The sequence below is a fragment of the Canis lupus genome, chromosome 20, assembly GCF_003254725.2.
Source record: "Canis lupus dingo isolate Sandy chromosome 20, ASM325472v2, whole genome shotgun sequence".
Classification (NCBI taxonomy): Eukaryota; Metazoa; Chordata; class Mammalia; order Carnivora; family Canidae; genus Canis; species Canis lupus.
Window position 1 is genome coordinate 2,236,073 of NC_064262.1, and position 561,030 is coordinate 2,797,102.

Below are 561,030 nucleotides of genomic sequence, written 5' to 3' on the forward strand. Positions count from 1 at the left end.
GGCTGACCTGCTTATTACTTAGGGCACTGCCCCGCCCTAGTCAGAGACCAGGGCACACCCTAACCGGAAATCCAGCTCAGTGGACCAGCATGACTGTGCAACTTTCTGCGTATCCCATGGGCCACTGGCCCCAATAAAGCTGCTACGCCTCTTAGTCTCGGGGTCCAAGTCCCTGCTCCGCTGCGTCGGGTATACTTGGACCCAGGCTCGAGCTTGTAATAAACCCTCGTGTGGGGATCCCTGGGTGGCGCAGCGGTTTGGCGCCTGCCTTTGGCCCAGGGCGCGATCCTGGAGTCCCGGGATCGAGTCCCGCGTCAGGCTCCCGGCATGGAACCTGCCTCTCCCTCTGCCTGTGTCTCTGCCTCTCTTTCTCTCTCTCTCTCTCTCTCTCTGTGACTATCATAAATAAAAATAAAAATAAATAAAAATAAAAATAAAAATTTAAACCCTCGTGTGTTTGCACCAGTGTCGGCTCCTTGGCGGTTTCTTGGATTCGCGATCTTGGGCACAACATCATTTTAAATTACCTAGTGGCTTCATTAAACAAAGTAAAAGGAAATGGGTAGAAATGAATTTTAATAATACATTTTTGTCTAACTCAATATATCCAAAAATATTGTCATTTCAACACATAACCAATATAAAAAATTATTAATTATTAATGGAATTTTTTACTTTTCTCTTTTTTTTTACTAAGTCTCCAGTGTGCATTTTAGTCCTGCTGCACATCTCAGGACAAGCCAAACCGCAAAGGCTCAATATCCTCTCTCCTTCCCCTCCTGACAGCCACTCACGCTGTCCCCAAGTCTCCAAAGGATGATGTAACATAGACATGCTCACCTGTGTCTATTTAAGGGCCACTATGAGCACTCAGGTACCCACACCCTACCCCCACCCCACTACCTGGGACATCCAGAGGCACTGCTGGCTCACGCTCACTTCTCCTGCCTCTGCCCACTCCCTCACAGTGCAGTGTGGCTGTGCAGCCCCACCTGCCCCAGACACAAGGCTTTCGGGGACCTCCCACCCTCCAGTACCATCCCCACCTCCACCCCGGATCATCCAAATTTCTAATGTTCACCCATATGGTGAGATGATACCTCCTGGTTATTTTTATTTTAATTTCTCTAATTACTAATGAGTTTGGCTGAACTACTTTTAAAAGAATTTCTCTCACCTAATGGGCATCAATAACAGATTAGCTAAATAAATTAGGTTGATCACTCAGTGGACAACCATACAATTGTTAAAAAGAATGAAGTGTGCATTTACCAACTGCGATGGATCATTAAGTATGGAATGAGGGTGCAGTGCAGAGCAGAGTGGTGTGCTGGCACTGGTATAAACAGCTATGCATGTGCAGAATGCCCCCAGCCATCAATAGTTGTCATCTTTGCAGGGGTCGGATAATAGCTTTTTGCACTTCCTCTGACCAAGTGGTTTCCAATCATCATGCACACAAGTTTCAGTCAGAAAAAAAAAAAAAAGAAAGAAAGAAAGAAAGAAAGAAAGAAAGAAAGAAAGAAAGAAAGAAAGAAAGAGAAAGAAATTAAGGGGCACCTGGCTGGCTCAGTTGGTGGAGCATGCAGCTCTTGAGCTCAGGGTCATAAGTTCAAGCCCCATATTGGGCATAGAGATTCCTAAAAAAAAAAAAAAAAAAAATAAGTATGAAAGAAGTTACTATACCAGCACATATACTCTCTAATAGCTACCCAGCCTCACCAAAAAGTTTTCTGTCTCAAAAGCAGATTCACCCAAGCACCACCCTCCTGGCCTCTCTCACCATCCAGTCCCCGGAGAGAAGTAGCTGGTACAGAAGCAGAGCCTTTGGGACTACCAGCCCCCATCCCAGGCCCCACACCCTATCCTCCCCTCTCTTATCCCTCATGCCCTTATCTAGACAGTAGAACTAATAACTCCTCCCTCACTTGCAGGGTGTTGGAGAATTGAATGAGATGACGTGCTATCTGCCCTGGGGAGGAAAGCATATCCTAACCTGGGGGAGTGGCCCCTGGGGCTTTCTCTAGCCTTAGCTCTCCAGGGCCACACCTGGCACCACTCACCATGTGTGACCTGAAACCGCTCTGTGCCTGTTTCCCCATATGCAAAAAGAAAGATGAGAATGGCATCCGCCTCAGGATAGTTGTGAAGGCCAGATACATTTAGAGCTGTGAAGATATGAGAACAGTCTTCCTCTGCTGTGATTTCTCCAGCTCCCCCACAGCACCATGAACTCTCCATCCTTGCGACACACATTTGCTGAGTATCTACCATGGTCTGGGCACTGCTCAGGGAACTCTCCACTCAGTCTCTCCAGAACATGGAAAGCTAGGAAAACTTAAGAAGAAAAGAAGAGGAAGAAGAAGAAGAAGAAGAAGGAGGAGGAGGAGGAGGAGGAGGAGGAGGAGGAGGAGGAGGAGGAGGAGGAGAAGAAAAGGTGAAGAAGATTTTATTTATTTTTAAAAAGATTTAAAAGATTTTATTTATTTATTCATGAGAGACACACAGAGAGAGGCAGAGGGAGAAGCAGGCTCCCCGCGGGAGCCTGATGCAGAACTCGATGCAAGGACCCCGGGATCATGACTTGAGCCGAAGGCAGATTCTCAACCACTGAGCCACCCAGGTGCCCCTAAGAATAAGGGCAGTATTAACCCCAGAGAAAATAAGCCATTCCGTAAAAGAGGAAAGGTAGCCAGAGCTCAGTATGGGCTCAGCTATGACTGGTGTTTACATCAGTTTACTATGATGCAGAGCCTGAGCCGAAATTAATAACTAGAAGGGGAGGAGGAGGGAGGGCGTGGACACGGGTGAGGACAGGGAAGAGAGATCCTCCCAGGCAGGCGCCCTCCGCTCCTATGCCAGGCATTCTCCGTTATTGCAGGATGCCCAAGTCACTGCAGAAACCTGGGGGCAGGACCCGGTTCTCAGCAGCTAACGGGCCCACGGATTCGGGGGCATCTGAACCAGCGAAACTCAGAGCTAGGCTGGATGTGCCACAAGCCCAACCTCTCATCCACGAGAAGGGAGACTCCAGGCCCAAGCTGGAAGGGTCTAGGGTAAGGCCATACCCCGAGCTAGTAGCAGAACCAGACACAAGCCACACAGCTGAGGCCGCTCCCCTTCTCACTCCTCAGGTACACACAGGTGGCAGAGAACATTGCTGCCTAAAGAGCACAAAGCAGGGATCCCTGGATGACTCAGTGGTTTAGTGCCTGCCTTTGGCCCAGGGTGTGGTCCTGGAGTCTCGGGATCGAGTCCCACATCAGGCTCCCTGTTCCCTGCATGGAGCCTGCTTCTCCCTCTGCCTGTGTCTGCCTCTCTCTGTGTGTGTCTCTCATTAATAAATAAAAAAATCTTTAAAAAAAAAATAAGGAGCACAAAGCGGCACTAGCTGTGGCGCTCTGGGCCTCTCTGGGCCTCTGCTTCCCTGTCTGTAAAATGGGGACGTAGTAGTGTGTACCTCTTAGGGTATGGGGGTTAAAAGCACGCATGCATGTAGATGGAGTGCCTCGGGGAATACTGGCAGGCCTGCAAGTTAGAAGTCTGCATTATCATTATCCTCCCTCTACCGAGAAGAGACGACTTCTGTGGCTCAATGTCAAGTGAAAAAGGCAAGATAGAGAACTAAGTATATAACCTGGTTCCATCGGTGGGGTGTGGACAAGGCCATGAGCGCTGCCATGCACAAGACACACACAACCACACACAGTCACACACATATGTGTGTTACGCATGCGTGTATGCGAGTGTTTATGAGTGCATATATGTGTCTACAGATGCATGAGAGTATGTGTGTAAGAACACGTGGATCTGTGTGTATATGGGTGTACATGTATGTGTGTATGGCTGTGTATATGTATATGCGTGGGTGTTTGCCAACCCAAGGCAAACAGATGCGGACCTGGTGGCTCCGGCCCAGACCTGGCCCTCAGGCAGGTAAGGGACCTCTGTCCCATGAGCATGGCTGCCCTGCCCAGGCGGCAGGTGCCAGGCGGCAGGGGCCAGCTCAGCCCGGCCACACCTCCCGAGACCCCTGGGGGCTGAGGAGGTTTTACTCCGATGGGGTTCCAGCATCCCCCACCCGGGGCACCAGCCCCGCCCCGCTCCCCTCCCACCCCATCCCAGAGGCCGGGTCGCAGCCAGAGGCACCTGCCGGTGAAGCGCCTCCTCCCCCTGGCGGCCACAGCGGATGGCTTCCTGCGACGACTCCGAGGAGGGCCCGCCGCTCCCCAGGCTCCCGCAGCCACCTTGCAGGTGCAGAGCTCCCAACACAACCGCCACAGCGGGGAGCCACAGAAGCAAGAACAGGAGCGACAAGTCCCTTAGACAGCGTCTAGAAACAGGGCACGCGGAGGTCTACAAAGTGATAAGCCAAAAAAAAAAAAAAAAAAAAGAAAGAAAGAAGAAAAAAACTGGGGGAAGAAACAAGTTCATTTCACAGAAAGGAGACCTGACAGCTAGTGAACAAATGACAAGGTGCTCAGCCTCACTTGAACACAGAGAGAAGCAGTTCCAGCCAGGAGGAGAGCCCTGCGCACCCACCTTTGGCAGAAAGTCGACGGCAGGCCCGGAGCGCTGTCCTGACCCTGTTTGGCCTGGACACGCTGCCGTGAGGACACTTCAGGGCAGCCTCGTGGAGAATGGTTTGGCATGACCTGGGAGACCTGAAGGTGCAAATGCCCTGCCAGCCCTCCTAGGTACGGCCGCTGGGTGTGCACGCACACACCACGCATTTACCACACCCTTTTTGTAGTGACCGACAGGGTGTCCAAAAATGACCCAACGTCCCTCAACAGGAGAATAGATGGCTACTCTAGGTGCATCCGTGCCGGGGAACCCTCTGCAGAAGTTAGAACAAACCAGAATACATCTATCGGTGTGGATAAATCTCAGAAACATATGGAATGAAAACAAGCAGGTAGCAGAATTATAGATCCCGCATGAAACCACTTATGTAAACTTTAAAATATGCAGAATGATGCTGTGTATGATTTGGAGATGCATACGAGTGTGATAAAGGTAAATAACGTGGATGACAAAGATTCACAGTGACCTCAGACGGGATTATGTGGAGAGAGAGAGAGAGAGAGAGAAACGCAATGGAGAACAGTCCAAAGAGGACTTCAGGTTCACCAGAATATTTCCTAGACTTCAGGGATTCCCGCCCAAGTCTACGTCACATCAGGATTTCTCCTAGCTGTGAACAGATGTTCACACGAGCATCTGTTACATTGTTCTCTATTCTTTCCTACATGTTTAAAATATATAAGCATACAATATTTTTTTAAAACATTGCTTTGGAGTGGGACCCACACAGCACTCCCTGGCTCCGACCCCATCTTCCCCCCAACTGGTTGTGTGACCTTGTCCCAGCCACTTAACTTGGCTGAATCTGAGCTTCCTTTTCTGTATTAGGAAAATAGTTAGACCTACTCTGTCAAGAGAAATGAAAGAGTTGACTGTTCAGCCAATTATATGGGGTGCCTGCCACTGGCCAGGAGCACTACAAGGTAGGCACTGACACTTCCAGGCTGGCTCAAAGGACACGACAGCAGGAGCCCACAGGAGGCTATGCAGGGGATGCGGGCCACGTGGCTGAACCCCAGCCCACTGCCTCGGGGGCCCACCAACAGCAGTAGGTGGCATCCCAAGATAAAAGCTCATCAAGTCTGCTGGCAAAATAGTCATTTCTTTTTCAGCTCCCTGACAATCCTTCCACATGGGTCAGGGAAACGTCTCCATGGGCCTAATGTGGCTTTACATTTCTCCAAAATGAGCTCATCTCCCTTTGTACCAGAAGGACCGCAGGCCCCAGCCTCGGAGCCTTGGTAGGCAGACATCTAGTGAAAACATAATGGTACAAAAAAAAAAAAAAAAAGAAAGAAAGAAAGAAAGAAAGAAAGAAAGAAAGAAAGAAAGAAAGAAAACATAATGGTACTACTGGTTTCCCCCAATATCCAGAAGTAAGGCGTTCCAGGGCATCTGGGTGGCTCAGTGGTTGAGCGTCTGCCTTCAGCTCAGGTCGTGATCCAGGGGTCCTGGGATCAAGTTCTGCATCAGGCTCCCCAAAGAGAGACTGCTTCTCCTTCTGCCTGTGTCTCTGCCTCTTTTTCTCTGTGTCCCTCATGAATAAATAATCTTAAAAAAATAAGCAACACTTGCACAAGCTGAAATGGCATAAAGTGGACTAGTAATCACCATTCATTTATATGGAAAAATTCTTAGGGTACCCTAAAATAGGATACCCGTATTCAAAAAAGTAACCTTTCTGGGGCTTTTCTGGTACATCCTGCTACCGGATGCACAAAGTGAACCAAGACGAGGCACGGATGCTCACAGACAGCTCAGCAATACAGGCCTGATGCAGGATGCTGAGTGGTGTTTCCTGGGAAGGCGCCTGGCGGGCCCATCCTCCAGCTCTGGATCCCTGTGGCCTCTATCATTGCTCAGTGCAAGACAAATGCTGAACACGATTTTCACATTTCACCCTTTCTCGTAAAAGCAAAAAGCCTCTTTGGGTTTTTTTTTTCAGTTAGCAAAAACAGATACTAATATCTAGTAGGTCTTTCATAAAAGTGAAGTGGCACGACGGGCACTTTCTAAAGTGGGAACACCTTTGTTTGGGGTCCACAGCTGGTATTTTTGGTTCCCTTTGATTGTGACAAGTGGCACTGGTTTTCCATTTACTGTGATAACAATTTCCTCTGAAATAAATGTATTTATATAAAAATTATTTAAAGGCAAATATAAACCAAATATCCTAACATTATTCAGATGGTGCAATGAATATGTAGAAATCACAGGAGGAAAACACAAATCAAGTTCTGGGGACTCGTGGGCTTCAGGAAGCTCTCTCCAAAGGGCCCAGGCAAAAGGACTTGAACAAATAGGAAGAGAGATGTGCATTTTGGATGAGGACGACAAGGCATTTTAATTGCATTAAAACTGCGATCTTTGCCCGGAGGCCTGGACAGTAGGCTGCTAGAAACCACCTGGGGACGCTGTAACAGTGCAGAGTCCACGGCAGAAAGTCTAGGAAGAGGCCCGAGAGTATGCATTTTCCTGTGCACCCTGCCTCCCTCCCCACCCCAACACTCTCCCCTCTGCCTGTCCCCACCCCTACCCAGACTCTCCTGTAGGTAGTACGGTCCCTGCTTTGAGAAACACTCAGAGATTGGTCCCTGCGGCCACTCCCACTCCGGCCACAGGGCTGGAATCATCTGCGTATGGGCCTACCTGTCCCCACCAGATCAGGAGTTCCTTGAGGATGGAGCAGGCCTGGCCACCTCACACCCCTGGGGCCTGTTTCCGCTGGGATCCCCCTACAGGCCTGTGCCCTCTGCTGCTTTGGCTTTGCAGGCTCTTCCCCTACTGAGTCACAGCTATGGTATGACTACAACTACATGCTGAGCTGTGGGAGCCCTCCCCGAAAATCATGGAATCTGGGGATGGTCTTAAGCACCTTTTCTGACACAGGAGTGATGAGAAATGCTGGCAGCCTCCCCCGCCCAGGGAGAAACCATAACCTTGAACTGGTAGCTGGGAGGAACTGGGGCTCTGGCTGCCCCACCTGGAGCAGAGCTTCTGTCGTCAAAGCCAAGAGGGTGGGGGAGGGGACAGGTCATGGTTCAAATGCCATGGACTCACTGTTCTTACCATGTCTCAGTAAGTTTTCTTTTTTTTTTTTTTTTAAGACTTTATTTATTTATTCATGAGAGACACACAGAGAGAGAGAGAGAGAGACAGAGGAAGAAGTAGGCTCCATGCAGGAGCCTGATGCGGGACTTGATCCCGGGACTCCAGGATCACACCCTGGACCGAAGGCAGGCGCTAAACCGCTGAGCCACCCAGTAAGTTTTCCCGAATAAAATTTCTCCCTTTGCCGTGTGCCCTTAGGACAATTTCCAGAGACTTTAAATGATCTCTTATATAATTTGCACCAGTTTTGCTTGTTTAGCGGGTCTCTGGCACTCCTGCAGCTTCCATTCCAGAAATGGAACTCTGAGCATTTTTAAAATAATTTAAAGTTTTTGAAATGGGGCTCATATATATAAAAATGCGGAGAATAGTGTAACAAATGCTTATCTTTGACAAGGTGAACAATTGGCCACATTAGCTTCATTCCTAGGCTTCCCCAAACCCATTTTTCTCTCTCCCTTCCCTTAGGTAGGCATTCCCCTAAAGTTGCTATGAATCCTTCTCTTCCATATTTTTATACATTTACTGCATCTATATTATAAATATCATATAATCCGTGTGTGTGTATATAACCATCAACAACACAGAGTATCATTTTGAGTTTTAAACTTCATATACATCTTATTAGACCTTACACACCTATCTGCAACCTGATTATTTTTACTCAGCATTGCATTTTTGAGATTTATCCACGTTAACCCCTGCAAACCCACGTAGGTCTAACTTAATCTATTTTAACCACTATAAAGTACTCCAGTCATACCAAATGTAGTCATCCATTTGGCTGCCAATGGTTTTTTCATTTATTTCCTATTTTCTGCCAGTACTGGCAAAACTACCTACTTGGTCATCCTCAAGCAGGCCTCCTGGTACACAGGTGCAGGTGTTTCTCCAGGACAAATACCCAGGTGGGGACCACTGACTTGTAGGGTCTCTGCATCTCAGGCTGCTCTATGTGTTTCCACAATGAGTCTAGAGTCACTATATCAAACTAGGACATGTAATGAGCTCCTTCCCGGTGGTTGGTGCCTTCTGAGGGTCCACACTAGTAGATACTTTCACCTGTGATTTCTTTAAATTCCTGGAAGCAAAACCAAGATCCCAAAACCGATCAATCATCCAAAACTATGAAGGGACCCAGACACTACAAGGGAGTGGCAGCAATTACTTCCACTATAGGTTTAGGACCAGACCTGAAGCCCTCTTACATAATCTTCCAACAATGGTCTGAATAGCATTTTCCACATTTTGTTGTAGACAAATCTGAGGACCAGGAGGAGCTATTGGCTCCAGCGAGACCACTGTGAACAGAGCCCAGCCAATAACTGGACACATACCTCATGAGTTATTTAAGTGGCACCCTGGGAAGAAGGAAAGAGAATGTGAATCCAAAGCGGGCCAAGTTCACCTGTCAATTAATAGCTGCCATTTGAATACAGCTGAACAAAAATAGTTACTTAGCCCTTCTACCAATAGTTCTACTCCTAGGAGTAGAAGTTTTTTAAGGAAAATAGTGTCTCTACCAAGAAACGTGTACAAAAACTGTTCATGTCACTCTTCATAATAGTCAAAAGCTGAAACTACCAAAATGCCCTCAAATGGTAAAAATGGATAAATATAATGTAATATCTTCACACAACAAAGTACTGTACAGTAAAAAGAATTAAGAAACTAGAGGTACGTGGCTGGCTCAGTTGGTAGAGCACATGACTCTTGATCTCAGAGCTGTGAGTTCAAGCCCCATGTTGAGCATAGAGGTTACTTAAAAAATAAAATATGTTTAAGAAAAGAAAAAATAATTTTTAAAAATTTGTAAGATTTTATTTCTTTACTTGTGAGAGACACAGAGAGGCAGAGACATAGGCAAAAGGAGATGCAGGCTCCCTATGCAGGGAGCCCAATGCGGGATTGGATCCCGGGACCCCGGGATCATGCCCTGAGCCAAAGGCAGACCCTCAACCACTGAGCCACCCAGGTGTCCCACTAATAAAATCTTTTTAAAAATAATTAATAAACTATAACTACATGCAAAAACATGTTTGAATCTCACAAACATGCTGAGTGAAAGAAGCCAGACATAAATGAGTATATACAGTATAATTCTGTTTCTGTAAAGTGTGACAATAGGTAAGGTCTCTATCTAGAACAGAGACTGCCAAACTACAGCCCACAGACCAAATCCTGCCCAAGACTCTGTTATAAATAAAGTTTTATTGCCACCCAGCAAGTCCATTCATTTACTATTGTCCGTGGCTGCTTTCATGCTACAAGGACAGTGTTCAGTAGCTACAACAGAGAACCTCTGGCTTGAAAAGCTTAAGATATTTACTATTTGTGCCTTGCAAATGTTTTCCAAGAGGCAGGGTAGTTATTCTTAAAGAGGCGGTAGGGACTAGAATGGGTTTCAGGGGACTTTTAGGGTACTAATTTACCCTTTCTCTTGAGCTGTGTGCTTCTCACATGGTCATGTTCACTTTGTAAAACTTCATTTCACTCTGAGCCCATGATTTACACACTTTTCTGTATATCTTTTACCAAAAGGTCACCCAAAAAATTCTTTCTGCTCTCTCAGAACACTCCTCTGAAATAAGAATCCAAGAATAAAAAGGTAAAAACCTGATAGGCTAAAGAGAAAATGAAAGAGATGGTCACAGGCAAAAGATGTGAATGGAACTTAAGAATTTGGAAAATAGACAAGCACGGAGTGATTTCGTTTTCCTGTGTCTGCCCACTGCTTGCAAGGGTGGAGCATGCAGAGGGGGAAGCGTGAGAGCTGGGGTGCCAAGTCCTTCAGAAGGCAGGGCTGCCCTGGGAGAGGCTGAAGACAAGAAGGATTGGGCCCATTCGAGCTCCTGTGACTGAAATGTCTTCTATCTGGGGTCGTCTTTGTGTGAGTTTGACTCCTCTATAGGAATTTGGGTTGAAATCAAAGTCTATATAGGTATGCCTCCCCTGGCTTTCTCAACTAGGTGACTGACCTTCTTTGGCAGGAGAAAAGAGGTTGCCTCGGGATAGGGTTGCCCTAATTAGCAAATAAAAAATAAGATACACAACTAAATTTGAATTTCTGATAAACGCCTAATAATTTTTTTAGTATAAGTGTGTCCCAAATGTTGTATAGGACATTTACCCTAAAACATTCATCATTGCTTATCAGAAATTCAAATTGAACTAGAAATCCAGTGCTTTATCTGTAGGCCACTCAACATGTAGAGAAATGAACCAGGGGACCCTGGATGGGGCACTGATGACCAGCTGAAGTCAGGGGATTTTAAGAGAGCCTGAAGCTTCCAGCCTCTTCCCCCACTCAGCTTCCAGACCCCCAGCTGCCAGGCCTGTACCCTACCCACCCCACTTCCACTAAAATATTTGGGAGGAAAAGAAGTAGACATGCATGAAGAATCAGCCATCAGAATGGCTTTAGACTTCTCAACAGCAGTGGTGACAGCTTTAAAATTTTGAAGAACAGGGGCATTTGGGTGGCTCAGTTGGTTAAATATCTGCCTTTGCTCAGGTCATGATCCTGGTCCTGGGATTGAGCCCTGCCTCCAGCTCCCTGCTCAGTGGGGAGCCTTTTTCTCCCTCTCTTCCCCCTGCTTGTGTTCCCTCTCTCTGTCTCTCAGATAAATAAATAAAATCTTTTTAAAAAATAAAATAAAACTTTGGAAAACAGTTATTTCTAACCTAGATTTCTATGTAGCAACCAAGCTCCCACACAAGAGTGAAAGTAAAATAAAGACATTTCAGTCACACAAGGGCCCACGTGGCATGCCTTAGGATGTGTAAGAGGAAGTGCTTCCCCTAAACCAGAAAGTTCATCCGGAAAGAGGAAGGTTTGGTGTCCGGGAAATAAGACTCAACACCGAGGGGGCATGAGGGATATCCTTATGAGGAGTAGTCCCAGGACAACAGGCCTGCAGGTCAGGAGAGTAGCAGTCTAAATAGAAACCTAAGGAGCAAGAGGGAATCTAAGCAAAGACACTTATAGATCACCTGATTTCTTCCACTATGTTGAGAGGTGTCATAGAGTTTTTCCAAGAACATGAGGATAAGTGAAAGACTGTCACTTACAAAGTCAAATAAATGAAAAACAAAATAGTTAACTATAAGAGGAAAAACAGGGGATCCCTGGGTGGCTCAGCAGTTTAGCGTCTGCCTTCGGCTCAGGGCGTGATCCTGGAGTCCTGGGATCAAGTCCCACTTCGGGCTCCCTACATGGAGCCTGCTTCTCCCTCTGCCTGTGTCTCTGCCTCTCTCTGTGTCTTTCATGAATAAATAAATAAAATCTTTTTAAAAAAATTTTTTAAATGTAAGAGGAAAAACATGTGAGGAAGGAAATGGAATTATAATATGCTATTTTGCTATGAGCGATACATACATAGTCGTAATGACATTAGCACTGAATTCACCAAAATGGTGACATGACTACATTGGGAACATGGGGGGCTTGGTGGGGGGTGTGGAAGAAAGCAAACCTAATTTCCAATGGGAGCAAGTCAGTAGAAAGTGTTGAAAGTTGGGGTGCCTGGGTGGCTCAATCAGTTAAGTGTCTAACTCTTGATTTCGGGTGAGGTCATGATCTCAGGGTTATAAGATCAAGCCCCAAGTTGAGCTCTGCACTGGGCATTGAGTATGCTTAAGATTCTCTCCTTCTCCCTCTTCCCCTCCCCCACTCGTGCACTCTCTTTCTCTCCCTCTCTCTCTTTCTCAAAAAATAAAAAAAATAAAAATAAAAAAAATTAAAAAATAAAAAAATAAAAAATAAAAAAAATAAAGTTAAAAATTTTTAAAAGAAAGTGTCTGAAGTTAAAACTCAAGAAGTAGTAGTATAAGCCTGTTCTGTGGAGATAAACACGGGAAGAAAAAAGTAAATGGGTTGAGAATAGTTGCCTTTGCAAAGTGGGGATTCAAGAGGAGTTAGGGCATGGAGGTCTTGCACCTCATCATAAGGTACGTAGTCTTTTCCAATGTGTATCTATAATACTTGCATAAAAATAAACTCAGTTAAAAATAAAGTCACTGACCTAACACATAATCACAAACTAACTCAAGACAGATCATAGACCTAAATGTATACATTAAAACTATACAAGTTCTAGAACAAAATGTAGGACCCCAAATCTTTGGGACCTTTCATTAGAAATTTCTTAGATGTTACGGCAAAAGCACAATCCATAAAAGAAAAAATTGACAATAACCAAAATGAAGAATTTATGTTCTTCAAATAACACTGTTTAAAGAATGAAAAGTCGAGGAGAAAATAATTGCATTATCATATATATGAAAAAGGAGCTTTATAGATGTGGGGCTGGTGCTTGCATAGTCGTACTGAACTGTGAGGCACCATATGTGGCAGAGTCCTAAGATATAAGGAGCCTGAGTCTGTGAAACCACAGACCATGTCAGGGGCCCTGGAAAGGCTACTTCCAGACTTCTCAAAAATGAAAGAAATTAACTTTATCGTGGCTAAGCTGCCATTATTTGGGGTTTCCTATAATAAGAAGCCAAACTTAACCATAACTGAACATAGATACCATCCAGGACCATTGAGCAGCAGACAGAAGAGCTTTAGAAGCCTGTGGAAGGTGGGCTGGACGTGCCATCTGGGAGGGAGAAAGGGCAATTAGAGAGGCATGACCACAATTAGAGAGGCAGACCACAATATGCCCATACAAGGGCAGGATGGGGGAGGGAGACACAGAAACATCGAGAGGCTGGTGTAGGAGTGGAGGGGATGACAACGGAGAGGGATGGGTTCAAGTTTCCAAACTCGGGAATTATGAAAGTGATGACTGGGTTAAGCACAGTAGGAAACTGGAAAAGGAAATTTATGACAAGCAAGATAATGACCGTGGTTTCCCTTTCTTGCTCACGTCCTAATTTTCTGAGTTCTTCTTAGACCCAACTAATTTCCATGGGGCTTGTGTTAATAAAGAGGTGCTTTTAAAAAAATTCCGGAGGCAGGGGGATAATCTGGGGGACCAAAGAGGGGAGATATTAATTATGCATTTCCTTAGAAAGTTCCCATTGTGCCAAATACTTTACACACTTCCACTCACTGAGTTCCTACAGCCCTGTGGTAAGGAAGGTCCTGTTCCATTTTTCCTACTTCGTAGTTGGGGAGATCATGATTCCCAGCTTGAGCTGCTTGCCTGCAGAGCCAGAGTTCATCAGAGACCTCTCCATTAGATTGTCTCTCTGGGCCTCATCTTTAAGGGGACAGCCATGGTGGCAACAAGAACTGTGACCTCTGATCCAGCAGGCCTGGGTCCCAGCTGCACTGCTAACTACCAAAGTGGCTAGCTCTTCCTCTGATCCAATCAGCTGGGTCCCCCGGGATTCCAGGAAGCAGACACAGAAGCAGAGTTGGGAGCGTGCTATCGAGGGGTAACTCTTGGGCTGGGTCGGGGAGTGCCCCCAGACCTGGCAGAGGAGCCCCAGGTGAGGCAGAAATGGAAGGCCCTCAAAACCCAGCATCCCCGGTGAGTGACTGGAGCCACCCCCCCCCCCCCCAAACCACAACTTGGCTCAGAAGCTGAGGCAGCCTCTGCAGGAGCTCAGGCTGGAGGCCATCACCCAGCCGCAGCTGGGCGGGCAGTGGCCTGAGCACACGTCTCTGCCATCCGTGCTCCTCGGCACAGTCGGGACCAGCTGGGAGTCCCCGCCTTCTGCTACTGTGAGGAGGCCCAGACCTACTGACTCCCCAGTGCCCGCTCGGAGGCTGGAGGCTTAAAAGCTATTCCAGTAGCCAGAAGGCGGACACACCCCAGGTGTCCATTGGCAGGTGAGGGGATAAACAAAATGGTTTATACACACAACGGAATAGGGTTCACCCTTGGGAGGGGAGGAAATTCTGACGCAGGTCACAGCAGGGATGAACCTCGAGGACATGATGCTCAGGGAAAGGAGTCAGTCACCAAAGGACCAACACCTCATGATCCCACTCACAGGAGGTGCCTGGAGAGGTCACAATTCCTGGAGATGGAAAGTAGAGGGAGGGTGGGCTGGGGTGAGGAGGGAGGGGAGTTAGGGTTCCATGGGGACAGGGTTTCAGTTTGGGAAGGTGAGAAAGCCCTGGAGATGGGTGGTGGTGACGGTCGCACGACAGCGTGGATGTGCTTAATGGCACTGAGCTGGGCCCTAAGAAATGGTTCAGGTAGTGAGCTTCAGGCCGCGTGTATCTACCATAATCTAAAATAAACTAAGACACCACGCCGGCCGCCCCCAGGGTGCTTTGCGGGCTACACTGAGAGGGAACAGTCGCGAGGATGAGGGTTTGGTGGGCCTCGCTCTGAGCCCCCCCGCCCCGTGGTGACCTCTCCCGCCACCCACCGCGCCCGGCTGCATCGCCGCGCGCGCGGGACACTGAGGTCCCTGGTAAGGCCGCGAGGGAGCCTCGGCACCGCCTGGACCAGTGGGTCCTGGGGGCAGCTCAGGAGAAACTGCCGGCAGCCCGCCCGCGGCCCGGCCCCCTCGGCCCCCGCGGCCCCCTCGTGCAAGGCGCAGGCCGCTGGGCTTCTCTCCTTGCCCTGGCGGGGTCGCCCAACCCGGGCGTCGGGGCGGGCGGGGGCAGGGGCAGCGGGAAGGAAGGCGCAGGAGACAAGGGCAGGGAGTCGGACAAGCTGCCTGGGATCCCACGTGTGCCCCCACCGCCCCCAAACCCACGGAGAAGCTGCTCTTGATCTTCCTCTCCAGACCTGATCCCCCACCTGCACAAGCCCGGCCCACGGGGCGGAGGGGCGCGGGCAGGCGAAGCCTTGGGAATAGTGGGTGGTTTTCCTCTGAACTGCAAGTGGAAACAATTCCTCTGGGCCCTGGGCTCCTTAGGTAGACTCCCTGGGCCACCGGGTCCGGTTCTGTTTTCCCTGCTCCCGCGGGGCCCCGAGAGGGAAGGCGGCCTGGGGCTGTCCAGGTGAGGGATGCCTCCGGCTGGCTGATCTCCTGCAAGACCCCTCCTTCCTCACCCCCTCTCTCTCCCCTTCTCCCGTGCTCTCCCCTGGCCCTCCCTGTGCCCCCCCCCCACCTCCTCCCATCCTCCTTGCTCAGCTGCCTCACCCCCCTCACCTTGGCTCTCACCACCATGCAGGGCCTAGATCCTGTCTCTCCCGTCTCCTCCCACCAAGCTCCCACCCACACCATCCATCCAGCTCTGCTCAGATGTGGGGTCACCTGGGTCCTGCCCAGGCTTGCTACCTTTCAACTCAGTGCCCGCTCCCCCGTGAGCCAGGAGAAAAGCTCAGGAGCACGAAGAGGCCCTTGCACTGCCTGAGGTGTGCTCCACCTTGGCACCAGACTGGGCACCCCACCCCCCACCCCCACCCCCACAACAGGACAGCCCTACACCCAGGTGCCTCGATGTAGCCCCTGGGGGGACATAGAACTGGCTCATCGCCCACCCCTCCCTCCATCCCCCTCCTCTCCACCACCTTGCAGGCCTTGCAAAGCAGGAGGGCCACTTTTAAATAAAATTAGATGGAGGGGCACCTGGGTGGCTCAGTTGGTTAAGCGTCTGCCTTCGGCTCAGGTCATGATCTCTGGGTCCTGGGATTGAGTCTCGCATCATCCATCATCCGGCTTCCTACTCAGCAGGGAGCTGGCTTCTCCCTCTGCATCTCCCCCTGCTCTCTCTCTCTCTCTCTCAAATAAATAAATAAAATATTTTTTAAAAATTAATTAAATTAAATTAAAAGACTAAGCATGAAGACTGGCCCAGCTTTGCAGGTGGAAGGTGTCCCCCAACACAGAGCAGGTTCTCAGCTGCCAGCCAGTCTGGATCAGTGACACAGGAGCAAATTGAAGCAGAAAATCCTTTCTCACTCCTGAGTGCTGGCTTTCAAGCCTATTGTCTCACGGCAAACGTCTATTTTGCAGATCAGAGCAGAAGTATAACAGCCTTTTTCCTTTGGATACTTTCTGTAGGAATCCTACTGTCATCCCAGACAGCCCTCCCCAGAGAGAAAGCTGTGGGCTCAGTAGGCAAAGGGGAGAGACAAACACATTAACAATGTTCCAAATATGACCTCTGTGCCACATTTCCCATTGTTCCCCAGACCTTTGTCACCTTTGGATGGGCAAGTGACAACGGACATTGAAAACCTAGAGCTGAGCCTGAGTGGGGTTGTGTCTCTGACCCTACAACTGATAGCAGCCTTGGTTTATTCAGCCTTTCACTGGAGCAGTTGTTCCTTTGGCAAACATGGCCTGAGCAGCTACCTCACACCCTGCCCTTTGCCAGAAGCTAGTCAATGAAGGAAGGAGTGATGACTCTGGTTTCTCAGAGCTCATAGGGCAGAGCAAAGAGGTCCCACTCAGAGAGGCAAACAACGGACAGACAGACAGGAGACCTCACCCCCCCAGTGCCGAGGGCTCGTGTCCCCTGAGCATGTAACTCCTACCCACAGAGCCCAGTAGAATGCCAGCAAGCAGGGAACATTCACCATCCTGCAGAAAACCACAGGCCCCAAGCACCAGGAGAATGCCATGTGGTTGGGTAAGGGAACACTCTAGAAGGCCCAGGAGCTGCCTCCACCAACAAAGCCAGCCAAATTTCAAGATGTATGTACCTGACTCTCTCTTGACCTAGCTGAGAATTCTGGGGCCTTTTTTGTTTAAAATATCACCTGGCTGGGGTGTTTGGCTCAGTTGGTGGAGCATACAACTCTTGATCTCAGGGTTATGAGTCGGAGCCCCATGCTGGGTGTAGAGATTACTTAAAAATAAAATCTTTAAAAAGTAAAATAAGATATCATCTGACTAATACTGTTTGTTAAGAGTCAAAATAAGTACAATTTGTCTTCAAGAAATGTGTTGCTATAGCTCAAGACCCTTAAAAGTGTTCATTGCTGAGGCATCTGAGTAGATCAGTCAGATGAGTGTCCCACTCTTGATTTTGGCTCTCAGGGTCATGAGATGGCGCTCTGGGTTGGGCTCCCTTTCCCTCTACCCCTTCCCCCACTTGCACATGCATGCTCATTCCCTTTCTCTCTCTCTCTAAAATACAAAAAAAAAGATGTTCATTGCTTTGAACTATCAGAAATTCTCATTTTGGGGATTCTATCCTAAGAAAACTAACAGGATATGTAAACATTTTAGTCATAAAGAAATCCATCCCAATGTGATTTGTAAGAGGGAAAAAATGTGAACAATCTAAATCTACAACTTTAGGGAAATCGTTATGTAAACCCTGAAGTCTCCCTGGATATACCTCCTATGGGCATAGTATTAATATGTTAATGGAAAAACTGTTAGTGATAGGAGGGAAATAACACATGAATTATTGAAAATATTCAGAATACTTATTCAAATATTAAAATACTTTACAATTTAAAATGATTTAAGAGGAACACCTGGGTGGCTCAGTGGTTGAGTGTCTGCCTTTGGCTCAGGTTGTGATCCCAGGGTCCTGGGATCGAATCCCACATCAGGCTTCCTGTAGGGAACCTGCTTCTCCCTCTGCTATGTCTCTGCCTCTCTCTGTGTCTCTCATGAATAAATAAATAAAATCTTAAAAAAAAAAGAAATGGAAATCAAAACCTCAACAAGATATCACCGTACACTCATAAAGATGGTGATTTAAAAAAACAACAACACTGTAACGTATGTTGGAGATGATGTGGAGAAACTGGACCCTTGCACCCAGCCGGCAAGAATGGAAAATTGGTGCAGCTGCTTTGGAACACAGCTCAGCAATTCCCCAAATAGTTCAACATAATGATACCATATGACCTAGCAATGTCAGGCTCTATATACATAACCAAGAGAATTGAAAACAAATATCAACACAAAAGCCTATCCATGAATAATCATAACAGCATTATTCATAGTAGTCACAAAGTAGAAGGAATTCAGTGTCCACCAACAATGAAAAGATAAATAGGAGGTGCTATTAAATACCTCATACAATGGACTATTATTTAGCCATAGAAAGGAATGAAGTCCTGCTGAGTGTAATACTACGGATGAATCCTGAAAACATTATGCTAAGTTAAATGAGCCAGTTACAGAAGGCCACATATTATACAATTCTATTTAAGTGAAGCATCCAGAAAGTGTAAATCCATAAAGACAGAATAAGTGGTTGCCAGTAGGTGTCAAGGTGGTAGAATGGAGAATGACAACTAATGGTATGGGGTTTCTTTTGGGGGTGATGAAAATGTTCTGAAGTTAGATAATTGTGATGGTTGTATGAACATGTAAATATATGAAAAGCCCTTGAATTGTACACCTTAAATGGGTGGATTTTATGGTCTTTGAATTATATCTCAGAAAACAAATACTACATACATACTACTGTACATCTCCAAGAGCAAATAGGTTCTGAGATGTTTCTTTCAAGAGTAAGGTGAGCCCTCGGACAGCTATCATGTCCATCTGGGGCTCACCTCTGACCTACTCTTGGCTGTGCTCTTGAGAGCTGAGGTTGCCATTAAGTTAGCCAGACAAGTAAGGAGTCACACTGAGCATTTTATAATAATTTTGAGTACCATGCCAGCCTGCTGCCCCGGATCTGACATCGAGATGGTGCTTCCCCAAATCCAAATATTGAAGACCAGAGAAAATCACTGCAAGTTCTCACGAAACCTGTCATGAAAGGCTAGCAAATACAAAACTGGGTTTCTTTGTGATTTATAAAATGTTTTCTTAAAAAGTATCTGGAATTCATTGTTTTGAAGTAAATGTCATGAGGACTCTTGGCGCTCAATGAGGTGTTAATCAAAACATCCTGCAATAAGAGACAGCAGACAACTAACTCCCTTTGAGGCCAACACGGTTGGAACAAAAGTGCTTGAAGTCCTTTCCAAAATTATGAGAATTTATTTTCACAGGAAAAATCCAAGAAACACCACCCTCTGACCTTGACAGGATCCTCAAAGATACTTCTGCTGGCACACTCGGATTGAATCTACTGAGTAAACAAATAAACCACATCGTTCCAAAGCTTGTCAACCTGACACACTTCATGATTGCTATATTTGCTTCAAATTATTTGGAAGAGGTGGAAGATGCTCCAGACTCCTTCTGCATCTGTCCCTTTCCTAGGGGCTAAGGATAGTAAATGAGACAGCTGGCGATATTCTCAGCTCCAGGGTTCTGGTGGGCATTTTTACTTGCGGGGTTTGGAGATGGTTTTTAAAAATAAAAGGGTCCCGTCCTCTCCCTCTGCCTTCCCTCCTCTCACTGGAGGACTGTAGTAAGGGTAGGTCCTGAGATTATTTTTATTTTTTTTATTTTTTTAATAATAAATTTATTTTTTATTGGTGTTCAATTTGCCAACATACAGAATAACACTCAGTGCTCATCCCGTCATGTGCCCCCCTCAGTGCCCGTCACCCATTCACCCCCACCCCCTGCTCACCTCCCCTTCCACCACCCCTAGTTCGTTTCACAGTTAGGAGTCTCTCATGTTCTGTCTCCCTTTCTGATATTTCCTACCCATTTATTCTCCCTTCCCTTCTATTCCCTTTCACTATTATTTATATTCCCCGAACGAATGAGACCATATAATGTTTGTCCTTCTCCGATTGACTCACTTCACTCAGCATAATACCCTCCAGTTCCCTCCACATAGAAGCAAATGGTGGGTATTTGTCGTTTCTAATGGCTGAGGAATATTCCATTGTATACATAAACCACATCTTCTTTATCCATTCATCTTTCGATGGACACCGAGGCTCCTTCCACAGTTTGGCTATTGTGGACATTGCTGCTAGAAACATCGGGGTGCAGGTGTCCCCGCATTTCATTGCATCTGTATCTTTGGGGGTAAATCCCCAGCAGTGCAATTGCTGGGTCATAGGGCAGGTCTATTTTTAACTCTTTGAGGAACCTCCACACAGTTTTCCAGAGTGGCTGCACCGGATCACACTCCCACCAACAGTGTAAGAGGGTTCCCTTTTCTCCGCATCCTCTCCAACATTTGTGGTTTCCTGCCTTGTTAATTTGCCCCATTCTCACTGGTGTGAGGTGGTATCTCACTGTGGTTTTGATTTGTATTTCCCTGATGGCAAGTGATGCAGAGCATTTTCTCGTGTGCGTGTTGGCCATGTCTATGTCTTCCTCTGTGAGATTTCTGTTCATGTCTTTTGCCCATTTCATGATTGGATTGTTTGTTTCTTTGGTGTTGAGTTTAAGAAGTTCTCTATAGATCTTTAAAACTAGCCCTTTATCTGATACGTCATTTGCAAATATCTTCTCCCATTCTGCAGGTTGTCTTTTAGATTTGTTGACTGTATCCTTTGCTGTGCAAAAGCTTCTTATCTTGATGAAGTCCCAATAGTTCATTTTTGCTTTGGTTTCTTTTGCCTTCGTGGATGTATCTTGCAAGAAGTTACTGTGGCCGAGTTCAAAAAGGGTGTTGCCTGTGTTCTCCTCTAGGATTTTGATGGAATCTTGTCTCACATTTAGATCTTTCGTCCATTTTGAGTTTATCTTTGTGTCTGGTGAAAGAGAGTGGTCTAGTTTCATTCTTCTGCATGTGGATGTCCAACTGGAAAAAAGTCTCTTCAATAATGGTGCTGGGAAAACAGATTATTTTTAATGCCCCAGCAAAGTATCTCCAAAGGGTACGGTTTCCATTGGTTTGTGTCATTAGTCATTAAATAACACTGGGCAAAATTCTTAACCTAAGTCACAAAGTTCTTTGAAAAATAGGTTAATAGTACCTTCTTTACAGTGTCCGTGAGGACTGATCAGTGCATGTGAAGCAGGACTGCTGCACTGCCACCCCCGGGTGACACCACTCTCTTTGGAGTCCTTGATTGGCCGCATGGGGACTGGCAAGGCCCACTCTGCATGGCCCTGTGAGGGAGTCTTACCTAACAATGTATATGGTGCACAACAAAGAGGAAGTGGTAGCCAGTGTACTAATTATTATTATAGTCACATTTTCTTGCAAGAAAGGTGAACTTGCCTCTAGATGCCTCAAAGAGGCTTGGATTAATAGCAAAAAGGAAATTAGCAAATGTTAGGCTGCCCAGACCAGTTATTTTTGGGTGTTCTCACATGTGTTATTGCACTTAACCTTCACAACCACTCCATAAGAATTATTATCACCTGGGACACCTGGGTGGCTCAGCAGTTGAACGCCTGCTTTCAGCCCAGAGTGTGATCCTGGAGACCCGGGATCAAGGCCTGCACTGGGCTCCCTTCAGGGAGCCTGCTTCTCCCTCTGCCTGTGTCTCTGCCTCTCTCTCTCTCTCTCTGTGTGTCTCCCATGAATAAATAAATAAAAAAAAAAATTTTAAAGAATATTATTACCCTCTTTGGCTGATTAAAAACTGAAACTCAGAGATTTCATATATGTGACTATCAGATAGATATCTGAACCAGAATGACACTGTGGGTCTGTTGGACTCTGTATCCCATGTTCTTTCCAGTGGCAAGCTATGAACAGGTGGGGATATGCATTCTTTTTTGCTCATCCAGGATCTATTCTTCCTTCTTCTGAAAGTGGCATCCATCCATATGATTTGGGTGAGATTAATCTCAGGCCTGGCCAATCAATTCATTTCATCCCATATGATTAAAGTGATAGCTCAGGAACAGACACTTGGCCCAAATCAATCCAATGAGACTCAGTCTCAGGTCTTTTATAAGAACTGTGGGAAAAAGAGAATCTCTCCTGCAACTGAAGTAGGAAGCCCAGGGCTTTTGAGGGTCACTCTAAGGGGGAAGCCTGTGTACAAAAGACAGCAGAGAAGAGATGGACATAAATGGAGTCTGGTGATGTGTTTCGAGCCCTCAGGCCCACTTTTGCTTAGATCTACACCAGCCAAAAACTCCAGGACTTTTTTCTCCAATGTTTTCAAATGGGTTTTTGTTTTGTTTTGTTTTTGTCATATACAATTGAAGGAACCCTAACTGAGCCAGGAGAGTGAGAAAATTAATGCAGGGAATTTTTAAATCGACTTAAGCACCAAGCCTTGTCTATGAACAATCTCTTGACAATGTTAATTGCGGGTGGTAGGAATACAGATGTTTGTTTTATTAAATTTTTATGTACCTTCTTTTAACTTGACAAAAAGATTAGAAGAGGTAACACAAATTGCATTTAAAAATAAAAATTTTAGGGGCATCTGGGTGGCTCAGTGGTTGAGCATCTGCCTTTGGCTTGGGTTGTGATCCTGGGTCCTGGGATTGAGCCTGTGTCTCTGCCTCTCTCTGTGTGACTCTCATGAATAATTAAATAAAAATATTTTAAAGTAAATAAATAAAAATAAAAATTTTAGGGGTGCCTGTATGGCTCAGTAGGTTAAGGGTCTGCCTTTGGCTCAGGTCATAATCCCAGGGTCCCAGGATCAAGTCCCACGTTGGGCTCCCTGCTCAGCGGGGAGCCTGTTTCTCCCTCTCCTTCTGTCTCTCTCCTCACTCCCTCTCGCTCTATCTCACTCACTCTGTCTCTCAAATAAATAAATGTTAAAAATATAAACAAAATTTTAAAACAAAAAATAATAAAAATATAAAGGAGAATTTCCCCCTTAGAAAAGAGAAAAAGAACATTTGGTAGCTCTGCAATCCAAAACCTGATTCCTAGACTTGTATCTGATGGCAATTCCTATGTTAACGTCCTACACCCAGTGTATCTCACAACATCCGTTCTCCCCCTGTTCCATGGTAGTCCTGAGTGTTAGCCAGCACATAACTTTCCAGGATAAAAGACTACATTTCCCCACCTCCTTTTCAGATAAGTGTGGTCACATGACCAGGTGATAGGCAATGGGATGTGAGCAGTAACAGGCTCAGCTTCCAGATTGTGTTAAAAGGAAGGGCATGCCAACTATCGCTGCAGTGATGTTCCATGATGGATTTTGTGGGCAAGGACACCACCCTAAAGAGAGGGGAGTGATAAGACAGAGCTTGAGTTCTGTACTGCTGCCCAGACTTTCTTTGGTTTATTGTACTGTTTTTTTGAATCTCTGCAGCAACAGCCAAATTTACATCCTAAGTAGTACACCAACAAATTTGCCAAAAGAGCAAGCCCCCTCCATTCAACCTTTCTACTTCTTGAACAACTGTTCCTCTTTCTCCTCACCCTTAAATATGGGTGACATTCCCACTTAAGTTCTTTCCTTACATCTGGTTTCTCTCTATACCTTCTTCCTTGGAAATCTCATCTACTCTCAGAGAAGAGGTCCTCAAACCCTCCGTGCTCTAACCCATCTCGCAGCGTCAGCTCTGCTCACCAATTTCTCCTCCCTGATGCATCGCCAGCGTATCAAACACTGTATGTTTAACATCAAGCCCACAATTCTACACACACACACACACACACTCACCACGGAGGTAAAGGTAGACAATCTTCTTTTCCTGGTTCCTCTGATTTAGTAAATGGAGCAAACCACCATCCTGCCAGAGCCCAGGCTTAAAACTACAGGAGCAGCCGCAATTCAAATGCTCCCTTGGAAGAGACCAGGGATATAATGGGCAAAAGGGGAGTTGATGGGGAGCTGGAGAGCTCACAACCAACCCAAAGAGAGTAACGACTATGTGGCTGACTTCTTACCTATAGGAATGTACATGCAATGTTGTAAGGTTTTCTGCTTTCAAAAGGAGTAAAAAACTTAGATTTTATGCTGTATGCTATCTCTCTAGATTTGTAAAAAGACAACAAGGGGATCCCTGGGTGGCTCAGCGGTTTAGCGCCTGCCTTCGGCCTAGGGCGTGATCCTGGAGACCCGGGACCGAGTCCCATGTCAGGTTCCCTGCGTGGAGCCTGCTTCTCCCTCTGCCTGTGCCTCTGCCTCTCTCTGTGTGTCTCTCATGAATAAATAAATAAAATCTTAAAAAAAAAAAGACAACAAAAGCTATCTTCCACAGAGATATTCAAAATATTGAACTAGTGGGCACTTAGTTCAGTGTCTAGGTGGCTCAATCGGTTAAGCATCTGCCTTTAGCTCAGGTCATGATATCAGGGTCCTGGGATGGAGCCCCCCTGTTGGGCTCCTTGCTTAGTGGGGAGTCTGCTTCTCCCTCTCCCTCTGCTCCTCCCCCTGCTCGTGCTCTCTCCCTCTGTTTCTCTCTCAAAATAAATATTTTTTTAAAGTATTGAATTACGGACGCCTGGGTGGCTCAGCGGTTGAGCATCTGCCTTCGGCTCAGGGCATGATCCCAAGATCTGGGATCGAGTCCCACATCAGGCTCCCTACAGGGAGCCTGCTTCTCCCTCTGCCTGTATGTCTGGCTTTCTCTCTGTGTGGCTCATGAATAAATAAATCTTTTTAAAAAAGAATTTAACTAGTAATATTAATATATAGTTCAGTATGTAAATCAAAATTTCAAAACATGTCTTATGTCATTTTCTAAATAAACTGTATTATAAAATGATTTGTTAAATAATATAATTTCTGGCCAAAATAATTCATCTGATCATTCCAGTAAGTGTAAATCATTTGTTTATATTTGGAAATTATTCACCTTTTGATGCAGCTGTCACCAAATTTTGTCCCTATATGAGTCATGATTTGACATATGGAGCAACATCAACTTCTTCCAACATCTTCCTCATTAAATTGATAATCACTAGAAGAGTTAAGTAGACAGTTTTTCTGAACATCAATGATAGTTTAGTGTTGAATCCTCAGCTTCTGAATAGCAATTACATTTAAACATTGTCCAGACTTATAGTCTGAGGCTTTTATATATTCAGTATTTCTCTAGTGACTAAATCACAAAAAATCATTTGTTGAAATACCTTTTAACCAGTTGGCTTCATTGTTCACTCTCTTTTTTTTTTTAAGATTTTTTATTTATTTACTCGTGAGAGAGAGAGAGAGAGAGGCAGAGACACAGGCAGAAGGAGAAACAGGCTCCATGCAGAGAGCCTGACGTGGGACTGGATCCAGGGTCTCCAGGATCACGCCCTGGGCTGCTGGCGGCGCTAAACCGCTGAGCCACCTGGGCTGCCCCATTGTTCACTCTCATTTGTGGGACTGCACAAACCAGTTGGCCAAATTTCAGGACTCAGTAAATTCAAAGAATTGAAAGTTCATTACATTTTTCACTTTTGTCCTCAAATTTCTTTTCGTATGATCTGTTGGGCAATCAGTTTTTCTATTGAAATACACTTCTAACTTTTGTCTAGGTTACGGACAGAATGTTTCCCCAAAATTCATATTTAAGCCTTACTCCTCTTTCTGTGATAATAGTATTAGATAAGGTCATAAGGTAGAGGTTGTAAGGATTAATGCTCTTGTAAGAGTCACTAGAGGGTGCCTCAGTGGTTGAGCATCTGCCTTTGGTTCAGGTCCTGATCCCGGGGTCCTGGGATTGAGTCCCACATTGGGCTCCCTGCAGGGGAGCTTCTCCCTCTGCCTCTACCTCTCTCTGTGTGTATCTCATGAATAAATAAATAAAATCTTAAAAAAAAGATGAGTCACTAGAGAGGGGCACCTGGATGGCTCAGTTAGTTAAGTATCCATCTCCTGATTGTGGCTCAGGTCATGATCTCACGGTCGTGATATCTCAGGGTTGTGACATTGAGCCCCCGGTTGGGCTCTGCACTGGGCATGAAGCCTGTCTCTCCCTCTGTCCCCTACCCCACTTGTACTGTCTTCTCTCTCAAAAAGACAAACAAAAAAGCAGTCACTAGAGAGCTTGCTTCCTCTGCTCTGCTCTCCACCATGTGAGGACACAACGAGAAGTCTTCAGTCTGCAACCTAGAGGAGGGCTCGCACCAGAACCCACCCCATGCCGACACCCTATCTGACTCCGAGCCTCCAGAACTGTGAGAAATAAGTTTCTGTTGTTTATAAATCACCCAGTCTGTGGTATTCTGTTATAGCAACCCAAACAGACTATGACAGTTTACATACATTCTGTTGTTTCCTCTATAGTTCATTAAAATATCAGCTAAAATAATTAAATCATTTTTCTCATTAAGCTGAAAGAAATGTTGACATTTTGTGAAAATATTCATTAAGGCCAAAATGCTTAAAACATGTTTTTGAAATGATTAACCACTCTGTTTGTTTCCAGGACAGTGAACATACAGAATTTACTGATTTTCAAACTGCTTTTGAAGCTCTAGCAGCACTTCAAGCTGTCCATCAAGGTTTGAATTTCTTCATGTAATTTGCAGTTCTTTCCGATCTTTGATGTGTGATAGTAAATACAGCATATTGAGAAAAATATGAGACTTGCTTGACTTATATCTCGTATTGCTTTATCCAAAATTAATTAAATTTGATAACTTAGTGCCAAGTAAATACATCCAAATCTTTTTCTAAACTTTTGGCTGAAACCCCAGACTCTAATATTACACTGGTACTTTTTGTACAAAATCCAATGGCTTTTTTTTAATTGTTGTAAAATACTCCAATGACATCTTTATGGAAGTACTTTTCAGTGAATATAATTTTTCTTGCCCACAAGAAGGTTCAATACATTGTATAAAATATGGCTCTCAATGCCTTAAGATCAACAAAAACCATTATCTTCAAAATCTTGACATATGTATTTTAAGCAAATTATTAAAACATCTTTAAGTAAAACAAATGAAGTTTCTCTGATGGTGATTTAAAATTATCTGCCTTGAGAGAGGGGCTAAGGGTTGAAACAGTTGCCAGTGGCCAATGATTCAATCAATTATGCCAATAGTAATGAAGTCTCTGTAAAAACCCAAAAGGAAAGGGTTTGGAGAGCCTCCCTGTTGGTGAAGCATAGATTTGGGGACAGTGGCCCACCTGGAGACTTCTGTGCCCTTTCCCACATATCTTGCCCTACGCATGTTCCAATCTGGCTGTTCCTAAGTATGCCTTTCTAATCTAGTAAGTAAAAAATTAAATGAACTGCCTTGATTTATGTTTTCCAAAAAGTTGTTTTCTCAACTATGTTTTATAACGAGTGGGAAAGAATAGAAATTCTATTAAATACTTTGATTAAAATGGCCAAAGTATATAGTGCCAAAGATTTCACTTGGACAAGTGGGTTTTGTTTTGTTTTTAGATTTTATTTATTCATGAGCGACACAGAGGCAGACATACAGGCAGAGGGAGAAGCAGGCTCCCTGCAGGAGATCCCAGGACCCCAGGATCACACCCTGAGCCAAAGGCAGATGCTCAACCGCTGAGCCACCCAGGCGTCCTGCACTTGGACAAGTTTTAACACCATCCTGATGAAATACACACTTAGTACTCTAATCTTTTAACACATACATTTTGAGCACTATTTGCATCCAACATTTCCGTCACTAGCAATAAATCAAATTATTGGTTGGAAAAAAATCAAGTTATTTTTCATTCCAGAACTATAGATTTTATATAATAAAGTTTATTTTTATTTTTTTAAAGATTTTACTTATTTATTCGGAGAGAGAAGCACAGAGAGAGAATCAGAAATATAGGCAAAAGGAGAAGCAGGCTCTGCACAGAGAGCCCGATGCAGGACTCGATCCCAGAACCCCCCCAGATCATGACCTGAGCCAAAGGCGAATGCTCAACCACTGAGCCACCCAGACGTCCCAACAGAGTTTATTTAATACAAGTTTCATTTTGTGCAGATTCTCGCACAGCATCAAAAACAGAAAACAGGTCTCAGGTTGAGACACACTACTATTATAATTCCTTCTTTGTTCTGCAGATTAACAGGATTCTTGTTTATTATATTTAAAAGTCTTAAAAATGTTATCAAGATTTTCTCTCTTCATTCTAGGTATTTGTTTTTTAAATTTTATAATAAAATCTTAAGCAAATACATATTCAACTACTTTCAAAAATATTACAAAGTGCCGAGAATAAAATTATTTTAAGCCAGTGATTCTCCTAAAGTAATTAGTATTTTGTTAACATGAGCAACTTAGCCAGTCCTATCAGTGACAGTGGTCAAACTATGTCATGAATGTTTCTTGGATACGGCTATATTATATATTGGATACAGCTACATCGTAATTTACAGCTATATTAGGAGGCCCATTTTCAATCTCACTAGTAATCCTAAAACTATCACCAGTAAGTTTACATTAAAATTTATATTAACTAATTGTAACATTTACCACAGTTACTATAATACTATTTACCATTAAGTATTTCAATATTTTGATCATCAGTATGGTGCAGGATGTGTACTGGTGAAATCAGCTCTGGTCTACCTGCTGGATTTAGTCCAGGGGCTGCGAGTTTTAGCCTCTGACCAAAACTCCAGAAGAAATTATCAGTGGGTCCTGGATCAGAAGATGGGGCTGCATTTCAGAAGCAGCTCTACAAGAGTAGTCCATGGTCACTTTTTTGTGTGCGGGATGGATATCAAGAGATGTCACACCTGGACCACTTCACTAACGGTGAAGCTACCTGCCTGCCTCTAGTAGTCATCGTAATTTCCCACCCCCGGGTTTGGTTCTCAGAAAAAGACTTCCTGTCCTATCAAACTCCCTAAGGCAAAGATCTGCAAACCCGGCTACATCCTAGAAATGGGAGGGGGGGGGGGTGCAAACAGAAATAGCAATCCCTAAATTAATATTACAAAAAAGCATCTTGCCACATCTGCACCTCCAACTTACATCAGTTCAGGTCATGATTTAGGTCCCTGAAACCTTCTCTAATCCCCAGCCGGCGTCGCCCACCTCCTCTTCCTCTAAATGACCACAATATAAAGTGTCTCGTTTCTCTTCTACTTCTCACATGCTACCCTGTAATTATACATGGCTCGAAAACAAACTCCAAGCTTCCCGTCTAGCATACCTTGCCCCAATCATTATCCCCCACGAACATTAAATCGTACTGTTTCCCCTTCACATGGGCTATGCCCCACCAAACAGGGCACCTTCCAGCACAGATCTCGGGCGGTCTCCACGCCAGGCCTTGCTCAAAAAGTCTTCCTTCCCTGGGAGCACCCTCCCCCCTCTTTTCTTGTCGCCGGAACCCGGCGAGGTCTGACACAAAAGCAACTCTTCCGGGAGGCCCTCCTGGGCTCCTCCTCCTGCTTCCCGAGCTGCCCCAGGTCTCCGACCCGCCGTCTCTCCAGGAGCTCATCCCACGGTCCGCAGACGGCAGGGACCCGGCAGGAGTCATCTCCGGCGCCCCGTGCCCGGACAGGCCTCCGGGTTTGCTGAATGACTCAACCAACGGGGCTGCTCCGCGGGCCTCACCAGCCGGCACCCGCTAGCAGCCGGGCGTTTCGGCTTTCCCCGGGCCGCTGGCTCCTGATCAAGGGAGCTCACGCTCCACCCACTGACTCAGGGTTCTAAGTTCTGGGAAGGGCACAGAAGTGACCGGGGACACCGCCTTGCTCGCGGGGCTGCCGGCTTCCGCCCTTTGCCTCAGTTTCTCCACCGGCCCGCACGCGCCCAGCCCGCAGAGCCGCGACACACGGGCCCCGGCGCTCCGCTCGGCAGCTCGGCTCAGCCGCTCACTTCCGATCCCGGCGCGCCCCGCCCGGCGCCCCGCACCCTCTTCCCGCGAGGCCCCGGGCGCCCAGGGGCATGCCGGGAGCTGTGGTCTCGGAGGCGGCGGCGGCGGCGGCGGCGGCGGCAGCGCCGCGCCACGGCCCGCAGCGCGTGGCAGGAAGCGGAAGCAGCTTGCGGCCCGCCCCCGGCTCCGCCCCGCGCCGCGCCGCGCCGCTCGCCGCGGTGCTAGCACTGACGTGTCTCTCGGCCGAGGGGAAGCTCTCCCGCGCGGGCTGGGCCGCGGGCAGCGTCGCCTCGCTTGGGACGGAGTGGAGCAGGAGCGGGACCCGGAGTCCTAGCAGCCGCCGCCATGGCGAGTGAGTTCCCCAGGCGGCCCCGGCAACGCCGGGAAGGCTCAGATCCCCCTTCCCCGCACCGGTCCGGGCGAGTGGCCACCCCTGGGCCCGCCCAGGTCCCAGCGGACTGAGGCGCCCCCCTCCTCGGGGGGGTCCCCGCGCGCCCCGGCCCTCCCTCCTCTGGGGGTCCCCGCGGCCCCGGCCCTTCCTCCTCGGGGGTCCCCGCGGCCCCGGCCCTCCCTCCTCGGGGGTCCCCACGCGCCCCGGCCCTCCCTCCTCGGGGGTCCCCGCGCGCCCCGGCCCTCCCTCCTCTGGGGGTCCCCGCGGCCCCGGCCCTTCCTCCTCGGGGGTCCCCGCGGCCCCGGCCCTCCCTCCTCGGGGGTCCCCACGCGCCCCGGCCCTCCCTCCTCTGGGGGTCCCCGCGCGCCCCGGCCCTCCCTCCTCGGGGGTCCCCACGCGCCCCGGCCCTCCCTCCTCGGGGGTCCCCACGCGCCCCGGCCCTCCCTCCTGGGGGCGGGGGTCCCACACGACCCCGTGCGCGGTCTGCTCCCCGAGTCGTCCTCACCCTGGGCCGAAGGCTTCCCCAGGGACAGGGCGGGGGAAGAGTTCCTACCTGCCCTAACTCTGCTTTTGTCTCTCCCATCAAAGTCAAATTTCTGGAAGTTATCAAGCCTTTCTGTGTCATCCTGCCAGAGATTCAGAAGCCGGAGAGGAAGGTAAGTTCCCCAAATCGCTGTCCAAGAAGGTTTGGTGAAGTGTCAGGGCGCTGGAAGTTTACAGTACAATTAAACATGGCTTCCACAGGCCAGATGGAAACTTGTCTCCCATCCCTCCCTCCTGGAGTGTAGTTGGGTATACTCCTGGGCTTGTTGGAAGGTGACCTGGTTGTGTGGGAATTTCCACGAAAACCATGGTGCTTTATTTGGAGCATCTTTTGTGGCTGTTACTCCAGCAAACAAAGCCTCCAGTTCGCCCTGTCCCAGAAGTGGATCTCTGCGGTGAATGAATGAGGCCTCACAGCTTCAGGGCACCCGGATTGAGTTACCTTTACTTCTTCACCTCCAACAGCAGTGCTTCGTGGTTGGTTTTGTTTTGTTTTGTTTTTTTCCAGGGGAAGCTCTTAGTATGCATGTGCTAAAGCTACGTCACTTCATCCTGCACAAATGAATTAGGACTGTGACAGTCTCCATAAATGGTACAGAGAAAAAAGGCATTTTGTGAATGCTGCTTTTTACAGCAGACACATTAAAACATGAGAAGATAAAAATGTAGAACCTTTATCATAATTTCTGCTCCTACACTGCTACAGCCCAGGATAGTGAGTGTCGCCAATGTTAGTGAAGCTGTTAAACAACGAGGAAGTTTTATTTAGATTCTTGCATTCAAGAGAATGAATAGTAAAATATTTTTGTCTTTAGGTTTTTTTTTTCAGGCTATTCATGCATTCACATATACATACCTTACTTGACATCAATATGAACATTTATGTTCTTGAAGTCTACTTTTTTTTAAATTTATAATCATGTTGTATAAGTGCTGCACATACATGCTACCCTTGATGGACAAAATACAAAGTTGTTCCCTCCAGCCCTACCCCCAGCATAGTAGAAAGGGTACAGCTCTGTAGGTAGACGAGCCTAGGACCCAGTCATCACAAACCTCTTAATAGCTGTCTGACCTTGCCCTTGTAAGTGAGTGTGATAGATGGAGCAATGGAAGTAAGTTTAGCAGTGGCTCAGGAAGGGATTAACTCTGGAAGATATGGTTGCTGATGGTTTTAGTGGAAGAGTAGAAGTTTTTTGAGGAGAGGGAAAGGAGCTTGAGGTATAAGGAATATACAGTGCACAAAGCAGACGAGCAGCTGGGAGGGTGTTAGCTGTAGTTCTGTATTGTTAGAACCTGAAGGGTCATGGGGAGCAGGGGAAGGGCCAGCTGATTAGAAAATGTTTTGGAAGTTGGTAAAATTTAGAGTGTTTTAGAGGTTTTTGCAACAGAGGGTGTCTGGGTGGGCTAGGAGATAAGGACGGATTCAGAAGCTATTTCAAAGGTAATGTAGACAGGCCTGACATAAAGAACTTTGAAGTTTTGCTGTGAATTTGGCTGCATCCGGGAGAGGAGACTTGGTTATTAAGAAATGAGAAGTCTTATGAAAATTGGCTGCTTTTTTCCCCTATAACGAATCCTTCCAGCACAGGCCTTTGTGTTCTGGTTAGCCTGAGGTGGTGTTGCCTTCCCTTGGCCTCCTAATTCTTGGTGCCATGAGATGACAGGTGGGAAGGGGAGCATTCTCCAGAGGAAGAGGGGTTCTGGGAGCTCACCCCAGCTTCATGTGGAGCGTCTGACCCTGGGTGCCCACCGCCTCTGTGTAGCAGTCTCGCTGGGGCCTGCCTAAAGTGGCAGTCACGGAAGACCTCAACTTCTGACCAGAAAGCCAGACTGACTCAGAGCCCACGTAGACTTCAGAGTTGTCTTCCCCTCCAGTTAAAAAGTACTTTTCCAGAGCACAATTCTGTTCACTTAACGCTGTTGCTCAGAAGTATTTCTGGTATCAAAAACCCTCAGTCCGCACAATAATTACGTTGTTTTTAAGCTCTTTCAAGCCCTTCTTGTAGGATAGGCAGCAAGTAGTAGGGAAGGCAGTCATTTGTAGAGGCAGAACACCCGGAAAAGCTGCCAGTGCTACGTGGTACCAGAAGGCTCTTGGGCGAGCATTCTAGATTTTTCTGATGGCACTTGCTATCCATCTATAAAATGATGCCCAGTAGTCACCTGGCTTACCTATATACCCAAGAGATGTGAAAAGCCTTAAGTATCAGTGCTATTAGTAGGCAGTGAGTACATTAAAGGTGCAGCTCTCCTTGCCTCCCCCCACCCCCCGCCCAGTATTTTTTATTATGTTGTTTTACTCTTAATTCATAGCAAGTACACTGTCAATCCTATCACACGTTGCAAATTAGTCAACTACAGAATTGCAAGGTTTTATCAACTTCAAAACCTTTTTGAATGAGAAGTGATCATTTCCTGATTGTAAGGACTGGTCTGGGTTAGGAATTCCTTGCTGTTGCAACATTGTTTGATCTGGGGTCTGATCCCAAACTGTTAGTGCTGGTGGTTAAGAGCACAGGGCTTGCTCTCAAAATTCATTTCAGCTGTGGGATTTGGGAAACATTAGCTTTCCTAAGACTCTCTCTTATTGTAAAGATAATACTGTGTGATACGAGGATCCAGTGAGATGGTACATGTGAAGGTCTCTGCTTAACTGCCTTGTGTGTAGAAAGCATGCAATACACGGATTTAGGTTTCAGTGCTTGTTTTTGGTGCATGGTTTGGCGTGTTCAAGGCTCACTTCTGTGGTGAACAGAGAAAGGGGTCCGATTCATCATTTCTGTTAATTTGCTAATGTAAATAACTGCCTTAATGTATTCTCTTCCACTGTAGATTCAGTTTAAGGAGAAAGTGCTATGGACTGCAATCACCCTCTTTATATTCTTAGTATGCTGCCAGGTAAGCACAGTTCCCCTTCCAGAATTGGGGGGGGGATGAGAGCAGGCTGGAGGTAAATATGCTGACTCTTTTTCTCTGCTTGTTTCTAGATCCCCCTGTTTGGTATCATGTCTTCAGATTCAGCTGACCCTTTCTACTGGATGAGAGTGATTCTGGCCTCTAACAGAGGTAGGACTCTGGCCATCCGCACCTCTCTGCAATGTGGATTTGACTGGCCTCCTTCAGTTAAATTACAGGCTTTGGCTTTATGTGGAATTCAGAGAGTCTTAGGGAAGAAAGTTCGTGTGCTGTGCTGAATAGCCTGAGCAGATGCCCAATTCATATCATCACATTCAGAATTGCATTTATTGTAACACAAAACCTGTAATAACAAGATAAGTCTAGGTTGTAGAGGATAAAAAGAACATGGAAAAACTAGAATGTTTTTTAAACAACTGAAATGATGACATTTGTATGGATCTTTCTCCTGTTTGGATAACATTCTTTAGAATGTGTGATTTATTTCCAAACCACATCTTTTTCATATCTATAGCTTATGTATACATGTCAAAAAAAATACATAACGATGTTTTGTATACTTTAACCCATTACCTATGAGGGGAGGATTTTGAATGTTTATGTTGATACTGCTTTTGATTAACTCGCTTTTTAAACATAGTTCAAATTAAGTTCTAAATCAGTTGGAAGTATAGCTCATTTTAGCATAAAGGAAATAGAGGTTTATTCACAACTAGATATAATGGTAGAGACCTTCTATCCAAACTTTGGAAATTATTTGAATGTTATCCTTTCTTATTAAGTGATGAAGAGACGAACCTTATCTCTGTAAAACCAGAATGAGTATGTTTGGACTGAATTTAAATGCAGTCATCTGTTTAAATGCCACATGATTTCCTAAACAGAGTAAGATGTTGCCTAGCAGACTGAACAGAATGAATTGAATTATACTCTAATTGTTGATATTTTGGGATTATTCTCGAAATTAAATGCTGCTGGCAAACTGAAACTAGAGTTGTATACATGGTACACTGTCAAATTTTGCCCGTTCATTTTCTTAATAATGTGTTGCTTTTCCAAGCTCATACTGGCTGTATTTTGCCTTCACCTTTCTTCAAGGCACATTGATGGAGCTGGGTATCTCTCCCATTGTCACCTCTGGCCTCATCATGCAGCTTTTGGCTGGTGCCAAAATAATTGAAGTTGGTGACACCCCAAAAGACCGAGCCCTCTTCAATGGAGCCCAAAAGTGTAAGTGAGATTTTGAATAATGTTCACATGTCTGTAGGTGAGAATTCAAATTTGCTGTCAGGTTGAGGGCATCAAAACAGGTTTTTTTGTACATGGTAACCTCCTTGGCCCACCAACCCTGTAGGTGTACTGTGGGCTGTGTTAGTGAGGGAGCACTTGGACAGGCTGGACAAGGCAGGGAGGAGGGTGTCATGGGCCTGAGATGCCGTGTGATCAAGGGGAAGGAGCAAGGCTTCGAGATCTCCCCCTCCACTAGCCACAATTTCCTTAACCACTTGAAGGACAACTTCAGAGTTGTTGTGAGAATTCTATTGAACAGTGTGTGTAAAATTTCTGTCAGTGCCTAGCATACAGTAGTTATGCAACAAGTGGTGTTTTCTCTCTTCTGGGAGTTTGAAAGGCTTCAGCTCAGGAGAAAGGGATCCTCTTGTACAGCTCTGCTATTCCCTGGCTCTGTCATTGGACAGAGTTTGATGACTGCTCTGAAGTTTCAGTCTCTTCATCTGTAAAAGTGAGGTTAATAATGGCATTTCCTTTATAGCAAATAACGTGTTACTGGTAATAGTAACCAGTCAGAATTAACCATGTGTGGCCTCTGGCTGTGAAGTGAAATGTATTAATTAGGAAATGACACTTAGAGTTGCCTAGGCAGCCATGTTTCCCTCCACACCAGCATGTTTTACAGATCTTCTGAAGGTCAGTAAGTGACCCAGTGAGAAAGACTAACTCAATTCAGACTTGTCCATTTCAGGCACAAATCAGGATTTAAAAACAGATACACGTTACTTTTCAAAAGCACAGATCAGCTACTTTCTTTTCTCTTTGGTCTTGGATGGTTTGTTGAAATTTTTGTTTTAAGACATCAGTTTTATTAGGTACTTTTTTAAAAACTCAAATGGAAACTATCTGATAGACACTTTGAAGTAAAATTGTATGTTATGTGCAAACTAAGCAGAAAAGGTGAAATTGAATCCTAAATCCATCTAGTATTGTGGAACCAGTAAAAACCTGTGGATTCCATTGTGCCAAACAAGAGAGTCTAATGAGCTACAAGAAACAAAGACACATGCAGAAAGGAAACTGTCTCTTCAGCCAGAAGAGCTTCATGGCTGAGGAAATGGGACTAGTAACTAAATTGACTGCATTGTGAGGCTTTTCCTTTAAAAGCACATTAACTTACAAGCTGGGAAGGGATCACTTCATCTCAGAGTTAATGTTCAGTGTTCTGGACCCAGACCTGGGTGATGGGTCTGAAGAAGGCCCAGCCAAGGAGCTCTCCAGAGCCCAAGCGATCTGACCAGAATTTGGGTACTACAGATCGGCACTCACCAGATCACATACGTCTGGATGTCGTCTTCCCTTGTGCCCAGACTCACCTCTCATAAGAACCAAATTAGTATGTTTCTGGGTTTTTTTTTAAAGATTTTATTTATTTACTTGACAGAGAGAACACAAGCAGGGAGGAAGGAAAAGCAGAGGGAGAGGCAGGCTCCTCGCTGAGCAGGGGGCCCAAAGCAGGGCTTGATCCTAGGACTCTGGGATCATGACCTGAGCCAAAGGCAGACACTTAACCGACTGAGCCACCCATGCATCCCAGTTAGTACATTTCAGCTCTTTGTCCTGCTGCCAGTGAAAGGAAGGTGAATTTAGGAGACGCTGAAAATGAAGAGCTTGCAGGCTAATGTTAGAAGGCATATGAGTTCTCTTGTACTTTGGCTACGGGGCTGCTGAGTGTTCCCTGACCCAGCTCCTTGTGGGCAGTGTCCATATTCATCCCCGTCATCCTCCTTTGTGCCTGGCCACAGTAGGTGTTCCATAACTGTTCTGTCCAGAACCGTGTGGCATCCCACTTGAGAACACCATTTTCTTGTGATTTCCAGTATTCGGCATGATCATTACCATCGGCCAGTCCATAGTATATGTGATGACGGGAATGTACGGAGACCCTTCTGAAATGGGTGCTGGAATCTGCCTGTTAATCACCATCCAGGTAATTGCTGCTCTGATGTATCCCCCTCACACTCAGACTTCCCCAATAACAAATCTGAGGCATGCATAAAAGAAGCATGAGAAGAAACCAGAGTACCTATGGTTGCCTTTCTGAGTTCACCAGAGGAAGGCTCTACTCTCTGAGGTCTGCTCTGCTTCTAGCATTTAGATCGGAGAAGCTCGTCAATGCAGAAGGAAGGACCCAGGCCCTTGAAGAATAGTAATACATAGTCTGTTTGGATTTCTTTTTTTTCTTTTTTTTTCCCCTTTTCATTTTAAATTTTTACAGCTCTTTGTTGCTGGCTTAATTGTCTTGCTTTTGGATGAACTTCTGCAAAAAGGGTACGGCCTGGGCTCTGGAATCTCCCTCTTCATTGCCACTAACATCTGCGAGACCATTGTTTGGAAGGCGTTCAGCCCCACCACCGTCAACACCGGCAGAGGTAAGGGCCCTGGCCTTCCCTGGGGACAGGGTTTAGTAAAAAGTACCAACATGCACAAAGCAGGAAACAAGTTCTTCTGTTCCTTAGTTTTAGGTACATCTCTTCTGATTTTTTTTTTTAATTGATGATAACATTTCTGTTTTTTTTTTTAATAAATTTTTTATTGGTGTTCAATTTGCCAACATATAGAATAACACCCAGTGTTCATCCCATCAAGAGCCCCCCTTAGTGCCCGTCACCCAGTTACCCCCACCGCCCACCCACCTCCCTTTCTATCACCCCTAGTTTGTTTCCCAGAGTTAGGAGTCTCTCATGTTCTGTCTCCCTTTCTGATATTTGTCTCCATTTCTGGTAAAAATGAGTGGGAACACTCATTTTTTCTCCTTTCACCTTTATTCCCTTTCACTATTATTTATATTCCCCAAATGAATGAGACCATATAATGTTTGTCCTTTTCCGCTTGACTTATTTCACTCAGCATAATATCCTCCAGTTCCATCCACGTCGAAGCAAATGGTGGGTATTTGTCGTTTCTAATGGCTGAGGAATATTCCATTGTATACATAAACCACATCTTCTTTATCCATCATCTTTCGATGGACACTGAGGCTCCTTCCACAGTTTGGCTATTGTGGACATTGCTGTCTTCTGATTTTCCTGGGTGAATCTGCAGTTTTTGTTTTTTAAAGTAACCTCTACAGAATTTTTTAAACATAGATAGGTTCGTGCTCATAAAGGTGTATAACTTGAATTTTTCATGTGAATATTTCGTGGACATTTGCCATGCTGGAATACATAATTATGCCTCCCTTTTCTTCAGCACAGCATGGACTTCCATTGCACAGATGAAGCAACATTTATTATAACCAGTCTTCTTGTGATGGACATTGAGGTTGATTTCACTGTTGTTGCAACAGTGAAATAGTGCACATCCTCACACGTTCATCTTTGTTGCAACAGTGAAATAGTGCACATCCTCACACGTTCATCTTTATATATCCTGGCAGTCGCTCATAGTGAATAGTTTTCTAAAAATGAATCTGGAACCAGTGCACTTGGTCATGCAAGGGACAGTTTTGGGAGAGAGGCCTGAGCTTGGAACTCACTGGGTTTAAGTCCTGAATGTTGCTGATGATAGTTTTGTGGCCTTGGGCCCATTCCTCTGACTGTGAGCCGTGGGTGCCATGATCAATGAGAAATAACATAAAATTCTATGATGCCTGGCTCAAAGTAGATGCATGTTGTATGTAAGTGTTCTATGTTATATGCCTACCAAGAAGGGGAATCTTGTTACAGGGAGTGTTTGGTATTTTTTTTTGTTTTTTTTACAGGGAGTGTTTTTAATAAAACTTTCTAAGCACTTAGGGAAGTATGATGTATTAGGAAAGGAAAATCAAGTTTTTTTCACCATGAAATATGTTATTTACTCTGAAGAGTCCCATGAGAAACCAAGGTTCATGCATATTTGAGTATTTTTATTTGAATTGAATGTTCCTGGAAATAGTCCCTAGCCCTCCAGAGACTACATGATCTCATTAGTGAGACTCAAAGTAGGTCCCTGGACAAATGAAAGCCACATGCACCCAATAGATCACAAGGAAAAGTGTAGCTTGACATAGGAAATGTCAGAAGAGCCTCAAAGAGGGGACAGGAGCAAACTTGGTTCCTCCCTGGGCACTTCCTGGAATTTTAGGAAATCCAGCACAAATTGGGAGAACCTAGAGGTTGGAAGGCAGGGTGTTTTTAGGGGTGAGTGTGAAAAGGCAGGAGGGGTCGTAGGGGTTCAGGTGTGTGAAGACAGTCATTATAACTGGCCTGGGGGCACCTTGAAGAATGAGGGATACTGGAGTGGGGGCTGGGAGACCAGGAGAGGAGGAGTCCGTAAAGGCCAAGGTGCCACCTTCTTTCAGGAGCAGGCCAGTGAGGCAGTGGGGCTTAGAGCATGGAAGGAATGATTCATCCTGGATTGAAGGGGAGTATGGGCAGACAACATAGCCCGGTAGCTGTTCCGTTGTTCAACTTTGACAAACCAGCCTTTCATGGGAAGCACAGGGCGAGGGCATGAGGAGAAAATATGAGACAAGACAAAGGAGGTGGTTTTTTTCAAGGGTGATGGAAAATCAAAGAGCAAAGTTGTTTGTGGCTTTGAAATAAAAGTGTGGCACTGTCAACTGGGAGTGTTTGGGACTGAGCCGGAGAGAAGGCATGGCCAAGAAGGCTCACGCCAAGCCATGTGTGTGGGCAGCAAGTGTTGTCATGAGAGCTGTGGGGTGAAGGAGTAGGGAAGACTGGGGTCACGATTGCTGAACCCTGGAGGAGGGCAGAGGTCCTGAAGATCACAGGGCTGAGAAGTCAGCATGGCAGCACACCTGGAACCCTGCTGCGGTGTGGCTTTGTGCACATGGAAACACGTTCGTGACCCTGACCCTCTCAGGCCTGGAGAACAGCCTGCCATTCGTTGGGCAAATGGAAGTAGCAGGGACCGTACAGGTACAGATGTGCCTCTGCCCCTGAAGTACCTCTAAGCACTCGGAAGCTCTGTCTTGTTCCCAGAGATGCAGCAGGGGTGAATTTTGAGAAACGATTATGTTAAAAATTAAGAGGAGAATTAGAGCTTAACCCTGGCATTGCCCTTCTTTTAGCAAACCCATACCCAGCACCTCTGAAGGGCCAGGGGCCATACTCAGCACTGGGAGTACGAAGTGAGCTGGATGCTCCCCATGTCAGGTGATACAGCAGGCACCACGGGGGACAGCAAGGCAGAGAGAGATGGGAATGCCGGGATGGTTGACATGGGCTTAGTCTGGGGGTTCAGGGAGACCGCCTCTCAGCCTCCACCCCCGCTCCCTGTTGGAACAAAGTCCTGCAGAGGGGAGAGAGCCTTGCAACTGGAGGTGGGGGGCGGGGGGGATGTCCCATGTGGAGGGAAGAGGCAGGTGCAGAGGCCCTGAGGTGGGAATATAGCTGGTGTTCAAGGCCAGTGTGGAATTAAAGGGGAGAGGAGTCAGAGCTGAGATTGGGGGCCTAGGGGTAGGTAGGGATGGTGCTGACAGAGGGCATGAGGGACAAATTTATCCTTCCCCAGCATCATCCTCTGTAAAGTCAGCGCTTGTCCTGGCTCCAGCTCTAAGATCCCTGAACCCTGTACACTGGGAAGACAGGACAGTACTGTCACGAGCCTGGGAGGAGGGATGAGAGGGGACTGAGGACAGCATCGGGATGAGGTGAGGAATCACAGGTGGGACAGCATGTCTCTTTCGGAGAACCCACATTCCAGAAGAGGTTGGTGGTGGTGCCCATTAGATAGTTGGCTTAAAGTGTCGTCTTGAGATAGTCCAGGAAAAGCAGCAGGTGTCATATGGTAGAAACTTGAGCCAATGCCATAGCGGGACAGCCTCAAGGCAGAACTCCCACTGCTGTTACCAGTACCCCTGTACCTGCCCTTGGAGACCTTGGCTCTAGACACGGCATTAGCCTCATGGGTGTGTGCCAGACTTCTGTCAAGAGATAGAATGTCCTGGGTTAGCAAAGATGATGCAGTAATGCAGCGCTCTTGTTTTTTGCTTTAGCTTTTTTTTGTTTAACTCAGGTGAATTTCTCCTAAATTGAGACACCTCAGGGCACCTGGGCAGCTCATTCGGTTATGCGTCTGCCTTTGTCTCAGGTCATGATCTCAGCGTCCTGGGATTGGGCCTGTGTCAGGCTCCCTGCTCAGCAGGGAGGCTACTTCTCCTTCTGCTTCTTTTGCTCTCTGTATCAAATAAATAAATCTTTAAAAAAAAAAAAAATAGGGAAGAAGGAAATAAGGGAAGAACGAAAAAGAAAAAAAATTCTAGGCCTTCCTCATGCCCTGTGCTCCCCAGGGTCCTTTCACTTGTCAGCTCTGCTGCTTGCGCCTCAGGTCAAATTCCTATTCTCACTCTCTTCCTTCAGCCTCTGGTAAGCTCAGTCGGCCTCACGGCCATGGTTTTCTGGCTCTGTTACTGGCCTGCCTCCTTCCACACCCTCTCGGGGAAGGGCGTAAACTCAATTTGGATCTGCCATATGGTGGGCACACATGTGGTCCATTCTACTTGGCCATCGGTGTAGGGAGCAGAGCCCAAGCCCTGCCTTGTAAGGGGTGGCCTGCACCTTGGAGCTGCTGATGCTCGGACTGCCGAAGCGTTTCCAGGAAGAGGATGTGGCAGCGTGGAGTCCCCTCCTGGGGGAGGTCCGCTTCAACTGGAGTTCAGCAGACCCTGCCTTTATGATTTTGTAATTGCGTGTCATGCCGCATAGCTGATAGCCATTGACTCAAAGAATTAAGATCAATTAATCCAAAAGGTAGAGGAGCCCATTTCTGCAAGTTCCAATCTTTACAAAAGAAATAGAAGGGAGGAGAGAACTCTCTCCCTGTGGTTATGGTTCGTTTCTGGGAATGGTAGGACTTACTATTTTTGGCCACTAAGATCTTTAGAGCTAAATTTAGTTGTGGTTTGTTTCTTTGCCTCATGTCTTCCTTCGCCAACAGGAATGGAATTCGAAGGCGCCATCATTGCACTGTTCCATCTCCTGGCCACACGCACAGACAAGGTCCGAGCCCTTCGAGAGGCCTTCTACCGCCAGAATCTGCCCAACCTCATGAATCTGATCGCCACCATCTTTGTCTTTGCAGTGGTGATCTATTTTCAGGTGCGCCCAGATCTCAGCATGGCAACTTTTGACTGTCTGCATTGAAGTGTCATAGTGCCTTGGTGTACAGGTCCCACACCCACACCACATCTCGTACTGAAATGAGATGGAGTTTGAAGGATGCAGGTCCTATGCGAGCGGCTCAGGTGCCTCCCACTGAGTCGGGACTTGCTAGAACTAAGCGCAGTTGAGGCAGAGCTAACATTTCTGGAATTGTGTTTCTTTGGGTTGAGCCCATCAGCAGATAGAGAAACTATATTTTTAAGTTCTTAGTTCAAGAGAAATGAAAAGTAAGCAAACTGTAACACCTCGTCTCTGTCTTCCCCAAAATTTGTATCCTCATTGCAGGCAGGAACCTCATCTTGGGAAAGGCCTTCCTTTTACCTTTCAAATCATTAGTCTGTGTGTCATTTGTTTCTGAACAAGAGACCTGAACCGCTGGTAGCTTTTCTGTTGTCGAATCAATCTTTGTATTTTTTGATCAGCCACTTTGTATTCTAATATTTATTGGCAAGAAGAGACAGCAGTTGAGAGACGCTTGTTAAATGCTTGTTGGAAAGGTATTTAAACCAGGCAAATGGTTTGTCCGAGGAGCAAACAGTTCCATTCCTTTGGCTAAGACTGAGATGCCTCATTACTAACAAGCGGACTCTTTAGGGGCTTGGCAAGTATTTGCATTTGAAGCATGAAGATTTTATTTTAAATCTTAGATATTCTGAGCCCTGTTCTACACACTGGGAGTTTGTGAAAAAGACACTCTTCCTCCAGAGGTTTCAGAGGAGGAGGTTGTATTCTTAAAAAGCTTGGCTTTTCTGCTTTTGATTAGAAACCTCCTGAACAGCTATTCTGGAGTGTGAGGCAGGTGCTGTAGTGGCATCGTCTTGGGGCCACTGAAAGCATAGGCGGGGAAGCACTGCTAGGTTGGGCATGTGTCCTTCAGGCTTTTCTGTATATTCTACACAGACGTGGCTATAACATGCTGGACTTTGGGTTTTGACAAAAATGGGATGATCTCTGCTGGGCTTTGGTGCATTTTTAAGCCAGTATTTCTGGGAGCCTTCTGTTCATAGGCTTCCAGATGCAGAGATGGGTGAGGCAGACAATCAAGAGCCCTGGAACCGATGCTTGGAGCCAGCTCCCTGGCACTGTCCCCTGCTGGGCTGGGCTTCTAGGCCTTGGGCCGGATGAGGCAGTGAAAGGCATTCTCTTTTTGGCTTCTCAGGGCTTCCGTGTGGACCTGCCCATCAAGTCAGCCCGTTACCGAGGCCAGTACAACACCTACCCTATCAAGCTCTTCTACACTTCCAACATCCCCATCATCCTGCAGTCCGCCCTGGTGTCCAACCTGTACGTCATCTCCCAGATGCTGTCCGCCCGCTTCAGTGGCAACCTGCTGGTCAGCCTGCTGGGTACCTGGTCTGTAAGTATGGCTGCTTGAGGCCATCAGTTTTAGCACCTGAGCAGCTTGCATGATGTGCCTCCATGCATTTTGCTCATGACCCAGTATTTCACCCATAGATATTTTCCAGTCATACCTAGTACAAATCCAGCACGTTCAGTTCCCTTCTCGGTGAGGAACTGTACTACGGGCACTTGAGCAAAATCGTCATCTTTGTTATCTGCTCAGAGCTACTTTTGTCCTGATGCTGAGATGTTAAGAAGTGGCCCTCACAATCTTTCCGCATGTCCTTTCCAGGATACTTCTTCCGGGGGCCCAGCACGGGCGTACCCAGTGGGTGGCCTTTGCTACTACCTATCCCCTCCAGAATCTTTTGGCTCCGTGTTAGAAGACCCTGTCCATGCTGTGGTGTACATAGTGTTCATGCTCGGCTCGTGTGCGTTCTTCTCCAAAACCTGGATTGAGGTCTCGGGCTCCTCTGCCAAAGATGTAAGTATAGGTAACAGGAAGTTTCTAGAGAGGTGGTTAAACCAGGAAGGAATAGTCCTGACCCATGATTGGTCTGAGGGGTGTCATTCTAACTAACCCTCTTGCTAAGAAAGCAGGCTGTGAACACTGCAGAGGTTTCATCCTCATCACTGAACCATCAGTGGCCAAAGATAAAGCCCCGTGGTAAATTGGCGCTGGGTTCGGGAAGCTGGGGCCGCCATGTGTGGTTAGGCTTTGTCACGTGACTGCGGCACAGAGTTCCTATGTGAGCATTGGGGGTGCGGAAGAGGAAAAGCTGGGAGTGTTGAGGAGCCTTCTGCCTCCTCTTGGAGTTCAGGTTTCAGACCTAACATCATCTCCTTGGTGGGCATCATGCAGGTTGCAAAGCAGCTGAAGGAACAGCAGATGGTGATGAGGGGCCATCGAGAGACTTCCATGGTGCATGAACTCAATCGGTGAGTGCTGGCCTCCCAGTTCCCAGACTCTGCTCTGTGGTTTCCTTCTACACCAGGCCTCTGGATCTGGCTTAGGGATTTCTGTCATTAACTCCTACCCCCAGGTAACAGGATAGAAAAGACTCCCATGTCTCTAATTCTTGATGAGCTTGCTAGATGCTGGAGACAGGCTAGAAGGATAAATGCATAGTCTCTCTCCTTGAAGAGGCAGCCGCCAGGGAGTGAGAAGCAGCACACGACCGGAGAGCACAAGAGGGTGTGGGAAAAGTGTGGGCTCTGAGCCAGCCCCTGGGGCACAGGCCTCACTGCCCCCAACGCCTGTGTCCAGGGGGCTGGTGCCTGAGTGCAGAGGAGCACCGAGGCAAGGTGAGCCTAGTGAGAAGCGGCAGCACCCAGGATCCCTTGAGGAGCTCATTGCTACAGGCAGACCCATCAGAAGGAGAGGAGGCTGACTGCCGAGAGGCTGCTGTGGGAGTCGGGGATGGGGGGTGTCCCCAGTGCCACAGGAACTTGGGACGCAGAGAAGAGGCTGGCCAAAGCACTTGGTGAACAGCTAGGTGTCAGGGTATGGGGGAGGAGAAAGCTCCAGGCTGGGCCCTGGGGTGTTCATGTAGCACTTGGCCGTCTGCACCTCCTTTTCGCTTATCGTGGAGCTGCCTCTTGGGCAGCGGGGGTGCCAGTACTAAGTATCTCAAGCTTTTCAAGCCATCAGCCCCTGTCGTGACTATTTGTTTCCTCCACTGCCACTGGGAAGCAGCCACAGACAGTACACACACGAATGAAGGAGGCTGTGTTCCCATAAAACTGTTGACCAGGTCAGATGGCAGACCAGGCTTGTCTGCCTCACCTAAAGGAAGCAGCCAAGGGAAAAGCCAGTGTTGCAAGTTTTAGGTGGTTTTCAGATCTCTAGCAGGGGCATTAGGCAATTTCATTCAGTTTCTTCATAAGATTCCTCTGAGGCCTCTAGATTTATACCACCTCCAGTTGTAATAGATTGCAAACCACTTAGAAAATTTTAAATTTTCTACTAGCCACAGAAAAAAGGTAGAGAGAGATCTGAAACTAACATTGTATGTAGGTTATATCTTAAAAAGAAAGTAATAAGAAACTGATTGAATTAAATTTAATGATCATATTTTATTTAAATCAACATGTTTAGAATGTCATTTTAACTTGCAGATGACATAAGATAAAACATAATGAGGTATTTTGCATTCTTGTCTTCAAAACCTCATGTGATGTGTTCAGCATCTTGGTCTGGACTAGTCCCATTCGATTAGCCACGTGTAGCTCACGTGGCATTTACTGGACAGCACAGCCCTAGTCTAGGCCATCGAAGTGTAGGTGCAGGTGTAGGGAGGTAGCAGAGTGACTTTGGAGTCAGGTTCCTAATAAGCGGCGGGCATATCGGATGGCCCAGCCCCTTCCCATCGCCAGGCCGGGGGACGGGTCTGCATGGTGGCCCGTGGCTGATGGGTCCCCTGCTCCCCAGGTACATCCCCACAGCTGCAGCCTTCGGTGGGCTGTGCATCGGGGCCCTCTCCGTCCTGGCCGACTTCCTGGGCGCCATTGGGTCTGGAACCGGGATCCTGCTGGCAGTCACAATCATCTACCAGTACTTTGAAATCTTCGTAAAGGAGCAGAGCGAGGTCGGCAGCATGGGCGCCCTTCTGTTCTGAGCCAAGTCTCCCTGGACCAAGGAGAGGGGCCCTGCATGGAATTGCAAGGGAGGGGAACAACGACACCTCACTGTGGGGTGCTCATCGCAGGGAGTGCTGCCGTGGCACCGGGACTTTTAATAATGTTTTTGAATTTCATATTCTTTCATTCCACTTTGTAAAGTGCTAGAATTTTTCAAGTTTGAAATTTTGCTTTTTATTCTGGCATTGGCAAAAAAGAACAGTAGAAGAGAGATTTTCTTGAGCTGACTGCCAGAGGTGGGGATGGTAAATGTCCCCAAGTGTCCCTGTAACTTTTGTTTTAACCTTTGCACCTGCTCAGTGCCGGAGGCGGCTGCAGTGGTCTGAGCTGTTCCCCCACCAAGGGGATGTCTTTTTGGTTAAAAGCACAAACCTCGTGGCAGTGTCTCCATCGTGGCCATAGGGCACGAGGCTAAGAGCAAATCATGTTTTCTGGTGGACGTGGGGGACTCGGTCATGAGTCCCTGTCACAATCAGGGCTAAGAATATCTGGCTTCAAACTGTTTCTCTGGAAGACACTATTGTTTTCCCTTTTATAAGTAGTTTTTTTAGGAGCAAGCCTCTTCCAAGAGAAAGGGATGAGTTTTCCAGAAGACCCTACTGGGCCATCTGTTGATTTTTCTGCATGTGCCTGTTGGCTGTTGTCGTTGATTATTCTGGTCGGGCTTTGAGGCTGAAAAGCATGGAGTTAGCTTGGCTCCCCCATGTCTGTCTGTAATCGGTTTGCGTCCTCTGAGCGAGTGAGCGAGGCCAGGCTTTGCCAGCCTAATAGAGGTGCGCTCGGCCAAGCCCAGTGGACATTGTATGGAGGAGCCTTGAAATGATGTGTGTCTGTCCAGTCCTTCTGGTTGTCGCTGGACGGGCCTCCCACTAGCCCCTGGAGGGAAAGACGGCAGCCTAGCTTTCACAGGTCACCGCTACCTCCCAGGCTGAGAACTTCCCATCGTGTTTTTAGCACTTTTTTTTATCGTGCCTACAACCCAAATGCAGGTAAAGTAAATGACCAGATGCCACCCGTCTCCTCTCAACTTCCACCAGAACCGCCCCGCAGAGAGGAGGGTGCAGGCCCCAGATCCGTGGTGAAATCTGGGTCAGAAAGCTTAGGTTTTTGTTTTGTTTTTAGTAAGTTGCTCCAGTGTTTGATATGAAAAGACTCATGATTGTATCTAAAGTGAATTGTGTGTTTGTAGTATCGAGACCTAGGTTGTAGGCATCAGAACCTTTCCTGAGGCCTGTCGGGAGGCTCCTTGGGGGACAGGCAGTGCTGGGCAGCAGGGACAGCAGTCGGGCGTTGTGAGCCTGAGGAGTTCTCCTTGGAGGATGCCCCAGTTCTAAGCAGGGAGCACCTGGGACCCCACCAGCAGCAGGCACACAGTGGCCTTTGAAGCACAGAGCCACAGTCACCACTCCATAGCGGCAGCAAAGCTGGCACCACCTAAGTCCGACTTCCTAGGACACCTCACTAGCAGCGCTAACCAGGAAACAGACCCACCCACCAAGGGCAAGAAGCGACCCGCCTACAGCCCCCCCAGCAAGTCAGCAGCAGAAGCAGGCTGGGCCCGACAGGTCTGTCGACCCCCCTCCAGTCCAGGGCACTCCACCAGCTAGCTCACACGTGGCCTTGTCAGACCCAGTCCTGAGCGAGACTCACTGCCTCCCTGCAGCACCGGCGGTGGGGCTCCGCATGGTCCGTGGTCCGTGACCGCGGTGGGGGGGCTGACCCCAGCTTCCAGGGGACTGTCACTGTGGATGCCAAAACGGCATAACTGAGTGAAGGTGAATAAGTGACAAATAAAGGAAACTGTTTACGAGCCATTTGGTTATGTTCTCTTGGGTCTCAGCTCCCAGGAAGGCTGGCCAGAGAAGAGCTGGGTGTCCTTCGGGCGTGTGTGGGGCGTGATCAAGCCCTGGCCTCACCTGGGTGCAAGGTCCTCCTCACAAAGGCATTTTGTCCTGGTGGTGGGGTCAGCTGCGTGCCCAGAGTCTTAGTGAAGGGAAACTTGGGGGCCAGGCTGGGCTGGGCTGGCGTGCAGGCCGCCCTGAGGCCTTGCCAAGAACGGGGGAGAGGACCGGGGTACCATTGCCCTTGGCTGTGACCTCCGGCATCCCCGTACATCCAGTCACCGGTCAGCCAGACCCATGGCTAAGCCAGGAGTGTTTCCAGCCTGCCCCAGACCCCAGCATCCTGTGGGTGGTGGCAGCAGACGGGATGGTGCTCCCCTGGAATGGGCCATGCAGAAGTCTCCCCGAGGGTCTCCACTCCAAGGGGAACAGCAGACTACGTTTCCAGGGTAACAGGAGACAAAACTCCCCTCTCACCTGAGTTTTGGAGCCAACAAGCTTGTCCCAGACAGCCTCGCCCAAATGCTCGGTCACAGCCCCAGCCAGGCGCTTCCCGGGACTCCCAGGAGACAGGTGGGCCTTCCTAGCTGGGTGGTCCAGGGGACAGCCTTAGGCTTCGTCTTAAAAAACTTCAGATTTCTGAGGTGGCCTTGGGCCGGGGCAGGACGTACCTCAGGGCCCACCAGAGGGACAGGTGTCCGAGCACTGCCGTCCCCACCAAGCCTGCACCCCCACGAGGTGTGCGGCAGGCGGCCCCGTGCCCCCTCTGGCCTGCTGGCCACCGGGACAGCTCAGACCCAGGGCAGGAGCCAGGCAAGTAGACTGCGGAATGCCCAGGCCGGCAGGAGACCCGGCGGTGATGCCCAGAAACTCAAGTCGGGAGCTCCACGCCCAGAGAAGCACCACCTCATGCTCTCGCGGCCATGACCGTGGCTTGGTCAGAAGTCCTCAGGAGCTCAGGTTCAGGGGGAGGAGGTGCTCGAGCCTCCCGTCTCTGCCCGGGAGGTGGACCGAGCCCTAGGGGGGTGGGCATGCGACCACTGTCCAAGCCAACACTCGCTGTGAACTTCACCCCCGTGCCAGGCTCTGGAGAGTCCCAGGAGCGCCCGTTATTGGCAGTGCCTACCTCACTCCCCTGCCCCAAACATTCTGGGGCTTTCCATCACCCTGCCCCAGAGCCTTTGGCCAGCACCCCTCCACATCACCACTCTCTGCATCCAGCATCCAGCATTGGGCCCCTGGGGGTGAAGGGGTCAGGAGTGGATCCTACCCTTAACAGGCTCGTGCCCTAGCACTGGTTCTGCTGCGTCTGCCAAGCCTCTGGGCTCTCCCCGGTTCCCCTCAGTGCTTGGGGTGCCTGACAAATTCCTGTTCATCCTCCAAAGACCAGCTCAGCAAAGCTAGAGACGTCTAAATGCCCATCAGAAGATAAATTGCAGCAGCTCCTCCCATGGAAGGGACTTGGGACGATGTTCCTTATATGCTGTTAGAAGAACCTCCAAGAAAACTGCCAAGCAGCAGGAAGAGCCTGTGCTACTTTCTGTGTTTAAGAAGTTGGGGTGGAGGGTGGGGCTAAAGAACGCTGTGCCCCGGAAACAGGTCTCATGAATCTGAACATAAGCCAAGCCCATCCTACACCCAGCCCTTCCACTCCTGGGTATTTACACAAGAGAGATCCAAATCTGTGCCTCTACAAAGACCTACACAAGAATGTGGGGCGCCTGGCTGGCTGTTGGGGGAGCATGAAACTCGATCTCTGGGTTGTAAGTTCAAGCCCCACATTGGGTGTAGAGATTACATTAAAAAAAAAAAAAAAAAAGACTGTACATCACACACATTCTGTAACAACATCCACTATTTTATAAGAATATATTTGCTCAGGGGTTAACCATCTGCCTTCGGCTCAGGTCACAGTCCTGGGATCCTGGGACCAAGCCCCACATCAGGCTCCTTGCTCAACGGGGAGCCTGCTTCTCCCCCTGCCTCTGCCTGCTTCTACCCCTGCTTGTGCTGTCTCACTCTCTCTCTCAAAATCTGGGACACCAGGGTGGTTCAGCGGTTGAGCGTCTGCCTTAGGCTAAGGGTGTAATCCCGGGATCGAGTCCCGCGTCGGGCTCCCTGCAAGGAGCCTGCTTCTCCCTCTGCCTGTGTCTCTGCCTCTTCCTCTCTGTGTGTCTCTCATGAATAAATAAAATCTTTTAAAATAATGATAAATAAATTTTAAATATATTTGCTAAATATCGGAAAAGAATTAAAAATCCGACTGGCATCTTTAACATTTTTGTCTTAAAAAAAAGAAACTAGCTTATTCACAAAAGCTGGAAGGGAGGATGGGCCACACAGCCAGTAGGAGGTGAAGGGAGGGTGCGCGAGGGACCGCACAGCGGCATCCCCGGGAACCAGGACAGGACTCGGGAGCACGGGTCTGTCTGAAAGAAGCTGGTCGCAAGAGAGTGCAGACCGGCCGCCCCCGGAGCAGGCCCGCTGGGGCCACGGTGAGCATCCAGGACAGTGTCGTCTTCTCCGGTATGTCGGGGGCTAACCGGGAAGGGGCACAAGGGAACTTTCCGGGGTGACCGTAACATCTTTGATAGCGTCTGGGTTTCATTCGTCAAAAACTCGTGAGTTTTTGGCCCATTTGGGGTTAGCGCATTTCCTTGCGGACGAGTGTAACCTGAAAAGAAAAGCACCGAGACCGGACCCCCCGTGGCTGGAGGTACGCGGCGGCGTTCGGGGATGACGGCGCTGTTGGCTGCAGCTTCGGGGTGAAGAGCGGGCGAAGCGGGCTGGAGGGACGGAGGCGAGGAAGGGGGCGGCAGCGGGCAGGGCGCTCCCCGCAGCTCCCGCAACCGCGGAGGCCTGGCGCCCTTCGCCCCGTTGGGAGCCGCTGCGTGGGGTGCGCACTGGCTGGGACGCGCGGGCCGTCCGCGGAGGTCCGTGGAGCGAGGACGCGCAGGGAGACGAGCGCGCCTCAGCGGGCAGCTGCTTTGCGTCCTACACCTCGAGCCCCGAGCTGAAGGATCCGTCTAAGCACGCACCGGCACTTATGCAGGCGCGGGTCTCGCAGGGCGGCGGCGGCGGCGGCGGCGGGCGCGTCTGGCCGCGCGGGGGCGCTGCGGCTCCGCAGTCCGGGCGAGGCCCCGCGGACCCCGGGGAGCCCCAGGGACGACGGCTGGCGCTGGCCCCGCTGCCGCCCACCGGATGGGCCGCGGCTGGCCCGTCGCCCCCGCCCGCTCCCCCGGCCTGCCGGGCGCTGGCCTCGCCCTGCGCGCCCGTCACCTCCTCTGGGCGGCCCTCGGCGCCTGCCAGCAGCGTGAACCGAGCGTCCGAGCGTCCGGCCCCTCCCCTCCGCAGGCACCTCCCGGGGCGCCGGGGTGGCGGGAGGGCAGGGCAGTCGCCGGATGCGGCCCCGGGGCCATGGGGACCCAGGGCAGGGCTCTGCGTGGGCGGCCGCGGCTGGGACCGTGCGGGAGCCGGGGCCGGGGTCGGGGTCACAGCCGCGGCCGCCGCCCCCCAACCCGCCGCGGGGTCCCCGCCGACGCGCGCTCGCGGCGAGCAGCCGGGGCGGGAGCGCGGCGCGCTGGGCCCGCGGCAGGTGGCCCCTCCCCTCCCCTCCGCCCCCTTCCCCCTTCCCTCCCCCCGCCCCGCCCCGCCCCGCCCCGCCCCGCCGCGCCGCGCCGCTGCCCGCGTCCCCATTAATCACGCGGCGCTGACGGCGCCGATGTGCGCGCGGGCGGGGGCGGGGACGGGGACGGGGACGCGGACGGCGGGTGACGGAGCGGGCAATCGGCGGGCGCCCATCGGCCCATCTTATCGCGCCGGCCCAGCCGCCGCCCGCCGCGCGCCGCCCATTGATCGCGCGGGCCGGGGCCGGGGGTCAGCGCGGGCCGGGCCGGCCTGACAGCCGCATCCATCGCCGCCCAGACGCGCGCTGATGGCCGCACGGGCGGCGCGGCCGGGCCATTAATCACCGCGCCTGCCGCCGGCGACGGGGAGGGGCACGGGGAGGGGCACGGGGAGGGGCACGGGGAGGGGCACGGGGCCGGCCGCCAGCCAGCACCCCCCGCCCCCCCGCCCCTTCCCCGCACCCGGGGCAGGCTCCCGGGGGGCCCGCCGGCAGGGGTGACTGGGCGGGGGAGGGGAGCGCCCAGCAGGCGGGCCCAGGTGGGGACGGGGACCGGAGACCGAAAGGGGGGCTTGGCCTGGCCGGGCCCTGCCTACCGCTGGGCTGGAACCGGGGCGCTGCCACTCGTCCCCTCGAGCCACTCCAGCCCTGGCTGGGCCTCGGGGATGGGAGGGGCAGCACATTGGTTCTGCAAGTTGTGGACACAGAGGGAAAAGCTCATGTCTTGGCCAGTTCTCTCCTCTGCTCTAGACCTTGCGTGGCCCTGAGCGGGAGCTTGTCCCTCTGGGCCTCAGAGAAGGGTCCAGAAACCTGGGATTTCTAGGCCTTTCCAAGGGCCCACTGCCTGAGCTAGGGAGGGGTGGGGCCCAGCCAGCTTCTGCCTCCTGTTGGATGAACTATCTTCTCTTCTCCCAAGTGGGGTAAGGCTTGGGAACTCTGCTGAATTCTAGTATTTGGCATGCATGATGCAGCCACACAGCACCTCACCATGTCCCCACATCCATCTAATGGGATACAACTGCCCCCCCCTTATAGATGAGGAAACCTAAGCTCAAAGGAGGCGGCCTCATCAGGACCAAGGAAGGGCTAAACCCAATCAAAACCACATCCCTGTGGGCCATGTGCCCAGAACCTGGCTGCTCCTGTCCCCCACCTGTCACCAGTCTGGGACCCCTTTAACAGCAGGAGGGACCAGCTGCGCATCTCCAGGACTGGCCCTGGGGCGGGGGGGGGGTGCAGAGAACTGCGGCGGGGTGGCCAGTTACTGCTTTCCTGGCCAAAAGCCCACGGACCCTGGGGTCAGATACGGAGACCAGCAGGGAGCACACCACCACTGGGCAGCTCGGTTTTATTAGAAAAACGTTGAGGAAGGTTTGCTCGCCAAGTCCTTTTCTGGTGTGACACTTCCATCTATCTGTTTAGTCCTAAAAAACACAACATCGTTTTAAGCAGTCCAGGGAGAACACCCTAAGAGGCGTGGTGGTGAGCAGGCATTTGGGCTGCAAAGGGCTGGGGGCAGGACTGGGGGCACGGGTCCTTCAGGAGCCCTTCCACATTCCTAGGCGTCTCTGCAGCTTCAGGGCCATTAGCCCAAGAAGCGAGCTGGGATTTACATGCAAACACTCCCCCTCGGAGCCCAGTGGGCTTGCCCGGGGAGGCCAGAAAGCCAGGGCCCAGAGCCTGGAATAGCAGCAGCCTCTTCTATGACCAGCCCCCACCCTGACTCACTTTAATATTACAACAATTTTTCACGCCAGAGCTGAAATAGTGCAAAAAATGGGGCTGCTGTAATTGTTGTCAGATTGTGTGTCAGCCTGATAAGATGTAACAAATATTTTCCTCCCCACCAGGGTCTGTTTCCCTCTTGGTAATGGATGGAGAAACTTCTCATAGTCGGCGAGGGATTGGTTGTAAAAACTTCGCCTGGAAGATTAATGTAATAATCACAGGCCTTGCTGGAAAAAATAGAAGGAAAATTAAAATAACCCAACCTTCCTACCTATCCAGAACCATCTCCCTCACTGGAGCACAGATGAGCGAGGTGGGCCAGCTCCCTAAGCACCGCCAAGGCCAGGATCCCTGAGGAGCAGGACCAAGGGGCTATGACCACACACCCCCTCCTCACCAAGACTGCTCTGGCCATCGGGGATCCCTGAGCAGCTGCAAGGACTGTCCTAACCTGTGCCTTTGACGTTTGCCAGCATCACTGCCGCTAGCCTGCTCCTCAAATGCTGTGGAAGGTTTGGGGGCTGCGGGAAGAGATCCCTCTGGGGCAGAGCCACTGTCCTCACACCTGACCCTGCTCACCTCACCTGTCTGCTACAGGGCTCGGACTGCGAAGGCCTTGCCGACCACTCACACACTGAGGCACGTGGTATGGCCAGGGGGTGATGAGCCCGGAGTCTAGCCAGTCTAACTAAATCCTGGTTCCACCTCTTACTAGCTAGGCAGGTAACTAAACCTGCACCACTCTCTTAGGGCCACAGGGCCACCGTGAGAACACAGAAGGAAACGGAAAGCAGTGACACAGGCTCTAGTACTTAATAGCTCTTGCCACACCTTAGATGTGTGATTTTTTTTTTTAAAGATTTTATTTATTCACGAGAGACACAGAGAGAGAGAGAGAGAAAGAGAGAGGCAGAGACGCAGGTAGAGGGAGAAGCAGGCTCCATTCAGGGAGCCCGACGTGGGACTCGATCCCTGGTCTCCAGGATCAGGCCCTGGGCTGAAGGCAGTGCTAAACCACTGAGCCACCGGGGTGCCCGTGATTCTTCTTTACTCATGTGCCTTGAGGTGGGAGGAACCAGACCCAGGCACCAGCAGAAAGGACATGGGCAGCCGGGCAGGCTGCAGTGCTCAGCCGGGACTTCAGGAAGCGTCCCACCATCCCCCAGCAAACTTGGGTCTCCTCACCGCCCCCCCAAGACCCCATGGGGGCAATTCCCTCAAGGGCCAGGCCACAGAAGATCCAACAGGGACTGGCAGGGGCTTCCTGAGGGCGGAAGTGTGGCCAGGGAACTCTTGGGAGGCCCTAGATGGACGCCCACAGCATGACCTCAGCCCTCTTGCCTGCCGCATCCCATACATGCTCAGGTGGGCTATCACTCCTGGGACACCAGTAGCGCCTGCCCCACAAGGCCCTCATGGCTAACTGGGATGCAAGCCCTGACTGGATCAAGATCCCTGTCTTGGTTGGTTCCCTCTCCTGCACATTAAGAGCACAGAAACCCTGCCCATGTGGGCAGAGAACCAAATGATGAGCCTTTACTGAGGCTTGGTGGCTATGCCAGATGACAAGGACCAGACGGGCAGAGGGAGGGAGCTGTGGCTCATCCTAGCAGATGGAATGTTCCACTGTGGTGTCTGTCAGGGCTGCCATTTCCCTTCCTCTCCAGGGGCTGAAAGCCCCACTCGGTGGACAAACGTGTCAGAGGGACACAGGAGCCAACCAAAAGAGCGCTCAATGGCCAAAGACAGAAAATAACAGTATTGGATTATAACCCCAAGTATATACGTATCCCTGATCCATACTGATATGCACGATGGAGTAAATACACAAATGGGAGAGAATGGGGAGAACAGATCCCTCCTGTACAGAATCCCGGAGAATTTATGTAGATACCCTGGCTTTGGGGAGAGGGAGCAGGGGGGCGCCTGGGCGGCTCAGTCCGTTACGCATCTGCCTTGGGCTCAGGTCATGATCCCAGGTCCTGAGATCGAGTCCTGTATCAGGCTCCCTGCTCAGCAGGCAACCTGCTCTCCCTCTGCACCTCTCCCCCATTCACCCCTGTGCACTCTCTTTCTTTCCCCCAAGTAAATAAATAAAATCTTAAAATAAAAAAGAGAGATGGAGCAGAACTCCCCAGCCTTACACGGGGGTTGTACTTAGGACTCCTTCCAAAGAGGACAATACATTGGGGGACAAGAAAAACCTGACGCCCAGTACCACAGCCAGGTAACTGCGGCCCGCTGTCAACAGCATGAGGCCATGCTGACACACACACACACCCTCGATGCGGTGTGACAGCAATGGCACCACACCTCTGTGGTCTGCCAAGAACCCACGACCCCAGGTAATTGTGAGAAAGACATCACCAAACCCCGCTGAGGAACTCGACAGCGCTCCTCCACCAGCAGGTCAGCAAAAACCACGATTGGGGAGGGCCCCACAGATTAACACCGGCTCATCAGACGGACAGTACAGTAGGACGTTAACCAGGCAAAGCGGGGCCTCCCTGTACGGTCTTCGCAACAATCCTAGAAATCTATATCTGTTCTAAAATACAAAGTTTATTTTTAAAAAATTAAGAGAAACAGGTAATCAAAATAACCTACAAGATTTTATTAGAAAACACGCCAGGTGAGGCAGGGTTCCTTCAAAGCCACTGCAGAAGTTACGATAATTTAAAAAGACCCTTTCCCCACTGAACTGGTGGTGCCGCCAGCCACGGCCGAAGGGGGACAGAGCTGAGCGCAGTGCGAGCCCCCCCCCCCCCCCCCCCCCCGGCCCACAGGCTACACCCAGCCAAGCCCTCCAGGTGTCTCTCGAAGGGAACCTTGGCCGTCTCACTTCATGTACTTATCCTGCTGGTCAGCCAGGATCTTGGCCGAGGACTTGGCATCGTAGAAGAGCTCACTGATCTCCTCGACGTGCTCTTTCTCGATGCTGTCCTTCCCATTGATCTTAGCCAGCAAGTTGGCGGGGGTGAGGAGCTGCACGGAGTACCTGGAGTGACAGCGGCCAGGGCAGGAGTGAGATGGGACGCAGGGGAAGCCCCCTTGCCACACCAGCAAGACCTGTTGTCGCGACCCCATCAGGAGGGCCACAGGTCACCAGCATGACACATCATAGCCCCAAATCTCAGTCAGTGTACAAGTTCTCTGACAGGCTGTAACTGCACTGCTACGTGAAAGAGGCCACAGGGGCGTCTGGCTGGCTTAGTCGGTAGAGCATGCAACTCTTGATCTTGGGGCTGTTTGAGCCCCGTATAGGGGGTAGAGGTTACTTAACAAAAAAATCTTTCTGGGGCACCCGAGTGACTCAATCAGTTAAACATCCAACTCGATCTCAGCTCAGGTTTTGATCTCAGAGGCATGAGTTCAAGCCCTATATTAGGTTCCATACCCAATGTGGAGCCCCCTTAGATATTAAGTAAAATATTTAAAAAGGGGGTGGGGGGACACAAACTGTGGTACACACAGGTGCAAGCCAAGTGAACATGGCAGGCAGATGAACACACAGTCAAAAAAGGCACCTTCTCCCTGCAAAGGCATGAAACTCAGAGGAGTTTTTAAAGCCCTGTTCCCCCAAATAAAACAGCTTGCAATTCTGCTTCAACCTGGAGCAAGGAATAGACTCAAAGGAAAACAGGGAACTAGGGACTGGTTAGGGGCTATGAGATCAGTCAGGACACTGAGAGGGGCATCGTCTGCATAAGCAGTTGGCTTTGGGCCACTGGTGAAGAGTCAGGAGAGCAATCTGTGTCCACATTCCTCCTTCCCCCTCCCCTAAACCCATTCCCACCCTCCGCACCATGAAGAGCCCCTGGCCAGTGAGCCATCTGCTTTCGACCCTGATCTCCGGATTGTCCATCTCCTCCACCACAGAGGCTGGTAAGCTCTCCACACAGGGGACCATCTGCTCCGGGACAGGGGACCTAACCTGTCACTCTAGCTCTATAAGCACCATCACCTAAATATTCTGCATTCTAAATCACAGTGCCTAGGACAACCTCCGTCAAAGCAGTGAGAGCAGACGTGGTCCTGTGCCTTATGAGAGGGACCTGCCTTTATGCCCCAGAATGGGCCTGACGGTGGCCCCAGAGGGCTGCTGGGCAGGCACCAGCAGGTGGGGAGCAGCTCTAGGCAGATGTGCTCACCTCAGAGTCGTCTTGGTACCAATCTCCCCCAGGTGGTTCAGTGCCTCCTCACTGATGTTGATTCCTTCTGTCTGGGCTCGGATTTTAATGATCTTTTGGAGGAAAAAGACCATGATCAACAGTGACCAACCAAGTGTCCCCTTTAACATGTGCTTTAAAAACAACTTTGTCCCATGTGTCTTGTCCTGCATCATCGGTGCCAAAGAGGCCCAAATCCAGGCTGGAAGGGCAGAGAGCTGGCCTCCGCCCAGGACTGCTGGCCTTGCACACATCCGGGCACTAGCCACACGACATTCTGTGTGAATAGCTTACAGCCAGAGTTCACAGTGACTAGAAGGTGGCTGGTACCCCTCAAAGCATGTGCCAGGGTGGCTCAGTGCCTGCCTCCTCAGCCTCCCTAATGCAGTCCCTAGATCTAGAGAACACAGGCCCCTCAGAAACCTGCCACGGGCTCCCTCAAGGGCTCTAACCTTCCTCCCCAGCATGGCACCACCACCTACAAGCACTCAGGGAAGAGACATCTTTTATTTGCTTGATAAATACGAAGGTTAAATAAATCAAAAAAGTTACTTTTAAAGATTTACCAGCCCTCATAACATCACTCGGAGATATCTAATCTATCATGAAGAAGCTGATGCTTGTTGCAGTTTGAAGATCCTGGTGAAGTTGGAGGGGAGGCAAGCTGGCGGCGGAGCTGCTATAACACAAGTGGCACCGGGATCCTGCAGGCGCACCAGCACTGAGTGATAAGGGGCAGCTGGGATAATGATGTTGTGTGTTGGGGAGCCGAGATAACTCGAGGACTTCGAGCCTCATATAATACAGGAATTTTTCACTTTGGCAGCTTCGTAAACAAGATATCATGAAGCCCTTGTTTAAATTAAAGCCGTAAAAACACCCGAGGTAGAGGCATAGGAAACGGGAAAGACTGAGCCCCTAGCAAAAGCCTTGTAAGGGGAAGACAGGGACCAGAGGCTTAGGAGCCGGACTCTTTGCACTAGCCCTGCGGCTCTCAGGCAGACACCTGTGGGGGCAGGCAGCTCAGTGTCTGGAACTCTGGCAAGGGCACTTGGCATATCAGCTGCTGTGAATGGGAACGTCCTGCTCCAGAGGAAAGCCAGGATTCGCAGAACTGGACCAGGGCAGGGACCAAGATAGATGAGGTCACATGAGCCAGGGCAGTTGGACCCTCTGCCGCAGGCCACTGGTGCCACCAGGGCAGAGGGCAGATGTCCGCAGGGAAATTTCATTTGGTCAAAAGAGACTCAGAACTTAAGACTTCTGTGTGAAATGTCCCCAATTTCTAAATGTTGGCAACTTGCTCAAGTAATTCATAGAACTTTTCTGTTCAGCCAGTGGGCTGCGGGTACGACCTCTGTCAAGACTCTTAGCTTGTGCATGAGGAGTTCCACCATCTACGGTTGAAAGCTAAATGTAGCCAAGAAGAGAGAAGTTACTGGATAGGCATAAGGATGGCACAAAAAGGAGCTGGGAGAGAGATCCCTGCTCCTGGCTCCAATCACAGGACTCCTCTCTGACCACAACAGCCAGAGCCAGGTAGGTTTGTGCTCCAACAGAAAAGGGCTTTTCACTGACAGCTGGAATTAAAGAAACCTCCAGCTCCTGCCAAGAAAAATGTCCTCCAGGGGCCATCCGAAACTCTGAGATGCAAATACTAAATCTGGGAGCCTGGTCAAGGGAGAGCTTTAGCCCAGAGCAACTGGCCTTCAGCGAGTTGCACAGCATTTGAAAGTTGGGCTTCAGGAATGTCAGGGCCACTCCACGCTCTCTCTCTCTCTCTCTCTCTCTCTCTCTCTCTCGAGGTCAGAGCAATCCCAAGAGCTCCAGTTTCAGACTGCTCAGAAACGGACAGTTCATAAATTAGATCTTTAATCATTTAATAACCTGCAAGGATAGTTTATGAGGGTGTCGGCACTGATGGCAGAGTACACAAGTTACATTTACTTTGTTTTTTAAAAAATCTACCTCAGGCTCCAGTAAAAATGCTGAGGTTATCCCTTGAACCCACCAGAACAAAGCAATGCTCATCCTGGCAGCTGGTCTGACCTCTGCTCACACAAGAGAAAGCCTGAAAAGAGGCCCTCCTGATTGAGCAAAGATGGGAACCAGCCCAGGAGCCAGAGGCATACTGCAGAACAGTCCAGGAGAGCTCAGACCGAGCGCTCAACAAAGGTGAGGCAACAAAGGTGAACTGGAGGCAACCAAAGTGAACTGGCTCTGAGTAGGGTCCCAGCTCAGCAGCTTATCTCTGTGACCACAGGACCCTCGTCGTTCGGGAGCCTCAAAGCCCGGTTACTGGGAGCTGCTGTAAGGCTCCCAGCAGGTGACAGTGAGCACCTATAAGTAATTAGTAGCAGTAATAATAGCTGCGCTGGGACAAAGGATGGCCAGCCTAGTCCCCTCTCTCCTGTTAGTCACTTAGTCCTCAAAACAACCTGGAAAAGAGAGAGCGGACCTTCCGGAGGACGAAGGCAGCCAAGGACCACACAGGTACGCCAATAGCTCAAGTCACTAGGCCATGAAGCACCATGAGGCTGCCCTCCACGGTAAGGATGGGGATGTGACCAACCTCTCCTTTGCTTCTGCCTATGCTTCTGTTCAGTGAATGCCTTGGCTTCAACCTAGCATTCATCTAGGAGCCGGAGACCATGATCTGGTGACAAGGCTCCGGCCATGGACACTGTGTCCTAAACAATGTGCCACGGCCACCCTGTACTGTCACCACTCTGGTGTTCTGTTGGTCTCCAGCTCCCTGCATCACCACAGTACTGGCGAGTGCTGGTCAAGAATAAACAGCAGCAGGGTCGGGCTAGGGGGCCACGGGGAGCAGTGGGACTGCCAGGGAGTGCCCTGGACAGGCCCTCTGAGCTCCCAAAAGAAAGCCCTGCTAACAAACTGCCACTGGGAATCCACCTCTAACTGAGCTACTTCTAGCAAGTGGGAGCTGGTGGCCCCAGTGATTAAGAACATGGGCTTCTAGACCAGGCAGCCTGGACTCCAGTTTGTCAGTCCTGTCACCTACTGGCTTTATGAACTTGGGCAGATAAGTGGGCCTGGGTCTCCTCATCCTCATCTTTAAGAATACAGTGATAATAGCTCTCCCACCTCACAGGTACTGGGGATCAAATGGAATTATGCTGGCTAAGCACGCCCATGGTTTTAGCATGACATCCAATAAAGAAGACCTGCAGTATGTGAGAGGAGAGGGTCAAGGCACAGCCTGTCGACACATCAGTGCGCCCCTGGTCCACCTGCCCCGTAGCCACCCAGACCCACAGTGAGAGATCTAAGTTGGCAGCAAGACCCTCTGGGGCAAGGGTGGGCAGGGCAGGAGCACAGCAGTGCTGCTCAGTGGGACACCTACCTACGGCATAACCTATCACTGTCTGGTTCTGCATCCTGGACTTGCCACTCAGGGACTGAGCCATCCACAGGAAGAGGGATGTTCAAGGACTAGCTGGCAGTACCAGTAAGAGGACTAGAAATTCTAAGTGTAAAGTGCCTGCGCATGTGGTGTTTCAACTCCAGATCAAGCAAAAGACAGTCCCATAGGGAGACCTGGGACAGGGCCCCTTGGGGTAAGGCCTGACCTCAGACACTCGTGTCATCTCCCACCTCAAGCTTAATGCAAATTCAGCTTGCATGGAATTTGAGCATATACTCTGTGTCAGATACACCTCCTTCAGCCTCTTACAGGCTGGTTTTAGGACCTCCACTTCCCGGTGCCCCTCTAAGCTGTATGACCCTGCTTCACCATCATTTCTATGGCCTCCACAGTCCCCAGAAAACCTACCACTAGTCACACTGGTCACAGCAGGTAGGCCCTCGCTCCCCTCCAGCTTTTGTGCCCTGTTGGAGCCAGCCTGCTATGGGTTCTGGTGGGACAGAGCACTTGGCTTCACCTACTCAGAAGAGGCCTCAGACAGGGCCTGGCCTGGACAGCAAGAGCTACCACTAAATCCTATTTTACTGGCTCTGTCCTACATCATGGGTGCCCTCCATGATGGCTGTCCTCAAGTTGATTTTTTCACTATGCCTTTCCTAAAATTTAAAGAATGGATATAGTAGTGGAGACAACAGCCAAGACCACAAGCAGCTAAGGTTTGGAAACACCTCAGGCAATGTCTCATCAGCCCACCCGTCTTTCAGATGGGGAGACTGAAGGTCTGGAGGACTGTGACTTGCCCAAGGCCAGCAGGTGAAGTGCTGGGATGTGGTGGGAGCCAGGCCTGTGCTGTAGATACTGGCACAGCACCAGGGAATGCTGGGAACAAATGAGGGGAGAAGAGGGAAGGGTGAGGGAAGAGAGACTCACCTGTTTCATTTCCTGTGGGGTGTACAGCATGGTCCGGATGATCATCACACGGTCCAGAAGGTCAAGAGGAATGCCATGAGGAGAAGTGATGTCCTCAGTACCTCTGCAAGGGTCCAAATGATCACATCACCCAGGCCTCTCTGAGATCAGAAACTAGACACTGGAAACATAGCTGAGGTACTCACAATGACAAAGCAGCCAATTCACATCCTGAGTTAAGCCATGACCACAAAGTAAACAAACTAACATTCAGGTGGTATAAAAAACAACTTCATTGTTTTAGCAAATATCAATATAAGAGGAAATTTTGGGAAAGAGGAAAAAAAAAAACACCTAAAATCCTATTAAAAATATTCACATAGGGCAGCCCCGGTGGCGCAGCAGTTTAGTGCCGCCTGCAGCCCAGGGTGTGATCCTGGGGACCCAGGATCGAGTCCCGCGTCAGGCTTCCGGCATGGAGCCTGCTTCTCCCCCTCTGCCTGTGTCTCTGCCTCTATCAGTCTCTGAATAAATAAATCTTTTAAAAAAAAATTCATATAGATATTTACCAAATTTTCATAAAGATGGCTTTCTAAGTCACACTAAGTGTGTAGATTTCTTGCTTTTGTCCATGTTTTTTCAGTCTTAATAATCCATCAAGGGGGCACCTGGGTGGCTCAGTTGGTACAGCATTTGCCTTTGACTTGGGTCATTATCTTGGGGTCCTGGGATAGAGCCCTGTGTCAGGCTCCCTGCGCAGCGGGAAGTCTGTTTCTCCCTTTGCCCTTCCCCACCCCCCAGCTCATGCATGTGCTCTCTCACTCACTATCATTCATTCATACATACATAATTAAATACCTTAAAAATAATAATAACTCATCAAGTATTTTCCTTAACAAAACTGTTGGACATTTAGGTAGTTTCCAATTGTTGCTATTATTAATGATGTTTCATAAGCAATTTCATGGCATGAACATTTCTTCAGCAAATTTCAGAGTGCCTGACACAATCTGGAATATCTATTTGAATAAATGAATGAGTGAACTAATTTACAAGCTACATGAGTGATCTGATCTCACTGCATTGTAACCAGCACAGGGTATTCTAATTCTTAAATATTTTGCTGCTTTAATGGTTTAGAAAAAGAAAGGGTGACACTCTGAATTCACATTTCCTTGATTACTAATGAATCATTTGAATGTTTCCCTTATATCCATTAATCATTTTCTTTCTTTTGGGAATTAATCGTGTCCTTTGTGTCTCCGTTTCTCTCAAATCCATAGCTAAACCATACGCGAAGAGTGGCCCCAGAGAGGAGCCCTGTCAATCCATGAGGCCAACAAGACACCAGCTGTCCCACAGGATGTGCGCCGAGCAAACCTCGTAGCACACGAGGTCGGCTTCCACACAGTGTCTGGAAGCCCAATGTGCTCTGGGCTCCTGCTCCAGAGTCCAGAAGTCATAGCAGCAGATCCACATCAGCACTGTCTCTGACATTCCCACACTTAGGCCAGACTGCAGAGCCTAGGGCCCTAACTTATCAATAGAACAGCAAATAAGGCAGGTCATTTGGATTTAGTTGTTAATATTATCAGAATATTCAGTTTCAATTATAAGTGAGCATTCAAGAAATACAGCTTCAGTAAAGAAATCTAGCTGTTAAAATCCTATCCAGTCAGTTGAAGTATAAATTTCTCTTGGAAATTCTTTTTTTTAGATTTTATTCATTTATTTGGGAGAGAGAGACAGATAGCAAGAGAGAACATGAGCTGGGAGGAGGAGAAGCAGCCTCCCCGCTGAGCAGGGAGCCCGATGTGGCGCTCCATCCCAGGACCCTGAGATCATGACCTGAGCCGAAGGCAGATGCTTAACCAACTGAGCCACTCAGGCGCCCCTCTCTTGGGAATTCTTTAAAAGATCTTAACATTGCCATGTTAAAATATCCCAAACTCTGTAACACTCATGGTAAATTATCTTCGATTCAGACGTAAAATGTTAGAAGAAAAACGAAGCACTCCCTAATCAAACTTCAACACTGCAGAAGAGCCACCAGGTCCCTGCAGGCTCAGCCTGGATGTGTGAACTTAATGTGAAGATGAGAAATGACAGAGCTTTGAGGCAGATTACATGCTTATGAGCAACACTGAAATATGCTATTAGGAGATGTGGGAGAGACTGTGACCATTATAGAAATTAACAAGGACACATGCAAAGAGACATGTAAATCAACAAAACGGAATATTACAAAGCCCTTTGTCCAGGGAGATGGTGTTGTACTAGTTGCCCCTCCATGGAGAGGTGGCTGAAACGAAGAATTTATTGTGTATGTAACTCAGGAGAGTTTCTGTATGATCGCCTCCTTACACATAGAAGACACTCAGATGAGAAACCTGTGTATGTTCTGATATTAAGAACCAAGGATTCTTGCACTCCTGAAAGGAGCTGATTTGCAGATAACCTACAAATTCTTAAGCTAAAGGGCATTTTTGTTTTTCTCCAACCTTTCCAATAAAGGTGCTCACCAAAAAACAAAGAACTCTTTTCAGGCCATCTGCTCTATTATTTTTTTTTTCTAGATAATTTCTGATTTTTTTCTTTTAATTGAATTTGATGTTTCCTTTTTTAATGCAAAAAAAAAAAGGAAAAAAGAAAAAAATTCTTATAGTTTTGAATCTACAAAACTAAAAATTTAAACAAAAAAGTCTGCTCAAAGGTTGTTAAGCATTTTTTTAGGAATTAAAGCCAAAACATATGTCTAAGCTATGAATCTCAGGTACAAAGTTTCTTTTAGAAAACATGCTAGTAAATGGTTTCTGGGATTCTACTCTGCAAGAGTCCCACAAAAGGGTCTGTCACATGGCTTGTGAAATGAGCCAGGGAAGGGAAGCCCTACTTAGCAGTGCTCCTTGTGGGTGATGAGTCCAGAAGGAGCTCTCTGTTCAGAGCAATCACTATTTGACAAGGCCGCCGTAACTATCATATTAGATTATAAAATTGCTAATAATAAACTAATAATTACATTTTGGCTAAAATTGCAGGTTTATTCTTGTACCCAGAGACTTCTTTCTGGCTCTGGTGTCAGCCCAATATTGATTTCACCATTAGGCCATTATGACAATTGTTCAAACTGTGTTAATGCTGTGCCTCTTCCAGATATACAGTTTTGGGCTATGATGCCATAGGCCTAATTCTATCCAATATGGGGATCCAATATGGTCTATCTGCAAGAACATAGTCATTGCACTTCTTGAAATTTATCATACAGCTACACTTACAAGTGCAAATGGTTGACTCATTTGCGAATGCTTCCATCTTACAACTCAGGGTTCCTCCACTGAGACACTTTGACATTATGGACCAAGTTTTTTGGAGGGGATTTTCCTGTGCATGTAGGATGTTCAGTAGCATCTCTGGCCTCTACCCATTAAATGCCAGTAGCACCCAAAGTCATAACAAGTATAAATGTCCCCGGCTGAGAATCATTGCCTGACTGCTTCTTTACATAACCCGTGACTGGAGGGACACAGATAAAGCTTTTCTGATGACAGGAAGCGTAGTGGATAACACCTCTCTGGGTAATATGAAGGGTAACTCCCCTAAATGTACTGCCCCCTGGCTCTGTGGACACAAGACCAAGAGTACTAAGAAATCCATTTGCTTTTTTGATGAGGTTGCCCAATGAAAACCCAACAGTCGATGAAAAACAAACGGTCCTGGGACAGCTGGACATCCACATGTAAAAGAGTGAAGCTAGACATACTTCTTCCTTATACTATATACAAACCAATTTTTTTTTTAAGATTTTATTTATTTGAGAGAGAGGAGGGAGGAGTAGAAGGAGGGAGAGAGTGAGTGATCACAGGTGAGCACAGAGGGAGAGGGAAAAGCAGACTCCCTGTTGAGCAGCATCCGATGTGGGACTTGATCCGAGGACCCAGAGATCATGACCTGAGCCAAAGGCAGACACTTAACCAACTGAGCCACCCAGCGCCCCTATACTATATACAAAATTAACCACAAATGATCATAAACCTTAGTATAAGAGCTAAAAGAGACTACAGAACGCTTAGAAGAGCTCACAGGTATAAATCTTTGTGCCTTAAATTAGTCATGGTATCTCAGCTATGAGACCAAAAACACACACAACCAAAGAAATAACAGGAAACTGGACTGTATCAAAACTTAAAGATACTCTCAAGAAACTGAAAAAACCACCAACAGGATGGAAGGAAATATTTGCAAATCATACAACTGGTAAGGATCTAGTATCGAGAATATATAAGGAATTCTTATAACTCACTAAAAGACAACCTGAATTTTTTTTAAAAATTGGCAAATGAGGGATGCCTGGGTGGCTCAGTGGTTGAGCGTCTGCCTTTGGCTCAGGGCATGATCATAGAGTCCTAGGATGAAGCCCCAGATCGGGCTCCCTTCATGGAGCCTGCTTCTCCCTCTGCCTGTGTCTCTGCCTCTCTCTGTCTCTCTCATGAATAAATAAATAAAATATTTAAAGAAAAATTGGCAAATGACAGTAACAGAAAATTCTCCCAAGTAGATGAACAAATGGCTGATAAACCATGAAAGGATGCTCAAATTCAGTAGCCAAATGCAAATCAAAACCACAGTGAGCTACCTATAAAAGACAGACAGGAACAAGTGTCATCGAGGATAAGGACTCCTCAGACACTGCTGGTGAAAATGGTGTAGTCACTGTGGAAAGCAGTTTGGCAGGTCCTTGAAAGGTTAAAAAGAGTTCCCATCTGACCCACCAAATCCACTGATAGGTATGTCCCCAAGAGAAATAAAAACCAAAGTCTACATAAAAAGTTGTACACAGGGCAGCCCCAGTGGCTCGGCGGTTTAGCGCTGCCTTCGGCCCTGGGTGTGATCCTGGAGACCTGGGATCGAGTCCCGTGTCGGGCTCCCTGCGTGGAGCCTGCTTCTCCCTCTGCCTGTGTCTCTGCCTCTCTCTCGCTCTCTCTCTGTGTGCCTCTCATGAATAAATGAATAAAATCTTAAAAAAAAAAAAAGTTGTACACAAATGTTCATTGCAGCCTTATTTATAACAGTCACAGAGTAATAACAATCTGACAACCCAAAGTCCATCAACTAATGAATGGGTAAATGTCCTGTTAAATATTCCACATTCTGGAATACTATTCAGCCTTAAAAACCAATAAACAGTGACGCAGGTTTACGACATGGATGGACCCTGAAAACATGATGCTCCGTGAAAGAAGCCAGGCACAGGAGACCACAGGTGTGTGGTGCCATATCTATGAACTGTCCAGAGAAGGCAAATGCATAGAGAAGGTAGACCAGTGGTTGCTAGGGGCTGTAGGGAGGAGGAAGGGGGGAAAACAGTTGGGGAGTGAGGCATGGCAGAGTAACAACTATTGACAGGTATAGGATTTATTTCTGGATTGATGAAAATGTTCTAGAATGGACAGTGGTGATGGTTGCACAACTTTGTGACCATACTAAAAACCACTAAATTGTACACTTTAGATGGGGAACTGTATGTGAATTCTAGCTCTATAAAGCTGTTTCCTTAAAATGTACCATCTTCTGCCATAGGAATACACTGAATGGAGGACACACTGTTTAAGTCTTGCTCTTTGGTACAACAAAGTGACTTGTGGAGAGGGACTCTCCTACAAAGACTCCTTAATCCCAGGGGGCTATTCCCCACAGGAAAAGAAGACCTCCCAAGTTTGGCGAGCTGGGATCAAGGCCAGGCTCTCCTCTATTGGCTGAGGGTCCTGGCACAGAAGGGGCTTCTCAGGGTGGTAAGGGAGGGCAGAGCCAGTGTAGCTGCACCTCCCATAGTGCCCAGCGGTGTTCTCTCCTCCCAGGAGGAGGAGCCCAAGGCCTCAAGGGGCTCCTGCAGGAATGGTTCCTGCTCCCCTGTGCACAAGGGGGCAGTGTGCACTTTCACAGCCACTCACTGACAGTGGTAGCAGCTCCCTACACCAGCTCAGACACCTTCCTCCCTGTACACTGACCAGAAACAGTTCAGGAGAACAGGGGTGGCAGGAGCTCTAGAGTCAGCCAACCCTCAGGCTGGTGGCCTACTCACATCACCTCTGTGTTAATCTGGAAATAATGTCACCTGCCCACAGAATTGTCAGGGTGCTTGAGATTACATGGGGTGAAGTATGTAGAGTACTCAGTTACTGCAAACTCCCTCTTCTTCTCTCTCCTTTCAAGCTCTGGAGGTCAGAGGAAGCTCAACAGCTCCCTCCAGGAGTAAAGTCGGCTGGGAAGCAAGACAGATATTGCCAAAACTGTGCCAATGTTCCAGAAATTTCATCATTTCACATCTAAACCAAAACTTGTTGGGAGCATGGCCTCTTAAATCCAACACCCCAGATTCAAATCCCAGCCTGACTTCTGAGCAGTATAACCTCACTACTACAACAAAATTCCTACTAGGGCTTAGTCCCAAAAACCTCTTCTAGAGCAAATGTCTCAATTTTGGCTGCTTCAGCAGAACTGCAGAAAGCGTCACATTCCAAGCATCTTCTTCCCACTTGGGTGATTGCAGGCTGGCAGCAGCGGGCAGCCACAGCCTCTAGCAGCCCGATGAAATCAGTCTGGGGAGGGAGATGGGGCCAATCTTGTACTTTTTTCCTAGGTGGGATGGGTCTGAGAGAAGTACTCTGAGTCCTAAGAGATTCAGCTCCTGTCAGAAGCTGCCAGGCTCCACTGGGAGCCAGGCTGGATTATCTGCTGTGAGGGAGAGGAGACTGTTAGCATGGCTTCCCAGCAGGGGGCGCCAGCAGTCTAGGCTGAGCCTTTCACCAACTTTCAGATGGAAACCAAGCCTGACCAAACCAAGCCTAAGTCCAGTAAACCCTACAGGGTCTGTGCATTAGGGATGCCAGGCTCACCAGGCACCAGGCCACATGCCTGGTTTCCAGATGCTGCCCAGGTAGCCAGATCCTCTCACCAACGGCTGACCTGGCCCTGAAACAAGCTGCTTTTTCCCCAAAAATGCAGAAAAGACCTGTGTTGATGACCTGTCAAGACACCATCACAGGGTTTCAAAGATCGACTACAAGCCGCTGCCACATGAACTTGAATCATGCAAGCAAATCCTAATTCTGAGCCAGCACGATCACCTGAGAGGGGAGCTGTCCCAGCACCAGCAGCACTGCTTCTAAACAATCTCAATGGAGACAAAGCTCCGTCAAGAACCAGCTAAACTCCTGGATATTACCTGCCATCATTCAGATGCAAGCCTAGGTGAATCATCAATTTGGGTTCCCAAATTGGTTTGGCTCCAGCTCTATGCTGATACTCATGGGCCTTAGGGTCATTTTCCAGATTCCTACCACCCCTTGCTGCCAGGAGCACACAGCCTCCAGCGCTGTTTACCTGCACTACTCTCCGGCAGGCTTGAAAAGGGCTCCTCACCACCCCACTTCATGCCCAGCCATGCTGGGACCAGGCCCCAACATTCAAACAGGAACACAGAAAACCAAAAGAACCAGAAAACTACCAAGTACAGGGCCCATAAGAGAGCTGGGAAGACGGTGTATTATCTGGGGCTCAGAAGTTTGCAGAGTACTCAGGAGAAAAAGAACCTCAAGAAAGTCCCCTAACCCAGCCCTGGGCCCATCCTTGCAGGATGAGAGCATCACACAGGCATGTGCCTCCCAGGCCTCAGCCTCTACCTTTCCCAAAGGCAGGCCTACGGAGGCAGGCACCAGTGTGGCTCCAAAAAGGTCTGGGATAGAAAGAAAGTACTGGTTTTGTCATTGATTTTATTATCAGAAAGATCTGGGTTCTCATCCTGTCTTTATAACGAAGGACAAGTTATTCTGCCATTCTGTTTCTTTTTTTTTTTTTTTTTAATTTTTATTTTTATTTATGATAGTCACAGAGAGAGAGAGAGAGAGAGAGGCAGAGACATAGGCAGAGGTAGAAGCAGGCTCCATGCACCGGGAGCCCGATTTGGGATTCGATCCCGGGTCTCCAGGATCGCGCCCTGGGCCAAAGGCAGGCGCTAAACCGCCGCGCCACCCAGGGATCCCCATTATGTTTCTTCATCTAAAACATGAAGCCAAGATTATTTACTGCCCAAAGCTAGCATGAGGATAGAAATTAACCTATGTAAGGTCGCCCAAGGCCAGCCTATCTGCCCTTACATTTGCCCTCTCCCAACTGAATGACCAAATCACACCGCACTGTAACCCTAGAGCCCACATGGGAGGCCCTCAGATTCCGTAATGTGGTTGCTGTTGCCTCTGGTGCCATGATGGAATGAGGCTGATGCATGAACTATCTACCTGTGAAGACAAGCTACTTTGGCAGGTTTCTCTCAAAATGAACATGATCTCCCTTCATCTCCATCTTGACTTATTACATTATGGGTTTAAAGTGATCCCAGAGGCGGGATCCCTGGGTGGTGCAGCGGTTTGGCGCCTGCCTTTGGCCCAGGGCGCGATCCTGGAGACCCGCGATCGAATCCCACGTCGGGCTCCCGGTGCATGGAACCTGCTTCTCCCTCTGCCTGTGTCTCTGCCTCTCTCTCTCTCTCTGTATGTGACTATCATAAATAAATAAAAATTTAAAAAAAAAAAAAGTGATCCCAGAGGAAAACATGAACCCAGATGGAAGGTGGAAAGGCCTTAAGGCTGGCAAAGAGCCACCCTACCTGATGACACAGTTGCCTCGGTTGGATGCAAAGATGACGATGGGGGCGATGGAAGATTCCAGGGCCCGGTGCAGGTAGGTGAAGCACTCTATGTCCAGCATGTGGACCTCATCAACAAAGAGTACACCTGGAACCAGCTCAGCAATGCCTTGATCAATGTACTTATTCACCACCTTGTTAATCTCCCCTCGAAGTTTGTCTAGGAGATAGTGAGAGGAGACAAGTATAGTCAGGTGGGGAAGTGGTCCCCTTTTCTTCTCTCCCCCAACCGAATATGATCCTAACTCAAGTGTGGAGCCCACTTGTACTGCTAACTATACGACCCAGGCAGGTTATGTCCCCACTTCAGTGTTATCATCCGGAAATAGGAATATAATCACCACATAGAAGTCACACAACCGGTAGCTTCCCCTGCTGATATGTTAAGTTTGTAAGTGGCTTTTATAGTTTTGCATGTCTTCACAAGGGCACACTCCCCAGCTGCCTTATTACTCACACCAACCCATTTAGTGCCCTGTGACATCGCAGAGACACAGAAGTTGAGGAGCCCTGTGTGAAATGAGTTTTCATATGCAAATTTTCCTGTTCTGCGCTAAGTGACCCTTTCTTTTGGCCCTATGTGACAAAGCTTAGGTTAATTAACTTTCAATCAAGTGCCTAGATGAAGAACAGGGTGTGTGCAGAATCTTCTCTGGAAGGAAAACTGTGAGGAATGCAGGTTCTGAGGAAAGGTCCAACCTCAGAGTTCTAGAGGGACGGGTCTCACAAGAGTTACATAAGACCATCTAAGGTCACAGTTCTCATTTTCCAAACCAGCTCCTGATTAGCATCAGGGGGGAGCTGCTCGCAAACACAGAACACGAAGATCTGATGCTGCATTGTCCACTAAACTCACGAGGCAGGGATGGTCAAAAGAGAACTCATGGTTAAAACTGTGAAAACACAGAAACTGCTCTTGGAGACTCTACTAGACAGGTCTCAGATCACTCCACTGGCTAACATGAAACAAAAAACAGAGGCTTTAATGTTTAACATTTTAAGGTGACAGAATTATAGGTAATACTTAGAAAAAAAGAGGGATGTACCAGTTGGGAAGAGAAGCAGGGTAAACTAAAGGTCCACAAGGGAACAGCGACATTCCTGCCAAGCTCTGGGACATGCCCAGGAAGCTGAGCCAGGCAGGCTGGGAGCTGCTTTGCGGCTGTAGGGCAAGAAGGCCAAGTACCAAGGTGGTGGAATTTGCTGTGCTCAGGAGCAGTCTGGCGGGAGTTCTCCTGCACAGCTAGGGCAATACCATCCATGTTTCTTGGACCTCGAAAGGACCAGAGGTTTTGGCAGCCTCCATCTTCAAAGATGAGTGCAAGGATACTGAATGCATTCAAGAGGATGCACTAGCACTCTGGGCTGGAAGCACACAGTATGCTTTATTTACAGCTGTCTAAAACAGCCACCGACTGCCAGGATAAAGCCAGGCTCTGAAAAGGAGAACGAACCTGTCCTAAGGCATTTCCTCAGGTCTGGGGATTCACTCAAAAAGCCTCACACACGGCAGCCTGGGTGGCTCAACAGTTTAGCACTGCCTTCAGCCCAGGTGTGATCCTGGAGACCCGGGATCGGGTCCCACATCAGGTTCCCAGCATGAGGCCTGCCTGTGTCTCTGCCCCTCCTCTCTCTCTGTGTGTGTCTCTCATGAATAAATAAAATCTTAAAAAAAAAAAAAAAAAAGCCTCACACAGTACATCAGAATCCAGGGCTCTAGGGTTCTGGTTCTTGCTCACAGGCCTATTTCTCTTACCTGTGATTTCTGTCTTCTTTGGCTTCATTAACTGGCCCATCATGGACAGGATGTCTTGCCCTCCCTGCAAAACAAAAGATTCCCAGAGTCAGTCCAACTTTCTAAGGCAGCTGCAAAAGTCTCACTACCACCACCCCCATCACACTGTTCTTACTATCAGCTGGACACGGGGTCCTAGGTGTGGAGACCCCAGGCACCCTCACTGGAAAACGTGAGGAACTCTCAACACGGAGGAAGTTTTAAGAGGTTCCCCTTGGACTGCAAGAATGAGCACAATCCCTTCGTGGGAAGTACCAGTTCTGTGGGGCCTACCCCAATCTCCTTCTTCAGCCATATCCTTTGCCGATCCTGTATTCCCTGAGTAGCCACATAGGACCGTACTCTTCTCTGAACACCCATGTTCTTTTATGATTCAATGCTTTTGCATATTCTAGTCCACCTGCCAGGAAGCACGGTGTCTTTTCCAGGAATCTCTAGTTATCCATCCAAGTTCAAGTCAAACACCCTCATGGGGCATCTGGCCCTTCACTCTGCTGATGCTCCAGTTCCCTTGGGGACGAATGGACTGTTGAGGGAAGTGTAAGGACGTACTTATCTCTGTTCCTGCATCTCCTGTCTCCAGACTCGACTGCACAGTCACATTAATCCCATCCTGGTCTAGAGCTGCTTGGTCGGGGAAGCCAATCCTACAGAACAGCAGGCTGCTAACAGGCTCACCACCTGCTGCACCCTCCTGCCAGCCCTTCCCAGTGCAGTCAGCAAGAAGAGGTGCTCTTTTGTCACCTGCCTAGCATTTTGTGATCCTGTTTTGCCAGGTGCTGGGTCACAGAGGTGCTCACTAAATGTTTAGTTGTAAAATGTAGCAGATGTTTCCTGAGAAACTACATCTGATCCTACAGGGTAGGCACTATTTGCCCTCTTCACAGAGAAGGAAACTCGAAGCCAAAGAGCCCTAAATCACAGAAAACTCAGGGAGGCAAAGCAACTAATGGACCAAGCTCATCAGTGTCGGAATGACACAATCCCCGACTTCCAACTCTCAGCCAAACACTCCAACCAAGGCGAAAGCTCCCAGGAGGCTGCTTTGGGGACAGCTGTTCCACACAGAGGGACCTGCTGGTCCAAGACAGTTCTTCAGCAATGTCTTGGCCAATGCTCGAAGGGGCAAAACACCCAAGGATCGAATTTCAAGTAAGAAAGCCTATTCCCTGCTAGTAAAGAGGAGGACTCTTCCAGGATGAAGAGGAAATCAAACTGAAAGACTACCAGCAGGGAAGACTAGGGTTTTAAAATCACACATTTTGCAGAGGTGTCACATAGTCATACTGTTCTTCTCCCACATTTTACTAGTCAAGGTGTTAAGTTTTCATCTTGCCAGCATGAGGAACAGACACAAATCCTGCTCAAAGCTAAAACACTAAAGAGTTTGCTAGAACAGGGGGAAAGGCACAGCTTTGTCGGGCTTTCTGAAATCCTGCAAAGGGCTCAAAGAACACTCCTGCCCTACACCATTAACACCCAGAGAATCCCAGGCTTGAGCCCGCTGCTTGGAGGGAAGCCACAGAAGAAGCTGGCTAACTCACGGCCAGAGGCTTGGCTGGGATAAGAAACAATACACATGAAATCATCTGTGACTAGAGCATTTGAATTGGAACAAAGGAGTCCCTCAGTAGCTCATGTCGATGTTAATTGCTGAACATTACAGATAGAAAAGGACCGTCTGCCCTAAGAAAGGGCAGCAAGACTCTGACAATTCATTCCCAAAGCTTCTGTGAACACACAAAAGCGCTCGTGTGCCAGGTCATGCCGGCATCGAGGCAGTACCTGGGGCCGTGCGTTGGCCACGTCCAAATCATGCAAGGTCACATCCTGGATGATTTCTTTCTTCTTATGCACATCGCCCTTTGGCAAGGGGACATATTCTTCAGCTTCAAGGTCGAATTCTGTGGCGTAGGTATCACACCTGCCCTGCCTCTGCAGAAAGAGAAACCTGAGTGCCGGGTGAGTGTTCGCTGCCAAGTCTCCAAATGGCACAGTGCTAAGTGAGATAAAAGCCTCAGTTCCCAACTGCGGGCCTGACAGCCTCCTTGACAAACTCCAAACACACCCCACACCCCCGCTGCCAAGAGAAGGAAGCTATCTGCTCATCACTGGGCTCCAAAAACCCAGTTGAAAAACACCTGATACTTTCTCCAAGAATCTCTTCCCCCCTCTTTCTTTTAACTGTATGCAATTCCTGATAAAGGGCAAATCCAGTAGATTAACTGGAGACGGAGGGAGCCGTTCAGACTCTTTTGTAGGTAGGTGATTTATCGTATGATATGAAGTATTATGCTCATCCATTAAACAGTGAGGAACACTGTACAGGACACTGAAAATCAGATATAAAAAGAATGCCAACTAATGCAGCATTCCTTCCACATGCATATATCTTGGGAAGAAAATACCAAAGAGATAAAAGGAAGATTAAACGCACTGCACACTTCAATTTGAAAATGACTACAGTTGTTCTGCTTTCTCACGCAGTACTCCCCCTCTAAACAAGCTTTAGTATTTTTCGAACAGACTGTCTGTTTTAATCATGAGAAGGTTAAAGAATGAAGATAAAGGGAAAGCAAACTTTATTCAACATAAAGGGGCAACTGCTGACCTTCCCTCAGCATTGCACCAGACACCAGCCTCTCCTCGCATCCCATACTCCCTGAAGAAAGCACCCTCCCCTTGTCACTTAGGCCTCCTCATGCAAACCAGGCATGGTGTTACCTTCACAGCCCCACTGTTGGCTTCAATGTAGATCACATCTCCAGCTTCTACTCGCTCTTTCTGCAAACTTTCAAAAATGCTGGGGTCCAGCTTAAAAGAAAAAACAAACCCAAAAACATTTGACCCAGAGAACTGTAAAATACATATAATATTTATTTCCGACATACTGTAAAGTACCTTTCCACAAGAGACTTGAGGTAGCTAATGACTGTATGGAGAAAGTGTATTTGTGTGGGAGTGAGTGGAGCAGGAGTGGGTGTATAGGTATGTGTGTGTGTCTGTGGATGTGTGTGTGTGGATGCAGGAGATGAATAGCTTTGGGGATGTGTCCTAGAGACAGCAGGAGAGTGAGTGCACCCAGGGTGAGTGTGAGGGGAGACCTACTATCCTCTTTCCTTTTACTCCTGAGGTCGCAAACTGGCAAATATGGCTCTGACTGCTTTTAGGTGAGGCCCACGCTGTCTGTGAGACCACAGGCCCTAATAACCCCTTTTGAGATTGCTCTCTGCTTCAATTCTTCTCCTCCACTCCTCCTCAGGTAGGGGTAGAACTTCCTGCATGTGAGGCACCCAATGGAACCTGCTTGCTCTTCGTGGTTGGAACTTGGTGGTCCTATGATTTTGGACAAGGCTCTCTGAGCCTCTGTTTCCTCATCTGTACAACAGCACCCAGGTGTAAATATCCAGAGGGAAACACAAACCAGGCCTTTTGATTCAAATCCGTGTCTGCTCTCTGGGGCCTGCCTGCTTATACCTTCAGGAAAGGAGAGGAGCATGTTTTGGGGACCGTTTCTTTTCCCCTGTCTAAATTCAGCTACCCTTGATGTTCAGTATTCAAGGACAGCCATCTTTGGTCAGGAGTCAAGATTTAAACATAAGTTTCTCTCCATAAAACTTCATGGAGAGCTATTTCCCTTAGTTAACTTTATATTTTATAATGTGAAAAAAACGGGCTTTGTCTCAAACAAAATTAAAGAGTAAAAACTAAGAACTCCGTGAAAGAAGCCAGACACACAAAACCACATGCTGTATGACTCCATTTACATGAAATGTTCCGAAAAGACAAATATATAGAAACAGAAAGTGGATTAGTGGTTGCCAGAGGGTGTGGGTTGGAATGGGCACTACTGTCAATGGGCATGAGGTTTCTTTTGGGGTGATGAAAAATGTTCTAGAATTGGACAGTGGTGCTAGCCATACCATTCCGTAAACAGATTAAAATTCCTTCCTAAAATGGGTGAATTTTATTTAAAATTAAATTTCAATAAAGCTGTTGGAGACAGTAACCACAGGAATAAACCCAGAGTTCTGTGTCACTGGCAGGGTAGGGTCTGGCAGCCTCCCAGAGCAGCACAAGGAACAGTGTTTGGTAAGCCCCTGACGCAGGGCCTAGAACAAGGAAGGCACCTGATAATGATGGCAAGTATGATATTCTCTTCATAAATCAGTATCTACACCAAGTATCTTAGCTCCATTTGTCCAAATATCTTGTGTTTGTGTGTGTGTGTGTGTGTGTGTATGTATGTATGTATATATATATATACATACACACACACTCAAAGTAGCTAGAAGTACTCATTTGGGAAGGAAAAAAATTCATCTTCTCCCTTATGTTATTTTCTTGAAGAAACTGTGCAAAGAAGCCTGATGGAGAGCTGAAATGTAAATGTAAACTGCATGCCTTACTTCAGCTAACTTACACTGAGGAGTATTCTTTTTTTTTTTTTGCCTCAAGCATTTTAGTATTGGTTAATTTCCCAAATGAACTGTCTGAAGATGTAATTACTGGAAAGGTGGCAGATCCTACCAAGAAATCTAATTAATACAGAATGGGAAAAATGAGGGGGAGGTTTAAAAGAGGTATTTGCAGAGGCAAGCTCCTGAGATGGAAACCCTGGTAGGAAAAAGAAAAATGACCCTCTGAAGAAGTGACATTTTTATGATCTCCATAAAGCAGTGACCAAGAAACCACTTTACAGGATCAAAGAACCATAAAATCATGGAGGAGAGCAAAGATGGAGAAATTATATAGTCAATCTACCACAGTTCACAGATGGGGAAACGGTGGCCCAGAGAGCTCAACTGACTCCCAAAGATCACACAGCAAGTGGGAGGGTGAACAGCATAATGGCTGGGACTCAAGAGAATCCTGTCTGCCACTTAACCAGCTGTGTGATCCCAGGATAAGCTCCTGATGAAACCTCAGTTCCTTTATCTGTTACATGAGGGAAACTACACAAATGGCACACATACATGTAGAAAGCTATAAATGATAACAAATGAAATATTTAAGTATTTGCCCAGGCCTAGCACATCCAATAAATTAAGAGCTATGATGCTATTATAATTATTATGACATTATTTATTATAAATAATAAGGCAAAGCCTACAATCCCAATTGCCCCGTTTCTCTAACTGAAGGCTCTCACAATAGCACAACAGCTATCACTTCTTAGGTAACTAGGAGCTACCCCCAATGCTACAACTTTTATATCCTTCCAAGAACTCTATAGATAGAGATAGGCAATCATTATCCCTATTTAACAGATAAAGAAACTACTGCTCTGAGACTAAGTCACTTGCCAAAGGCCACCTGTCAGCCGCGGAGCCTGGTCTCTCTTTCAGACTTTGCCTGACTCCAAACCATACTCTTCCCCCAGGCACCCCGGCTACCCCACATCCTTAGGGTTGACAGGACAAGAATCTGAGGAGGGTATCAAGGGCTTCCCACACTGCCACCACGATGGCTTCTCCACAAAGCCTTAGCCAGAGCAGAATCAACCACTGAAGCCACTATAGGTTTCTAGGCCCTGACACATAAAAGAACTGCAGTCAGGAGTCTGTATTTGGCCCTTTGGGATGTCCATCCATCATCTGTTATACAACTCTTACCAGATTACTCCATGGTACTTCTTTCTGTGAGCATGAACACTCATATCTGAAAAACTAATCCGCTTCAGAGACAAGTCCAGGACCTTTGACACATGGTCATAATATGGGATACAGGATGGCAAAAGGTAGATAGGACTAACCACACAACTCACATTTTAACATAGTTTCCTGGGAGTCAATGAGAAAAGGAAGAGCTACCTTTATTGGGTCTTCTTGTGTACTTACACCCTATTCTAGGTACTGCTTAATACACATACCATCCTCAGATGGCCCTGTGATGTATCATCACCCAAAGCACACAGAGAAAAATGAGACACAGAGAGGTTATACCACTTGCCCAAGGCCACACAGTGCTGAGAGATTCTGAGGAAAGAGAAAAGGTACTCACTTTCAACTGTTTGGTTCCTTTGGCTGTTTTAAGTCCTATGATCACATGGCTAATGGTTTTGCCATACCCTCCCATGGGGTTCTCTGTCTCACATGGAGTCAGCTCTGTGACTTCACCTTCATAAACCTCCTTGGTCTCCTTTATCCGCAACCCTGAAAGAGATAGCAGGTGATAAAAAAAAAAAAGAGAGAGAGAGAGAGAGATAGCAGGTGAGCCCCGGTGAGAAGCAGAATTCTCTCTCACATATTATCATATTCTTACTCCTTGATAGCCTTTTTAGCCACAAAATTTCCGTGACACAAAGACTGACAAGTCATTTACTAATGTACATTCAAGGTTATCACTCTGGGTAAAAAGGTATTACAAACATAAATGTAACCTGGAAGAAGTATTCAGAATGTGGAAAAACCATCTTATTTCAACTTTTCAAAGGGACTTTCTAGGTTCAAATCTAGAACTAGATAGACAAGCTATAATTCCCAAAATTGTTTCTGACATCTGCTATACCCCAAGGGGGTGAAATTTAACTTTATAGTCTCTGAACCCAAACCATTCTACTCCACTGGAGCAGCAACTACATATGCCCTCATTTCCTGCATTTTTGACTCTCAAAAAATTTTTTAAATCGATGGAATAACTCCCTATATCCCTTGTGACACCATCAGGCCCAAGCTAGGTATAATTAAAGGTCCATGCCAACAGTGAGTGATTCTTGACCTGCCGGTGTTCTGGACCTCTGGCTATCAGTGCACACCCGATGAAGAAATACCCAGTGGTCATTCAGTACTTGCAGTGGGTTGTTCATAAGTTTTCCAAGGCCACAACAATTTCCAAAGCAATCCCCCAATAATAAAGCACAATTTTCAGATCAGAATATTATAAGTGAAGGCAAATATCTCTCCTCATTCTAAACATCAACTGCATTAGCTGTTCAATAAATGTAGTCAGACAAACTAAGAATTGTTGGCAAATTAATTTTTAGAACATGATCTCAGTGCCTTTTTATGCAGTGTTTTTGCTGCCTAAAGTACTTTCCTCCTTTTGGCTTCACTAAATACCTATGATTATGTTTTTTTTTTCCCTGTGTGTATATGTGTGTATAGTCATATATATACGTATATATTATGCTTTAATAACACATTAAAATAATAAAAAGAAAACTGGGTTTGTCTAACAAAGCAATGATAATTTCTAGTAAGTAAAGGTTTTCTTGCAACAGGAAAACAGAGGCAAGGGCCCTGTTTGAACTGAACACAGCTCCTCTGAAAACACATGCACCCACACAAGCTCTCCCAAATTCCCAAAGCCTGGGTTAAGAGACACAAATGCTTTTCTCCAAAAAGTCTACCTCAACAAGAAAATCATTTCCAGTCACTGTACCTGCCATCAGTCCAGAGGTAAGGAGAGAAACATTCTTAGGTCATCCTAGCTGAAGATGTGTACAAGTCCCTACACTTAGGAAAGTGCAGGCCACACCAGGAGGAACACACTATAAACCTGTAACTGCGGCAGCCTCTTCACCAGTATAAGCAGCCTCCCACCCAATCTACAGAGGGCATGCATATAACCACCTCATCTGATCCAGCACTGGAGTTGCAAGGACAAGAGGAGAAGCCAGTACATCCCAACCTAGCCCTGCAAAACAGCCAAAGTGAGTACTCTTTATGTCATTTTACAGAGAAGAGATCAGCTCCAAGAGGTGGAGCAAAGGGTCCTTTCCTCCTTCATAGTAGACCCCAGATTAGAATCCAAGTCTTCTGGCTCTGACAACAGCTTCTTCCCACCACACCATACCACACCACACCACAGGGCCCTAGCTCACTGACAAGCCTTTCCCACGCTTGGCTCTGTTCTAGTCTCTAATTTACGTTTTGCCCAAAGGAAAAAACAGAAATGTAAGGGACACCTGTAAGTTAAAAAGATATAAGACATGTATCAACCAAGCTATCATGCAGACCCTTATTTGTATCCTAATTCAAATAATAATTCAAAAAAAATTTAAAAAGAAAAAATACACTAACATGAAACAACTGGAAATTTGAACACTAATTAGATATTTGATGGTATCAAGGAGTATATTGTTTGCTTTTTTCTAGGCATGATAGCAGTACAGTGGGGTTTTCTTTAAGTCCTTATTTTGCAGAGATATATACTGAAATATTCAGGGATAAAAAAGTAGGTCTGCAATTAACTTCAAAGGATCTGGGAGGGGAACGACAGGGGCTACAGATCAATCAAGATTAACGATGAAAAACAAAAAAAGGATAAAGAAAAAAATGCAATGAAATACTATTCTACAACCTCTAGGATCACTACAGTTAAAAGCTGACCATATCAAGAGTTGGTGAGGACACAGAACAGCAGGAAGGTTTGCACTGCTAGTGGGGGTATATAATTGGTACAAATACTTTACAAACAACATGATATTGTCTCCTAAAGTTGAACATGTGAATATCCTGTATCCCTGTAGTTGAGCTCCTAGGTATATACCCACTAGGTGTGGGTGTGCTACATGCACCAATAATGATGAAATCTCACAAACATAACTGTGGAAAAGAAGCGAAGCACGGAAGAATATATACTTACATACTGCCTGATTGCATATATGAGGTTCAGAAACAGGTATAACTACTATAATTTTAGAAGCAAGACACTCATTAATTTGGGGAAGGAAGGATAGAGATTGGGGATGGACATGAAGAGTACTTTGGGGTATTGGGAATACTCTCCTGACTGGGTGCTGACTGCACAGGTTTTCAGTTTATGATAACTCACTGAGCTATATACACTTACGTTCCATGTGCTTCTTTTATTATGTGCACACAAAATTACCAAGTCACTTTAAAAAGAAAAATTTAAGTAAATAATAGGGAGACCTGGCAAAAGAGGGACACTGCTGGCTTACGTTTAGGAAACAATATTCTAAACCTTAGCTGAAGTCTACATCGTGGTTCTCCTTTAGCATCTACTTTAGCATCATGACAGGCATTTACAATTCTTCAGGCCCTGGTTGGACTCAAACCATCTGCCTCTGAATCTCAGGGGTTGGGACTGCCATCATCATTAGCTTAAAGCTACCCCCTGAGATCCCAAAGTGCAACCACAGCTGAGAACAACTCATTTAAGAAGGAATGAAGAACTCCGTCCTACTCACAATGTAGAGCCATAAACTACCTCTGATGACAGGTAGCCCAGATAGGGTTTGGGTGTCCTCACCATCAAGCCACCTCTGTTCTGATATGGAAATAGCCCAATGGCATAAAGAAACACTGCCAATGGTGTCAGACACTTTCAATCACTTACCACTTTTAAACGTGGTCATTATCTTATCATTGGGTCAGTTGCCTTCTTTCCCCAGAAACCCAACCAGGACAAAGACTCTCAGATACTAAAGTTAAGGAGTTCTACTCTACCTTTATTCAATCTGATAGCCTACAAATGGAACTTTTGGAATGGCCCCAAAAGAGAGGTTGTGTTTCATTTTTGCCTTTCCAAATTCTTAGTTCCTAAACTTCAAGACAAAAATTTTCCAAACCTACACAAATGTATCAGAAGACTGTGACATACTTGGAAAATTCTGTACTTTTAAAATGAACTTCAATTTTTTTTTAAATCAAAACTTTTATATCTCACAGGGATAAATTCCTTCCAATGGAATGCTCCCTCTATTTCCTGTTAATGACCATGACATGAAATTCCTTGAGCGGGGAAGAAAGGCATTCCCATCTCTCAGTCTCTCACTAGTCCCCATATTTGTTTAGAAGTCGCTCTGTGCTGACAAGCAGGCAGGGGATGTGGTTGACGGACAATGAAAGCGGCTGTTAGCCAGGGAAGGGGCCGAGCTGGCGCTATCTCTGGCAACGGTAACACAAATGACACAGGTTTCATCTGCTGGCTCAGGTTTCTAAATCCCTGACAGGGACCTTCATCACGTCAAGGAAACAGCACAGACTCCTTGCTTTTTATTTCTGGTCAGCTTACCGCTTCCTCCCCACCCCTCTGCCAACTTCACAGGAATTCAAAGACAGAGGAAGATGGGCAGGGTTCCTTTTTGAAGATAGTCAATGGCCTGCCTTTTTATTCTGTGGCAGGATCAAGAAATTCTCTTTACCTCACTGCCATCAAAAGAACTGCACTGCCCTCTCCCCTCAAAAATGGCAAATCAAAAAGCAGATGCCTACGAAATTTACCTCTATTTTTTCCAACTTTAAAGCATTACCTTTATGCAACCTAAACACAGATGTTTATGTAAAAGTTTTGTCAGATTTTAGCAGTCAGAAAAATATTTTTTTAATAAATAAAAATACATTTTAGATGTATTCAGATATTTGAGCCAGTTGTAATAATCTTACAGTTTATCTCACTAATTAGTGAGTCAAATAAAATCTCTGGCACATAATCATTAAGTTTTTTAAAGACTCAAATATTTTAAACCCTGAAGAGGGTCTTGCGAGCCATTTCCACTGTTATTCCAGGTACGATTCAAAAGTCAAAAGACCGCAAAACACATAAGAACACCGGCAGCTGAACCTCACAATGCTACTAGAAAAGCAACACCTAAAGTAGGTTCTATTTAGATAAAGCTTAAAAGGCAAAACTCAGCCATACTGCTGTACCTGCTCTGAAGCACATGAGTCGTGGCCACACAGCTCTTGCGCTCTGTGGATGGGTGTGGGAGAGGGGAGGGGTTGTAGCCGGCCAGGGCATGGTGACAGCTGCGGTGCTAGCCCTGCTCTGTACTTGGAGCTGAGTGGTGACTACAGAAGTATGTACCTCATCATTAACTGTTAAACTACAGGATGCTGTACCTACTTTTCTATATGTAGATTTTATTTCAGTTTAAAACAGCCACCAAAATAACCCAGTGTTTCCAGTAAGTTTCCCTGGGTGGCTCAGCGGTTTGGCGCCTGCCTTTGGCCCAGGGCGCGATCCTGGAGTCCCGGGATCAAGTCCCACGTCAGGCTCCCGGCATGGAGCCTGCTTCTCCCTCCTCCTGTGTCTCTGCCTCTCTGTCTCTCTCTATGTCTATCATAAATAAATCAATCTTAAAAAAAAAAAAAAAGAAGTATTTTGCAGTTTAAAGAAAGGCCCTATCTATATAATATAAAGCTTAGCCTACACACATGGCTCACAATCCCTCTGGCTTAGAACAAGAGTCCCATGCTCCAGTGCCTGCAGGACCCAGTGCAGGCAAGCACTTGATGGGGCACGTCAAGCAGCCCAACAGGTCCCCCCAGAGCTCCGGCACACTGCATGGCAAGCCCGCTCTGCAGAGCAGCGCTGCTCACCCCCAACCTGGCTGTTGCTGGTGGAAATGAAAGCTTCTCTCCAGAAGCCAGAAAGAAGTATCTTAAAGGTTATTTCCCAATTTCTAAACACTGGCAACTGATTCAAAATTTTAAAAACCCTGTGTAAACCAAACAAAGTATATCTATCACCAGATGCAGACTGAGGGCTACCTTTCTTTAGCCAAGGTCTTCCTTCTACCTGCTTTAAAGTAGGTACTCCCTTCTCTCATTCAGAAGTGCATTCCTGAACTGGGGCTGCAGTGGCCACTCTATCCACAGTAGATATTTAAAACACTCAGTCTGCTCCTCTCCATTCTTTCCCATCTGTCAGAATGCTCACCTCTTTCTTACAGCCCCATATCTAACCCTTCAAGCAGTTCCGTCAGCCCTACGACCCAACTATACCCAGAATCTGGACAGTTCTTAACACCTCTGCCTTCACCACGTTGGCCCAAGCCAACATTTCCTGCTCAGACTCTTCACAGTCTCCCTGCTGTCCTCTTACTCTCCTCACCTTCCACCTTCCATCCCCAGCCAGAGGGATTCTTGGGCAACTGAAACTACTCTCCAATTGCTTCTCCTCGCTTTCAGCGAAAAATGCAAAGCCCTAATCATAGCCTGAGGCCCTACATGATCTTACCCTTGACCTAGACTTTAGCAGTCTTAAGGGAAGGATTCCGGGCTAGACAAATGCACTCTTTCTTAAACTTTCCTCATTTCCTCCAAGTTTTCTAGGAAATTTCCTTAAGAATATTTACCTTGTTTTGACAACTAAAGGGCCTAGAAAACCATACAGGCACTCTGAAAAGTGTTCATAACCCATGACTCCGCAACTGTATCCTAGAGATAAGACTCCCACATGTGCAGACACACATTACATAGTTTTTAATATCTTAAAAGGAATAAGCTATTTCTACCTGTAGACGTGAGGGAAGCTGGGATTTTCCCAGAGCAAGGCAACAAAAATTGGGCAAGGAGACTGGCCCAGACGTCCTGGCTGACAAGAGATAAGTATCTGAGAAAGGCCATTTTCTTTTCATAGCAGATCTTCAGAGCATAGGCTCTAGAATCAGACAGACATAGGTTTAGACTGTAGCCCTGCTACTTACTAGCTAGGTTACTGTAGGCAAGTCATTTAACTTCCTGAGACTGTGTTTCATCAGATGCAAAAAGTCAGAGAACTTTCTCTTAGGGGAACTAAAGGTTGTAATCAATATCGGGTGGGAAGGGGCAGGGAAGGAAGCTGGCATATAACAACTACTTGATATGGTAGCTCCAAGCCCCATGAGAATGGCACCATAAGCCTCAAATCTCTGCCAATCCTCACATGGTTTCCTCACTCCCTGAAAGACCACAATTCTTCTGGCTCGATATCCAGGACCAGGGGCATTCCCGCATCATGACACACAAAGCTTTTGGCTTAAGTCCAAACCTTTTCAGTGGACAGTCATCTCTAAAAACATAATAAAGCTGCCAGGAAAATCTGCTTTAAAAAGAAAAAAAAAAACTCACTTCACAGCCACATTTATTTTGTCAAGTGAGAAACCCCAGACCCATAGCTAGGGACCACATTTGCCAATTGTTAAAGCACTTCAATTAGAAAAGCTGGGTTCTTGTTTGGCTTGCAAAAATAACACTAATGGTGCCAAAAGAAAAATGGTAGTACAACAAATATAAGTCATAAAGGCATTTGCACAACCAAACAGCTTCAGCGCTCTGGGCAAGTGAGAACCAACTCTTGCCACAGAAGTGATACTCACCAATGGCCCTGCGGAAGTTCTCCATCAGCACCTCTGTCTTCTTGATCTCCGTGGAGTAAACTTCACTCCCCACCATTGGGCAGAAAGGGACCTTACTACCCAGCTCCTGAGCGATAGCCAGAGCTAGGGCTGTCTACAGAAAACAGTGGAAATCACTTGTTTTACATTCTTGAAAATGCAGTAATTCAGAAACAGATGCTATTTAAAAATACATGAACCAGGAATAACTGAAAATCTAGTCCTTTTATTTGTAACATCATTTGGCATGCTTCATATAGTAGATGCTGAATGACTTTTGTGGACAGGCAATTTATAACCCAAATGGCATCTTTAATCATCCCTGTATAATTACAACAGCTGTCACTTACTGACACTTACCAGTGTGGGCCCGACTGTAAGTGCTTCATGTGACCCTCCACTCCCCCTAGGAGGTAGACTCTAAATTCTCCCCACTTTACAAATGAGGAAACTGAGGCACAGGAGAGCTTAAATAACACGTCCTGGGAACAATAATCTCAAAAATGGCAGAGTGGGAACTTTAAGTCTGGTGGCAGAGCTTCAGAGATCGTGTTCCCATGGTAATCAGTAGTCTCCTAAAATACTTCCTTCACTATTAAAACAGGGCCCTGGGGATCCCTGGGGGGCTCAGCGGTTTGGCGCCTGCCTTTGGCCGAGGGTAAGATCCTGGAGTCCCGGGATCAAGTCCCGCGTCAGGCTCCCAGCATGGAGCCTGCTTCTCCCTCTGCCTGTGTCTCTGCCTCTCTCTCTCTCTCCCTCTCTCTCATGAATGAATAAATAAATAAATCTTAAAAAAAATTTTTTTAAATAAAACAGGGCCCTGACCTAATTGCCCAGAACACTACTCCAGGGTGGTTTTTACAGGCACAGGAGAACACCAACCTCCAGTCCTTCAAAAACCACTAATCAAAGAACGAATCACAGGACATTTGCTTTGTATTGAGTGGCCTGCCCACAGTGAGGAACGATGCAGGAGCTAGGTTCTAAAGCTATGAGCTGGTCCTAAGTTACAATTGAACATGCTCTCATAAACTATGAACTGATTTTTAGTAAGACAGCTATTGCTGGCAAATGCTAAACACAAGCAGATTTAACAGCTGCATGGTCACATACCAAGTATAAAAAGCCAATGCGTTAGAGCTGGTACAGGACAGGGAAATGCCATGGTGTCTGAATGCATACATCTTTGCTCAACTTTGAAACAAGAGCCTGAGTAAGGTCAATTCCCAAGGCATATATATGAGCTAAGCAAGAAAGCAAGCTTGTTCTACACAAAGTGGATCTCTGAGACAGTCTTTTACAACCAGCCTAGTAAGGTTCCTCTTAGAAGGAACCTCTTCAGTGCCATTTTGGTGATGGTTTTAAGATGGTAGAATGTGTTAGAGAATCAGCATAAAGCATAGCACAAAAAGCACTGGTGGATGGGCAAAAACTGGGTTGCAGTCCTGGTTCTACAACTGATTTTCACTGTGACCCTGGGCATGTGGCAAATCTCTGGTGCCAGATTTCCCCACCTGTCAAATCAAAATCCTAGGTTAAATCACAAGTCCAACTTGGTGCCCACAGCCTGGTTCCATTTCGCCCTGCTGAGTCTTGTGTGTTTTTAAACTCAATTTATTGCCCATTTTTTAATGTTGGGAAATTTCACATAAAAATTCATGTATTTAGCTTCTTTTGAGGAACCAGAAGGTTTGGCCACAAAGGGCCCTCATTACCACTTGGTGGCGCCTGGTATGTACCTCTAGAACAGCTGCCACCTTCAGTGAGGGCACGCCCCTCTGGCCACCACAGCCAGCCCACACCCTCAGGCTTGTATCCAGGCACTCTCTCATCCCCATGGCCTGTGTGGGTGGGCAGCTGAGTTTGGGACCTCAAGGCTGATGCCTCTAAAACTGTTATTGTCTGGTACTCTAAAAGGAAGGGAAAATCTCTGAAGCATGACAGGGTACAGTGTGAGGGGCAGACCCTAGCACCATGCCCACCTTTTTAAGATTTTATTTATTTATTCATGAGAAACAGAGAGAGAGAGATGCAGAGACACAGGCAGAGGGAGAAGGAGGCTCCATGCCGGGAGCCCGATGCGGGACTCGATCCTGGGACTCCAGGACTACACCCCAAGCAAAAGGCAGACACTCAACCACTGAGCCACCCAGGCGTCCCCATGTCCACCTTTTTTTTTTTTTTTAAGATTTTATTCATTTATGCATGAGAGACACAGAGAGAGAGAGAGGCACAGAGACACAGGCAGAGGGAGAAGCAGGCTCCAGGCAGGGAGCCTGCCATGGGACTTGATCCCAGGTCCCCAGGGTCCCACCCTGGGCCAAAGGCGGCGCTAAACCGCTGAGCCACTGGGGCTGCCCCCATGTCCACCTTCTATCCAAACCCACCACCTACTCAGCCATTCCTTTCTCACCCAGCTATCTCCACAGGCCCTGACTCCACACATTCAGCTGTGAACTTCAAAGACAGAAACTATATATGGTTCAATGGCACACCCCCACCTCTACCTAAGACAGAAGAGATGATCAATATCCCTCCAATAAAATATGATAATTATTTGGTTAAGAAATGCTTCAGGTGTGGGGATCCCTGGGTGGTACAGCGGTTTAGCGCCTGCCTTTGGCTCAGGGCGTGATCCTGGAGACCCAGGATCGAATCCCACGTCGGGCTCCCGGTGCATGGAGCCTGCTTCTCCCTCTGCCTATGTCTCTGCCTCTCTCTCTCTCTCTGTGTGTGACTATCATAAATAAATAAAAATTAAAAAAAAAAAAAAAAGAAATGCTTCAGGTGTGCCTAGTTTCTTCCATTTAAAGGCTCCCAGGAGGCAGGTATACAGTATAGCTAATACACCCATATTTGTTACACAGTTCTAAATTGCTTGTATGAGGAGATCCCTGGGTGGCTCAGTGGTTTGGAGTCTGCCTTCGGCCCAGGGCATGATCCTGGAGTCCCGGGATCGAGTCCCACATCGGGCTCCCTGCATGGAGCCTGCTTCTCCCTCTGCCTGTGTCTCTGCCTCTCTCTGTGTATGTGTGTCTCTCATGAATGAATGGATGGAATCTTTAAAAAATAAAATAAAAATAAAAATAAATTGCTTGTATGAGGTCTCTGAATCCTCCCAACTAGCGTATGAACTTGATGATCTAGTATTTGATGCTGTATTTGATAATTGTATTTGATAGACTTAGAAAATGAAACACACAAGTTACTAACTCACCCAAGGTCAATTACCAAGCAGCAAAGCATGCAAACTCCAACCCCCAAGACATTATTTCTTTGTGAGCAGCCTCCATCTAAGTGGCAAGTGGCACACAAAAAAGAGGTTGTTGCAAAGAAAAGACTGAAGAAATCTATTTTCAATCTCATCTGAACATCTCCTTTCTCTAAAGGCTAAATATAAAACCCCGTTATTAGTAGAGTGAGATCCTCAAGAGTGGATTAGCCATATGAACCACATATTTGCATCTCTAAAATAAGCACCATATTCCTGCCTGCCACTTAGTCAAGTCACGTAAACCATAGATCCCGTCAGCACACCATAAAGCAGGAGAGTTACCACAAGCCTTCATACACATGGAAACGGACTGAACAAACCCATAGTGCTGAGAACTTCTATTTCCTAGGAGGAAAATGGTACAATATTACAAAAGGAATAAAGGGAGTACCTGAGGGGCTCAGGCAGTTAAGCATCTGACTCTTGATTTTGGCTCAGGTCATGATCTCAGGGGCACGAGACTGAGCCCCGTATCTGCTTGTCCTTCTCCCTTTGCTCCTTCCTGCAGCCTGCACTAGTACATGCATGTACACGCTCTCTCTCAAAGAAAGAAAGAAAGAAAGAAAGAAAGAAAGAAAGAAAGAAAGAAAGAAAGAAAGACTACCATCACCTTTAAAGTCCAGAGAGTTTTGACAGATAGCATGTACACTCTCTGAAAGAAAGAAAGAAAGAAAGAAAGAAAGAAAGAAAGAAAGAAAGAAAGAAAGAAAGAATTAATTTATGCTTCTAGCAATATGGTACACTAGAAAGAGCCACGCTCTTCCTTCCTGCTACAAAACACCTGGACATAAAGAAATAATAATAAAAAATCCAGAGTAGGGATCCCTGGGTGGCACAGCGGTTTGGCGCCTGCCTTTGGCCCAGGGCGCGATCCTGGAGATCCGGGATCGAGTCCCACGTCGGGCTCCCGGTGCATGGAGCCTGCTTCTCCCTCTGCCTGTGTCTCTGCCTCTCTCTATGTCTATCATGAATAAATAAATAAATAAATCTTAAAAAAAAACAAAAACAAATGTAGCACATGCATTATATTACTATTAGTATAAAAATACAAAAAATACAGAGATTATTAAAAGGAAAAGATTCGATTTGAAAACAATTTTAATGATTGTTTTAATGATCTCTCTCTCTGAGACTATCATAAATAAATAAAAAAAAAAAATTAAAAAAAAATCCAGAGTAGTAAAACTACCATCACCTTTAAAGTCCAGAGGGTTTTGACAGGAACCTCAGCAAGGTACAGTGGTAAGAGAAAACTCCCTGAATAAAAAGGAGCCCCGAAGGGCCATGCATGAGTAGAAAAGGCGAGCCATAACCAAAAAAATCCTGAAATACAAGGTATAAACTTATCCATCCTGCCATGGATAAGGAGAGGATTAGTCTTTATACTGAGGACTAGAAAACCCACTCCACAAAATTCATAGTAAGTGCCCTGGGCAGGAGGGCAGGAGGGCAATTCACAAGCACTTTCAAGAGAAGCGTCACAGAGTTGATGAGCCAAACACAAGTTCACAAGCAGACAGAATACAGAAAAAATGAAGATACTGAGTCATGAACAAGGAACAAGAGGCTATGAAAAATAGCCAGTTTTTTTTTTTAAAAGCCACATTTTGAAGGGAAAAAAACTGAACTTAAGTGGGGGATGTTCCTTCTTTACTAAAAACAAAACCAAAAGCAAGCTAATACATGTAGAATGACAGATGTAGAAAATCACCATTTTGCAACCACCAATGTATTTACTGAGAGTGCAATAACCATCAGGGAATGCTATACCATGAAGGTGAAAGGATAGTCACAACATCTCAGCGCGCCACTTACGATGAGTAATCAATTACAAAGGGAACCAGGACCTTCAAAGCAGAGCTTGGCTTCTGGCCCATTGTGTTAGCCTCCTGCTGGGATGCAATGGGAGACAACATACCTGCGCAGGGTTCCACCAAGTGTTTATCGTTTCCCACAGATAGAACAATCAGACAATTGTTGTAGGGCAGCTGTAGGATCTTCTTACAAACAACTGTCCTGGACTCTTCAAAAAAGTCAATGTCAAAAAAGAAAACAAAACCAAAAAAGGCTGGAGAGGGCAACCGTTTAGATAAAAAGAGACTAAAGACATAGCAATGACCGTAGTATGTGATCTTTGTATTCTGAATTTAAAAATACAAAAAATGACTGGAATGACTTGGAGAAATTTTAATATACACTAGACATCAGGTAATACTGTTAAGCAACATTAAATTTTCTTGGGTGGATGCTGGTACCTTGGTGTCCTTAGGAGAATGTTCTTGCACTGACTTTCAGATGGTTCAGAAATAGAGAAAATGCAAATGTCACAAAATATTTACAATAACTTATTTACATGTGGGGTATAGAGGGGATCACCATACCATTCTTTTTTTTTTTTTTTAAGATTTTATTTATTTATTCATGAGAGACACAGAGAGAGAGGCAGAGACACAGGCAGAGGGAGAAGCAGGCTCCATGCACCGGGAGCCCGACGTGGGATTCGATCCCTGGTCTCCAGGATTGCGCTCTGGGCCAAAGGCAAGCGCCAAACCACTGTGCCACCCAGGGATCCCCCACCATACCATTCTTCCAACTCTTTTTAGGTTTCAAATTTTTCAAAATGAAAAAAAGAAAAATATTCTTGGGTTGGATTAAACAGCAGCTTAGTCATAGCCTATAAAACAAATAGACTGGAACAGAAGTCTAAAGAAATCACTCAGAATGCAGCAGAGCCAAAGAGAGAGAAAATATGAAAAAGAGGTTGAAAGACAATACAAAATGAGAAGCTCTGGCCCAGGGTTTCCCAATGTTGGCACTACTAATATTTTATACTGGATAATTCCTTCATGTAAGGTCCGTGTGCTATAGGATGTTTGGCAGCACCCGTGGCCTCCACCCAACAAAATGCCAGTAGCGGTCCCTGCTCAAACAAATTGTGACAACCAAGAATGTCTCTAGATATAGCCAATGTCACTTGGGGGGCAAAAACTGCCCCAGGCTAAGAACCTCTGCAATTAAACATCATCTGACTGGAGTTCCAGAAGAGTATAAAGAGAATAAGGAAATGCAACATCTGAAGAGGTAAAATTGTAGTGATACATATCACAGTGAAGAGGTATCAAGAAACACATAGTGAAATACCAAAAACATCCAGAAAGACAAAATTCTCAAAATTAGACTTTTCAAAAGCAACAGGTATCAATAGAAATAGCACCAAGAGAAAACAGTTATCAACAGAATTATATATCAGACATAAATATCTTTCCAAACAAGAGCAACAAAATAAATGCAAACCTGAATTGACCACCAATAAACTTCTAGAAGCAACTTTTATTTTTTATTTTTTTAAGATTTTATTTATTTATTTATTCATGAGATACACAGAGAGAGAGAGAGAGAGGCAGAGGGAGAAGCAGGCTCCATGCAGGGAGCCCAACGTGGGACTCAATCCCAGGTCTCCAGGATCACACCCTGAGCTGAAGGCGGTGCTAAACTGCTGAGCCCCTCGGGCTGCCCTAGAAGCAACTTTTATATGATGTACTTTAGAAAGAAGAAAAATGGAAGGAGAGGGAAGGTAACAGTAAATACACTGGACAATCTGATGTTGCCTCCAGCGAGATAATTAAAGCTCACATTTATATGGCATTTTAAAAGTTCTTCACGAATACGCCACATCATCCTCTATTGTAAGACACTAACATAAAATATGCCATCAATTCAACTAAATGGTTAAAAAATGGTAAGTCATTATCTTACAACTGACTGGTTTAAAAACTGTCTGAAATAAGGCGTGTACTACTTCAGAAAAGGTGAAAATGGGCAGCCCGGGTGGCTCAGCATTTTAGCGCCACCTTCAGCCCAGGGCCTGATTCTGGAGACCCAGGATTGAGTCCCACGTCAGGCTCCCTGCATGGAGAGCTTGCTTCTCCCTCTGCCTGTGTCTCTGCCACCCCCACACCCCCTGTGTCTCTCATGAAAAAATAAAAATCTTTAAAAAAAAGAAAAGGTGAAGATACTTCCATCGGGTACCCATGGTGGGGTCGACACCAAAGCTGAAATGTAAAGCCTATTTCTTTACACACACAATCCCAAGCTCTTACATTCCCATACCAAGTGGCCCTTCTGAGGACCTTGCAAGGCTCAGAATGTGGGCTCTGATCTATTTTGTGTACCTCAACAGTCCTCTCACAGATCCCAACAAGCCATACTGCCTCCTCTGCCTGAAAGCCCTTTTCTCCCCCGAAACCAAACTCACCCCCAACTCTGCAGGGCAAATGTCAAGTCTCGACCCTTCCAGCTTTACCAGCCCTTGGTGCCACATCCAGCTCAAATCCCAGCTGCATTTAAGACCAGTCAGTACCTCAAAGCTTAGTGGCCCACTGAAGTATGTTGTGCTGTCATGGTTTCCTCTCTCTGCCCTGGAGAGACTGGAAGCCCCTTAAAGATAAAAACCACCTAATTCCTTCCTTCTTCCTTTCTTTCCCCATCTCTTACACAGCCAGAAGAGTGCTAGGTAAAGTTAGCCTTCAGGAAAATGGTTGCTGACTGATTTTCTTTCCCCCTCAAAAAAGATGTCATCCCCAAGATTTAATGAAGCCCTAGGCCAACAGAAATGTGTTTCCAAGGTAAAGGAGACTGGAAAGAGATAAAGGACAAATTCTAGACACAATGGAGACCCCTCCAAGGAGTTCATCCTCTCTTCTTTGGAGGTCAGCCAGGATAATTTGAATTTTAGGAGTATGGATTTTAGACACTCTATTGTTTTATTGCACATTAGTTTTTCAAACATACGTATAACCAATTTAGCTAAACAAAGACTAGTTAAGACACGAATTCAATTTGGCTTAAACATTAAGATCATTCTCTTGGGTAGATTTAAAAAATGAGAGAAAAGGAGTACCTTGCCAGTTCCAGGAGGTCCTGCCAACAAGACAGCTCTTCCAGCCATTTTCTTGCTTTTGATTAATTCTACTATCACACCACATGCCTAGACACCACAATGGAAAGAAATAATAAATCAGTGTTAAAATGTTTCACATGGGGAAAAAGTCCAGTCTTTAGTCCAAACAACTCACATACTCATTTAGCCAGCATGAGTGCCTCTATGCTGCAGGCACTGTTCTAGGTGCAGATGGGCAGTGGGTGACAAAAAGAAAGTCTTGTGGTCTGGTGGAAGGGGCACACACAAAAATACTGTAGAACTACTGTAAAGAAAAACAGGGTAATGATCTGGGGAAGCCTCTCTGAGGAAACTACATTTGGTATGTGAAGCTCTGGACAAAGGGGAAGAAGTGTTGCAGACAAAGGAAACAGCAAATTCAAAATGCAGGAATGAGCTTGGCAAATCCAAGGGACAAAAAGGTTGCAGTGACCAAAGCATAGACAAAAGAAGAATAGGAACATGAGCTTCAAGAGGCAGGCAGGGGCCAGGACTCAGAATAGTATTTTATTTAGTCCATAGTAAAGTTTGGATTTTAATCTACATGTAATGGGAAGCCACTGAAAAGGTCTTCGGCTTTGTGTTCCATGATGATTTCTTTTTAAAAACCTCGATGAGGGGATCCCTGGGTGGCTCAGCGGTTTAGCGCCTGCCTTAGGCCCAGGGCATCATTCTGGAGTCCCAGGATCGAGTCCCACATTGGGCTCCCTGCATGGAGCCTGCTTCTCCCTCTGCCTGTGTCTCTGCCTCTGTCTCTGTGTCTCTCATGAATAAACAAATAAATAAATCTTTAAAAAAAAAAAACCTCGATGGCACTGTGTGGAGAATGGTTGGTAGGGTTACAAATGGGAGCAGTGATTTCTAGCTTGGGGACACGGGGTAGGCTCCAGGTGCCTACACACCTCCCAAGTCTGGGAATGAAATTGAAAACAAAATTGTGTATATAAGTGTCTATAGGCATTTTTCCAGGGAGGAGTAACAGTTTTCATCAGATTCCCAAGTTAACTTATTAAGGGTTAAGAACTAAGGCATACACCACTAGTTGGCCATGGCACACGTGAGGTTAAACCTAGTGCACCAGTAAGATTAATTGAATGCCTTTTGGAATCCTCAAGAGTAAATTACTTGATGATTTGTTGTTATACCTTAAGTTCACGCTAACTCTCCAAATACTACTAAGCCATTTACAGTACATACACACATATATATATATATCTATAAATGTGTGTATATGCAAATTCCATAAATGGGTTACTAATTTTTATATATTTTAGGATATTTAACTATAAAGAGTCACATTTAGTCAACACTTATATCTCAGGACTTCATGGTTTCTTACATTGATTTAATAACCTAATATTGATCTTAGGGGAGGCCATAGCTCTTCTCTCTAGGTGGTGACAGGGTGTTGTGAACATATCCTATCTCCACTATCACTACTTTCTTTGGACTGTGGAGAAGTACCCTGGTCACACACTTAGCCACTCCAAAAATGTTCAAAGAATGTGCGTGTAGATGGGCTACATTCCATTTTTGGCTCAGTTGGAAAAGCATCAGTGCCCTGAAGAGAGCCCAGAAGCTATTCAGATGCTGCATTTCTAAGAAAATAGAGCCACCCACTATGGTCTTCCCATAGAACCTTGTGATGTCATAATCCTCAGCACTCTTTGGCAAGAAACTTTCCAAACCATGGTTATGTACTAGAACCTCTTCCATTTACTCTCCCTCAGTTTAAGCTCCAAATTCTCCTCAGTGATTTATGTTCGGTTGAATTCTAAAATTTAAAAAGAACTAGAAAGGCCTTTAAAAGATCACCTAGTCTAATTCTCTCATTTTTCAGGTAAGAGGATATTAAGCACCAGGGAGACAGACTGCTGATGTGATCAGTCATGCAAGGACCTGGAAGCTGCAGTAGGATGCCTATTAATTCAATAAATGAACAAATACTGAGCTCTGATAATGACTGAAGTTTGGTGTATATAATCATATTTAATCACCTCTATTGTCAGGAAGCTCATATTCATAAGGAGGCATAAAGCATCAGAGTTAAAAACATGCATTCTGGAATCAGACAGGCTGGGGTTTAAATCCTGTCTCTATCACTATCCTGAGTGACCTTGACCTACTCACTTAACCTCTGTGAATCAAATCACCTCCTCTGAAAACACTGTTCATAATAGTGGCACGCATGCTAAAAGAGTTTAAGGTGAAGTGTACTACTGTCTGCAACTTACTTTGTTTTTTTTGTTTTTGTTTTTGTTTTTAAAGATTTTATTTATTTATTCATGAGAGACCCAGAGAGAGGCAGAGACACAGGCAGAGGGAGAAGCAGGCTCCATGCAGGGAGCCCGACGGACGTGTGACTGGATCCTGGGTTCCCGGATCACGTCCTGGCCTGAAGGCAGGTGCTAAACCGCTGAGCCAACCGCTGGCTTACTTACCTGGAACTTACTTTGAAAGTCTAAAGTGCATTGGTGGATGGATAAATGAGATGTAGGACAAACCAACAGAGATGTTCATTGTAGAATTCAGGCACACAGGTACTGGCTATACAAGTCTTTTAACTTTTTTGTACATCTGAAGAGGCAGACAATTACTAGTGTGGAAGTGAAAACAAGGAAACCGAGATAAAGCTGCCTGGCACATAGCAAGCACTCAGCCAGTGTCCGCTATTTTCAGTAACAGGTTCTTGGTAAACAGAAGGTGGATGAAAAGAAATTTCAAAGTCCCCTGAGCCTGCCAATAGTTTCCATTTTGGGAAAATGATACTCAAAATAGAAACCAGAGGCTTTTCTTTGGCCCTGTCATTTAGCACTATCAAGCTAGGAGGCAATAGACTTAACCTGGTATTATGTGCAGGTCTCTGTAGCTAACGAGCCAGGGCAAGGCCAAGGGGCAGGGATCTGACATTAGAGCACAGCAGGCTGAAAAGTGGCCGTACTATCAGAGAGAGAGCACTGATTTGAGAGTCAGGAATACATGTGGGTACAAATCCCAGCACGATCATTACTAAACTGAGTGGCAAGTAGTAGGTTAAGTGATCTCTCCCACCCTCAATTTTTTTCATCTGCAAAATAGCATACAAAGAGCTTGAATAGCTTCGTGATTATAATGTAGGTGAAATGACTTGCATCACTGCCACTTAAGTGGACCTAAAAAAAAATTTTTTTTTAAAGTTTAAAAAAAAAAAAAGGAAAGTGGACCTGCGGGCTCCTGGGTGGCTCAGGGGTTGAGCGTCTGCCTTTGGCTCAGGGCGTGATCCCGGGGTCCTGGAATCGAGACCTGCGCATCGGGCTGCCCCGCAGGGAGCCTGCTTCTCCCTCTGCCTGTGTCTCTGCTTGCCTGTCTCTCGTGAATAAATAAGTAAAATCTTTTAAAATAATAATATTTTTTAAAGAAAGAAAAGACAAGTGGATCCGACCGGAATGGTCAAAAAGGATGCCGCGAGTGTGGTCTTCACGACTGCCTCTTCCCTCCTTCAGCCCCAAGCCCTGGGAACCACGGTGATTTTTCTAAGGCTGGTCACCTCCCTTCTTATAATCCCCATAGCCACTCACTGCCTTCACGGAAATCCAGATTCCCTCCCGCGTCCGACAAAGCCCTGCAGGCACGATCTCCACCAAAATGTAGTAATTATTTTATTTACTGGTTAAACGTTTGAGGTCTGACCCGTCCAACATGCAAGCTCCACGAGAGCAGGGCCCTAACTAGCTTCTCCCCAGCTTCTCCCGGCGCCGCGAGGTGCGCCGGCAGCACCGGTTCCCCCGAGCGGCCGCCCTCCGCGCCCCAGCGCGGGCCTCCCTCGCCGCCCCCAGCGCGGGCCCCACCGCCCCACCGCCCCACGGAAAGCCCGCGGACGCCCACGCGCGCCCCCCTCCCCGAGCTCCCCACGCCCGCGGCCCCTCCACTCCCCGCCGGCCCGCCACACCTCTCGCGCGTTCTCCTGGCCCACGAGCCCCGAGGCCGCCTGCTTGGCCAGGCCGCTCTCGTCCAGCCCCAGCCCCTTCACGTGGCTGTGGGAGGCGATGCGCTGCGTCTTCGTGGTGCTCTTCACCTCCTCAATCTTCATCTTGCGGACGCCGGGAGCCCAAACCCGCGCGGAAAACCGAGAGCCAGCGCCACACGCCCGGCGCCTGGGTTACCATGCGGCTGTTACTAGGGCTCTTTGTCAAGGCCCGCCTTCCTCGGCGTGCCATTGGCGCGGGCGGGAACGCCTCCGCCCTCCATTGGCTCTTGGCTGCGCCCATCGAGGCTGCCGGTAGGGCTCCGCCTACTCACTTCCGGCTGTGTGGCGGGCTCGGCTTCCCCCGCAGCCGGCGCTTCCTGCTCTGGTCTCGGAGCGAGAACGCCCGGCGCTTCCTCTGGGGCTGGGACGCTGCACAAGAGGGGGGTCCTGGAGTCCGGCTCCTAATCGTTGCCACTTGGACGCCGTACTCTCCTGAGGAGCTCAAATTAGAACCCCCGATTTGGAGATGGGGGAAAAAACAGGTCTAGAGCTTAAGCTTGGATTTTTGCGTGCAAAGCAGTTTTCTGACTCCCAAGCCTAGAGAGGCTCAGCTCGGCCAACCACCCCCACTCTGGCTCCCCTCGGGATGCTCCCTCGAACTGTTTTCTTCCCTTCTCCTGGCCTCCCCACCCCCTCTTTATTTAAATAAAGTTGACAGTGAATAGCATTTTATGTTTCCGAAATTCTACCTCCCTGTAAGGTAGTACAAGTCCTAATGCAGGTGAAGATGCAGACCAAAGCCCAGTAACTTGCCCAAGAATAATCACATTACTGCACATGGGATAATCAGCCTAACTGGAGAGCTTGGCGGAGGACTTACGGCTTCACAGCCTGTGTGATCCTCATCCCATCCCACACATCAGATGATGTAGCCAGCGAATATGCCTTGTCAGATTCCATAATGACATTCACACTCCTTGTGACACAATGTACTGCCATCCACTCATTCAATAAACATTTGTTAGCACCTGCTACCAGCCAGACACCACAAGGCACTACGTATGACAAAATCTGCAGAGTTGACAAGCGCTTAGTTAGGAAACTTGTAACATGAGATGTTCAGGAACAGGTATACCTACCCAGTGTGCAAGCCCAGAGCAGGGCCACCAAAAACAGCCTGGAGAGCCACAGAAGACATCATGAGGAGACAACGCCAGTGCCGACTTCCTCAGGGGCAGTTGGTATGTTACTAGTTTACGGACGAATCTAGAGAAAAGGAGGCACTTGTCTAAAGCTTAAGAGAACTTGAATCAGGTTTGAAAGAGCCTCAAGTCAAATCCTACTGTAGTGCTTTCTGACTCTCACATCTTGTACTTCTCCATTACTTTTGAATCTAGCTTTCTATTTGCAGGATTACCGGGTCAATGTTTGTCTCTCCCACAAAACTGCAGGCATTATGAGAGTGTAGACAACATTTGTATTCACCATTTTAACCCAAGTGCCTGGCACATAGCCTGGTTCACAATGAGGTCTTCTTATGAATTCAAATAAGATTCTATACCACCACATACACACTTCAGTCATGAAGTTTTGCTGCATGTATCTTAAACACTGGGTGTTATGGGACTTGGTAATGATTTCTGTCCGTGATTAGAAGGTTTTGGCATTTTCAGAGCATGAAAGAGCAGAGGCAAAGCCTTGGAAGGCTGACTTGGTTAATACTGGTGGCCTATGAATCATCAACCCAGGACACCAAGAAGATTGCCTAGCACCTCATTGACTTTTTCCCTGATTATTACCCATAGGTAAGGAGCAATGCCTTTCACCCTGTAGAGGAAAAATCCTTTCCCCCATTAGGTGTCAAAGTGAGGCATTTTATTGGACTAATTGCTTTGTGTATTGTCCAGTTAGGAGAGAAGACCTTTTTTACATTTAGTATTTTAAGCCCCAGACTTTGGCACAAAAAGGATTTCCTTCCAGAGGAAATGGGGGGTGAAGGCTGGGGAATAAGGATTTTGAGGCCCTCAGAGAGGACGGAGTTTGTCCAAGATCAGAAATTGAGCAAATGCCTGACAGAGCCTAGACCCCACATCCAGTGGAGAAAGACAGGTGTGGTTGCAGAGCCGGACAGTTCCTTTAATTTCAATAGAAAACTATGCAGGAGGCTGGTGTCAAGAAACACAAGGTGAGTAAAGGGTAGGTGAGGCCCACAGTAGTGGCCATATTTTGGCTACCCAGCATCCATCCTGCTGCTTCTAGCTACCAGCAGTTTAATTTTCTTTAGAGAACCACCGTTCCCTGACTTTGAGTCTGAATCTATAGTCTAAGACTTTGAGTCTGGGTCTCTAAATTTCTTTAGAGAACTTTCCCTGACTTTGAGTCTGAGTGGATTGGATGGGTTGACCCTAACCCATAACTTTGTTTCAGGAATGGACATGGGCCTGACCTGGCCTATCAAAGTATCCCATGCCCACCCCCCTCCCCCAAAAAATGATGATTGGTTCAGAAATGTAAGCAGACAGACCAATGACACTGTGTCCTGGTACTTTTTTTGGAAATGCCAAGAAAAAGACTTGAGTCATGGGTTTCCAGGTCATCCTTGTCAGGTCATAAGGAGACTCTGCCTAGGAGTGAAGCCGACACAAAGGAAAAGAAAGCTGGCAGACATTTCTTTTTTTTTTTTTTTTTAAGATTTTATTTATTTATTCATGAGAGACACAGAGAGAGAGAGAGACAGAGACAGAGACAGAGACACAGGCAGAGGGAGAAGCAGGCTCCATGCAAGGAGCTCGATGTGGGACTCAATCCTGGATCTCCAGGATCACACCCCAGGCTGCAGGCGGCTAAACCGCTGAGCCACCGGGGCTGCCCATGGCAGACATTTCTAATGAAATCCTTTACATTCACAGATACAGCCTGGCCCTACTTGCATTGTAAATGGCACTGATATTGTGGCTTAAAATAGTGTAAGTTAGGTTTCTATCCATGGGTACTAAAAATCCTTACCAATGTAATGATATATATACAAGTAATTGTGTGGACTGCCACATTCCAGCAGTGTGCTGTGCAACACTCCCCGACCTGCTATCTCTCTCATTCTCTCACTCCTATGACCCTTGCTCTTTCATCTCCAGTTCCGTGACTCCATGTTTCTCCAGTCCAAGCTTGGTCATTTCAGCCACTTGTTTCTCAACCCCTTCTGCTGCTTCTTTGCTTTGGCTTCTTTCACACCTGACCTTTGAACTCACAAGCCCAGGTCAAGCCTACCTCTGCCTTCACCACTGCCTCATGTAGGCAGAATAAAGAGCCTAGCAATGAAGCCTCATTTATGTGATCAGGGGTGCCAAGACCATTCAATGGGCCAATGGGAAGGAGCAGTCTCTTCTACAAATTGTGCTGAGAAAACTGGATATTCATGTGCAAAAGAAAGAAGTTGGTTCCATATCTTATACAATATACAAAAGTTAACTCAAAATGGATCAAAAATTTCCACTGGGGAACTTAACCTAGAAATCTCTTAGAAGAGGGGCACCTGGGTGTCTCAGTCAGTTAAGTGTCTGCCTATGGCTCAGGTCATGATCCTCCCAGGTCTTGGAATCAAGTCCCATGTCAGGCTCCCTGCTCAGTGGGGAGCCTGCTTCTTCCTCTCCCTCTGTCCCTTCCCACTCCCTTCCCCTACTTGAGCACTCGCTGTCTTTCAAATTAATAAATAAAACTGTAATAATAATAATAAAAAAAAACTCTTAGGGATGCCTGGGTGGCTCAGCGGTTGGGCATCTGTCTTCAGCCCAGGGCATGATCCTGAAATCCTGGGATCGAGTCCCACATCGGGCTCCCTCCATGGAGCTTGCTTCTCTCTCTGCCTATGTCTCTGCCTTCTCTCTGTGCCTCTCATAAATAAGTAAATAAAATCTTAAAAAAATAAAAAAAAAACTCTTAGAAGAAAACATAAGGGTAAATCTTCATAAACTTGAATCTGGCAATAGTTTCTCTTTTTTATTATTAGAATTATTTATTTATACATAGAGAGAAAGCAGGGGGAGGGGCAGAGGGAGAGAGAAACGCTAAGCAGACTCTACACTGAGTGCAGAGCCTGACTTGGGGTTTGATTTCACGACCCTGAGATCATGACCTGAGCTGAAGCCAAGAATTGGATGCTCAACTGATTGTGCATCCAGGCGCCCCAGATTTGGCAATGCTTTCTTAAATTTGGCACTAAAGGCATACACAACTAATGAAAAATTAGAGAAGTTGGACTTGATAAGAATTTAAAACTTTTGGGCATCAAGGATTCTATCTCTCAACAAAGTGAAACAATAACCCACAAAATGGGAGAAAATATTTACAAATCGTATATTGGGAGAGAGTTTAATATCTAGGAAATATAAAAAGCTCCTACATCTCAACACAAAAAAATGAGCAACCCATTAAAAAATGAGCAAAATACTTGATAGACATGTCTCCAAAGAAGATATACAGATGGCCAATAAGCACATGAAAAGATGCTCAACATCGTTGGTCATCAGGAAAATACAAATCAAAACAGCACTGAAATACTACTTCACACCCATTAGGGTGGCTATAAGGAAGAAGGAAGAGGAGTGAGGTGCTTCGGTGGCTCAGTTAAGCGACTGCCTTTGGCTCAGTTCCAGATTGAACCCCACATCAGGCTTCCTGCTCCAAGAGGAGCCTTCTTCTCCCTCTCCCTCTGCCTGCAACTTCCCTGGCTTGTGTTCTCTCTCTCTCTCTCTCTCTCTCCCTCTGTCAAATAAATAAAAATCTTTTTTAAAAATAGAAGAAGGAGAAGAAGAAGAAAAAGGAGAAGGGGGAGAGGGGAGGAGGAGGAGGAGAGAGGGGAGGAAGGAAGAAAGGAAAGAAGGGAAGGAAAAGAAAGAAACAAAATAAGCATTGGCAAGGATGTGGAGATTTGAAACCCTGTGCATTGTGGATGGAAGTGTAAAAAATGCAGCTGCTGTGGAAAACAGTTTGTTGCTCCTCAAAAAGTCAAACACAAATTTATCATATGACCAAGTAATTCCATTCCTAGACATATACTCCAAAGAACTGGAAAAAGGAATTCAGAAGATAGCTGTAGACCAATGTTCATAGCAGTATTGTTCACAGGAGCTGTGATACTGTGATTCATAACAAAAATACATATTTGGTCTGTTAAAAAAGAAACAACAGATTCAAAATGGAGTCACTTGTGCTGAGTCTCGTGGCAGCAAACCAAGACTAATACCTAACCTAATTGCAGTTTCAACCCCTTCCAGAAATATGACTTTAACCAGTCAGTCTGGAATTATCTGGTCAGCACTAGGGAGGTAGTCTGCCTTCCTTTGGGGACAGATTACCAAAAGAAGGAGACCAGACTAAAACAATCCACTCTTTGCTAGAAACTTCCTTTTTCTTCCTATAAAAGCCCTCCATTTCGTACAACTCCCTGGAGGTTCCTTCTATCTGCCAAGATGAGATGCTGCGCAATTCATGAATCATCAAATGAAATCAATTAGATCATCATGAGTTTTGTTTTTTAATAGGTCTTTGCGCTGTTTCTGGCATCAAACTCGTAAAGCCCTTGGTATTTCCTAAGGCATGAGAGAGCTAAAGGTCTATTATGTTAATACGGGGACTTTGGACGGCACCTTAGGATGGGGACTGGTTACCAAGAGAACCAAACAAGTGATTAAAGGGTTGGCACTTGCAGTCCCTCCTCCCTGGCCTCCAGGGAGATTAGAGGGGCTGGAGATTGGATCAGTAGCCAATGGCTAATGACTTCATCAATCATGCCTATTAATGAAGCCTCCATAGAAACCCAAAAGGACAGGGTTCAGAGAGGTTAAGGAACACATGGAGATTTGAGGAGAGTAATGTGGTTAGAGAGAGCATGGGAGCTTCAGACTCTTTCCCCATACCTTGCCCTATATATCTCTCTTCATCGGGTAGTATGGAGGATATCATATCCTTTGATATCTTTGCAATGTTAAAAAAAGTAAAATTTAACTGAATAAATTTTAAAGATGTTTTGGCTGGATTCAACAATTCATGAACTGGGCAGCATCCAATTAGCAGAAAGGATAGGCGAGGAGCCTCACAAAATGAAAGACTTTTATAGATAGAAGAGAGCAGGAATAAGTAAGTTCCAGTAGACCAAAAGAATTGGGTTGGTTATTGCAAAGTTACTTTATTTAGGGGACGCAGGGTCTATCAGGCAGATTACCTAGCACTGCCAATCAGGTGATTCCTGATAACGGATTTAAGATCCTATTTCTTAAAGAACCAACATTAATTAAGTCTTGGTTTGGTGGGGATGCCTGGGTGGTTCAGTGGTTGAGTGTCTGCCTTTGGCTTAGGTCATGATCCCAGGATCCTGGGATCGAGTCCGACATCGGGCTCCCCACAGGGAGCCTGCTTCTCCCTCTGCCTATGTCTCTACCTCTCTCTCTGTGTCTCTCATGAATAAATAAATAAAATCTTAAAAAAAAAAAAAAAGGCTTGGTTTGGTGATGTGGGGCTTAGAATAAGTGAGTCCACTGGGGTCTTATTGTTATGTTTTTAACAATTCCCCCCCTTTTGATCAGATGTTCAGCATAACCAAAGGATGTAATCACAATGTAGGGGCACCTGGGTGGCTCAGTGGACTAAGCATCTGTCATCAGCTCAGGTCATGATCTCAGGGTCCTGGGATCGAGCCCTGTGCATTGGCTCCCTGTTCAGTGGGGAGTCTGCCTCTGCTGTTCTCTCCGCCCCCCCCCCTTTCTCAAATACATAAATGAAATCTAAAAAAAAAAAAAGAAAGAAAGAAAGAAAGAAAGAAAGAAAGAAAGAAAGAAAGAAAGAAAGAAAGAAAGAAAAGTAAAGCATTAGCCCTACTCCCAGCTACTGCTCTATAATCCTGTTTTTTTGCTGAACCTGTATGGTATTCACAGGGCAAAATGTCAGGTTAACATTCTTTAAGTCAGTTGTTCTCTCTGTCCCTTTTCTGACATTCTAGTAGGGAGATTCATTTGCTTGGTCCCAGTGGCTGGGAATATGTACTTAACACTTTTGAGAGAATATGGCACACCAAGGAGACTATCATGCTTATTATAAACAGTACAATTCCCAATGTGTGGAGTGCAGTTCACAGCCATGGTCCCAAGATCCCAGCCAATCAAAATCAAATAAGTCAAAGAAATACCCAGGTAAAGGAATCACTTTTTAAAAACTGATTGGCTTACTAACTGATCTTGTGTTTCCACATCCTCACCAGCATTTGGAATTATACACCTCTCCGATTATTGGCAACATATTTGGCATGCTTGTTATTTCAGCCCCAGGCTGATTTCTGTGGACAGAGCAGAAATAATTTTGCTAGCAACTTAAAGGTGGTACAAAGACATAAAATTAAATAATATTGATTTTTATAGTAAGAGCATTATTGTCTTTCTAATTCTCTTTCAATAAAGTCTTAGGGGGCAGGGTGTCACTTTAACACCTTCCTGGCACTTGCTAATCTCCCTAAGGACTCTGAAACCAAGGTTTTTGAGGCCTATTTATTGCAGGTGATGGTTTTCCTATGTATAGGAAAATACTTTTATTTAAGTTGAAAAGCCTGTTACCTTAAAGAAACATATAAGTGGTAGGTGGTACTTGAATGGGACATAATCTATGAAGATGCTTCTCATCATTGGGGCTGAAGGAAATTAACAGAACATGGAACAGCTGTCCGAGAACAGAAGGGTCCCGAGTTCCTGGCAGCATGGAAGCCTCCTACTCCAGCACAGATGGCCTAGATTCAAATGCTGATGTTTTCTGAGCAAGGTCTCTCTTCAGGTCCACTTCCCTGTCCTGTGAAACAGCAGTAACAACACTCACGTGCAGGATTACTAAGAAAATTAAATGAGACCTTTCACAGGGGGCTCCAGCATCAGAAAGGGCACAGGAAGTGGTATCAGAGCCTTGGAATATGAAGACATGGACTTTCTCCTCCCCTTAATATTTGCCTTCTTTCTGTGTGTGTCCTCGCTTTAGTGAGTCATTTTATCATGCTTTTTTCAGTTGAAACAGTACCCCAGGGAACCCACAGAACTGCTGTGGAGAGCAGAGATAAACATCAGGGTCAGGCTAGCAAGGGCTAGTTTACGTCTCCTACCATAACCTCCTCTGTTGGGAAACAGTATTTCCATTTCAGCAGGCAAGTCCCACTGCAGCAGGGAAATCTGGTGGCATCTGCTGAGTCCTGGTGTCAGCCTAGGAAAGCAGCCAGAGCCTGCAGCTCCTGAGGGCTCCAAGGGTTCTGTCCTACTGATGTGGTGTGGCAGTGCGCTCAGAGGTCAGGGTAGCCTGGATGGAGGCAGTAAGTCTGACCAGAAGACAGGCACTGAGGTTGTTTATAGTGTAAGTCTTAGTGATCCTCGGGTCTAAGACGTAGAGCAGGCCTGGCAAAAGCCCCCTATACCTTTGATCAGGTGGGAGGGAATAAGGACATATTCATTTATGTAATACATTTGAAAATAGACTCAGTACTTCAATTTAAATGCTCTTATTCATTTCCTATTGCTGTGGTAACGAATTGGCACAAACTTTGTGGCTTAAAGCAACATTTATTCTCTTACAGTTCTGGAGGTCAGTGCCCAAAATGGGTCTCAGTGGGCTAAAATCAAGTGTTGGCAGGACTTCATTCCTTTCTGGAGGATCTAGGGGAGAATCTACAGCCCTGCCTTTTCCAGCTTCTATGGGCTGCCCACATTCCTGGGCCTCAAGTCCATCTTCCATATTCAAAGACAGTTATGGTCAGTGGAGCCTTCTGCCTGAGGTCATCTTTCTGATTCTGACCCTCCTGCCTCCTTAGATAAGGACCCTTGTGATTTCATCAGGCCCACAGGACAATCCAGGATAACCTCTCCATCTCAGGATCCTTAAATCAATCATACCCACAAAGTCCCTTTTTACCATGTGGGGTAACACACTCACAGATTCCAGGAGGGGGCATCTTTGGAAGCTCATTATTCTGTCATGGCCAGGCTCCCCTCCCAGGATCCCATCAGCCCAGATTGATTTCTATAGTGTCAGAGAGCACACTTTTGCATTGTTTTCCCTGGAAACAATTTCAGGTTCTCCTTCAATTGTGCTTACTGGATCACACACTCACTACCCAAACAGTTGCTATGGCTGTTGGACTGGACCTGAGTCTCAGGCTCACTCTGGAACTAGAGGGGAGTCAGTACCCATAGTGACCTGGATGAGAGGCGGTGTGATGCCTCCAAGGAGAATCAAGCAGCCTTTCAGAAAAAGGAAGTGGATGCTGACCAATATAGACTATAAGGATCTTGTAAAACATTATTATGACCATATGCAGGCAGAAGACATGGTGAGTCACATAGCCAGCACGAGGTAGGGCTATGATTTGATACTATGTGGGACCAGCTCTTGCCAGAACACCCTCTTCTTCACCCTGTGGCTACTATGGCATTAGCAGATCTGTTTAGTGCTGGGAATGCCATGTAGCACAGCTGGTGGCCTGAGTGACAGCCTCATCTGAGGTTAGTATGAGACATATTGAGGAAGGTACATGGTTAACAAAATCACCGGCAAGGTAGTTACACTCAGAGAAAAGGGAAATTTCCATTTCACTCCTAAAAGAATCTTCAGAAGCCAAAACCTAAATCAAAGAGCAAAGTATAATAACTTCCTCTGGGCAAATTTATAATTAATCCTGGATTAATTGGCCTTAATGAAGTTGAATTAATTACTAGCTGCTTGTAAAGAACTTTGAACTACCTTTGTACAAAATGGCATTAAAGAAACAGAAAGGAACCAGGATTGCATTAACATTAAGAACAAATCCCAAATAATCACAATTCTGCAGGCTGTTTCCTGTCAATCATTTCCCAAGGACCGCGCCCAGCCTGTGGAACTGTATGAGATCAGCAGTCTGCAGCAGAGAAGGATGTATTTGTGGGCTACAGATTTGGGGGTGAGTCCACTCCAGAAACAGTTATGGAGCATTTGCCTAGGTCAGGCCCTGGGCAATCAAAGATGTGTAAGGGGTCCTCAGCCTACTAAGATTGGGAGAAGAGCTTTGGAGCACCAGCCTGGCCTAAAGCAAACTCAATTCAGTGGGATAGATGTCAGGTTAGAGACAAAATTCACAAGGTTGAGGCATAATGTTATCTGTATTTTTTTTTTCATTTATGGTAGTCACACAGAGAGAGAGAGAGAGAGAGAGAGGCAGAGACATAGGCAGAGGGAGAGGGAGAAGCAGGCTCCATGCACCGGGAGCCTGACGTGGGATTCGATCCCGGGTCTCCAGGATCACGCCCCGGGCCAAAGGCGGGCGCCAAACCGCTGCGCCACCCAGGGATCCCCTGTATTTTGATGGCAACAGCACCTGCACTTCCCTCCTGGCCCTTGGAGTGAGCGAATAACTTACACCTGGAGAGACAGAGCATTTTCTATCTCTGCTTGATGCATGACTTCATCAGACAAGGTGACTTGGTGTGGGGATGTGGAGTTGCTGAGATCATAAGCTTGGAGGTGCTGGCAGCTATTTTGTCACCATGAGGAGAGAGCCTGCTTGGAAGTAGAAGCAACCCAGAGGGGAGAGGAACAAAGCCGGTGGCTTTATGTCATCATCTGAGCCCCTGGATGAAGCCAACATGAAAAGGGGCGCTTCCTCTTGATCTTTTAGGCACATTTATTTATCTAACCTAACAAACACTAATACAGCACTTACTATACACCCAGCCTTGTCCTAGATGCCAAACAAATACTACTACATTTAATTCTTGCAACCCCATGAGTTAGGAACTATTGTGTCCCCTTCCTTCACAAATGAAAGAACAGAGGCATGAAGAGGTTTTGTAACTTGCCCAAGACACACAGCTTTCAGATGGGAGAGGTAGGATACAAGCACAAGCAGACAGCCACAAGAGCCCGTGCTTTTTTTTTTTTTTTTTTTTTTTTTAATGGGACTCGATCCTGGGGCCCCAGGATCACGCCCTGGGCTGAAGGTGGCGCTAAACCCTCTGAGCCACCAGGGCTGCCCAAGCCTGTGCTTTTAACTATACCATAAGCCAGTGAATTTCCTTTTTTTTTTTTTTTTCTTCAGTCAGTTTCATGGAGGGTTTCTTTCTTTTTTTTTCTTTTTCATCCAACAAGAAGCCATAACTTTATTAATGATAGAAACAGTACAAATTTCAAACCGAGCTGCAGTTATTCTTTTGAAACACCAAAAAAGTCCTCATTTTCATACGGTTACATTGTTAATTCCATAATAGCATTTACAATATCATTACTGTTGTTTTCCAGGGCTCAGACTGCCTTTGCTTTTGACATATTTGCTTGTGACATGACCAATTCTATGTCCTTAACCTCTACACCTCTGCTTCTTCACTCTCCTCTTGTACAGTTGGAGTCTGTGTGTTTTCTTGAATGTTTGAGACAGCTTCACCTCGAACTTTGAATTTCTCAGCAGTTGCTAGTTGTGCTTGCTGAGATAAGTCCTCAATCTTGGCTTCCCCAAAAACTATGTAGGTATCTGAAGCTGGGCTCTTGTAGACATCTGGTTTTGTGATGACAAACAGGATATTCTTAGATTTCCGGATAGTGACTCTTGTAACCCCTGTAACCTGTCGAAGACCCAGTTTGGACATAGCCTTTCGTGCCTTCTTTTCACTCCGGCTCTGTTTTGCTCTACTGACTGGTTCTTCATTGATTTCAGCTACTGCTGCCAGCTGGGCTTGTTGTGTGGTTGCTTGTGTGGAATCCTGTTCCTCAAGCTCTGGTTCTGATTCATCACTGTCAGATTCTTTTCCAGACCTTGTCTCAGCCTGAGGCTGTGGCAACTCCTGCTCTGTAGCAGGGATGGTTTCTGTGGCTTCACCAGGCATTTCTGAAGGGAATAAAAAGGAGGCCTGAATTGACTGGCATCCATTCTGCTACCCAACCCAGAGTCAAATATTCTTTAAAAACTCTGCGAAGGGTGTGTAGGGAACGCGGAACCAAAATCTCATGGAGGGTTTCTGTCATTTACTTTCTAAAGCTGTGACTAGTGCAGGGCATGATATAGAGGAAGTTTCCAGAAAGTGTGCCAGGCAAAGGGCATAGCTGGTGGGTGAGTGTAGGGCAAAGTGGATCCATTTGCAGGATTCATGATGGCCAGAGCAGCAAGTGGTGGGCATGGGGTGGGGTGAGAAGTCTATCCACAGGCAACAGCGAGAAAGTATTTATGACTTTCCCACTGAGGACTAAAAACAAAAGGATCTTAGTTCCACTGGTACCTTTAGAACATTATTTTACATTAATTTATTTATTTATTTATTTATTTATTTATTTATTTATTTATATTTCATTTATTTATTCATGAGAGACACAGAGAGAGAGAGAGAGAGAATGGCAGAGACATAGGCAGAGGGAGAAGCAGGCTCCCCATGGGGACCACCTTGCGAGACTTGATCCTGGGACCTGAGGATCACGACCTGAGCCAAAGGCAGATGCACACACACACACACACACACACACACAAAAGGCAGATGCCCAACCACTGAGCCACCCAGTGCCCTTATTTTACATTTAAAAACATATTTACTTATTTATTAAGTAATACTTTGAAATAATTTAAAAGTCAAATGTATCAATGCATTTCTAGTTAAATGCTTCCTGTCCTTCAGCAGATGAATGGGCAAACAAATCATGGTCCGTCTACTCAGGGGAATATTACACAGTAATAAAAAGGAACTCACAATGTGGTTACATGCAAAAACATGGATGAATTTCAAATGCATTGTACTAAATGAAAGAAGCTAGGCTTAGAGACTATCCACAGTCTGCTTCTATTTATATAATATTCTGGGAAACTAAGTCTTGTAGGGATAGGAGCACAGATCAGTGGCTTCCAGGGTTTGAAATTATGGGAGGGTTTGATTACAAAGGGGCAGCGCAAAGGGGTTTCTTAGAGGGCAGTCGAACCGTTCTGTATTTTGACTGTAGTGTTGGTTACATGACTGTGCATTTGCTGAAGCTGATACGACTATATGCCAAAAAGAGTGATTTTCCTGTCGCAGTAATCCAGGTAAGAGATGATGGCTTTAGGCAAATGCTAACAGGTGGTTGGAATCTAGTCACAAAACTTCGGGATGTTTTCATGAATTGGATGGAGAGTATGAAAGGGAGAGAGGACTCATGGGTTGAGCTGCGGTTTGCTGCCCAAGCAACTGGGAGGATGTAGTTCTCATTAACTGAGATAGGGCTGCTGGTGGGTAGGAGAGGGGAGGATAAGACATTCCATTCCCTACATTCAGTTTGAGGTACCTGGTAGGCATTCAAGTTGCATATATAAGCTGCAGTTAGGAGATGTTCATTTGAGAGCTGATGGCTCCTAAAGCCATGACTCAGGGGAGATTACCAGGAAGTGATTGTAGAGAGAGGAAATAAGAGGACTGAGCTATGGGGCCTTCCTGGGTCCATCTTCTGGGACACACTTGTGAGTAACCCTTGTAGGGCTCTTCCACACTGTTCAAGCAAATATAGAGAGGGAGTGCTTTTCTCATACATGTAAACATGTTACACATATGGAAGTGCGCCTTGCTTTTTAAAAATTACCAACATATCTTAGAAGTTGTTCCCAAGTGGTGTACATTGTCTTTGTTTTTTTTTTTTGTTTTTTGTTTTTTTAAAGATTTTATTTATTTACTCATGAGAGATACAGAGACACAGGCAGAGGAAGAAGCAGGCTCCATGCAGGGAGCCTGATGTGGGACTTGATCACGGATCCTGGGACCACACCGTGAGCCGAAGGCAGACGCTCAACGGCTGAGCCACCCAGGCATCCCTGTCTTTGTTATTTTTGAGGGCTATATAATATTCTACTCTATGGAGATACCATATCTCTTCCCTGCGCCCTCCCCCCCCCCCATTTAAATTTTTTACTGTGGGGTAGCCGGGTGGCTCAGTGGTTTAGTGCTGCCTTCAGCCCAGGGCCTGATCCTGGAGACCCAGGATCAAGTCCCATGTCAGGCTCCCTGCATGGAGCCTGCTTCTCCCTCTACCTGTGTCTCTGCCTCTCTCTCTGTGTGTCTCTCATGAATAAATAAATAAAATCTTAATTTTTTTTTTTTTTTTACTCTGGAAAATTTCAAACATATACAGAAAGTAAATAGAAGAGCACCTGGATGGCTCTGTCAGTTAAGTGGGCAACTCTGGATTTCTGCTTGGGTCCTGATCTCGGGGTGGTGAGATCAAGCCCCACATCAGGCTCTGCCCTGTTCAGCAGGGAATCAGAGTCTGCTTGAGATTCTCCTCTCCTGCCTCTCCCCCTGCTTGTGTGCACTCTCTTTCTAAAATAAATAAATATTTTTTAAAAAATAAAGTAGAAAAATATAATGGACCCTCTCCCCACCCTGACCCATTACCCAACTTCAACAGTGATCAACTCATGGCCAGTTTTATTTCATCTAGACCACCACACACTCTCTTTCCTTCAAATTATTGTTTCTTGGTAACTTGTTATTTTGATGTTATTGCGAACTTACCATAACATCTATTTTAAGGATATTTCAGTATGTATAATATTTTACCGCTGTAAACAATATAGTAAAGAAATACTATAATGTACCTTTTCACAAAGACCACATTCCCTGGTGCCCAAGAGAACAAGGGGCTGGGAACTGAAATACTTTCAAAGAATCTCTCTTGAGGAATGGGTCCTGAACATTGAACACAAATCTCAGCATTACCAGATCCTTTCTCTCGGATCAAACCAAGAGTCAGATGTTTAACCACCCATGCCACCCAGGCGCCCACGCCTTTACATTTCTGGCCCCAATTCCAGTGCATGGGTTTTCCCATTCAGCCAAGCAATTGTCTAACACCAGGTGGGTGTTGCTAAAAGACAAACTGAAGTGTATTAGCAATTTTAAGAGTTTGAGCAAAAATTGATCAGAAGCAAGCAGCATCCTATCTAGCAGATAGAAAGAAAAAAGTACTGAGGAGCTGTATGAAAGACGTATTTGGCAGAAGGGAACAGGAACGAGGAAGTGATACTAGGCAAAAAAGTGGATTGGTTATGGCAAGATTACTTTCCTTTAAAGGATAAGAATCTGTCAAGCAGATTACCTTATTAGTGCTGATCAGGTGATTCCTGATTGACTGGTTGAAGATTCCATTTCTGGGAGAGCCAGAATTGTAATTAAGTTAATTCTCAGTTTGTTGACATAGGGCTTTGCCTAAGTGACTCCATTTTGATCCAGTTGTCTTGCTTTTAACAGTGTTGTTGGGGTTCAGGGCAGGTTGCCCCCAAACATGTCACTTTGGCATATGGATTATTTCGAATTAAAGTTACCTAAGAAACAGCCAGTGCAATAAGCACATTGTGACCCTCTTTTATCTCCTTGAAAGCAGGAAATAAATTTTCCATGTGAAGGGTACCTGGGTAGAAAACATCCTTATCACCAGATAGGGAATTCAGGCCCAGGATTCTGTATAAATAAACCTTGTTTACTTATTCACTAATTTGCTTGCTACCCCAAGCCCAAACTTATTTCTCTTGTCAATTCTTCACAGATTTATTATTTCTTTATCTAAAAGGTAAAACAAAAACAAAAACAAAACAAACAAACAAACAAACAAACAAAAAAACCAACTGCCTGCTTTGGTTGCTTCTTTGTATCTCATATTTTTATGCATTCTCATATGTACAAAACTAAATTTGCTTAGTTAAGCTGTGAATCTGTCTTATGTCAATTTAATTATTAGGTCAGGCACAGAACCTAGGAAGGAGGAAGGGAAAAGTTCTTCCTCCCCCAGTGTCCTACAATTCAACTCAATTCTGTCACTATTTACCTGGAGATAGCCTCAGCTTCTACATGTTAAGGGTTCAATCCTTAACATGAGACTGCCCTCAACTCCTACAGAAGCCAAATGCAAGTCCAGGTTGTCACCTGTGCTTCTGAGGACCAGCTAGCTGTACACTGGAAGTTCCAATGACCCACTCCTCAGGTTCAATGAATTTGCTATAGCAGCTCACAGAACTCAGAGAAACAACGTACTGGATTACAAGTTTACTACAAAAGGATGTAACTCAGGAACAGCAAAATGGAAGAGAGAGGATGGGTCAAGGTATGTGGGAAGGGACATGGAGCTTCCATGCCTTATCTGAGCTGGCCACTTTCCTTGAATGTGGGAGTTCTCTGAACTCTGTCCTTTTGAGTTTTCAGGGAGGCTACATGACACAAGCATCAGTGAATCAATCTTTGGCCATTGGTGATTGATTCAATCTCTAGCTCCTCTCTTCTCCCCTCCAGAGGTCAGGGGGTGGAACTGAGAGTTGCAACTCCAATCACTTGGTTGACTCCCATGGCAGCCAGCCCCCAAGACACCTTTCTCACTGTCATCACAGGAAATTCCAAGGGTTTTTGGAGCCCTGTGCCTGGAGCAGGAGGAAGGCCAAATAAATATTTCTTACTATAAATCACAATATCACAGCCTATAGCTAACTCTCCAGAGCTTTTGCCTGTGACATTTTAGAAGGCCACATGTTCAGACAAGACCCATAGTTCAGACTAGAATCATACTTGGAAAGACATTTTCAGAGGAAGCTTACCATGCAGCTTTTTTTTTTTTTTTTTAAGATTTTATTTATTTATTCATGAGAGGCAGAGAGAGAGAGGCAGAGACATAGTCAGGGAGAAGCAGGCTCCATGCAGGGAGCCCAATGTAGGACTTGATCCTGGGACTCTGGGATCACGTTCTGGGCTGAAGGCAGATGCTCAACTGCTGAGCCACCCAGGCATCCCATCCCATGCAGTGTCTTTTCTCTCTCTCTCTCTCGCTCTCTTTTTCAAAGATTTTATTAATTCATTTGAGACAGAGAGAGAGAGAGAAAGAGAGCAAGCATGAGCAGGGCAAAAGGCAGAGGCAGGGGAAGAAGCAGATTCCCCATTAAGCAGGAAGCCCAATGTGGGGCTCGATCCCAGGACCCGGAGATCATTACCTGAGCTGAAGGCAGATGCCCAACTGACTGAGCCAACCAGGTGCCCCAACTTCTTTTCTTCTGTATGGGTATTTTGTGCGCAAGCACCTAGCAGTAACTTTTCCACAGGTGAGTGCCATGTGCCCAACAAAGCAGAAGTGTCCTATCTGGCCCTTCTCTAAACCCCTCACCTAAGTCTTCATCCTATGTTGCACATGAGTCTTCTCGAGCGGCAGTTGCTTGGTGTTAGCTACCCCAACATGTGTCCTCCTCTCTCCTCTTCCCTGTGCTGCAAGAGGGGCTGAAAAAACCATTATCTGATTATCTCGGAGACTCTGTTGCTAGGGCAGAGCCTGGACCACAGGAGGAGTCAGGGAACAGTCATTGCCACGTGTGACCACATCAGAACATGGCCTGGCTCATCATAGACGGCAAACTGGCTGCCAGGCAGAATTGAGTGGATTTTGTCCTTGGCTAATTCAGTGTTTAAATTAAATGCTAAACTGGTTGCTGACATGTACAGGATTTCATACAGAAATTTCATATAAGGGATGCCTGGGTGGCTCAGTCAGTGAACATCTGCCTTCAGCTCAGGTCATGGTCCCAGGGTCGTGGTATCGAGCCCCGCTTTGGAGCTCCCTGCTCTGTGGGAAGCCTGCTTCTCTCTCTCTCTCTGCTGCTCCCTCAACTTGCGTTCTCTAACTCTATCTCTCTGTCAAATAAATAAAGTCATTAAAAAAAAAAAAAGAAATTTCATATAGAAACACTCTGTTCTCTTGAAAAATGGATAGATGGGCAATTTTGGGCTAGCGTTCCTGCCCGGTATCAATTGTTGGGAACTGAGCAGTGGCTTCCTCCTTGCAGGATGCTCTTCAGGTCTCCAGTGTCCACACTGGCAGGCATCTTCAGCCCTGCCAATCTCTCTCCTTGAGTCATCTGTCCAGCCAGTGAAGACGGCTGTTTGGGACTCCTGGTTGTTGGCTGTGGTTGACAACCTTTTCAGTGGCTCCAGATGCTTCAAGAATCTCCCGAATCTCGGAGATTCTTGTACATGTACATGTACCGTATGTACTCTCTCTCCACTACAATACACACAACCCTTTACATACAATCTGGAGCTCTGCTGCCCCTCCTGAGGCCAGGCCACAAACTCGAAGGGCGAGAATTCCCGAGTCAGAGGTGACATCCTTCCGGGCCTTCTCCAACAGTCTTTCCCAGTCGCCCCCACGGCTGGGGCTGGCTCCTGCTCCGCATTCCAGCCGCAGCCCAATCAGCAACTGGCCGAGGCCTTACCTGACCATTCCTTGTAAACTAGCTGTCCTCCCTTCTCCGGTGTTCTAGCCCTTTTATTTTTAAAGATTTTGTTTCCTGGGGAGAAGGGCAGAGAGAGAGAGGGAGGAGCAGACTCCCCGCTGAGCAGGGAGCCCGAACGCACTCTAGGCCTTTTAATCTCCGCTTTTATTTTTCCTGCAAGGTCCCTCCCTCTCTGAAATGGTCTGGTTCACACATTCGTTCACCTGCTTATTAACTGACCCGCACCCCAGCCCAGGACAGTATAAGGGCGGGAGAGCGCCGTATCCCAGGGCCAGGAATAAGCAGTGCCTGGTACCCAGGGGGCACATGATAAGAGCTCGTTGCATGGATCCCATGGATCTTGTCCCCTCCCCCCGGTCTCCTGGAGGCACCGGGTGGCAGGAGCCACGTGAGAGCAGCGCCCTGCACAGCGACCTTGGTGCAGTCCCGACCCCGGGGACGCTCCTCCGGCGCGGTGAACGGCAGCGCCCGCGGGCGCCCAGAGGGCGGAAGCTTCGGCGCCGGAACGCGCGTGCCGGGCGCGCGGGTTGCGGGGGGGGCGGCTTAACCCGCCGGACCGCGGCGGCGGCGGCGGCGGCGGCGGGAGCGGAGGGCGGCGGCGGCGGCATGGCTGGCCGGCGGGTGAACGTGAACGTGGGCGTGCTGGGCCACATCGACAGCGGCAAGACGGCTCTGGCGCGGGCGCTGAGCACCACGGCCTCCACCGCCGCCTTCGACAAGCAGCCGCAGAGCCGCGAGCGCGGCATCACGCTCGACCTGGGCTTCTCGTGCTTCTCGGTGCCGCTGCCCGCGCGCCTGCGGCCGGCGCTGCCCGCGCCCCCGGCGGCGTCCGGGGCCGAGCCCGAGCCCGAGCCCGAGCCCGGCGAGCCGCAGCTGCAGGTCACGCTGGTCGACTGCCCCGGGCACGCCTCCCTCATCCGGACCATCATTGGCGGTGAGCGCTGGCCGGGGCGGGAGCCGGGCTCGGGCTCGCGGGCGGGGGACGGCCCCCGCCCTGCCGTGAGGTCCCCGGGTCGGGGGGCGGCGGGGGCTCGGCCCGGGGCACGGGGCCCTCCCCGGGTCGGAGGGCGGCCCGCGAGCGGAGCGCTGGGCACCGGCGCAACCGCGCGCAAGGCGCCGCCGTAAAGTTGTTTTCGTTTCCAAGGTGAGGTTGAGCTACACGGACGAGAAAGAAAACTCAAAGACTACCCAAAGGGCGTACGTAAAAAGTGCCAAAAAACATAAGTCTCACTCATCCTTTCTTTGGTCTCCTGGTTCCCGTTTCCAGAGTCACCAGCTGTTCCCAGTTCCTTGTATCATGTCAGAAAAACCCCACGTGAAGACAGGCACGCTCGCGCGTATGTAAACCCCCTTCCGCGTCTTCATGGCATGGTAACGTGCACCCGATACACTATGGTAGTCGCCACCAGGGCTCCATATCCCCACACACATTCCAGTTATTTAGAGGAGGTGAGCGGGGTTGCAGGGACAGAGGGAGACGGAGTCCTAAGCAGGCTCCACGCCCAGCGCAGAGCCCTGGGGGCTCCACCTCAGGACCTGAGACCATGACCTGAGCAGAAATCAAGAGTCCTAGGACTGAGCCACCCAGGCCTCCCAAAGGCCATATTATTTTTGAGTCATGTAGAACTCCATGGTACAGCTGTACCAACGTTTTCTTAACTTACTTAAAAAAAAAAAAAAGATTTTATTTGTTTATTCATGAGACATAGGCACAGGGAGAAGCAGGCTCCCTGCAATCCCAGAACCCCAGGATCACAACGTGAGCCAGAGGCAGATGCTCAATCGCCGAGCCGCCCAGGTGCCCTTCTTAATTAACTCTTGATGATGGACATTTATGTTGTTTGCAGTTTTTGCTAAGGATGCTTCAGTGAATTTTCTAGAACAAGTCTGGTGGGGGTGCTAATATATATGTAGGGTGAGCTCCTAGAACTAAACTGGCGTGGGGCAAAGAGCACATGGATTTTCAGTCATGATGGGTACAGCCAAAATGCCCTCCAAAGATAAACCGTTTAATTAATTTTTAATCATACAGGTAATACATGAATACATTCTGCTTGTGAAGAAATGGAATGTTCCAAATTAGGCCAACATCCCCTAATTGCCACTCCTGTTTCTTCAGAGGAAGCCACTATTACACCTTTATGGATTACTTTTCTGGATGCATTTTACCACAGTTAAATCTATGGACAGAGCTTTAAAACTTGCTTTGTTTTTAGAGGAAAATGATAACTAAGAGAAGCACCTCACACAAAAGGGTGTATAGCTAAAAAAGTCTCTTCACTGCTGACCCAAATATTTGGTTACTTCCCTGTTTTCCATCACCTTCTCTTTCCTTCCAATTATATGATATTCTGTACACTTACAAGCACATTATAGGAATATATATTGGGCTGATGGTTTTATTGGCTTGGTGGCGGATGGCCTCATTGGTCACTGGGCATACTAGGTCCCAGCTGTAGTGATGAGTGTGTTAAGTACTTTTACCTTCGTTACCTCCTAGCTGTTCCATGCTGCAGGCAGTCTGAGGTCATTTCCCCATTTTACAGTAGAAGTAGAGGCTCAAAGAGAAGAGACCTGTCCAAGGTCACACTGCCTAAAGTCCTCCACTCAAGTCGTGTTTCAGTCATCAGATGAATGTTAAGGGGCATGTGTGATCCTCTCTGCCCTTTCCCTGTCCCTAACCCTCCCCTTAACTGAATTCTGTTTAGTCACATGCAAGGACATTTAAGACATGTACTCTGAGCCAGTCTAGGTTGGAGATGGAAGCAATAGGTTAAAGTAAAACAAGAAGGCACTTTTAGGTGTTTTGTTTTTTAGTAAATAATGTAGGTAAGTAACAAAGGATATGCTTTTGGAGTCAGAACTGGGCTTGAGGTCTAGGTTTTTCCTTTACCAACTGTATGACCTTTGAACCTAATTTTGGACCTTACACACACTGGCAGATAGTGACCACACAGCTCTTCATTGACTTTGCTTTTCTCACATGCTTGCCACATCCCAGGCAGACCCTACAAGGAACATGGTGGTTACTATTTAATAGTTGAAGCAATTGGGATGTAGGGAGGCTGCTGGTAAGTGGCACAGCCCAGGTCCCTCTGATCCCAAAGCTAGAGCTCTTTCCCATGTTCCCTGAGTCACTTTATTTTTTTTTTTAATTTTAATTTTTTTTAATTTATTTATGATAGTCACACAGAGAGAAAGGCAGAGACATAGGCAGAGGGAGAAGCAGGCTCCATGCACTGGGAGCCTGACGTGGGATTCGATCCCGGGTCTCCAGGATCGCACCCTGGGCCAAAGGCAGGCGCCAAACCGCTGTGCCACCCAGGGATCCCCCCGAGTCACTTTATACTACCCCTGGCCCCCTTCTAATCTATCCATCTACAGAGACACTCTTTGTAGGATAAAATATATCAGGCACGAGCCTTATTCTATGTAACCAAATATAATGCCTCCAAGAATTTGGCAAGTCCTTAGTTTAGACTGTAAAACTCTAGAAGACAAGAGGAGTTTTTTTCTCCTCTTGTACATACATTGTGGTTCTGCTTACTTTTCTCTCACCTCCTGAGTGAGAAGACTTTCCTTACTTTCTTACAGGCATTAAAATGTGACCTGAACACAGTGGAATGGTGAGACTAAGGGCTGCCACTCTCCTTCCCTGCATAGATCAGATTCCCACCCTTTTCAGAAAAATGAGGAACGATGAGGGAAGGGCACTCACATTTGAGTACCTGCTCTGGCCCACACCAGTTGCTAAGAACTCGCATCTGTGCAACAACCCCTAGTGGCAGGAGTGTGAGCCCTATTTTTCAGAAAAAGAAGCTGAAGCTTGGAAAGTAAAGAAGTACCCTGAGCTGGTATCTGCCAAACTCTGCTGCCCCTAACCTGGATCTGGTTAATATCTTTAATTATCCTCATGAGTCATAAATCTCTAGCTATCTTTGCCTTCTTGAGATTGCTCCAGAGGCCAAATCCCTGCCTCTGCTGGTCTCCTACAGTGCTGGACCTTCTTCCCTCCTGATGGCTAGCCCTCCTCTCCCTGCTACTCCATTTCCCACACAGTAGGCAGTGAACTCCTTTTACAGGATTCGTCAGGTCATGATTCGTCAGGTCACGTTGGCCCTCAGCCTCAACACTTTCCAGTGGCTTCTCTTTGTGCTTAGAGTACAGTCCAGCCTCTTTGGGCAGCCCGGGTGGCTCAGCGGCTTAGCGTCGCCTTCAGCCCAGGGTTTGATCCTGCAGACCTGGGATCGAGTCCCATGTCAAGCTCCCTGCATGGAGCCTGCTTCTCCCTCTGCCTGTGTGTCTGTCTGTCTGTCTGTCTCTCTCATGAATAAATAAATAAAATCTTAAAAAAAAAAATCCACTCTCTTTGTGGGCTGCAGAACCCATGGTCTGGCTTCCGTCTTCCTCTGAGCCTCCTCCCTTGCTCCTGACCTTCAGTCTCACTGGCCTCATTTCTGCTTATTGAATGGGCTAGTCTTTGCATCTACTGTTCCCTCTTTTTGATACGTCTGGCTCCTCATTTATATCTCAGCTTGAGTGTTCCTTCAAAGAGGGCTCCTCTGAGCTGTCTAGCTAAAGTATCCTCAGCTCTCTCCCCCATGTACTTTCTCATGTCCCTGTTTTACTTCTGTACAGCCCTTTTCACTATCTGATACTCTATGTGTTTGCTGGTTGATTGTCTCTGTCCTTCTACGAGACCAGAGTAGGAATCATTTGTGTCTTATTTACCAGTGTATTCTCAGGGTTTGGGCCAGAGCCAAGTGTGTGGTAGGCATTCAGTAAGTTTGAATGGATGAAGCTGTGTACTACTTCCTGGGCTGGCTGGTAATAGTGAGCAGAGAATTTTCTTCCTGGGTTAGTGGATAGAAAGCAATCAGCATGGGGCCTGGCCTAGAGTAGGTGCATTATGCATGTTGATTATTTTCCCTCCCTCTAGGAGCTAACAGCAGAGCTAGGGAGAGGGCACTGTCTGATGCGTAGAGTGACCTATCAGAGCTTTTTTGCATACAGGACAAAAGCAGGAATAACTCACTTTGCTGGGAGGTGGGGTATAGGGTACATGGGGGAAAGAAGAGCTTTCCTAGTAGAGGAATTGAATTGCCTGGGCAGGGCACTGTGGCTTAAATCTGCATTTTTGTCTGTTTAGAGTCAGAGGTAACAGCTAGCATTTAGTTGTGGCTGGAAATCAGCTTGGTGTGTGGGGTGGTGTGACAAAGATGAAGGTAGAAGGAAGGGTTGGTGGGCCAGATCCTATAGAGTGGTAAGTGTTGAACTTAGGTTAGGCCCTTTGTGTAGATTTCTCTTAAGAGCCTTGGAAGGCTATTAAACAGGGTTGTGACAAGATCAGGCCCAAGCTTTAGGACGATGCAAGATTGCCGAACAGGGACTTGTACTGGCAGCAGGCAATACACCTATACCTGGGATTGCTGGAGGGTTGGGCTCTTGTTAGAGTTCCTGGCTTGCTGTGAATAATTTAGACCTCTTGCTGAATACATTATCCCCAGTAGAAGAAAATTAGAATGATTGTCTGAGTTCCATGATGATATCTCTGAAGTTTAATATATCTTTTTTTTTGAAGTTTAATATATCTTATATTAAAGCCAGTTCTTTTTAATTCTATTGCTACCCCCCCCACCAAGTATTTTCACTACCCAAAAGAATCCTTCTTAACATAGAGAAAATTGGGCTTTATATCCTTGATCCATGTGGCCATAGGTAAAACTCCTGTGGCACTGGATGGGGTGGGGGAGGTTAATAGTGGCAGTAGTACTTAGCTTTTATTTAATACTGCCCTTATGCTTTTTTTTTTTCCCCCCTTTAACACTCAAAGCAGTCTTGTGAGGTATGAGGTGATATTCCCATTTTATGGACAAAAAAAGGCTCAGAGAGGTCAGTCAGGGAGCACAGCACAGTTTGTAAGTGTGAGGGCTAGGTTTGAACCTGTATTGATCTGACCACACAGCTCCTATTCTGGCATTCTCAATGGGAATGAAAAAGTGTATCCGTCCACTCCAGCCCCCTATAGTAGTGTTTCAGGGCAATATTTTTCTCTAATCCATTTTAGAGTATAAATCTTTAAGGGTTAGAACTTCAAAAAGATTCAGTAATGTATGTTTTAAAGACTTGGGTGGGGGTGAGGGACTTGGACCCATCCTCAATCTAACTCTGGCAGGAAAGAGGAGAGCTGAAAAATGCTGGTATCTTGGCTTGGCAATTTATAGTCCTCTTGTGGCTGCTAGGATTAACAGTGTATTGTCTCCTGGTCTTTTGTTCCAGTTGTTAATGAATAGCAGCTCTTCTGCTATGACTTGTCGCCCTGATCCCTTGCCTCCTCTGCCCACCACTTAAATGGTGCTTCCAGCATGGCTTGGACTCTCTCTGGGTCCTCCCTGGCTGGAGCTGATGAGAGCTGCCAAAGCCTTGTAAGTCTGACTTGGTTACTCTCTTTGGAGGGAAAACAGCAGCCTCTGGGATCTTTGTCCCTGCTGTCTGGGAGAAAACATTCTTTGTAAAACTTAGGCTACTTTACCTTCTCTGTTTTTCCAACTTTCTGTGCTCTTGGCGCCAGTGTGGAGAAAGTGCTTGTCCCTTTGGCTTGTTTATTGAGGAGTGTGCCCTGCAGTTTTTCTGCAGTCTGTCTGAGATACTCTCTTTGGACCCATGAAACAAGGCATGTGAGTGAAATGTGTGTTTTCCCATTGAGCATCTACACAATGCCCAGAAAGCTTCGTGGTAGCCGTATAAGCAGAGGCAACTAAGGGGATCTGCTGTGCAAGGAATTTGGGCATTACTCTAATGTAAAACCAGCCAGCCAAACAAAAAACCCAATTTTGGTTTTCTCTGCCTCTGGTCTTTCTATGAATCTGTGCAGCAATACATTGTTATATTATGGTATTCATATATGTGTGTCCTAAAATATTGAGACATACTTAAAGGAGTTGATATAAGTGGAAATACTTCTTTAACCTTAACTTATTTAGCTCCTGGAATCTGTCAGGCTTTGGTTCCCTGCACCTTCATGCTCACTCAAGGAGAGCTGCCTTTTATTTTCTCTTCTTTGTTAAACGGAGTGTACCAGCATGCCTGGGTGGCTCAGCGGTTGAGCATCTGCCTTCCTCTTAGGGTGTGATCCTGGTCCAGGATCGAGTACTTCATTGGGCTCCTTGCGGAGAGCCTGCTTCTCCCTCTGCCTGTGTCTCTGCCTCTCTCTGTGTCTCTCTTGAGTAAATAAAAATCTTAAAAAAAAAAAAAAATGCGTACCATAGCAGAAGATTCTCCTCTGCAGTGCCAATTCTGGGATGCTCTGTACCATCAAGTAAAGCTGGGGCCAGTACTGGTGTCTCTTGTGTTAATGTGCTTAAAGCCTCTTTTTGTCCAATAGGAAGTTGGCTGCACTCCGTGCCTGTGTTCAAACACAAATTTTTCCGTCTTGCCTGCTACCTTATCACTCTCTGACCCCTCCTGATCTCCTTCCAAGTGGGAGTGCCTTTAGCTGTCTCTAGGAGACTCTCAAGTTGAGCTTTGTCTGTAGCACATTCTCCTGGCGCTAGACAGCGGGTGACTTTGCTTTGGTTTGGGTGACAGTGTGGAAGTAGCACAACATCAGAGACGCAGCCTTGAGTTTAAATTAATGCAGAATATTTGAGCAGGAACCAACAGGAAAGAAAAATGGAAGCAGGTAGTCATATTTCATTCTGTTGGGGTACATTTTTCTTCTCATGGGGCTTGCCCTTGAGAACAAAACATATCAAATGTTAAATCAAAGAATATTTTTGTAGTCATGCTAGGAATAGAAATAATGCAAAGACTTTGCCTTCTGGAGGCAAATATTTTGCTGGAAGGTTATAATCAAAGTCAGAAGGAAATCATAGGCACAGCTTTTGGTAAAGCTGTAATCATTTAAAATTAATCGCTTTTAAACTTTTTACTTAGCATCTCTTTTGTTTTCTATCTTCTCTGTCTCCTGGGTTTTTCTTCAAAATCACTTCATCCAGGTTGGAACAAGATTTGGGCAGGCATCCCAGGAAACAACTCGTAAATTAAGCCCTGAGACACATTCCCTGCTCAGTCATTCTTTTGTTGGCTGGAGCCTCTAACAGCCTAGGGATGAGGCACCCTTGTCTTAGAGCTTGAGTCTGTTCCCTTTGACCAGCAGGCCTTTGAGACAGTGCCCAGGGTGACAGTGTCTGTAGCTCTGGTGCTCCGACTAATCCCGAGGCCTGTGACCTCATGAGGCGGAGCCTGGCATTTCTGAGATGGCCTTAGGGTGGGGCGAGGAGCAGATATGAGCTCTGTTAGGGTCCGGCTCAGATGGCACCTCCTGTCTCTCCTGCTCTGTTGTAATGGCTGGCTTCTGCTTATTCTAGTGTTCCCATTGGCCTGGAGGCTTCTCAGGGACAGAGACAGCATCTGAATTGTCCCAGTAGCTCTAGGGCCAGTCCAGGGCCTTGCACATAGTCGATATTCAGTAGTATTTGTAAACATTTTTATTGAGATATTCACATACCATAAAGTGCACCCATTTCAAATGTACACTTCGGTGGTTTTCAGTACATTCCCAGAGTTGTGTAGAGTCGTTGCCACAATCTGAGTTGAGAATATTTCCATCGCTACAAAAGAAAACCCAGACTCATTAGCAGTCACTCTCCATTCTCCCCTCCCCGAGACCTAGGCAACAACTGATCTACTTAATGTCCACAGATTTGCCTTTATTGGACATTTCATAAAAATGGAATCATCCAATATGTGGCCTTTTGCATCTATCTTCTTTTAATCAGTGTGATACTTTCAGGGTTCATCATGCTGTAGCATGGAATATATATACTTAACTCTTTTTTTAGAAAACAAATTTTAAAATGTTAATTATGGAAAATATTATATAAAACTTACCATCTAACCATTTTTTAAAGAGGTAGAGGGAGAGAGAAAGAGGAAGGGGTGAGGAGGGGCAGAGGGAGAGAGAGACTCTCAACCAGACTCCACACTTAACACGGAGCCTGATTTGCAGCTGGATCTCATCACCCTGAGATCATAACCTGAGCCAAAATCAAGTCAGATGCTTAACTGACTGAGCCAGTCAGCCACTGCAACTGTCTCACCATTTTATTTTATTTTTAAATATTTAATTAATTAATTAATTAATTAATTAATTAATTTATGATAGACATAGAGAGAGGGAGAGAGAGAGAGGCAGAGACATAGGAGGAGGGAGAAGCAGACTCCATGCCTGGAGCCCGATGTGGGACTCGATCCCAGGACTCCAGGATCGCGCCCTGGGCCAAAGGCAGGCGCCAAACCACTGAGCCACCCAGGGATCCCCTGTCTCACCATTTTAAAGTTATAGTCCAGTGGCATCCATCTTCAGAACTCTTTATCTTAAAAAACTGAAACTCCATATCCATTAAACAGTAATTCTCCCTTCTGCCTCCCCAAGCTGTACTTCATTCTTTTTATGGCTGAATAGTATTCCAGTGTATTGATATATTGCTTCTTAATCCGTTTATCAGCTGAAGGACGTTTGTATTGTTTCTGCTTTTTGGCGATTATGGATAAACTTGCTCTGAACATTTGTGTACAAGTCTTTGTGTAGACATGTGTTTTTATTCCCTTAGGTATATACTTAGGAATGGAATTATTGGGTCATAGAGTAACTTTCTGTTTTTTGAGGAGCTGCCAGACTCTTTTCCATAGCAGCTGTACCATGTTACATTCCCACCAGTTGCATACGCTGATCCAATTTCTCTACATCCTTACCAATTCTTTTTTTTTTTTTTTTTAAGATTTTATTTATTTATTCATAGAGACACAGAGAGAGAGAGAGGCAGAGACACAGGCTCCATGCAGAGAGCCCGACGCGGGACTTGATCCCGGGTCTCCAGGATCATGCCCTGGGCTGCAGGCGGCACTAAACTGCTGCCCCATCCTTACCAATCCTTGTTATTGTCTGTCTTTTGGATTATAGCCATCATGGTGGGTGTGAGGTGCTATCTCATTGTGGCTTTAATTTGCATTTCCCTGATGGCTAGTGATGTTGAACATCTTTTCATTGCTTGTTGGCCATTTGTATACCTTCTTTGGACAACTGTGTATTCAGATCCTTTGATCATTTAAAAAATTATATTTGGTTTTTATTGATTCCTTTATGTATTCTGGATGCCACCCCCTTATTAATAGATGATTTGCAAATATTTTCTCTTATTCCATGGGTTATCTTGACTCAGTAATACTTGAGTTAAACAATTGAGTTGAATTTAATTAAATAAATGAATATATATCGAGAGGATTAAATGTGCCCAACACATTATCCGGGCTGTAGTAAGCATGTAGTAAGTGCCATTTGCTTGTGTATGGAAGATCTGTTGGGCTTCTTCCTGTCCTTTTCCTGGATCTGCCCATTTCTGTCCTTAGTGCCTGGTAGGAGATGGGTTGTCCTGTCTGTTCATCCCGTAGTAGGATCTCATTCCATATTAGAGTCTTGTCCAGAGTCTGGCCTGCAGATTATTTTGGTGGACCATGTAATATTTAGAATTAAAAAAAATTCATTGCTAGTATTTAAAAATCAGGAGATCTAGAGGCACCTGGGTGGCCGTCAGTTAAATGTCTGACTCTTGATTTTGGCTCAGTTCGTGATCTCAAGGTTGTAAGATTGAGCCCTGCATTGGGCTCCGTGCTGGGCATGGAGCCTGCTTAAAATTCTCTCTCCTTCTCCCTCTGCACTCCCACTCCCACTCTCCTCAATCAATCAATCAATCAATCAATCAATCAATCAGGAGATCTCATTTAGCAACCCAGATTCCTGGCTTCTTTAGAAACCTAAGACTTTCATATCCGCAGAGCCATGCTCCAGTGTGGTGGCACTGGCCTGGAGCTGAGTAGAAGGGGCATGTGCTCTTTAGATTGCTTGGGCCCTGTAGACACTGGGCTTGTAGCTCCTATTTTGAGGTCTTTTGTCAGCCTCTCTGATGGGAGAGGATCAGATGGCTTTGTTAGTGTTTTCGTCTATTTATTCAGAGACTTTACAAACATATATTGTACACTGTTTGGCTGTGAGGGCAGATACAGACGTGCCTATCTTCAGGGAGCTAATGGTCTGGAGGGGCAGGGAAGAGCAGGAGGCAGTGCCAACAGCAGGTTAAGATAAGATGCAGAGTCCTAAGGGCTTTATAAAGAGGCGCTTAAGATATGATTTCTTCTGCCTGGGACAGGCAGGAAGGGCATCCCTCAGGAGAGGACCTGGGCTGGGCCTAGAAGGGTGACCTGGAGATTTCCAGGCAGAGAGGAAGAAAGCAGAGCAGACCAAGGGAGCAGCCTGAGCAGTCAGAGGTGTGTGAGCAGATCTGGTCGAAGAAGCGGGAAGTGGTAGGAGGCAAGGCCAGGGCGACTGAGGAGGAGGGACTGTCCTGTCAGCTTTGAAGGATGGCTAAGATTTTCCTAGTGGTGAAAGTGAGATGAGAGGCTTTCCCGCCAGAGGACTCAGAGTGGACAGGGACACAAGGGTGAAGGGAGGGCTGGAGTGTAGAGCTCACAGGGAAGTAACAGGGTATGAGGCTGAGCTCCTTGGGTCCCAGAGCTCGGGAGCTTGGACAGCTGTAGTTGGAGGCAGGTGGATGGTTTTTAAGCTGGGAGATCCTGCCGGCTTTAAAAGAGTCTTGGCGGGGGGGGGGGGGGGGGGGATCCCTGGGTGGCGCAGCGGTTTGGCGCCTGCCTTTGGCCCAGGGCGCGATCCTGGAGACCCGGGATCGAATCCCACGTCAGGCTCCCGGTGCATGGAGCCTGCTTCTCCCTCTGCCTATGTCTCTGCCTCTCTCTCTCTCTGTGTGACTATCATAAATTTAAAAAAAAAAAAAAAAAAAGAGTCTTAGGGGGATCCCTGGGTGGCGCAGCGGTTTGGCGCCTGCCTTTGGCCCAGGGCGCGATCCTGGAGACCCAGGATCAAATCCCACGTCGGGCTCCCGGTGCATGGAGCCTGCTTCTCCCTCTGCCTGAGTCTCTGCCTCTCTCTCTCTCTCTCTGTGTGACTATCATAAATAAAAAAAATAAAATAAAATAAAAATAAAAGAGTCTTAGGGAGAGGGCCTGTGACGAGTGGTCTGGGGCCATACATCCCTCTCCTCATTCTGATGGGAAGAGGGACATAGAGCAACCATAGGCAGAATGGACTGCCTTAGCAGGGAGAGTGTGGCTCTGGGGGTACAGAGGTGGAGTGCAGAGCAGAGGCTGAGGAAGGTCTCCCTCTCAGAAGGGAAGAGGGGGAATGGATGCTTTGGGAACATCTGTTGTTTGTTGATCACTGTTTTAGACTCGTGATGATCTCATTGCAACCTGCCAGCCAGAGGTGGGAGATTTCCCTCTACATTGTGCAGCCCGCAGAAATGAGACTGCAGAGGTCAGTAGAGGGGATTAAGTCCCCAGGGAGCCAGCTACTGAGGGTTTAGAGACCCTGGTGTGCCAAGAAGCTGCCCTCAGACCTTAGCCCATGACTACTTTGGTAGGAGTTGTGGCTTGTGAGAAGCAGTTATATATATAAGTCAGTTTGTCAAAAACAGAGATTTCAGCTTCCATTCTCCCCTGGATTATTTGAGTTTTGTTTTTTGTTAATTGAGTCTTTTATTTTCTTGTGCTGTGTGATTAGGCTCCTGCTGCTTTGAAGTGGCCTTAGTTGGGTGGGGAGAGAGTGGGGAGGACTTAGTTAATCTGGTGATCCTCTCTTGGCAGGAGAAGAAACAAGTTTTGCTATTAAGAGAGAAGTTGACTTTCCCTCTTTCCATATCTCTTGTGTTGTGATGATGCCTCTCTTGTCTTGGGGCCTTCAGGAAGACTAAAATAATTTCCTTTGTCTCTAACCTACTTCCTGAGGATATTTATTTGGTGGCATACACAGGTGCTACCTAAAGATAAACCTGCTTTTTTTCTTTTAAAATTAGTGCTTGGAATTGCTAGCATTGACCTGCTTGGCCTCAGGAACCTGTCCTATCTGGCCTTGTGGCTTTGTTCTTCATCATAGATTTATTTGGGTTGCTTAAAGCTCAGGCAGGGTCAGTGGCTTGTCCTTGGTCATCTGACATTGGGACTAGAGCTCTACCTTCCCAAGTTATATTGCAGTGTGGCACTTAAAAAAAAAAAAAAAGCTCTGCTTGTGGTCATTTCTAGGTGATTTTCAGGTTCTTTTGCCTTAAGCACCAAAGGCCCTTGTGTGTGTGAGCATGTGTGCGTACTCGGTGTACCCTATTCTCTGAAATGATGAGCCAGGGCACATTCAGAGATAGTCTTCAGAACTTGCGCTCTAGAGAAAAAATACTACTTAAGACCTCTATTTCTTGAGCATTTGCACAGACAAGTAGGATGAAAAAAACCAGGAACAGAAGCTGGTGTTTGCCAGTACAGACATTGTTACCATGCAATCAGCATGGGCGAGAGAGAGGGCTGACAGACACTTTGGCTATGAGTGACAGTTTTTTGGAAATCTCTAAAGGGCCTAGATTAATACTTTCCAACAGATGAATGTGATGATGGGAATGTTCTCTGGTGGCACAGTTCAGCATGGTAGCTGTGAGCTGCATGTGGCTAATGAGTACTAGCACTGTGGCTAGTGCAACTGAGGAGCGGGATGTTTCATTGTACTTAATTTTAATTAAATTTCAGTAGGAAGTTCTAGATCTGTATATCCAACCGCTTATAAGGCTGGTTTCCGCATCAGTGAACATCATAGGCCCTCAGATTCCACATCCTCAAGACCACTCTCTCCACTTCTCCTTTCCAGGGAATGATACCTCCGTTCTCCTAAGTCATGACCTTTTTTTTTTTTTTTTTTTTTAATGTTTATTTATTTAGAGAGACAGTGTGCAAATCAGGGGAGGGGCAGAGGGAAAGAGGGAGAGAGAATCCCAAGTACACTCCCTGCTGAGCATGGAGCCCGATGGGGGGCTTCTATCCAATGACCCTGAGATCGTGACCTAAGTCAAGACCAAGAGTGGGATGCTTGACCAACTGAGCCACTCAGGTGCCCCAGGGCATGACCTTTGCAATGATCCTCAGTGTGTCTTCCTTCATATGAATCAGTGACCAAGTCTTGTCCCTCCTGCATGTCCTCCAACCTGTGCAGTCTTCCCCATCACTATAGCTGCTCCCTTAGGACAGGCCTCCATTAGTGCCCAAGTGGATGAGTACAGTGTTCTTTCATGGTCTCTCTGACTCCAGCCCCCACTCTTGACACTATCCTCCCCTCTAGCCAAGAACACTTTCTAAATTGCTAATATTTACCTCCTTGGTTTAAGTCTTGAGTTGCTCTCCATTGGCATAAAGGCCAAATTCCTCAGCATGGCTGACGTCAGGCCTTCCTGATGGTTCTCTCTCTCTCTCTGTCTCTCTCAGGACTTTTGGCTTGATGAACTACTTGCAGGTCTCTAGACAGACAGACCATGCTCTCTTGATGCTGTATCATCTGGCTACGTGTACGTTTCTGGGAAGCCTCAGTGTTGGCTTTCCCCAGCCTAAAATAAGGTGACCCTTGTTTGAGGGCCTGTGACATCCTGTCTGTCCTCTAGGATCTCATTTTCTCCCCAGCTGTTGTCATTTTCTGTTTATCAGGTTCTGTTTTTCACTGGACTTGATCTCTTTGAGGTCAGGAACCTGTTCTCATTCAACTCTGTCTGCAGGAGACTGAGACCCAGGTTGGCCCCGAGTCATTGTTTGGTGCAAGCAGACATGAGTGAGTGAAGGGAGGATGGATAAGGAGGTCATTTCCCACTGCCTGCAGCAATTACCCACCCTCCTGGGGTGCTTGAAACCAGTGGCCACACAGAGTTCACAGTGGAGGAAGCCTGCCTTGAGGTTAGACAAGTTCATCTTTCAGTGGAAATTCAGTCCTCATATTTCATTTTCAGGCCACTTTGCGTAGCAAAGTAGTTTAACTCGGAGCAGATTTCTGCTGTGCTGATGGTTAATTTCATGGCCCACAGAGGGTCAGCACACTAATGCCGGGAACACGGCGACCTCAGTGCTGCTCACCGCACACGGTGAGGGCCCGGCAGCCCTGTTGTTTTAGAGAAGCAGTTTTCAAACATCCTTCAACGGGCTGATTTTGAGTTAACAGGGGTGACCTTTTCAAGAACATTTTTAAAAGCTATAACATAGATCCCTCCCAGACCGTATATTTTCCTTTCTCCACGCAGTTCAAAGGAGCTGGGTTGTCTCATAGGTTTTTGCCAGCAATCTTCAGCTTGACCCTGGTTGTTTAAATCTGCCGGAGGAAATTTGAACAAACTTGTACTTTGGTAATTCTTCTGCCTCTGTGAACCTTTAACCTTAAGGTTTCTTTCAGAGCCAGGGGCTGCATTGTCACCAGTCTTCCCTGCTGGGGCTTTCAAAGGGCATTGTCTAGTGCGTCTGTTTTCACTTTGCTACTGGAGTTCTTTTGAGGAAGGGTATTAATTCAGACCTGATTCTGAGACAGGACGAGGACTTTTAAACTTGCCCCAGAGCTTGGGGATGGGGAAATGAGCATAATGCAAGCCTGTGGCCGTTGCCAGTGATTGTTCTGCAAATAGGCTTCGAAGGTGAAGGGAGAGGAGGCCCTCCAGAGGTAGCCTGGGTGTGCTGCCTGTCCAGCGGGTGACCCTGGCTCTGCCCAGGGCTGGTTTGACAATGTGACAAGCAGAGGTTCCTGTCTCTGATGGCCACGCTTTGGGCCTGGAGTTCCTCCTGAATGGAAACTTCCTGGAGCACTAGGTCCTTACAAACCTGGGAGGACAGATGGGAACCGTTATAACATGCTTGCATGGTATGAAACTTGCTGGGGAAAGAGAAAACGGCTCCCTGAGGCAAAAGGGTAGGGATGTGGTGCTGCTCCTGCTGTCCTACCCCCAAGACTCCGAGTCGCCCTCATCAGTTCGCAGATTCACCCTTTAGTTCTTCATGTGTTCTCTTGAGGAAAAGCCCAAGGAGACCTAAAAATGTGTGACATCACAGTCTAGGCCCCTGTGGTCTTCGGGCGCTGGTGTCTTGGGTGTTGGAGTGTCAGACCCTGACTTGCCCAATCCCTGCCTGGGTAGCTCCTTGTTTGTTCTGTCACCTTCTCGTGCAGTAGGTTGGGGCCTAGCCCCTTGGCTTTCTTTCATTTCTTTCCCCAAGATTCTAGTGTCCTAGGGGACCTTACTCCTTGAGATCAGACATTGTAGAAGGAAAGGTGTGTCAATACCTCAGTTAATTCATTCAACAAATCCGGAGCAACCTCCAGCTAGGAATTGGGTTTCTATGCAAGGCAGAAGTGGCTTCTGCTTTCAGGTGGCTCACCACCTGGTAGTGGGGGTGGCAGATGTTACAGAAGTAAGTAGAAACATATGGCATTGAAAATTGTGATAGTGCTTGAAGAATGACACAGGATGCCCAGAGAGGGACACAGGGACGTGGGGAGTCTCTTTTATTTGGGGGCTTGGGAAGGCCTTTCTGAAGAGAGTAGCACATGGGAGGGTTTGGAGGCAGGGAAAAGTTGGGACTGTGGTATAAATGAGAAGGGACTCTAGCTGACTGTGCCAGAGCCGTTTTCCACAACAGACAACTGGTGTGGGGCTGGCATATAGGACAAATATGTATACTTGAGTTGCACGTCAGTCTAAGGACAGGGAGCAAGGAGGAGGGAGACTGCCAGCCTTCTGGAGGTAAATGGTCTCGGTGTAGCCATCCTTGGTCTTTACCCACCTTTACTCCTGTCCACTTCTGGTACTGATCCCTCGTTTTCTTCCCATGGTAGAGGGCAGGGCTGAAGTGGAAACAGCAGTTGGCAGATGATCCTGGCATACAGAGAACCAGACAGATTTCACTGCTCTGTGCTTGTGTTTGGCCACTTAACATTGACTACTCATGATTTATAAGCCAGGTGAAGGTTAAGGATATATTCCTAAGGCACTGAACCAAGCACCGGATATCATAGATGGTAAGTGAAGTAGCTGAAGTCACTGGTACCCAGCCCACCTTTGACATCTGGTCACAGCCCATGGAGCACACTCCCCTAAATATTATCTCCATCCTTTTCTTCTAGGTTGCTCCCTGGGTTGAAGGCAATGTATTGGGAGCAGATTCTGCTTTCTCTTTCTACCCCAGAAGTGAGTTTAGCAGAAGATCTGGCCGATCCTGGATTGTGCCTGGAAGGGTACAGGGGTGGGTGCAACATTTTGATGGTTTGTGGTTCAAAACTGGAACTGAAGATCCACTTAGAGAAGACTAGGAACTTACCCTGGAGATTCCTGCCAAGTCGACTTGGCCTGGCCCCAGACTTGAGTGGGTATTTTTCTGCCTTTGATTTTTCTTAAGTTATTTAATAAGGGACAGTAGTTCATATCCTTTAAAGCTCTCTTGGGATGCCAGTTTGGTCTTCTGGGAACAGCTGTGTCCCCAGGTTGGAGGAGAGAATGTTTGCAGATAACTACAGCAGATTGGGACTCTTCAGGAAGAAGCAGACCATATCACTGAACCTTGGGGGATTCCTTTGAGAAAGAGCAACCTCTGGGTTCCCTGCCTTTTTTTTTTTTTTTTTTTTGCTCCCTCTGGAAGCAAATGGAATCTCTTTGCCTGGCACATATTTCCTAGATGAGAGGAAAAAAAAAAAAAAGTACTGTATACTTGTTATTGTACTTCATTAGCTTTTTCTAAAAGCTTTTAAAAGTACATAATGAGGGGATCCCTGGGTGGCTCAGTGGTTGAGTGCCTGCCTGCGGCCCAGGGCATAATCCTGGAGACCTGGGATCAAGTCCCATGTCGGGCTCCCTGCATGGAGCCTGCTTCTCCCTCTGCCTGTGTCTCTGACTCTCTCTCTCTTTGTGTCTCATGAATAAATAAAATCTTTAAAAAGAAAAAAATAGATAAAAGTACATAATGAGAAAACTTGCCATGGTAACCAATAAAGTTTCTTTTCGAGGAATGAATATTTTCTAGGAAAGATAAGAGTCAGTTATTTTTGGTTTGATTTCTTCAGCTGAATCTTCCTTTTATCTCAAAATCTGTCTCGGAAGGCAATCTGGGGACATTTTAGCAAGCGCCCTGGTAACAGATGTGTGTCATCATCCTTTTCCTGACACATCTCCAGGCCCGAGAGGCAGCTGTACAATTGCAAGCCGTCCACAGAGCAGTAGGTGGAACCCATCTCCATGCCGACTCTGGGACTGTTCAGTGCACAAGAGGGCAGTGTTTGCTAACGGTCCTGGATGGAGATGATCAGTGGGTAGGTTAACAGGTCAGCATAGTTAGAATGACCTCGGACTTTTTTAAGACAAAATAAACTGTAAGCCAGAGCCACGATGGCTTCCCATATATGCCTTTAAGCGCCTGACCCTTCCGAAAAATAGCTGCTTGCTATCTTTTCCTTCCTAAAAAGAAAAATATTTTTTCTTTCAGCGTTTATTTTTTATTTTTTTTTAATCAAATGAAAGTACAGTTTGCGGCCTTGTACCTACAATGGCAGAGGTTAGAAAGTGTTGCGAAAGCAAAACAACTGCTTTCTAATTAAAAACCATATGGAAAGATTTTTGTTTGAAGCAAGGGGTCAAATGTATATTCTTCCCCTTTCACATCAGTGTAAAGATTATCTGACTTAACTTTTAAAACATTTGAAGATGTGGGCTTCAGTTATCAACCTTTCTCTGCAAGTTCATGGTATCAACCAGAGAAAGGAATTTCCAGGAGAGAAAAAAGGTGATCTCCCTGCCTCCCGGGGGCACAATCTACTATCTTAAATAAGCTATGTCTGCTTTTGTATAAGGATCGACTTGTTTTCAACTCTCTGGTGCTCTTCTGTATAAGTTTTCAGGCCAGAGAGACGCATATTAATGTGTGCCACACCTCACCCCTAGTCCCACTAGACTGCAGCCTATGTCAGGACTGGGCCCTCACATCTTTTCCCCCCAACCTGAAACTGTGGTGCCAGGTATCTGCAGCACATTAACACCCCAAAGAGCTTAATCTATAGCAACAGCTGCAGCCAGGACCAGAGCCCCAAGGAAATGCCAGAGATGACGGAGGGTGGGATGGTGAGGTAGAAGAAACCATACATGAAGTGGCAGTGCCCCTTTCCCTTTCTGAGCCTATTGCACACCTGGAATACAGGTGGTTATCTTGCTTGGAGTGTTTGTATCAGAGAAATGGAACATGTAGTAGGAGCGGTTATTGTGATGTTGATCCCTGGGCTGTGGGGGGTTGTTGGACGTCAGGCTAGAGACACAGGCATGGATGGTTGTGCTTTTATTTGATTCACTAAGCATGTCTATCGCTCGGCCCCTCTGAGCATCTGCAACAAGACAAAATGAAATCTGGCGGGGGATTGGGGGGTGCTACGCTGCCGCCCTGATCCTCTGATAGCCATCAGGAAAAGCTGGGTTCCCAGGCTTAGCCTATATGAAATCAGATGTCTTCTTCTAATCTTTTCTAATCGCAACATAAATCTTCCAAAGTGAGTGTGTCTATAAGATAGATGCTGCATACTGTGGAATATATTAGTATGTGTGACATCCTCACAGTCTTTAATTGATCAGTAGGATTTCATACAGAATTTGAATTTGACAGCACCGAGTGATGAGAACCACGGGTGGCCTTCTCTTTTGCTTCCCCCATGAAACTCCTGTCCTGGCTTTTATTAGAAGGGCCTGGGTAGGAAAGGAAGGTTTTTGAGCTGCAGGCTTTCGAAAGAGGCTCACGCCATGTTTTTCCAAGAACATAATTTCTGAAAAATGCCGGAGCCCTCAATTTCCAAAGCAGCCTAGTTTGTAAGGGGAATGAAAAGTTGTTTCTGTGTGTGGATTCTGGGTTGTTTTTCATCTTCACTCCCTAAGGCAGGGCTGGCAAGCGGGGAATGGGACAGATGTTCCTTGGTAGTAATTTCCAGTCAGATTCTTGAATGCCTTGTATACTCTGGGTCACCGTCAGCTCATAATGGAGCAAAATTGAGTGAGAATTCCTGCAATGAAAGACGTGAACGGCACACCGGCGAGATATGATGGTAGAGATAGAGTGCATTCTGTGAGAAAATATTTCCAGTGCTATCTGTAAAATTCAGATTGAATAACCATTCTGAAGTGCTCCCTTTTAAAAGAGTTTCCTTCCACAAGCATTGCAGGCTGAGTAAATACCAATAATTTTTATTTCCCTTCTCCTTATCATTCCCCCTACTGAAATGTTCCTGCACAGCCTATCTGGTCTTTTCAAGTGAGCATCAAATGATTAGTGTCAGCTTCCAATTTGAATTATGATCCGCATTTCAAAACACAAACTGCTTCGCATTTGCATTTGGAGGTAATTATCAATATTTACCAATACTGTAGAAGAGTTAGAAGTAGAGGAAGTGCTGCTGAAAACAGAGTCCCTAGATAAAGATAGCACCAGGGCTGGTTCGTGCCCACAAGTGGATGATAGCAGACAGGCTCAGAGGTCTTTCTGGCTCCAGCCTGGTCCACAGCCTCTCAGGTGGGTGAGGGGGACTGCGTGCACCCAATTGCACAGCAGTCTTTTGGGAAGGAGAACTCTGAAGAGTCTGGGAAAGCTGTTCCTGCCGCCTGTGGGAAATGCTTACCCTGGTCTCTGCTCTCAGACACCATCCCCTCTCTGTTTCCTCAGGGTCTGCACATGGGCCTGGTTCGAGTACCCTCTGGTGAAAAGGGCTGGAGAAACTAAGGGCTGCTCTGAGACCTTTGTGGCCTCAGCCCCCATCCCCCAGCAGCCTGGAAAACAGACGAACATAAAGAAAATGTGCTGACATTTCACATGAAGTAGAGTTTGTACATACTTCTGTCTGCATTGAATCCTCAGTGTACTGGTGGCATCCTCTATCTTAGCAGACATTTAGTTCAACTTTGAGTAATAACAGTTTTTGCCTTTTTCTTTTTGTATTTTGGAGCCAGTAAACATTTTTAAGTTTGCAGACACTGTAAACTTTGGTACTTTGCTTGTCATGCCTAATTAATAGCTGCCTTTGGGAAATCCAGAAGGAGGCTTCAGACTTTGTCTCACGGAACTTCCCAGAGAGTGAAGAGGCTGCAGTGCAGAGGCCTGGGCTCCAGAGTCAGAGAGGCAAGATTTAAATTGGAATTTTGGCCGTTCTAACTAGCTTATTATAGGATTGTGGACATTTTGCTTTTCTGAATCTTAGTTTCTTTGCCCATTTGAAAAGGATAATGCCTATCTTCGGGGTTTGCTGTTGGGCTTAGCAGTAGTAACTTTGATGCAGTGAGCCTCCCTCTGGGTGTGTGGTAGAGGCGCAGTGAATGGAAGCTGCACTCCTGCCACTGTGGCCTGTGGACCAGCATTACGAGGTTTGGTGCAGGACTGCCTCCACTTCTGAGGTTGTTGGGGAGAGTCAAACGCCCTCTTCCCTCAGCATTGCAGACAGCAGGAAAGAGTGCTGGAATTATGCAAGAGCTGTGTTTCAAAGAAGGAAATGAAATTCTTGAATTTTTTAAGGCAAAGAAGAGGAGGGAAAAAAATAGATTCATTGTTTTACTTGGCTGTTCAACAGGATGCAGGACAAAGCTAGCCTCTCTCCTGTCTAATGTATGTCATCATCGGCGTTCTTTCTTTCTCTTTTTCTTTTTCTTCCCCTCCTCCTCTTCTTTCCCCTCCTCCTCCCTCTTTCTCCCCTCTCCTTCCTCCTCCCCTCTCCTCCCCTTCTTCCTCCATTCCCCCTCCCCCGCCCTCTCCTCCCCTTCCTCTCCCAATTTGTACTGCAACAAAACCCCCCTTTTCTCCCAAGTCATTCTGAGGTTCAGAGCCTGGGATTAAATCTCATGCTGTGGAGATGCTCTATTGCTAGGAATTATTTCCTCTTTTGTGGTCTTTGGTCTCAAATTCTTCAACATTTCCTGTTGCTTTCAAAGAAAGGTGCCAGGTGCCAGCCCCATGGATAGTTTTGGGGTTCGTGAGGAGTGCTGTAAAGAGGGGCAAGCAGGAGCTCTCGTGCTCTCACGGCCCCACTGTTGCACAGCCAGGACAGTAGGTGATGGGGCGACAGGGTGAGCAAGGTTTGAAGGAGGATGGGCATGGATGGAAAGCGCACTGACCTCTGGGTGAAGTCGGTCTGGTGTCAGGCCAGGTGGAGGCTGGCAGATGCTGCGGGAAGCTCTTTGGGAGTGCTGATAAAATTCAACAGCTGCTCACCATTTAATGAGTACCAGCAGTTGGCCTCTGCCAGCCCAGCACAGTACAGGCTTCCGAAAGCCCAAGAAAAAGACATGGTTTCTGCTTATGGGGACCTCAGTGCTGGGAGAAGCTTGCTCAGCCTCTCTTCACAACTTGGGAGGACACGGGTTCAGTGGTGAGCCCCTGATGAGGCACTCGGTTAACTCCTCTGGCACGGGTGATGTGCTCACCCCCAGGGTCTGGATTTGCACCCTGGCCTTCTGACCCTAACAGTGGCTTGTGACACCTCTAGCTATGCTGATTTAGAAGGAGTGGTAGAAGCAGCCAGTTCTGTGTGCTGGTCTGCGTTTAAACCCCAGCTCTATGGGTGGCTTGTGATGATCCATTGCTCTGAACCTCCATTTTCTTGTCTTTAAAATGGGGAGAATCACCTTGCAGGTTCTTGATGAGAATCCAGTGAGATCAGCTATGTATAATGCTTACCTCTATGCCTGCAGCCTAGAAAGTACTCAACAAATGGTGTTAGCTATATGATCATAACTAAGTATGATTTGATTTAATCTTTAAAAGACTGTTCATGTAAAAATAAATTGATTTATTTTTGAGTCAGAAGTCTCACTTATTTTTGGTTGGGAAGGTAGGCTGGCTGGATGGCATCTGATACCATAGATAATATATGATTTTTGCCTTATTTTTAAATTGGTGAGGATGTAATTGGGGAGAAACTAAATTAACACACTTGAAGTAATCAGAGTATCAGTACTTACCTACGTTGATGGGGCTATAACATTGTGGGTGCAGTTGGAGTTGAGGAAGGCCCTTGATGGGGGAACACGGGACAGAAACAGAAGAGAAATGTAGCTGGTTTATTAGAAAGCAACGTGTTTTGTCTGCCAGGAGAGATCAGTCTTCAGGAAGCCTTGGCTTGTTTTATGTTCAGAAGCGGGTAGGTGCCAATCACTGCTGAATGTAAATGTGCCCCCAAATTTGTGATTTAGCTTTCCTTGAAATAATTTTTGTGTCAGTATTAAAAGGAAAAACAAAACAAAACAACCACTACAAAATAGCACAAAACAGCATGAGTGCAAACATGATATAATTTTAAAGCTTGAGGTTTAGAGGCTGAGAAACTGAATTTGAATTCTGGCCTCTGCATTTGTTAGCTGTATAATCTTGGGCAGTTTACTTCACTTCTCGGGGCCCTGACTTCCTGGTCTGCAGAATAGGAAAACCATTTTAAGGATTAGAAGAAATATATCTGGTACCTGATAAGCTTTTAATAAACATGGCTATTGTTATCACTTTTCCTACTGATATAATAAAGGCTCCCAGTCCCTTGTGACTCTATGTTGCCAACTATAAATGTGGGCTTCCCTGAAATGCTATAGTTTTTTCTGTAGTATAATGAACATACTGGAGTGTTGATTAAGTGCTCGGTTGCAGAGAGGTTTATAAAGGAATTTACATGACCAAGTTTGGGAAGGCTCTTTTTTGTTAACTCCTTATTTAAAAACCAGGACCAAAAAAAGTCCTTAATAGCTTAATATTTTTAGAACCTGAGCTAGACCTATGTATACACCCGGGGACCAATTCAGAAAACCTTAGTTTTTCTAAAGAATTGTTGAGGGTGCCCTCCATTCAATTGAGGAAACAATTTTTTGTTCTGGATTTACTGTTTATTTTTTGGGCATGCACATTTCCGAATATATCAAAAATAAGTGATACATTTTCAGGTTTTTAAACTAACAGTAAAACATTAGACCTTTGTGGGGAATTTAAAAAGATCTTGTTGACTTTCAGTTTCCCTCTGATTTGCATGACTCTGAAATTTCTGTAGGTTTCCTATTGTTTAGCTAAGCCAGAAAACACTCTGTTTAGGGTGGTAAAGAACTCCTATCAAGCCAAATCTTACTACATCAAACTTGAAAGAACCTCCCAAATTCTTTCATTTTATGTTTTGCTATAACACAGATTGCTTAAACTAAGTGGGAAATTGGCTGTGAATTTTTGAAAATATGGAGATACTCATTTTTGTCAAATTTGTCTTAAAGGAGCAGGCTCAAGTTTCTTTTTATAAATGGGAAAATTGATTTGTAAAGAGATGAATGAAGAGTAACAGGAGATGACATGTGGCACGTTTAGAATTTGATTGGAGAAATCACAGCGGTAAAAAAAACTGGTTGACTTTCTTTATGTAAATAATAGGCCATCCGGTTTTCAAAAACAAGCTGATTGACGAAAACACACTGGACTTCAAGGTGTATTTCAGACTGTTGGATTAGTTTATCTGTGCAGTGGTACGTGTGTACAACTCATGGCAAGATAGCTTATACCATAATAAATGCATGTACAGCAAATAAAATGGGAGTTCAGAATCACAAGTTATATAGTTAAAATGTGTGGACTAAGTCATGTTCAATGAAAGTTTTATTATTTTGGAATGAGGTCCTTTCAGTTGTCTTAAATGTCTCTTTGGGGCAGATTTGAAAACCATCTTATTTTCTTGTAAGTGAAACATTCAAATACCATGTTTTTCCACGAACCTTTTCAGAATGTAAAGTGAAAATGGAAGTAGTTTTGATGGGTAACTTGAATTTTGGGGGCTGAGGAGAAGCACTAGAAAATTTAGCTCCTGAAGATCAGTTCTTTATAAGAAGGTAGTAGCATCCAGACAAACGATCATGTGAATATTTGCTAAACCATAACCAGATTTTGCTGCTGTTGTATTCAGACTGAAACTTAGTTTAAAAGCGAAATTTCTAAATGAAACTTTAAAAAAGTTGCTTGCTTACATTTTAGGGTAAGCAAATTGGTAGAAATAGCACATAAACTCCAAGGACAAAATGGCACTTTGTTTTTTCATGTTCAACTCCTTTACTTGTTGACATTGCAAAATTCATAGTGGATCTTTACAATGGGACATTTGTGATTCCAGGAGCCCAGAACCCTAAATGAATTCAGATGGACTTACTATTCTTTTCCTGTAACATCTCTCAGAACCTTTTTGCTTTACCATAGACCAAAAACTGTCTTCACTGTTCATACTTCTTATTCAGTTAAATCTCCAAATCCCTGTTATTATTATTGTAATTGTTATTTTATTGTAATAATTATTGTTACTATTATTGAACAAGCTTTGGATGTTTGGTTTGAAAAGATTCCACTGAGCATTTTGATTATGGTGATTAGAGTGTGGCGGGAAGCTGAGTAGTGAAGTGATGCAGGGATTTTATGTATATTTCTGGGGCATTTTCACTGTGATACCGGGAGTAAGATTTTGTTTTTACAAGCTAGAAGGGTTGCTGTGAATTCTAACATTTGGGAATCACAGCCTTAATTCCAACTTACTCTAGTGAAATGAAAACAAGCCCTTGATAGTGTTTTAATCTCTTGAATGAATGAGACCTATTTCTGATTCCAAGTTTACCGAAGCAGCCTCTCCGTTTCCCGAAGTGCCACTTCCCAAGGTGGACAAAACATGTTCTGTGCAGGAGAAATGTGAGATGCTGGCTGCATGGGGGAGGAAGGGGGGAGAGGAAGCTGTTTGCAAAACTACTTAAAATAAATTTGAGGGGTCAAACATGGAACACAGTTGCAAAAGAGAAAGGAAAAAAATGCCTTAGGTCAGTGCAGTTAAAATAGCATAGGCATTCACATTGGCTGGAGGGTTGTGTATTTCTTGCTAATCAGATACAATCGGAACAGATAATATTTGAGTATCAGAGGCTAGATCTCATAGCCCCTATATCAGGGAAATTAACCTAAAGGTGCATGTTTTAAAGGGTTGATTTTGGGGGAACAAATACCATTTGGAAGAGAGATGCAAGCTGTGTTTACCTTGTCCGAAGAGCGTGCAGATGTGTCTGGCTTCCCGACTTGGAGCTTGTCTGTCAGAGGCAGCCCTGTCTTGGGCCGAGGTAGACAGGCTTGCGTTAGCACTTCATTTAAAAGCGATCGGTACTTTTAAATTAAACATGCAAAGTTATCTTGGTGAGGCATTGAATGGGAGGTTGCTGGATTATTGAATTTGGCCCACAATTTAGCCAGTTCAGCAGGGATTTTGGGGTCTGAAGCAATTAATATGCAAGTACATTTGAGTCAGCAAGGTAGGAGATTACTGTCTTATCAGGGTAAGAAAAATTTCTCTTCCCAAGATCCATACTTTTTAGGCAGTAGATAAAACCCATTGTTTGAGGTTCATGTTTAAGAGTGACCACCTCAAATTGCCAGATTTTAACCACCAAACCACACAAGAGGGAATAATTGCATTATGCTTAGCATAGGGGAGACCCTAGTTTCCTTTCTCATGTTTTCATGTTCTTTCTCTTTTGTTCCCCCCTCCTATAGATTGGAAGAAAACTTAATTTTCTTTGTTGAAAAAAATCATTCATTGAACTGATCAAAGCACATGAAATTGTTTTTGTCCTGTCAGGTTGAATACCTAAAAAGATAAAACTGAAAAGGATTTCAATATGTGGCTAAACTCTTGACTGTTCTATGAATCCAGACGTGCTCCAGCCAAATTGCTGTGTGCTTTCCTAACAGTAAGGACCTGACCGGAGGGTAGTGGCTATTTCTCTGATGAACCCCTTCTCCTTCTACGGAGCTAGAGCCCATATACCTGTTCTTTTCCACCTGGCAGCAGCGTTCAGGCATGACATTCATTTTTGTTGTGTGACACTTAGCTTTGCAAACAGTGCCTGTGCCATCTTGGGGTGGGAGTGGGGTGATTAATAGAATTTGCTTGTCTTTAAGATGGGAAAAGTAAGACCTTAAAGGATTGTGAGGCTGGCATGAAAAGATGCATGTGAGTTGTTGACACAGCAAGTGACAAGCCTACAGTGCCAACTCTGGGGATGCCTCTTCTTCATCTACTCTACTTGGTGGGAGATACCAAGTCCTGTGGGAAGGGAGCATGGCAGGCTATAATAGAAGCAGGAGCCGGCAGGCACTGGGAGCTGTGGATAACTGAGGCGTAGAAATTGTTGCTTTATTCCAGAAGACAGGGACACCTGGGTGGAGTAGGAAAGCACATGTGACATAAAAATGAAAAATACCAAAAGAGTAGCTCATGGAATGGTAAAGTCCTTTATTTCCATATTTTCTATGGAGACCTTTTCCTTCTGGAAGCTTTGATTTGACTCTCTGCCTTATTTCAGGAATTTGGGGACCTCAGTAATTTGAGGGAAGAGCATTAATTCCTGGGTAGCAGGCAGTCCTGCCAGGGCCAGAGTTTGCCTTCAGAGGGTGCAGCCTTGGATGCCTGAGGGGCACATCAGGACATGGCCCTGGAATGCATGGCTGACTGGCCACATCCTTTGGGCAGGTGACGTGGGAACTGAGCCTGGGCGTGAGTGGGTGTGTGGCCTGGCTCCCTGGTAAAGGGCCTTCAGGGTTTCCTAGGGGGCCCTACCCCTTCTATCCAATGTAACTGCCTTTCTATTTCAGATGAAGGATAAAATACTTGGGAGAATAACTTTCATTGTTTCCATTCCCAAATCCTTTTCTGTGTGTGGAGAGCATTCTGAGTTTGTCTGTTTGTTTACTGTCCTCCCATCAAGACTCATAGCCTGTGCCGACATTCTTCTGAGCAGATCACATGTGCTTGGCAAACGGGTGGGTCTTCTGAGCACATTTTTTGTGTTTTCAGCCATGGTCCTTATTCTCAAGGGATATTGCCAGCCTCCATCCTGATTCCAGATTTAGAAGGAAAAAAAAAGGACACAAAACAAAAAAGAAGCCTTGATATAAAATGGAAGTGGAACTTGGCAGCGGCTAGTAGAGATTGCGATAAAGAGTTTTGAAGTGTCTCTCCTTTGAACGGTCTTTCTTGTTGGAGAGGTACTTCTCTCCCAGCTCCTCTGACCCTTGCAAATGCCCCAGCTGGGCGGATAGGGGTGGGCTCCTCATCACTCCGGGACTGGGTGTCTGTAATTTCAGCAAAGTCCTGAGGAGTAAGAAATGAAACAGGAACAATGCAGGGTTAATATTGCTAAATCCTTTTTGTTTGTTTGTTTGTTTTTCTTAATGGGAGAAAGTGCCCAGACTAAGTTTATGGATGGCAGCTAAGGATAATAAAGCTCTGTGCTTGAGTCCCTGTTATTCTACATTATCTCATTTAATCCCCACAATAATTCTGGGAGGAAAGTTGGTTTGTTTGCTTTTTAAATAAATGAAGACCAGGTGAGTCAGAGACATAAAGTAACTAACCCAAACTGTATAGTAGGAAAGTGACTAATTCAGGATTTTAGTTTTTTAAGATTTAATTTATTTGTTTGGCAATACAATCAGGGAAGAGAGAGAGAAGCAGGCTGCCCACTGAGCAGGAAGCCTGCGCAAGGCTCAATCCCAGGACCTAGGGATCATGACCTGAGCCAAAGGCATGTTTAACCTACTGAGCCACCCAGGCACCCCTATAATTTTTTTTTAAAGTATTTATTATGTTTTTGATTAGGTAATACATGCACATGGTAGAAAATAAATAGTACTAAAATACATACAGTGAAAAACTATCTCTTTCTCCTGTCTCTGTGCCCAGTCTAATTCTCCCCCACAACATATCAATTTTCATTTATGAATATATTCTGGAGATGGGTTTGTATCAGTGTAAAATAGCTTTACTTGATTCTTTTTGATGGCAGCATACTACCTCACTCCCTCAGGATGAGCCTGGGCTATTTTAAGCAATGCTGAATGGACGTGGCTATTTAACTTTTACATTTGTATGCACGGACTATGGGATGGATTCCCAGCAACAGAGCCCTGCCTGGAACCTGGGTTTCCTGACTCCCAGGCCTGTGCAGACGCCGTTGACTGCTCTCTTCTCAGCTGGGTCTGGTGGTGTTCTTGACTAGAGAGGGCAGAGGGCTCCCACCAGTCCTGCTGCCATCAGAGATGTGGCGACAGCCTCTGCTTTGGCTCTTGGTCTGCCTTCAGCCAGCCACTGAGAGGGCGGTGATCTTGAGGAGGTACCATTACTAGAGAGAAGGAGCAGCAGGAGGACTTTAAAAAAATTTATCCTCTATTTTGTGCTCTGTAATCTCGTCTTTCGGAATCTGACTGGCCCTGGTTTGAATTCTAGTTGTATTTTATTAGCTGAGTGACCTTTGGCAACTTATTTAACATTTCAGGTTTGTAATTAGTAAAATTGGTGCTCCCAGTACCTACCTGGGAGTTGCTATGAGAAAATAAATACTCCTGCTATTAGATAGTAGTTAACATTACTGAGTTCAGGGACTGTTGTAAATCCTTTCAGCTGTGTTGTCTCATCTAATCCTGTGAAGCCCTCGGTGAGTTAGACACAGTTCCAATCCTTCTGTTCTAAAGTGACTCAGGTAGGTCCTTTCTGAGAGCCATTCCTGTAACAGTGGCAGAGTAGACATTTAATGCCCAGTTGTGGCTCCGAGTCCACGATTCCAATCACTAGACGATGTGGGCCTTCCATAAATGTGGCCAGCGTTGGTTCAGATTATGGTTCTCTACTCACTGCAATGTGCTTCTAGTGAAATGGAATATACTTCATGCTAGAGACATCATTTCTTATACTTCTCATGCTAGAGACTCATTTACTCTCAAAACTCTTGGAGTTTTGCTTCTTACCATGCTTATTAGGAATGTGACCTGGAACAAGATACATCATCTCTTTGCACCTCATTTTCCATGTCTATAAAATGGAGATAGCAGTACTTTATCTTCTCATGTCATGGTGAGAATGGATGCATGCATAGCACCTGGGTCGGTGCTTGGCACATAGTAGATCTTGGGTTAATAATGTGTTGGTTCCTTTTTTGTCTTCATTTGGCCGATTTATAGACTACTGGAGACTATGTGAGGGTTCCTGAGAATGATGTGCCATCAGGTTGCTTTCTGTTCATTGTCCCTGTGGGAAGTGATTGTATGGAGTATTAACTTAACAGGAGTAGAGGCACTGTTGGGACCCTGTGAAGACATGCCTTCCGGAGTGCGCAAGAGGGTGCTGTGGACTGCCGGCAGTAGCAGCTGTGCAGAGCAGCAGGCCTGTTCCTGTAGCTCAGCATGCGTTTATAGTTCCCTAGGGAGATGTAGGGCAACACAGCATGGAAAGGGTGTATTTGATTGGTCTGGCCTTCCAAACACCCTCAGGTCCTACCAATAACTATCTTAACATTTTCTTCCAAGCCTTTTTTTTTTTTTTTTGAATGGTGATAAACTATACATAACATAACATTTACTTTTTAAACCATTTCTAAAAAAAGATTATTTATTTATTTATTCATGAGAGACACAGAAAGAGAGAGAGAGAGAGAGAGGCAGAGACACAGGCAGAGGGAGAAGCAGGCTCTATGCAGGGAGCCTGACGTGAGACTCGATCCTAGGTCTCCAGGATCATGCACTGGGCTGAAGGTGGTGCTAAACCGTTAAGCCACTGGGGCTGACCTCTAAACCATTTTTAAGTGTGCAGTTCGTTGGCATTAAATATGCTCACATTGGGATGCCTGGGTGGTTCAGCGGTTTGGCGCCTGCCTTCGGCCCAGGGCGTGATCCTGGAGTCCCAGGATTGAGTCCCAGGATTGAGTCCCTGCAGGGAGCCTGCTTCTCTGTCTCTGCCTCTCTCTCTGTATCTCTCATTAATAAATAAATAAAATCTTAAAAAAAAAAACAAAAAAAAACCGCTCACATTGTTGTGCGACCATTGCCACCACGTGTCTCCAGAACTTTTTCATCTTCCCAAACTGAGACTCTGTTCCTGTTAAGCGCTAACTTCCCATCTCCCCCTTCCCCAGCCCCTGGCGCCCACCACCCTACTTGCTGTCTCTGTAAATTTGCCTGCTCTAGAGACCTCATGTAGGGGGGAATTATATGGTATTGGTTCTTTTGTGACTAGCTTCTTCCACTGAGCACAGTGTCCTTAGGGTTCGTCCGTGTCGTAGCCTGTGTCAGAATTTTATCCCTTTTTAAGGCTGGATAATATTCCGTTGTATGAATGTTCTTCCAAGTTTTTAAAGCATAGATTATAAATACATAAGCATACATATATACTTACCAGTATATTTATTTATAACAGTTGCGTTTTGCATTTTGCTTTGACTTACAGCATTTTAATTTCTATATTATTACTTCATTTTTGTGAAATAATATTATCATTAGTGACAACAGGCTGTTTTGATTCTCCTTGAAATGAAGGGCATCTGCTTCTTTTCCTTATCTCTTACATAATTAGTTATGTTAAACTCTGTATTTCTAAAATTAACATTTCTCACGGATACCAAGAATTTTGTGGTCTACTCTGTCTTATTTTCCTTTTGAGAGTCCTGGTGTGTTATAAAGGGTTAGCAGTAATAGCTGTGTTTTTGCTTTACCTAGTCCTGGTAAGAAATACAGGTCTATTATACCTTATTTGTAACTCCAAAATTCAAAAAACTCTAAACATTGAAAGTATTTTGGGGGGGGGGGAGTTTGGATGCATGCCTCATCTGACCTGAGGCTATTTATGGCTATTGTTTTTCCCATTGCATGTAAATATTAAAATATTTGATTATAGAGAATGGCCCCATCCCTGTTAGGATATCACATAATATATGGTTTATTCTTGTCTGCACTGAATTATCTTTTTTTAGAAGTAATATATTTAAATTTATTCATAATTTCATAATTTAAAGTATTTCATATGTAAATTTTTAGTTAATGGTATTACATGGACATCTTTCTATGACATTAATGTATAAGTGCATTCTTCTGTGTGATAACCATATCGTGTTTTTAAAGAACTTTTTATAACAGCTTTATTGAAATATAGTTCACATATTATACAATTCAGCCATTTAAAATGTCAGTTTAGGGATGCCTGGATGGCTCAAGGGCTGAGCATCTGCCTTTTGCTCAATTTGTGATCCCAGGGTTCTGGGATCAAGTCCTGCATCAGGCTCCCTGCAGGGAGCCTGCTTCTCTCTCTGCCTATGTCTCTGCCTCTCTCTGTGTCTCTCATGAATGAATAAATAAAATCTTTAAAAAAAAAATAAAATGTCAGTTCAATGGCTGTTAGTAGTTACAGAGTTGAGTAACCATCAGCACAATCAATTTTAGAGTATTTTCATCACCTTCAGAAGAAGCAGCATACCCACAAGCAGTCACTGTCCATTTCCCTCTTCTCCTTGCCTTAGGCAACCACGAATCTACTTCCTGTGTCTATATTCCTGTGACATTTCATATAAATGGAATCATATCAGTATATGACTTTTTGTATCTGACTCTTTTCAATTATGTGAATAAGGTTCAACTGTGTTGTGATATGAAAGGTAATTTCTCCACATCCTCACCAAGACTTGTTACTGTCTGTCTTTTTTGATTATACCTCTCCTGGTGGTGTAGAATGGTAGCTCATTGTGGTTTTGATTTACATTTCCCTAATGACTGGTGATGTGGAGCATCATTTCATGGGGCCATTAATATATCTTGTTTGGAGAAATGTCTGTTCAGCTCTTTGCTCATTTTTAATAAAATTTATTAGAGAGAGTGCGTGGTAGGGAGGGGAGGGGCAGAAGGAGAGGGAGAGTCCCAAGCAGACTCCGCACTGTGCATGGAGCCCAACACAGGGCTCCATCCCATAACCCTGAGATCACAACCTGAGATGAAACCAGGAGTTAGATGCTCAACCGATTGTGCCACCCAGATGCCTCTCTTTGCTCAATTTAAAGTTGGATAATTTGTTTTTTTAGTGTTGTGTTTTTAGTATATTCCAAATAATCAGATATATTATTTGAAAATATTTTTTTTCCATTCTCTGGGTTATCTTTCCACCTTCTTTATAGTGGCCTTTGAAGCGTAAAAGTTTGTGTTTTTTTTTTTTTTTTAAGATTTTTTTATTTATTCATGAGAGACACACAGAGAGAGAGAGAGAGAGAGGGGCAGAGACACAGGTAGACAGAGAAGCAGGCTCCCTGCAATGAGCCTGATGCAGGACTCATTCCCAGGACCTCAGGATCACGACTGAAGCCCAAGGTAGACCCTCAACCACTGAGCCACCCAGGCATCCCTGAAGTATAAAAGTTTTTAATTTTTTTGCAGTCCAATTTATTTTATTTTATTTTATTTTTTTTGTGGTAAGAAACTATTGCTTAGTTTGAGGTTACAAAAATGTATGCTTATATTTTAAGTATTTTATAGCTTTAGCTCTTACACATACATCTTTGATCTATTTTGGGTTAATTTTTGTATACAGTGTGGGGTAAGAGGGTCCAGCTTCATTGTTTTGCCATTGTTTTTCATTTTTGTCCAGTTGTCCCAGTAACATTTGTTGAAAACACTATTCTTTGCCCCAGAGAATGTGTTGGCACTATTGTCAAGAACCAGTTGACTGCAAATGTGAGACTTACCTGCACTCTCAGTTCTGTTTCATTTATCTGTATGTCTCTCCTTATTCTGAAATACTTTAAAAAAAAATTCTGAATTCTGAAACACATCTGTCCCCAGAATAATAATAGATTGCTGTTGCCCCATGGGTAGGGCCCTGTTTTTCCAGCTTCTCAGATAGCAGTATATTTACCTGCTTTTCTTACCATGTGATCTCCATAGCGCACCTGAGGAAAGCCTAGCCGGGAATAGAACTGAGCCTCATCATAGATTCTCTAATGTCCACACTATCACTTTTTTCAGCATGATAATACCATTACTTTTAGAATCCCAGCCTTGAACACAGGTATAAGATGTTGTAGGCACCAGCTGGAAGGTTGAAGCCCCCAACAAGTCACCTATTTTTGAACACCCTATTATACAGGTGTGGGCACCCAGGGACCATATTTGAGCCTGGTAACCTTGCCCACCTCCAGCCCCATCCATATTTAATTGGCCCAGGGATATATGTTCTGGCACCAAGCTGGAATAAAAAGATGTCCTCCCTGGGAATTTGAAAAATAGGAAGAAGAGGCAGAGAAACTAGGAGTCCTGAGAAATGGGCATTTTGGTGGAAATACTTTGTAAGACCAGAGAGAAGGCTTCTGAGGTCCCCAGAGCTCTTCTGCTTCTGGGTTTCCCTAGAGGTACCCAGCTGGGATCCTTCTCATAAATCCTCCTTTTTTTTTTTTTTTTTTTTAAGATTTTATTTATTTATTCATGAGGAACACAGACACACAGAGAGAGGCAGAGACACACACAGGCAGAGGGAGAAGCAGGCTCCATGCAGGGAGCCTGACATGATCACACCCTGGGCTAAAGGCGGCGCTAAACCGCTGAGCCACTGGGGCTGCCCATAAATCCTCCTTTTTGCTTGAAATTACTCAATCTGTTTCTGTTACTCATGAGGGAAAAAAAAAATCATCAGTACCTTAGGAATGGGCCATACAGTGAAGAGGGGATTGCCTCTCCCCACCCCCCAAATATGCATCAGCTCGTGCTGAGAGTGCTTACACACTTGAGGCTGCCCTGGCAGATAAAAGGATGGCCCTGCCCTGGAGGACTCACATTGAATTGGAGGATAGAGGATAGACTTGTAAAGCAAATATGCTAAGTATCACACAGATGTGCCATAATCAAGGACACAATAAGTGCTGTAGGGGTTCAGAGGTAGGAGAGTTAGGGAAGGCTTTCACGGAGGTGACATTGATGAGCTGGAGTTGGCCTGCTGGCAAATGAGAGACTGCAAGTTCCAGGAGCCAGGCATAAGTGCTCTGTGTAGGGGTTCAGGGAGCAGGAAGGATGAGGGGGGTTGGGTGCCTCAGAGATTTCTGTGATTGAGGCACAGGTGTGAACAGCCATGTAAGCTGCTGAAGCAGATTGGAAGCAGTTTATTAAGGTTCTTATATCTTGGGCTGAGACATGTAGACTTAGTTCTGGAGGCAGCAGGACCTCTTGTGGGGTTTAAGCAGGGAAGCAAAGATCTGTGGTTTAGAAGACACCCTGGTTCAGGTGGGGTGGAAGGGAGAGAGGCCAGGAGACCATTTTGGAGGCAGGGTTGTAGATCGGGCTGGCGGGGCAGGGATGCAAGGGAAGTGGGGGGAGGGAACCCAGGTTAGGAAGTGGACTGGTCTAGGAACAGTGCAGTTTGAAGAGGGGAGGGGAGGAGGAAGGGTACATAGGACTGAAGGGTTGTGGGGTGGGAGGGGTAAGAATTGTACTGCAGGATGATGAGGCCTGGCTGGCAGGCAGTGTTGGGGGTGCAGGCTATGGCAGCCTCTGGCCCCTCTTTTGTGGGGTAGATGAAAGAGGCTCCATTGGACTTTGTTTTATGCCTATCAGGTGCAGCTTTGGGATTCCTGGCTAGCTGCCATGTGGCCCCCAGGCAATAGTTTGGCGGCCTTGGTATTGTTGACCCTTTGTACTGGATGGTGAAAGTATCTGCCTTGCAGACCAGGCCCTGGAATCAGGTATTTGGAATGCATAGCTAATGCGTTCCACTCCGGACCTTTGGTATTATTATTCCACAGTATCACATCTAATTGACTATTTCCAAGCGTCCTTGTACATTTTGACTGTACAAGCAAGGAAGGTTGCCAGCAGCCCCTTTCTGTTCAGGCTGCCTCATCTGCAAAATTTGCTTTACTACCCCTCTTCACAGGCTCCTGCTTTGTTCCTCCAAGCCCTTTTCCATCCCTCAGGCTTACCCACCTGTTGTCCTTCTAGTGCTCCTCACCTGGGGGTTGGATGTGGGGCTATTGTGTACAAAGGACTGCCTCAGCCCTAGGACTGCCCATGTTCTCTGCATGTATAAATCTCTCTGGAACTGGATGGTGCATGAGGTGAGGCCCACAGGCACTGATTGGCCTAGTGTCCAATGCCTTGGCATGGGAGTGGTGATGAGCAGTGCTCCCAAAGTTGGTGTATCCCACCACAGTGGGGCCAGTGATGGTATCAGGGGCTGCCCAGATCAGGTGACACTGAATTGCTTGGTGAATAGGTCCTTCCCTTCTTAGCTGTCTTGCCGTCCTTCTGACGATGATGTCAGGAAGAGAAGACCATAGTGCTGGCTCTGTGGCTCTGTGATACTGTGAGTATTATCCATCCCCTTCCCTGACCAGGAGTTAGTGACTCACCGAAGGCAAAAGCGTAGCAGCATCATTGAATATATTTTTTTCTGGTTACCTTCTAATTTTGGCGTGCCATTGTTGTCCATTTATGGCATCCATGTAAAGATGTATATCAACTCTTTCTTGAGTTTTTTTTTTTAAATTGTGGTAACGTATACGTAACAAAATTTACTGTTTTAACCATTTTAAGTGTATATGCCAGTAGCACGAAGTAATCCATAGTGCAGTGCAACCATCACCACCATCTAGTTCCAGGATTTTTCTGTCTCCTCAAGGTGAGACCCTCTGATCGTCAAGCAGTGACGTCTTGTTCTCCCCTCCCCCAGCCCCTAGCAACTACCACTCTCCCTTCTGTCTATGAATTTATCTCTGCTAGGTACTTGAAATGTGTGGGGTCTGGCAGTAGTTGTCCTTTTGCGACTGTCTTATTTCACTGATCATCAAGTTTTCAAGATTCATCCGTGTTATAGCGTGTGGCAGAATTTCCTTCCTTTTAAAAATTTAAGATTTTACTTACTTAAGATTGCTTTATTTTATTATTATTTTTAAAGATCTTATTTATTTATTAATGAGAGACACAGAGAGAGAGAGAGAGAGAGAGAGAGGCAGAGGGAGAAGCAGGCTCCATGCAAGGAGCCTGACATGGGACTCCATCCTGGGTCTCCAGGATCACTTCCTGGACTGAAGGCGGAGCTAAACCGCTGAGCCACTGGGGCTGTCCAAGATTGCTTTATTTTTAAATAATCTCTATATCCAACATGGGGCTCAGACTCACCTGCTCTGAGAGTCACATGTTCCGACAGCCAGGCAGCCCATAATTTCCTTCCTTTTTAAGGCTGAATCATATTTCATTGTATGCATAGACCATTTTGCTTTTCTGTCATCAGGTGATGGACATTTGGATTGTTTCTCCCTTTGGCCTGTGTGAATAATGCTGTGATGAGCATTGGCATGCAAGTATCTGTTTGAGTCCTTGCTTTCAGTTCCTTTAGGTATCTACCTAAGCGTGGAATTGTTGGATAAAATGATGACTTTTTCTTTAATGGAAAAAAGTGAGTTTTAAAAAACATGGCAAAATTAATTATTTAAAGAGGAATATTAGTAACAGCATGGGTGTCATTATGATATAGTGGAAAAGGCGGAGCTGGCCTGGGGGATGGCTGATGCAGTGCAGTGTCTAACCAGCCTGGCTATCCTCTGAAGCCTTATTAGGCCTTTGCATCACGTCTGAGCCTTAGCCTGTCCATCTGTAAAATGGGGATGATGCTTCATTCCTGTCCAAGTTGTTGTGTGATTCTGATGTACATGTGTGGATGTGGATGGCAGATTTCACTGCTGGTGCTGCTTCCCCCATTCCTCTCCCTGTGCTGGAGACCACAGTGGCTGCTGCAGGCACTGAACCTGTTCTTTCTGTAGGCTCATTAAATGGTGTACATGCAGTGTTCTGAGCCAGAGGCTCCCTAATCACATTCTTCCACTTGCTGTCTACTGCACTGACACCTAGAATAGAACCCAAATCAGTCAGGGATGGGATCTTCCCAAACTTTACAAATATGTTTTTATAGTGCTTCTGCCCTTATGCCAATTTTATCTGCAGCTTGTTTTTTCTTCTCTTTAATTCCCCTGTCTTTTGACTCTTTTCATTTAATTATTTGATTAATGCTTTCCACAGTATTTGCTGAGCACCTGTGACGTTGGAAAGAGGAGCTTGTGTTTGGAGGGGGTGGGGAACCACCTAAGATGTGGAAGCCACCCCTCCATGCCCCCAAAACTTTTAGTCTACTTGGGTAGAAAAGAAAGGAAGTAGGTGTCTGGGTGGCTCAGTGGGTTAAGCCTCTGCCTTCGGCTTGGGTTGATCCCAGGGTCCTGGGATGGAGCTCCACATCAGGCGCTTTGCTCAGTGAGAAGCCTGCTTCTCCCTCCCCCTCTGCCTGCCACTCCCCCTGCTTGTGCTCTCTCTCTCTCTGTCAAATAAGTAAATAAAATCTTAAAAAAAAAAAAAAAAAAGAAGAAAGGAAGTGTTGAAATTATCAGGTGGTCGGTCGTAATAATGAATAATGGGTCCTAACAGACATTTTTCTTTCTTCCAGGGCCTGTCCTTCTCCCTTACCCAAGCTCCCATGCTTGCTTGTTTTGGTTGCACGACTATATGATGTGTAAAAGAAGATGGGTCTTAGTCTAGGTTTCGATTTTGGCACCAACACTTACCAGTTGTGTGATCTTATAGCAGCATGGGAAGGGTGTCACCTGCCTTCCAAAGGCTATGGTGTGTGTTATGGGGTGGGGAGGGGTGCATGAAGTGCCCAGCAGGGTGACCACAGTTGGGAGGCCCTTGCTGATGGCAAGGTACTTTATCTTCCTCCTCAGCCCCTCATTCTGTCTTCCTTCTGTGTCAATGAAGTCCTCCTCTGGTCAGATTTGGGGAAGTCAGCGGATGCTGTAATTCCAGTGCTGCTCCCACCCCACCCACCAAGGCTGTGTTGCACTGTCAGATGGTCCTCTCCAGATAAGCTTCTGAAAGACAAGCAGCAAAGGCCAGGGAATTCAGTTACCTTTTCTAGCAGGGCCCACCCAGCTGATTTGGTGGGGTGGGGGAGGGGCGGGGAGGAGGGCTTGGTTCTTGGGCCTATGACAGAGCTAATGGGCTGGTACTTCAGGAAGAGTCTGTTCTGTGTGCTCCCCTAGTGAGGGCATTTGCAAGGGGCCATTGTCCTGCATTCTTTATTTCTTTAGTTTTTTATTTTTCTTGCAGATGATCATTCATCTGATCATTTGGATAATAATAATGATTTAAAGATATTATTTTTAAAAATGAATTAACTTCATTGCTTTGCACCAGCTACCATACCTGTCTGTGTGCTTTATACATGTCACAGTATATGATCCTCACAGCATCACTCCCTATTACTCAGTCACAGCAAGGAAAAGCTACTTGCCAAAGGTCACACACGACTTGGCAGGCCAGAATTTGAACATTGCTTCTCTGACTGTGCCATTTCTCCAAAGGAAGAAGAAATTTGGTGTCAGAAGATAGGTTTTCCCCTGGAATGGGAGGGCATAAGGGAAGGCAGATAGTGCACTTACCTAATCGAGACTGAGCCGAGAATACTAAGTAGCTGGTTCTGTTTATATGTAACCCTCCCTTTGAGGGGTCATCAGAGGACTCTGATTCCTTCACTGTACTTGAGTGAAGGAGAAAACAATGCAACCAAAAACTGCTCGTGAATCTGGGCCACTACAAGCTGCACTAAACAGTAGCCCCGATGCTGGACTTCACGGTTCACATCTCCCTTTTCCCTGTCTTCTTTCTTTGGATTTCTAATCTTTCCGGGTCACAAAACACGCAGGGCACCTGTGTTTGCTAGAAACCACCAGTCTGAGTCTTTCCGGGCATCCTCCTCCCTGGTTCAGCACTTGTCTTGTCCTGTGGCCATTGTTTTTTCCCAGGGAGGACAGGGAAAGCATTTATGGTTCACAAACCTTTGGGACTGCAGGGGGCTGCAGTGTCTGATTGGGAATGTGGTGATTGTTTTAGCAACAGGTTACTAGAAAGCTCTGGCTTGGCCCTGTCTTTTGGGGGACTAATAGTGGAAAATCTGTTTACAGCCTTAAATAAGTTCTGCTTTGTGAATTTGTAATTCATCTTCTAGGAAATAACGTGAAATTGGCCAGAGCTTTATGCTTAAAGATGCTCTTCAAGCATTTCATATAGTAGCAAAAATTTGGGAGCTACCCAAATAAAGCAAATTAAGGTACTTTGTATAGCCTTTCCTTAAAACAAATATTTATCAAGAAATTTTAAAAACGTGAATAATCATATTAAATAAAATGCTAAGTTGAAAAAGTGGGAAAATACTAGAAAGACAAATTGAATGTTAACAGTGGCTAGCTTGAGGGAATGGGAATATCGGTCACTTTCAGTTTCCTTTTATAAAGAAGGTGTTTTTCCCAAGATTTTTTTCTTTCCTAATGTTATTTTCCAAAATAATGTCATGAACATTATTAGTTTAATAGTTTCCTCCCCCCCCCCCCCCCCACTTCCCACCCCAATTACATAAAAATCAAAACATAGCTCTGGATGGGAAGTTCTCACTCATCATTCAGGAGCTAGCTGCATAGCTGAGGCTCACAGATGCAGTCAGCGCATGCTGCTTGCTCACTGCACTCCTTCTCCGGGCACTGGGGGCTGGTTCCCAGGAGCAGCATTATGATTAATATTTCACACAGTCTTCACGTCTGTTGCCAGTTTGGGATACTTCCTTTAATCCAAACTCATTTTAAAGTTTAGTGGCTAGGCTATTCTGTGACTTTGGGAGTTGAGGAAACATGGAAGAAATCTGCCTTTCTATTTGTTTAAATATTAAAGCTTTTAAAATATTTTTTTCCCCTTCTTTCAGATAACTAGAACACAGCTGACTTTCTATTGCTGTGCAGTGCTGGAAGCTAGCGCCCAATGAGGGTGGTTTACTTCATGCTAATAGACAAGGACCATTTTAAAGAAATATTTAAATAGCTCTTGGGAAATTGTTATTCTTTTGTTTTATAATAGAAAACCAAGCCTTTGCCTTTTTGCTGACCCTAGCATTTAGTGATCAGCAGAGTGACCAGTCAAACTTGGAAGTGTTGTCATCTGCAAGATCTGTTTTATTTGGTGGGGTGTGTGGGGCCTTACAGAAAGAGGTGGATCCTAGCCGAGTGACCCTCTTCTGAGCCTCAGTCTTCTTGTCTTCACGAAGGGCTTAAGAGTGCCTCCTATTCACATAAGTAGTTGTTAGATGAGTGCTTCCCTCTGTCAGTTTGTGAAGATGGCTAAACCTTCTCTGTATCCCTGGAAGATAGATTGGGGTTAGGGAATGGTGTCCAGATGGTAAAGCCAGAGATTTGCCATGAAGACTTGCTGTGAAGTCTGGGACTAGCATGTCTAGATAGTGGTTAGAGAGCCCTTTGAAAAATTGGGAAAGCTCTGGCCCTTCTCCCCAGCAAAATGTATATGACTTTCAGCAGGCTTTTGGATGCCAGACCTTCAAGAAGCAACTATGGCCTGGCTAGGCTTGGGTGATGGGCCGACCTGTGTGGCCTTGTTGCAGTTCTGGGAGGGCTTGAAATATGGGGCCGTGATGTCCATGTGGGTAGGTCTTTGCTGTAGCCAGGAATTCGGCTGAGACAGTTTTGTCTTTACCTCTGCTTGTTGGTAGAAGAGTCTGTATCTAAAGAAAAAAAGAAAAGGGAAACTGAGCTCATTTATAGTAGTTGTCTTCTCTCTCTCTCTCTCTCTCTCTCTCTCTCACACACACACACACACACACACAGATATGATCTCAAATCACTTTAAAGGTTCTGAGCAAAATGAAATTGTTTATGATTAACAGAATGATGAACATAAATACAAAATTTTCCTTGGTTTAGGTCTCAGTGTACATATTTTCTGATTCTCCTACATACGTAGAATTTTTATGTAAAACAAAAAGGAGTTGGTGTACATATGGGTGGGATGTGAACTGTGATACAAGAACACAGTGGACCTTTGTAGAGTTTTTAAATACAAAATCTTTTTTTCTGATTATAAAACTAATACCTATTTGGAAAATTTGGATAATAGGCAAAACCGTAAGGATGAAAATGATCATCTGGCTTACCTGGTTGAAATTATACATTGTGTGTAATTTTTTTTTGCATGTAATTTTTTTCTGATGTTTTTAAAAATTTAACATTATATCCAATATATCCATATATCCATTAATCTATGTAAACATCATTTTCTCAACCTGTAGAAGTTCCATTATATGAATATACAGTTTTTTTAAGCTTGTGGGTGTTGCCGCAGGCATATAAACTTTGACTCAGAGAAAACCTGCCTTCAAAACCTGTGTCTGTCATTTCCTGGCTCTGGGTAACCTTTAGAGCCTAGATTTCCTTATCTGTAAAATGGGGACAGAATGAGTTTCTTGTAGGTTGCTGAGTGGACTCAGTGAGAGTAGAATAATGACCCTTAAACAGTGTGGGTACCCGGCGGGGACTCAGCAAGCAGGAGCTGCTGTTAACCGTTGGTGGCAGTGGTAATATCTTATGGCCCCTCTTAGGAAGAGTTAAGGCTCTCACAGTGTGTTCAGAATAAGCAGTCCAGCACTGACCTAATTTTTTAAACATTTTTTTTCTGTAGCCATGATTCCTTCTCTTGCATTTTCCTCCTTTGTGTTGTATGTTTATGTAAGCTGCTTTACATCCTTTTTACAGTAAGGCAGATACAAATAAATAAACACTTAACCGTTCCCTCTAGTGTTGGACATTTCAGTTCTGATTTCTTGCTGTCGTAAATAATGTTGCACAGAATAACGTTGTGCATCATGGTCTTACCCCAGCTGGGCTATTTCCTAGGGCTAGAATCCTAGAAGTGATATTACAGGGCTAAAGGATGGACACATTTTTACACCTCTAATCCTGATGGCCAGGTTGCTTCTGAGGAGGCTTTACCTCAGAACATTCCCAAGAGCTGCCGAGTGAGAGAAGAGTCATGTCACCGGCTCCTTGAAGCCCAGGTGAGCGTTATCTTTCTTTTCGAGCCCCACCATGGCCCAGGATAGCAGCGACCTGATGCTCACCTGGCTGCTGTGCTCTATGTCATCATCAGTAAATGGAGCTCCGGCTTGAGGTCTGCTCCCGCCTCCCCCGCCCTTTTGGTAAATCTTATTGCTGATGGGAAGGCAGTCCTGTCGCCAGCCAGTCCTGCCTGCATAGGCTGCCCCCTCTGCTAAACAATGAGCACATTCAGACCCAACTCGTGTTTTCAGTTATTAAAAAACGGAGCCGTCTGTCTCTGCCTGTGACTTTAATCTTTAAGCCTTTATTCCCTCTCCCCCATCCCCCTTCCCCTAACCTTTTGTTTGTGCAGTTCCGAGCTGCAGGATATGTGGGTCCAAGAGTTTCTGAATGTATTGTGCCTTGCCCTGGCAGCTACAGATGGTTGTAGCCCTGAGCGATGTTATTTCAGAGTAGGCAGGAGGGGGAGGACTGCGGACCAGAGGGAAGGAGAAAACCAGAGGCCCATTCTCCTTGCCTCCAGCAGTCATTTGGACTTTGCAAAAACGGTTTATTCTTATATGGCTTTGGAGTGTGGAGTGAGTGCCATTCTTTACCCATTTTCAAATTCAGTAGAGACCAGTTCTGTCTTGGTGTTGCTTACTTTTAAGAAACTTCACGTCTTCCTGTGGCCTCTTAGCATTTCCTCCTGGGAAATAGTTCTTGGTTGAATTATATGTGCATATGTGTATATTTAAATAAAAGCAAAAATCCCAAGGAAGGATCTTTAGTAATAACATCAAGTCCCCTAAAATATATCCAGAAAGTACAGAACACAAAAAAGGTCTTCAAGTTCAGAAAGGACATTCTTCTGGCAGCACTTGGGTCTAGTGTCCTCTAGCACAGGGCAGAAAGTTGGATGTGAAAAACCAGCAGAGGGGCTGAGAATCTGGCTGGTGGAGAGCATGGGATGCTGTGTCTCTTGTGGGAGGACATTGGAGCCTGAAAGGACCTGGTGGGGGGGCTGTGCTTAGGGCAGTTCTGCCTAACTAAGGAAGACTCTGTCTTGCGAATGCGGGGCTTTTCTCAGAGCGCCTTTGCACCTTCCTCCCTAGGGCCCCACTGAAGCTGGTAAGTGTGCTTAAAACCTGGGCATGGAGGTGCAGATCTCAGGGTAAGCTCAGAGGAAGGAGAGTTTTCTTAAGCTTTTTTCTTTCTTATTACATAGCATTTTTACCTGGGAACACACCCTGTTTGTTTGTAAACTTTTTTTCTGAATACAAAGTTTCTGTAGCATTCTCGCATTTCATAAATACTTTCAGAGAAAGGGCCTTCCCCACCCCTTTATGATGTTAATGGATGGGTTGGTGTGTATTCATCTGGCTTTTTTCATACAGACCTATATTTACACTCATTTAATGTGTGAGTATTGTCGATTTTAAGCTTATTTTTAAATTTTACAGTGGGGCTATCTATACTAAACCTGTTCTTTTGCATTTTGCTTTTCCACCACTTAACAATGCCTTAAAGATCTTTTCACATGCCTTCAGATAGTTAGCATTCACTCTGTTTTAGTGGCTACAGGATATTCCCTTGGGTGCATGTGCCATTTAGCCACTCTTTTAGTGGTGACCACTTAGAGTGTCTCCTATATTTTGCTAGGTGAACATACCTTTTTACACCCTAGTGGGAATATTTCTGTGGATTTCTGTCTTAGAAGTGGAAATTGCTGGGGTAATTACTTTTAACAGATACTTCCAAATTCCTCCCAACCCCCCAAAGGTCATACTCTTTATGTTTGTCTTATAAAAATAATATTTTAAATGAGTTACCTTCAGGGAAAATGAAGGCTTTGTCTAAAATCTCAGAACTTCATTTATTTTACAACTTTTCTTGATCTCTTTTGATAAACAAAAGTTTTAAATTTTGATTCATTCTAATCATTTTTTCTTTTATGACTATCACTTTCTGTATCCTTATTTTTTAAGATTTTAGTTAATTCTTCATTTTTTTAAAGATTTTATTTATTTATTCATGAGGGACACAGAGAGAGAGAGAGGCAGAGACATAGGCAGAGGGAGAAGCAGGCTCTCTGCGGGGAGATGTGGGACTCAATCCCAGGACTCTCAGATCATGCCCTGAACTAAAGGCTGATGCTTAACTGCTGAGCCACCCAAGCCTCCCTCTGTATCCTGTTTAAAAATCTTTGCCTATTGCTATGAAGGCATTCTACTCTGTTTCTTTCTAAAAGATTTATGGCTTTAGCTTTTACATTTAGGTTTACCATCTACCGTAAAATAATTTTTGTATATGGTGTGTGTGTGGGGGGTGTCAAAGTTGATTTTTTTTTTTTTCATATGATTCTTCAGTTCTAGTTCATGAAAGTCCTTTTTTCACTGGATGGTTTTTTCACTGGATGGTTTTGTTGGAAATCACATAACTATTTAAGTGTGGGTCTATTTCTGGACTGTTCTATTTCATTGATCTGTTTGTCCTCACATCAATGTCATACATACTCTGTTCTATTTCATTGATCTGTCTATCCTCACACCAATATCATACATAGCTTTATAAAGTTTTGAAGTCCAGTAGTGAAAGTCCTCCAGTTTTGTTCTTTTTAAAGATTATTTTGAATATGCCAGGTCCCTTTCATTTCCATATAAATATTAGAAGTAGGTTTCAGTTTCTACACACATGTCCTGGGTTTATGATTAGAATTACATTGAATCTGTAGCTCAGGGTGGGAAGAATTGATTCATAGCAATATTGAATTTTCCAGTCTATAAATTCGGCATATCTCTTCATTTTATTTAGGTTTTCTTTAAGCAGTGTTTTATAATTATTAGTATAGGGATTGTATACATATTTTGTTAAATTTATTCTGAAGTACCTATTTTTTGATGCTCTTTTAAATGATTGTCATTTGTTGCTATTATGTTAGTATGATTAATTTATGTATATTGATCTTGTTTCTTGAAACCTTGCTAAATGCTGTTAGTCCTAGTGGTTGTTTTGTAGTCTTTTTACATTTTCCTTTTCTCTCTCTCTTTTTTAAAAGACTTTATTTATTCATGGAAGACACACAGAGAGAGGCAGAGATATAGGCAGAGGGAGAAGCAGGCTCCTCACAGGGAGCCCAATGTGAGACTTGATCCCCAGACCTTGGGATCATGCCCTGAGCCAAAGAAGACAGATGCTCAACTGTTGAGCCACTCAGGCGTCCCAACTTCTTAAATTTTCTACCTAAATGATCAGCCATTCACCTCTGGATAAAGATAGTTTTGCATCTTCCTTTCTAATCTTTGTGTTTTTAAATTCTTTTTCTTGCTTTATTACACTATCTAGAACTTCTAGTAAATTGTTGAAGTGATGAGAATGGACTTCCTTGCTTTGTTTGGATCATGGAGGAGAAAGCACTCCATATTTCTCCATGAGATATAATGTTTGCCATGGATTTTTCATGTAAACTGTGTTGAGGAAGTTCTTTTCTATTCCTAGTTTGCTGAACATTTTTATCATGTGTAGTTAAATTCTATCAGTTATGTGTCTTATGAAATGATAATTTGTCTTCTTTATTAATATGGTGATTTACACTGATTTTTATTTTTATTTATTTGTTTATTTTATTTTTTTTTCTGTTTATTTTTATTTATTTATGATAGTCACAGAGAGAGAGAGAGAGAGGGGCAGAGACACAGGCAGAGGGAGAAGCAGGCTCCATGCACCTGGGAGCCCGAAGTGGGATTCGATCCCGGGTCTCCAGGATTGCGCCCTGGGCCAAAGACAGGCGCTAAACTGCTGCGCCACCCAGGGATCCCTACACTGATTTTTAAAAAATATTAAACATAAAAAACTGTAGATTTCCCTTGAAGCATTGCTTTGTAGCATGGTTTTATGTGTTGATCTAGATTTTTATTTTTCAAGAATGGATTATTTTGTCTATAGATTAGCCAATAGGTAGGTGATTACAGATTGTGGCTGGTAAGAATGAGTGGTTATGCCCAAAAGGTTGAAATTTGAGATAGGGAAATAGCAGGAATTTTTCCTCCAGTGGAATTTGTTGAGGAAGTATGATCTGATTTTATTTTTAGCCAGTTAGTAATGCTTGTATTATGGAGACGACCATGTCATCCACATTTGTCCTTAGGTATGCCCTAATTCATGGTCTTAGATTATGATAGGCTATTTCCTTAAAGTGATGTCATTGTTTCCACTTGGGCAGAGGAAGATGAGTGCTGGAGGATAGTATAGGAAGAGGATGGATACAGGTCCCAGGACAAGGGAAGTGAAGGTCAGCCGGCATTATTAGCACCACTTTTTGTGCAGGGCACTGACTAGATGCTGTGCACTATTATCTCATGTAATCCTCTCAGTGGCTTGTGAGTCAGTTACAGCTGAGGAAATATAGGCCCATAGGCATTAGATTATCTATCAGAGGTGACATAGTGACAGAAAAAGGTCTAGAGCCCATATCTGCTAGACTTCAAAGCTATTGGACTTTTTCCAGATAATACCTATCTTTTTCATGTTGTAAAATATAAAATATCTGAATTTTGTAGTGAATCTTTGAGCTTTAAGGATAAAATTGTAAAACAGTTCCCAAGATAACTAGTTGATATCACGTATCTTATTGATTTAATAATAGAGCTGCTGTTATACTTGGGCTGTTGAATGCCAAGCTTGGTGTACCATAAGATAGGAGAAAACCTAGTTTTTAGAATATGTCAGTAATCCCAGGAATTCTTAGCATGAGACGTGGTTGCCAAATGTAAATGAGACCCCAGAATGATTTACTTGTGGGATATGGTTCTTTAAGGGGGCTGTAAAGCAGATCTGTGAGGTGAGGCCTATTTTCTCGATGATTTCCATATTACAAAATCAGGTGATATATTCTCAAGGAACAAATCCTCCGTTGACTGTGGTTAACTTTGATAAGGAAAGAATGTGGTGGAAGATTCCACAGTATAGTAGGGATAGGAGTGTTAGGAGGACAGACTCCATCCTGCACCATACTGCCTGGGTCTGCACTATCACTTGCTTGGTTCTGTGATCTTGGCCTGGTGACTTAACAAGTTTATATTTTAGTTTTCTCATCTGTAAGATAGGGAGAAAAATGATATACCTACTTAAAATAATCATTGTGAGAGTTAAGGAATTAATGTGTATAAAAGTGCTTAAAGCCTGGTGCATAGTCAACTTTCAATAAATATTAGCTATAATTATTGTTATGCATACTACTATTTGTATTAGTATAGTTGTGATACTTATTTCTTAATCTTTGGCAGGATTTCTTTGCCTGTTTAGTTTGGTCAGCCCAATCAAGAATTGCCCTAAGCCGTGATCCTGGAGACCTGGGATCAAGTCCCACATCAGGCTCCCTGCATGGAGCCTGCTTTTCATTCTTCCTGTGTCTCTGCCTCTCTCTCTCTCTCTCTCTCTCTCTCTCTCTGTGTATCTTTCAGGAATAAATAAATAAAAATCTTAATAAAAAAAAAAAAAGAATTGCCCTAAGCTAGGTGTTCCCCTACTTCTTTTGTGGGGCAGGGCAAGACTCTCTCAAGGGTTTTTTTCTGTTCATCACAGTACCTAACAGCACCATATATGCTCGGATGGCCTCCCTGGAGTTGTTCTAGAGAATCAATATCTGTTGTTAAAGAATAAATTGCTCTTTGCCAGTCCTCCCCTGGGAGCGTCTATACGACCATGCATGTGTTGGAAGCAGGGTTGCACAGCTCCTCCACACCCCCGGCAGTGGGAGATGAATGGCTGGCCCCATCCTGAAGTACCCTTTCTTTCCAAATGCATAAACAGTCCATGTGTGATTAACACTCTCCCAAGTTCAGGGGGAAATCTACCCAGTGAGTTTTGTCTGATCAGGTAACAGATAAAAACTTAATTATAAAAGATATATTTATCTAGATGATCATGAAGAGAAAGGAGCTTTCCCCCTGTAGGTACTTTTGTCTGTTCCATGATAGCCTTTCTTTGGAAGATTTTTTGGGTTTGAAGTTATAAGTTGTCAGGCAGGTTGGATTTGTTGTTTGTCAATTCTGTATGATTTGGTATAAAGTAGGCACCCAAGAAGAGTTGGTCGAAGGAATAAGTTAAAATTAATTGAAATGAGGGATGGGACCCATTGCTCCCTGCGTTTTTTTCCTGTTTAGTCACTTACCGATGTGTTCATTGGTTTGTGTGTTCATCTCTTCCCCCAGAACGTCTTACGCCCTTCCCTTCTCTGGGCTAAATAGGGCCCGAGCAGAGCTCAGGGACTCAGATGTATGTAGCAGTACCTCAGCCCTGGGGGAGACTTTCCAGTGCTGCTGAGCATAGAGGGAAGAGCCCAGTGTGGGGAGGAGCTGAGGCCAAACTCCTGCAGATCTGGCGTGATGGAGGGGTGCGTTCCAGCAGCACATTTAATGCCAGCATAGTGAAATCTGCCCAATAAAAGAGTCCCCAAACACTAGCAGATTGTCTGCTGATCTTGGGCAATATTTGTGTGTAAGAAGCTTTGCCCTGTAAACATTTTATTAGACCATTAAGTTGCCTTTACCCTCTCCCACATTTACTAATGCTGAAGAAGGCTGAGCATATGCTTCCATTTTTATGAAACTCTTGCTTTTTCAGAGGCTTATTCTTTGACCTAATTTATTCTGCATCCTCATCCAACAGATCTGGTTTAATTTGCTTGACTGGGATAACCCTCTGCAAGGGAGGGTTTTCCTGGAGTAGGGAGATGAACTTGATGACTTCCGGAGGCCCCTGTCTGCTGAGGAATTCGGGGGTGCGGTACAATTATATGCCTCTTAAAAATGATTCTTCTTGTAAAAAATTATTGACAGCACAGCATTTTGGGAATGGAGTGGAGTGTCCCAAGTGTACCAACCCATTTGGAACATGTCTTTGTCTTTGTCCTCCTTTTTCAAGTTAACATAATGACTGAGTATTTTACAATGCAGCATAATGTTGATTTTCAGAATCCCTACTGTAGGTGTAGGGGGATAAATCCAAAGCTTAAATTACTCTAGTATTTAGTTTTGCTTCTTTAGTATTCCTTTAAGGAATATGGAACTGGATGAAGGAGCCGGGTTGTAAGAGGCATTCTAGGACACCTCTTTGGGAGGGATTGCCTGCAGACCTTAGGTCCATTGTCCCTAAGCAGAATCTTCTTTTCTTTTTGGTTTTCTGGTAGTGTTTGTAAAGCTCCTGTTAGAATTCTCTTGGTCTCCAGGAGGAGGCAGGAGTTCCTCAGTGTCTTTGGCTTGCTTGGAGGCATTTGACCAGCCATTAACCTTGAAAAATTATCCTTGTTTTTATCAGGCACATTTTGAATCCAAGCATTAGAGGAGGGGGTGATGGGAAATGCTCTGTCTCTGCTGTGGGAATTAACTTGGCTTAAAGCATACCAGTCATTTCTGTTCATGTATGCACAGAATGCAAATCTGTGCAGAAAACTGAACCTTCTTGAAAAAAGACACAATGAAGCTTTGATATAAACAGTTGTGTAAAACAGGGTTGCCCTGATAGTTTCTCTTAGTGAGAATACCTTTTGAGATGAGGGACAGACGTAGATGAAATTGGATGCTCAATGTGTGTTATTTCTGGCAAGGTAGGTGGTATTGGCTCTGTGTAACAGATGAAGAAACTGAGGCACAGAAATTGCAGAACTGAGATTGGAAGACCATCTTCCTGCTACCCTTCTCAGGGCTGGTCGGGAGGCAGAATGGAATAAGATCTAGAGTTGGCAAGGATCCTTGGGTGGCTCAGCGGTTTAGTGCCTGACATTGGCTTGGGGCATGATCCTGGGGTCCCGGCATCGAGTCCCACTTCGGGCTCCGTGCATGGAGCCTGCTTCTCCCTCTGCCTGTGTCTCCCTCCCTCTTTCTCTCTCTCTCTCTCTCTTTCACGAATCAATCAATAAATAAAATCATAAAAAAAAAAAAGATCTCAGGAGATCTTTTCTAGATCTAGAGGAGGTTTTTCCTTGCCTACTGAGAAGCCCACTTGCAGGGGAACAGCTGGTCTGGTAGGAAGAGTGGTGGTGGGTAGCCAGGAACCTGCACCAAACTCAGGCTTGGCTCTCTGCACGTAAACTGCCCCACATCTAAATGGGCTCAATAGCTCTAACTCAAGAAATTGCATTAAACATCAGAACAGGAAAAGAGTATGTTTGTTACTATAATTTAAGACTTTTTACTTAATTTTAAAACATCAAACTTGTTCAACTTGAGTAGGAGCCTTATAAAAACCATGTTTAAAAATGGTGGGCCCTCCACCCCTCCCTTGATTTTTCTTCCTCTCTCTCCCTCCCTTCCTTTCAATGGGATCAGCTGTCAATTGACCTCAACTTGCCCTGAAAATGGGTGAGGACTTGGGGAGGTTCTATGGAAACACTTCTCTGGAGTGTGTTGCCTTTGTCTTGTTGCTCCCCAAGAGGTTTATTTTAACTGGGAACTGTGAAGAGGAACAACATGTTTGATTGTAACATCAAATGAACTTAAGTTTCCAGGGAACCTGGGACTCTTGGGTTGCTAAGTTAAGGGGTCCAGGACTTTGGAAATCATAATCTTGTGGAACCCTTCCCCAAACCACCTATCCCTCTCCTACAGATACATCCTTTGCACAAACATACACAGATTTAAGCAAGATAGGGATTAAGTAAATTGAACCTTTGACTCAACATGTCTCGTTGCATTTAAAGACAGAATGCAGGGTGCTAGCTGACAAAGCTTTTTTTCTTTGTTGTTAAGAATTTGCATTCAGGGCAGCCCAGGTGGCACAGCGGTTTAGCGCTGCCTGTAGCCCAGGGCATGATCCTGGAGACCCGGGATCGAGTCCCACATCGGGCTCCCTGCATGGAGCCTGCTTCTCCCTCTGCCTGTGTCTCTGCCTCTCTCTCTCTCTCTGTGTCTCTCTCATGAATAAATAAAATCTTTAAAAAAAAAAAGATTTTGCATTCATCATCACCCAGTCAGAACTGATAGTGGATGGATAGATAGCTCAGTAAAATTCTAGAGGAGGAAGTCCTTGTTAATAATCATTAAACCTCTCCCTGAGTGTTTTCGACAGGTGTTATAGAGAGTTTCGATGTTCATCTGGCTGCTGAGTGAACTTATAGTTGGACTTCCAGGCTTACTATTTCTGGTACCCCATACCTCAGTTGTGACAAGGATGCCATCCAGGTGGTAGCAACAGATCACCTGGGAAATCTGCCTGCCTGTCTGCCTGCCCATCTTTTTTGGTAAACAGATTTTTTTGGCTCTACTCTGGAGAGATTTTCTGTCTCAAGAGCCTGAATTGACATCAGAGGGAAGACTCCAGTTAGGTTTTGGCTCAGGAGGAGAAAATCATTTCAACAAGGCAGCTATCACAGCCTGGGGCTCCCTCACCTGTTTCTCTGTCACACAGGGGTGCCAGCAAAAGCTCATCTCCACTTTGGAGACTCAACTACTGAATGGTTGGATAGGCAGCCTTTTTGACCCCTTAGCACCCAGGAGTCTGTTCTTGCAGATTTCACTCTAATAGAAACCAAAGTTCTTGACCTCACTGAACCTCACTTTTTCCCTCTGTTTGCCCCACTGCTTCCTTTCTTTTTGTTTGTCTTCTCATATGTGTTGGATGCCACTAAGTCAGGAGCAGAAAGGATGACTAACTAAGGTGTTCCCACTTCAGAGGGCTCACAGTCTAGAGAGACAGAGACAGAGGGAGAGACAGAGAGAGACTTGGAGCCAGACAAGCTGTATAGTGAGTGCTGTGAGGGAGCTTCACCTTTACCCCGAGGTGTGTCAGGTCTAGTGTCTCTGCCCAAGGCAGTGTGTTCTCTGAATTGCCTTTGAAAATCCTTGGGGAAGGGGCTGTGTTGAAGGCGAATCTCTTATTTCTCAGCTTGATGCAGGGCCAGTTTTCCCCTGGCATTGGAATGGATTACTCTGGCTTACTCTTTTGGTGTAGATGAAGTAGTTAGCTGATGGTTCAGGGCAATGCTATATGAAAAATATCTACTTTTTAAACATTAGAATCTCAGCTCACCTAGCAAGATGGTCACCCTGTGAAAGGCCTATGAAGCCCGAGACAACTCAGGGATCACTTAGCTCAGCTTATTGAAGGGAGAAGGGCAAAAGTCCCATACATTGAACTTCTCTCTCCCTTTCTTTCCTCAATGAATGCTTACAGTTGAGTTCCTATGAGTTAAATATAAATATCATGTGACTTCACTAAGTCCTATAGTAGTGCAGATGAGAGGAACAACTGATTCTGTGTGGGGAGGTTGGAAAGACTTCTCAAAGTAATGACATTTGAGCAAGTTCTTGAAGAGTGAAGCAGGAGTAGAATTTGAGTAGATGAGTATGAGGAGAACAGTTTGGGCCAGTGTTTCCCAGAGCACACTTTGTAGAGCATTCATTACATGGGATGATGGTATGTGTTATGGGAAAAGAAGAGAGTTGGTTTGAGAAGTGCTGGTTAAGGCTCAGTGACCTCCCCCTTCCCTCAAAGGACTTCTCAGAGCCTTTAATTTTTAATACTGTAGTGTGTTATGAATCTTAAAGGGCAGGATATGGTATTTGGTATTTCTCAAACTTATCTTGGAGACCCGGTGTAGGCAGGGTAGACAGCACATGCAGAGTCATGTAGATTTGAAAGACCGTGGCCAACTCAGGAAATTGAGGGTTTGGGTGTCTGAGTAGGGACATGTGGGAGGGAAAGGCATGGAAGAGATTCAGGAGGCTTGGAGAGAAAGGACCAGCTTCTAGAGAACTGCTTTGCATGTTGGCTGAGTCTTTCTCAAACTATAATCCTTTTAGAACCATCTTCATAATTTGTCTTGATCTCACTGCCATGTAATTCTGATTTAATATTTTTCTTTCGGGATCCCTGGGTGGCGCAGCGGTTTAGCGCCTGCCTTTGGCCCAGGGCGCGATCCTGGAGACCCGGGATCAAATCCCACGTCGGGATCCCGGTGCATGGAGCCTGCTTCTCCCTCTGCCTATGTCTCTGCCTCTCTCTCTCTCTCTCTCTCTGTGACTATCATAAATAAATAAAAATTTAAAAAATTTTTCTTTCAATCAATTCAATTTTTATTTTATTTTATTTTTTTTAATTTTTATTTATTTATGATAGTCACAGAGAGAGAGAGAGAGTGAGAAAGAGACAGGCTCCATGCACCGGGAGCCCGATGTGGGATTTGATCCCGGGTCTCCAGGATCGTGCCCTGGGCCAAAGGCAGGTGCTAAACCGCTGCGCCACCCAGGGATCCCCAATTCAATTTTTAAATTTTAAATAATCATATGGAAATGTTGTATCACTAAGGCAACCAGAAACCAGTATCCTTTCCCATAAATAGAATAAACGTATGTGTGCGCATATGTACACATATATGCCTGAGTGTGTTCATGTACACACACACAAACAGGTGTCAGACTGTAGCCTGCCACAAGCTATGAACTTGAGCCATGATTTGCTTTTGTTAAAAGGGACGTTAGGGTTAGAAAGATATTAAATACATCTTGCCCCCATTTGAGACTCACTATTCAGTCAGAAAGTTTGAAAGAGAACCAAAAAATTAATAGTTTTCTTACAATATATTGCCAAATCATTCTATCACTCAAAACATCTTCTGCTTGGGGGTACACTGCTCTGGGCAGTGGAGGACTGCTGAACAGGTTTATAAACATGAGTACCTATTCATACTTTAGAAAGATGGTTTGTGCAGTTCTATAGGTGGTTGGAATGGGTAGTGCTGGAGGCAGGAAGACTATAGCTTAAGAAAAAAGCCCAGGAGAGAGATACAGAGGCCTGGGCTTTGGGTCTATGTCTATAGCAGGGGAGGAGGGACTGTTTCATGATTTAGCAGAAAAATGGACAGGACTTGGGGATAAATGATGGAGAAGGGGGGTCCCAGAGATGACTTAGCTTCGTAGGCCATAGTGGCATGGATTGGGCCTGGGACTTAGTAGAGAGACAGGTTTGGGGGATCATGGAGGCATGTTGACTTCAGGGCTTCTGTGGGAAGTCTCCATGGAGACATCCAGAGATGTCCAGTGAAATACATGTTTATTTGTATGCACAACTTGAGATCTCTGGTGGTGGAAAGGACAACAGATTTTAGATTTTAAGGTAATCTGGGTTTGACTCCTGGTTCTACCCCATCACTTCTTGGGACCTTGGTTTCCTCTTTTTTTTTTTTTTTTTTTAAAAAAAAAGCTTTATTTATCCATGACACACACACACACACACACACACACACACACACACACACACAGAGGCAGAGACACAGACAGAGGGAGAAGCAGGCTCCCTGCGGAGAGCCCGATGTGGGACTCGATCCCAGGACCCCGGGATCATGACCTGGGCCGAAGGCAAAGCCCAACCGCTGAGCCACCCAGGCGTCCCTTGATTTCCTCTTTGGATAGTGAAATTGCAAAGCCTTAAGGACTAGTGGGAGGGTTACTAGTGGGGAGAGTGCCTGGGACAGCATGTGTCACAGAGCAGATGCCCAGGAATCAGTAATGATTACTTAAGATTCCTTCTGGCTTCTCAATCAGATCTCTGAGTTTTGGGAGAATGGTAGCTTTAAAACCAGCAGATTGTTCTGTTTTTCTCTGAAGTGAAAGAAGCATCGATTTCATGTGTGTGATGACACCAGGCATTCTTAGTTTGGTGCGTATTTTGGCGAGTGATCTGATCCCTGACCTTGGTCCTCTGGAGAGTTGCTCATTGTGTTGCTGGGGTTCAGAGGCTCAGGTCTGCCAGGCATCACCAACAATCTTTCTTGTCCGTTTCTGTCTGCTGTTACATTAACAAAAATGAAAGGGCTCTGCCAATCTGGTTATTGGCTTCACCAGCTGCCCAGGGGCCTAGACAGGTATAGTGTGGGAAAGGGATGCTTTGCAGTCACATGGTCTCTATCACTTACTGGCTGTGTGAGCCTGGGCACTGGCACTGCCTTAAGTCTCTATGTTTTCTTTTCTTTTTTTTTTTTTTTTAAATTTTTATTTATTTATGATAGTCACACACAGAGAGAGAGAGAGAGGCAGAGACACAGGCAGAGGGAGAAGCAGGCTCCATGCACCGGGAGCCCGATGTGGGACTCGATCCCAGGGTCTCCAGGATCGCGCCCTGGGCCAAAGGCAGGCGCTAAACCGCTGCGCCACCCAGGGATCCCAGTCTCTATGTTTTCATTTGCAAAATAGGATCTCTTGTGCCCAGTTGGGCATTGGCAGAGTGGTTGGAGGTTTTGAGAAAATACATGTCTGTGTGGTATATACCTTAAATACAGGTATTATTGTTCTTATTTATCTATTATCTGTGAAGCCGTTCATGATAGGCAACTACTCTGTAGGGATGTGGGGAGTCTGATAGTAATATGAAAGCCTTGGTCCAGAGTTAACAGTCTATCACTTGATAATGCAACATGTGAAAATCCAGACTGGCCAAAAGCAAAGTTATGTATACTGCTTCCCACTCGAGGATGTTGGTGTGGAATGGGACTTTAGAAGGCATTTCTGGTTTTCTTTTGAGGCTGTGGAAGGGTCAGGAGGTCAGGGGACTGCCTCACCTTAGATCTGAAAAGGGACTGGTCCTTACTTCAACCACAGGTGTTCCTGCCACTGTCCTTCAGTACCAGAGTCAACGTTCTCTGTTGCTCTGATGCTTCTCCATGTGCTGGTCAGAGACTGGCTCCCATGCCTGCTGAGAGCTTTGTGAACCTTTGGGTACTCTGCTTTCTAGAGACCCTCCTTGCCCTTACAACTCTGCTCTTGAGCTTCCCCTCTTCTGATACTGAGTGCATAGAGTAATGAAGTAAGGGCTTCACTGGAGAAGGATTTGAGACTAGTTGAGAATCCCATCCCAAGAACAGTGTTTAAAAGCTGTGTCAGCATGGGGAAGATGCTGACATCTGGTTTAGAGACTAGGAATTTTGCTTTGGCCTTCTGCTGTTTGGTGTTTTTTTAGAAAGGCTTGTAAGAAGAATAGAAGCATATTTGGAGGTATGTTGCTGTTCTATTTGAGACAGCAGAATCAAGAGTCAGGTAGTCTCTGTGGACTTGAACAGTGAGCCAAAGCCAACATGATGAATGGGGCAGGAGTAAGTGGAAGGAGTGTTGGGAGTTCTGGCTGGCTACCAGCCTCCCCGAGCAGTGATGGACTGGTGCTACTTTGTCAGTGAGCTCCCTCCAGGGATCCTATGCCGGGAGCATGGCATCCATGTGCTAGGGAACAATGTGCAGCCAGGACACACCTGGAGCACCAGCATCCATCCTTGAGCTTATGTTTTAGGAGGAACTCTGGCAACCTTCACTGACCCCTAGAGAGATTTGGCTGTCACACCACACCTTCTGCATTACTCAGTGGACTGCCTTGAGGGAAGGCCTTGGCTAGTCAGAGTGACTGGGAGACAGACCAAGGAGCAGGAATCTGAGACTCCAGTTGTGATAGCTCTGTTACCCATTGGTTTTGTGGCTTGGACACACCTCTTCATCTGCCACTTGGAGTTGAAGTAGTTACCTCCAGTGAAGCATCTGGGAGGCTGTAGCCAGAACAAAGGGAAAATGCTTGGCATGTCATGGCATTAGGTGGTGTAGTGGTAAGTGCTTTGCAGTGTAGCTGATTCAGAGGATTTGGGCAAGCATCATAATCTCTGTCAACATCACTTTTCTTATCTGTACGGTGGGAGTTTGGCACTTACCTTAGAGTAGACACCTGACCCGGTGCCATCTAGGACTTGGCAGAGGTCACTGACAGGGAGGTCTTGACTCCTCCTGAGGAGGGATGAGCTCTGGAACCATGAGTGGAGCCACCGTGCAGTGGCAGGGGCCTTTAGTGGGGACTGAGCTGGACTGAAGTGGCTTCTTGTAGGTGACACACAGAATAATTCTTAAATTCTGAGTGCTATCAGACAGACACTTTTAGTCTTAAAAGTTACATCCTTATTTTAATGTATATTAGGAAAAAAACTCCAAATAACTAGTACATCAAACCTACAATTTTTTTTTTAATTTTTATTTATTTATGACAGTCACACACAGAGAGAGAGAGAGGCAGAGACACAGGCAGAGGGAGAAGCAGGCTCCATGCACTGGGAGCCTGACGTGGGATTCAATCCCGGGTCTCCAGGATTGCGCCCTGGGCCAAAGGCAGGCGCTAAACCGCTGTGCCACCCAGGGATCCCCAAACCTACAATTTTTATGGAAGATTTTGCTTTTCTTTAGCTTTATTTTTTCAGTGTAAAAAGGTCTGTCAGGCAGCCCAGGTGGCTCAGCGGTTTAGTGCCGCCTTCAGCTCAGGGCCTGATCCTGGAGACCCGGGACCGAGTCCCGCATCGGGTCCCTGCATGGAGCCTGCTTCTCCGTCTGCCTGTGTCTCTGCCTCTCTCTCTCTCTCTCCATGTCTCTCATGAGTAAGTAAATAAATAAATCTTTTTTAAAAAGTCTGTCAATTTAAAGAAAAATATTAAGTAAATAATAAATTAGGCAAGACTCTTCAAAAATGTCAAGTTCATGAAAGAACCCTGCTACCCCCAGAAAAGGATGCAGATGACACTTCTAGATTAAAGGAAACTAAAGAGACCAGATCTGGAAAAAATAAAGAACATTTGTGACAGACACTATGGGGATGATTTGGGTAAATTTGAATATTGGTGGTAGGTTAGATAATGTTATGGCATGAGTGTTAAATTTCTTGAATAGGAGAAAGTCCTAATTCTTAGAAGATAGATGTTAAGCGTTTAGGTATCATAGTGTCTGTAACCTACTATAAAATGATTAGGGGACGCCTGGTGGCTCAGTGGTTGAGTGTCTGCCTTTGGCTTAGGCCGTGATCCCAGAGTCCCGGGATCGAATCCCACATCAGGTCTCCTGCATGGAGCCTGCTTCTCCCTCTGCCTATGTCTCTGCCTCTCTCTCTCTCTCTCTGTGTCTCTAATGAATAGATAAATAAAATCTTTTTTTTAAGTTAAAATGATTAGGGAAACATTTATGTATGTTATATAAGTTATGTATTTAATATATATGATCATTATTAATAATTACCTATGTATTACATTTGTGTCACATATGTGCACATATGTATGTGGAGAGAGAGAATACACAAATGTAGCAGATTGTTAACTGTCAGTGGCAATTAGGTGAGGGGTATATAGTGTTTTTCTGTTCTCTCCGCTTTTATATACGTTTGAAATTTTCAGAATACAAAGTTGGGAAGTCAATTAAAATAGTGATAAATGTGTCCCCCATGAGGAAGCCCTCCTGTGGTTTGGCAGTATACTGAGGCAGGCCACACTGCTCATTTGTCCTCTCCTCTCCCCTTCAGCTGCACAGGCCAGGGTTGTTTGACTATCAGGACCTTAGAACCTCTGTTTTCCTGGCTTGCACCATTCTCTCTCTGTTTTGCCATTTTGATCTCAGCTCTAAGGTAACTCTCTGAGTGACAGATCCCTGAACTTGTTTTCTGATAATGCTGCCAGTCCCCAGGTCACTATCACAACATGAGACTAATTTCTTCACTGCATTAATCCCCACATGAAATGACCTTTGTAATTATATGGTATTATTTATCTCTTCTCTTGCTGGAATATAAGCTCCATAAGCACAGAATCCTTAAAGAAGAAAACGAGAGCAGGACGGATATGGTAGATAGAGCAGAATTTGTGATGGTGGCATACGAGTGGCTACTATTTGAGAACCACTGTGCCTTCCTTTAAGTCCTTTCGAGTCCTTGCTGACTTTTCATTTCTGGAACATATCTGTAATATTATATTATGATTTGATAAAAAATTTTGACCTAAGAAAAATCATTCAGTGGCAGATCACTAATATAATGTAAGTTGGTTAGAAAATATGATAGGAGATTTAAAAAAATCAGCTTTCTCAGTTACATGAAATGAGATGGCTAAATTAAAAATTTAGTCTCAATCAGTAAGACAGAATTCATTCAGTAACTATTTGCAGCTACCAATTAAGATACTTACTCAGTAGAAAATGACCTAGTACAGACCCGAGGCCATCAGTTGACACTAGAATATTAATGATGTGATGTAGAATTATAGAATTACCTGAGGTCTCTTTATTTCCAGGAGGGAAGCTGGAAATTATTATGCTCTATGTCACCTGAAAGCTATAGTTAAGGGGCTTTTAAAGAAGGTGGTGGGTCACAGTTAATGGCCGTGCTGTGTATAACTCTTAGTGTGTAGTTATGTCAGAATGCTTTTGCAGTCTGGGGAGGGAAGGCAGCAACAGAGTCACAAAGTAGAGGAAGCCTTAGTTGAATATGGGTATGGGGGAGATGAGGTGGCTGGTAAATAATTAAGTTATTCAGAAGATGCAGCATTTCATTACTGAGGTTGTAGTAACATTGATTTCTATACCAACATCCAGCCTTGAAATGTAGTCTCTTCACCACCTCACCTTCCTGCCATGTGAATAGTACTTGGACCACACATTTGGATTCTCAATTATATTTTGGCTTTTAACATCCCTAATTGGTTCATGGACTTATGTCTAGTTTCAAGGTGATTGCAAGCCCTTGGATTTTAGGGGATGGGGCATATGCTCCTTTTGTATGTTTGCCTGCATTTACAATGGGATTGTGCACACAGAGACAACAGGGCCTTCCCTGGTGGAAGGGAGATGGGTTTTGGAGTCAGAGGATCTAGATCTGGATCCTGATTCCACTACCTAATATGATGTGGTCAGGACCCTGCCTCCATTTCCTGGTTTGCTTCTCTCATGTCAGCCTATTTCTCAGGCCCACTGGCTCCCATGAGGTCGTGGAATGGCCGTGGCTGTCTGAGTCGTCTTTTGTTCTGCCAAGTCAACTCCCCTGGCACAAAGAGACAGATCTCTTTCCCAGGAGTCCCAGCAGAAGATGTGGGAGAAACTGAGTGGCTGGATCCGGGTCCTGTGCTTACACCTGAAGCTGGGACTGGAGTTCCTGCCCCCTGAATAGTAGGGACTGAGATGGGGGAAACCTCTCTTCCTTAGGCCTTCCCATCCACTCCTCCACCCCTTGACTGGCCCACTTGGACCTGTACTTGGCCTTCCCAAAGGAAGAGAGGCTCTGACCAGTCAGTTGAAGGAGTGCTGGATCTCTACTGCAAAATGAGATGCACAGCTCCTGCATGGGTTTCTGCATCTCTCAAAGTTGGAGCTTTTCTCATGCATCACATGGCCTAAAAAATCTACTAGTCCTCATTACAAACCAAGCATTCTGTTATTTTTCTTGCTCTGGAAATTGTTGATAAAAACTGTTCTGTTTAGTTGAAACAAGGCAAAAGTTATACAGGAAAAATAAATAAGTCTGAGACTCCGGCCAGTTGTGGAATGGAGGAACATTAAAGCTTGGCCTGTCACCAAGCTCAGCTCCCATTGGAGTGTCTTCATGTCCACCAATAGGTCTGCAGACCTGGAGTTTTAGTTTGGGCTCGATTGGTTGCAGGAAGCAGAAACAAGCTCAGCATGGGTCTGTAAAGGGATGGGTCTGGAAGAAGCAGAGCTGTGCCTGGGCGGAACATGTGAAACCCAAGGTAGAGCGGGTGGTTGTCCATACCACGTGGTCACAGTGATGTGGCTTGGCCGGCCCCCTACCTGCCTCAGGCAGGGCACCTGCCCATCCATCCACTCCACCTCTTGACTGGCCCACTTGGACCTACACATGGCCTCTGACAGCTGTCAGTACATGGGATTTGCCTCATACGTTTCACCCGTGTCCAGCTCACCAGCCCTATCTCCCAGTAAATCACTCACAGGGTCCTTGGGGGAACTGAGCTTGCAGAAACCCTAGGTCACTGGCCAGGTTCTGGGAGGCCATACTTGGGGCTGAATGCAGTCCCATTTTATTATGACTGATTTAGGACAGTGGAGACTATAGGTAGTTTGGAATCGTTTGGTAGGAGAGGCAGGCAGAGGCAGACTTTGCCCTATTGGCTTTGCCAGTGGTCCTGAAAACTGGTTCAGATGCCTGACATAGTAGTTAGAAACTTCTGGCCCCTGGGATGGGTGCTTATCGTATATATAACTCCAGCATTTTACTCTAATATTTTAGTAGGTAATGATTTCTATTATGAAGTACTTATATATATATCATGAAGTAAATTTTCTTATCCCAATCTTGGAAAACAGCACAGGAAGAAGAAAATAAAAATTACCCATAATCCCACCCCCCAGAGATGTTAATAATGATAGCAGCAAACACTTTTATGGCTTTTGCTTTGTGCCAGTCACCACTGTAAGGGCTTTTTATATGTTCTCATTGAATTCTCATAGCAAAAATATGAGATAGGAGAAGATATTTTTATCCCTATCCCTAGTTTTGAAACAGAAGTCAGGTCTGTGGTGGTATGGGGGTGTGACCAGGACACTTAGCCTGCAGGGGTACTGATGTAAAGCCCTGGTTTAAATGTCACCTGAGGGTTGACCGAAGTGCTAATCAGATACTTGTGTGGATATTGCTCCATATGGAGCATGATTGGGGTGGAAATGGCATGCTGTCATGGCATAGTCTAGGAGAGGGTCTTGCCTCCCTCACGCCCACCCCCACCCCCATTTCCCTGGGCAGAAGGTGCTTGAGGATTACTCAGTGAGATTGTTAAGACTTACAACTTGGCCCAGCAGTCTGACTCTTAGGTCCCTCTGCCCAGACCTTCTGGGCCTGCTCACCTGTCCCCAGGACCCTGTGAATGCGTGTGAATTAAATGAGTGCCTGGGAGCCTGGGAGCCAGTGGCATAGTACCAGCTCCCCTCCTCTGCCTTCCATGTACATAACTATGGTCTCAGCTGTACCCTTCTTTCCACTCTGGCCATGGTTATTATCCTGGAGGGAGGCCTTGGGGGAAACACCCATGTAGTAGGGAGAGGGGTGGTACGAGAGATGAAGATGAATCAAATATGAATTATCATCCCATTTATTGAGCACCTTCCATACTTCAGGCTCTGTGCTTGGCACTAGGAAAACATTGCCACTTGTTTCCCAACTCTCTCAGGTATTATAGATGAGGAAACTGGGGTTCAGAGTTGGGGAGGGAGGCTTGCTCAAGGCCACATAGCAGGCCAGTGAGAGCTGGTGTTGGAATCCAGATACCAGTAAGGGGCAAAGACCAAGAGTCAGGACCACAGTGCACAAGTGTTTCTTTTAAGCCAAGTCTCCTTTTAAGGTTTTTTGTTTTGTTTTGTTTTGCTTTGTTTTTGCAAGTAGCAGTGAAAGCACAGAAAGATGCTCTCCCAGGGGTTGTACTTTGCGTGATTCAAGAAACTGAGATGCAAGAGGGGGAAACAACAGAAAAAGAAAAGACCAACTACAACAGGCGTCTCGTTTAGGCCTCTTTCGTTGTCTCTGGCCCTGACACAGACATGGACTGTAAGAGCCGCACCGGAAACAGCTGGTAACAGAACACCGTACTTTCAGCCTTTCTTTTTCCGTTGTTGCCAGAAAAATAATCAGCTCTATATCTTAAGTGCTTGATAAAGTGGCCCAGACACCAGCTGTAACTTAAAACAACTTTTGTTTTAGTTGCTTTTAACAAACAGATGTGGCTGGCTTTCTGGGCCAAGCTCAGTGTCCATGTCTTTAGAGAGGCTTCTTAAACTGCTCCACTGTCTTGATTTGTGTTTAAACCTTTCTTTAGATGTATTCATCCAGTCCTCCTTTTGGTACGTTTCCAGAGACTTGGGTTTGGGTTTAAAAGAGTGATTCTGGGCTGGATATTCATTGGCGCAGTATGTATTGACTGCTTCCTATGTGCCAGGCACTGTGCCGGTGCAGTGAGCAGATGGGATCTGGATCCCAGCCCTCCCAGAGCTAAGAGCCGGCAGAGAAGCCAGACAAGTGAGTAAGTGAGCACAGAGCCCCTCCTCTCTCTAAAGGTGACCATTTAAACTCTTTCACTTGATTATTTTTATATAATCTTTAATACATGTTGGTTGTGCTACTTTTTGTTTTCCTTGGTTTTAGATACTGTCCATAGACTTCCTCCTAAGGAAGACAGGAATTCTTCCCTTTTCTATCTGCTCTTTTCAGTTGTAGACAGGTATTCCCTCCTGTCTCCAAAAAGCTTAGGGAGCCCTGTGTTCTGGGAATACTTTGCAGCTGAATAAAACCCACTGCTTGCTGGCAGGAAGCTCACAGCCCAGTGGGGAGATGGATCTGTGAATAGGCCATGAGAGGAGGTGGGTAAGGCCCCATCTGAGGAGTAGACATTTTGTGTTAGATCCAAGGAAGGGGTGAGGGTTGAGATCTTCAGTCAGCTTGGCCATCCTGAGTGTCCTCCTGGTTCACTCTGGCCAAGTGCTTTGGAGCAGGAAAGCACGACCATCCCCAGTGCTGTCAAGCCTGCTACCATCCTGTGCCATTGTATCCAGCAGCAGCTCCCCAACTGGCCTGCCACTTCCTACCCTGGCCTTTGATAATTCACTGTCCCCACAAGGACCACAGTGAACTTTAAAAAGTGTACCACCCACCCACTTAAAAAAATTGCCATTGGCCTTCTGTTACAAGTAAAATAAGATCCAGGCTCCTACTTTGCCTTAAGGATCCACATGACTCAGCCCCTCGCCTATCAATCTCCCCTTTGCCCAGTGTGTCCAGCCACTTAGGGCTGTTCTCCCACGAGGACCTTCCTATCCGCTCTTTCCTCTGCTGAGAACACTCTTCACAGACGTCTGTCTTCCAACAGAACCTTCCTGACCTTTTTTTTTTTTTTTTTTTTTTTATATTTTATTTATTAATGAGAGACAGAGAGAGAGAGAGTGAGTGGCAGAGACAGGAGGAGGCTCCATGCAGGGAACCCGACATGGGACTCGATCCCAGGTCTCCAGGATCAGGCCCTGGGCTGAAGGCGGCACTAAACCGCTGACCCACCCAGGCTGCCCCCGACTGTTCTTTTTAGCATGTTGCTCCACTGCACCCTGCTGCTCTATATACCATACTACTGTTTTATTTTCTGCATACCTTTGATCTCTTTGTAAAAGTATCGGTGCCTAGCATTAGAATGTAGACTTCATGAGGACAGGAACCTTGTTTGTTTTGTTACACTGCCACACCCCTTAGAGCAGTTCTTGGCCTGTAGTAGACACTAAACAGATCTGCTGATTAAATGGATCTTGAAGGGGTGCTCTTTCAGTATGTCCCCGTGACCTAGAACCAACCTGCCTTCTGAGCTCACTAAGAAAAACATTGCCGTAGGCATACTTTGAGTTTTGTGCTAGGATTACAGTATTTCTGCTAAATAGCCCTCTGAGCCAAAAAAATAACTAACAGTAACAATAATGGCAAACCCTCACAGAACACTTGCTGTGTGCACTTTGTCACGATGACAAAGTATTGTATTTGTCACTCATGGAATAGGTACTATTACCATCCCTGTTTTGCAGAGAAGGAAATCAAGGACAGAGAGACCAACTTCAGAGTTGGCATTGAGATTTTTTTTTTTAAGATTTTATTTATTCATGAGAGAGAGAGAAAAAGAGAGAGAGGCAGAGACACAGGCAGAGGGAGAAGCAGGCTCCATGCAGGGAGCCTGATGTGGGACTCGATCCCGGGTCTCCAGGATCAGGCCCTGGGCTGAAGGTGGCGCTAAACCGCTGAGCCACCCGGGCTGCCCTGGCCCTGAGATTTGAAGCCAGACATTCTGGCTCCAGAATCTCTGTTCTCATCCAAAGGTGCCTGAACTACCTTCGGGCATTATCTTTAGAGTTGAATGAATTGGACACATTACCTCTCTAGAGGTACAATTGGGAATAGTGGTGATAACTCCCACTGACCGAGCACTCTGTTAGCGTGTTTCTGTGGCTGTTGCGGTGTGGCCAGTGATGTCACTGGTGCGAAAGTGGCCGCAGACATAGAGGACGTAAAGGTCTTCAATCAGATGATAGGAAGACCACTGCAGGATGCAGGAGATACCCCAGCCTGCTCTCAGACAGAGGAGTGGCTGGCCAGATTCTCCCAAGTCTCCATGGGGACATATGACTACGGCTGCTACTAGCCACACAGTTGAGGATTCCTCCAGGTATAAGAAGCTTCCTTAGCCATTCTCATCAGGACTTCTGTGCTCTACTGGTCCCGCTTCTAACTTGCTGCTCTGAAGCTCTGACTTTGTGCCTGCCCGAAGTAGCTGGTGGAACACAGCCCCAGCCGATAGATGAGTGCATACTGTGAAACTGGGCAGAGCAAGGATCAGTTTACCGGCAGCAGAGCAGGCTTGGGGCCTGCATTCCCCACCCTTTGCGTTATGAGGGGCACCCTTTGCGTTAGTGCCAGCTCTTCCCATGTCTCAGTGAGTGGGCGTTGGGTCAGAGGAGTGGCTGCAGACTGCAAAGCTGGCAGAACCCAGGTTCAAGTCCAGGTCTCTGTGGCCAACTCCAGTTATAGTTCTCTGTTTGCCAGAATGACTTCCAGCTATTTCCAAGAAATTTAGCTGCCATCAGTGTTTTTGAGTGGTGAGAATGGCATGATGTCGGTTGGATCTCCTCACAGTGTGCCACGCCTGACCCCTACAGTGCATGACACTCTCTAAGACCTGTTAACATGGGAGGCTCTGCTATGGGGGGCCTTGTGTCTCAGACACATTGACATGCTGGGTGGAGGGGAGACACTCTAAAAGAAGCAGACATATGTATTTAGGTTCAGAAGCTAAAAAGGAACATCTTCAAGGGCTGGACATGAAAATGAAGCCAGATTCACAGCAGTGAATAGGATTGGAAGCCGTTGGTGCACAGGAATATCCAAACTGGAGATGTAAAGGGTCACCTCATAAATTAAGAAGAAGAACCAGGAATGTTCTTCTCCAACAGGTCAAGATTAAATTGTTCACCCTGGAAGGTGAGCTCAGAAAGAGGACAGAATTCTCAAGACTGCATGCACCCGGATGCAGGGCTCATATTCACATCATTAGTGTTTCTGGAAACCCTGAGCCAGGAAATTAATGTCAACACTGGTGAAGCCATATGGCCCAGGCCATTGTAGCTCCTGAACCCACGGGGCACTTCAGTGGCACACATGTAGGACCTCCCGCAGAAAACAATGCTTGCCGGGGAAGAATTTACAGAAGAATCACAAGACATACAAGGAGAATTCCCACCATGAAAAAGACATTCTGTGGACACAAGTGTGAAAATTCATATCCTAGGAACTAGAAACCATAAAACAAATCAAAGGGGCTTTAAAATAAGAAATGTTTGAAATGTAAATGAAGGAATAGAATCCATAGTGAGATTAGGACAGTATGAAAAAAGAATAGGTGGATTTGAAAGAGAGCCAAAAAGAAGTTCTAAATATTGGACATGCTGTCATTGCCATATACTTACAGATTAATTAGCTTATTAATACTTCATGGGAGCTAGTGTAGGTAGTTTTATTCTCCATATGTTATTTTTAAAAAACCTTTTTCTCCTTAATATGTAAGTAATTTATGCATAATTGAAAATCTGGAAAATAGAAGGAAATATAAGGAAGAAATAAAAATGTAGTTACTCAGGATAATTCCTGCTAATATTTTGACATATTCTTTTTTCTGGTCGGGATCTCTTTGAATATAACATTTTAGACACTGATTTCAAAAGTTTTTGAACCATGAACCTTATTCTATATCTTTAGATATTCTCTGAAAACATATTTAATGGCTCCACAGTATTGTATTGTCTTGCTTTACTATGTTTATTTACTTCTCTTGATGAATATATGCATTGTGTATAATATTTTCTAGTTTAATAACACTACTATAAGCATTTGTTGGCATTTCAGATTATTCTTTAGAAGACTATGAGAAATGAGATAGTTTCATCAGTAGTTGGGAACTTTTATTCATTCTGCAGTAAGGCAGGGAGGGAATGGAAGGCAGTGATATGTGAACATACTTTAGCTGTATTGCTATATAATAAAGAATGTGGTATCTGTCCTGCATTCCTGGGATGGAGCTTCTAAAACAATTGAACTCTCCCCAATGACAGGAGTGTCCTCATAGTTCATGGTGGGTCCTTGGACCACATCTGACTTCAGGTGAAAGGGAAGACTCAGGATGGGCTGGTCATGCCTGAAAGATCATCCTTGTGATTAGAGGTTTGGGTGTTTGGGCCACAGACACCAGCATGACCTCTTGATCTCTGGGGAAGGGAGAGGGGCAGGAGATTGAGTTCATCTCATGGCCATTGATTCAGTCAGTCACACCTATATTAATGAAACCCCAATAAAAACTTTGTGCACTGAGGTTCAGTGGAGCTTCCTGGTTGATAAACAGACTGATGTACCAAGACGGTGACATGTCCTGATTCTGTGGGGAGAGATACCTTCCCAGATCTTGCCTTATGTGTTTCTTCATTTGGCTGGTCCTGATTTGTATATAAATCCCTTCATCATAAAACTGTAATTGTAAGTATAGTGTTTTCCTCAGTTCTGTGAGTTGTTCTAATGAGATATCTAACTTGAAGGGTGTTGTGAGAACCACCTAGTTTTGTAGCCAGTGGATCCAAAGTGCCTATGGCCTGGGATGCCTGAACTTGTGGCTGGTGTCTGAAGTGAGGGCAGTCTTGTTGGGGACCTTTGCCTTAAATTGTACAACTCACCATGTGAGATATGTGTATTATCGAACACTTTCTAGAGATGTACAAAGTTACACTTCTATTAGCTAAGAGAAGGAAAGGTTGATCTCTGTGTCTCAGTATTCTTATCTGTAAAATGGAAATTTAACAACATAGGGTGTTGCATGATAATCTTTGTGTAGTGCCTGGCCCATTGAAAGCGATCAAGAAATATGTGTGCTTGTTTGTGGGTAAATCATGAAGTACAGCTGAGAAAAAAAGAGAAAGAAGAAATCATTTCAAATGCTGCCACCCACCCAAAGACATCAACATAGGATTGTATTTTATATTTTGAAAACCCTATTGTTTTAACAGGTTAGTATATCCCTTTTACATTTATTATTATATTTTTGGTCTTTTGTCATCATGTTTTATTTTTTTCAAAGCATTTACTATGCTTTCTTACTCTATTCTTTATTTCTCTTTTGATGTGATTTTCTGTAATTTAAAAAATTTGCATAGATCGACAGTTTATTTTATTTACTTCAATGGTTGTAATGGTTTGACCAGTAGTGACTTCATATCCCTAATACTGAAACCTGGATTTCTTAAGCTTCTGACTTCTGGAAGGAAGCCCTACTCTGAGATGTCTTCCTGGTTTTGGTTATTCAACTCCACGATTTTTTTTTCTGAGTCAATTTTAGTGAAATCATTTGTAGTGTCTATCTCTTCTTTCAAGAATTGTAAGAAATGCAGTCAGTAAGTATATAATAGGCAGCATAATTTTATTTATTTATTTATTTATTTATTTAATAGTAAATTTATTTTTTATTGGTGTTCAATTTGCCAACATACAGAATAACACCCAGTGCTCATCCCGTCAAGTGCCCCCCTCAATGCCCGTCACCTGTTCACCCCCAACCCCCGCCCTCCTCCCCTTCCACCACCACTAGCTTGTTTCAGAGTTAGGAGTCTTTATGTTCTGTCTCCCTTTCTGATATTTCCTACCCATTTCTTCTCCCTTCCTTTCTATTCCTTTTCACTATTATTTATATTCCCCAAATAAATGAGACCATATAATGTTTGTCCTTCTCCGATTGACTTATTTCACTCAGCATAATACCCTCCAGTTCCATCCACGTTGAAGTGGGTATTTGTCGTTTCTAATGGCTGAGTAATATTCCATTGTATACATAAACCACATCTTCTTTATCCATTCATCTTTCGATGGACACCGAGGCTCCTTCCACAGTTTGGCTATTGTGGACATTGCTGCTATAAACATCGGGGTGCAGGTGTCCCGGCGTTTCATTGCATCTGTATCTTTGGGGTAAATCCCCAGCAGTGCAATTGCTGGGTCGTAGGGCAGGTCTATTTTTAACTCTTTGAGGAACCTCCACACAGTTTTCCAGAGTGGCTGCACCAGTTCACATTCCCACCAAACAGTGTAAGAGGGTTCCCTTTTCTCCGCATCCTCTCCAACATTTGTGGTTTCCTGCCTTGTTAATTTTCCCCATTCTCACTGGTGTGAGGTGGTATCTCATTGTGTTTTTTTTTTTTAATTTTTTTTTAATTTTATTTTACTTATTAATGATAGGCACACAGTGAGAGAGAGAGAGGGGCAGAGACACAGGCAGAAGGAGAAGCAGGCTCCATGCACCGGGAGCCCGATGTGGGACTCGATCCCCGGTCTCCAGGATCGCACCCTGGGCCAAAGGCAGGCGCCAAACTGCTGCGCCACCCAGGGATCCCTCATTGTGGTTTTGATTTGTATTTCCCTGATGGCAAGTGATGCAGAGCATTTTCTCATGTGCGTGTTGGCCATGTCTATGTCTTCCTCTGTGAGATTTCTGTTCCTGTCTTTTGCCCATTTCATGATTGGATTGTTTGTTTCTTTGGTGTTGAGTTTAATAAGTTCTTTATAGATCTTGGAAACTAGCCCTTTATCTGATAGGTCATTTGCAAATATCTTCTCCCATTCTGCAGGTTGTCTTTTAGTTTTGTTGACTGCATCCTTTGCTGTGCAAAAAGCTTCTTATCTTGATGAAGTCCCAATAGTTCATTTTTGCTTTTGTTTCTTTTGCCTTTGTGGATGTATCTTGCAAGAAGTTACTGTGGCCGAGTTAAAAAGGGTGTTGCCTGTGTTCTCCTCTAGGATTTTGATGGAATCTTGTCTCACATTTAGATCTTTCATCCATTTTGAGTTTATCTTTGTGTCTGGTGCAAGAGAGTGGTCTAGTTTCATTCTTCTGCATGTGGATGTCCAATTTTCCCAGCACCATTTATTGAATAGACTGTCTTTCTTCCAGTGGATAGTCTTTCCTCCTTTATCGAATATTAGTTGACCATAAAGTTCAGGGTCCACTTCTGGGTTCTCTATTCTGTTCCATTGATCTCAGACACAGATCCAGTGTCTGTTTTTGTGCCAGTACCACACTGTCTTGATGACCACAGCTTTGTAGTACAACCTGAAATCTGGCATTGTGATGCCCCCAGCTATGGTTTTCTTTTTTAAAATTCCCCTGGCTATTCGGGGTCTTTTCTGATTCCACACAAATCTTAAAATAATTTGTTCTAACTCTCTGAAGAAAGTCCATGGTATTTTGATAGGGATTGCATTGAACATGTAAATTGCCCTGGGTAACATTGACATTTTCACAATATTAATTCTGCCAATCCATGAGCATGGAATATTTTTCCATCTCTTTGTGTCTTCCTCAATTTCTTTCAGAAGTGTTCTATAGTTTTTAGGGTATAGATCCTTTACCTCTTTGGTTAGGTTTATTACAAGGTATCTTATGCTTTTGGGTGCAATTGTAAATGGGATTGAGTCCTTAATTTCTCTTTCTTCAGTCTCATTGTTAGTGCCTAGAAATGCCACTGACTTCTGGGCATTGATTTTGTATCCTGCCACACTGCCAAATTGCTGTATGAGTTCTAGCAATCTTGGGGTGGAGGCTTTTGGGTTTTCTATGTAGAGTATCATGTCATCGGCGAAGAGGGAGAGTTTGACTTCTTTGCCAATTTGAATGCCTTTAATGTCTTTTTGTTGTCTGATTGCTGAGGCTAGGACTTCAGTACTATGTTGAATAGCAGTGGTGAGAGTGGACATCCCTGTCTTGTTCCTGATCTTAGGGGAAAGGCTCCCAGAGGCAGCATAATTTTAATGAACGAGTAAATCTCACAGTTCTTTAGACTTGATTCTATGTTTAAATGATTTCCACGGCCATCACTAGCCCTTTTGTGCATGCTTCCCCATTCCCAAGTTCCTTTTTGGAGTCATCTCTTTGGTACTAGAGCTTGTCTTGAAGGAGGTTTTTTGATTGTTTATTGGTTTATTTATTTTTATTATATACTTGTTTTAAAAGGTTTGTTTAGGGCTCCCTGGGTGGCGCAGCGGTTTAGCGCCTACCTTCGGCTCAGGGCGGGATCCTGGAGACCCAGGATCGAGTCCCACGTCGGGCTCCCTGCATGGAGCCTGCTTCTTCCCCTGCCTGTGTCTCTGCCTTTCTCTCTGTATCTCTCACGAATAAATAAATAAAATATTAAAAAAATAAAATGTTTGTTTTTAATAATCTCTACACCCAATATAGGGCTCAAACTCATGACCCTGAGATCAGCAGTCGCATGCTCCACCAACTGAGCCAGTCAGGCACTCCTGTTATTCAGTGATTGTAATGAAAAAATTTCAAACATACCCAGGATAGAATGAGTTCTTGTATACTTATTATGCAGATTTGTTACTGAGATTTTGCTGTGATTGTTTCAACTATTCTCCTCCTTTTTTCCCTGAAGTGTTTTAAAACAAATTAAGATCTCAAGTTATGTTACACTTAATACTTATATCTCGCTCTGTCTCTAAAAATATGGGTATCTCTTTGCACAGAATTCAATATCATAATCACAGCCTAACTCTGGGAAACAAACTAGGGGTGGTGGAAGGGGAGGTGAGCAGGGGGTGGGAGTGACTGGGTGACGGGCACTGAGGTGGGCACTTGACGGGATGAGCACTGGGTGTTATTCTATATGTTGACAAATTGAACACCAATAAAAAATAAATTTATTATAAAAATATCATGATCACAGCTAACAGTATTAACAATTCCTTGGTATCATACTCCAGTCTTTCTTATTTTCTCAAAAAAATATTCTTCAAGTATGGCCCCCTGCCCCCCCCCCCCCGCAGGAAACAGGAAAGGGTATGATAGAGACATATGTATCCCCAGGCCCTTGATGTTGGTGAGAAACCTGAGGTTCAGAAGTAAATCAGCCTCCTTAGGTTAGATGCTTGTTTGGGGCTTGAGTTTGTGCCTCTGTTCATGATTTTGTATTTTGTGCCCTCTGCCTGGTTGTCTGGGCCTGCTTACTCCTAATGGGATGAAGTACCAAACCTCAGCCCACAGGTTTTGGGGCAAAAGTTAGGAGAGGCTGATGTGAAGGTGAGTGCTGTCCAAGAAGCCTCACGCAAACGCAGAACAGCTCCTTGCTGGAAGATGGAGTGATTGCCATGGTGAGGCAGTTCCAGCCCCAGCCTGGCCAGTGTGGTTTCTTCTTTGACTCTGTGTCTACTCTTGAAGACCTCCTCCTGGGGCAGGGGCAATGGCAGTGGCAAGGCCCCCTAAAATGAGGACATGTCGCTATGAGGAGCCCTGAAGGGTTATGGGGGAGCATGGCCTCGGGGATCTTGACTTTGCTGCTCATTCCCTATGTGTTTGGGTGTGTGTTTGTTGATCTCTCTGGTCCAGCTTCTGCCTTTAGAAGATGGAATTACATTGCTCACCTTTGCAGGGTTGTTGTGAACATCGGTGAAAGCGTCCCCAGCATGTGCTAAGAGTGGTTGTTTATAAATGTGAGCGTAATCCCACTTCTATTTGGCAGGGTGGGGGATGGAGCACTGCGTCAGCACCAGCCATGGCCCTACCCTCCTGCCTCCTGCCCTACTGCCCGCTGCCGAACACCTCCCACAGTCGTCTCTCTCCCTTGCTGCTGTTGTACAAGGTGGTGTGGTGGCTAGAGTCCCAACTTTTATGGGGTGTCAGAGAGAAGATGGAAAGGACAGTGCCGAGCGCTTGCCTCGTATGCTGTCACTCCTCCACCTGGTCTGATGTGAGGCTGTTTAACGGACGGGGTTCTAGGCTGGACGACGATTGCCTCATTCTTTTCCCAGAGTGCTGTGGATTATTTCTAGTTTCAAATCGAGAGACTGAGCTCATTGACACAAGAGCTTGGCAGACGCAAGAGCTGTATAGGGGGCAGAACCCTGCTCAGAGCTGGGGCTGGAGGAAATGCTCTTCACCAGCAAGTGTGCTGAGAACACAAAGGAAATGTTTGTGGTCCTTTTGGAGTGACTGGAGTAAATACATACCTCACCTAGTAGGGGACTGGGGCCCAGGAGCTTGACGAAGCCAGACAGCCCATGCAGTGAGCCACATAAAGGACAACATCAGAACCAATTGGGCTCGAGAGGGCCTAATAAATTGTGTCCCTCACAAGGACCTGGCCTTTTCTGTTCCCTGGGTGGGCCACATGTGCTGCGCTCTGGAGAAGATTGGGAACAGCTGTTGCCGTTGAGTCATATCTGGTCCATGGGCCAGTGGCTGGCGCCTCTGGTCATTCCGTCCTTTTTCACAGAGCTCGAGGTGATTTGGCCCTCTCCCCAAAGATCCTGGGGAACTGCATGCTCAGCATCCTCTGTGAGGCACTGGCAGCTGGGGCTTCCGTAGCCTCCTGCTGTGTCCTCTGTCCTAAACAGCCTCTTCCCTTGGCTTTCCGGCCTCCTCCCTCCATTTGCTGAATTCCCCTCTTCTGTGCTTGCTTTAGCAAGAACTTCTCTTACTTTGATGTGCTTCCCTGTGTTGATATTTTGCACTTGTGTGTGTCTCCCCTATCAGACTGTGAGCTCCTTGAGGGCAGGGACTGATACCCAGCCCAGAGGACCTCATGTGTACAGAGTGGAACGGATGTGAACTTTTATTCCAGTGCCTGGGTAGCTTGGTTTGCAGGTCCTGTATGAGGCATCTTGGGAAATTAGTAGTGGGGAGAGAGTGGACAGTCTCTCCTCTGCTGTCCTGCCTGCTGCTTCCTTGTAGCATATTCAGTAAACTTCTGTCTCCTTTGGGAAAAAAAAATAGTGGGGAGGGAAAGCCCCCCAGTATGAGCCTGGCCTGCCTTCTGTACCCTGTCTCTGTGGCGGCTTGCACAGGGCTCTCACACGGTGGGCTCTGCGGGCTGCTCTGCAGTGAAATGTGTTCCTGCTGCTCCATCTGAAATGTGACCTGCCATGCCTTCTTCAGTCCCCTCTGTCTCCATCCAGAAAAATGTCTAATTGTATCTTGAACTCATTTACATTGCTTGCTTCAATGGCCTCACTTGGCAGCTGAGGCCATATGCTAATTCCACCCTTTTCATGAAGGAATTCTGCTGATTTTACTTACTTTTTATTGTAGATTTCCCCCCTTCTTTTCTTCTTTTTTCCTCCTGTTTCCCCAGTAAACAGCTTCCTAAATCTACTCTCAGGCTCAGTGACTTCTCAAACTCAGAGTTGCACTCAGTGGAGCTCCAGATGGGCCTTGCTCTTCCAGCACCTTCAGCTTGGGGTTCATCCCGAATGCCTTGTCTTGGTTTCTGTGCTTCAGAGGAGGGGCTCCTGGGCCCTGGGGACTCATTTCTACAAGGGCCTGTTTGTCTGAGGCCACAGGAACAACCATTGTGTCTCAGAACAGCCAGAGTGCTAGAGTTGAGAGAGTGGCCCTGGTTGCCCTGGCTTGTGAGGGATGGACCCCACTTTAAGGATGGTGGAAGGGGTCTGAGACCCAGCTCTGCCTTCGGCAGCAGTGGACAAGTTTCTTGACCACCCTGAGTCTCTGATTTGTAACGTGGACACGTGAGGACCCATCCCCCCACTAGGGGTTTGCTTGGGGTCTTCTCCGAGTGAATGCAGCCCTTGGCGGCCCCTGGGACCCCTCTCTGCGTCCTGGCCACCTGATCTTCATGGCATGCGGTTGTGGCCTTGGCACACTTGCTACAGTTGCTCAGCTTTTCTTCCTTTTCTTCTGTTTCTGAGCAAGCACACATTTGTTTTTGGAGTGCACTAGAATGTCACCACTGGAGTAGAGAAGAGTATTAATTGCTAATAGAAGGGACGTTCAAGATCATTTAAAAGGCTTAATCCTCCCTGGCCTCACAGTTCTTTTCACTCTGTAAATATTTGTTGAGCATCTACTGTGTGTTGCTGGATGTGAGGGATTCTGTTGGAAGAAGCCAGCCTGGTCCCTTTTCTGGTGATTGAGGCTGCAGTTAAGACAGTGAATTACAGCACAGGGCTCTTCTGGGTAGTGTGGGCCCCATGGGACCCGAGGGCTGCCTTGTTCAGACTAGTGAGAGTCAGGGAAATACTTGGGAGGTGACAGGGCTCTGGGCGCAGAGTGCCTGTCCCTGTGACTGACTAGCTCTTTGATTTGAGGCAAGTGATTTAAACTCTGTGCCTTGATGTGTTCATCTGCAAAGAGGGGGTGTTGATAGTAGTACTACATGCTAGGACTGAATTAAATGAGCCAATGCATACACAGCACTTACAACACCGTCTAACTCATAGGAAGCACCCCATTAAATGTTGGCTATGAAGACAGCATTCATTTCTAGGGGAGAGAGCTTGTACCAAAGACTTGGTAAGGATAACTTCTGCCCTACAGGAAATTCCAGCTGGTGTCTCTGAGGTTTTCCTGCTTCATTCTTCCAGGAAAATCATTGTCTTAAGTTATTTTCGGACTTTCTACCCACTGAGGGTATTTTGAGACTCCGTATGGAAACCTATGCTTGAAACTATAGAAAGACACTCCACCAGAGAGAAAATAACACATCGGACAGTGCTTGCAGTGTTTACAAGCATGAACAGCTTTGATGCTGAGGTAGGCACTTTTCTGTTGTGCCCATGTTTCTGTACTGTGATTGTTGTAGTAGGTGAGGGCTCAGTCCAGAAGGCTGGGGGTAGGGGACCCAGCACTCTCTCTTCTGACCTGAAGGAGGCTGAGGCCAGGGAGGGATCATGCTTGCCCTGTGGCCCAGTGGGGCCAGGTCCAAGGTGAGGTTTATTTGACCCCAAGCCTGTGGCCTCTTGTCCCCCCTGTTTTGGTCCTCTGGGGCCTGGTGTCACCGGAGGGCAGGCTGCCTTCTCTTCCAGGATGATCCCCTTCCTGGCATCCACCTTCCCCACCCTCATCAGGTGCAAATGTGGGACATAGGAGCATTGGCCGAGGGGCTGTCAAACTTCTCAGCTCAGCTGACCCATCTTGAATGCTTTTCTGATTCAGACAGGTAACAGTCAGAGAAGCTGAATGTTTATTCTGTTTCTTCCAACTTTCCTTTCTAGAGAAAATTCCCCCCACAACTCTCACATTGGGGAGCTCTGGGCCAGTTTTGGCTCATGGACGTGTTTTGTTTGGGCCATATAGTTTAAACATTTTTTTGAATTGGTTGTCAACATTTAAGAATTGGCAGATTTCATGTAATAGTCCAGATTTTTGGCTTGTCTTGAAAAATCGGAAGATCTGGCAACTCCAGGCCACATTCCTGTCTGGCCACATGGGCTGGAGCTGAGGAGAAACTGCCCTGTCCAGCCAAGGCACTGGCATTTCCGTTCCCCTAGACTCACCCCCTGTCTTGTGCCTAGCCTGTGTCCCTCGGTTGGGGTGCCCACTGGGCCTTGCAGGCTTTTGATGTTTGGGAATACTGCCAATCATGGTCCATTCCAGGATGGGCCTTTGTCCAATGCTAGAATTTGTGAGAATGAGAACTCAAGTCCAAGAATACTGATAATTATCACTTCCATGCTTAAGCACCTGCTGTGTGCTGGGCTCTGGGTTGTATGAGGTTTGCATTCATGATCTGTGAGCCCCACACTGCCCTATAAATAATATATGATTCCCATGTTGCAGATGAGGAAGACTGAGGCTCAGGGAGGTAAAGGCCCTTGGACAAGTCTCATCAGGCATGTAGATAGGGGAGACTGAAGTGGGATCCAGCATGTTCCCTTGCATAGCCTATGCATGTCTCCCCCTCGTACCTTCAGCCCTCATTTTCACTATGAGCTGCACACCTGCAGGTGTTTCTCCTCACATTTCTCCATAGGAAAGGAAGATGTGTGTACCCCAAAACCTAGGACCTGCCTGCTTCTAGAGACGGAAAGACTCCTGGTGAAACCTGCAGTTTCCCTTAGGATCACCAGGTGCTGTCATCAAGAGAAATCCTCTCAGGGGCACCTGGGTGGCTCATTTGGTTAAGTGTCTGCCTTTGGCTCTGATCTTGATCTGGAGGCCCTGGGACTGAGCCCTGCATCGGGCTCCCTGCTCAGCGGGGAGCCTGCTTATCCCTCTCTTCACTCATTCTCTCTCTCTCAAATAAATAAAACCTTTAAAAAAGAGAGAGAGAGATCGATCCTCTTGGGTACCACTTTAGTGGGGGAGGCCTGGTGGAACAAAATGGCCTCCGATCAGCCTGACACGGGTTGGGCTCTGGTTCCACCATGACCTAGCCTGAGGAGATGAGCCATCTGGCTCGCACTGTCTCTGCACCACCCTGCTCCCTCGCCTCTTTCCTGTTCTCCCTCCCCTGCTCCATGTGCTCCTCCCTCATGCTTAGTGAGCACTTACTTTATGTTCCTGAGCCTCAGGTTCCTCATATACAGATTGCCTGGGACAAGGGCCAGCAAAGTTCAGACCCTCAATAACTGGTAGCCACTGTTAGGAATGGTGAGCCTCTTGCTCATTTCCACATTGGAAATCACTTTGACAGAGCCCTAGGGCTATGGAGTCTTAGTTGAAAATATTCACTTAAAAAGTAGCATCTTCCCCAAGGCACCTGATCAAAGCTCTGGGAAGACCTGGGATACCCTGAGTTACACAGGCCCCCTTAATGCTGTGTCCTCTTCTTGTGAACCAGGTACCTTCTTTGTTCCAAGTGCTGTGTGAAGTACATAACTTTCTAAAAGGTTAGCAGTGGTTTTATTTCCATTTCACAGATAAAGAAACAGACCCAGAGAGTTTGGGTGTTACGTGAAAGACACAGCAGCTGCTAAGTGGAGCAGAGGTTCAGACTTAAACCCAAGCTGACACTCCCCAAAGTTAGTGCTTTTTACCCTCTGCCGTGGGGCCTGACTGTACCCTCTGCCCTGACAGCTGAGTGGACCCAGCGTGTCGAGAGACCATGTAACAAAGATTCAGAAGACTTGGTTGCTTACGAAGTCTGAATATTTATTCGGTACTACTGAGGGGAGCAGTTCCCTGGTTTAATTTTGAGATTTTGTGCCACCTTCCTGTCCCCACCCCTGGCTGATAGACCTGAGAGAGACAGGATGACCCACAGGGCAGGGTCTCTTTCCTAGGGGAGGTTTGTGCTGTGAAGTTCGCCTCGGCCGCTCTAGGATGGGTTTTCCTCATAATTTACATTCCCGTGTCCACCTCTTACTGTTTTGTCCAGAAGAAGTTCTTGCATCCATATTTGGTGATTTGTCTCTCTGTTTCCCTCCCCCCACCCCAAGGTGTCTGCCAAAATCCTGTATAATTCGTATCATCTCCCAGGCTGTTATAGTATAGGAGGGCAGAGGATAATTTCGTTATTTTTGAAAAAAGATTCTCAGCAAAAGTAAGAAGGGAGGGGGGAGTTTTCATACTCACCGCATGAAATAGACAATATTTCCTGAAACAGGAGATACGAACCTCAAAGAATTTAAAATAAAACATTCATTTTATTATTTTTTTAAAGAAGGAAAACGAGGGGGAAAAAGTAGAATAGTCAGTCTTTTTATCCTAAGTACAGATGAAATTGATTAAACCTTAAAGACTGGCCTCCGCACACCCGGTTTATTAATTGAAGAATTTCCTCTTACCCAGAATGGGAAGTTCACATTAAAATCAAGCTTGCCCCTGAGTGGCAGTGACACTTGAGAACTGAACATTTTCCACAATCCTATTTTCTCTTCGGTGCTAGAGGAAATCCTAAAATGGTTAAAAAGGGGGGGAGGGGGCTTACAGGGGAGAGAGAGCAGAAACCATACATTTTAAGGAAGCCTTCTTTCATTTCCTTGTAAAGCATGAAATCAAATTATAGCTCATGGCCCACAATTATTTTATTTCTACATTTTAAATTCCATTTTCTGCTCCTTTTCACTGCTCTAGAACAGGAGTTGTACTGTTGTGCAAAGTCAGCTAAAAAGATTACCCCAGATAGACTATGACACAGTAGCTTAAAGAAGCAAACAGGCAAAACTCTGTTAAGTGAGGAGTCGTGGCCCTGCAGAACCTGTGTGTCTGCCTCCATCCTGAAAGGGGATGGCAGAGGCCAGCACCCCCTTTGGCCCTTTGATCCGAAGGAGCCTGGACACCTCTACCCTTGCTGGGATGCTTGACCCTGCCTTTGTTCCTTTCCCGAGGGGGGCAGTATGAATGGTGTTTACCCCAGGGCCTCCTAAGGGTGGGCCACACGCCTGGTGATGGGGAGGTGGTATAAGGTGGAGGCTGGCCTGGGATGAATACTCCTGCTTGACAGGGTTGGAAGGTCATGCCTATTCCAGTTCTCATCCTGTTCCTCCCATTGTGTCCGAGACAGACTCGCTTTAGTGCTAAGATGTCTTGCTAGCTCTCGCTGATCCCTTTTCAGCAGTGAGGAGGCCTTAGGTTCAGAGCTACAGCAGCCAGCATTATCTAATCAGCATTTAATAACGTCGCACCACATTGCTTTGTGTTTTTGTTCTATTTATCTTTATGCTTAACTTCTACTTATGGCAAGTTTCATGCATTTATTGTCATGTAAAGTTCTTTTAAATATAAATGCGTTTGAATTTTTAAAAATTGACTTAGCTCATAAAAATAAATAACTGTAGAAGTAGTATCCATAAGCATGGGAGAGATCTGAGGCGGTGCATGGACAGGGAGCCCTGGTGTATTTCATACTCCCTCCCTGTGGGCTGGACACAACTGTTCTGAAGACCTCCAGCAGAGAGCCCTTTAACTGTGTAAAGATCCCATCTATATCTTTACTAGTCCTCCCTGTCAGGAAGTTCTTGTATAGATCTACCTTAGTTTCTTCATGCTTCCATTCAAGATCACTTCCTTTATATTTCTCTCCAATGAGGAACATGTGGTCTCAACCTCCGAATTTGGCAGCTCTTGATTTTCTCTCCCCTCGGCCTTGTGGTGGACGCACACCATGTGATAGCATACTGCTCTGGGTTTGACTTCAGACCTCCAGTCTGCTGGCTGCTGTGTGACTGTAGGAGAGTCACTTCAGATCTCTCCAGGTCTCAGTTTCTCCATTTATAAAAGTGTGCATAATAATAACTTCCTCCTTCTTGAGCTGTTGTGAAGACTGACTGAAATAGTGTGCGTGGTGCATTCTTGGGCATTGAATGAATGTTCATTTTCTTTCTCCACTTCCCCAACTTCCTGACACTGTAGCCATTGTTTTATTTATTTTTTTCATTTTGAAATAATTTCAAACTTACAGAAGACTTGCAATAGTAGATAAAATTCCCATATACTCTTTACACTTTTTAGTTATCCTCAGGACTGTCTCGGAATGCGTTGTCTGGTTTTGGTGCACCCGGGGGTGTGGGGGTTGCTCTCCAGCGAGCCTGACAATCCAACTTTGGGGGGATGGGGACAGATTTGTGGTTCCCACATCGATCTTGCGGAAGGACAGAATGCCATTAATGGAAATCTTTATGACCCCTAAATAGACATAATGGGGTCTACCTCATCTCTCTTTTGCTCCCTCCCCTCAATGTTGCATTGTTACAACTTGTAGAATCAAGCCCAGGCTCTTTAGGAGTTTCCTAGCAGGAGAGATGCACGCCAAGGATGGTGTCTAAGATGCTTTTATGTGTGCATAGGTATGGCATTAAGAGACATTAAGCACTGCAAGAGAGTTATTCTGTCTTTGGGGTTCGTTAAATCCTCTGAGTCCATTAAGGAAAAGGTGTCTTTCTGTTTGGTGTCTGGAGCTCTAACACTTAACATTGTGAGTTCCGTATCTATGGCAGCAACTGTGTCTGGCTAGAATTTAATAGGTCTTTTTACTTAGCATAAAGTAAGTAATTTTTTTTTAATTTTTAAAAACAAATTGATTTTGAATCAGTAATATATGCGTGTGGTTTGAAATTTAAAAGGTGCAAAAGCATAGATGGTAAGAAGTAGATCCCCCTTGCACCCTGGACCCTGCTTACCTGGTTTACTTCCCCAGAGACAAATGACTATGATCAGTTTCTTCTAAAAATTCCAAGGACAGTGATTTTAGGTGTATACTTTCTCATGCACAACCTGTAGAAATGGCAGTATATTGTGCACGCTTTGTTGGCAAGACTTCCACTCAGAGAACAGAGCAACTCTGTGCTTTTTAGTAGCCGTGTAATATTCTGTGATGTGGCTATACTACAGTAGGTAATGGCCTTCCTCTTAATGGGCAGCTCGGCTGGCCCCATGTTTTGGTGGCTACAGACATGTCGCAACAATGGCCTTGTATATGCTTCATTTGCATGTAGGGTCACAGGGTATTGTGCATTCGCACTTTTGATGGCTGTTGCCAGGATGGCCTCCAAAGAGGTTTTGTCAGCACATGTCCCAGATGGATAGGATTATCTGTCTCTCCACACCCTTAGTGGCAAGGTGTCGTCAGTGTTTGGAGGGATGACGTTGCCCTGCAGTGGCAGAGCCTGACTTTGAATTTTGGCTGTTTCTTCCCAGTCCTGTGACCTGATCTCATCTCTAAATGGGGATAATGATGCAAGGTTGTGTGGAGGGCTCTAAGAGTCAGTGTGTGCACTCAGCAGCACCTGGCAGCACCAGGGCTTCCTACTCATTTGGCCTTTTGATTGTGGTGTTATTTTGTCAACCCACCAGGTGAAAACTAGGGTCTTAGCGGCATTTTAATTTGCATTTTTCCTGTTATTATGAGGTAGGGCATCTTACATGTCTGAGCTCTTTGTATTTCTTTTCTTTGCCCTTGCTGCTTGTCTGACATCCCTCCAACCACTCCACTCTCCTTGCTGGTCCTCAGACACCTGGACACCCTGACACACCACGGAGTCTTTGGCCCAGCCCCTCCCTCTGCCTGGAGTAGCTCCTCTCCTGGTTAACTGCCAGTCCCTCTCCTGAGTCCTGGCTCAAATATCCCCGTCTCAGTGAGGCTCATCCTGACAGCCTGAATTAAAGTTGTAACCCTCCTGCCTCCTGTACATTCCTAAGCTTTCTTTTTCCCCAGAGACTTACCGTCCGCCCCCTTCTGTGAAACTCATGTATCATATGTGCTGGTGGCATCTAGCCTTACTTCACTGGCTGGTGAGTCCCTCTTGTAAGGGGTAAGGACCGTCATCTGTCCTAATCTCTGCTGTGCCAAGCACCAGTCTAAGATCTGGCAAGGAGGAGGTGCTCAGTGAATATGCTTAGTGTGAGCTGTCTGTAGAGATTGTTGCCCTTTTTGGTTGGATCATTGCCCTTTTTATCAGCAGTTTGAAGAAGCTTTTTAACTATTAAGGAGAGTAGTCCTTTGTGGGTAGTGTGTCTAGTCATGTTGGCCTTTATCGTATTTTTGTCCATGTAGAAATATTTGACTTTTATGTTTTTGAATTTGGCAATCTTTTGTTTTTATTATTTTCTTTTTCTTTTATATGTTTTGGGGTTTTGTGTCTTACCTAGGTAGGGTTCTTTTGTTTTGTTTTACTTTTTTAAGATTATAAACAATTCTTTCACGTGTTTTCTTCCGACTTTTATGGTTTTATATTTTTTATGTTTAAAGCTTTGTCCTTGGGAATTTATTTTGATGTAATGTGGGAGGTAGAGCCTCTAGACGCTGCCCGCTGTCCCCAGGTCTCCCGTTGACACAGGTGCGCAGGGAGGCTCGGCAAAGGAAGGCACCTTACCCAGGATCTCACAGCCAGGGCGTCTCATTCCGCACCACCACCTTCTCTCAGCTCTGCGGGTGTTTTACCATGAGTCGCCAGTGTTTATTGTTTTTTGGCTTTTCTTCGTTTTGGCGGGAGCCCAGCACCACTATTTGTCTGCTGTCTTGTCCGCAGCTGTGTATTTGTTTCCTAAGTCTCTTACACGGACTCTCTTTGTTGTTTTCCCTGTTCTCCACTGCTAACATCGCTCCCGTTGTTCTCCTCCCCATCTCTTTAGGTGCTGATGAATGCTTCCTCTTCCTGCCTCCTGGAGGCCCGTGCCTCTGGTTTGGGATGTATCCTCTAGGACTAGGAGGCTGGCAGTTTGCCTTTGCACCCTGTCTGCACACCTTCCTCCTCCCCCACTCAGGGCCTTTCCTGTCTGCTCTTCGGGATGCCAGAGGGTTTCCAGGAGACTCCGCCATGGCCAAGAGGCAACTAGTAATAGAAAAGAAAGAAATTTTGGAGTTAGTTAGCCCTGGGTTCTAGCCCTACCTCTCCTGTTTACTGCTGTGTGACTGAGACCTCCGATTTCTCTTTATTAAAATAGGAGTCTCCTCCTCACAGGATGTAGTAAGAGCAGAGCTAACACATAGCAAGCAGGACTCATGAACCCATTTGCCTGTTAGGAGCCTCGCTGATGGCATCGGTGCCAGAGCATGAAGCCGTAGGGAGTTGTGGGCAGAAGGAGGGTTGTGAATGCATTGTGGGATCTTGATGACTTACTGAAGATGTCCTGTCCTGCCTGCCCAGGTTCTCCGGCTTAGGTGTCTACCTGCTGGTCTGGTGGAATTCGGCAGGACGTTTGTGGAGGAACCTACCTTTGCAGTCTGAGTTAGAACAATGAGGACTTCCTGCCCATTGGTGGCCACAGTGCTCTGGGCTATTGGCTGGCACTCACCAGTGCCTCCTGGGAGGGGCTTCGAAGACACTGCTGGATTGGGGGAGGTATTGTTAGTATTTGTTCCATGTTGCCATTAATACTCTCCCTTCTTCTTGGCCTGGGTGCCTTTGTGGGAAGAGATGGCCCCTTTTGAGCTTTTACTGTGCTGGGCATCCTGACACAAGTACGACATGATAGTAGCTTATGTTTATTGAGCTCTTAGCATGTGCCATGTGCTGTGCTAGTGGCTCCTGCCCCTTAAAGGTATGGTCTCTGGGTCAGCATGCTACAGGGGAGGGATCCCAGATTCCCAGAGGTCAGGAGGTTCACTTGCCTGAGTCTGTGCAGCTGGCAGGGGTGAAGCTGCGCCTGGACTTGGGGGCTTGCCCCTACGACTCCCTGCCTCCTACTTGGCCCTCCAGGTTGGCCTTCCAAGCTGCTGCTGCTTTCTTCCCACTAAAGGGCAGTACCCCCTCTAAAGATTCCTTTGCTCACATGCCCCATGTGCAAGTATGCCATCCTTCTGGGCTGTCTCCTGTATCCGTGTCTGAGATTTTCCATCAGGTCAGGAAAAATCAAAGTAGAGTTATTGTCCTGTTTTACAGATGAGGAACTAGAGCTCAGAAATGATAAATAGTGTGAAGAAACTTCCTTTGTCTGAAGGTGTTCATGAAAACAATCATCTCGTAGGAACGAGGGTCATGGGCCCTGGAGCCTCCTCTGGGGACTGAGACCTCCTTTGGCTTTCTGGTCCCCCACTGGAGGGTCTGGACTGCTCCAGCCTGTTGGACTCCTGGCATATCTTGCAGTGTGCGAAGTGACCCTGGTGGTTGTGATGCAGCATGGGACGTTGTGAAGGTGACTCAAGGGAGGGAGGCAGGTACTGAAGGAACAGGCAGGGTGGGTGAAGAAAGGAGCTGGCAGACAGTGTGTGCCAGTCAGACATGCCGCCCATGCCTGGGCCCACGTTCACCATGGGGGCCCCCATGCCTGACCATTCTGTGAGCTCTTCCTTCTCCACACTCGGTCAGTCACCTCCCTCCTTTGTCCACCTGTGTTTGCCCGGGGGTGTCCTGGATAGGTGGGAGCAGTCTGAGTGTAGGGCTGGGCTGAGCACTGGCAGCCCAAAATGCAGCTCCACTTATGGAGGGCCCAGCGGGCCTTTGGGCAGCCTCTTGCAGTGAGCATCTTTGTTTAGATTCTGATTTACAGATGAGGAAGTGGAGGCCCCTGCTGGGGCAGTGGTTTGAATGCCTGGTTGGGTGCCTCCAAGCCCTGCTCTTGCGTCTTGGCTCCCCTCCTGCACATTGACCTTTGCTAAGCCCCTTCCAGACTGTCTGATTCTGTGTTGAGGAGGGCAGGACAGGTATCCCTGGTACACAGTTATACACTCTCCTGTGCCAGTAGGAAGCTGAGAGGGAAACTGGACTTTGGGGGAAAGTATGCAAAGGGAGGAAAGCTAAAATGCACAAAATGGTCACATACCTGAGTGGACTCTCTGTAAGGGGTCTGAATGGCCCCGATGTGGTGGAAGTCTTGACACCTCCTGGCAGAGAGTCAGGGCCAGGATAGGTGAGCCCGTGTTGGTGTCCAACCAACCCCTAGCTAGATAGCTTGGGGCAAGTTATTTAACCCGCCTGAGCTCAGTTTTCTTGCCCCTAAAATGGGAAAACAAGGAATATTTTGAATAAATGAATACAAACAATAGCAATAATAATGACATCTTGGGATTGCAGAGCTGCAGCCCCTCCTCCCACCCTGGAAGGGGGACTTCTGACACCTGCTCTGCTCTCCTGCAGCCTCCACAGGGGCATGTGTGTGCATCCCCACCCACATACAGGGCGAGTGCTTCACTCTGGATGCAGGATTGCTCAGGGACACAGGATGCTGTGGTAGAAAGAAGTCAGTGGGACCAAATTCACTTTGCTCCAACTGAGTCATTGCTTCTGACCTTGACTTGGTCACTTCACCTCTCTGACCTTTGGTTTTCTCGCGGCAAAGTTGAGGTGCAATTAACATGAGAAGCAAATACCATGTGCATGCCACAGTAGGAGTTGTAGATGGAGAAACAGTCAGAGCCCCCCAGGTATCAAGGATTTCTTACTGCCGAGGTGCTGTTCTGAGCCCTCCCCATGGGCTGACTCCTTTAGTCTTGGCTGCAGTCTGCTGACTGGGCTCGTCCTTGCCCTCAGGCACACGAGACGCTGAGGCACACGGAGGTCTGATGCATTTGGCACATGGGTCATATTAATAGCAGGATAGAAATGGCCAGTACAGTTTTATATATTTTTTAAAGATTTTATTTATTTATTCATGAGAGACACACAGAGAGGCAGAAACATAGGCAGAGAGAGAAGCAGGCTCCCTGCAGGGAGCCCTACTACGTGGGACTCAGTCCTGGGACCCCAGGATCATGCCCTAGGCCGAAGGCAGGCGCTCAACTGCTGAGCCACCCAGGGGTCCCCAGTTTTATATTGTGGATGACAATGTATTTAAATTGTTTATTGAATATTTAATAAGTCACCAGTTAAAAATACATTAACAATTTTTTTAACTTGGTAGTATTTTTTCCTTTTTAGGGTGCTCATAGCTTTTGATTAAAAAATTGAATTTTGATTAAAGATCTGATTTTGAGGTTGCTAAAATCTTTAAAATTTTATGTTCAGTTTCTCCGGCTGAAACATTTTTTTTTCCTAAACACACATTTTTGTTCTTCAGTCCCAGAAGGAAAATTACATCTGACAGATAACTTACACTTTGTTAAATGCTGACCTTTGTAAGTTTTTCTTTATTTTTATTTTTGAAGTGATTAAGATATATAATCTACAGAATTGGAAATTGTAACTTTTTAAAGTACTGAGAAACTTTAACCCTGTTATAATTATTCTGCAAACTTTTAAAGGGATCTATAGTCAGAACGAGTAGATGAGAGGCTCTGATATACTGAAAAATATAGAGGGTCATTTGTAAGCTCCAACTTCCTGACTGGTGTTTCCCGCCCACTCGCTTGCTGTGCCCCTCTCGTCTCAGAATGGTTTCCTACTCTGGGTTCGTGGGAATTGGGAAGGACACTGTTTGATTCATTTTGTGGAAATACTGGGGATTTTGAAAAAGACAAGACGGGCTAGTTATGTCACTTCCTGTCGTCTGATCAAAAGTTTGATGAAGAAATGGGAGTAACTGAGAGCTGCTGCTGGGCTGTGGGTTCTCAGTGGGGCCTGTCAAGTCGCTGTGACCTCTACTCTCCTTAGAAGTGCCTGTTGTTGGCTGCACTACAGCTGGGCTGCTCCAGAGCCTGGCCTCTTGGAGCAGAGCTGTGTGCTCCTCACAACAAAAGGGACTTATAGCTGCTGGAGTAAGACTATAGAGGAAATCCTGACTGGCCCCGGTGTTTGGATCCCATCTGCACTTGTCTTCCTGGGTCTGTCCGGCCAAGTTTCATTTCTATCCCCAGGATCCCAACAGGCATAAGTGAGATGTGCTAACTGCATGGAATGAATATGGGAGTCCTTCCCCTTTAGCCACCAGGCCCAGACAAGACATTTCTGGGTAGTTTTACATACCAATAGGGAATTGAATCTCTGAAAAGGAACGGAATCAGGAGTGGGGGGACCTGTCATTTGCTCAGTTCATTCCAACAAAGATTGCCCAAGCTGTGCCTGAGCTGGGTCCTGTGCTGGATGCTATGAATCCAGATATTCAGCCCAGGCTGTGGTCTGTAAGCTCTGAGCTTTGGGGTGGGCAGGGACCAAGGGCCAGGGGTGAGTGAAGTCTGAGTACAGGGGCAGGAGCAAGAGTAGATCAGGGAAGGGTAAGAATAATCATGGGATGTGCCTTGATTCTTAGTGTAAAGCAAGGAGTGGGTGAGGACTGTGGGACAGGAGGCCGGGGTGGGACTGGGTGCCCTTGGCAAAAGGACAGGCCCTCTGGCACATAGGTGAGAACAGGCGCCAGGGTTCCCTCTCTAGCACCCTATTTACCAAGTGACAAGGGCAGCCACCGAACTTCTCATCTGTACAGTGGGGTTGGTGATCGTTCAGGTTAGGTAAGGGATAATGTTTAGATTCTAGAAGGAGCCTGGGCAGTTGGAATTATTCTTGAAAAGTCCTTAAGTCATCCGTGGGATAGAGTAGGCTTGGGTTTGTAGGCACAGCTTTGCCCACTAGAGTTGAGGGTCACCTAGTCGGGTGCTAGGACCATTTTGTGTGAAGGTGGCTTTCCAGTCTTCTCAGAGAATGGCTCACAGGCTGGGAACCCAGCACACGCCTCCTCCCACTCACCTTTAGGCTTTGTCCCCTCCTGCCTCAACACCTGGCCACACTGTATCCCTGGGACGGTGGCAGGTTTGCTTGTGATGGGAGGACTTGGGGAGAGGTCACATCTTCTGGAGTGGGATAGGCTCAGACTCTGTGTGTGCATTCTTGGGTGCATGCATATGCCCCTCGGGCAGGGCGGGGAGCACTGAGAAGGGCTCTGTGCAGGAGTGTGGCTGGATTGCAAGTTAGAAGGAGGGCCCAAAGCCACACCACGGAGTTCCCTTTCAGTCAGAGGACAGCAAGGGTTCTTAGCAGGAGAACAACACTGTCAGATCAGTGTTTTATTTCTTTTTCTATTTATGTATTTAACATAATTTTATTTAGTGAATAGTACACACCCCTGTTTAAAATGAAAAGGTATGGAAGAGGGGTACCTGAGTGGCTTAGTTGGTTAAGTGTCTGGCTCTTATTTCAGTTCAGATCATGATCTCAGGGTCTGGAGATTGAGCCCCATGTCAGGCTGTGGGCTTAGTGGGGAGTCTGCTTGAGATTCTCTCTCCTTCTGCCCCTCCCTACTCATGTGCATGAGTATTCTCTCTCAAGTAAATAAATACATCTTTAAAAAAAAAAAGGTATAGAACATGCAATTAGGTTTCCTTCTTACTCCATCTCGTATCTGTCACCTAGCTCCTTTCCCAACAGACAACCAAAAGTTGTTTCTTTTGCACTCCTTCAGACATGTTTTATGGGTATGGAAGCAAACACTCATACACAGCACACATACACACACACCTTTTCCTCTTTTTTTTTTTCCTTTTCCTCCTTTTTAACACATATTACATTGCTCTGCCCTTTGTTCCTCTCATTGTCTCCACCTTGGAGACTATTCATAGTAGTATATAAAGAGCTTCTTTGTTCTTTTTCATGGCTGGATAGTATTCTTTGTGGATATAGCATTATTTATTTTTAACATGTTCCCTACTGATGGACACTTACATGGTTTCCAGCTGTACCTACAACAAACATGCACATGTATGTGGGCTTGGCTCGGCCAAAGATGACGTGAATTCTGATAGCTGGTTGTAAATTGGCTTTCACAGAGGTTGTACTCATTTAACCTGGCTCAGTGTATGAATCAGTCCTATAGTTGTAGAAAGTTCCTTTCTGGGAGGCTGTTTGGATTTCAGAAGGACAAGTCCTAGGGGAAGGATAAGCCCTTTCCCATTAGGGAGTGGCTGACGTGGGCTTGACATGCTTCATGGGGTTTGGGGCCACAACAGAGATGGATGCCAGAGGTGAGTTGGTGATTTGGTAGATATGAGAGAGAGTCTTATCAGATGAAGTTTTTAGGCCTCCGTTGTTTAAAAAGTGTAGATGATAGAACCAGCATATCCCTACCTGCCTTATGGCTGTAGCAGAGGCCTAGGCCTGATAAGATGAGGGAGATGCCAGTGCTGGCTGTCGTGAGCACCAGCCAGCCCTCCATTCCTACCCCCAGGCCCCTTTGACCACACCACCACTGAGATAGGGTGAAGTAGAAGAAGTGGCTGGGGAGGGCAGAGCAAAGGGGCAGGGAGGATGGCTGGGACACTTTGAGGTCTTCCTAGAGTCAGAGGCACCTACTGTTTTTCCTAGGGAAGGCTAGAGGGAGCTTTGCAGGTCAGGAGTGACCAGGGAAGATGCTTCAGCAGTGGAGCCAGGCTCCTTGGTATCTGGTGGCCTTTGGTGCCAATTGGTCTAGAGCAAGTAGCCCCGTGACTCTGAGTCCCATCCTCATCTGAAACATTGGCTGTGAAGATGAAGTGATTGACTAGCACACATGGTAGATGTGCCAACAGAAAAGACTGTCCTCCTTGCCTTCCCTCCCTTCCTAGGAGTGAGCTTGGGTCATGAGTCACCCATGGAACAGTTTTCCTTGGTTTCACCATGATGATAAATTGCTCCTGAAAATCCCTCCTGGGGCAAACGGGAAAATAATCTACATATTCCTGTATCCCCAAAATAACACCTTTTGTTGTTGTTTGTTTTGTAAACTACTTCAAATCCTGTTAAAAAGGACACATTCCCTTCATTGGCTAACATTGGTTTTCCTAACATGGATCAGGGCAGTTTCCTTTCATTGACTCCTTTGTAATTCGTCCCTCTGCTGTTGTTCAGCCCAGGTGTGGCTGTGTATTTAGGGCATACTCACAACTCGGCATGCATACATATGTCTGGAATGCACACATGCACAGCACACATATATATACACATGCACACACACATACTTACATGTGGTATTCAGCATTGAGGTAGCTGAACCTTGGATTGCTCCTACCCTATCTGAAAGAGCAGGAGCCTCCCATTCAGAATGGAAAGGATAAAAGAAGTGAATAGATACAATGCAGTCATGGGTGGGAGGATCATGACTAAACCCATCTACTGTGAGGAGAAGACCCAGGAGCCACAGAGGAGACAACCTCCATGCCTCCCCATTAGTTTTCCAGTCTTTTAGTCAGCTGTCTTGGCAAGGCCAAATCTCTAGGCATTTGCCAAGTCTAAAACTAAGCTTTTTACTGCTTGGATGTTTTTTCCTAGGTAGGATGGAATGAAAATGAGAGATTAGAAGCAGTAAAATGGTGTGGGTTTTGGGGTCCCTCAGCCCTGCTGCATGCTGGCTGTGGGGTCCTGGGTGAGCTCTAAGTATTTCATGGGCCTCAGTTTCCTCCTCTCCAGATGAGGTAACATGCCCATTCCTCATGGTGGTCATAAGGACTCAATGAAATCACATGTTTAGAGTCCCTCCCCCTTGGCTGGGGCTAGGAGGCATATGGTGGTCATTCATTTCCCACCCCACCCACTTCTATCTTAATGCTGTAATTTGGCTGGTTTTGCTTAACCTCAGACATCAGGCCACTTTCTGCAGTCTTCTCCCCCATTTCGTTTTCTAACCTTGTCTTCGCTCTCTCTTTGCAGGGGCCCAGATCATTGATCTGATGATGTTGGTCATCGATGTGACCAAAGGGATGCAGACCCAGTCAGCCGAGTGCCTTGTAATTGGGCAGATTGCCTGCCAGAAGCTGGTCGTGGTGCTGAACAAAATAGACCTCTTAGCTGAAGGAAAGAGACAGGCAGTGATTGATAAGATGACCAAGAAAATGCAGAAGACCCTGGAGAACACCAAGTAGGTTTGCTGTTGAGAGGAGTGTCCGCTTGTATAAGCTTCATTTCATTAACACAGATTGGGCAGGCAGGTGTCAGCCATAGGTCCGAGTAAGTGGGATCTTGCCTGGTACTTGCTCACGTCAGGGGTAAAGGCTAAGATGCTGTTGCAAGTGAACAAAAAAATACAGAAGCATAAGGAAACTAGAAGTTGATTTTCTAGGTAGTTTCCTAATGTGAACAGTTGAGGAGTTCTGCTCTGCACAGCATCCAGAAACTCAGGCTTCCTCCATCTTGCTGCCCTTCCACTATAGGGTGTGTCCTTGTCTATGTAGTCACTACTGTGTTCACAGGAGGGTCTGGCGTGTCAGGAATGCCCGGACCTGGAAGGGCCACACACCCTTCCCACAGGGTCTGTGAGGGAGGGAGGACTCAGTCCTGCCTGCTCATGTCACTCATGCCTTGGTGTTGGAGAGGCCAGGAGATGGAACTCTTCACCATTCCACTTAGCTGCAACTCAGTTACTGAAAGGTGGAAACTGATTTTGGTGGATGACTGGATGTTTCTGTCACAGAGGCTTGTAAAATTGGTTGGATGGGTGGGCAGACTTTGCTGTTGGGAGGGGAGACTGGGAAAGACGAGATCACCAAGGATCTCCATAGTATTTCACACCAACGAATTTATGATTTCGTCTCGCAAAAAGTAGGGAGTCCTTAAAGAGTCAGTGCAAGGAAGTGGCTGAAACGTTCCCGCATCCCTAGTGGCTGGAGGCAGATGGAAGCATGGCTCGGTGATGGTGATGGTGACGGGACTCAGGGGAGCAGAGGACAGACAGGGAGTGGCAGTGTAGTGGTGTTCCCACGGAGAGAAGTGTGGTCTGCATTAAGGCTATGGAGGGAGAGGGGGCAGACATGGGGAGACCTTTAACAGGAGAAGCAACAGGACTGTCAAGTGATTGACTCTGCTTACTGTCCGTGAGGACAGGTCCATGGGGGCAGAACGGTGGCAGCACTGCTGGGCAGCTTGGGGGCAGGAGGGGTGTGGGGACTGTGGCAAGCCACCCGCTTGCTCAGGCAGCCACAGGAGTAATGAACTCTGATGTGGTCAAGAAAATGAGAAAATGTCCTTGTTGAGCACAGAGTGTTGGCAAACCTCATTGTTTTATCAATTCCTCTCTTCCTCCCCGGGCCAGCGCCTTTTGATCAATACTAAATAGCGGTCACTGGGAGACAGTGATGCTTCCTCTTTGCTATGCAGCCCGAGACAATATCCTGCTCCTGCCACCTCTCCTTCTCCTGCTTGTGGAGGGCAAGCAAGTAGAAGAGTGTTTTTGTTTCCCCGTCATAAAGATTGATATGCCTTCCCATTTATGATTTTTTTTTTCAGATCCAACACCTGCAGCTCTCCCTCAGAATTCTCAAGTTGGTTAAATTAAAGCTCCAGGCCTGTGAATGGGCCAAATATGTCATAAAAGATTTCCTTGCGCTGCCTTTTGTTAGCAAAATTCATCAATCTGATAATATCGACACATTTAGATAAGTGTTGCATAAGAATTCAGACTTTGTTATTCCCAACGGAAGTGGATATGAGACTGTAAAAAGGAAGATAAAAAATTATATCTTCTTTTTAGTGAGTTATTTGATCTCCCTGCCGTTTTATTTACTTGTCAGAAAGGGGAGAACAGGTCCTTTGGACTCCTGCATAAAAACCCAATACAATGTCAGTATCATCTGCTATATAAACAGGACCTTCTGAAAAAAAAAAAAAAAAAACCGGACCTTCTGGGAAGGGCTTGGGATACTATTAAGGGCAAATTAATATGAACTGTTTCGATTGGTTAAATTTAAGACAAATTCTCACTTGCATTTTTAATTGCTGTTCCTATTTTAATTTATTGCTTGGAGATCAAATTATGGACTTTATCACACATCCAGGGGAGCTTGTCTCCTTGAACTCTCTTCTGTCCTTGCTCAGTGCCCTCTGGGTTGGTATCCCATACAGGAGGACGGCCCCTGATGGGCTGTAGCGGCAGGTCAGCCCCCCCACCCCAGACCAAGTTGAGGAGAATGTTAGCTTTCACCTCTGTGACAGAGAACTTGAATTATTTTAAGAGACTATTTCCTTTCTTTATGGTCCCCTGTGAAGTAAATCCTTTGTAAATGCTGATCCAGCTGTGAAGAAACTTGCTACCTAAACTTGAAGCCTGTTAAGAACATAACTTATTTTTTTCCTATCTAAAGAGTAATTGAAAGAAAATTGGAAACTAGAGAAAAATGATTAAAAGAAAGAGGAAAGCCATCCAGAGATTTCTTTTCTCAGAATAGCTGCTGACATTTTAGGTTTATTTCATTCCTATCTTTTCATTGTTTCATATAACCCCCTCCCCCCACTTTTTTCCTCCACATTATTCTGATTGTAGTAAAATCTGCATGACATAATATTTATTATTTTACCCATTTGCAAATATACAATTCACTGGCATTAAATACATTCACAAAGCTGTGTACCCATCACCATTGTCTCTGCCTAAAACTTTTTCAGCGTCCCCAACATAATTTCTGTACCCATTAAACCAGAACTCCCCCTTCCCTCCTCGCCCCTCCTCCTGCACCCTCAGCAGCCTTTATTCTGCTTTCTGATTCTTTGACTTTGCCTATTCCAGGTACCTTATAAATGGAATCTTGTATTTGGCTTTCTATGTCTGGCTTATTTCCCTTAGTCTAATGCTTTCAGGGCCCATCCATGTTGCAGCACGTGTTGAAATGTCACTCCTTTAAAGTAGAATGGTGTTCTGTTATGTGTATGGTGTTCTTGTTTCCTTTAGGTTATTGTGAATAATGCTATCTGAACAGGTGTACAGATATCTATCCCAGTCTCTGCTTTCAGTTCCTTTGGGTCTGTACCTAAGAGTGGAATCACTGGGTCATGTGGTAGTTTTATGTTTAGCTTTTTGAGGAATCACTAAACTATTTTCCACAGTGGCTGGGCCATTTTACATTTCCACCAGCAGTGTGTTAGCATTCCAGTTTCTCCACATCCTTGCCAAACATCATCATTTTCCTTTTTTCTTTAATAGTTATACTAGTGGGTAGGAAGTGGTATCTCATTGTGACTTCCCCGACCTTCTTTTTGCTGGTTTTCCCCCTGAGATTTATTGAGAAATAATTGACATATATGAATATATAAGTTTAAGGTGTGACACCGTGATGGTTTGATTTACATATATTATGAAGTGATTATCACAATAGGTTTAGCTAACATCCATCTTCCCATAAAAATACAATAAATATAAAAGAAGGGAAAAAATGTTCTTGTGATGAGAACTCCTAGGACCTACTCTCAATACCTTTCTTGTGTATCATGTGGTAGTGTGAGCTACAGTCATCACATTGTACCTCATGTCCTTAGGACTTACTTATCTTATAACTAACTGTAAGTTTGTTCCTTTTGACCACCTCTAATTCTTGCTCCCCCAACCCTTTGCCTCTGGGGACCACACATCTCTCTGAGTTTTGTTTTTAGTGTTTTTGGTTTTGTTTTTTTTTAGATTCTGCAGATAAGTTGAAATCACACATTATTTGTCTTTCTTTGTCTGACTTATTTCACTTAGCATAATGCCTTTAAGATTCATCTGTGTTGTAGCAAATGGTAGGATTTCCTTGTTTTTTATGGATGAATGATATTCCACAACTTCTTTATCCATCCATTGATGGACATTTAGGCTGTTTCCATGTCTTGGCTATTATAAATAATGCTGCAGTGAACATGAGGGTGCAGATGTCTTTTCAAGTTAGTGTTTTCATTTCCTTTGGATATATTCCCAGAAGTGGATCATATGGTAGTTCTATTTTTAATTTTTTGAGGCTCCTCCATACTGTTTTCAACTACAACAGTTTATATTCGCACCCACAATGCACACAGATTCCCCTTTCTCCACATCTACACCAGCATTTGTTAACCTTTGATCTTTTTGGTGATGGCTATTCTAACACATATGAAGTCGTATCTTTTTGTGGTTTTACTTGCATTTTCTTAATGCAAGTGATGTCGAGCATCTTGCCATGTACCAGTTGGCCTTTTAGATATCTTCTTTGGAGAAATGTCTGTTTAGGTCCTTTGCCCGTGTTTTGATGGGTTTTTGTTGTTTTGTTGTTATTGTTAAATTGTAGGGGTTCTTTATATATTCAGGATATCAATCCCTTGTCAAATATATGATTTGCAAATGTTTTCTTTTATTCTTTAAGTTGACTTTTTACTTTCTTCATAGTGTCCTTGGAGGCACACAAGTTTTTAACTTTGATAAAATCCAATATATTTATTTTTTCTTTTGTTGCCTGTGTTTTTGGTGTTGTATCCATGATATTGTTGCCAATTCCAATGTCATGAAGATATTCCTCATTTTTTTTCCTAAGAATTTTATATTAGCTCTTAAGCTTAGGTCTTTCATCTATTTCCATATATGGAAATTTTTATATATAGTATAAGTTTATATGTGATGTAAGTTAAGAGCCCAACTTCATCATTTGCACGTGGATATCCCGTTTTCCCAGCACCATTTGTTGAAAGGATTGACTTTTCTCCCCTTTTACCCTTGTCAAAAATCAATTGATATGTGTATGGGTTTATTTCTGGGTTCTCTGTTCTGTTCCATAGGTCTGTGTATCTGCCCTTATGCCAATATCACACTGCTTTGTTTACATTTGTAGTAAGTTTCAAAGTTAGGATGTCATGTCCTCCAGCTTTATGTTGCTTTTCATATATATATATATATATATATATATATATATATATATATATATGTATTTTTTTTTTTTTTGGCTAGTTGAGGCCCCTTGTAATTCCTATATGAATTAGAGGATCTGCTTTTCCATGTCTGCAAAAAATCGTTGTTGGAATTTTAATAGGGATTGCATTGAATCTGTAGATCACTTTGGGTAGTATGAAAATCTAAACAGTGTTAGGTAGAACACGATGCCTTTCCATTTGCTTAGATCTTCTTTAATTTTTCTAATCAGTGTTTTGTAGTTTTCATTATACAGGTCTTTCAACTTGGTTGGATTTATTCTTTTAAAAGCCATTATAAATGGAACTGCTTTCTTAATTTCCTTTTCAGATTAGTTTTTGTTGGAGTACAGAAACACAACTGATTTCTGTGTGTTGCTCTTGTACCCTGGGACTTTGCTGAATTCAGTTCTCCCTTTTAAACATATAGTTGTAATAATGAACTATGCATTTTTTATTTCTGATTTCATTATTTAACATTTTGTATAGCATTTCTTCATGTAACCATCACTCCACTGTAGGCCCTTTAGATTGGCATGGGTTTTCCTTCTTGCAGATAAACATCCCTGGGGTGAACATCTTCAACCATCCTTAAATATTTTCTGTATTTTCAGGTTTTTTCCTTCTGAGACATTTCCAGGTGTCCAATTACTGGACCTAAGGGCACAAGTCCTTCTAAATCTGTTGTTGTATACTGACTGCCCTATTCTTTTCCAAAAGGGTTTGCACTATTTACACAGATATTTGCAGCTACCTTTGGTTTCCAATATTAAAATATATTTGAAACTTGGTAGGATAGAAATGGTATGTTACTCTTGTTTTAATATGTGATTCTGGGGACATTAAACATTTTTTCTTAGGTGTAGTTATATTAAACACTTGTGCTTTTGTGTGTTTGAATTAGGCCCATACATTTTGTCTATTTACCTCTTGCGATTTTAATGTTTTCTTTTTGATTTTCAGGAGTGTTTAATATTAACAAAGATGTTGTTATTAATTAACCCTTTGCCTATCGTGTTTGCTACAAATAAGTCTTCAGCATTTTTTGGTTGTCTTTCCATTTTAGTCGCTTTTTTGACATGCAGAATTTTCTAATTTTTGTGTAGTCAAACTCTTTGATTGTTTTTCTTTGTGATTTCTTGATCTCTAAAAGCATTTAAAATTACTCTTGCATAAGCATTTATCGATGTTAACAGAAATCAAAATAGAAGATAAAAATGTACCTACAATCTCCTTAGTACATCAAATTAAAGTTTTCTCTCCCTAGGATCCCTGTCAGTCTTCCCACATGTACATAATTTGAGGTAGTTGTTATCACAACATTGACACTGTTCTGTGTTCTAGGCTTTTCTGTTTATTTTCCCACTAAATGTTATCATCTGACAGCATCCTTGATGTGTCTTTCTCTCAGACTCCCTCTGTGTTTCCTCCTGCTTTTTAAACACTTTCTCTTTCCTTGTTTCAGTTTTAGCCAAGGCCATCTGCTGAGAACCCACCCTGGGCTCCCTTGGCCCTGCCTCCCTCTCTGGGATTGGGTGGAATGCCAAATCTCAAGTGACTTGGGCTGTTGCCCAGTTGATTTACAAGGTGTGCATTTCAAAGTAGCTTTGTGGCTGACTAGCTGTGTGGTCTTGGGCAACTCACTTTATCTTTCAAGTTGGCATTTCTTTTTTAAAATCGGAGCTGATAAGTTTAGCCTCACAGCATTTGTTATAAGGGATTGTTTGGTGGCACATAGTAGGTTCTTAGCAATCACAGCTGTAAGGTGTAGAGTACTTACTATGTGCTTGGCACTGTACCAGGGATCCCCTTAGGGGCTGCTGAACTTCACTGTACCAGGGATCTCCCATATACAGTTTCCCTGGGGGAAGGGATTGAATTTTACTATTTGAATTTCACTATTCCAAGCCAAAAACTTACACCAGCATCCCCTACTTTTCAAATTTTGCATTACACCACTTTGCTTTTATGAAAGACCTACCTTATTAGTACTTGTTGTTGTTTTTTTTTTTTTTTTTTTTTTTTGCTAACTGAAGGAAATCCAGAAAGGATTTTTGTTTTTATGAAAAAAGGTGAAAAGCAACAATAGTGTACAGCATCAGCTTTGCAGCAAGGGAGTGCTGCGCATACCCCAAGCAGTGAGAGTGGCACGTCCAAGCTCCTTCCCAGGAACTACACTCAGCATCTCAACATCAAGCCACCATCACTTTGAGCTGTGTCTGTGAGCAATCTGTGCTTTGTGTCGATTTATTTTGTGCATCTCTTAGTAGATGTGTCTTAAGGTATCAGAAAAGCCTAGGAGAGGTTATTTTTTGGGCCTGGAAACACTCATTTTTCCATATAAATGAAAGTTAATTGCTTTTTCACTTTATCCCATTTTGCTTTACAGAAGGTTTCGTAGGAATAGCCTACTTTCAGAGAGTGGAGAAACTTGTACTCTTTTTGTTTATGTCTTTTACACAAATTATACACACACACACACACACACACACTTTTGTTTTTAAACTTATCTTAGATCGTTTTTGTGTATTGTCGAAGGTCAGCCTGCATGCACAGTCAGCATGTCTGGGCTTGGTTGGAACCATGATATACCACAGCTGTGAGGGGAGTCTGGAGGAGGTGGTGGGTGCTGGGAACAGGAGAAGCACTTGAATGTGCTCCAAGTCAGCTCCTGCCTGCACTGCTGAGCTGTGGGGCTGGGCACAGGGCTCTTCCTGACATCTCTGGTTGGAGTCTCTTGTGCTCCTAGAACCCAGACACCAGTCTGGATCTGAAACTCAAGGCAAGAGGGGCCTCTTGTCCCCTTAGGGGCTGCTGAACTTTACTTCTGCCTCTAGAAGCCAGAATCCTCAGTGTGTGGCATGTTCAGGAAATGAGCAAGGCCAGCTTCTCTTGAGCCTGGGAAAGGGCCAGATACTCAGCCCAATGCGCCTTTATGTTTTGTTACAATACATTGCCCAAAAGGGTTTGGATAAAAAATAATTGAATTTCCGAAAGCTTTATGGTTAATCGCTGGAATTCTCAGTGCACGCTTTTAGCCTTTTCTGTCCCTCTGGGCCTCAGGCTCATGGAGTGTAAGCAGAGATGATGCACATGTACTGGGCCTGGCTTGTGGTTGGGTCCCGGTTCACTGATTGCCGTGGCTGGAGTCTTCCCTGTGGACTGAGGATGGACTCTTCCTCTCCTCCGTCATGGGAGAGGCCTGGACTCTGGACTCCTACAGACCAGCCACTTACTCCCTGGGCCCCCTGGTAGCCCCGGGCAAGTCACTTGGCTTCTCTGAAAATAAGGGTCAGAGCCGCTTCTCATGGGGTATGGAGATCACACAAGAGCATGTAGCATGGTGCTATAGCACAGAGCAGCTTCCCTTCCTTTGCTTCTTTCTTTTTCTCTTGTGTTTCTTGCCTCCTCTGTCTCTCTTCCTTAGTGTTTTATTTCTTCTCTCACTCTTCCTTTCTTTTTCATGTTTTTTTCTCCCTCCTTCCCTCTCCAAAGTCTTTCCTTTATCTCTGGGCATTGGCCTTCCGAAGGCAAATATCTCAGTCCTGCCACTTCTGCAGGGGCAGCATGGTCTGTCTGAGCTGCTTTGGAGTTGATTGGTAAGTATGTCACAGGCCTAATTTGGAATCTTTCTGCGAACTTGTATCATTTTGTCACACTGACCTTTGGGCAGCCAGTGGCTCCTGAGATTGTTTAACTTGCTCTTTAGGGAACTCCAACTTGTCAGAGTTACTCCTTTCTTCCTAAAAAAAGCAAAAAAACAACCCCCAAAAACCTGATTTTTTTTTTTTTTAAATGGGCTTGCCTGCTTAGGCAGGCCAGGAGCAGTGTGGCATGGAATCAAGGACCAACTGAGCCAAGCCCCCCACATTCTAAGGAGTGTACCTACCATACATATACTTGGTCAGAAAAGACCAACTGCTGGAGAAATAACAGTGGGAGATTTACCTAGCAGTTCAAGAGAAGCGCTGACTTAGCTTCCTCAGAGTAGCATGGGAGCTTCTGAGAAGGTGAACTGGCTTCTTGCCTGGGAGTCAGGAATTTGACTTGGTTTTATTTATTTAATTTTATTTTTTTATATAGAGAGAAGAGTATGCGCTAGTGGAGGGGGGTACTGAGGGAAAGGGCAGGAGAAAATCGTAAGCAGTCTCCACACCCAGCATGGAACCCAATGCAGAGCTTGATCCCACCACCCTAATAAGATCATGACCTGAGCTAAAATCAAGAGTTGGACACTTAACCAACTGAACCACCTAGGTGTCCCTCAAATTGGTTTTAGAAGAACAAGTGATAATCAAGCAGCAGTGAGGTTCAAAATATGTGATCTAGCTCAGGGCACTGACCACTCAGAAGGGATGCAGACAGCTAGTGGCTGCCCTCGTTCTAAGCACTGTTTCTAGACTCCTGCCATGCTTACCACACATTAACTTTTTTGGTGTAGAAGACAATCCTGCAATGCAGGTCATGCTGTTTCCTGTAGGACAGGGAAGTGGAGGCTGAGTGAGGTGGAATGACAACTCAGCTGTGGATTGGAAATTAGTTCTAGGGTCTTAGGCTTCTTGCTCAAAATCCCATTCTCCATGCCTTGTCTCAGGTTACCTGTCACCAGGGTTAGGTTTGGATAGACAGTGAAAGGGAGGGAAGTGGGGGCAACAGTAGGATAGAGGTTGGCACTAGGCAGGAGCTTGAGTTTTTACCTGTGTTTCCAGGGGGTTCCTCACACTTTAAGGCAGTGTGAGGAGGCTGGGGCAGACCATAGAGGGCCTTGTGGACCAGCCTGGATGCTGGGGTTCATCCTGGAATAGTCATGGAGTCCCTGAAAGTGTGTCAAGGAAAAGGCTGATACCTCAGAGTTGTGTTACTGGAAGGTCATCATAGCCATGGTCAGTCCTGATATAGGGAGGGCCTGCACAGACCTTGGTGTGTAGGTGACTTGGGATGGTAAGGGCCTGATCCAGGGTGGAGCGTGTTGAGAATGAAAATCAGGGAATGGATTGGAGCCAGATCCTAAGAGAAGAACTGATCAAATGTAGTGACTGAGGAAGACAATGGTGACTCTGATGGTGACTTCAGAGTCCAAGGAAGTGTTGTTCCATGATCAGAAACCAGGGAGCAAATATTGGGAAAGTGCTTGCTGGCAGATGATGGTACATGACTACAATACCAGAAAGGGGCCTTGTCTGAAGACACAGATATAGAAACCATCCAGAGAGGAGCCTTGGCACAGGTCATCAGAGTGTAGGGAGCTCCTGGAGGACAGCAGTCCAGGGGGAAAAGAGCTTGACTCTCAAGGTGCTCTTGGGAGAGACTGCAGTAGATAGGGAAGAGAGAAGGGCCTTTTGGGGAAGTAGAGGCCCTTGATGGAGGGCCATGGGAATAAAGGGTTGGGGTTGTGGGTCAAGAGGGTGGGGAGCCAGCTAGCTGATGGTCAGACTGGGGGAGACTCTGAAGGAAGAACATTGACTTGACCACTGGAGAATTGCTGTTGACCTTTAGGAGCTTAGTTCTTTTCCGTGACCTTTTCCCCATTCCTGTTAGAGTTAGAGTTGGTACTCTCAGTTGGTGTCCCAATGGTTTGAGAGCCTTTTGTTTGTTGGGCAACCTTCATGGAGGCCAGCAGAGAGGAGATGATTTAATAAATGTCCCTGAGCTTGAAAGAGGATACAGAAGTGATGTGAGGAAATCAAGCATGAAGCAGAAGTGGTATTCAGTTTGAAATGTGAGTGGGAGGAGAAATTGAGGATTGATCGAAAGTGGGGGAGAGGTGTCAAGAAGAAGGGTTTCCCCTGACCCTAAGAGAAGAGAAATGTGGTAATATAGAAAAGCAGTGGACATAGGTCCAGAGGTGACACTGGAGGAGTTGGTGAAGGGAAGCTAGGGGATAGGGAGTCAGACAGGGGGTTCCTTTAAACATGGCAGGGATACCAGGTAGCAGTAGATTTTTTTCTTGGACTCTTGTCTTCTGTTGCCTCTTCTTGGACTGGGTCCTTTGTCCTGCTTCCCATTTGGGTACCAGAGTGGGGAAATGTAAAGGAATGGCCAAAGGTCTTGAGGAAGATGAAGAAAGGAATATTAGTCACAGCTTCACTTAGTTTCCCTCCTTTCCCTTATAAAGAGACTAATGTATTTAAAAGAATATTAGTTTATGGTTTTGGGGACACAGTGAATAAAGTTGTAATTTTTTGACATGAACAACAGAAAAGGATTGGGATCGGAGCTGTATAGAAATGGAATTTTTGTCTGTTACTGAAGTTAACCTGGTATAAATTCACACTAGAATATTATAAATTTAGGATGCTAAATCTCCTTGTTAGCCACAAAGAAAATAGCAATAGAATACAAACCCTTTCCCCCAAAAAAGAGAAAGAAAATTAACTGTTTCACTACCAAGCCGCCCCAAAACAAAAAAGACAATAATGCAAGAAATAAGAGTCAGAAAAACTATAAGGTGTATGGAAAACAAATAGCATAATGACAGAAGTAAGTCTGTCCTTATTAGTAATTTCTTTAAATGTAAATGGATTAAGCTCACCAATTGAAGGACAGAGATTAGTAGAATCGACAAAAACACATGGTCCAACTATATGTGCTCTATCAGAGGCTCACTTTAGATCCAAAGACATAAATAGATGGAAAGTGAAAGGACGGAAAAGAATATTCCATGTAAATAATAATCAGAAGAGAACAGGGATGACTAATATGAGGCAAAATAGATTTTAAGCAAAAAATATTACAAGAGACAAGGATGCTATATATTAATAAAAGGTCCAAAACAGCAAGAAGATATAGCAATTATAAACATTTATATGCCTAATGACAGACCATCAAAATACATAAGGCAAAAACTGACAGAATTGTTGGTAGAAATATTTCCAGAATAACAGTTACAGATTTCAATATCACACTCACAATAATGGATAGATTAACCAGATAGAAGATAAGGAAGGAAATAGAGGACTTAATGCAATAAATCAATTAGCCTAACAGGCATATACAGAACACTTGATCCAACAACTACAGCATACATATTTTTCCGACATGCACATGGGACATTTTCCAGGATAGACCATATGTTAAGCCATAAATTAAGTCTCAGTAGATTTAAAAGGTAGATATCATACAAAATATCTTTTCTGACCACAACAAGATGAAGTTAAAAATCAATAACAAAAGTAAGATGGGAAAATTCACAAATCTGTGGAAATTAACATACTTAAACAACCAATGGATCAACAATGAAATCATAAGGGAAATTAGAAATACTTAGAGATGAATAATAACCAAAACATAGGGACACCTGGGTGGCTCAGTGGTTGAGCATTTGCCTTTGGCTCAGGGCATGATCCTGGGGTTCTGGGATCGAGTCCCACATTGGACTCCTTGCATGGAGCCTGCTTCTCCCTCTGCCTTTGTCTCTGCCTCTCTCTGTGTCTTTCATGAATAAATAAATAAAAATCTTTAAAAAACCACAAAACACAATGTACCAAATTTATGGGATGCATGAAAGCAGTGCTACGGGAAAATTTTGTAGTTCTAAATTCTTACATTAAAAAATAAGAATGATATGAAATCAACACCTAACTTTACAACTTAAACTAGAAAAAGAGCAAACTAAATTTAAATATAGCATAGGGAAGTTAATAATAAAGATTAGAGAAGAGAAAAATGAGACAGAGAAAGAAAAACAATAGAGAAAATCAGGGAAATCAGAAATTGGTTTTGAGAAAGATCAACAAAATTGACAAAATGTTAGCTAGGTGGACTAAAAAGAAAAGTGAGAAGGCTCAGATTATTAAAATCAGAAATGAAAATGAGGACATTACTACTAATTATATAGACATTAAAAGGGGTATGAGAGAGTATTATGAACAGTTGTACAAACTGAGTAACCTAGATAAAACAGACAAAATCTTAGAAAAACAAAACCTATGAGGACTAAATCACAAGTATACTGACAATCTCTACACTTAAAACTATTAGGATTAAATCAGTACTCAAAAACCTCCTAGTAAAGAAAAGCCGTGGCCCTGACTGATTGGTGAATTCTAACATTTAAAGAAGAACTAACACCAACTCTTCTTAAAATTTTCCAAACAAATTGAAGAGGAGAGAACACTTTCTGACTCATCCTGTGAGGCCAGCATTACCTTGATACCAAAGCCAGACAGAGATACTACAAGGAAAGAAAACTTAGGACCCAAATCCCCTTATGAATATTAATGTAAAAATCCTCAGCAGAATGTAAAAAAAAACTGAATTTAGCAGCATATTAAAAGATTTATACACTGCAACTAAATGGGATTTATTTCTGGAATGCAAGGATGGCTCAACATACAAAAATCATTTAATGTAATACACTACATGATCATCTCAATTGATGCAAAAAAAGCATTTGACAACATTCAACACCTTTTCATGATAAAAACATTCAACAGACTAGGAAGGGAAGGAAATTAAAAATTACATCAATGTAATAAAAGCCATACATTAAAAATCCATAGCAAACATCATATGCAATGGTGAAAGACTAAGATTTTTTCCTTTAAGATCAGGAACAAGACAAGCATTACTACCTTTGCCACTTTTATTCAAGATAGTACTGTAAGTTCTAGCCAGAATAATTAGACAGGAAAAAGAAATAAAAGCATCCAGGTTGGAAAGGAAAAAGCAAAATGACCTCTTCATTGATGATATGTTCATATATGTAGAAAACTGCATATATTCTACAAAAACCTATTAGGGCTTATGAATGAATTTAGCAAAGTAGCAGGATACAAGGCCTATATGCAAAAATCAGTTGCATTTTTATACTCTAATAATGAACAGTCTGAAAAATAAATTATGAAAAGAATTCCACTTATAGTAGCATCAAAAAGAATAAAATACCTAGGAATCAACTTAACCAAGGAGGTAAAAACTTGTATAATGAAAACTATGAAACATTGCTGAAAGAAGTTTAAAAAGACATAAATAAGTGGGAAGCACATCTCATGTTCATGGATTGGAAGACTTAATACTATTAACATGTCAGTACTATCTCCAAGCAATTTACAGATTCAACATAATCCCTATCAAGATCCCAGTCACATTCTTTTTACCAAGATAGAATAACCCATACTGAAATTCATATGGAGTCTGAAAGTTCCCCAAATAGCTGAAACATTTAAAAAAAATATATATAGGGATCCCTGGGTGGCGCAGCGGTTTGGCGCCTGCCTTTGGCCCAGGGCGCGATCCTGGAGACCCGGGATCGAATCCCACGTCGGGCTCCCGGTGCATGGGAGCCTGCTTCTCCCTCTGCCTGTGTCTCTGCTTCTCTCTCTCTCTCTCTGTGACTATCTTAATTAAATAAAAATTAAAAAAAATATATATATATAATTTATTTATTCATGAGATTCATACAGAGAGAGGCAGAGACATAGGCACAAGGAGCCCGATGCAGGACTTGATCCCAGGACCCTGGAATTACAGCCTGAGCCAAAGCAGACACTCAACCACTGAGCCACCCAGGCGCCCCTAGCCGAAACATTCTTGGAAAAGATCAACAAAACTGGAGAGTTCATACTCGTGATATCAAATATTACTACAGTAATCAAAGCAGTATGGTACTAGCATAAAGACAGACATGTATACACCAATGGAATAAAATAGAGCCCAGAAATAAACCCTTGCATATATGGTCAGATGCATTTTGACAAGGAGGCCAAGACCATTCAACAGGAGAAGAACAGTCATTCAACAAATGCTGCTGGGAAAACTGGATGGATATCCATGCAAAATGATGAAGGTAGGCCCTTATCTAACATCATATACAAACATTAGCTCAAAAGGAATCAAAGAATGAAATGTAAGACCTGAAACTTTCAGAAGAAAATTTTTAGAATTTATGCATCAAAAGATAGTATCAACAGAGTAAAAAGGCAGCTTAATGGATTGATACTGCCTCATATCCATTTGGGTGGCTGTTGTCAAAAAACAAGAAAACGTTGACAAAATGTGGATAATTGGAACCATTATGCAGTGTTGGTGGGAATGTAAAATTGTATAGCTGACATGGATAATGGTATGGAGGTTCCTCAAAGAATTAAATAGTTGAAATGGAATTTAAATAAAAACTTATAAAAATTTAAATATAGAATTACCATGCAGCAATTCTACTTCTGGGCATATATCAAAAAGAATTGAAAGCAGAGTCCCCAAAATATATTTGTACACCTGTATTCATAATAACATTATTCATGATAGTCAAAAGGTGGAAGCAACCAGGTGCCACTGATGGATGAATGAATAAGCAAAATGAGGTACATGTATTATATACATTCTCCATGGAATTTTATTTAGCCTTAAAAATGAAGGAAATTCTGATACATGCTACAACATAAATGAACCTCGAGGACATTTTGCTATTTGAAGTAAGGCAGTCATAAGAAGACTAATACTGGATGATTCCATTGATAGGAGATATTTAGAGTTGTCAAAATCATAGATTCAGAGTAGTTTTGCCAGGGGCTAAGGGGTGGGGGGAATGGGGAGTTGCTGTTTAAGGGGTGTGGAATTTTAGTTTTATTAAAAAAAAAAAAAAAAAGAGAGAGCTCTGGGGCGCCTGGGTGGCTCAGTTGGTTAAGCGTCCAAGCTCTTGATTTCGGCTCAGGACATGATCTCAGGGTCATGAGAAGGAGCTCCGTGTTGGGCTCTGTGCTCAGTGGGGAGCCTGCTTGAGATTCTGTCCCTCTCCCTCTGCCCCTCCCTGCTGCACTCTCTCTAAATAGATCTTTAAAAAAAAAAAAAAAGAACTCTGGAGTTGGTTGGTGGTGATGGCTGCACAACATTATGAATGTATTTTATACCACTGAGCTGTACGCTTAAATATGGTTATTATGGTAATTTTTTTGTTGTGTGTATTTTACCACTATAAAAAATTGGGAAAAATGCCTGGGGTTATCTGAGAGAGTTAATTCATTTTCAATTATCTTTAAATCTTTTCTGTTAAGTTCAGAAAAAAGTGTCTGCTTGGTCCTACCATGTCTTTAGAATTTCCCTAACTTTTTAACCAGGCTCAGAGCCTTCGGTAGGAAATAGTATTTAGCTAGGACTTAACTAGCCTTCTTTTGCTTTCTTCGTGTTTATTTTTGTAACTAAAGTAGTAGATTTCTTGTCCTGTGACTGGAACTATGGTTGATTAATCCAAAGTTGCTTAAAGCAAGAATTATAAAAAAGGAGATATTCAGACCTTACGTAATATTTTAACTTACTGCACATACATGCATACTTAGTAAATAGTATCAATAACATAAGTTGCTCTGGGGGGAATACAGAAGATTCTCAGCATTGTGCCTCCTCTTCCTCTTCAGCACTACACTGTGGACAGTTGATCCAGGTTCATCTGGGGCATCTTGGCTTTGTGAGCAGTTTCATGTTCTGAATTCAGGCTTATCTCCTCCTCTTCTTACTGTTTTGTTTAGGCATGTGTGATTTCTGTATCACCTCTAATTTCAATTTTACACAAATTAGCACTCCTGATTCATATGTTATCATTAATTCTTTTGGTCTGAATTCAGTAAAGAAGCTATATTCTGATTGTTCAGAATTTATGTTTTAAAAGCTCTAGGATGTGGGAAATATCAGAGAGGGTGACAGAACATGAGAGACTCCTAACTCTGGGAAATGAACAAGGGGTGGTGGAAAGGGAGGTGGGCCGGGGGGTTGGGGTGACTGGGTGATGGGCACTGAGGGGGGCACTTGATGGGATGAGCACTGGGTGTTATGCTATATGTTGGCAAATCGAACTCCAATAAAAAGAAATTAAAGAAAAAAAAAAAGCTCTAGGATTTGTTGCTTTGCCAGTATTAAAAAGTTGTAATTGGAGTCCCAGCTGCAGGACCTTAGGCAGCTGTGGTTGTCATTTTGGCTTTTTTTCTATCCAGGTGCGGAATGCGTGTGTGTGTGTGTGTGTGTGTGTGTGTGTGTGTGTGTGAGAGAGAGAGAGAGAGAGAGAGAGAGAGAGCAAGCGCGAGAGCTTCTCTTGGTAGCATCTTACAAGTTAGGATAGTTCCACCAGCGTGTGAGAGGTGTTCTCCAGTTCAATTTCCCAGAGAAAACCTCTGAGAAGATGGGCCAGGCAGATCATTTCCAGCAAGTGACAGCGGTAACAAGGTCACGAGCTCCTGTGGCAGGTACCCTGGCTGGGGGAAGCCATCTGATGCTCAGACACAACAGAACCGAAGCCATTTGCAGAGGTTTTCTCTCTCAGAGAACCTCCCCTAAAGTCTGTATTTTTTTTTTAAGATTTATAAATAAATAAATTTAGAGAGAGAGTGAGTAAGCAAGCAGGGAGAGGGGCAGAGGGAGAGAATCTATAAACAGATTCCCAGCTGAACACGGAGGCCAATGTGGAGCTCCATCCCACAGCCCTGAGATCATGACCTGAGCAGAAACCAAGAGTTGGAGGCTTAACCAACTGAGCCACCCAGGCGCCTCACCCCCTGAAGTCTTATGATTTTCTTGTTTCTTCCTAATTTATCACCAGATTTTAAAGAGATTCACCTATATTGGATCTTTCTATATAATACAACTTAGTTCTCATAGACACCCCTATTTTCATGCTGTTGTTTTGTGATACTAAATTGAATTAAAGTAAACAACTGGCATTACCATGTTTGTGCCATAACCACTGTACCTCTTGTTCAGCTTAAAGGTCAGTTGGTGAAGGCAAACCTGTGTGTACTAGACTCTCAAGTGTGGCTGCAAGCCTTAAGCCGTCTCCCGGGTGTGGGCATTTGGTGTACACTAGGCACAGGTTTTATAAGCAAGGGAGAGTGTAGGTCGTTGGCCAATGGCTGTCCTTGTCAGTGGCTGGTGGTGAGAGGGCTTCTCCTATATCTTTTCTTTGTGGCAAATGATACTGGTTTTCCATTTAGATAGTAATATAGAATCATATTTTTCAATAAGTGGTTTTAAGTAAGAATGTAAATTGTTTTAAAGGAAAAACCTTGAGAAATAATTACTTAGGTGGTATGTCGATTTGACAAACCCTGTGAAGAGGGTATAGGACCAGTGACCTATGTGAAGGTAACAGCGAAATAGAGGCAGGAGGGGGTAGAGCGGAGCACCCATCCCTGTCTCGGGGGGTGGGGGCATTGGGCTCCATCTTATTTTGTTATGATTCAAAGGAGCAGTGGTAACATCCAACATAGTAGTCATTCCCTCAGGACGGATGATGGAGGTCATCCTTGGGATGTCCAGCATAGTGGGAAGGACACAGCTCTGGAACAGGGCTTGATTCTGCCATTTATTTCACATGTGACACTTTAGCAGTTGTTTAGCCTCTCTGTGCCTCAGTATCCCCATCTCTAAAATGCCGATTTTATCCCTCACACCGTTACCATGAGGATTAAATGGGGTGATGAAAGCATTTAAGTGTTGTCCACATACTGCTCAACTAATGTTATGGGAATGTTAACAACTGTTCTTCCTACCTCCGATGGCTGTTTTAATGATCCAATTCAATTTATATTTTTATTTGAAAGTGATAGCAAAATATGAGAATATTGAGTATGGTCTTTATAGCCATCATCATCTTTCTTTCATTGGTTTAAGAACTAAAATTACTAAAGGGCAAGGATTTTGTTAAAATTACTTTAGGACTTAAATATGTTGCCTCCTCTTTGAAGATCAGCCAGTCAGCCACTTTCCACATTGTCATGGGTTTGAGAAGAGGCACATGGCCCTGCCTCTAACCTAGGCTGATGGAACTCTGTTCTCTTGATATTCTCAGGTGTATGGTAAACCCAGAGCTGGCTTTTAATCACAGTCCCACCACTCATTAGCTGTATGACCTGGAGCAAATGACAGACCCTAGCCAACTTAGGAATCCCTCCTGTAAAACAGGAGGAGAAGTAATAATAGCCATGTCACAGGGTTGATGAAAAATGCAAAGCCTGGAGCACAGATGCTAGTACTGTCAGTACTTGACCCCATCCCTTCTTCTCACTGCCACTGTGTTGGACATTGGACTACATACAAAGAGGCATTTCAGAGCAATTTTTAGAGTCTGGGCATGGTAAGGGTACACCTACTGGAGGAAGCAAAGACCAGAACCAGAAGTGGTGTGGAATTGTCTCTTGAAAATTCGTTTAGTAAATAAATAGATGGAAGATGTTCAATATTATATGGCTTATTAAGGAAACACAAATTAAAATGAGGTATGTATACAAAATAGTGAGCTTTTGATATACGTTTAGTGAAATAGGCATTCTAGATGTTCATTGTGGTAGTGGAAAGGGTAGCAAACCTTTCAATGTATGTTTCTTTTTAATTGAGATATAATTCACATACCATAAATTCACCCTTTTAATGTGTGCAGAATTATGCAAGCATCACCAATATCTGATTTCAAAAATCCTGTACCCATTAAGCAGCTGTTTCCTATTCTCTCAGCTCCAACCACCAATCTGTTTTCTGTCTCTATGGATTTGCCTATTCTGGATATTCATATAAATCACACAAAATTTGATCTCTTATGTCTGGCTTCTTTCACTTAGCATTGATGGACATCTGGGCTGTTTTCCACCTTTTGGTTTTTGTGAATAGTGCTGTTATGAACTTATATGTACATGTATTTGAGTACCTATTTTCCATTCTTTTGGGTTTATACTTAGGAAATTTCTGGGCCATATGGTAATTCTGGATTCTCATTCATTTTTGAAGCATGTTTTTTGGCCAGAAACAGTCTTGGTTGACTTTAAATTTTTTTTTTTTTCTGACTTTCAGCACTTTGAATATGTCATTCCATTACCTTCTAGCTGCCATGGTTTCTTTCTTTTTTTTTTTTTTTTTTTAAACATGTTCATTTATTCATTTATTTAATAAATATTTATCAAGTGTCTGCTATATGATAGCATATATGATAGCTATATGATAGGTGTTTTTGTTTTTTCCTTTTAGGTATTTGGGATTGACTGCCATGGTTACTGCAGAGCCCAGCTGTTAGTCTTACTGAAGATGCCTTATACTGAATGAGCCATTTCTCTCTTGGTGCTATCTCCTTGTCCTTGGCCTTTGACAGTTTGATTATGATGTGTCTAGGTCACATCTCTGAGTTTTTCCTACTTGGAATTTGCTGAGCTTTTTAGATGTCCTTCAGAAACCTTTTGGAAGTTTACTCAGATCTTGCTGCCTTGTCCTTCCTTTGTTTCTGGACTTCTCAATATGCATATGCTGATATACTTGATGGTGTCTCACATATCTTTGAGTCTGTGTTTATTTCTCATCTCTCTCTCTCTTTTTTTTTTTTTTCCTCAGGTTGCATAATCCCAGTTGGCCTATTTTCAAGTTTGTTGATTCTTCTGCCTGTTCAAATCTGCTGTTGAGCTCCTCTAGCAGAGTTTTCATTTAGTATTTTTCAATTCCAGAATTTCTATTTGGTTCTTTTTTTAATAATTTCTAACTCTTTTTTGATACTTTCCATTTGGTGACACATTATCTCCACTCTTTCCTTTAGCTCTTTAGATATGGTTTCTTTCATTTCTTGAACAAACTTAAAATAACTGATTTAAGACTTGTCTAGTAGGGATTTCTCAGAAACAATTTTTATTAACTCTTTTTTTCTTGTATATGGACCATACTTTTGTTTCTTTGTTGTATTGTGATTCTTTGTTGAAAACTGGACATACAGAATAATATAATGGATATCAGATTCTCTTCTTCACTCACATTCATAGTTTGTTGTTATTTGGTTAGTGACTTTGTGAAGTCACATGTGACCACCAAAGTCTCTGCTCAGTTCGTTTACTGGTCAGCTAATGATTAGAGGTTTCCTTAAATGCTTAGATCAGTAAGTCTCCCAGTCTTTGCCAAGGATCTCTATGTACATATTGGGACATGCTTTCAGTGCTCTGGCAGGTACTTGATAACTCTGCCATGGCCTTCACTTCCTGTTTGCATAGAATCTCAAGGTCAGCCCCAGGGGAGAACTTGGGGCCTTCTCATGTCTTTCTTGAGCATGCACAGTGCTTTTGCATGCAAATTGCCTTCTAATTTCCCAAGAAACCTCCAAACTCCCCATGGAAGGTTTTCCAAAGCTTCCATGGGAGCTTCTAGCTTTTCCTTCTAAGCTTTTTGTTCAGCCAGTTTACCAAAACTGTTATCCTTTGCCTCAGCTGTGATATTAAATAATTGCTTCTGATTATTTTCAACAAATGCCCTTAAGGAAAAAGAAAGATAGCTTTGCAAGTGGAGTCATCCAGGAAGGAAGGAAAGGAAAAATAATGACAATTCTCTAGGAAAGGGGCTTTGATGGAACTCAACACCATTCTGCCCCTTAAGCTGCTGTCAGGCTGCTGGCTTCCATTCTGATTGCAGATGCTGGTTATTAGGGCTGCTGCAGAATTGGGGAGCAGTGGATGGGAATAGGGCAAGTTAAAATGCCACAAAGGTCTTTTATTCTTACAAAAATTCAGCCATTTTTCTTGAATAAACACTCCATAGATTACTGCAAACCTTTGGTTAATTTCTAGAGTTCTGAAAAAGTTGCTTCTGATGATTTTTTGCCAGGGTTCTTATATGTTTTACAGAGGGGAGGCTCTTTGTCCTTATTCCACTGTTTTGCTGACTTTTTTCAATGTATATTGAGTCTTAGACTTATACCCCATGAATTAATCCCAAAGCAAGGGGGAAAAAAACATGTCCACCAACATGTTTACTAGTGTTATTTATAATAGTGAAGAATTCAAAATGTTCTAAATGAGTAACAGCAGGGAAAAGCATATAAATTCTGGGTCACACTATTAGGTAGCTGTATAAGTGAAAGAGGAGGCCTGGGTGGTGGGATTATAACATGGAAGCTGTAACTCCTGGTTCTAGAGTCTGATATACTGGGTTATAGTTTGGCTCTGAGATTTATAGTAAATGACTTGCAGCAAATTAATTTGTCTCTATAAGCCTCAGTTTCTCATCTATAAAATGGTGGCAGTTCCATAGTGGTGCTGAGAGCTTTCACAGAAGGTGTCCAGGTGATATGCTTGGCTCAGTCATTGCTAGCACCTAGAGGATGAATATACAACCTATAATTCTGCCATTGTAGTGCCTTTTCTTCCAATCTTGGTTTTTCCACGCACTGCCAAGGGATTTTTTTTTTTTATTTTGGTTATAGCATACATAAAATTTTACATCCTCCCAGTTTATTTGCCATTATATCACTGTTGTCGCTGTCGATCAACAGAAAATTCTTTATGACATATGATAGGATTATGGGTTGTACATTTTCTCTTTTCCATTTTATTGTTTTTTTTAATCAGTGGGAAAGATAAATGTATACTCATAGTAAGAATCTCTTCTTGGGATATTTGTGTGGCTCAGTTGGCTAAGCAGGTGACTCTCGGTTTCAGCTCAGGTCATGATCTGGGATCTAGCCCTGCATCTGGATTCCGTGCTCAGTGGGGAGTCCGTTTGAGGACTATCTCTCCCTCTGCCCCTCTCCCCCACTCATGCTCTCTCTAAAAATAAATAAATCTTTAAAAAAGATGAAGAATCTCTTCTTAAAGAAGGTGGAGCTCTTTAGGAGGGTCTAGTCAGGAGTACTCTCCATTAGACACTGGGATGGTGGAAATTTGCTTCTAGGTGCATTTTTAGGGACTTTTTGGTAACCAGTATTTCTTGAGTCTCTGCAAGAGGCTGGGATGTATTTACTGATCTTCTTCAAAGGGATCTTTTATTGAGAGTCCTGGAGGCTAGGGTTCACTGCTGCCTTCTTAGAGTGGGTTGTGAAAGTGGAGGTTAAAACCTAGGAACAGCCTTTTATTTTAAAAAAATTTGTTAAAGATTTTATTTATTTATTCATGAAGACAGAGAGAGATGCAGAGAGAGAAGCAGGCTCCTTGCAGGGAGCCCGATGTGGGACTCGATCCCAGGACCCTGAGATCACGACCTGAGCTAGAGGCAGATTCTCAATCACTGAGCCACCTAGGTGTCCTAGGAGCACCTTTTTAAATTCTGTCATTCAACCTAAGAGTTTCCCTGTGGGGCCTCCATTTCTTAATCTGCTGCTCATCCTTGCTTTTGATCTCTGTAACTTGGCAGGGCTTGTTTTTCCATTTCAGGTTCCGAGGTGCACCAATTATACCTGTGGCGGCCAAGCCTGGGGGACCAGAGGCCCCTGAAACAGAAGCTCCACAGGGCATCTCAGAGCTCATTGAGGTACTGTCAGCTTGAATCCAGGCTGGCCTCTGGCCCAAGCCCCACTCCGGCCCCTTGTATCCTGCTCAGTCTAAGGAACAGAAAGTGGGAGGCTCCTCAGCAAGAAGACTCTGAGCTTATTCCTTTAATCACTACCACCCCTCCCCCAGGCATATACTATACCTTGGTGTACCCTTCCTCACCTCCTTCTAGGACTTAAACCTAAACAGAAGGAGAGGCCTCACTCTCTAGCCTAAGGTCCTGAAGAGCTGTCCACACCCTTATAAGTCATTCTCTTCCTTCTCTTGTCAGCCACCCCCACTCAGACAGAATAGCTACTGCCTCGTGGGTCTCTGGGCCATATCTTCCATTCCAGGCCTTCAGACTATGCCAGTCTCCCCGTGGGTCACGATGTCTGATGGAGATGGGCCCAGCAGCAGGGCAGTGTGGCTTGGATCCTTGTGGTCTCCACTGGTGATCTCCAGTGGCCCTTCTGGGCATGGGCTCTTCCTCCAGGCTCAGTGCTAGTAGATACAGGGAGGGTGCCCAGCCACCACAGGGTGCCTAGGGCAGCCAGAGGGCAGCATGGGGTGGTGGGGTGATGGTGATGCTGCTGTGAGGATGGCAGTGACTGGACAGACCACAGTGTCCCTCGCTCAGAAGGGTGAATGGCAACTCTGGGATGGGACTCTGGCCACACCACCTATTCTCTGTGCGGCCTTGGGCACATGACCTGCTCTCTCTTGCCTGTGCTCCTTTAGTTGTAAAGTAGGGAAAAGAACACTTACCTGTAGAGTTGGCCTGCAGGTTTCATGAGGTTAATGTGTCCTGTGCTCATAACACATTGTGTGCCGGATCAGAGTTCACTGTGACAGTGATGGTGCTTACCACATAGCAGGACCTGTACTGTTCTTTTTTTTTTTTTTTTTAAAGATTTTATTTATTCATGACAGACACGGAGAGAGAGAGAGAGAGAGAGAAAGAGAGGCAGAGACACAGGCAGAGGGAGAAGCAGGCTCTATGCAGGGAGCCTGACGTGGGACTCGATCCCGGTTCCCTAGGATCACGCCCTAGGCTGAAGGCGGCGCCAAACCGCCGGGCTACCGGGGCTGCCCTGTACTGTTCTTTATGTAGTTTTCACAATGATCATGAACTTTCACAGTGGCCCTGTGAGACTCATATTATTTATCCCCATTTCACCAGGGAAGAGTCTGAGGCACAGAGAAGTTGAATAACTTGTTCAAGATCTCACAGCAAGTATGTGATGGAGCTGGTATTTAGTCCCAAATCAGTTGTTAGGTGTCTTTGGGGTCTACCTGCACCTGGACCCACAGAGCCAAAAACAGATGTGATCGTGTACACTGCCACCATGGTGCTGCTCTAATTGAGTTAACAAAGCAAACTTCTATGGCTGAGGCTTTTGTTACTTTTTCTTTTTCTTTTCCTTTTTTTTTTTTTTTTTTTTTAAGATTTTACGTATTGATTCATGAGAGACACAGAGAGAGAGGCAGAGACACAGGCAGAGGGAGAAGCAGGCTCCACACTGGGAGCCCGATGTGGGACTCGATCCCAGGACTCAAGGATCACACCCTGGGCTGAAGGCTGGTGCTAAACCACTGAGCCACCCAGGGATCCCCTTTTGTTACTTTTTCATCCACTTCAGAGAGCACTGGTCTGGGAGCCTAGGTCAGTTCTTTTTATTAAAGCAAAATTCAGAAATGCTATGAAAGATATTTGTGTATACCTTTAAGAAGCCTCTACAAAAGTCCCAGGCCAAGCCTGTTTTGAATCTTTAGTCTTTTTCCAGAACAATTGTTATCACAAGGCTGAGAGTTTGGAACATTCACTACCGAATACTTTTTGACAGCCTCTTTCCTAAAAACATCAGAAAGCAGTGAAATAAAAGGAATAATGCAGTCTTTCTTTTCATTTGTTTATTGGGAATTAGCTCTGACATCTCCAGGCACATAGATAGCATGAGGAAAATGGGCTGGCTGTGGTCGAAGCGTGTGGGAAGCATCAACAGAGAAGCAGCAGCGGCACTGCAGACAGGGGCAATGCTGGCCATCGGTGGACGATAGGTGGTCCCTCTGTCTCTGTCTAGGCTGGAGCAGCAGCCTCACCCCTCCTGCCCGGCCATATACGGCAGCAGCCCTTTGCACCTGGGTCCTTGGGTCACCCTTCTCTCAGGCACTGTGCCAGCTGCTGGGGGTACTTGGAAGGATTCACGGCCCTGGTGGGAGACAAATAAACAATTGCTCACAATAGTGTGTTAACTGGCGATGGGGGCGGGGAGCACAGCCATACTGAAGGGGCTGAGAAACCTTCCCAGAGGCAGCGTCTCCCTGGAGAAGGAAGATGAAGCTGGCTGGTGTACTTCCAGGGCCTGCCCGTGGCTGGTGCCTGCTGGGGGAGGGCACATGGTGGGGGATGAGGCCTCCATGATACCTAGGGGCTAGACGATGACACATGTTAAATCCTGCTGGCTCAGAAAGCTGGGAAAGCATGTGAGGTCTGATCCATGTACCTCAGGTTGTCCTGCAGCAGGCTGTGGTGTGGAGGAGGGCCTGGAGACCAGCCTATTAGGAGGCTGTTGGTTATCCCAAAGAGAGGAGAGAGGAGACTTCTCCAGATGCCCTTTCCCTTTGTACCTATAGTAGGCTGGGGTATGGTGGGAGTCAGGGAGCTATGCACTTCTGAGCAGGGCCAGCTTGCCTAGGGACTGGCCATACCCTCTGCCCTGCTCCACCCTGCCCTGTTCAGCTCCTTTCCCCAGCAGCGTGTGGCACCTGCATGTGGCATCTCTTTTCTAGCTCCTGACGTCCCAGATATCCATCCCAACGAGAGACCCCTCAGGACCGCTCCTCATGTCTGTGGACCACTGTTTCTCCATCAAAGGCCAAGGAACTGTGATGACAGGGACCATCCTCTCAGGTTCCATCAGCCTTGGTGACAGTGTGGAGATTCCTGCCCTCAAGGTCAGTCTTACCTTGTCCTGCCTTTTTTGTCTCTCTAGTGGCAAGGGAGAGGGATGGTCCCTTTGCCTCCCCAATGGCTGAGCCAGCTCCCTGGGGCTGGCCCTCTGGCTCTGCTCTACTCCAACTTCTCTCCTGCCCTACCTGGATTCTAGAACCACCACTCTCCCTAGTTCTCATAATAGGTATAGGTATTGGAGGCCTGTGATGTGCCTTGATGAACCTCCCCAGTAGGTGTTCTTTGTAGATAAGGAAACAGAAGCTGTGGTGGGCTCAGGGTCACATGGTCAACAAGTGAGGGTGCAGGGCATACACCCTCCCTTTCTACAGGCTCTGTACATCAGAGTGGCAAGGACATGTAAACTTACTTCTGGGTACTTTTGGCCTTGCCGCAAGAATTTCAAATTCAACACAGTTACAGCCATTGTGTTGCTCGGAGTCATACAATCTAGAAGATATCCAGAGAAGTTTTATACTCATAGTGACCACTAGTAGATGCTGTGTTATCCCTTGGAAGACCTGTGGACAGTTACATGTCTCCCTTTTGCCCCCACCCCTGGTAACTACTGCCCTGGCTCTGATCTAAAAGGTGTTCAGTGGCCTTGATAGTTCCAGCTTCAGTGGGCTTTTCTTGTGGTTTTAGCATACTGGAGAAGAAACACTTAGAGCCTCCTCGACCACCCTTCTCTTCAAGGGAGTTAATGGTAGAGAAGAAGGGCTAGTTAGGACTAGGCAGATCTTATGAAGATACTTGGGGTCCAGGGTGGTTGTCTAGTTCTCCAGGGAACCTGGAGTGCAGGGATACAGGGGCATGCACTTGGCCCCATGTACTAAGCCAGGGACAAACACCAGCTTCTGGTTGAACTCACAGCCTAGGTCAGTGAACTCAGTTTGCCTGTTAACTGGGAGTTCTCCTTGGAGGGCTGTGTTGTCACAGATTCTGAGGTCATCTGGCTCACTAGATGTATTAGTCAGGGTCTTCCACAAACACAGAACTGAAAAGATGTGTATATATGTATACAGAGAGAAAGGAGTGTATTCTAAGGAGTTTGCTCTCACATGATTATGAAGCCCTGAAGGTTCAAAGTCCAAAGGATAGGCCAGCAGGATGGAGACCCAGGGAAGACTTGCACTTCAAGTCCGGAGGCTGTTGGCCAGCCGACTTTCTTCTTCCAGGGAGGTCAGTAGTCTTCCTGTTCAGACCTTGAGCTGATTGGGCAATATCTACCCAAATGGTGGAGGGTATCTACATTACTCAAGCCTACTCCTCTTTTTTTTTTTTTAATTTTTTTTTAAAGATTTTATTTATTCATTCATGAGAGACACACAGAGAGAGAGGCAGAGACACAGGCAGAGGGAGAAGCAGGCTCCATGCAGGGAGCCCAACGCGGGACTTGATCCCGGTCTCCAGGATCACGTCCTGGGCTGAAGGTGGCGCTTAAACCACTGAGCCACCAGGGCTGCCCAAGCCTATTCCTCTTAACATTAATCTCATCCAAAAAAGACCCTCACAGAAATATTCAGAATAATGCTCAACCAAACATGTCAGTATAGTGGCTCAGCCTATTTGAAATACACCATAAAATACACCATTACGCTGTGGGGGAGAACCATGATTATAGTGTCCACCATGAACAAGTGAGGGCAAGGGGCACCTCTACCTTGTGTTGGCCATTCTTGGTAGGATGTAGGAAAGAGGCATTTCGGGGTGGGAGAAATGACCAGGGCTTCCCCAGGTAGAGGAAATCTCAGCTTTAAATCATCCCACTCCACCCATTTTATGGTGGTGTGGCTGCTGCTCCCTTCTTCAAGAAGAGGGAGGACCAACCGCAAGTAAAGCTTCCCTTATGAGCCTGTGACTGGCTGGGTTCCTGGGTTCCCTGGGGCGACAGCGGGAGTTGAAGTACAATGCCCTTCCAAGTCCCAGGGCCTCCTCTGACTTAGGAACCATGTCCTAGGTCATAATCCCCTCCTCCACGGCTGTTGTAGACTGTCCTCTGAAGACCATTAGTCCTGGATAAACACCACTTAAATCAAATCCATGTTGCGCCAGGGACTAAAAGTGTAAATCTTAAAAAAATAAAGCACAAAATTATGAAAATAAACCAAACTTCTATTTAACAAAGTTAAGATTATTATAGTGCTGTGTGTTAATTCTTAGCTGGAACAGAGAATTACTCAAATGGTAAATTTTTTTGCCTTCTGGGTGCTCCCTGAAGCAGACCCCGAGGGGCCACCCTTATCTAGTATCCCTTCTGCCTCGGGGGACACCCTCATCTAGTATCCCTTCTGCCTCGGGAGAAGACACATTTGCAGCCTGGGAGAGCAGCTGAGGGGAGGAAGGTGGTGTCAGAAGAGGTCGCAAGTGGGACATAGACTTGAGTACAGTACCTGAGTGGGGAAAGGTGTTTGATGATAAGATCAGTGGCTGCCATGCTTGATCAACAGTATGGGATGGGGGAAGGCCAAGGCTGAAAGAGTCAGCCACATTAAACAGATAAGGATGTTTGAGTGGGGACTTGTTCTGAGATCTGTGGCTACTCTTTTCATCCTTATGAAGATGGAACTTGCCTATCAGGGTCCCATTACTGATGTGTAGTGTTTGGGTGCTTGGAAGGTGCTTGGCAAATATAATTTTCCTTCTGTTTTTGTTCACCAATTTCCCCTAGCCAACTTTTCAACTCTTTAGTGCTATGTTATTCTCTAATTTACTAGTCAGGGAAAGCATAACTTTTAAGTAGTGAACTTGAATATTTGACTGAAGAATTTTTTTTTAAAATTTTTATATATTTATGATAGTCACAGAGAGAGAGAGAGAGAGAGAGAGAGAGGCAGAGACACAGGCAGAGGGAGAAACAGGCTCCATGCACCGGGAGCCTGATGTGGGATTCGATCCCGGGTCTCCAGGATCGCGCCCTGGGCCAAAGGCAGGCGCTAAACCGCTGCGCCACCCAGGGATCCCAAATTTTCCAATTAAAGTGTATAAAGTGCAGTCTGCTTTCTCCTTTGCTGCTTATGGTAAAATGTCAGAGGAAAGGAATGAATTGAAGGTGCAACTGTTAGCAAAAAGTTACCTACACTTGATGATTTGGGAGATTCTTGGCCTTTCCAGATTTTAAGCGATGCTAAAAGTAGGAAATTCACTTTAGAAAGCATGCTCTGGAGAAAGACCAGTGATGAGGCTGGACAACCTTTGCTGTGGAGATTAGGTATGTGCCTCCTGGATCCAATCAAACATCTCAGCAGAAGTCAGGACTACAGACCGGCTTCTCTAGGAAGGATCTGTGGAGAACCCTCTTGTTTAATGGTGGAGATCCCCTTGACACATGAGAGACCCATGAGGTTTTTGAGATGTTGTATCAGCAAAAACACTGCCAGCCTAGACTAGAAGGAACAGGCCTGACGAAAAAAAATTTTTTTTTTTTTTAAAAGCAGTTGGACTTCTGGTATTGTCATTCTAGGAAACAGATTGATAGAATTACTCAGTTAACTCATGCTATCTTTCAAGAAAAAGGAAGAAGGAGCAGAGCCGTGGACACAAAGGCAGAGGCCAGAGAGGCCAGCCCAGAGGTGGAGGACCAAGCCACAGAGGGTCATTTTTAAGCTAGGAATGCTAACAGAAGGTGCTCTGCTGAATTTCAGATTTGCTTGGGTCCAGTGACCTCTGTGTTCCCTTATTTTTCCCCTATGCCTATATTTTGAAAGCAGAAAACTTGTCTTTTAAGTTCCACATGTCCACACATGGAGAGGCATTTGGCCCCAGGATGGGTCATATCAGTGCCTGATTAGGGGAGTTAAATGATACTTTTGAACTAATGGTAGTTTGATGAGATTTTGGACTTAAAGTGCACTATAGTGGGGAGAGAAATTGGGGGTGTTGGGATGGGGTGAAAGTATTTTGCCCATGGGATGGATGTGGATGAAGTTTTGGGGACTAGCGGGTGGACTGTAGTGGGTAGAATTGTGGCCCACAAAAGCTATGTCCACCTAGACACTCGGATATGACCTTATTTGAAATAAGAGTATTTGCAGACATAATTAAGGTAAGGATCTCAAGATGAGGTCATCCCAGTTCAAGTGGGCTGTTTATCCAAGGGTGTGTGTTCAGTAATACAGATTCTCAGGGAAGGGCCTATGGAGGCCAGAGGCTAGAGACTGGAGTGATGTAGCCCCGAGCTGAGGAACACCAGCGGCTGCTTGAAGCTGCCAGGTGCTAGGAGAGAGGTAGGGAAGGAATTCTTTTTCAGGAATTCTTTCAGAGGGCACCAGCCCTGCTGATACATTGATTCTGGACTTCTGGCCAGCAGAACTGAGAGAGAATATATTTCTGTTGTTTACTGCTACCAACTTTGATCACTGGTTAGGGCAGCCCTAGGAAATGAATGTGAATTTTGGATGGAAAGGACTGAAATCAGAACAAGCCTCAAGTCCTTTGTAGTTGTGGGCACACCTCTTAACTCTTTTGAGCTTTAACTTTGTCATGAGGGACGGCCGGGGTGCTGTGAGGGTGGTATGAGCTGCGCGCACATTGGCAGTACAGGTTAATGATAGAATCAGGCCTGCTGTGTACTGATGGCCAGCTCTGTTCCTTCCTTTTCATGTAATTCCCACCCAACAGGCGAGAAAACCTAGGCCTAGGTCTGTTAAGCAGCCAGAAAACCAAGCCAGCATTTGAAGTCATTCCTCTGGCTCTGAAGACCAGGCTGTGTCCACTATGTCCACTGTCCCTGGAGTCTCCAAGGAGATGCCAGGGCTAGTGGTGCTTTCATCTCTGGGGTAGGACCCTCCAACCTCCAGAGCAGCTTTGTAGGGGAGCGGGGCACCCCACTGAGGCCTCTCCCGGGCCCCAGAGCCTATAAAAACACATTTCAGGAGCTCCTGAGGTCTAGAGCTCCTGACCTCCTCTTGCCCCCGCTTTCCACTAACCGTAATTGGTGGCCGGTGCCTATCGGGCACTGGGAACGTTGCAGCATGGGGGCTTCAAACTAGATGGCCCTCCTCCCAAACCTGGTGACATCCCTGTCAGATTTCACTAATCAATTTGGACACATCTGACCGCTTGAACTCCCTCAGAGGCAGGGCACAGCCATTCCAAATAAACAGTCACATTCCCCTCCTGGCCAGGGCTGGCCCGTCGGAGCCAGTCAGACCCTGGCCCCTGCCTCTGCTGCCTGTGTCTGTTCCCAGCTGGGGCCCATTAGCCGAAGGAGGAAGTGTTGGGGAACGAGAGTGGAGGAGAAAAACCAAATCCCATTTAGATCCCAGAATGGCGTAAACACCAGACATCCCGAGATTCGCCAACCTTCTCCTCAGGCTTTTTGGTTCTCTTGATCCTCAGCCTGGGAAATCCCTCTGGTCACATCTGATCTTGGGATTTAAGGCTAGTGATGTTTGCAATGGCAGTTGGCTATCAGGGTTGTCACATCAGAAATAGAGCCACGGACTACGGAGGAAGAGAGAGAGAGAGAGAGATCTGCAAGTTCACAGGCAAATTCTTGGCTTCTCTGTGTCTCACTAATTCATCACAAACTGAAGTCTTGCCTTGGTGCAGGGCCTCTGGAAGAGTCGCACTGTGCTGTCATGGCCACTAGGGATGGCAGATGGAAGATTGCCAGCATCAAGGAGGCACATGGGTTTTAGGTGATAATTCTTGTCAGCCCTATCATTGCCATTCAGTAGTCCTATTCTGTGGAATTCCTCTTGTGGAGTACAGGGCACCTCTCAGGTTATTAGGAAACGGTCCTTTTTAGGGCTGCTAAATGCACTCTTAAAATGGAAATACGCTTCACAGCCCACACTGTCTCCTTCTGATGATGGTGACAAACATTAATAGGTATATACAGGGGACTATTCAGTTGGTAAAACTATTAGAGAAAAGTTCAGAGTGTGGTAGCATAGGCCTCCAGATCAGGTCCACATTCATATTTCTTTTTCTTTTTTTTTCTTTATAAAAAGCCCCTCGGGATCCTTGGGTGGCGCAGCGGTTTAGCGCCTGTCTTTGGCCCCGGGCGTGATCCTGGAGACCCAGGATCGAATCCCACATCCGGCTCCCGGTGCATGGAGCCTGCTTCTCCCTCTGCCTGTGTCTTTGCCTCTCTCTCTGTGACTATCATAAATAATAAATGAAAATTAAAAAAAAAAAATTAAAAAAAAAAAAAAGCCCCAGAAAAGAAAAAAAAAAACTTTCTTAAATACCACTAGGCATTGTTACTCTTACCTTTGCCTCCATCCTTGGGTGATGATCACAAGGAGAGAGAAAGCTGTGACATCTGAAAAGATGCATTTTCTCTCCTCAACAAGCACACAGCTGTATCTCTGCCTGCCCTGCCCATCCCCCACTCCTAGTAACCCTCCTCCTATTATCCTTATTTCTCACCTGGAAGCCTTGGTGGGCTGTGCCCTACCTTTGAGCACATGACCTCTTACCTTATGAATCCCTTTGTGCCCTCCTTTGATAGCTGCTCCCTCCCATGGGTGCTGTGGGTTGGCACTTAGGCCCTCCCTGGCACTGTATCTGTCTCTGTGACTGTGTCTTCCACCATGTGCATCTCCTGGAGGGCAGAAGCTGGGTCTTATCCATCTCTGTGCCTTTAGCACCCCTTTTGGGCCCAGAGGAGGCCCCAGAAACTGTTTTATGAACAAAACAGTAGGGGAAACCCAATAAAGCAAATAAGCGATTTGTTTTGTAGTAGGATTTTGATTCAAAATAGAAAATGAACCACCAGAGGGCTGGGTTTGGGCTGCTCCCCTACTTCATGGGTCCAGATGGAGAAACCTGGAGCTGGGAAGCTGGCAGTTTCCTACTATGGCTTTCTTCTCTTTGAGGCTCACATCTTGATACTTCACCAGTGAGTAGCACCAGAGGTATTCCTGTGTCCCAGTGCTGGCTCATTTTCAGGGAATGGTTATAAATCAGGTGCCCAGGGCTAGAGAACTGGATTCCAGAGCCACCTGTGCAAATCAGCTCTCAAGACTGAGCTCCCTCAGCCTCTGTGTCTTTTATCAAAAATGTAAGGCCAGATCTTCATCCTTAATCATTTCCTGTTTCAGAATATCTATAAGTAAGGAAGGCTTTCTATGAATTTGCTGTTTTCAAGGTTGTTGGCTTTGGAATGGAAACTCCTGGGAGTCTGTTCCCTGTACCTGGATGTCACTTGTACTAGGAATGTGTATGTGACAGAGCAAAGGGGGATAGGGAAGGAGAAAGGGGAGTGAAGGAAATGAGCATTTTGGAAAGGCTGGGGCAAGGAAGGCAGAGGCAGAGGCAGGCGTTGGTCAGGAGGTCCTATGATCAGATCTCCTTTCACTTGGGGTCCTGTGTCAGGGGTTGTCTGCCATTAGGCCCTTGCCCTCCAGCCTCCCCTGTGTCCCACTGGAACTGTGGCCTTCTGTGGCTCCAGTGCCCACCTACCAGCCTAGCCCAGACCCTGGCTGCTGATAGGTAGGCTGATGGCAGGGGCTTTGTAGAGCCATACTGTGTCCTGCTTTTCTGCTGGTGGGCCTCTGATCTCCAGGATGAAATCTGAAGTGCCCTGTGTGGCAGGGAGCAGAATGTAGTCTCACCCTTGTCACCTCTCCAGCCTCAGTTGCTTTTTGTTTTTTTTCTACCACCTCCCCTCTAATTCAAATCACAGTTTGTTCCCTGAATTTATGAGTCCATTTCTGTTTGCTTGTTCATTCATTTTTTAGATTCCACACATAGGTGAAATCAAGGTGTTTGCCTTTCTGGGTGTGACTTCACCTCTCTGACTCCAGCTTCAGTTTCTCATCCTAGAGCCATACCAGCTGTTTCATGCTTCATGTATTAGTCAGGGGCCCTAGTGGCAAGTGACGGAAACACACCTCAGGCTGGCCTGACATGAAACGGGCAGGCTGGCTCTGTTACTGAGAAGCGAGGTGGGGCTGGCACCTCCTTCCAGACCCATTCTATGTGGGCTGTTCTCGTAGGCCTTGCCCCAGCACCCTGGCTTTCTAGTTCCTCCCCTCAAGTCCGGGATGTTAGCTCCCCAAGTCCATTCTACTTGGAGGCTCTCCCCTGCCAGTGATTGGTGACCAGATCTGGACAGTGAGTTGTGAAGGGAGGTCTCCTGGGGGGTTTCTCCTGCTATTGGACATTGAAGCAGGGAGGGCTGTTGTGACCTTTGGACCTGAGCAGGGAAACAGCCTGCAGCAGAGCCCTGGGAGGAGGGGGGGTGCTGGGTCTGCCCTCCCTCAGCACATGGTGTTGGGAGAGAAACGTTTCCTTACTGTTCAGTCAGGCTAGTCTGTGATTAGAATGGGATCTCCTTGGCTGGCTGGACCAGCAGCCTAGAGTGCAACAATCTGACTGGGTGGGCTGGATTAAATGTCCACCCCTGGAGCGGGGGTGGGGGGTCCTGGGAAGAACGGGCACCCAAGGAAGTTGGAGTACTGATGCTAGAAAGTAGGTGGTCAGGCAGGCAAAACAGAGAGGCATCCACACCATTGGTATTCATTCTTTCTCCCTCAGCCTCAACAGCCTGGCTCTTGGATACACAGGGGCTGAGCCGGAGGCCCTCCCCCTCACTTACTCCTGGGGCCTGTTTCCTCCAGAGCTGCTCATGAAGATTCAAGGACATTCCCATACTGTGCTTGCAACAGGGCCTGCACATGGGGATTGCTGTCTTTATTGTTCTCACATGCCACTCTGATTCTTGTCCTTCCCCCACTTATCTTGCCTTTTTACTTGGCCCACAGAGTGCAGTGACTCAGGGGTCGGATGGCCTAAGCTCAGCAGGCCCTGCATCCACCGCCCCCCTGGCCCCCAAACCCTGAACACCACAGCTCTGTGAGACCTTTGCCTCTGCCCCAGCTTCCTTCTGGCTTGGGGATCAGAATCACCATCTGCAGCCAAGTTGTAATATCCTGTTGTTTCCCTAACGAGGCCCCAAGAAGGAAGGACAGGTGACAGGCGAGGACAGAGATTGATCTGAGAGCAGGCAGGGAGCTCAGGAAAGTTTCTCTGTGTAGGTGTTGTTGTCAGAGACGTGTGCTCAGCATCCTAAAGATCTAGCAGGCTGTAGGATGCTGCCTCTCTACAGGCCTTTCTCCTGTGGACTCCCTCCAGCTGGTCCTCACCCCTCAGTCCCAAGTGACTGTACCATTCTGTCAGCCCCTGGAGAAGACTGCAGCTTTCATTCCCAAGGCCTGTCTCCCTTTCATTCTTGTGTGTGTGCATGTGTCATCCTTTATTTCTGAGAATGGGTTTCATCATGCTGACGTGCTCCTCTCCAGAGAGGGTGCTGACACCAGCCACCCACCCACATTGGGCCCCGATTGCTCAGATGCTGGTGGCCTCATTGGGGTTCAGCTTCTCTTAGTTTAGCCTTAGATGGCTTATAGAAGTATGAATTCTGAAACCTAGCATGGTATTGGCCTGATATGGGGAAGGAGCCCTAGAGCAGGTTGCAGCTGTAGGATTGGTTTTTGGCTAGCATTGAGTAGTCCCCTGCTCTGGTGTAAAACTTTTTTATGTATTCTTTCTGTGCTTCTAGCAACTCTGCAGAAGGTGCTGTTGTCTTCCATTTTATAGGGCATGGAACAGAGACACAAAGATGTAAAAATCTTCTAGAAGCTAATCAGTGGAAGACTCTGGAGTCAAACTTTGGCAGCCAGATCTAAGATCCATGCTCACCCCAGTCCCCTGGCAGACATGAGGAGGCCACTGAACCCTGTGGCCCTGTCCTTTTCATATCAGATGAAGTTTTTGTGGAGATGAACCAAGGACCCTCAGACAAGAATATTCTGGAGTCAGCTTTAGAGGTGCTGCTTCAGTCTGCCTTATCCTTCTTTGTGGCTCCATAGGACCCTCAGTCAGGGAGCCGGAAGTCCTGGGGCCATCCTGAGGGCAACTGTGCAGGCAGAGGACACAGCTAACTTCCGGAGGGGCCTGGGCCCATGACAGTGGACTGCGTCTGATCCTGAGCAGCCTCAGCATTCCCCACAGTCCTCTGCAGGGATGACCCTGGCTGTGTCAGGCCCTGGTTGGAGTAGGGGAGAGATGGCTGCTACAACCCTGGTGCTCTCCTCTGCAGAAAGGGTGGCAGCTGTGCAGCCCTCGCCCCTCCAGCCTGGCTTAGTTCTGCCCCTCCCCACCCCCCCCACCCCCGCCACACAGAGGTAGGACCCCTTGGTAAAGCTGCCATTCATCTGGTTGTGTATGTTTCGAGTCTTGTGCTTGGGACTTGCAGCCCTCCTGGCCCATTTTGGGGACTCTAGTGCCTGAGGCTACAAATAAAACCATGCCCCACATCCAGCTAACTAGAGCTCTCATTAGGCTGGATGGACATCTTGGGATCCATCCTTTTTTCTGCCCACCTCGAAGCCTGAATGCAGGCACTCCTGCTGCCTGAATGTGCCCTGCCCTTCACAGCTGAGGGACAGTATAGCAGGGAGGTGAAGAGCAGGGTGTTGAGCACCACTCTGCCTTGGTTTGCATCCCACACACCAGCTTTGTGACCATAAGGAAGCTACTTAACTTCTCTGTGCTTCAGTTTCCCCCTCTTTAAAGTGGGACTAACCTTACCTTCTCAAAGAGATGGTGTAAGGATTAAATGGCTTATAGAACATCTTTCCATAGTACCTAGGTTCCAGGGTGTGTTCAGGAATCACCACCTGTTGTTACCACCACAGGAAGCCTTGTGTCCTCTGGGTGAAACCCTGGTGGCCAAGTGGCACCTGCTGGTTGCCAGGTGGTGAGCAGGCACAGAAGTGGTAGATGTGGGGTAGGAGGGGAGTGTGGCCAGCTTCCAGACCTCTACTGAGGACAGTGTGGGTCCCAGCCCACAGTGGCCTCACAAGACCCACAGACTAGCCATAGTACACTGCTGTCACCTGCAAGTCGTTGTGTGAAAACCCCTCAAAAGTACAAAAGCTTCTGAGTAAAATTAAATCAGTTTATTGTTTCCAAGAAGAGACCATGAATGAATTAAAAAGAATACTTACAAGTGCTATGTTGTGGCCTAGGCACTGCGCCAGGCGAGCCCTGCCCACACGCCAGGCAAGGTCTGGGGTCCTGGGTGTGAATGCGTAGCTGTGTGACTGTCCACAGGTCACTCTCCTCTTTCCTGCCAGGCCACCTTCACAGAGAAGTGAAAATTGTCCTCATGTGGCAGCTGCTTTCCCAGTGCCACTACCCTCACAACAGTCAAGTGGATACCACGGGGAAGTGCTCTCTCGGCCTAGTGGAATTGGCATAGATTCTGGAGCAGTGGCACTGAGTTGCACACGGGCTTACCAACACTTCTGGGGGTGCTGTAGTTCCTTCCTTGGCTATGGGCTCCAGCTGGCATGACATGCAGGCATGTCACTGAGGGGGGTGGAAAATGTGAGCTGGCAGCGAGGCTGAGGAGGCAAGACCTAGAACACTGGGAGCCCAAAGGGGGCTCTCTCTGTCAGGAAGTGGGAGCCCAGCCAGGGTCAGAGCACCAGCTGGAAGCAGTCTGGCTGCAGAAATGCTCAGTCAGCAGGCAGTTGACTAGTAGTAGGCTGTGCCCAGTGCAAACATGGTGCTGCCTGACCCACAGAGGAGTATTTGATCTTTGGCCTGAGGTCCATTGCCTTCTTTCTGCTAAGAAGTAAATTCTGGTTGTAGCAGCAAGTGTGGCCACGCAGGTCCTGTGTGACCGGGGAGATTGCACACCCATGAAGCCAGCCCTGCCCATAGCCTTCCCGCAGTGCTGTTGGTGCGTCTCCTATTGAGTCAGGTGCTGAAAGTGATCAGAGCCTGAGTGGACCCTTGGGGCACCTGCTGTGGGGGTGGGTGGTGTAGGGAAGGTGGGCAGGCAGACAGCTGTCTCCTCATCTGGGGAAGGTGCCGAGTGAGAATGGTGTCCAGAGCGTGGGGCGAACCCCCGAGGAGAACTTGCAGCCCTGCTCATCCGATAGGGTATGTTGAAGCTGAGCCTCAGGAGGGCTTTACCAGGGCATTCCAAGCAAAAGGTGAAGCCCAGAAATGAGAGAATGCCTGGTACATGAGGGAAATGTTACATTCATTGTGGCAGAGTCTGAGAAGATGAATGCCCAGCATGTGGTTTTGGTAATCTTCAGAAGGGCATAGGGAGGGTACTCCAAAGGCCAAGGCTAGAAGAGGAAGCTCCAGCAGAGTCATGTCCTGTGGGAATGTCCCACATATGCCTTGTCCTGTTGGGGAGGCACTTGAGAGAAGGCTCCTGGGGGTTCTGGTGCCCTGCTCCTCTGCTTGGGGCCCTGTGCTCTGGCTTATCTCAGGCCCCTTCTTGCCCCATATACTCCTGACTTTGGATCCCAGGTATGGTCTCTGGCCCTTTGCTCAGTGGTTGAAATAAATCCCTCATGTAGGCTCTGCTCCCGGTCTTCCTCCCCTTCATAGGAATTCAGGGCCTAGCAGGGTCTAGTCTGTTATTTCTCCCGCTGAGCTGAGAATGAGAGCGGGCTATTCAGAATCACTGAGGTTGCTGGTTTGGGTTTGACTGTGAACACAGAGTCCACTAGGCTTCCTTTTCCTTCAGCTGAAGGAAACAGTACCAAGCTAGACAGGGTACCTCCCTCAGCACCCCCACCAACCCCTCTGACTTGGCACCTCAGAGAGAGACAAGCTGACATACAGCCTGTGATGAGCATCTGCACTGAGCCCCTAACTGCCCTGGCAGCCTTTGGGGCTCTGCTGGGACAGAGATTTTTTTTTGTTTTTGTTTTTCTTGTTAAAGGAAAGTTGAGTGTTTCCTGAGTGTGTATAAAGCCAATGTACCACTTAAACTGAATATTTATAATTCTTTCTTTTAAAAAATAAAACAATAATAAAAATACCATAAACATTGCTTTAATTATTCACAGGCTTCAACTTGTAATAATCATGGGGAAAGGGCAAGTGAGATGTCTTATTAAAATAAAGACACTTGCCTGCTTTTGTTTGAAGTTTTACTAAAATGCCTTATTATAACATGTTCTTGTTTAAAAATAAATTTCACCTAAAGGTGTTTTGTTTTTGTTTTGGTGTTTTTGTTCTTTTTGTCTTTCCAAAAGTATTTAAATGAGATGATTCTGGGCAAGGGTAATTTGGAGAGTCTGAGCCAGCCTTTGTCGGACTGAGCTGACTGTGGCACAGCTGTGGACCCCGCCCCTATCAGACCGTACCACCATCTCCTTGGCCTGCTGTTGGTGATCAGTGTCTATGAAGACACAAATAGGGGTGTGTAGATAGGATGAGTTCGTGGTATGTAGAGCTGCATCTGTCAGCCCCACTGCCAGCATATTCCTTCCCTACATACGCACGCATGTGTTATTCCTGCCTAGCTTGGGCCTTCTCAGGACATGGGAGATTCTCTGAGAGCAGAGGGTGGAGGAACTGACCTAGGCTGAGGGTCAGATCAGATGCCCAGGATTTGAAGGAGGAGGAGGACTGATCTAGAAGAAGAGCTGAGGTGTGAGGCGTGGGTGTACAAAGTGTTCCAAGCAGAGGTACCAGCAAAGGCAAAGCCATCTCCTGTGGTGGGAGATAACTTAGATAACTTGAAGACTTGTAAGAAAAGCATTTTAGTTGGAGATCAGAAAACAGCCTTGGAGTAAGAGGTGCCATAGATGTAGGTGGGAGCAGACCCTGTAAGGTCTAGAGGTCTATTAAAGATTTTAGTCTACTTTAATAATGCAGATAGTTTGGAAGGGTGAAGTGTGTATGTGTCCTGGGTGTTCATGTGTATTTATTGCATGTTGGATAGACAGACAGTACGGAGGATGGATTCCAGGGGACTGGGAGTACCTTTTTGGGGCCGAGTTAGGAGGCTGCTGCAGTAGTGCAGGAAGATTGAGGTCTCTTGGGCTAACCTGGTGGGAGGACAGTAAGACCCAGGGATATTTAGGAGATGGAATTAACAAGACTTGGTGATGGAGTAGATATGGGGAAGATGGAGGGGAGAGGCATGTCCCAGACAACTCCCAGATCTTTGGCTGGAGCAGCAAGCTGGGCAGTGAAGCCACTACTGAGCGGGGAGCCCTGGAAGGTCGGGGTGTAAGGGTGGAGGTAGAGAGGAGAGGGGAGTATGGGCTGGGCTTTAATAAGTTTGAGGTGTTTGGGGGCCTCCAGTTGGAGCGGAGGTCTAGGAGGGAAGCTGATGCATGGGGCGATGGCCCAGAGAAGTTTGGGAACAGACACGAGTTTGACAGTGGTTGGTGTATCCGACCTTAGTAGCTGGGGCCTCTAGTGAGGAAAGATAAGAAAAGTTAAAAAGCAAGCTTTTGCTGTTTCTTCTAAGGTTTTATTTCTGATCTTTAAATGCTCCCAACTCTCCTCTTGTTCTCAGCTTGGGAGCCTTCCCAGTTCTGAAAGGTGAAGGTCTGAGTAGCTGAAGCTTTGGCATTTGGGGATAGCATGGAGGGTATTTGTGGGGACAGTTGTCTTTTTTCAGATCATAGACACAGGGGCCAGCCTCTAGAGGAGCTGCCCTGCCCTGCCCTGGTGCCAGCCCGGCGTGCAAAGCACCCCGCAGTGTGGAGGGCCATGCCATGCCCCCCAGCCTGAGATGTGCTGTCTTGAAACAAATGGGGTGACTGGGAGGAAGGTCAGGAGTTTAAGAGCTTGTTTTATTCAAGACGAGGTAAGAGACAGGCGGGGAGTGCGCGGGTTTTATATGTGGATCCTGGTATTTTCTTTTGAGTCGGGGTGGAGAGTGGTTGGGGCAGGGAGGGAAGGCAGCCCGCCAGAGGGAACATTGCCAAGCAGAGCGCCGCTAATGTGAACCAGAAGGCAGCGGCCCATCTCCTGGCCAGGCTTAATGTAGTCCTTGCCGGCAGGCAGGCGGGCAGGAAGGCAGCCTGGGCAGTGGGCTGCTTAACTCTTCAGCTGCTGGGCCACCAGCAGGCTTCCCACCTCATCACATTGGTGTCTGAGGCCCGTGATTCTCAGTCCTGTGCATTATAAGATGTTTAGCAGCATTCCTGGCCTCTACCCAGCAGATGACAGTAGCACCTCCTCCCCAGCTGTGCTGACCAGAAGTGTCTCAGACATTCTATGTGTCCCCTGGCCTGTACCCCTTTAGAGACCATCCTTGAACACATCACTTCCCTCTGTGGGGGCACTGATGGGGGTGGGGCACATGGGGGACATTTTTGCAGGAAAGAGGTAGCCACAGAGTCAGGGGTGGGTGTGACTTGCTCAGGATTGTATGGCTAGCAGGAGCTAGGATATGAACTCCAGTACCTCCAGGGTTGAGAGCTGGTCATGCATGCCTTTTGCATTCCCCAGGCACAGTGGGCTGAGGGACCACAGGATCCTATAATAGTATCTCTGGTTGTGAGTAGGGGTTACAAAGCATCCTCCTTTCTTGCTTCCTGGGAGGACCAATGCCTGAGTTGTTTCTCTACCTGTTCTAAGGGCGGCTGCCCAAGGAGCCGGGCACAGGGGTGTCTACTGCAGTGCTGTTTATGCTAGAGCAGATGGAGTCAAGTTCAATGTTCCCTGATTGGCTGGTTACTACAAACTGTGCAGTGCGACGCAGCCACTAAGAAAGGTAACTTCAATGGAGGTGGAAGGACTACCACTAGAACCATCAGATACACAATGGTAGAGATTCTTGTCTGTCCCTCCGCCCTTCATAAACATTTTGTAAATAAGGAGAATATACTATTAAGTGAAGAGCAAGTCTCTGAACTGTGTGTCTGATGGGTCCCATTTATATAGGAAAACTGTGTACATATGAACATATGTTTGTATATAGATGCATCAGAAGATCTGAAAGGAAACACAGCAAACTGTGAATAGTGGTTACATCTTGGGGGGGAGCAAAGGAAAGTGGAATTTAGGGGCTGAAAGAGAGCTTTCATGTCTTGATCTGTGCAGTTGGTGTTCATGTCTTTTACAACGAGCTTGTATTCATCTGTTTCATGTGTGGCTTTTATGAAAGAAAAAATACAAAGAAGCAGAGAAAGAGCAATTTGTTCTACCCTTCCTTGCTTTTCTCTCACTTCCTTTGTGCCCTCACTCCACTTGGGCATGGGATAGCCCTTCTTCCTAGGGGTGGCCTAGGTCTACTGTGTGGGAAGGCTTCGTCCTCCTCAAGCAGCAGGAGCGAAGGAAGGGGCTCCGGCTCCCCACCCTGCAGCAGGGCGGGCGGTCACTTGGGCCCTCCTCGTGGATGATCTCAGCCTAGCTCCGGGCATCCTGCCCCTGGCCTCCTGTATCTGCCTGTTGCAGGTGCCACAGTCCCCGCCCCAACACCTCTCTGACTGTTTGCGTCCATTTCTCTTGGCCTTCAGCCGCACCCTGCCTTCTCTGTACTCCCCTCTCAGAGGTACACTAAAGGCCTCGCTTCCTAACATTTTTTCCTGCTGCCTCATTGCCTCCTGCACTTAAGCATACACAAATACTCTTGTCCCTTTTACAGCTGACCGTATCCAGGAAAACCAGATCTACCACTTCCATTCACCTGCTCCGCCTCAGCCTCAACAAACTGGCCTTTGAGATGCTAACAGCCATACGCTTCTACTTATCAAAAGCTTTCTCTCTCAGGTACCATAGCAGATTCTTTTCTCTCATTTCTCCTTGACCCCATGAAAGATGCATTGATTCCCCTGTTTAACAGATGAGGGGAAACCAAGTGCCCTGAGAAGTTAGGTCATCTTCCAGACTCTCATGTCTCTAACATAGATCTGACTCCAGAATGTCTCTCCATCTGGCCGCTGGGCCTCTTCTGTGAGCCTGTGACAGTTTATGGCATGTTTGGGTTTGAGCCCTCCACATTCTAGCTTTCTTCAGCTCCCATGGTGGTCCCTGGGAGTGTCCCTTGCCCCTTCCAGCAGTGCTTAGCCTTGGGCTCCACAGACTTTCTGGATCATCCTTTGTCTTAGCTGAGCCTGTGGCACCTGAAGAGGGGTTTGGTGTGATGTGGCGTGGGCTCTGTGGCTGACTCCAACCTGACTGTGGTAAGAACAATACCCCAGAAATACTATGTGGGCAGATGTAAATCTCTGGGAGTACTGGGAGGCGGGGCGAGGGTGGAGCAAGACAGTGAAGAGCATGACCCCTTTGGAGGTTCTAGAACCCCAGGAGACCAGGCAGTGAAGGGGTTTGGACCTGGTGACAGAAAGCTCTTGGAACGTTTTTCACTGTGGAAAAACCAGGATGGAGAGAAGTGTGCTTGCTGAGGGGACTGGCAGGGGTGTGGGTGGTAGCTCAGAGTCTGGGGCTAGCTGCATGGAACCCTGTCCTTGGAGGTCTTGACGGCCCAGCTTGTGAAACTGTGCAGGGACAGGTGATTACCTTCTTTCAAAGGCGGCTGGGTGTTCTTCTGTGAGCTCAGTGCCAGCCTTTGTGCCTTAGTTAGCCCTTGGGTGGGGCCCTGGGTTGACCACTCTGGCTCTATGATCCTCAGTGTTGTGTAGTTCAAGGTGGATGGGAAGCCAGGGAGCCGTATAGTTAGTGGTGTAGTGGGATCCAAAGCAGGCAGTTGCAGACCTGGTTCTGTCTTAGCTCTTGGGTCTGAATGGATTTCAATGGGAAATGCCTTGGGAACTTGGCCATCTCATCCAGCAGGGATTCTGGGTACTCTCCAGTGGCACTGCCCACTTGCTCCCACTGTCTCTTGCCCTGCCGGGGCCCATCAGAACTGGGTGACTGGAGGGGAAGGAGGGGGCTCGCCCTTTCCTGCCGTGAGTGGAGTCCTGGCATCCTGGCCCTGCCTTGTGGTCTGATCCAGTGACCTGAATGAAATGCCAGTGACCAATGGTGGGAAGTGGGTGGCCTGTCCCATTCCAGGCCAGAAGTGCATCAGTTCCAACCTCTTTCCCGGCTGCCGGCCTCGGTTCATGGGGAGCCCTCGGAGGGGCTTTTTGATGTGCACCATGGATGTTTGGCTTGACCAAGTTTGTTTGCTTAAGCATTACTCTTGCCAGTTCATTCGGACCTTCTCTTTCTTTTAAAAATATGCTGCTTGCCAAAGGTTATTTTGGATCTGTTTTTGTTTATCAGGTAGAATTGTTCCAGCACAATTGAAAGCAGACCCACATGTTGACACACGCTTGAGCTGCTCGCCAGGGCACGCGCATACATGCACACACAGGATCTGTGGAGAATAGTCCAGGGCCCAAGAATATGCACGGCTTATAAGTGGGGTTAGGGGCAGCTGCCTCTTTCACTGGGGACTTGTAGCTTGAAGATTCTCATCATCTAGGTGCTAACAATGGCAGGATTTCAAGATGCAGAGAAACTAGGGTCTAATACCTCTGGGAGAGGCTACTTGATAGGTTTGATGTAGCTTTGGGACCGGGCTGGCTTGAGTAGAATGCTGTCTCTGCCATGGTTGTCAATGGACCTGCCTGTACTGGGCCAAGGCTTCCTACTCTGGGGCCAACCCCACCCCACGGACTATGAGGACTGTGCCAGATGTGGGTGATGGTTCTGGGAAGCCAGCAGGGCTGTCTGCAGTCAGCAAGGGTGAGGGAATGGAATGTGGAGCTCTGTACTTGTGTTTCCTGTTTGAATGAGGGGCCTTCTGTTGTGGGTGCAGTTGGATGTTTCCTGCCAGAAGACCTGCAGTGAATTTCTTCTGAAAATACATCTGTCTGCATTGGGACCTACTGTGTGTACACAGGGCTACTCAGAAAGCCCTTTCTGGAGCTAACCCTTCCTTGCTACCTGGGCCCCGTCATACATGGGAGGCACACAGAGGGACGGTGGTCAAGGTTACCCTCTTTACTACCCTAGGCTGGGAGCTTGGAGGTACCAGTCCAGCTCAGCATGCCTCTGGAAGGGGGCACTGTACCCAGAGGGGTGGGCATATTAACTTATTGGTGTTTGGTTACCAGTAATAGAGGCCAACTCAGGTGAGCACACATAACAGAAGAGAATCTATTTGTCTATATCACTGACAAGTCAGGGTAGTCCTGCTTTAAACACAACTAGTCTAGAGCTTGAAGGCTTCAATGTCCTCCCCTTTCTTGACTTAGCTCTGTTCCATATGGCTTTGCTCTCAGACAGACTCTCCTTGTGGGAGCTGTGGGCACCTCCAGATTAGCTTTCTCTGAGTTTATGACCGGCCCCTCCTTCCTGGTGATGCTGCACTAGTTTGAGGTCCCCAGGACTCAGGGGCCACCACCATTAGAGGCCTGTCCAGCAGGCCAGCAGGGACACTGTTGCACATTGGTAGTCTGCCCTGGGCTGATGACACTGCCATCACTGCTGGCCTGCAGGAACCCCTGTTCCGTTTCCAGCCTTAGACTAACAAAAGTGTTCATATTGGGAGGTTTGGAGAAAGCTGCAGTCCCCCAGCAAACAAGAGAGGGAAACTCACACTTTAACATTTTCTTCAGATTAAAAAAATAAATAAATGCTTATCTGTAAAAATTCAACACTACTGAAAAGGATGTTAAATGGCCTGTAGTCCCAGGAACTGGGGAGAAATGTTGATGCCCTTTGCTGGCAACCCCCTCTGAAGCTCGAGTGAATCCACAGACAGGTGGACACAGTAAGCCATCAGCTGAGTCATATTTATATGCTGCTGTGTCCTCCATCCCCTCCACTCCCAAGCAACCTGTACATTGTTCCTTTTCAATAAAGAGAGATCATAGAGTCGTGGAGCTGACTGTAAAGCACAAAAGTAATTATGTTTTATCTGAGTTTGGGAATCTTTCTAAAATGTATTTTATACTCCCCTCTTTCCTTGAACTACACAATTCTTCCTAGAATACTGCATATAATTTCATCTTTTCCTGATGACTCAGCTCATTTTGATGAACCAGTTGATATTACAGGATTGGAGCTGTTGAAATATATGGTCTGTTTGTTCCTTTAAATAGCTCCATGCAAGTAGGCCCTGGTGGCTGTGGTGGCGTGTCCAGTGGGAGCAGGTCACCAGTCACCAAGGATCCTTCGCTATTACAGGGGCCTCTCAGAGACCCAGGATGTGAGCAGAGGGTCTGAATGGACTTTTGGTGCTCTTCAGCTTGTCTAATGAGGAGGAAACCCTCTTCCCATTTGTTTTTAAAAGCCACAGGGCAGGGAAGGGAGGGTGGTCCTAACCACCTTGGCCACGTAGAGGTCTGATTGGAGGCCAGACCGGGTGTGGGGAGGTGAAGGATGATGTTGGTTTGGTCTAAGGTATTACTAGAAGAGAGAACAAGCCAGGTTTTAGATGTACCCAGCATAGGGTAAGGCTTCCTGATACACTGGGTATAGAACAAGAGGAAGGGGGAGGGCTGAAGATGACTCGTTGATAAGGTAGGTGGTAGCACTGAGGGTGTGGGCGGACCACGTGACGGGAGAGGAAGGTGCACCTGTGTGCTGGCTGGAGTGCCTGAGAGACATTGGCCAGGAGAACATGGTGCTCAGTAAAGGCTGTCCAGAGCAGGAGTCATCTTTGATTGCTGGTCACTGAAGCTATGGGCAGGATGATATTAGCTGGAGAGTGTACAAAGAGGGAAAGGCCTTGCTTTTTGAAGAACTGTGACATGTAGTGACTGGGCAGAAGGGGACAAGCTGTGAAAGAGAAGGACTGGCCAGACAGGTGTAAGGGGAAAGAGAGAGATCAAGGATTTGGATGCTGCTGTGTCCCTCCCCCCTTCCTACCTCTCCTTTGCTCCTCCCCCTCCTTCCCTTCTCCTTTCCTTCTCCTTTCCTTCCTCTCCTCATCTCCTCCCGCCCACCACAATGTCCACTTCCTCCTTGTCCAGTGGCAGGACCTAGTCCATCTGCAGGATTGATTGCATGGGTTCCTCCTTCTCCCCATCCAGTGTGCTTACCCGCTCCCTCTAAATCTACCATGTTCTCATTAGTTTAACTGTGGTTTTCTTTCTCGTACAAGCATGTGGACACCAACCCAGCTCTTCCAGCACACATGCACACTTAGTCAGCTTCTTTGTGGCCCCAGGGCCAGTTCACGTTGTCCCGGAAAGTACCTGGCACCTGGCCATCTGCCACCCTTTTCCTGACTGTTCCCAAATCTGAATTACCTATACTTCATAATAGTTTAGCCAACACACTTTAAAAATGTTCAGTTTATTTAAAAAGGGAACTTGATAATAGTCATGAACTCATGAGTTTGCTCTCCAGTTATGTTCTTTTTTATCTGGAATTTGATGTAAATACTTCTCTCATATATGTTTGTATTCACAAATAATATATAACATTGTTTCATTTGTTTTTTAGAGCTATGTGCAAATGGTAAGGCCCTATATGTGTCCCACCTCAGGCTTGCCTTTTCATTCAACACTGTGATGTTGAGGTTTTAATTTGCTGCTAGTATGGTTCTAGCTCATGAATTTCTGATGCTGTGCAGTGTTCCATTATGACTTGACTATAGTTCATTTATCCACTTTTTTTCTTGATGGACAGTCTAGAACATTCTGCACCCTTCTCTTATGGCTTCTGCACACACACGCACATGCATACACACTCATTTCCTACCGGAAGCTCTTTTTGGGCAGAGCCAGTGTCTCTGTGAAGGTTGGGTGGGGAAGTGAGCCTCCTCCCTCCATGAAGGTGGAGTATCTGAGTGAATTATTTGCAATTCTTTATGGGAGATTTATCTCTTCTCACCGTTTATGTATTTAGTATTTATTTTTTATCATTGGCCATGGATATGTATTTATGCTTTCAGTTATAATCCAGTACTCTATTATTTTGCTACTCAAATTGTCCCAGTCTTGGTCCCTGGGAGCTCCTCCAGGCTGGCTCCTGTGCCCCTTGACACCCCCACATCCTTTGCCCTTTGAGCATTTCTTGACTTTCTGGCACCCCAAGATATTCCAGGCTATTCTCGTATTATCGTGTCCCAGCACTGGAACCTGCCATTTCTCTGAAGGAGTCCCATTCCTTTTCCTGGAAAGACTGGTATCAGAGAACAAGGTGTGGAGCTGGCTGTGTTTGTTGCTACTAGGGTGTCGTTTCTAGGGCCTCTCAGACGAGCATGACAATGTATGCATGTATGCTAACCCGTATATGTGTGTCTACAATTACAGACATAGATGTTGCTGTCTACCCGAATCTCTGTCAAGCTACATAGTTCATTCTGGTATCTTTGCCACTAATCAAGTACCCAGGGATCTTGTAGCCTTCCCCTTTTTGCTAGTCTGTAATCTCCCTCCCAACGGTGACAGGCTGATACCCACCATCCACTTCTGCATTCCGCCTCTGTACACCTATGCTACTTTTACTAGATCTGAGAGTCCCTGCCCTGGGGGTTGTTTTGACTATGGTCACCCACGGGTTCCTGAGCCCTGTCAGTGGCAGTGGGACTGTTGCTATTGCTACACATGCAGACATTTTGAGTAGCAAACCCTGAAAGCTAATTTGACAGGTAAAATGGTGAAATGTCTGCCTTCACCCTGGAGCCTGAACTGCCAACAGGCTGAGGAGGAGAGGAAGTTGGGAGTGAAGCAAAGAAGAGCAGGGAGATTGGCCAGTGCTGCCTGCTGCTGCCAGGGGCTACCATGGAAGGTTGCCACAGGCAGGGCACAGTGCGAGGAAAGACCTAGACCCGGAGTGGAATCGGGGCCCTGGGAAGCCTAGGTCCCAGCACACAAACTGCATTCACTAGGTGAGATTGAGGAGGCTGGGGAGGAGAAGAAGCGGATTAATAGCTGCCCTGCCCTACCGACTAGCCTTGGCTTCCTTAAGGCCTCAACACACCCTGGAATTGCTATGGAGAGCAAGGCTAGCTGTGGACAGAAGGAGGAAGGGATGGCGTGGAGGGCTGAGGGAGAAAACCCCAGAGTTTGACCTGCTTAGGGCTAGGCTGAGGAGTCACTCTCTGGGAAAATCAGCCCCCAGGCAAGAAGCATCCAGGGGCCAGCGGGGACAGGTCCCTCTTTGGTTTGTAAAATGTTTTCACAGGATCCCTGGGAGGGGAGACATTCCAAAGACAAAAATTGAGGCTTTGATGAAGGATCTTTTGCTCAAGGTCATAGAGGTGTTAAATGAGAACTCAGTCTAGGTCTCCTAACTCTACATCCAGTACCCTTTACACTCTCTTCTAGACCTGAGGGAGAAAGAATGTGTAAATTCATACATAAGTCATATATGCCAGAGCAAAAGACTGAGTCCTGCCTCCATCAACAGTGATCTGCAAATCAGGGGGCTGTTGCTAAGGTGACTCATCCCTGGAACCCTAGCATAGAGCCAGGCCCAGAGCAGGGGTCAGGAATCCCTTGTTGAACATATGTGCACCCTTGGTCCCTGGGATTTGAGTCTCACTGTGGCCATTGGCTTGGGGAAATACTAATGGGGTATGGACATTTGCTGGTATGTTGGGGTTAAATGGGGGGCGGGCTCTACATTATCCTTCTTAGGATTTCACCAGAAGTCTCCAAATGGAAATGTTCTGTTCCATCGTTGAAATAAGCTGGGTTTCTGTGAGGAGACCTGAAGAGGAGACACTCTGTTCTATATCTGTGAGGAGACACTCTCTTCTAAACCTGAGGGAGAATGTGTAAATTCATACATAAGTCATATATGTCTTATCTGCACTAGGCTAGCACAGATAGCTTGGGCATATTCCAGAGGCTTAGTAAGTTATATATAGTCAAGGAATCTTCTGTTTGAAACATTTGCAGTTCCTCTTAGGTCTTTGTGTGCCTTGATGCATGGGACTATCAAGGGGAGGTGATTGTGATTGTCCCTTGGTAACCTGTTCAGCTGGAGTAGCAACCTACAGAGATGAAAGGTCAGAGGGCAGAGTCTGGCAGTGTGCAGGGGTGAAAGGACAATGGGCTGGCTTCCTTGCCAGTGCAGGCTGAGTGCTCCTCATCCATGCCCCTCACATTTTCCCTCCTGAGACAGCTGCCTCTTAGCCAGTTGGGCCTAAGAAATGCTGCCATTTGCTCTTGGTACCACCAGTTAGCCTCTTAGAACTTTCCTCTAACAGCCCGAATGCTGGCCCCTGGATGTTCTGATTGTGGATGTCCCTCTGTATAAGAACCAGTTTACAAACATCCGGAGGCCCTGTCACACCTTTCTTTCTACATCCTGCACATCCTCAATACCTTCCAGTCTTTCCAGTATACATGTTCTATAGTTGGATCACACACTCAAGTGCCCTTTGGGGCCTGGCAGGGGCCAGATGGAGGGAAGCAGCATGCAGGAAGAAATGTACTTCTACACTGTGTGTCAGTAACAGAGACCTTGGTGCACCCAAGAGCCACTGCTCACTGCTCACTGCTCACTGTAGGGAAATGTGGAGCTGGCATAGCCACATCTAGCTGTTTCTAGTTGGAAATCTAGTTCTTTTTGGTGAGATGTGTCATTTTTAAATATAGGCTCAAGGTTTTTTGTCACACAGTATGCATCAAACAAAAACTGTCCACAGCCATGATTCTGCTTTTGGGCTACATTTGGGAACCTTTTTTAAAAAAATACTTTATTTATTCATGAGAGACAGAGAGAGAGAGAGGCAGAGACATAGGCAGAGGAAGAAGCAGGCTCCCTACAGGGAGCCTGATGTGGGACTGGATCCCAGGACCCTGGGATCATGCCCTGAGCCAAAGCAGACCCCCAACCATCGAGCCACCTAGGTGCCCCTACATTTGGGAACCTTTGCTCGCCCTTCTGCACCAGTTTTTTTTTTTTTAATTTTATTTTTATTTATTTATGATAGTCACAGAGAGAGAGAGGGAGGCAGAGAGAGACACAGGCAGAGGGAGAAGCAGGCTCCATGCATCGGGAGCCCGACATGGGATTCGATCCCGGGTCTCCAGGATCGCGCCCTGGGCCAAAGGCAGGCGCCAAACCGCTGCGCCACCCAGGGATCCCTGCACCAGTTTTTCATGCATCCTTTTGCTATGTTACTATGGGGCTGCCAATATGGTACAATAAGTATGTTGCTCATCCATTAATGTGCTTATTGACCATTTGATTATCTTTTTGAAATAACTGTAGGAGTTCTTATAGTTCTGGATATACATCTTTTGTGAGGTAATGTGAGATTATTTCTCCCAATCTGCAGTTTGCCTTTCCATTTTCTTAATGCTATCTTTTGAAGGTTTTTAATTTTGATGAACTTAAGTTTATCAGTATGTAATTTACAGCTTGTGCTTTTTTTGTCCCAAGAAATCTTTGTGTGAAGAAAGGATTGAATTTTGATTTTTTTAAACGTTTAATGATTTTAGCAGCATTTATTGGAAAGATTTGCCTTTTCCAATGAATTGCCTTGACATCTTTGTTGAAAAAAAAATTGAGTGCTGAATTTGTGTGGGTCTATTTCAGGACTCTGTTCTGTACTCTTGAATGGTCTACTTTTATTCCAGTCTTATGCTGTTTTGATTACTGTAGCTTTATAGTAGTTCCTTCATATCCATATAAATCTTCAAATCAACTTAATTTCTTTTTTAAAAACTGTGTATTGGAATTTTGATTGTCATTGTGTGGAACCTATGAAACACTTTAGGGACAGTTGACATCTTAAAAATATGGAGTATTCCAATCCATGAACATGGTGTATCTTTTCATTAATTTAGGTGTTTCGTTTCTCTTAGCAACTTTTTATAGTGTTAAGTACAAAATTTTGGACATCTTTTATTAAATTTATTACTAAGTATTTTTTTGATGTGATTGAAAATGATATTTTCAGGGTGCCTGGGTGGCTCAGTCAGTTAAGTGTCTGCCTTTGGCTCAGGTCATGATCTCAGGGCCCTGGGATGAGCCCCGTATCAGGTTCTCTGCTTAGTGGGGAGTCTGTTTCTCCCTCTCCCTCTGCCCTTCTCCACCTTGTGCGTGCATGCTCTCTCTCTCAAATAAATAAATAAATAAAATCTTTTTTTAAAAAAGGAAAATATTTTCTTATTTTTCAATTCGTTGCTGCTAGAATATAGAAATAAAATTGATTTATATATTTTGCTCATGTGTCCTGCAGCCTTACTAAATCACTAGATGATCTAGAATTTGTTTTGTGGAATCCTTAGGATTTTCTTTGTAAACAATCATGTCATTTAGAAATATAGTTTTTCCTGTCCTTTTGGCCATTTTTTTCTTGCCTTAACTTACTTGCTAGGAACTCCAGTACAATGTTCAATAGAGGAGGAGAGAACAGATTGTCTTTGTCTTCTTCCTGATGTTAGGAGAAAGTATTTACCATTCTACCAGTAAATATTATGTTAGCCATGGTTTTTTTCATGTATATTCTTTATCAGATTGAGGAAGTTCCTTCCTATTCCTAGTTTACTGTGAAAGTTGTTGGTTGTTTTTTTCTTTTTTTTTTTTTATCACAAATAAGTGTTGAAGTTTATAAAATGGTCTTTGTGCTTCTACTGAGATAATTATATGATTTTTCTCCTTTATAGTGTGATTGTGATGAATTAATATTTATTGATTTTTTTAAACATCAGATCCCATCTTGCATTCCTAAAATTAATCCTCATTGTTTATGAATATTATTTTTATATATTGTTGGATTTGATTTGCTAATATTTTATTTAGCATTTTTGTGTTCATTAAATATATTACTCTGTAATTGTCCTTTCTTAAATTGTCTATGTCATGTTTTAGTATCAACATTATTCTGGCCTTAGAGTTGGAAAATATCTACTCTTCCTATATTCTCTGGAAAAATTTGTGTAAAATTGCTGTTTCTTGCTTAAAAGTTTAGGATAATTCACCAGGGAAGCTATGAGGTCTGTAGGTTTTCTTTCTTTTTAATGAGAAGTCTTTAAAATATGACTTTAATTACCTCAATATATATATGACTAGTCAGATTTTTATTTCTTCTTGTATCAGTTTTGTTATATTTTTACAAGGAGTTAACCTATTTTTGTGTATTTATTGGCTTCAAATGAATCATTAGGTCCTCTTATTACCCTTCTATATTTTTGGAATCTGTAATGTCCCCCTTTTTTTAGATTTTGTATTTATTTTAGAGAGAGGGAGGGAGAGAGAGGGAGAGAGCGAGCACGAGTAGGGGAGGGGCAGAGGGAGATAAGCAGACTACTTGTTGAGCAGGGAGCCTGATGGGCTCAATCCCAGGACCCCAAGATCACAACCTGAGCCAAAATCAAGAGTCAGACTCAGCCACCTGAGCCACCCAGGCACCCCATGATGTCCCCATTTTATTTTTGATATTGATGATTCGTGGGTTTTTTTTCCTCTCTCTTTTCTTGATCAGTTTTGCTAGATATTGATCAGTTTTCTTAATATTTCAAAATAACCAACTTTTGGCTGTGTTGATTTTCTTTTATTCCATTGATTTCTCTTCTGTCTTGTTTTCTTTTTCCTACTTTCTCTGGGTTTACTGTGCTGTTCTTTAGCTTCTTCTTCTTTTTTTTTTTTTTTAAAGATTTTTTATTTATTCATTCATGATAGACATAGAGAGAGAGAGGCAGAGACGCAGGTAGAGGGAGAAGCAGGCTCCATCCCAGGAGCCCGACGCGGGATTTGATCCTGGGACTCCAGGATCGTGCCCTGGGCCAAAGGCAGGCACTAAACCACTGAGCCAGCCAGGGATCCCCTGTTCTTTAGCTTCTTGAGATGAAAGCTTTGACCCTTGATTATCAACCATTTTGTAAAAATATGTAATTTAGAACTGTAAATTTTCCTATAAGTACTACTCGAGCTTAATCCCAATGATATGTCATATTTTTAGTTACCATTTGGTTAGAACTATTTCAAAATTTTTATTATAGTTCCTTGTTTGACCCATGAGTTATTTATAAATGTGTTGCTCAATTTCCAAACATTTGGGGATTTTCTAATTAACTTCTGTTGTTGACTTGTGCTTTCATTCCACTGTGGTGAGAGGACAGACATTTTATGGTTTCAGTCTTTTTAAGTTTGTTGATAATTCCTTTGTGGCCTATATGAGGACTTTGGGAGTGTAGAATCAGCAGGTGAGGCAGGTGCCAGGGTCCTGGGAGAGGGGAGTTGTCAATGTGTAGGGGACCAGTTTAGAGTAGAAATGGCTCCTATGGGGACATCTCTCTTTCCTCCTCTAGATCTGTGTCTGTCTGCTTCTACTAGACATCTATATTTGCTGCTGCCTTTTCAAACTTCCCTTATAGTGTCACAGGGCTTCATTAAGGACCCAAGCTTTGGTGTCAGAAATACTGCCTTGGAGAATGCCACTTCTGGGGGCGCCTGGGGGGCTCATCGGTTGAGTGTCTCCCTTCAGCTCACAGTGTGATCCTGGCTTCCTGGGATTGAGTCCCACACCGTGCTCCCTACAGGGAGCCAGCTTCTCCCTCTGCCTCTCTTTGTGTCTCTCATGAAAAAATAAATAAAATCTTAAAAAAAAAAATTAAAGAATGCCACCTCTGTCATTTGCTGGCTAGGTGACTGTGGGCAAATGACTTCACCTTTCTGAGCTCAGTAAATTCTCCTAAAATGAAGATGGGAATACCTTCCCTGTGGGCTTGTTAGGAGGATTAAATGAGATATGTATCAAATGCCTTTAAAAAATTTTTTTAAAGATTTTATTTATTTATTTATTTGAGAGAGGGAGAGCATGAGAGAGTGGCAGAGAGAGAGGGAGAAGCAGGCTCCCTGCTCAGCAGGGAGCCAACGTGGGCTTGCTCCTAAGACTGGAATCATGACCTAAGCCGAAGGCAGACACTCAGCCACCGAGCCACCTAGGTGCCCCCAAATGCCTTTCATAGCTCTTGGTTTTGTAAATGGCAGATAGTTTTAGTAGTAGCAGTACTTAGAGAAAATGTAGGAAAGCTTACATGCACAGATAGCTGTTCTTCTCATTTGGGCTGTAGGCAGAAATATCTGTTCTACTATTGGTGGATAGGCTACTCCCTGCCTGTGGCTGGATCCTTGGTCCAGGGATCTGGAAGAGACAGCCAGCACAGAGCCATCCTGGTCTTGCTGAAGTGCCTTAACCCTGATGCCTGGTAAGCAGACAGTCCTCCTTTCCAAGGGGTCCCCTCAGGCCTAGTTAGGAGGACATTCTGCCCATCCCCCCATGAAGATTACCAGGAATAGTGTTGGCCGACCCTACTGGGACCTGGCATTTGAGGTGCATACAGGAAGACCTGTGTCTTCCTGAAAGTTTGTTCTAAGCAGGGGAATCCAGAAGGGAAAAGTGAATTCGGCCTTGTTGTGTCTGAACATGTTAAGGAAAAAAAAAAAGGTCAACTGTTGGGCCTCTGGCAATGACAGATCAGTGCTCTGCTAGGCACAGAAGGTGAGTCTTAAGCAGGTCTCCTGGGCTGAATGGCAGGGACCCACACCTAAGCTGGCCACTATTGTCAGAGCTCACGATCTATAGAAGAGAGAGTGCCAAGAAAGTATAGCATCAAACATTGGGAGTACACTCTGAGAGGGGGACGTAGGTTGGCTTTCTTGGAAATGTAGAGGGTGCTCAGAGGAAAGTGACATGTGACCTCCCCCTAAAAGATAAATTGGAGTTTTCTAGGTGGAAAAGTGAGGAAAGGATATTCCATCAGAGAGACCAGCATGTGCAGAGACCCAGAAGAACGTATGTAATAGCAAATTCTATGCTTGGATGTTTGACCTTTTGTTTGAATTGTGATTGTTATAGAACAAAACCAGAAACAATCCTTTCACTGCACGTTACTGCCCTTTTGACCAGGAATCAGCCTCTTGCATGTACCTCTGACCTGTGCTGGGGCCACCAGGGAGGGCTGTTCCTGTAATGCTTGGGAGGCCAGTGTGGCATTGCAGAGCATTTTGCTGGCATGTGTGTTGTTGGTATAGCACTAGAATGTGCTCACTTGGAGGTATTTCTTTCATTTGGTCATCCAGACTCAAGTGAAATGAAAGGGGGCCCATTCAAAAGGCTGCAACTGATTCCAGGCTCCCCAGGATGCTTTCTATTTGATTCTGGCGGCCATGAGGCAGCCCCTCAGTGCTGCCTTTGGTGATGGCAAGGCACTTGCCAACTGCAGGAGGTAGGATGACCCCCAGACTGCCTCCTAGGGTCTGGGGAGCAGAGGAAGCAAGTTCACATCTGTCACCTGTTTGTAGTTTTCATAATTTTTGATTTGGCATTTTGATCAGTCTGGTTTTGGTCAGGGAAATGCATCCGTATCTCATAACAGGAAACCCCTTTTGTGATCTTTACTTCAAGGCATTTTTCTCCCTCTACTTCCCCCTACCTTTTTTTCTCTTTTTTTGGCAAAAATACAGACCTAATATGATGTGCATCTTATTAAAAGTTCAGCATAATTTATTGCCATTGGTTTGTTTACAAAATAAACAATTCCAAACTGCATAGCATGGCCTTCCTACAGTCCCTGGTCTTTTTTTTTTTTTTTTTTTCTTAATCTTCCTTGGGGCTGGGATTGGGGTGGGAAGATGGAGAAGGACCCAAACTTGGGAGAAGTCATGTGGCTCCAGGCTGCTTCCTGTCCAGAGTCATAGCATTAACCAGCAGAGTCCCAGACAGCTGATGCAGCAGACACCACAGAACGCAGCAGAAATCACTATGAAGTGGACCCTGCCTTCCCCATTGATGAGAGAATCTCACTGCAGTGGTAGGAACCCAGAAGTTCTAAAACCTTCCTCAGCCCAGCCATCTTCCTGCCCACAGGGTGGGAGATGGGGAGGGCAAGCCAAAAGGAGTGTTTCCAGCGTGAGGGTTTAGGGCCCTAGCCCTAGTACGTCTCCCTCCCCTCTCACTAGTGCATCACCCTCTGGGGCAGGCTTAGCCTTTGCCCCTTGATGGAGCATACCCTGTCAGTCCACAAAAGGAAGAAGGACAGATAGTGAGAAGTGAGGTTGGCCCTGGTCCCTAGAACTGAGCTCACCTGGCTGCCTCTGGGGGCCAGGGGGGTGGAGCATGAGATGGTTGTATCCTCTTTGATAATTAGATCATACCTCATCACCCTCAGCTGAGGCCCCAGTGGGCACACTTGGATGTGCTGACTCAGGAACCTCCCCACTGGCACACAAGTCCCAACCCTAGAAGGTGTAGTCCACATAGGATCCTGGAATATAACCAACCGGATCAGACCTCATTCTCCTCAGTAGGGAGAAAGGCAGGGAAGAGGCAAGAGGAAGGAGGGAGTGTGAGCTGACCATTCTGTGCAGCCAACACTGTAAAATACCCCTCTGACCATGACCTGGCCATCATAACCCCTCCCTGTCTCCTCTTTCCCTCACCCCAAAGTCTAGTATTCAAGGCTTGAATTCGGGGCCTGACCGTTGGCAACAGGGTCTGGGAGGGGTGGTCAGGGAGGTGTGAGGGGAACACCCAGTGAAGGCCCTCCGTTATTCAAAGGAAGGAGGCTTATGAGGGCTCACCGAGATAATAAATTAGACGGTATAACGTAGCTGCTCCAGATGTATGCTTTCCCTTCTCCTGATTACCATTAGGTTTGATAATAGTTTTCTGGAGAATTATTTTAAGGGAAAACCTCTCATGGAGCTTCTTTCTGGAGGCTTGCTTCCACCACTGCCTCCATCTTTGTTTCTGGAACAGGCTCTCTGCTCTGGCTTCTCTAATGGGAGGAAAGGTTAAGGAGCCTTTTCTTTAACCTTTTGGTGGCTAGGAGCTGCCTTAGGGAGGAAAGCAGCTCCTTGCAAAGCATGACATAGTAGGCATGACCGCCTGAAGACAATCTTGAGTTTATAGTAACTCCACATACCCTAGACCTTCTGGCCTCACTTTGATTCTTCTGATGGCCACATCAGAGGACTCCATAGGACTTCCCTAGATTCTGGGCTCCGGTTGTGAGCCTTGTTCCTTTTAACTCTCCCATGCTGTAAAATAAGACATTTTTAAATCATTTAAAATACCAGCACATAAACTTGTAAGATAGCAGGTTATAAAATTAGGTTCTTGCTAGCCGGTTCTGGGAAACTAGTCCCTTCACTCTCCCAGAGATTGTGTTCAAAGCAAGTGCTTGTCTCAATTCTGCTAGAAATCCTAATCCATAGGCTCCCAGACGACCTTGCTGATTTCTCCTAGCACTTGATGGATGCTGGACGGACATGTCTCGCTGGAGTCCAGGAGCTAGAGTGGGTCAGGAGCCCTGGGGCAGGAGGAGAGGGTGCCCTCATGTGTACCCTCATGCAAAGAGTGGACATCCTCCAGTTTAGCCAGATGTGCTTATGCAGGCTTCTGGAAATCACTTTATGCCCTTGAGATGGGGGGGCACAGGCCTGAATCAGCTCCTCTGATCCCTGTGCCAACATAGGTCACCACTGTTCTCTGGCACATCATATTGCTCAGGAACTATTTACTTGGTGGTCTAAGAAGACATGTTCATGAACACTCGACACACCTGATGGACTTAGAGAAAGGTAATGGGAAGTCAGTAGCACAGACCAGGATTCCAGTTGAGGTCTGGACCTTTTCACTTTCCTGAACTCCAAGAGGCAGCATATAATGCCTGCTCCGCAGACATGACCTGCCCTCCCACCCTTTTCATACAGTCATTGTGAGGATTAAATCAGAAAAGATATATACGTATTTGGGTCCCCTGTGGACACTGGAGATGTGGCCTGTGGCTCCTGTGAGCCCACTGTGGTAGGGCCTGGACAATACATGGCTCTGCGCCATTTCCCACCATGCCAGCCCCATGGCTTTCCACAGTTTGGGGTCAGGGCCAGGGCAGGAGGTGTCCTCCCTAGTGGTGTTTTCTGGTGGGGATCTGCTCCCCAAAAGAGCTGAGCCTGGCTCATTGTTGTGTCCTGGGTCTGGGTGTGCTAGAGCCGGCCCAGAGACCCCTGGTGGGACAGCGTTCTGGCTACTTCCATGGCTGTCTTGTTCCTGGTCCCCACACCTCCTCCATTATTACTTTGTGGTTTTCTCACCTCCTATTCCTGACTCCAGCACTGTGTACAGATTGGCCTTTTATCTCACTCTGGGACCGTGGCAGGCTGGGATGGTGATAGAAAGCTGTTAGAAGGAACTAGGTTATTAATGTATTGTTAAATTGCAGTTCTATTTCCTATCCCTGTTCCTATTGGTATCACAAATTACCACTAGGTTTGTGCTACCACTAATTCAGTAGCTTAAAACAACACGAGTGATTTCTCCCACACTTCTTTGAGTTCAGAACTCCTAAATGGGTATCACAGGGCTAACATCAGGATGGCAGGGCTGCATTCCTTTGCAGAGGCTCTGAGGGAGGATTCATTTTTCTGCCTTTTCCAGCTTGTAGAGGCCACCTTCATTCCTTGACTGGTGGCCCCCTCTGCCATCTTCAAAGCCTGCCATGGCCAGTCGAGTTTTGTTTTTTGTTTTTTTTTAAAGATTTTTATTTATTTATTCATGAGAGACACAGAAAGAGAGAGAGGCAGAGACACAGGCCGAGGGAGAAGCAGGCTCCATACAGGAAGCCTGACATGGGACTCGATTCAGGGACTCCAGGATCACTCCCTGAGCCGAAGGCAGGAGCTAAACCGCTGAGCCACCCAGGGATCCCCTCGAGTCTTTCTCCCGATACTATCTCTCTGGTTCTGACTCTTCTGCTCCCCGCCTTCCTATTTAAGGACCTCGTCATCACATTGGGATCACCCAGATAATCCCGAAATTTCCCCATTATAAGGTCAGGTGATTAACAACTTTAATGCCATCTACAACCTTAATTCCCCCTTGTTATGTACCATAGCATACCACAGGTTCCAGGGATTAGGACTCCGACAGCAGGGGGGCCATTACTCTGCCTGCCCCAGCAATAGTATTAACAGTCACAGAAACAGCTGTCATTTCTGGAGTGCCTGCTATGTATGAGGCAGTGTACATAAGTTCACACTAATCCGTATAACCACCTCGTAAGGAAGTGACAGGATATAGGTCACAGTGCTGACCTAGAGTTTCAACTAATAAATGGAAGGAGCAGGGATTCACACATGTGTGGCATGCCACCTGAGAGCTGTATGTGTACATACGTGAATGCCTGTGTGTACATGTATACTGTGTATCGAATAATCCTAATGCTGTATGAAAAGTCCCTTTTAATACGTTCTCCAAAGAAGTTGAATGTTTTGAAAATTTACTCTTGCAGATATTTTCCAGGCATATTATAAACAAATATGTAATTGTTTTTAAACAATTTTTTTTAAACAAGTTTTTAAACAAGTAGGACTGGGCACCTAGGTGGCTCAGTTGGTTAAGTGTCCAATTCTTGATTTCAGCTCAAGTCATTTTAAGGTCGGGAGATTGAGTACCACTTCTGGTTCCTTGCTCAGTGGGGAGTCTGCTTGGGATTTTCTCTCTGTCTCTCCCTCTCCCTCTGCCCCTCCCCCAGTTATACTCTCTGTCTCTCAAATAAATAAATCTCTTTTTTTAAAAGGACTATACTATATTTATTATTCTATGCTGAGGTGTTTTCTCTATGTTAATGCATGGTTATATCCCTCATCCTTCCTAAAAGCAGTAAAATCCTGCGCACACCATAAACTATTTTCTCCTGTTGAATATTTAAGCTGATTTCAAGTTTTTGCACTTGATCACTACAATTAAATAGGGATAAATGTGAAATTCTATACCTGGTTCTCCCAAACCAGATCCATGAATAGAGAAACAACTTCTAGTCAACACAGGTGGAAATGTGATTGTTTGTCCCCAAGGGTTGGAGCACATGTGTTTCAAGGAGCCTACCTTATGGCCACCAGGCTAGACCATCCAGGGGCCATGCTTTGAAATGGACTTGGCTGAATTGGATCAGCCAGAGGAACCTTGGAGACTCACGGGCAGTGGTGGAAGGGTATGCAGCTGGCAGGGGTCTCCATCCCTGTCTCTGTAGGGCACCGTGGCTTCCAGGTGTGCCAGGATACACACTCGTCCCAACCCTTCTGTCTGCCTGGTGAGCTCCCACCTACTTGATGGTGAGGCCTTGGACACATTTTGCTTCCTCGGTGAAACCTTTTCCCCTCTTGGCTGTGAGCCGCTCCTAACCTTGGGCTCAGCACAACCAAAATGTGAGGTGGTGAATTGGTTGGACTTCACAGCCACCAGTCACAGGAAGCCCCACTCTGGCCCAGGGGAGGTCATTCTCAGGGGTCACCAACGTATAAAGCAGAGGTAGGTATTGGATTCCAGACCTGTGAACTCAGTCTCCCACTTCTGTTCACCATACTGGCCCAATGTCCTCTTAGGACCCTGTCTTGCTCTGCTTGTCCTTCATTTCCCTCAAGGCAGCTTGCTTCTCTCCTTGAGCTGTGGCAGCATGACTTCACAGGCAAGGAGAGCAGCAGAACTCGGTGGGTTGGAGCAGGGCAGGGAGAGGGCCTGGTGCCCAGAGGGACTTTGGATTCATTCCTTTCATGAAGAAAGGGTAGGTAGAGAGACCACCATGGCCCCAGGAGGGAGGCCCACAGTGGAAGGGGGCTTGCCAGAGGACCCCGCTGGGCCTGCATGGGAGTGGCTGTGACAGGGGCCTGGGTGGCTGCTAACATTTATGTAATAGAGTGAAGATGAATTTTTCTCATCGAAGTGGAAAAAGTGCCCGATTTTTATCAGGCCAAGTTGGTTAGAGTGTTAGTTAAGTCATTTGTCAAAGCTCATTTAGTTGTCAAAATTAAAATCATTTCCCTCCATTTCCTAGTGGATTGGTTATAATGATAACTTTCTTGGCATGACATTTATCATCCTGGTCCAAAAGCAGGGGGCTGGGAGTGGGGGTGGAAGGTACACACAAAGTGATATGACTCTCAGTTCCTTTTGTGGTAGAAAGATGCTATTTTAATAATATTTCATTTTTGCTATTACTTATAACATTAGTGTTCATTTAGCTGTAAATGTGTGCCTGGTTTCAAAGCAGAACAAAACCCATGGTCATATTCATGAAGGAGGGAGAAGGGATGAGGTGGGTTATTATCCCCCATCTGGTGATGCTGATAGCAGGAGAGGTTGACCATACCGGCAGACTGATTTAGTGCCCTGATTTCCAGCCATGAAATTAAAAAAAATAAAAGTCCTGAAATAATTATTTTAAAAAGGTTTGGCTTATAAGCAAAATATCTAAACATATCTTATACAGAGGAGAAATGGTCCAATATCACATCCTCAGATAATCCCTGATTCTTCTACAAAGGTAAATCAGGTAAATGGTTAGAACTTTGAATAGCACAAAAGTTACAGATGAAAGGTGAAAGCCTCTCCACGCCACCTCAGACCCACTCCTATAACCAGTGTTAATGAATTTTCTGAATTGTTCCCAGAAAAAATTGTGTGCATGCATGAACCAGCATATGCATAGCTGTGTGTATGTGTATATGTAAAATTCCCTTAAGAATTATACTCAGAAAAAAATTCTTGCTTTTTATTTATTATTGTAATCTTAGAGATATTTATCAGCATGTATATTCACTTCTCCTAAATGTTTCATACATATTGTGTTATGTAGATGTACCATATTTTATTTAACCACTATTTAGCCCTGTTGATGGACTATTGCCATTTTCAAAAATTACAACTCATGCTGCCTAAACATCCTATTTTGTATACCTTGATGGACTTGTGTGAGTATATCCATGGATAAATCCTTAGCAAGATGATTGCCGGATCAAATGATCTATGGCTCTGCATTTATAGTTTTGATAAATAATGCCTAATTTCCTTCCTTACAGCAATCTGTGAGATTGGCCATATCCCCAGACTTCTGCCCAAAGTATTATCAGTCACTTTATTCTTACCTGACCTGATAAGGTGGTAGTATTTCCTTGCAGCTTAATTTTTTTTTTTTTACAGATTTTATTTATTTATTCATGAGAGACAGAGAGACAGGCAGAGATATAAGCAGAAGAAGCAGGCTCCTCACAGGGAGCCCAATGTAGGGCTCCATCCCAGAACCCCAAGATCACACCCTGAGCCAAAGACAGATGCTCAACCTCTGAGCCACCCAGGCATCCCAACTTTTATTTCTTTCGTTTATGAATGAGGCTATCTTCACATGTGTTTCTTGGCCATTTGTGTGCCATTGTCCATAAATTACCTGTTTCTGGGCTTGCTCATTTTTGTACTGGGCTGTCGTTTTTACATTGATAAGCGTAAATTCTGTAAAATGAAGAAATTAGCCCCATGTTAGTTGTGTTATAAATAGCTATTTCCCTTGCCACTCTGTTTTGTTAATCTTTTGATTGGCTTTTTTTTCTCATTTAGAAGTTTTACATACTTATGTAGTCTGATTCATCTGTCTTTTATGACTTGTTTCCGGTCCTGCTTAGATTGGCCTCTAAGGTTATAATTCACCCATGCTTTCTTCTGAAATTTTTCCCATCCCTCCATTTACTTGCATTTAATCTTTAACTTTATTTTGGTACAAGGAGAAAGGTGTGTCTCACTTTATTTTTCCCCACCAGTCAGCTGATAATACCAGCACCATTTGTTGGTAATTCCTCTTTTACTCCCAGTTTGAAGTGTTGTTACTTTTGTTACCAATTATTTAAATCCATCTCAGTGTTGTTGTTGTTTCATTGATCTGTTCACTTTTTCCACTTGTGCCAAACTGTTTCTTTTCTTTCTTTCTGATTATTATAGCTTCATATTAATGTATTTTTAGCTGGTAAGGCTAGCTCTTGCCTTACCATTTCCCCCCCATTTCCCCTTTTGCTTTTCCTTAGTATCTTTGTGGCTATTATTACACATTTATTTTTCAGATGAACTTTAATATCACTTTTAATTTCCAAAAAGTAATTTTTGATATTATAATTGGAATTGAATTCAATATAGATTAATTCAAAGAGAGTTTACATCTTTATGATCTCGAGTCTTCCTATCTGAGAACACTATATTTCTTTCTATTTACTTAGAGTTTTTGAGTTGTCTTCAAATAGATCCTGCACATTTTTTATGTTTTTACCTAGGCATTTCATCTTTTTGGTTGTTGTTATCAATGAGATCTTTTCTTTATTGTAATTTTAATTTGTCTCTGTATAGGAAGGCTGTTGATTTTTTAATATTAATGCTGTGACCTACCACTTTACTGAAACAGACTTCAACATTTCCCTTATTTTTTTCCATTGGCTCTCTTGAGTTTTCTAGCTTTATAATTCCATCCTTTGCAATGACAATTCTATTTATCCTTTTCAATATTTAAACTGTAAATTTCCTTCTCTTGTCTTATTACATTGCTTCTTAGTTCCAGTGTCATGTTAAATGGCAAACATCCTTTTGTTTATAATTTTTTTAATTGTTTATTCATTTTAGAGAGATAATGAGGGGGGAGGGGCAAAGGGAGAGGGAGAGAGAAACTTTAGCAGACCCCATGGTGGGGCTCCATCTCATGACCCCAAGACTGAGACCTGAGCTAAAACCAAGAGTCAAATGCTTAACCGACTGAGCCTCCCAGGTCCCCCTGTTTATAATTTTAATGAAAATATGGCTGATATTATATCCTTAAGCAAGATGCTATCTTTTGGTCTCCTGTATCTTTGTTCTCATAATAAGGAAAATATCCATTTGTTCTTTTTTTTTTAAGTCAAGAATTGCTCTTAAATTTTGTCAAAGTCCTTTATGGTGTCTTTTGGAATGATTCAGGGTTTTTGTCTTTTGACCTGTAAATGTGCTGCTTTACATTCACAGGTTTTCTACTATTGCATTCCAGGATGTGTCCTCCTGAGTTGTAGTTTAGGACTCTTTTACTATGTCACTGAATTATATTTGTAAGCATTTCAGTTAAGATGTTTACATTAATATTCATGATTGAAATGTCTAGTTGACTTTTTTTTTTTGTCACATCAAGTTTGGTGTCAATACAGTAGCTTTACGGAAAGAATTAGGAAGCTTTCGTTCTTTATTCTTTTTAAATAGCTTACATAGTTACCTGTTCCTTAGAAAATTTGGAATCATAAATTGCAGTTTAAGAATTTGTCTCTGAAACCATCTGAACTTGATGCTGTTTTGGGATTAAGCACGTTGATAACTTTAATGTTTTTCCTCCATATTTTTCCTTTCAACCTTCACCTCTAGGGACCTTTTTGAGGTACGTACTTTCTTAGAGAATTACCTATTTAAATTATATTTTCAGATTTATTTGCATTGAATGTTGCAAGTAAATCTCATTTTATTTTTATGTAGAGTTATTAGCTATTTTTTGTTTCTAATTTTGTGTGTGTGTGTGTGTTTTACCATTTTTTAAGAACTTGCTTTTGCATTTATCAGTTCTGTTCTCTTTTTTAATTGAATAATTTGTGGTCTTACTTTTGCTCTGTACTTCTCTCCTTGGATTAACTGTTCTTTTAACTTTCTGATTTAGCAGCTAAATATATTGATCTTGTGTGGTTTTCTGGGCATGGAAGTTTGCAAATGTCCTCCAAACACAGTCATGTCATATTCCACTATAAACTGTATTATTACTTTCTAGAAAGTCTGCAACTTCCATTTTTTTTTTTTTTTTGCAACTTCCATTTTAAATCCTCCTTTGACTCAAGAGTTGTGTAATGGCAAGATCTTCTTCATTTCCAAGTTGTTTTTTTTCCTATTAGTTTTGTTATGCATTGAGAGTTTTTATTGCACCGTGGGGGGAGAATGTGGCCTGTATCATGTCAGCTGTTTGGAGTTTATTGAGTTTTCCTTCATGGCTTAATATATGATTTTGTAAACGTTCCAGGGGCTTTTAAAAAGACTTACTCTGTTATCAGGATATAAAGTTTGAGGTGATCGTGCACGTGTGCGCATGCGCATGCACATGTATATACATACACACACACACCCTTGTATATCATCTATATATAGATCTTAGTTCAAGCTAATTTCTTACTTGGTTCAGATCCTCTAATATCCTTACTTACTCTCCCTGCTGGATCTATCTGAGGCTCATAGGGGTGAATTAGTTGTTTGGGGGTTTTATTTCTTTCCCTGCAATTTATGCTTTATGTATTTTGCTGCTCTGCTTTTCAGTATGTGAATATATTTATGACTCATATCCTCATTGTGAATTAAACCTTCATTAATCAGCAGTGGCCCTTTTGACTCATTTAACCTTTTCTGCCTAGAATTTAGGCTTGTTAAATATGAATTTGGCAATCCAGTTTTCTTTTTGTTGGCATAGTAATCTTTTTCCACTTTTAACCTTCTGGGTCGTTATGGTTTAGATACGATTCTTTATTTATAATACGTAGTGACCTTTTAAAAATCAAAATGAAATTGTTACGTCCTGCAAAGCTCTTTGAATCTCAGTTGCCCCATCTGTATAATGGGTAGTTTGTTTTGTTTTGTTTTTTACTGCAAAAGAGTTGACTAAGATAAGGTTCATGCTATTTCGTCTACATACATTATGTCACTTAATTGGAAGAATGCTGTCCTTTAGAGGTACTTTTTCTTATTCCTTTAGACAGATGAGAAGAGTAAGATCTAGTAAGGTAAAGTTTCCAAAGTTGCACAACTAATGGTGTTTGAACTATGATTCATCTCCAGTCCAGGGCTTTCTGATTCCAAAGTCCACACATTCTTTCTGCTCAGCCCATATAGCCACTGTAGCACCGTGGATGAAACCCCAGGTCACCCTGTGTGACATGATTTCTGGCTTTTCAGACGAGTTGTGGCAAGTAGGGTAACCTAGTAACTAGGCTCATTTTTGTACTTAATTGAAACCAGACTGCAGTGGGCTCAAGGGTCAAGCAAACAGTCTCCTCGCCAGCACCTTCCTACCCCACCCTATCCTCTGAGAGCGAAGCCAGCCTCCTGCTGGGTGTGGGGGCCTGGCCACACGCGGGGCATTCTTGCCCTTACCCTTGGCCCTCCCCAAGCCTTCTTCGAGGTTCACAGGCACCCTCTGGATACCGTTTCCAGCCTCAGCTCCTTGTGACATTCAGAGACAGCAGATGGAGCCAGAGCCTTGGAGAAAAAGGAGGCCCAGTTCAGAGTTGTGTTTCCTGGGGCCAAGGCCACTGTGCTGAATGAATGTAGAGGAAAAGGCTTGGTTCATGGGGTAGAGAGTGGGGCTGAGGGGGGCTCTTCTGCATCTTCTTGTTGTGGTGGGGGAATGTCTCAGGCTGTCAGTGACGAGGAGGGGCTCAGGGGGCCCAGGCAGAGTGAGAAGCTCCTGGGAGTTAAGACCTGGCTCCCATAAGCCCAGCCTGGTGCCTGAAAGGTCTCTATAAAGCAGCCTGAGGCATAGCCCACATTTGTTTTGTCTCTGGTCCTTTGTGGCCTGACTCCAAGCAGCATTTGGCGAACATTGGCTGGATGAGCGGGGAAGGAGCTCATTGAGCTGCCTTATTTGCAACAAGGACAGACAGGGAGGTGTATTCAAACTGAACCATGAGCATCAGCACTCCACTTGAAGACAGGTGCTGGAGAGCTGCCCAGCCTCACCAGCCCTGTGATTGTGGCCATCACTGGGTGTCTCACGGCATTCTCTGTGAAGCAGAGATGATGCAGTTTGCAGAGTGGGGTCCTAGCTTGTTCCATGTGGGGGACGATGAGAATGGTTTCAGTTGTGCTCTCTGTGTGGCAAGGAGGAGTGCTTACCCACTGGTACTTTTCTCCTCAGTCCCTAAATTTTGAGGCCCAGACCATATGTGATCCCATGGGTACCCTGAGCTCACCAGGAGTCTGTCTTGCCACTTGAGCTATGTAGCAAAGAGTCAGTGGGCCAAGGAGTTTGAACTTACAGCAGTTAGCGGACATGCTCTGCACATGCAGATAAGCACAGTTGGAAAAGTGGAGCGCTGAGCAGTGAGCCCAGGTGTCTACCATTCAGACCCTGGGCTGGCCTCAGGAAAAGGGCCAGATGCCAAACTCAGGCACAGTTCTGCCTATGTTGCCTGGTGCCCTGTAGCTCAGGTTCCTGTGCACTTAAACTGCAAGAGCCAGGCAATCCATCCAGGAAGGGGTCAAGCCTCTGACCTCAGCCCTTCTGGGACCAGGTTTACTCTAGGCTTAATGTATGCACTAGACTAGATTGGGTATGTGTGGGGAGGTGTGGGAGTTGTGAGTTTGGAAAAGACATAGCTTTTATTGACTTCCTACTCTGTGCCATGTGCTGAACTAGGCTTTCTATATACTAATCCTCAAAAGAATCTCCCAGAGCTGGTATTCTTATCCTTCCCTGCAAATAAAGCAGCTGAAGCCAGTGCCATGAGATGGCCCAGCAGGCAGGTGTCAGAGTCAGAAGAGCTAGTCTTGCCAGAGCCTAGGCTTTGCTCCACGTGCCAGTGGTTCTGTTCTTTTGAGCAGTGAGGTGTTTCAGCTAGCATTGGTTAAGGACCTACTGTGTGCTAGATAGCCAACTAGAAGCTTGCACACGGTATCTCATTCAGATAGACTGGCTTTGACCATGAGTGAGAGTATGAAGCTGAACATTTATTTGTTCACTCATTAATTCTCCCTAAATGTTCACTGAGGATTGAGGTGGACTGGTCTTGGGAGGACAATGGAGCAGCCTATTGCTTACTGTTGGGTGTTCTTGACACAAGGCTTGGAGAGATCTGAATTCCAGGATAGAGTGGGGGTTTGGGGAGAGTCAAAGGGAGGTCACAGATAGAATTTGGTGGAACTTGTCTTTGTCATGGAAAACGCTAGGACCTTTGAGGAAAGATGAATGTGTTTGCGTGAGTTTCTTTTTCAGGGATCAGGGCCCATCTCATTGCAGGTAATCTGTGAATAGTGTGTGCAGAAAGGGTGAGAACTGGCCCAGGACATGGATTTGCACAGGACACTGCAGCAGGGCAGGGGTGGGAGCAGTGCTGAGCTGTGGGTCCTTGCAGGAAAGACAGCCCAGGGGGCTGCCCTCTAATGCTGGGTCAGTTAGAGGAGGGACGGAGATGGGGTGATAGAGAAAGCCTCAAGGCAGGAAGTCAAGGGCCAAGACCTTCCTGGAAGAGAGAGGGGTCAACACACAGAAGTGAGGAGAAGAGGCAGGCAGTTGCCATTTGCTGAGGGCTTTCTGGGTCCACGAAGGTGACAAACATGCTCACGGAGCAGACCTTCAGCCACTTTGCCAGAGCAAACACCTTCTCTGTTTTTCAGATGGGGAAACAGGTTCAAGGAAGAAATTTGCTCAGGATCTCACAACTAGGAAGTGGCAGAACCAGGATTCAGATCTGGATTTTTAATTGCCAAAAGGCCATCAGTTCTGTCCATAAATCATTGTGATTTTAGATGTGAAGATTCAAAGCAGCTATTTGAGGATCTGTGGCAGAGGTTAGAAAAAAAAACCTGTGAGGGGATCCGTGGGTCGTTCAGTGGTTTAGTGCCTGCCTTCGGCCCCGGGCGTGATCCTGGAGGCCCGGGATCAAGCCCCACATGGGGCTCCCCACAGCAGCCTGCTTCTGCCTGTACCTGTGTCTCTGCCTCTCTCTCTCTCTGTGCCTCTCATGAATAAATAAATAAAATATTTAAAAAAAAAGAAAAAAGAAAAGAAACTGGGAAAGGCAGAGAGGTATAAATCTGAATCACCTGAAAGTGTTCTTCCTGGCCAGAGGAACACAGCCTCCTCCAGCTGGAGAGCTTCTGGGACCCCTTCCTTCTGCTTGAAGAAAGCAGAGATGCTTCCCTGGAGGCAGTCGGGCACATGGCACTTGGCATCTCCGGGGCCTCATTCACCTGTTCTGTTCTCCTGGCCTAGCCTGGCTTGGCCTGCTGAGATGCTGGATGCCACATTCTGGGATCTTATTCAAATGCCATCTTTTCCTAGCTTTAACATCCATTGGCCCATTAAAATAGACACATTTAGAGGAGGAAACTGAAAAGCAACACAAAGGAGCAGTTGTTTTTCCCACCTTATGCAGCTTAATAAAGTGGTAATAGAACCAAAGGCAGCACGCGTGTGGTATCTGTGCTTTCCAGGAAGAAAAGCAGGTGTCACCATTATCGTCTGGATGCCCTTTGGCCACAATGTTTTTAGACCATCTGAGGCACCGTTGAGAACATTCCTGTGGCATGGTCTATGATGAGCCTTTTGGCAAGGTTAGGAAATTAGGACTCAGCAGAGTTGTGTATTTAATTAAAGACGGGAGAAAGTTGCAGGATTTCCTATGTTTTCTCTTCTTTCCCCTTATAAGGAAGAGACCATGGAGAACTACTTCCTGCCATTTCTGGGCTCTGGAGCCTCTCCCCCCATGTTTGGAGATGGCAGGGTTGAACTTGAGGTCACCAACAGGGATGTAGCTGCTATTCTCTCCACCTTGTAGTTTGACTCCTTGAGAGTTCCCCAAATTGTACAAGATCAGAGCTGATAGACTGCCTCTTAGCACAGTTATACCAGTGGCCTGGCCCCCACTTACCCATCTGCAGACAGGGAACTGGAGCCAGAGGGCAATGGACACTGCTGGTTTCTTTGTAGTCACACAGTAAGTAGTGCAGTGTTTGCCCACTTGTCTTCCCCATAATCCACAGCAGAGGTAGATTTTACATCCTGACAAAGTACCCATACAAGTAGAGAACATGGAAGTTGTACAGAGCAACACATTTGCCTCCGGTTTCTTTTGCATTGCATTCTACCCCATTCTGTTCTGTCCCTTTTTAAAGGAACTTAAAACAAGAACAGTTGGTTTTGACTCTCTGAATTCTCAACTCACAGTCTGAAAAAGTGTGGCCAGGAGCAGGCATGTGTGCTCTATGTGCTCCCTGGGTCTACACGGGTGGGGTCTGTGGACCCTGGCCGCCCCCAACCCCCCTGGCCACCTTCAGCAGCGCCCTTAAACTTTAGCTGTTGGCTGTCACTGCATGGCGTTACCCAGGGGAAGCCTTCTGTGAAAGCAACGCTCTTGCTCTTCGTGGGGAAGAGCCCACTCAGTTAAGCTTTTGTATTTTTTTAAAGGAGTCTGGTAGGGAAACAAACTACACAATAATGTGAACTAACTGTAAAAATAAGGTAACAAAGATTATGTATAATACAGAAGATCTTTCTCTAAGAAAATATTAAAAATTAAAATTTGGATTCAGACCAAAGTCTCATGAGAGGATGGTAATATGTTTTAGAAAAGGATTAACCACAAGATTCTCTTTAATTGTATGGTCCCTTCATTCATTAACAATGTAGTTATTTTTACAGAAATTTGATCTTTCTGCAGTTTCAAAAGTGGGCCCATGAGCAACATTCAGCACACGGGAATGCAGTGTGTTCTCCTGCACAGCACCCACAGTAGTCGTCAGGGTCCCCCCTGGTAGCCCCTGACTTGGTTCTGGGGCTGCTGTTGTCCTGCAAAGTGAAGAGTTTGAGAGGCAGTCAGGACCTCAAAAGGGGGAAGGAACCCCACTACATGACAGATCCAGAGCCATTTCTGCATCTTTCCTTCTGCTTTAACACCAGACAACCCTGCGAAGAAGGTGCTGTCACAGTCCTTTGCCCTCTGGGATGAAGGCACCACCTTGCAGAGCAGCACACCCAGTGCCTGAGTTCCACGTCAGCCACGGGCCCCAGACGGACACCCTGAGCGCTGGGCCTGTGCTGGCTCTCCAGGCCCAGAGTCCCTTCCTGGGCTTGGCTCTTTTCTCTGTCCATCTGCTGGCCACCTCCACATGCAGAGGATGCAGTAGAGAGATCCTGCTGCCTTTGTTCACCAGACTGCACTGGGATAGGGGAGCTTTTGTTTGGTGTGAGCACCCACCAGGAAGAGGGTCCGCCTTCACCCTCCAAGAAAGGACAGAGGCGTCCTTGGTTGTTGAAAGGTGGAATGCTCTGGCTAATGAGGAACAGTTGAGAGACGGGTGGGCCACCATCCTTGCAGCAGGCTGCTGCCTCACCTCCAGTCCTGATCTGCTTCTGGAAGTGCAGACAACAACAGGGCTGCTGGTGGGAGAGGCTTCATCTCCTAGCTTCTCATGGCTGTGTGATAGGCCGACGGGAGGGGGCCTCTTAAATTTTCTCTCCCCTTCCCTTTTCTCCTCACCATTTAGCTATATATTTTTATAAATGAAGACTCAGAAGACAATTTTCTTGCCCTGCCGTGTATCGTAATAATTCTAAGCCCCTCTGCAAAGAGAGTTCCCCAGTAAGATGGCGTGCTTAGTATGAGCATCAGCTTTGGACTCATAGCTCTTATTTGAAATCTTGGGTTTACCATTTCTTGGCTGCATGGGTTTATTAGTTAAGTCACATAGCACCTGCGGGTCTCATCCCCCTGCCCAGACATCACTTCTTCATCACAACATTGCTGTGAGAATGCCTGTATTAAATAACTGGCACATTGGAGATTCTGGATAAAATGTACCATGCCCTAGCTGTGACTTGGGATAGGATACTTACCTCTTCTGGGGTCACTGTTCTTAGCTGTGGAACAGGGGTAATAATAGTACTTACCTCATTGGTGCAGGAAGTGATGAGTTAGCACCTAGCACTCAGTTAGCTCAGGGTCAGGTGGGTGGTACTTGCCTCATGCATGACACTGTTATTATCTACAGAATAAAACAAATGCTTTATCCATGTGCCAGGATCTTCTGATTGAGGATGGCAGTTAGGTCTGTCTACAGTCATGGGGAGGTGGTTTACACCATTTACCTTCATCCGGTTTACATTCAGGAAACAGGGGCCCTTGCTCAGGATCACGTGGCTGGTAAGGTGTAGGAGTAGAGCCAGGGCTGGGGGCCAAGGTTAGGCTGCTGCAGCCTCTGCTTTGTTTTTCCAGAAGGCAAGACGTGCACTCTGGAGAAGGAGAGTCAGTCTGCCAATAGTACCATGTGTCGTAGCTAATTAATCATTTGGCAGAAGTTGTCCTGGGCCCAAGGTCCCTGCATAGTGTTAGAGTTCTGTAGGGTAAGGCTCCATTTCTAGGAGCCCATACACTCAGCTGGTGCCTGCAGGGTCACCTCTACTGCCAGGGCAGCTGAAACTGGGGCCCTGGCTCAGACATACTTCTTCAGCATCTTTTCTTCTTGGATGATGACCTCCTTTTTTCTGATTATAAAAGCAATGCATGCCTAATGGGGAAAATACAGAAAAGAATAAGGAAAAAAATTGATCATAATTCTAGAGATCATTTTTATATGAATTTCCTTTAATTCACTTTCCTGTGATTATATGCTCTATATTTGCATAACGCAGATCACAATATTTAATTTTTACTTAATATCATGTCGCTATTTCTGATGCATTTTAACACCACTGTTTCACAAATATATCTCATATCTTTCAAAGCTCTTGGTTAGTTGCTGTTTTTATTGGTTGCATAGTATTATTTTTATGTTAAATGTTTTCTTTCTTAAATTGTTCTAAATTAATTTTACTTATGCAAGTAATCCATGAAGTACATCTTTTATCATAATGCTTCTTGCCTTGCCGGGAAAGGAAAGCCCTTCTCAATCACCCTCTTAACTCTAGTTTCTGGCACAGGGGTATTACTGCGTGTCTGTGGTTTTATATTTTAAAGAATGATGTTTATTTATTGCTTTATTCAATTATAATTGAAATGCATACTCGTGAAAAGTTAATACACTGTGACCTCCTATTGGAAGTTAAAAGTTCCCTAAAATCTCCTCCCCAGAAAGAACCAGTGTCAAGAGCATGCTCCATATGCCTTTTAATGTACATATAGCAGACACACATGCACACACACAAATACACACACTCATACACATATCTAAGAATAAAAACCCAGATGAACTTCTCTTATGCATACTGTTATGTTAGTATTTTCACTTAGCATGTAACAGCATCTTCACATGTGGCTCCTGTCTTCATGTGCCGCATTCTGATCCACAAAAGGGAGGTGCCATGCCAGTTTGCTGTCCCTTGTGATTGACTTGCAGACTGGGTGTTTCTAGCTCTGGGCAATGCTGCACAGCCCCTCTGTGTGCAGTGTCGTTAGGGCTATTTCTGACTTGTGGGATGGCCTTTGGCTTGGCCGATTAGCCTGTGCATGAGTATCATGTGGGCCTGGAGGTCACGGGACCTAGGGGCCTTGGGGGAGGAGGAGTGAACGCTGCACCCGCCTGGAGGTTGGGTGCCAAGGAGCCAGGGCCAGGAGCCAGAAGCCTGGGGCCCTCCGCCCACCAGCCGGCCCAGTGCCGCCAGCATCGGTGAACCAGGGCATGGCCCTCCCTCAGCGCTGCTCAGTGCCATCATTTTCCCCTCCCGTGACATACGACAGCGGGGAGTTGAGTGGTTTGTTTCATCTCTTCTTAAGAAAAAGTTAAATTTATAATCCCAGCCCTGACCTTCCTTGTAACTCATGTGCTCATCCTGTTAACTGGTTTAATATATGGCACCACTATTTCATTAAACAACATACAGGAATAATTAGTTCAGCAACGATGCCTCAGAACAAAAGCCCTTGATTTAGTTTAACTTTATAAGTTGCTCTCTTTTGATGTGCAAGAACACATCTGGGGTCTTAAAGAAAGCAGAAAGAAAAATAGAAGACGTTTAGTCAGGCTGGGGGTTAGAGTTTTCCAAGTGCGGCAACAAGTAACCCTTTGGTCCCAGGCCTTGCTGGCACAGTGGAAGCCCTGTGGACGCCGTGTGCTGCTGGCATCAGGGCTGAGGGCCAGCCATGCCGACTGTTGCCAGGCCCAAAGAAGCAGTGCACCTTGCTCCCCCACACATTCTGCAAAGGGTGCTCCCCTGGCCCAGGCTTGTGGCCTGTGATGACTGCAGACTCTCCTTCTGTTCTTTCATTTATCCCACAGACATTCACTTGGTGCCTGTTGTGTGCCAGACGCATGGCAAATGCTCTGGATATAATTGGTGAACAGGACAAAGGTCCCATCCCCTGGAGCCAGTGTTGTCTGTCACAGTTCCTCCATATGCTCTGCTTGCCCTCAGTCTTTCCCCATCAGCCATTTTTCCACATGTGCTATCTCTGGGGTCATCCTAACTTTTATACTTCAACGCATCTCACCTCTGCATGCCAGCATCTGTGGCCTTCTCCTGCCACCAGGAGAAAGTTCCAGCAACTTGGTATGGCTCTGGGGCTTTGCACTGACGGCTCCAGCCTGAGCTTGTATGCTCTCCCTTTTCATCCTCAAGGCCCAGCAGCAGCCACAAACGTCATTTCCTCTCTGGATTTCTGCTCTAGGTTCTCTGCCAAATGGTAACTGTGACATCTTCCTCAAGCCTTCCCCACCTTCCTTGCCACCTTGGGACAGCCCTTGCCACATGGTACACAACAGCAAGTTGTCAAGTGGCGGAGGTTCCGTGGGATGGAGGGTTCTGTCTGGTTCATCCTTGTGTCCTTAGACCTAGCATCGAATAGGGCATGCAACGGGCTCCTCAAACAGGGTGCTGTCCAGTCTGGTGTGCCCATCCTGGCCCCACACTGGTTGTGTGGCTAGCTGCGGAAGTCTGTGAGCCCTTGACTCCTCAGCCATAAAAGCTGCATGGGAATCCTTCCGCCACGGACTGTTGTGAATCAAGGGCCTCGTCTGATACCCAAAATACAATAGGTGCTCAAGAAGTGGCAGTGCTGTCCTTTGCAAAGGTTTGTTGGACTGAATTTCACACAGATTTTGTTCTGGTTGGTTTTTTAGAGCCCTGAGATTAGCTGAGCCAGATTAAGTGACTCTTTCTATCTCTGGCTTTTGGTTTCCAGGGAACCAGGTTTCGTGGCGGGTAGGCAGGTGTCCCGTGTTCGCAGGCCAGCCGCTTCCCTGAGCTCCCTATCATAGCACCCATCCCTGCTCTGCCACTTGACTTCCTTCCCCCCTTGCCCTCTCACCCAGGGCAGCAAAAGGCACAGAACACTTTGTTTTTGCTCCCTCTACCAGCAAGACCCAGCAGGAAATGTTGGATCTTCTTTGGCCTCGCTGCAGGCATTTAGTAAGCCCAGCTAGACTGCAGCCAGTGTGTGGGTTAGATACTGTGCCAAGATTGCCTTGGCTGAGAGTGGCTCCCATTCTGCAAGTCAGCGTCGCCCTGTTGGCTGGCATCACCGCCCCTGCCAGGCCATTCTGGTCCTTGCCCATGAGGTTGCAGACCGCATCCCATGTGCCGTCCTGTGTGGTGCATGTTCTGACAAGAAGCAGATGAGTGAGGGATTGTCAGTTTGTTGCCACCGAGTGAGTGCTCTGGGCCAGGCATATACGCATATACATCTTGATTCTCATCTCAGCCATGAGAGGGAGGCAGTATTTAATCCCTTTTTGCAGACAGAGATGTTAGGCCCAGAGAGGCAAAATGACACCCCAGGTTCAAGGCCGTGACAGGGTTTGAAGCTAGGTCTGTCTGATTATAAAGTTACCACTCCTGTGACTATTGGGAACCTCTCCTCAACTATCAAAAGAAAGCCTGGGGTATTTTCCCACCTTTCCCACCTGGAACGTGTTTCCATTTTAAGTGCCATTCCTATGCCCACTCTGTGTATTCTCCTAGGTCCTCACTCCTTGCCACCCTCAGCCCACTTTCTGTTGCTCCTGGCCCTCAAGGCAGAAGCACCAGGCCAGCAAGCAGGAGCCAGCTCACCCTGCCCAGCTCCCTCGCTGGGGACAGCAGGCTTCAGGAGGCCCTCCTGTAATCTCTCTATCCACACGGCCCTCATTTTAATTTGCAAAATTGAACCCAGATCGAGAGCAGTAAAGCCAGAGGACGGTAAATATTCATGCCTCAGTGAGCGAGGGTGGCTCCATTACCCTTGTGAGATTGGGAGAATTACCTTGGGGATTATGTATATTCATGGGCCGATTTTTATTTGCGATAGAACATGACTCACATCAGCCTGTGTGTTACCCGTTCTACCCCAAACAGACTTTGCACAAAGCTTATGCTCTTAAGCTTCTGAAAGTCATCTCAAGTGGATTGCCCTCTCCTTCTGCTTCCTAGGAGACGTAAAAATAATAACCACTCCAGCACCCAGCCAGGGGCTTCCCATGCATTTTCCTCCTTCTATTTCATGAGATGTACTATTATCCTTGTGTCCAGGTTACAGATGAGGAGACTGAAGCTGAAGCTGAGTGTCATGCCCTGGCCTGTTATTAGTCCATCTACCACAAGGACTGTGTCTTAATCTGTCCTGTGTGCCTGGAACAGAGTAGGTGCTCAGAAAATGCCTGCTGAGTCAATACCTGTCTCGCAGTTCCACTCTGCCCCTGGCCCCCAGGCTTTGGGCAGTACCTCCCGGGCCTGGTGGTGCAGATCTGAGTGTCTGTGCTCGGTGGCATAGCTCATGGTAGCCTGGACCTCAATGCATGGCAGGGTCAGCAAACCACCGCCTGCCCCAGTTTTGTAAATAAAGCTCTTTGTTAATGGCTGCTTTTGTTGAAAAATGGCAGACTTGAGTAGTTACAACAGAGTTTATAGGGCATGTGAAGCCTGAGATATTTACTCTCTGGCTTTTTACAGAAAAGTTTGTGAGCCCTGGTGCACAGACCTGGAGGAAGTTGAGCAGCTTGTATTCATGCAGTTCCTTTGGATGCTCTTTTGATTTCATTGTCATCCAAGTGAAATTGGGGTACTCATCTCCACTTACAGAGGATGAAGTAGTAGTAGTAGGAGGAGTAGTAGGAGTAGGAGTAGTAGGAGTAGTATTAGTGACTAATCTTTATTGAACAGTTTCTACTTTTTACGATGCCACACTCGTCATTTCACATGGACTCTCTCAATGTAATCCTCACTCTGACAGAGCAGAGTTGGTCACAGTGGCTCAACTCACCTCAGCCTTTGAGGTGAGTGGTTTGGAGCTGGGGCACTAGGCACCTGCTAAGGAGACAGTGGGAATGGTAGAGAGCTCAGGTCTGGAGCTGGCACAGCTGGAATGATTTGGGTTCCATTTCTGCCCCACACTCCATCTCTGCCTGTGGTGCTGTTCCTATTGCCTGTCTTTGCTGGAGTACAGCTGTCACCTTTTGGGAAGTTCCCTCTGACTCTTCAGCCTGGAAGGTGCTGCTTTTCTATCCCACCCCGGGGCAGCTTATTCCCTTGACATTTTCCCAAAGTTCTTGCTTATGCGTTTAAACTAATTTTCATTAACTTTAACAACAGCTCCTAAACTTGTCAGATAATATTTAATATTATTATCCACCACCACCCGTTGGCCTACTTTCTGGGCAAGTACTTATAAATTCATAATAGCATTTGGGGAAGAGCTTCTCTCAGCTCCACATAAAAGGTGTACATGTTGGGTGTCTACACTTAGGAGTAGTTCATGTTAGGTAAATCTCTCCAGATATCCAGGAAAACATTTGTCAGGCACAAGCTTTGCCTTTAGATCTCTTGCATATGGAAACTGAAACCGCTTCCAGCAGCTGTGCCTCCTTTGAGTCCCCCTGGCCACCCAGCTTCCTGGGAAGCTCCTCTCCAGGATAGTGTCACAAGCAAGGGCCAGGTGCAGCAGAACCGAGGGGCCTTCCCTGTGCTGCAGCTGAGCTCATTGGTTTTCTGGCTCTGGCTGGAGCTGTTGTACAATAGGGTGACAGGGAATCTAGTGCCTGGCCTGGGTATAAGGGCCAGATACCTTTGGTATCTAAAGTGCTGGAGACAGTGCACCTTCCAGATGCAATTTTCTGCTGCTCCCCTCATACTCACTCCCCCCACGCTGGGTCTTTTAATTTTACTCTTTCAATCAGAACAATTTTTTCCTGAGTGATTGGTACCATGCTTGGGCTTCACTCACATCATTTTTAATCCTTGCCATAGCCTTGCAGGCTCTGTCATCTTCACTTCACAAACAAGGAAGCCGAAGCTCAGGGGGTAAAGAGGCCAGGCTCTTCCCCAGCTGGGAAGTAGTATTTCTGGCCAGCGTGTTTTACTCCAGAGCTGGAGCATTTCCTGTGCCCTAAACCATGTCTTGGCATGGGACTACCTTCTGAGGCCAGCCCTGGGGCAAACACCATGGAGAAAAGCATTCCCCTAGAAAATCCCTTAGGTGGTTGCCAGGTTGGGTGCCAGTCCACCACTCAGTAGGGTCAGCTAGTGTTGGGGCAGCCAGTGTTCCTTCAGTGTGGTAGAAGATGCGGGGTTGGATGGCACACATGTATTTCTGGATACTAGCACTTCCCTCAACAGCGTGCAGATGCTCACTCCAGCAGAGGCTTGCTGCTGAACCTGGGGCCCAAAGCAGTGGGCTCCCCATTGCATCTCAATGTGCTCTGGGGCTGGCAGTTGGTGAATGAGAGCAGGGAGATGGGTAAGTTGTGTACATGAGCCTCTTACTGCCTGTCTGTGTCTTCCCCTCGGCCCATAAGTGCTTGCATCCCTTCAGTTGAGTACGTCCCTCATTCACACCTTCTTTGCTCTAGGGGTCAGGTGCCAGGATAAATGTCATCATGTGCCATGGTCAGCGAGTCGGTTTTCACAAGAGCAGTTAATTCCAAACTGCATTTTTACATTTAAAACAAACATGGATCTATTACAGCATAGAATGCAAAAATTTCCATAATCTTAACATATAAAACTTGGGACTTCCAAGAAATCGTGTGCTGCTAGCAGACAGTTTTAAGGCAGTGTCCTCCAGTTGTTCTCCTCTACCATTAGGAAAGGCAAAAACATATCATGTTGTGTTTGGGGAATTGTGGGCACCTTGGTATGCTGGTATTTCAGTATGAGGCCCCCTAGGGAATGGATATTGTCCTTGAGGGCTCTGGGTCCAGTGGAAAATGCAGGTTTCCTGTGGGTCCATGGGCCCCTTACTCCAATGTGGAACTGAGAACTTTCCCTGAAGGAAGAGGGATCCAGAGGGGGAAAAGTTGCTCTTTTATTTTTGGATTCCCAGCTTCTGACCCATTCCATCCTGAGCTCCCTGCCCTGCTTGCCCATAAACAGTACAAGGATTTAGGCACAGTGCCTTGGATGGCCTGGTATACAGTAGAACCTTCATCATTGTTGGTGGAATTAATTACAGGTGATGTATTTGGATTTAAAATCGAGATATTTGATGTTTGCCTTCAAAGTTTTGGTTTTTTTTTTTTAATTCTAATACTAAAGATAAATTAGGAAAGCACAGAACAGTATACAGAAAATAGGAAAAATATCATGGGTACAGGTACTGTTACTCTTTTAAGACTTCCAATCATGAGACTACCTCTCCTCCCTGGACAGACCTTATTTGGATTTTTATTTTGTAGCTAGAAGATGGCTTCATGACAGAAAGAGAAAAGTCCAGTCAGATGCACATCGCCCTATCACAGACAAGGCCCAGCCCTAGACCTTCCCTACCTGCCCTCCTCTCTGTCTGAGGGAGGCCTTATTCCATCCTCCACGTGGGCCTAGGCCCCACCACCGCCCCTGCTGCTACCCATACGCTGTAGCCTCTGCCAACACTAAGCCATTCTGTGACCACTTCCCCACTTTGCTCCAAATCTGGGACTGGGCCTCTGTGCTCTGGGCTTGGTCATAGCCTGGGCTCTAGGCTACTGAGCTTGCATTTCAGAGCCAGGCATCACTAGATTGGCACCCTCATTTCCCCATTTGCCAGCCAAGTGGCCTTCAGCAGGTTACTGACTCTGTTTCCTCATTTATCAAATGGTGGGGTGATTGTGAGGATGGGCAAAAACATGCAGCGTGCCCAGCAGGATGCCTGCCCAATGCAGGCTGCCCAGACCAGGGTGTTTGGTTGGGGAAGGAGTCTGACCATCTTTCTGCAGAAGTGACACATCACTGCAGCCTGGTGGGATGGTCTTCCTTTTTCCTTTAACTTAGGTTTTTAAAAGCCTTTCCTCCTAAATCAAATCAATACGTGACCACTCTAGAAATTTTTATGAAGTATGAAGAAGCTAGAAAGCAAACTCAATGAGAAGCCTGTCACTCAGGGGCAACTGCTACTTATAGTTAAGATTATATTTTAAGTATTTTTATGCCTTGATTAGTTGTCCAGTATTATAGAGAAAGCATATTTGTGTGCTGATAAAATTGCTTCATATATTTGATTACTTACATGACATCTCATCCACTGTTTAGCCATTCGTCTACCATTGGGCAGCTGGGTTGTCACCATCTTGTAGTTATCATAAAGAATTGTGAAGTGAATATTTTAGTGACCCATCTTTGCCTTTCAGAGAGTTTCCTAGGGGTGGGATTCTTAGACATAAAATGTAGAAACATTTTAGAAAAGGCTTGGACCACCTCCAGTGGCCATGTAGGTTATAGTTATGGGCAGCATATCCTTGTCTCCAGGTCCCTTCATGAAGAACAAACAGGTGCTTCCCATTGAGCATGTAGGTAGAGGGAAGGTGGGTTCACTCAGGTTGAGGACAGAATAGTTCAGTGTCTTCAGAGTGCCTGGCTCTCGGGTCCAGCCTGGGGTCACCCCTCCTGCTAGCAGACTCTTGGTCTGGGCACTGTGTGGAGTTCTGAGTGGTTGCATCCCACATTGTGCCCCTTTTCCCTTCTATTTTGTTGGAATTCTGAGCCTTGTACCATCTCTTTTGTCCTCCTCCTCCTGACAGGTGGCATGACTATTTCCATAGATTCCAGCAGAAATGAGAAAATCTTCCATGCTGTGCCAGCTGCCTGAAGCAGAGTCTCCTCAGTCTCCCTATGTGGAGAATGTAGATTGGGCCAGACTGGGTAGGCAGCCCACTGACTCCTCGTCCAGTTGCACCACGGTGAGGGTGTTGCTGGGAAAGGTGGGCCTCAAGTCTGCAGTTACAGTGGTTACAACAGCGGTTACAGCACTCCACAAGAAAGCTGGGGAGTGTGTCTCATTCTCCTGTTAGCCCTCCCACCCTGCCCACCTCCCTTTACTGCTCCTCCTGGCCTGGCACCCACACAGACTCTGGCTCAGAGCAGAGTGTGAGTCTGCTGAGTGAATTGATTGGAAACTGACTCTGTTAAATTTAATTGACTAAAATGTCTGCTTTTATTTTTAAAGAATTAATTTTTAATTATACAACCTATTCATGAATGCCAGCATGTAAAAAAGTGAAACTTTTCAGTTAAGGGTAAAGGGCCTGTTCCATCATACCCCATCCTGGCCTCTGGTGTAGAGAAGGCCCTTGTTAATTCTCTTGAGTGTATCCTTCTGAACTATGTATGTATATAGTATAGAGAAGTATGATATATATGTGAAACACATGATGCCATTTTGTAACTGTATCATGTCATGTGGTTTTTGTACTTTTTCTGTTTTTGCCCCTATTGGCCTCACCTCATCACTACATACTGAGCCTGGCCATGCATGTATTTGTGAGTGTGGACATTTCACATTGTCTATTGTCATGTTCCACTGATGGACTCTTGGCCCACTGCCCAGTGTTTATGTTACCTGTGCTGCAGTGACCATCGTATCTTGTGCTCATGCGCACAGGTTTCTCCCTGGGAAGTATTGGGAAGTGAGAATCCCAGCCTTGCTTTTCCTGAAACTCAGTTCCACATGCTATTCCTGAACCCCTTTTGTACTGGCAGGCCCTGCCTCATCAGGACAAGATGCACAGATGGGAAGAGGGGGCTCCTGCCCCCTCAGAGCCCTGCCCCAGCATCAGCTTCATCTTGTTCTGAGCCCTGCCCAGAACTCTGCCCAGACCTGCTGGCACCTCCTTACACTTTCCTCACAACCCTTTCCAAACCATGCCATCCCCTCTCCTCATTTGCATGGCATCATCCTTCAAAATCCAATTCAGATATCACCTCCCCTTTGCAGGTTCCCTGAGCACCTCTCATGGCACTCGGCACACTGCGTTCTATGTAGTGTTTTACACACCTGCTCCCCACAGTGAGTGTGGAGTCATGGAAGGCAAGAACCATAGCTTCCCCCATGTCAAGTGAAGGGCTCACTTGGTAGCAGGGAACAACACTGGCATCAGATCCTGAAGAATGCCCACTGTGAATGGTGGATAAAGAAGCAGGAGCAGAGGCTCAGAGTGAACTAGGGCACAGACATGGAAGGAGGCCAGGCTGGAGAGGAAGGCTGGGCTGAGTGCCAGCCAGAGAGTGAGCATGATGACATATGGAGCCTGGGTGGACCTGAGTGAGGGCATTCTATGACCTGGGCTCTATACTAGGCATGTTGCCTGGCAGAAACATGGGGAAGGAGTGACTGTTAGGGGAGTCTGAGTGAGAAATGGGGACCAGGAATGGGAAGAAACTGTGGGTGTGGGGCAGACCAGTTCCAGGAATTGCCCCATATGGGCCATGGGAACTTAAAGGATGAGGGAGAAGCCAGAGGCTGAGGTTAGGACCATGAGTTGGGGCTGGGGCCACCACATTCATTGAGGACCTGGCACTCTCTAAGTGCCCTGTTAGAGGCTAGTGCATGCTACCTCTTTAAGTCTTTCACAGAAGCCTGGTGGCCTCAGAGGTATTAGCCCCATTTTACTAGTGAAGAAACCAAGGCTTGGAAAGGTCTTGAAACTTGCCTGAAGCTCAGAGCTAGAGCACAGTGCCTGGTGCGCCCACCCAGGAGCAGGGTCCGTGGGACAGGGGCAGCACTCACAGAGGGCTGACGGACAGGGGAGCCTCAGGACCCACCCCTTTGAAACCCAAGCCTACCTGGGTTCCCTATGCAGGCCCATGCATGCACAGGTGTGGTCATACTCGCTGCTCCACAGACAGCTTTTCTGAGCCCTGCCACGAAGACAGAGCTGGCTCCCTTGGCTTGCCTCCCAAAGATTCCTTACCCCCCAAAAAGCCCAGGGATGTCGTTAAAAACAATTAAGGCCCCAGTTGTATGGAAAACAGAAGACTCAAACATTGGTGTAATTCAATTTAAAGTTTTATGGGATGACAAATGCGTGGAGGGTGGCTGGGAGGAGGAGCATAAAGCTTCCTGGCAGGCCCCTTGTCACTTTTACGGTTCTCCATTGTTGCAGGGACTGGGAGGTTCATAACCAACGTTTGTTTGCGAGGTCGCTGTGGAGGAGCAGGGGCCTTCTTTGCTGGGCCATGTGGTGGGAAACCAAATCCATTCCCATCCTCCCTGGCTGCCCTCCATGTGGCAGGCACCCTGTGGGGGACCAGTGGTGAGCAAAATAAACCCAGTCTATGCATGGGCAGCGGTCCATGTGGCATGGGAACCCCAGAGAAGACAACGGAATGTACAGGCATGTAGTGGAAATTATAAGGTGCTGTGAGTACCATGAGGAACATTATAGGGTGCTCCAAGGCCCTGAGTGGGTGACCTGAACTGGTCTTGGTAGGCAAAGGGTGCCGATGGGGAAAATGCACGCTGGCCCTGCCTGGAGTGGGAGCCTGGCCTGGGTGCCCAGGGCCAGGAAAAAAGCCGGAGCAGGTAGACATGCAGACAGGCAAAGCCCCATCCTATCTCTGATCCTAGAACTGGGTCTTTGGGGGGGTCTGTGGGACCCCAGGCTCCTGAAGATCCTCTTTTCCTTTTCATAGGGGACATCCCTTACTTTTTAGCAGGGATCTCTATGAGGAAGCTCTCCTTGGCTCTCTGCCTTCTTTCCCCAGGGACAATTGGTCTTTTGTTGAGGCACCAATGGAATTTTTGCACAGATCCCACCTCTGGTCAGCCAGAGACATAGCCAGATGGGAGGAGAAGTGTGTCGAGTGGTGCCAAGACCGTGTTTCCTGGCACTGATGCTCAGAGGGCAGGGAGCCCAAGAAAGGAAAGCCAGGATATCAAGGAGGGGCCTACACAGATATCCGCCACCTCATCTCCTCCCTGCCCCTCCGGTACATCACCCCTTCCTCCAAGAGCCATGTGGGCTCAGGAGCATGCCCATGAAGCTCCTGGGGCCTGGCAGGGTCTCCATAGATGAGGGGCTTTCACCGGTTTATCTTGGGTGAACTAGAAGGAGCAGAGACTCTGAGGAGCCTGGCCCTAGAAATGCCCATTAAGATAGCCATGGACTACCATGCCTAATTCATCATCCTGGCAACAGTTAAAAACCTTGTAGTACCAAGTACTGGCGAGGGTCTGCACCCACTTGTGTGGGTGGAAGTGGACCACTTCAGAAAGCAATCAGTAACTCCTGACGAAACTGGACTGCGGCCTGCAAGCCAGATTTCCGTGCAGATACCCATGCTAGAAAAACTCAGCACACATGTATGGGTCCATGTGTACAGAAATGGTTACTGCAACGTTGTTTCTAGCAGCAAAAATAGCAACTGGTGTCTGTCAATAAGGGCATGGTAAAAGGTGGAGCTTTTCTACAAAGAAACACCATGCAGTGGTCAAAAAGCATCACCTAGATGTGTACAGAGACAGCAATATCTTTGCCTGGATAAATATATGCTAAATAGATAGGTTGGTATGTATATTTCTCAGGAAGAACAGATATCAGAAACATAATACGGAAGGAAGGAGGCAAGTGGAAATGCAATAATATGGGACTGTTTGTATAAACTAATAAATATATATACTATTCAGGAATATGCACATGATCAAAGTATATATAATAGAAGGATGCATAAGGAATTCTTGAAAGCAGTTGCAGGGAGCGAGGAGGAAAGTGGGACTAGAGGTCTTTAGCTCGATGTCAGCATGAAGTATGAGTGACAAGATCTTAGAGGTCAGTTTCAGGTGGTGGGAACTTAAGTGGTTCTGATGTCATTTGATTCCCTGTACCTTTCGGAATGGTTTTCATTTCTCTAAAAAACAAGTGGGTGAGAATTAAGTCCCCAAGACCAATGTGATGTTCTCTTCTCATCCTTCCAGAGGTGGTGCCAGGGGAGCTGGGGTCTGTACCAGCAGGGGAGGTGCTGGCAGCCACCCAGGGGCCCACACTGCTCTCTCCTTATGCAGAGTCCCAAGTTTGTCTTTTTGTGCAATATGCAATTAATGCATTAAGCTGGGGGTATGTGTGTGTGTGGGGGGGTGCCTTATCTGTACCCGGCCTAGCTCGAAGAAGAGGGAGAAATAAGAGCAGCCAAATTGAAACCTTATTAAACAAAATTGGTTAGGTCTGATGGAGCCAAACCTAGACTGATCTTTAAAAGCTTATTTCATTTTTTCCCCCTCCGGTCTGAATCTCTTTGAATTGAAGTAACTGATCCTGCTGTAAGCTTATTAGTGTCAAACCTTGTGTGTTTCTTTTCCTCTCCGATTTACATTTTATTAAGTAATGATGAAGTTGCAAGGCCCCAACCCTCGCCTTTGGCACAGCCAGGAGCTTCCAGGCTCATTAGTGGAACGAAAATGGATAATAGAGGTCCAATCTCATTACAGCCAGGACCATTATTACGAAAATCTCCGCACATTAGAAAGACTGCTAAGCACAGGGTATTGTCTACTTCTTTCAAGCATCTGTTGATTCCGTAGGACACCAGGAGGACCCTCAACACTGCTGTTTCTTTGCAGTGTATTCTGATGTTGTTGGGCCTCTCAACTTCTTACCCCGCAGAAGGAATGCTGCCAAAGAACTCCCCATGTGTGAGTGAACCTCAGTGCAGTGATTGTATTTCATTTGGACTTCCATGGTAGAGTAGATGCGTTTTTATGGCATGATATAGTAAAAGAATTTGGGCTTTCAGGGTGGGCAGATCTGGATGCTGTGGATGAATATCTTAACCTCTGGAACCTCAGTTACCTTGTCTATAAAATGAGATCATCATTAGCCAGCTAAAAGGCTGCTCAGGTCTATAAAGCATCGGCACAGGTAAGTATCCAACCAATATTGAGCGTCTCTCTTGCATACCTTCTGTATAAGTCATGTGGTAAAATCCTGAAGTCCAGGATTTAGTTAGATGCTAGATGCCACTAGCTAGATGCCACTGTTCTACACAAGGTGCTATGGAGGGCAGAGATGAATGCTTTATGATTTCCACCTTGAGTCACTTCTTTTGGAGGTTTTCAATAGTCTCCAAAACAGAGACAGGTCCTTCTGAGTGCAGTACCCAATAGAGTCCTCAGAATGTTGGAAAACTATGCTTCAAGTACTCGGAAGACTGGAAGAGGTATCTGAATCTGGCAGGCCTGGGAGTATACAGAGGCAGAGGTTCCTTTGCCCTCTCATCTGCTCTGTCAGCAGGCGTTTACTGAGTGTCTGTCTTGTGCTGGGCACTGTGCTACCCAAACATAGACATGAGGGTGGCCAGAAGGGAGCAAAGCAGTTGAGAAGTCAAGTCTGAAATTGTCCACTGTGCTTGACCAGAAGGAGGCTGTTGCTGACTGCCAGGGCAGCTGCGGCAGCCTGGGCAAGGGGAGGGAGAGACTGAGCTGCCCCAGCCCCCACAACTCCTGGATCTCGGGGCAGGCTGGCCTCTCCTCGGCTTCCTTCCACACCTGAGCAGGGCCCTCTCACAATGCAGTCTCCCTCTGTCCCTTTCCTGGAGCCATCTTTCTGGTTCCCACCACATGGGCATCCACATTGTTGGTCCTCCAACCCAGAGCAGCCTGGCAGAGCCGCTCTGCCTCAGGGCCAGCCTACCAGGGTCAGTATCTGCTCAGGTGGTCCAGAGACTGGGCCGTGGGATGTCAGGCCTGCCTTGCCGTCCCTGCATTCATTGTCCCAAGTCTCAGCTTGTTTGCTCTGTGACCTTGGAGACATCAGAAACCTCTGTTTCTTCATCCATAAAATTGAATGTAAAAATATTGACCTGCTTCGTGGGGTTTTCATGAAGAATAACTGACCCAGATAATGGTAAAGCCTCTTTGTTAGTCAGAAAGGGCCAAATGGCTTAGCAAGCACGAACTTGAGTTTTAAAAATTGTTGGCTTGCTTGATGTATTCCTTACTCCGCCTCTCCTTGGGTCCATCCTCCCTTCCCCAGAAGTGTTTGGTGCCAGAAAGAGAGGAGGGACAAGAGGAAGAGACATGGGACCCACCGTCCCCTCTGGGAGCCGAGCTCAAAGAACAGACCTGCCTGGTGGTCCCACACAGGGCCGCCTCCCCGCTCTGCCACCTGCCTTCTCTGCCTCCATTCCTAACTGCACCCCACCAGAGAACTGAGTCCCTTGGAGAGGCTTGGAAGGCTCCTACCCCTGGGTTGTCTGGAACCTCCCAACTCCTAGCTAGCCTCGGAGCCAGCCCTGCTCCCACAGCACAGGTACGTACCTCTATGGGCCTTTGTGGATGTGAACACCCCAGACCCAAACTGGAACTCCCAGAGAGCAGGGACAGCGCTGCACCCATCCACGGCTGTATTCATTCCACAAATATGTGTCGAGATCCTCTAAATGGCCTGCACTGCACTGGGCACTAAAGATAGAAACAGAAATTAAAGAAAACAAAAATAAAGTTCTCACCCTCAACCTCATGGCCAACCTCACCCCCAGGCCATTCTAGTGTGGGAGAGACAGTCAGTAAACAAATCTATAATATCTATAAATCTATAATATATAGTGATGAGTACTATGAAGAAAAATAAAACTAAGAAAAGATAGGGATGGGGACCACTTATTGCAGAGTCAAGGATGGGCTCTGAGAAAGAAACATTTGAATGGACAGAAGGGGAACAAGGAAAAGAGAAATAGGATATCTGAGGGAGGAGCATCCCAGTCAAAGGCACTGGCAAGTGCAAAAGCCCCGAGGTAGGGGCATGCTTGGCATGTTTTGGGATAAGAAGTAAGGCTAACGTGACTGAAGTGACATGGATAAAGACAGACAGATGGAAAGAGAAGAGTCTCAGATGTGCTAGGCTGGAGGTGTCTGCCAGACTTCCAGGTAGGAAGGCCAGAGGCACTTAGATGTGTGAGTCTTCTTTTCCTAGCCCCCGACTTCCCCTGCCAGCCTCCACCGCTCCTGGAGCTCCGACCTCTATGCTCACCGCTCGCTGCCTGCTGCCTTTCCTCAGCTATCTCCCAGATCTCTTAGCTGCCCCTCATCCCTACACCCAGAGCCTGGGAGTCCCTCCATGTGTGCCAGTGTCTTCATGATCCCCACGTCCGATCTGTCAGCACATCCCAGCATTGTACTGCACAGAGAACTCTCCGAGTTCCTTCCTGGCTGGTTCCCCCTCTTTCCTTTCTTATTTCTCCACTCTGTGGAGCCAGAGTGACCTTATCAAAGCACATGATAGCAAGTGTCATTCATCTGCTCAACCCCAGGCCACCACTACCTCTGAGGGCTTCTTTGTCCTCATGGTGAAGGTGGCTGGCCCATGTCTCCAACCTGATGCCACTGTCCCTGGCCCACTCCCCTCCAGCCAGCTCACTGCTTTTAAATCCCTCAACCAGGCCATGTTCTTTCCCACCTCAGCGCCTCAAACTTGCTCTGCTCTTCCCTCTGTCTGGAGCCCCTGTGGGTGGTTTCTTCTCCCTCTGGATTCAGCTTTAGTGCCACCTCCTCAAGAAAGCCCTCCCTGATGACCCAGGAAGGATTATGTCCCCCAGTTATTCTCTCCCACAGCCCCTCTCCATGGTTTTGTAGTCTGAGTTTGTTAGTTGATGATTTTATTTTAATTATTTGAGAGAGAGTGAGAGGAGGCATGAGTGGAGGGAGGGGCAGAGGGAGAGGGAGAAGCAGACTCTCTGCTGAGCAGGGAGCCTGATGTGGGGCTCAATTCTAGGACCTGGAGAGCATAACCTGAGAGCCGAAAGCAGACGCTTAGCCAACTGAGCCACCCAGGCACTTCTGGTTGAGGATTTTATAATCTTCCCACACTCTCCCCCCACTATCCCCAGCAGTAGACTCCAGAATCTGTGCTGCTTGCCCTGTATCACTCCAGGGCCTGGGCCCTGTATGTGAGAGAAACTTGATAAATATGTGTTGAGTGAATGTACATACAGTACCTCCACCACTCAACTTGGATATTAGTAAATATGAGTGAGTTGTTGAGTAGATGGATGGAATCTCTCAAAGTTGGCCAGAAAATGAAAGGAAAGCCTGTTTTTTCCCTATTCTTGAGTTGGCAAAACTACTTTCCCAAATTTTTGGTGTCCTAGATGGATCTTACATTCTTAAAGGATATCTTGTAGAATGTGGGTTTGTCGATGAGCCTATGTGTTGATACTGTCTGCATGTACCTGTGAGAGCCCATAGTAGTGCCACACTGCCCTGTCCCCATCTCTATCTGTTTCACAATTTCCTGTCTGGGCCCTTGAAATCTTGATTTGCACAGTTATTTGTCTTTCTGCTCTTCACGGTGCCCTCTTAAGGCATTCTTTATTATTTCAGTCCTAAGAACACAAGTCCCATTGAAAAGAACATGCTTTTAATGAAGCCTGCTTAGAGATGGCCTTGATGGTGGGGGTGGGGGCTGTCAGGGCAGTGAAGGCCATGAGCCCTTTGTCACAGGAAGCATCATGAACACCAAAAACTCACTCAGGCCCTGGCCACTCTGGAATCTCAGCTCCACGCTGTGCCAGGTGTGTTTTGGCCATGAGGGGCGTTTTCTCTTCCAGAATCAGATGCAGCCATTCTCTTCCAATGGGCTGGATATTTAACTGGGTTGACCATAAGCAGTGTTTGTCACCCGCCTCTGTGCTAGGTTCTAAGGATGCAGCAGTAGGAACTTGGATTTAAAAGGGGAGATACACAGATTTGATAGGGAAAAATTAAGAAATCTGGCCATGCCAGATATTGGAGAAGACGTTATCCATCCACAGGTCTCTGGCCTGTGGGACTTGGTTCTTTATCTAGCAGACCTGAGCCCTCACTCCTGACCTGGCAGTTCTGGTCAGGGCCTGCATCTTCCAGAAACCCTCCTTGCACTGTGCACCAGGCAGGCTTCTTGTGTGAGAGGGAATTCATTGCATCACTTTCCAGCAAAAAACTGGAAATGACCCATGTGCACATCAATAGGAGGCTGAATGGGGGTCTGTGTGTACTGTGTGACATACAGCATCCCCAACAAATGAGCTGCAGGTGTAGGCAGCATGGGCACGAGCTACAGATTTCAAAAACTCAGAAAACAAAGCAAAGTATTGATTAGGCATATGTATTACATATGTAGTGAGCTTCCACACAACCGTGTACATGTATATATAAAAAGTAAAGAATGCCACACACCAAATTCAAGAGAAGGGTTGCCTCCAGCTGGGGGGCAGGCTGGAGAACTAGGTGGGGGAGGAGCACAGAGACTGAAGTTATTGGTGATGTCTTAGTTCTCAGGGTGGTTGATGGGGCCATGTATACTTACTCTGTTGTAATTTAGCTCAGTAAGTACCGGGAAGCACAGACTGGCAATAAAGCAGCAATGGCAATACAGGAAGTCAGGTTCAGAGCACCCTGGGGAGAGTAACCAGCTCGGTCTGGAATGAGCAGGAAAGCCATTCCAGGGGATACCCTGGGATGAAAGGGATTTCAGGTGGAAGAAGTCCCACGGAGAAGGGTGCTCACAGGCAAAATGAATGTGTGGTTGTGTATGTAGGGAATTGTTCAAGCTTCCCCTGGTTGCGGCTCAAAGTGTTGGGAGAATATGGGGCAGAAAGAGCTGTTGAGGCAGGCCACGTGGCAGTGGGAGGCTCCAGGGAAGGCCATGTGGAGAAGCCAGGCAAGCCAAAGTCCTTGGTGGGACAGCAGCGGGGGTGTCAGCTGCAAGGCCCCTACCCAACCTGAGCAGCTTACCTATTGTGGGGACAGGTGGTGGTGGCCAGAGGGCTGATTGCCCATCCAATTTCGTTTGACCAAAGGATCTTCCTGTTCACAACAGCTATGCGCAAAAGGTTTGAAAGTGGTGATGTGGAAGAGGAACGCCCGTGTAGAGGTTGGTGCCAAAGAGTTGCATCATCCGACATGTGTTTTAGAAAGCTGGCCTGGAGAAAGGAGATGTGTGGGGTGGGGGCTGGAGGACAGCTCCTGGGGCAGCTACGGGCCGCAGGGTGGGGTGGAGGGGTAGAGCCATGATTTGGGGCCTGCCTCACTCGGCAGATGCTTAGTGTAAGATAATATTCTCCGGTTACTCTAAGGTGCATTCCTGAAAATCTTAGTTTCCCATTGCTCTTGTAGATCATTTCAGAGATGTTTTATGTTTCTCTTTGATTGATCTTGGCTGTGGCTTTTGACACTGCACTTCTCACTTTCTCCGCCCCCTGACCTCTTGGTTAGGTAGTTAATGATCTTTAAACAAACACTTGAGTATTATGGCTCTCCAGAAAAGGGCCTGGCCTCCTGGGCCCAGAGCAGCTCAGCATTCTCCCTTCATCCAGGGAGAAGACGAGTGCTCCACACACCCGGGTTTTGCAGATGGAGATGCTTGCAACCTGAAAGCCAAAGTGTCTTGAACTTAAGTTTCGATGGCAAGTTTTCTGAAAAACATTACCCGTTTCTTTGCTGCACTAAGCGTGATCTCATCTCCTCTCTGACAGTGGATCTTAGTAGGAATGTTCATTGATTTCGTGGAATGTTTATTAGAGCCTTTCTCATGTCTGTTCCTGATTTACAAACTGTGGGTGCAGAAATCTGCCTGGTGTGGTAGTTGGGGCGGTTTCCAAATAGAGATAGATCAGGTTACTCCTCTGCCTAAACTCCTCTGTGACTTCCGGCCTGCCCTCATTGCCCTCCCTGCTGCAGCCCTCCCATGGCTTTGTTTTCAGACCCACAGAGCCTCCATCCTGGGCCTATACACTCATCAGCTTCCCTTCAGAACTCTCTTTTTTTGGATCTTCACACGACTTCTAGAGGGTCTTAGCTGAGAAGACCCTCCACAGAAGTCTTCCTTGACCACCACTCTAAGAAGCCAGACCCTCCCCCAAATGCTAGGCCTTCTCTATATGTTATAAATGATACACATATTATATGTGATACAACAAGGTATATATAATATGCTCATATAATTATGTTATGTATTTACATATGAGGTTTTATATATGAATTATATCAATACAAACTTAGTTGATGTTAACATATTTGCAGTTTTGTTGCTGTTTCTCACTCTATTCCTACTCCCAGAACAGTCTTTGGCACACTCAGGACTGTGTCCTGTGAGTAAAGAGTGGCCTGCCCTGGAGAAGCCTATGGGCTTCCATAGGGCCCATAGGCAGACAGGCACTGACAGCAGAGCAGGCTGTGTATGACTCAGAGGGGCTGGGGTAGCACTAAAGAGAAGGGGGTAGATCCTGCCCACTGGGGGTAGACTTTCTAGAGCAGCCTGTGAGAGCCCATAGTAGTGCCACAGGAGTCTGGCCTGGGCTTTCAAGGACAAATGGCCATAGCTTGGCAGGCTGAGGACCTGTGGGGCCATTCTGGATGTGATGGCAAGCCTATACAGAGGGTTCAAGGCAAGAAAATGCTGGAATGGAGTCTGGGGTGGAACAGGGACTAGGACAGAAGGAACTAAGGAGGTAGCTCAGGATTCGATTGCTATGACCACCACCTACATCCTGGACTAGGGCGCCCTGTGGGCCACATGTTTGCAGGTGGAGCTTGCTCTGGCCAAGGGGAGTCTGACTGCCCCAGAACTCTTCTGGGCTGGCATGCCGGGTGCCAGGTAAGTGTTGGCAGCGCTGAGATAGGACTTCTCTGGCTGGAGCCACTCCCCACCCCAGCCTCAAGGCTCTTTGTTTCATGAGCTTTCTCTTTTGCTACCCACCAGGTGGTGAAGAAGGTGAAGTCCATGCAGATGTTTCACATGCCTGTCATGTCAGCCATGCAGGGAGACCGGCTGGGCATCTGCGTCACTCAATTTGACCCCAAGCTGCTGGAGCGTGGCCTGGTGTGTGCTCCGGAGTCCCTGCACACTGTCCACGCGGCCATCATCTCTGTGGAGAAGATCCAATATTTCCGAGGGCCCCTGCAGACCAAAGCCAAGTTCCACATCACAGTGGGCCATGAGACAGTCATGGGCCGGTTGATGTTCTTCAGCCCTGCCCCTGATAACTTTGACCACGAGCCTGTGCTGGACTCCTTCGACTTCTCTCAAGAATACCTCTTCCAGGAGCAGTATCTAGATAAGGATTTGGCACCAGCAGTGACAGACAGTGGTGAGGCAGACAAGAAGACGGGCCAGGCCACAGAAAGCCGCTGTCCTCGGCAGCAGTGGGCCCTCGTGGAGTTTGAGAAGCCTGTCACCTGCCCTCGGCTGTGCCTGGTGATTGGCTCCAGGCTAGATGCAGACATTCATGCCAACACGTGCCGTCTTGCCTTCCACGGCGTCCTGCTCCATGGGCTGGAGGGCAAGGACTATGCCGAGAGCTTCTTGCCCAGGCTGAACGTGTATAAGCTCAAGCACAAACATGGCCTTGTAGAGCGGGTAAGCAGTTCCTCCACCCATCACCCTTCCTTGTCAGGCTCAGGTGGCTGGGATGGACACCATTGGGGTCCGTGATGAGAACCAATAGGAAGACCTTATAGGCCTTCTCGTCCCAACTTCTGAGGTTTTCAAACAAAGAAACTGAGGCCCAGAGTAGCCGAGTGGTAGCCCTCAGCCAACAGAGACGGGGCCTAAACCAAGGCAGGGGAGCTCCACTGCACCTATCTCCAACCAGCCATCCCTGCCCTCACCTTGGTAATAGAGGTGGCCTATATAGGGCAGAGCAGCCCTGGTCCCTCACACAAACTAGTTTCAGACAGCAGCATTTCACCTGGGCCAGAAGCCAGTGGTATTAGTAGCCTCTTTGAGTTTCAGATAAGAAGCTGGGCCTTGCACCTCACAGCCTGATAACCAGCCCCTCGCTCTCATGGCCGCAGTGGGGGCTGAGCCTCCATCAGGCAAGGTGGCTGCTGGGTTTGCCCCCAATCCAGTCATATTAAAGGAGGGAGCATGGCTGGTCAGTGCAGGGCAGGCCCGGCCAACCATGTCCTTGGCCTGTGGGGAGGGGGAAGGGTGAAGGATGATGGTGGTGGGAGATGCCAGAGGGCAAGAGGTTGGAAGGTATGGGAAGGTGAAACAGTGGGAGAGGCCGGCCTGCTGGCTTCCTCTGGTTCACAGTCCTTTCGTGAGGGTAGGCAAATGGAATAGCCTAGAGCCTTAAGGGGTCCTGAAGTCCTGAGATTGCCTTCTGTCAGGTGGGCCCCGCCTACCCTCTGTATCTATCATTGTTGATCTCAGTGGGAATCCCTGCCTCCTGGGCCTCCAAGAGATGGGTGGAGAATGTCCAAACCTCTGTCCAAACCTCACTCCCTGAATGTGGGTCCCCGAGGGGCAAGGGTGGCTGTGGGTGTTCCTGGGACTTGTCTCTGAGCCAGGTGAGCATGGCAGTGCTGAGACCCCAGTGTTGGGAGGCTTAGGCTATAGTGGGTTCTGCCCTGAGGCCCTCAGCAGAGCTGCAGTTTTGTTCGTTAGATAGCAAGATGAGGGTTACCCCTCCCCCATGCAGCACCCTGCCTGCATCAGCATAGGCTCGGGCATGGGGTCTGACCTTTATCTAGTAGGCACTCAGGAGAAAGTATCAGGGCCTTGGGCACCCAGCTGTGGACAGGGTTTTCCACTGCCATCCCCCACCATCTCCTTCCGCTCTCAGATCCCCACGTTTCTCCTCTGGAACTCTGTCACTTCAGAAACTCACACTCCCCTCCTCCCTGTCTCAGGATTCATCCTGGTGCTCAGGCCCAGTTCCTTTCCTATCTTGCCTGTATTAAGACCTGCCCTCTGGTGGGGGACTTAGTAGAAGTTTCTTACTTGCCCACTCACAGTGCGTCTAAAACTCAGGATCCCGTAGTTTTATAAGCTCAAGCCTCCCACTCCAAGGCCAACCTTGCCCCCTCAGGCAAGCACGGTCAGCCTGCGTTGCTGGGCAGCATGGTCACCCTGCGTTGCTGCTGGAGTCCCAAAGCTGAAGCCATGTCTGCATCCTCTGCTCTTTGCCATCTGCCCCCCTTTGTTGTTTTTTTTTTATCTGCCCCCCTTTGAATGTTGGTTTCCTCATCCACAGAGCGGTAGCCCAAACTCCCAGCACCTCCAGGAGAGGTCAAGGTCTGACTATGGGGACCACTCAAAGGTTCCATCAGCCTGGGGCCAGCCCCAAGATGCTGATTGAAGACGAAGGTGATAAAGTGCATGTCACTCGTTCCTCTAGCTTGATTTATTAGCAGTATTATGAAGCATAATTATTCTCTGGTGAAATATCTGTCATAGAGTAATGTCCTACTTGGTAAGTTCACAGGTCTAATTGCCTCACACAGGCCTCTTGGTGGTGGAGCAGCAGTTACTCCCTTTGAGAATGAGGAGTGTGTGTTTGTGAGGAGCAAATAAACATACTATTGAATGCCTCTTGCTTCCTAAGGGCAATGGGGAGGGCCCAGGAGACGTGCTGACCCAGGCCCTGCCACCAATCTGGGGCATTCCTGAGGCCACAGCCCTTTTCTGCTTAGTCCAGGGAGGCCAGAAGTAGAGGCATAAGAGCCATAGACTTGCAGTGAACAGATCCCACATAGAAACCCTGAGCAGAAAGGCTCTTTCCAACCAGGGACTGCTTCAGGTGGGGCTATGGATGTGTGTGGAGGGGTCCTGAGACTGGAATCCTGCAAGGAAGGACAGGGCGCAGGCACCCAGGTTCCTCCTACCAGCTCTTTAAGGCTCTAACTGAATGGATACTTGTCCTGTTTCCCTTCTGGGCCCAGGGGCAGGAATACACCTGCCTCCTGCCTCCCTGCACCCCATCCCTGCTCTGTTTATTCAACACCTACTGTGTGCCATTGTTAGCTGCTTACATTATTTTGAATCCTTATAAAAATTCAAGGAGGAGGTTATTACTTTTCCTATGTATTTTTTTTGAAATTATTAAATAGATCACTTTCTCCCTTCTATAATTATATGTAAGAATTTGGGGAAAGTAATATATGCACATGGTAAAAAAAATAATTCAGACAACACAAAAAATTACTTTAAAAAAAAAAAGCGAGTTTCCCTGCTCTGACCTCAGGCCCTCAGGGCCCCTCTGCAAAGGCAGCCACACAGGAAACCAGCTCAAGAGATGTAACACGACCCACCCACATCACAGGATGGCCAAGTCAGGATTTGAACCCAGCACTGATGACCTCTGAGCCCTTTTCTTTCTAGCAAATCTGGTAGATTCTTGCCCAGTGAGTTGAGAGGCTAGTGTGCTCTCAAGAAGCTGGAGTCTCTTTGGTGGGAGACTTTTCTTCCTGGTAAGGTTGGTAAGCATAGAACTTGGGGGTCACGCACACTGGGCTCAGATCCTGGCTGTGCCATGTAACAGCTGTATGCCTTGGGCAGCCCTTTTATTTCAATATCCTCATTCCTTTGAGGAGCAGTCTCCACCTCACAGGTAAAATGGCTTTATATATAAGAGTTCAGTCTAGCTCAGGGGAGGCAGGAAGATTTCCTAGTACAGCTCACAGTAGAAGGCCAGGCTTATTCCAGTGGGCAGCCCTCTTTGCTTTGAGCAAGACCCAGAGTGCACAGAGATTTTCGGAACACTTGATTGGCCACAGCCTTTGCCATGTGGCAGACTGGTCAAATGTGCCAGCCTGGGCTTCAGTCTCAGCCTGACCAACCTCCTGGTGTGGAGATGTGGGCAGGTCCAAGGAATTCCACAGCTCTGCACCAGGGGGTGAGATGTGGGCCAGTTGGGGAGTGCATGAAGGTTGTGAGATCAGTGCTTGGCTCCTATTCTGCACTTGTTCTTTTATTATTATTAATTTTTAAGCCCTTAGAGTCAGAATAATAAATCCTGGAGCTTGGGGCAGAATGATATTCCAGTCCTTTCTCCAGGACTTCATTGCCCCTCTCTGAAGCACAGGGACAATCCCCTGGTCTCTGTCAAGAGCCACCCTGGACTGGTGCAAATGGCATTTGGGGAGGGAACTAAGAGTCATGCCGGCTGCTGGGTGTGGTTGACCAGGGCAGGGAGTCCCCAGTGCTGATCTTGCCCCAGCTGCCTGCCTCTGAAAATTGCTAGACATTTTGAAGCTACCACCCCACCCCAAGGCATACTTCCATATAAAGACATCTCCAGGAGCCCAAGTCATCTTGAAAAGGTTAAATTCAAAGATGTCTGGGTGGCTCAGTGGTTGAGCTTCTGCCTTTCGGCTCAGGGCATGATCCTGGGGTCCTGGGATCAAGGCCTGCATCAGGCTACCCACGGGGACCCGGTTTCTCCCTCTGCCTATGTCTCTCTCTGTGTGTCTCTCATGAGTAAATAAAACCTTTTAAAAAAAAAAGAAAAGGTTAAATCCAGTCTCCTGGGCAGGTTCTTCACCACCATGGCAAACCAACTCCCAGCCCCTGCTCCATGAATCTGAGCAGACTCCTTGTGTCTGCTCTACAAACACAGTCACTTTCTGGGAGCTCAGCTTGGGCCTCCAAGACATCCTCCATTTATAAACAAGGAAGGTCCAGCCCTATATGGATATATGTTGAATGGACACTTTCCATCTGGACAGACTTAAGGCACATAGTGCTTCTGAGCCCATTGCCTAAAAGACATTATTCATCCATACGTCCAGATGTTTACCTAGCTTCTGTGTGTGCCAGGCAGCAAGGCGGACAGAGTTCTTGTTCTCGCAGGAGAGACTGACAAGGATTAGTACCTTAGATGCTTTCAGGTAGTAGTAAGTTCTAGAAAGAATATAACAGTGAAATAAATACAAACTGCTGAGGATAGTACCTGGCACATAACGAGGCCAGCCATTAGCCTTCCCCGGGGTTTTCTCTTACTTTTGTGCTTCATTTGCTCACACTGGAGGATGGGTCAAGTTCCCCTGCAGAAGTGGCTTCACTCAATGGTGTCACCCAGAGTGTCGGTGGCCTATGGGCCACATCCAAGCAATTGGTCTTGGCCCAAATCTAATCATCTTAAGCAAGCTTTTCTTCTCTGGATACTTTTTTTAGCTACTGTAATCAAACACAATTTATTTAACTTACCACCAGTAAATGGCTTTCCTTGCTTGGCTAACAAATGAACCACTTGGAAACTTACTTTGTAGCCTATTCTCTCTCTCTCTCTCTCTCTCTCTGTTTTCTTTTGTGAAGAAATTCTGATATGATGAGATGTGCTGCTTGAAATCATCTCTTTTTTTTTTCTGTGAGCTGAGAATAGTATGATGTCAGTGTATGCTGTATTTTATTAACACAGCCAATAACAAACACAGAACTTTGCCATGTAGTTCAATAAAATAATAATCTGCATGTCACTGAGCATTAAAAGTGTGACATTAAAAGTCCACTTTTCCTATTTTGACATGGTACCTATGCACTGGTAATAAAAATGAATAAATAGAACATATGGCTGGGTGAGGTGCTGTGGAACCGTCCCAGAGTTACGGTACCCAGTACTACCCGGTCTCTGTCACAACTGCTCACCTTTGCCACTGTGGCACAAAAGCAGCCATAGTCAAGGTAGAAGCAAGTAGTTGTGGTGGGGTGCCAGTAAAACCTTACTGATGGACACTGAAATTTGAATTGCTTACAGTTTTCATGTATCATGAAATACTATTCTTTTGATGTTTTTCAATCCATTAGAAATTAGAAGAACCTTCTTAGCTCGAAGGCCATATAAAAACAGATACTGGGCAGAACTTGGACCCCTAGCTATAGTGTGTCCTCCCCTGATCTAAATGGTAAATAGGACTCTTGAAACAGACTAAGCATCCTGCAAGGAAAAGTCTAATCACCATCTACAACCACAAGTTCTCAACTTTGTCTTCATTCCTCAGGAATTAGGTCCTGGGAAGGGAGCTTTGCTAACAGATATGCTCCAGAGAGGGATCCCTGGGTGGCGCAGCGATTTGGCGCCTGCCTTTGGCCCAGGGCGCGATCCTGGAGACCCGGGATCGAATCCCATGTCGGGCTCCCGGTGCATGGAGCCTGCTTCTCCCTCTGCCTGTGTCTCTGCCTCTCTCTCTCTCTCTCTGTGTGTGACTATCATAAATAAATTAAAAAAAAAAATTAAAAAAAAAAAAAAGATATGCTCCAGAGGTCTCACCTCAGAGGGGCAAGGAAGAGAAGTGAAGGTGTTCTAAAGGGCTAGTCTTTCTAGGGAGATGGCTTGGGAAAGGGAATTAGAGCCCATGGTGATGGGGGAGATTCTTAGTATCCTGTTTTCAAGTAAAAATATAGAAATTTGTCTAAGATTATAAACACAGAGAAGGGGGAAGAAACTATGAATGGAACGGGAAAGCATAGCACCTCCACACACACAAAGGAAAAATTGGAATGAATTTAAACCAACAAAAATGAGGGAAACAAAAACATTGTTCATAAATAATCACAAAAATAAAAGGAACAAGAGTAAATAGTCATTATACTAAACATGAATGGCCAAATTCTCCTGCGTAATACAGACTGATAGGTTGGATTAAAACACAAAATCCTCCAGTTATATGCTATTTGTTGGAAACACACAATGGTGACCGAAGATTAGGAATAAAAGGAGGGGCAGAGAAATGTCAGGTGACTGAATATAAAAGGAAAGTATGAATGGTAATATTAATTTAGACAAAAATATTCACCAGGATAAAGAGAAGCATCATGTAATGATAAAGGGTGTGGTTACGAACTTGCACCTACCAAACCTATAAAAACAAAATGTTAGAAATCCAAGGAAAAGTTGGTAATAAGTGGAGTCATAATTATAGTGGGCACTTTAGAATGCAGATTCCAGAATTGAACAGGCCCACTAAACAGCAGATAAGGACACAGGGGTGTAACACAAGGCTACACTTGACTTCTAGATAGAAACAGAGAGAATACACTTTCTCTTTTTTTCCTGTGGGACATTCATTTGAAAAATATTTATAGAATACCTATGTGCTGTTTTCAGGGCTGGGGATAACAATAAATAAGAGAGACAAAATCCCTGTCCTCGTGGGACTTAGATTCTAGTTGTACCCGTGGCCACAGAGAAAACTCTAGTAGATTTTTTTTTTAAAGATTTTATTTATTTATTCATGAGAGACAGAGAGAGAGAGAGGCAGAAACACAGGCAGAGGAAGAAGCAAGCTCCATGCAGGGAGCCTGATGTGGGACTCGATCCCGGGACTCCAGGATCACGCCCTGGGCTGAAGGCAGGCGCTTAACCGTTGAGCCACCCAGGGATCCCCTCTAGTAGATTTTTACAAGTAGAAGTCACAAACTGTTAAAATTATAAGTGAAGAATAGATATAGATACGTAGATGTGTGTGTGCATTTGCTCATTTTTTCATGTGTTCGCAGCTTGGAAATTTGCAAGCAGTAAGTTGCTGTTCATTTGGCTAAGGCTCTTCCTCATACTGTTATATAATGTAGAACCCCTTAGTAATTTTCTCTTTCTTCGGGGTTTTTGTGTGTGTGTGTGGACTTTTTTGTGGTCCCTTGATTACATCGCAAAGGAAGCCTTAGATTCCCTTGAAGGTGACTTTAACACGCCTCTGTTCCGTGCCAGTCTGCTTTTTGAACAGTCAGAAAACAGGCCCAAGGTAGGTCCTTCCAGTAGCAACAGTCTGTGACTAGCATCCAATTCATTCTTTTAATTGTATTTACTTTACCGTCAGGTTCCTGTTTATGGCGACTCTTGTCTCTCACAGGTACCATGTGCAGTTTCCCTTTAAGCACAGGTATTTCAAGAAAGCAATTAGGTAAAGGCTCTTTCTTCACAGGTGTACAGAGGTTTGGCAAAGTGAAGGGGGGGTGGAGAGGGTTTCTGAACTGGGGCAGAGCAGCTAAGCCCCACTCCAGAGGGCCCTTCATTGCGGCCTTGTGCAGATTCAGACCCGCTGCTCCTCTCAGTGAGCTGGGCCGAGGGTCATGGGAAAGGTGGCCTTCCTGTGGAGGACAGACCCACATACAAGAGGGCCTAAGGGAGCAGGACTCCACTGAGGTGGGGGAGGGGGTCCGCTAAGGGGAAAGCACAAAGAGCTAGTGTGACCTTTGAGCTGTGCCTTGTGACCGGTCAGACGTGTGGGGTGAGGGGGGTCCCCAGGGCTAGGCACTGTCTCTGCAGAGGCACAGTCTGGAAAAGGGCCCTCAGCCCGGGAGCACCCAGCCCCTGAGGGATGGGAAAGCTCCAGTGTGTAGGTAGGCCGGACCACTAAAGTTGCCAGCAGAGCAGGCAACGCAGGTTGGGGGCTGGGGGAGGCTGGGGCTTGGTTCCGATTGTGCGGGAGAAATCCCTGGAGGAGGATCAGCCAGGGCAGCCTACAAAGTGGGTATCCACTCAAGGTCCCCAACCTTGTCTCATTCTGAGCCTGGGTACCCCAGGCTGAGTTGAGTGGTCTGGCTTCACTGAAGCTACTTAGTGTGGGGCGGTTTCCTCATGTGTAACAATTGCATGGGAGAAGGTGGGGCGGACAAGAGCTCCTGGCGGAGGACACAGAGTACTCTGTGCTGCCTGCCCTGCCGTGCTCCACTTCACACCTCCGCCTGCTGCCACACCCCAAGGGCCCTCCTCACCTCCCGCCTTGCCCCAGTAGCTTGCTTACACAGTTCCAACCACATCGTTTTCTCCTAAACAAAGGTGGTCCCACCAGCTCTTACTCAAAAATCCCTTTGGGCCAACCTCATGGCCAAGGTAAAGACAATACTCACACCTTAGCTACCATGGCTGGCCTGCCACTAATTGTGAAGTTGGGTCTCAGGGTGTGGCAGGCTGAGGAGACAGGCACACAGGACCAAGGGGATGCCTCTTTGTGACCAGGGCTGGAGGAGAGGAGAGAAGAGGAGTGGACCAAGTATGGCAGTGTCTGCAGGCACAGGGAATTCGGGTTCCAGCCAGGGCCCCAGGGGATGCTGGATGGCCCCCTGCACAGGTGTGAGACTTTGGGGGAGTCTCTTTCCCTCAGTGTCCTTACTGGAAAAACAGGGGCTATGCTCCCTATTGCATGGGCTGGTGTGGGGCAGGGAGACAAGTACATATAAAATGGTGAGTGCTATACCTGGCACAGTAGGCCATTGTTAAGCATTGGCTCTCTTCATTGTTATATACTTGGACTTTCCTGAGGACACAAATGCCTGGGTTCCCAGCTGGGGTGGTGGCAAGACACTGGCATCCACACCTCTCCTGCAGTGGGATCAGGCCAGGCATGCCGACCATCCTGGCTCTGGCACCCTGGTGCCGGATGGGGAAGGCCTTAGGGCTGGACCAGGGAGCCTGCAGCATGAGCCCAACGAAGTGTAAACATGCAGACGCCACCAGGAGTGCTGGCTGGCTTTGAAGTCTAAAGTACTGCTGCCTCCCAGCTCTTGGCTCACCCCACTCCACTGCTGATGGCTTGTTAAATGTGCCCAGGGCACTGGAGAGCTTATGGCCAGGCTGCAGACCAGCCCAGGCTCCCTGCGGTCCTTCCTGAGCAGGGACCAGCTAGCAGACCCCAGCCCTTGGAGGAAGTGGCACTATGATCTACCTGGTCCCTGCGGCCACTTTGCTAACTCTTGCGGCCCTGGGCCCCATCCAGCAGGCTGAAGGCTGTGTCCGCTCCCAGGCTACTTGAGAAAACAGAGGTACCCCCTGAAGCAGAAGGAGATCAGATGGCTGTCCTAGTGTTCCAGCCCTAGCCCAAGCCCTCAGCCCCTCCCCTCCCTTCCAAGTGTCAGCATCTGATAGTGGAGAGTCTTACTCAGCTGCTGAAGTGCCTGTGAGCTTCCTTTTAAAGATTGCTTTTTTGGTCGAATACAGACACAGGGTCAAGGCACTGGAAAGAGCTGGCTCTGGATTGGCCCAGCTTGGCCATAGACAAGTCACTCTTTCCCCAACACCCCCTCCCCATCCCCAGAACTGATTTCTTCTGTAAAGGAGCTGCAGTGGGGAGTTGATGAGATCACACTGCTGAGGGCCGAGGACAGGGCCTGGCATGAAGCAAGTGCTCACTAAAATGTCCCCTTTTTCCTCCATGAAAATATAACTGCCTTTTCGAGCCGTGCCTTGGTTCCTTATGAGCCCCAGACAGACAGCTTTACTTGAATCGGTGCCTGAGTGATGGAAGACAGAACCATGGAGGGAAGCTTGTTAAATGTGCCCAGGGCACTGGAGAGCATGCTGACAGGGTGCAGGGAACTGGGACGTGTGGCTTGCTATGGACGAGCGAGGGACCTGCCCACCCCTGGGACAGAGGTGGGCAGATGCCTCCTTGGGTGGGCGCCTTCTGTGATGCCCAGAGCCTGGCCTGCCCCGGACCTCCTCACTGGGCCTCTGCAACTCACTTGACCAAATGAGATGGGTTGAAAGCTGCTCTCCTTTCCTGGGTTGACACCACGGATTGCAGTGAGGTTGGTTGTCACTTAAAGCAATCTTTCACATTAGGAACCTTGCCCCTTCTCATAATAACATTGGAGGTGGATACGTTCACCCTGTTTTCCCAGAAGAGAACAGTGAGGCTCAAAGAAGTGATAAAGCCTGCCCAAAGTCCCACTGTGGCTGGTGGAGGAGCGGCCCTACCTTGCAGGCCATTCCAGGGCCTCCCTCTCCCTGCCATACCAAGCCATTGCCCTGTAACTGGGGAAGAAGAAAAGGTATCCTCTGGGCGTGATGTTTCTGATGCCAAATAAGGATGGGTGACACCAGAACAGCAGCATTGCAGGGACTCTTAGGGAAGTTGTCGATCCTGGTGCCTGTCAAGTGCCCTGGGAGAATTACCACCTGTGTGCCAGCCTCATTGGTGATCCAGGCAACTTCTGAGTTCTTGCCTTGTGGATCCCTTCCCTGGTTGTGTCCTCAGCGAAGATCTCGCTATAGGATAGAGGGTACAAGGGAGAGAACCAGAGTCCCAAGAGCAGCCGCCAGCATGTAGTCTGTGCAGAGTAGGTGTCAGCATCCCTGCTTTTCTTCAGTTAGATAACTCTCCATCTCTTGGTTTCCAAGTATGTCTTAGTTGTTCTTGCCAACACCCCTAAAAAACAAACAAACAAAAAAAAACCCAGCCTTTTCAGAGGAACACACTGAGATCAGGGAAGTCCCTTGCCCAAAGTCCTGTTGCTGGAAAACGCAGTCTAGACTCAAACCCCCCAGCCCTTCCTCTTGCTTTAGTCCTCCTCACAGCCGACTGAGCAAGTAACTTGGGGCCCCACTGCACAGCTGGCTGCCCCTCTTTGCTTGATGCCAGTTCTCTAATTTGAATTAGAATCATCGCTTCAGAACTTGGGCAGTTCCCAAGCCTCATCATGGAAGCTGGGCCCTGAGAGAGACACACACATGTAATGACATAATTATGTGCACTGGCAGCCAGGTCCCCACTCAGAGGCTGGGGACAGTAGGGACTTGCCCGGCGCATAAGCGAGGTCCTGGGCTTCCATGCGCAACCAGTGACTGCTCTTTGGGAACTCACTCTCTGGTGACTAAAGGCTAATATTCATGCAAACAGTGAAAGTCCCCACTTAGAGTTATTGTTGTAGCTGTGCTGGCCTAGGTTCAGCATTGTTTCCGAGGAGCAAGGCCTGCTGAACAAGTCCCACATGCATTTCTTTTGGTTTGACGTCACAATGATTGATTTCAAAATGAAAAGCCTCCAACTGTTTGTTCTCTGAAGGTTTTTCCTCATTGGATGTGCTGGTGTCCGATCTCTGAGGTCTCTCTTTTAGCTGGAAGAATCTATAACTTGGAGACAAGCCCAACCACTGGGCATGCACACATATTCTAGAGATGAATAGGGCGGAGAAAATGCATTTCCTCCAGCCCTGCCCTCTAACACCCAGGACAAACAATGACCCCAGGTCTTCCAGAAGCTTCCCAGAGATGCTGGCCTCACTGCCTCTAGCAAGAAGGGCCATCATCCATCCCTCTCTCTAGCCAGACTTTGAATGAAGTTACTCACACTGGACATCTGTGAGTCCTCTCTCAGCACACCACCCCCAGGAATATCTGGAGGGCTCCTGTTCTGGGGATGCAGAAACACATTTAGGCCAGTTCCTGACTTCCAGGACCACCAATTGGGGCAGCTGGTGCAGACAAATTGCTGCTGAGCCAAGACCCACACATAGGCCTTGTTCCTGCCCCTTCCAGGCTCTGTGGCTGGCTCACATCTGCGTGTGGCACCCTGTAGGGCTGGGGACACAGGACCTGCTCCTGCACCCCCCCCCACCTTCCTGTGTGTGGTGCAGTGGGGTAGGTCCTGAGGGAAGAAGAACCCCTGCCTAGGAAGTGTGGGACAGCTCTGTGTGAACCTGCCATAACTCTCTTAACTCACTTTGTAGATGGGGAGCTAAGGCCCACAGTGGTTAGGCCGTGGGCCAGAGTCTCCAAGACCACAAGACCAGGGCTTTGAGCCCAAGTAGGCTGGTTCCAGAGCCCAGGCTCTGGCCCACTGCACAAGAAGGAGCTTGGCATTCCTTCCAGAATTGGCCCTTCTGTGTGAAACCTTAAGAGCTATGTTGGACAATAGCATTCAAGTCTGTTCTTAGCTGCAGCTAATCGCCTCATCTCCTTCTGTCTTCCCTCATACCTGGTCCTCATCCTCTTAGCCTTCTTTCTTAGTCTTTTCTTGTCTCCAGTGCGCCCATGTCCCCATACATGGCCTGTACTGGAATCTTACCAGAAGGGTGACTTGCCTCTTGGCCCCATAACCATCGGTAAAGGAAAGCTTACTCACTCCAGCCTCATTTTGTGGATGAGGAAACTGGGGAGGCCCCAGGGGAGGGGGGGGGTTGGTCAGCAGCTTGCCTCACTGGCCCTCAGTGTATTTTGGGCTGGCAGCAAGTTGGCCCCAGAGCAAACCAGAAGCCCTTGACAGCCATGAAGTGTACTGCATCCACTGGGCTGGCAGATCTTCCTTTGATAATCAGGTGCTTGGGACGCACCTCAGTTCCTGCATATAGTGGCCAGGCTCCATCTGTCTTCCCTCTCTGCAGTTGAGATAGGCTCCTCCAATAGCTTGGGGCTTTCAGGAACTGGGACCGGCAGGGATAGGGCTGCTCTGCTGCCCCTGGGCTGGATTTGGAAGCCAGCTTGGGTGCAGCCAGTCATGGAATGACTCGGAGGAGTCCCGAGGGTAGGAAATGCCCTGGCTGGGCTCAGTCACTGCTGCCAAACCCCCACCTCCTCTGCTCTCTTGCCGTGGGGGTGAATGCAGGGAAAGCTGGAATGCATGACTTTGAGCAAGTCCTTTCACTTTGCTGAATCCCTACAGCACTTTTCTGAAAATTAACTAATGATGTGGAGGTGGCTGTCATCTGCTGAGGGTGGGAGGGGAGAGAAAGTGCAGAGGGCTGGATGGTCTGAGGGAGGAGGAGTTTGCTACCAGCTTCTCTAACTGCCTCAGCAGCTTGTGTCCATAGTGCCCATCTAGGCCATCTTCCCACTCCTGGAAGGATCCACTCAGGATGCTGGGAATGACAGTGCAGGCCATCGGTGGGCAGGAGTAGGGAGTGCCAACATTCCTGAGACCACACTGGGTTTGCAGCAGTGTGCCAAAGGCCCGCCTTCTCACCCATGTTGCCTGGCCCTACAGGTTGAATCAAAGACACAGAAGTTAGTGGGACATGACACCTAATCTGTGCTGTCATGCCTTCTGGCCAAGCCGTAAAACAGGAGTGACAGAGGCACTCCCTTTGAACTTGAATCCTTTCTAAACTGCCCCTCAGGCCCCTCCTCAGAGGGTCAGAAAAAGCCCATTCGCTCCTCTCCTTATTCCGGATGCTTAAAAAAATATTGTGGTAATGTAGGTCAGTGAACTGACCGGCACCACACACCAGCAGGATTACAGGGCCCGCCAGCCCGCACGCTGGCCCACTTGGTCAGATGAGAACATAAACAAGAAGGGCCAGGAGCCCTCGGCTTCCCCAGCCCTAGGCTTTTGTTTATGTAGCACTTAAACCAACTTTGGGGTCGTTGCAGTCTGCCGTGGAACCCCTGAAGCTTTTTGAAGTTCCCCTGAAGTTAATAAAATTAGTCTGCCCTCATTGCAAGTCCTTGGCTTGCAGGGGGAAGATGGATCCTCGGCTGTGTCTGTAGCATTTAGCTTTTTAAGTTAATATTCTATAACCAAGAGAAAGGGGAAGGCAGGGGAGAAGATGCAGTAAAAAGTCTTATGAAATGCCTTTATGCTAATAGGTAGCATGCCTGCCACCCCAGGGCCCTGGTCATGGTAGAGCCCAGCCACCAGGCCCACTGGAAGGCCACAAGATGAGCCGCCATGCTCCAACGTGATGAGGGATGACCAGCACTGAGGTGTGGGAGGGAACTAGGTACAAGGCAAGGCTGTCAGCTCCCTCTTTTTTTTTTTTTTTTTTTTTTTTTTTTTTTTTTTTTTAATTTTTATTTATTTATGATAGTCACAGAGAGAGAGAGAGAGAGGCAGAGACATAGGCAGAGGGAGAAGCAGGCTCCATGCACCGGGAGCCTGATGTGGGATTCGATCCCGGGTCTCCAGGATCGCGCTCTGGGCCAAAGGCAGGCGCCAAACCGCTGCGCCACCCAGGGATCCCCAGCTCCCTCTTTAATGAAACGTACCCCCCAACCACAAGTCCACTTGAGTGATTTTCTTTTGCCCCCAGAGAACCAAGAGTCACCTTCTGTCACCAGTGTCTCCCTCCCCACTTGCATATTGTGTGCATACTTACTGGGACCTGTTGTGGGTCAGGGCATTGTAAGATAGAACTTCCAGTCTGTCTGGTGAGGGACACAGATGGGCCTGGGGACAGGAGGTGCCTGCTTTGTGGGAGAGGGTCTGAAGGAAAGCTTGTCTGAGCGGAGCCTAGGAGAACTGAGTAAGATCTGGGGTGGATACAGAGTTGGGAAGAGGGTGGCAGGATGATCGATGTGTTCATTATGTTCACTGGCTCAATGATGGTAATGGTTTCATGGGTATATATGTATATCCCAAATTATCAAGTTACTTACCTAACGTGTACATGCTTATGTTATTTATCAATTATGTCTCAATGAAGTGTTAAAAGAATGAAAGGCCATAGGCAGGATGTACCAGCAATCACAGGTACGTGTTCCACATTGACTTAGGCATTCAAGGAGCATGCATGTAGTAAGTGCCTGTTGGCACACAGGAAATGCAACTGTGGAGAAGAGAGATGTGTTTCTGCTTTCATGGACCTTGGCCTGCTTGGGAGGAGTGAACAAGTAATAGATAAAGCATATCAGGGAGTGATCTGTGTTCTGAAGACAGGGACAGGACCAGGGTGTGCAGAGGAGTAAGGGCCAGGGTGCAGGAGGGGCCCAAGTCTGAAGGCCTTGATTGGAGCCCTTGCTGGGCACTGGGGGCCTGCCCAGAGATGGGGGCACCCTGTCTGCCAGTGAGCAGTCCAAAGGCAATGGGACGGAGGGAGAATGTAATTGCCTTCCCCATGGACATACAGGAGCCTCTTGAGGCAGGAGCTTTTGATTTGGCACATGGTAGGCTCTCAATAAGTATTTGTGGGAGAAAGGAAGGACATTATAAATTTGATGTGAATTTTCTGCCTGGATTGCCCATTGTATCCCTGTGGTGCCTTTTATAAGGTGGTTGTCTACGTAAGTTGTAAGCTCTTGGTACCAGGACCATGTGTTTGTCATTTCTCGGCCAGCCATGATGCTGGGCACATGCTATCAGCTGGCTCTGTCTCACAGGCTAGCAAAGGCCTGGGACCCACACAGCCTGCCCAGAGTAGCCCAGGGCATCCCAGCAGCCCCAGACCTGCCTGCTTCTCCATCTTGGTGGAGGGAGGGGGTCAGCATAGTCTTTGAATGCTTCACCCTAGGCTCTGCAAAGGCCCACCACACTTGGGTTTGAGCCTCCAGTGTACGGCTGGCTGTGGTGACTGCAGTTCCCTCAGGTCTTGCCTATAACTGCCCTGAAGTAGAAATGAAAATCCGTTGCAGACAAGGATGCTTGAGGGCTTGGGGACCCCGCCAAATGCCTCTGTCATAGGCTGAGGTGTTCTGAGTCAGTCTCTTTCTCCTAAGGACAGGTGGCCCCGCCCTCAGCAGCACAGGCTGAACTTAGGATGGGAAGTGGCAGTGAGCACCTCTGGTCATGGGGAACATGAAATAGCTAGTCCAGAGCCTTCGGCTCAGTTCAGCTGAACTTCCTGGGTCCCTACTATACCAGACTAGGCTGCTGAATGTGATAGGCAGGCCTGCCTCCCAGTTCCTGCCTCCCGGGTCCTGACTCCCAGATCCTGCCTCCCGGGCTCCTGCCTCCCGGGCTCTTGCCTTCCGAGCTCCTGCCTCCGGGCTCCTGCCTCTGGGCTCCTGCCTCCCAGGATCCTGCCTTCCAGTCTCCTGCCTCCTGGGCTCCTGCCTCCCAAGCTCCTGTCTCCCAGACTCCTGCCTCCCGGTCTCCTGCCTCCTGGGCTCCTGCCTCCCAGCTCCTGCCAGGCTGGAAACGGAGCTCCACATGCAGGCTACTCTGCTGGAGTGGAGACAGGACACCTGGGAGCTGGGAAGCCCGGGAAAACATACGGGGCTGATCACATCTGCTGGCTCTCACTCCCCATGTCTGTAGTCAGAGGAGCCACCTCCATTCATTTCACCCAGCAGCACCCACAGATGGGTCAGAGCCCACAGCAAGCCAACCCACAGGGGAGCTCTGCAGAGCTGAGTCCTGAAGGACGAGGAGGAGTTCATGTGTGGGAATGAGATTTGTGAATTATAAAGGGCTGTGCAAGTGGAAATGATTATTCTTATCGTTATTTGTATCCGATTCATCCATCACTGGGGAGAGGAGGAATGCAAGTACCTTTTATCTGGCACTATGAATCAAATAGAATAGGATATGTTTTTCTAAAAGGGTTTTAGGGTAAATGGGACAGTTTCTGCCTTTCAAAACAATCCATCTGGGGCCCTTAGCCAAATCTTGGCGTCTTGGGCAGAAGTGAGATGTTTCTGAGGTTGAGGACAGTACAGCCCACAGGGGTTCCCCCATGAGGCTCAGCCTCAGGAGGAGAGGACATGGAGGTGGCAAGTCCCACCATTGGCAGTGCTTCTGGCCTCCACAGTGCTGCCTGGGCTAGCTCCAGCTCAGACTCGACCCCGGTCCCCAAAAGAACCCAGGCCAGTGCACAGGGCCTGGAGAGCAAAAGGAAGCCTCCCCCATTTCCCCGGTGGCAGCTGTGTGGGACCCAGCATGCTAGATGCCAGATGGAGCAGGAGTTCTGCTCCAAAGTAGCAGCAAATCTCAGGAAGAAGCTCTGTGTTAGACCTTCTGAGATCATCTGGGAGAGGGTCTAGTCCGTAACGTGCGCCCATGCGCGCATAGACACACGCGCGCACGTGCCCCTTTTTCTCTTTCTTTGACTCGGAGGCCTGGCACCTTCCTGGCATGGGCCCTGCAAAGGAGCTGGGCAGGGCAGGGGAGGGGAGGCTACCTGGTGGGGGCTTTAGGTGCCATGGAAGGAGCCATGCCACCTTCCCTGAGGGGAGTATGTTGAGCTGCCAGAGGCCACAGGAGGGGAGAGTGACACTTCAGCCTTCCCTGTGCTCAATCCTTGGGGAGAGGTTCAAGGTGAACATAGCTCATGCTGAAATCAGGGCTCTCCAGGTTGGCTTTTTTATGCACACACATGTCCCTTTTGTCAGCCTGGGCCTCCATGAATAGGCGAGGGGCATAGGTTCAGCAGCAGAGGGTCTGGCCAGGGGGCAGCCAAGGAAGATGGGGCTTCTGCCAGGATCGAGGTAGGAGGGCATCATTCAGAGGGCACAGTGGGGCTGTAGAGTAGATGTGGGCCAGGCCAGGAAGAGGCTCTGACAAAGTGAGGAAAGCTGTGGCTGAAATACATATGTGTGTACTGAGCTGGAGGAGCAGAGCCTGGGTTCTCAGACACTGCTAGGAAGGAAAACCAGGGAGAGGGTGAGGTGAGTTCTAGAAAGCCTTGCTGCAGGTTCAAGAGTGGATGTCCTCCTCTCAGGTTCCAAGAGTGGATGTCCTCCTCTCAACCTGGGATGCCCATGCAAGCTTTCCTCAGGAGTGCTGCCAGCCATCATTAGCCAAGTGCTCGGGGACAGGCAGGGTGCAGTGGCCGTGGAGAGGCAGGTACTGGTAGGGCGATTGTGGATTCTGAGCTCCCTTAGCCCTGGGAGTTCTGTGACCTTAGATGGATGGCCTGACTGCTGTGCCTCCCTCCTGCTGCTGCCGTAGTGCTAAGTGTGATCCACATAAAGCTCTAGTAGGGGGCCTGGCTGCTCAATAGAAGTCATGGTGGTGATGAGGGCTGGTCTCCACGTAGCTCCAGTGTGTTCCATTGTCAGTGAGATGGGCAAATCACCAGGTAAGGGGTTGGGGGGAGGGGGATGGTAGCAGCGGCAGATCTGGCCTCCTCCACACACTGATGCTCTCTCTGGGGCTGGGTGTGTGGGGACAGGTGATGGATGACCACAGCGTGATCGGCCGTTCCCTGTTCAAAAAGGAGACCAACATCCAGCTCTTCGTGGGCCTCAAGGTACACCTGTCCACTGGGGAGCTGGGGATCATTGACAGCGCCTTCGGCCAGAGTGGCAAGTTCAAGATCCACATCCCTGGTGAGTGCAGTTGCTTCCTACCACTGGCAGGCACTGTGCAAACATGGCGAGATGGTGGAGACAGTGCATGGACAGTGCTCCTTGGCTCAGGATGCTCAGCCTGCCTGAGCTGACACACAGGGCCCAGCCCACTCAACATCATGGCCTCTGGTCCCACAGGCTTTTGGTTGGAGAGCCAGGGTGGGTCCTGGAAGTGCCTGGTTTGGAATCAGCCTCTGTTCTGAGCCAGGGTCAGAGTGTGAGTCTGAGCTCCTGCTCCACTGTTACCACACAGGGCTGACCTTGGATGAATTACCCACCTTGTCTGTGAAATGCAGTACCGATATTGATCTGATAGGTGCTTTGGAGGAAGAGTTGGTGAGAGAGACCACCAGGGGCCTGACATACTGCCCCAGTAGCCAGTATGGTTTCCCAGAATATGAGTTGCCACCTATGTTTTTGCCCAGTGGAGACCAGTAGGTGCTGAGCTTCTGCACAATCTGAGTTGGGACTTGTCCATGGCAGGATCAAGGGGGTGCAATTGTTCTTGGGAAGAGAGCCCTTGGATCTCTTTCATTCAGCCCTCTCTTCCATCACTCCTGCACTTACCCCATACCCATCTTTTGGAGGTCCTACCGCACACCAGGCAGGCTGTGGTGCTTGGGGGAGGGGACAGGTGGGAATACATTCAGTGAGTACTATACCTCGCAGAAAAAGTAAAGCAGGGAGAGGAAGAGAATCACTGTGTGTGTGCCTATGGACAGGCAATCAAGAAAGACCTCTCTGAGGAGGTAACCCTTGACTACAGCCCTGACCAAAGGGAAGGAGGGAGCCCCACTGACATCAAGGGAAGGAACACTTCAAGCTCCTGTCCTGTCCTCTCCACTGATCTGGTCATTACCTCAACCAAACCAGTGTCCACGCTGCTCTGCTTCAGCTTCCAAGGAGCACACATGGGTCATGAACGGGGCAGGCCAAGGTCCACACCTCCATTCCCAGAGCCCTGGGCCTGTACCTGTGGGGGCTTACTAGGAGGATAGGAGGGGAGCTACCTGGGGCTAGGGGAGCCGCACCCTGGAATACATCTCTCCCCCTGCTGGTCCAGACAAGGGAAGGACAGCACTGTCTGTTCCTTTTTGGGGGTGTGTAGGATCATGTCGACGCTCCACTCAGCTCCCTTCCTTTAGCCCAAGGCCAGCTCAGAGTTAGGGTGTTCCCAGAACAGGCCAGAGTACAAGAGGAGGCTTGTTTGGGGGCCCTGGGTGCTGGGGTGGGAGTACAGGGAGGGAGACACAGTACCGCTGCTTCAGTCGACTCAAGTTCACATTCCTTTGTAGGTCAGTGTTGCCTTTTTAATAGGTCTGCTTCCTGTTTGTGGCTTTTAAGCTTTTTATTAAATATAACTGGTCAGATTCCTTCATCCCACCCACCCCACTGCTCACCCTCCTCCTGCTTGTCTTTTCCTGTGGATTCCTTCCATAAAGAATTACTTTTAACCTTTTTGAAGGGTATTAATTGTAGAAGAATCTTCAGTGAACCTGAGACACCCAGTGCCAGGTGGAGGAGGAGGAGCATTGCTGGCCTCAAGCTGGATGTGCCAGAGTGTGGAGGCTGAGGATTTTGGCCTTGCACGATTTAAGGCTCCCAGAGCAGGAACAGCTCAAAGGAGCTGTCCCAGCCCACAGATTGTGGGTGGGGCTGGGGTCAAATGTGGCCTATGAGCCTTGATGCTAGCTCTGCAGGGCAGCACAGTGAGGGAAAGGGGATTGGACTAAAGATCATCTGGCTGTCCTCCCATCTGCCCCTGACCACCAGGCCTGGGTGCTCCCTGGGGCCTCTCACCTCAGGTGGCAGGGCCAGATGCCGACAGGGCCAGGTAGCCAGCAGTAGAGAGTAGTGGGGACTATGGTGGCCTGCCATAGACACTGGACTCTGAGATAGGGAATTGACACTAAGCCCATTGCTTCCCCCTCAAGATACTCTCAGAAATCAGGGGGGCTGGGCTGGTGGGACAGCCCCATCCTGACATCCAAAACGCTGGCTGACCCAGAAAGTCTTAGATTTGGAAAGTCTGATGTTTAATAGCTGCTCCCTTCAAAAAAGTGGCCTCCATTTGTCAGTCCTGGGAGGCTGGGAGGCCCTGCAAGATGAGCTAGACACCCACTGGGTCGCATTACTACAGAGAGCAGTGGAGGACTTTGCAACCAGAGTTGAATTTCCTCCTGAGGATCCTACCCGTAGCATAGTGTCTCTGCTTCCAAGTGCTGCTTCATCATGGAACCAGGTTAGTCTCCTCCATCTCCAGAAGGCCCTTGGGAACTGAGAGGGGACTTACTCATAGTCTATTTGGGTGGTCAGCCCCTGCCTGACCCGCCAGCCACAAGAAAAGAGTTGCAGTCTCAGAGAACTGGATGCCATGGGGTCCACGTGTGGTCGGAGAGCCCCTTGTGCTAGGTGGCCTGGCCTGGGCTGCCACTGCTCACCTTGGCAAGTACTGTCCTGCTGTTCCTGCCCTCCTCTCCACCCCAGCGTCCCAGCACCAGCTCCTGCTCTGAGAAGCAGCCCAGTAGGTGAGCTGGAGCCATAGCTGCTGTCAGCCCCACATACCCCACTCTGCAGGGGAAATGAGCTCCTTGATGAATTCCTGGCAGAGAAGAGCAAAGGGGAGGAAGGCACTTGTCCCTCATGACTGCCACTTCTTACTGACTCTAGGGGAGAAGGTGAACATATGCATGCAATTGTATCTTCCAAAACAATGCCTCAGAAACCTAAAATTACACAGTAGGTTGATATGACATGGAAAGCTTTTTGAGTGGCCCATCTCCCATAAGGTGCTCCTGGACCTGCCAGTTTGGGGAGGACTGAATGTAGTCTGTGCTAGTAGCATAGGTGAGGATGGTCTGTAGTGTGCATGCAGCTTACAGCCTTGTCACCAGAGAACCCTAGGCTCCAGGTACCACTGGTGTAATGTGTATCACTGCCTCTAGTCAGGTGACCACACAACTCACAAATGAAACTGACCATGTCACAGAGCTCCAAGTAGACACTCACCTTGGAAGAGCCAGAACAGCAATTATTGAGAACTACAGCCACCAGAGGCCACTGAGGACCTCATCCTCTCCATGGGCCTGTCCCACCTGCCGAGACCAGCACTCCTCGTACGTGTCAGGAAGTTGACCTTGCTGTGGGGCAGCCAGGTTCTCAATCAGACCCCAAAACAGAGGTCTTGGGTCCTGCTAACTCACACTGAGGATCATCACATTTGGGTGATCTTTAATACCCTTTCAGCTATTACTAATCACAACTAAATGACTCTAGACAGATGAGAAAAGAAAAAAAGAAATGTATGGAGTTGTACTTGCAGTAAGAACCCAGAAGGAACTTCTGCTTACTGCTCTTCAGGAGGAGCGTCACTCAGGAGCCATGACAGCTGTCTGAGGGGGACCCCATGAAGCCCCCAGAAAGGTTGGCACCCATGGCATTGGAGTATCACCATTTCACAGATGAAGACACTGAGACCTGGAAGATAAGCAGTGAACTTGCCCAGCATTCTATAATAGGACACGTCAGAGTGGGATTGGGCCCACATCACCCTGCTGACCACTCTCACCCTGCCACATCACCCTGCCGACCACTCTGCCCACCACTCTCCCTGAGCCCTGGCTCCTCACGTGCAGGGCTGGTGGGGAGGGGAGAACATGCAGCTATGTCCCTCGGGTGGTGAGGGAGAAGGGAACTATTGTAGCCATTCTGCTTGACGGACTCTTGAGCAGTGGGCCTGAGAGGTTGCATACCTGGAGAACCACTGCCAGCTCACCTCTGATAGGTGTTCTGAGGAGGGTCCCTAGGCCACCCTGGCTCCAGCTCTGCCCCCCGAAACCAGCTCCAGGTGTCCAGGGCTTTGGTGTGCTATCCCAGTCCAGGCCCTGGCGGCCTGCTCTGGGCTCCGTTTTCTGCCCCTCTACCGTGGCTGCGGGAATGCTCACCTCACCTGCTCCCAGGGCCTTATGCCTCTCTCACTGCCTGGACCACTCTGCAGACACAAACCAGTGCCTCTCTGTGGAGGTACACCTGACTCTGGACCACCGCTTGGTGCTCCTTTTTGGTACTGCCCAGAGCACTTGTGCAGAAGGAAGCCAGAGCAGAAAGGAAGGAGTCTCTTCTAGCTCTTTTCCATTCTGCAGCTGGGGAAACTGAGGCCCCTTGATCACAGCTACACAATCAGTAAGAGCCCCAAGTCTCTGCCTGCCTGTCCAGTCCACAGGGAGACTCACAGCAGCTACCAGGAACGAGAGGCTCAGAGGCCCTCCCTGCTGGCTCTTTTCTCAGAAACTCTTTCCCAGGACTCAGTTCAGGCAGACTGCCCTAACACCCGTGTGCCAAAACAGCCTCCCTTTTGTGTCCCAGGACTCTGGGGCAGCCCTGAACCTCCATTCATCTGTCTCTCGTCAGCTGTTTATCAGGCCCTTCAGGTGCCAGGCCCTGTTCAAGTCCTGGAATGTGTTAGATGGAGGGAGATCCTGAACACTGACTGTGGAGGGAGAGTCCTGGGGTGCTCCATCCTTAGCTTGAGCACCCAGTAGTGCAGCACCACCTCTTCTGCATCCCTGGCTCTCAGTGCTCAGGTCAGCCTAGGAGGGTTAGGTGGACTAGGCCAGGGCTGTAAGTGCTGGAGGCCCAGTTCTTTGGAGAGTCCCTTGGCACAGTACAGGGCATGGCCTGCAGAGACAAGCAGCCATTTTTGATTGCAGCAGGCCATCCCCACTTGGAGCTTCGGCCCCTCAGTGCTAACACCAGGGAATGATTCTGACCTTCAAGCAGGGAGTAAAGATTAGATCATTAAGCTCTGGCCACAGTATCTGACTCATGACAAGGCCTTTGTGAATGGTAGCAATGGTTGTGTGTTGTTTTCACCTACCAGGCACCTCCTCTTACCTGGGGTCTCACGTGCCCACCAAAGGCCCTGCCCCTACGGCAGAGAAAGGGGAGTTACCATCTTTCACTTTGAGATTGGCTCTGCTACCAGGCCCCCTCCCCATTTATTGACCCTGGAAGGCACTTTGCATTTGGTCAAAAACAAGGATTAGACATTACCTTTCTGATTGAAAACAGAATCCCAGGTGTCCCCCTTGGACTGAGCAGGTAATTGGTGAAACATTAGGCACATGGCTTCTAAGAGCTGTCCAGGAATGTTGTCTGAAGCCAGAGGAGCCAGCAGCCAGAGGGAGTGGGGTCGCCTGGAGAGTGTGCAGCATGAAGACCCACAGCAGGGACAGCAGCCCTCCAGGAAAGCAGAAGGCAGGACCCACAGTGGGTGATGACAGCAGTGGCACAGGCAGCAGCTGCTCTGGAGCTCTCGCTCTGCATCAGGGAGCATGCCCTCATGTAAGCAAACCACTCCACCCTCCCAGCAGCCCGAGGAGGTGGGCCTGGCAGCACGTGCATTTCACAGAGGATTGACGCAAACCAGTACGGAGCCCAAGCAACTTGCCTAAGGTGACATGGCAGAGGGAGGAGGACTGGGGCTAAGCCCGGTAGTGGCTGGGGCACACACTGACTCACTGCACACCTCACCGTTCCAGCTCAGAGGTGGCCAGCTGGCCAGTCGCCTGGCACACATGCACTCCCCCTTTTCTGGCTCTTTACTCTCACCTTCTTGTATCAGCAGCAGTGCCAGGTTTTGGGCACACAGGCTCCACGAAGATGTGCTCTAGGAGTTCATAGCTGATCATTCATCTATTCAACAATGGGTGTTTGAGCCCCTCCTATGTGTCATCCTTGTGCCAGGCTGTAGAAGGACCACAGTGACCTCTGTTCTCATGAGGTTTGCAGCATGGTTAGATGTGAGAGTCTTTTGGGGCTGCTGTAATAAATAACACAGGCCGCATGACTTAAAACAAGAACACTTATCCTCTCTGTTCTGGAGGCTAGAAGTCCAGGATCAAGGTGTCAGTGGGGCTGGTTTCTTTAGCAGCCTCGCTCCTTGGCTTGCAGATGGCTGTCTTCTCCCTGTCTCTTCATACGGCCACACATCTCTTCGTATCTCTGTCCTAATTCCCTTTTCTTACAAGGGCACTGGTCAGATTGGATTAAGGTGTGCCCATGTGATCTCATTTTACCTTAATCACCCCTTTTAAAGTCCCTCTCTCCAAATACAGTCATATCCTGAGGTGCATGGGGTTAGGAGTTCAACATGTGAATCTGGGGGCTGTTCAGCCCATGGCATTGGCAAATGCATCTCCCAAGCATTTCCACTTGGCAGCCTTCATCAAGCTGTGCAGAGAAGGTGTGCGGTGCTGTGAGAGTATAGAGCAAGATTAACTCTGGGGTTAGGAAGGCTTCCTGTGGCAGTGGCATGGTATCCCGGGGCCCTGGAGGATGAGTAGGAGTCCTTCAAGCAGAGTGGGGGCGGTGTCCCAGCAAGGACAGGCCTGAGTGAAGCTCTAAGGCAGAAAAGATCGGCATCTTCAGGGATAATGGACCCAGGAAACCAATGGGTGGTGACATGAGCAGGCAGGGGCCACCACATGGAATCTGGTGAGCCCTAGGAGGCTGTTCCTCTCTACCCTCTAATGCAGAGAGGAATTGTCAGAGGGCCGGTGATAGGATACAACATCAAATTTCCATTGCAGCAGGTCCCTTGATGCGATGTATGAAAAGTCATCTTCCTGTCAACCCTAGGAAGGAGTATTGTCATCTCTGTAACAGGTGAGGCTCAAAGAGCCATGCCCCACCCCACCCAGCTCCCACCCCATGCACATGCTCTTCCCAAGGCCCCGGACTACAATTCACAGATGTGTGTCAGAGGAATGGACAACAGGGAAGCAGCAGTGACCCTGTGATGATGCCAAGCTGTGCCTCTCAGGAGTTCACAAAGGGCCATGGGACCATGAGGGGACTACCCTCGAAGGGCATGAGCAAGCTGGGCAGATGCAGGGAGATGTCATCAGAGACATGGCCAGGAACCACAGTAGGAGTTTGGGTCTATGGGAAGCCACCAAAAGCAGGTCTTAAGTGAAAGACTGACTTGATTTGATTTGCATTTTTAAGCGATCCCTCTGGCTACCCTCTGGAGAATGGTTTGAGGAAGGCCATAGAGAAAGCAGGGAGGCAGAAGGCTGCTGCAGTACACAGTGATAGTCAGGCCTGTGTCATGTGCATGGGAATCCAGGAAGGCTTCCCAGAGGAGGTAATATTGGAAAAGAAGGCTGACCCTATCAGTGGACTTCCCCAGGACAACCACAAGGGAAGGAGAAGGCTGTGTTTGGGTGCCTTTGAGGATTGCAGCAGGGAGGGCCACAAGCCAGAGCCACGTCTGAGGGCCTCACGGGCCAGCTCTGGCTCATGGAGTCAGGCCTGCAGGTGAGGCACTTAGTGGGGACCCAGCATAGTCCCAAGGTTCCTCCCTGGGGAAGGAGGGAATGGCTTGGAGGGAGTACAGCTGGAGGCCTGAGTCCACTGAGAGAAGTACTGCTGCATGGGGCAGGAGGGTGTACCTAGAGGTGGCTAGGAGCCAAATAAGCCCATACTCAGCTTTCCCAGATTGGAGCCAAAACTCCTGGTGCCCCCTAGGGTGTCACAGCCCTGTTCTCACCATGTCTGGAAGGATGAACATAGGTCTAACATAGCAGAAAGGTAGCTCTCCAGACCACCCGGAGCACATTCTTACCCTGCAAGGCAGAGCCATGAACTCTTTCCATGGGCCTAGCTCACAGATGCTGCAAGACTGGCACCATGGACCAGTCCTCGGCCCTGAATCCAGAAGCTGGGACCAGCTTCTTGCTTATGTCCCTATCAGATGTTATGGGGAGGGAGACTAAGCCTTGGAAACAAGGCCCTAAGACAAGCTTAGCAACATGCCTGGAGCCATGTCTGTCACCTGCTTGGCCATATCCCTGGCTCCATCAGACACAGCAAAGCCAGGACAACAGAAAGAGTCCCTTGTCTTGGCACTTCACCCCATCAGGAAGGCAAGGCAGCCCTGCACCAGCTGCTCTTCTACAGGCCTACCCTGTTAGGAGCTGGCTGGCGGCTCAGGTGAGCCCTGGAAACGGGGGAGTAGAGCTGGGCCTCCAGCTGCCTGCATGTATGTACCTGTTGGTCCCTCCTCCTGCCATCAGCTGGGAGAGCGGAGCTTCCAGGACTTCCTGTGGAGCAAGTTTCATGCAATTCAAAATGTCTGAGTATGGCCCTGCTGCCCTTAGGCTGGGCCAGGGCATTGCCACCACCCAGCCGAGGCCCTGGTCCCATCTCCAGCTGTAGCAGGTTATGGCAGATGGTCCCAAAAGTGCCTCCTGTATAAACAATTTTTTTTTTAAGATTTTACTTATTTATTCATGAGAGACGCACAGAGAGAGGCAGAGACATAGCAGAGGGAGAAGCAGACTCCCTGCAAGGAGCCCGACGCGGGACTCCATCCCAAGACCTCAAGATCATGCCCTGAGCGAAAAGCAGATACTCAACCACTGAGCCACCCAGGTGCCCCTATAAACGAAAATTAATGAAGTTTTTTGCCTTTTGTTTTTAAGAAAGCAGCATTTAAGAATCAACCGACCATCTATGTTGTAGATAGTGATCCCTGGATACAGTGGGGCAGCTCACTGCCTTCAGAGCCTCTGTTGCATTTGATGAATGAGGAGGGGGTGTAATGATCCAGTCTTGGGGTGCTGTGAGATTTAGGCCAGTGTACAAAGATGCCCTGATCTGCCTGCCGTGTGTGGACACCCAGGCCTGGAAACACAGGCCCTTCCAGGTGGGGCAATGGAGCTGAGGCTGCCATGTCCCAGCAAGCTGCTACCACTCCACTCTACACAGGTGTTGCTGGTCCGCAGCACGGCCACAGTGCAATCAAGTCTTCACATTTTTCAAGAGAGACTGAAGGTCTGGGTTTTTACATGAAATCTCCCAGTTCTCAAATGGGGCCACCATGTCTAGCTTCTTTTGGGGCCAGGTCCTTAAGGCACTGCCTCTCCATCCTCCTGCCGCCCCCATCCCATTTCTCTGAAGGGTACACTGAGGCTTAGAGGAGCCAGATGACCCACCCAGCAGACCCCGAAGTCCCCAGATGGAAGTGGGCATTTCTCATGGTCACCGTTCCGTGGAGAGGCTTCTGGAAATCCAGCAAAGAGGAAAAGTGAAAACTCGTCTTGTTGCCAAAGGGAGGGGCCTCAAGAAATCCTGAGGCTGTGGGCATTGTTGTGTTCCCATAAATAGGCCCTTGCACAATAGGCCATTAGTTGTGTGTTCCCTCTGGGGTTTGAAATGAAACTGGTTTTCTTTTCCTTTAAAATGTGCTCTCCCCACCCACCCAGACGCAACTGTAGACACTGTCTGGCACAGATTCTTGGGCAACCTCAGTAACCTGTCCTTGGGGCTTCATCAGTGCTCTGAACCAGCCACCTCAAGAGTGGCCCCCGCCAGGCCCAAATTGACTTTTACTGAAAGATACTGGCAGGGCTGAGGTTGGTACATGCTTGGCAATTCCTGCCCCCGCCCCCTCGCCCCCCCCCCCCCCCACTAGGAGGTGGAAGCAGGGGACCTTCAAAGAACAAGAGCTTTGGAGTTGGCCAGACGTGAGTTGGAATCCTGGCTAGAATATTAACCTTTCGGGGCCTTGGCGGCTTCAATAAGATGGGTTATTTCCCCACCCAACTTTTCAAATACTTTGAACTGCACTGAGAAGTTGGAAGAATAGTTTATTGAATACGCATATTCCCTTGGATTTCACGGTTGTTAACATGTTGTCACCTTGGCTTTCTGTGTGTGCCAAACCATCTGCATGGTAGCTGTGGAACGCCAGTGACACCAGCACTTCAGTGTGTGCACCCAGCAACAAAGACATCCTCCTCTACAACCACAATGTGATTCTCTCTCAAGAAACCCGAAGTCCGTCTAAGACACAGCCTGCTTTCAGATTTTCCCCAGGTGGCCCGATACTGTCTTTTAAAACCTCTCCCTGCTGAAGGATTCTGGGGAGGTTCTGACCCTGTACTTTGTTGCCCTGCTTCTAGGGGTTTTTGAAGAACCCGAGTTGTCTGTGTCCCAATGCACTCTTTGGGTCAGTCTGCTCTTTGTTCCTGACTACGTTCAGGTTGTGCGTGTTTGGAAGGAACCCCACAGAGGTGCTCTCTCACATCCTAGCGTATCACCTGGGACGCATGTGATTTAGTTTGCCCGCTGTGCACGGTGGAGCCATGATTGCTGGTAGAAGTGGTCATAAGCAGGGTCACGGGAGGGATGGACACGGGAGGGATGGAGACAGCCCATGGCCCAGAGGCGGCTAGTGTGAAGGGGGCCCGGAGCCATGCAGAGCTGTGGCCTGCATGGAGGAAACACCAAAGAAGTCCCTTTGAAAGTCAAGGCTAAGGCCCTGGTCTGGCAGCACTGCAGCAGAACTGGCTCTGTGGGGCCCAATCCAGGAGTGTCCTGCCCCTTTCCCACAGCCCTGTGGAGGCTAAGCCAGGGCTTGTGCAGGGAGGACCTGCTACTTCCCGAAGCCTACAGAGTCCACTGTCTCTGTCTGCCTCTCTGTCTCCCTGCTTTGCTCCAGCTGTGGCCCTCTCCTGTGGCTATCATCAGCCCTGAACCCCGGGAACTGGTTTCTGCCTCTCCCCAGCAGGACAAGGATGGCAGAGATGACTACAGAAAGTTAAGCAGTGTGACAGGGGCCCTACGTGCAATGGGGACAGGAAGGATAGGGTGACCACTCCTTTCCAGAGTGGAGTGGTAGGTACAGTGACTCTGGAGCTGGCTTGAAGGTGCAGGGTTTTTTTCCCAGGTAAAGGAAGGGAGGAAAGGCATTTAGGACACAGGGAACAGAGTACACTAATGCATGGAGGCTAGAAGGAGTATGGCATACCCTTTGCTTCTTCTAATGTGTGGCATGCTGTTCTAAATGCATTATATGTTACTAATTCGTTTAGTTTGGTGTGTTTAAAATGGTGATTTGGGAACAGTTTTTCAACGCAGTGGGACTTTTTTCCCAGAGTCTTACACGTAGTCAATCACAGCTGAACCCCTGGAGATGCTCCTTGCTGTTCACCTTCAGTCTGTGGCGTGAGACCTAAAGCCACTGCTTGGCATCTGGCCTTTATCAGGTCAGGATTCCTCAGCATCAGCACTGCTGACATTTGGGGCTGGGCCGTCCCTGCGGTGGGAGCTGCCCTGTGCATGTAGGATGTTTAGCAGTATCCCTGGCCTTGCTCGTTGGTTGCCAGTAGCACACCATGCTAGCTACCCCTCCCCACCTGCCCTCTCCTCTTGTAACAACAAAAAAGCTTCTCTCAACAGCACCAAGTGTCTCCTGCATGACCAGAACCCCTCTCCCCCCCGCCCCACCACCGCCGGTTAAGAACTACTGGTCTAAATAGATGGTAGAAGCTACAGTGGGCGGTATGCAGGCAGGGACACAGTGGGAAAGCTCTCCCAGGCAGCTGGTTGGAGAGTGAGAGACTGAAGGCCCCAAGCCTGGGGCAGTAGGTATGTGGAGAGCAGGGCAGGAGGCAGGGTGGGCAGGCTGTGGTGACTGCATCTGCCGGGTTCAGGATGAGGAGGAGCAAGCAGGGGCATCCCCAACAGACCCCACCTCAGCCTCCTCTGGGTACCCCATGTCCAATGGGGTGGGCCTCAGGAATGCTTCAGGTCACAACCCACTCAGCCCAAGTGCCTGCACTGTCTAAACACAGTAGTGCTGTACCTACTTCCCGAAGGCCTTGTCTTCTGGAATATTCTCTGGGCTCTGAGGTGACGGGAGGCCCCTGAGAGCTGGACCCTGCACTCTCAAAGGGAGGGAGAGGCTTTTTCCAGCCTGGGGTGTGCCAGGAACATAGCACCTTTACCTGGATTCTTACAAGTTGAGTGAGACTTCCTTGAGAAATATTTGTTTGTTTAGCACTCTCTAAAACTGTCCAGTTTTTTAGCAGTTTGTGATTTGAGGGGGAAATTTGTGTTTTTCCATATGAATTTATACTCCCTAAGTAAAATCATCAGAGTAAAATGATTATTTGCTTTAACGTTTCAGGCAGTGGTAAGGGGAAATTTGCTAAGAACTGTCTCTTCAGAAAGCCTAATCTAACAAACAACCAGCAGTCTTAAGTACCTGAAAGTCCCAGAAATCAGAAGCCAGCCCCATATCCTATCACGGACAATCTTGGCTCAGGCAGTTCTACTAGATCTCATGTCTTAATCCCCAGTGCCCTGGACTGCTATGGCAGCTGGTCATGTGCCCCAAACCTTGAGACCTTGAAAGACACGTGTGAGTAACAAGAACCTCCCTGTGCATCAGTTCTCCCGTGTTCCAAATTCACCACATTAACCAAAACACCTAACATATTCAGAGAACCTTGGTAATTATTGTTATTAACGAAGGGGTGTGGCTGGCCTTCCCTGCCAAATGCTGGAGCACAAAACAGCCTGTGACCAGAGGGCCAGGCATAGTGCAGACTGCTGGCCAGCATTTGGCCCTTGCTGCTGCTGGCCAGCATTTGGCCCTTGCTGTATGCCAGACGCTGGTCCTCAATGCTTTACATAATTATATGATTTCATTCTTGGAATGGCCCTTGGAGTTGGGAACTGTTATAGGTTAAATCACTTGCCCCGGGTCTTATGCTGGGACGACCCTTCACCTTTGACACTACGTACAGCCCTCCTGGGAGAGACTGCGTTCAGGACAGAAGGGAACCAGTCCAGCACATGCTTTTGCAGGTGATCCGCACAGGTGCTTAGCATTGTGCCTGTGCGGTCAGTGCTTGCCCAGGGTTTGCTGCCATTGCCGTGGCTGCTGCTCCAGCAAGCTGCTGAGCTTTCCCCAGGATCCTTCTGGTCAGCAGGTGCACCTGGGGATGGCAGTGAGAAGAGCAACCACAATACTGGTCATTGCACCAATGTGAACCATCCTGAAGCTGAGGATTTGGTAGCCAGCATCTTGCTTGGTCTCCATGGTTATACATGTCTTGTTGAGGCCCTGTACAGGTTGCAAAACTGGGCACCAGAGAGGTAGTTAGGTCTGGACCCCACATTGTCCCACGACAAAGCCCTAGTCTTGGTGCTGAAAGAGGACTGGGAGACAGCAGAGTATAGGATTCCAGGGGGTACAGAGCCAGGCTGGCCAGAACAGGGACAAAACCTGGCACCCAGCATGTGCACTCAGGGCTCACCTAGCTCTTGCCCTCATCCTCCCCTGGTTCCCTCTTACCAGGCCACACAACCACTTGGTTCTAGCTCCTGTCCCCAGGGAGCCACTCATGGTTCACATAGGGCCCAGCCCTGGGCCAGAGGAGCTTCTGCCACCTGCTAGTGAGTCAGGGACTTATAGCTCCTAGCTGAGGCTCCTGTGGCCCCATGTTTGTTTAATTATGGCTCAAAGGTTGGGATCACTGCCTGGACATCTCCAGGGAGCTCTCCTAATAGGACTGGGTCACTTCTGGATGGGATCAACCAGAAAGATCCAAATGCCATGTGTTAATCCTGAACAAGTTCTCACTCATAAAAGTTGCATGGTCTCAGAGAGAAAGCTTAAAAATCTGAAGATAAGAATGCCACCCAGAGCCTGCTCACCCAGTGACATCCAGTGGACTTTTGGTTACTTCTCCATCTAGGACTTTTTAAGGTATCATTTGGTGTGGGCAGAAAGAGCCCAGGGCCAAGAATGAGAGTTTAAGCTCCCATATCATTAGCAGCTAAGACATTCGAGCAGCTCCTCTGCCTCCTTTGGGCTTATGTCTCTTCTGTGGAGTAGGATGACTGAGAGAACAGTGTGGAGCAATGTGTGTGAACCTGGCCCAGAGTTTGAAGTCGAGGACAGATTCAGTGATTGCATTGTTGTTTGGTACCATACCACTCACCCAGCTCACTCTGGCTCTTCCCTTGGGGTCAACCAGCTCACAGTGGGCCTTCCCTTCATTGCTGAGTCTTCCCTTAGGGTCACCTGTCATAAGAAGCTCTTCATGTTGGTGCATAGCCTCCCTAGCCCTCCTTCCAAAGGCTCCATGGTGCTGTGCAGTGAACGGTCCCACAGTTACTTCCCCATCTCCCTCCTGGGTGTTTTCTGATTTTTTTTTTTCCTGTTATAGCTAACATCTAAAGTCATTTTTGACTTTTGCCTTTCACATACATTGGGCTTCAAATTTGGGTTGTTCTGTCCATGGACACTTCCTTACTGTCCCATAGATTAGTTTGCATGAGCGGATGAGGGGAGACTCTGGGAGACCCCACCCCAGTGCCTGGCAGGAGTGAGGCCCAGTAAATACAAACTGAATAGGGGCATGTTGGAAGTTGGCCAAGACATGTGAGTTCCTTCAGTGTTTGTGATTCACTATCAGAATTTTTAGGGATGCCTGGGTGACTCAGTGGTTGAGCATCTGCCTTTGGCTAAGGGTGTGATCCTGGGGTTCTGGGACTGAGTTCCACATCGGGCTCCCCGCAGGAAGTCTGCTTCTCCCTCTGCTTGTGTCTCTGCCTCTCTCTCTCTCTCTCTCTGTCTCTCTGTCTCTCTTGTGAATAAACAAATCTTTAAAAATATATATTTAAAGGGTGCCTGGGTGGCTCAGTGGTTGACTATGTCTGCCTTTGGCGTGATCCTGGAATCCTGGGATCGAGTTCCACATCGGGCTCCTGTGAGGAGTGTGCTTCTCCCTCTGCCTATGTCTCTGCGTCTCTCTGTGTCTCTCATGAATAAATAAATCTCTAAAAAAAAGATTTAAAAATATATTTTTTAAAAAAAGAGTTTTTAAATGTCTACATGGAAAACACTTATAGTTATTACTGTGTGCCAGGCATGGTTTGTATTTTGCTCATAACAATGTCATTTAATCTTCACCCCCAAATCTGAAGGAAGATGTTATTATAAAATTCCAGTTACTGAGATTTCCATTTTACCAATGAGGAAACAGGCACAGAGAGATACAGAAACATTCACACAGCCATGGAGCCCCAGCACTGGGATTGGAATCCAGGCCCTCGAGATCCAAGGTCCTTGCTCTTCCCCTTTTGCTCCTCACCTCTCGTCCACCTGCTCCACCTGGCCTGAGCTCAGGGTCCAAGGTGAATTCCAGAAGTTCCAGTTTGGGCTTGGCCCCTCTGGTTAAGGGGGTGGTTAAAGGAATGCCTTGGATCTCAGTTTTCCTATATAAGAATGGGGAGCATTCCCCACCTTCAGGGTTGTGATGAGTAAGTGAGAAAAATGTATATAATGTGCCTGGATCTGGTTAAAGGTCAGTAAGTCTGAGTTTTCTTTCCTCTGCACAGGGGCAGAGAGACAGTCATCTGGGGAGCCAAGCATAGGATAAGATCTGTAGTATTTGTGTTCAGTGAATTTAGTATTTGTGTTTCTCAGGAGATTGGTAAATGTACTAACTCCGCAGATGACCTCTTCCAGCATCTGGCTGTTGGCAAGCACTCTCTTCTGTGGCTTCCATAACCCTGGCCCAGAGTCCCTGACTTGTCATAGGAGGACATCAGACACTAGCACTCAGGAAGCTGCCGTGACTGTGACTGGCAGAGTCTAGGCTCCTGGAGCAGAGTCCAGGCTCATTCGCAGCCTCCCACTAGCCTTCTCCTCCACTCCTACCCTCTCTTGGCCATATGCTACCCTTTGGCCCTTCATAGGACCACAGTGGCTATCCCTCATTCTGTTGTTTGTGCAGGGTCACTTCACTGGGCATCAGCTCAGATGCCACCTCTGGTGTACCCTCCCTGCCTTCCTCCAACAGTGCCACGGTCACCCCTCCACACAGACAAATTGGATCCCAGCTTCATCCACTCCTGGTGCACAGCTGTGTGGGGAGCAAATCCAGGGGGAGGTCTTGGTCTTTACTGTCTTTGTCTGGGCCGCATGTACTAATTGCTCACTGATGAGTAAATGGGCGAGTGAGCATTCTGGTGATGCTCCAGACAGTTACCTGGATGGGATCAAGAAATGGAATAGTTGAAGTCTCCATTGCAGGTAACAGAACCATAACTCGTTGACCCATGTGCCTGAAAAAGTCCAGCGGTAGTGCTGTGTTCCAGGCATGGCTTAGCTTGGATCCCAGTGTCCTTAGGCTGAGCCCAGCCCTCCCCCAGGTGGCTGCCCCCAGGCTGGCTCCCTCATGAGTGGTCTTCCAGCTGTGAGTCTAGTGGAGAGAGAGAGAGAGATTCTCTTCCTGGTAGTCCCACCAAAGTAGAGCCCCATTCCCCTCTGCAAACCAGCACCCAGTCTGTGTCATGTCACCTCCTGGCACCAAGGGTGGATCCTTGCTTCCCCAAGGAAGACCAGGGTCTATTGCAAGAATCAGCAGAAACAGCAAGTGTTTACTGCAAGCAGGTGTGCCCACTGATTGTGCCAGGCTGTCCTCACACTGAAGTGGCCTTGTCTTAACCCCTGACTTCTGCTCACCCTCAGGAGAGTGCCCTTTATGGGGCCCTTTGGCATCCTGGACTGACCTCTTTCCCTGGGCCCCCTGGACTGCTATGGCCTCTTGCCTGTCTCCCTGGTCACCTCCCCTAGGCTGAAGGCCCCACCTGAGTCTCCTCATGTCCCCAGCACCCCATACAGTTAGCTCCGACTAAGCTCTCTTTTGTCAGGTCCATGCATGGTGGGCTCTAGAAGAACCATGTCCCCTCAGCTGTTGTAAACCTTCCTCTCCTTGATCGCAATGACTGGCCCAATTGCAAGGATAATATCATTTATTCTCATCAGCCCTGCTATGCTGACTTGTGAGGTGGAAAAGCAGTAAGGATATCACAGCCTGCCAGTTTGCCTAACTAGGTCTCAGAAGTCTTCAGCAGACTGGGCAATATTTGCCCTGAAAAACAGGGCAGAATTTCCCACTAGAACCTGTGGCAGGTATAGATGATTGTTCTGGCCCTAGACCACCCTACTGTCCTCCTCCTGTTCCAGCAGGGGACACCCTTTCACACATGAGTCAGAGTCTGTTTCCAAATGAGATGTTTTAGGAGGTTTGAAACAAAATCATAGACTGTTTTTTTTATAACCTAAAAGTAATAGCACTATTCATTTAGGAAATTCACGTTTAAAGAAAAGTAAAAAGAAGGGAAACAGGTCTCCCATAGTCCCATCATTAATATTTTCACTTGGTTTCCTCTGCCTTTTCTCTGCAAAGGCTGATTTTTATGTAGTGGAGAGGATGCAGTGTATACAGTCTTGTATTCTGATTCTTTTCAATCAGTATTATCAATCATATTATCATGTAAGATTTACTTCCTCTTGTGTTTTACTCTGTAGGCTTCAGGGCATTGAGTTGTGCATTGACTAAGAGCCTGGGTCCTGTCCTTGGACCAGAGCTTGGCCCACAACCAGAACCTTTACTTACCAGGTTTGTAACCTTGGGGAAGTGCCTGGGCCTCTCCAAGCTGTAGTTCCCTCATCCATAAATTGGGGATAACAGGTATGCCCTACATGGGATGCTCCACCATCTAAGTGCATGGTAAAATGGGCAAGCATATATAACACTCAGCACAATGCCTGGCACACTTCGAGCATAGTGTGAACTTAGCTGTTGTCACCATTAACGTGACCACCATCTCAATGGTGGTGTGACGCAGTCCCCACCACCGACCCTGGCCAGTACTACAGGTTACCCAGGCATCTGTTGCACATTCGGGTGTTGACAACTGCTCGACCTAAACAGCATTGCTGGCAACATCTTTGTGTGTAAATCTGTCTTTAAATATAAGGTGTTTTTCTTAAGATAGATTCTCAGAAGTTGAATTGTCTGATTTTTAAAAAGAAAATAAAAACATTTAAAATGTTCTTGAAAGTTCCTGGCAGAGTGATTTCCACAAGTGGCCCATCATTTTATACTCCTGTCAGCCCTGTGTGAGGGCATCTGTTCCTCCACCACCACAGCAGCACTGGCTGCCCCTGTGTTCTTTATCCTTGCTAATTTGACACATGGAAAATGGCATCTGGGTGTTTTCATTTGCATTTCTTTGGTAACTATTTTGCCATATCTTTAAAGAGGCCTAGAAAAGAAGGTAAGTGGAGAAAAGGGTGCAGTTCCCTGGGCATGCTTATAAAGACCTCCCAGAATTCTCCACTTTGGCCTCCTACCCTGGGGTCTGAGTACCTCTTAGATTCTGACCTTCAGATCCCCAAAGTTTAAATGTAAACTCTGTCTCTCCAAGGCCCTGTGCAGGCATCTGCCCAGATGGCCCTTCGTCCACCATGGCACCCACATCTCTGGTCCAAAGGTCTCTTTCACCCAATGCAAATCCCTCGGTGCCAGGTTCTAAGTCCTGAACCCAAGCCTAGGCTCTGTCCCCAGGCAGGCCAGCTACATCACGGGTAGGCAGCTTCATCACCCCACTGGCCAGGGCCGTGGAGGTGATCTGTCTGAGATCATGCAGGAGGGAGCCAAGGACTTGGGGCAGGGGTCTTCTCCAAGCCCTTAAAGGATGAATTGCCCTTTGCTGGATTCAAGGACCACCTGTGAAGCCCCTGAGGGCAGGGTCTGTGTTCAATCTGCGCACCAGTAAATCCCCAGAGCCCTGTACTGCCTAAGGAAGGAAGGCAGGCTAGCACACTCAGCCTGTTGGGAGGCACAGAGGGGGAGGCAAAGGGGCTTGGTGTGAGGCTTGGGGGTGGGCTGTTCGGGGCTCACTGCCAGGCACTAGAGAGCTACCACGGGTCTTGGGCAAAGAAGGCCAGGGTCAGAGGTATGTTCGAGGATGATGATGGTGCTGGGGTTCCGGGGGGTTGGCAGACTGCTGGTGGGAGCCCCTGAGAGTTCACAGCAAGCATGGCAGAGCAGACACAAGGCAAGAGGTTTTAGGCAGCCCCTGAGCTCCAGGCTAGCTGCTGGCCCCGATGATAGCAGTCTATCCCCAGCTATCCCCACATCAGCCCCACGGGGCTCCAAAACCAACTTTGTTAGGGGCAGCTCTGGACAGCCCCAGTGACCCCAAGGGGAGGGTGGGCTCTGTCCCAGGCTCAGGTACTGCGCTGGGTTGTGCTCTACACAGCAGGCCAGCCAGCCAGGGAGACTCTAGAAAGCACTTGGCTGGGAGAAAAGAGAGTGGAGGAGAGGTGAGGGATGAGAGCGGAGGCTTCAGAAACTCCCTATAAAAATGAAAACAAGCCATCCATCTTCCTCACTGGCGTCTTACCCTGATGGTGGCCTTTATGGATCTTGCCCCATGTCTGTAGGGAAGGCGGCTCTGAAACCTAACCCTGCTGCAAGCTAGTGTTGCCAACCTGCCACCTCCCACCCCGCCCCACTTTCTAGAGGGACCGCCCCTGACAAGAGCCAGCCTCTCCTGGAAGCCATCCTGATGGAGGAGGACCTTTCACCAAGAGCAGAGAGCACTTTGGGGTGTCTTTTTTTTCCCCCAAACCAATGACCAACCTCCTCCCCCTTTGGCCATTGAAGTATTTCAAAGCAATTGTAAAAATTATATGAACCCCATCGAAGAACTGTTACAACAATGTTTATACCCAGTGTTTGAAACAAAGACAATGATATTATAAATAATTGTAGATGATGAAGATAGGCAAGGAAAAATAACATCATTAAAAGAATTTTACAAGACAGACCGTTCACAAAGATGGATGGAGTAACACAATACGTTAAAAATATCTGCAATTAACATAAACACAGCGCAGTGGACAGAAACCATCTGCCGGCCAGCCTCGCCCTGGGCATGGTCCCATGTCATCCACACAGGGTGCTCCCAAGGACTTCTCACTGTGACCATTGTGAGCATAGGGCCCCCAGGAAGAGGTCCTCTAGGGTGTGTGCCCCAGCAGCACATAGAGGCCTGTAGCCAGGGACCCATTTAGAAGAAAGTTCACAAAGCAAGGGAAATGGGACTGGGCAAGTATTTTCTTTGGGGTCTTAGAGCTTACTCCAGGAGCCCTGCCCCAACCTCATCAGCTATTCCCATGGCACCCACTGCTGCATAGCTTTGACACCACCTTATGTCCCCAGGATGAGGAAAGGTCCTATGACAACTGGTGCTTCTCAGGCCAAGTGTGTAGGGAGCAAGGAGGTAATAACTTGGGTGGTAGCAGACACTGAAGACCCGGCTTGACTTGGTCACAGTCTCTTTATGACACACACATATGCCCAGCCAGCCCTGGGACAGCTGTCTGAGCCTGGCTTCGTGCTCCCTAGTGGGCAGATGAAGAAGCTGAGAGCAGAGGAGCAAGGGCCTAGGCAGGGACTGCCCAGAGCACAGCTTATGACCTCACAACTCACGTCTCTGCACCTTTTCTCCTTTTAATGAGTATTTGTTTTTCTTAAAAAAAAAAAAAGAAAAAAAAAATTGTTTGTAACCCTGAAAAACGTTAGCCATACAGAACAGAATATAGCAATGTCATACAGATATGGACATCTGTCACGTTTCAAATTTCTCAGTACCCCCCCTCTTTTTTTAAGAAATAGAATATCACCAGTAAAGAGAAGGCCCCCCACCCCCATAAGCTGGGGATCTTGTGCTCATGGGCGTCTGTATTCTGGCCACACACAACTGCGTCCAAATAGCGTCATGGTTTCTTGTGTTTTCGGTTTTCACATGCATGGTCTCGCACTGAACCAAGTATTGATGGAACAGTAGCTGTTCCAGTCCATGGCTCTGGGTGACTTGTTTGACTGCTATATGTTACCTCATAGTCTGAATAGCAGCATGGTGGGTATACCTGTCTCCTGTCTGGGACAGGTGGACTGTTTCCACTCTTGCCCTCTACTGAGCAGTGTCAGCATTTCTATAGGTAGGCACAAGGAAGCTTGATTGTCTGGTCCTAGAATGTGTGCAGCTGTGGTAACACAAGGGCCTGCCAGCCTCTCCTCTGAGCTCACCCCACTGGCCCGTGCCTTACTCTGCTCCCCATTTCTTGCCAGTGAAGGAAGCAGTCACTGGGATTTTGGAGCAACTTTCTCCCCAGATGCTTCTGTTCAGCCAGGTTTCTCGGAAGCCCAAGATTGGTCCTAAATATCGGGCCTTTGTGGGAATCCTTCTAGCCTCCCCCAAGAGAGCAGACCTGGAGGTTCTCATTGGCTCTTGGAGGTGAAGGGAACCCTGAGTGTTCAATTGGAAATTGGGCCCCTGGTTTCCTCCTCTGATTTCTGCCAAAAGCCATTTCCCATCTGTAACTTGAAGTCAGATCCCTATGTTTTCCTAAGCCTTCCTGGTGGCTGCTTCATAGATCTGGAGCCTATCACATTACCTAAAGAAGAAGAAGAATGTGCAAATGAGGTGAGCTGGAATCTAAAAGCAACTGTCAGTGCCAGGTATGTAGCTGGCACCCCTCGACCTAAGTGCTCATCTTCAATGTTGTTAGAAAGGGAATTGCTGGTTGCTGCAGACTGACCCCAGGAGCTGGGCCTTGCCCCAGAAAGGGGGCGATCTCTCTGAGGCAAGGGTAGGTTTTGGGCAAGGCCTAAGCATTGCCAGGCTTGGCCTCTAGTAGTTGGGCCAGGACCAGTGGGGACCTTGGGAAAGCCGCCTGCATTGTACCTCCAGGCTCGAGAGTCCGAGGCTTGCTCAGTCATTGTTGTTCACCTCTTCCATGCTACACCCTTGGCTTAGGCTAGGAACTAAATGGCAAGAGAAGTTGCTCTGTCCCTGCCTTCCCAGAGCTCAAAGGGGTGGTCAGACGGCCCCGAGGTGGCTCGTGCTTCCAGACAAATGGGCACCATGGAAGAAGAGGGCAGGCATGATAGGAAAAAGGCAGTCTCATAGGCCTTAGATGAAACCAAGGGGAATTTAGATGAAGCAGCATTATAGTGAGGAGGTCTGTGCAAAGGCCCTGAGATAGGTAAGACGGTGAACATCAGGGTGAGAAGATCCAGTTGGCTGGGCCCAGGGGCCAGAGTGAGCTGCCTCAGGAAATGCAGTGAGAGTGCTTGGCATAGCTAACTCATGCCAGGGCCTGGTGTGGACTTGATCCACAGCATCAGGACAGGAGAAGCCATTAGAGACAGGCCACTTCCTAGGCGTCCTCACACTCATTCCCCAAATTGTGACAAAGGATAAAGTCCCTGGCAGTTTTTGGCCTCCCAGTAAGCCCTCTGGGTTGCCATGGTAAAGAAATCTAAGGCCTCAAAGCAGAAAGCTCCCTTCCAACTCCTGGATTTTGAGGTGCCTCTCCTGGGAAAATAGGGTGCTAACTGGAGGCTGGACCTGAGGCCTTGTGCCTGCTGAGGGTAGACACGTAGCTGAGAGCCAGAACGTAGGGCTGAGGAGGAGGCAGCATGCCCAGAGCCAAGATGCTGGCAGCCTTGACCAGGCCCCAGGATGCAGGTCCCTGCAAACTGGTACAGGCTCTGAAAGAGACGTGCCTACCCTCCTCCCCCATGCCCCATTCCCACCTGAGACAGTGCAGACCAGCAGGAGATTGTAGGGGCTCTATGTGTGTGCAGATGTATCTCAGTCTGCGTGTCCACAGGTGTAAGCGTGAGTCTGTGCCAGTGCGAGTCTGTGCCCATGAGTATGTGTGTGTGTTGTTTTTTTCACAGAAGGGAGGTGAGTGAGAGGCCAGCTTCCTGACAGGGCAGTTATAAAACATTCATAAAACTTTTATTGGACTTGCCACCCTTCCAGATAAATATTTTTCGATTTTATGGGCTTGTTTTAGGGCCTTGAGCTTAATCATGGCTTTGTAGCAGCCTTTTAAAAAAATTAAATATTGTTTTGGCAAAAGGAGCCCCCTCCCCCCCCCCCCGCCAAAGGCAGCCTGCACTCTGAGCTCATAAATTCCTGCCACTCTCAACTCTTGCCCTTTCTCCCTCTGTGTCCTCACAGCCATACTAGGATGAACCTGGGGGGAAAAAAAGCAAAGAGAAGAAGAAAAAATAAGTACCACCTCCCCAGCCCTCCCCAGCCTTGTGCTGAAGGGGCACTCAGCCCAGCTCACGGCCATCTACAAAAGGCAGCCGGCAAAGGGTGCAGACGGGTACCGCCTGCTTTCTCCCTAAGAGGGGCAGCTGCTGTGGCTGGTGAGGGTGAGCTGTGCATAGCCCCCAGACCCCACCTCCTCACAGCCCCCTCCTCCAGCCACACCAGCATCCTCCTTGCCCCATGAGGTCTTGAGCGAAGCCCCCACTGGCTTCCCCCTCAAATATTTGCAGCCGGCTCCTGGTCCTCCAGGCTTCAGACCAGCCTAGCAGAGCACCCATCCAGAATAGCACCCCTACCTTGGGCCCAGTGTTGTCCCTTGCTACTTTATTGTACTGCCTTCACAGCACAGTCCACAACATCCTCCCTCATCTGTGTGTTGGTCATCTAAGTCGGTCCCCTCTGCAAACATTACCTGTAGACTGCTACGTCCCCCACACCTAGAGCAGGGCCTGGTACACAGTAAGTACTCGAAAGACGTCTGTGCTATTGTGCTGACTGATGGGTACACAGTACACACGAGGGTGGTAGTGTTTGTGGTGTAAGGATAAAAATGACTAATATCGTTTAGAACTTGCTTTGTGCTGGACACTGTTCTAAGTGCTTTACATTCTGTTAACTCACCTAGGCCTTACAGCAACCCTGTAAGATAAGTTCTAGTACTGCTCCCACTTTTCAGATGAGGACACTGAGCCATAGAGTCCAGTGTCTTCCATGAAGCCCCACAGTTGATCTAAGCCCAAACTAAGGTTTGGGTCCTGGCAGTCTGAGTGTACAGCCTAAGCTCTGGCCATCTCCTGCGGGAGAGCAAGACTGAGACAGCGAGCCCATGCCCTTTACATCACCACAGCCTATACTGAGCCCTGTCTAACAGATATCAGCCAGCAGTTGGTGCTGCGAAGTCAGGGGTAGGGGGCTCAGGCTCAGAGGCTTATCCTGCTGGATTGTCAATACGAGTGTCTACCGGGGACAGGCAGGTCACAGAATGAAGGGAGCCAATCTCAATTCAAGTAAAAGAAGCAGGGTTTGGCAGTAAATACAGAGTAGCTGGTGGACCTGCCTCACCCCACTGCAGCAGGATGGCAGTGTGAGGACAGGTCCTCTGGCTTTTCAAGACAAACTAGAAATTCAGAATTGCATGTCAAATGTCCTGAGTTTGAAGGTGAGGGAGTCATTCAAATATTTCAGAAATCTTGTGGAGGCTGGTTTCTGCTCTCAGGCTGGCATTTTTCTTCTTGGTCTCTGATGACAGTGTGAGCCCCGGGAAGGAGGGCCCAGGTGCCTCTGTCTGCAGGCACAGAGAGAAGCAATAGCCAGGCTGGCTCAAAGGGAACCACTCTCGGAAGAGGTGGCACTGAGTTCAGCCTTGAAGGTGGGAGTGGTGGTCTAGGGAAGGAAGTTTCAGGCAGAAAAAGCCATGGCTATTGCTTGGGAGAGAGGACATTCTGTGCCCAAAGCACCTGGGCTGTTGGGGGGCACTGGACAGGGCATGGGATGCCTTGATACCTGAAGAGGTCAGGGATCCTCCTTGATGGATGGTAGGTCCTTGAAGAGTCTTTGGCAGGAGCCTGATGAAGCCTCCAGAAGATCCCATGACCCACTTTGTAAGGGGCAGGATCAGAAGGTCCAGGATGATGGGGTGACCCAGAATGGAGGAGGCAGAGAGATAAGCAACAGGCCAGACCAGACTCGGTGACCAAGTAGCCATGAGGCTGAGGGAGATGCTCAGGACCCAGCTGGGCCTAAGTGACCTTACTTACTCACATGGGCCTCACAGCAACTCTGGCAATTCAGTGGGCATGGTGTTGTCCCCCCTATGTCTCACTCTCAGCAGGCATGCACAGTTGCTTGCTGGGGAGAGAATAGAGGGCGTAGAACCTGAAGCAGCTGGAGGCCTCTGTGCCTGCAACTGATGCCAGAGAGGGGACATGACCAAAGTTAAGAACTCATTGAGGGACAATGCCCAGAGAACAGAGCTTCCACTTCTTCATTTTGCTACCACATCCCCAGCATCTACTGGACTGAGTGCACCAGGGATTTTCTTAGCCCTCCCCACAGTCTCGTGGGGAAGGTGGTGTTATCCCAAGTCCCAGAGGAAACAGCAGAGGATCAGAGTCATGCAGGGCACACAGTAGCATCAATGGCAAGGCAGGGTCCCAGGCTCCCAACACCCTCACCTTCTCTGGCAGCCCATATGGGGTCTTGTTTGAGTGTGTGGCTTCTGCAAACTCCACAGCGCTCAGGGATCTGAGAAGGGGCACTAGCTGGCAAAGACAGCCTCTTTGGCATCTCCCTGGGCCACCCGAAGCCATGATGGGCAGTCTGGGTTCCTCCAGCGCTCCAGACAGCCCTAGGGTTCACCATCCATGGGGCTACTGTAGCTCAGACCTGCAACAAGACCCAGGAAATGAGAATGCTCCCAGGCCAGGCAGGCAGCCTCGTTGAGGTTGGCTGAGTCTGTCGTGGGAGGCACTGATTGCAGGGTGGGGGCCCCATGCCCTGTCTGAAGCGGCAGTGCATGCTTGCCTCAGGCCACCTGTTGCCTTTGGAATGTGAGCCTGCATTTTTAAATGTTGGTAACCAGTCCACAATTTTTAAAGCCCCTCTAGGGGCCACATTTGACCCACAAAAAGCCACCTATAGCCTCAGCTATAGAGTGTGTAGGACATCCTCACACAGCTCAGTGAGCCGTGCCAGGTGCCAGGTCCCCACAGTTTGGCTGGGTCCCATGCCCACACTGCCCGTCTCACATGCACTGACTTGGTAGCTTTGAGTCCCTTTCTACCCAAGTCGCTGACCAACCTTGGCAATCATGAGAATCCACAGCCAAGCCCTGAGACTGGCCTTGAGCGCAGTGCTCCCAACTCCCCAGCTGCAGCTGGACAGACGGACAGGAGGCAAGGAGGCTCTGACAGGCATGTTGGTCTGTGGAAGGAGCACCCAGGAAACAGCTCGAGCAGCAGTACCCCTAGCATGCTGCGCGGACCTCTCTGGAGTGTGCAAGAGGATTCATGACAATATTCAAACAAGCCTACAAACAATGTTGCCAGGCATGTGTCTGCTTTAATATTATGCATTCTGTGGTGACAGGGATGCTGCATTTCCATTTATGGTAGCTTATAACATTTTATAATTGAATAAATGAGTTGATTTAAAGAAATATTCAGTAAGTTAAAAAGGTGGTGGCAAAATTAGCAACATGGAAACGAGATTTGGGAAACCCTGGGTAGGTCATCCAGGAATTTTAATGGTGACGAGGGACTCAGATGGCCTTTACAAGGCAGCTGAAATTTAGATCAGGGAGAGATAGAGTGCCAGATGAGCCAGAAAACAGGGTGCTCTATCCCTTTGCACATGTTGCTATGAATGAATGAGCCGTCAGGCACTGCCCACCAGTCCCCTGCAGCCCCTGGCTCACTTCTCTTCCTCCAGCCACATAAGCAGCTGAGGGACCTGGTGACAGCTGAGACTGGTGGGAGGGGCTGTGTAATGGCAGGTGATACCATGATTTCAGAGGGAAGCAGACTCTGTGGGAGCTGTGGCCAGAGGCCAGGCCTCCCTGACAGCAGCCGGGAGCAGGCCCAACCCAGAGCTTCATACTCTGTGTTCTCCACCAGGGCACAGGTGCCTGGCCCAGGGGGCCATGGGTGACCTAGCCACTCTTCTGGGCACCCTTCTCCTTCCCCAACGCTGGACCTTGCCACAGGGCAAGGAACTGTGGGTGGTTTGCTTAGAAAGAGACAGCAGCTCTGCCCCTTCTTCCCCACACATGCTTGAGTTTTCCTTGGATAAAAATGCCCACATATCCTGGCAGTTCTCACTGTTGTAGCTAGTCTTTAAGAAAAGAGAGTAAAAATCCTCTTCAAAGTGACTGAAATGAAGACATGTGACCATGTCTCTACCAACTGAGGAAACCAAATGTGAGACAGTCACTGGTTTCTGCTCGTTTCATCTCCAGAGAGGGAAAGGACAGTTCTGAATCACTTCGGCTTGGTCCAGGCCATGGAGCAGGCCAGACAGGACCCTGCCTGCACCGTTGAAACCCTCCCTGCTCAGAGGAAATTCCCTGCTCAGTGCTACCATCCCATTTACCCTTTCCACTGCCCACATGATGAGGACCATGGTCCTCATGCCACAGACTTGGCCGTGAAGGCTCTGAGAGTCATGAAGCTGGCCTGAGGCCACCCAGCTGGTAATAGGGAAGCCCAGCACCAGCTCCCTGTCCAGGGGCTCTGGAAGTCCTTCTGCTTGCAGGGCCTGTCCACACAGCACAGAGGACTCCCTGGAAGAAGTGGTCTCAGCTGGCCTTTTCCAGCTGTGGGGTTGGAAGAGGCACTGAGCCTAAGTATCTAGACCTGAGGAAGATCAGGGGCAGAGACCTGGGTCAGGTATCTGGGAGCTAAGTGGAAAATGAGGTAGATCTAGGAGACAGGAGACTCTGAATCAACTCAGCCTATGAGGACAAAGGCCCACCCAACTGTGTCTCCAGGAACTGGGCTCCCCTAAAACTGCACAAAAGTAATTTGAGTGGATACTCCCACATTCTCCCCTCCCTGTTCTGCTCAGCACTAGAAATTGTTAACACAGGGGATCACTTGGGGGCACTGAGCAAAGCCCTGGTCCTTTGACTTAGACAGAATTCCTCTATGTTCCTCCCTCCACTCTTGGGCCCTCTGGAGCCCCCTCAAAGCTTCCATGGGACCCCACACCCCCTGCCTTTGCACTGTATCCATCAGTCTGACCCACTGGGCATAGGGTCAGCATCTTGGGTGGCTTCCTGCCAGCCCTGGAAGCCTACCGCTTTCCCAGCTCCTGCTGCCAATGCAAGCAGTCACCCTCAAGGCCTTAGCCACAGTCCACCCACCCATGTGTGGGGTGGTCGTTGTACTCCCTGAAGGTGGGGGAGTAAGTGCACAGTGGCCTTCGATGGCAACAGCCAGAGGGGTCATTGTTCCCGAGAAGGGATCTGGGACAGGATGTTGTTCTTTCCACAGCTCTCTCCCCTGACTTGCTACGGTGCGTTTATTCATCCTGTCATTCATTCATTCAGAATCCACTGAGGCCCATGCCCACCTCCACCCCGGTGGCTTCTCATGGCTCACAGCCTCCAGGCCTGAGAGGCGGCTGGCCCTACCAAGCTCCTCACTCTCCCTGCGCCACCACCACACCAGCTTTAAGTCACTTCCCCCCAAGCCCCAGCCTCTTCCCTTCTCCAGGCCTTTGCACATGCCATTCCCTCTGCCCACAGCGCTATCCCCTTTCCTTCCCATGGCTTCCTTATGTACCTACTTCAGATTGGCTTTAAACGACACCCAGAGGCCCCCTCTCCGGTCTCCCTGTGTCAGTACTTCACAGTCCTCATGCTCACAGCACCCACTCTTCCTTTCCTGGTACATGAGAGGCACACTGTTGTCAGGTGGTGAGAACACACTTTCTCAAGCCCCAGCCAGTCAGGATTCCAGCTCCACCACTTAATTAGCTGTGTGTTCTTGGGCAGATGACTTCACCTCTCCGGGCCTCAGTTTCCTCATTTCTAAGCTGGGGAGAAATGATAAGACTTCCACATAGGGCTGCTGTGGCTAAACAGACAAATGAAAGAGCACGTTTAAATGAGAACATAGACATAGCAGAGCTACAGCACTTGTTAACTTCTGATGTTAGGGTCTGTTCACCCAGTGGTTACTGGGCATAAGCCCCATGAGGATAGAGACCAAATCAACATGCTCGGCTAAAGATTGAGTAAATGCATATGCCATAGCCTGCTCGGGCCTGGGGCTGGGTGGTGAGTGCCTTACAGCCCTACCTCCCAAGGAACTCATGGCCCAGGGAGAAAGCTCAGCAAAGGCAAGCAGGCAAACACAGACTGAGAAGGACCGTGGGCCTTTCCAGAAGGCATCCAGAGGAGCAGCCCTCATGGCTTAGCTGGAGAAGCCAACAGGAGGATGCAGGCACATTAGGTGAGCACCAGCAGTATAGCTAAAGCTAGGGGTAGGCTTCCCTGGGACACTGGGGGCTGGCAGGCTAGGCCCCAAAGCCTAGAATTCATCCAGAGATGGGTGGGACTGGAAGAAACACCCACCATGGGCTCACTTCTTTCCAGTAAGGGACCAGCCTGGCCTGGTCCTCCCTGGTACAGTGTGTCACAACCCCGGCGTCTCCTCACTGACCATGTGTTTTCATGTGGTGTGCCTAAAATATCTGGCAAAGGGAGGCCAGCCCCGCCCTCTCTAGCTCATACCCTTTTGGCAGGTGCTCTTTGAAACCCAGTCTAGAAGACAGAGTGGAAGGTGTGAGGGGGTATCCAGTCTACCTTTCCAATATAAGGGAGAGGATCCCTCAGGCTGATGATCTTCAGGACCTCCCTGATACTACCCCCTTTTCTGTACTGTGGGTCAAAGCCCTCAGGATCCTGGGAGCATATCATGCACCACAGGACCCATCCCAGGGTAGGTGGCACTAGAGAAGACAACCAGCTTGAGCTGCCACTTAAAGGACAAATCAGCTGGGCAGGGTACTGGGGAAGGCCTTCCAGTGGGGTGCCAGCAGGAGCTGAGGCCGAGACCATTTGCCATGTCCATTGACCGAGTCAGAGTCATGGAAAGAGGGAGAGGAGAGATGGACCATGGGGGAGGAGCTGTATGCTGGGGTCATTTATCACCGGAGCTGCAGAAGAGGCAGAGGGACTTGGGTGGCAAGGGGGCTTAGCACCACCTAATGATTGATACTTGTCCAACAGGGACATGGAGGGCACCAAGCTCCATGCAGCTCCACCATCTGCTCCTACCTGGCACCCTCCCAGCCATCTGGGACACACATCTTCTGTTCAGCCCCTATTACCAGCTGATGAGCCAGCCCAGAGAGCTCACACGGTCATCCTGAGCCACACAGTGGGCAGTAGCAAAGCTATCCCTCTGGAAAGGGTCCACCCCACACGCCTGGAAGAGACTGGCTGCCTGGTTACAGGAGGCCCCAGCTTATAAACATGGTCCAGTTACAGGAAGATTGGGAGGGCTTTTGGTTTTCATTTGATACAGTAATTTCATGGACCTACCCTAACAGGGAGCGTGCTGTGCTTGACCTCAGCAGAAGAGAGTATTAGCTCCAAGAGCTCTATCTCCCACTGACTGCCTGACACGGTCTGAGTGGAGCCTCAGACCTGGTGCTTGTCTGGGCAGAGTCCCTCCTCAGAATCTAGAGCCCAGTTTTTCCGACCTGGGGTGGCTGTGAGCTGTCAGAACAGCCAGGGACACCACACAGAGTGCCTGAGGTAGTAGCTGCCAGTGTTGGGGGAGGGCTTACCCTGTGCCGGTGGGCACGGGGTCAGTGCTTCACATGTAGCATCCCACTGCTTGGACGGTCTCCGTCAGCACCCTGAATCCAGAGTCCCATGAGGGCTCTGGCCAGGCACTTCTCAGAACATCGCCTTTGTTATCAGGGCCACCAGAGAGGAGAGAGCCAGGCATTCCTGGGGCTCTTCCTACATGCTATGACCTTCTCTTGCATTAATCCACGTACTGGCCATGTGCAGTAAGGATTGTGTCCATTTTACAGATAAGAGAATAGATGAACTACCTGCCTTGAGAGTAAGCACGTAATATGCTCATGATCAGGCCTCAGCTCACGCAGATCCAATCCCACCCTCTTTTCCATGTTGCTGGCCGGTTGCTCAAACAGCTGAAGCTGAGAGTCAGGTGGGTAGGGTGGCTCAGTGTGTGGGCACAAGCAAGGTGCTGAAAACCTGGATTTGGGTCCTAGAGACAGGGAAGCCAAGCACAATAGGTCTACTGCCCCCAAATAACTGCATTTTAAAGTAGAAGGCTCTGGCCTCAATTTCCTTCATATCCTCACAGCTACCCACCTCTTGTGAGAGTGAGTTCCCTCATGAAAATGTGGGGCGGGGGCTCCTCTGCCTCCTCAGAGAACTCATATATAGTTTATGTTGCTTTGGCAATTCAAGGTCTTGATTAACACCAATGCGTGGGGCTTGTTCAGCACAGGGGCCTGAACTTCTGCCCAGTGAAAAAGATGGGTGGGCCATTCCGGGCTCAGGTGTGCAAATGATGCTATTATGTGGAGGCCTTTCACTTGCCTTTATTCCTTCTCCCACTTGCCCTATTCTATGGAGGGGGTATGGTAGGAGAGGTAGGTATGAGAAGGAGGGATGGTCTAGGATCGAGCACCATGGAGCCCATGGCATGCATACGTGTGTGCGTGTGGAAAACTCCTGCTAGGCTAGAGCCAGAGTGAGGGGCCTGCAGCCTCTGTGGGAGCATGTGCAGTTTTGATTTGATTTCGCGCCGAGGTGAGGGGTGTCTGTGACAATCAGGGGCAGGAGAGCAGCAGGATTGGCTTGGTAGCACAAAGATATCCTGGTCACTCATTTCAGACACGGAGGGACCTCTGGGACCTTTTGCTTCCTTGTCTCTGCACTTGGGGACGTTAAAAGGATTAGACTTTGACCACCGGAGAAGCAAGAGTGGTATGTGAAGACCTTCTGTCAAATTCAGAAACCTGACCAGCATGTCTGTTCATTTGGCTCCAGTGGCTGGGCCCCAGAGAGATAGCTGGCCCCGTCTATAAAGCAGCAGAGCTCCCTGCGTTTCTGGAGGCACCATCACCACTGATGCCCACTATTTTCCTGTGGTTGAGTGGCCTGTCTCCTCACTTCAGTGTAAGCTGTGTCAGGCCCAGTACCCAGGGCAGGGCCTGACACAGAGTAGGCACTCAGTAGATATGATCGAAGAAATGAATGAACAGGCTGCACATCTGAGGCAAACTCCTGAACTTCTGATCTCCAAAGACAGTGGCTGCTGATGTGCTCGTTGCTTCCAAAAGGCCAGAAATGAAGGTTTGCAGCCCCGAGCTGTGGTGATCTCTCGGCACCAGCTTTCTCCATCTGCCCAAGAGGCAGAAGAGCCCCCACCCCTCCTGGGTTGGCATGGCCTCCCCAGGTGACCCCCAAAAGTGCCTCCAACTTTGAGATGCTAGGCTCTATGCCTGATGCCCTACAACCTTGCCCAGCTCTGTGCCCCAGCCAGTATGGCTGTGGGCTTTGTGCAGAGCCGGGCAAGGTAACCAAGGCCCCCTCAACTCTCTCCGCTCCTGGACCATTCCGTTTGACCTTTGTCACCCCAGCCACACTGGTGACCACACCTGTACCCCCTGACTAGTTGGAGGGTGACACAGGATGCTGTGGGTACCTGGTCCAGGCTCACTCTCTGCAGGGCTCTGAGTGCCCCTGGCTGGTGTAGGACCACCATGATCCAAGAAGGGGGTGGTGAGTCCATCCTCTCTCCCCTGGGGCTCTGCTAGCACTCGTGTCACCTTGTCCCCTGGGTTTCTCGTGGCCTGTCATGGTCTTTAGAGGATAGGGGCTTCCTCTGAGCGAAGCTCAGGCCACCTCAGCCCCTACCATCACACCCACATAGGACCATGCATGTGGCAGACGTGAATTCCACATACACAGAGCAGTGTGCGGCACCTCACTCCTCAGTACCAGTAGCACAGGTGTCTGACATTTAAGGCTTGCACAAACTTTATTTGAAAAAACAAAGAGGAAGAAGGCATCATTTCCAGGGCTGGGGAAGGCAGAGTGCATCTGCAGGGCCTTTTCCCATGCCCAGCTCTCTCCACGGCTCTCTCTCACTGCCTCTCTAAGGGGCTGTTCCCCACTCCCTGCTAGAATAGAGGGCTGTTTGACCCGCTTCACAGACATGGAAACTGAGATTTATGGGGCCATCTCCCAAGTACCCTGCAGAGCCCACACCTCCCAACCCAGTGACCTTCCTATGGCTGGCTGTGGTACCAGGGCCAAGCCTGGAAAATGGGCCATGATGACAGCTATTCTTTGATACACATGCTGCACTTCCCAGACAAGAACCCCTCGTGTTCATGCTGGCACAGAGACACCCATGGATACCAGCTCAGATCCATCGGCACTGTGCCCAACCCTGGGCCAGTCTTCCCCGGCCCCATGCAACCCAGACTCCTGAGAGTGGAGGAACACCTGGTTGGAGATTCTCCAAGCCAAAGCCTGTATACTCCTCCAGACTCAGGGGTGGCCTCCCCTATGTACAGTAACCCCATGAGGCCATGATGAAGGACCTGAGCCGTGTGGCCACAAAGTGATTAAATCCTAACCAGAGCAGAGCCACAGACAGTGTTTTGGAAGAAGAAGAACAACCCAGTGGACAAGGGTCTGCACCAGCCTGTCAGCAGCTATATGGGGTAGCATGGAACCAGAGGAAGGAAGCCACATCCCTATCATGCCTACAAGAGCACCCCAGGGCTGGTAGGGATGGCCAGTGATCCAGAGGCAGTTGTAGTGTAAAATACAGTGGGAGAAGGACCAGGACGAGGTGAGAAGGTATGATGCCACTTGCAGGCACCTCTTCTGTGCCAGGCATTGTGCTGGGCAACACCATGTTGTGTGGGCACGGGGGTGGAAGTGGTAGGAGCCAACCTAGGTTCTGGTGCCTGGTGCACACGGCAGACAGAGGTCAAATGGATATTGTGTGCATGCAGTAATGGTACAGCCAGCCTCAGAGGGCCTCAGAGGGCATGCTGGGTGTTGGCATGCCAGGTGGGTGGGTTACCCCATGCACATACCAACCCCTGTGAGCCTGAGAGCCACTAACCAAGCCTGGGATCTGCCTGTGAGGGCATGTCTGTGTGAAGTGGTGGGGACCCCTGTGCTAATCCCAGCTGTAGTCTTCACAGGTCAGGGAGGGGGTAAACCATCAGAGAGGGACCACTGAAGCTCAGCTTCCTTGTCAGCCGGAGAGGACTGCCAGCCCCGGGGCCTGCCCACCCGCCTCTCCTTCCACTTTGGAAACAGGGCTGATACAGTAATCAGGACGCCACATATGGCCCCTGGAAGATGACTGCTCCCCAGGCCTTTGTTCACCTTCATTATTCTGGATGAGGTTTTTTTTTTTTCCCAAGTCATAAAAATGACATTTTTAATATGTGGAATTTTTTTTAAAGAAAAGCAATATGAAGAAGACTTTTATTGTCAATAAGCTCTACCTTTTAAACCAGTTATCTTAGTTTCTGCTCTAGGTATTTTAATTGAAGATTAACTGCTGTTAAAGAGTGTACACATTTAGGGAGTGAGTGTTTGGAGTATTAAAATTCAGCTCCCTTGGTGGCAGTGGTGGGGACAGTCTCTGCGGGGGGCCACCAGGGACCGTGCTCCTCCCCCACTGCTGGCCAAGGGGCTGTCCATGGAGGCGGGCACCTGCAGGAGGGGCAAATCCTGGCCTTTGCACGGAGGGGCAGGTTGGGGAAAGTCCAGTAGCAGAAGTTGGTGCCCTAGAGGCAGCTCCTGCTGTAGGCCCTACTCCCGTCATCCCTCATCCTGACTGAGGAAGACGCCAAAACTCAGAGCAGGGCAATAAGGCCACCATGTCACACGGCCTGGTATCCAGACCTGGACCAAGGGCTCAGAGCTCTGTCAACCATCCCCCACCCTCCCCTGCCTGCCCAGCCCTCACTGAGGCCTGTCTCCAGGAAAGCTCCTTGGCCTGGTCACTGTCCTCTGATGATTACCTGTCTCAGTAGCCATTGTGTTCTGGGAGCTATACAGAACCCACAGAAGGAATGGATCCTGCCCTCCAGGGGTCTCTCAGTCCAGAGACATGTGTGTACACGCATGTGTGCATGCATATACGTGTGCACATCATTGGCAAAGTCAGGCTTACCGTCGGTACCAGCACAAAGGTGGCACTCTGCAGTACCGTCTGAAAGAAGGAAGGTGACTCTTCCTCCAACTACCTGGAAAAGAACTTGGGATCCAAGTAGTAATGAGGATGTATGATCACTTGTTTGCCACTAGCCGTGTGACCTTGGGTGAATTATTTTGGATCCCTGGGCCCCAGTTTCCCTGAATGATGGAGTGGATATGGTGCCTTCTTTGTACAGGTTAAGGCATGGAAAAGTGCTTTTCTGATGCTTCCCTGACCAGACACTGTGCCAAGCTCTGGGATCTAATCTCTATCCTCAGAGTCATAGTCAGGGAAGTGAGCTCATGTACATCCATGACAGAGGTCACATGGGGGCAGGCCCAGTGCCTGAGAGTAGCCCCATGGGCACCAGGATGTGGTGCAGCAGAGGGGAGTCCAGCTCTGAACCCAGACGGCAGGTTTGAGCTCAGCCTACCACATCTTCACTGTGTGATGTTGGAGACGTACTGGCTCTGCTCTCTCTGTGCCTGTTTCCTTGTGTGTAAATAGAATCAACACCCAGGGAGCAATTTAGGAATGGAGGGGCAGTGTGTATAGAGCACTCTGAATAGGGCCTGGCATGTGACGAAGGCACAGTGAATGCTAGCTAGGATTACCATTGGTGTTCTTTTCGTGATTATTGAGAACTGGCTGGTACCTGTCCTTGGGGCAATTCAGGCTAGGCCTGCCTCACACAAGATGGTCTTTCTCCTTCAGACCCCTTCTCTGCCATTGTGGCCACTCTCAGCATCTGTCAAGGCATGGCCAAGTTCCGGCAGTCCCCCGATGGAACCCAGAACATAGAGACACGTGAGGTGTTCATCCCTGGAAGTCTCTGGAGACAAGTTCCTCACCTAGCCCAGTCCACATTGCCCCAGCCTGGGAGGTGCCAGGTGAGAGGTGGCTGCTGCCCAAGTTAGTGTGGTCCCCGGTCATGCCAGTGCCCTTGCCTTTTGCCATCTCCTCCCCACCCTCAGAGACAGTAGCCTCAGCCCTTTACGTGCCCCCTGCCCATGGTGTTGCCATCCTGCTGCTTTGTTCCCAGTGAGGAGCAGCAGGACCCTGGGGTGGCCAGGCCAAGTGCCAGACTCTCAGGCCTGCAGTAAGGCAGACAGCTTTGTAAAGCCACAGGCTTGAATGCAAAGTGCTACTCCCCATTTAACAGCTGTGTGACCTTGGGTGGTCACCTCCCCTGCCTGGAAAGTAGCTTAGAGGATGTCTGGAAGCTGGAATGGGATGCTATATGAACCCACCTGACTGGGTGTGTGTTGAGAATACTAGCTAAGCAGTGTCCTATGACAGTGGTGGCAGAAGTGGAGGCTGAGTGACCTAGCAAGTCCCCTACCCAGCTTGCTACTTGCCTATGTAGCCTGCCTCAGCCCTGTTCCCCCTGGAGCACAATAGGGATCCAGCCAACCCAGGCCCTAAGGTCCAGCCAGCCTTCCCCACCTAGACACTTCATCAAACCTCAGCCTAGAGGGACAGCCAGAAGGAGTCTCTGGGAACACTACTGTCCAGGTTCCTATCCTGGAAACTGCCATTCAGAGGCAGCTCCATCCCCAGGTTGCAGTCACCAGCACCACCCCCTGCCCATGTCTGGCACACCCCTCATGGAGCACTTGGGCAATTCCCTCTGAACCATCAGGTCCCCTCCCACGTAGTTGTACTGCCTGTGCTGGTGGGGAGCGTGAGCCTAGGTACTGGGACTGGGGTCCAGGTCCCCTGGGTGCTGAGGAGCAGGCCTCTAGAGCTAGGCAGACAACGACATATTGGGAGAAGAGGGCCAGTGCATTCCTGCCTCCATCAGCCCAGCTAGCAGTTGGCCAGCCTCCTGCTCCCCAAGCCTCCTGTGGATTGACAGGGCCTGACTGGACTGCCCAGCAGTGGGAAGGTGATTAGGAGTCAGATGGACAGGTGGGTAAGCTCTGACCTCCTGGGAGGTCACCCTTGGGAGAGAGCCAGCTGTCAGGGTCCAGCCCACCGGTAGATGAGGCAGTTACCAGTAGTGCCTCTTCCTGGAGCTTCTGGCCAGTGTTTATAGACTGCACCTTGTCCCCCGAGGACTCGGGATCTGGACATGAGGCAGTGTGTAACCCCATGGTCTCCTTGGAGGCTGGAGGCCTGGAAGACATCATAAAAGGCCAAGCCAAGATGTTAAGCCTTCTGCTGAGAAACCGAAGGAATGAGGTTTGCCAGGTACACAAGTGTTGTGGGTCACCCCAAGATGAAGGAGCACCAGTACAGAGCCAGGGCAGGGTGAGTGGGGGACCCTTCACAGGGGTGAGTGTTGGGACCCTGTGCAGAGGTGAGTGGTGAGGCCCTGTGAATAGGTGGGGGGCTGTGTAGGGGTAAGTGGTGGAGGTTGAGGACACACAGGGTCTGCAGGAGGTAGTTGGGGAGGAGCTGGCTAGAGGAATTTGGACACCTGCCTGAAGAATGGCTGAAGATTTTGAGCTGGGAGAGATGATGAGGTTTTTGTTCTGGAAAAAATCTCTTTGGCAAGAGACCCAAGAACAGATCAGAAGAAGGAGCTGGCAGGAGAGCAGCCTGGCGGCTCATGCCAGAAGGCCAGCACCTGAGGCCCCAGTGCCAGCAACCTGCTCCCACAGGGCCCAGGGGAGCACTGAGCGAATGGGCCAGCCATCAGAGATGCCAGGTGGGCTCCCCACTGGGGGCTGTGCATACTCAAGCAAGGGTTTGAGCCCTGCCTGAGCTTCTGGGTTGCACACTAGGAATGACCTGGGTGGGATGTAGAGCCCCTGGGTGCTGGGACTGCAAGCCTCAGTGCCCCCGCCCCCACCCCACAGCCACTTTAGAGAGATGAGGCCCCGCCCCTGGTGGGCAGGTATCATGGCAGCAGTGGGCCGCCCCTGTGAGCAATGGGATGGGGCTGGGTAGTTCAGAATATTGGGCCCCCAGCCCCACACCAGCTGCACCCGCAATGTCCTGTGTGATGGCAAACTTTTCTCCACCTGGGCTGCCTGCCCCTCTAATAATTGAGCCTCCAATTCTTGAAACCAAGTCATTTCCTTTTTCAGAATGGTTTTGTTTTTGCCTTAAAACAAAATCCTTCCTTCCACAGAATGCACTAGTTTTCCCTCCCCACACACCCCCAATCTCCAAAGGCTTGACTACATTATAATTTCAATTTACACGGTGTGGGAAAGATTTGTGCAAAGGGTCCTTTTTTGTTTTTGAAGAATTCATCATTGCTGCTAAGAAGCTTAATATAAATTAAAGGAGGAATTAGGCAACATTAAGACATCAAAATGGGGGTGCGGGCGCCCGTTGCCTCGCCTCCACCCAATCAAAGGGGCCGCATGGAGCCCATCGAGTGTGCGCTCGAGAGCCTCAGAAAGAGCGCGATTCCAATAAAGGGCCTGTTGTGTCGCCCGCCTTCCCCTAATTCCCTTTGTTGCAGGGACAGCAGAGTACATGTCTGATAAAAACTTAATCACCTTATCTTTTTAAAGCAAATTGCATCTTTGTTTACATACGGGCTCCATAGCAGGACGAGAAAGGAGAGAAAACCAGGCAGCTTTCCCAGCCTTAGTCAACACGTTAAAGACGTGCACTCCCAAGGATAAATGCAGAGAACCAAGGCTGACAAAGACATGGTAGCAAGGTAGCATGGTAGCAAGCATGGTCACCGGCACCTCTCACGGATGAGGTCAGGGGCCTCGACAAAGGGAGCCAGCTGACTGGTGTCCCCACGGGCTGTCCCCCCAGGCCATTCTCGCCTCTCTCCACCCACAGTGCTCCCACTGGCTCCTATTGCCAGCCGGGCTCTCCCTAACATGCAACTCCCTCCAAATGCCAGCTCGCCTCTGGGCCTTGTGCTAATACCAGATTGCCTGCCCTATTTGGGCCTCTCCTCTCCCCTGGCGCTGTCAGAGCAAAGCTTGTACAGGGCCCACACAGCCCTGGGCCACTGGCCTGCAGAGGGATCTGGGTTCAAATCTCAGCTGTACCACCAACTACTGTGGGTCTGTGGGCAAGTCCTCGCACCTCAATATACCTGCAGGACGGGGTGCCAACAACAGCCCTGTGCAAACAGCCCAGATGGGGCCCTACTGCCTTGTGTCAGGGCCACCTCTGCCGCAGATGAGTCTGCCTCCCATTTCTGCCCCCCCAACCCCTCCTGGCCAGACTGACTTCCAGCCTTCCCCTCAGCGGCATGTCCTACACAGGCCGCCACATTAGCCACTACAGAGGCCTTGCCAGGCGCTGTGCCACCGATACCTCCCATGACCTACATACACAAGGCAGCTTCTTGAACAGGGCGGGCAGGCAGAGGCCACTTTCTTTGGGTGAAGTTTGACACTGCAGCCCACCCAGCATGGCAGTTGAGGGACCTCGGCCTCGCCGACAGAGGTCCCTCCTGTGGGCAGCCCCTCAAGCTGCTCACAGGCCAAGCATCCAGTCTAGACTCAGGGACCGGCTGGATTTGAGGCCCTCCATGGCCATCCATCCCGGCTACCCCATATGTCAGCCCAGCTCAGCCACCAGGCATGTCCCTCGGGGCTCCCCAGCCCATCCGTCATCACCAGGATACTGACCCCAAAAAGGTCCCCTGCCCCCTGCCCCAGCTCTCTTTCTGCCCTGTCATTTCGGCTCCTTCCAAAGCTGCTTGTTCCAGGAGGGGAAGCTGGAGTGACTGGATTTGGCTACAGCCCCATGGGGCCAACCAAGGGGGCCAGTGACCCCAAGCTGCTCGCATGGGCTCAGTTCCCACTGGGGGGTGCAAGCCGCCCACCAGCGTGGAGGCCCCTCTTCAGTCTGGCCCCCAACATGAAAGCGACGCCAGCAATTGGAGGCAATTTGCCGGCCTTTGATGGCTATGTCAGGGCGGCACCCGCGGCCAGGGCTTGGGAAACAGTTGTGCTTCTCGCATTCTTCCCTGATTACCCCTGGCCCAAGCCAAGACCCAGCAGCCTCCAGCCCACTGTGCCTTTGTGTGGAGCTGGCACTCGGTGAGAAAGGCCAGCCCGGCCCTGGGAGAGTGTCCCCAAGGAAAGCCACGGCGAGCAGCGTCACCCTGGGGTCACATCGGCCCACCCCCACCATGTCCTGGGCCTGGCGTGTTGGGGAATGGAGCAGGGCAGCCGAGCCACAAGAATCCTGAGATTTGGGAAGGAGCAGAGATATCTGCTGAGGCCCAGTGGAATCATGGCCACCATGTGAACCTCACACATGGAGCACATTTAACTCTGTGCCCACCGTACAAGGTAGGGAGCCAGGCTCCAGGTCATGGGGGCCCAGGGCCTGCCATCTGAGCCTGAGCTTCCCCATGGGCCACCAGCTCACAGACAGGTATTTCCTAGTCCTGGAGGCATGGGCTCTGCAGGAGCTCTTCTCTTACTCCTGCTGCCCTGTGCACCTGGGCGAGACTGCTCCTTCCCTTTGCCTTCATCCCGTGAACCCTCCCTGGGCCTGCCTGCCACGCCCCGTGCCCAACACTGCAGGGGCACACCCCTCTCTCCCTTACAGGCCATGAGGGAGACGAGTGCAGAAAGCAAACATCATGCCAAGTGGGGTTCAAGGAGGAATCCTGCTTGGCCTAAGCAGATGAGGGAAGCCTTCCCACGGAGACTGTGGCAGAGCAGGCCTGGCCAGACAGGAAAGGCACGGAAGAGCGTTCCAGACTCCTGGCTTGGAGTGGAAGCAAACAGAGGCTGAGGGGCAGAGGGAGGTACACGACGGATAACCCAGGTCTCAGATGCCAAGTAAGAGGACAGACTTCATCCTGTTGGTGGCACCCAGTCCAGAGTTCCACATGTGCCTCCGAGCATCTCCCCCACAGCTGGGGGCAGGACCAGGGAGGAGGTCCCCCGGCAGTGCCCCGGAGGCCTTCCATGCCAGGACAGGGCAGCAAGGGCAGGGAGCAGGGGGGACCCTCTGGAGGTTGTGGAGAGCAGTGCCCTCAGCCTGTGCCTCCCAGTGACTGCACCTCACAGAGCAATGGCCTCAGAAATCCAGGACTTCCAGTGGCCAGGGAGCCATAAGCATGGCCTGAGGTTGTGCTCTGCCTGCCCTTCACCGGGCAGAGCCAGATCACTGCAGAGATGACACCGCTGGCCTAGAGAGCCAGTGAGCTTCCTGGCCCACAGCAACTCTGAGAGCCCTAACCAGGACGTGGGGACAGACGTGGCCCAGGGGGACAGCTCCTCCCCACCTGCCTCTTCCTCCCCTGCCCAGCCCTCTGCAGTCCTCTTACCCTCCCCCTGCTTCCCCGTGTGCCCATGCATTCAGCAGCCAGAGTGCACTGGGTGGCACTGCGCTTCCTCTGGGCTCGGGCCTGGGTGCAGGAGGTCATGCCAGTGGCCCCTGGTACGCGGCCTGTGAGTGCCCAGGTTCACAGTAGAAATCTTGGGAAACAGAAAGAAGTAGGTGGAAGAAAGCATTGCGTGTGACTTATTCCTGATCCCTGACAGCCTAGCAGATAGTCTTCTGAAAGTCTTTTCTTTATGCATCCCAGAGTTAGAGCAGGACTCTTCCAACAATTTGTATTCCTGTGGGGTGTTTTTTTCAATTAACTCGTAAGTTTGTCTTTATATAAACACTTATCAGGTGTCATTTCATCTCCCAGAATATTTTGCCACAGCAAATGCACGCTAGTCCTATCCTGACTGCTCTCCTGGGGGTCTCAGTGCCCCTGTAACTTCATAGGCCACGTACCTTCTCCATGATGCACGCAGACCTTGGAACCGGGTAGCCTCAACAAGTCCTGCTCTGTCTCTCCAGACCTATGTGACCTGGGGCCAGTTACTGGCCTAGGCCTCAGTGTCTTCCACACTGTGCTGTGAAGGTTAAGTGCCTGCGTACATGGCAACATCTGTGTGGACAAACTTCAGGTGCCTGGTTAGGACTGAACCCCTGGAAGGGGCTGGGTCCACACGGTGCCATTGAGGGAGCTTAGTAGCCAATGCTTGTCCAGCAGGGTCCTATCCAGTGCTGATTCGTTCGGTGGTATTCTTTGAGGCCCTCTCTGAGCCAGGGATCGCTCTAGGTACTGGGCTTCCAGCAGTGCACGGAGAGACAAAATCCCTGCTGTGGTAGAACCTGTATTTTAGCAGGGGCAGAGGACAGAAGAAAGAGGAAATTACAGCGTTATGTTGGGAGGTAATCATAGCTATTGGAAAAAAACAGAGCTGGGTAGGAGGGGTCAGGGCAGAAGGGGAGAAGGTAATCAGGAAGGCCTCACCAAGAGGTGACATTTGCACAGTGATTAGAAGGAGGTGGACCTGGGGGCCATTGGAACTTCTGGGGCAGATCTTCCAGCAGAGGAACCAGTGAATGCCAAGGCGCCGAGGTGGGAATGCACCTGATGTGTTGGGGTGAGGGGAACGGTTCAGAGACGCAATACAGGCCAGGTCGGGTAGGAGGAGAGCGATGCAGGAGTCAGAGTCCAGGGGCTCCAAACACACTCCCCACGTCGGGGGCCATCCCAGATGGGGCCACACATGGGTACCTGACCCATGTGGCCTACCAAGGGGTGCTTCAGAGACAGGCCCCGAAGAGAGGGTGGTAGCTCCACAAGCACAGGATGATGTCCCTGAGGCCTACAGGAAGTGTCAGGAGTCCTGGTGGGTCCCAGGCAGATGGATAGTTGGCATTTGGCGGCCTCCCTCACCACTCTGAGTCCCCAGAGGTCTCTGGGACCCTCCCTGGTTTGGGTACTCAAAGAGCATGGTACGCAGAATGCATTATATGGACATGGTAAGCTGCAGTCACCCTGCAGCCCTACTAGCATGTGGCCACATGTCCTCATCGGCACTCAAGCATCGTGATGCTCATTCCAAGACTTGGCACTCAGACTCCCTTTGCTTGCAGACCCTTGCCCAGGATCTCCCTGTCATCTGGCTCCCGTTTGGAGCTCTTCATCAGAAAAGCCTGCCCTGGGCACATGCGACCTGGCTGCCCTCCCCTCCTGGTGACACGGCAGTTTTGTTTCCTTGATCGTCTTGGTGGCTATCTGAATTATCTTGCTGGCTTGTTTCCTCCCTGCCCCTTCTCAGACTCGTAAAGTCCGTGATCTGCATATTCACCTCCATTGTCTACAGTCCAGGAGTGTTGTGTGAATGTTTTCCAGGGAACGATGCAGGGGTAGGTAGGGAGAAGCTTGGGGTGGGCAACAGCTCCGACCACCGGCATCCTGAACTGCCCTTCCTTTCCCTCCAACTGCTGTCTGGCTAAGAGAGAAAGGCCACTGTTAACAAAGCAGCTCCCAATGACATTTGCCACAAATCCACAGCTTCACCTATTGGGGAGGCTTTCTGGGCATTGTGTCCAGGCCACCCCCAAATGGAGCAGAGGGAAATGAGACTGACCATCTCAGAAGACCAATTAAATGGCCGCATCTTCACCAGTGCCAGAGAGATTTTTCTGGCTCTGCCTGCTTTGGGCCCTGTGAGGTATGCACTGTGTGTAACGAGAGCCAGCCTGGGCGAGATGGACCGCCGATTGGGCCACGCCTGTCTCCCCAGCCCAGCACAGACGCCGGGGAGCCCTGCACCTCTGCAGCCATCAGACCTCCTGGCACCAGAGGGAGACAGGCTGCCCATGCCATTTGTCAGGGTCTGGTGCCAGCCACCTTCTCTGTTTGCAGAAGGAAGGCCGGGGTGCCGATTGAGGGAGGCATATACCTGCAGGCCTCGAGCTAGCTTGGGGCCCTGGCCCAGGGCCATTCCCACGCCCCCTCCCAGGAGGTGCACAGACCAGCTGGGTGTGGAGCTTGCCACCAGACACCGTGCTGCCCAGGCAGAGGACGATTCCCCTCGGTAAAGGTCCTGCAGGCCCCTGGTATCCCAGAGCCCTGTCGCATCAGCTGCTGGTCCCAACCTTCCTGGGTTTTTGAGAGGCCAGCAGTCTCACCCCTACCTGTGGACAGGGAGACTGAGTCTCTCTTAACAGGAAGCAGAGCTATCCCTGGCAGACTCTACAGTGTCCCTTAAAGCAGCCAGCTGGTCACGCTTCTAAACACCCGGGACGCTCTCACAGCCTGTGTTCCCCCGCAGAACCGTTTTCCAGAGCCAGCCAAAGGTGGGCCCCCGCCAGGTGATGGGCTGGGGGGCAGTAACCTGCATTTGCCATCAGGTGCAAGTCCAGAGTTCAAAACCTCGCGCTTCCTGACTCACTGTGGGGCCTGGAGTGAGTCCGTGCCCTCTTTGGGGCTCCATTTCCTCAACTGTAAGATGAAGGGGCTGCTTCAGCAAACACGCAAAAGTGCTTGGTCTGAGAAGAATAATCCACATGCCCCTGCCACCCAGAGCTCCCCACCTGGTTGAGGCATGTCAAGCAAAGCTTGACACCAGAGTGTCATGTCTGGCTTCTCTTCTCAAGGAGACAGCTGCTAGCACCCAGCTGGGTGGGGCAAAGGAGGAGGCCCCTGAGGTGCTGGTAGACCGGGGTGTAGCAGGGCATGCTGGGAGGGAAGCCCCCTGCCTGGTGCCTGCCCCCCAACTTCCCACCAACTTTGGACACCCAGCTTCTAGGTCCACTGTCCAGTGCAGTCCTTCTGTGCATTATAGAAGTAAGTAGGTGGATGCAGACCTGCCAGGTCCCTCTTTTGGCAAGATCATTGGATCTCCACACTTACTTGCCCCTCGTCAGGGAATGAATGCCGTGTTCCCAGCTCTCCCAGTAGTTATTGCTGCCCACTGGGCCTCCTTGCCCCATGCAAGTCTCACTGCCCCCTCAGCTCACCCGCGCCACAGCCCTGCCAGCTTGCTCCCACCAGGTTCCCCCAGCAGGGTTGTGAGCAGCCTTTCAGGGTGCAGAGCTAGTCTGAGGCCTGGTCACAGCCTTGAGGGAGGCAGAGCCTCCACCACTATGTTTGAAGCAGCCAAGCACTCACCCTGGCCAGCAGCCTACAAAGAGGCTGCACCATGCTGCTACCAAGCAGTTTCCTCATAAAGACAAGCCCCAGAGAAAGCCTGATATTCAAGGATTGCAGCCTGGTCCTCCAGGATGAGTGGAACTTCTTCCACTGGCAAGGTGGGGAAGGGTGTTCAGGCAGAGAGAACAGCATATGCAGAGGCTGATATGTGTGACAACAGGGAAGCCAGGAATGGTCACGTGCTCCTCCAGGCTGCAGGGACAGCACAAACGTAATGGAAGAGTTGGGGTTGGCCTTAGGGTGTCAACAGGAAACTGGTTTCCACTCAATCATTTGGCTGGAGAGGGTGAATATGAAGTCTGCATACAGTGCATGGTGGAGGGAGTGACAGAAGGCTGTCATTTAAAGGTGCCAGTTAAGAAAAAATAATAAATAATAAAAAAAAATAAAAATAAAGGTGCCAGTGAGACATGGTGGAAAGCAGTGGGGGCTGTTCCCACCCTGCTTGGGGCTGGAGGGACAGCATGTATGAAAGCCCAGGGAGAAGGATCCCCAACAGGAGTGACAGCCTTAGGGAGCAGGACTCAACATCCCAGCTGCTCTCTCTGCCCACCATCTGTCCACTGGGGCTCTCATTGGCTGAACCCAACCAGAAGCCAGAGGGCACAGGAGCCCACATGCCCTCTGCAGAGGTCAGCCTCCCCGGCATACAGAGGAGTAGAGAGTGGGTCTCCAGGGGCAATTGGGAAGCACCAGCCCCAGGGAGTCCCCAAGTCAAGCTTCACTGTGTATGTTTTAACATGAGTGTTCTGGGAAACAGCAGGAGAGGGACAGGGCCACCAAGTGTGGGGCTGATCTCCATAGGAGCCCTAGTGCAGAGTGAATGGTGGGCGGGGGCCCAGGAGACAGAGATGGGGAGCTGAGCTCCAAGCTGGACAGGCCTTTGACACAATCTAGCACGGTGGAGTAGGGGCCGGGATGTAAAAGTGGACCATAGGCCTCGGGTGAGGGGAAGAGAAGCGGGTGAGGGGGGAGAAGCGGGTGAGCCCAGGGTGGCACCTGGGTCCTGGCTCAGCCTAGGAGGGTGTGAGGGTGTTGCTGAGCTGCGGTGAGGAGATTCGGAGATGAGTCAATGGGAGTGAGTGCCCGTGCAGGGCAGTGAGTGGACGGAGTAACAGGCTCTCCTGTGCCTTGCAGGTGGCCTCGGCCCCGAGTCCAAGAGGATCCTGACGCCCACCCTCAAGAAGCGGGGCCGAGCTGGCCGAGGGGAAGCAGCCAAGCAGGAGGAGGTGGCCGAGCGGCCCGAGCCTGCACAACACGTGGCCCTCAGCCTGTCTTTCAAGCGTTATGTCTTTGACACCCACAAGCGCATGGTCCAGTCTCCCTGAGTGTCCCAGTGACCTCCCCCAGGACCCCTTGCCCAGGCCCCAGATGTGCCTCGACCTCTTGCAGTATGTCCCTCCCCATGACCCTGCAGACGCAGGCTCCCAGGCCTGGCAAGGAGCCCGGGGCTACAGTGGGAGCGGCACCAGTGCCGGCACCCTCCCACGGGCTGGTGGCCAATGTTTCCAGCCACTGAGCTGGCAGCCCTATGAGGGCCCATCCACACCGTGCCCCAGGTGGCCTGGCACTTCCCAGCTGTAAATAAATGTCCCATGGTGCCGGCCTGGTCTGCTGGACTCTATGACTTCACCGGGGAGCAGGCCAGCCTGTGCCCAAGGGGCGTATCTGGAATCGGCAGGGTTCAGGGGAGGGACCAGAGCCCAGGGGCCTGAGTCCAGGGGGTTCTCTAGACAGCCATGGCCAGCGAGAGCTCTGCCAGGAAGGGCACCCCTGGAGTGCTGGGGAGCCGCGAGTGCCCAGCCAGGGCATCAGGGCAGAGGCAAGTGGGAGGTAGGTCCTACGTCTGGGGTGGAGGCGTCCGGCCTTGGGTGTCGGGCCTACCCTCCCCAAGCTGTGGAGGTGAGGGCAGGGACCAGGAGCACGCCCCCTCTAAAGCCCAAGAAGCCCTACCCTCGCCTCTCACCCCTGCCACACAGGCAGCTGTACCCCTCAGCCGGAGCTGTGTATACTCAGAAAAGGGTGAGGTGGCAAAACCAGCTGAATGATGGAGAATCTGTACATCCTACAGATGTCCAAACACTCCTTTATTTGACCTCCAGACAGATGCAGAGGCTGCCTTTGCAAAAGTGGGATCAAAAATATTAACGGGGCAGTGGCCATCCAAGGACTTGGAGTGGTTAAGTCCTGGAGCTGAGGGCAGAGAGGAAGGAGGTGGCATGCAGAACGTGCTGTCCTAGGTGCCAGGCCTGGACACAGCCCCTCGTGCTTCAAGGGGGTGTGAGAGCGGCTGGCCCTCACAGGGACCCAGACGTGAGGCTGGGCCGGGGCTTGCGGTCCAGAGTGACAGCCGAGGGCTGGGTAGGCAGAAAGAGTCCAGGCCCAGTCCCCTCTTCCCCCTGGGGTGGGAATGAACTGGAAGGGGATGGGTACAGGGAAAGCTAGGTGCTTCCAGCAAACTGTCCCTTCACCTCTTGGAGCCTCACTGCCACCGCCCGAGGGGACACCTCCAGTATCAGCAGGGGCACTTCTTGCCTGGCCCCCATGTGTCTGCAGACCAGGCTCCAGGGCCCCTCTGACACACCCCCACTGCTGTCCTACAGACCATCACACCAGGGAGGCAGAGAGCTAGGTCTCCCAGCGAGGGCTTCAGGGCAGTGGTCCCAGGCTGGCCACTTCCCATGGCTACGCAGCCCTTTGGAGTGGACACAGCTGGGAGGAGCTGGGATCGCCTCAGGTCTTGCATCTTAGATGAGGAACCTCCCTCCTCAGTGTGTAGAGAATTGAGGCCAGAGCTGCTGGGTACCCCCCAGCCAGGCCGGGTCCTCCCTGACCGAGAGGTGTGAGGCTGACCCCCTCCTCTGGAGGTTCCAGCAAGTTGAGATGGAGAGAGCCTTTGGGCACATCACTGTTCCTCTCGCCAAATGAAGGGCCATGTGCCCCAGCAGAGCCCCTGCACCCCCCAGCAGGCATAGAGGGGGCTCACTCAGCAGGAGCTAGCCCCGGGGCCACATCATGGGGGAGGGGGAGACAGGGTGGACTCCAGCCACTGCCTGGGTTCAGCCCGCCCCTCTGATGTGTGAGCTTGGACAAGCCCCCCAACCTCTGCCTCAGTGTCCCCGTGTGTGATACGAGAACGCAGCAGCCGCTCCATGGGCACGGGGCACACTGCAGCCCATCACCCTGCCCACGCCCCGAGGTGGGAGCGGCAGGCACGGTCTCGGCCCCAGGGCCCAGCCCTGCGCCACGCCAGCCGTTCTGCCGGAACGTCCGTGACCGCCCCGTGTGCCCCGCACCTTCCTCCCTGCCTCCCAGCCGCCTGCGCACAGCGCCCCTCGGGCCCCCGGGAGGAAGGGACTCCGGGCAGGGGAGCCGCCTGCTGTGTGACTCCCAAAGCCTCAGGGCCCCGGCCTGTGGGGACGGGCCTCGTCAGGCTGGCACCAGGGGAAGCCCGAGTGCCCGTGAGCCGCCCTGGGCCCGGCCCGTGAGGGAGAGGCGGCCAGGCTGGAGGCCGGAGCACCCCCGCAGCGCGTGCCCACCGCACCCCGCCTCCACGTGTGGGAGTGGCCCGGGAAGCATCGCCTCCCTCGGAGCTGTGGGAGGGGCAGCGACGGGCACAGCCGACCCGAGCCGTCACCTCAGGGCCAGGACCCGAACCCAGGCTCCGGAGGGCTCCAGAGACCGCCTCGTCCCTTGGATGTGTCCTTGGAAAGAGTGCCTCCGGGGCGCTGGCCTGGGTGGGGCGGGGGGCAGGGGGCAGCCATGCCCCGCTCGACTCCCCCCACTGCCCACCCGGAATGGAGCCGTGGGCAGGCGTCCTGCCACCGGCCGGGCAGGAGGGGCAGCCGTGGTTGGCAGGCCCCGGGCCGGCGGGGCTAATGCACCAGCAATGAGATAAGGCTTATCTGGAAATGTCCCTGGAATCGAGACTCTGATGGAAACAGGCTTCTGGGTTAATATATTTTTGATAGATAAAGTCTCGTAAACGGGAAGCCCTGGGGGCCCCGGGCAGGAGAAGGGGCAGCTTCTGTTGTCCCAGGCCTGCCCTGCCCGTGTCTGTGTGTGCGTCTGTGTTCCAGGTGTCTGTCTGCCCGTACTGGGTGTGCGTGTCTGTGGGCTCAAGGAGGGCAGTCCGGCCGGCCGAGGACCTCCAGTGTGCGCGTGGGAGTGGAGGGGAGAGGGCATCGGGTCCAGTGGGTGTACAGGGCGTGACACGTGTGTCCAGGGCCAGCTTGTCTCTTGGGCCACAAGGCCTTGCAAGTCACTGGGGCCCAGGCCCCAGGACCTGGTGGGACGGGAAGGGGACTCAGTGCCGCCATTCCGTGGTCCAGAGTCCCCCTCAAGTTGAGCCAGGCCCCTTCACTGCCAGCTCACCCTCTGGTTGATCCAGGCCTCAGGCCTTCCCCGCCTCCTCCGCCTTTACCTGGGGTTTAGCATTTCCAAGCCCCCTTCTGGAGACCAAGGCCGGTCCTGCTCACAACGTCTCAGCTCCTAGTAGTGCCAAGCCTGCCTGCGTGGCCATGACGGGTGAGAAGGGGCCGCACTGAGGGGCCCCCGGGCAAGGTCTTGAAGGGAGAGTAGGAGTTCGCCAGGAGGAGGAGGGGTGCCGTCCAGCAGAGGGCACAGCTGGAGGAGGGGCCCTAGGAGAGCACTTGATAGGGCCTGTGTGAGGAGGGATGAGGTCATGGCTCCCGGGCTCCCCCCGCCCCCCACCCCCACCCCCATCCCAGCCTCTGCGGGCCTCCAGGAGCCTCCACAGAGGCAGCCCCGATTAAAAAGAGTAATTAGCACTTGGCTGATAACAGAGTCATGCCATTAATTAGTGGAGCTCAGCCAAGCACCGGGTCTTGATTGCAGGCAGCATCGGTGGCAGCTGGGGGAGGGGAAGGGGAAGGTGCTCATGCCCCCTTGGGGAGCAGCTGACCCCACCCCTGGGCACCCCTGTCTGTCCGAGCCCCATTCCCTTGCTGAGCACCAGTGCTGGGGGCAGGGCAAGTAAAGGGGGTATCTGTGGAGGCCCATGGGGTGGGGGTGGGGGCCTTGAAGGCTGCTGCCAGCCATCTGGAAGGGTGTAGGCGGAGAGAGTGCATCAGATTGGGGTTTCAAGAGAGCCCGCGGGCCCCAGCTTCATGCCGGTTCTGGACACTCCTGTGCTGAAGGTCAGGGGCAGAGACCACAGGGTCGCAGGGCGACTCCCAGGGCTGGTTTTGGTTGTGGCTGGTGGAGGAGCAGGGGAGGGGGCCGTGCAGGCTGAGGCTGGGAGGAAGAAGAGGGTTCTGGGAAGGTTTGGGGATTCCGTGTAGGGGGATGGAAGCTGGTAACAAGCATGGATTTGGGAAGAGGCCCACATTTGTGGAGCACCTCCTGTGGGCCAGCCCAGGGTCCCAGTCCAGCACTCCCTGGATGTGGTGCGCTGGGGGCAGCCTGGGCCCCACATCCCTGTCCCCCCTCCCCTAAGCCCAGCTGGGGAGCCCTGACCCCTGTGCCTCAGCAGAGGTCACACACCCTGAACCTCCGTGCGCCCCCCCATCCCACGAGATATTGCTCAACCCCACACACGCACCCTCCCATGTTATCATCGCCACCGGGTCTGGCAGGGAGACAGCAGAGGAGAGAAACGGCCACTTCCCGTGGCCACAGCTGGGGCTCCAGATAAAGGCCAACTGGGAGCCCAGGCTGACCTGGGGAGGCTGGGGTAAGGGGCCAGGTTCAGCCACCTGCCTGGGCCCTCTGGGGTCACCCCATGGACTCAGCCCCCAGCCTCCAGGCTTCCAGCACAGTCCCCAGCAGACAGGGCTTGTGGCCATCCTGTTCTGCAGGGCCAAGCCTCTGCTCTCCTGCGCACCCACGCTCCCTCCCCAGGGTGGGTCCTGATGGCTCCCTGTCCCCAGAAGGTGGCCAGTGAGGGTGCTCTCCACACACACACCCTGCCTCCCTGCCCGTGTCCCCTGCTCCCTCCAGCACCGCCTGTGTCTCCAGGTCTCCACATCCCTCTCTCTGGCCCAGTTCCCTTGGCCCACCTGCCACACCTGGAGGCCTGGAGGGGAGCACAGACCCTGCTGGGCGGGTGGTTGGAGCGGCTGGGGAGCGCAGCTCAGTGGCCCTAGCCTGCTATGGTCACCAGTGCAATTCAAGTCACCTTCTCCATGAGTCCTTTCTCCCTGCACCATCCACCCCAGTGTCTCCCCACCGACTAGCCCCTAGTCGTGATTACACCCTTCTGTGTCCCCCACACTGCACCCTCTGAACGCCCCTCCTCACCCCATCTTTTACGTTGCCTCCAAGGGTAACAGGGCTCTGAGAGTCTCTGGGCTCAGATCTAGAAAGGCAGGTGGGGGGCAGGCCAGGTGGGGTGCAGGAGCCAGGCCTTCCCCCAGAGCTCCAAGGGGAGCCTTAGAAGCCCACGTCTCCCAAGGGTTCCATAACTGGAGTCCAGACCAAGCCACAGAAGCCAGACCTGACCCATCCAGCTCCCGACCCAAGCAGGACCTCCCACGACAGTTCCTTACGCTGCCCCTGGACTGTCATCGTGGAGCCACTAACCTCACCCACACCCAGGACCTCCACCTCCACCAGTATCACAAGGGCCCTGCTCAGATCCCTGCGGGGAAGGCCGCATGAGGCCATTGGCCAGGACCTGGGGGCCGTAGGAGGCCAGGTGAGGGGCTGGGGCGGGGACTCAGTAGAGATGGGGAGGAGGGGGCAGGTTGGCAATGAGCTGGCCTCCGCACTGCTTGGGTGCGTGAGGGAGCCGGGAGGAGGGGACCCAGGATGCCTGGCCAGCCTCTGTGGGGTCACCACCCGGGAACCAGCAGCAGGGCCACTTTGGGGAAGACTCCTTGAGGAGCTGGGTGTGGACCTCAGAGTGTGCCCTCCACAGCCCTTGAGCAGGGGGCGGGGGACAGGGGAGCCCAGAAGGAAGACAGAGGAGGGAGGAGGAAAACCGGGAGGGGGGGTGGCTGGCCAAGGGCCTCAGGCAGGTCCCAACACAGGGGCACAGGGGGCCGGACGCCTCTGGGCGCAGGCGGCCGAGGGCGAGCACCAGGCAAGACTGTTGTGTAATGGGGATGCTGTGAGGTGAAGCAATTCACCGCCTCATCAGAGGGGGGGCTGGACGATGGCACAGGTGATAGCACCAATCGGCGACATCTCGCTGGTTCTTGGTATCTGGCAGGGCAGAGGGGCCACGGCCCGCCGGCCACCGGGCCCTCGGGCGTCCCCGCAGCCTGGCTGCACAGCCTTCCCCGGGTGTGGCCCAAGCACATCTGGGCTCGGCGTGGCCCCTGCTCCATCTCGCGGGGGGTCCCTGCGTGGTCCAGGCCTTGGCCTCAGCACTGGGGCTCCCCTCACAGGTGGCTGCCGATGGCCGGGACGCTGGTGCTGGAACAGGGGGCCAGGCTCAGAGGTGGTGTCCTGGCCCTGCTGCTCCCTGGCTTCTGGCTGGGGCAGAAGGCAAGAAGCAGCTTTAGGGACCCCGGCTTCCCGGACTTCCTTCACAGAGGGGACACTGAGGCAGGGGAAGGATTTGGTCCTCTGCCTCACCTCCCAGCACAGGGAAGCGGCCCCCGTGGGGGACATGGCCGCTGCCAACTCACGACACGCCCAGCCTGGGTCCCAGGGCATAGCTGGTCCTGGTGCAGGGCCCTGGGAGCTGAGGGTCTGGGTGCACACACGAACACGCGGGCAGTGGGGCGACTGTCACCCCTATCGACAGTCAGGTGGGCTGCTGATAAGGAGAGACGGTTGTCCGAGTCACGGGGTGCCACTGATAAAACAGACAAGCATCTCCCGGTGGCCGGAAGGTAGTGGAAAGAGGCCTAGTCCTGGGGGTGCCCACATCCCGGGTGGAAATACTGAGGCTGCTGCTCCGGGCCCAGCCCACCGTCGTCCCGGGAGGCAGTGCCCCCCAGGCACCCCAGCCGCTGCTGTACACAGGGCGGTGGCCGGGGGACCCTGACCCGGAGGTGGGGGGCCGCCTGTGGTGGCCCTGCAGGACCTCCTGCCCTTGCCTCCCATGCCCGCTCACCGCCCCCACCGCAGCCGAGGCAGCTCCCATCAGGGGTCCCAGCACCACGTCCTATTGCCTCCACCATGCCTTTGCTCCTGCCATGCACCTGCCCGGAGCGCCCATCCCACCCTGCGCGCCTACTGCTCATTCTTCCAACCACAGCTTGCCCCTAGAAGAGCGGCGATCCAGCCAAGAAAAGAGTTCTGGAAGCTGGGGTGGCTACAGAGTGAGGTGGGCATGGTCGGGTGTGCAACATGCTTTCTCTCATGACACCCTACGAGGTGGGGATGCTCACCTTCATTTCCCTAGTTGATGGAGGCCCAGACAGGCCAGGTGACATGTCCAAGGTAGAACAGCCTGGAGGGAGCCATCTGGGCCCCTGGAGGCCAAGGCCTGGCTCAGGGGTGCTGGGGGAGGGTAGTTTAGTCAGGCCCTCTGGGGAGCGCAGCATCAGCCCCTGGAGTGAGCTCTGCTGGCTGGGAGACCTCTAGCCCCGCACCCAGCCCCCCTTCCTGCTCTGGCCCAGAGGGTCCCCTGGGAGCCTCTTGACACCAGGTGTGAAGGGACCCAGGGCCCACGTCCTTCCCAGATGGTGCCATTGCCAACCCACCCACCCCCCGCCCCGGGCAATCCCTACTTCTTGTTGTCCTTATTCTCTGTGCCCTGGGGCTGTTCTTACTTCACGGTGGGGCAAGGGGCAGACTCGGGGAGGGAGTGGTCCCTCAGCAGGTCACAGGTCTCAGTGGTTCCAGGACCCCGGGCAGGGTTCCTCCAATCTGCTCCACACCTCCAAAATCCGAGGGGTGGCAGGGCTGGACATTTCACTGGTTTCTTTTTCTGGGCCTTAGGAATAAGGCCCTGTCTTCCGGCTGGGGTTGCTGAGTTGGTTGATATTAACTTGAAGCTGTTATCACCATCCTGTCACCATGAACGGAGTGAAGTTTATACCACAAAGGATTGACATCTACACTGAGGAAGATTCCTGAAGGCCTCAGCTGAGCACCTGGATCCAGCTGTGCCTGAAGCTTCCCCTCTCGTTATGTTGCAGTTGGGTTTCTGTTTATGAGTCATAACGTGCACGTGGGCAGGATCAGTCAGCAGTGGCTCTTGCCAGTCTGGGACGTGCCCTGGGTCCCAGGCCCTTGCAGACATACAGGAGCCCATGTATGCCCATGTGTCTCTGTGAGTCCCAGTCCTGCCCCCTCTAGGGGTCTTTTCCCATGGCCAGTAATCCCATCTCGGCGGGGCCTTGGGCAGGTCCCTCCTCCTCCCCACCCTCCCCAGCACTGCAGACAACCATCCCCTACCCTGGGATGTGCCTCCAGCCTGCTCTTCCTGCCTCCCTCAGCAGAGCCCAGCAGGGTGCAGGGAAAATCAGCCGGGGACCAGGAGGGATTCCCAGGGCTGCCCATCGCCCTCTGAGACCTGGCCATGCCAGAGCACATGCCGCAGTGCAGGGCGCGGGCTCCTGTCTGTTCCATAGGCCCTCACATTTTTCAAATGTTTATCACCACCATTTTCCAATGCAGATTTCATATAAAAATAGCAATTTGTGCCACTTCCTAGCCGTGTCCTTGAGTTACTTGTGTTCCTATCCCAAAGCTGGTGATGGCACTAGCAGCCCCTGTGGCCCCCTGGCTCGCACCCTCCGTGGCAGTGGGAGTCGGCTTCGGCATCCACCCAGAGCCAGGCTCTCCTCACCTATGCCAGCCTGGTGGCTCACACAGATGCCAGCCCCTCTCACTGGCCCCTGCTCTGCCCAAGCTCCTGCAGCCTGCTTCTGCACCAGCCGGAGTACCTGTCATAAGCCTCTCTCCTGTGGAAAACCCTCCCGGGGCCCCCACCTCCTGCAGGGTAAAGCCTACACACCTGCCTATGACCTCCTGGATCTACTGTCCTATGACCCTCCCCACCCCCCACTGCTCCCCTCCCCTGGCCTCCCACCACAGGGCCTTTGCCCCTGCCGTTCCCTCTGATGCCAGTCAGCCTGCTCCCTCCCCCTGCTCAGCAAGGCCCTGTCTGGGTAACCCAGTAAGAGTCACCCCTAGATGCCCCATCCCTCCTTGCTTTAGTGTTCTCCCTACTGATGATTTCACGCACCCAATATCTTGCTGATTCACCTTACTTGTCCACTCTTCCGCATGAACGTGAGCTCCAGAGACGGAAGTTTCTGTGGGTTTGTTCATTGCCGTCCCCAGCACATGGCATAGCACCTAACCCACATGCCAGGTGCCCCTCACTCATGTGCTTGTGGCCACTGGGGACTGAATGGGTTAGTCCATGGGGCCTCCATGGGGCCTGGCCGGGAGCACACCCCCTGGAGCTGGCCCCCTCACTGCTGTTCTTACTGTTTCTGGCCACGCTGGCCTGGCCTACAGGCCGCACAGTGACCTTGGCCTTCGGGGGGTGGTTCACTGGGGGATGGTCCCAGGAAACACCAGCAGGAGAGGGAGGGAGGGACAGGTGTCATCGGGAGTCACCGTGCGGGGCAGCAGGGGCTCGGAGAGTCGGGTCTCCTCCTGGGGAGTTGGTCTCCCAGGGCCAGGGGGCCATCACGAGCTCTCCAACACCCCAACCCCCGGGGCTGTCCGCTGCCTGCCAGTCAGAGCTGCTCCCCTCCCCAGTACTTGCAGCCCTGCAGGAAGTGGGGCGGGGCCCTCCCACCTTGTCCCTCCTCTCCCTCCTTAACCCTCCACGGCCCCTCCCAGGCTGCTGTCACCCCGCGCAGGCCTCTCGGGCCTCAGGCCCACCTGTCTTGTCTGCCAGGCACCCCTTCTGCCGGCCCTTGCCCTGGTGGCTCCTTCTCTCCACCCAGGTGTCACCTCACAAGGGACCCCTGACCTCCCTGTGAGAGGTGTTCCCCGCCCCTAGTTTAGCTACCTGTGGAGCTGTTCCCCCCTGGCTCCCTGTTTCTCGCAGGGCTCCCTGACAAGAGCACGAGGCTCCTGGCAGCACGGGCTGGTCTCTGCCCCATGGCCATGTCTGGTGAACAGAGCCTGGCACACAGCAGGTGCCCCACACGTGCAGGCTGAATCTGTTTGGAGAATGCACAATGCATCCTTGGCTGACGCAGGCCTTGCACGGGGACCTAAGTGCACTCAGGACTGGTCCTCAGGGCTCGAGGGCACGGGGAGCCCCCAGGACCACAGGGGAAGGTCCTAAGCTGGAGGCAGAGGTGACAGAAATGGAGTCAGACACCCCCAACCGAGGCCTTCCTCCCAGCACTGGCCCGCAGCCCGTCTCTCCTCCCCTCCGCCCCCCAGGCAGACATGGTAAGTGCACCATAGAAGCTTCTGGTTAAGACCACAGATCCCTGAGCAAATATGGTCATAGTGTAGAGCAGGATTTGAGCAGGGGCTGAGCTCCAGAGGAGGCCTGCTGGACCCCAAAGGGGCTTGTGCAGGAGGGTCTGCAGGGCCAGCTGGTGTGGGTCCCGGCCTGGCAACGGGGACCGTCCTGAGTGGACCAGGGTACATAGGGACCTCTGCACAATGGAATGTGCACAGGAACCGGAGCAGACGCAAGTCTGGGCACCCATGCAGAAGCCTGCAGGTGCATGCGTGTGTTGGCACGGGACACCTGTTCAGGTGAGTGTGATCCCGTGTCAGGGCCCAGCTGCAACAAGGCCTGTGGATGATGTCAAGGCCTAGGTGGATGATGCAGACGTGTGGGCAAGTCTCACTCACGGTGCCCGTGGAGCTGCATACGTGGTTTTTGGTGACTCTGTGTGCAGGTGTGCAGTGTCTGTGTGTGAGGCTGCGCACACGTGTGTCCCTCACACCTGCCTGAGTGAGGCCTAGAGGGCGCTGGAATCAGGCAGACGTGGTGCCCTATCCTGCCCACTTGGACCATCATCATTTCCAACAGGCTTTCCTGAATAACGGGACCTTAACCATCACTGCCCCGGGGTTGCTGCAAGAATTGGGAATGCCACATGTGTCTGCGCTGAGTTGAGGGTTACCTATCGGTCTTTGTCACCCCCTCACTTTACCTGTTTCCACTCCTCACCTGTATCTGAGCCCCAAAACCAGGGGGCATCTGTGACCCTCCCTTGTGGCTGCCTGGGCAGCCATGGGCCTCATCCCCATATACACTAAAGCAACAAGAAAATGCCATTTTGCACCAGTCAAGCTGGTAAAGACTTAAAAGTTTAATTATGTCAAGGGCAGGTGAAGAGGTGGGGGATGGGACCCCATGTTCGTAGGCGTGGACACATCGCCGCTCTGGGGAGCAGGCTGCCACACCTAGTAACTGACATGACACGCTAGTGCCCTGGGGGCACAGCCACATGCCCTTGTGGGCAAGCAAACGACATATTCATCAGCGTGGGGCAGCCCCTCAGCAGTGGTGGGTGGCATAGTGTAGATGTCCTGCAAGAATCCTGTGGCTAGGGGTGCCTGGGTGGCTCAGTGGTTGACTGCAGGGAGCCTGCTTCTCCCTCTGCCTGTGTCTCTGCCTCTCTCTGTGTGTCTCTCACGAATAAATATCTAAAATCTTTTAAAAAATTTAAAAAGAATCCTGCTAGATCCCAAAACAGGTGACAAGAAGTTGCAAAAGGATACCTATGGAATGAGACATGTTCCAACTTAAAAGAAATGCCATAAAGCAATACCACGTGCACTCTGCACACACTGGTCTCTGTATTTCGGTGCCTGGGGGAAGGCGAGCAAGGATGTGCTCCAAACCAACAGCCAGTGGCGGTCCCTAGGAGGCTGCAGGAGAGGGCGTTGGCGGACAAAGGGCTCCCTAGCATTATCTTTTATATCATTTTGCTCAAAGAGATTGTGTGGCATATTAGCCATGAATTAAAGATGAATGAGGGACAGGGCTCGGTGACCCAGAGGCATGGCAGGCAGGGGAGTCACCCAAGCTCCCCGTTATGCGCACCACTTGGTGCTGCAGAGCGACTCTGTGGGCAGTGCCCAGCCTGTGGATACAAGGGTGGCCCAGAGGGGTGAGGCCCTGACACTCTATGTGGCTGCCCATTCCCTCCTGGACCCTGCCCCCAGGTGCGCCTGGAGCAGCCCTGGCCTTCTGGGCCCTGCAGGTCTCCTGGGCCCCCCATCTTTTGGGCCCCACCACCCCCACCCAAACCCCCAGACCCAGAGCTCCACATGACTCTGGCCTGGAAGGGTAGCCTGAGATGTTGTGCCCCGTGGAGACACGGATGGCCACTGTGGGTGAGTGTGGGGGTGAGTGGGGGTCCCCGGGGAGCCAGGGCCAGGCCAAGAACTCGTCCCACCTTCATGGCCCTGCCTCAAGACTGTGGCTCTGGGGCCCAAGACTGATGGCAGGAGGAGGCCCTGGAAGCCAGCCAGTCCCTGGGGGTTGTCGATGGCCTGGGGGTTCGGGCCACAGGTCCGTGCTGGCGGGGAGGGGCAGCTGAGGCCCAGAGACGGAGACATGGTGAGAGACACACAGAGGAAAAGCGGGAGACAGATACCACGAGAGACAGAAGGAGAGGGAGAGAGACAAAGAGACGCAGGGAGCCCCAGAGCGCCCAGGGAGCACTCGGAGGAGGGGTGGCAGCGATGGAGGGGTGGCACCGCACTGGGAGGAGAGAGGTGCGCCTGCGGCCCGGGCGGGTTGGCCCTGCTCCGATTGGCGAGGACTGGCTGCAATTAAAGCCCATAATTGATTCCCTGGGATGACGAGGATCATTTCAATGCGGAGAATTAAGGTTTTCTTCCAAGATGAAAATAAAGATTAATTTGCAATTTCCTTCCTCACTGCACACAGGAGAACAACCCCTGCTGGGAAGAAATCTCAGCCCTGGCAGGTGGGCTGGGGGTGGGGTGGCCTGTGGGCCTGGACCTGAGCACAGCCTCCACAGTGTGGGGAGAGCACAGGCTCCGGGCCTCGGGGCGCCCACCCCTGCCCGGAAGCGGCCCTCCCGGCCTTCCTTGGGCTCCCTGAGCCTTGGCTTCTGGCTCTGCAGGGGTGCTAGGGAGCCTGGAGGGCATTAGCCCACCTTTGAAGAGCACCCGGCTTGCAGCTTCTAGCAGGGAGGGTGGGCATTATGACTCATGGTCCCCACACCGCCTGGTATCCGGGGTGGCAGGAGAGTCCCTGAGGGGAGAGGGGGGAAGCCCCCAGACCTCCCTTGTCCCTGGTGCCTCCTTCTTCAGAGCCACTGGCCTCCTCCGGCCACTCCAGGCAGCGGAGCTAACTGAGCCTCTCCCTGGACCTAACACGAAAATTCCCTGGAGGGGATACATCCATGAAGCCCAGGAGATGCTCCTACCTTCGGCCTGGGGCCCCGCAGGTCTTGTCCCTCGCAGGTGCACTGTCGGGGAGGCAGTGGGACTCTCGCCGCCTCTGCCCCCTCCAGGGCCACGGAGTCCTGACCTGGGCCACCTGTCCTCCCGGCCCCTGGCCAACCGGGGCCTCTCCTGATGGCAGGGGCCCCATGTGAGCCATCAGCCAGCAGGGCTGAGGAAGCCTGGCTCGGCCTGGGCCTCTGAGATCCTGTCTTTGCGAGTGCGCGGGGGCTGGGCTCTGTACACCCTTGGGGGGCGGGGGTCCAGGATCCCCAAGGATTTGGACCAAGCGGCCGGCTCCGAGAGCCCCCGGGGCCCTGCCTCTGCGCCCTCCCGCTCTGCCCAAGTCAGCCGAGGGCCGGCCGCAGCCTGAGGGTTCTGAGCGGCCTGGGTCCGGCCATCCTGCCTCTCATGCCAGCTTTTCCCCCGGGGTAACCTCTGGATGACCTCTGGCGTGCACAGGGTGGGGGAAGAGCAAGGTTAGGAGCAGGGGGGCCAGCACATTCCTCCTGGTGTGAGAGCTGCCTCTCACACCTCGCGGGGAGCCTCGGCCGCCCCCCCACCCCGGCCCACCTGCAGACCCCATGTGGTCAGTACCCAGAGCACATCATGTCCCCAAGCCTGGATCCCTCGGAGTTGGGGAGCCCCCCTGCTGGGGCTTCCCTCCAAGGCTGCCCTGCCCCCACCACCCTGCACTCCAGGCACAGGGCGCCCTCGTCAGCCTCCCCCAGCTGACTGGCAACTGAGAACAAGCAGCGACCCTGCAGAGCCATGAAGCCTAGATGCCCAGCACAGCGCCAAGTGCCCGGGCCGCAGTCATCTCGCGGAGACGCTCTGGTGGGGTTCAGTCTCACCTTCTAGACCTGCATCTCCACCTGGCCCCGTGGCCTGGGACAACCGTGAGGACCTGGGGCAGTGCTGGGACAGTGCTCCAGGACCAGCATCTCACCCCCACCCTGCTGACCCCCCCGGCACTCGGAGCAGGACTGTCACCTCCGAAAAGCTGGGCCCTCGGGTCCCTTGCTTTTGTCCTGTATGCCCTGAAATACCTCTGGCTGCTGTTGGCCACTGGCTTTTGTTAATTTGTTCATTCAGTCCTTTGACCAAAAATTGGACCAAAGTTTCCTGAACCCTTACCAGGGACCTGGGGCAGCTTGGAACATCCCATCCCCTGATGAGGGACACCCAGGAGGGGTTGGGAGAGTTGCCCCCTGGCCAGAGGCCCTAATGTCCTTGCCCATTCTCTACACACCCTGTCTGGGAGTCTTAGGCCCACCTCTAGGGACACTGGGCCCAGTGCTAGCCCAGGACAAATGCCCACATCCTTCCTACAATGTCTTCCTTCTGTAGCCACCAAATCTGCCGGGGGCATCAAAATAAAAGAAATCACAGGGCACCCACTGCAGACCACCAGCACCCCAGCGGTCATGTGAGCAAGGCGCTGGTTTCCAGAGCCCACATCAGCCACAGCAGCCCTGCTTTTTACAGCACAGACGACTTGGGATCCGAGGAAGCCTGGAGCAAGTGTCCCACCCTCTCTATGCCTCAGCAAAGTGAAATGAATACGAGGAGCTGCCTCACTGGGTAGGGGTGAGCATGAAAGGGGTACACAGCCAGTACTCACTAAAAGATCTGTGCAGCCACTTGGGAAACCAGTTTGGGTGTTTCTTTAAAAATTAAACACAGAGTCACCGCCAAAAAGAGGAAGCAACCCAAATGTTTGTTTTGGTATAGGACAAACGTGGTATAGGACATACCCACCCATGCACCCCATGGCCTAATTAACTAGAATAGCATTCAGCAATATGTGATAATAAAACAGAAGGAGATACTGGTGCATGCTGCATGGGGAAACCTGGAAAACACCGTGCTAGGTAGGAGAAGCCAGGCACAAAGATCACGTATTGTGTGGTGCCATTTTTATGAACTGCCCAGAAAGGGCAATCCCACAGGGAAAGGAAGTGGCTGAGTGGTTGCCTCGGGCGGAGAGATGATGGGATGGAAGACGTATAGGGTTTCTTTTTGGGGTAATGAAAATGTTCTAAATTTGATTGTGCTGATGAATGTATCATATGTTCACGGAATCTACGAAAAGCCATTGATTTATACACCTTAAATGAGTGAATGGTATGGTATGTGAATTATATCTCAATAAAGCTGCTTAAAAAACACAATGAAGTTACTTTTTGATCTGACAATTCACTCCTAGATATTTATTTACCCAAGAGAATTGGAAACAGCTGTGCACACAAACACTTGTACATGCGTGCTCATGGCAGCATGATTTGGCTTTCTAGCCAAAATGTGGAAGCAACCCAAATGTCCATCATGTGACAAATGGATAAGTAAAATGTGATCTATGTGTACAATGGCATATTATTCAGCCCTGAAAAGGAAGGGAGCACTGACTCATGCCACATGCATGAACCTCGAAAATATTATGCTGAGTGTAAGAAGCCAGACATAAGGATGCCTGGGCAGTTCAGTGGTTAAGCATCTGCCTTTGGTTCAGGTCATGATCCTGGGGTCCTGAGATGGAGCCCCACATTGGGCTCTCTGTTTGGTGGGGAGTCTGCTTCTGCCTCTGCCCCTCCCCTGCCCTGCTTGTGCTCTCTTTGTGTCTCAAATAAATAAAGTCTATTTTTAAAAAAAGAAAAGAAAGAAGCCAGACATAAAAGGCCACACTTATATTATTTCATTTATATAAAATGCCCAGAATAGGCAAATCAAAAACAAAACAAAACAAAAAAACCACCATAGGATGGAATATTATTTAACCATAGAAAGGAATGGACTACTGACTCATGCTACATCGTGGATGAACCTTGAGGATGTAATGCTCAGTGAAAGAAGCTGGACACCAGAGACCAAATACTGTATAATTCCATTTACACAAAATGTCCAGAACAGGTAAACCAATAGATGCAGAAAGTTTCTGGATGGTTGCCAAGGGCTGGGGGATCCGGAGCAATGGGAAGAACTGCTAGTACATGTTATTCTTTTGTGGGGCGTGGTAGGGAATGTTCTAACCTTAGTGATGATGGTTGCACAATTTTGTAAATATGCTAAACCCACTGAATCGTGTATTTTAAGTGGGGAGCTTTAGGGCATGTAAATTTTATCTCAATAAAACTGAACACTTACACGGTGCTCCGTGGCCATCGTCACTGCTCCCAGCTGATCCCCCGGGCACCCCTGCACCAGAACGGCGGCCGGGCTGGCCGGGCGGGCGCCGGTGCACTTCCCCTGGGGAAGCACAGGGCGGGCAGCATGGGGAGCTGCACGGGGCTGGGGAATAAAATTTTTAAAACAAAACAAATCCCCCCAAAAAGACTGTATTTATTTATTCATGAGAGACCCAGGCAGAGGGAGAAGCAGGCCCCATGCAGGGAGCCCGACGTGGGACTCCATCCCGGGACCCCAGGGTCACAGCCTGAGCCGAAGGCAGATGCTGAAGCCCTGAGCCACCGGGCGCCCCACAGGCAGGACTTGCACCCAGTGGGACTCCCAGAAATGTGCTGACCTCCGGGGCTCCGACCTTCCCCGGGGTCCGTCCTGTGTCGCCGCCGGGTCCCTTGGGCTGCCTGCCCTGGAGGCTGCTGGGGCCCGCCCTGTGGCCGGGGTGAGCACCGCGCTGCCGCCGGGCGCCGACAGAGGGCAGGAGCGGCCCGCGCCTCCGCGGCCGAGCGCACCGCCGAGCGGCGCGGGGGCGGCGCGGGCGAGGGGGGCGGGGCACCGGGCGAGAGCCCTGTGGGTCGTGCCCCGTGTGCTGTTGCAACGTGGACCCCCCTGGTAAACACTCCTGTGTGCGGGCGTAAGGCCAGGACGACCCAGGGACACGGACCCAGTTAAAGCACGTGGGGAGGGCCGCAGAGGGCGTTCGTAGGTGCCAGTGTTCCCGACTCGGCCGCAGACCTCCCGGCTCTGGGCTGCCCCGCTTCTGCACGGAGTCCCGGGGAGGGGACATCACAGCAGGCCCCCGCTCTCCCTGGGTGGTGCAAGGGGGCGACTTCCTCCAGGACAGCTGCCTGCAGAACGGGAAACCAGAGCCTGTGACGTCTGCCTGAAGGGCCGCCAGCTGAGCTGAGGTGAGTGAGCCCCGTCCCAAACACGCCAGACTTCAAAGGCTTAGTATGAAAAACGGAAGCTACACTATCACATTAATCATTCCTTATATTGATCCCATGTCCAGATGGCAGTATTTGGGATATACTGGGCTAAATGAAATACAAAAATTAATTTCACTTTTATTTTTTCAAACACAGCTATTTAAACTTTAAAACTCCGCGTGTGGCTTTCATCTGTGGCTGTGTTCCATTTGTATAGGACATGCCTGTCCAAATGTTCTATGTCTGTTAGTCCATGTGATGCTCATCTAGTCCTCCCTACGAGGCCCATACTGCTCTTACCCCATTTTACAGATGGATAAACTGGGGTGCCAAGAGGTGACATGACTGGCTCAGAGCTGGTTACGGGCACACACCCCAAAGGTGCTGGGCCCCAAGCCCGGGTAAGCATATGCACACACATAGCATAGGCAGGTGCCCAAATGTGCATCGTGTGTGCACAGGTACACACGTAACAGATGGCTGAGCCAGCACACAAACACACGCCACCTATGTCCCCATCAGGTGCAAATGTTACTTCGTGCCTCCAGTACTGTGACAACCTCACGAGCACACAAGGCCCCTGCTCACACCCACACACCCACCTGCACACCCCAAGTGCTCTCTGGAGGACTTTTGGCGGTCCAGCTGCTGGGCCCCCATGGTATCCTGCTCACCAGGCCTGAAGGGGGGGCGCTGGCAGAGACTCCACCTGTGTCTGCAGGAGCCAGAAAGGAGGTGAGCGGGTGGCCAGGCGCTGGGTGAGTGGGTGTGCTGCAGGGGCCGCCGTGTGCCACCAGGCCCCTGCCCACCACCAGCCACCAGCCGCTGCGGGCCCTTCCTCCTGGCTGCAGAGAATTTGCATAAAGCTCCCCAAGCCGGGGGATCGCATTACATGGAGGCCCGATGATAATCTTTGTTGAAATAATATTTAACACATGCTGCACTTTTAATTAACTATCTGAATAATCTCAAATTAATACCAGAGCTTTAAAAATAAGTTTTCATTTTCACGTTGGGTAACATAATAGTGGCCCGGCTGGCCCATTTCCCCCTCCTTTGATTTAATTAAAAGCCCTTTTGTGTGTCTCTTGTCACTTCAGAAACAGACAAAAGCACGGTGGGGGGGGGGCAGGCCAGAGCTCCTGGCTTGGGGGTCCAGGGCTTAGGCCAGGGCTGGGGTCATGGTTGCCCAGGGTCCTCGCTAGGGCCCCTGGGCAGGCTCTGGTGTGGCTATCACACTCACATGCACAGGGACACTGGACTTGGTCACAGACTCTCACAGTGGCCTGGCCTACCCTTGGCCCTGTACCCCACACCTGACACGTCTGTCCTGGTGCTCACCCAGCCAGGCCCAACAGCTCCATCAGCTCCCACTGACACTTTCTGCACCTGCTGGTGTGCATGTGTGAACGCACACGTGCATACACACACACGTACACATGCGCACAGGATGGTTTAGAGATTGACAACTGAGGCAGGTCTGGGCTGGGGTAACACTTGGCATTCTAAGCCCAAATCTGAGAAGACCAGAGGCTGCCTGGCCCATGTCTCACCTCCTACAGACTCCGGCGTGCATGCACGTATGGGAGTGTGCATCCCACTCCCTGCCTTTCTGGTCCTGGCCCTGTGCTCCTATCCCACATTTGATGCTTCTAGAAACAGAACCAGGCGGGCAGCTGGCTCCTCCAGCCGTTTCTGCTCCCACTGTGCCTGGGTCCCCGCTCTCTTTCCTGGGCCTCCTCCTGGCTCCTGAGGAGCAGGCAGGGAGGACAGCCTTCTCCTGGGGCCTCTGCCTGCCGCCCACCGACCAGCCAGGTCCTCCTCCTTTGATCAGAGACAGGCCGAGGGAGAGGGCTTCCTTGGGCAAATGGCTCCACAGAACCCAGTTTGGGAAACAGAGACCCTTAGTCTTTCTCTGACAGGTCCAGTCTGGTCGGGAAGCCTTCTGCTCCGTGGGCCTGAGCCCTCAGGAACTGTGCAGAAAGGGGGCGCGTGGCAGCCCCACCAGCTGAGGCCGGATTCTGGGCAGGGAGAAGCGAGATCCATTGGGTTCTGAGGGTAAAAGTCAGAAGCGGCTCAGTGGCGAGCAGCGGGCGGCGGCGGGGTGGACAGCGCCCTGTGGAGCCCCTCTGAAAGCTGGGGGCAGGGAGCTCAGGCCTCCCTGGGGCCCGGGGCCCACTGAGGCCACCCCAGTGGGGTAGAGGCGGGCACACCCCCGAGGTCCCCCAAGACCTAGTCCACTCACGGGAGCAGCCAGCACGGCCGGGCCGGGGGCCTGGCGAACGCAGGTGCTGAGCCCTGGAAGGAAGAGGGTCCACTGAGCGGGGCACCCACTGGGGGTGGGGGCGGGGATGGGAAGCAGGTGTGCGAGCTCTGTGGCCCAGTCCCCCTGCACCCCACCCCCGGATCCCGCCTCCACCCCGGGGTCCTGGTCCAGGGACTTGGAGCAGGAGCGGCAGAGCCTGGTCCTGGGAACTGACCGCCCTGGGGAAGGGCTCCCCCTCTCTCCACACCAACCGGTCCCTTCTGGCTTGTGCCGGACCTTCAGCCCTGGCCAGCCGGGACCCAGCGACTCCTGCCCGGAGGGCTGCCTGGAGGGGCAGGCGAGCTTGCCCCCACCCTCCACAGGCTGGCCAGCGGGGACCGGCCGGGCCACTCAGGCACCTCGCCCACGCCGTGTCGCACAAGCACGCGGTCACTCACACCCCCAGGCCGCACACTCATGTGTGCACGTGCACACACCTGCAAGCATGTGATCACATCATCACCCACGAGCACCCACACAAGTAAGCACAGAGGGGCGCAGGCGGCAGGTGAGTCAGTCACCGGTGGGGGCTCCAAGAGTGCCATCCACCTGCTCCTCCTGCGGCGCAGTCAGTGAGCGCAGCTGTGCGCGGGGTGGGAGCCACCCCTGCCCTGAGCGCCTACAGGTCTCACCAGCCTCGGGAAGGGCGGGGGGGGGGGGGGGGGGCTGCGTACAGAGTGGTCACACGGGGAGAAGTGAACGGAGCCAGGACTGAAACAGCCTCACCAGCCCCCGCCAGCTGTCCCTCCAAGACCTGGAAGGTGGCGCTGCGGGGGGCCTGCTGGGGCGAGGCCAATGGGCAAGTAGAGGCTCAGCTGCATCTGGAACGCGAGGGGGGTGACCTAGGGCAGCGTCGCTCAGCTGACTCAGAAGACTCAGAGTCCCCAGTCGGTGGTAAGACCCCAGGGAGCCGGAGGAAGGAGAGGGTCCCCCATGCCTCTCGAGGTCGTCACAGAGCTGGAAACCACTGAGGCGTCTTGTCCCCCCAGCAAGGGGACTGTGATCTGGTCCCAGCAATCCCGTGAACCCTGCAGAGGGTTCCTGTGCACCCACGGGAGGGTTTGATGCCTGGGAGGTACTCAGAGCAGAGGCTGCTACAGGCCAGTCCTCCACTCACTCCTTTGCTCATTGGGTCAGTCACCCAGTGCCTGGAGGTGAAGGTGCTGTCGCAGACATGTGACAAGACTGACCCAAGCCCCGTCCTTCTAGAGCAGCCATTCCACAGGGGCAGACAGTATGCAGGCACCAAAGAGATTAATGATGTAATTTCAGATCATGAGAATGAGCCAGAGCAATCAGGGAGGGCTTCTCTGAGGAGGTGACATTTGGGCTGAGACCTCAGTGACAAAAAGGAGGCAGCTCAGCAAAGAATTGTGGGAGAGGATTCCAGGCAGAGGGACCACCAAGGGCAGAGGCCTGGAACACTGAAAGCTCACAGGAAGGAGGCCTGGGCAGGGCGAGGGTTGGCAGGGCCTGGCCAGGAAGCAGCCTGGTGGAGACTGGGACAAATAAGGCAGCCCACACCCCCATCTGAGGGGAAACTGTTGCTCAGCTCTAGTCCTGTGTGACTGAGGACCCGGAGTGGCCAGACATCTCAATGTTGCTAGAAAAGCTGGAGGCTTAGGTTTTTGCATAAAGCCCTCTGATTTTTTTTTTTAATGTATTTAGGGGATCCCTGGGTGGCGCAGCAGTTTGGCACCTGCCTTTGGCCCAGGGCACGATCCTGGAGACCTGGGATCGAATCCCACATCGGGCTCCCGGTGCATGGAGCCTACTTCTCTCTCTGCCTCTCTCTCTGTGACTATCATAAAAAAAAAAAAAAAAAGATTTTATGTATTTATTTGTCAGAAAGAGAGAGAGAGGGAGAGCAGAAGCCACAGGCTGGGGAGGGCAGAGGGAGAGGGAAAAGCAGACTCCCCGCTGAGTAGGAAGCCCAACGTGGAGCTAGATTCCAGGAGGGGGGGGGGATCATGACCTAAGCTGCTTAAGCAACCATCTGAGCCACCCAGGTGCCCCCAAACCTGTTTTTTTTAAATGGCTAAAATGGACTCAATTTTTTCTGAAACTGCTCAAGCCACACAAAACGTTTTTGGGGGCCCTAACTAGCCTCTGGGCCTCTGGTTGGAGACCTCACTAGGAAGTGAGGGCCCCAGGCGCCTGGGTGGTTCAGTCGATCAACTGTCTGCCTTCGGCTCAGGTCATGCTCCCAGGGTCATGAATCAAGCCCCGCATCGGGGCTCCCTGCTCAGAAGTCTGCTTCTCCCTCTGCCTCTACCCCTCCTCTACTCATTCTCTCTCTCTCTCTCAAATAAAATAAAATAAAATAAAATAAAATAAATCTTAAAAAATAAATAAAAGGAAATGAGGGCCTGCATTCAAATCCTGCCACCCCTCCCCCTACTTTTTGGCCCTGTGATCTTGGGCCAGTTGCTTGCTCCTTCAGGGCTTCAGTGCTTTACACTGAAAAATAGAGATAATGGTGCCTACCTTACAGGGTTACCACGGGGGACTGGATGCTTTCACTCTTCCTTCACTCAGCAAATATTTATCAAACATGTGCTGTGTGTCCGAGACAATGCCAACTCTGGGGGATGGGGACATGACAGCAAACAGAAAACACAAAAATCTCTGCCCTGGTGGCTCTTACAGTCCACAGGACACAGAAAATGAGCCACAACGGGAGCAGGCACACATGTAGAAATGCCACAGAGCAAAAAGGGCCAAGAATACATAAGGCAAAGAAAGATGCAAGACGAGTTGGGGGTTGGGGGTGACATTTTAGACCAGGTGGCCAGGGAGGGCTGCACTGAATAGGTGGCATCTGAGTAAAGGCCCGAAGGGACCTGAAAGAAATGAGGGGGCCATGCGCTCCAAGAGAGGGATGGCAAGTGACAAGGCCCTGAGGCCTGCCCAGGAGAGGGGTGTGTGGCTGGAGTGGACTGTAGGGGGTCAGGGGGAAAGGAGGGGGCGATCGGGAGATCCGCGGAGCCTCATGGCTGCTGTGGGGGCTCTGGCTTTTCCTCTGAGTGAGGTGAGAGCCATGGGAGGGTGTGGAGCTGGGCAGGGTTTGGTCAGCAGGGCTGACTTTGGTTTTGACAGGATCCTTCTAGCTGCTGCTGGGGCGGAAGCAGGGAGAACAGGAAGGAATAGTCCGGGCAAGAGGCTCTGGGGCAGGACCCCGGCGGCGGCGGGCCTGGCAGAGGTTGGTTAGACTGGATAGCTCGGGAAGGTCAGGCCAGCAGAGCGGGTGCGGCGGCACCGCCAAGGACGCCAGGGCCCAGCCGGGTCTGGTCCAGGCACCTGGAGCCCGAAGTGCCCTTTCCTGGGAGGGGAGGTGGAGAAAGCTGCTGGGGATGCTGGGGGGCTGGGGGGGATGCGGGGAGCACCGGCAGGGAGGAGGCTGGGGGAGAGGGGCCGAAGGGCGCACCGTGAGTGAGAGGCGCGGGGCTCCGTGAGTCCTGGGGGCAATGGGAGGGCGGCAAGTGCAGAGCAAGTGAGCGCAAGGGTCCCGGCAGCCGGCGCGTGGAAGCACGAACGGCTCCGAGCAGCCAGCGGCCCCCAGCGGCCTGGAACCACGGACCCCAGTGCCGTCTGTCGTCCTGGGTCCCAGGGCAGGAAGGGAGCCTGGGGGGCAGCTCCGGGGCGCGGCGCAGGGACGCGAGGCCCCGTGCACGGTCGGGCTGGCTGCCGAGGGGCCTGCGTCCGCGGCTCGGGCCTCCCCCTCCCCCGACGCCGCCGCGGCCCCCCCGCCCCCCTCGCTCCCGGCGCGCCCTCCCTTCCCCCCTCGCCACCTGCGGGGTCGGTCGGCTCGGGCCTTTGTCCCGCCCGCAGCCCCGCCGCCCCGCGTGGCGGCCCCCGAGCAAACACAGCTGAGCGCCGGGGCTCGCGTGCCGCCCCCGCCCCCCAAATCTTCGGGCCGCGGGGCGGAGGCTTAGCGGGGCAGCTGCGGGCCTGCGGGCGGGGCGAGGCTCAGCCGGGCCAGGCGCCCCCTGCCGCCCCCGCCCCCGCCGGCCGCGCCTTTGTCATGCAGATGTCCCGCTGGCGGCCGCGCTCCGCACTCGGCCGAGCGCCCCGGCACCCGCCGCTGACCTGGGGCGGGGGGGGCGTCTCGGCGCCCGGATCTGGCCCAGGCCAGCGGGGAAGACCCGCTTTATCCTCCCGCCGCGGGGACACTGATCCCCTTGATGCTGGGCCACATGCTCAGGTCGCTGGGCTTCTCTGGGCCTGTCTGCTTCCTCGCATTCCAGGCAAAGGAATCTGCGGGCGCTGGGGCCCGAGGCTGGGGAGCAGAGGCCGAAGCTCCCCTGCCGCAGTGTGCGACACATTCAGGGGCAGCACCCCCCACCCGGGGCTCCTGTGTGCACCACCCAGCCAGACCAGCGGACCAGGCCCGCTGCCATCCAGACCTCTGCAGGCACTGTGGGTCCTTGGGACCCCATTGCTGTGCACCCCAGCCTCAGTCTTCCCACCTGTACTTTGAGGGCTGGGACTGGAGGGCAGGGATAACGGGGTGATGCTGTGGCCTCCGAGCTGCAAGGAGGCAGACTGATGCGAGGTGTCAATGCCTGGCACACAGTGACAGAAGCTCAAGTTGGCAGGACTCCCTGCCAGGGAGGCACCACTCCCTGCCCCTCCTGGTAGCTGGTATGGGTCCTTGACTAAGGACACGCCCGCTTTCCCCAGGGCAAAAGATTCACCAAAACAGAGGTGACCAAATGGAAAGTTATTTACTACCTGGTATCAGGAGTCCGGCCTGGGGCTAGACTGGGGAAAAGAAGCATTCCGGTAGCTGGAATCGGGCCTGGAGGGGCTGTTGTCCTGGCATCCTCCCTGGAGGACCCTGTCTCCCCATTATACAGATGAGGAGCCTGAGGCCAGAGAGCAGGGGAACTCGTGGCTTCTCAGCCTTGTCTCTGCCTGCAAAGAATGGAAACCTGGAATTCATACCAGAAGATACAGAAACAACCAACAAGCATAGACAAGCTGCTTGGAGTCCTGGATGTGCAAACAGAGTGACATGGCATAGTTTCCCACCAACCAGGTAAAAAGCAAGAACACGGACAGTGGTGGGGTTGGGGCCCTCTCCCTGCTTCTGCGGTGAGGTCCCGTGGGCACCACGACTGGCACACCATTTGTCAGTAAGAATCAGGCTCAAAATCCTATGGGAGCTTTAGTCCAATGACTGGACTTCCAGGAATTTATCATTGAAAGGAGCCAACAGGACAAGTGGGTGAGCCTGCTTATTTATGGTGGTGAGCCTCTGGAAGTCTCTCTGAGCGCACAGCTCTGCAGGCAGATGGGAGCTTCACTCCCAGCTCGGCCACATGTGACCTTGGACAACTGACTTGTTTCCTCATCTAGAAGATGAGAATGAGAGCCCCACTGATCCCCTCTGCATCAGCCCGCAATAGGCAGGTCCTTCACCTCTGGGCACGTTAAGAGTACACCAGCGGATGGTTCTACACGAAGGAAAATGTGATGAGTTGTTAAGGGTCTTTACAAATGGAGATGAAAAGCAATCTAGGCCTCAGTTTCCCTTTTGAACAAAGAAAAATTGGTGTTGGGGCAGGTCCTAGGCTCTCCCCAATGGCCCTACCCCCTGACCTCTACCTTCCCTCATCCCAGCTCTGATAGCTGACCCAGGCGTCCCCATCCCAGGCAGGAGTGGTTGGTGGGAAGAGAGACTTCACACAACCTTGCCTGTTACAGAGGAGCGCGGGGAGGGGGCAGAGGAACAAGCTATCCACCACCTCCACCCCAGGCCTTGGCCCTCTGGCTCAGGCAAAGGCCAGTGGAAGGTGGGGGTTTATCTCACACACACCTCCAGGGAGGGGCCTTTATGGCCAGATCCAGTTTCTGGCAGGACTGGTTAGTCCAGGTGGCCCTCGATGGATGGCCGAGATAAGGTGTGTGCAGATCGGCTGGGCTGGGCAGGAGACCCAAGCTGGGCAAAGGCTAGCGGGTGGCCCAGGCACAGCCTGCCTCAGAGGCAGGACAGTGTCTGCACCCATCTTGTCGCAGCTGTCACCAGCTTTTGGGGCCCCACCCAGGTGCCCTCTCTGTACCTCCTGCCCCTGACTGCCCGTGAGAGGTGGCCCAGAAAGAGGCGATCCTGGGGTGGAGTAGTACGAGCCTGAGGCTGCCCAGGCAGGCCGTACTGCAGGTAAGAGTTCATGCAGGCACACGATGAGGTTCTAAAGCCAAGAGGCAGCGTTGGCAGGGGTTGCCCGGGTGTGAGGTTGTTCGGGATTCCACATTCAGGTTGCCTCCGTGCCTGTCAGACTCCTGGAAGTCCCCAGGGCCTGGCTGGACCAGCGGGCCCATCATGGGCTTGGTTCTCATGGGCCAACTTCTCCTGTCCTCAGTAGGCCCTACAAATAGCCCCGCTGTGAAACCCTGCTGCTAGTTTGAGTGTCACCTCTTTCCTGCCGGGACTGTGGCCTGTGAATTTCTGGGATCCTCACAGCCTTAGGCTGCAGCTCTGGTTGCCTCATTTCATAGGGAAGAGCCCCCTGTGGGGCCCTCAGTTCCTCGAGACACAGATTTCTCTCATTCTCAGCACCAACCTCAGGAAAGGCAGAGCCTGAGAAATGGGGTGTGTTTGCGTTCATCTCCCTCTCTAAGGAAGGTGGTCCCAGGGAATAGGGGGGTTGGGGGGGAACCAACAAACAGAGGCATTATTGAACCACGATTTCTAATGGGCCATCTGAGGAACCTCGAGGAAAGTAATGAAAACTGTCCATCCCCCCCAACCCAAGAGGGGCCAAAGGGGACACATGGCTGGAGGCTTCCAGCCCGATGCTTGCAGGTGGCCCAGGAGCCTCTGTGCTTCTGAGTTCCTGTAGCTGAGAGCCAAGCAGGTCCCGCAGGTGGTCCTCATGCTGGGGCATCAGCCTGCACCCTCGCAAGGCTGGTCGGACAGCAGGGAATGGTCACCGCAGCACTGTGGCTGGGATGTGCCTGGGCAGGAGCCCTGGAGGTGGGCCGCAGAAGTTCCAGTACAGTCCATGGTTCAAAAGAGTGTCTTAGTAGAAAATTTGAGGCTCAGGGGTGCGTGGGTGGCTTAGTCCGTTAAGCATGCGCTTTTGGCTCAGGTCATGATCCCCAGGGTCCTGGGATCAAGCCCCACATGGGGATCCCTGCTCAGTGGGGAGCCTACTTCTCCCTCTCCACTGCTTGTGCTGTCTCACGCACTCTCTAAAATAAATAAATAAAATATTTTTAAAAAAGAAAAAGAACAAAAATGAGGCCCAGTAAGGCCATCATTGAAAAGACAGCTGCAGTTCCCAGAGGAGGGGGCACACCGCACCTTGAGGGGTCGCTTGGGGAAGCACTGGGGCAGTGGTGACTGGGGAGCCTTTCCTGTGGCTTCCTCAAGAGAGGACAGGTAAGCCAGGTAAGCACGCTTGGAGGTGGCTGGTTTGAATCACTTTAGCAGTGTCTGGAGCCTAGGGCAGTCCTGAGTTGTCTGGGACCTGGCCGGTGATAGGGCGGGGGCGGGGCTAGGGGCCCCTCTGTGAGAGCTCACTGGAGGTGGCCGGGCTGTGGGCTCTGGATTGGCTGGGTTTTTTTTATTTATTTATTTATTTATTTATTTATTTATTTATTTATTTATTTATTTGATGAGAGAGAGAGAGAGAGACAGCACAAGGAGGTGAAGCAGCAGAGAGGGAAAAACAGGCTGGGACTTGGGGCTCAATTCCAGGACCCTGGGATCAGGACCAACCTTCAAGCTTCCTGCAGCTTAACCAGCTGAGCCACCCAGGCGCCCTGGATTGGCTGGTTTGCATTTGAAAAGCACACGGCGGTGGGAGTGGGGCAGTGGTTTAATCTCTAGCTCTCTAGGAATTGGCCAATTCTGGGACAGAAACCCAAAGCCCCCCTGCGCCCCTTAGCCCTCCTCAGCTCCATTTGTAATCCCTGTTAAGTCCAGTGTGTCCCAGAGTCTAATTCAAGGTAGTAGCCGGCCTTGATCCCTGTCGGATTTTAATACAGGGAACAGTATAATGAGCCGTGGTCCCTCCTGCTGGGCTTGGTCCTGAGGCTGCAATTGGTATCCACCATCTCTTCCCACCTGTTCTGGATCCTCTCAGCTGCCGCCAGCACTTCTGTGGCTCTAGGTTGCCCTGGCTCTTCACCAGGGGTGTGAGACCTCGGTTGCTTCCCCCTGTCCAGCCATGTTCCTGCCCCCAGTCCTTGTCACTGGGTACAGCTGGACAAGCAGAAGCCCCAGAGGATTCTGAGCTCTGGAGGTACTCCTCCCTGCCCCTCTGTGGGACGGCAGCGGTCTTCCCCATCTTCTCACAGAGGCCGGAGTTGATTATCCTCACCAGTAAGTTCCTCCCAGCCATGACCACAGCTGCAAGTGCACCCGAAAGTTGTCAAGTCCCCTCATCCCATCCCAAACCAGGACCTCCGTCTGGCTGACACCAGGATTGTGGGGCAGGAAGTAGGGGTTCTGCAAGAGGGCATGATGGCCGGAAAGAAGGGCCCTCCTCCCTCTGCCCCTGCTTGTGCTCCAGTGACAGGGCCCTATGCCACCTGTCGTCTAGTCTCCATGCTTTCTTGCGTGGCAGAGGACAAGCCTCCAGCCCTCAGGATGTCCGAGACTGGCACTGGAGCTAAGCCTTCAGTGGGCCATTCCTCTTAGGCGGGCTGCTACTGAGTGATGTGAGCTAGGACGTGACCAATGGACCTGTGGTTATGTTCTGTTGTCACCTTCTGGTAAATGGTCCCTGGTCTGAAACAGTGTTGTGCAGGACACCAGGGTTCCTTGAGAGAACGAAGCTCTAATAACCTAAAGTATCTGTCACATGTAGTGACCTAGGTTCTCTTCTGTGCTTCCAGAATAGTCCTAATGATGTACTGTCCTTGAGTCCATTGAGTCAGTAATCATTTGAATCATTTCCTGTGTGCTTGGTGCAGATGGGAAAGTGACTGAGAAGCCACCTGCCCTGGCTGAAGAAATAGGGCCATCAGACCCATGTAATGACACCGCCCCTAGGCGGCGGTGCTAGTGGAGGCACTGCAGCCCGGAGGCCACCGGAGAGGGCCTTGGTTCCAGTAAAGATAAGTTGCTGGCCTCTCCAGGGTGGAAAGGATCAGTGTGACCAACTTTCCATCAGGTTGCTGGCCAGTCTCTTGAAGAGGTGACCCCATCAAGAACTCAGCGTTGGTCTCTGCTGCTGGAAGGTGGGGACCTGCCACAGCCATGGTGCCATACTGGGGCACACGCGCCGAGTCAGCCCTGCCGCGTGGCTGCAGTGTTCATAGATTCATCGTGCAAGTGCTCGAGTGGCCCCGAGGCAAGTCAGTCTTCACCTCTCTGTTCCAGGCTGGACGCACACTCACCGTGCCCACCCAGTAACTGACTCCCCAGACCTCCTTGTCTCGGGTCTTCCCTTCTCCCAAGCGAGGGGCTGACCAGCCAGGCTACCGACTGCTGCCCAGTGTCCCCCTCGCGGCGCTGCCCCAGGACCATGTCTCTCCACCAGTCTCTTAGGGATGCTCCAAGAGGACTTTAGGGTGTCGGAGGTCCATATGTGGTTACAGATCTATCTGTGAGCCGAGCCTCCTCCCCCAGTTGACCCAAGGAACCCCTGCCCCGGAGCTACAGGCGGGCAGAAGAAGAGGCATCAGAACAGAGAGGTGGGAATGCGGGAGGCCAGCCCGCCTTGTTGCGGCCTGTGCACAGACGTGCTCAGCGCGATCCGGAGTGCTCCCGTCTATCACGTGGTGGATTGCTGCTGGACCCGGCCACCTTATGATTACTGGATCTGATGGTGGCCATGTCCAGTCACACGGTCACATGATGCCCCATCACCAGACGCTGAGGCCCTGCAGGGTCCCTGTAGCATTCCAGAAGCTCGGCTCCTGAAATAGTTTTGCTGCGGCACTCGGAGCATTCGCATAGCAACCTCTTTCCAGGGCTGGCCAGCAGCTCCACCTGGGGCCGTGTCTACCACCATCAGATCTGCAGATCATATGACTGTGGAGCAGCTTGACCACAGTCTGAATCTTCTGGAGAGACTTCTCTTGCTCCGGGCCCCACCCACGCAGTCACCTGATGGGTGGGTTGGGACAGCATTCCCACGTGTGATGTTTGCCGCATCCTGGGGCCCTCTGAGTGCTGGGGCTTCTTTCCTCATGGCTGGAGATGGGAAGGGTAAGAGCCTGTCCTCGCCCCCCAAAAGAGAGTTCCCAGCATGCCCCAGGCATGGAGACCCTTCAAACTTTCACTGATAGGGCAAGCCTCACGTGCCTCAGTAGGATAACAAGGTGCTTGCACAACCTGCCCCAGGTCCGAGTACCATGACGTCATCAGTAGAGTAGACCAGCATGACAATTGGCACATATCCAGACCAGCAGTTCCTTCAGTGGCATGTCAAGCTTTTTTTCTCTTGGATTAAATCCAAGTGAAACTAAAGGCAATCCTTTAACCCTGTTAAACTGCCAGCATAATATGGTCCATTTCTATACTAGTGACCGAGCTCCATATTTGTGAGCCTCTCTGGGAGGTGTCTGGAATTACGCTCCTTCCAAAGTTGATGACGATTGCTTTGAGTGGTGGGAGTTGGGAATGATTATTTAATTTTGCTTTTAAATTTTCTGTCACTTACATTTTAAAAGAAGTATGTTAAATTTTTATTAAGTAACATTTTAAAAATTCAGCAAACACTGCTAAATGCATCATGTGAGCCTCAGCGCTACAGTCAGGTGTATTTAGGTGGAGCCAGCTTTGACCGCAGAGACTGACACCAAGAGAGCAAGGAAGGATGTCCCAGAACGGGGGTAGTGGTGAACTTGGCCATGTTCCGGGCCCAGCTTTATACCAAGGAGGCATGATTGGGTAAAGGGGGGCATTGGGACAGTCTCAGCCTTCTAGGAGCTGGGATGTAGGGAACTGGCCTAGGTCCCAAGGAAGGGCAACATCTGGCCAAGCAGCCTGAAAGTGGGAAAAAGCTCCAGTGACAATGAAGCAGACTCTGTGGGCAGGAGGAATGAAAACAGCCACAGCAAACATTTATAAGGCCCTAAGTGTATGCAGTGTCCTAAACGCTTTATCCATATTAGCTCATTACATTTTCCAAACAACCCAGAAGGAAACGTCCATGACTATTCCCATTTTACAGTTGAAGAAACTGACTCGAGAGACAATTTAATAACTTGCCTGAAGGAAGCTGAGGTAGGAGCGTGACTCTAGAGATGGGCCAGCATGAACACACTCTAGCGTTTATTTATTTTTTTCAACAAATATTTCCATGTGCCCAGTGCTGTTTCTGCTATTGAAAAAAATAGAAGTTAGTAAATGCATACCCCCATCCACCCACATATCCCTGCCATGAAAGATGTTCCAGTCTAGTGGAAGAGATACATAGTCAACATGTAAGTCCACAAGCATATTGTCACAAACAATACTTGCCAGGAAGCAAGGGTATACAGGAAACTAGACCTGGCTGGGGCGGGGGGGGGGGGGCAAGGGAGGGGAGATATTTTTGTTCTAAAATATCTAGAACCCTAAAGAATATATAGAATTTGGGGTTTAATGAACATTCTGTGCAGAGGGAACACCATGTGCAAGGGCCCTGTGGTGAGCAAAAAATAAGTTCGTTAGAGACTCCAGAAGGGGTGCAAAACAGCTAGAAAATGTGAGCAAGAGGGAGTCTGGTGGGAGATGGGAACAAAGACTCATGCAGGAACTCCATTTCTTAGAACCTCATAGGTCAGGATAAAGAGTTTAGATTTTATGCTAAATGCATTGGGAAGCTATTAGAAGGTTTTTTTTTTTTTAAGATTTTATTTATTTATTCGTGAAAGACACACACAGAGAGAGTGAGAGAGAGAAGCAGAGACACAGGCAGAGGGAGAAGCAGGCTCCCTGCAGGGGAACCCGATATGGGACTCGATCCCGGTACTCCAGGATCATGCCCTGGGCCGAAGGCAGATGTTCAACCGCTGAGCCACCCAGGCGTTTTAAAAAACTGGAGGTTTTAAGCAAGGCAATCACATGGTCTGATTTACCTTTTCATGGGACACTTTGGTCCTATAGGAAATCAAGAGGCAAAGGAGAAGCAAAAAGACCCATTAAGAGGCTATCATAGTAAAACAAGTGAGAAATAATGGTTGCCTGGCCCACAGTGATGAAAAGGGAGGTGAGAGGCTGCCCCTCCTTGGAGCAGACTTCCTGGAAGTCCCCCACACTTCTTCTCATATCCCACTGACAGGGGAGCCTGGGAATTGTGACCTTTCTTCCATGTGACCTTGTGCCCGCTGAAGAATCTGGCACCCTGTTTCTAAGGAGGAAAGGGGGACGGGTATTGAGGCAGGCTTCTAGCGCTGTGCCCCTGTGATGTTAGAATCAACGGTGGTGATAATGCTGGGGGAGATGGTAGTTGTGGAGGGCAGTCATAGGTGATGGTGGAGGTGGGGGTGGTAACAATGTCTGTGGTGGGCATGGTGGTGTTCATGATGATGGGGCAATGATGGGGAAGATGGGGGTCCAGGTGAGGGTGGTGATTGTGAGGTGTTTGTTAAGGTGGTAGTGGTGGAGGTGATGGCAATGTCTGTGGTGATGGGGATGGCCATGCTGGCACTGAGTAGGTGACAGTGGTGGTGGTGGTGGTGGTTGATGCTTGTGGGGACAAGGATGGTGGTGGTGTTTAATGATGTCGTATTGGTAGAGGTGGTGGTTGTGATAGCACTGACGGTGTTTGCATTGGTGACAGCCCTTGTGCCGGTGGTGATGGTGATGTATCTGGTAGTGGTCAGGATTTTGCCGACACTGGTGATGATGACTACAGTGGTGACGGAGATAGTGGTGGTGGTAGAGTGATGCCAACAGTGCTAATGATGACTTTAATTTTCAATTCTCTTTCATGCCAGAGCCAAGGATTGGATTGGTCTTCTCCTGGCCCCGTGACTCCATTCTGACTAGTATTCATTCTCTGCATGCAAAAACAGACCCCCAAAGTTCAGGCTTCCCATTTGAGAGCCAAACTATCCACTCCCCTCCACTACCACCATGATGTTGCATCTCCTGAGCTCCTCCTCATTCACTGAAGAATTTGGAACCTGGATCCCAAGCTGTCCTGTCTTCCTGGAGGATTTTAATATCCACTTGGACAGTCTGTCCCATATCTGGGCTTTTGGTTCCTTGATCCTTTCAACTTGAAAGACTTTATCCTGTTGGGCTCTTAGACACTTCTCTGGATCACTCATTCAAACAGAGCACTATTTCCTTTCTGCCCCAGCATCTTTTATAACAATCATGTTATTAGATGTCTATTGCTAATAAAAGAAAATCACCCCAGAAACTGGCAGCTTCAAGCCACAAGAAATATGTATTATTTCATACAGTTTCTGTGGGTCAGGAGCCCAGGGGCTTAGCTGGGTGGTTCTGACCTACCATCTCTCCCAAGGTTACAATCAAGATGTTGACTCTTGTCACCTGAAAGCTCGACTGGGGATGAGGCATCTGTGGCCAAGTTGGCTCACTCACCTGGCTGCAAGTTTATGCTGGCTCATGGAGTTACTTGAGTGTCCTCAGGACATGACAGCTGGCTTCCTCCAGAGTGAGTGGCCCAAGAGCAGAAGATGGAAGCCACCATATCTGTCATGACCTCCCATCAGAAGTCATGCTCTGTTATTTCCGGAATATCCTATTAGTTCCATGTGTCGGCCTATTCAGTGTGGGAAGGGACCACACAGAGGTTTGAATACCATGAGGCCATCTTGAATATTGGCTCCCCCCACTGTCTACCTTCTTGCCTGCTCCAGAGCAACCAAGCCCAGAAATATCCATCTTCCCTTTCTGCTGTTGCAGTAGAGGAACTGTCCCTTCCACCTAAGGCCAATCTATCCCCTGGGCCTTGGGCCCAGTCCCCTCTCCTTTCCAAGGATGATTGCAATTATCAATGATCAGTGCAATGGAATTACAGTATCAACCAGCCCTTGCGCTGGCCTTCCTCCTCCTCCCCATGACCATACACTCCTGTTTCATGCAACTATATTCTTCCCAGCAAAGTTGAAGCATTTTCAGGCCTCCATTATTTTTCCATTGCCTTCCTGAACCCCCTACGGTAGGGACAGTGCATTCAGATATACTCCTTTTTATCCTTTACACTGTAGACTCCTTTGTGACCTCTAAATATAATGTCCCAAACATAGGAGCCAGGGCTCATTGGATATATGTCTGACTGCAGGTCAAGGCAGAAAATGTTCAAGATGAGCCTTGGGTGTCTAGCATGCGGAATGCAAGAGGAGTGATCGAAATCTGTGGAGTTGTGAAGACGGGACTCAGGAGCTAACTTGCAGAGGTTCCCACACTGGTCAGAGGTGGCACAATTTGAACATCAAAAAAGTCTGCAATAGACTGAAATACAGCACAGATGCTAAAAATCCATTTGCATAGAAGGGTAGATAAAAAAATTTATTGGTCAACATTGGGTGTTCTAGGTACAAACTTATTATTCCAAAAAATATTTCAATTAAGGAAAAAGCAATCATCTATCTTCTATTTCTTCTCTGAACTATTTCTCAGAATAATCAGTTCTCTTTGGGAAAATTCTAGCTAGGATATGATAGTATATCACCACTTTGCAATCCTCTAATAGTGAAATTAAGCATGATGATCAGTGGTTACCTAAATTATTTTTTTTAAGATTTTATTTATTTATTCATGAGAGACACACACAGAGAGAGAGAGAGAGAGAGAGAGAGAGAGAGAGACGCAGAGACACAGGCAGAGGGAGAAACAGGCTTCATGCAGGGAACCCAATCTGGGACTCAATCCTGGGACTCCAGGATCACACCCTGGGCTGAAGGCAGGTGCTAAACCGCTGAGCCACCCAGGGATCCCTGGTTACCAAAATTATTAATGAAAAGCATATGGGGTGCTTTATAGTGGATTGGCCAATCTGAGAACTTCCAAACCATTAGTCAATCTTAATATCACAAAAAGGAAGTGATCAGATATTAGGTATGTTTTGGAGTAGTAGGTTAGGAAGGACACAACACTATGCAGCATAAAACTCCAAAAACTCTTGCTTGAATCTGAGCAAGCCTCTAGACCTATCTCAAGCCCCTAGAATTACAGGAAACATAGGGTTCAGAGGAACATGTTAACACCACAGGGGTGCAACTAGCAAACTACAAAATAGGGCATCCTATAGTCAGTTTCCAGGGACAGCCTGGGTGGCTCAGTATTTGAGCGTCTGCCTTTGGCTCAGGGCATAATCCCAGGAGTCCCGGGCTGGAGTCCCACATTGGGCTCCCCACAGGGAGCCTAGCCTGCTTCTCCCTCTGCCTGTGTCTCTGCCTCTCTGTCTGTGTCTCTCATGAACAAATAAATAAAATCTTTTAAAACAAAACAAAACAAACAAAAAGAAAAAAAAAAACGTTGCTCCATCAAATGAAGTGAAAGGGAAAACACAGGGAAGGGGAATTTGCAGACTTAAGAGCTTAAAAGAGGTATCAGTCAAATGCAGTGCGTGGATCTTGTCTGAAAGCTGTTTTGAACAAATCAAAAGGAATTAGAGAAATTTGAATACTAACTAGATGTTTGATGATGATATTAAGATTTATTGCTTTTTAGGTGTGATAAAGTTATCATGGTTATGTTTTTAAATTCCTTATCGTATCTTTATGGATGAAATAATATGATATCAGGGATTTGCTTCAAAATAGCCTAAGGTTGGAGGAGTGGTTGAGGATATAGATGAAATTAAGATTGGCCATATGCTGATAACTGTTGAAGCTGGGTGGTGGTCATCCGGAGATCCGTGGCAGTGCTTTCTCCAATTCTACACATGCCTGGCAGCCTTCATAATAAATATTTTAAAGATTTTATTTATTTATTTTTAAAGATTTTATTCATTTCTTCATGAGAGGCACAGAGAGAGAGAGAGAGAGAGAGAGAGAGACAGAAATATAGGCAGAGGGAGAAGCAGGCTCCCTGCAAGAAGCCCAATGCGGGACTCAATCCCAGGACCCCAGGATCACACCCTGAGCTAAAGGCAGATGCTCAACCACTGAGCCACCCAGGCGTCCCATTTATTTATGTATTTATTTATTTATTTATTTATTTATTTATTTATTTATTTAAGAGTGTGTGTGTATGTGTGTATGGGCACACATGCGCGCATGACGACAGAGAGAGTGCATGCATGAGCAGGAGAGGGGCGGGGAGGGGCAGTGGTGGCAGTAGTGGCATAGTGCTGGCAGCAGTGTTGGTGGTGGCTGAGGGCATGGTGGTGCTACGGCGGTGTTGGTAATAATGGTGCCCACCCTCCTCCACATGCACTTGGCCAACAGGCCCTTGGGCAGGTTCACGCGAGGCTGGAGCACCGTCAGAGCTGATCGCTCCAGTGGCAACAACCCAGAGAGAGCACCCCTCTAGCTGGGAGCTGCCTGGGCTCCTGGCCTTCCCACAGGTGTTGGGATTTCTGGCTCCTTTGACCTAGCCTGTACCCCCTCAGTAGTGTGCCCCTCCCCTTAACTGCCGTCAGCCATGACTGGTTTCTGTCTCTTGTAACCAGTTAGCTCTAATGGAACAGAAGGGAATAGAATGGAGAGCAGTGGACTGAGATGAAGCCCATTCCTCCTCACTCTCCTCTGACCTTCTTCCTCCTCGGAGTATCCGAGGATACTGGACCTATCTTCATATCTAATCACTCCCCAGGTGATCTCACCCAGGTCCTGACCTTTCTCCTGAGCCCCAAATCGTGTGTCTGAGAGGTTGCCTCCTGGGTATCTCTTCCTTGGCTGCCATCATGCATGTCGAGCTCAACCTGCCCCAAACTGAGCTCTTGATTTTCCTTCACAGATCTGCCCTCACATGGTGCTCCCAGCTCAGTGAATGGCAGCTCCATTTTACCACACCAGAGACCCAGAAGTCCCCTTGACCTTGTCTCTCACCCTTATCTCCAGCCCATCAGCAAAGCCTGTCAGTTCCATCTTTAAACATATTTTACCAATTGTACCATTTCCATTACTATCCCTCTGATGCAGGTCACCGTCCTCTCTCACCTGGAGAGCTGCAGCAGCTCCTTCTAGGCTCCCTGCCTCCACTCAGACGCCCAGCGGCCTCCTCCACAAGGCAGCCAGAATCATCTGTGGGAATGTGGTGGTCCCTCCTCGACCCTAACTTTGTGATGGCCTCCCAGCTACCCAACAAAGAACACAGCCCTCAGAAGGGCCTGAGTTTTTGTATATGGCCTACCTACCTCCTCCTGCCATTCTTTGCCTTTTAGTGAATGCTGCTGCTCCAGGGCCTTTGCCCTTGCTGTGCTCTCTGCAGCAAATGCTCTCCCCAGACCTTCACCTGGCTTGCTTCCTTACTTCCTTCAGGTCACAGATTATGACGGCTTGGACCGGTGTAGTGGCAGAGAACACAGAGAGGAAGGATCCACAGGATGCAAGTCTGAGAGGGAGGAACTCGGGATGATTCCCAGGTGCTGGACAGGCTGCCAGGCAGCTGGAGGGACCATACCTTAGAAGGGACACAGAACGGGGATCAGATCTGGGGAGGAAGGTGCCAAGTTCATGCGTGGCCCTGGGAGTGAGCAGGATGTCCAGGAAGAGGCTACCAGGGTGCAGCTCTACAGATTTCTGGTCTGGAGCCCAAGGCAGAAAGGAGAGTGGGGAGGCTGTGCTTGGGCCAGCACTGGCCACCACGGAGAGCGGAGAGCCTGAGGCCTGAGGCCGCCACTCCCGGGCACTCCCTTAGATCCGAGCAGCACCCGCCTCACGCCTCAGCCAGGCTGTCCCAGAGAAGAGCCAGCCCATCAGCACCAGAGGCAGTGGCCAAACAAACCTGAACAGAGACGGCGCCGCTCTCCCAGCTCAGTAAGAGGCACAGACCCTCTCGCCGTGGATGAACCCACAGGCCAGCCTCTCCCAGCCAGTGACTGGCAGGTAATCAATAAGCCTGATTAATAATTAAATTTTTAATTAAATATCAATTTAAAACAAGTATGGGAAGCAGTCACTTGCAATTAACGCCCCGGCTTTCCTTTCCTTTTTTTTTTTTTAAAGATTTTATTTATTTATTTGAAAGACTGTGAGCGAGAGAGCATAAGCAGGGTGAGTGGCAGAGAGAGAGGGAGAAGCAGGTTTCCTCCCCTGAGCAGGGAACCCACCGTGGGCCTTGATCCCAGGACCCTGAGATCAGGACCCGAGCCGAAGACACTTAACCCACTGAGCCACCCAGACGTCCCATTTCCCTTTCCTTTCCTAAAGGGACTTTGTCGAAGGCCCAGGTTCCAGGGCTACCCCACTAGTTGGGGAAGGGACCCAGGCCCGGCCGGCTCCTCCCCCTCCTCTAGCCACACGGGGACCCTTTGCACACCAGCCCTGTCTCCTTTAGCCATGCAGGGGAAAGCTTTCTCCACTCAGCGGTCACCACCAAGTGGGGCCAGCTGGAGGTGGAGCAGAAACTGTCCCTAGCCCTCCAGGTGCTGACAACTCGAATGCCGGGTAGGAGACATTCAGGAATCTGCAACTGAAGACTGTTTCCTGTGGTCCCACAGGAGCGAGAAATGGGGTGGTGGGACCACCGGCCATGGGAAGGCAGCTTTCCTTGGCTGCAATGGGGAAGAGTTGGAGGATGCTCTGGGGGTGGGAGCCGCATGGCTGGAGGTGCAGCGATGGGGAGGCCCCTGCAGGTGTGGCAAGGGTTCAAGGTGGCAAAGGGCAGCTGGAGCGTCTGGAGAAGATGGCTTGTACCTACCCTTGCTGCCACCCAGAACCCCACGACCCCAGGGGTTTCCTGACCGGCTGCTCGGGTGACCGCAGGCATAACCACGGTGCCTGGGGGCTCAAGTGGCTGGCGGTGCCAGGTTCCTGCTTTGGGGTGTGACAGCCCAGTGTGGTTGGCGGGCAGGGTGGCCCCGACCTAGCGCTGCCCAACTCCCATGACTCCCAAGCCCTTCGGAGGAGAGGCCCATTCCGCCAGCAGATCTCAGCAAGCCAGGGAGTGCCAGCTGCAGGGGACATGGAGTCAGGCAGCTCTAGAGGGGACTGGGGGTCTGGGGGTGCTCAGAGATGTCATCTGAGTGCATGGTCAACCCTGGCTGGACCCCAGACCCCTCTGAGATGCTGATGGAGGCTATGCTCAAACCTTTTCTTAAAGCCATCCTGCCCCCGTAGACGTCCCCAAGTCTGTGGCATTCTGGGATGCCCACCTGGAACTAGCTTTGTGCTGTGATCCTGAGCCTTCACTGACTCCTGTGCCCAGGCCATTCACAGGGTTCAATCAAAGGGACTAATAATGCCTGTGCTTAGGAGGCAAGCAGCAAGGCCTTGGGGGTGACCCACTCGGGGGTGCGGGGGTCCCGGGGCGGGGGAGAGAAGAGAGGAAGAGCTTTGTCCAATGGAGAAGCAAGTCCCAGACCCAGGGAGGGACAGGTCTGCGGTCCCACACAGGGGGGCTGAGCAGGGCCTGGATGCTGCCAGCTGCTTCCCTGCCCCCCTGCACACACAGATGCTGGCTCAAAGCCCCACCTCGCAGGGCCTCCCCCAGCCACGGCCCCTCACCTCTTCACCTTCCTCTGATCCAGACACCCCGACCCATCCTCTTCTTCAGGGGCTGAGCAGGAAGCATTCCAAGACAGAAGTGGCCATGGGCCGGCCTCTTACCAACCCCTTGGTCCCCTGTTCTCTCTCCGGGCCCTGTCGTGGGCTGAGTAATGGCCCCCTAAGATGTGTCTTCCTTGACAATCCAGGGCTTTCACTTTGGATTGCCAAGGAAGAGACATCTAGAAGTGAGGAGAGGTATGAGCACCAGCCAGAGGGAACCTGGGAGGGTGGCTTGTGAAGCAGCAGAAGCAAGCCTACTGCCCCTACCGGCATGCCAGCCCAGGAAGTTCTGGAGAAAGAGCCACATGAATATTGCCCACGTATCCCCGTGGCCCCCAGTGCTAGTGTCAGGGAAACAGCATGGTGGATAATAACACGTCGCTTGTCAGATAAGGAAACTGAGGCTCAGACGGTAAGGTGACTTGCCCAGGGCTGGACTCCCACCTGACTCCAGTTCCATCCCTCCTGCCAGAACCTGATGTGCGCCTCACCTGAGGCTGGAGGTGTGTATGTCTGCCCTGCTGCCCCCACCCCCAAGGGGTGTCCCTACTCTGTCCATTTGAGTTCTGGCGGGCCTGGTGATGGAAATAGGTAGCCCAGCTGTAGTGGGGCTGCAGGACCCTGGGCTGCTGGCCATCTGTCTCCAGGGGAGAAGACCCAGCTCAGAGACAGCAGGGGACTGCTGGTCCGGCCAACCTGGGATCGAGGCCGCACCCCTCTGCCTCCGGTCCGGTGAGCTTGAGAGCTCCCTTCTCCCATGAGGCCTTGGCTTCCGCTTCTGTGAGATGGGGTGAGTATCCTCACCTGTTGGAGCCTGCTTGGCATGCCTTGGCGGGCGACCACTGTCCACAGTATATTGTTTTGTGGGCAAAACAAGAGCTCTTACCACCCATGTAAATGATGCCCATTATGGTTAAAAAGGAAAAGCAGATACACGCACCGCACAGGTTTCCATAATGTTGGCTACGATACTCGGAAAACTGCCGCCAGTGAACCCTCTGGGGAGCCGACTCCGGGGGTGTTTTTATTTTATAGTCTGTATGTTTTAAATTTGTTATAATAAGCACGAGCTGCAAAATAAATTGCAGATTTGTCATACAAACTTGTCCGTAGAGAATCACCGTGTAGGTAGAGGGTGGCGGGCATCTTTGAGGCAGTTCCAAGTCCTGCCTCCCGCTAAAGCCCTGGGTGGGGTCGGCCTCACCCGCCATCAGCCACGGCCACGCCTGCCACTGGGGTCTAGAGAGAGGTCCAAGCAATAGATGGAAGCCAGCAGAAGGACAAATACTGCGTGATTCCACTCACAAGAGGTCCCTAGGGTCGCCAAACTCACGGAAACGGAGAGTAGGGTGGTGACTGCCAGGGCTGGGAGAGGGGGAGCAGGGAGGTAGTGCTTGGTGGGGACAGAGTTTCAGTTTGGGGAGGTGAAAAAGTTCTACAGACGGATGGTGGAACCAGGGGGCTCTCGGCAGTGCTGGGACTTTGTCCTGAGTCTCGAAGAAGAGTTTGGAGCCCTTCACCCATGGGCATCGTGGGAAGCCACAATTCGTCCTGAAGTCAGAAGAGATCTTGATATTTTCCCGTGAGCCACTTTGGGGAGTTTGGACTTTAGACTTCCAGCAGCAGAAGATGGTAGAACAAATGCAGAATTCTCGTGACCTTCCGTGAGAAAACAAGTGCCTTGTTTTTTTCCTGAGGGCTGGAGCAGGGGAGTGAGAAGGTCAAAGGAGCTGTCCCTGCGGGACCGCCTCTGGCAGGTTGGTGTTGGCAGCCCCAAACCCAGGGAGGAGGCCGGTGCCTTCCTGGAGGCCACCGTGGAAGCCCCGCGGGCCAGCGGGCAGCCGGCACACAGCAGGTGTACGGATCTGATGCGTGCCACCTTCTGAGTTGGGCACAGGTGAGAGCGGGGAGTGGCGGTCGTCTCTGCTGGCCTGATGCAGAGGCAGGACCAGACCGTGGCTGGCAGTCAGGGAAGAAGGGCAATCGTGGGGTCCACACAGGTTGGGGTGTGAGATGCCACAGGAAGCCACTGTCTTAGAGTTGCTGATTCGCCCTGGGTTCCCAGAGAGGGGCCGAAGGCGCACAGACCCAGCGTGGAGTGTGCTAGCACCTGGGCTGTGGAAGCAGGGCCAGGACTCCTGGAGGATGGAGCTGCAACATGCGAGTCCCTGAGCCCGAGGGGACGGAGCTCAGGCCGTGGGGGCGCAGAGCAGAGCCCTGATGGCTCGTTGGGCACCTTCCCAGGCCCGGCACAGCGACCTACGGTGTTGCGGAGGACACCCGGTGAGCAAAGCACGCACAGATGCTCAGCACCCTCCTTCCCTTCCCAAGACGAGGCCATGCGACTTGGCAAGTTTTATGTCCTGCAAGCCAGGCCCAGGGATCTGGCAGCTGTTTGGTGAAGTAGCCGGTGAAGAAGCCAGCTCTGAACCGGGCTTGGGCCCCTGCCCGGCCAGGAGGGAGTCTGGGGTCTGTGGCCCTGTGGTGGCAGAGGGCCTGGGGAGGTCAGGATGTCCCACCAGGGCCCTGGCCCCGCGGTAGTGCTGCCACAGGAGGCCGTGGGGGTGAGAGGCGGCCTGGCCAGGAGGGCGGCGGCTCGGCAAGGCCTCCTTGTCGCCATGTCGTGATCACCAGCCTTGCCCGGGGCCCTGCTCAGCCTTCCACTGGGCACCTGCTGCCCGTGGGTCTCAGCCTCCCTGTGTCTCTCTGCTGCTGCTGCTCGGCACCCCGAGCTCTCTCCCGCGGCGCCTCTGCGTCCCTACATCTATCTCTTGGGTCTGCGGGTCCCTCCTTCCTTCCGCGTCTCCCCCTGCTCCCCGCCGTCCTGCCCATCCCCACCCCACCCACCGCGGTCCCCTCCAGCCCACTGTGCTGCCCTTATCTGGGTCCAGCCCCGGCACAATTGCTGGGAGCCCATCCCCATGACAACGGGGCAGATGGCGGCTGCGATTAGCCTCTCTCCCTCCCGCCGAGGCTCAATCCGTCTTTGAAATTAAATCAGCTGCGATAACATCGACTGGCCAGAGGGAGGGAGGGCAGGCAGAGGCGGCCTGGGCCCCACCCACCCCGCCCCAGGCCCTGGGTGCAGGGGTAGAGGAAGAGGAGGGCAGAAGCGGCTCCCACTGTGGCCGTGTGACCTTAACCAAGTCTCTCACCTTCTGAGCCTCAGTTCCCCCATCTGTAAAATGGGGGCAAATAGCCATACCTCTTTCTTGCAGTCGGGGCCAGGCCGTCGGGGGAGTGTGCAGACACAGTGCCTGGTGCAGGGACTCGGTAGGGTTGAGAACATCACCCGCCCCCCGCCCCCACCTCCAGTCCATGAAGAAACCAGACTCCGGTGGAAACGCCTCTGTGGAAGTGACACTGCCTGGCCAGGACTGAGGCCACTCATAGTAGAGAGCTTGCAGACCTGGCTCCCCACCTGCTCTGTGAACCAGGGAACAGCCCTCTCCAGGGCTTGGGTGCCCTGACTCGTAAAATGCTCCAGTGTCATTGAATCGCAGCACCAGATACCATCTTGACCCCCACCAGCTATGGGGAACCCACTCCTTCCGCAGAGGACCTGGATTCCTTCAGACAGCCAGGGGTCCTAAAGATGTGGGGACCCTGGAGTGAGGGCTGGAGGAGGGGGAGCCTGCCTAAGTCTGCAGTCTACGTGAGGAAGTGGCATCTGAGAAGAGGCCAGGGTAGGGAGATGTTGGTAGAAGTTAGCTGCGTGGGGCTGAGTGGGGAGGGGTGTTTCAGGCCATGGGGTCAGCATGTACAAAAGCCCTGAGACAGGAGCCCAGCACAGAGAGGGAGAGGCACATAGGGAGATGCACAAAGACCTGAAGGCCCGTGTGGAGAGAGGGCACATGTGGAAATCTGGGAGGAGGGTTCTGGGCAGAAGGCTCAGCCAGTGCAAAAGTTCTGAGACAGGAGCATGACAAGTGTGCAGTGTGTGCAGGATGGTGAGGAGGCAAGTAGGACTGGAGCAGAGCAAGCAATGGGAAAGCCAGAGATGTCATGAGGGCCTCGAAGCTGCCATGGGGACTTTAGCTTTAGCATTGAATGTCTCCCAAACTGTTTTTCACAAGATCCTTCTGGCTGCTGGGATAGGAACAGGATGAAGGAGGGGAAGGCAGGAGGCAGGGAGGCCAAGCAAGAGGCTGGCACAGGGCCCGGGGGAGTGATGGGGGTCCCAGGAGGCAGCAGAGGGGACCCTTGCTAGGAGCTGTATCCTGAAGGTGAGCCCTTCACCTCTTAGGACCCCTTTTGAGGCTTGGCCAGGAGAGGCCCTCAATGTAACCCCACCCTTGGGACACTCTTATATGAGAAATGGAACAGAGCTGGCCCCAACCAGTCGGTCCAAGCCAGCATGCGCATGCCGGCTTGTGGGAGCTCTGTGGGACCCCCAGGCTTCCTCATGGCCACAGTCTCTGCACCTGGCACAAAGCCAGGCCCAGAAGGCAAAGTCCCCTTGGCCAGAACATCCTGCTCCAGCAAGGCTTGGGGAGGCCTCCCCAAGGAGAGGACTGGGAGCGAGGCTTCCAAGGATGGCCCCAAAGGAGATGAGAAGGGAGGTTCGGGTGCAGGACAAGACGACACAAGACTTGGTCACTGAAAGGGGCCCGGGCAGGCAGCGCCTGTTGGGGCAAGTGACCTGAGCGGCTGGGAAGGCAGCAGGGGACTCAAACACCCGTTGAGGGAGTTGGGCTTGACCTCTGGTGTGCATCTCTAGTTGCGCCTCAACCTGTCCGAGCTTCAGTTTCTCAATGTGGCAAATGGAGCCAAGGGTGGAGACGGGATTCAGCCAAGTGGTCAAGGACCTGCTTTGCCAGGCACACAGGTCGCCAAGTTCGGCAGCCCTGGGAGGAGTCTGGGAGGGGAAAGCCGTGATCTATCACGGGTCTGAGCTGGAGAGGGGAAGCATGGCTTTGATGGGCCAGGCTTGGTGACAGGATGGGAGTGCAGACAGTGCCATGACCCTGGGATCCTGCGTGCTTAGGAACACCGGTGTCTTGCAAGCACCCCAGATCTCTGCCGTGCACCCAGCTCCAGGACCATGTGACCGCCTGGGCTGCTGGGCCGTAATTGCATTTGCCCGGCAGCTGTCGGAGCTAAGCGGGCCCACTTGATGCAGCCGCGGTTGGCCAGTAATTGGTGAAATTAGCAGGTCGGCAGGGGCACAGGTCAGGTGGTTAATGCTGTAGTGGGGGCTTTGATGAAGTTAGTCCCATTGCAGGGCTGGGAGCTGGGGTTCAACCTTCTGTGTGTCATGGGGCTCTCCCGTTCCTCCGGTAACGTGGTTAGGAGACCTCCAGCTGCTGGCCTGTCTCGGGGGCTCCTGGAGGCGGGACTCAAGAAGCCAGAGGCTAGGCTGAGCCTAGAGGTGCAGCCCACAGTCAGGTCACCTACTGTGTCCTCTTGGCCGGGGCACTTGCAGCACCCCCAGGGGCTTTGCAACCCCTAGAGATCTTGGGGTGATGTCCCCTAACTTCCTAGAAGAAGCCTTCAAGAAGCCCAGATGTTCACCTGGGAGAAAAGTACCCAGGCCACCTCTAGGCTTCCCCGCCACCTCGATGGGTGTTCCTCGGTCTAGCTGTGCATCTGGAAATGGGGATGAATTCCTCCCAGGTCTGTCTTTGACCAAGCCCCAACCTCCCCTCTAGGTTTATGGCTTCCCAGCAGCTTCTCCTATCATGACCTCCAGAGGCTATCCTCTGAGCACACCCTTTGGTTCTTGCTGGTCCCTGGAATAGTGTGCTCCCACCTTCTTTCATTTCACATCATCTATTGGACACCTACTACTTGCCAGGCTAGGAGCTGAGATGCATAGGTGAGCAATAGCTGCTCAGGCCCCAGCCCGATTGGCACTCACAGCACCCCTCCTAGCCACGTCCACACTCCCCTCTTCCCAGCCTGGGAACCAAGACCTTGTCACTAATCAGCCTTGAACCCTGGCACCTGGAATCACCTCCACCTCTGGTTCCACTCTACCCCCCAAGGAACAAGGAATTGCTAGCATGCCAATCTTTCACAGACACCCATGCATGCACGCACAGACACACATACATATGCGCATCGATCTTTGTTGCTGCAAGTATTGTGGCTATTGTTACCATTATTATTATTTGGAAGATAAATCCTCTGGAGTCCCAATATCCTGAATGAAATTCTGGCTCAGCTACTTGCGAGTTATGTGACTCGCCTCTCTTTGCCTCAGTTTCTCTTATGTGACATGGGTCAATGACTCCAATCTGGGACAGTGAGGGCCTTAAATGGAACTGTGTGCCTCTGCTGTCACTTGTTCCTCAACAGGACAGAGTCTTTGCGTTTGTTGTCCCCTCTGTCCGGAAGGCTTTTCCCCCAGATAACTATGTGGGCCATGATCTCACTGTCATTCCCATTTCCTCCTCAGGAAGGCCTCCCAGGAGCACCTGACGAAACACTCTCCTTCCCATGCCCTTGACCCCATCCTTCTCCACGAGCTTACCCGCCTGGATTTCCTCTCTAGCATTCATTACGACTCGGGACAGTGTTCTACACACCTGCTTGTTCTGGCTCCCCAGCAGAATGTCTGCCCCATTAGGGCAGGGAGCTGTCTTGCCCACCTCCGTATTCCCCAGGACCCACAATTGTGCCTGGCATACCATAAGCGCTCAATACCCATTTCTTGATTTACATCACATTAAAAGTACATGACACATCTGTAACTTGAGATTGTTTCAAAATAAAAACATACTTTAAAAATATTTTTAAAACATTGGCACTCCGTAGGCCCACAGGTAATCAGAACTCAGCACTGTCACCCCTCCCGTGATGGGCAGCTCACTCCCCTCTAGGGGCGTCTGCCTTGCTGTCTTCAATAAAGCTCCAATTCCATAAGGCCAGGACCTGCTCCCTGGGACACTTGGCCCTTCCAGTGGCTCCCAGATCTGATCCCTGGGCTCAGACCCATCTGTCTTCTTGGCCTGGAGGAGCCCTGCAGACACCTAGGGACAACTGGGATCCACACAGCTGGATTTCTCCAAGCTGAGTCTCCCAGCCTCCTAGGATGAGGTCTCCAATTTTGTCCCCACCCTAGCCACCCCCTCTGGATCCACTGCAGGCTGCTCCTGCCCCTCTCCCAGGGCAGGGCCTGGAGCTGAGCACAGAGTGGGATAGAAATTCTGAACAGAAGAACCATTACTTCCCCAAGGGCACATGAGACTTCCTAGGCACTTCCTCATTCACACCTTTGGCCACACAAAGCTTGTGGCCCACTAAGATCTCCGGCTCCATATCCACACATGGCTGACATAGCCAGGTCTGCCCAGCCCAATTTCCTTCTTCTCTTTAAAGCAGAGTTACTATATTCACTCCAGTTGCAAGAGTTGGTCATCTTATTTCTGACGTGGGCAATAGCTCTGCATCTGTTCCCCTCCCCAGTGGAGTGTGTCTGAGAATGTGAGGCCTGTGCCCTTTGTGGCTCCTTCAAAACCTTATTGAGGATGTAATGCTGAGGACAGAGCCCTGTGGCCCAGCTATAGAGACCTCAGTCGGGCTCATAGACAAACACCTTCATACAACAAATACTTATTGAGTATTTACTATATTCGTGCCTTGGGCTAGGTACTGGAGATGAACAAAAACAGGATCAGAGCTCCTATTTTTGTGGAGTTTATAGCCTCCTGGGGCAGCAGACCAAAATCAAACATCCTCCACTTCTCTGTGCTACACAAATACGGATGAAAATGTATGTGCGATGTCTGCACATCAGGCTATAGTCTCCCCTACGTAGGCTTCCTTCGGGGGTCATTGGGGAAATCCTACAACAGAGCCCCAGTCCTCAGAACACCTGCCCCGGGTCCTTGTACATGTCCATGGTCTTGTCTGCTGGACTCACTTTCTTTCCTACTTGCCCCTCTGCTCGCAGCCCATAAAGCTGCTCAGAAGATGCCCACCAGCTATGCTGACCAGCACTAGAGCATCATACCAACAGCCTGTCCTGAAGTCCACCCGTGGGGCCCAGCCATGAGCACTACAGAGGCACGCAGGAGCCTTCACCACAAACTGTGTTTCTTGGTCCGAAACAGGACCCAGTATTTCCTGTCTCCTGCTCCAGCACTCACTTCCTCCTAGACAACCAGCCTCACTCTGGCTTGCCTAAGATCAGCGCATATCTCTCAACACCCCAACACAAATATACCTTGCCCCTTAGTCCCAGGTGTTGCTCTAGACTCTGGGGATACAGTGAGTGATGAGGGGTTACAGGTCCTGCTCCCTTGGACCTGCAGTGTCGTCAAGGAGGCACACATCTCTCAGACAACACATAAGGGCCAGGGTGAAATGGTTGAGGGGCCTTCAGAGTGGGGTAGGTGGAGGACTAATTCAGAATAGTGATGTTGGGGAAAGCTTCCTTGAAGAAGTGATGCTTGAGCAAAGGCCTCGAGATGAATGGGCATATACCAGGGAGAACAGCATGTGCAAAGGCCCTGAGGTTGCAAGGCATTTAGTTCAGTGGAGGAATAGAGGGTTGCCAGTATGTCTGGGGCTCAGAGAGTGAGGGTTGCAGGGTGGTGAGACTGAGAAGGCGTGCAGGGACCTGACCACCAGGGCCCCATGGTGAGGACGACGCCTGAGGTCTTTATGCTTAGAGCAGAGGGAGCCACCGAAGGTACACAGCAAGGCAGGCATCATGATGTAACTTGTGTTTGGCATGATGGTTGTGCGAAGCATCACTGAGGGGGCAGTGGGCTGAGACATGATGCAGCCCCATCAGAGAGCAGATGGTGGGCACAGAGGGACAGGGCTGGGTTGAGATAGACAGACCCCAGCCCAGATGACACAGACAAGAGAGATCACCCCAGCATCTCCCAGTAACGCAGCCTGGGTGTGGAGGTGGTGCCGAGGGGCCTGAGCGCTTGCGCTCCTCTGCATGGGGCTGGGGCCCAGCCGGCCCAGCAGGTCCCCACGCATTCAGGCCAGCTGTTTCCATGAACTCACTTGGCATTTTTATTAACCATGAGCCTAGCTTGCGGCCCGCGCGGCAGGTGGGTGGCGGCGGGTGGTGGCGGCGACAGCGGTGGCCCCAGGGACGGCCGGCCACTCACTTGTTGTCCACCCGCTTGAGCTGCTCCTTGCCATTGATGGTCACCGACTTGAGCTGCCCGTCCTCCTCCACCTCCATGCGCTCCTGCCCATTCTCCACGATGCGCTTGGTGGTGACCTTGTGTCCGTTGACCATCTCGGTGGACGACATCACTGACTTGAACCCTGAGCTGCCGGCGCCGGAGCCCCCGAAGGAGGTGGACGAGAAGGTGGTGCGGCTGGCACCGCCGGCCCGGCCCAGGGCGTCGAAGGCCGAGAAGGCCTCCATGAAGGCCGGGAACTCCCCGAAGCCCGCCGAGAAGGCGCCCCGCAGCCCAGGGCCCCGGCCCGCGCGGTCGCTGTTGAAGGGCGCATCCCAGAAATCGAACGAGAAAGGGTCCAGGCCGCCGAAAAACTCACGGAAGATGTCCTCGGGGTTCCGGAAGGTGTAGCCCGCGTCGAAGGGGCTGCCGTAGGGGGCGCTGGCCCCGCCGCCCGCCCGCCAGCTGTCGCAGCCCGCGCGGTCGTACACCGAGCGCCTCTTGGTGTCGGACAGGACCTCGTAGGCCTCGGACACCTGCTTGAACTGCTTCTCGGCCTCCTCCTTGTTGTCAGGGTTCTTGTCGGGGTGCCAGCGCAAGGCCAGCTTGCGGTAGGCCTTCTTGATGTCTTCCGGGGAGGCGCTCGACTGCACCCCCAGCACCTCGTAGTAGTTGGCCATGCCGCCGGCCGGTGGGGGCAGAGGCGGGGCGAAGGTGAGCTGGGCACGCGGCCCGGGGGCTGGGATGAGCCGGGGGGAGGCAGCAGCTGGTGTGGGTCCCTCTGCGGGGGCCTTGCTGGAATCTGCTGGCTCCGGGCGCGGCTCTGCCTGGCGGCTTTACCTTTTCATAGTACCAGTTCTCAGGGACTGGTGGGCGCCTCCACTCAGAGGGGTCGGGGGAGGGGGACACTGCCACAGTAGGGCCAGGCCAGGGGCACACCCCCCTGCGGAGCCGAGGCCTGGCCCTTTGTGACATCAGCCCCCGGGCGGGGCGGATCCCGCCGCCAGCCCCGCATTGGCACAGGCAGGCACACCAGCCTGCCCCCCACCGCCGAGGTCGGCACCCTGGCGGGGCTGGGATCTGGAGCTTGCTTCTGCTGGGCCTGTGGGCCGGGCTCCTGGGAGCCAAGGAGCAGAGGCAGGGTCAGCCGCAGGACCGAGCCCAGGTGGGCAGTGCAGGTCGGGACCACCGTCAGGGGAGGGGAGGGAGGACTTCCTGGACACATCCGCTTAGCCCACTGGCTGGGTTGTTAGGATGGAGCTGGCGGGGGCACGTGAGGAACCAGGAAGGGAGGCAGGAGCAGGAATTAATTCTTCTTGCGCCCTCTATCAGGTCAGATCCTCAGAAGTAAGGCCTGCAAAGGCAGCGGTGTTCGTCAGTGTCTAAGGCCGTGCCTGGCAATCAATAAACATTTGTTGAATGAAAGAGGCTCAGAGACATGTAGGATGTACTCGAGGCCACACGGCACATCAGTGAGAGAGAGAGACAGAGAGAGATGCAGACAGACAGGGCCGTCTGAGGACAGCAAATGAAAAGAAAGAAGCATTCCACTCAATTCTGATAAGAAAAATCGGGATTGGGACACCTGGGTGGCTCAGTGGTTGAGCATCTGCCTTTGGCTCAGGGCGTGATCCCAGGGTCCAGGGATCGAGTCCCACATCGGGCTCCCTGGGAGGAGTCTGCTTCTCCCTCTGTCTGTGTGTCTGCCTCTCTCTGTGTCTCTCATAGAAAATGAATAAAATCTTTTAAAAAATAAGGGACTGATAGTGTGACTAGTGAGTATAGTGGAGTGAATGGTGGTCCCCCCAAAGTTATGTTCCTGTCCTAATATGTGGAACCTGTGAATGTGATCTCATTTGGAAAAAAAGGGTCTTTGCAGATGTAATTAAATTAGGGATGTTGAGACGAGAGTATCCTGGATTATGTAGACAGGTCCCCAGTCCGATAACAAGTGTCCTTATGGAGTCACACAGAACAGGGGTGGCAATCTGCACAGGGGGAGCCCACAGTCACCAGAAACTGCACAGCCCTGCTGACACCTTGCTCTTGGACTTCTCTTGGACCTCCAGAACTGTGAGAGGCTACATTTCTTTCATTCTAAATCACCCAGTTTGTGATCATATGCCCTGGCAGCCCTGCAAAGCCAATAAGATGAGTGAGTAAGGAACCACATGTTCCTAGGCATTTACATTTCTTTAATTCTTGCTCCGATATTAGATCATATTGAGAAATAGCAATTAACAATACTGATTGACATCTATTCCTCCTCTTCCCTCACTCTCCTCTAGTTAAGATGGAACACACTACTTAGTAGCTGCACCAATGAGGAACAGATCTATTGGGATCACTAAGTCTTTTTTATTTTTAAGATTTTGTTTATTTATTTATTTTGAGAGAGAGAGCAAGTACGAGCAGGGGGAGGGGCAGAAGGGAACAGGGAGCCTGATGCAGGGCCCGACCCCAGGACCCTGGGATCACACATGACCTAGGCTGAAGGCAGACATTCAACTGACCGAGCCACCCCCGGATCACCAAGTCTTACCTAAGAGGGCATGCCTCTTCCTCTCCCAGCCCCAGCAATCTACCCCTATGCCTTCCTTCTCTTCTTCCTTTCTATAGCCCTTACCCTTCTCTGTATTCTCTCTCTCTGTCTCTCTCTCCTCCTTCCGTACCCATCAGCGCTGGTTCCCAGCACCTAGTAGGGGACAGCAGGTTCCAGCCAGTCCCAAATGCCAAGAGGAATGAAAGCAGAATCTGGAGACACTTTGCAAGCCCAACTTAGAGTGATAGAGGCAGTCGCTCCCACCTGCCTTACTGGGAGCGGGACTTGTCCACCGTGGCCCCTGTCCACCCACCCACATGGGCTAACACCCAACACATGTCACTTGACAGAGGAAATGAACAGGAGAGAGGCAGTGGTGAGTGTCGGAGCAATTATGGTGGTGATGGTGAAGTTGTTAATGGCAGAAGAGGTGCTAGTGGCAGTGACAGTAGTCAGGCTTGTAGCGAAGGTAATGTGTGGTGGTGACAATGGAGGGGATGGTAATTGGGGACTAGGGGTGATAGAGGTGATATTGATAGTGATGGTGGAGATGTGACAGGAGGTGATAGAAAGGCTAGTAGTGGCACTGTTGGGGAAGTTGGTCATGGTGACAGTGGTCCTGGAGGTGGTGACGCTGGTGATGGTCATGGCTTTGCTGTACGGCTTTGCTTCAGTAACGCCCCCCACATCTCGAAGCCTTATGATGGACATTTGGCCCTTGCCCACATCACTGGGGCTCCAGCTCACAGGTCTTCTCATCTGGATCCTGGATGAGGGAGTGCCCTGGTCTGGAACATACCATTCAAATGGTAGAGAGGGCGGGAGTGGGAGCTGAGAGAAACGTGGAGTGCCTCTGAAGACTTCTCCTGGGATGTGATGTACCTGTGTCACCTGTGCTCTCGCCACGTGGCCCAGGCCAACATCAGTGGGGTGGGGAATGGTACTCCCCTTCAGGAAGGTTCTACAAGTCTCCAGCAATAGCTGGGCAATGCTGCAGTAGACTGCCGGTGATCGTGTGGGTGATGGAAATGGTAGTAACGGTGGCCCTGGTGCTGCTGGCGATGGCAGTGCGAGTGCTGATGATGGTTCCACTTGGCCGAATGGAGCTGTGACAGCAATGGACGGATGCCGACAACAGTAGGAGTCATGACGTGCTCCAGCAACAGTGCTGATGCGACGGTAATAATGCAGCAGATGTGATGTCCGCCACCCTCCTCCACCATCTCCTCTGCATCCTAGGGAATTAGGGAAGATTTTCCAGAATCCTCTTACCCATGTGGTTTCCAGGTAGAGTCTGCCAATGCGTGTGATTTCGAAAGTGGAAGAGAAAGAGGCAGCTGAAGGCAGATGACATCCGGAGGTTTGCAGCAAGTCCCAGGCAATCCTCTGAGACCCCTCTGCTTCAGAGCTGCAGGCTGAAGCTTCCAGGCAAGCTCTTGAGATCCACGCACTTTGGAGCAGCAGGCAGACCCTCAGGATGACTTGTGTTCCCAGTCTTTATGCCTCAGGTCATCCTATGGTTGTGAAAACTCCTATTAAATGCCTTCATACCTGTTAGAGTCAGCAACTGCGTGCATCTGGTCACGGCGACGGCGGCTCTGATGGTGGTAGTGGCGCAGGTGGCTCTGATGGTGACAGTGCAGGCAATGGTGACAATGTGATGATGGCAGAGGCGGCATTGGTGGTGAAGGTGGCAGAGGTGATATAGGAGATGATGATGGTACTAATGAGGGAGGTGGTTGAGGTGGAAACGGTGGTGTTGTAGGGGATGGTGATCGTAGAAATGGTCGTCATGGTAACGTGGTGGAGGTGAAGATGGTGGTGGTGACAACAGTGACTGTGGCGATGCTGGTGGTGGTAGTGGTGGTGATGAGGGCCATCCTGGTGGTCAAGGTAATGTGAATACTGGTTGAGGTGGAGGTGGGTGGTTATGGTGATGGTGGAGGTGGCGTCAGAGGTGGGATGGTGGCAGTGATGATGATGGTGCTGGTCTGGGCAACAGCAGTGATGGGCCTCGTGGATGTCACAGTGACAGTGATACTGGTTGAGGTGATGGAGGGACGGTGGGATGTGGTGGTGGTGATGGTGGTGGTGGCGTGATGATTGTGATGTGGTGTGGTCAGTGATGATACTGGCTGAGGAGGAGATGGTCATGTGGTGATGACAGTGACGGCAGGAATGACAGGAGTAGTAGTGGTGATGACAGTGAAGGGAGGAATGATGGTATGTTTATGGCGATGGTAATAGGGTAATGTGACATTGGTCGGGGGGTGGTTGGCGACAACGGCATCACTACAACTGAAGCCTGAGGATCCCATAGCAATGTAATTGAGGCAGTGTGTGGGTGGTTTCATCAAGGGACAAGGGATCCAGGGTGTTGAGATACCCCAGATCCCACAGATACTTCCCCTCAAGCCAGGCGCCCCTTGCCCTGCCTCGCCTGAGCCTTGTGCTGCCTGCACTGTCTTTCCAGGGAGGAACTTTCCTGGCCACTGCTGGCTCCGGAGCCCCCGCAGCAAGATCTCTGCACTGCTCTGACCTCAGGCCCTGTGCTTGTGGCCCCCACCCCGGGGTGCTCTGTAAGAGGTAGTGGGGATGGAGACGGGACTGGACACCCCCTTGGGTCACGGATGTCCCGGGGCTCAGAGAGCAGAGCACGCCGCAGGCCTCATGGGAGGGTGTACCAGCTACACGGAGGCAGAGCCGAGCTCCTCGCTGACGGAGATGCCCTGGAGAGGGGAAGCCCTCTCCAGTGTACCAAGGGCGAGGTGGGGGTCAGCTTCCCGCAAAGGCACGTGTGGAATCTGGCAGCGTGCGGAGGTGATCTTCCCTTCAGAAAATGGCTCTGAGTAATGTCCTCGGAAACCCAAAACTGAAAATGTTAGCAGCAGGGACCTCTGGGATCTGAGTGGAGAGACAGGGATGCGCAGGCATGACTTTAGCTCAGGCCCCGGCCCTCCTGACTCTCACTGGCTGTTTGGCTACTTTCCTTCCCTCTCTGAGCTTCTCTGTCCTCATTCGCCAGCTGGGTACAGAAACTCCTCCCTTTTGGGGCTAGCCTCCCTGGCCAGAGGCTTCTGTGTCCCTCCTGGGACCCCAGCCTCAGGCCCACCCTAAAGCCTGCCTCCTGGTTCGTGGCCTGGCTAGAGAAAGGGGATCTTGGGTGACAGGTGATCTTAGAGCCTGATCTGGTGTACAGGGAGGCTCAGAGAGGGCAGGCACCCAAGGTCACACAGCAGTCCCAGGACTGCTCCCCAGGGCGGGCTGATGGAGGCCGATTAGGCAGCCAATTGGTATTCTGAGCAGCCAGAGGCCCCTCTCTGTCTCTGTAATTAATGGAGTGGCTTTTTAAAAGGATTCTAATCACCCTCGATCCTATCTGCTTATCACTAGCGTTCCTAATTAGATGATCCTGGCAATCACTCGGCTAATTCCCTCCAGCCTCCTGCAGCCCTGCCCAGCCTGGGGCAGCTCACCCCACCCCCGCAGTCCAACCGACCCAGCCAGATGGGCAGTCCGGGCCTTCGCTCCCCTCAGGGCCCTTGGTTCTCTAACTGCATTACCTTCAGGATGGATGGGTGACAGCGATGGATGGGCCACTGGATGGACACTGACAGGTGAGTGAAGGAACTGAATGATGGACAGCTATGAGGATGGATGGATGGATGGATGAATGGATGGATGGATGGATGGATGAAGTGAAAACTGGGAGGTTCAGAACTCAGCCTTTTAGGTCAGACAGCTCTGCCATTTACCAGCTGTGTGTTCTTAGGGAAGTCACTTAACCTCTCTGTGTCTCAATTTCCACACCTCATCTGTAAAATGGGAATAATAATAGCATTTCCTCATAGGGTTGCTGTGAGGATAGCTTAGAATAGAGGAAAGGCTGTATATATGGATATGCTAGCCTAATGATGGCAATGTTGTAATTGGTGGATAGACAGATGTATAGAAGGACAGACAGATGAGTGAAGGGAAAGAGTGGGGGATGGACAGGTCAGTAGAAGAATAGGTAGGATAAATGGACATAGAAATTGGTGAGCTGATAGAGAGCTGGTCAGGTGGTAGGTTACCAGGCAGGTAGAAGAGACAGTGAGTGCTCAGGGCCAGACAGGGAGGCATGGGAAATGGGGAGCAGCCTCTCCTCTTCTCCAGAGTTAACAGGATGATCTTTGCTCAGGTCCCTACACAGATGTGGCTCAGACTCCCTTTCCCTTCCTAGGACATCCAGGACAGTTTCCACACAACCCTCCTAGCTAGTGGTAATGGGTGTCCACTGGGTTCTTTCCCCTCAACTCCCAATCAGGCAACACCCTTCCTGGTGGTGGCTCATGTGGTGTCTGGAAACTCAGATCTAGCCTCTGGTGGGGGTTTAGCGCCTGAGCAAAGGCATCATTTGTGGGACACCTAAGTTCTAAAGTGCACCAGCCTGTTAGGGCAGCCACTCCTCTCCCCACCCACAGTGCCCTAGTCTTCGGCACATCCCCACACGGAACAGATCTGGGCAGGGCTCTAATCCCACTTCCAACAGCTGGTCCCAAGCCTCCAGGAAGACTCAACCCCCAGAGCCTCCACACACACCTCTAGACCTCTGCAGCTTCTAGGATGTGGAATTCCTGGGTCTTTCTGGAAAGAGTATAGAACAAAGAAGCCTGAAGTATCTTCCAGAGTCATGGCCTACATGCATATGCACACATTCACACCAGCAGTCATCCACCCATGCACCCATCTACCCACCCACTCATCTGTCCATCCACTCATCCATCCAACTACCCATCCATCCATCCACCCACCCACTCATCCATCCATCCATCCACTCATCCAACCACTTGCGCATCCATCTATCCACCTATCCAGCCAGCCAGCCTTTCATCTATCCATCTAACCACTTTATCCCACCTGTTTCTTGAGCTCCTATACATACATATACTATGAGCCAGGCACTCTTCTGGGTGCTGCATGTGTATATGACAGTGAACACACTAGCCAGGGCCTTGACCTCATAGAGTTGCCACCTAGTAGGGGAGACACAAGAAACTGATAATGAATAAATAATAGTCAGGTAGTGATAGATGCCATGAAGAAAAACAAAGCAGAAGGAAAGCTTAGAGTGACGAAGTTTCCCTTTCAGATAGGGTAGACAGATAGGGCCCTCCCACCTCCATATGCATGTCAGGCACTCGTGCCCCCACATGTATGTGCATGCCGGTACACATCAACACAAATGTACACATGTGCATGCGAACACACTTGGGCCTCCCACAAAGACAGAAGCTCTGCTATGCCTGGGCATTGGGGTATGGTGTGTCCAGAGATTCCCCTTCCCACCCCAGCTGGGGGTGTCTGGCCCACCTGTCTGGCCAGAACTGTTTTCCTTCTTCCCTGCAGTCCCCAGGACCCTCCCCAGGTCTGCCTGCCTGGAGCTCAGCACACATCTGAGTTTTGCTGGATCAACTAGAGAAGGGCCTAGGTGACTTATTCGCAATTAGCCATTCAGATCCATGAATCTTTCCTGCGCTGGTCTGGGTGTAAGCTGGAAACAGAGCTGAATTCAACTGTGACCCCCTTCTCTCCACCCACAGAGGACCCTCCCAATCCCAGGCTACTAGAAAGGGAACAGACACACGCAAACATGTGAATGCAGCTGCAACAAGCATTGAGGGAGAAGTGATACCTGTCTTGGGGCATCTGGGAGGGCTGAGCAGAGGAGATGACATTCTCAGCTGAGCAGAGAAGGGAGGACTGAGCAGAGGAAGTGACAAGCAGAGGGCAGGGCTTGAAGAGGGTAGTTCCAGCAGGGTCTACTGGGAGGAGTGACATTGGCCTTTGGTTGTGACCTCACACAGGTGATAATCCTGGGTTTAGACATTGGATCTCCTTTCCAAATGAAGTAAATTGCCCCATTGGGAAAAAATATTTCCAGGTGGGAGGATGGTGTTTGTCATGGGACTGTAAACTGCACTTTCAGGCTAGGTACATTATATTTTTTTTTTTTTTTTTTTTTTTTTTTTAGGCTAGGTACATTATAAATGAATTTCTAGAACAGTGTTCTCAGGTCGCCTGGGTGGCTCAGTGGTTGAGCATCTGCCTTTGGCTCAGTTCGTGAGTCCAGTGTCCTGGGATCGAGTGCCACACTGGGCTCCCCGCACGGAGCCTGCTTCTCCCTCTGCCTCTGTCTCTCCCTCTCTCTGGGTCTCTCATGAACAAATAAATAAAATATTTTTATAAATAAATAAATCAGTGTTCTCAACAGAGTCAATCTTCCCTCCCCAGGGCATGTCTGGCAATGATGGGAAACATTTCTTATTGTCATGACTCGGTGGGGGGGGGGGCAGGGCTGTTATTGGCATCTCATAGGGTGCGGTCAGGGATGCTGCCAAACATCCTACAATGTACTAGACAAACTTCCACCACAAAGAATGATCCAGTCCCAAATGTCAGTGGTGTTGAGGTGGAAAACTCTGGTCTGAGCCCTGAAACCATTGCGTGATGAGCACAGTTATATTGCATTTGTATTTTTAGTGTGCCTAAGGCATTCATTTCTTTAATGTGAACGTTTAAAACACACAGCTGACCTGTCAGGTTATTTATTTCTTAGTAAAGCAGGAGCCTTGAAACACTGAGGTAGCTTCATACAGAGAGAACAGTGGACACAAAGCCCTGAGTGGTGGGAGAGCACTTGTCTGTAGTCTGTTGTGTTTGAGCCTAGGGAGGTGGCAAGGGGGCATGGGGGCTGTATGGGATCAGGGACTGCAAAGGTCATGCAAGGCTTGGATCCCAGACCCAAGAGCTGAAATCAGGTACTGAGCTGGGGAGCCCTTGGGCGGATTTGAAGCAGAGGGAGAATGTAATCAACTGCATGTTGTGGAGAAATCTCTCTGTAACAACAATATTGCATTGGTGTTACCAACAAACGGGTAAAAATGTAAAAGTCTGACGTTACCAAGTGTCTGCAAGGGTGTGGAGCAACTGGAGTTTCCACCCCCTACTGGTGAGAATATACATTGGAACACCCAGTTTGGAAAATTCTTTGGTCTCATCTTATAGATGTGAGGGTCCCAAGTCCCTTGACTCAGTCATTCCACTTCTCGGCTTACACTCCCAGAGAAACACTCATGCATGGCAGGGAGTGAGAACAGCTACACATGCACCATTTATAACAGGAAACAGGAAGATGGGCAAATACATTATGTTCTATTTATGCGATGGAATAGTATACACTGCAGTGAAAAACGAATGGACCAGAACTTCATATATTTCTGTGAAACAACACCATAAACGTGACAGTAAACAACAAAAAAAGCAAGTCATAGAAAAAAAATCTACCATTATGATACCATTTATACAAAATATAAAAAACATTGAATAATATGATCTGTGGCTCAAGGATTTGTACATAAGTAGTAAAAATATAACATACAGGGGACTAATAAAGCCCTGGCAACTTCTGGGGAGGAAGGCAGGCAGGCGATAGGGCTGGGAGGGTTCAATAATACCATCAGGTTTTCTTTCTTAACCTGAGGTGGGGGGGTGTCAGAAGGACTGCAATTTGCCTTCCATTCTCCTGCCTCTGCCTCCTGGGCAGGACCTGAGGCTTGTGGATAGCCAATAGAATATGGCGAAGGTGACAGGATGTCATTCCCCGGATTGTGGGACATTATCTAAAACTCCTGTGTGTTGGCCACTCTCCTATAGAGTCTCTGTCTGTGGCTGACTTTGAAAGAGTGATCTGTCATAACCTACAACTAGCTGCGAGGCAGCCCCTTGTGCTAAAAACCTGAGGGTGCTTGGTAGCAGAGCAGAGCCTGCCCCAGTCGAGCCTCTGTTGAGAACCAAGTCCTGGTCAACAGCTCGACGGCAGCCTTGTGTGACCCTAAGTCGAGGAGCCCACTAAGCCATGCCCAGGCTTCTGACCCACAGTGATGGTAAGATAATAAATGGGTGTGGTTTTAAGCTGCTAAGTTTGTGGTGATTTGTTACACAGCATAGAAAACCAGTACCGGGATCCCTGGGTGGCGCAGCGGTTTAGCGCCTGCCTTTGGCCCAGGGCGCGATCCTGGAGACCCGGGATCGAATCCCACGTCGGGCTCCTGGTGCATGGAGCCTGCTTCTCCCTCTGCCTGTGTCTCTGCCTCTCTCTCTCTCTCTCTCTCACTGTGTGCCTATCATAAATAAAAAAAAAATTAAAAAAAAAAAAAAGAAAAAGAAAACCAGTACCATGGCGTTCGTTATGATACTAGCTCTATTTTTGGATATCTGAAATGTTTCATAATTGAAATAAAAAGGTTAAGGAAGAAGAGATAGGGTTGCAGGTGGGCACCCGCCAGAGGTTGAGGGGCTGGGGAGGAGGCTGGCACTATGGAGCAGGTGAAGGGATGGTGCTGGTCCATGTGTGGTAGAGAAGAGGACCTAGAGGTAAAGTTTGGAGGGTGCCAGTTGGAGGTGTGGTGTGGTGTGGGCTTGTGTAAAAACATCCCCTCCATTCCTAAATTCTGAGAAAACAGAGGGGTCCATCTCAGCATCCCCTCAAAGTCTGGGAAAGCTGGATCACAGCCCCACACCGATGAACCTGGGTGGGAGGGGCAGGGAAAAAAGGAGCAAGGACGGTGTTTTCCCAGACTGCCCGAGGGAGCCCTGCAGTGTGGGCTGGTGAGGGCAGGCAGAGCGGTGGAAGGGAGTGGGCTGCACAGAGCCCGCTGAGTGCCCTCTCGAGGAGGAACCCCCCCAACTCTAGCTTGCATACCAGTGGGAGTCATCCTGTTCTGTCTCCTCCCAGGAAATGAGACCCCCCCATCCCTGCCTGGCCCTCAGTTTCCCCAGCTGTAGAGGATGGATGACCTGTGGGGACCCTGGCTAGTGGGGACCAATACTGAAAGCAGCTACTAAATAGCCAGGTACCCACCGGCACTCCCAAGGGACCCTGACAGCCTTAGGGGATGCGTGGTAAGGAAGAAGGGCGCGGGGGCTCAATCTGAAGCCCAGTGGGCTGAAATAGCATTAGAACAAGGTCTCCTTGCTAGGTGGGCTCTCCAAGGAATGAGGACCCTTTGTCTTCCTCATATTACCCTCAAAACACCCTGCAAGGTGCCGTCTTGTTTTTATTGGTGAGGAATCAGGATTCAGAGAAGTTAAGCCATTTACTTGCTTGGGGCTGCACAGCAAGGAAGAGGCAGGTGTGTCTGCACCACAGCCAGGCTTGTCCTTGAGACACGTTGGTGAGGGACTGGGGAGGCCCTGAGGGGCTCAGGGAAAGGAGAACTCAAATAAGATTTCCTCTAGGATCTCTGACTGGGGTTTTGAAGGAGGAAGAGGAGTTCTCCAGGCAGCTCTGAAGGGGAGACCATTCCAGGGAGAGAGATCAAGATCAAGAGACAAGGCAGAGAAAAGTAAACAGGTGTTTGTGATGATTATTTTTGGGGTTACAAAAGCGGCGCATGGTCATAACATGTTATGATAATGGCACAAGTTTCTAAAGTGAAAAGTACCCTCTCCCTTGCCCCCAGACTATCACACTTTCCCAAACTAACAACTATTATTCATTAGGTATGTATTTTCCCTGATTGTTTTCAACATCTACACAAATATTTTTATTTTTTAAAAGATTTTATTTATTTATTTGAGAGTGAGCAGAGCTAGAGAGAGCACAAGCAGTGGGGGGTGGGCAGGGAAGAGGGAGAGGGAGAAGCAGACTCCTCGCCGTGCAAGGAGCCCGACGTGGACCCTGGGATCATGACTGAGCTGAAGGCAGACGTTTAACTGACTGAACCCCTCAGGCGCCCCTACACAAATATTTTTATAGTCCCAAAGAGTTATGCTATATACATTGTTCTGCAATTTACTCCCCCCCAAAAAATCCCCTGCAATTTAGCTTTTTTTTTCTTTCTGGTTTCTGTGAGGTGCACCTGAGTAGGGCTCACTGGGCCAGAGAGCACGCAGAATTCTGATCAACATTCCCAGTAATGGAATGTGCCAGAGTCTGTTTTTACACATCTGCAGCCTCTTCTGTTTCTGCTAAGAGAAGCAGACTGTGGTAATTTGCATGTATGATTTTCATGTCCTCGATCATTTCTGAGGTAGAGTACCTGCTGGAATGTTGGAATGTTTATTTACATTTCTAATGAGAAAGACCTCTTGATGTGTCTTTCACTTGTTTCTCTCTTTTTTGGGGTGGCAGTTGGTCTTTTTATTATTTTTTGTGCTTTCGTATTAGAGGCTTTGCATATTTTTGCCAAATTATCCCCTATTCTGCAATAATCATTGTTAAATGTTACTTTAATTGTTAAAGCTATTACACTTTATTACAGAACAGCTGGGAAATGAGAAAAAGGGGGAGAGTGTCTATGACATAGATGTCACTGTTTGCTAACATTTGGTGACAGTTCTCTCCCCTTAGATGTCATCATGTTACGTGTAAATCTCTATTCCGTGACTTGGCTCTAAGGGCATAACCTTCAGGAAGCATTTGAAAGTCTTTCTAGTGGAAGTCCCGTATTTTCCTCTTCTCCCTCCCATGGTAAAATGCACCTAACATAAAATTTACCATTTTAACCCTTTATAAGTGTACAGTTCAGTAGCATTGAGTACCTTCATACTGTCATGCAGCCGTCTCCACTGTCCATCTCCAGAGCTCTTTCATCTCCCCAAACTGAAACTCTGTCTCCATGAAACACCAACTCCCCTTTTCCACTCTCCCGGCCCTTGGCAGCCACCACCCTACTTTCTATACCCTCTTTCTATCTCTAAGAATCTGACTACTACTCTAGGTGCCTCATATAAGTGCAATCACATAGTATTTGTCTTTCTGGGACTGGCTTCTTTCATCTAACACAATGTCCTCAAGATCCGTCCATGTGGTAACATGTATCACAATTTTCCTCCTCTTTAAGACTGAATAATATTACATTGTATGTCTACACCACATTTTGCTTATCCTGCACCTATCCCTGGACTGTTGGATTGTTTCCACCTCTTGGCTGTTGTGAATAATGCTGCGATAAACGTGGGTGTGCAAATATCTGTTCGAGTCCGTGCTTCCAATTCTTTTGGGTATATACTCTCCTTGTGCCCTTTTGTTGAGCATTTAGGTTGTGTTTAGTTTCCTGTTTTTTTTTTTTTTTTTTATGATAGTCACACAGAGAGAGAGAGAGAGAGAGAGAGAGGCAGAGACACAGGCAGAGGGAGATGCAGGCTCCATGCACCGGGAGCCCGACGTGGGATTCGATCGCGGGTCTCCAGGATCGCGCCCTGGGCCAAAGGCAGGCGCTAAACCGCTGCGCCACCCAGGGATCCCGTCTCCTGGTTTTATAAACCATAATGTCCTAAACACCTCGTGTCAGAGCTTCCTGCCAAAAATACTTGGATGATTACTTAACATTTGAGTCTTAGAATTCTCAGAGCTCATTTCAAAAGCACTTTCCCAAATTATCCTTCCACTCCCTCCTTGCTGCAGATCCTTTTACATCTTACATGTTCAAAAACTTTCTTTAAAAAAAAAAAATTCTATTTATTTATTCATGAGAGACACACAGAGGCAGAGACATAGGCAGAGGGAGAAGCAGGCTCCATGCAAGGAGCTGGATGTGGGACTCAATCCCGGAACTCAGGGATCACGCCCTGAGCCAAAAGGAGTTGCTACCTAGGTGTCCCAGTTCAACAGTTTTCTTTTCCCTCTTTGGTTCCTAGAAAGGCTGAACTTAACCTTGAGATTCATGGTCCCTCTGCCAAGTTATCTGTGGTGGAACCACCCTAGGTGACCCAGGTGGGTTGCAGTGTTTGGTTGGTTTCAAGACTAAAGCTTTAATAAATCTTGAATGTGTAATAGGATATGTGTGATGATGTCAAGACTCAAACAGCATCCCCAAGACCCAAGACCCAGGCAGGTGTGGGCATGAGAGCAGATAGAGATGGAGACAGGGCTTCCTGAGTGGAGACCTGCACAAATGGCCCTGGAGACAGAGAGCCCCCTTGGGACCAGAACTTCTGCCTATTTGTAAGTGACTCTCCTGATCTAAAATCATTTGCAGCTCATCTATACTTTTGCAAAACCTCATGCAACCAAAACAAGATTCGTCCGCACATGCTGCTGGTTCCAGATCTGAGTTAGATGTTCACCCAGTGAGATGCCAGCCAGTTAGTAGTTCCAACTCCACTTGCTTAAATAACCCTCCACCCTTGCGTTGACTCAGGATACCCCCTTTATCATCTGTTATTATCGTGTAAATAATAGGGTCTATTTTGGGCTTACTCAAGTCTGAGCCATTGATCTTATTCTTACAGCAGAACCACAGGTTTGAGAGATTGTGATCCTAGAATCTTCATATTGGAATGTGTTACATGCATGACTCCCTTTATTTTCCTGAATTTTCTGACTTGTGCTGGTCTTGTTAGTATTTACAAATAAAGTTTGGAATCATTTTATCCTTTTGCCTAAACCACTCCCGCTCCCCACCACGCACACACACAGTGGACTTTTGATCTACTGTCTGGTGCTATAAATTCACATAGGGGGCAGCCCACTCGCCTTAGGAGCAGCCCCATGGGTGTTTGACTGCTTCCTTGCCTCTCAGGGGAATTTGTCCATCCTTTTCATCAGGTGGATGACAGACATTCCTCCCAAATCTTATTCCCCTGGGGCAGTGTCCATTCTGTGGCCCCAGGGACTGGGAAGGCTGTTTGCCTTCCCTATTTCTAGTGGTGGTCACCAGGAGGTGAGAGGGACTTTGGAGAAGGATAGACATGGTCTCTACAAATTATGAAGGGCAGGGGTTTTGGTTTCTTCCAACAGAAAATGGGAATAAGATGCTGGGCTTGGAAGCATCCCTACAGGAGGAAGGGAGGAAGGGGCCTTCAGCTGAGCCAGCCCCACCTGGGTACAAACAGATGGAACAAAGGCCAACCCACCCCAGGCACCCTGGCGCCAGGCCCCTGTGGAATCATAAAGGCACCATCTCCTGCTAAGGCGGCCACTTGCAACACTTGGCCTGCCTGCCCTGCCCTGCCCTGCCTGGGAGCTTTGAGGCCACAAAATCGAAACTGTTTACCCGCACAATGACTCTGGGCAGCAGGAATCATTGTTAGGAGCTGATTATTTTATGGCGGAGGGAACAGAAGCTGCAAGGGCAGGAGTGCCTGGGGCTTGAGCTTAGGGCCTCCAAAGCCACATGTGTCCCCGCTCCTGGTGGTCACCCACTCAACACCATTCCTACCACTGCCACCACAGCCTTCCCCAGCTCTGGCTGCTGCCTTTGTCAGAAACAACCCCTTCCCTCCAAGAGTTTCCTGGCAGCCAGAGAGAGCTGATTCATCAGGGCAAGATGTGTGTGTTTCATCCCCACCCCAGAATGCCACCAACCAACAGCATCAACAAACACATGTGGGATAAGTGAATGAATCTATCCAACAGACATCTGGGAAGCACCTACCTCGGGCTCGTTAGAGGAGATGGAGACACAAAAGTGACAGACACAGTCCCTGGCCTCTTGGACCGGATGTTGCAGGCAGAGGGGATCCACTCATCTATTTGTTTCTTGCTGGCTGCTTCGGACACCTTCAACAGTGTCTGCCACTGGAAGCTCCAAAAATATTGGTTGACAGTAAGAAGGAACTAAGACCAGGGCAGTAATGAGAAACAGGGGGCAAGGGGCCTCTTTCCATGGTTCTTCTGGGCTCTGCATTCTAGCCTTCGGGTCCAGAACCACATTGCCGCTCTGGGATCTAGATTCTCGGCCCTGGGCTCCACATCCTTGGTACTAGGTCCTGAGTTCTGAGCCTCAAGCTCTGGGCTATGGATTTGAGAGTCCATGCTCAGGGCTCTGGGTTCTGGGCTCCATGTTCTGAGATCTGAATTCTGAGGTCCAGGTTCTGGGCCCCAGTTGGATAGGAGTTCTGGATTCTGAGCTCCAAGCTCTAAGTTCTGGATTTGGGGGACAGGCTCTGTGTTTTGAGTCTGGTTCTTGAGTACTGGGGTACCGGTTGTGGACTCAAAGCTCTGGACTCCAGGTTCTGTCTCTGAGCTCTGGATTTGGGGCCAGGGAATAGGATGATTTGCCAGAGGCCAGGTAGAGTCATTAATGTGTTTACTGCATAGAAGATAAGCTCCTCAAGGACAGGAATTCTTGTTTGTTACATGCAGTGGAGTAGCCCCCATACCTAGAAGAGTGCCTGGTGTGTAGGAGGTGTTCAACAGGCATACATACATGCACACTTGAGTACGTGATCATATAGACACACAATCCTGCAGTCAAGAGCCAGGGCATGGGAGGGCAGGACCTTTCCCGCCCTCACTGTAACTGTAGCTGATGGAGGGGAGGCCAAAATGCCATGAGCTGGGGAAGGGCTGAGAGGGGCAGTCAAGTGCCCAGCCAGCTATGCACTGGGGTGGTTCTGCCTTTCTAGCTTTCTAGTCTATAGGAAAAGGAGGTGGGTTAGGGTGGTGGCACCTAGCACCACTTAGGTGGGTTAGGGTGGTGGCACTTAGCAGAGGGCTCCTATGTCAGAGTCCCAGGGATGCTTCTGCTGCTCTACCCTGATGGGCTGGGGTATCTGGGACTTCACAGCAGGCATCATGTGGCCTCCACAGGACCATTGCTTCTCTGGGCCTAACAAGCACCCTGCCAGCACCAGCAGCCTGGGATGGGAAGGATGAAAGGAGGGGCCTTCTGGAACATGTGGACATCAGGGCTGCCAAGGAGCAAGGAAGTTGAACTTCAGAAATCCTAATTGTCATGGACTCAGGGTATCAGAAATGGTGATTAGGGCTAAAAGAAGTCATCCATCAGGGACATATGAATAGAATGACTTGTAATTAGAGACAGTGGCATCGTGAGAGATGACATCATTCAAACACATGATCAGAGAGGTAGTGGCTGTACACTGAGGAACAGGAGGTCTTGGTGATCAGCATTGATTTGATATATGATTCATCATTGATCATGAACATGGGGGACTGAAGAAGTGAGCAACAGGAGTGTTAGTGAAGGATACTGGTGCCCGTATCCTTAATGACTGAGCATAGAGGAGACAAGTGATCATATTCAATGGCTGGAGACACCCAGAGATCTTGCAGATGAGTGATCTAATGGGGACCAAAGGCAGCAATGGTTAGAGACTTTAGTGACAGAGACACAGGTGGCTAAGGGATACTGATGACCAGGGGGCTGGTAGTAGTCAGTGCCCCCCGGAATCAGGATATAAGGGACACTGGTCATCAGGGACTTGGAAGATGAGACTCTACAATCCCTATGCTGGACATTAGAAGCCAGGTGATTCACACTGAGGAGCCAGGGATGTCAGTCACCAGGGCCACTGGTGATTGCACTGACAGAAAATTTGGTGGAAAGAGGAGCCCATGATCAGAGACATTGGTCATTAGGCATATTGTTGGTTAGAGATGTTGGTGACTAGAGACAAGTGACCAAAGTCACTGTTAAGGAGACATTGGTGATGAAAATAATGTGATTAGAGATATTGGAGAGACATATGAGTGATCAGATCTATCAATGATTAGAAAACCATTGATTAGTGACATTGGTGATCATGCTTCTTGATGAACTAGGATACCAATGACTGGGTGTGTTGAAGACTAGAGCATCAGGAATCAAGAACATGAATGATAAGAGGTGCCAGGGGTCACAAATCTGGTGAATAGAAATACTGAAGAAACACAATGGTCGTCAGAGATGTTGGCACCAGACACACGGAATATTAAACATGAATAGAGGTGCTGATCAGCAATATTGGTGGTAGGCGATACTCATGACCAGGTGTATTACTAGTAAGCCAAGACAGTCACTGAAGCACTGGTGATCACACTTCATGGCTGTCGGTGACCAGACATGTCACTGATCGGAGGCATTGATAAAATATTGGTGATTGAGTGTTGGTGATCAGTTGTTAGTAATCAGATGTCTATGGTCACAGGCTCTGGTGATCAGACCTGTCACTAATGAAGAGTATCAGTCATGGTAGCCATCTCCAATGACCAGCTTTGTTGACAGAAGATGACAGCAATCAGTGACATCAGTGATCAAAAACATTGGTGATCACATCTGTCAATGAACAGGAATATTGATGACCAGGTAGCTCAGAAACAGGAACTGATCAGTATCTGGGAGGAAATGGATGGAGTAGAGGGCAGGGGCGGCTCTTGTTCCACAAGAGCATTTGGGTTCCACAAACGCCCCAGGAAAAGGATCAGTGTGTAGACCAAAGGCTGGAGAAACCATGGCCTCCTCATGCTTCCCCAGTAGCCACCTATCCACCAGGAGCCCCAGTGGGGTGACAGTGAGGAAATTCAGATGGGAGCAATGCAGGGGGGATCAGGATCTCCCACCCCAGCCAAACCGCCCCATCCCCTATTCCAGGAGCCCTTCTCTCTAAATCACTGGGCCCGGGAGGACCCATTAGTCTGACTGCCAATCTCCACACCCAGGACTCAGCAGCCCGGGAGCCCACAAGACCGGCCAGAGGCATTCACAAAAAGTATTTTATTATTCTTAACAGTATTCACTTTAAAGGAATAGGAGGATAGCATACAATTTTTTACAGACAATATATAAATGTTGTACATAATTAGCAATAACTTAGTTCACTAATCCAAAATAAAACAAGCCAAATAAAACATAAAAACAGAAAATACTGCTGATTCTTTATCTTATGCGGATACTAGTACAAAATAAGTTACTTCTGGCTGCGGTGCCCCCCACCCCCTCAGCGATCGCCGGCCCATATTGCACTTGGTCGACTACATCGGCTCGGCTCGGCAGGATCCTCCTCCCGGCCAGGCCCTTGCCGGCCGCCGCACCCACCTCCTCCGCATACAGAATCTAAGCTCGGACACAGTTATGTACAGCTGTACCTTGGGAAGGATCCAGACAGCCACAGCGAAGCAGAGCAGAACCCAGGCGTCTCCAGGGACCCCAGCAGGGTCGTGGCCTCTCCTTGGACCCACCCCCAACCCCTGCCTCGCCACCTGCCAGACCAGCCCCTGGAAGCCAAGAGCAGCCTCCCCAGGCCCCGGGCTCCCCATCCTAGGGCTGTGGGATCCAAGTACTTTTCCAAAAATAATTGCGAAGCTACAGCCTTGGTTTGTAGGTTTTATTCCTTTCCATAGCGAGGGCTTCCGTGGCAACGTACAATTGACTGGACCCAAAATGAGTTTAAAAATAAAACAACTAACTCCTCAGCGAGTTAAGCTTATGCAGTCTTTTTATATAGATATATATTTTTTTCTTTTGTCTCAGAGTGGGAGGGGAAGGGGTTGAGGGGTTAGCAGAAAAGGGATGTATGTACAGGGGTCCACCTGGCAAAGGAGTCAGGCTGTGGCTCAGGCTTGTTAAGGGTACACGGGTCACACCAGCTTCGGCCTCAGAGCCAGGGGAGAGATCTGGGAGACATTTCCCCTCTCAAGAAAATGTTGTTTCCTTCCTGTGACCCAGCCCTGGCCTGGGAATCTGCGCAGGACCGCCCATGATTGTCTCTGCCCTACTGGGCCTGGCCGCCAGGGCACGCACCGCGCCGCCTCCCCGGGCTGGTGGCCTGCCTGCACTGGCTCAGCCCAACCTGGGCTTCAGCTGCTTCAGGAGAGGAAGCCAGGGGAGAAGATGCAGGCCACCCCCCAGCCCCTCGCACACCTACCCCCAGGGCCCTAGCAAGCAGATGGGCCAGGTGGCCCTTGGAGCAAAAGAAAACCCAGAGAACTCAGGGGGCAGCTCAGATCTCTGTCTCCCAGTCCTTGTTAGAAAAGAGAACAAAATAAATTATTTTGGCCTACTCCCTTCTCCTTCTAAAAACAGCTTTCTTCGTCTGTCCCCTACCCCCCACCCCTTCTCTTCATAAAGTTGTCCGTTCTGTTCTCTGAACAATCCATGATGGAAACCCCACCTGGGCAGTGAGCCGGGCCAAGGCTGCCTCGTAGCCTGGGTGAGGATCTTCACAGTGACCGCTGAGGGCCAAGGGGAGCGCCCACAGGAGAGGCAGCGTGGGGCTCCGGCTGGGCTGGCAGGAGTGGCATCAGTCTTCGGGGAAGGGCAGACCGCTAAGGGTGTAGCCCACCCTGCCTAGGGGTGCCCAGCCTTGCATTGCTGGCCACCCTTCTCGGCATCTCTCCATCCGATTGCCGGGGGCCTGGCCCTAGCCCATGGCGGTCACCATGCTGGATGGGTGGGGGTGGCCAAAGGAGAGGCTGGAGGAGGGGTGGATGGGCGTTGGGGTGGGCAAGATGTGTCCCGAGTGGCTGAATGGTGGGAGGTGGCCCACGGGCGCCATGTGTCCAGCCAGGGCAGCAGCGCTGAAGGGGGAGGCCTTCTCCTGCATACACTTGGACAGCTCCTCAAAGCACTCTGCACCTTTCTTGTTCTTCTTGGACTTGGTGGACATCTTCCGATTCCTAGTTTGGATCCCTTCCTTCTTCATGGTCAGTGGCCTGTTGACCTGGGGGCAACCACAAAACCTTCAGGAGATCCAGTTCCCTTCCCAGAACAAGACCCCCACCCCCAGCTTCCACATGGGGGCAAAGGCAGGTCTGGACAGGGATCCCACCTGCAAATGCCCTCGGCCCATCATGGTCTTCCCTGCCAAGCCAGCGTGCTACGCTTTCCAGAAAAGGGCTTTTCACTGTGTGGGACCTGCAGGGCACTGAGCCCACTAAGTGCCAGTACCGCCCCCACATCAACACAACCAAACTGTATGCCTGTCTTTTTTGTGTTTAAAGAGGCACCACTTCCCTGGACCTGCAGCACACCCTCCCCGCCCCCCCGCACCACCCCCCCCCCCCCCCCCCCCCCGCTTTGGGGGACACACCTCTAGCCAGCTTGTCCCCTCTTATGGGAAGCCCTTCTGGCACTGGGAGCTTGCCCAGCCCAGCGGCAGCCGCCTCCCAAGCCAAGCCACGCTGGAGATTGTGGCTGGGGCCCCTCGCCTGGCAGCACAAAGAGGGAGCGGTCCCCCGGGAGGGACGGGGCGGGCAGGGGCGGGGCAGACTCACATTGTGAAGCTTGTAGTAGAGGCCACAGGCGTTGCAGACAGGGTCCCCGTTGGCGTTTCGGCGCCATAAGGTGGTGGTTGTCGTCTGACAATTTGCACAACAGGTGCCGGCTCTCCTGGCGGCGGACTGGGAGGGGAGAGGCGGCGTCAGCAGGCTGGGCTCCCACGCCCCACTTCGACCTCCCTTCCGGACCCTCGCCCCACCCCATCCCTCCCAACTTAGCCCAGGAGTGGGAAATCTCACAAGGGAATCCAGGCATCTCCGAAGCCGTGGAATTTTAGAATTTGAGACCGAAACCAGTGCAGAACTTAAAGAACACTTAGAAGCCTGATCTCAGTATCAACCGGGTTGCAAAGCTAAAAGGACAAATCAGCTACTTCCCCCAACCATCAAACAAACTTCACAGACAGGTAAACTGAGGCCCTGAGGAGGTTGGCTCCATCCCTTTGGAGCCCCTGGGTCTGGCGCTGCATTCTCACGTGCCTCCTTTCAAACTCCACAACCCTGGGCGTGATGGCACCACAGAGGCCAGGGCAGGGGAACCTTGTACCTGCCCAGGGTGGGGACGTCAACTGTTTAGGGAGTCTAGAGCTGCTCCATCCCGTATGTAGCCACTAGCCACGTGGGAGCTATTTGAATTCAACTGAACTACAATTTAGTAAAATGAGAAATTCAATTCCTTCTATGGCATTAGCTACATTTCAAGGAATCAACAGTCACAACCACAGTGGACAGTGCAGAGCCAGAACATTCCCATCACCACAATGCTGGTCCATCAGGCACGCTGTACCCCAAACCACAGAGCGCTAGCGGCCCCATAGCCCCTCAGGGAATGCAGACCAGAGGGGGACTGGAAATGAGTGTCTGGTTTCTGGAGAAGGGACCTGAAGTCTCCTGACAAAGGAAAGTAAGAGAGTCTTGACCGGAGAAAGCAGATGCCCTCTTGTGGGCCCATAAGCACCAGCCCCACGGTGACAGAACTCATCTGTCACCCCCCCCAGCCCCCCCCCCGCCCTGTCCCCCTCCCAGGCCACCACCACCACCACCACCACCACCACCACCGCCCCACCAGCTCCCAAAGAGCAGCAGGCAGCAGGACGGCTGGGGGAAGGAGACCATCAGAGGCTGGGCCGGCCTGGGCCGGAGCTCCTAGCACCAGGCAAAGAGCACAGGAGCGCCGCTGGAGGGACCTGCCTGACTGCTGCCTGGTGGGGGCAGGGGGGCAGGGAGGTGAGGGTGAGTAAGCAGCCTGGAGCTGGAATTCTGACTCAAGGGCCAACGTGGTATCCTCTACCCCTACCCCCACCTGGGCCCTCACCCCGCCTCGCTCACTCGGGTGGAGGGGGAGGGGGCCCCCAAAGTGGCAAGCGATTTAAGCCTCGTAAATCACTTCGCCTTGAAAAAAAATATATTTATTATTCTTAGCATTTTACGCATTATTTGCAGAGCGGAGGGTATTAGAAATTTCAAAACAGCCCAGCGAGAGGCAGGATTGAGCCGAGGAGAGGCTCTAAAACTCGCGGAGTCCGGAAACAGATACGCGAAGTTTCCTTATCTTCAGGCTGCAGATGTCCGGATAGGAAACTCCGGCAGGAGATCCGAAAGGGCATTTTTTTTAAATCACTCAAATGAAAATACACAGTATAGGTGACTCCATGGAAAAATAATAAAGGGCAGGTTTTTTTGGTGGTTGGTGTGAGTGTGTGTTTTATTTAAATAAGCGCGAGGAGATTGTGTGCTGGGCTACAAGGAAACTTACTTCATGGCCCTATTTTTAAAAAGAGTTAGCCAGAGGCCAGGGCACAGGAGCTGGGCCCTTGGACACTCAATGTGGGGGATCCCTGAGCTCGGTGGGGTGAGGTTACCTGGTGGGCTGCAGACCGGGGAGACCGGCCCGGGCCGAAAAAATCTGGCCTAAAAGAAAGGCGACCCCAAGTGATTTTAATGATAAAAGGATCTGAGGCAAAGCAGCTGCATTGGAAGGGTTGGGTGATGTTACTTTTATTTTTTAAATAAGTCGCGGCTCAGCCCAGGTTGGGCCCCCCACCCACCCACCCAGCCACCTGCTGCCCGCGCCTACCAGTCTCCGCTTGGGCTTGATGAGTGGCCGGTTCTGGCCGTTCATCTTGTGGTAGAGCCCGCAGGCGTTGCACAGGTAGTGCCCAGTGCCGTCTCGCCGCCAGAGAGGGGTGGCCGTGGCCCCACAGTTGACACACTCCCGGCCTTCTGCAGGGGGGACAGGGAGATACAGCAGGCCAGCTTAACGGACAGGGTCAGGGGAGAGAGTCGGGGGCGGAGGCGCCCAGAAGGCGGCAGCGGGCTGCCCCGGGGTGACTTTGAGCTCCGACTCTGGGCAGGAAGGTTCCCCTTCCTTGGAACTCTGAGGAGGTTCCCCTGCAGGAGAGGAGTTCGGAAAGTAGCCTTAAGGCTGAAGCTCCCTGTTTAAAACCCTCTCTGGCCACTGACCCAGCTCTTCATTAAAGGATAACACTCTGAAAAAAATAATAAAATAATAAAATAAAATAAATAAAATAAAACTCTCTGTGGAAGGAAGGGAAACGGGGCAGAAGGAGGAGTGGGGCCAGGGCCCCAGGGATTCTCCGCGCTACAAAGAAAGGGTATTTACAGCAAACCTCGCCGGCGGCAGGGCGGTGGCGGGAGTCGCCCGCTCCACCGGGCTGGGCCTGGGAGGGTCCTGGCTCACTTTCTAGGTCTTCCTCTCCTCTTCTATCTCTCCCTTTGCCCCAGCTGCGTCTGCCACCTCAGGATCCTCTGCCCGCAGCTCCCACCCCGCTTCTGTTCTTCAAGCAGGGGGGATTTCCTTCTTTCTCCCCAGCTTCCCCCTTTTCCACTGAGGCCCTAGAATTCAGGTCCCCGACTCGGATCGAGGGTGGCATTCTTTAAAATAAAATCAACCATAAGCCCTTTCGTTTTTAAGCCCAGTAGACTAAGTAAGTGACCTTGGTCTTCTGTCGATGGATGGCGGGCTGTTTGGTTTTGGTTTTTGTTTTTTGTTGTTGTTACTCAAAGACCATCTGGAATTCAAATAGAATGTGTAAAACAAACTTGGGAGAAGGGGCTAATTAAAGGCAAGGTAGCCAGCCTGAGCAGAACAGGCCCCCCTCCCCAGGCGGGGCTGGGGTGGGTGCCCGAGGTGGCGGCAGCAATCAGGCAGGGTAGCCAGATGCCCTGCATCACGTAGCCCGGGAAAATGTTTCCCCATTTACTTTCAACTAAATTGTCGATGTATAGGGGCAAGGAAAGGTTCCTGGACTCAGGAGTAAAAGTTTAAAAAAATCTTCCTCTTCCTTGGTTAAAGGGATCGGGAGGTAAGCATTGACAGTAAAAGCCCGGCACTAGCCCTGGTTTCAGCTCTCTGGCCAGATTCTTAGACAAACCAGCTTGGCCCCAGCCCTCTCCTCCGGCAAAGGGGCAGAGGCACTTAGAGCTTCATCCCCTCACTCCTGCCTTCAGGCAGGGAGAATGAAGGACACGCCAGGGGGCAGGGAGCAGGAAAAAGCCCTGGGAATGTTGCTTTGGGGGAAATCTCCCAAGGAGATTGGGAAACATCGAAATCCCAAGATAGGACTGATTGAGTCGGAGAACCAGATTCCTTGAGGGTCTGGAGCACCTACGAGTGCACCCACAGCATGCACGCACACTCACAAACACACGTACACACAGCCTCACTGCTGTCACTCGAGTCTCGAATTCTCTCACACACTAAGTCAAGAGGCTGCTCACATTTTCACTTAAGATTAAGGGGAAGGGAAGGGGGAATTCCCGTTCTGTGTTCAGTCTGGCAGTGGCCAACCTTAGAAGGGAGGGTGAGGAGGGGGGAAGGGAAACGAACTTTGGGGACCCTTGGGAACAGTTAAGAAATGAACAAAAGTTTTAGGGCTCCTCCTCCCCCATGCTGGAGTCTCAAACATCTGTTGGAAGTTGTTGAGGGGATCATCGCCCATCCCCAGATCTGGAAGGGTGACATTGCCCCGTCTCCCCTATCACAGCCCTCCCCACCCCCCCACCTCCCCCACCCCACATCCCGCCTAAAGCACAAACCAACCCCACTTCCACTAAGTCACTGGCACCTGCTGTTACCTGAGCAGGAGCGTGCCTTGCTGCGCTGCTTAGGGGTGAAGCTGGAGGCAGGGCCACCCAGGAAGCCTCCGGGGTGGAAGAGTCCGCTGCTGTAGTCGTGGGCAGCGGCCGGCACATAGGATGGGTAGGTGGGGATGGGGTGGTGTGTAGCAGGCTGGGTGCCCATGGCAGCCAGGCCTGGGCGCAGGGGACTGCCGCTTTCCATCTTCATGCTATCGGTCAGTGACACCTGGTACTTGACGCCATCCTTGTCCTCCCCCCGGGCTGCGCTACCCCCTGCGGAAGAGGAGGCTGGAGAGGCAGCCCCCGTGGTGCTGGGGTCCGGAGACACTTCCTTGGGTGGAGTGGGTGGGAATCCGAAGAGGTGGGAGCCAGAGTGGGCTGCAGTGGGAGTGAGGGAGGCCACAGAGCTCCCGCTGCCTCCCCCACTCCCGCCCCCTGCCCCTGGGTACACGGAGAGGGGGCCGCCCGGGCCTCCAGCAGCTGAGGGGTGGAGTGGTGTCTTGGAAAAGGGGCTCACGGTCCAGGGATTGTGGTGGTGTGCTGCTGCGGCTGAGAGGGCAGCTTTACCCCCGTCAAGCCAGGGCAACCCTGGACTATGCAACAAGTGTGGGCGGCACATCTGGCCTCCAGTCAGGCGAGCTGCAGGAGGAAGGAGAGGGGTCAGGATGGGCAGAGGCTGAGCCTGGCCAGGACTCAGATACACAACACCACAACTCACAACCAGCAGTAACCTTCTTCCCAAAGAAAACCAGAAACATAACACCCCAACCGGCAATAATCAAGAATGTCACTCGGGAGCTGAAGGACAAGTGGCACAGAAGGAACCCACTGGACCACCAAGGCCTGGAGGGAACCCCCACAGGCCAGCAGCAAATGGGCAGAAACCCCCTGGTGCCCAAACCCTCCCCAAGAGGCTGCTGCCCCCACCTTTCCCGCCCCAATTTTTCAGCTGCTCCAACTCCTGCGGATCTCACATCCGGGAAGCAGGCAGTCGGGGCCTCCTCCCCTCCCGCGCCGGGCTTCCCAGTCACCCACCGGCCCTGGGCTCACCGTGCGCGGGGCTGTAGGAGACGCGCGCCCGCGCGTGGGCTGGGTTGGCGTAATAGGGGTTGCCCTGCGAGTCTAGGTGGTTGAAGAAGACGTCCACCTCGTCGGGAGGCAGCAGCTGCGCGGGCTCCATGTAGTTGTGCGCCAGGCCCGGATGGTGCGAGTCGGGGTGCTGCGCATTCAGCACGGCGGGGTGCGCCATCCAGCGCGGCTGCTCCGGCGCCACCTCCATGGCCGGCGGGGGAGGCTCGGGATCTGGGCCGAGGCGGTGGCGGCGTCCCTGCGCGACGGAAGGGGGCGTGAGGGGCGCCGCCACGGCCTGACATCCCCCGAGGTCCCGCCACGCGGAGTCCCGCAGCCGCCGCGCCCCAGCCGAGCGCAGCCGAGGGACAGTCCCGGGTGGGAGGAAGGCTCAAAGCTCAAAACGAAAGGAAGGCGGAGGAGAGGGTTCAGGCGCGCACACTCGCTTGGTGACCCCCGGTCCCAGAGCCGCACGCTCGTGCGCGCCGCGTTACACTCGGGGACAAGCCCCGACAGCAGCGACCCCAGCAAACACACAGAGTCTCTCTTTAAGTCAGACACTCACCCCGACTCCCTTCCCTCCCGCTACATAAACACAAACACACAGACCAAAAGTTAGAGACAGACGCCTGGGCACCCACCGGGGCACACGATCCCAGCGGCACTCACATACCTACACTTGGCGCCGGATACACACACCGACTTGGCGCCCCCCGCCCCCCACACGCACACGCTGCCCCAGCGGCTGGGAGCCAGCCCCTGAGCGCACTCCCAGGCGGCGCACCACGGCCTCCCCCGAGGCACATCAAAGCAGTGACTCGCAGCCGGCCCCGGCGGCCTTGAGCCCCGGAAGAGACCTCTCGGAGCTCGGCGCGCCCCAGGCCCCCGGCCAGCTCTCGCACCCCAAACTTACACACGCAGCGCCGCGGGGAGGGGACTGCGGCCTCGGGGGCGGGGATCAGCACCGGTCGGAGCCCCAGGAGCGGCGGGCTCAGGAACTGCGCTTCAGGCCGCTGGGCTCACGGGGTTCGAGCGGGGGACAGCGCGCGCCTCGGCCTCGGGCCCGCCCGGCTCCGGCCCCTCGGCATCCTCCGGCCGCCCTGGCGCCAGCTCGCGACTCCTGCACAGACATGAAGCGGGGGCCGTGCACGCCTAAGAAGCCCGCGCCAGCCAATCAGCGCCGCGCGCCGCCCAGCCTCCGCCCCCCATTGGCTGCGCCCGCAACTCGGGCCGCCGGACTCCCGGACTGACCCGCGGGCCTGCCCCCCTCCGCCCGCGGGCCCCCTCCCAGCGCCCTCCCGGCGGCCCCTGCTGCCAGCGCGCCCCCCCGCCCCCGCCAGGACCCTCACCCCGCTGGCCGCCTGCTGCGCCCCCTCACGCGAACGCTCCTGGATCCCCCTAACCTCAGGGCCCGCGTCCCAGTAACTAACCTCCAACGGGGGACCCCTCCCCGGGAGCACGGGGGGTGCACCCTCCGGGTGTCTGAGTGTCCTCTCCCCGGGACCCCAGCTATTCCACTCTCGGATCCCAGCTCCTTTAGCCCTGAAGCAGCTGGTTGGAGTCCCAGCTACCTACCCGGCCATTCCCTCCCCCGCCTCGGGCGCTGGCTGGGCAGGGGATTGTTGGGGGGACAGCTGAGGGGCAGCAGGCGCAAGGAGGGGAGGAACTGTGCCACACGAGCGGGCTTCTGGGTCCCGGACAACAGGCCGCTTAGGCCTGTGCTTGACCGGGTGGAGGTGGCCTGGCCGGCGGCCCCCGAGAGGGGGAGGGGGCGTCCCCTTCCCGGGCGTGGCCTTCGCAGACCAGCGGGCCGAACTGCCTGGGGCGAGGCCGCGGAGACCCGGACTGGCGCCGGCGCCGGCTCGAAGGAGACGCCTCCGGGCAAGAGGAGGCATTTCTCCCCCACCCCGGGGGTCCCTAGGGCGGCCCCTGGGGAGAGGGCGGCGGTACACTGAGAACTCCTTCCCCTAAGTCACCTGGAACTGCTCTCCACACACCTCCAGTGCAGAGACCCAGCTCTGCGGGGGAGCGGCCGAGCACAAATCGCCTTGCTCTCTCCCGTCGTACAGACGGAGGACACCGAGGCTCCAAGGGAGCCTATGGCCGACCAGGGAGGCGGAGGTGGGGGCGGGAGGGGGGCCGGAGACAAAGAACTTTGGGGGGATTGAGACAGGTGCGGGGGTAAGGGGAGTAATCGTCGCGCTGCAGCCCCTCTCCTGAGCTGAGTCTACGGCTCTCGGAGTAGGAGCCCAGAGGGATCCCAGGTGGGTCCGGGACCCGGGAGAGGGCGGGGGTCCGGGCCACCCCCGGGAGGGTGGGGGGAGGGGCGGCGGGATTGACAGTCGGTAATTGGGTAACTGGAGGCGGCTTCTCCGGCCGGGCGGCCCCGCCACCGCGACGCCGGGCCCCTGACGTCACCCGATTCGCCAGGAAATGAACTTTTTAATAATCCGAGGAGGGAGGAAAGCCCTCGGTCCCCTCGGCTCTGGGGGCTCCCGGCCAGGCCCAGCTCCGCGGGCGCGCCCCAGTCACCCTCTCCCAGGCCAGTTCCGGGCAGCGCCTGGGGGTGCGGGCTCGGGCCAGGGGCCTCCTGCCTCTGCCTCCGCTGTCCGATCATCTGTCCGAGGCCCTGGCTCAGGTAAAGACGCGGGGCCGAAGGCGCGGAGCCCCTCTGGCTGGGAACCAGCGCGTCCCGGCGCTTAGGGACCCTCCTGCCCCGTGCCCGCCGCGCCTCCCGCTCGGCTCCACTCCGGGCGCGCGGGCCAGCCCGGGCTTCTCGGAACTCCGCTCCGCTGAAAGGAGGCCGGCGCCAGCCGGGGCCAGCGCGCCGGGGCCGGGGAGTGGGAGCGCGAGGCCGCGGCCGGGCCTCCGCGGCCGGGGCGGGCAGGTGACTGGCCTCGGTGCCTTCCGTCTCTCCTTCCCCGCAACGCGCGCTCTGGCCGCGGACTCGCTGCCTCTGTTCGTCTGTCTCTCCTCCTTGCATTTAGCTTACGATTCTTCATCAAGGCGTAAAATGCGATCGCCGGAGCCCCGAGCCTGTCTTGCGTACCTGGAGCCTAGCGCGAGCTTATCAAAGACACCGCGGCTCCGGGGACAATCCCCGGCGTCGGGCAAGGCTGCGGGACCCAGCGCAGGACGCAGCCGGCCGCTTGCCGGCCCCGGGGCATGAACGCCAGAGCCAAGCGGGAGCTTTCCGTGGGGCTGCGATCCGCAATTCGGCTCGCAGGGACGTGGCCACGCCAGGCCCTCGGGAAAACAGGTAATTCGCTTTATTTCCCCCAAAGGCATGGTTCAAATGACCCCCATTCTGGGTGGGTCTGCAGGTTTTCATCATTCGGAATTTGGCTAAAAGCTCCTCTGGGACACCCCGAAGTCCCTCTGGAGCAGCGTCTGGGCCACCGCTGGCATAGAGGTGACCAGCCAGGCCAGGCTCCTGCCTGAACAGCAGCCCCGAGCTGCCCGCTGGCCCGGCGCAGAACCGACCTCCGCTGGGGATTTAATTACCCCGCTCGGCGGCTCAGAAAATCGCCGGGCAGAGGAGCTTAGCAGGGCAGTTAAGCAGTGCTTGAGCAGGGGCCTCGGGAGATCCGCACCAGTCTCCCTTCCCGCAGTCCTGGCCTAGAGAGAGAGACAGAGAGAGAGAGAGAGAAAAAAAAAACGGGCGGGGGAGCTCCTCTAAGTCTCTGGAGAGCCGGGGTTGCCTTCCTCCAAAAGGCAGGCAGGCAGCTGGCTGGGCAGGAGGCCTCCGCTATAATTGAAACTCCTGCGTTGGACGCGGGACTGCTGCATTCTCTCGCAGAAACCAACCCGCCTGGGAGCAAAAAGAGGGGCTCCAGGGAGGAGAGGGCCCAGCTGGCCAGTAAAACACCCCCCACTCCAATCATGAGTGTCCGTGTGTGCCAGACAGACGCTAGCTAGGCATCTTGCCCAGTAGAAAGCGGAGACCATCCTATCACTTGTACCCAAACAAACGGCGGGGTAGGATCAGGGCTTCCCCCCAAATCGGCTAGGATTGCAGGGGGCATCCTTGCACCCGAGAAGAGCAGATTTATTGTTTAGAGCCTCAGGATTCAGAGTCTTCAGAACACCTTCAGAGGGATGCATTCCCTTTTTCATGTTTTTGTTCATTTCCAAGGGTTGTTGCTTATGCGGGTGCTGCCTTTTGCTCGCACCGAGAAGCTGTCACTTTCCTTACATAAGAAGGAGACTTCAGGAAGGACCGGGAAAGGGCAGCAGAGAAACTGAATCTTCTAACTGCCTTTTTCAAGTGGCCTGAGGTCCCCAAAGAAAGCATGGGTCCCCGCGGCTCAGGATGCTTTCTCCCGGGAGCTGGCAGCACAGGGATCCGAGGCCTGGGTCTACAGGGCCTGGCCGCCCGGGTCAGGGCTCTCTGCTGCCCAGTCTTCCCCATCCTACCCGGCCCTTCCCTCCTCACCCTTTGTTTAAACTTCCGTGGTCCCAGGTAGCCCCTCTGGGTCTGTAAGTTTGTCCTGTCTTTGTAACCTAATTCTTCCCACCTTTCCCTAGGGGCATTTAATTGGCTGGCAGTGGAGGGGGGATTCAAAGAAACCAGTTTGCTTAGGGGCTGCCTTCCTTGGGGAAATTTGTCAACTCAGCGACCTCCCAGCCCCACACTGGCAATGGGCCTTGAGGGGGGACTGAGGAGGAAGTGGGGGCTGCCTTAGCCAGAGGGGTTCAGCAGTCCCCATAGGGCAAGGCCTCAGATGTGCTCAGGCCTGCGGGCGGTGCTCCTGAGGGGTTCTGCAGCGCCGGACCAGGGTCCCCACGGCCCCTTCTGCTCATTGGGGCTCACTTCCAGCCCCCCACCTGTGAAGGCTCCCTCCCCTCTGGCCTCCATGATGGCTGTCCCACCCTATACGGTCTCCTGGGCCTTTAGGAATTGTAAAACCCGGCCGTGGTCGAGAAGTTGCCCCACCCTGGGTCAGGAGCCTGGGGGATCGTGTTCCTCCTTATCATGTTCTAACCACCCACCTCCGAGCCTGAGGGCCGCCCCGGGAGCCTGGCTGAGACCTGCAGAATCGGGCAGCGTTTCTCCGGGCTTCCCGAAGGCCGAGGTTGGCTCGGGGTGCCGGCGGCCCCGCAGCCTGACAACTGGTAAATCCGTTTCGTTAGACGCAATTTGTTTGCAATTTGTCAGCTCGGCCGGGAAACGCTCTCCAGACGCCTGGGCAGCCGCACTGGCCCTACCTGCTTCTCCAATCCTGCCTACTCATAAACGAATCCCATCACTAGGTGCCTGTGTAGACGCGGAGCTCACCGCCAGATGTTCCCGATCCCCGGGAGACGTAGCTTTTTCCAAAACAACGAATTTCCTTCCGTGTTTTCCCGGAAAGGAGCGGTCGCCACTCCCGGGGGCCCTGAACGCCGGATCTTTCCCCTCGCGGTCGGGGCAACCTGGAGTTCAAGCCTGGCCGCGGCTGAAGGATTCTAAATGCCCGGCGTCCAGACAGACCCAGACCGCCGTCTACGCCTCCCGGCGGCAGATCCCGGAGCCCGCGGCGGCCCCATTCTTATTGAAATCCCACTAAACAGATTCCGACTGGGGCTTGGGGCAGGAGGGGAGACTTGCAGACCCGGCGCTCCCCCCCGCCCCCGCACCCACCAGGATAAAGGGCCGGGGGGCGCAGCGCGCGGGGGCGCACGCAGGAGCGAGCGGGTTAAGCCGCGCAAAGCCGGCGCACGGGACCAGTCGGCAGGTGCAGCCGCCGCTCGGCTGCCGGGCTTGGGCGCCTCCGCCGCCGTGGCCCGGAGGTGGGGGCGGCCGAGACAAAGACCCCAGCTCGGGGGCCAGGAGGTGGGGCGAGGCACTGGGGATAACCCGGGCTCGCGGCCTGTGTACGGCTGCATCCGAGAAATGGGAAAGCGAGAGGCCGGAGGCGGGCCTGCTGCCCTCAACTCCGCAAATACTCCCTCGGGATTAGGCCCCTATGACCTGGGGTTCGAGCCGCCCGCAGGACCGGGGCGAATCCCGAAGGCCACATGGCAGGGGCCACTGGGCTAGGCGGACGGCGTTTACGGGGCGGGTGGGCCAAACCTGGGGGCTGGAAGGGCCCTGGCCGGGCGGAGTTGGGGGCACTTACCGAGCGAGGTGCGGCGGGCGGCGCCCCCGGGTGGACGGGGCCGCAGCGGAGCGGGGCGCACAGCCCTGTGTGTGGCTAGGTGGGCCCACAGGACCCCGGCGGGCTGGCGGCGTCACCAGCGGGGCCCGGGCGGCGCGCCGAGTGGCCGCATGGTGCGCGGCGGGCGCTTTTGTTCGCCCGGTGGCCGACGGGGGCGGCTGGGGTGGGGGCGAAGGCGGCCAGGAGGTAGAGGCTGGAGCGGCGAGCCGGCGGCGCTGGCCTTGTTACCTCCCTCTCGCTCCCGCTACCTCTCCCTCCCCTCTCCCGGCCGCAGCGGCTGCTGCTTTTTATTTCGACAGCACTTTGAGGGGGCGGGAGCGCCGCAGGGGGGCAGGAGGGTGCCCTGAGCTCTGCTCCCCGTTTCCCTGGTCCAGCCGACGGGCGGCAGGCCTAGGGCCTGGAGGCACTCAAGGCGCAACATCCTACTCGCCCATACTCCAGACTACTCCCGCCCTCGCAGGGGCGCACAAATGAGCACCCCTGCTCTCAAGGGTGTATGTTTGGAAAGTCCGGGACATCTTTCTGGAGACTCTCCCCGGGGACCCTCACGAACCGTGGCCACAAGCGCGCACACACGTACACAGCTGCCTGCTCCTCCTTCTCCAACCCGCTTCCAATAGCGCTCATGCACGCACACATGTGTGCACACGCGTTAGCGCACACAGCTGTGGCTGCGTGGACATCCTCAGCCAGGAGATGTGGATCACACTGGCATGCACACGTGCTCACACCCAAATGTAGCTTGAGAATCTGGTATGAGTGGCGAGTGGCGCTCGCGCCAGGGCGTGCGTGTGCGCGGGCACGCGCGCGCGCGCGCGCACACACACACACACACACACACACACTCACACACCTCCCTTACTTCCAGGCTGATTCGGCTAAATGTAGACACATAGCCTCTCTCTTCCTCAAGTATACTCCGACTCGAATTCCTCAACTCCAGAGCAGACCAGAGCATTTAAGGAGTGGAGCAAGAGGCAGGTCCCTGGCTCATCCCCAAGGAACCCTCTCACTGTAGGGAGCTAGGGAGTAGAGGGCTTGTCTTTGGAAGGCTAGGCAGAGGAGTTGGGGTGTGAGAGTCTTCAGTCAAGATTGCTTTTGGGTTTGTGAGCTAGGGGAATCTGGTCCTTGAACTTCCAAAGTCTGTACCTCAAAATTCACCTCCACAGCACAGTGGGAGGAGTGGGGGGGGCGGTGGTTAGTGGTGCTGGTCCCATTCCAGCTGCCCAGGGAGTGAGTAAGTGGCCTGGGGATCTTGGGCCCAAAGAGAAAGTGCTTTGCTTTGGAAGGATTGGAAGTCCCTGGTCCTGGGAAAACTAGTGTGTGTCCCAGAGAGGAGTATCCAGCCCCCCATCTCTGTGGGCATCTTCTATCTGTGGGTCTTTCTTTGATGCTGATAGTGACTGCATTGCATATGTATTTGCTGTGTGCATGCAGGAGAATATCTATCCTTAGTGCCCCTGTGTGTCTGTGTGCGTTTGTGAGCACATGGGAAGTCTGCAAAACTGAGTGTATTCGTATGCCCATTTCTTCTTGTGGGTCCTTGAGAGTTTGTATATTGAGAATCTGTGTTTTGTGGGTCCCTGAGAGAGACCCTTGTGTATTATATGTGGCAGTTTCAGCGCATGACCCTATTAGTGCCTGTGGGAGAGGGTCTCTGTGAAACTGGATGTGTGTCCCCTGTGGCTGTGTATCTGTGAGATCATTGTGTCCATGAATCATATGATGGGAAGTGGGTATTTCCAAGTATTTATTTATAAGTTGGTGTGTGTCCCTATGTGGGTCAGTAGCAGTGTGTGTCTTGGTATCCTGTGTCTATGAATTGGTGTGTGTATGTGTGTGTGTGTGTGTGTGTCTTTACCAGCACTGGGTATTGGGTGTGTATCATTGTATCTTCAAACAGATTATGGGAGGATGGACAGTGTAGAGTGTAACCAAGTATGTCTGCGTAACTGTGTATAGCTCCATGTATGAACCGATATGTGTTGGGTGTTTGTGTCTGTTTACCTAGGGTGCGGGCATCTGCGTGTATGAATCTGTCTTTGAACTATGTCTGTTTCTCTACCCAGTTGTCTGGGGAGGAGTGTGTTCCTGGGTGACACACAGTATGTGTGTCTTCCCAGATCACCCACCATCCCTAACTGGCAGGGCAGGCGGCCAGTGGAGCTCCGGGGTGCCATTCGAAGGCACTGTCTGTCTGTGGGAGGGGGAGATGAACTGATAAGGCTTATCTGCCGACACCAGCGCCATGCTGAATAACTGCTCTAATGAGGTGGCCGCGCTGGGACCACCCGAGCCTGAGTGGGGAGGGGCATGGGGGAGCCAGGGCTGGGGCACAAGAGCAGATCCCACAAACCCAGCAGGGCCTGAGTGTCTAGTGGGCCTTTTCTAGTTCTCTTATTTTTTCAGAGGGGGGTTCCAGGTCTTACAGCTCCACTCCACCTGTCATCTCTCTGCGGGACTGGGCTGGGCTGGGCTGGGCTGGCGGGAGCCAGCTGGAGCCTCCCAGCCTCTGGTCTGCAGTCAGGAACACAGCCTTAAGAGGGAACGGGGTATGAGACCCATTGATGCGAGGCCCTCTAGGGTAGGGGTAGATTGAGAGACACGGAGGCCCAGAAATGGAAAGACCCAGACAGAAAGAGAACGGGGACGAGACAGGGAGACCCAAGAACAGATTTTAAAAAGTAACTGCCATAGAGGGGCAGAGACACCAGTAGGAGGGGTGGGTTGAGGACGTGCAGGAACAGACAAAAACAAACAACTTAGAAGTGGCAGAGTCAGAGACAAGGGAAGAAAAGCGGCGAAAGTGTTAACCAGAGAGAGACATGGACAGAGAGACAAGGGAGAGATACAGAGGAGAGGGAGAGGAAAACAAAGCAAAAATAGATGAGAAGACAGAAGGGAGCAGGGGCAGGCTCTGAGAGCAGTGAGAGAAGAGGGAAGGCAGTCAGGGGACAAGTGTGGACGCGGAAAGAGAGGCTGGACGGGATGGACAGATGGACGGAGGGGCCGGGGCAGTGCCGCGCACCCGCGCGAAGGAGCGCTGGAGGCCGCTGGCGGGGCTGCGGGGCGGAGGGCGTGAGCGCAGAGCCCGCGGGCCGGGCGGGGCACCGAGGCGCGGGCGGCGGCGGGCAGGGGGGGTCCGCGTGGGGCTGCGCCGCTGTCCGGGGTAATTTTTCATCTCGGCCGGCTAATCTTTGTTCCCGGCGAAGATAATGAATAGCCAATCGTTATCTGCCCGGCTCCCGGAGGCTGCCCGAGAATGGGGTTGTACAGGGCTGGGAATTGTTTCCAAAGTGCCGCGGAATAAATGGTGTTCCTTATCTCTGCCTTCCAGATTATCGGAGCCCTTTCAGAGCGCGCACAACAAATGCGCCCGCCATCGAATGCATCATTTACCACCGCAGATCCGCGCGCTGATGGGCAGGCAGATAGCCGTCCGCGGGGGGCACGCCGGGCGCCCTGTGCCCCGCCGCCAGCCCGCTTGCCCGCCTGCCGGGGGCACCCGCGTGTGAGCCCTCGGGTGTGCCCGGCATGTTTGGATGGACATTCTCGCGTGTGCCAGCGTGGACGGGCACCGAACAAGAAAGGGCATTGGAGTGCATGCAGGTGTGTCAAAGAAGCGTGCTAAAGAAAGTGCAGGTGTGCAAGCCCACGCCCAAACACGGGGCGGGCGTGTGTGCTGTGAGTGCCCAGAGAGGGCCCAGCTGAGGCTGTTTGAGGGCGCACAGAGGAAGGGATATCGCCCGTGTGTAGGCATGCATGTTACTCGGGGTGGGTAGACACGTGAAGGGGTGGGTGTGCAAATCCGTGTGTGCAAATGTGGGTGAGCTTATCGTGAGTGCCTCATTGTACCTGCCCAGGCTGTTCAGGAGTGCACACAGGAGGTGGTGTCCTCTGCCACCGGGGAGCGTGTCTACCTTTAGATTCAGCCATGGGTGTGTTACTCTGCTGAGTGTGGTGTGTCTGCAGGTGTCCCACCCCACTCGGTGTCCGTAAGCGTGTATCCACGCATACCCGTGAGCGCCAGGAGTGAATGAGTGTGCAGCTGTCCGCGTTCACCCCGGTGTGCGCCTTCGGGGTGCACGGGTCTGCGTCAGGGGGGTCGCGGTGTGTTGAGTTTCTGCAGGGGGGGGCGGTCGTCGGGGCTTGTCCCTGCGCCTGCCGGTGTAGGCTCAGGACACGCGAGCTGGGACCCCTCTCCAGCTTGGGAAGCGGCAGCCAGCGGGGAGAGAAGGGTGTGTGCGGGTGTGAGAGGCGCCACAGTAGGAGGAAGTGACAGAAAACGGGGTGTGCGGGCGTGCAAGGAAGAGGGGTCCTCCGAGGAATTTGGGGACACCCAGGGGCCCGCACCCGCCTCCGCAGGCGCGCCCTGCTAGGGGCCCCAGGGCGCCCGAGGAGAGAGCGCCGAGCCCCGCCGCCTGAGGTCTCCGCGCCGTGAGCGACACGCGCCGCCGACAAAGGCTGTATTTTTCCAGGCTCGCGCCCCGCCCGCGCGCGCGATGGTCCCCATGGCGACGCAGATAGCGCCGCAGCCATTTTCCCTATCTCCCCGGAGTCTATTATACGGCGGGATTAGCTCATCTCTAGGCAGGTCAAACCCAAAGTCACACAACCTGCAGCGCGGGCCCCGCCCCTCCCCCCGCCGGGGTCCGGTCCCGGCCCCGCGACCCCCGAGCGGCGGCCCTTGCGCAGGCGCCGAGCGCCACCTGGCGGCCACCGGTGCCCGAGCGGGGTCCCCGGAGCCGGCCGCGGGAGCCCAAGTCTCCAGAAGGGCTCGGGCAGGGGTCCTTTCTCCAGGAGGCGGACCCTCCAGAAGCAGGGGCTTTGTTATGTCACTGCCCTGTCCGCAGGGCTGGGCTGACATCCCGCGGATGCTCCATAAGAGTTTTGTGAAAGGATAGATGGATGGCAGGAAATTATGGACCTAGCACACTGCCAGAGGTCACCCAGCTTAGTTGGCAATAAGTCCTTTCTTAGACTGTGTCCACTGAATTTAGTATAAAAGCCAAACTCCTCTGGAACCCGTAACAGCCTCTGCTGGTCATTCAGACCTGTTTTCTCTCTTTCTTGCTCCAGCTACAGGGGCGTTCCCTCTGTTCTTTGAACAAGCCAAAACATTCCCACCCCAGGGCCTTTGTGTCTGCTGTTCCCTCTACCCAGAGTGTGTGCTGCCTCTGCTCAAATGTCACCCCTCAGAGAAAAACTGAGCCTTCAGATTTTTCTTGGTCTGTACCATATATTTCTTTTCTAGTGAGTACTTAGCACGATGTAAAATAGTCTCCTCTCTGTATATACAACTTGCCAGCTCTCCTGTCCTGCAGAAAGGGAGTCTGTTTTGTTCCCCAGCAATAGCCCAGGGGCTGGAATCTCCAGCGACAACTGGTCTGGCATCAGGCGCAAGTTTGGGAACAAGCGAATGAGGACAAGAGGAGGCCAGAGCAAGTGGGCCAGACTAGGCCCTGCTATCATTATCATCTCTCCTTATTGTTGGACCATTCCCCTCTACCCTCCCCCTGTGTTCTGCTCACCCGAGCATCAGGACGCCTGGCTCCACCAATCTGCCCCATCGGCAAGTCCAGAGAGGCTTGGGAATTAAGGGAGAGAGGATCACGGAGCAAGGTGCGCCTTCCTTGCTTGTTGGGGCAGGGAACACATCTCACCCTGTGTTCTCAGGGAGCCATGGCCTCTCCAGGAAAGCCGGGGCCACCGGGTGAGACTTCACTCAAAATACAAGATAATTATGCCCGAGTTGTCATGAGGTGGTGATGATTAATTGCTTATGCATGGAGCATGGACAGTGAAGTAAGTAGAACCAGAGAAGGCCACAGCCCCACTGGGCTTCCAGGTGGGAGTCTAGCCAGCCTGTCTGCAGGCTGGAAGGGGCAAATCAGACACGAGGCTAAGTCTCACCCTGCTCAGGTGCACTTGAGACAAACCCTGCAAGAGGCTTTGCCCAAAGATTCAGAGAATTAGCTCCCTGTTCCCTCAGAAGTGCCCTCCCTGGAGAGGATTTTGGGTTAAGGCAGGGCTTTGGGCCAGGACTCCCCTCCCCCCCCCCCAGCATACACACTCACCCCTCTTCTTGCTGGGTGGCCTCAGGCAAGATGTTTTCCTTCGCTGAGCCTCAGGTCTGCTTCTGCAAACCTCCCTCCAGGGTTATGTGAATTACTCATAAGCGTGTATTTAAAAAGAGTTTTGTAATCCAGGCCTTGAAAACTGGCAATCCAGGGGCAGCCCAGGTGGCTCAGCGGTTTAGCGCCACCTTCAGCCCAGGGCCTGATCCTGGAGACCCTGGAATGAGTCCCACGTCCGGCTCCCTGCATGGAGCCTGCTTTTCCCTCTGCCTGTGTCTCTGCCTCTCCTCTCTCTGTCTCTCATGAATAAATAAATAAAATCTTTAAAAAAAAAAAAAAGAAAGAAAGAAAAGAAAACTGGCAATCCAAGTCTCAGGGACCCATGCAGTGACTCATTGTCACCAACATATCTTTTTTTTTTTTTAAGATTTTAGTTATTTATTCATGAGAGACACACAGAGAGAGGCAGAGACACAGGCAGAAGGAGAAGCAGGCTCCATGCAGGGAGCCCGATGCAGAGCTCAATCCCAGGACCCCAGGATCAGGTCCTGAGCCAAAGGCAGAGACACAACCACTGAGCCACCCAGGCATCCTTGTCACCAACATTTCAAAGTGGGAGATACCACATAAAGAACTTCATCTCCAGCTTCTCTTGAAAATTTGGAAGATTGGATACTCTGGGCCTACATTCCTGCATGGTATTGTAATGCTGGAATCCTGTATCACCAGCCCCCTGGGCACCAGGGTCTTCCCCTACCCACTTGGGGCCTACGGGTCAGGAATGTGTCCCTCATAGAAATACTGTGTGCCATGGCTATGTTGGTTTTAGCCTTCCTTCTCTGTATCCTTTGATGGAATTTCCAATATCTTTCTCCATCCAGGTACTGTAAACCACTTAATAATAAATTAATTAATTAATCCAATCAACACTTTAAAATAATGTGTTTGGCCATAGTGTTTTGGACTCCGGGTATAGAGTATCGACTAAAACATCCATGGTACCTATCCACAGGGAACAGTCAGACATAACTACACAGAGTAATACATCATCACAAATTGTGATGGGAACTCTGAGGGGCAAAGAACATATATTTACAAATATTGAATGCAAGTATATTCGCAGCGACCTCCTCTGGGTCAGGTCCTATGCCGAGAGGTGGAGGCATAGAATGAAACCAGATATAGTCACCTTGTGCAGACAACTCACAGGGTGGTGGAGATACAGGCACATTAAGAGATCCTGTTCATTCCAACCTATAAGAATTGAAAACACAGGGTGCTTGGGGGAGAGGCACTTATCCTAGTCTGAGAGCATAAGATATAAAGAGTCCCTACAAATTAATAAGACAAAAATATGAGGAAAAATAGGCCAAGGGTATGAACAGAAAGTTTACAGAAAAGGAACTAGAAATGGGGCAGCCCGGGTGGCTCAGGGGTTTAGTGCCTGCCTTCGGTCCAGGGCGTGATCCTGGAGACCCGGGATCGAGTCGGGCTCCCTGCATGGGGCCTGCTTCTCCCTCTGCCTGTGTCTCTGCCTCTCTCTCTCTCTCTCATGAATAAATAAATAAAATCTTAAAAAAAAAAAAAAGGAACTAGAAATGGCTCTTAGGTTGATAAAAACATGCTCAGTCTCACTCAGAAATGAAAATTTAAAACACATTGAAAGATTTGGGAAGAGAAATATTCTAAAATCAGATTGTGGTGATGGTTGCAACTTCATAAATTTGCTAAAATTTACGAAATGTACATTTAAAATGAATAAACTCTATGGTGTAAATTATACCACATAATGCTGTTTGAAAATAAATCCTAAAACACTTTGAGATACCATCTCATATCTATCAGTATTAGCCATATCAAAACATTTGATTACATATTATGTTCCTACAGGAGTGGGGAGACAGGCTGGTGGGAGCATCAACTGATGCCCTTTTGGAGTAGGACAGGCAATGTAACACTATCATATTTACAAACATATGTATGCTTTGAACCAATGATTCCATTTATGGGGTATAGATATGCCCTTACACTTGTGAAATTTGTAAGGACATTCACTGTAGCTTTATACTTTGTGGCAAATAATTAGAAACAAAAGATGTTTGTGTAAAAGAGATGGTAAAAGTATTGTCATCCGACCAAAAAATAGAATAGTTGTGCTGCTATTGTGGGAGAAAAAGAAGAAAAAGAGAGAGGAAGGAAGGAAAAAAAGAAGGAAGGAAGGAAGGAAGGAAGGAAGGAAGGAAGGAAGGAAGGAAGGAAGGAAGGAAGGAAGGAAGGAGAAGTAAGGATATTGAGTGATCCCCAAATAGATTTAGCAGAAAACTAAAAGTGCACAAAAGTAAGTGTGGTGTGCTACCATTTGATTGAAAACGAAGATAGGAGAGAAGATGTTTGTGTACATATTTATAGACTTTCTCTGGATGGAAAACAGAAGAAATCATTAACAATTGCTGGCACACACAAAAGGACAGAGGTGTGGGTGGCTGGGGTTAGGGATCAGAGAGGACTTTCTACTGTGTAAGCTTCGGTTACTGTTGAAACTCCACAGATGGATAGAGATACAGAGATTGAGATAGAGATAGATATACACAGTCACACATACTCACATGTATATCCCATACAAAAAAGTAAAGATTAATAAAAACCCTAAAGATTAAAACCAAAATGGAAAAAAATTTCGTTAAAAAATATAAAGATGGGGATCCCTGGGTGGCGCAGTGGTTTGGCACCTGCCTTTGGCCCAGGGCGCCATCCTGGAGTCCCGGGATCAAATCCCACGTCGGGCTCCCGGGGCATGGAGCCTGCTTCTCCCTCTGCCTGTGTCTCTGCCTCTCTCTCTCTCTCTGTGTGTGACTATCATAAATAAATAAAGAAAAAAATATTAACAAAATATAAAGATGAAGAAGAACAGAACCTTGCAAGAAGAGTTGGAACAGAAGTTTCCCATCGCTGACTAGAATGTAGAGAAAAAAAAATTCTCCTGCCCTCTTGACCAAAGTGTAAACTGGTATTCAGTATTTTGCAGGGTAATTTGGTTGCACCTAGAGAGTTGAAGATAGAAATGCCACGCAACCCAGCAAGTCCTCTTCTAGCCATATGAGAGATCTCACACATGAACAAAAGAGACGTGGGCAAGGATAGTCATGGGGCATTATTGAAAGCGAGAGAGAGAAAGAAAAAAAATTTTTTAAAGAAACTTTGGGGCACTTGGATGGCTCAGTCCGTGAAGTGCCTGCCTTCAGCTCAGGTCAGGTCCCAGGGTCCTGGGATGGAGCCCCGAGTCCTGCTCCCTGCTCGGTGGGGAGTCTGCTTCTCCCTCTCCCTCTCTTTCCCCTACTTGTGCTCTCTCTCTCACTCATTCTCTTTCTCAAATAAAATCTTTTTTTTTAAAAAATCATTAAAAGAAAGAAAGAAACTTTGAATGCAAACTAAGGGCCCATCTTGAGGGTATTGGATAAACAGTGGAAAGCTCTTTGAATGGAGTGCCGTGCTGCAGTCACATTGTATGGGCAGGTACAAGGCAAGTAATGTCTTTGTCAAAGAAAGAAATGGCATAATTTTAGACACAAAACTGTACTGTATATTGTTTATGGAAATGAGGCATATGAAGTAAAAGTCTAAAGGCGTAATGGAATTGAATCTTCTGGAAGCCTGAAAAATAAGAGCAAGTCATGCCATGTTCCTGGATGGAAAAACTTAATGCCATAAAATGTCGATTCCTCCACAGTTTCTAAATGCAAATTAAATGTGTTTAGGGTGATTTAAAAACCTAGGTAAAATGGACTTCAAAGATCGCATGGCAAAATAAATGCCCAGGAATAACCAAGGAGAATTGGAAAAAGAACGACACGGGGTTTTCACCTTACTAAAAATAAGAACATACTGTAAAGCTGCTATAATCAAATCAACATGGTGTTGGCATAAGAATAGACCATGGGGAAGAAGAGAGAACCCAGAAATAGGTTCCGGTGTGTGGAAGAGTATATAATACTTGACAAAAGTAGTATTTCAAGGCAGTGGGGGAGGGTAGATCGTGAAATACTTGGTGCTGGCACAGGAAGAAAATAAAATTGACCCCTCATATATCCAAATAAATTCCAGATGGATTACGAATTTTAATGTGAAAAATAAATGACTTGCAAAGAAACCCTCAGAGGTGACACTTGAGAGCTAGCCAGAGGAGCAGCACGTGCAAAGACAGGAGGGTGAAAGGATCCAGCATGTTCTGGAGAAAGCAGCCACTCAGAATGGCTGGGGTGTAGGGGGAGGCCCAGGTGCATGGCAAGCCTCCCCAAAGCCAGGTCACATCCATTACCATGTTCTGAATTGTTTGTCACATCTCTTCATACCTGTGCTATTTTGTTAATCTTTTTACTTTAAATCAATTTCTGTCTTTATAAACCAAATTGTTTCTATTTTTTAAAGATTTTATTTATTTATTCATGAGAGACACAGGGAGAGGCAGAGACACAGGCAGAGGGAAAAGCAGGCTCCTTGCGGGGAACCTGATGTGGGACCTGATCCCAGGACCCTGGGATCACGCCCTGAGCTGAAGGCAGACGCTCAACCACTGAGCCACTCAGGGATCCCACCAAATTGTTTCTAAAAGGTAAATTTCTATTACTGGCAGGATCATGGGTTCAATGGGCTCATTATATATTTTCTGAATCATGTAGAAATAGTCTGACTATTAAGATGAAGAAATAAAAAGTCTGGAATTTCCCTGGTAGGATGGGTTAAGTTTACTTTTGGAAATTACTCTGCCACCTTGTGGGCAGGAGGGACTAACTGGAGGGGTGTAATGGGGAAGGAGCGAGCAGGGAAGTGGCCACAATGACAATCCCTAGAAGATAGTCAGGTGTAAGCCAGGGTCCGCCACATCCTTCCCTCTCCCGCTCCCTCTCCCACACCCACTTTCAATGTGTCATTCCCAAATCTGACCACCTCCTGGCATCAACACAGCTACTGCCTCCCCATCATTTCGTGCAGATTATTGGACTAGCTTCCTCAGTGGAAGTCCCTCAGTTTCCTTCTGTCCATTCAGAAACACAGCAGCCAGAGGGATCCTGTGGAAGTATAAGTCAGACCCTGTCCCTGCTCCACTTCACACCTACTCAGGGCTCCTGCCTCACTCAGAGGAACCCACACCATCAGTTCCCTCTTTGTCTCTCTCACCTCATTCCCTTGGTAGGCTCAAGTCTAGTCCAAATGGCTTCCTTGCTGTCTCTCAAATATATCTGGCACATGCCTGCCGGAGGACATTTGCACCTGTTGTTTCTTGTACCCAATTATCCACATGGCTTCTTTCCTTACTTTGGGTCTCTGCCCAAATGTTGCCTTTCCCGAGAGGCTTTCCTGGAAAGGGTCAAGCCAGCTGTGGGTGACAGCCAGGGTACAGATGGGTGCTAGAGGCACTGCAAGCTCTATCAGCATCTGGACATATAGGCATCCCTGAAGCCTGGGGTTAGGGCCAACCCTCCCCCCGGACTCCTAAACCCCTGTGCCTAAAGCCGATACATGTCCCTGACTTTCGAGTTACATGAGCCAATAATACAGCCCCTCTCGTGTTTCTCCTTTAGCCAGTCTGAAGTGGGTTTTTTGTCTCCCACAACTAAAGAGTCTTGGTAATTCAAGTTGTGATAGATTAAAGTTGACCACAAATTCTCTGTTACTGAGAGAGATGTCCCCTTCCCTGGAGTCTGGGGTGGTCTCTGTGACTACTTGACAAGAGAAGATGGTGGAAGGGACACTACATTTCCAATTCCAGGGCTTCAATTATTAGCTTCCACCTCTTGTCTCTTGAAACCCTCTCCATGGGAGTCCTGAGCTACCAGGTAAAAAGTCCAGCTACCCTGAGGTCAGGCCATGAAGAAGCTCTAGCTAGCCAAGTGGAGAGACTGCATGCTGAGAACGAGTCACCAATGTTTGAACCGTCCTGGCTGAAGCTCCAGATGTCATGGAGCAGATAGGGGCAGCCCAGGTGGCTCGGCGGTTTAGCGCCGCCTTCAGCCCAGGGCCTGATCCTGGAGACCCAGGATCGAGTCCCACATCGGGCTCCCTGCAGGGAGCCTGCCTCTCCCTCTGCCTGTGTCTCTGCCTCTCTCTCTCTGTCTCTCATGAATGAATAAATAACATCTTAAAACAAATTCCTGACCCAAGTTTTGTGGGATACAGTATGTTTTAAGCCACTACAATTCAGGGTAGTTTTTCGATTAAAAAAAAAAAAAGATTTTATTTATTTATTTGTCAGAGAGAGAGAGTGTGAGCACAAGCAGGAGGAGCTGCAGGCAGGAGGAGAAGTAGGCTCCCTGCTGAGCAAGGAGCCTGATGGGAGACTTGATCCCAGAATCCTGGGATCATGACCTGACCAGACCTTAATGGACTGAGCCACCCAGGCATCCCACAGGATAGTTTTTAAAAATGCGGCAATAGATAAATAGATAACAATAGTTATCTGCAAAGAGCCACATACAATTACTGGATTGAGAAGCAAGACAGAGGCAATGCTGCCAAGGCGCATCGGATGGGCTTATTTCCTTGGGAATCCTTACAGCAGTCGGGACGGGTATGAGACACACAGCGGAAAGAGTCTTGGCAGCAGATGGCAATGCTAATAAAGAGATGGGTGCTGGTCATGGGCAAAGTTCTCCACGGCATCAAAGGATTGGGATATATCCACACCCGAAGTAACAACACACCTGAAAACAACCCAATCTAACGATCCTCCCAGGAGGGAGGAGAAAGGAGAAAGGAGAAAGGAATCGTATCATAGCCACACAGTGGAGTATGGACAGCCGTGAACATAGAGGACAATACCACGCATCAATGTGGAGGAGCCTTGCCAATGACACTGTGAGAGAAGGAAGTCACAGAAGAGCACATACGTAAGTTCCATGTAGATAGTGTTTTAAAACAGGAGAGATACTTTGGACAGTCTATGCTTTTGCACATATGTTTGTGCACAGGGCCATGAATCAAAACTGGGGTACTCAGCCCTCTGTGGATGACCTAAGGGATCTTCCAAGAGTGGTGTTTTTGCCCCTTGAGCAGGTCACAGCAGGTGCATGGGTCCTGTGCCTGCATGACATGCACCCCCTGCCAGGGGCTGGGAGGCACAGAGGATGTCCCAGCTCCTGCTATGACACCGAGCTCCAGAAATGGTAGCTATTATTACTGTCATTAGTAGATGCACTTCACCTTACAGGTGGACAGGGCTGCGAGGAGGGAAGCAGGCTGCACAAAGGCAAGCGGCCTGTGGGTAACAAAGCTGGGATTGGGAGCCAGGCCTCCTGGCTATTTCCACCCTTCAAAGGTGCAACTTAATAATCTATACTTTTCTTTTCTTTTTTAAATTTTATTTATTTATTTATTTGTCAGAGGGAGAGAGAGAGACAGCACAAGCAGGGGGAACAGCAGGCGGACTGAGAAACAGGCTCCCCACTGAGCAGGGAGCCCAATGCGGGGCTCCAACCCAGAACACACAGTATCATGACCTGAACCGAAGGCAAAGACTTTTTTTTTTTTAATTTTTTATTTATTTATGATAGTCACACACACAGAGAGAGAGAGAGAGGCAGAGACACAGGCAGAGGGAGAAGCAGGCTCCATGCACCAGGAGCCCGACGTGGGATTCGATCCCGGGTCTCCAGGACTGCGCCCTGGGCCAAAGGCAGGCGCCAAACCGCTGCGCCACCCAGGGATCCCCCGAAGGCAAAGACTTAACTGACTGAGCACCCCCCAGGTGCCCCAGTCTATACTTTTTCAAGTCTGCCCAGGACTTCTGGGGATAATTGTCCTCTCAGACAAGAGAGAAACATGAGGAGGATCGTCATCGTCCCCTTCTCCCTGTTATGGGCTGCATTGAGTCTCCCCTAAATTCATATATTAAGATCCTAACCTGGGATCCCTGGGTGGCTCAGCGGTTTGGCGCCTGCCTTCAGCCCAGGGCCTGATCCTACAGACCTGGGATTGAGTCCCACATCGGGCTCCCTGCATGGAGCCTGCTTCTCCCTCTGCCTGTGTCTCTGCCTCTCTCTCTGTGTCTTTCATGAATAAATAAATAAAATCTTTAAATTAAAAAAAAAAAAGATCCTAACCTCCAGGGACTCAGACATGACTGTATTTGGAAACAGGGCCTTTGAAGAGGTGATTGAGGTGAAATGAGGTCATATGAGTTCTCCCTAATGCATTCTGACAAGGTCCTTATAACAAGAAAAGATTAGGATCCAGACACGCACAGAGGAACACCTACGCGAGGGCACAGGGAGAAGGTGGCCATCTGCACACCAGAGAGAAGCCTCAATGACAACAGCCCTGCTGACACCTGGATATCAGGCTTCAGGCCTCCAGAACAGTAAGAAAATAAATATCTGTTGTTGAAGCTGCCTGGCCTGTGGTGCCTGTTATGGCAGCCTTAGAAAACAAATACACACTCTTTGAACCAACTTGTGTTAGGACATGACATGTGGGCGTGGGCAGCTGCCTGGGGGACATGGTGAGGATGCTGAGCAGAAAGACAAGAAGAGTCTGGGTCCCTGATAATTTCACCAAGCTGCTGTGCCATGTCCAGAACTCCCACTGCAGACTACTTGTTCTCTGAAGAAATTGAAGGTTTGTGTTTCCTGAGCCACTAGTAGTTGTCTTAAAAGTATCCTGAGAAGCCCAAATCTCCACCTGCATGGAGAACAGTAGGCTAGCTGTGGAGCCCTATCCCACTGAGGCTCTTGGTCTTCTGGCAGATTCTACTCCCGGGGAGGTCAAAGACGCCAAGCTACATTCAAATATCATCTCCTGGGGGCAGCTGAGTGGCTCAGTGGTTGAGTGTGTGCTTCTGGCTCAGTCATGATCCCGGAGTCCTGGGATCAAGTCCCACATCAGGTTCCCCACAGGCAGCCTGCTTCTCCCTCTGCCTGTGTCTCTGCCTCCCTCTCTGTGTCTCTCATGAATAAATAAATATAATCTTTTTTTTTTAATCATGTCTTGGACAAAAGGGACCCAACAACATGTAATCCTCCACTGGATCCTAGACCAGGACAGAAATAGCTCTTAAAGGATACTCCTGGGCCGCAGCTCTTTCAGTCCAAGAACCTAGTCCCTTTGTTTTGGTAAAACCACCTTTTTTGAACTGAAGACCTCTTAAGAATTCTTTCTTGGACATCAGCTCCGAGTCCACCACTTCAACCCATACCAAAAGCAAGAAGAAAAACTAGGAGCTAAGGTATTTCATGCACGGGGTTTGTAAAGAAGGAGATAACTGTCGCTATTCGCATGATCTCTCTGACAGTCCTTATGGTGTAGTGTGCAAGTATTTTCAGCGAGGATACTGTATTTACAGAGACCGCTGCAGATATGAACATAGCAAGCCATTGAAACAGGAAGAAGTGACTGCTGCAGATCTAACTGCAAAATCATCTCTTGCTGCTTCCTCAAGTCTCTCATCGGGAGTTGGACCAGTTGTTGAAATGAATATGGGCGAAGCAGAGTCCAGAAATTCAAACTTTGCTACTGTCGGCGCAGGTTCAGAAGACTGGGTGAATGCCATTGAGTTTGTTCCCGGGCAGCCCTACTGTGGCCGTACTGCCCCTTCCTGCACTGAAGCACCCCCACAGGGCTCTGTGACCAAGGAAGAATCCGAGAAAGAACAGACAGCAGTGGAAACCAAGAAGCAGCTTTGCCCCTATGCTGCAGTGGGAGAGTACCGGTATGGGGAGAACTGTGTATATCTCCACGGAGACTCGTGTGACATGTGTGGGCTGCAGGTCCTCCATCCAATGGATGCCGCCGAGATCACAACATATAAAATCTTGCATTGAGGCCCATGAGAAGGACATGGAGCTCTCATTTGCTGTCCAGCGCAGTAAGGACATGGTGTGTGGGATCTGCATGGAGGTGGTCTATGAGAAAGCCAACCCCAGTGAGCGTCGCTTTGGGATTCTCTCCAACTGCAACCACACTTACTGTCTCAGGTGTATTCGCAAGTGGAGGAGTGCTAAGCAATTTGAGAGCAAGATCATAAAGTCCTGCCCCGAATGCCGGATCACATCTAACTTTGTCATCCCAAGTGAGTACTGGGTGGAGGAGAAAGAAGAGAAGCAGAAACTCATTCAGAAATACAAGGAGGCAATGAGCAACAAGGCGTGCATTTTGATGAAGGACGTGGGAGCTGCCCATTTGGAGGGAACTGTTTTTACAAGCATGTGTACCCTGATGGCCGTAGAGAGGAGCCACAGAGACAGAAAGTGGTAACATCAAGCAGATACTGGGCCCAACGAAGGAACCACTTCTGGGAGCTCATTGAGGAAAGAGAGAACAGCAACCCCTTTGACAACGAAGAAGAGGAGGTTGTCACCTTTGAGCTGGGTGAGATGTTGCTTATGCTTTTGGCTGCAGGTGGGGACTACGACCTGACAGACTCTGAAGACGAGTGGGACTTGTTTCATGATGAGCTGGAAGATTTTTATGACTTGGATCTATAGCAGCTTTGTGTGGCATGTGAACTGGTCTGCTGAGCCTCAGACAGTAGCTGTCCCCTGTGCTGGTGTGGCAGTGCCCGTGTCTCTCCTAGGAAGGCCTATCAACTCCAGGTGCTGTCGTGATTATTTTTACCCAGGGCCTGTCTTCTCAATCCCTCACCTTCCCCCAAGGAGTGTGTCGTTTTTCTCTGTTTAAAAAAAAGTTACAAAAATAAAAAAATAAATAAATAAATAAAGGATACTCCTGAAACAATTGATGACATTTGAATATGGTTGTGGGATTAGAGAACAGTCTTGTCCTGTATCATATTGTCCGGATTTTGATTAAGTGTTTTGTGTTTATGTTAAGAAAATATTCTTGGTCTTAGGACACACACATTGAAATATATAATAGGAAAGGGGCATCAGGTCTCCAACAAACTCTCAAATGGTTCAGAAAATCCACATATGTATATGTCCATGGTAATACAGAACGATGGATAAAGCAAAAGGGGCAAGATGTAAACAATTGGTAAATCTAGGTAAAGAGTATATGGGAAATTATATTAAAGATAAGAGTTCTCCAATATGAAAAAAAATCTCTTCTATAAAAATAGCCCCCTAACCTCTCCCTCCCAGCACAGCCTCTCCCCACTTATGAAATATCCTGGTCCATGCCTCTGGTTCTTATCTGTCTGCTCCACTTAGAATCAAACCATCAAAGACCATATATTTCCACAGATATATATCCTCAAGCACACACTTTAGGTGTTCATTTAATTGTATATGTTTAAGATAAAAGGGAATTCATTAGTTCACAGAACTGAAAATTCCAGGTTGGAATGCTTCAGGTGGCTTCAATCAGAACACAGATGACATTCTTACTCCCACACAGTCTCCTCTTGCTTCCATGGTAGGTCCCTTTTCAGACAGGCTCTAGCCTCCTGGCTGCGAAATGGCTGCAGCATGTCCAAACGCAGTGAGGAGATTTCTTTCCATGTTCTCATTGGCCTTAATTCCGGTCACATGCTCATCCCTGAAGGGGGCCTCTGTGGCCAAGAGGACACAATGGCCAGACTCACTAAGCCTGAGTCAGGAGCCCACCTGCAGCAACTCACTGGGGGCCTGGCAGTGATCCTAGAAGAAGATCAGGATATGGTTTCAGAAGGATGGGAATGGATGCTGGGTGGCAAGAATTACAGAAGCCCATTCAGCTCACATCTTGACTATCCAACATCCATAAGCTTCCTTCACTCCGTGCTTGTTCCTGAGGGAAGCATAGTAGGCAGAATTATGGACCCTGAAGATGCCCACCCTAATCTCTGGAAACTGAATTTGTCTCTCACATAGCTAATGGAGCTTTGCTGATATAGGTAGAATTACTAACCCATTGACCCTGAAGTACGGAAATGATCCTAGATTGTCCTGGTGTGCTCAATGTAATCACGTGAGCCCTTCAAAACAGAGAGCGTTCCCCAGCAGGTTGCCGAAGAAGAAAGCAGAAGAGGAAGTTAGAATGGGATAGGCAAGGGGAAGAGAGATGCAAAGCATGAGGAGGGTTTGAAGCATGATCACAAAGAAACATTGGCAAAGAAATGGGGAGATCCCATCTTACAACTAATAACTGAATTCTGACAACAACCTCAGCAAGCAAGTGGCTCTCCCTCCAGAGCCTCATGAAAAGAGTCCAGCCTGCTGACACCTTGATCAGCTGTGGGAGACCCTAAGCAAAAAGCCCAGTGGAGGCACGCTCTGCCTTGACCTTTGACCCATGGAAACTGAGATACTGAAGGGAAGCCATTTTAAGCCTCTTAGTTTGCGGTAAATTGTTATAGCAGCAATGGAAAGGTATATTGGAGGGAACACACTGCCTCTTCCCGTCACACATCCAGCCCTAGGACCAGAATTCCAGTGACCCTGGGTTGAGATCTTTTTATTAAAAAAATATTTTATTTATTTATTCATAAGAGACAGAGAGAGAGAGAGAGAGAGGCAGAGACACAGGCAGTGGGAGAAGCTGGCTCCCTGCGGGGAGACTCAATCCCGGGTCTCCAGGATCACACCCTGAGCCAAAGGCAGATGCTCAACCGCTGAGCCACCCAGGCGTCCCATCCGGGTTGAGATCTTAACTCCCCCATCACCCCCATGTGACTTGTGCAGAAAAGAAAGGAGAAGTATGATATCAACTCTTGCGTGGGAAAGGGGAGAGTACATGATTAGCCACCGCAGTGGGCACTAGCTCATAGCACAACTCAGAATACTGGAAAATGTTAGACACGGAATTGCCATATGACCCAGCAATGCAACTCCAAGTTATGTACCCAAGGCACTTGGAAACTTGGGGACAAGGAGACTTGTCTCCACACTGACATTTGTGCATCAACGTTCAAGGCAGCATTATTTTTATTTATGGTGGCCGAAAAATAGAAATAATCCAAATGCCAGTCAACTGGTGAACAGATAAACAAACTAGTCTGCCCCTACAGTAGAATATTATTTGGCTATAAAAAGAATGAAATGCTGATTCATACTACAACATGGAAAAGCAGAACAACAGCAAATGGGTATACCAGGGTTTTTAGTATATTCATATATATTCAGAGTTATGCAGCCACAATTACAATCTAAGTTGAGAAGATATTAATACACCCCCCCCCCCCCGCCCAAAAAACCCTGTACCCATTAGCAGTCACTCTACATCTCTCCTTCCTCCCAGCCCTGGCAACCACTAATCTACTTTCTGTCTCTATTATGAAATTTTCATATAAAGGCATCCATACACTCTGTGGTCTTTTGTGACTGGTGTCTATCACTTGCTATAACGTTGGCAAGGTCATTCATATGTCAGGAACTCTTTGCAGCCTCTTAGGCAGGCTGTTCAGTTGCCCCAGTTCTGCTCTCTGAGTGGTGATTCCTGCCCCTCCTTCTCTGTGTCTGTGTCTGAGGTGGGCATTGGGGCTCTCATCTCTTTAGTAGCTAGTTCCTAATAGTGCAGATTCCAGACATTAGAGATTGCTTAGATTCAGTCATAATATCACAGAGTCTTGTGTTGTTTGTTTGTTTTTGCCAGATTTAGAGTTTTTCTGGTAGTGCAAACCCATCAAAAAAGTATTAGGTTCTCCTCCCCCCCTTTATTTCTTCACAAAAACATATTGTGGAGGATATCAGGCACACAAAAGATTAAGCAGAAAAATATAAAAAATGTACCCAATACCCAGATCAAGCATTAAAATATCACCAGTAGGGCAGCCTGGGTGGCTCAGTGGTTTAGTGCCTGCCTTCAGTCCAGGGCCTGATCCTAGAGACCCAGGATCAAGTCCCACGTCAGCCTCCCTGCATGGAGCCTGCTTCTCTCTCTGCCTGTGTCTCTGTCTCTATCTCTCTTTGTGTCTCTAATGAATAAATAAATAAAATCTTTATAAAAAATAAAATAAAATAAAATATCACCAGTATAATTGAAACACAGGAATTCACTACATGAAGAAAAAACACAGCTTTTTTTGTAACTTTGTGGTAGGGTGAGATTCTCTAAGCATTGCACAGAGAGCAGAAAATAAAGAAAAGGATTGATTCACTGGACTACATAAAAAGTTCCAACTTCTGTATAGTGAAAGATACTATACACAAACTTAAAGGACAAACAATAGACTGAGAAAGGGTATTTGCAATCCTTATAATGAAGCAACAGTCAATATCTATAATATGCAAAGTGTTCCTAAAAATCGATAAGGAAAAGACAAACAACGCAATAGAAAAATAGGCAATTTGCACAAGAAGAAATATAATGGTCAATAAACATATGAAAGGAAAGCATGCCTTCATTTATAGTCAAATAAATGATAATTAAAAACAACAATGAGGTACCATTGTTCATTTAGCAGATGGGCCACACACAAAAAATTATACAAGTAACAAGAGTGATAACATCCATTGATAGTGAGCCTATCAGAAAGCAAGCACCCTCCTCTATTATTGGTGAGAATATAAATTGATGCAACTTTTAGCAAGAGCAATTAGCAAGGATCTACCTAAATTTAAACTGTGCTTACCCAGTCACACACTTAGTGATATGTCATGCAGAAATAGTAGCACATGACAAAATAAATATACAAACATTGTTAGCAAAAGTCCTGATGTGCTGATAGGGAATATTGTCCATTGTTTATTTCAAGTGGAGAAAAACAAGTTATAGAATAATAGATGTATTATAATTCCATTACTATTTTTTAAAACCTTATATGATAATGTGTGCATGTATTCCTTAGGGTTGTCTATGAGCAGCATCATTTAAATTATAACAACAGATATATATCTTTCATAATCCAAAAAACAATAAGGACTTCCAACAATCTAATAAAGAATATGTAATAAGTATGTGATTTAAAAATAATAAAAGGGTACTTATTTCATTTTTTTGGTAGATGGTGCCTTTTGTGTCCTATTTAAGAAATCTTTGCCTAATCCAGTGTCACAAAGTTTTTTTCCTATGGTTTCTTCTAGACTTTTAAGAGTTTTTAGCTCTTACATTTAGATTTATGATCTCTTTGAGTTAATTTTTCAGTACAGCAAAGTTCTCTTTTCCCATAAAGATATTCAATTATTTAAGCTCTAAAACTATATTACTATATGTTTAAAAAGCAGCATTTTTCCCCATTGAATTACTTTGGTATCTTTGTAAAAAAAAAATCAATTGACCATATAAGTGTAGATCTATTTTGGGACTCTTTTTCATTGATCATTTCATTGGTTTATCCTAATATCAGTATCACACTATCTTGATTGCTATAGCTTTATAGGAAGTCTTGGAATAAGATTGTGTGAACCTTCTGACCCTGTTCTTCTATTTCAAGATTATTTTGGTTCTTTTAGGTTTTTTGCATTTCTACATAATTTTGTAATTGGGTTGTAAGTTTACCTCTCTCTTTTTTTAAGATTTATTTATTTATTTATTTGTGAGAGAGAACTTGCTTGAGCATGTGCAAGTTGGGAGACGGGCAGAGGGAGAGAATCTACAAGCAGACTCCTGACTGAGCATAGAGCCCAATGTGGAGCTCCAGCTCAGGACCCTGAGATCATGACCTGAGCTGAAATCAAGAGTCAGATGCTTAACCAACTGAGCCACCCAGGCACCCTCAATTTATCTCTTAAAAAAGCCAGGATTTTTATTGGAATTGTCATGAATGTATAGATCATTTTGAGGATAATTGTTACCTTAATAATATGGGATCTTTTGACTCATGAATATGATATAGAACTCCATTCGGCTAGATCTGTTCTAACTTCCCTGTGTAAGATTTTGTAGTTTTGAGTGGACACATCTTACACATCTTTTACTAAATTGATTCCTACATATTTTATCTTTAATGATATCATAAATTATTTTTTAAATTCCACTTTCCACTTTCTCATTGATATAGAAATATGTGGAGAGGTGCCAGGGTGGCTGGTTCAGTTAAACGTCTATCTCTTGATCTCGGCTCAGGTCTTCAATTCAGAGTTGTGAGTTCAAGCCCCACATTAGACTCCACACTGGGCATGGAAACTACTTTAAAAAAAGAAAAGAAAAAGAAAAACGTGGATTTTTGTATGTTGATTTTTATCCTGAAAATTTGCTTTTATTCATTGTTAGTTCTAGTAGCTTTTTAAAAAATTATTATTCCTGAAGCCTGTGGGTAGCTCAGTCAGTTAAGCATCTGCCTCAGCCCAGGTCCTGATCCGAGGTTCCTGAGATGGAACTCCACATGGGGCTCCCTGCTCAGCGGAGAGTTTGCCTTTCTCCCTCTCTCAAATAAATAAATAAAATAATAAATAAATAACAAAATAATAAGAATAAAAATTGTTCCCTAGCGTCTTCTGTGTACACAATCGTGCTTTTGCACGTAAAGACAATTTCACATCTTTCTTTCCTGTGTGCCATTTATTCCTTTTCCTTATCTATTATACTGGCAAGGACCTTCAGTATAACTGTTGACTTAAATTTGTGATAGCAGACATCTGTATTTTCCTAATCTTAAAACTGAGTGTTTCATGTTTGAGTATGATGTTAACTAAGGATTTTCATGATGTCCTTCATCAGGCTGAAGAAGTTCCCTTCTGTTCCTAGTTTGCTGAGAATTTTTGTTGTAAATCAGTGTTAAATTTTGTCAAATGCTTTATTTGTATCTTTCAACAGAATCATATGGTTTCCCCCTCTTATTCTATTAATATAGAGGGTTACATGAGTTGATTTTATGAATCTGAAAATCACCTCTGCATTCCTGGGGTAAACCCCACACGGTAATGATATATTATCTTTTTTATATGTTGCTATATTTAATTTGTTTAAGTTTTGTTAAAAACTTCTGCATCTATGTTCATGAGGGATTTTGGTCCATACTTCTCTTTCCTTGAGATATTTTGTCTGCTTTGGGCATAAGGGTAATACTTGCCTCAGAAAATTAGTTGAGAAGTGTTCCTCCATCTTCTATTTTCTGAAGTAGCTTGTACAGGATTTACATTATTTTTTTCCTAAATATTTCCCTTTAGGAAGGTTTTTTTTAAGTTTTTTTTAAAATATTTTATTTATTTATTTGAGACAGAGCAAAAGCAAGAGTGATTACAGAGGGAGAAGGAGAAGTAGACTTTCTGCTGAGCGGAGAGCCTGATGCAGGGCTCAATCCCAGGACCCTGAGATCATGACCTGAGCCAAAGGTGACAGACACTTAACCTACTGAGCCACCGAGACACCCAGTAATTTGTGTCTTTCAAAGAAATAGTGCATTTCATCTAGGTTGTCAAATTTACTAGCACAAACTTATTCATAATATTTCTTTATACTCCTTTAAATACCTATCAGTATCTGTAATGATGTCTCTTTTTTCATTCTGATATTGGTTATTTGTATTTTTTCTCTTGATCAAGGTAATCATAGGCTTACCAATTTTATTGATCATTTCAAAGAACCAGATTTTGGTTTTCATTGATTATTGTGTTTCTATTTCCTGTCTCATTGATTTCTGCTCTTTTTTGCTTCCTTTTTTCAACATTTTGGGCTTAATTTATTCTTCTTTTCCTAATTTCTTAAGATTGAAATTTAAATCAAGCCCCAGACTAGAAAAAGATATATATGATTAGAATTTGTATCCAGAATTCATTTCTTAAAGACAACTCCTGTGACTCAATGATAAGACTAATTATCTGATTATTTTTAAATGGACAATTTGAACAGCCACTTCAGAAAATGGTCAACAAGGACATGACAAGATGCTCAATATCACTTGTCTTCAAGGAAATGCAAATTAAAGGCACTTTACAATATAAAAATATTTTTGTATAAACATAAAAATTTTGTAAAATACGGACTCCTGGGTGACTCAGCGGTTGAGCTTCTGCCTTTGGCTCGGGATGTAATCCCGCAGTCCCGGGATCAAGTCCCACATTGGGATCCCTGCATGGAGACTGCTTCTCCCTCTGCCTATGTCTCTCCCTTCTCTCTCTGTATCTCTTATGAATAAATAAATAAAATATTTTTAAATTTTTTTGTAAAATATAAAAATATTTAGTGGGTGAAAATATACCCAGTAGAGGGAAAAATAAAATAAGACAAAAAAGAGATTGAGAGGACTCATAAGGGACTCTTTACTATAGGAAACAAACTGAGGGTTGCTGGAAGGGGAGATGGGTAGGGGGATGAGGTAACTGTGGGATACGTACTAAGGAGGGCACTTGATGTAACGAGCACTGGGTGTTACATGCAACTGATGAACCACTAAATCCTACCTCTGAAACTAATAATACAGTATATGTTAATTAAATTTAATTTAAGTAAAAAACTAAAAAAAATACCCACTAAAATGGCTAAAGTTAAAAAGACTGACAATACCAAGCGTTAAAGATGAAACAGAGCAACTAGACTTCTCACACATTGCTGATGGGGATGCAAAATGGTTTGGTCACTTTGGGAAACAGTACAGTAATATTTCATAAAGCTAACCATACACTTAACCATGTTACTCAGCAATCCTACTAGGTATATACACAAGAAAAATAAAAATGTATGTCCACATAAAGACTTTCACATAGGGGCGTCTGGGTGGTTCAGTGGTTGAGCATCTGCCTTTGGCTCAGGGCGTGATCACAGGATCCTGGGATGAGCCCCATATCGGGTTCCCCGCAGGGAGCCTGCTTCTCCCTCTGCCTGTGTCTCTACCTCTCTCTGTGTGTCTCTTATTAATAAATAAATAAAATCTTAAAAAAAAATTTCATGTAAATATTCATAATCCATAATAATCCCAAACTAGAAACAACCCATATGTTCATTATCTGGGGAATAGATAAACAAATTGTGGTTATCCATACTATGGAATATCAGCAATAAAAAGAATGAAACATTAATTTATACAATGACATAAATTAATTTAAAAACGTGCTAGTATGCAGTGATAGAGAGCAGATCAGTGGTTTCTTGAGTTGGAAAAGGGAACTACTGCAAAGGAACACAAGGATAATGTTTAGACTGATGGAATTGTTCTAGATCTTGATTATGGTGGATGCAACATAACTATTCAATTACCAAAATTCATCAAACAGTACATCTAAAATGAAAGAAATTTATTGTTTGTAAATATACCTCAATGAAGTTATTTTTTAGACTTAAAAATTTTGGGGATCCCTGGGTGGCTCAGCAGTTTAGCACCTGCCTTCAGCCCAGGGTGTGATCCTGGAGACCTGGGATCGGGTCCCACATCGGGTTCCCCACGTGGAGCCTGCTTTTCCTTTTGCCTCTCTCTCTCTGTGTCTGTCATAATAAATAAATAAAATCTTTTAAAAAAATAATAAACTTAAAATATTTAATCCTAATAAAAAAGGAGTTTTCCTTCTTGTTCTTCTTGTTCTTGTTTGTTTGTTTAATCTTTTTAGTTCACCTTAAGGTGAAGTAAGTTTTTCTCACTTTCTCCTGGGAGAAAAGTTGGTCAACCAGAGAATCTAAATATATGCTTTTGTCCTTCAATTGTTGAATGGATAAACACACTGGTATAAGCATATGATGGATTATTACTCAGCAAGAGTGGTAGGGAGAATAATGGTCCCACACAGATGTCCACATCCTAATCCCCAGAACCTGTGAATGTGTTACCTTACATGGCAAAATGGGCTTCACAGCTGTGATTAAGGATTTTGAGATGGGAGGATTATCCTCGATTATCTGGATGTGTCCATGTGTAATCATGAGAGGAAGGTAGGAGGGGTCAGTCAGAGGAGAAAGCTGTTGATGCTGGAAGCAGTGACTGGAATGAAGATAGAGGAAGAGGTTATGAGCCAAGGAATATAGGTAACTATTAGAAGAAAAGTCCAAGAAATGGATTCTCCCCTCATAGCTTCCAGAAATAACCAGCCTGCCAACACCTTGATTTTAGGACTTATGAACTCTAGGACTATAAGATAATAAATTTGTGTTGTTTTAAGTCACTGTGTCAATTTGTTACAGAAGCAGTAGGAAACAAATACACAATAAAAGGAATAAACCGATACACACAACAACATAGATGAATTTCAGTTATGCTAGATGAAAGAAGCTAGACTGTTGATGGAGATGTGGAGAAATAGGAACCCTGAGGAGGTTGCCTGGCTGGCTCAGTGGAGCATGCAACTTTTGTTCTCAGACTGTGAGTTGGGGCCCCATGTTGGATATAGAGATTATTAAAAATAAAATCTATAAAATAATAAATAGGAACCTTCATACACTGTTGGTGGAAATGCAAATTGGTGCAGCCACTGTGAAAAACAGTATGGAGGTTCCTCAAAAAATTAAAAACAGAATCAGCATACAACCTGGTAAATCCACTGCTGGGTATTTATCCAAAGAAGACAAAACACTAATTCAAAAAGATATGTGCACTCCTATGTTTATAGCAGCATTATTCATAACAGCCAAGATATGGAAGCAGCCCAAGCACCCATCGGTCAATAAATGGACAAAGAAGATGAGGTATATATACCACACACACACACACACACACACACACACACACCAGAATATTACTCAGCCATAATAATGAAATCTTGCCATTTGCAACAATGTGGATGGACCTACAGGGTATTATGTTACATGATATCAGTTAGTCAGAGAAAGACAATGCCATATGATTTCACTCATATGTGGAATTTAAGAAAGAAAACAATTGAACAAAAGGAACAAAAATAAGGAGAGAGAGAGAGAGAGAGAGAGAGAAACAAAGAAACAGACTTAACTAGAGAACAAACTAATGGTTACCAGAGTGGGGGTGGGTGGAGGGATGGGTGAAATAGGAATGGGGATTAAGGAATGCCCTTGTGATGAGCACTGGGTGTTGTATGTAAGGGTGGAATCACTATATTGTACACCTGAAACTAATACTACTCTGTATGTTAGCTAACTGGAATTTAAATAAAAAATAAGAAGAAAGCTAGACTCAAAGGTCATATACGGTGTGACTCCATTTATATGACATTCTGGCAAAACTACAGGGACAGAGACAAGATTAGTAGACCCCAGCCCAGATCAGCAGAATGACCCAGTTACCCCTCCCAACTTGTGAGCAATAATAAATGGTTGCCACTTGAGGTTATTAAATCTTGGAGTGGTTTCTTACCCAGGAGAAGCTAACGGACTGGGGGTGGAGGGAGCCTAGGATGAGATCAGGGGCTTACTACTGACACCAATCTTATCCCAGGATCGCAGGAGCAGAGAAACAAGGCTCGGGGTAGGGCCTGGGGACCAGTCTGCTTCTCCTTCCCTTAACGGAAGCTGAGAGAGCTCACCCTACCAGAGTCCCTGGCCTCTGCATCCTTGGACAGCACCCTATCTCTGATATACCTGTGGCTCCTGGCCAGTCCTACTTCCTGAGAGCCTGCCTTTCCCACCATAGACCTCCTCCTGGACCTCAGGCTTCCCTTGCACCTAGGGCACCTGCTGGTCCCAGAGGTGGCATGGGCCCGGGCCAGGTGACTGTGTATTACTTCTTGCCAGCACACAGCTCTGTACAGGGCAGCACCAGAAGCCACATGTCTCTCAGAAGCCACTATGGCTAGGGGAGCTGCCTCTACCTGTCTACCCTCCAGGAGGGCAACCTCCCATGAAGCAGAGTTAGCAGGCTTCTGATGGGCCACAGAACTGAGAAGCAGGCAGCTCTGGGGAAGCCCTCAGGTGTCGGGGGCACAATGTGCTCTTCATTCAGAATTTAGGAGCTGACATTCATTGACTGCTTACTATTCCAGGTATCTTATCTCTGTTATCTCATTTCATTGCTACAATATTCTACAAGTCAGATACTATTTTATGCAAACTTTACAGATGGGGAAATTGTGGCACAGACAGGTTAAGAAACCTATCTGACAATATCACACAACTCTTAAGAGTGCAGCCAGAACGTGAGCCTAGAGAGTCTTGCTGCACAGCTGGTGCTCCCAACCATGGTGCCACCTGCCCCAGCCCCCACATCTTAAATCTGACTTACTTCCAACTCCAGCACAGGCATCATTCCCATATAACAAGATAGAGGAAGGCAGCCAGGGCCAAGGTTAACTCCATGACCAGTGGCTAAGAGGAGCAAGCACAACAGTGTTGAGGATAGACCCCAGAGCCAACATCCTTTGGTTCAAGTCTGCTATTTATGTATTTTGACACCTTAGCCAAGACGTTTCACTAACCTGTGCCTCAGTTTCCCCATCTGTGATGATTTTATGTATCAACTTGGCAAAGCTATAGTCTTGGTTTTCAATCAAATGCAAATCTAGGTGTTACCTTCGGGGTATTTCATAGATGAGATTAAAGTAGTCCATAACTGGTTCTTCTAAGTGAAGGAGGTTATCGTCAATAATTGGGGTGGGCCTGATTCAATCTGTTGAGAAATCTTGAGAGCAGAATAAAGGCTTTCTTTGTAGAAGCCTTCCACCTTGTGTCTCGCAGCTGCTGTTTCAGTCTGTCCTTCCTGAACACTTGCCCTAAGGATTTGGGGCTTGCCCAACCAGCCCCAACATCACATAAGCCAGTCCCTTGCAATAAATCTCTTACTGAAGATCTCTCACTGGTTCCTCCCTGACTGAACCCTGGCTCATAGACCATAGATACTACCTACCTTCTTCATGGGACAGTGGTGAAGAGTAAATGAGTTGATATAAAGTGTCTAAAATTAGGCCTTATATAAAGTGAGCTCTAGGAAACCATACATACTACAAAGAGGCTACAAAGCATACATTTTATGATGACCTTTGATGCCCAGGTCAGACCTTGCCCGATACTGCTAATTACCGAGGGGCAAGGGGCTCGTGCCTGTTAGCACCCATCAGCCCCTATCCTACCACATAAACTGAGCTGATGAGCATCCAACCGTACAGGGCTCCTTGGCTGCCCAGTGACCCTGTAGCTGAGACAGTGAGGGAACCAGGGTCTCACTGTCTTTCAGATATACTGCTCCCTGTGCTCACCTGAGCTACATGGGCTGTTTATAGACCTCCCACTGTGCATCCTATCTAAGCTCAGATGTCACTGCTTCAGCCAGACTTGTCTTGCCACCCTTCCTAAAATAACAGCCCCCAGTCAGCAACATCTAGCAAACTGTCTTTAACCTATCAATATGAAAAATTTGAAACACACACAAGAGTAGAGAGATAAGATAAGATGACTCTAGGCCACAGTAGACAGAATAACGCCCCCACCCCATCTCCAAGATGTCCATATCCTAATTCCAGACCCCAGGGAATATGTTACTTAGCAAAAGAGACTATACAGATGTGATTAAGGTTAAGGACCTTGAGGTGGGAGTTTATCTTGGTTTACCCAGATGGGCCCAATCTAATCACATAAATCCTTAAAAGCAGAGAGCCTTGCTTGTCTGGCTATAGTTAGAGAAAGAGATGTAACAGTAGGGTTGGAGATGCAATATTGCTGGCTTTGAAGACAGAGCAAGGGGCCACGAGCCCAGGAGTGCAGGCAGCCTCTAGAAGCTGGAAAAGACAAGGAAATGATTCTTTTTTTTTTTTTAAGATTTTATTTATTTATTCATGAGAGACACAGAGAGAGAGGCAGAGACAAAGGCAGAGGGAGAAGCAGGCTCCATGCAGGGAGCCCGATGTGGGACTCAATCCCGGGTCTCCAGGATCAGGCCCCGGGCCAAAGGCAGGCGCTAAACCACTGAGCCACCCAGGGATCCCAAGGAAATGATTCTGTGCTAGAGCCAGAAAGAGAACAACCCTGCTGATGCTGTGTTTTAGTTCAATGAGACCTGTGTCAGATTCCTAACCTACAAAACTATGAGATAATAAGTATGTGGTGTTTTAAGTCCCTGGATTTGTGGCAATTTGTTACAGCAAAAATAGAAAAGTAATTTCCCCTCTGTACCCTTCCCCAAGTCTCAATGATGATCAACAAACAGCCATCCTGAACACTCCACCTCACCCACCTCACATACTCTCTCCCCTGGGCTATTTTGTTTTCTTTTGTCTTTAAGATTTTATTTATGTGTTTGACAGTGAGAGAGAGAGAGAGAGAGAGAGAGAGAGAAGAGAGAACACAAACAGGGGAAGCAGCAGGCAGAGGGAGAGGGAGAAGCAGGCTCCCCACTAAGCAAGGAGCCCAACCACACGGCCAGGACCTGGGATCACAACTCGAGCCAAAGGTGACACTTAACCAACTGAGCCACCCAGGTGTCCCTCCCCTGGGTTATTTGTTTGTTTGTTTTAAATATTTTATTTATTTATTCATGAGAGACACACAGAGAGAGAGGCAGAGACACAGGCAGAGGGAGAAGCAGGCTCCACGCAGGGAGCCCAATGTGGGACTTGACCCCAGTCTCCAGGATCACGCCCTAGGCCAAAGGCAGCACTAAACTGCTGAGCCACTGGGGCTGCCCTCCCCTGGGTTATTTGAAGCAAATCCCAGACATCACATCATCTTATTATCTGGAAAAACTTCAATATGTATTTAGGAAAGATAAGGGCTTTTAAAAACATCACCACAATAAAGTTATCACACTTTAAAAAATCAACAGCAATTACTTAGTAATATGAAATATCTAGGCTCAGGTGTCCCTGATTGTCTCATAATTCTTATTTTACTGTTTGTTTGAATAAGGATCCAGATAAGGTCTGTATATTGCAGTGGATTGATACATTTTTCAGATTTCTTTTAACCTGTGATGCTCCTCTTTTGTTCCTTGTAATTTACTTCTTGCATTTTGCTAATTTGAATCCCTGTTGGTGTCTTTTACCATGCTCCTCTCTCTATTTTCTGTTAGAGCCTGATGAGATTCAGCTTTGATTTTGGGGGCAAAATTCTTTCATAGATGGTGATGTCTACTTTCTTCAGGGACACATAACATCTAGATGTCTCTCCTTTTGTGATGTTGGTAGCCACTAAGGATAGCTGCCCAGATCTTTTACTTCATTACTGTGTACACACTGATGGTCTTCTAATTCTATCATTCTTTCATCATTCATGAGCTGACATACTTCTATCAAGGCACGCTTCCATTCATCAACCATTGGATGGCCCTGAGGGGCACTTTGTATAGGAAAGATAGATCAAATGCTTACTTCTTTCCCTGTTTTAAAACCCAGTTTTCAAAAAAAAAAATAAAAATAAAAATAAAAACCAGTTTTCAAACTAATGAGTTGGTTCCCTAGTGTTCTCCAGTGGTGTTGGGTGAGGTGGTTGTTGTTAAGTATTAAATATATGTTTGATATAAGTTGATTCTGAGCCTAGAACTAAACTGCCATATAGTTGGTACGTTGGTACTAAAAAAAAAAAAAAAGGGTTTCCTGATTCATGGGACTCACACCAAGCCCACCAGGAAGAGGAGAGCTAAGAGGGGGTGAGAGCACCATGGGAAGCCCTGGCAGGGAAGGAGATTCCCATCAACAGAGACTATCCAGCCACCAATACCCCTCAGTACATCTCTGGCACTGAACTGGCAAGGGAAGATAAGCATCCCACACACCAATTTACCTGATGCACCCAGTCATTTATTCATCTGTGGTGTAAGGGAGAAAACCCAAAGTCTTCAGTCAGAGAAACCAGGCACTGAGCCCTGCTCTGACACAAGCCTCTCCAAAACTCAGTTTTCTCACCTATGGAAGGAGAATAAGAGTTCCGGCTTTGTGGGGTTGTTATGGCAATCAATTAATGATTTCCATGCCACTCAGACTGAGCATCTTCTGGGTACAGATGATTGAGTATAGCCTCTACAGCCTGAAGAACTCCCACCCTTGTTGGAAGGCACGTCCCAGAGGCACAGGGAAGGTCAGTGAATGAAAGCAGGCATATGGCATGCAAATGACTCCAGACACAGACTAGCTCTTTACCCAGACGATTTCCCTTTCCTTCTGCACACTGGCTAGACTCTATTTTCCAGCCTCCCTTCTAGTCATATGGGCCATGTGCTTGAATTCTGGGCAGAAGTGATGTCAGCAGTTTCCAGGCCAGCTCTAGAAAAGCCTCAGGCCCCATTCCTCTACTCTCTCTGCCCAGCTGGATGTTGGTCAGCTGGGACAAATTTGGAAACTCCCTGTCCAAGAGGGCTGAACTTCTGTCAGCCTGGACCCCAAATAGCAGCACAGAGCTGAGCCTCCACCTTCACCACACCCCAAGCCACTGAATGGAAGTCATAAACTATTTTTTGACATTTATCTTTCGTTTATATGAAAGGCATTTAGATTCCTAGTTAATTTTTTTTAAGATTCATTCATTCATTCATTCATTCATTCATTCATTCATTCATGAGAGACACACAGAGAGAAAGAGAGGCAGAGACATAGGCAGAGGGAAAAGCAGGCTCCATGCAGGGAGCCCGACATGGGATCACGCCCTGGGCCAAAGGCAGGCGCTAAACTGTTGAGCCACCCAGGGATCCCCCAGATTCCTAATTTAAATCCAAACTGTGTATCTTTGTAATTCCCACAAGTCTGATTCAATAGTGGCAAGGTCAGACATTTAGGAGAAAACCATCATATGAGTAGAGAAAATCTCACACATATCTTTTCTCAGGATGAATTTTCCATCAGTAATAATAAGTGCCAAAGAAGGAAGGCGAAGAGGTATTATTTGGAGCATTGAAGATGGGACTTCTTATCTTGGATGTTAGTAATCTAATGGTATTACTATTACAGTGGTCACTAGGGTGCAAAGGGCTCCTGCTAGTAGAAGAAATTTGCAGATACAATATGAAAGCGGAAGATCAGAAGAGGAAAACAGGACAGATGCTATATCAAAACCAAAAGAGGTGGATGGGGGGAATGGGTGAAATAGGTGATGGAAATTAAGGAGTAGACTTATAAACTTCTATCACATTAAGCTCCTAAGATCTGTAAGAGAAGTTAGTGTGACCTGCGCCAATCAGAGATTGATAGGGAAGGGGGATATTAATTGGCATGTGTTCAGAGAAGGAAGTGCTCTCTAAGTTCAGAGGCAAGCTCAGGGATATGGGCCCACTCTGGACCTCAAAGGATGAGTCAGAGGAGAGAAGGTGCTGAGAGCAGGGCAGGAGGACCACAATAAACAAAGGAGCAGGTTTGGGTTATGGACTGGCAGGAGGAGAATCAGGGAGAAAAGAGTATAGACCTGAGGTTGGAAAAGTAAATTTATTCTGGACTTTCTCATGGGACACTGAGGAGCCACTGACAGTAATTGAGTGAGGGAGCTACATGATCAGATTTGAACTTTGGAAGGACTGCTTCCCCATAAAATTGAAACTAACCAGTGGTGTGCCAGGGCGGGCTCATACCAACTCACAAGATTGATAGTTAAATGTATTGGAAATCTGTGAGCCAATAGTTAAGCACACCACTATTAAAAATTAAATTACATAAACTTATGATTAATTTATATTAAGAATAGAATTTTTAAAATACTCGATTTATCACTTCCTGTTTTATTACCTTTTATTATTATGTATATGTCTTGAGATTGTGTATATTATGTCTTTGTGGTGGAAATGCCATACAGTGATGCATAGCTCTTCCCAACTCTGCACTTGGCAACATCATGTCACTTGAAATCAGCTGTGGAAATTGGCAAGCACTACTAATAGGGGTTTTTATTTTATTACACATTTTCTACCACACCCCTGCATATGACTCAGAAATTTTACTTTTTGGTACCTGTCATAGCTCTGTGTTTAGTAACTGTGTGACCTTGGACATGTTCTCTCTCTCTCTCTCTCTCTTTCTCTCTCCCTCCCTCTCTCTCTCTTTTTATTTATGACAGAGAGAGAGCGAGCGCGCATGGCGCGTGGCGGAAAGGGAGAGGCCAGAGAGAGAGGGAGAAGCAGACTCCCCACTGAGAAGGAAGCCTGATGTGGGGCTTGATCCCAGGACCCCAGTATCATGACCTGAGCCCAAGGCAGATGCTAACCAACTGAGCCCCCCAGGGGCCCTTGCACATGTTTTTAACCTCTCTGGACTCAGTTTCTTCCTCTATAAAATGCAAATGACCTCTACGTGGAGTAGATGTTGTGATGTGCTGCTTAGGTCTCCTTCAAGACCAAAGCACTAAAAAAAAAAAAAAAAAAAAGACCAAGGCACTTCCACAGAAGCTGGGAGTATCCCTTCTGGGGTGGGGGATTCCCTTTGCTGAAGGGAGCTCCCTGACTAAGGATGTCTAGAGTGTTGGGAGAGGAGCTGGGGTCTGGTGCTGGTGGTGGTTGCACAGAGAGGAAAGTGGAGTCCAGGAGGAGGGTGCCAGCACTACCAGAAATGCAAGTTCAGTCCACAGAGGAGGTGAATTCAGTTTTGGATGTTGCAGTGGATGATTTTAGGGCTCTGCCTCAGACCCCCTTTCCTGAGCCAGTTCACCCAGCTGTTGTGAGCCTTGCCTGCTAAGACTCACTGCTGCCCCTTCTCTGCAGCATCACAGAATAACTCTTATCTGATGACATCCCTCTCTGTGAGGCAGCCCAATACAGATGACAACCTGACACAGGTACTAAAGGCCAGTGCCTTGACTCAAAGGAGGGACTAGCTTTGTGGTGCCATTTATGCCCCAGACTCCTCATGGTATCAGACTGAAGTCCTATTTTACCTGGGAGCGCCCTCTTACTCACCTCTTTTCCCCACCTGGCCCTGCTCTCCTCTTCGCTTCCAGGGTTCTTCCGAGAGCATTCCCTCAATCAGCCACAGACACCCAAATCCCTGTCTCAGGCTCTGCTTCTAGGAAACCTGATCTGAGACAGAGGTCTAGGGTCTGTGTTATAGACTTGGAGGGAGGGTTCCTGAGGCTATTGGACACACAGGAGCTCAGGAGAGAAGTCCATGCTGGGAAAAGTGAGTAGGAAGCAACCTGCCTCCTCATACTTCATTCCTCCATGACATGCCAAGAGAGGACATATCTAAATGTGAAGTAGTTACAAAATCATGGGGCTGGCATTTCTCTCCTTTTATGGGTGAAGAAGCCAAAGACCCAGGGACACCTCTGAAAGGGTAGAGAAGAGAAATGCCCTGCTGTCTTTCCCAGGACGGTGTCCCTCAGAAGAGGCCAATCTGCCAGCAAGAAAAGAAAGAGAAGGACAAAAGAAAGAGAAAGAAAGAAAGAAAAGAAAGAAAGAAAGAAAGAAAGAAAGAAAGAAAGAAAGAAAGAAAGAAAGAAAAATAATTTTCTGAAAATTTTACCAAATATAGCAATTTATCTACTTGCTCTAAGAACACTTTTAAGGAGTGTGTTCCTCTTGCAACTATACTTGTCTTATGATAATGGAAATATGGCCTTTAGTGAGTTGATCCTTATGCAAATTGGCTGCTCAAAAGAGCCATCCTTAACGGATGGATTTGGGAGAAGTGACCCAGAGGTGCTCTGTTCACACTCAGAGGAAAGCTGAAGGCCAGTACTGCCCATCAAAGAACGGGCCCTGTTCCCAGCCTTGGTAAGCCCGTTTCTGCAGGCAGATTGTTGAAGCCTTAAATCCAACTCCCAGAACTCAACTCAGGGTTCCATGGAGCATTTCTCCCCTGGAAAGGACCCTGATTGGGAATATAGAGGCTAATTCAGGGACTCACAGACTCTAGCTGGAAGTGCCCTAGAGCATCCTTAAGAACAACCCTTCAGAAAGTCAGAGAGTCCTTCACTGACACCTCTACCACGTGGTCTTCTAGACGCTGCTTGCCTGTCTCCTACCACGTGGTCTTCTAGAAGCTGCTTGCCTGTCTCCCTTGATGACAGGTTCCCTCCTTCTGAGAAGTCTCTTCAGAGCTCTAAGGAAGGTCTTCCTCACATAATGTTGAACCCAGTTTTCTTGAAATTCTTCCTACAGCTTCTGAGACCACAGCCCCAGCAAGAAAACCCTGTAGATTTTGGAAACAGAGATGTGAAAGGCCCAAAAGGTGGAATCTTAAACCAGAAGTAAGGAAAACTGAAAACTCACTCAATTGAAACCACAAAATCCTCAAAGCTCATTAAGGGGCAACACTGGCTATATCCAGAATTGGGGTAAGAGGATGAAAAACATAAAGTCTATACTCAGCCAAACTATCTACCAGGTATGAGGTAAATAAACACATTTTCAGACATGAAAGTTTTTTTTTAAATTGTCTTCTACGTAACCCTTTTCAGAAATTTTTGGAGGATGTGTTTTACCATAATGAAGGAGGAAACCAAGAGAGATGAGGGCGCAGAGATGACTCCTTGGTTAGCACAGAGGAAACAAAAGAATCAACAAGGATGAGAAAAATGAAGAGAAGGGATCCCTGGGTGGCGCAGCGGTTTAGCGCCTGCCTTTGGCCCAGGGCGCGATCCTGGAGACCGGGGATCGAATCCCACGTCAGGCTCCCGGTGCATGGAGCCTGCTTCTCCCTCTGCCTGTGTCTCTGCCTCTCTCTCTCTCTCACTGTGTGCCTATCATAAATAAAATAAAATAAAAATAAAAAAAAAATAAAACTAGCCTTCCTGAAAACACTCTTTAAAAAAAAAAAAAAAAAGAAAGAAAAGAAAAGAAAAATGAAGAGAATCCCCAGGCCCCAGACATGTACCAAGTCAGGGGAGAAGGAGCTATCCAGATTGGAGCAAGCCTAAGGGCTTCAGGGGATGTGTTACCAAGAAGTAAACTGAAAGAATGTGTGATGCATTAAACATCTTAATAAGGCAGCTAGACTATCTGCTGAGAGTCTGAAGTTAGTAGTAAATGTACATCGAAAACCAAACAAAGAGAACAGAAACCAAGACAGACCAACTCCAGGGGAAAAAAAGAAAATTGTAGAAGAAAGAAAATCATTTATTTCAAGCATCATTATTTCAATCATTTATTTCAAAGCATCATTTATTTCAAGCAGTGTTTACATACTCATTATAATGATCTAACCAAAGTTATGGTCTAACTGCAGGGAAAGATTGGGAGAAAATGGGGTGGGTGGAGCACTGGGGACAAGAGGGCATTAAATCTTCATCTTACATGACAATTTAAAGCTGATATTCAAGTAGCAGAGCAAGTATAGGATTTAGAGATATGGAGGTAAATATTACAAGAGTAAGTCAGGAGCTTGGGTGGCTCAGTTGGTTAGGCGTCTGACTCTTGGTTTGGGCTCAGGTCATGATCTCAGGTTTGTGAGTTTGGCCCCCTGCCCAGCAGGGAGTCTAGTTCTCCCTCTCCCTCTGCTGCCTCTCCTGATCATGTGCACTCTCACTCTGTCTCTCTCTCAAATAAATAAAAAAAAATTTTTAAGAGTAAGTCAGGACATTTGAAAGAGACAACTTGGAAAGAGAATGCAATTTCTCCTAAAAAGTCGTGCAGAATTATTTGACTCTTTGAATCAGTATATGTAAAGCTTGGTTAAAATTTTCAATGTTAAAGAAAGAAAAAAGGAAGATGTATGGACATTTTTGATAGCTATTTGGCAACATCTAGGAGAGCTGAAATTTAAATGCCTTTCTTTTTTTTAAGATTTTATTTATTTATTCATGAGAGACACACACACACACAGAGAAAGAGAAAGAGAGAGAGAGAGAGGCAGAGACACAGGCAGAGGGAGAAGCAGACTCCCTGCAAGGAGCCTGATGCGGGACTCAATCCCAGGACCCTAGGATCACTACCGAGCCAAAAGCAGATGCTCAACCACTGAACCACCCAGGTGTCCCTCAAATACCTACTTCTTGCTGAGTTGTGAAGATTGAAGTAGAAACTTTGCCTTTCATAGTGCCTGGAACACATTAAGCCCTCACTACATGATGGGATTGGGACACCAAGGACTGCTTCCTATTCCCCACCCCAGCATCACCTGTCACTTCCTTCTCTACCCTTCAGCTTGCATCCATCAGATGACTTGCAGCTCCTTGGTTGTGCTGTGGTGGGCACTGTTGGTTGCCTACTGTATTCGTTTCCTCTTGCTGCTATAACAAATGGCCACAAACTTAGCGGCTTAAAACAACACAAATGTCATTCTCCTACAGTTGTGGAGGTCAGAAGTCTGAAATGAGCTTCACTGGTCTAAAGTCAAGGCATTAGCAGTGCAGTTCCTTCTGAAGGCTATGAGGGGAAAATCTGTCTCCCTGAAGTTCTCTAAGTGGCTTCTTAAGAGGTGCCTGTATTCCTTGTATTGTATTCCTGTATTCCCCTTTGTCCCATCTTTAGAGCATGTCACTTCAATATCTGCCTCCTTGCTATGCTACTTCTCCTCTGACTCTGACTCCTCCTGTATCTCTCTTATAAGTACTGTTGTGATTACCTCAGGCCCACTGGGATAATCCAGGATAATCTCCCTAACTTCATCACATCTGCAAAGTCTCTTTCACTATATATAGAAACCAAAATTTACAGTTCTGGAAATGAGGATGTGGACATAATTAGAGGTCATTATTCAGCCTATTGCAGTTTCTTGGCCCTCAAAGATTCACGTGCATCCCACACAGAAGGTACATTCACCTCATCCCAAGGTCCCTAAACCCATTAAATCCACTATCAACCCCAAAATCTCACCTAAGTCTCATCAGCTCTAAAGTTCCAAATTTCATCCTTTAAGCTAACCTTCGTGGTTCCTGGAAATTAGGATGTAGATATATTTATGAGGTCGTTATTCTGCCTACCATACCTATGAACCATCATTCTTCTCTTTCTGTTCTTGTAATCAAATCCCAAATTTGCCTATGTATTGGGAAGCCACGTACTTGAGAGGGACTGGTTCTCTCTCTAGCACCAGGGGTCTAGCCTAGATTAATCCTCTAATAATTCTGTTCTGTGGCAGAGACAGCTCATTGTTCCTTAATATTCATTTCCTTCTTCTTCCTGTAGTAACTGTCCAGAATAAAGCCTAAATTACTCAGCCTCCTTTGCACCTGGAGGTGGACATTTGACTTAGTTGAACCAATGAGAAATGAGCAAAATCACATCTGAACTTCTGAGTCATGCCCTTAAGGGAAAGTGGAATGCCTCCAGTACCTCCTGCCTTTCTAGTTGGTTAAACAAAGACATGCTGGGAGAAGTTGGCATAGCCATCTTAGATCACAAGATGAAAGCCACAATTTAAAGATGGAGGAGGCATAAGATAGAAAGAACCTGGGTCTCTATTAATTGTGGACATAGAAATCAGCCTAGGACTACCTACTTGGACTTTACCTTGAGAGAAAAATAAACATCTCTTTTGTTTAAGCCACTGTTATTTTTGGATGTTTGTTACAGCCACTAAGCTTGAGTCCTATGTTGACTAGGCATGATCATATGCCATAATTGTGGCCAACCAGACACGCCAGGTGGTCTTCTGGACTGCTTCTAGAAAATGTTTTCCTCTGTCCAAAGGTGCACAAGGAAGGAACCCTCTCTCCATCTGGCTTTTGGACATTGCTGTGTAAAGCTATGAATCCTGTGGCTGATTCAGTCATCTGCTGACCTTGAAGAGCCAATCCTAGGAATGAAAACTACGTTGCCAAGGCTGGCAAAGGGGAAAGAGGGGCAGTCCAGGGGTATTGGATGCTGTCCCTGAGCCTTTGTATAAACCTACTCAAGAATGCCTACTTCCAGACTCCCTGTTACATGAGATAATGATGGTCTAATGTGTAGGCCACCTATAGCCAGTTTTTCTGGTGCTTCCAGCCAAAGAAATTCTATTTGGAGACATTCCTCAGTAGCTCATGGAGCCTCAACCAAATCATCCCAGGCTCCATGCTGGAGGAAGCCTCAAGATTTTGCACTCTTCCTGCCTTGGTGAAAAGATCTAGGATCTCCAGTCTCTATCAGATCCCTCTCTGGCCAGGCCTACCAAGGGCTGTGAAATCTCCACTCCTCCCAACGTCAGGATTTATCTGGTATCTATCAGTCCATTAAGCTGTATGAGAGCTATTAAATTTCCTGAGTCTTTCTTCCCTTATCTGCAGAATAAGTTGCCCCTCTTGCAAGATATTTGTGTGAATTAAATTAGATAATGGATTATTTTTAAAGTTTGTCATATGTCACTTTATCCTACTAGAAACTGAGTTCTTCTGCATAAATGAATGACAATATTGATATAATCCCCAGAACCTATGACAAGGTCTAACACCAAGCAGATACTCAGAAAATATTTACAGATGAACTTTAGATATGACCAGTCAGGCCACAGCAGTTCTCTAGAGGCACAATAATTGGTTCAGAGTTGGCTGAAGCCAAGCCAACTGGGCCAAGCAAAGTGAATCCCAAGACTTTTGCTTAGGCAGCTGGAAATTAGATTCACTTCCCACTCAATTCTTCAACTGTGGAGGGTGTTAGCTACACCAGACTGCTGTAGCTAATTTGCCACACAAAAGGAAAGACTGTCTGAGTGTGGAATCTCATAGAGAAATCAGACAGTTTTGATGTTTTGATGACATAATTTAAGACCCTGAATCAAACCATACCTGAAGACCACTCTTAGGTTTTCCAGTTACATGAAGCAATATCTCCTTTTCTTTTTTTTAAAGATGGTTTGGGATTCCCAACTGCTATGATGAAAAACAGAATGCCACTTGGTAAATAGATCAGCCCAAATATACGTATGAAATCACTTCTGCTGAATGATTTAGTACAACTGCTGCTGGCTAGTACTGATTTTGTCCTGCCTGAGTATAGATAGATGGTTGCTTTTGCTGTGGAAATTAAAAGGCAATTAGATGGGGGCCCCAGGGTGGCTCAGTCGGGTAAGCGTCTGAATCTTGACCTCAGCTCAGGTCTTGATCTCAGTCATGATTTTAAGACCCACCTTGGGCTCAATGCCTATTGTGAAGCCTACTTAAAAAGTCGGGGGAGGGGGGGCGGCAATCGGATGGCTTCCTTGCTCCAAAAATGTTCTAGAGATTCTACAAAATAAAGTAACTCACAAGTGACTATATCCAACTCAAGTTCAATATTCATTTTACTCATTTGAGCAACTCCCCCTAGAAAGTTAATTGGGCACAGATATGTCTCCAAATCTTTTATTTAGTGGCCAATTGCTTTCTTTTGCCAACCAGAGGATGCCTTTTTTGGTTTAAGGCAGTGCCAAGACTGCCCAAACAAGGGTGGCCAGAAAGAGTTGGCTGGAATACACTAGCACCAAAGAACAGAGAAACCACTAGTTTGAATAGCACATATCTGAATAGTTTGGTCTCCACCCTTGAGTATAACAGGATTCCTCTGTGGTTCCACATACTCTCCCAGGTTGGGTCTTAAGGTTCTAAGAGGTTTATTGGTGAGCTCTGAAAATCAGCATCTTGTGAGGGAACAAGGGAAGCAGGATGGGACAGAGAAGATAGACTGTGGCACAGTCACTACAAAGACTCAGCCAAACTCGTGGGGAGCTCTGGGGCTGAAATGGCCTTCAATTGTCCCAAGTTGGAGCAAGGGAGCTGAGCCTTTAGACTCCTGCCCTGACCAGTCATCAGACACAGACTCCTCAAGAAGGGGGTCTGGGATTGGTAGAGATAGCTCTCTTTAACTGTGAATGGTTACTAGACAGGGACTCAGCAGAGAGCCATTATCAGCCAGGTCTCCGAGCAGCTGGGGAGTAATTTGGGGATCTGCATGACATATTATAGTATTCACTACACTCCTGACTCTTGTCAGAAACTTGTCAGGAAGTGGGAATATCCCTAGTCCTCTCCATACTTGGCTCCATTTTCTCAGAGATCCCTGACTTTTACTTTGGGAGCACCATGATGCCATCTGGATCATTCTCCAGTCCCTGAAACACCAGTGCCCAAAGAGCTGTGAGCAAATGGCCAAGCCTCAAACCCCCTCAGTCAACCCCTACAGGTGTCCTTGGTCCTTAGGCTGGTCAGATTTCCCCTCCCTTTGTCACCCAGTGGACCCCTCATTCCTTCCTCCTCTATGCTCAGAACTCACTCTTGAACTCACCCTCTACCATGTCTTCTCTGAATGATACACCTGTGGATCCTCTCCTGCACCTGCCCCAGTAGGATTCAGCCCATGAAGTGATGGGTGGGAGTCTCCTTCCAATGGAACTTTTGGGGCTTATCTTCCCATGAACACCAAGAAGAGCTATTGGCATATGATGGTGGCTTCTCAGAAGTGCACACCTCCACCCGGCTGCTCTGTGGAATTCATGGCTCCCCTCTCTGGTTGGAAGACAGGGGGCCCTGAAAGCCTCCTGCTGTGCCCAGCAGGGACTCTGTGCCTGGCAGGGAGTGAGTAGCGAGTCCTGTCGCTGGCAGATTCCTGGGAGGTACTGTCAGTTGTGTTTCACTCTCAGACTTCCTCCGGCCTGTGTAGGGGCTTGGCCATGCCAGCCAACACGTGTGGCACAGCGGGCTGGGTTGCAAAATATATCCGGCATGGCAGTTGGTGAAAGAGTTATGCAATCGCCACCAACTTACGGAAACCACCGTGAGACGCTTTCTGGGAGGAGAAGCGCCTGTCTTTGCCACCCTGGCCACAGGCTGGGGTTCCATGCTGGGGGTCTGGAGTGGCCCAGGCTGTGGGGTGTCAAGAACTGTGACAGACCTTCCCTGAAGTCACCTGGAAGCATGTGAGCCACAAGTCCCAGGATTTCTGACATCTTCTCCTCTGAGAACCTCCAATCCACTCTCTCCTCCACACTCTACAGACTCCAAAAAACACTCTCATTTGGTTATCAGCTGCCCCTTAGACTCCCAGATCCTCCACAGGAGGTCCCACCTTACAAAGGTATGGGGCCAATCTTGAGAGGGAGTCTGGAGGGGACATTTTTGGATGGAATGGGGAGGAGAATGAAGACCTCATCCTGTAAGGAGTAAAGTGGGTCATTGTGGAGAAGGAGATCCAGCCAGTGGCTCTAAGCCTCTGCAGGACTGTCCTAAGGGGGGAAGCAAGTGGCCCTCAGGGGCATAGATGACAAAGCTAGGACCCGTGGTGAAGTTACAGGGAGACAGAGCCAAATTCCCTCTCAGAGAGAACTTCCTCCTGTTGAGAGCTCTCCATGGATAGGATGGAAAGAGAGTGGACTCATCACAGAAGGAACTAGACAACCACTTGCCAGATGTCACAAAATAAGCTAAGCAGCATCTCTGCCCCAGCTTGGAGGTGCCACTCCCTTGCTCAGGACCATCATTGGCCATTCCTAAGAAGTAAAGTAATGGAAGGAATTTTGCAAATTAAACAGGGAACCAGGTGAGGAGTAGACCACCGCCAAAGCCCCTCCTGCTCCCCTGGGCCCCTACATCTCCCTCTACCAGGGAAAAACAGACTGAAAATGGGTTTTAAAGTAAAACCCACCTGAATCTGAATCTCAGCTCTGTTATTTACTCTCTGACACCACGGAAGTCATTTACCTTCTCCAAGCCTGTAGTTGTTCTTGGAAGATTATGTGAGATAAAGGACACGAGGGCCCCTGGCACACATACAGTTAGTGTTCAAGAAAAGGAAAGTTGGTTTTATTTCAATCTCACCACCTAGCTGCCTTAAATCCTCAAACTGAAACCTTGTTCTTAAGGATCACCACCTCCAAGGATGGCAAAAAAATGACATCAGGTTGGAATGCATCCTTCTAGACATTTTCACATGCCCTGTGTACATATGTGTGTATGCTCACTGAGGAGGGGCTATCTGATATAAGTTTTATGCTTTATATATTATTATGCACCTTGCTTTTTTCACTCAACAATATATCTTGGAGGCATCTTCATGCCAATGAATATAGATTTACTCCATACTCCTTAGCTGCCTTATTTAGGGAATGATTACACCATGGTTTCATAGCTCTTCCTCTGTGAATGGACACTGAAGTTACTTCTATTTTTTCACCCTTACAAACAATAAACATCTTCACTGGTGCCTTCTAGGGTATATAAACAAAGGTTTCATTTCCAAAGAAGTGGAACCCCAGTGTCAGACAGTATGTGAATTTATAATTTTAATATATATATATAGAATATATATATATATAAATATATATATTTTTAATTTTAATATATATATATAGACTGGTAAAAACTCATTAATCCATGACCATTATTTTCAATTGAGTTTCTTAAATTGAGTTACTTTAACTGATTTTTCTTAAATGTTTAAATTGCAGTTAAAAGTTGCAAACAGGTGGTACCTGGGTGGCTCAGTGGTTGAACATCTGCCTTTGGCTCAGGGCATGATCCTAGGGTCTTGGGATCAAGTCCTGCATTAAGCTCCCTGTGGGGAGTCTGCTTCTCCCTCTGCCTATGTCTCTGCCTCTCTCTGTCTCTCATGAATAAACAAACAAAATCTTAAAAAAAAATAGTCTTAAAAAAATGTTGCACACAAAAGGAATGCATGTTTCTTGTAAAAAGAATAGATATCCAGATGGGTTTTTTTTTTTTTTAAGTGCAAGTCCTTTTCCTTTCCTAACTTATCTCTCCTCCCAATTGTGAACAGTTGGCATATATATTGCCAGACCATTTTCATTTACAACCACACAAATAGTACATAAATACAGATTTTTTTCTTTTTATATGAATGAGATATAGATGGATATAAAACTTGGTTTTCCACTTTACTAACATAACCTGGACATCTTTCCATGTCAGCATATGCATATCTGGATCTTACTTCTAATGGTTGCATAGAATTTTATTTTAAGAGGCATCATAATAAATTTACTCAGTCCCCAACTGATGGACATTTTGGCTGTTGTCAGGCATTTGCTAGCATAAATGAAGCTGCATTAAACATCCTGGTACACACATCTTTGTGTTCTCTGAAAATACATCGAACTAAAAATAAGCAAAATTAATCTTAGAAGCATAGGAAGACAGGTGTTGGAGGACAGGATATTGGTGACCCTTGGGAAAGGTGAGTGGCTAGGAAGGGACACAACAAGAGTTTCCAGGGTGCTGGGAATGTTCTATTCCTTGATCTGGGTGCTACTTGCACACATGGGACTGTTGAGTTTATGAAAATTCATCAAGATGTACACTTATCAGGTTCCTTGGTGGTGCAGCTGGTTAGGAGTCCTACTCTTGGTTTTATCTCAGGGTGGTGTGATGGAGCCCCGCCTCTAGCCCTATACTCAGCATGGAACCCACTTAAGACTCTGTCCCTGACTACTGCCCTCTCTCTTTTCAAAATTAAAAAAAAAAAAAAGGATGTACACTTACAAGTCATCCACTTTTCTGTATATATGTTATATTACAACTTCAATATTTACTTTAAAAATAAGTGAGAAAATGAGTGTCTGGATGGTTCAGTCCATTAAGCGTCTGCCCTCCACTGGGGTCATGATCTCAGGGTACTTGGATGGAGCCCCACATCAGGGTCCCCACTCAGTGGGGAGCCTGCATCTCACTCTCCATTTGCTCCCTCCCTCACTGGTTGTGCTCTCTCTCTCGTTCTCTCTCTCAATTAAATAACATCTTTTTAAAAAATAAGTGAAAAAATAATATATTTATGTTTTGTTTTGGAAGGGTTAGATAGGACTGAAGCTCTGTCACAAGTTAAATCCTAATTTGTGCAAAACTTGCAAACAACACAGTGAAATAATTTGCTTACAGATGTTGGACAAGTTATTAGGGGATGCATAGGATGAGTGTCAGATGTTGTATGTGAAAAATCATAGATAATATAAAGTTCTGGATACATTATTCTTCTGGAGAACAGCTAGGAACATTCCAATCCCAGATCATCTTAATCTAACCATCTAATCTAACCCTCTGAAGGATGGTCTGTTTCTGGTTCATCCTTATTTTTAACAGCAGTTCAATTGAGATATAATTCACATATCACACAGTTCACCCATTCAAAGTGTAAAATTCCATGTTTTTTAGAATATTCACAGATACATGCAATTATCAATAGTCAATTTTAGGACATTTTCACAGGCCCTAAAGAAACCCCATACACTTTATCACCTCTCTTATTACTCCTACTTCCCTCAGCGCTAAACAACCACTAATCTACTGTCTCCACAGATTTGCCTATTTGGATATTTGATATAAATGGAACTGTATTATGTATGGTCTTTATGAATGCTTTCTTTCACTTAGCACAAATGTTTTCGAGGTGCATTTGTGTTGTAACATGTATCAGTACTTCTTTATTTTTTGTGGTTGAATACTATTCCACTGTATGGATTGACCACGTTTTACTTATTCATTCATCAGTTAATGAATACTTGAATTATTTCTACCCTTTGGCTATTATAGTGCTTCTATAAATATTTGTATTCAAGTTTTTGTGTGAATAATATTTTCATTTCTCTTGGGTAGATACCTAAGAGAAGAATTTCTGAGTCATATGGTATTTAACCATTCGAAGAACTGTTAGACTTTTTCAAAGTGGCTGCTTCATTTTATATGCACACCACCAGTATATGAGGGTTTCCACTTCACATGCTATTGCCCGACTTGTTTTTTTTTCTAGATTGATTGATTGATTGATTGATTGATTATAGACATAGAGAGAGAGAGAGGCAGAGACACAGGAGGAGGGAGAAGCAGGCTCCATGCCAGGAACCCGACGTGGGACTCGATCCGGGACTCGATCTGGGACTCGACCCGGGCCTCGATCCGGGCCTCCAGGATCGCACCCTGGGCCAAAGGCAGGCGCCAAACCGCTGAGCTACCCAGAGATCCCCCGCCCGACTTGTTTTTATTAGAGCCATCCTAATGGGTGTGAGGTGGTATCCTGTCATTTTAATTTGCATTTCCCTGGTGACTAATGACCGTTGAGCATCTTTCCACATGTTTATTGGACATTAGTATATCTTCTTTAGGAAAATGCCCACTTAAATCTTTTAACGGTTCTTTTTAATGGGTTGTCTTTTTATTACCATGTTTAAGATTTCGTTATGTATTCTAGATACAAATTCCTTATCACATACATGATTTGTAAATATTTTCTCCCATTCTGTGGGTGGTTTTTTCATTTTCCTGATAGTGTCCTTCAAAGCATAAAAATTTTTAATTTTGATGAGTTCAATATAAATTGTTTTTGTTTCCACCATTGCTCCTGTTTTTGGTGTGCTATCTTAGAATCTATTGCCAAATATGGAGCCATTAAGATTTATTCAGGCATTTCTTCTAATAGTTTTGTTGTTTTAGATCTTATATTTGGGTTCTTGATTGATTTTGTTTTGGTTTTTATGTGTGTTGTGATATAAGGGTCCAAATTCATCCAGTTGTTTAGTACCATTTGTTGAAAAGACCATTCCTTTTCCATCTTGGTAACACTGTCCAAAATCAATTAACCATAGACACATGAGTTCAATTCTAGACTCTCGATTCTATTCCACTGCTCCACATGTGCCTGTCCTCATGACACTACTACACTGTCTTGATTACTATTGCTTTGTAGTAAGTTTTCAAATAGGAAAATCTGAGTCCTCCTACTTTGTTCTTACCTTTCAGGATTGTTTTGGCTAATCTTGGTGTCTTGCAATTCCATTTGAATTTTAGGATCAGTTTTTAAATTTATACTAGGAAGTCATCTGTGATTCTGATGCAGATTGAATTGAATCTGTAGGTCAATTTAGAGAGTACGATCATCTAAGTAATATTAAGTCTTCCAATCCATGAATATGAAATGTCTTTCCATTTATTTGGAATTTACTTATTTTCTTTCAACAAAGTTTTGTAGTTTTCAAGATATAAATTTTATACTTCTTTTGTTAAATTTAATATAAGCATTTTATTCTTTTTGGTACTATTGTCAATTGAATTGTTTTCTTAATTACATTTTCATATTGTTCTTTGCAAGTGTATAGAAATACAATTGATGTTGTATATTAATCTCATATCCTGCAACCATGCTGAATTTATTATCTCTAATAGTCTTTTAGTGGTTTCCTTAGGATTTTCTATATAAAATATCATATCTGTGAATATATTTTTAAAAGATTTTGTTTATTATTTAGAGAGCAAGAAAGGCAGAGACATGTGCAGAGGGAGAAGAGGCTTCATGTAGGAAGCCTGATGTGGGACTCAATCCTGGGTCTCCAGGATCATGCCCCGGGCTGAAGGCAGGTGCTAAACCCACTGAGCCACTCAGGGATCCCTCATATCTGTGAATAGAAATAATTTTACTTCTTCCTTTCCAATATGAATGTATCTTCTTTCTTTTTTTCTTAAGATTTTATTTATTTATTCATGAGAGACAGAGACAGAGAGAGAGAGAGAAGCAGAGACACAAGCAGAGGGAGAAGGAGGCTCCATGCAAGGATCCCGATGTGGGACTTGATCCCGGGACTCCAGGAGCCCAAAAGTAGGTGCTCAACTGCTGAGCCACCCAGGCGTCCCTATTTTATTTCTTTTAATTATCTAATTGCTCTGGCTAGAACCTCTAAAACAATGTTGAATAGAAGTGGCAACAGTGGGCATTCTTGTCTTGTTCTTATTCCTAGAGGGAAAGTATCCAGTCTTTCATTATTATGTATTATGTTAGTGATGGGGTTTTTGTAGATGCTCTTTATCAGGTTGAGGAAGTTCCTTTCTATTACAAGATTTTAGTGTTTTTATCATAAAAGAGTGTTGCATTTTATCAAGTTATTTCTGTGTATCTTTTGAGATTATTGTATTTTATCCCTCATTCTATTGACAAGTTGTATTATGTTAGATTTTTGGGTTAACTCAAATTTGCAATGTCACATAAATCCCACATGATCATGGTACATAATTCTTTTATATATGTTGCTGGATTCTGTTTGCTAGCATTTAGCTTAGGAGCTTTGCATTGATATTCATAAGAAATATTGGTCTGTAGTTTTCTTTCCATGTGATGTTTTTCATTTTGATACTATGCTGGTCTCATAGAGTGAGTTGGAGAGTATTTCCTCTTCCTCTATTTTTTGGGAGAATTTGTGAGGAGTAGGTATTATTATTACTATTTTTTAAAGATTTTATTTGTTTATTCATGAGAGACACACACAGAGAGAGAGAGAGGCAAAGACACAGGCAGAGGGAGAAGCAGGCTCCATGCAGGGAGCCCAACGTGGGTCTTGATCCTGGGTCTCCAGGATCAGGCCCTGGGCTGAAGGTGCTGCTAAACTGCTGAGCCACCTGGGCTGCCCAGGAATAGGTATTAATTTTATAAATGTTTGCTAGAATTCACCAGTGAAACCGTCTCGCCCTGGCTGCTTTCCTTGTGGGTAGTTGTTTTAATTACTAATTCAATCTCTTCACTTTTTAGAGATCTATTCAGATTGTCTATTCCTTCTTGAGCCACTTTTGGTGCTTTTTGTCTTTCTAGGAATTTGTTCATTTCATCTAAGTTGTCTAATTTGTTAACATGAAATTGTTCATAGTATGCCTTTATAATTCTTTTTATTTTTGTAAGGTCAGTAGTAATGTCTCTTTCATTTCAGAAGTCATTTGAGTCTTCTCTCATTTTCTTCTTGGTTAATCTAGCTAAAAGTTTGCCAATTTTCTTGATCTTCTTTTTTTTAATGATAAATTTATTTTTTATTGGTGTTCAATTTGCCAACATACAGAATAACACCCAGTGCTCATCCCGTCAAGTGCCCCCCTCAGTGCCCGTCACCCATTCACCCCCACCCCCCGCCCTCCTCCCCTTCCACTACCCCTAGTTCATTTCCCAGAGTTAGGAGTCTTCATGTTCTGTCTCCCTTTCTGATATTTCCTACCCATTTCTTCTCCCTTCCTTTCTATTCCCTTTCACTATTATTTATATTCCCCAAATGAATGAGACCATATAATGTTTGTCCTTCTCCGATTACTTATTTCACTCAGCATAATACCTTCCAGTTCCATCCATGTTGAAGCAAATGGTTCGTATTTGTCATTTCTAATGGCTGAGTAATATTCCATTGTATACATAAACCACATCTTTATCCATTCATCTTTTGATGGACACCGAGGCTCCTTCCACAGTTTGGCTATTGTGGACATTGCTGCTATAAACATCGGGGTGCAGGTGTCCCAGAGTTTCATTGCATCTGCATCTTTGGGGTAAATCCCCAGCAGTGCACAAAGAATCAGCTTTTGGTTTTGCTGCTTGTCTCTATTGTTTTCCTATTTTATATTTTCTTAATTTCTACTTTAATCTTCACTATGTCATTCCTTTTTCTTCCTTTAGGTTTTATTTGCCCTTATTTTCCCAGATCTTAAGGTGGAAAGTTCGGTTATTGATTTGAGATCTTCCTTCTTTATTGAATATGTATATTTCCCTCTAAGACTACTTTGGCTGTTTTGATATGCTGTGTCTTTGTTTTCATTCACTGAAAAGCATTTTCTGATTTATCTTCGATTTCTTCTTTGTCCCATTGGTGATTTAGGAGAATGTTGTTTAAATTCCACATATTTGTGAGCTTCTTAAATTATTTTCTGTTATTGATCCCTAACTTCATTCCATTTTGGCCAGAGAGCTTACCTTGTGTTATTTTTATCCTTTAAAATTTACTGAAGTTTGTTTTATGGTCTAGCATATGGGCTGTCCTGAAGAACATTCATGTGCACTTGAGAAGAATGTGTATTTTGTTGGAGTATTCTATAGATGTGTCTTAGGTTTAATTGGTTTATAGTGTTGTCTTCTGGATTTTTTATCTCCTGCCTGGTTGTTTTATCCACTACTGTTAGTGGGGTATTGAAATCTCTAACCATGACTGTTGAATTGTTTACAACTCCAGTTATGTCAGTGTTTGTTTCATGTGTTTTGATGCTCTGTTTGTGAGTACATACATGTTTATAATTATTATATCTTCCTGATGGATTGACCCTTTTATCATTATAAAATGTCCTTCTTTATCTTTAGAAACTTCTTTTGTTCTGAGTCCATTTTGTCTGATATTTGTATAGCCAGTGAAGATTTCTTGTGGTTGCTGTCTGTATGATACCTCTTTTTCTATCCTTGTTCTTTCAATCTGTCTGTATTTTTTAATCTAAAGTGTGTCTCCTGTAAACAGCATAGAGTTGAAACTTATTTTTTTATTCGATCTGATAATCTCTGCTTTTACTGGATTGTTTAATTCATTCATATTTAATGTTATTATTAATATAGTTAGATTCACATCTATCATTTTACTTTTTGCTTCTAGGTGTCTCCAGTCTTTTTGTTCCTGTATTCTTCCTGCTTTTGTTTGCATTAACAATATTTCCTAAGGTAACATCTAAATTTCTTTGTGACATTTTTAATATATCTTCTTGAGGTATTTCCTTAGTGGTTGCTCTAGGACTTACCATCAGCTTTTGATTTATACTAACCTAACTCTAGTGAGATATAGAAATATTACTTCTATATAATCCTATTCCATTTTCATCGTTTTTTTGTCATTATGTTACATATTATTTCTGTAAATGTTCTAAACTCAACCTTACATTACTATAATTATTACTTTATATAATTTCATGTCTCTTAAAGAAACGGAGAAGAAAGATCAAATATATATTTATAGGTTTAGCTAAATTGCTCTTCTTATTTATCATTTCTGGCTCCCTTCATTTGTTCATGTGAATTAAGTTACTATCTGGAGTCATTTCCTTATCCCCAATACAGCTCTGTTCCACCCATCTCCTTTGTGCTATACATTACATTTTAAGGTGGTATAGGCCCAACAACACATTATTATATACATACTGTTTTATACAATTGCTCTTTAAATCACATAAGAGAAGAAAAAGAAAAAATATGTATTTATACTCTTTCTTATAATTACATGATTATCTTTGTCAGTGATCTTGGTTTTTGTGTGTGGATTCAAAATAGTGTCCAGGGAAATTTAATTTCAGCCTCAAGAACCCCCTTAGGTATTTCTTGTAAGGCAGGTTGACTGGCAAAAAAATCTGTTTTCATTTATCTGACAATGTCTTTTTTGTTTTTATTTATTTATTTATCTATTTATGTATGTATGTATGTATGTATTTATCTATTTATTTATTTATTTATTTAATGAGGGAGAGAGAGAGAGAGACAGGCAGATGGAGAAGCAGGCTCCATGTAGGGAGCCCCATGTGGGACTCGATCCTGGGTCTCCAGGATCAGGGCCTGGGCTGAAGGTGGTGCTAAACCACTTAGCCACCCAGGCTGCCCTTTGATAATGTCTTTACCTCATTTTTGCTTTCAAAATATAACTTTGCTGGATATAGGATTCTTGGAAAAAACTGTTCTCTGATCAGTTTGAATGTGTTATCCCACTGCCTTCTGACCTCCATTGTCTGATGAGAAATCAGCTGTTAATCTTACTAGGATTCCTTTGTAAGTGATGTCATTTTTCTCTTGCTACTTTCTCCTTGTCCTTGACTTATTTTAAGTTTATTTTTCAAGTAATCTCTATATCCAACGTGGGGCTCAAACTTGTGACTCTGAGAGCAAGAGTTGCACACTCTTCTGACTGAGCCAGGCAGGCACCCCATCCTTGTCTTTGACTTTTGACATTTTTATGGTTTAATGTGTCTGTTTGTAGATCTCTTTTCATTTTCCTACTTGGAATTTGTTAAGCTTCCCAGACATGTAAATTAATATATTTTCAATAATATGGGAAGTTCTCAATCATTACTTCTTCAAATATTTTTTCTGCTCTTTTTTCTCTCCTCTGCCCTCTGGTACTACCATTATTTTTAAGATTTTATTTATTTATTGATGAGAGACACAGAGAGAGAGAGGCAGAGACACAGGCAGAGGGAGAAGCAGGCTCCTTACATGGAGCGCAATGCAGGACTCAATCCCAGGACCCTGGGATCATGCCCTGAGCCTAAGGCAGATGCTCAACCACTGAGCCACCAAGGCATCCCTGGTACTCCCATTAAATGCATGTTGGTGTGCTTACATGGATTCTCTCCATGTAAGGCTCTGTTTATTTTTCTTCATTCTTTTTTCTTCCCATTAGATCACATTATATCTATCAATCTTTTTTTTAAATTTTTTTTATTTATTTATGATAGTCACAGAGAGAGAGAGAGAGAGAGAGAAGCAGAGACACAGGCAGAGGGAGAAGCAGGCAGAGGGAGAAGCAGGCTCCATGCAGGGAGCCCGACGTGGGATTCGATCCCGGGTCTCCAGGATCGCGCCCTGGGCCAAAGGCAGGCGCCAAACCGCTGCGCCACCCAGGGATCCCCTATATCTATCAATCTATCCTCATGTTCACTAATTCTTTCTTCTGCAAGTTCAAATCTACTATTGAATTCTTCTAGATTAATTTTTTCATCTTTCATCCTTTTCTCTGGAATTTTACTCTTTTACTCCAGAATTTTCATTTATTTTTTAAAAATTTTTTCTCTTTATTGATAGCCTCTACTTAATGCAATTTTATCATTATACTTTTCTTTATTTCTTTAATCATGGTTTTCTTTTATCTCATGAACATATTTATAATGGCCACTTTGAAATCTTTGTTAAATCCAAGTCTGATGACTTTCACAGGTAGTTTCTGTTGCCTTCCTTTTTCCTGGTATATGGGGCATACTTTCTTGTTTCTTTGCATGACTCATAATTTTTTGTTGGAAACTTGACATTTTAGATGATATATTACAGCAATTCTGGATACTGGTTTCTCTGGCACTGGTCTCCTATACCAGATTTGATATTGTTATTTATTTGTTTGTTTGTTTGTTTGTTTGTTTTAGTGTTAAGCTGGGTATATTAGTGAAGTCCTCTCTCACTACCATCCTGCAGTGTGAAGCCTCTGATGTTGCTCCTCAGAGGTTGCAGCCTTGAGTATGCCTACAGTCACCCTGGGATAAAAATGATTTGGGCAGATCTCATCTTGATTGTTTCTTTCCCTATCCAGCTGTTAAGCTTCACTAATTGGGGTTGATTGTTTTACTGTTTTCATCAATGCCTTGGGGCATAATTGCTCCACATATTGATCCAATCAAAAGCAGTCTTCTTTGAAGGAAACAATGTGTAGTAAAGAATTTAACTACTTGCCCCAAAATAGGTCTGGCCTCTGGCCTCTGGCCTCAGCCTCTGGGAGATTCAATAATTGCCTTGAGAAGGAAATGGAGCCAAATACCAGATAGACTTCCCTGGGTGTCCCTTCTCACCCATATTTTAATTCCACAATCCCTCATTGCTATGGTAACTCTTCAGAGATATGGTTTTTAGATATTTAGTTCATATTTTCTAGTTATTCTCAGAGGAAGGGTTGGTCTGGAACAATATAATCAACCATTGATAGAAATTCAAACTGCAGTGGTTAACAGTGAAGATGGAGAGGAAGATGTGAGTGGAAGAATCATGTAGGAGGTAGGATCAATAAAATCCATTGATTGGTTGATTGGATGTGAGAAGAGGGAAGAGATCAGGACAATATAAAGGTTTCTAGATCTAGCAATTTCACGTTTGGTGGGCTCCTTCACAGAGACAGGGATCCAAGAAGAGGAACCATATGATGAAAAGTGAAGATAATGAATTCAACATTGGATATTCTGAATTTAAAATGCCTGTGTAAAAAATAAAATAAAATAAAATGCCTGTGTGACATTCTAATGTCCAGGAGGCAATGCCATACTGAGGTCTAAAGTGCAAGAGAGAAGCTCGGTGGGGAAAGAGAGGTTTGAAAGTTATCAACAAAGAAGTGAGAACTGAAACCATGAGAGTGGATAAGAAGTCAAAAGAGAAGAGGAACAAGAGAAGATCCTTGGAAGACACTTTTCTATTTCTTGTACAGGAGAGCACAAGGGATAGAAAAAAATCAAAGGAAAAGGAAGGAATCCACATGTCAGAAGGCCCAAGCAAATGATAGAGGTTCTTCCCAGAGAAGTCTCAGTGATGGTGGAGGCAGAAGCCAGATTTCTAAGGTTCAGGGAGTCAGCAGGTAGTAAAGAAGTGGAAGACAGAAGTGCAGACAACTCTTTCCAGACGTTCCTAAAAGGTATTTGTTGCAGATCTCTATTCTGCTGGTCTACCTACTTTAGGAAGTCTATCTGCAGCATTCCTACAGTCTACACTGGCTATTTTGGCTCTCCCACTTCCCATTGCCTTATTAGCCCTTGAGAGAATTACCATGGTGATTAATTCAACAATTTGTTCTTCTTCCCTCAATGTACCTATTCATACAACATCATCTAACACTGTTAATCATCCATCTCTACCTCTGGTCCAAGATAACATTTGTGGTGGTTTTAAAAAATATGAGTGCACATTCTCTGACCCTTTCCCTCCTTAAACCCTTTCCCTATGAAAATGGGAAGGCTTTTGGAACACCTGGACGGCTCAGTGGTTAAGCTTCTGCCTTTGGCTCAGGGCATGATTCTAGAGTTCCAGGATCAGGTCCCATGTTGGGCTCCCTGAATGCAGCCTGCTTTTTCCTCTACGTATATCTCTGCCTCTCTCTTTCTGTGTCTCTCAAGAATAAATAAATAAAATCTTTAAAAAAAAGAAAATGGGAGGGCTTCTGACCAGTTCTATTAATAGCATATGGTACAAATGATACTATAGAGCCTTCAGTGCTAGTTCATACAAGGTAATGCAGCTTTCCACCTTATTGCTGAAACCCTTGGTCCCAGGGCTCTGAGCCACCATGTAAGAAGTCCAACCATCCTAAGAAGTTCAACTATCCCTCTGCCACACTGGAGAGGCCACATGTAGATGATCTAGCAGACAATCATACCTGAGCCCATACTTCAGTCCTTCTAGCCCAGGTGCAAGATGCATGAATGAAAAGACCCTCTGTGGGATCCCTGGGTGGCGCAGTGGTTTGGCGCCTGCCTTTGGCCCAGGGCGCGATCCTGGAGACCCCGGATCAAATCCCACGTCGGGCTCCTGGTGCATGGAGCCTGCTTCTCCCTCTACCTGTGTCTCTGCCTCTCTCTCTCTCTCTCTGTGACTATCATAAATAAAATAAAAAAAAAAAGAAAAGAAAAGACCCTCTGGGAAATGGATCCTCCAATCCCAACTGTTCTAGCCCTGAAGTTGTCCAAGTTACCCCCAGCCATTCAAGTCATCCCAATTGAGGGTCTAGATAGTTGGAAGCATAAAGGACCCACTGTGCTTGTCCAAATGTCTAAATGGATGTCCCGTAGCATCCATTAGCATAGTAGAAGAGTTGTTTCACATTACTATATTTTAGGATAGGTTGTTACCCAGCCATAGATAACTGGAATATCATTTTTTCTTATTTCTGTTCTTCTATTCAGACCATTATTTTTCTCCTAATCCTACACATATACACAGATTGTGTTCCCACCAGCCAGAGTGGAAAGTTCTCCCAACTCAGTAATGGAGCCTAATTAGCCTTAAAGTCTGTCCTGAGCTTAACAAAGCTTAAAAGCATGCCTCAAAAGAACTAAATTCTATCCCAGAACAAGGCCCAAAAATATTTAAAGAAATTCAAAACAAATAAAATCAAGCAATCAAGAACAGAATATTTACAATGCCTGTCATCCAAACAAAAATTAGCAGGCACACAAAGAAGTAAAAAATAAATAAATAAAGGAGAAAAAGTAATCAAAAACAGACCCAGAAATAAAACAGGTGACAAAATGGTTAGACAATGGTATTAATAGGATGTTTATAATAGTTAACTACTATAAACATAGTCAATATATTCAAGAAGGGAGAGGAGAACATGAACATGATGAAGATAGAAATTGATATAAAAAGGGCCAAAGTCAGGACTCCTGGGTGGCACAGTCAGTTAAGCATCTCACTTTTAATTTCTGGGTTTTTAAAAATTTATTTGAGAGAGAAAGAGAGCATATATGCACATGAGCAGGGAGGAGAAGCAGAAGGAGAGGGAGAGGTAGACTCCCCACTAGCAAGGGAGCCAGATGCAGGGCTCCATCCCAGGACCCTGAGATCATGACCTGAGCTAAAGGCAGACACTTAACCAACTGAGCTACCTAGGTGCTCCTGACTCTTGATTTCAGCTTAGGTCATGATCTCACAGTTGTGAGATCAAGCCCCGCATCGAGCTTTGCACCCAGCTCCGACTCTGCTTAAGATTCTCTCCCTCTCTCTCTCTCTCTCTCCCTCCCTCTGCCCCTTCCCCTGCTCATGTTCTCTCTCTCAAATAAACAAATAAATAAAATCTTTTAAAAAAAAGACTAAAACCAAACTTCCACAAATGAACAATACCCTAAATAGGATTAATAGCACATTAGACACTGCAAAAGAAAAAGAAAGCAGGAAAAGAAGATAAGTGAATGAAGAACAGATGAGACAGAAATCAACTAAAATATGTTAGGTTAAATTCAGCCATGTCAATAATCACATTAAGTGTAAATGTTTAACATTCTAATTAGAAGGCAGATTGTCAGATTGGATAAAAACACAAGACCTAAGGCCTTTACAAGAAACTCACTTTAAATATAAAGGCTACTGGGGTGCCTGTTGGCTCAGTGGTTGAGCATCTGCCTTTGGCTCAGGTCATGATCTGGAGGTCTCAGGATGGAGTCTCACATCAGGCTCAATAAGAAGCCTGCTTCTCCCTCTATGTTTCTCTCTGTGTCTCTCATGGATAAATAAACAAAATCTTTAAAATATATATATATAAAGGTGGCGCAGCGGTTTAGCACCTGCCTTTGGCCCAGGGCGCAATCCTGGAGACCCGGGATCGAATCCCATGTCGGCTCCCGGTGCATGGAGCCTGCTTCTCCCTCTGCCTGTGTCTCTACCTCTCTCTCTCTCTCTGTGTGTGTGACTATCATAAATAAATAAAAATAAAATAAAATAAATAAATAAATAAATAAAAAGCTGGGTGGGTGGTAATATTAATATCACATAAAGTAGATTTCAGAACAAGGACTATCACAAGAAATTTAAAAGAGCCCGTCATAATGACAAAGGGGTTAATTGATACCTAAAAATCCTAAATGTCAATACATAGCTTCAAAATACATAAAGCAAAAACTGAGGAGCTAAAAGGAGAAATAGACAAATCCATGGTTATGGTTGGAGATTTCAACACACTTCTCTCAATAACTGATAGAACAAAGTAGACAGAAAATCAGTAAGGATATGGAGCAGGGGTCAGCAAACAGATCAGTCTTGTTTTTGTAAATAAAGTTTTCTTGGAATATAGCCATGCACATTTATTTACATACGGTTGATGACTGCTTTGCTATGATGGCAAAGTCGAGTAGTTGCAACAGGGATGGTACAGCCTGCAAGGCCAAAAACATTACACCTCCTTATATAAAAGACTTGAATGACATTACCAAATTGACCTAATTAACATTTTTAGAACATTATACACAAGGATATCTATTTTTTTAGGATTTTATTTATTTATTCATCACACACACACACACACACACACACACACACACACACTGAGGCAGAGACACAGGCAGAGGGAGAAGCAGGCTCCATGCAGGGAGCCCGATGTGGGACTCGATCTTGGGACTCCAGGATCACACTCCAGGCCAAAGGCAGGCACTAAACCCCTAAGCCACCCAGGGATCCCCATACAAAGGATATCTAAATACACAGTTTTTCCTAGTACACATGGAACACTCACCGAAACAAACGGTTTTCTGCATGATACAAGTCTTAATATATTTACAAGGATTCAAATATTCCCTCTGCCCACAAAAGAATTAAATTAGAAGTCAGTAATTAACTAAACAACACACTTGCAAATAACCCAGGAGTCAAAGAAGAAACTACAAAGGAAAGTAGAAAATATTTGAATAACAGAAATGAAAATATGACATATCAGAATTTGAGGCATGCAGATCAAATAGGACTACTAAGCTGCCCGTGTATTTTAGTTCAGGGACACCATGATCACTTCGCTACCACTGAAGATTTCCGTGGGCCAAGCATCCTGCTTATTGCTCTTGCCCAGCTTCCCGCCTTATCTCTGGTGGTTAGGTGGCACCACCCATACTCTCCTGCTTCCTTGAATCAGTCAACTTCCCCAAAACTTAGTGGCTTAAACACCAACCTGTCACTTTGCTCACAATTCTGTGATCAGCTGAGTAGTTCTTGTGGTCTGAGTGGGCTCGCTGAGCCTTTCATGTGCCTGTAGTCAGCTGGTAGCCGAATGACCTAGGACATCCTCACTCACATATCTGGCAATTGGCTGGCTGTTGGCCAGAGAGACAAGGACAAGTGGGCCACGTGTCTCTCATCATCCAGCAGCCTAGCCCAGAATTCTTAACTAGAGGCCAGGTTCCAAAGCAGGAGGAAAGGGCAGACAAGCTCCAGAGTGTAAATATTTTTCAAACTTTGGCTTGGGCCACCCTTGTTACTGTTCCATTGTCCAAAGCAGATTAAATATTGGAGATATTGTATCCAGATACAAGATGTGGAGAACCGGACTCCACCTGGGAAGAACTGCAGATTTCTGTGGATACAACAGGAAGAATTTTTGTGGCCATTTCTACAATCCATGCAGGGAGCTCATTTCAATGGGAACATCCCCCACTGTCATCACTATCCTGCAGAGAATAGCCTTTACTTTCAAAATTCTGATGTTCCCCTCACCAATGTATTACTCAAAGATCTGATCGAGAAAATGTCCTGTGGACCCTCTGCCCCAGGGGTCATTTTTAGGGGCCAGATGCGTATTTGCTGAAATTTCAATCATTCCCAGAGCTCTAGCTGCATAGGAGTTTGGAAAAGGTTTTTTTCTTGCTTCCCAACCTCTACAGTATTGGAAAGGATGCCAGAAGGTGGTGACACAGATGTTGAGCACCAGTCCTTCATATCCACTTATGCTGAGGAGCTTTATGAGGATGGACTTTTTGCAGCAACAGGAAAGGAATCCGAAGCAGGAGCTCCTGATGCCAGCTCCTACCCCTTGGCCTTGAATTTCAGAGCCTTTAAGCCATATCATCAGAGGCCTCCCACCTGTTGACTCAGGCCAGCCACAGCTATAACCCAAACCAACCCAACAGGAGCAAGACAGCCCCCACACCTTGGCCAGACCCCTCTACTCCACCATCACACATTCCTAACGCCCAGCACCTACAATAATAATCACCTTGGTCACCAGCCCTACTGTGTGCCTGGGGCTGTGCTCTGCACTATAGATAGATCATCTCTCTCACTCCTCAAAGCCCCCTTGGGTGAAGGGAATACTCCATTTTATAGGGGATAAAACCAAGGCTCAAAGAGATGAAGTCACTTCCTCAAAGTCACCTATGATAGAGTAACCGAGCTCATATTTGAACCCAAATCGAAGTAATAGGAAAGCCTCCCTACTGGTTTGCACAGCTTGTCTGTCACTCATTTTCTCACCTCTGCAGTCCCTAGATCCCAGGACCAGGACACCAAGGGAGGACTAAGCTGCCCCACCACCTTAGCACCCAAGCCATGGATACCTGGCCTGGGTCCTGTACTTAGCTCTCTGCAGAGGCCCCATCAAACCCCCCTCTGCTGCCACAAACATGTTGTTGGCTGAGAGGGATATATTCCTCCCCCTGATTTCCTAGAGAAAAAATAAATGCATAGTTGTTGGAAATATGCTATAACAACCACACATCCATATAGTCAGCTATGTAAATGTGGGGACATAGCCAGTTCTATTTCCCCTTGCGTGCAGAATAGACTTTTCCAAGGAGAATCTCTTGGGGTGGGGGAGAATCTCTATTGAAGGGGGAGAGCAGCTGATGTCACCCCTCACACCAGCACCAAGACTATATCATGTGATATGTGATCCATGCTGGCCAATCGCAATCTACATGATTGTTCAGAGGTGGGCATATGACCACAAGGTCAGTCAGCCTTGTGTGTTCCCCTGGAACTAATAGGAAAAGGAAGTTCTCATACCACTGAAATTGTTGAACTTGTTAATGATGAGCCTAAAGCTTCTGGAACTATCTGGCTAGCATAAGGAGAAAGCATCCAGGGAAAGAAGCCCACACAGAAGCCCTGGAGCCAGCCATTCCTGAAACTGGAAGAGTTTTCAATTACATAAATCAATAATTTATCTTTTTTCCTTAAGGCATTGAGTTGAGTTTCTGTTGAATGCAGTGAAGTGATCCTGTTGAACACAATAAACTATGAAAGTCAAGCCAGGGTTCTATTTGTTTTACAAGGGATAACTTGGCCCCTTTCTCATCAAGTAAGCAAATAAAATCCTCCATACCTAGAACCATCATTCCAGTCATTCTGGCATCTTCCCAGGACCTTGCCCAACCTTTTCCTGACCTGAACACCCCCCTCACACACACCACAACATGGCAGTTCCCCAGCAGCAATTGCCGGCCCCACCCACCTCTCTTGATAACCAGTCTGGCCCTAGAGTTTTACTTCCATGAAGACCATGTCTCCCAGCAGAGGGACACAGGTTCAGGGTGTGGACTGAGCAGAAACAGCCTTAGGTTGATAGTCACCAAACTGTGGATCCTGCACCTAATAGTAAAACACTTTTGAGCAAGCATCCCAATATCTTTGTTTATTTTACATATTTTGCAACACTATTCACATTTCATGTATAAATAAAGCTTCACTAATTCCTCATTTAGATGACTTTTTTTTTAAGATTTTATTTATTTATTCATGAGAGACACAGAGAGAGAGGCAGAGACACAGGCAGAGGGAGAGGCAGGCTCCCCATGAGGAGCCAGATGTGAGACTCAATCCCAAGACCCTGGGATCATGACCTGAGCCAAAGGCAGATGCTCAACCCCTGAGCCACCCAGGTGCCCTTTGGATGACATTTATATAAAAACTCCCCAATTTTCTTCCCTTGTCTTTCATACCCTCTTTGGAGACCACAGAAGGAGGGGTTGCTGGCCTGGACTCTCCCTCCCATCTCCTAAGTTGTTTTCCAAACTTTCAATATTGTAAGTGAAAGGAGGGGCCCTGCCCGGGGAGGGCTGGCTGAATTACCCCATGGAAATGTTGGCGCCCTGGGCTGGGGGCAGGGTGGGCCCAGTTTCCAGGAAGGGTTTGGGCAGGAAGCCAGGCAGGAAGGGGCTGGGAGTTTCTGGAAGGGCAGCCTGGAGAGGCCTGGCAGACTAGCCCATGGGCCTCACTGTTGAGCACTTTCAGGGTTGGGGAATCCTTGGCACTTCCAGGCACATGCCAGGGCACAGGTGGGGGAGGGAGAGCAGGAGGGTTCCTGGATGAGAACTGGAAACGAGGTGGTAGGCATCTCCTCAGTGGTCTTGCAGGAGGAGTGGGCATGGAAAGAAAGGAGAAGGGGGGAGACTTGGAGAGGCAGTGACAGGGGGCACTTGTACCCACGGGGGTACCCTGGGCTTCGGGCTAGGGGAGGGAGTTATTCCATTGTAAGACACGTACTTTTGGCCAAGAGGGTCCTTGAAGCAGAAGGGGACAGAGAGGAAGGCCAGGGGGACTCTAATTGGTTAGGGGTGGGGAGTGGAAGGGTGGTGGTGTCAGGCTAGAAAGATCCGCAAGCAAAGAATCCTGTTGATGGGTGGAGAAGGAGCTGCTCCATGGGGGTCCCTCTCTCAGACTTCTCTGGCCACCATGACATCCAGCCCAGGAGGTGCCTCCTTGATATATTAGTCAGGTTATAGGACAGAAACCCAAACTAAGAATAGTGTTAACAATATAGGAGTTTGTCTTTCTGTCACTACTAGTCTGGGCATAGCCTTTCTGCTAATACAGTGGCTGCACGGTGTCAGAGACACAGGCTCCCTCTGGCTAATTGTTCTAACATCTCTGCATGGTCCAAGATGGCCCATCCCCACAGCCACCTTCCAGGCAGCAGGATGGAGGGAGGCAGAAGATGGTTCATAACCTCTCCTGTGACCATGTCAAACTACAGGGATGTGGGGATGTGATCTCAGAAGTGGTTACGTGTCTCACTGAAAGTTCTGTGACCGTGGAAAGAAGAGAATAGATACTGGGGCCAGTTGGCATCCACACCCATGTGCCTACAATATTCAAGGTCACATAGAAACAAACTTCTTCCACCAGGGTCCTCCAAACAAGAATTTTGCTTAGTACTAAGGGAGTAAACACAAGAGTGGTCATTACAGGAACCTGTACAGGGTGTGGAAAGAGCCCTGGTCCCCCAGGATGGGCCTCTGTGCCCCAGGGAGGAAACAACTCTCCAGAAGCCCCTTTGGCCTCTTGTCCCCTAGCCCAGATCCCCCCACGCCAGCCCCAAAGCACAAGGACCCCCCGGATATAAGCCTTTGGAGTCCATCTCCTCTTAGTATCTGAGGCTGAGTGCCCACGTGTTCCATCCTTCATCCAGCCATTCATGCATTTACCGAGCGCCTCCTAAGCCTCAGTGTACCTTCAGGGGTCCCACCACCTCCAGATCCTGTGCTCCTACCCCCACCCCATAATAACTGGTTCAGGGTGGAAATGCTAGCCAAGCTGGTCCAACCAGGGCGAATAACAGCACTTTGGCAGGCAGTGCCCCGACAAGGATTTGAACCTGAGAGAAGCAGAGCCCTGGTGTGGCCGGGGCCATTAGTTACATCGTGGGGCACACATTCCTGAGGGAGGCTCCAGTGAGGAAGAAAGCAGATGTGAGAGGCAGGCAGAAATGGGCTCCTATGAGACCTGGGCCCCTTGAAGCAAGGGCTACCCCAGATAGCTTTCCAGGGAAGCCAGCTGTTGCCTGCAGCCCACACGTGCCAGATGGCAGAGAGGGCACAGAGGGCAATGGTAAGAGGAAGGGGAAGAGCAAAAGCATTCTGGGCTGGGCTGCTGGCTGCAGTTCTTGGGAGCAGCCTTTACCCTGCCGGCCCCTGCACCCCATCTGCCCTCTCTTCACAGTGCTCCAGCTCACTGACATGGGCGGATCTCCAGAGACACCAGGGTGGTGGGGTACAGGGAGTGGGGTGGGTAGTAGGACACAAGTGAGGGTCCTTGTTCAGGCCTGGAGGCCCAGGCCACCTCAGCAGGTGGCCTGGCAGGTGTCCCCTCCTTACATCTTCTCCTGGGAGTTTAAGCTGACCTCTCTTTTCTGAGAGAGGTCCTCCTTCCCACTGCCTGGAAGAGGGCAGATGCCCCAAAGACAGGAAGCAGTTCAAAATAGCAGGGGGGGCTGTCGGAAAGGCCGTCCAAGCAGGAAATGCTTCAGGAGTGGGGAGGAAGGCTGTGGGGTTCCTTCAGCAGCATCGTCCCCTTGGAGCTCCTTCCCTGTGCCAGGGCCTCCTCTCGCACGAGGGGCCCCTGCCTCATGGACCCACAGTCTCCCACAAAGACAGGCCTCGTTGGTGGCCGCACACTATCATCCGTAGGAACCGCCATGTGCACTCTAAGAAGAAACCTAAGCTGTCACAAGGACGTGTAAGAGGGGCCCGGCCTGACACAGCAGAGGGGGAGGCCTCCCCGGGATGGACCCAAAGGTCCTGGGGTCAGGGTCATTGTGGCAGACACCACACTGGGCTCCCAGGGTCTGGCCCCACCTCCTCTGCAGCCCACACTGTGGGGGCAGATGCTGGCACACGGGAACTACATGTCCCAGACTCCTTTACGACAAGGGAGATTCCACCAATCAGATGCACTCATGTGTGATTTAGAAGGCGAGCAGGCCTTTGGGATTTTCTGCTGGTAAGGATGGCTTTGGAGATGCTGGGTCTCCGCGGGCTTGCTTCTGGCCCTGGGCCTCGGGCTCCAGGCTCCAGCCTCAGGGCCTCGACCAGTAGCTCTGCAGCTGAAGCGGTTTCCAATCCCTGGGTCACAGCTGAAAGGTCATGTTCTTGAACTAGCAGTTCCAGCGGTGGTTGTGATCCCCTAATGTCAGACGGTAGCACAGCTGGGGCCAGGTTCCGCCGTGTTTTTCTGAGCTCATCCTGGAGGCTCAGCCCAGACCCACTCCACCAGCCCACGCAAAGATTTTGTAGCACCCAAGGCCCTGTATTTTTTTTTAAGATTTTATTTATTTATTCATGAGAGACAGAGAGAGGCAGAGGGAGAAGCAGGCTCCGTGCAGGGAGCCCGACTCAGGACTCGATCCCGGGTCTCCAGGATCAGGCCCTGGGCTGAAGGCGGCGCTAAACCCATGAGCCACCCGGGCTGCCCCCAAGTCCCTGTATTAAATCTCCCCTCCTGCTTAAAATACCTACCTAGAGTGACTTCTGTTCCCTCTAACAGGAGACACAAGGCAGAGAACAAAAGAATGAATGAAATGCAGATGAAGTGCCTGGCATGGGTGTTGCAGCCTTGCTGCAGACAGAGAAGAGAAGCAGAGAGGTAGGGGGCCTCCCTGGGAGTTACCACCTGATGTGACAAGAGCCTGAACTAAGGTCGGGATGGTGGGATGGAGCAGAAGGGAAGGGTCGGGATGAAAAATAAGCCAGACTTGGTAACGGTGGCATGAAGGTCTCCTCAAGGTCTCCAATCCCAGGTGTCAGAGACCAATGAGATTCCATGTGTCCTAGGAAGCAAATAAAGCAGTGCGGTGCCATGGGGAGAGCATGGATCCTGGGGATGCCAGGTCAGACAGGTGAGACTCCAGACCTCGTGTGGCTTATACTCTGGCAAGGGACACAGATAAACAAGTGGATAAAATAATTTCCAAAAGTGATAAGTGCTGCCAAAAGGATGGTAGCATTGGAATAAAAAGTGACAGGTTGGCCCAGAGAGGCCTCTCAGAGGAGGTGACAATTGGATTGTTAATGGAAGGATGAGGATGCAGCCATGGGAGGATCTGAAGGAAAGAAGCAAAGTTTCTTTGCTTTCATCCAAACCAGTGCAAAGTTCTCAGGGCAGGAAAGGACTTGACATGTCCAGGGAGCACACAGATGCAGGATGGCTATGATAGATAAGCAAGAGAAGAAGGGAGGAGACAGGGTCCCAGAGGAAGGCTGAAGAGGACATGAAAACTCTCAATCAACAAGAGCCTTTGATTAACCAGAGCGTCCTTCCCTCCATGCTCAAGCATTAATGCCATTCATTACTTTGGTAAATGAGTGAGTAGTGTGTTAAAACTCAGACATCCTAAGTACTGGCTCCCTAGGAAAGATGTGTAGCTGGGGAAGGGAGCTGAATCAAATAAAGACAGGGATTACTGGCTACCAAACACCAGACAGAAGGGGCTAAACATCCTTCTCAATGGAAGGAAGTGAAGGGTAAGGATGGGGGTGGAGGGAGAAAATTTCCAGAGGATTCCACGTCAGATTCCAAATGAAGCAGGACTTTTCTGGTGGCAGGTGACAGTGACCTAACCTGAACTGGTCTAAAATGAGCATTATTGACATAAGTAGCTGAAAAACTCAGATGCGGATTAAGCCCAAATTAAGAAGGTTTCTCAACACCATAACGGTGTTCCCAGCTCTTTCAGCTTGGCTCACCTTCTCTGGTGGCCTCTCTCTCCTCCTGGTGGAGAGAGGGCTGCTGTAGTTCCAGCCCTTACATCTGCTCAGCCATCAGAGGCCATCAGAAACAGGAATGTCTCCAGTGGACTCAGATCAAAACCATTTCTGTGCCTATTGTGGTGGGCAGGGGAATGCAGGGCATTGGCTAGCTGTGGCTGGGGGGTGGTCCACCCCAGGATCAGCGGGGAGCCAGTCCCAGGCAATCACATGGGCCCAGAGTTGGGGAGGGGAGTGATCATTCCCAGGGTGAATGGAGTGAGTTATCAAAAAAAGAGGGAATGGATGCTGTCCACCAAGGACTTCCAACAAAGAGCCACCAAAACTACAATACTACTACCACTAATCATGGTCATCATCATTCTCATCCACTGAGCACTGGCTCCATGTCTGAACCAGCTGGGTACCTTACATATATTAACTTAGGCAGTGCTCATAACTTCTTAAGGGAAGTGTTCTTCATTCCCTCTTGCAACAGTTGTTTATCAAGCACCTTCTGAGGACCTTCCAGGTGTCACGGGCACAACCATCAACAAAGCAGCAAGCCTCGACACCTTCAATCTTCCATGCTGACATTACCGCAAGAAGGAGCTACAGAAGCAAGGTTCATGAAGCCTGGCCATGCCTGGGAGACACTGAAGCAGGAAGGGGCGCGGAGGAGGGTTTAAACAAAGAAGGTGACATTTGAGGAGAACCTCAAAGGATGTGAGGAAGCAAACCTTGGTGGTGCCTGAGGTGAGCACCTTCCAGGAAGAGGGAGCAGCCATTGCAAAGGCCCTGGGGCAGGGCCTTGCCGGTGTGTATGAGGTACAGAAGGAAGTCACTGTGTGTGTGTGTGTGTGTGTGTGTGTGTGTGTGTGTGTGTGGAGGGGGTGTGGTTGAGGGTGAGTAGTAGGAAAGCAGGGGAGGGCTTTCCCTCTCTGGATGACACGGGGGCCTTGGGAGAGTTTTGAGCAGAGGGAAGACTGGATGAAATGGGATACTGCCACCTGCTGTGGGGAGAAAAGTTTGTGGTTGGAACACAGGGACTTAGGCAGGAGGTGGGGAGCCCAGGGAGGGCTGGGGCTGGGTGGTGGCAGGGGGTGGGCAAAGGATTCTATGCGGGCAGTGTTGGTGGGCAGATTGGATAATGGGGTGAGGGAAAAAGATGTCCTTATACAGATGAGAAGGCAGAGCACAGGATCTTAAGAAACTTGTCCTGGACTCTGAGTCCACCTTGGCAGGCTGTGCGCAGTCAAGGCACCTGCCTGGCAGTGGGGACACCCAGAGGAAGGGGCTGCCTATTTCTAATGAACTGGCGCTGGCCCTGCCTGTGAGAGGCCGCGTCCTGCCCCCTGACCCCACGGAGGACAGCAGGCATGCTCACAGGTAACCACTGACTGTCCCCTTGTCCCCTGGGGATGCTGGTCCAGGAGGGCTGGGCCCAGCGGAGAGCAAAGGAGTGGGGGCTGCCCAGGCTCTCCAGAGAGAAACCCAGAGGGACAGAAAGCAGAGGCTGCTGTGTTTTTCAGGAAGGAAATCTTCGCTGCTGTAACAGTCTGGGAGTCTCGGCTCGGCCCAGCAGTCCAGCCCGCCAGGAAGTGCCCCCTCCCGCCGGCTCGCTGGTCCCAGGCAAACACTTTTGAGGACAGGAAGGGGAGAGGTGAGGTGAGTATCAAAGCAGCTGTGGAATTCGGGGGCGGGCCCACCAAGGGGGTCCTGGCCATCTTAAGTGCTGATGGTGACTTCCAAGACCCCAGATCATGAGCAGCTGGGGGGCCGGGGTGGGTGGGGGTGGGGTGGCCGGGCCCTGGGCCCTGGGCCCAGCCCCACAATGCAGCGCATTACCCAGCCGGAATTCCTGCAGGACGCTTTGTTCTACATGGCGGCCCTGCTAGGGCCATCAGGCCTGGGCCGTGGCCTGGGGGGCAGGCCAGAATGAGGCCTCAGGAAGCCCTCAGCCGGTTCCAGGGCTGGGCACTGCCTGCTGGCCCTGCCAGCCCTTTTCGGGGCACCCTCCACCCCACCGGCGCCACAGACCCCCCTGGGCACCCCGCCCTGGAGCCACCTGGAAACTAGGCCCGGTCCAGCCGGACAGGCGTGTTAACTCCAGCTGGGGGGCTTTGCTGAGACCACCCCAGTTTCCTGAGGCTGTGCCCACTGCCTACCACCGATCCCAACTAATTCCCACCAGGCAGTTTCCCCAGCCCTCCCCCAGCCTCTCCCCTCCCTGCCCCTCCTCCTCCCCCCTCCCCACTGCAATCTGCCCTGGGGGCATTCCCTGGCCGGTTCACAGTGGAAACTGCAGACCTGACCCAGGAGGCCACAGGCTCCCCGCCCCTATGCCCCGTAGATGTCTGTCACAGATGCAGTAAATGCAGTAAAGCAGGGACACCCACGGGAGGAGAAACATTCAGCTTTGGGGAACTGATGCAGAATTATGCAATCAGAAAAATCTGGAGGCAAAGCATGTTCATTTCAGCACTGAGTTTCGGTGTTACTTTGATTTGTGGAATTTGCTAGACCAGACACATAGGGCGCTTACTCTGAGCAGGGCACTGTGCTAAGCTCTTCACCTGTACCGAGGCACCAGCAATGGCAGTAGCTCCACGCTTTGATGAAGGAGTAGACTGAACCACAGACAGGGGGACAAGATGCCCAGAGGCGGAAAGTTGCAGACTTAGGATTCGACCCTGGTGTTCAACTCTGCTTTGCATCCCCAAGTTCTTAGCCACTAAGGCCTCCGGCTTTCCCTTCCCCTGCCAACCTCAGAGGAGTAAAGCCCCCATCTTTCCAGGGAGAGGAGGTTATTCTTCAGAACTGTGTAAGGTGGAGGGGTGTATGTGTGTGTGAATGTGCATGTGTGACAGTGTGTGTGTGTGTGTGTGTGTGTGTGTGCATGCGGGAGTGTCTGGGAGTTGTAACAGTGAGTGTATTGTGTGAACGAGCATATATGTGTGAGTGTGTGTGTGTTTGAGTGGGGTGTGGGTAGGGGTGTGTGTGGTGCGCGTGGGGTGTGAGTGGGTGTATCGTGAGCACACTGCGCCTGTGTGCGCGGCAGCCCAGCCCGGGAACTCCTGAGAAGAGCTGTGAGGAAAGAGGGAGTAGGGCAGGGGTGAGACTCTGGATGTGCCTGAAAAAATTAAAGAGCGATTAGTCAAAGCTGAATTGTTTTGCTAAACTCCTAATGCAAACAACATGTGGGGCAGCGCCCAGATGGTGCCCGGGAGCCCCCGACTGAGTCCTCAGGAAACAGGTGCTCTTGGAATGTTTCCTGCCGCTGGGCCGAGGCGGGCGAGTGAGGTCGCCATGTTCCTTATTACGGTCAGGCAGGGCCCAGCTGCAGGCCGGCTGGGTGGAAGCCCACGGCCACCGGCCACAGCACTGCAGGCCTCAGCTGGGATGGGCCCCAAGCTCTGCCAAGCCCAGCTTCGCCGGCCAGCACGAGGTGGTCCCTGGGCCAGCGTCACGGTGTGCGGGAGCTCTGCTCTCCTAACTCCGTGCAATCGCTTGCAAGAAGGTTGTGAGCATCTTTAATTTGGAAAGCTATCGCCAGTTGTCCTCACAGAGCATCGCACCAATTCCCAGTGGATGCTGGGAATTATTTCCCTACGCCTACAAGCCTGGAGTTTTCTCAGTTTTTTTCTGTTAGTCTGATAGAGCAGAGTGTTATCTCCCAAGGAGAGGGGCACAATTATGCCTGTGTTTCTGGAGGATCATTAGGGGTGCCGAAATTGATGACAGACTGGGGTATGACTATAGGATTATGTTCAGTCATACGCACACATACACACACACACACACACACACACACACGCAGTATGTACTTCAGTGACTTAGATTAGGATTTATTTATCTCACATAAGGAGAAACCCAAATGCGGTTCAATGGCTGAAACCTCTGTGAGTCTCTTTCCTCATGGTCACAAGACGGGTGCTGTCGTTCCAGCCATTAGATCCACATCCAAGACAAGGAGAGGAAAGAATGAGGATCGGTTGGAGCTGAGTCCATCTCTTTTTGTCAGGAAAGAAAAGGCCTCCTCAAAGCTACTTCAGTCACTATCTGCTGATATATTATAGGCAGAAGATAGGGATGGATGTAGGACAGCAGACCAATAGTGTCTGCCATGACATGTGCCAGCACACCAGCTGCCATTGTTGCTGTGGGCCAGCCTGGGCCCTGCCCCAACTGGCCCCACTCAAGTGAGCCTCCAGCCACACAGCAACAGCCATGCTTGGTCCTGCAACCAGTGAGAGTTCAGGCTGGAATGACACCAGGAGCTTTCCTCCAACTCAAGGCTGGCCTCAGAAAATTCTCTCCAAGCTTCTGGTGAGGGATATAAGGCAAATTCCTGCCCAGTGTGAGAGCCAGTCAGTTGAATCTCAGGCTTCTAGAATGTTCCATCTGCCTTGATCTCTGACATGGAAAGGAAGTCTAACCTTGTGTCCAAGAGACACACTGGCTCCCATCAGCCTTTTCCCAGTGTGGAATCCTGCCTTGAGCACTCATCCTGGCTGCACCGCCTGGCTCACAAGCTGCTTCTCCGACCATCTGCTCTGCCTGTCCATCCCACTCTCTTTCACATGGACTTCCTGATACTTCTTGGACAGGTATTGGCCATTGTGCCCTGGACGTGGCTGTGTGCATGGGGTGCTGCTGTCTTGCTGTTGCCCCAAGCCAATGGACCCAGCCACACAGCCCCAGAATACCATCATTCTTTCAAAAATATTTTTAATCAGAAGAGTACACAGACACCTGGGTGGCCCAGTTGATTAAATGTCCGACTCTTGATTTCAGCTCAGGTCATGACCTCAGGGTTGTGAGATCAGGCCCAAAACCAGGCTCCACACTTGAGATCCTCTCTCCCTCTCCCCCTGTCCACTTGTCTACATGAGAGCTCTAGCTCTCTCACTCTCTCTCTCTCTCAAAAAAAAAAAAAAAAAAGAGTATATGGTCAGGGGAGGTGCCTGGCTGGCTCAGTCAGTGGAGCATGCAATTCTTGATCTTGGGGTCGTGAGTTCAAGCCCTGTGTTGGGTATAGACCCTACTTAAAAAATAAAAGAGTACATGGGAATTCCATTTCCAGCAAAATGACAGTGGACAATATGCAGTCATCATTCTAATAATAGCTGACACTTACATAGCGCTTACTACATCTAGATACCGTTCTAAACACTTTGTGTTTTCTATTTTTTTCTTTTTTTTTTTCATCTATTTATTTATTTATTTATGAGAGAGAGAGAGACCATGAGACAGCACAAGCAGAAGGGAAGGACAGAGGGGGAGGGAGAAGCAGACTCCTCACTGAGCAGGGGGCCTGATGTGGGGCTCCATCCCAGGACCCTGGGATCATGACCTGAGCCAAACACAGACAACCAACTGAGCCACCCAGGTACTCCCTAAACACTTTATATGTTTGTTCACAGTGACCTGCTGTGGCGGGAATATGAGTCTCCCATTTTTCAGATAAGAAAACTGAGGCACAGAAAGGTTAAGTGCCCAAGTCACACAGTTTTGAATGGTCTAGTATCTCCTAGAATTGGTTAAAGTATAATAAACATTCTTTTCAATACATAGCAGATCTTGCAGAAAGAAAAGGAAGGAAGGAAGGAAGGAAGGAAGGAAGGAAGGAAGGAAGGAAGGAAGGAAGGAAGGGAGGAAGGAAGGAAGGGAGGGACAGGCACCTGGGTGGCTCAGTCAGTTAAGTGTCTGCCTTTGGCTCAGGTCATGATCCCAGGGTCCCAGAATGGAGCCCCACATTGGGCTCCCTCCTCAGCAGGGACTCTGTTTGTCCTTCTCCCTCTGCTTCCCCTCACCCTGCTCAAGCTCTATCTCTCAAATAAATAAATACAATCTTTTAAGGAAAGAAAGAGAGAGAGAGAGACAGGAGAAAGAATGAAAGAAAGAAGAAAGAGAAAGAGAGAGAGAGAGTAAGATTCCTAAGAGTCAAAAGTGAAGGAGCATCAAAAAAGTGAAGTAAAACTCCCACTCCTTCAGTGTGGACAGTGCACCATGATTTCCTTCCAAAGAGGACAGTATGGAAAGGGGGAGAAGAAAAATAACTTCACAGTGAAGACACCTGACAAGCATGACCTCAGCCAGGTGGTCAAGGTCAACACCAACAGTGATATGTTACATCAACACATGCACCTATAATGTGATGAGAAAGGCACTTTGCCTCTGTGGTCTTCCTCCCAAAACCTATAACCACAGTTAAACCACAGGCAGAACAAATCCCAACTGAGAGACATTTCATGAAATACCTGCCCAGTACTCCACAAAACTCTCAGGGTCATCAAAAAACAAGGAAAATCTGAGCAACTGCCACAGTCTAGAGGAGCCTGAGGAGACCTGACAATTAAATGTCATAATCTCCTAGATGGGATCCTGAGACAGAAAAAGTACATTAGATAAAAACTAAAAGAGATCTGAATAAAGTACAGGTTTTAATCAATAATAATATGTTCAGGGCAGCCTGGGTGGCTCAGTGGTTTAGCGCCACCTTCAGCCCAGGGCATGATCCTGGGGTCCCGGTATCGAGTCCCACGTCAGGCTCCCTGCATGGAGCCTGCTTCTCCATCCACTTGTGTCTCTGCCTCTCTGTGTCTCTCATAAATAAATAAATAAAGTCTTAAAAATAATAATATGTTCATTGGTTCATTCATCATGACAAATGTACCACACCAATGTCCTGTGTTAATAGTATGGGAAACTGGATACACCGTATAGGAGAACTCCTTGTCACTTTTCTACCAATCTCAAGTTATTCTACAATTAAAAACTGATCTAAAAATAAGGCTGCTTAGGTGGCTCAGTTGGTTAAGTATCTGACTCTTGATTTCTTCTCAGGTCATGGGATTGAGCCTCATGTTGGACTCTGTGCTGAGCATGGAACCTGCATAAGATTCTTTCTCTCCTTCTCCCTCTGCCCTCCCACCCCTGCACACTTCTATCTCTAAAAAAATAAAAAATAAAAAAAAATAATAATAATAGAAGAAGAAGAAGAAGAAGAAGAAGAAGAAGAAGAAGAAGAAGGAGAAGGAGAAGGAGAAGGAGAAGGAGAAGGAGAAGGAGAAGGAGAAGGAGAAGAAGAAGGAGAAGGAGAAGAAGAAGAAGAGGAAGAAGAAGAGAAGGAGCAACTGGAAAAGAATACAGGACTCAGAAATTCTGCGGGGGTGGGGTGATAGCAAGAACTGTCAATCCATCCAAAACTCGGGTCCTAACAGCCCTCTGGGAACAGCCTGTGGGGTCAGGAGGTAATAACAGAATCCCCAGCCCTGTCTGGGACCCTTGAAGAGCTCCCATCTCAATGAAATTATGGCAGCTGGTAGAAAAGTTCCTGGAGAGACAAAGGTAGCCAAGAGGATCGCTATCAGTGTCAGGACCCTAAACAAAATTCTCTCCGTGAGAATTCCAACTACCCTTCCACCAACACTGGAGTTGTGGGTTAGAGTTTAGGCTATACTCCCCAAGCCGATCAATTAATATCAAAAGCAATCCTGGGCTGGTAATGTTCTTGAAGAACATTACCTGGAAGAAGCAACACGGTATCTTCCAAGAGAGACCCCCCCCACCCCCTGCAACTTAGGCTGTGCAGAGACCACGGATGCAGATCTGCCACCGATGCACCTGTAACCCAACACCAAAACACACAGGGAACCGGCTATCAGAAACACAACAGATGACAGGATTGGGACCCTAAAACCACAGACAGAATCATCAGACATAAACTGTAATAGCATGTTGTAAACCAAGTTATAAAATAAGTAATCTGAAATGAGAGAGAAGAAACTATTTTTTCAAAAAAGCATATTTGAAAAAGAACCAAGTGGGCCTCAAAACATTTAAATATTTGCAATTAAAGAAATAGAAGGATAAGACTCAAACAAGACACAGGGATGCAGATTAGAGAAGGACAAACAGAGCTGATGAGGTGTCTGGGTCCTGGCTCAGGGGCTGGGAGATGGAAGCTACAGGAAAGAGGGCCAGGGTCAGAGGAGAGAATGAAATGCCCAGTACATTGCATGGGAGTGGCAGGGAGAGAGACGAGAGCCCTGGAAGGAGGAAGTAGTCAGAGAGATGCTGGCTAAGAATCCTCCAGTACTGATTGAAAAGATGAATTCTCAACATCGACAAGCGAAAGTCCTGAACAGGAGAAATGAGAGGAAAGCCAGCGCTGGATGCGTGGCGGCAAACCTGCAGACACAGAGCAGGTGGCTGCCGTGGGTGGTACCCGGACCGAGGCAGCAGCGGCGGCACCTTTTCCCCAGGGACCCGGGGTGCTGGCCACTGAGGGCACACAGTTGTGACCCTCTCCAGGAACTGCTCTCAGCAACGTGGTGTCGCCTTCCCAAGGCCACCCTCCTTCCCCAGGGCTCAGGCCTGCCTGAATGACTGGTGTCCAGCGCCAGGTTCCCCCACCCCCACACAAGGGTTGGGGGCCCTAGTGGCAGGGTCCTGAGGCCTCTGTCCAGCAGCATCAGCTCAGCTCACCTCTGCGCCTGACCACCTAACAGGTGCAGTCCCCAGGACGCTCCCTGGTGCACCTCCTGGGCACATAGTCCTCCTTGGTCTGTTCTCTGGGGAAATCAGACAAGACTTTCATTAACATATTCAGAGGAGGGACGCCTGGGTGGCTCAGTGGTTGAGCCTCTGCCTTGGCCTATGGCGTGATCCTGGAGTCCTAGGATCTGGAGCCTGCTTCTCCCTCTGCCTGTGTCTCTGCCTCTCTCTCTGTGTCTCTCATGAATAAATAAAGAATATCTTAAAAATATATATATATATATTCAGATGATTAACAAGTATCCTAGAAAGTAGGATGTTGGTTGCCAGGGGCTGGGGGAGGAGGGAATGGGGGGTTACTATTTAGTAGCCCAAATATAAGAATAAATATCCATATTGATATCAAGGAATGACTGAATAAATTACTAAGTGGGAGAAAGGAGACAAATCCCCTGTGTAGAAGAACTCCCAAGTGAGTTATGAAGATATTCCACATGAAAGGAGGGGCCACAGGACTCGCCCCTTCGCTGTGGGCTGCGCCTGGTGACTTCCTTCTGAAGAGTTCAGTGTGGAAAAGAGGAGAAAAAGTAACTTCACAGTAGAGACACCCGACAAGCATGACCTCAGCCAGGTGCTCAATGTCAACACCCACAGTGATACATCAGGACCCTTTACCTCTGGGGTCTCCCTCCTCAAACTCATTAACATCTTCAAATAAAATTGCAAACTAGCACAGAGAGTTCCCATACTTCCTCACCCAGTTCCTCTTATTGGTAGTATTTTCCATTAGTGTGGTAACTTTGTTACAATTATTGAATCAATACTGACAATATTATTTTAATTAATAATTATTAATTAATTATAAATGTTATTATTAACTCAAATCCATACTTTTTTCAGATGTCCTTTAGTTTTTATTTAATGTCTTTTTTCTGTCCCAGGACCCCATCCAGGGTGCCATGTGGCATTTAATCATCTCCTTAGGCTCCTTTTCCTGTGACCGTTTCTCACTTTCCTTGCTAATAATAAAGGAAACTGGGGAGAGGCTTAATTTTCCATCAATCTAAAACTGTCTTAAAATATAAAGTCTATTAATTTTTTAAATATTTTCTTAATTTATTCATGAGAGACACACAGAGAGAGGCAGAGACACAAGCAGAGGGAAAAGCAGGCTCCCTGTGGGAAACTCAATGCAGGACTCGATCCCAGGACCCCAGAATCTCAACCTGAGCCGAAGGCGATGCTCAACCATTGAGCCACCCAGGTGCCACTGAAATCTATTAATTTTTTTAAAAGACTAGTAGCACAAGGCTTATAATGAAAATCAATGATCCCTGATTGACCTTGGACTCCCCTGAGCAAACAGTGGTAATTCATTAATTTTAGTTTCTTATTATGCTCGACCCCATACGCCTAAATCCTAAGTCTGGAACTGCCATCCCTTCATTTGTCAGCTTGGAGCGTCATTGCCTGGCTTCCTGGGACAGCAAGGTTTCAGCTGGCTTCCACCATCCCACCTCCTCCCTATTTTGATATGTTTGAGTTCTCAGACCCTCTGTTCTCACACCACCTTCATAATTGTTGCTTTATTTGTCTAACACCTGTATTATCATTTACTTACTATTAATCCTTTTGATGGGCTTGCTTTTTAAAATGAAAGTATTTTAGTATTTCAATCTGTTTTACTCATTTCCCTATACTTAGTCCTTGAATAGCACCTGGCATATGGTATGTGTTCAGCCAACACTTACTGAAAAAAAGAATACACTACGTAATATGTACCTGGGTACTTACATGGTGGTAGTCAAGGATGTCTTACCGGGAGGTGGCAACAATAGGTGCTAACTCTTTGGTGCTTCAAATGTCTCCTTGCCCTGTATACCTTCCAGCCTTAAATATACTTAATCTCTGGGGCACCTGCGTGGCTCAGTCAGTTAAGCATCTGCCTTTAGCTCAAGTCATGATCCGGAGGTCCTGGGATCAAGACCCTCATTTGGCAACCTGTTCAGCTGGGAGCCTGCTTCTGCTTCTGCCTCTGCACCTCCCCCTGTTCCTGTTCTCTCTCTCTCTCTCTCTCTCTCTCTGTCTCTCAAATAAATGAATAAAATCTTTTTTAAAACTATGCTTAATCCCTCTACACAAAAAAAATAAGTAAAAATAAAACAATAAAATGAAAATATTTTAAAAGAAAGCTTTTATGTCACTATCACTTACACTAAGATACATTTAAATAAATATCCATGCCCATTGGCACATTACCTAAAACCCTCTACTATACCCCCAGAGGAACTCTTCCCAGGTGTTCAACTTTAATTAATAATGTCCTTAAATCTCAACTCTCCCTCGGTGTATTTTAAGAGCTCTGGGTGGCAGCCACTTCTCTTCCCTACCTTCCCATGCCACCTCTCCCTCAGATTTCCTAGCCCAAATGACCATCCATCTTTACAATTGTTCAGGGAATCCATTACTCAGGGGAGTCGCACCACATCCCCCTGGATAGCTAATGGGCACTGCAAATCTAAACCACCCAAAAGTGCAGAGTCAGCAGGAGATTTAATGTGTGTGGAGTCAGGGGGTGGTCAGAGCCCCTGGAGACCAATTCAGAGCAGCCAGTAAACTCTGTTCCAGAGCTTGTAAACCTGCTTGCTGAAAACAGGTACACAACTGTATAGATGATAGATAGATAGATAGATAGATAGATAGATAGATAGATGATAGATAGATGATAGATAGATAATAGATGCACTGATTTGTAGTGCTTTCTAATTTCCATGGTGTAAACACTCCCACCAGGGCCCGTTTCAAGCTACCAATGAGATGTGACTGAACAGGTCGTTGGCACACAATCAACTCTTGCAAGCTGATAGGACCTGCCCTAGCACCAAGTGAAGAAAGAGCTCCAAGAAAGAATTACAAGAATGAAAGAATGATCAACCATATTAAATGCTGATGACATGTCAAATTAGATGAGGCTTCTGCAGTGATGTGTATAATACTATTTTCTTTTTTTAGTGATCTCTACCCTCAATGTGGAGCTAGAACTCACAACCCTGAGATCAAGAGTCACACGCTCCACCAGCTGTCAGCCAGGCGCCCCTGATATGTAGAATATTTTGCCACACAAAAATGTTAAACTTCATTCAGGCAAGATGCGAAAATAACATGATTCACATGCCCTGTTTGTGAAGTCAAGTTCTCCCAGTGCAACTTAAAAACTAGAGAGCCGGGGATCCCTGGGCGGCCAGCGGTTTGGCGCCTGCCTTTGGCCCAGGGCGCGATCCTGGAGACCCAGGATCGAGTCCCATGTCGGGCTCCCGGTGCATGGAGCCTCCTTCTCCCTCTGCCTGTGTCTCTGCCTCTCTCTCTCCCTCTTTGTGACTATCATAAAAAACAAAAACAAAAAAAAAAAACTATAGAGCCAAATACAATCAACTCTCTAGCTCATTTATTTTCAACCTTTACTCTTTTTTTTTATTTTTATTTATTTATGATAGAGAGAGAGAGAGAGAGAGAGAGAGAGGCAGAGACATAGGCAGAAGGAGAAGCAGGCTCCATGCACCAGGAGCCCAATGTGGGATTTGATCCCGGGTCTCCAGGATGGCGCCCTGGGCCAAAGGCAGGCGCTAAACCACTGCGCCACCCAGGGATCCCCCTTTACTCTTTTCTAATATATGCATTCAGGCTGATTTTCCCTCCAAGCATGACTTTTAACTGCATTCCACATATTTTAACATGTGATATTTTAATCACCATTCATTCAAAACATATTTTTAATTCCCATCGTGTTTTTTCTTTTGGCCTTCAGAGTTTTTGTATTTTTTAAGTACTGCTTAATTTCCAAATGTGAGAATTTTTTTAGATATCTTTTTAAGATTTTTTTTAGATATCTTTATTTTTAACTAATCATCTTGTGGTCAGAAAACATATTCTGTATTATTTCAATTCTTTGAAGCTTCCCAAGATTTGCCTTCCAGTACAAGTACACTTTTGGTAAATTTCCAATGTGTGCTTGAAAAGAATGTGTATTCTAAAGTAGCTGTGTTCCATGTTCTACATGTGCCCAGTAGGTCAAATTTGCTGATCGCGTTATTTGAATCTTCTATATCCTTACTGATTTTCTTTCTTCTTGTTCTATAAGTTACTGAGAGAGGGTAAGGGGCATATTAACATCTCCCACTAAAATTGTGGATTTGTCCATTTCTCCTTATCTGTTTTCCACTGACTGTTGTTTCTTCTGGTTTTCATTCCTGTGGTCTTATCCGTGCCTGTGCCTAACTACTTTTATTGTTACTTGATATTAAAAGTTTTTAAGATCTTTTTTAAGATTTTTATTTATTCATTCATGAGAGACACAGAAAGAGAGAGGCAGAGACACAGGCAGAGGGAGAAGCAGGCTCCACGTAAGAAGCCTGATGCAGGACTCAATCCTGGGTCCCTGGGATCACACCTTGAGCCAAAGGCAAATGCTCAACCGCTGAGCTGCCCAGGTGTCCCAAGATTTATTTATCTTGGGATAAATAGAGAGAGAGTGTGTAGGGGAGAGGGGCAGAAAGAAAGAGTGTCTCGAGCAGACTCTGCAATAAGCGTAGAGCTCCACACGGGGCTTGATCTCAAGACCCTGGGATCACGATCTGAGCCAAAATCAAGAGTTGGACATTTAACCTACTGTACCACCCAGGACCCCCTTGATATTAAAATTTTAAACATTGTTTGTAGAAATAATTTAGGTGTAGAATGCTATTATGTTCCTCTGGAAAGATATTAATTTTTTTCTCCCAAAAAGCATGTAAAGGTATTAAACATTTCCGGAAAGGCACTACTAGTTCTTTAGGCACTAAATCCTGAGTCTAGTTTTAGAGTTTGAGATTCTTTGACACTGAGCAGCAGCTTCCACCAGGAACAGTCTAGGTCCACCTCCATTTCACCCTTACTCCCAGGGCATAGTGCTTCAGGATCTGGACTTAGAGCACAAGCAGTACATCAGCTCTCACAACTTTTCTCTTCCTAGCCCCACCAACTGTCAAGAGCAGTGGCTCAGGTCTCAATCACCTCTTCTGAAATTGGCAAACACTCTCATGGAAAAAGTAGTCCCAAATGCTGAACTCATCTTTCTGATTTTTTTTTGCTTTATTTTGGGTGCTGGCCCAGTAATGCTTCACAGTGTTGTTAGCTCTCCAATGCTTTCAAGCAGGCATTTTGTTCTGTTTTGGTTGGTCCAGTTTTTCTAATTGTCCCCTGTGGAAAGGTTGGGACAAATTGCTTAGTCATCTTTATAAAAGTCAAAAAAACTCTTACCTCATTTTTCAAAGGAAAGAAGCCTGACTTTCTATTCCACAGATGTACCCTATCCTAATTCCTAAAGAATTCTCTTACATGATGTAATATCTTCATTGATGAGAATTTGAGAGAAAGGCTTTGCTATTAAGGACTCTTAATGGGGGATCCCTGGGTGGCGCAGCGGTTTGGCGCCTGCCTTTGGCCCAGGGCACGATCCTGGAGACCCGGGATCGAATCCCACGTCGGGCTTCCGGTGCATGGAGCCTGCTTCTCCCTCTGCCTATGTCTCTGCCTCTCTCTCTGTGTGTGACTATCATAAATAAATAAATTTAAAAAAAAGAAATTATAAAAAAGGACTCTTAATGGTATCTAGAACAGAGTTGGTAACTACCAAAATGCTGATGCATAATTCTGTTTACACACATACATACAAACACACACACACTTTAAACCAGTATAATCTTCAATTCTGACAAACCACAGCCACCATTAAACCTCCCAAGCATGTAGGCAAGATGGAAACAGCCTTGCCACTTGGTGACAGCATGTCTTATTTGTAGCAAAGTAGCTAAATTGGAAACAAAAGTTCCAAAAGCAGGTCACTGGGAAGGACAGTGTCCCCATAGGTTTGAGAGCCACACCTCTGCCTCAAAATACGATAGGGAAAGAATGATATAGAAGATGGATTCTGGAAATCTGCTGATGAAGAAAGACTCAGCACCGCACCCACCCCTGCCAGCAACTCTTCTTTACACCCTAAGCCCCAGCTCAGTCCATTTGGCCACTATCTCCACCCTATAGGGAGGGAACAGTTTGTAACAGAAACTCTAGGATCTCAGGAGAAATCCTGGTCAATATTTTAGCCACTTCCTTACATTCAGGCTCATTCAAGGTCCCTCTTCTGGACTGTATTGTCCTAACTCACTTTCCCACTGATGTAAATCCTATTCCTAGTTCTCGTCCTAACAATCAGAGAAATTTTGTGTTGGAATTGCTATTGGGAAATCTCTAGTGACCCTTCATGTTAAAAAAGGAGGAAGGGAAAATTCAGAGAGTTTGACCGGCTTGCCCAAAGTCCCAGCCATTGACTTGGTCAGAGCCAGGGTTGAGCTGCCGCCTCTCGACTTCCTGCCACTCTCTACGCTACCTCTTGCTCACACCCCTTTGTACAGTCTGGGGCTCTGGGACCCTGAGCTGTGGGGGCTGAGGCTGGGAACTGACTTCCCAGAGGCTGTTAAGAAGAATCTGCAGAGGTTCAGAGCACCGGGCTGGTGAAAACAGAAGGGACGTTTCAGACTCTTCCGGAGCCGATGCATGCCTTGCCCTTGCAGCCAGCCCACGGTCCGGCATCCTGGTGCCGCCTGCCAACGCTGCAAAGGGGATGCAGCTGGACATCGGGCGCCTGGCCAGCCAAGCAACCTGCAGGCCTACAGATGGATTCCCTCTTGAGCAAGACCTTTGCAGACAGACAGACCCAGATCCAAACACTGGCTCTGCCATTTAACTAGGTGTGTGACTCTGGGAAAGCTATTTCACTCCTCCGCCTCTCCTCTTCTGTGGAGACCATATACTGCCCATCCACAGGGCCATGGTGAGAATAACGAGGTATTCTATGGAACTCATCTAGAACTATGCCTGGCATGTAGTCGTAAGTGCTCAGTAAATGTTAGCTGTGGTAGCATAAAAGGAAAATTGAGAAAGGTTTAATGGCAATGGCACAGGGGAAGGATTTGGCTAAGCCTGAAATAACCATTTCTCAAGGGCCTAGCCCATGCCAGGTTATTTTGCAGTGACTGTCAATGTCACTAGGACCATGACCTTGTGCTAAGGCAGGGGTCATGGCCCCATCACGGAGTTGAAGATACTGACATGCAGAGAGACTCTGTGACTTTCCCAGCTGGCAAGGGAGGCAACCGGAGTCTTATTCCAGATGACACATTACATATTTTCTCTCCTTTAATCCTCTCAACAGCCTCGGCTGCTTTATACTGTTAGTTCCACTGACAGGCACAGAAAACCCAAGTGCTTTGCCTAGGGTCAAACTCCTGAGCAGTGGCTGAGTCAGGATTCAAACTCAGAATCCGCTGGTTCCAAAGTCCTTGCTCCACTGCCTGGACAAGTCCTCTGAAGGTGCCACGAGGCATTCCACAGGACACAACAGAGATATATGCTGGTGTGCTGGAGACTCGGCCTGACTCAAGCCAAGGAAGGGTTGGCCAAGGGAGGGAGAGAAGCTAGAACCTGACATTAGATAGATCCTCAAAGGCTCTTTGGCCCCAGCCTCCCTCCACCACACATGTTCCCCATCTCAACGGCTCCTCTCTGCTCCGTAATGGGAGACTCACTGCCAGCCCATTCCATTTTTGGACAGCCTTAATGGGTCAGGAAACCTTTACTTGAAGACAAATAAATATACCAGTCACAGCTCATTGGTCCCAATCAGCCACCCTGAGCCATGCAGATTTTGCTTTTATGTGAAATAATGATAACAATAATAAAAATATGATGGCAACTAGTTATTTGAGTAGGTACAATGCACCATGCTGTGGGTGGGTTTTTTTTTTTTTAAGGATTTTATTTACTTATTTGAGAGAGAGATCATGAGCAGGGTCGGGGAGAGGGAAGAGCAGCAGAGGGAGAAGCAGACTCCCCGCTGAGCAGGGAGCCCAACGTGGGGCTCGATCCCAGGACCCTGAGATCATGTCCTGAACCAAAGTCAGATGCATGGGCAGCCTGGATGGCTCAGCAGTTTAGCGTCGCCTTCAGCCCAGGGCCTGATCCTGGAGACCGGGGATCAAGTCCCACATTGGGCTCCCTGCATGGAGCCTGCTTCTCCCTCTGCCTGTGTCTCTGCCTCTCTCTCTCTCTCTCTGTGTGTGTGTCATGAATAAATGAATAAAATCTTTAAAAAAAAAAATTCAAAGTCAGATGCATAAGGGGCTGAGCCACCCAGGCGCCCCCATGCTGTGGGGTTTTTGATGTATTATCTCATTTAGTGTTCAAAACTTCCTACTGTGCCCATCCCCCCCCCCCCCCCCCCCCCCCCCGCTCCAACAAAGACAGGAAGTTCCCAATTTATGAACTAATTGTGTTCCTAAGACTCTTTTGTGAGGCTGTTGTTTGGATGATGGAACAGCTTTCCCACGTAAACAATGTTGGAGACAGCAGTGGGCACCCCAAGGAGCCCCAAGGAGCCTGGCTTGCCCATCGCACCCCAATGGACCATCAGGCATCTGCAGTGAAAGAGAACTGAGTAAGTTCAGTGACTGTGGCAGTCATTATTTAACACAGGGAAAAACTGATGTTGGAGAAAAAGATGTTTGTTCATCTTCCATGCCAGCTGCTTGAGGAAGCGCCGGCCTGGAAGCCGACAGCCAACTTTCCATGCTGGGCGGGCCTGGCCTGGGAACTGGCTTCAGAGCCAGTTCACCTCCTACGAATGGTGCCAGACATCGATGGCCCAAGAATTGCCCCTGGTGGTAGAAAAGGTGTGGAGCCCCGAGGAGTCAGCCAGGCTTGGCTTTGCCACTTCCTGCATGTGTGTTCCTGGACAAACTACCTGACATCTCTGAGGGTCCCAGGTGGAAAGTGGGGACACCACAGACCTTCCTGACAGGAAGTGATGCTTCGAAAAAATAATGTGTGGCATGTAGTAGGTGCTCAATAAATGCTCACTTGGACTGTTAAAAATCATCAAAGTTCTCCAAGATACCATGCCAGGAGGAGAAAAGAAGAAAGAAATCAGGCAAAGAGAAGGCCCACATATCCTGGGCCCTGGGCAGAGCCCATAATCTGAGGAGGCGGGTTTCTCTGATCTCAGAGCTTGCCCAGCAATGAGGTGAAAACGAGACGAGACGTGGGTAAACCAGAACTGAAACAGAAGTCTCAGAGGGACTTGGGATTTTGGAGTAGGACAAGAGGTGCTCTTTGGTCAGCCAGGATGGTCTGAAAGCCTGCTGGTAGCCTGAGAGACTAGCTGGTAACTTCAGACAGCCGCTGACATCACAGGCAGGCAGAAGCCTAACAGGAGCTTAGCCCAGTGTGTCTCAAACTGGGGCCAGTGGGCACAGGGTTCAGACTCTGCTAGTGCACCAAGAGCTTTTAGCTTCGGAAAGTCATTTCCATAATCATTTGCATGGCTGCCTTCTAATAAAGGGCAGCCACGTACCAGCGATGGGGTTTGTCATCTGCTGATAGTCATTGAGTACAACTTTATGGCCGTAGGATGCTAAGAACCAAGGCAGGCATGGGATGTAAAGGACTCATCTATGACAAGAGAAGGGCAAGCAGCATTTATGCGTGTCATAAAAAACTAAGGCTTTGCAATAGTACAAGTGAGAAAAGTGTAGGAAAATTGAGTCATCACAAGTGGCTAACGAACGTGCCAGATTTCACAGTCTGCACCGAGGGAGCCGACACCCTTTTCCTGTTCCAGCCAGGTTGCCCTGAGACAACATCATCCACAGCTGGAAGGTAACGTTGTCCATTTGAATTTCATCAGTCTTGTCATGTTGACTGTATTTAATGTATTTAAATACATACATTTATTTTGGTTTTATTGTTGTAGCGGTACACAGTACAGATGTTTAGTTTCAGGTGTGCACAATTTGATAATGCTAAAGTAAAGCTGAAGTCACAATGGCCAAAGGTGGAAGGAACCCAATGGACCAACGCACTGGTCCATTATTCTGTCAGTGACTGAATGGATGAAGTGTGGTCTATCCATACAATGGAATACTATTTGACCTTTAAAAAAAGAAGGAGGGACACCTGGGTGCTCAGCGGTTTAGCGCCTGCCTTTGGCACCAGGACGTGGTCCTGGTATCCCAGGATCGAGTCCCACATCAGGCTCCCTGCATGGAGCCTGCTTCTCTCTCTGCCTATGTCTCTGCCTCTCTCTCTCTCTCTCTGTGTCTCATGAATAAATACATAAAATCTTTTAAATAAATAAATAAATAAATAAATAAAATAAAATAAAATAAAATAAAATAAAATAAAATAAAAAAGGAAGGAAATTCTGACGCATGTTACGACATGGTGGAACCGTGAAGGCATTACGCCTAGTGAAAGAAGCCAGACGCAAAAGGACAAATCTTGCAGGATTCACTTACATGAGGTCCCTAGAGGAGTCAAATACACAGATATAGAAAGTAGGGTGGTAGGTGCCAGGGCCTGGGGGAGGGGGTGGGGAGTTTGTGTTTAATGGGGACAGAATCTCAGTTTGGGGAGATAAAAAGGTTCTGGAGATGGATGGTGGGGGTGGCTGCACAAAAATGTAAATGTACTTAATGGCACTGAGCTTCACTCTTAAATATGGTTAAGACAGCAAATTCTCCATTGGGTGTATTTCAGCACGTTAAGGATACATAAATAAAATAAAGCTAAAGTCAGCACTGGGAAAGGGTGAGATTTTCTTCTATGGCTGTTAAAAGATGGCCTCATACATAAGATTTCTGGGGTTATCTCAGGGTAAGATAACCTGGGGCCCAGGGCTCATCCTTCCAGGGAGGATTTTGGGGACTAAAAAATAGATAAGTCTCCTACCACCATCTCTATCTCAGCCAGACCACACAAGAAAAGCAACTCTCCATGCCTATACCAGGGGAGCTAGTGGGGCAATGAATCACCCACCAGCAATTTACAGACCTGCATGAAGATTCTTGGACCCTGCCTGGGGGCCTGCTGAATCTGACTCTCCATAAGGCCTGGAATCTGTGTTTTCCACTAGCTCCCCAATGCCCCGTGAACACTTAGCCTGCTGGGGTGTCAGGTGGGGGCACAGAGAGGCCTAGAAGAATCTAGGTCTGAAGTCACCAAATCCGTGTGAGTTTGAGCAGGCCATCTAGCCTTCTGGGTCTCAGTGTCCCCCTCTGAGCTAGGCACAGCAATGCTTGTTGTGGAGGGCTCAGTCGGAGGGTTGGTGATAACATCGACAAGGTACCTGGCACATAAGGGAAGTTCAACAAATGGTAGCTACAGTTAGAACTCAAGAGCCAGGAGACGCCGACCCAGTTGGCACCAGCAGAGAGGTGAGAGCTGAGAATAGCCGAGCGGTTCAGCATTTTCCTCCAGGGCAGCTCCCTCACAGATGGCTCCATCCAAAACGCACATGTGTTTCCTGGAGAGGAGGGAGCACCTTTAACCGGGGATGTGGACATGGGTTGTCACTTTAGCTCTGAAAAAGGGACAGAAGTTGTCAAGGGGAAATTCCCTGTTAGAAATCAGAATAGTGCTGTGGGAAACCCCTCCACTCTTTCTCTCCCGCCACCCTCATCCCCGTTCCCAGAACTGGCTTGGCCTGAGCCTTACCTCCCAACTGCAGCCTCTCTCAGGAAAAGAAGAGCCACTCATCTGGCGTGCAAATCCTGCTGTGTGTTTTGAGAAAATCACTTGCCCTCTCTGAGCCTGAGATCCTCATCTCTAACTATAGGGGGAGGAGGGTGACAACCATTCATCCATTCTGGAGATTTTTATTGAGCACCTACTAGGTTGGGCTTTTGACCAGGGGCAAGGAGACCACACTGAACATGAGACATGGCCCTGATCCTCACAGCTGAGAGTCCAGTGGGAGAGCCAGACTTTACTCAAACCACCCACAAATATCTAATTGCAAAATAAAATCTCTGCCCTAGAAAGCCATGGTTAGGCAACCTTTCTTCAGGTAACTTTTTAGTGGCGGCACCTTTTGTTTAGATAAAGGCTCACACAAAAAGCAAGCAGGGAAAGTAGATCAAAGGGAAGCTTTCAGAGGTCTCTGAGAGTATCCCCAGGACCCTGGGGCATCAAGGAGCACAGCTAGAAAGCAGCATTTGGGAGGGATAGGGGAGGAAATGTCTGCAGGTGGCCAAGCAGAGTCCCAGCCCACCGCGGGCACCGGAGAAATGGCAATTCCCATCCCTGATATTGTCATCACCCTCTCTCTCTCTCTCTCTCTCTCTCTCTCTCTAGGAGACAAGAAGGCACCAATTCACATGGTGGTAGGGGTGGAGGCAGTTGGGGCTGGGGCCAGGCTCCCGTGTCCTGTAGCCGCAGAGCCCCTGGCTTCACGGATCTCCTGTCTGTCCTGACTGAGGGTGCCCCAGGGCCTGCGAGTCCGGGGGTCACTGGGAGGTGGGGACACAGTGATGCTGGGAGCGCTGACTCTGGAAACCAGCTCGCGGCAACGGCCGATTATCTGATGGAACGCTTCCTTCATCAGTGCTAATATCCATGTACTGAAACAATGAAAGGGTTTCCTATCAGTTCCAAATAGGACGTGAAAAACTCTCAGTGCTAAGAGTAGAGGATGCTAGAATAGGGCAATGGGAAACGCCTGAGTCACCGGAGGGCCGCTTTGATTCCAACGGCCCAATCGTTGAAAAGGAAAAGAGAGAGAGAGAGAGTGGTTCATTAATGGTCAGAAGGAGGGGACAGGAAGGACCGGCCCTTCACACGGGACCTCCCCAGAGGGCTCTTGGCCTGGAGCAAGCTGGCTGTGAGGAGGACACCCAGAGAAAGAAATGAGCTCACGGCTTCATCCACCCCTATCCAGCCTCAGAGAACCTTCAGAAGCCTCACTCCATGGGCAGGTCTGATTTCCACAAATAGAAGCTTTTAAGGAAGAATTTTCGGGACGTATTTTTCTCCAAGTACCTGCTTACCGAGGAGCTGGACGGCCACAGAGCTGGCCCAGGACAAGGAAGCCTTCACCCCCTGCCTTGTCCTGGAGCTCCCAACAGATGTCCCACTCTCCCCTGCGACTCAGATTTTCTACAGGGAAAAACAGGAGAGACACATTGAGAGAGCTCCTCGCCCGACCTCTGCCCAAAGGCTTTGGGACTGGCTCTCCAGCTCCCCTCAGGTTGGACGTGAGACCTTCCCTTTTCCCCTAAGAACGCACTGGTCCATTATTCTGTAAAAGAATCTGCACACACCCCGGGCAAAGCAGAATGGCCACTAACTTCACGGTAGCTGTGTGCGCTCATGCCCAGACTCCGAAAGTAAACTGTCCCTTACGGTCAAACCACAGCCCTGGCTACAGGCTTAGTAGGTAAGAAGGAGCCTTCTGTCCCTGGGCCTAGGGGAATCTCCCGGCCTTGCCCTTCACTCCAAGGACCCTACCTCCCCCGGAGCCTCTGTCAGCCCAGGGAATAATTCAGACCGAGTCTCACTGACATGATGATTATCTTTGGGGTCAGAAATTATTGTAATTAATCACTTTCCTCATTGTCTTCACTCGCTGGCGATATTACACTGTGCCCATCTTTTTTTTTTTTCAAAGATTTTATTTGTATTCATGAGAAACACAGAGAGAGAGAGGCAGAGACACAGGCAGAGGGAGAAGCAGGCTACATGCAGGGAGCCCGATGTGAGACTCGATCTCAGGACTCCGGAGTCACGCCCTGAGCCGATGGCAGACGCTCAACCGCTGAGCCACCCAGGCGTCCCCATTGTGCCCATCTTTAAGCTTCCCAAGCGACACCAGATGTTCGAACCTCTGTGTGAGTATCACTCGGGTGCCTTTCCAGGCTCACAACCTGGAGCCACACGGGGAGGAGCACGATCGTGCTGTACTTTTGCTTAGTGTTAGACAACAGCTTTTAGGAAAAACCTTTTGATGATGTGCTGGTAATCGTATGGGTCTCTTGCATAGTAGGGGCTTTATAAATATGCATCAGATGAAACTGAACCTCAGGAAGCTTATTCAGCATGTGTCATCTGGGGGTCTCCTTCCCCAGGAAATGCATGTCTTGGGGAAGGTTCCTGGGGCTCAGTTCCAGAAAGAGCTGGAGGCTCCTGAGAGAAAGGGGCCCAGCTCAGCCCCAAGCTTAGAACAGTGCCAAGAGCTCAACACATCGCAGGTGTGTGTGTGCTGGGAACTTCTTCCTGGAGCCTCTGAGGTCAGGGGCTGGGGCCCAGAGGGCTAGCTGCATTTATTGTCCATTGTCCCGGGCTGGGACAGGAAGCACTTTCTGTTCCCAATTGCTTGGGTGGATTAATTTACAGTGGGGAGCTCAGGGTTGGCGTGCCAGCACCTGTTTTCCCCTCCAAGAGGCCAGCTTCCGGCCGCAGAGGGTTTTCAGGAGGGGTCCCCTCTGCACAGACACAGCCTCCTCCAGAGGCCCTCGGGCTGCTGCTCCTGCCACGTTCCCCCATTGCCTTGTGGGGCACCAAACCGCGGCTGGGCTGCAGCTGAGGCCCTGGGAACCCAGAGGCCTGCCTGACTGGTGCCCTGCCCGCTGAGCCGCCACCCACTCTCAGGGGATGGGGAGATGTTTAGTCCCAGGGGGAACACACCACGCTGGTCTGATAAGGAACAATGACAACCAAACCTCAGCAACAGTGTCTTCCCTTTTATTGAGGATCCGCTCTCTCCCCCCAGTTCAGTTAGGTGACGTACGCAATGCTCCTCTCATTTTCATTTTGCTGGGGCTTGTGAGTCCCATTTACAGATAAAGAGACTGAGACTCAGAGAGGCTAGCTATATAGATCACAAACAGCAGGGAGGGATTCAAACTCAAGTGTGTTCCAGGTCCCAGAGGTGTCTCTCAAACACCAATGCCTGCAGGAGCCAGGCAAAGCACACAACTGGGAGATGCTGCTCTGCTCCAGCCTGCTCCAGCCTGCTCCAGCCTGCTCCAGCCTTGAAGGAAGGTGGGCTCTGTGAGGCCAGGTTTCTACGTGGAATCTCCACATTTTTCCACATTAGAATTTGTACAAATTTATAAACACTGGATAAGTGAGTGGAAGCCTGTCAGCAGGTAACACATCCCTGCAGGCCCTACTTGGCACTTCTGCTCTGTGTCATGATAGCAATAACAACAGGGAGCACCTTCTGCATACAGGCACTGCCAGGCCCTTCCCCCACAGTGGTCCATTCATTCTCTCTGTGTCCTCCCTCTGCAGCAGACACGACAAGGAGACTGGGGCCTTAAAGGGAAACCAGTAGGACAGCAGCACCCAGCCACTCCCGGTTTGCTCACTGCATTCCTGCCTCTCCCTACATCAGATTCTTTTATTCTTTTTTTTTTTATGATTTTATTTATTTATTCATGAGAGACACACAGAGAGGGAGGCAGAGACACAGGCAGAGGGAGAAGCAGGCTCCCTGCGGGGAGCCCGACGTGAGACTCGATCCCGGGTCTCCAGGATCAGGCCCTGGGCCCAAGGTGGTGCTAAACCGCTGAGTCCCCCGGGCTGCCCTACATCAGATTCTCATCACTGTCCATCTAGGAGGCAGAGAAAGAGTTTTGGAGTCTGGTGGAGCATGGGGATGCTGGCTGGATTTCTGTAGGTCATTTTCATTCTCCTACGATGGCCCTGAAAGCATCACCCAGACACACACACACACACACACCCGCCCCGTCCCATGCACACCAACTGCTAGCTAGCACTGCTTGGATTGCCCAGCTTGCTCCATTTCGCTCTGAGCATGATGCCATCACATTTTCCCAACGTAAACTTGGCTCCCTGACCCTGGTGGCCCCAAATGGTTCCACATCCCCTCTTTCTGCCCCTCTGCCCTGCTGCCATTTGGAGGGCTGCAGCCACTCCACTTGGCCTGCTTCCTCCTACCCCAGGCGGGGTGGACACATTACTGCATGGCCCCAGATCCAGGTTTGCCTGCTGTCTCCCTGAGTGACAGGGCTGCCCTTTGTGGAGGGGGAGATTAGAGGCAGGCTGGGGGCCGCGCAGCCCTCGCCAGGATGACAGGAGACGTCAGCCCCGCACGCATGCAGCACAGCGCAGAGCGAGGAAAGCCTTGACAGGCCTGGAGGGGATCCAAGGGGGAGCGTGAAGGAGGGGGACACACTCCTCACACACAAAGGCCGGGCCTGTCTTCACACCTGCGGGATGAACAGAACCCAGGAGCTGAGGGAGAGGTGGGGGCCACAGGGGCATGAATAATTCGCTCTGAAAGAAGCATGTCACAGGGAGATAGCTCAGCCAGACACTTCAAATAAAGGCAAGCAGCCGCTGTGACAGGGGACATTCTTTGCCACCGATGCGCTGCTGGGACCTAAGTGCTGAGATGTCGTGAAAGAAAAGCGCCTTGAACCCTTCATAGTTATTTTTATTAAAAAAGAGAAGGGGGGGAGTACCACCACCGAAGCAGGGATGAGCCTGTGAGCCCTGAGAAAGTCCAGATAATGAATTCTGGCACCTTAATTTTACCTTTGTTAGGAAGACCAGTGCTTGCTGGACACCCTGAGGAGCGCCCAGGAACCAGGTCGGCCCGTTTTTCCTGCCTCTGCACCTTCAGCCACCTGGCTCCCCTGGCCTGGGTGCAAACCTCCAGAACCAGCTCTGATGACTTCCTCAGGTGCGGACCACCCCGGCCAGCACCCCAAGTTCTAGCCCCCTCGTCCCCAAATTCCTGATTTGGTACTCAGCGAGTGACCTTACCTTTTGACATATTGACCCCATCCACCCAGCCAAACCTGCAGAGCAAGGGCCCTGTCCAGGTCTGGTCTATGTCCCCCAGTGGAGCACAGCGTCCTACATACAGTGGCAACGCGCTCAATGTCGATGATGAGGACAATGACAGTAGGGTTTCCTCTTGGGAAGATGAAGCAATGAGGCTGCAAAAATATTCTAGTGAAAAACTCACACACATACACACCCCCAACAGCCATCCATTCAAAAAGGAATAACTAAATAAGCTAGGATAGAGGCCAATCTGGGACTCCTCTGGGGCCACTGGAAAGAGTGTGGCTGACCCTGAGTGCTCAGGCAAATGCAGAGCCCAGAATTAGGAGGGAGAAGCTCCAGGATGGCAGAGAGAGCTCAGGAAAATGTGCAGAGCTTCTCCCCAACTGTGACCTGGGCCTACCTCCTCAGACTCTGGATAGAGATGGAAGAAGGAGGGCGGAAGGACTTTCACTTTTTTCAGTGTATATACTTGGGTTTATCTTCATTTTCTACATTGATTACGTCTTACTTTTGTGACTTAAGAGAATTCTCAATCCACAGGGTTTAGCCAGCGCTGAACCTCTCCCGGCGGGACTCCAGGGCGGGTCTTTGCTCAGGGAAGAGAGCAGAGGGGTCGGAGAGGCCACCGGGGCTCCAGGACTCCGGGAGGACCGGAGGACAGCAGGGTGGGCCAGAACCCTGGGGAAGCGGGCTCCCTGCTCCATCGTCAGAACAGGTGATGTGGTCCTGCGAGCTGCAGGGCAGGCTGGGAAGCTCATTTTGTAGCACAACAGTGTAGCTCTATTTATTTTTTCATCTCCTTCCAAACTACAAGTCTTGCCCTCCCAGCACAGAGGTATTTTCCTGAATAAAGACAGTCCCCCCCCCTAATAGGAGCTCTGGTGCTGGCTATCTATATTTACTATCTGTCTCCAGGCCCTTATTTTTCTCTCATAAGTACTGTAGTGCACTACATGGTTAGGGATCGAACATAAGAACACAGTTCCTGAAACAGGAAATAAACCAATTTGATTGTGCAGGACAAATAAAAGCCCAAATAAATAAATAAATAAATAAATAAATAAATAAAATGCCTAATCTGAACGAATAGATAGATTCACATACCAAAGCAGATCTCTGGGCAAAATGTCACCAGTTTTATTCTCTTGGGCTTTCTCTGGCCAGCAGGCGACACAGAAATGACCTGGCCCCTGAACTTCTCACCTTCCTCTTAGTAAGCATTGAGACATTGAGACATTCAGACCAACTTACAAATCCTGTCCCTCCACTAAGGAAATCATGAATGGTGGTAATTAAAGGTAAGCCTCCAAACCTTGGAGAAATAAGGTTGAGAGCAAGAGTCATCTTAGTGAAAGATGGTGGAACTTCCTTGCCAGCCTCCTCCTCAGTTGACCTATGACGGCATTATGGACAGATGAAATCTGCAGGTCTGAGGCTGGAAACATCTGTAGAGCATTGAGGAACTCTGAGGACATCCCAGGTGCCTTCTTGGGGATCTCCCCACCCACACTCCCCACCCTAGCACCCCATCCAGCCCCTGCTCCACAGTGCACTCCTGTAATTTCTCAATAAGACAATAGCTTAATTTGGTTTTTCTGACTCCAGCTTCTCCTCTGCCCTCCCCCTCCATATAGCAGTAATGTTTCTAAAGCACAAATTTGATTCTGTTTAAAATACACAAATGAGGGGGGCCTGGGTGGCTCAGTCGGTTGAGCATCTGACTCTTGATTTTACCTCAGGTCATGATCTCAGGGTCCTGGGATCGAGCCCCACATCAAGCTCTGTGCTCGGTAGAGAGTCTGCTTGAAATTCTCTCTCTCTCTAAAATAAATTAAATCTTTTTAAAAATTAAAAAAAAAAATTCCCCAAAGAAACAAAGCCCCAGGACAAGTCACCTTCCTGACCTGCCTCCACCAACTCCCCAAGTCTCTTTGGTCTCAAAGTGCCCACCCTACAGTAGTCCCTGAATCCCTGCAGTCTTCCCACCTGGGCCACCCCAGATGCCAAAGTCAGTGCTAAAGCACAGTGTTCTTCAAGAGGTTCCTGCAGGGTCTTTCCTAAATCTTTTCATTTAAATGCTGCACCCATGCTTCATTCTCCCCTGATCTTGGATGCTTGTGTCCAACTCTAGCCATGTCATCTTATCATTCAACACAATTCACGGGCAGCTTGCCTTTTCACTTGCTCCAGGGGGCTTTCTGATGCCTCGTCTCATGCACAACAGAGACCCCTGACTCCCTGATAATACATTGCAATCATCCTGGGAGCTTTTAAAGCTATCCTGGCTGAATTCCTCTGGGGTGCGGGTATTTTAGGAAACTCTCCAAGGTGATTCCACTGTGGGTACAGGGTGGAAGCCCCTGATGGAAGAGCAGGGTGTGCTCAGAGTGGCCCTCCAACCAGATCTACTGAACAGAACCTCTATTTTCACAAGATCCGCAGGTGACTGAAACACATTAAAGTCTGAGCATCCCTGCTCTGAACTTATAAATGCTGAAGATGAGCACGTGTCTATTCCTTATTCTGGGTCAATACCGACGGGAGCAGGCAGGAGGGAGGTGGCTTGTGAGAGGCACTAAGGAGAGCTGGGGACTGTGGCTAATGAAAGGCACCACAGCTGTGCCCCCCACCCATTCTTGCCCATCAGGATCCAAACCCTGGGGACCACCAGAGAGTCCTCTACCGCCAGAGAGTCCTCTTCATCTGGAAAATCCTGAACTCCAGGTGAAACCCACTCCCCTTTCAATGTTTCCCTAGCACACATCCCTAACACAATTTCCTTACTTGCTGCATTTATTGTTTCTTATCTACTCCCCTTCTAGAATGCAAGGATTGTCTCTTGTGCTTACTGTTGTGTCCCAGGGACTTAGAACTATCTCTGGCAGGGAGTAGGTGCCAACAAACAGATGTGGAAAGAATTTACTGCACAGGTCAAGCCAGAGCACATCTGTGGCTGACATGTAGCTGGTCATTCCACAGCTTTGTGCAAAGGAAGCTAAGCCCTGGTCCTCTAGCAATGGCACCTGGGCTGGGAGGCCCTGAGGCCAAGAAGCTCATCCTCAGGAGGATCTAAAAAGCCAAGCTTCTCTCTTCTCCGTGGGATCATAGTCATGGAAAAGGCTCTGGGAAGGAGGCCTATGAGAAGTCCCCCTATGAGCCTCTGAAGAGTGCTCTTGTGAGAAACCAGCCAGATGAGGTCTGTGAGATGACCCAGAAGTGGTCATTTTATCTGACTTTCACTGTCACCAAACAAAAACCTTACATTTAGACTTTTTGATATTATCTCCAAGTAAGGTCACACTTACAAAAGCCTTTTTTCTTAAAGGTATTAGTCTATGCAATGCAAACACTTATAAGATCTCCCAGTTGGCCACAATGCTGTTCTGTCTTGCCTTCATTGCTTAATATTCTAGAAGGTTCTCTCACTTCTGGAGGGAGGAACCCTGGATAGAGATCATAGGGCCCTTAGGGGACACTCTCTTCCTTGTAGCTCTATTCCCCCTGCTGAACAGTGTATCCCTGTCAGGGAACTCTTGGGCCTTCATGTTGTGCCCCTGGGGCCGGGCCTGGAGCCCCTCAGAGAGCCTTGAGAGAACTGAATGCAAGCAAAGTCTCCTGTTGGAGGGAAGCCCATCCCCAAGCCACTCTTCCTTCAGAAGCCATCAGGCCTGCCCTGGACATACAGGATGGGGCCCAGCAGTATCCTCCAGGGCCTGAGATCCTGGCCTGCAGCTGCACTGGAGCTGGGGCATCTCTTCCCTGAGCAGTGGCTGCCCCCATGAGGGCAAAGACAGCAACCAGGCCTAGTCTTGTGCAGGGGAAGCTGGCCAAGGTGGGGGTGCCCGTAGAAGAGGAGAGGAGGAAGTCTGGTGTTGGGAGCTGTGTGCAGCCCACCAGGATGTGTGGGCCTCAGAGGTTCCTGCAGGATTTATGAAGGAAGACCCAGCCAGACTGCCTGTATGAAGGGAGGCCTGTAGTGGGAGAACGTGAGCCTTGGGGGCTCTACATGGGAGCATGGGGAAGGGGCCAAGTCAGCTATGTGAGAAGTTTTACATCTTTGGTATTTGTTGCTCGTCTTTTTGTCTTTTACCTTTATTATAAAAAACCTCAAGCCTTTACAATAGTAAACAGTAAGTAGTAAATAGTAAACCTCAAGCCTTTATAATAGTAAATAGTAAACTCCTTGCAGACCCATCAACCCAGGCCCAGTAATTATCAACTCAGGGCCAATGTTTTCTACCGCTTGTTGATCTGCACTTACCCGCCCCCCTTCAATATCACTGCACAGCAAATCATATACACCATAACATTTCATTTTTAAGTATTTTAGTGTCTTTCTCTGAAGGAAAATGAAACTTTTAGAACATAACCATAATACCATCCTCATACCTTAAAAAAAAAAAAAAGAACACTATCTCCTTGATATTATCAAATATCAAGTGTTGTGTGTTAAATCCTATCCCCACCACCACCAAAAAATAAAAAGATATGCTGAAATCCTAGCTCAGAATGCCTCAGAATGTGACCTGACTTGGAGACAGGGTCTTCATAGAGATGATCAAGTTAAAATGAGGTCATTAAGGTGGGTCTTAATCCAATCTGACTGGTGTCCTTATGAGAAGAAGGAAGTCTGGTCACAGAGACAGACCAGCGGGGAGAAAACATCATGGGAGGAGATACAGAGAGAATGTCCTGTGAAAATTGGAGTTCTGTTGTCACAAGCCAAGGGCTGTCAGGTCAGGGGCTAAGGGAGCTATAAGAAGCAAGGAAGAACCTTGCCCTGTTGCCTTCGGAGGGAGCGTGGCCCTGTCACCACCTTCATCTTGGGCTTCTAGCCTCCACAAGTGTGAGACAATGAATTTCTGTTATTCTAAGCCACCCAGTTTGCAGTACTTTGTTAAGGCAGCCCTAGAAAATTAATCTTGTCAATGTTTAAATTTCCAATTATCTCACAAATTTCACCATTTTTTTTAGTTTGTCTGTTGAAATCAAGATCCAAACAAGGATCACCAGCTGTGACCAGCTGATATGTCTCTTAAGACTTATCTCATAAGACGAGTTGACAATTTATTTGTTAAAGAAATTCATGTTGTTTGTCCCATGGAGTTCATGACATTGTGGCTTTTGCTGTTTGCATCTCAATGGTGTCACCTAGACCTCACTACTCGTGGGGAGCATGTCTACAGGCCAGCAGGGTCTGCATCATCTGGGAGCTTGTTGGAAACGAGGAGGATCCCAGGCCCACCCCAGACCTGCTGGATCAGAACTTCATTTTCACAAGCTCACCAGTGATTTGTGCACACACTAGAGCCCAAGAAACAAACAATTCACATTCTTTTCTCTGCCCCATTTCCTAAAATTGTTGGTTAGAGTTGGATGCTTGATCAGATTCAGGCTCAATTTTTTTTTCACCAAGACTATGTCATAGGTAGTGATTGTTCTTCCATCAAGAGATATATCATGCCTGGTTGTCTCTCAATTATACTGTTAACAGAAGTTGACCATCAATCCCTAAATCCATTCACTCTTTAGGGTTACAAAATGGTGGCATTTTATTTCCATTATTCCTCTTCATTCATTAGTAGGAATACACCCATAAAAGGAAAGCTTGATTACTTCTACTATTTGATTACCCCGTGGTGCCATGATGTAGGAAAGGAAGGATAAATGATAAATTCTTTCTCTCTTGTGTACCATTTTCAAAATGTTGAGTAGATATCCCAATGGGGATAGTGAGTTTTGTTATTTTGATTCTGCTTTTAGTATCAAACCCGTGGATTTAAGCTTAAGTGTTTACAATCCATTACCATTCTTATTCTTTTTTTTTTCTTTTTTACCATTCTTATTCTTATTGATACTCAGGTGATTGTCTAATCTTTGGCAAGTGGGCATCATTAGAACTGGCCTCTGATTATTTTTAACAGAACCCTAGCATAACCCTAGATAACATAGCAATCCTGTGCAACTGGATGTTCCAAACTCATCTTGTGCGTCTCCTGTCCTAGAACCAGAATCAGTCATTTCTCCATAGACCTCTAATATCATTCAGTGGAGAGAGGTGTTTAGAGACCACAATTTGAGCATAGGGGTGTTCACTGCTATTATCCAACAACCAAGGTTGGCCTTGACTGGGGCCTTTTTTTTTTTTTTTTTTTTAATGATAGTCGCACAGAGAGAGAGAGAGAGGCAGGGACACAGGCAGAGGGAGAAGCAGGCTCCATGCACCGGGAGCCCGATGTGGGATTCGATCCCGGGTCTCCAGGATCGCGCCCTGGGCCAAAGGCAGGCGCTTAACTACTGCGCCACCCAGGGATCCCTGACTGGGGCCTTTTGTTGAATAAAATACATTTAACATTTTAACATAAAATACATGAATTCGTGCTTCCAACCAAATTCAATATAAAGGATTTTTAACTTAAGCTTTTTAGTTTGGATAAGGATCTCCTTGCTCCCAAGCAACAAATCCAAGTTCACAGCGACATCAAGTATGATAGAATTAAGATATCCCATATTTGCTCATTTGTCTTGCCCCGCATGGCATGATCAGATGTGAAAGGATCTCCAATCAGGGTGACACCTCAAGTGCTCCAGGAAGAAAGCTCTGCAGACTGGCTGGGAAGGGAGGCCTGCAGGATGCAGAATTGGCTGAGTTGGAACAAAATTACATGACGCCTTGAGGATCACAAAGGGAACAACAGAAGATGAAGTCCATCTCAGGACAGCACAAAATGAGAGGCTTAGGTAGGAGATGACAGGAAAGAGAAGAAGGCTTAAGGGGTGAAACACCACTGGCCTATGAAAGGGACTGAGGGTGGGGCCCTTCATACTTGAGTACCACCAGCACATAAAAAATTAAATGCCAAAACATGGTACCTAAATTAGAAGATATTTTAAGTGTTTCCATTTAACAAACTAAAGCTCTTATGAGAAAAGCTAGCCACAGTGTAATTATACTCACACAATATAATTAGGAGATTTATACAAATATGTATATATTAATCTGGAGCCTCTATAAAGAGTGAGAACAATTATGAAACACAAATTTAAAGTCAAATGAGGAATACCATCTTCTTTCTTTCAGCCATGTCAGTAAAGTTCTATGATTTTATGTTCAAACTTCCTAAAAAAACAAAAACAAAAACAAAAACCTTTTTTTTTAAGGGCAGTTTTAGGTTCATAGCAAAATTGAGTGGAAAGCTTGGAAAGTTCCCTTATACTCCCTACCTCCACACATGCATAGCCTCTGCCACTGTCAGCATACCTTACCATAGTAGTGCATTCATTACAGTCAATGAACCTACACTGACACATCGTTATCACCCAAAGTCCACAGTTTACACGAGGGCTCATTCTACTGGTGTTGACAAATGTATAAGGATATGCATCCACCATGATAGTATCTTACAGAGTAGTTTCATTGTCCTGAAAATCCCCTATGCTCCACCTATTCATCTGTCCCTCCCCACAACCCCTGGCAACCACTGATCTTTTTATTTTTCCATAGTTTTGACTTTTCCAGAGTGTCATGTTGTTGGAATTATACACTACATAGTCTTTTCTGATTGGCTTCATTCATTTAGTAATATGCACTTAAGCTTCCTCCATGTCTTTTCATGCCTTGGTAGCTCGTTTCTTTTCAGCACTGAATAATATCCCATGGTCTGGATGTGCTGCAATTTATCCATTCACCTACTAGGGGACATCTTGGTTGCTTCCAAGTTCTGGCAGCTATGAATAAAGCTGCTATAAACATCCATGTGTAGGTTTTCTGTGCTCATAAGTTTTCAACTCCTTTGGGAGAAGTATGATTGCTGGGCTGTATGGTAGGAGTATGTTTAGTTTGTAAAAAACCACCAAACTAGGGCATGTGGGTGGCTCAGTCAGTTGAGCATCTGACTCTTGCTTTCAGCTCAGGTCATGATCTCAGGATTACAATATCAAGCCCTGTGTTGGGCTCTGTGCTGGGTGTGGAGCCTGCTTTGGATTCTCTCTCTCCATCTGTCCCTTGCCCCTCTTCCTTTCTCTATCCCTCTCAATAAAATGAGACAAAATAAATCTCCTCAAGATAACTTGCACTTAAAAAAAAAAAACCACTAAACTGTCTTCAAAAGTGGCTGTACTATTTTGCCTTCCCATTAAGAATGAATGAAAGTTCATATTGCTCTACATCCTTGCCAACATTTGGTGTTGTCAGTATTCCAGATTTTGGTCATTCTAATAGGCATGAAATAGTATCTCATTTTAATTTCCATTTCTCTGATGACATATTATGTGGAGCATCTTTCCACATGCTAATTTGCCATCTGCATACCTTCTTTTTTTTAAGATTTTATTTATTGATGAGAGACACAGAGAAGCAGAGACATAGGCAGAAGGAGAAGCAGGCTCCCTGCAGGAAGCCCGATGTGGAACTCCATCCTAGGACCCCCGGATCATGCCCTGAGTCAAAGGCAGATGCTCAACCATGGAGCCACCCATCTACATACCTTCTTTGGTGAGGTGTCTGTTCAGGTTCTTTTGCCCATTTTTTAGTTGGGTGGTTTGTTTTCTTACTGTTGAGTCTTAAGAATTCTTTGTATATTTCAGATAACAAGCCTTTATCAGATGTGTCTTTTGCAAAGATTTTATCTGTTTGTAGCTTGTGTTTTCATCCTCTTGCTGTTGACTTGCTTTAGGGAGAATGTTGAAGCTCTGAGTTTGAGACCTGCCCATGTGCAACATCAGGGTGACCTCCACCTCCACCTTCTCATGCCCCGTGGCCCCTTGGGGTGAGGAAAGGCCCATGAAGGAAAGAACTAGACCTCACAGGGAGCAGGTAAGGGGAGGCCTGCAGTTGGCAGAGTCTGTGGCAGGCTTGAAAGAGACATGGACGTGAGTGAAGCATGGATGAGAGCTGCATGTGAGGAGAGCCAGGGGCTCCCCTGAGAAAAACCTAAGTCCAAGGAGGAGGACGTTCAGAGGGTGGGGGAGGCCTCTTGGAGGCAGCCCAGGCACAGGCAGGGAGACCTGGTGCGAAACGGAGTTCAAGAAAAGTTGTTGTCCCAAGGCTGACACCACAGGGCATCCTGAAGGCAACTCCCCATGGACTTTCCTGTGACCAGGCAGGTGGACCCCAGAGCCAGCTAGCCAGCAGGACCCGGGGCAGAGGCGGCACCGCTCCCACGCTGTCACCAGGGGTCCTTCTTGAGCCATTCGGAGAGCTCCTACCAGTGCGCTCTCAGCCCATTCCTCTCCTCCTCCACACCCCTCCCCCCATCCCCAGGCACTTTCAACAATCAGATCCTAAAAGGGCCAAATGCCAACATCAAATTTTTCTATGTTCACCTACACTGCACATCCTGGAAAAACCCAGAGTCCAAATCCAAACCATTCCTAGGGCCTCACGTGGGGGAGTTGCATTCCAGGGAGAACCTTCGTTTAAATATTCCCTGACTCGACAAAACGGGCCGCTTTAAGGGCATGTCCATGAAACTGTTGGCATTAGATTTCCTTTTTCAAAACCCACACCACCAAAAATAATCAAAGAGGTAAGCATGACACTAGGCTGCAGCCCAGCTGGTCTCTTCAGGCCTGAGCTGTTGCCAAGTTCACACAAATTCATCAACTGTCAAAGCAGAACTAGAGCTCTATCTCCACCGCCCCAGGAAGAGCAGAGGCTGTCACCATGCCCCTGATCATAAGATCACAAATAAGAAACCTTAGCCACATTTTCTCAGCTCCCATCTATCTGGAAATAATCCCAACAACAACAAAAAAAAAAACTAAATTCTAACAGTCCCAGTTCAGGATGACCTTTTCGACTCGTTAATGCCAGGAGATCTCCACAAGATCTCAGACTTGGTACGCCTTTTTGGGGTAGGAGGGCATGAGGCAGGGAGGCTAGAAAAAGTGAAAGGCAGAAAGGAAGTAAGATTAACATTGAAGAGCATTCTGAGTCACCAACCTACAAATGTCACTGGTAGGAAATGTGCTGACACACACATCCCCGTGACAACTGGGCACAGAGACTCCCTGGGCCTCAAGGACACCCAAACTTTGGTGGGCACTTATGCTCCAAGGAGCGCCCAGGAGCCCCTGCCCCCAAATGCTTTCTCTGCACCTGTCACTGTGCCTGGCATTGCACCGTGAAACTTCTCACCCCCTACAGTATACACAGAGGACAACTGGAATCAGCCTAAGAAATAAGAGACTTTTCATAAGTTACAGCATATACATTGCAGTGGAATACTATGCAGCTGTAAAAAGAGGAAAGATAATCTATTCCAGAGAGACACTGTTCAGGGAGACAGATCAAGGTGCAGAACCCATTGATATTCAGCTGTAGAAGAAGAGGAAGAGGAAGAAGAAGAAAAGAAAGAAAGAAAGAAAGAAAGAAAGAAAGAAAGAAAGAAAGAAAGAAAGAAAGAAAGAGAGAGAGAAAAGGAAAAGGAGGAGGAGGAAGAGAAGGAAATCTTGCCATTTGTGACAATGTGGTTGGACCTTGAGGGCATTATGCTAAATGAGATAAGTCAGAGAGAGAAAGACAAATGCTGTATGATCTACTTAAATGTGGAATCTAAAAGCAGAGAGAAACAAAAAACAAAAACCAAGCTCATAGATACAGAGAACAGGTTGATGGTTGCCAGGGGTGAGGGGCAGGGGGGTGGGCAAAATAAGGTGAAGGGTGTCAATAGGTACAGACTTCCAGTTATAAAATAAACAAGTCCTGTGTGGCAAAATACAGCTAATAACACAGTATTGTATATTTGAAAGTTACTAAGAGCATAGATCTTAAAAGGTCTCATCACAGAAAACAAATTCTGTGACTATGTGTGGGTGTGGTGGTGGATCAGTTTGTGATCTACACAAATATTAAGCCACTATGTTGTTCACCTGCAACTAACATAATATGGCGGTTATGCCTCAATAAAAAGGTATTAAAAAGAAGGCAGGGGAGAATTTATATGCCAAATGCTTGTACGGGAAGGCCGTCTCTAGAAGGACTCCCAGGGAACAAAGAACACTGGCTGTGTCTACAGAGCGTATCTGGGTTAAGGACAGTGGAAGCAAAGGGCTTTCACTGTGTGCTCTTTCATACCTTTCAGATCTTGAATCACAGGAATGTATTATCTTTTAAGATACATTTAGATTTAGGGGCACAGAATGGCTCAGTTGGTTAAGCATCTGCCTTCAGCTCAGGTCATGATCCCAGGTCCTGGGATCAAGCCCCACATGGGCCTCCCTGCTCATCAGGGAGTCTGCTTCTCCTTCTCCCTCTGCCCCTCCTCTTGTTTGTGCTCTTTCACTCTCTCTCACTCTCTTTTAAATAAATAAATAAATAAAATCTTTTTTTAAAAGATGCATTTAGATTTAAAAGAAGGGAATGAAAATGATCTATACGTAGATACCCAGAGAGATACACAAGATCATGATTAAATGAAGAACAGTTGCTAACAGGGGGTGTAGTATGAGTCAATCTGTGTGCTTTGGGGTTTTTTTTAATAAAAAGGAATATCACATATTGACTTGTAAATACATAGAAAAAGATATATACACCAGAAAACAGAGGTTCCCTTAGGGAGTCTGGAAAACCAGAGGGGTCTTACACTTTTCATTGTGTCCCCTTCTGTCCTGTTTGACCTTTTTGACCAAACATGGATGGCTGTTTTAATGATAATAATAGTAGGGGTGCCTGGGTGGCTCCATCAGTTAAGCAACTACCTTCAGCTCAGGTCATGATCTCAGGGTCCTGGGATTGAGCCCCTCGTCTGCTTCTCCTTCTTCCTCTGCCTCTCCACCCTGCTCTGCTCGCTCTCTCTCTCTCTCTCTCGCTCTCTCTCAAATAAATAAATAAAATCTTTTTTAAAATACTAGTAATAGCAATAATGTGATGGTCGAGGCAAAAGGAAAGGTATGTGGATGTAACATGGTCCTGAGCCGGTCCTGGTCCCACTGTCTCAGCAGTGGGATCAGGGCAAAGTCACTCCTTGGCGGGCCACCCGTACAGATCTCCAGGGCTGCCGAGAGGCTCAAATAAGGAGCCCAGTGCTGGGAAGGTCTCTCTCTATCTTCAGGAGCCCATCATGAAAATCTGTGCATGCAAGGCCAGCAGGTGGAAGAACTGTGATCCACATCGGCTGAATACAGATTTCCAGTTTTAAAAGTGCACGTGCATCTTGCAGCTTCATAAGCTTAGGCTTGATTAGAAGAGAGTTTTTGAGTATTGAGGACAGAGCTGAGATGGGATTAAGGAGACGAGCGCCTGAAAGACGGGAGAGGACCATCAAGGTTTCACCACCCCTACGACATGCGCCGTGCCTTCCAAGGGGACCACGGAGGAGCCGTGGCGGTCTGCGCAGTGGGACAGTCGGCCTTCCCTGCCGCTGCACAGGGAGCCAGGACTGAGAAGCAGGCCTAGTCGGGGAGGCAGACTTCAGCAGAACGGACCGCAGAAGGAGCTCTTTGCGACTTGGACTGGGGTGGACGTTTTGGGGTCTCTCACCTGAGAGGCAGGCCCAGCTGGAGCCGCAGCCAGTGCCTCCAGATAAGGGGCTTCTGCTCTCAGAGCTGGGGCCTCTGCCTGTCTGATGGGGTGTGCGCGGGGACTGTGGCAGCGTGCTGGGGGGCTAGCAACACGCAGGGCTGACTACTCTAACAGTGTCCGGCGGGCAGTGGGTGCTCAGGAAATGTGGTTTCCTTCCCCTCGGAAAACCAAAGTGATGGAGCAGAGTTCTGTGGTCTTCTCAAGAACATCCCTCTCCTTTTCCTGGAGCCCCTTCCCTTCTGGCAGGAATCACTTGCAGAAAGCAAAACCGTGTTCACTGAAAAACACCACCAGCACGTCCCTTCACGAGATGCTTCATCAGAGCAGCAACCCTTCCTCCTCGAGAGAACTTGCCAGTTCCTGGGCCCGAGCACAGGGCTGGGAAACCACGATGTGTCCGGCCTCTGCCTCCTTCAGGCTGTGTGACCCTGCACGAGGCCCTTAACCTGCCCGTGCCTCAGTTTCCTCATTTGTAAACTGATTAAACGGAGCTGATACGGATGAAGGGATTTGCATCTGCTATCATCAGTCCCTTTGGCTAAAGAGTCTTATCTCTGTTTCACTCACTGCCACCTGCAGACATGGACGAGGCCCCTATGGACTAGAGACGAAGGGGCGGACATGGGTGGGCAGGGGCCCCTGTGAGAGCCTGCCTCTTGCCACATGGAGGGGAGACAGGTGCCGTTTTCAGCCCTGGGGAGCCAGGAAGGCCACTCCGGCCCTCATCCAACCCACCGTGTGCTGTGTCAGGCCTCAGCAACATTTCCAACACACCCGAGTCAGCCGGTCAAGACTGAAGGGTTGCACATTTGTTAAAAATCCAAATTTTGGATTTCTCTAGGGAAAATATGGACCATCTGCCAGCACTAGGCCCACACCCTCACATAGCACCCCTCAGCCGGAGCCAAGTAGCAGGCACTTCCACACATGCTATGTGTGCTCCCCAGTTTGCTACAACCATCACCACCGCCCCCCCCCCAACTCCTATTGCCACCAGGACACAGAAGCTGAGCTACTGTTTTCATTTGCCAAGGCCACATATAAACCGTGGCTCTTCCTAGGGTGGAGACACGGCTCTTCAGATTCAGGTTTCTATCAAAAATTGGACAATGGAGGGACACCTGGGTGGCGCAGCGGTTTGGCGCCTGCCTTTGGCCCAGGGTGCGATCCTGGAGACCCGGGATCGAATCCCACGTCGGGCTCCTGGTGCATGGAGCCTGCTTCTCCCTCTGCCTGTGTCTCTGCCTCTCTCTCTCTCTCTCTCTCTCTCTGTGTGTGTGTGTGACTATCATAAATAATAAATAAAAATTAAAAAAAAAAAATTGGACAATGGAGGGACACCTGGGTGGCTCAGCGGTTAAGCATCTGCCTTCAGCCCAGAGCATGATCCCAGGGTCCTGGGATTGAGTCACACATCAGGCTCCCCGCAGGGAGCCTGCTTCTCCCTCTGCCTGTGTCTCTGCCTCTCTCTCTCTGTGTGTCTCTCATGAATAAATAAAATATTTTTAAAAAATAAATAAAATTTTTAAATGGAAAGTAAATCAAAGGGCCATGAGTTTTATTTTAAGGGAGTGAAGAATATTCATATGGAGTCAGACTGCAGACACATGTCCTGGTCACCCATGAGCAGCTAGGCCATAGCTGCTTCATCAAGTTGTCAAGGCTGTGCACTGCTCATCTCCAGAGGGCGGGAGATGCCCATCGGGTCATGATCCGTGTGAATTGTACCTCCTATAGTCACGACCTGACCCAGCAGGTTTGGCGTTTGCCAACTCAGGTGGCACATTCACGGTCAGGGTCCCATGTGTTCCGTACTCCCCCTCTGTGGTGTGCCTCTGTCTCTCATGAGAAAGCCCCAGGGCAGGGCCGAGGCTGGAAGCTGGGTCATTCTCTCCCAGGCCCTCACACTTCCTGAAAGTGCCTCAGATAATGCTGTGAAGATGACCATCAGTGGTAATGACGTGGGACCTCCTGGGTGCTTCCCATAAGCCTCTGAAAAGTGATCTAAGATACATCTTCTGATCTGTGAAACCCCCATATTCAGCCTCCACAAACAGGAATTCCGTTGTTTAAGGCTGGGTCTCACACCATCGCTGCCACAAACCTTTAAAAAAAAAAAACAAAAAAAACCTATCCACCTTGCCCCATGCATCTATTTCTGGAAATCTAGCCACAGAAAATTATAAAATGGAAGGAGAGAGAAGGAAGGAAGGAGGGAAAGAGGGGAGAAAAGGCAGGAGGGAGGGAGGGATGGAGGGAGGGAAAGAAGAGGAGAGGAAAAGTTATATCCATGGAAAAGTTCACTGGGCAAAAACATGCCCAAGCGATCTCAGTGGGGATGCAGTTTAGTGGGAAAAATTTTGTTTGTTTTGTTTTCATTATTTTGAAGACTTTTTGCAATGTTATGTTGGTTTAATAATTCAGGCTACAGGGATCCCTGGGTGGCGCAGCGATTTGGGGCCTGCCTTTGGCCCAGGGCGCGATCCTGGAGACCCGGGATCGAGTCCCACGTCAGGCTCCCGGTGCATGGAGCCTGCTTCTCCCTCTGCCTGTGTCTCTGCCTCTCTCTCTCTCACTGTGTGCCTATCATAAATAAATAAAAATTAAAAAAATAATAATATTTCAGGCTACATCAATGGAGTCTTAAAACCGGAGGAATCTCAAGGCTTCCAGGCTACCCCAGGACCCCCGTCACCGTGAAGCTGGTGCTCAAAAGCAGACCCTGGACGAAAAGTGCCCAGGTTCCCACCCGGCTCCTCCACTACCCTGCTGAGGGTGGCTGGCAAGCTCTCTACCTCTCTTTGGCTCCGTGTCCTTATTTTTAAAATGGGTACAATAGCAATATCTATCTCATAAGGTTGCTGCAAAGACCAAATGAGTTAATTAAATGTAAATGTATTGGGATCCCTGGGTGGCGCAGCAGTTTGGCGCCTGCCTTTGGCCCAGGGCGCGATCCTGGAGACCCGGGATCGAATCCCACGTCAGGCTCCCAGTGCATGGAGCCTGCTTCTCCCTCTGCCTGTGTCTCTGCCTCTCTCTCTCTCTCTCTGTGACTATCATAAATAAATAAAAAAAAATTAAAAATAGAACTACTATATGACCCAGAAATCCTACTTCTGGGTATATATCCAAAATAATGGTCTCCACGGGGAGCCTGATGTGGGACTTGATCCCAGGACCCTGGGATCACGACCTGAGTGGAAGGCAGATGCTCAATCACTGAGCCACCCAGGCACCCCAGTAATAAGTCCTTCTAAGTTGCTATTAGAAGTGGTAACAATGGATTGTGCTAAGATTTCTGACTCACCAGCTCACCCCCAAAGCCCCACCACTCTCCAGTATCACCTTGCCCATCTTGCACCCTCAAATTTATCCCCAACCCCGCTCTGCCCTGACCTGCCTGCAGCATTCACCTCCAGCTCCAGGGTACGGGCAGAGGAGGAAAGATGGGGTGCCGCAGGGCCACCCCCATGGCCACTGTGCCCCGCAGCTGCCTCCTGCCAGACCCTCTGGCCCTCTCCTGCTTCTCCAAGCCCAAGTCTCAGCTTCCCCGCGCCTTGCCTATGATGAGCCCTCTGTCCTCAGAGCCACCTCTTCTTCAGCCTGTCCCCAACTTTATGACCACCATCCCTCAAGGGGCAGACATGAAACTCTGAGCTGAAGTCAAACAGCAGAAGGAAACTCTAATTCATTTTATTTTTTATACTGATATATATCAAAGTAAATCACCTAGCTCATGTCGCGCCACCCCTGCAGCTCCAAGACACCTCCTGAAAAAGTACCATCTTTTCATACATAGCTGAAATAAATCATCACTAGCAAAATCATATTTCATTGATGCCATCTAATAGTTCAGAGACAAATTCGGAGGCCTCGTTTTAAACTTGTAATGTTTCTGTTCATCTTTTTTTTTTTTTCAACTCTGTCGAACATCATTGATGGGGACCAGCAGAGGTGGTAAAATGTGGGGAGACCCTGGGGGGCGAGTCCGTGGGGGCTCCTGACAGGGGAAGGGGTTAGAAGGTGATATGGCCTGGCCAACGAATATTACAGGCACAGGTCTTCTGATCCAGCAAACCTACTCTTAGGAATTTATTTTATGGGCATTTTTCCTGTTGACCAAAGATGTGTATATAAGGCCATTGGTATCAGTGTCACCAGTGGAGCCAAAGACGGGAACACTGAGGGGAGAGCCCAATGAGCTTGGGGCTCCATCCCGGGAGGACCCAGGGCTCATGACCTAAGCCGAAGGCAGAAGCTCAACCAACTGAGCCACCCAGGTGCTCTAAAGGAAAAGTTTAAACACCAAAACAAGAGAACAAGGCAGATGACTATAACCAATAGTCACAATCTCCAAAACAAAGGGAACAGGTGCCACAGGTTGTGTGACAGGTACCTTCCGCCACTGCTAACACAATAGGAAGGGCCGTGGACCTGAGAAGGCAGGCGTGCAGACCCCCTAAGGAAGTGCTCAGAAGGGCCACAGTGGGGGGATAGGGAGGTCATCTTTGTTTAAAGGGCAAGGAAAAAGAACTGGGTCTGGGGACTCAGCATAGGGGACTGGCCAGAGGGACAGGAGTGCTGGGTTTGCTAGGACCATCCTGACTCCAAATGCTCCCTCCATCACTCTTGTTAATGCCCTCAGACATGGCCAGCTGGGCATCCCAAGGTTGGGCTTGCTAACTAGATAGCCATGGTTTGGGCATGTGGCCCGATGGCTCTGCCAGCCCTGTCTTCCCCTCAGCCCTGAACAGGAAGAAGGGCTGGTCTCCTGAGCTCAGGACCTGAAGCCCATTCTTCACAGGCTGGGATGCCACCGAGCTTGGCTACAAGGCTTTGCAATGACGCCCCCCCACCGCCTCTGCACTCCACACCCCAGGCACTCGGGCCTTGCCTGGACAATGCTGCCTGGGAGCATCTTGCTGAACAGATGGCCCAAATCCCAGGCCCTGTGGGAAGGATATCCTGTGCCAGCCAAGCCCAGGCCCCACTATCATGTCCCATCCCGGGCTGGGGCCTCCTCACTCATGGTCGTGGTTGGTGGGAAGCCTGCAGAGGAGGAGATGTGATTGGCTCCTCCAATCCCTGCCCTGTTCAGGCCCTCCAACGAGGTGGCTTCCTAGAGGAAGGGTCAAGACACTTCAGAGGATTTTAGGGAGTGGGAAGCAGAGTGTAGACTTCTTGCCCTGCTAGTTTACACCCCTCCTGTCAGTTGGGGCTGGAATAAGAAAGAAGCTTCTTCTCATGTGCCTCCTCTTGTCAGCTGACGTGCTGCCCGGGTGCTGCGATGGGAATTCAAGGCACAGTCCAAACTTGAAGGAGTGTATTGGTGGCCAATGGGCCATGTCTGCCCGACGTGGAATGGGGGACTGGCAGTGTGCAGACCGCGTATTTGTCACCCTTGAGGTGATGGTCTCTCCTTTCTCCGAGTTGTAAGCATAACCTCCAGCCGAGGGACACCTGGGTGGCTCAGTGGTTGAGCGTCTGCCTTTGGCTCAGAGGGTGATCCTGGGGTCCTGGGATCGAGTTCCACATTGGGCTCCCTGCAAGAAGCCTGCTTCTCCCTCTGCCTGTGTCTCCCATGAATAAATAAATAAAATATTTTAAAAATTATAACTGCCAGTAGAGAGATGGGGAGAGGTTATCAGCAGACTACTACTACTACTACTACTACCTTCCTAGCTAACAGTTCTCAAGCACCTACTCTCCCCAAGGCCCTTTATGGATGCTGTACCCATAACAGTCCTAAAAGTATGGAGAGAATTAGGAAGGGCTGGTGCCTACCTCATCTCTGACTCTCTGGTGAACTGAAGGGTAAGCATCATAACCCCATTTTACAGCTGGATCAACTGAGCCTTACGAAGTACTCATCAAGGTCCCACTGCTAGTAGGTGGTAGAGTTGGGAGTGGACCCCAGCCCTCGGCGCTCTGGACAGCCCCCCCTTTGCTTCTCTCCTGCCATCCCAGGGCCTGGCATCCTGCCACCTTTCCTGAACCTACCCCCCAAGTCCCCTGCAGACATGGGGGGTGGGAGGGGGGCATCTGTCTGCAAAGCTGCGGGTGCTGCTTGGAGGGGCAGCGAGGTGGGCAGGGACTCACCACCCCCACAGTGGACGGGGGCCACCCTGCATCCGTTACTTGCCCCCAGCCCAGGCTCTGCCCACCACACAGCAGTGATAGATAGTTTGTGAAATACCCCGAGCTTGCGGTTGACCAGAATTCTGAAATAATTCCATTGAGACCGGAATTCATGCAATGTTCTGTATCCTGATGTGGTAAAGAAGGCAGCCCGCGGGGGGAGGGAGGGGGCGAGGGGATGTGAAGGCCCAGGGATGGTGAGGCAGCCTCTAGGCCCTGCAGTAGGGGCTCCTGCCGCCCCCCCTCACCCACGGGCTCCGGAAGGCCCATCTGACAAGCGGAACCCTGATAAGCACCACCTGACCAGGAGGCCCCAGGCAGAGAGATTAATGCACAAATTGTCAACAACCTCCCCACGATGCACCCCCACGGGGGGAGCAGGGGCAGATGGGGGGGCACTCTGGGAAAGGAGGGACAGAGAGGCTTCAGGCAGAGAGAGGCAACAGGACAGCTCTGCTCGCCCCAACCCCTCAGCTCGGCCTCCCTCCACAACCTGCAGCCCCCAGCCGTGGGTGCCCCAAGTGGGAAGAGGCCAATGCACAGGGCCAAGAGAGCGTCATGGTGGCTCCATCAGTCCCAAAGCGGCTGTGGGCCTGAGGAGGGCCTCGCTGTGCAGGGGGACACAGCATTGCCTGTGGAGCTCCCCCTTGGCCTGGAAGCTTCCCCACAGGTGTGGTGACTCTCGGGCCCTCAGGCCCACGACCGACCGCAGCCTCAGGGCCCAGGGGCTCCTCCCAGCCTCGCTGGATGGAGAAGTGGCTTCTCCTTGCCTGACGCCTCCTCACCATGCTACAGGGCATCCCTTTACTCCTGCAGCTGGGCAGTGACTCCAGGCCCAGACTCAGCAGGAGGAAGGCAGGCCCAGGGGTGGCTGTGGGGTCACCACGATTCGGGGTCTCCTTCACATGGGTCAGTAGGTTTAGGCCATTGAAGTCTCCTCTCCTTGCCTGGAAACCCAAATCCTGAGGGCAACCCCAGGGGTCTTCCACAAAGCAAAATGCATCCACTGAAATGGCTGCCCCAGACACGGAGATAATGAGAGCCCCATTTTTTAAGGGAACAAAACAAAACGCAACCTTTTCTCTGAAGAAAAGGATGGTCCTCGCCAATCAGACACGGCAAAGTGAAGGCCCATCAGTGTGTTGCATTTGCTACATGGGTATCCAGGCTTCCATCTTTACATCTTGAAGGCCATTCTTCCAAGTTGTATTTCCAGCTTTGTTTTAGAAGCTTTGAGCCACCTGCGTCCCCATGTGCCACAGGCCCCAGCTCTTCCACTCACTCCCTCCCCTGCTCTTCCCTGCAAGCAAACCTGAGTTATGCTGGTTCTTTTTTTTTTAATTTTTTTATTTATTATTTATGATAGTCACAGAGAGAGAGAGAGAGAGAGAGAGAGGCAGAGACACAGGCAGAGGGAGAAGCAGGCTCCATGCACCGGGAGCCTGACGTGGGATTCGATCCCGGGTCTCCAGGATCGCGCCCTGGGCCAAAGGCAGGCGCCAAACCGCTGCGCCACCCAGGGATCCCTATGCTGGTTCTTTACAACTGTCACTCAGTGCTCTGTAGAGCTAGCCATGCCACATGGCTGCCCCACACCGTGTCGACCTGTCCCTAGCCTATGTGTTGTTACAAGCCAGTCCAAGCCCCATCCCTCACCCTGGAATGACTCCCTCGTGTGTCTGAATCCCTGCATGGGCAAAGTGCCCCGGGGTCCACCTATCCAGGGACACTGGCATCCACAGCAGGACAGGCTGAGGGGGCTATGCTAGGTTGGACCCTCCATGTGCAGAGATCTCTATCCACAGAACAGCAAGGATCCAGAGCACAAATCCCAATGCCGTCCCAGGTGACACCTACCTGGAAGAGTGGCTCCTGGGGATCCTGCAGAAGCACAGACTCAGGGACCTCGGGCCAGGCAAGGGGTGCTCACAAGTGTGTGGATGGGAGTGGAGGGTGGGAACACAGTCATTGTGCAGACTGGGCACCAGAGGCAGCTGTCACTCCAGCCCAGAGCCACCAGGGGGGAGCGTAGGCCCCCCATGGCCTGATCATTTCTTCAAGAGATCAAAAATTCCAATTTTTAGGGGCACCTGGGTGGCTCAGGTGGATAAGCATCTGTTTTCAGCTCAGGTCATGATCCCAAGGTCCTGGGATGGTGCCCCCACTGGGCTCCCTGCTCAGTGGGGAGATGGCTTCTCCCTCTCCCTCTGCTGCTTCCCTGCTTGTTCTCTCTCTCTCTCTATCTCTATCTCTTCCCCTGTCAAATAAATAAAAAAAATTTTTTTAATTCTGATTTTTAGGGAAGATCGCCTTCCTTTTAAATGTTAAAAATTCATTCAGCATTTCATAATGGTAATAACATTTCACAGGAAAAGAAAATACATCTGCTGGCCAGCTGGGACAAACACCAGTCAGCAGCAGGGAGATTCACCAGGTCCCACACACATATGGCCAGTGTCGTGAAGACACAAAAGCAGCCTGGGCAACATCTTCTGGGTGTGTGCTCTGGGCCTAGTGCAAGCTGGTGCCAGGCAGCCACCTAAGTCAGACCCTATCCCAGGCCTCAGGGTGGTAGATGCGGAGCGGTGGAAAGAGAGGTCATGAAGGTGCAGAGAAACAGGACGAGCATTCTCATGCAGGCATGGGGAGTTTTCTGGGACCTCACAAAAAAATATCCAACAAAGTTTTCCTCCGGGAGAGTGGTCAGCAACGGTGGGCAGGTAGGAAGGTAGAGGTGTCTACTTTTCTCTTCTGATCTGCTTGAATGCTCACCCCGAGCGTGTAGTACTATCCCAACTCTTAAGAACCAGGATACATGTTTAATGAATGTTTGCAAACCCATGCAAGAATACTGTTAGGACATTGCATCTCAATTCACTGAATGCCCAGCAAGGCAGCGACCGTCCTCATCTAGGAGAGAGGTCAACGGTGCCATTAAGTCTTCTGAGGGGTAATGCTGGAAGCTGGGTTTTAGAGAATGAAGAGGAGTTTCTCCCAGATAGACAAGGAAGGAAACTTCCTCACAGACCAAGGAAATCGGTCTGTTGGGGTCATTGGGGAAGGTTGCAGTTTGAAGGATAGACAGGATTGGAATGGAAGAAGGGATTAAGATGGTGTGGGTGGCACATGCATGGACCTGCAGCCTGAGAAATGATCCCAACACATGCCAGGGACTGCAGCTTGAGAATATCCTGCGTCCTCACAGAACCTGGCTCAGAGCCACCTCTCAGAGGTCCAGGAGGACCTCAGTCCATCACTAGAGGACCGACATCACAGACAGAACCTGTCTGTGCAGGTTCTCAAGGGAGCCGGGCCCACCCATTGGTAGTCGCAAAGCCCCAGAGCAGCCCAGCATGACTAGGAGCTGGTCACCGGGTCTGAATCTGGCCAGAAACATTCATCACAACAGGGGGACCTTTTGCTGTCTTTCCCTAAGCTCCAGTTTCCTTAATAAAACCTCCAACTGTGGGGTAATTGTGAACGACCAAGGGCACGAGGATGCCAAATACCCACCACACGTCCTGGCTTGGAACGGAACTCTGACGGTGGCTGACATTTACCTGACACCCACTTTTTTAGTGTCCTACCACCATCAATCCGTCAAGTCTGCACAAGCAGAGTCGAGCCCTGTGTGGCAGTTCCAGTGACAACCCACATGACAGATGAGGAAACTGAGGCAGGCAGGGCTACACACAGCCAGGGAGTGTAGAAGCCAGGATCTGAACCCCGACCAGCTGGCTCCAGCGTCCAGGCTGTCACTCACCACACCCTGGTGCCACGTGTCTTCATCATTCCAAAGTAGTATATGGTTACCCTCCATAGAGGTCCTCTGTGCCAGAGCACAGAACACCAACTGGCAACCCACAGTCCACATGAGATGCCCAGATGCCAAGGCCTCCTCTGGGTGGAGAGAGGTGTGAATTTCCTGGGCGGGGGTGCCCTCTGGTGGCGATAAGGGCTCAGAGTCCCCGGCGGCCTTGGAGGGTCTCCGGAGCAAGAGGAGGCAGGTCCAACTCTTACCTGAACCTGGCTCACACTTGGGGGCTAGGGCCCAGTGGCCCCACTTTGCAAAGGGGAAACCGAGGCCCTGAAAATGGAGTGGTAACTTTGTCCAGGGCCACAGAACAGTCCATGGAAGAACTGCAGGAAGAAGCCAGATTTATGTCTAGCAGCTGGCCTGTGGAATGAAGTGGGACACCAGCACTTACTGAGCACCCACTATGTTCTCTGTGCACACAGTCTCCCATGACCCCTGCTACAGAAAAAATTATCCACGGCACTCACTAAAGACAGGAAGAAAGATTTTAGGCAAGGGTGCCACTGCAGGGAGGTCTTGTAGTGGGGGAGTGATGGGGCTCGACCCTGAATACAACAAAGAAAGGGGAATTTATGGGGCAGGGGGTGTCAGTGGATGGAAATGAGTCAAAGGAACTATCAGGCGAAGGGGGATTTTTGCTGAAGGCAGGCCAGGGGATCCAATATCACCTGGGGCATGCTGGGGGTGGGGAGACTGATCAGAAGATTCTAGCTAAAACTGGATGTTGCAGGGGCACCTGGCTGGCTCAGTCAGTGGAGTGTGCAACTCTTGATCTCAGAGTTGTGAGTTCCAGTTCCACGGTGGGTGTAGAGATTGCTTAAAAATAAAAAAATCTGGGGATCCCTGGGTGACTCAGCGGTTTAGCACCGCCTTCAGCCCAGGGTGTGATCCTGGAGACCCAGGATCGAGTCCCACATCGGGCTCCCTGCATGGAGCCTGCTTCTCCCTCTGCCTGTGTCTCTGCCTCTCTCTCTCTCTCTCTCTCTCTCTCTGTCTCTCATGAATAAATAAATAAAATCTTAATAAATAAATAAATAAATAAATAAATAAATAAATAAATAAATCTTTAAAAAATAAATAAAATAGGGTGTTGCAGAGGAATACAGAAGCCACAAAGTCAGGGCCTCACTGAAAGGAGACTTCATCAAAGAGAGTCTTCGTTGCCGCTGTGGCAATCCTGGGGTGATCCCATCCTACGGATGAGACCCAAGGCTCAATGCCAGGCTGATTCCAAAGCCAAGCTGTGGACCAGCTTCCCAGGGAACTGCATCGGAATGGCCCCTGTGTTCCATAGGGTCCAGGGGAGAGTGGCATAAGGCAAAAGGGACTCTGTTTCTCCTCTGACATAGGAGCAGAATTAGATGGGTGCCTGCTAGCATTCAAGCCTCACCTTCACACCTTGTGCCAAATGCTCTGGTCTCCCCCTGCTCATGCTCGTGGTGGGTCGGCACCTGGCCCCTGCCAGTTCACTTGAGCCTAGCAACAACAACGGCCCTCAGATTTAGGAATATTACTGCCCCATTTTATGAGCGGGGAAACTGAGGCCAGGGCACTTGAGTACCTTGCCCAGTCACACCACCAAGTGTGGCAAAGCTAGCAGTCCACCCCAGGGGCCTGCCAGGAGGTCGCCTGTGCCCCTGAGGTCAGTCTCATAGTCTCACTTAGTTTTAATAAAACTTTGTAACCTACCACTTCGCTGGCCTAAATAAAAGTTACTGTGAAAAACAAGGAGAATGTAAATCAAATAAAGGCATTCCATTTGGCTACAGAGTGGTGAGGGGGAAGCCTGGCGTTTGGAAGCAGCTCCGTCTTTGCGAGGAGATTACGTATTTTGGGGTCTCAGAAGACCCACAGC

At 48.4% G+C, this 561,030-nt stretch overlaps 5 protein-coding genes, 5 long non-coding RNA genes and 2 pseudogenes across 24 annotated transcripts; 7 read left to right on the forward strand and 5 right to left on the reverse strand.

The window, feature by feature from the left end:
- The first annotated feature begins 30,213 nt into the window (after positions 1 to 30,213).
- Positions 30,214 to 48,078, forward strand: SEC61A1 (SEC61 translocon subunit alpha 1). 2 transcript variants are annotated; one of them, XM_025448128.3, is made up of 12 exons: positions 30,214 to 30,390; positions 31,018 to 31,085; positions 33,808 to 33,873; positions 33,963 to 34,041; positions 34,990 to 35,121; positions 37,002 to 37,111; positions 37,400 to 37,553; positions 42,064 to 42,224; positions 43,447 to 43,644; positions 43,921 to 44,112; positions 44,491 to 44,567; positions 46,060 to 48,078. In XM_025448128.3, the coding sequence occupies exons 1-12, from the start codon at positions 30,384 to 30,386 to the stop codon at positions 46,244 to 46,246; spliced, it is 1,431 nt and encodes a 476-aa protein (XP_025303913.1). In that variant the 5' UTR covers positions 30,214 to 30,383; the 3' UTR covers positions 46,247 to 48,078. The 2 variants fall into 2 exon arrangements, with proteins under 2 accessions (XP_025303913.1, XP_048953600.1); XM_049097643.1 differs by lacking the exons at positions 30,214 to 30,390; positions 31,018 to 31,085 and adding an exon at positions 31,543 to 31,564.
- Positions 48,079 to 56,055: 7,977 nt separating this feature from the next.
- RUVBL1 (RuvB like AAA ATPase 1) lies at positions 56,056 to 97,898 on the reverse strand. The gene is made up of 11 exons (XM_025448135.3): positions 97,635 to 97,898; positions 93,668 to 93,754; positions 85,476 to 85,608; positions 78,428 to 78,579; positions 75,149 to 75,238; positions 74,210 to 74,359; positions 72,386 to 72,449; positions 70,591 to 70,789; positions 61,950 to 62,052; positions 57,614 to 57,705; positions 56,056 to 56,460 (listed from the first exon to the last, which is right to left on the reverse strand). The coding sequence occupies exons 1-11, from the start codon at positions 97,773 to 97,775 to the stop codon at positions 56,301 to 56,303; spliced, it is 1,371 nt and encodes a 456-aa protein (XP_025303920.1). The 5' UTR covers positions 97,776 to 97,898; the 3' UTR covers positions 56,056 to 56,300.
- An 815-nt stretch (positions 97,899 to 98,713) lies between these two features.
- EEFSEC (eukaryotic elongation factor, selenocysteine-tRNA specific) lies at positions 98,714 to 364,952 on the forward strand. 10 transcript variants are annotated; one of them, XM_025448186.3, is made up of 9 exons: positions 98,714 to 98,893; positions 207,072 to 207,279; positions 230,135 to 230,231; positions 233,024 to 233,188; positions 294,490 to 294,765; positions 300,193 to 300,849; positions 318,757 to 318,913; positions 325,525 to 325,600; positions 364,484 to 364,952. In XM_025448186.3, exons 2-9 carry the CDS (start codon positions 207,092 to 207,094, stop codon positions 364,641 to 364,643), a joined length of 1,776 nt encoding a protein of 591 aa, XP_025303971.1. In that variant the 5' UTR covers positions 98,714 to 98,893; positions 207,072 to 207,091; the 3' UTR covers positions 364,644 to 364,952. The 10 variants fall into 10 exon arrangements, with proteins under 10 accessions (XP_025303971.1, XP_035558359.1, XP_025303930.1 ...); XM_025448145.3 differs by lacking the exon at positions 98,714 to 98,893 and adding an exon at positions 116,480 to 116,851; XM_025448151.3 differs by lacking the exons at positions 98,714 to 98,893; positions 325,525 to 325,600 and adding exons at positions 116,480 to 116,851; positions 354,166 to 354,341 and having other exon boundaries at positions 364,484 to 364,659.
- LOC112660599 (nascent polypeptide-associated complex subunit alpha-like) lies at positions 108,867 to 109,648 on the reverse strand (annotated as a pseudogene).
- Positions 364,953 to 368,062: 3,110 nt separating the features above from the next.
- On the forward strand, positions 368,063 to 379,788 carry LOC125753092 (uncharacterized). The gene is made up of 2 exons (XR_007404104.1): positions 368,063 to 377,619; positions 378,965 to 379,788. It is a non-coding gene; the product is annotated as an uncharacterized LOC125753092 (long non-coding RNA).
- A 7,335-nt stretch (positions 379,789 to 387,123) lies between these two features.
- Positions 387,124 to 399,837, forward strand: LOC112660608 (uncharacterized). Of its 2 annotated transcripts, XR_004807194.2 has the most exons (4): positions 387,124 to 387,230; positions 388,888 to 389,069; positions 393,154 to 394,193; positions 396,911 to 399,837. It is a non-coding gene; the product is annotated as an uncharacterized LOC112660608 (long non-coding RNA). The 2 variants fall into 2 exon arrangements; XR_004807193.2 differs by lacking the exon at positions 393,154 to 394,193.
- Positions 399,838 to 412,555: 12,718 nt separating this feature from the next.
- Positions 412,556 to 413,660, reverse strand: DNAJB8 (DnaJ heat shock protein family (Hsp40) member B8). The gene has a single exon (XM_025448252.3). The coding sequence runs from the start codon at positions 413,373 to 413,375 to the stop codon at positions 412,674 to 412,676; it is 702 nt and encodes a 233-aa protein (XP_025304037.1). The 5' UTR covers positions 413,376 to 413,660; the 3' UTR covers positions 412,556 to 412,673.
- Positions 413,661 to 413,677: 17 nt separating this feature from the next.
- On the forward strand, positions 413,678 to 427,612 carry LOC112662957 (uncharacterized). 4 transcript variants are annotated; one of them, XR_004807198.2, is made up of 5 exons: positions 413,678 to 413,860; positions 417,711 to 417,823; positions 418,631 to 418,854; positions 427,059 to 427,226; positions 427,514 to 427,528. It is a non-coding gene; the product is annotated as an uncharacterized LOC112662957 (long non-coding RNA). The 4 variants fall into 4 exon arrangements; XR_004807196.2 differs by lacking the exon at positions 427,059 to 427,226 and having other exon boundaries at positions 413,683 to 413,860; positions 427,261 to 427,612; XR_004807197.2 differs by lacking the exons at positions 427,059 to 427,226; positions 427,514 to 427,528 and adding an exon at positions 421,251 to 421,474 and having other exon boundaries at positions 413,683 to 413,873.
- Positions 427,613 to 431,706: 4,094 nt separating this feature from the next.
- Positions 431,707 to 440,521, reverse strand: GATA2 (GATA binding protein 2). The gene is made up of 6 exons (XM_025448226.2): positions 440,305 to 440,521; positions 439,374 to 439,650; positions 438,321 to 438,962; positions 436,300 to 436,445; positions 434,220 to 434,345; positions 431,707 to 433,666 (listed from the first exon to the last, which is right to left on the reverse strand). The coding sequence occupies exons 2-6, from the start codon at positions 439,600 to 439,602 to the stop codon at positions 433,367 to 433,369; spliced, it is 1,443 nt and encodes a 480-aa protein (XP_025304011.1). The 5' UTR covers positions 439,603 to 439,650; positions 440,305 to 440,521; the 3' UTR covers positions 431,707 to 433,366.
- Positions 440,522 to 442,324: 1,803 nt separating this feature from the next.
- LOC112660615 (E3 ubiquitin-protein ligase makorin-1-like) lies at positions 442,325 to 462,295 on the forward strand (annotated as a pseudogene).
- Positions 462,296 to 462,731: 436 nt separating this feature from the next.
- Positions 462,732 to 504,320, reverse strand: LOC118351573 (uncharacterized). Its single transcript, XR_004807203.1, has 3 exons — positions 504,222 to 504,320; positions 503,377 to 503,436; positions 462,732 to 463,196 (listed from the first exon to the last, which is right to left on the reverse strand). It is a non-coding gene; the product is annotated as an uncharacterized LOC118351573 (long non-coding RNA).
- An 8,718-nt stretch (positions 504,321 to 513,038) lies between these two features.
- Positions 513,039 to 520,279, forward strand: LOC125753093 (uncharacterized). Its single transcript, XR_007404107.1, has 2 exons — positions 513,039 to 513,174; positions 518,356 to 520,279. It is a non-coding gene; the product is annotated as an uncharacterized LOC125753093 (long non-coding RNA).
- The last annotated feature ends 40,751 nt before the right edge of the window (positions 520,280 to 561,030 follow it).

Excerpts from the sequence above, each read along its gene's own strand:
- RUVBL1 (XM_025448135.3), bottom strand. The coding sequence starts at position 97,775 with ATGAAGATTGAGGAGGTGAAGAGCACCACGAAGACGCAGCGCATCGCC. Across the intron at positions 74,360-75,148 it reads CCAACAGTGGGGCTGTGAAG|AGGCAGGGCAGGTGTGATAC; the intron begins GTAACACCATGC and ends CTCTTTCTGCAG. Across the intron at positions 56,461-57,613 it reads GGTACCAAGACGACTCTGAG|GTACTCCGTGCAGCTCCTCA; the intron begins GTGAGCACATCT and ends CTGTCACTCCAG.
- SEC61A1 (XM_025448128.3), top strand. Across the intron at positions 31,086-33,807 it reads TTCAGAAGCCGGAGAGGAAG|ATTCAGTTTAAGGAGAAAGT; the intron begins GTAAGTTCCCCA and ends CTTCCACTGTAG. Across the intron at positions 34,042-34,989 it reads GATTCTGGCCTCTAACAGAG|GCACATTGATGGAGCTGGGT; the intron begins GTAGGACTCTGG and ends CCTTTCTTCAAG.
- GATA2 (XM_025448226.2), bottom strand. The coding sequence starts at position 439,602 with ATGGAGGTGGCGCCGGAGCAGCCGCGCTGGATGGCGCACCCCGCCGTG. Across the intron at positions 434,346-436,299 it reads TCAAGCCCAAGCGGAGACTG|TCCGCCGCCAGGAGAGCCGG; the intron begins GTAGGCGCGGGC and ends CTCCCCTCCCAG. Across the intron at positions 433,667-434,219 it reads TCTACTACAAGCTTCACAAT|GTCAACAGGCCACTGACCAT; the intron begins GTGAGTCTGCCC and ends GGTTGCCCCCAG.
- DNAJB8 (XM_025448252.3), bottom strand. The coding sequence starts at position 413,375 with ATGGCCAACTACTACGAGGTGCTGGGGGTGCAGTCGAGCGCCTCCCCG.
- EEFSEC (XM_025448145.3), top strand. The coding sequence starts at position 116,524 with ATGGCTGGCCGGCGGGTGAACGTGAACGTGGGCGTGCTGGGCCACATC. Across the intron at positions 300,850-318,756 it reads AACATGGCCTTGTAGAGCGG|GTGATGGATGACCACAGCGT; the intron begins GTAAGCAGTTCC and ends GTGTGGGGACAG. Across the intron at positions 318,914-325,524 it reads GTTCAAGATCCACATCCCTG|CAGGTCCCTTGATGCGATGT; the intron begins GTGAGTGCAGTT and ends TTTCCATTGCAG.